Genomic DNA, 492,945 nt, shown 5'->3' with positions numbered 1-492,945 from the left:
CACTTCTACTAATTTTTCATCTGGCCCCTGGTCTATTATTCAGTGTCACAACAGTAATGTTGTTTGGGTCCAGCTGGGCTGAAGGAGATTGGAGGCATAATTTGACCTGAACTAAATACATTTTTGGCAGTGACACAATGTAGGTCATTTCCACACAGATGGTAAGAAAGGAGTCATAATCAACAAGTGGGTCATTCTGAAATCTCTAAGCCTGTTTGTGCTTCAGTAGCCTATCTCATTACAGAATCACTGAATGAGAATTACTGAAATCAGAACATTTCATACACTCCAGTGCATATCAAAGTATGAAAGGGTTTAAAGAGGCACACCACTGTACTATTGCAATGGATTTACTATTGCATTTCCATAAAGTTGGGTGAACAGAATGAAGCAACAGAGGTTGAGACATCCTGACTTAATCCCTAGTGTGGTTCAAGCTCCAAAACCACCAGATTCTGCGTTTGACCCTCCTTGTCTGATAAAAGTCTTTCAAACACCATGCCCCCACTTTGTAACACATTCCCTCTGTTAAAATGTCTCTGCGCCCAAGCAGGTTTCAAAGTAAGTTTCACAGTAAGCAAGTAGAAATGGCAAAGCTCCTCCATATAAGAAACAACAGTCTCAGTGTTACTCCTCCTGGTGATGAGTAAACTCACATTGCATGTGAAATTAATAGAGTGTCCCTTTAAGTCCAAGAAGATGACAGTATCACACAGCTGAATCTCAGGTCCTTATTAGAGCATCTCCAAACTGAACAGTGACTCTACAGTAGTATGTGTCTGTTCAATGACAACCTGTGAGTTACTGGCATAAGCTGAGATTAGAGAAAACATTTAGAGCGCACTCGGGTCGCTCGTCCGTATTCAGCCTGATGGAGTCTATCCCCAGGCTGGTGACTGTAAATATTTCAGCCATGTCTCACTGAAACATGAGCTGAGTCCTTTGTAACTTTGTCATCAGTAGAGAGTGAAGCGACATACCTTGCAGTCATCCATTACAGTTAGGTCTGAAGCATCTCATGTGACAGAGTCACAGCTGGTATGTTGGGATCAATTCTACGATGGACCAGCGACAGGGTTATGGGATCATGGGATTCCAGCAGACTTACTGTGAGATGACTTGATGGATAGACCGCTCACACAGACGAATAAGGCGTGCTGTCACAAATCATATGCCGCATGTAGGCATGTAACACAAAACCATGCCCTTCATCAGCAGAGATACAGATGTCTTTGAAGCAGGGATTGACTCAGTGATGTGTCAGGAGGACAAACTGTAATATGTGACATGGTTTGAATGAGTCAGACAGAATTCAATGATGCCCCTCAGTAAGGATTTTACTGTAAATCACCTGCAGATTATTCTGAAGTGTGAAGTAGCTTCTAAAATCATATTATGAACTTTTGATACTCATCATCTATATGATGAAGTAAGTAAGAATCCAAAAGTATAAGATTTCTTAATTTATGCATTCTGCGTTGAATTTATGCTGCATGTGACCTTTTATACTTATAGGACCTCCTTGTTGAGATGTTGAGAGCATTTGTTTGGTTGGTTACCTGAATACTGAAATAGTTGTAAAAGTTGCACCAGCTGGAATCGAGTGATTTTTCTTTTTCTTTCACAGCTGTGCCACCTTGTGGCCAATATGAAGAATAGCATTGATCTTTATTTTAGTCTTTAAATTATAAAAGGAAATACAGTATATGCATTATTAATAATTTAAAACTCAGAACAGTAATGAGTAAATGTCAAACACAGATTATGGCAAATGCATAAAGACAAAAATAAATGTAATTTCAATTGTTGCTGTACAGTGATAATGCAGTAAAATATAAACAAGACTATGATAAATTGAACTAAAGTGCTATGTATGTTATGAATTATTTCTATATTATAGTTTTGTTATATATTTACATATGTATATTGATATTTAACATATTCAGGGACCAAGAATAGTTTATAGTAATGCCTGCAAATAAACAGTTGCATACTCCCTCCTCCCAAAAAAAAGAAAAGAAATTGAAAAATGCACCTGACAAGCTCTATCTTTCTTAAAAAATGTGACAAACTAAACATTCATTGCATATGAATGAATCTTCCTTCAAAGCAAAGATTAATCCTGCAACTATATGTGCTGAACAGCTAAGGTTTAGTTTTCTTACAGTAAATGGATTTGTCAAATATTTACAAAAATCACATATCACATATATATAGCACACACACACACACACACATATATATATATATATATATATATATATATATATATATATATATATATATATATATATATATATATATATAAATGTCCGCAATGCATGTCACTGATTCATAGTGTATCTTCTTTTATGTGAGCATCTGATGCTGTGTGCTTGGGGAACAGAGGATCTGACAGAGGAGGCTGTGTAGCTCTGGAGACAGACCTGAGGGCATTAATCATGAATGTCAGCCTCTCACTTTATCTGTGTGATCATTGGGCCATACTTTAGCATGATGATCACTCTGGAAATGAGCTCCTGGAGGCTGCTTCCATTATTCATACCTACAAGAGCACAGCCTGCTCCCTATTCTTGGAAATGAGATTTAATGAAGGGTGGCCATATTTAGGCTCTGTGCTCTTAATATGTCACTGAGTGGTAAGTCTGTATTAGTGGTCCCATCCCCCTCTTTGCTTCATCCTTAGCAATCTGCATCCCCTGTACCTCCGTCATTAGACCCGAGGGAGATGACAGGTGCTGCTCATTAGGATACCAAGAATGACTAGTACGCCCCTTTAAGGCAAAGCCTGTCATTTAAATGGCTGACTTTTTTGTAAAAAATTTGTTTTTATGTGGCAATTAAGCATTGACAGCAATGTTATTATTCTTAATTACTAAGGGCAAGGTGTAGTCATGATCCCTTTCTATACATAGTTCATAATGATTATCCTAAATTCAGAACATTTGCAAAGTTGTCAAACTTTTTATCAGCAAATCTGATTATCTGATTGTGCGAAGTAGCTACAGAAGGTGTTGTGGTCCATGCATCCAAATGCAATGGCCTAAAATGCTTCTTGTTTGTTCTTTTAAGGTGTCGTTTGCATTTTCCAGGAAGATCAAAAACCCATGAGAATCAGTTCTCCTCCCCTGCTACATGAAGCCCACAGGTAATTAGCTGGTAATATGTAGCTGGTTATGGTGTGAGGGCTTAATGATGCTACGTTCACATAATTGGTCTCTGAGGCACTGACATCCATAGCTTGAAAAATTGCATCCAATTTAACCCATTAAAGACAAAGCTTGTGTGAGTTATTCAGCAGTGATGTTAAGTCAGTGACTGCTGACCACACCATGAGAACATCTCGAGCAAGTGCTCTGAACTTAAACATGTCTGTGTCAACATATTGCTGAATATCTACCATTCGTTCATTAATTCATTTGAATTAAATGTTTAATCATCTCATTTATGATCCTCATCATTTCTGCCGTGAACATGCTCTGTGAAGAATTTATCAGGCCTCCTCGACAACTACATGCTTATGTATGATCTACCTTTGACATTACTTTCACACTTTTCACGCCATTCATGTCAGTTTCCTGTGCATGTACCATTCATACACATTTTGTTTTTGCTGTTTGAAATATCAAAAACCTGGTGTCTGAAGATATATTCAAAATCAATGCTGCTGGTAAGACCCACGCAGAATGGTAATGGTGCTCTTTGAACATTATTTTTTCTCCTAAAAGGGCTGAGGATAACCTATTGGAGACGGCAAAATCAATAGAACTGTACTCAACTGCAGAGGCCACTGCCGTCTGTATTACTAATCAATGTACTTGGTGGCCACTTGGCTCCGGAGACCAGAATATTCCCACTGCAATATCAGGATAAAACAGCAACTAGCCTCCTTTATGAAGTTTTGGTTTGTCCTCATCAATATGCTGTAGAATTAAACTGTAAATAATACATGATAAGCCATGAAAATACATTAATTTTGTAACATGTCTGTTTCTACGGCGAACCAAAGCCGAGACAATGACTGACCAGACCTCACTAGTGTTTATTCAGACTACTCAGAGGTTTGATTGGCAAATGGAGACCCTCCCCACTGAAAAGCAGCTACAGATTGCGGTGGCTGTGTCATCATTTGTATAACCTGCTCTTGTAATAATTGAGCGGGGGATATTTTGGGTTCACAGTTCTCTCTTAATTAAAGGTGCTCAGTCCTCTGACAGATGAGACCATTATCTCTGTAGGGTGTGAAGCTGTACAGTCCATAATAACATAATGAGTTCATTCATTGCTTTGCAGGGATCAGATTAAATGTGTGACATCTTCATGCAGAGTTGCAGAGTGTTCAGAAACACATTGTTCTTCCTCACAACTCCTGCTGCTCTAACAACCAGTGAATCATCAAGGAAGCCGGCAATTTACCTTTTTTTGTTTTAAAGAACTCCTCAGCAAAAGAAAAAAATGGTTTGATTTTCCTAGGGAATCAAAAGGCCTCAATTTTGTGTCCAAAGTGACCATTTAGCTTTGGACCTTAATGCTTAATAGTAGAGCAGATAATCTCTGTCTGGCTCCGAGATACTAACAGGTTGCAATCTGCTGGTACCAAATCAGTTTTGGTTACAGCGTATTATTATCCTTCTGATGCCTGTGTGGTCGTGACTGCCTTTCAAAATTGCAGGATTAAAGACAACAGCCATAGTGTGCATCTAACTGTTGCATTACAGGAGGAGAGTTGGTAAACTGAGTCTTAACAGCTTGAGGAATATTTTTTTATAAGGTCTGCAGAGGAGATGCTGTAATTATCTGTCCTTAATTTATCTCCACTGACTAATTAGACCTTTTTATAGCATGAAGTGAGACATAACATTCTTTTCACTTGGATGTTTTTGGGTATTCATTATCTGATTGGGTAGTTAGCTGTTAGCTGCAGCTTTACATCTGCCTCTTTCTGTCTGAGAAGACTTGAAAAATGAATTACATAGATACAGTACATATAAATAACTGCAGCAGAGTGAAGCACTGCCACCTTGGCTCCTATTCAACACCACACTGCCTTGTCATTTCACACTCAGCTGGAGCTCAAATCAAGGCCAATTTACAATGAAAGGGTAGCTAGAGAGAATTAAGCTCCATTTATTATTCCTTCCGGCTTTTTGCAACTGGAACCATGGACCTGTCCTCCTCCCTCTCCCCTTTTTCTCTCCCACTCGCCTTTGAAAGCTTTCAACAAAAGGCTCCCATCTCTGCTCCTCCAGTAATGATTAGTCTTTGTAGATCTGCCCACACTTAGCCTCAATGAAAAAAACAACAAAAAAAACAAAACACTGACATCAATCAATCTTGTAAAGCATAACCTCTGTGAACCTTTAATATGGAAATATGATTTATTGTCCACGGTAATATCGCCCCATAATGTTACCAGGTGATTCCAGTGCCACTTATGTGGTTAAACACAATATTGAAAAAATGTGGATTTAATTTATTGTCACTTATGGGGTATTCTGGCAATTGACCGCAAATTACTTTACCTTTTTTAGGTTCACAAGCTTCCATTAATGTAGAACAACCCTTATTTGGATATCTTTCACAATTATTTAAAAAAATACACAAACATTTTTCTTTTTTTTTTTTGTACTGCACCCAAATGTAATATGGTATTAATCTGCAGATCCCTTCTCCTCCTTTGATTACATTTATAGTCCTTGCCCCTCTGTTTTCTGTGCAATTTCCCAGCACATCCTATGTACACCACTGGCAGCCTTATCACTGCACAATGTAATTTGGTCCAACTCGCTCAGAGAGCTCTATGAGAAAGGTGCCTTTTTGTTGATGCAGCTCTTCCTATCATTCATAACAACTTCCCTTTCCAGGGCGAGTGTGAAGCAGATCTGTGCCAGCTGTCTGGATATGGATGCTCTCAGGTCTTCAGTGCACGTGAGTCCAGACCATTAGCCTTGCCCTGGGAGATGGAATCTGGGGCGGCAACGCTGAAACAATGCAGTCTGGATAATCGACCCCTCTACCTCCTGCCAATCATCCCTTTTAATCTTGAAATAGAGACACGTGACTACACTGTGCAATTCAGAGAATGACAAATTAAAAAAAGTGGTAGACCTCAATTTTTAATCTCCTTAACCTCCTGACAGATTGTTTTCCAGGCCACAGAACTGCCTCAAACTTGTGTTTTTGCCCTCTGTGAATACACTATGTTCTTAAACTGACAGAAGAGAATATAATAGGTCTGGCATGGGCTGACTGAAACTGAATCCACAGTTGAGGTATTATAGTGTTTATTATTGTGTTTTTTTCAAAAAACGCTCAAATTCACACAGGCTGGCTTTGACAAGTAAACGTGACTCGAAAGCAGGATTATTTTTTCTCGCTTTCAAGAGGGTGTATTTTCCAAATGAGAATAAGGAAAAGAAGAAAACAATTTTCACGATTCACAATGTCACTCCATTTGCTGGGCAAAATATGATGAGCTCATTATGTTAACGTTTTCACCTACAGATGGCAGTATTCTGTTTTAGATTTGGACACACCACTCATTTCAAGTCTAGTTGGCAGAAATACTGTATGTCCATGGCCAGTCAAAGTATATTTTCTTAGGAGCAAAGTTTATAGTACAGCTCCAGGTAGTAGGAGTAGAAAATTGTGTCTTGCGTCACACAGAACTTTAGAAAGTGGAATTAACTGCTACTGTTAGGAATATACTGTAGGTATAACACAGTCAAAATCTTCTGTTTGTCCAATAGAGTGTTAATCTGCACAATTTTCAAATCTGCCTCATATTTTAAACATGCAAAGGTATTCCAGGGATATTCTTTTAACTGAAAATGGTTCTCATATATCTATCATTACCTCTATTATTATCATTCCATAAGTCACCATGTACTGTGTTAAAAAGACAGGTCACATAGTTGTAACTCTGCTGTCTGGTTTGCCTACAGGCATTGTGAAAGTAGACCTGGTGCATGTACGGGAAAAACTAAATCTAACCTCCCCACAGCAGCAACACTTTCTGAGAAAGGTGAAGTGATACCAAGCTGGCACTTTTCACAGCACTTCTGTAAAAGCAGAAATTTCACTGCAGAACTGTGCTGAAAATTACATCCTGCACGCAAACAATAAATCTTATTATTCCTTCGGCTAGTAAAGCCCCTTTAAATGATCCCGGTCGACTCACCCTGTAATTGGTCTAACTGCGATATAAATCAGATATCACCCTTTCTTTGGGATTCTTTGAAGCTTAATTGACCGGCTTTAGATCTTGGTTGAGACTTACAATGGGCTATTTCATAGATTCCTTTTGCTGACACAGTTGGTCTTTCTCCTTGTGTCTTACCCATTAAATTATGCCTTTTTATGTTACTGCAAAGTGGTACTGGATATTTCACTCAATACAAAGGTGAAAGAGCTAAGTGGAACGCTGGAACAAAGAGATACATCTAAAGATCCTTTTAGGGGAAATTTTAGAAACAATCTGCAATTGCAGATTCTCTACATTTAAGGTACCCTCTTCCAGCCTGTATTAAGAAGAATCACAATGAAAAACAATCTGTAGGCATTTTGCATCAAACAAATATAACCACATTTATTTTGAAAGTATAAAATTTCACACTATAAAGGCCACTTTTCAGGGTAAATCGACAACCTTTCTGTAAGATTTACACAGAAATACCTTGTCCCTCTCCGCTGGTCTAGCATACTGTCCAGTTCTGTGGCAAAACAAAATAATTGTTCTACTCCACCACAGAAAGTAGTTGGCAAAGGTCTGAATAATTTACTCAATACAGGAAAATGGCAGGAGAGTGATAATTCCTGATTTGTACATCCCACAGAGGAGCAGGTATTCTGAACGGTTCTCTCTCTTTATTAAACCAGCTTACAGGCACAGCTTGACATTACAGGCACTGTTTGCCTTCTACTGGGAGACTCAAAAAAAAAAAAGAAATCTGCAGTTGACATTCTTTACAATGGCACCAGTCAGGCCACAAGAACATCCCCATGGAGAGAGCATCCTCTGTTTGTACAAGCAGGACGACTCGTACTGCAGACCTCGCTGTCAGAGGCCGTTTGGCTCACTGCGGATCCGGTGAGGTGTCCACACTCTGAGCGTAGCGTTCACATTCCTACTCAATAACCGTGACATGGTGCCCACTGAGGTAGAACAGTTGTACCAAAAGACTTATTTATAAAGTATACAAATGAGTAACAGTCACATCAATAAACTTAAAAGTGGAGTCATGGGGGAGGGAGGGGGGGGGCAGGGTGGGGCGGGTTTGGGAAGAGGGGGAAAATAACATCACATTTCACCCACATTTTCAGCACAATATGTAGACCACTGACATGTCTGGATATCTGAAATACTCCCTTCCAGCACTAACTACTCCTGCAGTTCTTTCCCTTTCAGGCAATAAAGGCGGTGGTTTCACAGATACTCAAACTGTATTATTGCGTCTACAAGCCAGCGAGCAACAATTCACTTGTGAGATCGCTAGCTCTGATGATCTCGGCATGTGAAATCTATCCTTCCCACTCTCACACACGCTATTCAAGAGTGCAAATGAAAAAAATAAAGATAAGTCAACAAAAGGGAACTAAAGCAGACACTTGTCATGTCAGAGAGGGCACATTCCCATACAGAGAGTACAACATGTTTGTCAACGCTCCTTCCACATTAAAGAGGAATCTGTGGCGTCCCTTGTGAAGGCTCCCGTCTCCCCTGAAGGCTGGAATGGGCTAAGCAAGCTGACTGGCTCCTAGCTCAGCAAGACGAGGCTGGGCTGTGCGGTGCTTATGGCTGGACACCCCGCCTTCTGCATGGACTAGGACCAGCTGCTGTCCATCAAACCACGTGTCTCCTTGCGGGTGATGATGCTTTCTGTGGACTTAAGGAGCCTTTCTAGACAGGGCGCGTTGATTTTGCCTGGCGGGAGGCCTCTTGGCACCGAGTCTGTCTTAGTGTGGGTGTCCGTGCTGGAGGACACAGCATTATCCTGGGTTAGGTCTCTGTCTCTGGGGGACAGCAGGTGCCTGGGGCCAGCCTGGGCCTGCTCTGCTGTGGGGGAGCAGATGGGTGACGTGTGGAGCCACTTCAGGTTATTGGCAGAGTAGGCTCCAGCAGGAGTGAGGTCGGTGACTCTCAGGGCTTTGGCACCGACTGGAGGATCACTCACGGTGACGGGGCTCACGACCGCAGTGGTGGTCGGCGGAGACAGCTGTTGGGAAAGAAGGAAACATGGTTTAGTTTCATTCATATTGTAGTTAATATGTCAGGATCAATGCCCACTGATCAACATGAAAACTGTAAACTGAGTTAGCCAAAAATAGTTCAAATAGTAATAATTAAAAAAAAAAAAGCCACTAGAATTTGAAATTTTCCAGCTGTGGTGGAGACACAGAGCAACATTAGCATTCACTCTGGCCACCTGCAAAAAGGAAGTCCAATATTTACTCTCCTTCTAGCTTCTTTTTTGGTCTCTCCCAACTCCCAAGCGGCTACATGCTACGCTGTGTTCACTAGCTAGTCACTAACTGTCTGTCTGCTGTTTGGTGCTGGGCAGGTAGCACCGAAAACAACGCAAAAACAACGCAAACATAGTGCCAATAACTGCAATATTGGATAACTCCCTGTGCATTTGTCACTATGAGTAACATTGTAAATAGTAATTTAATCCAATGTTCATTTAAAAATACTCATTATAGCAGCTTTAAAGTTACAGTGTGACCAGTTACTAAGAACAAAATAGCTTCTTTGTGGTGAAACTAAAACGGTAGCCGGTTATCGGAGGATGTGTCAGGATTAGCCACAGAAATAAATCCTCACCAATTAAATGCACAGGAATGTTCCAGAGTATTCTGACCCTTCTTATCCCCATAGGGACACTCCTCCAAAACTACCTTTTCTCCTCTCTCATTGTTCCGAGCGAACCTGAGACTGCAGTAATACCTCAGTAAAAATAGATTTTAATCCTCCCTTCCCTGTCCCTGACCTGTGATTAAATATTAATAGATATTTTAGTCCCTCCTTCCTTGCATCGTCACCATATGTTCTTGGCAGCAGGCCTTGTCTAACTGAAGGGCTCTTACACAACAGTCCTGCTTTTTTTTTTTTTTTTTTTTTTACAAGTTTACCTTGGGTTTCTTGGTAGGAACGGCTTCCTCTGTCTGCGCGACAGCAAGTTGGTCTTGGAGTTTTACATTTGGGAACCAGCTCTTCAGCATTTCCTCCATTTTAAGAATGATATTAATATATTTCTCCCTGTAAAAAGGAGAGGAAGGAGAAGAGGAGAGAGGAAGAAACAGAGAGAGATAGAAATATTTATTTAAGCAATCATACACAAAGCTGAGTAATCTACTAAAAATCTTGCCAACCTCTTCTCAGAAATCTTATCTCTCCATCAAGCTCACACAGGAAATGTGCAATCTTGAACGACGCGTGAAACACTTACTCACAGTCACTCAGCACAGGCTGCACTCCATGTGTGGGGGGGAAATTGTCTTAAGTACATTTCTCACATGTTTTGAGCTCACACGTGGCCTGATGTATAATAGTTCTGCTCGCCTCTAAATATAAACACCCCAGCCACAACGGTCTTCAACAGCGTCATTGTGAAAACAAACTAAGACGTGGTGACGTGGTTCTCGTTGGAGGTGGGCACAGAGCAACGTCCCATTAACTCCCACCAGTCAAAACCAGATGGTGGGTAGGGATTAGCCCGTGTCATATGATCAGGACCATCCTGCTATGCTCCATTCAGAGCATGTTAAATTCATGTGAAAGATTATCCACAACAGTGACTGCTAAAAAAGTCACTTTGATCCTATCTACCATTGTGTCGCTGCTGGGGCTGCCAGCTGGCAACACAGAGCAGGCACAGGGAGCGTCGGAGAGAGAGAGGGAGGGAGGGAGGGAGGGATGTAGTCCACCTTCCAGCCCCGGCCTTGGCTGTCTGCAGGGAGGCTGCCACACCCACTCTTTGTCTCCCATATGAACACAGCAGCTGGTGGGTGAGGACTCCAATTGGTTTGTGCCACACTCAGCAACACTTTATTGTATATCAGTGCAGAGCCTCACAAAGTGAGAACACTTTGCTTCCCATACAGGTATCTGATTAGAAGTGCTGCTTTAAATTCAGGTCTAAGTGGTACTATTGTTCTAAAATACTTCTGTTGTCCAATTTAGCCCTAAAAATCATTGTTTTTATTGTGTGGTTACTCAGTCAATAAAAATGCTTGACAAATATTTAGTTAGGTGATAAACACTTGTTCCAGCTTCTTAAACGCGAGGAATTTCATTGTAAATTAAATCCCATCAGGTTTTTAACTGTTAGTTGGACAAAACAAAACATTTTGTCACACTGGACTGAATAATTGTGATGGGAACTTTATTGACATTAATCTATTAAAAAAAACATAATTATTAGTTGAAAATTGAAATCAAAAACTCTTTGTTATGGCAGTTTTTGCTTTTTCTTTTTTTACATTTTATATAGTGTCATGTTACTTTCTTTAAAATCAAAGAATATTCTTAGTGATATAGTGATACTGATTTCAACCACATTACCATTTTGCTTGAGCAGACAAAATCGGATGCTAAAGCACCTGAGGATGGAAACCACTTGCTATTTTATCATGTAACATAACTTTAAAAACGGTCATATTACTGGGACTAGGACTGTCTCCTTTAAAAGGGTGATATCATACTCCATTATACCGTCTGGTCAGTGGAGAGCTAATCAAGCAGACACAAGTGTGCTGCTCCCACAGTGGAGCCTGATACATTTTTAACAAGATTCCCAGCTATAGTGGGACCCAGCCATCTCTGCAGTAAATTTATCCTGAATGTGTGGGTGTAGCAGCTCCTCACAGGGCAGCCTGCTGTGAACCATGTGTCACAGACATGTTGGAGACCACTTTGACCCACAGATAGCGAGTGGCATTTCTACTGGTTGTAATTGTATGTATTATAGCAGTGGTTGTGATCTGATAGGAAGGAGCTCCGAAGCAACAAAGGCTTTGTATTTCAGTAAAAATAAAATATTTGCAAAAAAACAAGCTGGGTAAAACACACATATGTCTCAAAATGTATATGTTGTCAGTGAATTATGAGATGATCGCCCTCATTGTAGCATGTAGAACAGTATGTGGGCCATGCTTAGGACACTTACCCCATGCACGGGTTCTGCAGGACACCCATGATCCTCTGAATCCTGTCCATTGCCACACTCTCCTGAAAACTGCTGAGTCCTGGAAAAGAATAAAGTTGGTCCATGAGCCACATGAACTGTGTTGACAGCAGCGCTGAGTGTGTGCAGCAGATGGGTAGTGTGAAATGTGTGTGTGTAAGGGAACAGACTCCCTGTGTCTGTGGCCAGGAAGTGTTGGGTCACACAAGGTTTTGGTTTGACAAAGATCCCAAACTAAGCAGTTTCAGAGCCTGTCTGAACACGGCGTATCTCCCAGAGACCTGTGTAATACCTATCAGACTGGAGACTGTGGTACATTATGTTCTCACCCGCCTCTGCCAAGCAGTTAATTTACAAGGAAGTCTGAAATGTGACATTGCTTATTCTCAACTGGTGAAAAAAATAACATTTAAATGTGCTTTTTGAAAGGGATAACTTAAAACAAAAACAAAAAACAGCTCCATTATAAAAGATAGATACACACACAGGAAATTCTTGTGGTTACTTGATAGTCCTACAACAATACATGTTTCAGACATCTATCCTCAAATCTCGGGGACACAAATTCCTCAGAGAGCAACACTGTCTATGCAGTCTATTGTTTTTCTCTGAGACACAAGAAAGACAGGGGCACTGAGAGACAGACAGAGATGCTGGTGGTTCATGGTTGTGTTAAACTGCATGGAACTACTGAGATGTTTTTGAGACAAAAACAGAAAAACATATTTAATGACTTACGTTCTCTGTATCTCCCTGCACGAAGGCCATTCAAGATTAACGACAGTGGATGAATGTAGCATTGTAGCTCCATGCACTGCAAACGACAAATGGTTGATATCACTGTCAGAGTGTGTTCCAAAACCGTGAGAAAAGCTAATATTATATCATAACATAAAAGTGGCTCCCCCCCCCCAATGTTTATATTAACTGTGTTTGACATATGATGGAGGGACTTCTTCAGAAAAGCATGACTAATTCTGTTGAAAGAATTGCAGGGGAGGGTCATCTTTACTGGAAATGTCATGCATGAGGCACCAGCAGGGGAGTCAATCTAGGTGACAGGGCATGCTCTAGTTTTGCTGACACTGTCAACCACCTTCTGTGGGAAACGGACATGAGTCACAGAGGTGCTCACCTTTCTGCTGAAAATTCGGTCTTTCTCTGACAAGCTGGAAATGAGCTGCCGTTCCTTGCACTCCTCCTCTGTGGACATGTGAGGTCTCTTCAGTGCTTGCTGAGTGCTTTTGCCATTCGTTTTCTCTCCTTGTGCTTTACACAGTCCAATGGCGCTGTCATATGTCTCTGTGCAGCTGGGGGGAGCTCCTCGGCTGGAGGCCTCCCTGACCTCCCTCCAGTTGCTGCCACCCTCCTTCACCTCGCTGCTCCGGCGGCAGCTGCTGTCAGATGGGCCCAGGTGTGGCGGGGCACTGGGGGATGGAGGAGCCTCTGTCTGGCTGTGCTTTCTGGTACAGTCAGACTCCCATTCGCTCTCATTGTCCTCATTGTCACTAGCCAGCCAGTCAATGGAGTTGTCCGAATCTGTAGCAGACATCCTCGGCTGCAGACTCTAACTAGCACTGACCATCACTGACCTGACAGAGAGAAAGCCATTGTTACTATAACAACCCAGAAAGGAGACAGCACAGTAATGTAGATGAAGATGAAATTGTAACTATAAAGTAACAGTTTCAAGCCATATACCAACTCTAATATATGCAGCAGCGGCCAAAAAGAAATGTACCGGAAATACTGACATATTGAAATATTCTTTAGCCAAAACTACAGGTTTGTCAGATAAAAAAAAAAAAGAATAAAAAAACACTGCAGCTCCAATCAAGCAGAGATGAATACAGGCAGAGACACAGCAGCGCGCTCCGAGCAGATGGTGGCAGTGAGAGCAAAGTTGTTGCGGCCGCAGTGACCCATTTGCTTTTCAGATGCAACACCTGAGCCAGTAAACACCAACTACCCACCATCAAAAGCAAACACCAAACACCCCAGTGTCCGCAACAACTCTGTGCAGCCCTTGAACACGCAAGGGCGAAAATCTTTTATTGCCATTGTAAATCTCCGCATCATGACGTCAGACAAGAACAAATGTCTACATTTTATCTATCAGCTGCCAGCTGCCGCCACCACACTCATTCATAAACACTGTTAGGTTGTTTATTCAAAAAAGGTAGGGGGGGACAGGGGTCCTCCACCATGACAACCAGTGCCTCAGACTGCAGACCTCCCATCAACACAAGTGACAATTGTGGGAGGGGGGGAAAAAAAAAAAAAAAAGCATTTTACAAAATGAAAGGCTGGCACTGTTTGTTCACAATGTGAAGACAGAAATGCCCGTCACGGATGCTTAATTGCTTGTGGGATCTTTGCATCTCTCCAACATGTTTCCTCAGTGATTAGAAGATAAAGGAAGTGAGAACAGCATTTTCAGCACAGAGATTATTTTTGGGCTTTGAATGGTTAGCGCCTGGCATGTCTCTTGTTTCCTGTGAAATTTGAGGGTAGGAGAGTTAATTGCTCCCTAGTTCTTTGTCTCAAGACGACCACCTTCTGATCTTATTGTTACAGGGGAGGGTGGAGCAGAGATTTACTGGTTTACATGCTCTAACATAAGACAAACACAGAACACACACATTAAAAAAAAAAAAACAACATAAAGATGTGTCTGACCGGTCTTTATTATTATTATTATTATAAAGACCACAGTTGACCAGTTTTAATTAAAACAAAATGATGTGTAAGGAAAAGGTTTACACAGCTGTGATAAAATATCCAATATACATCAGAATATCCTGAGCTCGGATGGTGTACAGTATCAAGATTCAAGATTTTCAGCAAACATTTCAAGAAACTGATATGTACTTTCCACTGCAAGACTACTCTTCTATAAACACCACACAAGCATTAAGTAGGCTAACACATTCAGGTAAGTCAGTCAGAATCTTTTATCTTATTCCAAGCAAAGTGTTTGTGGAATATCATATTCTACTACACACTAAATATATCTTATTAGATCCTATAATAGCCTATAAAAAGATGATCTTCTCAGTCACATATCAGTCTCTATAAGAAGACACATCAATGCAGCATCAGGGAAAAAGCGACCACCTGTCCTTTCTCTTCTCAGTTAAAATGACATTTCATATATTCAATACATCTGAAAAGATGCTTCAAGTAAGTACAGTGAGTTGTTTTTAACACGGATTTGATTCTGTCATATAACAACATAAACACCATACCACACTTGTCCAATTATTCACTCGTCCTGGGCCTTTGAACACACCACTTTGGCCTACAGTCTTTCAGTATTCCTGATAGAGATTCAAATTCACACGTAGCCTAGGTTCCTATGTGACACACATTTCATTGAAAACACCGGCGTACCAGATAGCCCTTTAGATCTCCGTGTCTCCATCTACCTGTATAGGTGGGGCACCTGAATAGAGATGTCCCCCACTTGATATGGTCGAACTTAAAAAGGTGATAAAAATGAATTATATGCGGTGAAATTCCCTCATCCAGAGGTTCCCGATCTGCCCTTAGAGAAAAATGAAAAAAGTCCTGTCCTCCGATCTGTCCGCCTAAATGCAAGGTTCAAACCAGTTGGGTAACAGACACAATAGACTTCCTCATCATAGTAAATTTGGCAGCAAGCACTGTTAAGATTATATAAAGCTGAATTATATAAAACTGGCAGATGTAATCATCACCGCAACGCCTAAACTGTAATGTTACATCATTAATCCTTCAAAACAAATAACTGCCTATTTCCTACCATCGTACCGGTGTCAAATTCCTCCAGATGATTTCAAAATAAATAAAAATAAAATCCTCTCTACACACACGTATAGTCGGTGGTGTTTCTGAGGACGGTCTGACGGTTTAAGGGAGAGGTTTCCATCAGTGGAGGCGCCTACCTTTCCCAGGATGGAGCGGCTGGTCCTGTACGCTTCCTTTGTTCAGCGGCAAATCCAGCAGGTCTGTCGGAGCAGAGAGCAGCTGATGTGCTGGACGTGCGGCGTGTGAGTGCGGAGGCAGAACAGCCAGTGATCGGCCCGTGTTGCTTCTCCCAAGGCAACGTGTCTGGGAGGGCGGGACTTCGGGCCACCGGCTCTCCCATTTGCTCCCCAAACGCCCACGACTGACGAATCGGCTCCCTCCGTGGGTGCAGCCGCGGAGCTATAGGCGAGGCCGGTTTACATATGCAAATGACATGGAAATGACACAAACACGTGGACACGCGGATCGGTTTCATTTCAGCAGCTGGGCGAAAAGTCAACCCAGGGCTAGTTTTGGTCATTCTGCAGGCATTCCTCTTCATTATATCATCTGGATGATGATGCCTGACTTGTGGCATGTCAGTAAGCTGAGCAGCCTGGTGAAGGCGCAGTCAGCAGTTTCAGCAACAACTGCGATAGACAGGAGTTTGCTCAAGGACACTTGAGCAGACTATATTTAAACAAAGGCTGCCTGGTCTAGACAGTCTTTTTCTAAAGTGTATTATACATTTTTTTTTTTTTTTTTTTTTTTTACCAGCGGTTGAAAATTATTCAGATTATTTATTTAATTAGAAATAGCAATGCCACACTATAAAAATACAGCAAACAACAAAATGTACTTATGGTATCTAAAGTAAAAATATTTATTATGCAGATTTTTTTTTCCCCTGTTACTGTTGCTATATCACTGGATCCTTATTGACACATTGATATAAGCAGCAGTGTTACAGTTAGTCAAGACAGATATGAATTTATCTGATTTGCACACTTTTTTGGTAATTTAATTCATTTGTTTTGTGTGTAAAATGATTTATTGAAAAGTAACAAGTAACTATAGCTTCAGGGGAAAATATAGTCAAGTAAAAAGTACAATATTCCCCTATGTATGTGGCTCAAAATTGTACTTAGCTGCAGTTCTTGAGTAAATGTGCCACTGGAATTAACAATCTACATGTATAGGAGTGATACTATAAGGGGGTCTCTAAATTGAGAGTGACTGATTAAGTAGTAAATTGAGATTAATTAATCAAATTCATTTATAATTTAACCATGTTGTCATCCTTAAAAGCTCCAGGCTTTCACACCTAATGAGTAAATACCTTAACGAGCAGCACTGGCTGTAATTGGGGATGCACTTGAAATGCAGAGTGTGTTCAAGCTGCATTTTCTTTGTCTTTTATTTATTTATTTATTTTTTGGACACAGTGACGGTAAAGGCATGACTCACAGGACCTCTGTTTGACTGCCTGAGAGGGTGGGATTAGGAGCTCTCTGTCAGAGCCAGACGAGGATCCTGAGCCTGGAGCCAGTGAGTCACGAACCCTCTCGCAGCAAACGAGATCACGTGCGCTCCAGAGACACCCACTCAAACTCAAAAGGCATAACCAGCCTCCTCTCCTCGTCCGCCCCCCGATTGATAATGAGGACAAACAGAATTTAAAACAACACATTTTTCTTACTCTTCTAACTGCAGAGTGAACAGGTCACATGTGAAAAGGCTGCGAGTTGTTTACTGAGCCAGACTGTTGCCCAGACTGTTTTAACAACTGGCTGCAAATCTGTCTGACATAAAATGCAGAAGGACTTCTTGGAGTGTCTTCTGTGCTTTCTATAATGAGCTTGTGCCATGGTAATTAGATTGTAAGGACATTTTATGGTCAAGTGATCATAGAGGAGCGTATGTGGCTACTTTTGTTTTATGTGAGACTGTCAAAGTGAGCAGCAGGCAGGACAAGGGCACTGGCAGCCCAGTGTCCCAGCGATGGGTTTACACTTTGCTGCTGTGCTTCACTCACATCCTGCTGTGAAGAATGTGCACCGCGTACGCCAAAGCACCCATAAAGTCTGTCGAGGTGACACTCCTGCTGGCACAGTGGGCCACTAAGTGTTGACTTTCAGTTGTCCAGTAAGCCGCTGCAGTCTTATAAACATGAAATAAAACGTCTCCTATCCTTCTGTTCCCCCGGCCCAGGTCCTCCAGTGACCCCAGACTTTGTGACGACCAAGAGCTTCCTACAGCTTCCCAGCAAACTCATTTCCCTTTTTTGTCTTCAAGGCTTCCCTGTCACTGTGGAATACATCACATCCACTTCAAAGCACAGGAAGCAGACATCTACATTTTTTTTTTTTTTTTTTTTTGGGGATCAAAGAGATATTTCAGGCACATGCATGCAGCACTTAAAACTGTACACACACCGTCTAAAATGTAGAGAAAACGGTGTCTGTATTGGTATAAGCAACTGATTTTCACAGCTACTTAAATGTCTTGTTTTTCAGAGTTAAACCGCATATTCCTCTGAATATTTCAGTAAATCGTCTGTGTGATCTCCAGGAGCGTTTCTGTATTGACAATAATCCAGCTCCATTCTGTTGCGCTGCAATTTGCGATCTCCTCACAAAGGGAACTCTTTTATCTGTGCATTCTCCTGTCAGGATCTGAGATGAGTCACACAGCACAAACTGGCACTGTGATTTTCAATTTGTCAAAGAGGCTGGCTGATTCTGTATCCCACAGAGACTGGATGTCTCCGGCTCTCATTCATAAAAAATAAAAGCCAAATCAGAGACTCACTCCCACTTTATTATAGGGCATACACTAAACATCTGTCCTAACCCTCCCTTGCAGAAAAACACAGCACGTGTGCGTGGGTGCACATCAGCGCCAAAACCTCACCCTATGGCTTCAGAAAGTTTGGAAGCCCTGTGGCTTTCTGGGGCTTTCTGTGCATGTGTGTACAATTTATTGTATGAGACACTGCAAAATGTGTTTCTCATTTTCAGACGGGGTGACGTGTCTAATGCAATAGCTAGCCATTGAAAACATTCACTGGTGTGCGGAGCGCTTCATGATAGCCTGAATTGACCCTTGTTTTGCGTGCTGTTTAGGGAGAGAACCTGTTCTTACCTGCAAGTATGCTGCAAGTAGATACGGGTGTACATGTGTTTGGGTGCTGTTGGCAAGGGAACATGTTTGTGTGTGTCTTGTCTTACTAGCAGCTGTCCCCTGCTGTGCATGAGCTGTGCATATGACTCAGCTCGGTGTACCCTGGCCCTGGGCCATATGCTGTCCTGTACCCAAATCTTGATCCATGGTGACCTGCACATGTGTGTTTGTGTGTGTGTGTGTGTAGGCTGTGTACCAAGCAGTGTGTCTCTAAATTGGGACACCGATCAGCAGGCTTTCCACAGCATCGCTCACATTATGACCATTCACCACTAATAGCCGGAGTGTTACCCAGGCATGGGTTTCGGTTTGAGCTCGGAGGGAGGAGAAGACCGACTGGAATGTTGACAACTGTGTTAACGACAACTAAACCTGCTGCAGGGAACACAAACATAAACACATACAGGTGAGCTGCGACAGTGTGGATCAGACCTTAAAGACCAGCTGGGCACAGCTGATGTTGACGCAGAATAGTCAGTCATTCAGCGATTCACAACTTAGTGATAACAAGATTACATAACTTTTCCAATAAAGTTTTCAAGATCATGGACCAGCTGCTTCAACTCGCCTCTTGTCATTTAAAATAAATTGAGCGTGTCTACCTCTTCAAAGAATTCAAACCTTATTGCATTCATCAATCTATCTTGAAATAGAACTTAGTGGCTTGGATCTAGTGCTCAAAGTTTTCAGCACAGAAAACTCAGATGATCTTGTTTCATAATGATCTCCACATGTTCCACATTACAATTCCTTGAATTATTTGGGCAAAGCTTCCCTGAGTCTGGATCCTGTAACTCTTGTTAATCTTGGTTGGAAAACACATCCTCCACCTCACACTATTGTAGCTTACTCCTCCAGATATGTCATCCTGTTACAGTAAATGTTAGTTCCTCCGAGTTAACCCCGCCCACACACCACAAATGTGACTGCACATAGTGTGGGCACGCTGCAGCAGTGTGGGGAAAAAAAATGCCAGTTGTGTGTGGCAAGGCTCAGCCAATAGCATTTAGAGTTGGTGTTGGAGGTTATGTAGTCAGAGGAGAAGTGATACTGGGCGCATTTTTGCGACTTTAAAGGGTTGGACTTCCGGCACCCTGTCATGTACCCTCCCTCTCCCTTTGTGGCTTCTTCCTGATCCAGCTCCAGTCAGTCACATGCACTTCACTCAGAGAGAAAGCTCCCTGACCATTTTCCACACAGACAGTTCAGTTCACATGCAGGCAGTTGAGAATGTCTGGCAGCGAATCACTGTCAAATCTTTTATGGCTTTGTGTGTGTGTGTGTGTGTGTTTATACTCTCTAATGTCTGAACGGCTGCCAGAGCAGCTCAAGCGACAGTGGGATATCTATCTGCAGGGCTGAACGTTACATGTGACTGGGGTATATTTTAACTGGGTTATGTAAGTGCTCCAGCCTGCGCTCTCCACGCACAGATGAGGAGGTCTACGCATGATGCAGAGGACTGTGAGCTCACCACAAGCATTGCCTTCGCAGCACATTGAATAATTCCTTCACTAGACTGGAACCTGGGCCAACACGCACTTCACAGAAACTGGCTTTTCAGTATTTGCTTTCCACTTCAAAGATTCCTGTACTGAACTGTACTCTCCTGTGATTCATATTAAAGCTTATCAACAATGTGTTCATATTGATCTTAGATGATGTAACATTTTGACTTAGTAGCGGCAGTAATATAATCTTATTGTGAAGGTTACATAAGGGGATTTATGAGAGATAAAAAAAAAAGCAGGAGTCAAAAAATAGAGAACTGGATGGTGGCACTGACGGCTCTACTCAGACTCTTCAGTCATTGTTAAACAGAGATTCAACTGTGGATTGTGATCATGTGGCACGAAATAAGCAGATAATTGAGTACTCATAACATGTAGACATGATGCAGACACTTCTTAATGGGCTGACCAAGTCTTTACTTGAGTCCCCCTGTGGAGATCTGGTGAGATGGCTGACAACAGGCTAGCCGCCAAATCTATGTCCAATGTAGAGCTACCCACGCTCCCTCTGCTAGCACTTTTATGGGATCATTATGTGGGCGTTTTAGTGTGAGATCCTATCTAGAAGTGGTGTGATATGGGCCGATAATTTCTTAGTAGGCAACCATCCAACCTCACTCAGAGAGGAGCTGATGATCATAGTTAGTTTATAGCTAGCCTTGACCTGATACTTCATCACAGGCCCGACGTGTTCTTTCAGAGGTTTGAGGAGTTTCTTTTAATTGATAAAGATGAATATTGTAGACCTGAAATACAACGGCAACCTACACCTATTATATTCTTAGTTTCTTATCAAGAAAATCTTTATCATTCCTTTTATGTTACAGATTATTTGATTTGCGTCACAACCAGGGTCACAACCAGGGTTTGATAAATGGGTTACAACACCTTGAAAACAGGCAGTAATGACTTGTTCTTGCTTTAAACCAAGTCACCGGCAGTTTTAGATACAAATAAAGTTTGAAAAAAGTAAAGTTCACTGTTTTAAAGATTCAAGAATCATTCAATGATCATTTGTTTTTATTTTATTCTTTAGTTTTTTTCCAGCCCCTCTCTGTTTGTCTTATCATAAAAGAAAATTCTACACTTCTCCACAGTGTACAGCAGTAAGAATGAGCTTATAAGCATAAGCAAGCAGAAAATAGCCCAAAATGTGCTATAACCCAAGGCGGTGTCATTAAATGTCAAAGATATTCAGTTTCACTATGTTCACTATGGCTAAAAAATAACTTGACATGACTTAAACTGCTGATTCATTTTCTGTCAATCAACTAATTGATTAATCAAACTGTTGCAACTCTACTTGCTATTGCCTATTACAATTAAACTGCAAGATAAGACATTTGAAAAAGAGCAAATTGAAGAATGTTGTAAAGAAATCAGCCTGTTATACCTTGAACAACCCATGTGTAGTTTCACAGGTACATTTCATTGTTTTTTTTGTGTCAATAAGTTACTCTGCACAGTCATTCTTGTGCAGCATCTGATCAGGTGATTCATAATAAAAATTTCATCGAGACATTATAATCTTTTTCCAGCAGTGAAGCCAGTGATGTTCACAATTATGTTAAATGTCATTAGTTATGTTTGTTGTGTGGGCTGAGCTGGAGTCACCCATTCAGTTTTACTTTACAGTGTGGTTCAAGAATCAGACCTCAGAAATTTCCATCCAGAATAGATCTTTAATAGTGGAGGTTGTTTGTGGCTAACACGTGTCCTTGGCCATTGCCCATCTGTGAGGTCTCTTCTTTCCTCGCCAATAGGAACAGAAAAGCTTCAACGTGGGCTTTATGTTTTTTTTTTTTTATTATGCTGCTGCAGTCACTACACTTGCATAACATTGTGAGGCCCACATTAGGGCTACAGCTCTTTTGTTTGGATGTCATCCCAACCTTATAAAGTGAAAAAAGCACCTGGCATCCCTCCAGCCTTCTTCTGAGAAGCAGTGCTGAGCTTCAGCAAGAGCCACAGAGAGTAGTTTGCCTCTCCTTCATCACCTCAATTTGAAACAGAAACATCAAGATGGCAGTTAAGAGTGATGATTGTACCCTGTACTTAGCAACAGGACACCTACTGCACCTGCTCTTATGCATGAGCTGAAAAGAGGCAGCACATGTGTAATGGGCTAAAATGTCAACAACATGCTGTGCATTTACAGTAAAACCATTAGGCTTAAGAGCATGTGCACTGACATTATGTATGCAAAGATGAAGTCGCTCAAAATGATCTGTCTTCATAGGAAAATGGTTAGCAGGGTAGATAGAATCATTGCAATAAGGTGGTTCTGATTTGTGGTAGCAGTGTGCATGAGGTGAGTGATTCTCAAGAGAGAGCTGGGGAGCAAGAGAACGAAGAGGGAGGGGGTGGTGGTGGTGGGGGTGTAGATAAGTGAGGGGGAGGACAGGTGTCAAAGTGTGGTTGCTACAGAAAATATATGTGGAAGGAGCATGAAGGACCTAAAAGACTGAGAGTCTGACTTACTGCTGCTGCGTCGTCCACAGATCGGCCCCGGTGCAGCTCTGTGCTTATTCTGAAATACACGTGACTCTCTCTCTCTCTCTCTCTTTCCCACACACACACACACACACACACACACACACACACACCTCCCATCACTCTACATACAGTGCATTAATCCTGTTCCTGCCCCCCCACACATTTTTTATCTTCCTTTCTTAATTCCTTCAGTGATCTTTTAGTCAGTCACCTCAGCCTTTCTTGTGTCATCTCTTTCTCATGTCTCCCCCTCTTGCCCACAGGTACACACATGTGCAAACAGCAGCGTCCCTCCTCCATGTGGTGACTTCATTGAATGAAGCACCAATTTTAGTTTTTCATAGGCTTTTTTTTGTTTGTTTGTTGTTTTTTTTTTAAGTACCCAGCATCCACAGGAATGCATTTTCCACAGCTTTCTCCCCAACGGGCATTTTTAGACACACTTTGTACAACTTCACTTTAAAACTGCTGAAAAGTGCTAATCCTCTTTTAAACAAAGACACCATGAGGCTGGTGAAGTGAATGAATATGACAAACTATAGAGTCCTCGACAGTCAGTTATCAATAGTGGATACATGAAGTGGATGATTTTAGGTGGGCTACACCTTTTTCACACAGTAGTAATATTAATGATGCCTCTGCTCCATTGAGGTGTCCCTGTGAGCCAGCATGCAAAACACCAGTACTGTGTCACACATGCACACATGTTTACTTTCCACCAATTCATGAATGAGAGTAAGTTACTGACTGGCTATTGTATTGTATAGGTAGCGGTTAATGAGTGAAAGAGGGAATGATTTTCGGAAACAGCCCACAAGGCCCTGGTGCAGGTTCACCTGGATTAGCCTACTCTTCAGAAGACATGTCACACGGTAGGAAAAGCAGGGTGTAAAATATTCAAATCAGTGATGGCTGAATTCTGCTTAGCTGCTTCAGTTTCAAGGTCCTGGTGTTGTGCATGCTGGCTCACTGTCACACTGTCATGACTTACTGGGATACTTGAACTGAGCCACTGTGAATGTTATTAGCAATACCCATGCTTTTCATTTGACAAGTCAAAATGTCTGCTGTTTATTATTATTATTAATGTTATTGATTATTAATGTTATTGATTATATCAAAGATTATGTTCTTTTGTATATTCACTTGAATCATTTATGCTGTTTTCAAGACCACGGGTGGAGATCCAAACTGACTGCATCAAAATGATGACGTAAATTATGTTTAAATGTAAACCAAACCCTACGTCTGGGTGTATTGCTTCCGCTTTGACTGGATCACAACCCATCTATGGTAAATGTTTCCATACTTCTAATCTCTTAGGAGTAATCTCAAAACTTTATTTCACTAAATAGATCATTCAGAATAATATAAATGTACTAACATTACAGGAGACTGCAAGTGACAAACTTGTAAGATCTGGCTAAATCAAATTGTCATTTCATGACCTCACTGTGTCCAGGCCTGGTATAATGTCAGTAGCTATCAAGTAGTAAAGTCTGGGGTTTTTCCCCTGTAGTAGCTTACATGCCAAAAATGTTCCCTTCATTCTCCTTTTTGTGGACACTGGCCTGGCCTGTGGACTGGGTGTGTGGAGTGTGGAAAATTCCAGGTTTTCTGGAGAGGAGCAGTTGCGTGTGTTTACTCCTCCATCTCTCCGGAGACATTAACTAGGTCAAGCGCAAATGAATCTGCCAACAGCCTAAAGAGTAGTGGTGACAAGGGGGGAGGGAGGTGGTGGATTGAGGCGGGGGAGGGGGCAGATTCTGTGGACTTTGGGCAAAAATCTCATAGTCAGGATGAAACGCCGTTACCTAATTTTAGCTCGAGCCTCCCCCATGGCCCATTAACTTTTCAAGGAGGTCTGGATTCACGCAGCAGCATCAGTTGGAACTCAGCTCAGCGGGATCCTGGTTAAACAGTTTAATGGTCACACAGCTAATTATGTATAGCCACAAACTAAGCCAGTCAAGGACACTGAACATTACAGCCATTTATTCTGCATTAAATCTTCCTTTGCTGCAAGCTCCAGGACCTCTGAATGATATGTTTTTCTGTTCCCATAAAACCCTAAATTTTCCATATATATTTTTGTGCATGTGAATCTGCTCCTGCTTATGATTTCATACTGTGTTGGCTGGAGTACGCCCGAGTTAAGCCCATCCTCTCTGTGGTATTTTCATTTAGTCAATAAAACGTGACCATGTAGTGAGACCGTGGGTTATTTTTCCAGATACACCCCCTCAGCTTCCTCTGTGATAGTTATCTGTGACTGCAGTCGTGACTCTATGTCCCCTGTGTAAATAACAAGGCCATGAAATAGCAAAACACGTATTAGTACAGTACAGAAAACCAACCTGACATTTAGGAGTGATTTTAACTGGATATGTTGCATATTTAAATCATGCTCTTTCAGCACCAGACATAGGAAGCCATATAATTATGTAAGGAGGATGCACGATGTAATGGAAACTAGTGTATATTTCAGTTTCAAACCTCTCAGACACACGTGCATGGTGGTAAATGGGTGTGAACAGAGAGGAAATAACCTCAAAACATAACTAAGCACGTTGACAACTGATCCTTGGGAGGAAAGGTTTCAGCCAAATGTTTTAGGCTAATTTACAGGTCTACTTTTCCACAAGGTCAGTAGGTTCAGAGTGTCACAGATGGCTGAGCCCAGGAGCCGAGGAGCTGGTATTTCTTAGCAAAGAGAAACAGAGAGCGGGGGATGGGCTTCCAGCAGGGTCAGTGGGTTTGTGTACATTTGTGTGTGTGCGTGCTTGTAAATGTATGTGTAAAGCTACCTGCCTTTGTGTGTTTGTATTAGTGTAGAGTAACCAATTAGTGGATTAGAGTGTATTTCTGTTTACAAAGAGTAATTACTGACCCAGAAAAATGACGTAATCTCATTTTGTAGTCATCCCATTCACCGATTTACTGTGCGTCATAGTGGACTGATTTAAGCGTAATGAGCTTCAACAGGTCAAAGAAGAGTGCAAGAAGCAAAGGCAGAAATCACAAGCTCCTCCCAAAGTAAGAAAGGATGCTGTGTATCTTAACAGCTTCTCTCTTGCACCTGATAAGGAAACACTTGAGCGGTAAAGTGACCGTGCACTTGCTGGTGCTTAACACACAGTGACCTTTCATTGTCCTTGGCCTCAGTGGAGCTTTTCTGTTCTTCTCTTATGAAAACATGAGCTCTTGTCCAAGGCGCCTGTGGAACATCTGATATTTCCTGTTTCTGCTGTGACTTGACTGTGACTCTACATCGGGTTGTTTTTAATCGCTAACTCAGTCTCTGATTCACTGTGCGCTGCTTGTAGGTTTAACTCTACTATTAGAGTAATGTGCCATTCACACAGTGTCATCAGATTGGTAAGAACAGGAATAAAAAACACTTGGGAGTGTTCACACATTATTCTAAGGTGGTTAGCCCTAATGCTAACCTTACAGTCACACCAGACAAACTGCCTAAATAAGCTATTTATGTTCATTAACTAGTGAAGCCAAATTCAAAACACTTTATAGATCTTATGAAATGACTTGAATCAGTTGTATTAGTCTTAATATTGGATTTTATCTTGATGTCACTGCCAGTGGTTGTGCATTTGCAGCCAGTCTGACAACAACTTGTTGACATGTCTGCAGTTCCCTACACCAAGAGGGAGATATCGCTGGTGTCAGAAATTCCCAATATCTCTGCTTCACATGCTTACATCAATTCTTTTTCACAATGAGATGCTGGTAATTACTGTTTAAACAAAATGATGTGAACACAGCATGACGGTATACGTTTCTGTCTTATGAAGCATTGTATTAACTTCTACTGAAAAATAGTTTCCATGTAAGTATTGTCTTTAGAGAAACAGTTTGACATTTTGGGACATTATAATCATTCTCTTTCCTGCTGAGAGTTAGTTGAAAAAATTGATAAGACTATTCTCCTATCTGCATGATAAATATGTATAAGCGTAGTATAAAAAAATTGACTCTGGTGGAAACAGCTAGCCGGACTCAGTCCGACGAAAAGAAAATCTGTCTCCAAGTTATGTCAGATTTTTTGTCTAGTTGCTCGGAAACCAGCAGGAAAATGACGAAATTGTCATTTTTACACTCTGAATAATAGTCATCGAAAACATGTATTTCTCAAACCCATTTTATCAAAACTTGTCAGGCATCTGCAACAATGAACATATAAAAAAATTTAGCAGGCTTCCAGATATGTATCAAGTTGCTGTAGCACTTCATAGAATTTTCTCATCTAATAATAATCTAAAAAGAATAATGTGTTGTAAAGAGTAATGTGTATTTATTGCATACACAGTGCATTTATACTAAAAAGGATTGAGATACTTACAAAGTACTGGATAATTGAAATGACAGGACTACAAACTCCTTGAAATCAGTTAAAGAGCACATAAACAACCAAACCCTAACCCTTCATAAACAGTGGCACGTCATTAATTAATCTGTGGATTCAATTTATAAACATTGGTCAGCATGACTAGACATGTGTTTATTGAACTTAGTGCCTTAAGTTCACTTAGTGAGTAATAGTATGCTGAAAGAAACACTTGAATGTTGACACAAATGTCTGTGCAATTTCAGTCAACCCACAAGGAAAGTCTAAGTGCCTTAAATTTTGCCAGTTTTTAAGCATGGGGCTTCTTTTTCCATCGTGTCACTGTTGAACAATTATTGAAATACAATAGGGTAGTACAGAATTTGGGGCAAAAGTACGTCCCCATTTCGTCCATTGAGTTTCTGCAGGCAAGCATTGACAAGAAAAATCTCCCAGCTATTCTTACTGCGCCTGACCTGACCTTTGGCATCGCCTTTTGAGTTAGAATGTAACAAGACACAGTGTGAAATGTGAGGTGTAGCTTGACCTGTCACAGAATTCATTTTCTAAAAGATTCACGGAGAGCCGGCTAAAATGTCACACCTGAGCCATACAGCATATCATCCAGGAAATCATGTGAATGAGGTCAGAGGTCCCAGCGTTCACAATGAGATACAGACTGATGACAAATTAAAGGAAAAACCTTTTAATTACGTTTTGCTGATAATACTTCTGTATTTCTTTTACTTAAGTATAAGATTTTGAATGCAGGACTTTCTATTTTTTGAATTGGTGTAATCATCTCATTAATCCATGATTAGAATGATGATAGCAGTTGCACCTGGCTGAGTGGTGCTTAACCAAAATGCTTATTGGACCAGGAGAAATTTCTCATGATTGACACGTCCAGGTTTAGAGGTCTGGTCATTCACCTTACAAGAACAAAGATTTATGAAGAAAGTTTTGCAGCTTCTTCTATTTATAAAAACGTCTCTAATAGAATCAGATGATGTGTATACATTTGGATTATTGTTTTTTCAGTCTCTCTTTTATCAAAGCAAGTGGATGTAGCTGACATTTGCTGCTAAATAGTGAGCACATGTTCAACATTCAACCTATGACAGATCATATAAGAGATAGTGAGCTTAGGTGGCAGATCAGCCTGCTGCTGCTTTTCCTCTTATTCACCAAGGTTAAAAAACCCATTGCTTCTCTCCATGTTTCTAATCCTCTCCATCCATGTTCCCCTGCAATTTGAGTGCTGACAACAAAGGAGTGAACGCATTATGAACTCAAGTTGAAAGCCTGTCATTATAAGTAGCGCACTCATGTGCCCATGCTGTGACTCACGAGCATGCTTTGTTCAGCTTCCCACTCCTATTTGCACATGTCATCTGCTGCTCTGTCCTCCATCCATGCTAACGTCAGAGAAGGCTGGCTGTCCTCCTACATCCCATGCAGAGTGTGACCAGTTGGGGAGAAAGCCCAGTCCAAGTAAGCAACCTCTCTGTAGAGGCTGTGATCGACAGACACAGAGGGCCTCCATTCTGCCTGTCTAATTACCAGGCCACATGGGGGAGAAGCAAAGGACACGCGGTGCACGATATCAGCTCAGTGAGCTCCTTCACATCCTGCACCGTGTTTGCTTCTGTCCTTGCCTGAAACCAAGCCAAGGAGCATCATCAGTGTCTCCACCATCTTCCCCTTTGCTGCTCCAGTTCCTCCATCACATGTGCTCTGGCCGGAGCTCGGCAGCCTTTGTGGATGCTCTGGCAGACAGAAACAGAAATAGCTCCACAAATAGACCCTCCTCTGGCTCACAGGGGAGCAGTAGCCCCACTTCTGTGTGCTCTTGCCTCCTACTTCGTGTGTGCCTCAGGCCAAAACAAGTTAACTAAGAACCACAGGGAAATCAAATTTGGAATTATTAGATCGTACAGAAAGTATCAAGGGAGAAAGAGAAATGTGTGCATAAATACATATTGTTATGAAAATAGGTTGATTTCTGGAGCTTTCTGGTGTCTGTCAATAACTCAATCTGGAGCATCTTTATTTGAAATGACAGAAAAAGTAGGTGGTTTGATTTACCTCACATCACCTTTTGATATAACCTTTAGTTCTCTTTTCACCCTCCTAATGTGTTAGAAAAGGGTTAACACCTTCAGTGTTTCAGGGCAAACTTGACCTGCATTTGAATTCATTAAAATACTGAAAAAAAACCACTAATAACTTATTACTTATATACTAACTTATTATTCATCTATAATCATAATATATATACTTACTTTGATATTTTATGTACCATAGACCACTTTTAACTTACAGTGTGCAAATTGTTGTTAGTTTAAAAACACACACAAGCACAATTGACCTATTTTATTGCTTATAATGAATAGAACTGGCAACTCAGAGGCTGATTATGAACAAAATAAGTCCCAAGATAGTGTGTCTGTGTTTTCTTAAATGTTAAAAGGAGCAATTATTATTACATTTGTGGGGTCAAAATTGACCACATATACTTTCTGATGAAAGTACACCTGTATATATTAACATGGTCCATGTATAGCCATTCTCTGCATCACAAGCTGCCCAGATTTTGGTGCCATATTTTCCAAGCTATTGTCTAAATGGACAGCGGCCTCTGACTGGGACCAGCTACCTCGAGTCCTCTATTGTAGGCCAGTGGCAAGCGTTTCACCCATTTGTCCCAAACATCTGCTATAGGTCAAAAATAATAACAACGTAAAACAAAGTGACTGTCTTGAGTGTGTGTGTGTGTGTGTGTGTGTGTGTGTGTGTAGGATCATATTTGCTGCATGCCACACTACAGTTAAATTCAAGTCAAATGAATTCAAATTATTACACAACACTACTATACCATTATTATAGGATTTTATTACAATTATTTTTGTTTAGCTGTAATTTTTGTTCATTGATGATGGTTTGACAACATTTACGATGTGTTTCTCTGCATAAACAACCCATAATTACTACTGGGTCAAATATGACCCATAACACCACAGATTTTAGGTATTTTAAAAAATTGTCAAAAATGTTATTGTATTCAGAGGCCATTGTTGACGATGTAATGAAGTCTTCTGATATCTTTTTTGATCAGAAAAACTTAAAGGTATGTCTAGCACATTTAAACTCCTAACACAATAAGAGGGTTATTTGTAGTGTTATAAATCAAGACGCAAACTAGCTCTGAATATAGTCAGTGAGAAAATGAATGCAACCATTTATCTTCTGAGTGCCATTAATGTGGCGATCGGATTACTCCAGAGCTGCCTTTTGAGTCAGATATGTTACATGATGCTTTATGGATGATGGGAAGGAAGCAGCTAAGAGAATATCTGGAAACAGAGTCTGCACAATACCAGCATAATGTGGAAGGAAAAAAATCTGCATTGAATTTAGTTATAATTTAGATTATTTCCCTCATTTTGACCGTTTATATGTCAAATTTAACTGTTAGGACAGAGTTCAGTAAATCTCACACTGAGGGAGGATTAATACTGAGTTCTCTCAGCAAGATCTGCATATAAAATGGGAATAAAATCTTGACGTGGTTTTACCACGTGTGAAAGTGGGAGGTGAGAGACTGCCAATGACTGAGTCAAACCTCCGTCTGTGTGGAGGTTCCTAAGCCATTTCTTGCTTTTTTGTTTTGTTTCTTTTCGGCTGTCATGTTGTGACAGACACAAACATTGTCTGAACTCCATGTGTTCTTGAGCTGGCCTTCCACTCCCCTGGAAAGATGCTGCCCTGCATCATCCCTCGTCCCTCTTTATCTCCCTCTCTGCTGCATGACCCACCTCATTTCAACACCTTGCACAATATGAGTGTGGGTGCGCGGAGACAAAAGCAAATCCAAGGTAACGACACTTGAATGTTTAATTACCTGAATGTGTGTTGTTGCTGTAAAAAACATGTTTTTACTTTTTCTCTTATTCTTGCTTTAGGTTCTGCTATAAGTATGCTGTGTGTAGCCTATATTTGAATCATCATGAAAATCTAGGCTTATATATGTGTAGCTACAAAAGACTAAAGCTCTCTAAATAATTCACAGCTGTGGATTCAGCTACAAGGCAGACTCCTGAGACTCCACCTAAGGACTGAGGCCTCAAGAAGCCTTTGAGTTGGGAAATATGAAGAATAAAGTATCCCAGGACAAGAGCGGGGCATCAAAGCACTGCTACATTATTAAAATGGTCTCTCCATCTGCAGACTGGGCCCTGAGGACAGACTCACACCTACTCAAGCAGGTGCAAGATAGCACATCCACGCACTGAGGTACACAGATGCAACAAGCAATGAAATGTCATTAAAATGAGACTTACGGGGGAATTATTTCTAATCAAACTCTAACAGCAAACTCACAACAAACGTCTCAGGTTCAGAGATCTTTACCTTTATTTCTGTATGCGTCTGTAACTTAGACAAGATTTGTCCATATTCCATGTTCATGTGGGAACATCCAAACATCCCCCTTTGCCAGACAGAAATACAACTGCATCTACACTGTGATCATCTGTAAAAATTACTTACTGGTAACTCAATGCACTGCAACTTAGGAAAACACATGCAAATAGATACAAACAAATCTTTATCATGTGCATCAACACATGTGCTGCAAATACACACAACACAAGGTAACACAAAAAAGAAATGAACCCGACTGAGACGCACTTACGTGGATGTATTATAACACATGTATTACAATGCATCCATGTGCACTTGTTGTTCAGTGCTTGTAACTTTAAAAAGCATTTAACAACAAGTGTGTCCGAGCCGGCTTCATCACTTTTTTATGTCCCCTCGAGACTCTTCCGTTGTGTTGTGAGTATTTGCAGCGCACGTGTGGTTTTGTTTGTGTTGTGAGCATTTGCAGCACATGTGTTGTCAAATTAATGATGATATTTTCTGGCTTTGCCTGTGTTTTGATGGTTTGCATGTGTTTTTCTTAAGTTGCAGTGCGTTCTACGCTCTCAGGGCCACCGTAGTTTTACCTAAATAAAAGTAGCAATGTCCTACATCCAAGGCCTAAATTCAAATCTTACTTTAGTTAAGTAAATACTTGAAATTAAAATACTAGTAAATTACCTCTATGTACTACAGTATTTTGGTACTGGAATAAATGTGCTTAGTTACATTCCACCACTTAGAAACAGGAACATATTTATACTTTACTTCATCTTTCTTTCAGTCTAATTACTGTTACAAAACTGCAACAGTAAGGGGTCATGTGGGGCTGAACTGTACTTCAAAAAAAGTTAAATTATTTAATATGAGTAGGTTTTCAAAATCAAATTTCAATCTCACCCCAACATATCTTATTGGCATTTACACTTGAGTGATACTTGGCTAATACTTGACTGATCACTTCAGGATGCACGAAGTGAGCAAGTGTTAATGTGTGTGTTGCCTTGTGAATATTCACATGCGATAACAGAGGCAGGAAATGAATACAACCTACAGTATTTATGCGCTGTCTCATACAAGAGAAGATAACAGATGCTTCAGCCGTCTAGACTGCATTACTCATCGTGACTGTATAGTTTTAGGTTACAGCCTACATGCTTATGCTATAAAGCTTTAGGTCATAAAAAGTAGCACATTTATGTGACTCTGCATCACACAGAGGCTCAAATGTCCTCTGTAGTGAAAGGGATCAACAGAGCCCCTCTCTGAGTCTGTGGCCCTGGACGAGCACTCAGTCACGGGCTCACAAACACACAAAGTACTGAGACACCAAAAAAAACAGAAACCCTCCCTCTTTTCCTCTTCCTCCCTTCCCTCTGTCCAAGCCTCTACACCCCCCTCTCCCCTCTAAGGGTGAGCAATCAGTGGATGGATACTGGAAATGCCTCCCATGGCTGACCTTATAAGGCTCTCAGGAAACTGCTGATTTCAGGTTTCAGGGCTCATATAGCTTGCCTTTTACTTCCATTGCTTCAGCCCCCCCACCCTCTATTACTGCCAGCATCCTGTCTTTATCAGCTCATATTTCACACAGGGGAAAGGCCGGCACTGCTCGCTCCACAAAGGCCCTCTTGCAGCATGAATCCTTTAGATAACACGCTGGATTCTTTGCCTGCTGGCATACTGCGAGCATCTATAAATTATAATGGGAATCTGTTCTGCTAACGGCAGGATGCAGACTATATGTTAATTTGCACTGTGAGCCTATGTCATTTAAGACAATTCACAATAATATTAAAATTAACTCCCTCTTGACATTTTAGTTGAGTTTTAGTTTAGAGAATGCATTCATATTGTCAATCCAGCCAATTAACATGTTGTTTGCTATGATCTGAAGTTGTGCTATGTAAGTTCATATCTTTAGTATCACTGATATTAACCACTTAGCTTAGAAACAGGCTTTAGGACATCAGGTTAGGCTTTCAGACTTCAGGATAAAACTGCTTCAAATAACTATACTTTCTATTGGGTTAACTATTAGCTTTGTTTCTTTGACTGCACCCACCCCAGCAGCAGGAAAAGTAGTTGTTGTCAAAACTTGACTGACAGCATGGGTTGAGCATATTTTTTTACATACAAATATGTGTTGGCTCCACGGTGAATTTCCTGTTATTGAAAAGCAGATTTGTGAATTGTAACAACTGGCTCATTGGATAGAGTTTAGGCTGCATCAGAGAGACAAAGGTATTGGTTTTAAATTATGGGAAACATTTAATAAAGGGGGACTGGTGTTACCCATCAATGTCTATTTACAGATCATGGGGAGTGCTACTGCATTTGGGAAAAAATTTTAAATCTTTTGTGGCTCCAACCGGAGCAGCGCAAAATCTGATGAATTGCCTCAAGTGAGGTGAGGTTTGGCTGTGTCTGAAGACTACAAGTTTGAACATGAAAACTCAGGGAGTGTGGAGTCAGAGATAGGTGAGCTTATCAGACTTTACCAGACCTCTGTAGCCCACTCTGCCTGAAGCTAGCAACTTAAGGCTACATTATCTGCTATCTGCATAAGACACCTGGGTCTCCAACCAAACTATCAGAGGTTGTGTTGCATTGTGGGTAATGCAGGTGCCAGGTGATTGTCTGTCCATCATGAGTCTGTTGATGTTATATAGCAGAACAATGCTAAATTGGCTACATTGAAAAACAGTGAACGTCTAATGACACTCAGTCGCTGTAAAGCTGTTGAAAACCACAGTAACTGCACAGGGTCATTTCCACCGGTTTAAGATTCCTTTTTGGTCTCAAGTCACTCGGTGAAAGCTGAGGAACTAAAATAAACAGTATCATTTGGTGGCGAAGGAGTGAAAAGAGTTCCAAATGGCTTCATACAAGCACAAAAACCTGCAGCCTCTCTGGTATTGTGATTTTTTTCACTGTGGCTTTTAATATGCTACCGTCACCTGTCAGGAACATGGTTTAGCATTATACGTTTTGAAATACAAATTACTCTCACAAATAAATGATTAAAATATAGACTTCTGTCTTTGGTGATTCACATTAAAATGTAATACGCATCTATCTTTCTAATCACATGCAAAAAAATACCACATCATTCACATTCACAGTCTCTCGTCTCTCCATGTGATGCCACTTCTTGAGAGCAGAGCAGCTAATTAAAATGATTAGAGAGGTAGCTGTTTCCCTCAGCTCAAATTTTTTAATGAAATTTGTAATTCTAATGGAGCAAGAGTAACAAACTTAATCAGTCCCTTGGAATTGGCCTTTTTATGGTTTTCTGGTGACGGCCCCTCTAATCTTGCAGGTACGTGTTTGGTCGGGTAACTAAGTACATTTATTCATGTCCTGTACTAACACACAATTTTGTTACGTCTACTTCACATGAGTAAATTCATCTCAATATGCTTTATACTTTTATGTTACTATTTTTCACTGACGAACATTGTACCTTTTACTGCATTATATGTATTTGACAGCTACAGTTAATAGTTACTGTGCAAACTAAGATTTTACAAATAAAACATAAGCTGAGTTTATAAAAGATGACACATTTTTTAGAACACTTGAAATTACCTCCACCTCAATCAGCTGCAAGATCAAAATCCTACTTGTAAATCCAAAAAAATATTTACTTGTGTAACAAGGTGAGTGCATGACTTGTAATTGAAATGTTTTACATGCGGTTTTGGCACCTTTACTTTTGTTAAGCATTTAAACACTTCCTCCACCACTCATGATGTACCTCTTCCAGACTTGAACCAGTTTGGTGGAAAATGTATCTGAGGTATTATGAAAAGCACATGAGGAAACAAGCAGCTGAGAGACAAAAATGGCGAAAACTGACAAGGAGATGTCTGACTGAAACACTCCTCGGACCATTCAAACAAATCTGTTTTAATGTATTTTCTGAAGCAGTGTAATAAAGATAAAAGTTTCCTCTTGCCTGATGCTCTAAACCAGAGAACTGTTGGCACAATATTCAACTTACACACTTTTTGAACATAAACCTTCCAGCACACTGTTCTCATAAAGGAGGAATATAATTGCAAAGTGTAGTCTGTTTGAAGACATAGTTAGTAAACCTAGTCTGCTTCACCTCAGGCAGGGTTGCTTAAACAAGTTTTAGATTCTTAACTCTCCAAAGTGGAGACAGACGCATGTTGGGGTCCACATTTGATCTTGGAGGATTTATATTACACCAGCTCTAGCATGAATAATCCTTTGCACAACAAAATGAGGCACAAACACAAACACAAACACAAGATCAAGATCACGATTCCACTGACTGTACCAGTAGAGATCCAATAAAAGAACATTTGCATTACATGAAATGTTTGAGATCTCGATGGCAGATACTGTGAATTTCCTTATTATGTATTTATGAGGTTGCAGAATACTTTAAATATCAAATCATTCACACAGAAAATGCTTGTTCAGCTCGGAGTGTGTCTTTCTATTCAACATGGTAGCCACTCTTTTCGAACACAAGCTGGCCTTTTGTTCATGGGTCCACATCATTACTTCTCCCTGGATTCCGTCAGAGTGAAGGCTGTGCTTGGATACTTTATTCACAATGCAGATATAATGAAGGAGCTGCAAGGAGGTGGAGTTAGACAATGTTACACACTGTACTGTGGTAACAAAAAGGCTGCAGCTGCCTCGCACTGAATGGCTTGCACATCAAAAAGCAGTGCGTCTAAGGACACGCATCTGGGCAACAGGTCTGTCAAGTCTGTCTTCTTTTAAACTCACAGGACCATAAAAAAAAAAAATCTGCGCCTAGTCGAAACAAGCAGAGCAGTGACGCTTTGAAAACGTTGCATTGTTACATATCTCACTCCTGTTCTTGGGTTGGGGGCAGCCGGATGTGCCTCAGGACTCTCACCACCTGGAACTCATACGTCTTAATGGTCTATCCCAAGCACTTTGCTATTAAGGCAGGTCTCTTGATAGTAAATAATATAGCATTTGCTGTCTGGCCTCTAAAACAGTGAGCATCTGTCTCAGCGCAATAACAGTTATATTTATCTAGCTGGTTTGGGGCTTTCTTTGTTGAAAAAACCACATATTATCGTATATTAAAACAGCACATGCTGTATTATCCTCACCCACCCTGAGGGGCTTTCTTTTGCCATCATAGTTTTCAGTAAGCCAGGTATATGAAATATAATAGGGATACCATATGTCTACAGAGCTGTCAAAAGGAGAAAATTATGTCATATCTAATTTGAGTGTAACTCACAAGATAAGGTTTTACTGGAAAAGATAAAATTACTCTTCATTGTGCTCTTAATGCTTGTCAAATGACTGAAAAGCTTTTTTAAGTTGATCCTAAATCATTCTGTATAATGAAGCTGAGAGAAAATTTACAATCATCAGTGCTATAATTCTGAAATATATACATGAAATATGATCTATCTATCTATCTATCTATCTATCTATCTATCTATCTATCCATCTATACACACATATACTATATGTGTATAGTATTGATGTATTTTTTCAGAATTAGTTTTTTTTCAGGATTTGTTTTTTAAATATACCGCCAAACTAATGAATAATGAAAGGGTAGTTTGTATGAATTTTATGAACCCGAAAACTGTGACAGGTCTAATATCCGTGAGTTCATCATTAGGTCATCATTCAGGTTTACATTCAGATAAACTTTATTGTCCATCACATTGGAACTTGTAGTTAATAAATATGTAAAAAAAAAAAAAAAAAAAGTAAAAAAGAAAACACACACAGTACTGTGACCTTTCTTGAACAACAGAAGGCAACAAGGTAGCATAAAGTAATTCTATCTTAAAAACACACGTCATGGTAGGATGGGGGGAAGGTTATTTTTCAATAAATTGACCTTTTGTGAGAACATATGGTAATTCTTACGAGATGCAGTCACTGGACGGGGACCACCCTCGCAGCCTGCAATAAAATTGTCACATGGCATTTACGGACAGACGCACTCCCCTGATCAACCTACTTTCATGTGTCTCACAGTCTTATATAACATGATTCCAATCACAGCTCAGGCAAAGGGCCACTTTGCCCAAGGAGAAACACTTCCTCCCCACGCTGACATGTCTTACCATGACAGACACAGAGCACAGTGCAACCTTGCGACTTCTGTTCCTTCGTACCATGTAGGTGTGCATAATCCCCTTGGGGGAGGTGACGTTTTAATTAAACTATCATATGCTATGAAAGGAATGGTTCATCGTTTTGCTGAGTTAGTTGAGATGACTGATACCATTCTCAAATCTCCTTAAAGCTCTAAACAAGATATAACATGTTAATAGTGAGTGAATTAGAGGTGCTGTTAGGTGATTTATTTATGTGTTTTTTGCTATTGAATAGATCCACATTAGCTGTTTCAAGTCTTTGTGCTAAATCTAACTAATAAGTGCACAATTTCAGTGTTTTTGTGTTATTACTGATAAGGTCACCTGCATATATAAGACTTAATTGTGAGTGTGTGTACAATTCTCTCTGGTTGGAATAACATGGAATAGAGACAGTTTAAACGGCACATAAGGAAGATCTATATTCAGCATATGTTGTATAAAAAAATATCAAAAGGCTGCAAAAACACTTCTATTAAATACAAATACAAATCAGAGCAATAGCATAACACAGACAAGTCCTTAAATCACGTCTGTTTTGTCCTCATGGTCCATGTGAAAGCATGTGAAGCACTTCCCTCAGGAGAACTGCAGGACTTTCTGCAGCGTCCTCCTGAGCGGCACCCTCTCCTCGGGCTTGCTGTCAGGGATCATACCAGCGCTCCTCTCTGCACTCAGCTGGATGTCCGGCCTGTTCTCCCTGACAGCCTGCAGCCCCGCCTGAGTGATGTTCCTGCAAAAGTCCACCTTGACCTCCTCCAGAGCGTTTCCATGAGCCACCACACCTTCCTGCAGGCTGCAGTCCGTGATGCGGACACAGTTCTCCAGGTGGAGGCTGCGTAGCTTCCTGCAGCTCTGCAGCACGGAGATCACATCCTGGTCAGTGATGTGTCCACAGCCAGACAGGGTTAGCTCGAGCAGGTTAGGACACCTGTGTGCACAGACAATGGCAGTAACATCATTAACACATGACAGGTTCCCAAACACGTGAAGGAGTACAACTAGTAAAAGACCTGTTTTGAGTCATCCTGACGCATCACACCTTAGGACATGTATTACAAGGCAGGATCACTGTGTGTTTGGACAAGGACTAGTCTTAAGTAAGCAATGCTGTTTGGTGTGTGAAGATGAATACTTTTTAGGGCTCACAAAGGGGAACATATACTGTAGAACAAAGAGTCTTGTCTCGCGCTATATGTGAATGAGATATAAGCAACACCACTGAGAGACAGCAACATGATCTCTTCAACGACAGAGCAGTTCAATACCCAGAGCAAGCTATCTTTTCTTTACACTGTGTCCCACTGGGCTTATATGTTTCCGTCCTTTAACAAGCTTTTGTGAATAAATAGAGTATGTTGCTATTGCACAGAACAATGACAGGATGTTTGATGAATGACAGCCAGATAAAAAAATAATAAATTTCCTCATGCTAAATTTCACAGGAATTACTTCTAAATTTCACAGGAATTACTTCTAAAAATGAATGTGAATTGTTGCTATAAAAATGCATGTGTTACTGCATGTCTCCACCCAGTATCAGGAGTGCACTGCAACCTACTGGCAGGCTGGCAGTACAGAGCTGGCAGACAGGCACTCTGATGGCTGCAGACCGGGGATGTCATTCACGTTCACTGATGCAGATTACATAAAGACTTACATAATCTTACCACTTTACCACATGTGAGCCAAACATATTCCATTTGCCTGCAAGTGTTGAGGCTGCTGCCCCAGTAACCTCTGAACATGGGATAGCACAGTCAATCCACGTGCACCGTTTCATTGTTGCATGGAAGGGGGGGGGGGCAATGTGGGGTTTTATCAGCGGATGTGACTGCACAGTATTGACGTTAACCAAAAAAGCAAGGAGGAGGTAGAGCAGTGGAATGACAAGAGCTCAAAGCTGGTGGCATTTAGACGTTCAGCTGCTCTCTGTGTGCCTCAGCACTGAAGGCACAGGATGGAGTTAAACATGATAGGTATAAAAACTTCATCAACCATTGTTACATAATCCACCCTCTCCATCCCCTCACTTTGCATAGATTTTTACGTTGTTGTTTTTTTTTTTTTTTTTGCACAAAAGCATGTCATTATTTGCTTCAATTTAATGAATATTTTTTTGTCTTAATCTATCCTAATCAAATTCCCTTGACTTACTTTCTCTTTGTCCTGCCTGTAGACATCTTCCATCAATAATGTATGCCACAGAAATGTCTGCAGTGTTTCCTTGTTTCCATTAAAGTTTGAGACATGATGTATTTCCCATTAAAACACACAACATAGAGGGCAGCCTGGTCTGAGCAGCACAAACAGAACACCACACCACTAACCTGTAATCATCTCTCTAATGACCTCTTTGGTTTCCTGGCGGTGTGTCTGTCTGGTCAAATTATCCAGTGAACTCTAAAAGGAACTGAGATGTATATTTAACATTCCCTTCTTTTGTTCTGTTAAGTCGAAGGATTTCTTTCAATCTTGCTAAATAGTTTTTTACTATCTAAATTCAGTGGTGAATATTTAAAAAAGCAGCTGTCAGATGAAACTGCGGGCACTGTGTAAGCAGAAGTCATAACTTATAACCTAAACAGTCACTCAAGATGTGCTTGAGTTCGTTTTGTAACAGAAAACATGAATTTATTTGAATGGTGCTCGTCTTGGAAGGAAACCATTAACAGCCAGAGCTTCTTGTGCCACCCACTGTGCAACCTACACTACATGGCATGTTTAGCATGTTAATTCGTGTTGCATAATTCTAATGCTGAGATCTCTGGATAATCAATATCAAATAAATGAGCTCTTGAAAATTGATATATATATATTGAAGTCATCTTGTACTAGAGGAGCAGTAGAGTGGAAACTGCAGTATAAAGAGGACCGCTGACATGCAATGTTTTATAGTTTTTTTCCATGAAGATAAAAAAAGGACTGACATGAGCTTGGCGTCAGAGTTTGCGTGGAGTCTTATCCAGGAAGAGGCAGGCAGAGACAGATGCACATGTTCATTCCTCTGACAGCAACAAAGAGCCAATTGTAGGCTCCACCTGCCTGCGTAAATCTCCAGTCTGCAGCTGACTGGGAGGGTCCGCAGCCAAATCACTCTTTATCACCCCCACAGCTTCTCCGAGGCCCCTCCCACTTTGTCACGTGCACTTGCTCTCTTCTCCCTTACACTATTTGGGAGGGTTTATCAGTATGCAGTGAGTGTGCCTTGAGATACAGGACCCAGACAAAGTAGGTGGTTCTAGTTTTGACTGGTCTCACAGCTCTCATGTGTTGCGTCTCAAATTTCACAATACAGGAAATCCTCACAGGGTCATACACTGAGCGCATGAGCCAGCCCCTCTTCCCTCCTCTTCTCCCGGCCAGCTGCGGTGGCCCAGCTCCCTCACATCAACGGTTATTACTGGCTACCACGAAGAAATTATCCAGAGACCTCATTAAGCCTCTCCAGGCCGACTCCTGCATGCAGCCAGCCACGCACACGAGGCCAAAAGCCAACGAAGCTACGTTTCAGTGACCTATCAAATCCAACTGTCACATCATTCGATAAATATAATTTGATATCTGACCACAGTTATGTTAGTTAATAGAATCAGGCTTGTGTCCAACAGATGTGTCATTTTTCTGTTTCTGTAGCCAGCTCTGGATACACCATCTGTTTCTAATGATTTTCTTCCCTGCTGCCTACAGCTGAACATGGCAGTTTCAGTAAGTCATGTGTCTCTAAATTAAAATAATTTTGTTCCCCGTGATGGAAGTGAATGACCCTGAAAAAAAACAGAAATTGCGTGATGCCCGAGACACATCCAACCTAAAATAGTTGTTTTTTGTTTTTTTTTTCAAGACAAAATTTTGAACGTTAATATGTAACACAAAGCGGTGAAACCTCGCGCTCCTGAAGGTATTTTCACATTGCCGGATATTGACAGAATCTAACAACATGACAGGAACACTTGACGATACAGTGTAATCCAAAAAACATAAAGTTATATGTTCAGTTTTAATGGAGGATGTGTTAGAATGGTGTTAATTCAGCTCTATGGTCACATTTGAGACCAACCTAGAGGTCACAAGATAACTCAGAAGTCACGAGAGAACCAATAAGAGTATAAATAGTATAGTACGGTTTGCTAGATTTTTCTGTTCCATTTTTTGATGTTAATGATAATTTTAGGATAATTTACTTCTAAATGTGTTTCAAATACAGCAAAGTAAATCACTCTTTGGTTTGAGTTGTCACCACCTGTAGACACAGGTTATGTCAGGTCACAAATATACATCTCATCAAAGCCAGAAAATCACTAGTGCTGTTTTATCCAGCCTCTGTTTGTATATTTCTTCACTGACCATTGGAAAAATGATTTTGTTATCTTTTAAAATAAATGACAAAGCAGGGGAGAACCACACACAAGCACTCACATGTGGCAGACATAGGCCAGGAAAGTGCTGACCAGGCTCTCATGTTTGCTGCAGATGTCCTTCTGAAATGAGCTCTTCAGCCAGTCCTCGATGTTGCACACTTGCAGGACCCTGCTGGAATACCAGCAAATAGTCAAGTAACGCAGTGAGGATCCCAGCACAAAGTTGTCTCTCCTCAGCTCACACGGGGAGTTGAAGTGGAGTAGATTCCAGAGGCGGGGGTCCAGGAAGACCTCACGCAGCTGGTGACAGGTAAGGGACAAACTCCTCCGGCTGTCCTTGTCCAGGAAGGAGAAGAGGTGGAGGAGACACTCATGGTTAAGCTGGGTGAGGTGCATGGTGAGCCGTCCCGGGACAGAAAGAGGGGCCTCGTCCCTGGGGCGGTCATAGGCCTGCTGGCAAGCAGCAACAATGAGCCCACAGCCTGTATTGTGTGGCCTAGATACATGATGCCTTCTCAGGCACATGCTGCGGGCCTGCACATATAAGGCTGTGGAGTGGAGGCTATTTTGGGAAGACAACTGCCGGTGCAGTCAAAGATGGAAGTGTTTGAGCCATACACTCCCTTTCCATCTGTCATGGCTCGCGACAGGCGGCAAGCACTGGACTGAGCCAGATGTTTACACTGACCTGGCCTAATTCTCAGATACAGATACGCAGACTGACACATAAAAAGAGAAACACCTCCAAAATGCAATGTAACACAATAAACCTGCCACTGCAGTGAATGTTTCGCTAGTTAAAATGTGCAGCTGTTGTTTAGACTTTCAGCTCTAATCCACTCCAAAATGAGTTTTGTGTTGTTTCTTCTCATTGATGTTTACCCTTCAGTGAGCAGTGATGTATAAGCACAGTTTGACACTGGACAACTGTTTTCACATTCACAATCTTTAAACTGGGAAGGAGGAGAAGCAGATGTAATTTTAAGAACTTTTAAGGAGGCGATCAAACGTTTTTTGTGGAAAACCCCACGTCAGACACAAAGTATTATTTAAAGAGGAGTCTTCAAACCTGTCAGGAGGGGATGTTTAAGTTGTTGTTTGTGTTCAATTTCAATTCTACTACACATTTTTAAAGATATACTGTTGGTGGTGAAAAAAAAAAATTAAGGTCATTCCACGTCAGGGGGTGGAGCAAAAATCATCTTAATATACATTTCAATCCAATACATAGCACCATTACAAACACAAATTACTTGGCATAATTAGTTTTACAAAGGCACCATTTACAGTAGTAAACACCTGTTGCACTGGAGTGAGTGAAGGCTTTACAACACAACATCAATGACTCGTTTTATGACCTCAGAACTTTCCTTTGTTATATTCAAGATCATTACAAAGCCTAATAATTTCATATGCCTACACCTGACACGCCCTTCATGTGGGAGAAAGTCACGAGCACAAACTGTTACGTAGGACTTTGCCTCAAGGAACATACTGAACTATGACTCAGTGTGTGCCTGAAATTGCTCAATTGGAACACAGAGGACATACTGAGATAGCAAAAGGAAAAATACCATTGTATCTGCCATCACTCCATGCTACATTGCTAGTTACATCCTGTTCCACTTGTTATCACCAACCTCTAAAAAAAATAAAAAAAACCTAGGACACTGGGAAATGCCACAATTGGGAAGGTGATTTCAATCTGTACTGTGACTCACCGTGTAATAACGACCCTAACCAGACCTCTGATCTAACAACCTAGCACAAACACAATGCAATGTGAGCTCATTATTAGCAGCTGTGATCTAGCCTCTGAGAGGGAAAGAAAGAGGAGGGGAAAAAAGGCCACTTGTGTCATTAATGGGGACAGAGTAGCGAGCCCACAGCCACCTGTGAGCAGGCGAGGAAGAGCAGCTGTTCATCAACATACAGGAGCGCTTGTGTCTGCCTGAGTGAGAAGGCTGACTGGCTGGCACGTGTCCCGAGGGGAGCTCTTATGAATGTGTGTGTGGGAGGGTGGGTGGAGATGTTCGCTAGAGGGAAGGTAAAAACAAAAAAAAAAAAAAAAAAAAAATGTCATGATAAAAAAAATATGCTCTCTGTCTCCTCTGAGGTCATACTCGAACACATCAAAGGCTGTTTTCCATTACACACCATAATAAGGGTGTTGCGCATATAAACATAATGTACCTTCTGGTGTGCATGTGTCCAACAAACAAAATCACATTACATCATTGGTAAACATGTCAATATATGTAGATAATGTACATTTGAAAAATTGTAGTCTATATTTATTTAATATTTTTGATATCAAACCTTCTCTAAGAACATACAAATGTGTAAAAAAAGATAACATCCAGCAACAGTACATGCTGCTCAAATTATAGGCAAACAGTGAGATTATTTTTTCATTAGGTTTTGCTCGTTTTGAACGCTGCAACTATTGATTATTTTGATATTGATGAATTATTTATCACTTAAAAATTGTGAAAAATGGGACACAATTTCCTAGAGTAGAAGACAGGTCTTCAAATCACTTTTCTGTCCAAAAAATAAAGATATCAGTTTACTAAAATGCTAGACAAGAAAAACAAAACCTCACATTTGAAAATCAAGAACCCTAAAATGTTGTGAATTTCATAAAAAGACTTAATTAATCAGTTATCTGTTGTAGATTAATAATCTGTCGATAGACTAATTGGGACAAGTCTGCCTTAACTGTTGGTCTCTCCGTCCTGGAGTTCAAGTTTTTGTCTTCTTGACTTACAACTAAGAACAAAAATTAAACATGTAATAGCTCCTGAAGCATCAGTATCTTTCAACTATTGTTCATAACTCTGTATCCTTGAGCTAAATTCAAAGAAATTCTAGGCCATTATCATTCAGACTTATTAAAACATAACAACTTCAACTTCTGTCAATTGAAAGCCATTAGCACCTAGTGGACACTGTGTGTTTAGTTGTCACTGCTGCAGGTTGTGGTAATGGATCAGCTGGGTCACTGGGAAATGAGTGAGGTTCAGAAAAGATTTACATTTTTTTCCAAAGATTAAAAAAAACACCACCAAACATTAGAAAAAAAGTTTCTCTTTTAGTATTTTGTCATGTTCACTTTGCCTGATACATAGTTTAAAAGAGAATTTCATCAGGGCCTGTGTCTAAGCCCATTTCAGATCAACATAAAATGTTAAAAGATACTCCAGCACCAATACAGACAAACAAAACAATTTGAGAATGATCATTTTTTTTCACATTGGTTCTGGTCAAGAGGTTAAAACAACTTTCTACAGCCCTAATGAGCACTTGTCAGTCAATAAATGCATTGCATTCTAAATCCTAAAATCTCCCCTAATACCTGGAAAAGAGAACTATGAGGTTCTTAGAGGTGGAAAATATAAAATTAGAAACTTTAAAAACAATAAAGACTCCAAATATTGTTACAATGACACACTGTCTTAACACAACAAATCTCATCAGTCTAGGATTAACATTGGACCAACTGAGGTTTTCCAAGGCTAAAGCTTTACTTCATTACTTTAAACGATCACCTTTGGAATCTATTAGATACGGAGAAGTCTACCTCAACTGAGGAATACATAATCAAGAAAATAAAGGCAAAGAGTCGTACTAAACAAAAATCAAGCAGCAAATTATACACAATGCCGTCATGCAGGTCATAAAAACAAAATAGTTGCACATATATTAAACGTGAAAATTAGCTATCATAATCAAGCACTGTGAGAGATGTGGCTGAGGTGAAGCCAAAATGGAGTGAGGAGCTGGTCTGAGGCTGTAAAGTCGGAGACAATCATTGTACAACCGTTTGTATTGCTTGGCTAGCTTCCTCTGCTGCGGTCTTCTCTGAGGTATCCCTATCTGCTGCGGCCTCCACTGAAGCTGTGTCAGCTTCATCCAATGCAGCCATGTCTTTGCCCACATTTTCCAGGGTGGCATTATCTGGGGCTTTCACGTCCAAGGTAACCATGTGTGAGGCTGACGCATCCATCAAAACACTGTCTGTGGCTACTGTGTCGCCTGCAGCCTTGCCCTGAGCAACTGCTTCTGAAGAAACACCGTCCACGGCTGCCGTGTCCACAGCAGGTTTGTTTGTGGCTGTGCTGTTTGGGGCAGTCTTGTCTGAGGCCACCTGGCCAGTCCTCTCCACGTAGAAGAGGATGTACGCCTTGGCTTTCCTCACTGTGTCCTCATTGGTCAGAGTTACTGTGCTGTCATTGAAGTGGTACCAGCGGCCCTTGTGGCTGCCATATGCTGTATAATGCCCTGATCCAACCCTGTGAACACAGACATATAAATTATGTTCTGCTCTCTGGCCTCTGACAAGACGTCTTTTGCTGCTGCTGAAGTGAGGGGGAAGTGTTCAGCTTCTCAACGCAGCAGCAGTGCAACATCACCACTCAGAGGCCAAGGGTAAAAACAGCAGCTCTTTAATCAACAGTTGCTCTTGGCATGTCTAAACGCATTTTCAAGGACTCTCAGCCTAATGCCTTTCAGCGTTTAGTGGCTTCATGAATTTTTAAACTGCAGCTGTCCACAAGGCTTTTCAACAAAACTGGATCTGAATTGTTTTTACAGCAATGGGTTGACTGACAGCCTGCTGCGGTAGGCAGAACCGGTCAGTAGATGATAATGTATAGATTTACGTTTGAGTGTTGATTTTCTTTTTTTCATGAGGGGACGCAGCTGATTTGCTTCCATGGTGAAAAATGCACATCTAGCATATATCTGATATCAAGATGCTGCATCTTAAGGCTGTTGTAAGTTCTCATTAAAACAGTAAATTATAATTTCACAGATGACACATAAATCTGAAAGCACTGATTATCAATTATAACTTGGCCCTTTGTGTGCTTAAACTAAGATACTTCTTAAGTAAGCACATTTCACAATTATATCTGTTTTCACAAAATCATTTTCTTATTGTCCTACACTTTAGGCATTGAAATAAATCATAGGATCAAACCTGAGAAATGCCAAACATCTACTCACCCAGAACCATGATGCACTACGACAGCCACAAGGTCATACAGGCAACTCCCTGGTAATGAGTTCTCTGGCTGCAAATGTAAACAAGCAAGATGAGAATTTCCTCTTTGGACTCAGTTCTACCCACACCATTGTGCCCCAGTTACAACAGAGTGTAGACAGACAGCTTCACACCTGAAAGTGCACACAAGCCAGATTTCTCACTTTCATACTGGTACACACATTAAAGTCCGACAAGTATCACACGAAAATTGCGGGTAGTCTCAAATTCCAAATGAGCAATAACAGAGGCAGCATATTTGAGGACTCATAGGTGTTTTATATGAAGATGAGAGGCTCATTAGACTCAAAAATGTTACAACTTAAAGGAAAGTAGCAACAAAAAAGGAATAATTTGAAGGGAAATTCCAGTTTTTCCTTTGTATCCATTGATGTGTCACACAACTGAATTGCTTTACAATAGCTCCCCCTAGAGCCACTAGACGTTCAGACACTCAGAAGGCGAATCACTTCACTGGTCTTTGACACAGAATGATCTAATTACATTACCTTCCACGCATTTGCACAAAAGTATCAAACAGCAGGTACAGCCCTACTGCTTTCCTGAACACTAAACAGATGCTCGTGACTGTTAACTGCTAAATCATAAACACACTATAAATGGTACTGGAACAACAAAGGCCTGCCCATTACTGTTAATAAGTCATTTAATATCTATATTTCTTTGGTACTATAACTATATACACACACACACACACATATATATATATATATATATATATATAACTTATATAACTTCCAATTTATCAGTATGTACACAATGTAATTTTGAGACAGTCCCATTATTTTCCAGATGCAGTGCATCTCTGGACAGGCAGAGGCCAAAAGTGATCTCACTGGATGACATTTTTTTTCTTGTCTCATCAGCTGACTGTAAAAAGGGAAACTTCAGTTTCTAAGTCACCAGTTTAGCAAATGAGCTAGTATAATTTGTGCATATAAACAGACCTTCTGTAATATCTAAATTTCAAATTGTCTATTCTTCATGCTGTCTGTGGCTGCTGTATTTGTGCCCAACTCACAGTGCAGTTATTACGGTCATATTTCACATTTTACCAAAGTCAGCTGTCTGGCATTTTGCTTATGATTTTTCCATAGTGTGACTTGTGGCTTCTTTTTTTAAGTTACCAAATCATACCCCATCATTACAAAAGGTTTAAGTTTGGCACAAGTACACTAGGTTCTTGTGGTATTTTGATGGTCCCAACAAGTACAACTGAGGTAAAGCCTATAAACATTTCCAGAATGACCACATTGGCAAAGTTGATTTTCTCTTCAAATCTCCCCTAAAAGTGGATGCAGCTAAAAGCAAGAGTGGTTTATTAATGCAAGTATTTATGAGGGTGTTTATTTATGTTGCTTACTGTGGTACAGGCACAGTCTATAAAACTGCAGCTGATTATCACAGAGACCTGGTCTGAAACTATACAGTTGACCTCTGACCTGTTGCGCTACTTACTGTAGCATTATTTGGACTTTGACACTGACCTTGTCCAACTGAGCTGCAGCAGTTTTATTTTTATAAATTTATTATTCCTTATTTTTTCATCATTTTCAGATCGATTTTACATCAACTTGTAAACGTCCTTCAATTGCCACAGAACGTCTACTATTATTTGAAATCCCTTGGCTGGGATATAACTGTTTAAAAAAATATATTGTTAAATTCCATGATCAGCATCTCAGCTCACCTCAAGTAAGTAGCCCCTCATGTCCAAGCCTGTCAGTGGAAATTCCACATAGGTATCAACCTTGTTCCTCAAAAAGGCTGTCCAGTGGAACCTTTTTAGGTGCAGACACAAAACCTACAATTGCAAACAAAACCCCAGTTACACCAAAGCATGCTGCCTCCCTCAGAATTCTACTTTCACAGAATATCAGTCAAATTAGTGAAGTGTAAAAAATGAACTGATGATTTCTCTGTCTCCTGCCTTTGGCAGCTTCTGGACCCAGAACTTCTTAGTGGATTTCTGTCGTTTTTTACACTTGTGGCAATAGTACAGCTCAGTTTCATCAAGTTCTTCCAGGTCAGTGAAGCTACGTAGGCAGTCTAAAACAAAACCAGGTCAATATAAGACACTGTCATTAAACTCAGCAGTTCACAAATAGAAACTAATACTGCCAAAAGCAACATGTCTTAGGAGTCACTGCCGTCCACAGTGGGAAACTTACCACGTAAGGTGCATGTTGGCCCTGGCTCCTGGTCCTTACTTCTCTTTTGTCTGAACTGGCTGGGAATGTCCAAAGACAGATCTGGGAATGAATAGACAATGAAATTAATTTTCTGATATCACACATTATCAGGCTGTAACGTACTGAAGGAGAAAAATACTGTACCTTTCTTCAACTTGCTGTACGTGGTTATTCACTAACAAAAATTGTCTTACCAAGAAATGGATCAAACTTCCGAGATTCTGTCCCACATATCAGGCAGTTCACTTCATTCTGCAGTATTCCACCAAAAATTGATGTGACAACACTGGCAGTCCCATTTCTGTAAGAATCAAAAAGCAAACAAAGGAGTTCTAATCAATTAATGTGTATATATTCAAATCTTTTTGTGTTCAGTGTATAAGCCAAACCCTAACCCCTCATGTTCTTCATGTGGATCTAGAATGTTTACTGACATAAGCATTTTGTGAAAATGTACTCGAGCACAATGTAACTCATTGGTGGTTGTGATCATTACCACTTCTAAAAGGCCCCGTACAGCAAAGTTAAAACTAGACTGCTTTCAAAACAGAAAAAGCACAACAATTAAACACGATATGTAAAAACACCATTGTAAAATAGGCTACTGAAAAAAACAAAAAGCAACCAGACACTTTTGTAAGCCAAGTCATGGATGGTGGACAGCAGTCTACTTGGTCAATATAAATTCAGCTAGAAAAACAGCACAAACACAAAAACACATAAATAACATGGCAAAAACAAAATAATTGTAAGGTTAGATGGACCTACATGCAGCATTTGCCGTCTGCTGTGGAAAGTCTGACTCCATCCTGAGGTGAGACTTGGAGAGACGCCCCGTTGCGACTGTACTGGAGCTCCCTGTGGAGGTGGTCCAGCAGGTAACGCATGAACTCGTGGGCGTCCTGCTGCTGATAGCCCCTGAACACAAAAACATAGCTTTAAATGATACTACTGTAAAAACTCACGATACATTGCTACATATTTTGACTCTAATATGTTACACTTAAGCACAGAGACAGAAAACAGAAGTGAATAAGAAACTGTTTACCCCTCAGTATTAGGAGCTTAATTCCTGAAAATTCTCTGTACAATGTTGGCATACCTGAAACTTGGCATGATTTTCCATATGGCATAAAATAAGGAGTCTGGACTGAAGGCTGTCTGGCTCCCTTGCCACAGGGAACAAAGGGTTTTCCTAAACTCCTCCACCAAAGACCTGTTCAGCATAAAAAAAGCCTGTTACCATGTTGAAGGACCTGAGGCAATAAAGCATATCTAATACATTTCTAAGAAAACTTATCAATGCAAAAGACTTACCAATGTTAAAACATTAACCCACATCAAAAAACTTGTAATACAATATACAGTATTTTTTCTTGTCACTAACTGTACAACACTATTTGTGTACTATTTGAATCTTGCTCTGCGGGAGAATTAAGAAAAGAGCAGGTTGTCTTCTGTGGTCACTCACAAGTAACAATTTTATCAATTTCATACTTGCTGAAATTAATTTCAGATCAATGCAATCAGCCCATAAATCCTCCCTCCTTCAGAAGAGGACCTTACACACTGTTGTCCCCTTGGCTGCGGGTGTGGTACATCCTTCTTCCTGCTGTCTTACCACTGCGTAGAGCTACTGCAGGCAACTCCTTGAAATAACAGCTGAACTGCTCAATGTTGCTGTCAAAGAAACAAACATTCAGTGATGACATGATTGACATCTGAGATTTGCAAACTTTGCCAAAAATGTAGCAGGTAGGAACAACCATTATCCTCTAGGTAAAATGCTCAAGATCTAGGTTAGCTATATAGGTTTGCCTGAGTGCTGCTGAATGATCATATTTTGCGTTTTAATTGTAGATAAATCAAGTCAATGTTAATTTACTGCTGACCCTCCTCCAAAATATGTCAGTTTTTTTTTTTTTATTCAAAATGTTATCCAAACTTCCAAGCAGCCATTAGTTCCTACTCACTTACTAGTATGTTATCAGTTATACAGTTAAAGTTGTAGATTCTTATGACAAACAACAACCTTTACCTCATTCTTGTTATGACTACTGTCTGCCGGATTTCATTTTCTGACAGCACACTTTTCAGCTGACTACTCAAATCTAGTAGCTTCCCACTGACACATACACATAGCATCCTACAACAGTTTCGTATCACTGCGCTTAAAACTGCTTCACCACAACAGCTGTGTTTAACAAAGGATTTCAGAAATCCAGATTGAATGTAAATGTAAATCTAACAAAGAGAACTGTATTTCAGAGTGATGACTTCTTGAAGCACATGTCAAGATTCTGCAAATGGATTTCAACAAAATATTGAAATTCATGGAAAGTAATGGGTGCCTGGAAAGTAGGAAAGTAGATTTTTTTTTTGTCAGCTATGGGATGGCTTTGGCAAATGGTCAGCAGTAGTATCAGATGTACTTTATATCAAGCAAATGTACAGACACATCAGTATAATCCTTAAAAAAGAAGGCAAATGTGTGTTAGTTGGAAAATCTGGCCTTTGACTGTGTCTTGTTTCCAAGCAGCCCGTGTAATCCCCCCGACTGTGCCCCAGACTGTATTAATAAAGGATGACTGGTCGTGGGGCCCTGGGTCTACAGGGGCTGAGCCACTGAAGCATGCTGCAAACCCAGTTTACCACCCACAAACCTCGTCCTCAGTGCAGAGCCTTACCTGAGGGACTGCAGAATGGCATTCATGAAGCATGTGTTGCCCAAGTTCCGCAGGCCTGTAGCACCTAAAGCTACCCCATCCTGGCAGAGAAAAGTGAGATACATTAATATGTAGATTTATTATACATACATATATACATACACACACACATTTAGGGACTAACTAACATTTAAAGAGACTGCAATAGTTATTTTTATGTAGAGCTCTGTAAAAGCTGCTGTGATTCATTTAATTGGATCCCTGTCCCACAGTGTGAACATAGTCTAGTAAAAGGAAAATTTGCGCAGAGGTTGAGTGGTAGCACAGTATTTTGTGTTAGGACACAGTTGTGGAGTGGCTGCAACTTTGCGTCTTCTTACAAAAGAAAATAATCATAATAATTTCAGGCACTCACATTGTCTTTTAACAATTTATTGTCTGGAGCTTGGCTTTCTTGAAGTTTTCTTTTCCTCTGTCTGTCACCCATCAGTGCTGAGCTGGAAGAGGGAAAACATTTTATCTGGATACAAATCTTCTTGAATGTTGTAAAACATGTTCTTTGTGCATCTTCCTGATACGGCAGGGTTTTTTTGTAAACTTAATGATGATAAAGTAAAACGATAACACAAAAACATATTTAAAGACTTAACTCTTGAGATTTGTACTTACTTTTCTAAACTCTGAAGATGTTCCCTCACCTTCTGCACCTGTCCAGGTTTGGTGTCATTGACAACAAATTCATCACATCTGTAACTATAAAATCCACATTAGACAATATACTTAGTTGAAAACACAATAAACTTAATGAGATTTGAAACACAGTAATAATAAATATATCCATGTTGTGTTTCACTGTGGTAGCGTATGGCACTGAACCACAGGTATGTGTCAGGAATGATTTTCATCAAATACTTGAGTATAGTTGAGTATAGTTTATGAAATATTTACGAAATATGTTTCACTTGGAATTAACACATGACTATTTGTGACATGTATCCAGAAGAATGTTGGATCACTTGCAAAGTAACTGATCAAGCTTCAATACAATACTGAAGATTGTTTAAAAAAAAAAAAAAAAAAAAACAACATTTGGTTCCTATTACCATGGAATAACACTCCCTTGATTCCTAAACGGTTTAATGACTGTACTTTTGCGGGGCCCCACGGTGAGTCACAGATTGTAGACATAGATAGGTTGGTCATGAAGGACACTTACCAAAACACGCTGTAGTTGCTGCAGTCCATGCAGACAGAGTGATGGGATTTCTCTTTCTCCTGTTTCTCACCCTTCTTTTGACTAATGCCAAGGACATGACTCTCTTCAAAGTGCTTCTTTGCATGTCCATTGACGTATCTAGATAAAATAGATCATTTTAAAACACAACTATCAACGTATATTGGCCTAATTTATGCTCAAAATGCCCCCCAGAATGACTATGCTGCTTCTCAACTACCAGACCATAACTATTAATGCCTCTTATGTATTACCAATGCATTCAAGTCACAAAGCTAAGCATTTGTTTGACTAAAAGATCTTTCTTTCAATCTTTGTTAAAAAAAACAGAAGGCTGTTTAACAGCACTTCCTCATGTTTTGATAATATTTCCAGAATCTTCAAAGACTCATCTAACTATCTGGAGAAAAACATAATCTGTTGCCGTGTAATAAAACAGATATTTAACCCACTTTACAAGTTAAGACACTCAATCCCTTGTCCAAACAAGGATGGTAACTGGAAATGACATAACTCCTGGCTTGATTTGTGGGACATGTACCAAAATTCAAAAGAGCTATCATTTGTTGTATTCATATTTGTATATATTATGTTTGTTTTACACAATTCAAGATTTCTTTATACAACGAGTTTACAGTTTTCTAACACTGTACAAAACCAAGCAAGGAAATGTGTCATTTTTGTCTACTGTGCTAGAATATCTATCTTTAACAAACAGCTGTATGTGTTGTAAAACAACCTTCTAGTTCTTTCAAAGTCCATCAAGGAGAAAAAATGGACACTAAGCTCTGTGACTTGAATAAAATAATAATTTATCAGAAGTCAAATTTGAGGCTACCAGGCCTATCGTAATACAACTGCAGCTCTGGAAGATTACTTTAGCCAAATACTTGAGATTTGTTTTTTTAACATCAGGTTTTGAGGGCTGTATTTATACACAGGCATTTCAGTGACCACTGATTGACTTCTGTAGACTACAAACCTTAATTTACATATTGGAGACCCTAACGTGTTTGCATAATTGATTTGCCGGTTTAAATGATCACCAAAAGCAAAAGGAATATGTTTGCCACTCTTGAATGCAGCTTTAGTTGCCAACAAAACATCAGCAGACACCAACTTACCTTCCACAATGGACCATCAGACATGTAAGACAAATCCATGGACTTTTATTAGACCTGCAAACTGGAGATAAAAGACGAAGCTGTCATGGTTGTGAAGTCAACAATTTAACGACACAATACTACTGTGATTTGTTTTTCAAAGGGCCATTCTTTCATGTTTGACAAGGACGTAAACTATCTTGTGAATTGTAATTTGCCCTTGTAATTGCTGTTGTGCTGACTTGTAGCTACAGTATCTCAGTAGCTGACACTAATGTGGCCGCGTCAGTGGGCTGACCGGAGGCTAGGATCCAAAACATCACACGGACAGCTCTAATTTATGTTTACATTACCGTCGATTTTAGCATGAACGTAAAATGAAAGGGTGACAAACAGTCTTACCGTTGCAACACCAGGAGGACGGAGTGCCGTTGGGGAACCTGGATGAATCGACAGCGCAGCTCACATTTGAGTTCAGATGAGGGCACTCCATCAGCTTACAATAGAGAATAAGTCAGCTAACGTTATCCAACACTGCACCAGCGGTACCGGGAACAAGGCAGCTAACAATAGGTAGCCAATTAACCTAAACTAGCTAGCTAACGTTAGCTGACCAACTACTTCTGTTCGCGGACGCACGTTTTCCTGTCTTTGCTAACGCTAGTACGTTTGGTAGCTACTAGATTTCCTGCATGATTTCAGAGTACAGCAGTTTACAAAAAAATGGGTACTGCTATTTTCACCCTAACATGTTGTAAAATAAAACAGTAACGTTATCTTTGGTTTAAAAGGTACTAGGTGACTGCTGTCGTTTGTCACAAACAAATGGAAATAACTTGAGGAAGTGACGTAGCGTCTGCCGGCTCGGCTGTTTGCCAGAAAACAAAGATGAAAGAGATTCTGAGCTAGTACTGGACTACTTCCTGCTTCGCTTACAGTCATCGGGTCGCTTAGAAATACTGTATAAGTAATTCACATGTGGGTCGACAGTCATGTCTGCCAGATTTATGCCTACTGGCGTTTGGAAGCGCTGATATTTGACCAAATTCAGCCATATGAATAGGTTTGTTTGGTTGTCATTCTCACGCATGCGTACTTTTGTCAATGCCGCTTTCGACAATACCAAGAGTCAGTGAATCATCTTTAGCGTGACTTTAAACATTTTAAAACGTTGAAATGGTTTTACCCATGGATGTATTATGAGTCTTATAATACATACATGGTTTTACCATAAATATAAATCATAATTATATTCGTGTTAAATGCGCAAGCACGCTTACTTTATATGATATGCATATAAGTATGCAGTTTAGTCTATTTTATACTTCTACTTCATTGCATTTCAGTGGAGAATATTGCACTTTTTCTTTTCTGATTAAGATTTTACAAATGTTTAGGATTTGGATTGTTGTATTAGCGCTTATTACGTTTACTTAAGGAATCTTAATACTTCTTCCTCCACTGCTTTATTTCTTCTGCAAAAGGCCATGAATCACTGTCAATGTTCAACTCATGTTTTCAGACAGAAATGAATCAAATAAAGTCAGCAAAATTACATTTTCAATTAATAACAATGTATCAACTTGAATGGGGTTGGAAACTGACTGTGTGAGGCTGACCTGTTACTACAACACAAGGTGGTTGCTCAATTTATCATCAAGAAACTATTAGGGTTTGAACTTCAAGATTCAAAACAATATCAGATTACTGACATGTATGAACTATTAATGTACAGGTTATTATGTTTGGCTTGAATACTTTGTGTGTATGGATGATCATGTTGTTAAAAGGGTCTGAGAGCAAAATGATACATTTGAAAAGCAAAGTAATCCATTTTTATCATGATAAACCTTTATTTTCTCATATGATGTATGTTAAAATGGCTGATCTGACATGAACAGATGCCACACATTAAATTAATGATTTGATTTGTTAAATTAATATATGAATTATTAACCTGTTCAACCACATCTTCTTACACATGGGGATCTCAGCTTTAAGGATAAGAAAGTCAGCTGAAAGGTGAACATTTTACAGAGTGCCTGGACACAAAACAACTACAGGCATTTTTAATCTGCAAACACTGTCTGAGAACAATTTTAGCACTAAAAGATAAAGAAAATGTTTTGTGAATATTTACACCACCTACAATAATAAAAAACAGTTGGAACTCCACAAGCACAAAACGCACAAAATGAGACATTCTAATGATTATTATAAAAAAATATTGTGAATATACGACATACAAGCATGCACATGAACTTTTAAAGATGCTACAGCCATACATCTTACGATAAATGTGAGAAAATGTGAAAAAAAAAAAATTGACACTTTTATGTTAAGATCTTTACAGCCTAAAACTAAAGATTCACAAATGCTGAGCAGGAAAACATACACTTAAAATAAGTGCTGTGTTGTTTATTTTAACAGATTGTTGGGTTGATTATGCTGGTTGATAATGCTGGGATGTTTAGGGTAGATGCTTTTGGGTTGCTCATGTTGGTTGGGTTTTTTTGAACAAGGAGCTCTTGTTCATTCATTTTCTCACTTGGCAATAGTCGAATTGTCTGGATCCATCTTGCACATGGTGGGCAGGATATCTGGTAAAGGTAAAGGTCCCATATTGAATTACAGTAGGAAGTGTCATTGCTTTGTTTTACATTCGTAGTTTGTTATTTTTTGCTTTCAAACATTCTGGACCTAAAATTACCTTCACAGATAACACTCCAGTTCAGGAGCCAACTATTTGATATGCAGCTGATTTTTATGACAGCGCTCCCTGGTCTTAAACAAAGGGGCATGACTGTGTGTGTGTGTGTGTGTGTTTTGATACGTAACCTCAATAACTTAAATGTTAGTTTTTGCAACACTAAGTGACTGATATGTAATAGTACTTAACAATATTGAACCACCACGGTTCAGTAGCAGACAACAGTCAACTGTTTCCACACATTTTGTGCCTTGGGGATGACATGTTGATGTGCCAGGCCTTCACCATTATTTCAGCATTGAAACCGACTCTTTGCTTGAGGCTATAGCTGTTTTTTCAAGGCTTTCTTCTGTGAGTTTCTCTAGCAGGTAGTGTATTGTATATTATGTACATTTGTTTTCACGCAGAACACATTTTGGCTGAAAAATGGTAAAATGTCAATACATGCACGTTAACAGTGGCCTGAATAGTGTGTTTGCATTATTATGGGAAATGATTATAAAGTACATAACATTAATTAAATGAACGGCTATATATGCTAATATACAGATTTTATTTATTTATGTATTATTATGAGACAGGAAATAACCCAGTGTGTGGGTAATAAGTAATCCAGCAATAGAGTTACTTTCACTCACTACGTTGGGTCAAATGAACAATTTAGCATTCTGGGTTAAATGGTAAAACCCAGCATTTGGGTCAAACCAACCCAGAATGTTTTCCGTCTAATAGTTAACCTCAAAACACCAAAACAGCTCTAAATATATGTGTTGGGCTTTGAATTGACACATGCATTCATATGACTTAAGGCAGTTTTCAGCAAATGGTTGAACCAGGCGATGATGCAATTATATTTTGGAAACAATGAAATTCTTATGAGATCACACAGTTAAAAACATTTACAGTGCACAAAAGAATGAGTATCTGAACTTGAAATGATAGTAGATATCTAATTGTGAATATTATTATATTCTTATCTATTATTATCTTTTTCTTAAGTATCTCTTACCGACATTTGCAGTTTTTTCTCTTGCACTGTCCACTTTGCTGCTGTAATACTGCAAATTTCCCCACTGTGGGACCAACAAAGGATATCTTAATCTTAATCTTCTGCTCCTGAGCTCGAATGTTTGTCTTAAACACCACTAGCAGTTTTTCCAAAATGTCATCTGAATGATAGATGTTTTTCTTTTAGGACTGCAATTCACAATTAATTCTATTAATAATTAATATACCAATTATTTCCCAATTTATCATTTGGTCTATAAAATTTCTTAGATCCTAAATTCCTTTGTCCAACCAACAGTGCAAAAACTAAATATGTGCACTTTCCTATCACATAAGACCAAGAAAAAAAGGAAAGCTGAAACAAAGATAATGGTTGTTTCTTCTTGAAAAATTTGTTCAGGGATTAATCAGTTCAGTCAATGCATTCATTGAACTGTTTGAGCTCTATTTTCTTTTTGATTACACTTGACTTCAAACAGATTTATTTAGGATTTAATGAATAAAAGCACATAAAGCTCCCAGCGAAAAAACAAAAAACAACTTAAGAATCATCACTTTGCACATGTCGTTGAGGTGAAACTAGATACAAAATTGAACAAAACTGTTATTGCTATTACATCTATCAGTAAAAAAAAATCAAAATTGGACTTAAATGTATAATCAGTTGATATGTTTGGCATCAACACTATTAGAGTTATAATATAAAATCAAGTTGGTAAAAACTCCACGTTTCTATTAAGGAGGCATGATTATCTATGCCATCTCAATTCCCTGCTCCCGAAGAGGTGAGTCAGATTTGGGGTCTTTACTCTTCCCTGGTGCCCTCTTCTTGGAATCCTTTTTCCTAAAGAAATACAATAACAAGATATTTAAAGGAGAGTATTCATTACCTGTAAGTAATGTTTTTGCTTTTCAGTTGTAGTCTGTCATCATTCTTTATCTAATACATGACGGAGACTTACTTTGACCTAACGGTCAAGACGATCACAGTTATGAGGATAGAGGCAACAATGAGAGCAAGCAAAACTCCACAGATGATTGCTGTTAAAGAGGACAACAGTGTAATGATGGTGAATCAGTGACCTTAACTAACTTCAATAAAAATAAACTAACTATATAACAACATTTATATGCAGATAGTTGTAAATAGTTAGATTCTGATGTAGAATGTGTAAAAACCAGTTTGGACTAAAGCAAATTCAACTAAAACAGGGATCTGCTAAGCTTATGTTGCCACTTTTAGTAGTATAATAACAAATACTTCATAGTATATTGGAAATTAAGTTTGTGTACCTTGTCATGGCTTTTAGCTAAATACAGTATTATACTGGATTCACTGTGTGTCTACTCACCAACAGGGGTGTCTGGCTCGTCCTCCTCCGGTTCATCACCATCATCTTCAAGACAATTAACCAATTAACATTAACATGTTGAAAAACGTGATTAAATGTGTCGTGTTTTAAAAATATGCATTGACTTTTTGATGTGTATATATATATATATATATATATATATATATATATATATATATATATATATATATATATATATATATTCATTTATTTATTTATAAGCAACTGTGTACATAAGAGATTTGCACTCACCATGGATTCCAGCACATGTGGCATTGCAGCTGTTATAGTCGGGAAATCTGTTTCCATTTCCGATGCAGCCAGTCCAAATAAACCGTTTGCATTTGTCATAAACAGAATTGTAATAGTACCTCAAATACTGACCACGACATTCACCTGCGGCCTTTTTGAAGTGGCAAGCTTTAGATTCTGTAAAGAGAAAACATCATCCTCATTACAAGTTGTCATAGCAGTGGCTGCATTCTATTAATAATTTCAAGATAGAAAAAAACAAAACAGAAAAGTGATTTATTTATGTCTAAACTATCTGGCTATCAAAAAGCAGAGTACTAGATGGTTAAAATTTTATTAAGCAGGCTGTAAAGACTTTGGGTGTGTTCATTCACATTTGTCTGGCAAAAGTAGTCCTGCTCTTTCACCACTTGGGGGCGTATCACTTATACGCAATTTGACACTTGTCTTTAATACAGCTTCTGAGGAAATACAGTAATTACATGTGAAAAATGTGAAACTGTAAAAATCATCAGTATTGACAAAATGGTATTGCCACTGATAACTTGTAAGCTTTGTGGTCATAATTAACATGGTGCACTTCAAGCATAACACAGGGATCCCTGACTAAAATCTGGTTGAGACTCAAGAAGGCCTCTGTCCCTCTCTCTCTCTCTCTCTCTCTGTTTCTGTCTCTCTCTCTTTCTCCCTTAGTTTCGATGGAGGAGGCTTGCTGATGATGTAGTGTTTCCTTTCATGATCCTTTAGGTCATAAACCGGAACCTTATTAACAAGTTCATGGTCCAAAGTCCTCAGAAAGACTGACATATTTTCTTAGTCTGGAATCATCTAGTTTTCTGCGGTTTTTGAAGTTACATTGTACATTTAAAACTGAGGGTAAGTGGTTAAACAAAATCAACGATTAGACTTCTCTAATTATAAATGCATAAAATCATCTTACCATCCATGGGGTAGATATTCTCTGCATTGGCGGAACAGTTTCTTATGCACTCTCTTTCATTTTCAAAATAGTTGCCATTTCCTCCTGTACCTCTGTATATGAAGGGATTGCACTGATCTTTGGCAGGATCATAATACAGAGCAAAAATGAAGCTTGAGCCTTCACCTTCATCAGGGGGCAAGTGACAGAAATCTGTTGGATGATAAAATTGTACTGCAAGTTAGAAAAGTTTTATATGCACAACGATTTTGTTTTCAAGCAATTATACGATTAGGTGAGAAGTGCTCTTGGCTAATTACAGAGTTAGCTGTTGAGATGACCGTTGTACAGTTACTGCATTGTACAGTATAGGCTTCAGTAGAAATCGTCAAGAGATACCACTGATCACATAACTAATGTTTAACTAACCTCATCACCAGAGACCCACTCCCTGTTTTTATGACAGCAATAAAAAATGCCATTTGTCTTCCCACCCTTCATATATTCACAAATGGGAAGTGGTTTCAAATGGTTCTTATGGCAATGGGCAAAATACACTGGATTTTGGAGGGAAAGTAACTAACTAACAGACCACTCCTGCCTGGATCCTCCAAATTTGGACCTTACCAAGCATTTACAAAGTTGTGAGGCAAGAAGAAGTTGCAGGTTGACATAGTCTCAGCTCATCACGCTCAACAGTTGGCTCAGACAGAAATAATCTCAGTGTTTAAAAGTTTGGAATTATAAGGAAGGAACTGTCCAGTCATCTTAGTACAATCACTGGATGTGTGTAAATAACATTTCCAGGAAAGTAAATGGAGCTTTTCTTTTTTTGGTCACAGCTAAAGACAATCATTGTCGGCTTCAGTTGCAAGCTACAACATGAACAGACAGTAAAAAGGTAAAATGCAAACCTATCCTGCTGAGAGAAGCAATCTGCACTTGTATAACGAACCAAAACATTTTTTTCTATCAAGTCCAAATATGCAGGCCTCACTCATATTGTGTATAATTAAGCCCCGTTTATTTGGTCCATTGTAGGTCCCCACATTACAGGAAAACAGATGTACACGCCAATGTAACCACCATGTTAGCCTGAAAGGGCTGAAGGTGAAGCTTTATCTCCTCGATTGAGTTTCAGTGAAACTAAAACATTACATATAAGTGAAATACATGAATCAATAATAGACAAAATATGTAATCCACAATATTTTTGCAATCATGTTTTTAAAAAAACAGCAATTTAAAAAAAGCAGCAATACATTTGGCTAAAGATGAGCCTGTCCAGCTCCGTAAAGGAAACCTTGGGTCCATAAACAGATTTTTGGTAATGGTTTTAAATGAAGAGTAATTTAAGAAGAAAGTAGTTTGATATACCTGGAATTGTTGAATGGCTGATGTGGAAGGCAGCAAAAACCATTCCCCACAACAGCAGGTGCTTCATCTTGCTGCTTGTCTTTGTGCTGCCTTTCCTGGAATGAGTGACGGTTGTAAACTACAGTGGGAGTGGGTTGTCATTACTGACCTTTGAACGGTCATTTCCCTAATGGTGACACCCCCAATCGAAACATATGTTAACAGTAGGGTTAGACATCTTCCTGTTTTTATTACTCTTATCATGGGCACCTAATATGCATACAGCACCTAATATGAAATAGTGTGTCATAATATTGCTATTGTTGAGTTATATTTGAAACATCTCCATATTTGTGTATTAGTCTGGTAGACTGAGGGACAGTCTACCATGAGCCGCGAATGAAACCTAACCTTTTGCAGAGGTCATGACTATAGAGCACTTTTAGTGAGGTCAAATTCCCCTGTCATAGAGTTACCTGAGGGAGTTGCTCTATCCTCTGATTTTGTCATTTTGGATTAAATATTCACATCGGTTTCCTATTCTCACAGTGTAAGACTTTGATCTGTAATTTGTCATCATGAGCCAAGGTAAAAGAAAAAACTGCTTTCATATTTTTTTCTATTATGATAGTGTGATAGATAGATTACAAAATCAAAAAAAGTTTAAGGTGACTACAGAACACATGAGTGAGCTGTCATTTTTAACTTAATTGTCATGTATTTTCCCCATATCTATGTATCTTAACCTGTTACCAGACACAACCATTTTTGTGCACAAGCCCCCAAAAATAAAATGCCACAAGTCTGAACCAATTCTGCGTCAACAGCTGTTGCAGTGATATCAAGATGGTAAAATGCTTTGCAGCGATAGAATCAGGTGACACAGGGCTTTCAAACAACCTATAATTTGTCAAGGTTATGTGAAGATTGAGTGTGGTGTTGTTCAGAGTCTGTCTCCTGGGCAACATGTTTCCCTGTAGCCTTAACCTTAACCTAACCCCACCTTATACCTCACCCATCCAGTTGTCTTCAGAGATGCTTAATGTGACCCCGACCTTTCCCTTGACCTAAGCAGTTATCATCTCTGCTATGCTTCATCATAATGGCAAACATAATTTGTGGGAGGTAAACTCAATTGAAAGAGATCAGACTTTGACACAAGACCCATTCAAATCAAAGGGCGTCTAAAGTACCAATTTCAAAGTGTCACATGGGTCGGACGGTGCATTTTAAAATGTTAAATGTTAACGCACTTCACTGCATTTTAAGTCCATAGTGGCTGCATAGTGGGCAGAAAAACTGTCCACTTTGAAGAAAGGTGCTAAAAGGGAAAAAATGTAATATTGCAAGGTGCGCTGTCTGTGGAGTCTCTGGGTGCACAGCAACTTATTCAACTACATTTGCTGTTTGTTTTTTTTAATCAAAAATGGTGACCCCCCATTAGTAGTTTTCATAGTGACAGAACACACAGGTAGTAGTGAAAAACATGTGGAGCCGTCACAGCTCACCTGTCAATAGTTGGTCAACCTGTGAGTTTTTGGACGTCACAGAATCTGAAGCCTCGCACATTTTTTTTTTTTTTTTGCGTAACAAGGCGCTCAGCACTTCCTTTGATCCCTCGGTCAGATCCGAGCCTGAGCCCGTAATGAGGGACTCCGCTTGGATGCGGTCGCTTCTGTTGAGCTGTCACTCTCCGGTGACCAGACGACTCTGGAGGCTGGTTTTTGTTGTTGCTCTGACGTCAGTTTGAGCTACAATGAGGCTGACAACATGGGTATAAAAGCCCGTTTGGAGGCTGGCGCTGTGGTGCCTCCACGCTCCTGCTGCGGGTTTAACGTCAGGCTGCTACGCGAGGGTGGGCTGAGGGGACCGAGATGCACTTCCCGGGCTTCACATCTGTCGTTTTATTACAGATGACCTTCTGCGCCGTACTTCATGGTAAGATCTTTCATGAATGCACAAAGTAGCCGGTTTAAAACAAAAAAAAAAGTTTTCAAGCACGTTTAGATTTGTGTTCATTAGACAGAAGAAGAAGAAGAAAATAGTTTAGATTTTTGGGGCCATTTAGCACTTGGAAGGTCTTGAGCAGGAGGGATGCTTCACGGCAGGTGTCTCCACCCACCTGCACATTCTCTTTCTGAAGAATAAGGGTGAAGTTAAATGGGACAATTTTTCTCTAAGACTAAAACATTGAATGTTTGTTTCAGATAGTTATAATTTTATTTAGTTTTATGGATGAAATTGCAAAATATTACATTGCATCCTGTTGCATATGTGTACTTGCATGTCTGATTATTATTTTAAATATGCAGTGGAACATTTTTTTTTTTTTCTGTTTCAGGTGCCACTTGGACATACAGTGGTAAGTCTGATAATTTTGTCGGAAGAGACAAATAAAGATAGAAATATAGTGATAGAAATATATATTTTACATCAAGTTTTCACCTTTGGTGCATTTGCAGTCTTAGTCCAGGTGCATTTGTTTGCCTTGGTCACTCACAGTGGTATTACCCTTAAACCAGTGTTAACTAATTGAGTGTTGGAATTCAATTTGATGCAACTCTCTGCTAGGCAATAGCTGAGTCAGAGATATTGTTGTTTTGCACCCATAGCAGTGCTTTGAGCTGGCAATACCAACACATGCAGTGCTCTCTGATCAAAATAAAAAAAAAAACCTCTGCGGCCTCTCTTTGACCCCCGAACACAAGTAGTGCTGACCACCCTCCTGTCACCTCCTGTAATTGTAGAGTTCATTATAGACTCTGGAGTCACAACATTTCAGAAGTGGCTGACTGCCTTTGCCTCATGCCTTAAGGTCTATATGCAGGGACTTCTTGAGCCATGACTCTCTCTTACATAAACTGTGCTCAGAGCATGACCTCCTGTCATTGTGTCATAGCTACTCAAAAGTATGTTGCATTCGGCGGCTGAATGTTAAAACCAATAAGTAGGCAGGTGCAGCAAATCAACATAATATCACTATTCTTCCAAATTTTTTGGGCAAATAATTTTGATTGTTACAGCCATTGGGGACAAATTTACTGTCCTCTTTTTAAAATAACTTTATAGCGTGCAAATTCTTTTATGCAGACACATCAAAAAATTTATTTTCTCTGCACAGTAATTTATGGTCAAAAAATTAAAGTTAGACAAAACTTTGCTTCCTTAATTCAAACCTCTGAGACAGGTTGATCCACTCTGTTTTTATTAAAGCAGTGGTTGGCATTAATGGGAGCAAATGGTCCTTTGCAGAAACACAGTTGTTCATCTCCTACCTATCCTTCCAAAAATGCTTAGAATACAGGAATAAATACAACAATCATATAATCCCAAACATTTTTAATGACAACACATTAAGTTAATTATTAATTAAACTGGAAATGTTTATGATGATTATTGAGGAAAATAATTGATGTAATTATATTTATATTTATATTTATAAATTGCTGGCATTGCGTGTGTATATATACATATATATATATATATATATATATGTGTGTGTGTCTGTGTGTGTGTGTGTGTGTGTGTGTATAGATAGATAGATATATACATTTATAGACACACACACACACAACTTCTGTCCTCCTTCTAAGTGCAGTGTAGTGGATTTCATCCTCACTTACAGGCAAACACTCGAGAGGCCGTGTCATAGTAGTCAGTAGTCTGGAGGGCTAGTAGCACTTTCTCTTGACGGGAGCACAGCTGAGTCATACGATTTATCTCCACCTCAACACTCCACCCTCTGGCAAAGGACAAACAGTGAACCTTAATGTGGGAGTAGAAAAAAATGATGTTGATGACTGTTCAAGTTTTCTCAACCTGCTCTACCATTGATGTTGTCTTCAGCGGTTTATTTTGCAGAAAACCTTGTATAAATCTTCACATATAACATTCCCTTTACATAGAAAAGGCCACTTATTTAAGAAATTACCCAGCCATGTATGTTCTACCAAGGACTGCCAAGGGGCCACCAAAGGCCACTGAAGGCCATTATTAAAGGGCAGGCTGGGTCTAATTAAAACTTTCTTTCTTATTTTAGGGAGTGTTTGCCTCGATTGAACTATGACTTTTGCTTCAAACAAGTAGTCAGTGATTTCACAGCTTCACTTGATGCCTTTTGGCATGTCTTGTACAATCAACCCATTAGAAAGTGACAGCCGGGTTGGGGGCAGGCTTCATGCTGCATCATTCATATTTAACCACGGTCAGCTGGCATATGGTGAATGGTGGGTTTTTAGATTAATTCAGGACAGATAATGAATTAGTTGTAAGTATGCAGAAGGGATGAGAGCACTGGTACATTCAGGGCATTTTGTATTCCACCACAATTATGTTATTTCAGATTTGATAGGGTTCATTCATTGCAAACTATTAGCCTCACTTTATACTGAGCGCCATGTTTGAGAAGCTCAGTATGGAGTATTGCACTTCAGTCAACACGCTGAATGAAAACATCAGAAATTAAGAGCTTCCTGATTTTCTTGTCAATCAATTTAGCATCACCATTTTCTCCTCTATTGAATTATTTCAAAGCCCTTGTGCCTCATCTCCTTTGCACAGAGAGACACCCTCATGCAGCTGAGGTCACTGTGTAAACTGCATGACTTGATTTGTAAATGTGGCCATTTTCACTGTCCTGTGCTTTATAGAAACCTCTCATTTGGAGAGAGACAGTGTTCTCACTGGCTCTCCCCGCAAACAACAGCCTGGTTCTCACTCTTACTGCTTTGGAAAGGGCCAAGAGCAGAGCCTTTGGCCTCTCCCATGCCGCCTTGTACATAGATAATAATACTTCACTTTGATTATAGATAAAAAAGTTTTGTAAGCCAGGACAAGCCCTGGCCCTCTTTGCAGCCATCCTCTATTCAGTTTCACTCTGGGGCACGTGCATTTGCACATTTGCCTTTTAGAGTAGAACAGTTTAACATTTGAGAGGACAAGCAATGAATCCCAAGTACAGCTGAGGGGAAACACACTTTTTGGATGACTTAGACTATAAATAGTTTCCATTGTACAATATATTAAAATTGTGAAAATCAAGTAGCAGTCATGTCTCAGAGGTGTTTTATTGATTATGGTTTACATTCATGCTGTTGCAGGGCCAGATGGAGAAGACCACTGGTCCAAGAATTATCCATACTGTGGTGGAACTTTTCAGTCTCCAATAGACATCAAGTCAGAGCTGCTGAGGTTCGACCCTACTTTGCGTCCAATTGGGGTTCAGAACTACAACCTGTCACCAAATGAGCAGCTCACTCTTGGAAATAATGGACATTCTGGTGAGTGAAAATCAACACTGTTGTCCACAAAACATGTAATCATGTACAATACTTTAAATTTAATGTGTACTTTAACCTAATTTTATCTCAGGTAACAAAACTGTGTATCAAAATAAGCAAGTATTTAACAACATTATGTTTTGTTTAGCTCAAGATCTAGAACTTCTTCAAATCAAAGTGATGAACCAGTCAACATGTTCATTAGAGATGGCCCCACATAAACGTGGAGGAGTCTGTTCTTGCCGTAGAGATCTAATTTCTGGGTCATCCTAAAGAAAATGATAGGAGGATCTCCTTTCTACATCTGCCACAGCAATTTTCCATAATCACTCTCTTATTATCTTAACTGTCCTTTTACCCAAAGAAAGAGCTCCATGTTTAGTCTGGGAAAATATGAGCAGGGATTAGTCATCTGCCCTGCAACTACTGGGTCTGATGCATCTTCACAAAAGAACTAAGCTTCAGTTTAATGCTTTATATCTATTTATATCATAGTCGTAAATTTTATTGTTAAATATAGCAATAAGGACATGAATAACCATGCCCCTGTGCCACAGAAAAAACATGTTTGGATGGCTTAGGCAGATTAAATATGATTACTCATGCATTCATTCTGCTTTGTTGAGGAAAGAAACTGTTTCAGTCAGAGGAAATTTAGGTAAACTTAAACGTCTGTCGCACAACTGGTTAGATTAGTTATATGTTAATTTAAGTACAATATTGAAACTGCTATTTATGAGGGATTTCAGTGTCAGCCACTGAATAGCTAAACATATATGTAATGTCTGCCCTGTGCTGGTGAGGATTCAATTGCTATAATATCTGTGTAAGCAAACTGCTTATATATGCATGCCTGATGGGCCCCAACGCCACAAGCTAAGTGGAATCATCATGACACGTCTGAAATAAGCTGACAAAGGTTTTCCGTTTATAAACATTCATCCTACACTGACAAACATGTAAAAAGTGCCCTGCATCACTCCATACAATAACATAAACATAGTTGCATAGATTTTACAAAAGCACTTTGGCAGCACTAGGCGTGCCCCACTGACTTCCTCGGTTTGGATACAGGTAAAGTTGATGTTTCTTGATCCCCTCATGTTAACTGAAGTAACCCCCCTATCCTGCTCTTTCATGTGTGTTGGGGTTTCACTTGTTTTGATCCACAGTGCAAATCTCCCTGCCCTCTAAGATGCACATCTCCAGCCTGCCTCATCGTTACACTGCAGCTCAGCTTCATTTCCACTGGGGCTCCTCCAGCAGACCTGCAGGCTCTGAGCACAGGGTGAACAGTAAGCAGTATGCAGCAGAGGTAAACAAAGCATACAGTACTTCTTACTACCTTCTACTGATGTAAAAGACAGTGGTGGAAAGTAACTAAGTACATTTACTCTAGTGTTGAACCTAAGTACAATTTGAAGGTATTTGTACTTTCTTGAATGTTTCCTTTATTTTGCACCTTTATTCATCTACACCACTAAATTTCAGAGATAAATTTTGTATGTTTTCACTTGTAGTTAATATAGTTAATACAAGAAGATTTTACATGTAAAACAGTTTATACAATGGTATGCATTGTTATTGGATATACTACTCAACAACAGATAACTCCACAAACAAACAGCTCCACCCTGAATGGCGGCGTTTTGCATGAGTACATTTTGCTAGTAATAACATAGCTCAGTCCATTCATTTAAGTAGGTCTCTCAGTTGTTTGCAGCGTCAGGCAACAACGTCTCTGACTCCAGACAAATGATCTAATGCTTCATGACCTGAACGTGTGACATTTGACTGGCAGAGAAATCAGAGCCACTGACGCACTTCAAGACTTGCAGACACTGCTTAAGCTTAAGGAACTCTCCAGAGTTCTGCGTCTGCAAATTACTGTTCCAGTTTCTCGACACTGTGGCAGGCATCCAGCTTTATATCTACACGTTAGACAATGTCGGAGAACACTTATAGTACATCTTCCATTTTATTTGCAATTGACTGTAACAAACAATTGGATGCTTATATAAAACACATTCTAATTAAAGACAGAAGTTTTTAACAATGAAAAGGTTCTAAGTCTTTAAAATCTTGACTGCTGAGTTTATAAAGCCCTAAGGTCAAAGTTGTTTTTTTTTTCAATAACTCATCCCTCCAATCAACTTGTTTTGTCACTTAGTTGCAAACATTAAAACGAAGAGGCATCATCTCAGTCGGCCTCAGCCAGCGTGCCTTATTTTTGGAGGGTTTAAAGGGATTAAAGCGCCAGACTATTATATGCTTTGGTTTTCAACCACCTCTGGAAAGGCGTGGCTGTCTGTGCTGTTTAATGTGTCAAGCCCTGTAAGCACTTTTCACACTCTAGTTTGCTGTTTTTAGTTTGGTGCTTTACATAAAGCAGAATATTTGCCTGTGACATCTAAAAGCATCTAAGAATCTCTTTTATGATATAAACTAAAATAGGAGTCTTTTTTATATAATTTGGTATCGTTTGAATCACAGTGGGTAGAGGCCGTAATGGTTACAACCTGGGTGCTCTTATGTGACCATGTCCCAGCTGCAGCAGAGCCACATATAAGGTGCTGTGGTTTGACCTGAGTTTCTGAGTGGACACGTTGAGAGCATGCATCTTTTCAAGTCTCTCCAGACTACAGAACCACAGCTCCTTGATGACATGTTATAATTGAGGGATGGAATGATGGGAAATTAAACTTTTCCCAAAAATAGTGCAAATGTCTACGTTTATTCCCAAGATAGAACAAAGACTGTAAATACAATTTCATCATATTTGACTGGAATGACCGACATGCCTTGGTGTTGCACCAAATATACAATACTGTCACCAAATCAACTCAGGGTCTGGTGTTTATGTATGTTGCTGTAATTCACGACCCACTGAGATAATAAATATTCAGTGTTTCTCATTTACTTTTCACTAATATTACATCTCCTGAACATCGCAAGCTATTTCCAATGATCACTTACAAAAAAAACATGTTTTAATTAGTGACAACAGTTCACTGTAAATTTGTGTTTATAAAAAGATAATTTAACAGAAATCTAAAGAGGTCAGAAAGTATAAAGATGTAATCTGTTATCTCTCCTGCATGATCCCTGAATCTTCACTGCATTGAGTTCAAATAAAGAAAATGATAAAGAGATAAAAGATTAAAATGCATTCAAATTTCTTTCCCATCATCCATGCAGTGCTGTTGATAACAAATTAGACCAATTCAACATGTTATTTGTTTTTTGTTTATTCCACAGGGTCTTGACTTATTCCTCTTTTTCTTCACAGATGCATGTGGTACACTTCAATTCAGACAAGTACCCCAATATGTCCATGGCAGTAGATAAATCTGATGGCCTGGCGGTGCTGGGAGTCCTGATTGAGGTGAGACATTGCAGACTCTGACGCAGCGACACGTGAATATCTGTGGAGCAGAACCATGTAACTATGTTTTCTGTACAGGTTGGTGAGTTCAATCCTGCCTTTGAACACTTTCTAAAGTTCATCAATGGGATCAAATACAGAGGTAAGTTTAAAGTGAAGTTTAGCCACAATAAATATTCAGCATAATCATGAGCATGAGTATTTAACAATATGAAACGCAGACACCACCAGTATTCAAGCTTTGTTCGTGACACCTCATCCACCCAAAATTATTGAAAACTTACTGGAAGAGCTTATGTAGGCTTTTCACACACACATAAACAAAAAGCTTTATATCATCTCTTTCTACAGTCAGAATCTCCATACCCTTCATCACCTAATTCATGTGGCTATTGTTGGATTTTATTCTGACAGACATAATTATTAAACAGTCACAAAATACTTCTGTTATTTATTTCACCTGCAGATCAGAGAGTGCAGGTGCCCGGTTTCAACATCAGAGCGCTGCTGCCTGAACGTTTGGATGAGTATTATCGCTACGACGGGTCACTGACAACTCCCCCATGCTATCCCAGTGTACTGTGGACAGTGTTCAGGAATCATGTGACAATATCTCACAAACAGGTGCTTCATCAATTAAAGTACAGCAGATTGAGCAGATTTGATTTAAGGATAAATAAGCCACTGAGAAACTAATGCTAAATTGATATTTCAGACAGTTCAATATGGCCAGTCCCTCATATTTAAACTTTACTGGCGTGGAAAAGTCTCTTTTGTTTTGTTTTGTCTTCACAGTTTCTGGCCCTGGCAACAACCCTCTACTCCTCCCATGCCCAGGACTCAGTCCCTATGCCACTGAATGGCAACTTCAGGAAACCACAGCCTGCCGACAGCCGAGTTGTCCTGGTATCATTTAAAGAGGGTAAGTATGGCCTTCAAAATGGGATTGCTTTATTGTTGGAGCATGAGTGCAAAGGTCACATAAACGATATAGCCGCTGCACTGCTTTGAAAATGGCGAAAAGACAGGTTTGGATGGTGTGCAGGGATTTTTTCTTTTATAAAGCACAGGGGCTGTCATGTGGGCTTTGGCTTGAATGCTATCACCTGCTTGTGGTCGAGCTTGTCATTCTCAATCATCTTCACAGTTGATTGACTTTGATGAGCTTGTTAGAAAGTAGGCCATCTTTTAAGGCACAACAAATTAACTGTCTCTCTGTCATACTGAGAATGTCTGCAGCCCTTAAATTTGTCTTTAATGGCTTACTTTTATGTGGTTGACTGGTTTACCACACTGTATGGTATTTAAATCCATATACTGCAGTACTAATGTGCATGCTTTCTTCATTCCAAAGCTTCCCTCTCAGAGCTTTGCTTTTCTAATGGCACATTTGTTTGGACATAGCAGTGTGGAATCCTCTGCTGTTAGCTTTCATGAGGTGCATTTAGCAGGCGTTGGCTTGTGCTTTTAGTTTATCGCTACAGGCAGTGCTGTTGCATGCTGGGCGTGAAGGCCCAACCTCGTTCCAGGGAGTGTCCCACAAGCAGGGATGTTTAACAAGTTGTGATTGGCTCTGTGTCTGGTGCAGGCAGAGGACTGCATGGTACTCTCTCACTCACATCTCCACTCACGAGGAAGCAAATCATTCAGCAGCTGCTGGTTGGCGACCTAGCAGACCTGGCTGATGAAGGGCTCTATCAGCTCCTTCCAAGTGGCTCAGAGAAGCTCCATGCTGGCAAGAAGAAAGACCTCAAGAACCACCAGAGTGAGACTCTGTCCAAGTCCAAACAACAGATGCTGAAGCCATCCCTGCGGAAGAAGAGCCAGACCAACCACTCTGTGGGAAAGTTAGGGCTGGCTGAAGACGCACTCTGCTACGTCTCGCTGGAGCAGAGAGTTTTCCATCAGCTCAAACAGTCCCACACTGAGAACCAGCTGGTTCAAGCCCTCAGAGATGTAGTATTCCCTGAGCTCAACCTTAAGAGCTACCTGGACTGTAAATCTGATTTAGCCCTCCCCACTATCAGACATATTGTCCGTGGACGGCCAACAGACGAGGTGCTTGAGTTGGATCGCTCGCTGACAAAAGCCTTGATGAATCAGAAGAAGACGTCCACAGCAATCAAGCAAAGTGTGCCAATGACAAAATATGGGAGCCTCTCCCCTGCTACTGTTTCCAGGAAACCACAAAGCCAGGGTTATCCACATCCTTGGCTTCTGCCAATGGAGTGGGAAGACTAGAGAGATTCCTGACATAGTTGAGACTTGCATTATGTCACTTTCTGTAGCAGACATCAGTCATGGGTCCTTCAATGAAAGACTAGTTTTCAAGCCATGCCCTGCATTTCTTTGACCAATGTTTCTCACGAACTTATTTAATATTTAAATTATTCTTTCCAGTATGTGCACATAATTAAAAGTTCTATCAGGAAAAAAACTTTTGTTGAGTTGATTTAAGAGTTGATTTACTGTAGTTATTGTTTTTGCAAACTTACTAACCAGTCATCACCAGTGACTGTGCTCAGTACTGTAAAAAAGGTTAAGCAAATCTGAATATGTAGATTTTTATCATGGGAATTTGCAAAAATAAGAAATGGTTTCTTTTTCACAATAGTCTATAGGTCTGTTTGCAAAACTTTGCCTCGCCATGCAATGCTTAAGAATAAACTGCTCCAAAGAACATATTCTGCACTTGGAAATCTGTATGCATCAAACTACATGTAAGACACAAACTATCTGGCATGGGGACATTTATAATGTTATACTGTATGCCGATTTCAGTTCTATTGTATGGTAACTGTAGAGCTAACTAGTAATTTTTGTCTTGCACAGTATAGAGATGCAGCGAGACCAAAGGAATTTGCAAGAGCTTAAGCGCTTTACATAACATCCCTGTCTTAGGCAATTTGTACATCTGTTCAAAGTGCCATTTACAGTAAGTAAGGAAACAGCTACTGTACAATACATAGGGAACTATTTTCAATAAAAGCATTATACCTAAATCATACATGGTAGATTTCTTCCCTACTGCATTTGCACCTTTCACTCTGAACTTGTAGAAATTGTATTATAACTTGCGATGTATTTTCTCCGCTACCTTTGTCCTTTGCGGGGTCACAGAAAGTTTGAGACTCTCTGCATACACAGGGCAAAATATGGGGAGGACAGAGACATACTATGATAGTTCACGTCTATACATTTATCTTCTATATCTATACATTACAGCATGTAAAGCATGTAAGGTTCTGAACTGCACATTTTTTAACAAAGCCAGAAGTCAGGTCAGTCAGTTTTTAGACCCCTGATGGAGCTTAGGTAGACAAAATTTTGTATAAACACTAAGATTTTTTCAAATCCATGAAACAGCTCTATTATCACGTCACAATGTCTTATATCAGATGTATTGATATGAATACATCCATATGTCTTATTCATAAAGACTTAAAGGAGCTATTTGTATGTTTTGCTAGTGCTACATAGCCACCGTGAGCAAGCTCTTTACTTACCAGTTTTTTCAAGAGCTTTATTCATCGTTGTATACAATACAAGATCTAACAAACCCTCCGAGGCAACAACCACACTAACATGTTTTAGTTTCAAAATGTGTCACTTCTACATTTAAGTTGTGTTCACACAACTTTTTGGCCGAGTTTTTGAGCCCCTGAAACAGAGACTTTCAGAAACACTGCTGACTTCCTTTTAGTTTGGAAGCTCCAGGGTTAGGTGGTAGTCTAGATGGGCAAAAACAGAAATCTTTGGAAATAATAATGCAGACACCTTCCTTATCAGTCATGACTACCAGTGGTGAATGCAACATGGATAATAAATAACAAGCGTTGCTGACATTGTTTTTGCTAACAGTGGCTGTACAGTTAAATTCTGCATTTTAAAGGTACATCTGCCTTTGCTGTTCCTCGTTTGTGTTTTCTGCAACTAACCAAATGCAGAGTAGACAATCTGCTTCCTGTTTTGAACAGCGTGCACATACTCAGTGCACATCAGTGATCATGTGATATGTGTTTTTAGGTGTGTAAGTATTAAAAGAGATTATTTATGATAGCATGTTAGCCTGAGCAACGTCACTTCTTCAGGGCAGACTGCACACTACAGTGACTCATTATTGGAAAGTGACGAGATGATCCAGCCAGCAGAAGAAAAAGTGATAGAAACAAGCAAAATAAGAACAAAATAAAAACATTTCTTGAGTAAACAGCTAAAGCTGGCTATGTAGCAATAGAAAAACCTACATGTAGCACCTTTAATTCCACTATGTACATGGATTAAAACATTCTTCTCAACTTCTCAACTAGTTAGGAAACACACATTTATACCAGCTGTGATTTTGCGTGTGTGAAGACATGGCTGGGCTATATGGCTGAGAGAATTTTAATGGTATCGTGTTAAATGATGCTGAGAGAAATTTGTGTCATGAAAAGAGTTATTTCTCATAAAGGTTCTTGAAGTTAATTTAATTGATTTACTTATTTTCTTTATGATTTAATTGTTTTCTTTATCTGTTATAAAAAGCCCTTAAAATTTTAACTCCTTTTCCTCGAATGGTACAATATATAGGGTGTCTTTCATTTTCACCTTCTTTTCTCTGTTTTTCTTTGCTACTTAGCTGCTCCTTCTTGGATGAACACTGGTATGTTGCTTTTCTGTGCACTTTACACTTTCATTTTTGTCATATGTTGTCTTCAACTTCATCTCACACTCGGGCAGCATTGAGAGATGCTTCCTTTGTGGGCTACAATCACCTTGTTTTCTGTTGTGGAGTTTTAACAAATAAGCAATGAAATAGTTAAAATGACATTTTCTCTGTCTCATTTTAATTCAGTTAACAAGTTAACAAGGGAAAAGAATAATTGCTCCAACATCAAAATCATGGCTCATCATCATTTAGAGCTAATCAGTTCCAAACTAAACCATCTATGGTGCATAGAATAGGTATAAAATGTAAATAGCTAATTTTTATTTCAACATTAAAACTACACCTTAATGAGTTATTGTTTTAATTCTTTTGATGTATCATAATTTATTGGTATACACATTGTATGCAAGCCCACAGACCAGATGAACGCATGGAGAAAAACAGTCCAATCATCACGTAATGCTTTCTGCCTCTGTTGCCCCCACGCTCTGCAGGTCTACTGGTTACCATTCTGGTGGGCTCTGCACTGGGACTTATTCTCATTGTCTCTTTAATATGCTGTCTATTAAGGCAAAAAAGGTAAGCAAAGGGTAAAAACAAGAAAAAAAGACCACATTCATGCTTTTTGACATTATGTTCTGTACATAATATTAAAAAAAGGGGTATTTGTCAAGCTCGACTAATCACAGCTGGTCAACTTGATGATTTCCATCATTAAGACTTTAGATAAAAGCTCATGAATGGCTTAATGACGGCTCAAACCTGGTGTATCACACACTTTTTGAAGATGTCTCTTTGTCTGAATCTCCCAAAACTGAAGTTTAACATGCTGAACTATTTTAGTTGGCAAAGTCTGTGTTTTCCTTGACTGATTTTAGAGGGTGAGATATAAATACATAAAGTTGACAATTGCAGAGGATATTTCAAGAGAATGTGTAACCTTAATTGAACCATACATCTAGAGTTTAAAAAGGGAGTGATGGCATTTATAGGGGTTGTGTCCTCATTAGTTGAGATTTTTGGGAATGTAGACTCACTTGTGCCACTCTTAGTCATCCATGACAGTGTGACATGTAAATTTTGAGCCCATTTTCTATAATTGTGGTTTTCTATAAAAGATAAGTGGTACCCTGGAGAATATTTTCTTTGGTTTGTGTAGCTGTGTAATTAGAGATTTTTATGGTACGTAGTTAAGAATACATTTGTGAATTAACTTTAGAAATTAATTTGAGAAAAACAGCTTTTGAGCCCTGCATAGCAGCAAACACATTATTGAATGAAACAAATTGAAACTTCTGCAATCAGGAGGAAACCCATGCGAAGAGAATTTTAAAAAAATGTGTAATGCCCATATCATCAAATTAATTTGGTTAACTGCTTAAATGAAACTAAAACTAAAGGAAATTAAACAAACTCAAAAACCTTAGTGACTGGTGAGAAAAAACTCATAGTAATCCATTATTTCATAAATATTTTAAATAGTGTTTCCTAGCATTAAATTCTGACAAACAGATCCATGTTATAATCATTTGGTTCAATAAAGGTTTCTGATGACGAAATGGCCACATCTCATTAAGTTAAATATGCTCATATCACTTATTTCTGAGAGTAAATACTATGCATTTGTGGATGAATAAATGAACAAGCTGGTTCAACTTAAAATAATTTGTAACCTGGTAGCCTTAAAATGTTGAGTTAGGTGAATTATAAGGGTTTTGCAAATACTAAGTTGTTTGCACATATAAGTTGAATTAAGTTGTTTGCACATATATCTGAGTTCCTTAATCTTAGAATAAATAGTTGGGGTGAGAAAGGTGAAGCTAAAGCTAAACTTTAAGTTTAATCAACAAGTTTTTTTAATTATACCAACAAGACAAACCTAAATCTTAATTGAGACATCAGAGAATGACTCATAAAAAATAAAAGTTGTTTAAACTTAGCATCTTGTAGAATCAATTTATATTTTCTAGTTGTGCAAACATAATAAAAATAAAAGTTGGCTCAACTATGCATCTTGTTGAATTAACTTGTTCAGAGATAGGTCTTACAGCTGCAATGTTAAGTTCATTAAAAAAAATTTAACTGAGTAATTTCCATGAGGCATAGATGAATATTATGGCAAATGCCACACATTTAACATGTTTCATTAGCCATTAACATTTATCTTATACGACTGTATGCGAAATAGCCTTAGCCTACTGTGTTTTTACCACACAAGAACTGTCAATGTAGAAATTTAGAAAATCTGAAATATAAAAGCTTACTGCTTAACTTGTCGTGGTGTAGTTAAATTGCACAAGCTTTTAAGTAGCACATCATGTCTTTACTGAACAGATAACATACTACAATATTATATATAACATTTTTATAACATCTGCATGAAGTATGGGGGGGGGGGACTTAAAACTTTGTGATAGTTTAATTGATTAGGCTTTATGTTTCCACTATAGGAGGATTGCAGGAGGATCTGTGCTGTGTGTACAGTCAATTATTATACTATGTAGTTCAGTGAGCATCAGTAGTGGTGTCCAGGTGTCTAATGAGCCTTATTACACCATAAATAGTAGACAAGAAAATATCCCACAATTGACTATAAAAAACCAAGCACATGTACAAGTGTAATCAAGGGTTGTTAACTGAAAGCTAACTACTATCATGCATGGCACAGACAAATGGAAGGACCAGAGTACTGTTCGAAAGTGCCGTAGTGGATTATTCCATACACATTATCACAGTTGTCTAGTAAGTTTTCCAGGAAACTAAAGTGCCCATTTAACTTTGTCGTTAAAAGACCATATGATTTTTTTTTCAGAGAAAAACAAATGACTTTCCAGTGGTTTCCTTACAACATAAAACACATTGAGAAAATACAAACATACATAAGTACAGCCTTGTGTTATATCAGTGGAGTCTACAGCCATAGCAGAACTACATTACAACATGGAACTACGTTACTCCTACAACAGAATCCTTTAGGATAGTGGAAAGCAAGGTTAGTAATTGGGTAGTGTTAAGTGAAGTTCAAGGATTTGCTTGGATTCTTCCCTGTCGGTCAGTATGACAGTAAGTATAAAGAGAGTTGGATGATCCAAAGAAAAGGCAAGTGCAGCAGGTCAGTAGGTAAGTATATTAGGTTGAGCAAAGTGGTCAGCATTGGGTTGGCTTTGGCTAAAACAGGCCATTAAATTCTGCAGGTGACAAAATTGACTAAAAGTAAAAATAAATTTTGATTGATTCCCATACCTGTATTTTCTGACACTTGCCAGGATGTCATCATAAATAAGAATTTGTTCCTAATGTTCTGCTAGTAAAATAATATAAAATAAAAATAAAAATAAATCAATTTAAAGGAGATAATGCACCAACTATACGGAAACAGTAATAATAACTACCTACAAGAGCAAATTGTTAACTATTTGCAAATACAACTATATTACTAAATTTACCACCGATACTGTACAATTGATAATTGGACATGAATTGTGTGCTGCAAAATCATCCAATATGAATGTGCCAGGTTGAAAAATATATGCGCACAGCTAAATCATCAGTCATGATTTATTTACTTCCAAAAAATAATTTTTCTCTGCAAAAAATCACACACTCAGAAATGATCCACAAATATAAATCCGTTTAGCTTCTTGTATGTTAACAATTGTAGCTAAAAATCACACAAGTACTAAAACTGGCCTTAAAAAATGTGTTGGCTTTTTAAGTTACTAAAAACTGCAGTTATAAGGTTTACTTTGACAACCCTGCAACATTTATCTATTTTACTTGTTCAATATTTAATTTAAGCAGCATTTTTGATAAATACAAACACTATAAAAGTTTGTCTTTACCTTGGGAACTCCTGATCCAAAAAGGAAGTTTCTTGTGGCACATGTGGCACAAAAAGGTGCACAGCCCTTGTTGGCTATGTGAGGTTGCCTATGCATTTTTGCAGAGGCCACACATACATAGTCAGGTCAACTGTAAAATCTATGTTGATGTTGCTTGAACTAATCTGATTGACCTGATTAAGTGGAAACAGTTAAACTTGATACTTCAAATGCACCCAACATTTTAGTTGAACTGACTTAGGAAAATGAGCTGAGGTAGATAAAACCTCAAATGCTTTTGGGAACTGGCAGTTTTAGTGGAAAATGTGGACAAAATTAAGAGTTGTGGTGATAAAAAAAAAACAAAAACACAGCTCTAGCTTATAATCACTTCAACATCATGTATTATGGAACTAAATAACAAACATTATCTTGAAACAAACCTCACCAAGGGATACGTGATGGCCATTAAATAACTGACAGCTGACATTCATTAAAGACTGCAAGTGGCATGTATTTAAAGAGTCAGTTAAATTTTAAATGTCCTGTGGCTCTTCTATTTCTTAGATCTGCTGCTGAACAGGACAAAGGCAAAGGTGCTGGATACAACACTGGAGAGAGAGATGAGTACAGCTCAAGAGTATAGCTCATCTTTCGAGATCTCATTTCAAAGGAACTCAATAACCATTTGTCCTTTTGCACCCATCATACTGTTACTGTTTGTGATATTGTCCCACGGGTCAGTTTGGACATGTGGTGGAGGCACGCGAGGTTTCAGTAGATCACATGATGAAGTTTGCATGCAGCTCTGGGGTTTTGGGAAGCACTGTTTTTTTCTCAAGCCACAGTCTGGACTTCCTCTCCTGTGTTGTGGCAGGCAGAACGTGATAGGCCTCCATGCTGGATGTTTTATGCTGTATGACCACTTCCTTAGAGCAAGAGGAACAGCTGTCCTCTCTAATCCCCTTTTATTTATCTGACATGATGTGGTGAGTTTCTTAAGGAGAGCTCCAGGACACTTCCAGGCAAACACAGTCCGGCCGGAGCTGAACTGGTGAGAATCTCAGGTCAAGTCGGATCATGGCACCAGTTCCCTTGGGCTGTCTTGGCATGGTGGAAAGCCCAACCACAGTACAAACAATAGGGGGATAAGAGTCGACAGACATCCCTGATGGTAGGGTGGCCGGAGAGGGATGGGCTATACCACATTTCCACCAACCCTCTACTTAGAGCTGCTCTATGGATTTTATAATAAAAGGCCACTCAGCTCTGTACAAACACAGCTCTTTCCCTGTGAATAATGCTGAGAGAAAAAAAGGCCTTTGTATTTTCAGACTGCATGTGGGATGACCCCTAACCCCTATCCCCCAGTCCGATCACAAGACTAACTCCCCAGCACTCCTCAGTTACGCTGTAGCTTGTCAAGTTAACCACCGGATCCCTGGAAAGTTATTACATCATCATGTCATCCTAACAAGATTTCTCTTGGGCACTTTATCATCTATTCTGTCTTTATCATATCCAAACATTTCTCTTGGATCATTTTAGATGTCCCTGGGTGTATGTCCATTGTATTTGCATGTATGTCATAGAAGATGACATTTTTACTGTAAACCCAAACACTCGTCCTTCAATACAAGAGAGACCTTTTTGACTGCTTGTTGCTGCTTTTGGTCTAATTTAACTGTTGATATTCACTCATTCAAAAAAGGAAATTTTACTTGTGCCATTGTGTTTTGTGTTTTCCAGTTGTTGCTTTGTGTATAAGTGTAAATAACTGCTGTATCAATTAAAAAAAATAAAATAAATATTTATGTGTTTTTACATAAATTTTCACTGTATTGTCTAACTCTGAATGGCTTAACATGCAGTGGGTTTACTTTTAGCAGTGAATCATCAGACCTATTTTGATTTTAAATATGCATTCTCATACCCCCGTTCTCCCAAATAAATTAAATAAGCTCCCTTGTTTTATATGATTTCATCAATTCTTTCTATTAAGGGCAGTGTGGTGTTGCCTCTCTCTGCAAGGGGCAGATGATGATGTAAGCACCGGATGGTTTTAAAAAGATGTTGTAAAAAAACGTTGTCAGCAGGCGAGAGTCTGTGCTCAAAAGTGAAATTTTTTATTAACCAAATACTACAAACAAAAAACACAAATGAATCCCGGGCTATTCAAAGAAAAAGAACTTAAACCATATCAAACAAATATTAAAATTGCAGCCTCACTCCAAGCTGCCACCTGCTCTACGTCTTTTCCTCTCTCTCTCTCTCTCTCTGACCCCTCAATAGCCTGCACTTAATCTTCCCCTAAGTGGAGCATACCATCCTCCCAGGTAAGTGTGGGGGTGAGCTAAAATGCTCCTCATTCCAAGCACCCCACCCCACACTAAATTCTAACTGGATCTGCCAGCCCACACCTGTTTCCTCTCTCCCTGATTGAGCAGCCAATCAACCCCACTCAGAGAGTCCACTGAAAATGTCCAATGTAGGCTGACCCTTCCAAAATAAATCACCAAAACATCTTCAAACTTATCTATAGAAAAATCAAACCCTGAAGAAAAATTAATAGAAACATTTCCTCAAAACTCCAACAATGATAATAACAATGATAATGTCTTAATAAATAATGAATTAGGGCACAGTGAAAAGGGAATAGAACAACCTTTTCACAGGCAGTAACATATCCACTGGTGGCACTTGCACAGTTCACCTGCGCCCTCTGACCTCTTCCTGTTGCTCCCACTTGTCAAACGAGGCTGCCATCTAGCGGCTGGTTTCTTTAAGCGCAATAACAAAACGTTTCACTTCCGGGTCCTGAGAGTTGAGTTTACAGTCAGTCATAGGTTTGAGCGCTTTCCGTTTTGCAGCAGTGCAGGTGATTGTGTGTTAGTTTGGTGATGTATCATCAGCCTGTGCTGAAGAACAGGCGCACTCTTCTTGAGAGGGCAGAGAAATTTGTCTCTGATATTTACTTCACAGACTGTAATCTGAGAGGACGGTAAGGATTCTTCCACACGGCTGCACGGACTTGGCCTATGTTTCTGCAGAGGATTGTTTAGTATATGGAGGTATCCATATCGTGTAAATCAAGATTGCACATCATGCTGCTCACAGTGTTTCTTTGTGGCTCATCACCAGCTGGGCACCAAAGTGTGGAAGAAAAAAAAACACTAAATAAATCTACAGGAATTTGTGTGATTTCTGGTCTCTAAAATAAAAAAATCTTATACAAATGTTCCCATGATGTCTACGCTTCCTCATCTGCTCACATGCTCTGGAGTTTATGTGTAAATGTATGTAATTGAAAGCTGTAGGTTGATCAGATCTGGTCAGAGTATCATATGCAATGTGAATGGATTGATTGACTTGTTGCTCATCTTGTGGGCCTAACATTAGGGGTATAGTGAAGGTCTTTGAGTGATATCGAGATTGATATTCGTGATTTGGAGAATTATAAATAACTTTGCCTCTGCTTTATGAATGACTATTCTCCGCAGACTCTATGGAGACTCTTGGCCGCTGGAATCCCTCACCTCCTTTTTGTCCCCTAAACGGATCACATTCACAGAAGCTTCCAAGCAGAGCTTTGCCCCTTATAAAGTTGGTGATACCTTTGGACCGACGTAAGTGATATAGTCAGATTTTTATCACCATCATATCTTTTAGTCCCTCAAATCTTGGCACCAAACCAAGCTTGATGCTTGTTCAAGGTGGTGGACTTGCTGGTTTAAGGTGACCCTGAAAATCCCTGAGTCCTGGAGAGGGAAAGAGGTTCATCTTCTGTGGGAAAGTGATGGGGAAGCAATGGTATGGAGAGATGGACAGCCAGTTCAGGTAACGCAGCAGCAGTTCAATTTACATCAGAGTAGATTAAAGTGCCACAATTCTATGCTTAGCCCATGTCTAGATTGAATTACCATGTGTATGGACTTGCAGGGCCTGACTAAAGATGGTGAAAAGACGAGTTACATCCTGTCTGACTGTCTGAAAGATGAGGAGCCACACAGGTCAGTTAAGTAAAGCATGAGCTCAGTGCTGCTTCTGTAATCAACTTGGCTTACTGAATGTTTGGGCACCTCTCATCTTAAGTTCCTCTCATTCTTTAGTGTCACGCTTTATGTAGAGATGGCCTGTAATGGGCTGTTTGGAGCTGGTCAAGGGTCCATGATTGCAGCTCCAGACCCGAACAGGAAGTTTTCTGTGCAGAGAGCTGAGCTGGTGGTATTGAACTGCGCTGTAAGGGAGCTGCTGACTGATTTTGAGATGCTTATTGACATTGTGAAGGTACTGTCACAAAAAAAACAATGCATGACGATGCATTACTGAAGTGAAAAGGAATTTCAGTGATGGCCAACATAAAATTCTTTCACTTCTTTACTCTTCCTTCGACAGGAACTAGGAGAGGGAGAGCAGCGAGGCTACCAGGCACTCTTCACTGTGAATGAGATGGTCAACCTCTGTGACCCCTCTGATCCCAGCTCTTTCTCCAAAACACACAGTCTGGCTCGCAGCTTCTTCAGCCAGCGGAACGGAGAAAGCCAGCACACTGTCCATGCAATGGGTCACTGCCACATAGACTCAGGTTTCAGTTTTTATTTCTGTTATCACACAGAGCTGAGGGAGTAATAAATCACTATACTGCTTTGGAACTGAATAACTATATCTGTAGCCCCGAAGTATTACATTTTTGTCTTGTTACTTATTCCTGATTTACTGTAAGTATTTACTTATTTAGATCATAATATTTCCAATATTAGATTATTTTATTTTTGGCAGATTTCTCACAAGGCTGCCAACATTGACATTTTAGAACTCAGCTCTTTTGTTAAAAGGAAAGAAATAAAAACATGTTTAAAAAAAAGTATTGATTTGGTATCTTTACCAAATCTCAGGTATCAAACATTCTTCCATAATACCCATCCTTATTATTGTAGTGAAAAACAACTAGGAAATTTATTATTTAATATATATATAATATTTGAAGAATGTTTCAAATTGGTTCATTTTTATGACTTTATCTATAGCCTGGCTGTGGCCCTATGAAGAGACCATTCGCAAATGTGGCCGGAGTTGGGTGACAGTAATCCGTTTAATGGAGAAGAACCCGGAGTTTGTGTTTACTTGCTCTCAGGTAATTCCATACTAGTATAGTTTTATATGAGCCATAAAGGCTCTACAAATCTGAGCAGTCCTCTTCAGTTTAGATCCTTTTTCCTTTTTGTCCAGGCCCAGCAGTTCCAGTGGGTGAAGAGCTGGTACCCGGGACTCTTCTCCCAGATCCAGGATTATGTGAAGAAAGGCCAGTTCATTCCAGTGGGAGGAACGTGGGTGGAAATGGTAAACCTGCTTTCAGAAATAAATAAAATCACATATGACATGTATATTATGAAATCAGCAGTATTATTTGGCCTGCTGTCATTCAGACCTTTTTACATGTTTCCCTATCAGGATGGCAATCTGCCCTCAGGGGAGTCTATGGTCAGGCAGTTCCTGGAGGGCCAGCGCTTCTTTAACCAAGAGTTTGGGATGCATTGCAAAGAGGTGGGGATTCAAAAAACATACATAACCTGAGCTAACCTCCATATAAAGTCTGTGCTATACTTGTGGCCACCTTTTCCTACATAACAGAGTACATAAAATAAGGATCTTTTCTCTTTACTCTTTAGTTCTGGCTTCCAGATACATTTGGATATTCTGCCCAACTTCCTCAGATAATGCAGGGTTGTGGCATTTCCAACTTTTTGACACAGAAGCTGAGCTGGAATCTGGTCAATACCTTTCCTGTGAGTAGGTGGCGTACACTAGCTTAAAAAAGGTGTGAAAAGTTTTGATTTTCAGTTTTGATTTCTCCTTCCAAGCACAACACATTTTTCTGGGAAGGTCTGGATGGATCCAAGGTTTTGACACATTTCCCTCCTGGAAATTCCTATGAAATGAAGGGCAAGATTGAAGACGTGAGTTTGGTTTCTTGTACACATAATGTGGTTAATTAAATCTCTGAAGAGAATATTTACAATCCTCACAAAGCTTCCATCCATCTGGGTTTTTCTCTGCCCACAGCTCGTGAGAACAATAAAGAATAACAAGGACAAAGGCAGAGCTAACCACAGTGCGTTGCTGTTTGGGTTTGGTGACGGTGGTGGCGGACCCACACAGCTGATGATAGACAGGATTCACCGGATTCAGGACACTGACGGGCTGCCTAAGTAGGTCCTGGTCACTTATTTGTCACAATGACTGAGCCCAGACTTAACTGGAAACATTCTGAATAACGGAACCACAAAAATAAACCCTTACAATGAATTAGTCAGTAGTTTTATATTTACTTTGTCTGCGATGTTGGATGTCTGTGAATCAAAGGGGTGTGTCAGCATGTAGGCAAAAACCACGCCAAACTCTTTCAACTGAAGGATATGAGTGTTGTCTACTGATGTCATCATGGCGGGTTTCTATAACACTAGTTCATACAGTCATGTTTTAGTCAGAATGAATAACCAGAGAGGTCTTACCTCAGTTCTGTTTTTTTTTTTGGTCTTGTCTGTTTCTCAGAGTCCAGATGTCCAGTCCTGACAAGCTTTTCTCTCAGCTCCGGGCTGGCTCAGCTCTGCTGTGCACCTGGACAGGAGAGCTCTTTCTGGAGCTGCACAATGGCACCTACACCACACAGGCACAGGTAGAAAAGAGATCTGTTCACAGACTCATTGTAAAATGAAATTGTACTTTCCGACACAAAACTAATAGGATTGCTTATGAAAGCACACAAATAGGATAGAATCAGACAAAATAATCAGAATAGTGCATTATAAAACTATAAACCCCATAAATATATATTTGTGAGGTGTAAATATTCTCTGTTGGTAGCTCTAACACTCATGTTGACTGTTTGGGAAAAAGCTGTAGATTTATAACATGCTGAATTTACTTCGATTGCTGCCTTTTACCAATCTTACTAACAGTCTTGATTCTAAACATATTTCTAAAACTTTTTAAAAATATGAATGAATAGATATATACAAGTAAAAACAGACACAACAACACACTTGTATGTCACAGAATAAGACATAAGTCATGAAATTGAGGGAAAAAAGGGTCATATTTTGTGCAGTCACAAGGGGAAGTAGATATGGAGTGTGGAAAACGTATTACTCAATGAAAAGATAAAAATACTACCACCTAGTTATGTGTGGAAACAATACAAAAAAGTGCTTGTGCTGTATAAAGTGCAATTATTTTTATGCTTGCTTTGTTTTTTTCAGATTAAACGTGGAAACCGCCAGTGTGAGAGCCTCCTTCACGATGTGGAGGTGGCCAGCAGCTTGGCCATGTGTCGGGACAGGACATTTAAGTATCCTGTGGAAAAACTGCGGGAGCTCTGGAGGTCCAGACACACCCATTAAAGCTTGATGATGATGATAAATAAAAAAACAATGGCCTCCATTGTTGCTGTGCTAAAATAGTTTCGTTGATTGTTTCTTTCCCTCCAGGCTGCTGCTTCTGAACCAGTTCCATGATGTGATCCCTGGCAGCTGTATAGAGATGGTTGCGGAGGATGCACTCAGGTATTATGAAGGTACAGTTTTCATTACAGCGGCTGTCCATTAAAATCAGAGCTATATTGATATATGCATAGTTTTCCAACATTAAAACTACATCACAATATTTCCTAGACATCCGTAGTGATGGCACTGTGCTGCTGCATGATGCGTGCGGAGCTCTGGGATCAAAGGGAAACAGTGTAGGGGTGTTCAACTCTTTGCCTTGGGAGCGCCATGAAGTCATCCAGATTCAAGATGGTGCCGGTAAACCTGATCTTGGTATGTGAGTATGATACTTACAATAATTATGCTGTTTCCCTCCAAACTACGACTTTATATCTGATGTTGTATGGTATCTGTGTTGCTGCAGCTTTGGTGAGAGTTCCCAGTGTCGGTTTATCTCCTGTCAAAGACACACAGCCAGTGACTCCAGTCTCTGTCACTGCTCAGGTGTGTGCTATATAAAGAATAGAGCATTTATTTAATTTCGCCACTGTATGTTGTAATTTGATTTGGATGATTGAGGTGCTGTGTAACACTACAGGCCGACGGCACTGTTCTCATGGAGAACGGGATTTTACAGACTGTTGTGAACAAAGATGGCACTTTGGCTTCGCTGAATTTAATCAATGCAAACAGGTAATGTAAAACCGCATGTGAAACATATGTATCTATTACAACATAAACATTAATTAACACTTGTCTCATCTTTTTATTGGTTTCAGAGAAGCCATCTCTGACAGCTGCCATGGGAACCAGTTTGTCATGTTTGATGATGTCCCCCTGTACTGGGATGCTTGGGATGTAATGGACTACCATCTTCAGACAAGGTGTCAGTCATTTCTCTTATATTCATCTTATGCCACCCCGAACACAGCAGAGTATGTGCAGGTATTCTAGATATGAAAACTGTGACCCTATAGGAAGCCGGTGCTGGAGGTGCTGCAGCCCGTCCATTTGGTGTCCTCAGGTGGTCTACGAGGCAGTGTCAGCTTCAGCCTCAGGATCAGTGATAAAAGCACTGTCACACAGGAGATTGTCATGGACGCTATGTGTCCTTACATCAAATTCAACACAGAGGTACTTTACAACATTAATCATATATGGAGAAATCTAGAGACCAATTCTTCAGTACCCAAAAAAATACCCAGTGTTGCATCCTCCACTTCCAGGTGAAGTGGGCAGAGTCACACAAGTTTCTCAAGGTGGAATTCCCAGTGCGAGTCCACAACCCCAATGCAACATATGAGATCCAGTTTGGCCATCTGCAGAGACCCACACACAGGAACACGTCATGGGACTGGGCCAGATTTGAGGTATGGTACGGTGGACTCACTGTGGAGTCAAGTGAATGAGTAGAATTTCTTTATTTTTATTTTATCTTAATATAAACTGATCTCCACAGGTATTTTGACAGCAGCTTGTTTTGACCATGCACACATAAATTGTAGGAGAGCAGATGTCAGTGATGTTGTTAAAATGAAGGGAATGCTGTTGAAGTGCTTTGTTTTGTCTTTACTGTTTTCCATCATGGTTTTTGTCTCAGGTTTGGGGTCACAAGTGGGCGGACTTGTCAGAGCACAACTTCGGGGTTTCACTGCTAAATGACTGCAAATACGGTTATTCAGTCCACAAGAACACAATGACACTGTCCCTGTATGTTTTCCTACTGTTAATAAACAATTCTATAAATACAGAAATTCCTTGCATCTAACAGTATATGTCTTCGTTGTAGACTGAGAGCACCTAAGGCTCCAGACACCAATGCTGATATGGGGACTCACCATTTCACCTATGCAATCATGCCACACAAAGGTTTCTTTCATGTTGCATTTTTTGAAAAGCAAGCAAATATATTAGGATTTAAACTGTGACAGTGTGACTGGTGAAACACGTAGGTAACATGTGACAATATTGTGTTTTGTATAGGATCCTTCCAAGATGCCTCTGTAATCCAGTGTTCGTACAACCTCAATTTCCCTCTGAGGTTAATCCAGTGCACTCATGACACTGTGCCCTGGAGTGCCTTCTCTGTAAGCACAGAAGCAGTCATCCTGGAAACCATTAAGCAGGTATTTTATGAACATTCAACTTGACTTAATCCACTTAGCCCATTAAATGTTATTTACTCTAATCGCACCGTTGTGTGCAAGGCTGAGGACCAGAAGAGTGCACTTGTAGTCCGACTGTATGAGTCACATGGGAGCAGTGTGACGGCCACTCTCTGCACCACCCTTCCAGTAAGGGAGGCCTGGCAGTAAGTGTTTCTATTTCTGGTGTTAACTGCTGTCTGTTGATATTTTTTATATTGTGTAGTCTGCTGAGAACAGAATTGTTTTCTCCTCTTTCAGTTGTGACCTCTTGGAGAGACAGGACCACACGCACCCAGCACACATTACGTCAGAGGGAATTAGTCTGAACTTCAGCCCCTTTCAAATTGTGTCACTTCTTCTCATTCTGTGATGACCAATTCTCAGCGGGACTACATTTGGAATACTGCTTAAAATGTATGTGTGATGGAAAAAATTAAATGAAATGCAAATCAAGACATCAGACAATATGACAGTCAGTCCAATATAGACATTGATCCTGAAGGTAGAATTTAGTTAAAACTATGAAATGAATCATCTGGTGCTGTTCTGACAGAGTTGTTTGATACTGAATGCAGCACATCTATTTGTGGTGCACACTGTTGCCAAAAAGCCAAAAATACTTCAAATCAAACACTTATAGAACTTTTGTAGAGAAGTGTTTTTATTAAAAATAAAGTTAATAGTATAAAAGCATAAAAACACGGTGATGAATACAGTGATGCATCCCCTTTTCTCCCATTTGCGTTAGTTGTTCTGCCTGGTAATTCTGCTGCTCCGCCTCTGTGAGCCTACAGGAAGGAGGAATCCATTAGATTTCAGTTGTTTCAAAAATTCCCCTCAGTTGAAAAAGAAAACTTGTTTCATTCTCACCTGCAGCTGGCTCTGCACTGCTGCTCTTCCTCCTACGTGCAGTTGACCTCCTCTCATGCTGAGATGTGTTTACTTTTTTGTAACTGCCGTCTTTCCAACCTGCATCCTTTTCCTTCTTTGATGTTTTGGTCACAGTTTCCTGTTTGTTCACTTTTTTCTTCATTGTGCTTTCAGAGCGACTCCTGGCCAACTAATGAAATCAAACTTTTGTTCAGAGGTGACTCTGTAGACGTTGTTACAGGAAAAGCATAAAATAATAAAATAATGAGACTGTTGATCTGTTCGTACCTTTTTCTTATCTGTGTAATCATGGTCATCTTCTTTCTTTGCTCTCTTTTTTGCCCTTGGTGACTTTGAATCTGTGATGAGCAAAAGAGGTGACACCAGTTCATTGTGACTGTTCGCGGATACATTTCAGCTGAAGTCCTCAGTTTTATGTATTCAAAGTATTACACACCTTTAGGTGCCATGGGGCCTGGATCTCCCTGGAGTTAGAACAGTATGTATTAGTATCAGTGATGTATAAAATCTTGTGCCAGAGATAAAAATATAGGCTTTTTCCTTTAACTCACTTTGAACCACATTGTTCTGCCATTGTGGTCCCGGATAGATTTCATTCCATCCACATAGTAACACTGCAGCCACGCCTCAAAGCCAGAGTAGTCTGCCTTCTCGGGATCATAGCCCTTTCCACCTACAGTAAGTCACAAAATGTTTCAAAAAGTTGAGGACATTTCACAGGAAAATGAAACTGTATCACCTCAGAATAAGGGTGAAGCCTTTCACTTTAAATGAAAGCAAACAGAAGGCTTGAGTTGCCCAGACAGGAGACCTGTGATAACCCACCCAAGTTGACCACCTCCAGAGGTACTGTATGACACAGTCTGAGCAGGTCCCCCGTTTCACCTTTCACTTCCTTCTTTTTAGCTCTGTCAGAGGTCTTCTGGAAAGAATACAGAGAGGCAGTGTTAGAAAATGCAAAGTGGTTGTGGTTAAGGGACTTATGATGTGAAAAATGTGTTTGTTTTTGGGTTCTTTCACCTTTGTGTCAGCAATCTCATTTTTCACAAGCTTGCCACTTTCACATAAATCTTCTGACTCAAGGCCTTCCAGTACAGTCCTAGCAGACACGAAGGGCGGGATGCTCAACCTTAAAAAAAGAGATCCTTTACTTAAAGGCCCATTCTTTTGTAAAACAATAAGGTTCTTTTGTGTACAGTTACAGCATCAGCACCCTTCTCCCCACGGGAAATAACAAAACAGAAAAGTGAAAGGAACCATTCAGTTCATATCTGAGGGAAACAGACCTTGGAAAACATGTGAGCTGGTACTGTGAAATGAGCCTACTGTTAAAAAATGTCTGACAGTGCTAGGCTTTCTCCCCTGTGCCGCTGATTACATCTGGCGAGGCAATCCACTTGCAAACTAGTCATATCAGTACATCTGCAGAAATATTTTTAATTTCCCTTTAAATAAGCAAATACGTTTTCCTCCCAGTACTGATTCCGACACCTCAACTCGGGTTTCTGATCTGATAACGGTGCCCTTACTTCCCAAATTTGACATCTGTATAAAACATAATTAAAATGGACTGGCATGTCATATGTGATACCCAGCCCACTTAACAAGGTCAGAACCTGTGCACTCCTAATAGAGTACAACTGTATAGCATGTAATTCGTGCAATTCTGCAGGTTGTGTGTGTTTATCACCTGAACAGGATTTCCGCCCTCAGATAGTTCCCAATACCATTGAAGTACTTCTGATTGAGCAGAGCTTCGCAGATGGGCCTATTAAAGGCGCTGTCAGACAGGTGCGACATGACGTTCTCCCTGTAAAAGATTAACTGGTCAGTGGGATAGTCATATTTTCATCGAGCAAGGGGACACAAGTGACACTCTAAACGTGGCTAACCTGAAGCTTTTGTACTCAAACATGATGCAGGGCCCTCTTTCAGGGTTCCACGTCCCATTGGGCTCCCAGCTGCCAAACCTGCGTGCATCAACAAAGCTCAGCACTCTGCAGGGCGTCTCTTTGGAATAAAAACGTAAATGGGCGTGTTTGGGCAACTCTTCCTCCGTGGTGAGGCGGAAATAGCCAGACATCCCAAAGCGGATGACAATGTCCATGGGCTGGTCTGCTTGTCCTGCTTTCACTCTCTCGTTGGGATTTTCACCCTTGATGGGCGTCAGCGTGAGCTTCACTTCCTTCCCTCTGGAAGCAGCTGTAATACGATAGGTTTCACAGGTGAAGGGCACATCAGGGTTCTTGCTGACTTCAGATTTTCTGACCGGTCCAGTAAACACCACTCCCTTGCACATTTTGTTTACATAAAGGCTGGCCAGGTGGAGCTCTGGTCCCTCGGGCATTTTGTTGGAACAGATGAAGTTGTGCTGCAACTGTAGAGAATTAAGTGTCTGAGTAAAAATTACATCACAAAACACTGAGTGCATGTCTGTTTTTAGCAGACTTAAGAGATTTATTATACCATTAAAAACTTTCACGTGGTAGCTATTTAAGAAGCTAATTCCGTATGTGAACAGAGGGTGTTTTAATTAGCATTTAGCATTGGCCAACAAGAGGGTGGAGCATGTCTCTGAGGAATGTACAGGTACTTCTGCATGTTTAGGGTGTAGTCAGTTTAGTGCAGATGTCTAACTTCAACAAGACTGGGCAAAACACCCCCATATTCCCACCACCATGTTTCACTGCTGGTTTGATACACTCTGGTACCATTCTCTCCCATTTTTGTCTCCTTGCATACACCCTTCTGTTACTGCAATAAATCTTAAACTTGGATCCATCAGTAAGTGGGACTTTTAATCATCTTTCAATCATCCATTGTGAAATGCTGGCATATCTTAGTCCACTATAGTGAGAGTCCACTACACGACAGCCTTATTGTGATAATGCTGTTACTGATTTGAGTCTTGTGTTTTTCAGTTAGGGAACCAAGCTTGATGTATGGATCCTCTGATGGTGTGGTCACCTTTGGTCTGTTTGACTGTGCTTTGGAACTAGTTCCACGCACTGCCGCCTTGCAAAACATTAGTATGGAAGTGGTGTGATGCTGAGAAAGCCCCTCTTTCCTTTGAATAACAATCTGACTTCAGACACTTTGACTTTGGACTGACGCCAATTCTCCCACTACCACGATGCTGGTAAGACGTCTGAGGCACAGTATTACTTATAACAGATGAACGCTGGCTGCAAGTTGAATTATTTTATTTCAAGTGCCTCTGTAGGTAGATCAAATGCACTAGTGTCATCTGAACGCATCATTCAATGAAAGGGACACAACTCAAAGAAAAATGACAAATGTTAAATTGTTAATTCCCCCAATTTTGCTTAAATTTGATTGCTGACTTAGAAATAGAGCAGAATCTTAAATATGTCGTATTCATTTCACATGATATAACTTCGTGTGTTTTTAAAATGTGTCTGAATTCTCGGACATTTTGATTACTTCCAAGTTTAAGTGAAAATATCATGTTATCAATGTTGCAGGAGCCACAACAAGGGGAGAGAGTAGCGGTGGGCACCGCACACAGGTAAACGCTGGCGTGTTTCCTGAGGTGCAAGGCCACCGCGATTCAGATAACTTACCCGAACCAGGAGAGAGACTTCGCTGATGATAAACGTGCAAGTTTCTGAACCTACAGGAGCTGTGTTGTTCCTTTACTCTACACAGCGCTGCGACAATGGGCAGATATGCCACTAACCACAGGCTTACACAACTTGCTTGTTACCAAACAACTTGTGTAACATCAATGTTCGCGATTCATTCACCTGCAAGTGTCGCGAGATTTCCACGCCTCTCAGGCTCGGTATTTATAGCTGTGTAATTCTCAGGTATTCCTCATCTAAGTTAATGTTTTTGTCATACTCTCTAATAATCCATTAAAAAGGCTTTCTAGCAAACGCACGATGGAATCGCAGCATGAGAAAACAGTGCGGCCTGATGCATGATGGGAGATGTAGGCGTTGAGGAACCCGGGCGAGGATAGCAACATATCAGTGTTTTACATTTTATTAAATTATTTTATTTACATATGAGCATGTGAAGGAAACACACAAATTGGAGACATCATTCATATCAAATTTTGTTAAGTATTAATTTACAAAATGGTCCATTCAGTATTTTTGCTTCAGTGACAAATCACCCTGTCTGGAAACATCCCCACCAATTATTACTAATGTGGCAGAAACCATTAGAAAATAAAACTAAATATCAGTTCATCCAAATAAGGATGAGCATTTCACTTAACATATCAGATTTCAGACATTCACACAATCAAATTAGGCTGTACAAAATGTTTGAATGGCACTTTAGGCAGTTGAACAGCACTAGTCATGTCCAGCTCTTGATCAAACATTGAGGTCAGACTTCATTGTAGTGCATTCATCATTGCCTGGGCTTGTTTAAGCTCTGTAGAAACACACAAAAGAACAGATTTAACAAAACATAATTTCAGATAATAAAATTCATTTGAAAAGGAAAAACTAAGAGAAAACTGTGATTTGACAAATGCAGAACTGACCTGTAAGCAGGACTCTGAACTTATCAGCAGAAACAGAGACAACAGTTGTCTCTGTGGAGCCTGACTCTGCTCCTTGTGCCTGGAGTTTAAGCTGAATGACAGGTTCATTCACCTCTCGCAGTTCACTGGAGCTCAGGGTGTAGTCAACACGCCATGACACAGCCTCCAATCGTCCTACTGAAATTCATTACAGAGCAAAATCAGTCTGTCAGCCTCACATACACCAGCTTTCTCTTCCTCTTTGAAAAGGGCTAGATAAGACAGAAATACTTACATCTCAGACTTGTCTCCCTGAGTTTGTCTTGCAGCGCAGAGTGCTTGTCTTCGTATGATTTGCAGAGTCCTGTTGTGTGTTCTAAAAAGCCAGGTATCCATAATTGAAAGTCAAGTCAAGATTTATTTTGAAGCATAATCATATAAAAGTGTTTTAATGCCGTATCAACAGTACTAAGAATAAAGTAGAGATTAACAACTCAACAACAAAAAGTGATGAGAATACAATCTCAAGCTGGCAGAGAGTCAACTGTGAGTGCTTTATACTATTAATGCACCAAAGTCACAATGCACCACACCACCCAAACCACCACTCTGCATCGTCCTTCCCTTCAAGTACCAGCTGAATTCACATTGTACCACACATGTTACACAATAGGCAATTATAGAGGGCAATAAACTATAACAATAACACAATAAGCTTTGGTTTGTGACCTCCCTGTTTCTGGAAATGAGGCAAATGTTCATGTCCCACACATACTCATACTCAGACTCATATTCTGGGCATAGTTTCATAATAAAATGTGAGATATTGACAGGAGCCCTTGGTTGACTGACAGCTGTATGGTTTTGTGAAATAGGCTCTATATAATGCAGACATTACTCTGAAATATTACAAGTAGTTTTTGAAATTGGTCGATGTTTTTACACCTTAGTTCTGCTGTAATAAGTCTGTCTTGCAAAAAATTGAAGTATGGCATAAGGTGTGTGCGTGTGTGACCATAGATTACACAACAATAATCAGCATTTTATACCAAACATGGAGAACCCCAGCAGACTAACCTTTTGGCAGGCCAAGCTGCTGCAGCTCACTGGACAGAGATTCACTGTCAACATCATGCTTTGCTGCACTGGAGAAAATGAAGCTGAGCACTGCCACACTAGCTTTGATGTCTCCGCTCTCTGCAAAATGGAATGATGTCATGAATGCATGTTGTATGAATACAATACAATGCAAGTTTGATAATGTTATAGACTTGTGTGGTAAGTCAGATTTAAAGGCAGGAATACAAGGAATGTGAATAAGTAAATAATTTTACTGTACTTAAGAACAATTTTGAAGCACTCGTACTTCCTTTTTGTGTCCCTTTATACTTGTTTTTCACTACATTTCTATAGTTTGAGAACTATAGTTAAAAGTAACATTGCTGATTAAAACTTTACATATAAAATATGTGATCACCTTAGAAAACGTGCTGCCTTGTTATAGATTAAACATCCTATACAATATATAAAGTAGCTTCCTCTTGACCAACTATAACAGCTAAATGCTACATTATAGCATCAGCAAATAAACAATAATATATGATAATACTCATGGGTGAGCTTTTTTGGATCATGTGTATCACACTTTTACATTTGATACTGATGTACTGTATATTATTCTACAAATACACATGTAGTTTTATTTAATTATTTGATGCAAGAGTTTTATTTGTATTGGAGTACTTATATACTGTCAAGCTTGTCTTGTAAATTACATTTATTATTAAAGATCGCAGGGAAATTTAAATGTCACTACAGCAGAAGTATAAGAACAAATGCTTAGAGAAGTAACTAAAAAACTAGAGACTATGATGATATACACTATGTACATTTGCTATGCACAAATACAACATTAACTATAAAGTGTACGAAGGATGGGATGTAACCTGCCATATGTCTGCAGACATCTTAAAATAACTTTGCACTTGTAGACATCATAAAGATGTTAATACTCTTTCCACCAATAAAAGGGAGACTTACCAAACTTTGCATCTGCAGTAAGCTTTGCAACCTTGTCATACTAAAAAAAAAAATATAGAGAGACGAGCAGTTTTAATCAGTGTGGGTGAAATGTGTACATATATATGTTAAACTGTATGTTCAACTCTTACATCGATGCCTTCCCCAAGCAAATCCTTCAGCACTTGAGCACACAGGAGTTTCATCTTGACACTTGACTGTCAGAAATCGTAAGGCAGAGGACACACGCATTATTACTGGAAAACTACGATCTGACACTGAAAATATAATATTGCTGTATTGATTATGTATAGGACATACTCACAATTTTCGCTAATGTGCTAATTTCGGCGAGCACCCAATCTGGGCAATCCAAATCTCCACAGAAACGGAACCGCTACAACAGACAAGACATCATGTCAGTGTCGTATAATGTACTGCAGCTCAAGTATTTACATTAGCCAACCATCATTAAATGCTACTAGCTTAGCCTGCTAGCCATACCTAAAAGCCGGGCTAAACATTGATAGTGTTGAGCTAAATAGTGACGTAAAGCATTTATAAATCACGCGACTCAAATGTCCTCTGAAAAATCTGACTTCTAAATAAGCAAACGAGCGTTAAAATAATAAGATTATTATACATGTTTACCATGGCTGTCGGTCAGCTGAGTAGCCGCAAACATAAAAACTGAACAGGAAGAAGTTTCCGCTTCCTCTCACCTGATTGGATGATGGGGGAGCGGGGCGGGGCGTGGGTGCTTCTCTCCAGCTTCAGTCACAGACGATGGTCCTGATGTTGAGGCGTCAGTAACTCAGGTTTATACGATAATCTTGTGTTTGGGCCCAGTTAACAGCTCAAAAAAACATACATTGCATTGTCGAGTCACCTTGACTTTTTCTACTTATATGAGAATTGCTTATAAAAATCATTTTGAACTGATGCTTTGCTTCAGAATCCCATAACAAAAAAATGGTAAAAAAAAAAAAAAAAAAACTTCTGTATGAGGTCTCAGAGATCTCAGCTGTACATCATGGTTAAATACAATGAATTTTCATATGATCTGTATGTATGACTGCTGTTGACAGAGCAACACTATCTCTCCCAAATCTAGCACAAATCTATTTGTATTTATGTTGCTGTAATTTGAAAACAGGAAATTAGTGTTGCTATGTAGGACAATAGTCTTTTTTTTGTCTGTAAATTGCCTTTTGCAAAAAAAGGATACATATTTGATTGAAATCATGAGGGAAGAAGTTTCAGAAGACCCACATATCTTACACAGCAGCATTTGCTGAAGCTTAATGAGTTGAGGAGAAGAGATGAGCAATACAAGTAAAAAAAAAAAAAGCCAAAAGTTACATTTGAATGTCTATGTATTGCCCGTAATGCCTCCCAATTCTGAAGGTCATATTTTTTGCAGGGCAGATCTTAACCCATGCAAAACTCAAACAAAACTGCTTACTGCCTGTCCAGATATGGATATTCTTCATGAGATTACAAAACCTATCCATACATGTGTGAAAATCCCATTGGGTACTAAATTCTAAATGATAAATAACATTCACCTTGATCACGTTACATCTTTCATGCAGTACTTTCCCAAGGGAAAATAGTCCTGGTCCCCTTTGTTATGCCTGTTCACTGTCTTAATCAGATGCTCGCTGTATCAAATCTTCATGACCTTGGCTATTGTTATTGTTATTGCTATCTGTCCTCACAAAGACAGATAATGAACTGTTGCTTTGAGGCTTAGGCCTATTGTAAATGAACCGTGGGAACACTGTCTAGTTCTACCTACAGACCTAAAGAAGGAAAAGTCCTGTGCAAAAACTTAAGGCATTTCTGAAAAAATGCTGTAACGTGAGGCCATTAATCGTTTTTCTTTATCATACAGAAACAGATGTGTAAACAGAAAAAACCTAAATCAACTCCATATTTGATGCAACCATATTTTGCCTATTCAGCACCAATTCTCTCAGGTACACTCACGCACTGTGTTTTTTAAAGCACCCGGCAGGTAAGCTGTTCCAAGCATCTTGGAGAACTTGCCACAGTTCGTCTGTGGATTTAGGCTGTCTCGTGCAATCAGACATTGAGGTCAGGGTTGTGTTGGGGTCATACCATCTGTTGCAGAGCTCTTTGTGCATATAATATAAAAGTCAATATATTTATCTCAAATTATTTTCTTATTTCATGTAATAACAATGCTTAATTGTCATTTTGGTGTTTTCTTACCTTCATCAACATGCAAGCCTGCATACAGGAAAGACGGAAAAAAGGATTAATTAACTTGGTCAGTGGATAACATTAGTTAACATAACAGGCACATAAGTCTGGTCTCATCCTTTCATTTCCCCTGCACTCACTTGTTTTTTAGAGTATAGTGGAAACCAATGCAGTCCAATGTAACAATCCTCCTGATGTTTGCCACCCAAGGCAAGTTTGATTGAGAGAGAGAGAGGTGCCTTAAGGAGAATTTAAGGGTTTCCAGACGTTGTTAAATCCAGTAGATGGCAGTAATGCAGATAGCCAAAACGACAGGTGTGCTCTCTCTCATGCCTTGGGGTGTGAAATGGAGAGGAAGACCGACCTTTTTTACCAGATCCATTCTTGATCATACCTGCATGATGCATCACCAAGTCTCACTGTGTTGGCTGATCTAAAGTTTAAGAACTGGTTGTGGGACAAACGTGGGGGGGGGGGGCAAGTTAGGCTTACAACTCTGAACAGGTTGGATGTTAGAAGCAACATTTCAAGAGACCATAAGCATGTGTCAGTGAATAAAGCTGAAAACGAAGCAGCGTATATCATCACTTCAACATCATTTCTTCCCTTTCACATGCTGACACTGGTGTTTATAAATATTTAACCCGCTGGGGAAAACGAGGAACGGTCAGCAGGCTACAGTGGAAAAGGAAATATATCCGTCTGGAAACGTTTCATATCTATACGGATGAGTCAGCCAGCCTCACTCCACCCTTGACCATCACTCGAACTCGCCCATATCTAGTTTGGCTCTTCATTTAAACGAGATATTTTATTCCTCCCTGACCATATCTGGGAGGGAGGCTGGTGTAGGAGGAGTCTGGAGCGGCGCTCTCGCTCTGGTCAGATAAGCTGCGCTGCGAACAGCTTCAGTACAGGAGATATAAATATATAGATACAAATATCCACAAGGTGAGGCGCAAAATGAGGCCATTTGTTATCATTTTTATTTGGCTTGCTGGGAATCTTCGGCTCGTCCTTGGTGTCATTTTGAAGGACGCACCGACTCTTGGATTGACAAATACTCCGAGGCTTCTGAGCAAAGGTAAGGTTCATTTCTCATCTCTGCATTTCCACTGACAAAATGAATTGTGTTTTCATCTGTAGCTATCCATAGAAAATCAATGGCTCGAATCAGTGTAGCTGTCTAGAAATTGGCCTGCAGTTAATCCCGTCTTCGGATCCCTCGCAAAGCTCGCAAAGATACCTACGTGAGTTCAGACAGACGATCATCTTTACTCTCCCAAGTTAATGATCAGGCAGCACAAGGAGTGGGAATAAAAATTGTCCTTGGCCGCCAAACCCACCTGTAGACACACCATCACATGTCCCACTTTAGAATCAAACACAGGTTAAATTAATTCAGCTCATTTGTAGACATATACATGACATACGCACACATGTGCATTCATGTTATTAATATAATTTTACAGATTACAGTCACAGATTCAATGGTGATTTTTATTATTACAGGTTGAGAAGGAAAACTGTATCAGACACATATTACAAACCACAAGTACAACAAGAAAGTAGCTACTGTCTCAAAAACGACCATACAACTCTGTGACTACAGTACGGACAGAGGTTGGGGTTCAAACAGCATCAGACATTTTAGTGTCTTTTTCTTCCCTCACTGGATGTTTCTGTAATGAAACTCTGTAGATCTAAGCCAATCACACAGACTTTAAGTACTTGAATTAGCATATTGGAATTTCTTGGGAACCTGAGGAGAAAACAACACTATGCAACATGATCCTATCTTCTGCCTGCTGCTTATTCTGCAGAACTTGACAGGTGTTTATACTGGACTTACAGGGAGCTCTGCTGGGAGCTGAAGACTTACTGCAGACACTGAGCTTTAGTCTTTCAGCAAGATCTTTATGTCTATATTTTAACTTTGTTCATCCCACCCTGTCACTGGATCAAACTGACAGTAGATATTTTTGATGTGACTGCACAATGCTGGCATTGACATTGTTCAGTCTGATCTTCACTAACATCCTCCCAAGTCAAAAATATGACAATGTGACCCTTCATTTTTCCCCCCTCAGATACAGTCAGTGGTGGATTTGCTTACCAAGTCTCTCAGAATCACAGCGTCTTCTTCTATCCTGAGGACTCTGAGGAGATGTATATTGGCGGCACTGATTTTGTGTTAAAACTTAAAATGGATGACTATCGTGTCATAGAGGTGGGTGAACTATTGCTTTCCATCTTATTATTTCATTTATTTTATAACCTGCAGAACACACACACACACACACACACACACACACATATATATATATATATATATTTATATCGAGTGAGGTCAAGTCATCTCATATTTCATTGATGTCCTCTCAGCTTGATATCTGTGTGGAAGTGCAGCTGGTCATAATTAGATGCCACTGTAACAGATGGCTGTTTGTTCACTGACAGGAACTCCCTTTCAAAGCCAGATTTGGCTTCAAGCTGCTGATGTAGTGCAGGTGGTGAACACAACACAAACAGACCCTGCTGACATATAATATACTAGAGTTTCCATCGTATTAGAAAATTCAGATAATGCCATCAGCAGTGAGAATACTTTTGTTCATCCTCTCTTAAGAATGAATGAGGGATGGGCTATTGATTGTTGTCCATTAAACTAGAGCATATGACGGCTCAGACCATAAGACATGCATAGATTTTCATTTCACTGATGGATATTAGTCTGTAGCAGGACCAGCTGAAGCCATTGAAAGACATTATCTTGAGTGAACCAGGTTTCACCAAAACTGTGCACCTAAGAAAGAAAATCTCAGATGGGTGCCAGATTTTTTTAATATTATATAATCACCAAAAGCGCCACATTTTTGGGCAGAGCTGTAAGTGCAATACTCTTGTATGGTTAGCAACTGATAAGGACTTGTTCATTTTCTATTAATAATGTCTGACTCAAAACTAAAAGACCTTGTTAGTTTTTTTTTATTTGTTCACTGATTGATTTCTCCTGCAGAAATTTACTCTGAAAACAACGGGACAACAGCATTGCCAAGAGGTTGGTAACTAGAGAATGATGATTTATGTGGTCAGAAACTGTTCAATCGGTTTGCTAAGTAATGGATTTTTAACATGAAATATAGAATCAGTTCTGTGTAATGACTCGGCAATAACAGTGTCTGTGTCGTAGGGTCCCTGTGAAAATGTCATCACTGTCATTGAGAAGTTTCAGGACAGCCTGTTTGTCTGTGGGACAAATGGACGCAAACCACAGTGCTGGAAACTTGTGAGTGTGAAAACACAACAATTCTTAGTTTTCAGGTGATTATACCCAATTGAAAACATAATTCTAAATATTCCATTCCATTTCTGTCAATAGATCCCCCTAAATCCTGCACACTGGTCCTTTAATGCCATATCTGTCTGTTAAACTGTAGTTTTTTTTGTGTGTGGCTATACTGGCAACAGCAGGGCACAGCTGACTAAAACATGGAGCTGTTTGATGAAGTGACTGTGGTTCTGGTTAAACTTAATTATACAACCCTGTTTTATAATTTAGGTAGGGTGTTGGGTGGCTGGTGTTAAGTGTTTCAGTATTTTTCCATCACAGTTGTCTATAGAACTAACTTTCGTGACTGTCTGTTGCTCCACAGTTTCCATCAGTGAACAATCAATCTCATGAAATAGTGGAGAGTTATGAGGGGAAGGGCATCTCTCCATTCGTGTACACCCACAACTCCCTGTCACTCACAGTAGGTATGTCCAGTACAGTACAGTGCAGCATCTTGCATAACTTTAGGCCATGTGTTTGAAGGTTTAAAAATGTGGCTCAGAATTGCAGACTTATGTAACAATAACAAGTCATGTGTGATCGCAGAGTTGTTAAGCCAGTGCATTTTCACAGAAATATACTGAATATTGAACATTTCTGCTGCGTCTTCATGTGACGTCTCTGCTATTTTTAGAGGGGGACCTATATGCAGCGGCACCGTTGGATGCTGACAGAAGTTCATTACAGTTTAGAAGGAGAGCTGGTAGGAGAACTAATGTGTGGATGTATGACAGCTGGGTCACAGGTGGGTAAATGACTGAAATGTCTGATGATTATTACACTGCAGTGTTGCAATGCGACAATACAAAAATGCTCCCATGCAGGGAAAATATGCAATAATTAATATTTCTGATCCTGCATGAAGTAATGCACTTGATTCATATCATTTCATGTGAATGTGTGTCCTGAAACTGCTCAACCCTTATGTCATATTGTTCTGTCATCTCTTCCTGTGCAGAGTGATTCTCTGGTGTTGTTTTTTCCATGCCCAGCTAGTGCGTCACATATTATGGGCTGGCCCTGCACTGTGCTGTAAACAGTGGAGTTTGGTAAAGATATCCTCCTCTTTTCACAGAGCCCACATTCATATCTGCGTCCTGGGTGAAGCGAAAGGAAGACCCTGACAATGAGAAAATTTATATCTTCTTCCGTGAAAAGAACTCAGACCACAGCCCAGAGGCCGACCCCTGGATATCAAGGGTTGCCAGAGTCTGTAAGGTATGCTGGACACTTGGCTTATGTCAGTAAAGCTCTCACATTTCTAAACCCCTAAGCTCCCCAAAAACTCATTAGCTCAGCTTCAGTAATCAAGCTATTGGCCATCCAAATCTAGTTCAAGTACCGGTAACATGGAAGGTCAATACCAGTAGACCACACAATTTGAAAAATGTTGTTACTTTTGATGATACAGGATTCATGTTAAATGTCAAAATGCATTCAGAAAGACAAAAAGGCTGTGAGGGAGTAGCCGCAAGCATGACTTTCTGAGTCACACGAATCCACAAACTTTTATTTTGGTTTGGTTTGGCATAAGCCTACCAATAGTGATTCTTAAAATCTTTTATCATTATGCAACAGCAAATGTACTGTCATGTACAAGAGAGCAACTTGTTATTTGTGACTTCAGTGCATCTTATTGGTACCGTTCCTATTTCTGCTAGTATTATTACTTCAAACAGGAGTGGGAATTACCATAATCTATCTAATACTCCTTTTCCACCCACTAAACAAACATTATTTAAATGCCGATCTAATATAAAATTAAAGAAAATTGAGCCATTAAAATATTAAACAAATAAAAATAGGGAGCTGAGCAATGGGCCAGAATGACTCACATTCAGACATTTAAGAGTTTCCTGGCATAGGCACTTTTCACCTTTTTCATACACTTGTTAAGTACAGGAAAATCATTTTTAGTGCGTTCCATGTTGAGGGCATTTAGTGAAACAACATTCATGTATATATTTTTTTTGTTATGGTCATAAAATTAAATTTGCTTTTTTGCAAGATGACTCAAGATGACTATAAGAGACATCTATAAGTATCTAAAGTATATGTATCAAAGTTTTGTATCATGTCACAAGCATAAAATAGATGCTCTGTTGAGGCAAGGAATTGTGGGACAACATTAGCTCCTTTCCTTTCATATAGAAAGTCCAGTCTATCCTAAACTAAGGGAGATAAGATAGGAAGTAGTGAAGCTCATTTCCTCAGTATTTAGGGAATTTGACCAGCTCTTATCATGGCTTCCAATTAGATGTTTTTCATCATTTCACTCATACTGTGTAATAGATAGATATACATAGGCCAGTATAACGCATAAACAATGCTTTCATTAGATTCATTAGATTTATCAACATCATGATTTATGCAGTAGTAGTAATACAGTATTTGTTCAATATATATTAGCTCAGTGAAATGCAATAATAATGTTGTGCTTTGTCAGTGTGTTTCCTGCTTTGCCAGTCAAATGTGATGTAATGCCCCCATCTGTCAAAGCAGTGTTGTTTGATATTGACACCAGTCTTTGTTCCATTCAGGAACAATGGTTAAGGTCAGCCACTATATACAGGTTTATCAGTAGAGTTATAACACATGCATATGCTCATACAGAGGGCTCAGGCTGTCATCATGGATTATATGATAACATTGTAAGAAATGAATTATTGGCTTGCACTGTGCTAAAAAACAAAGGGTGATGGAAATATAGTGGGAAAGGTGATACGCTAAGGTTTTGTGAATACAGTGCCAGGCTCTGACAAGTGTACATATAATTAAAATATCTAACCAGATTAATGTATTAGTACAATGGTCTGTGCCAGGTGGTCTCCCTTCCTCTTCCTAGATTAACTACTGTCTTTTCACCCTTGTTATTTGACATCCGAGCAAAACAAGACTTGTTCCCCAGATATCATGGCCCATTTCATGTCAGTCCTATTAAATAATGCTTAGCTGATGAATTTCAGCTTGCAAGCAAAGTGAAAGAGCATCTCCCTGGTGTAATTTATCTGTATTGTTTTACAGGTAGATGAGGGAGGATCAAAAAGATTCTTCCAGAACATGTGGACATCTTTTCTCAAGGCTCGCCTTGTCTGTGGATTTCCAAAAGAGTCACTATACTTCAACCGTCTCCAAGACATTTATGTGCTTCATGCTGAAGACTGGCACGACACCAGAGTCTATGCCCTTTTCACTAGTAGCTGGTTCGACACTTTCCCTTCCTTTATTGTTAGCAACTAAGCAGCAATAGCTCTTGCTTCATATTGAAAGCTCAGCATTTTGAAATATTTTGGAGACAAAGCTAACCTTGGCTTGTAGGGGTTGACTTTTGCAATGTGTTGCAGAATAGGTTTTAATAACAAACGCCATGGAGAGTGGGGTTTCTACATGACCAAAACATAGACAAATATCAAAAAACTAAATCTGAATGTGCTCCTGAGGTTACATGTTGATGTACTACTTACGTAAGGGTTTACTCTTAAAGATTAGACCCACACATAAGATAAACATTATGTGCTATAATGTTATGTTATGTGCTGCAACGCAGACTTTCTGTTAAGAATTTTGAGTTTTCAAGCCCATAGTATCGTCAGGATTATCTTGTCAGATTTGACAAAGCTCCTCCAGAGCCTCAGAATATCTGACACAAGCTGAGTGGTACTTCACACACAAAGTAAACTGACCATTATGTGTAAATTCACTGGGACATGCCTCACTGAATTCCAGCCAGAGCAGTTTATCACAATATGTACTGTATTTGCTCTATGGCCAAGGGAGCTGTCGTTCTACCACTCAACCAAACCTCTGACAACTGGCAGGACCTTATGTTTAAGTGGAAACTGCATATTTGTTTACAAGTATGGAGGGTTTACCACTAATTCTGTCAGATACACAAAGTTTGATTGATGGGGTTGTATGAATCTGGTATGATCTGTTTTGTGAGGACTGCACCCACTTCTTCTGTTCCCTGTGCCAAAACCTTTTGTAAAAATCCAATCATTACTCTTGAGGTTTTCTGCTAGCCATGTTAACCTCAGTTGTCTATTTCATTTCTAGGAACTCCACAGCAGTTTGCATCTATTCTGTAGGAATGATTGAGGAAATATTTGAGAACTCAACTTTCAAAGGCTACAACAAAGACATTCCCAAACCAAGGCCAGGAACGGTAAGGACGTGTTTTGTTGGTTTCCAAACATGTTACATCAATGTTTGGAAACCTGGAAAATGTGTGTCTATTTTTGTTATACTCATCAACTATGGTTCAGTGTTTCCATCTCTATATTTAGAGATTTTTTATATGAAGTCTATTTGAGTTCAGTCCTGCTGTTAAGGAACTAAGGGGCCCATGAATGTAGATTTGCAGAATTTCCGCTCTATGGAGTAAACAATTTTATGTCCAGATGGTTACTTTTGGTGTTGTGTTATATACATAAATACCCTGTGGTCCTTCTATTCAGTTTACAGTTGGAGGAGTTTATCTCTAATTTGTTGTTATACAACTTTCTATATACTTGTATACCTTGTATATCCAAAGATTTTAGAAGTGGTTAATCTGGATGTATACTGCAAATATTCAGTTCATGTTCCGATTACATTCCGTGTGCAGGCCACTTCCAAATAAAAAAAACAACTTTGTGTCCATGTATCTTTCAGTGTTTAAAAGATAGCAGGACCCTGCCACCAGCCACAGTCAGTGTGGTTAAGGATTACCCAGAAATGAATGACTGGGTTCACTCCATACAGTACACGGCTCCATTTTATATAAGTGACAACAACTATACCAAGATAGCTGTGGACCAAGTTCAAGCAGTGGACCAGCACGTGTATAACGTCCTGCTTCTAGCCACTGGTAAACTGTTCCATATATAGACAATCACATTTCTTTGTTTTGCCATGTGTGTGCTGTGTGTTTCCTCACTGACCTCTCTTATAATCATGCATTGTTATAATTCTTATGAAAAACAATGGGCAAAAAATATAACATATAGTAGCAATCCCAAAATAACACCATTTCAAATTGCTGTCTGTGTGTTGTTCCAACAGATTCTGGGAAGATCCATAAAGTCTTAGAGGCTGGATCTGAACCTTTCATCATCTCTGAAACACAACTCTCCAACAGTTCAACCATACATTCAATGAAACTGGACTCCAAAAAGGTACAGCTAATTTAAAATGCCATTTGTAAATGTCATACATTGTGTGTTGAAGTGTTGTCAGTGCTTTTGTCAGTTTGCCACTGCTCTGAGATGATAAAAATGCTTTTTTTACACTAGTGAAATTTAAACTACTACTATTACTGATAGGCCTCTGCTGCATCTTGCTGCACTCTGCCTGGATATCTAAACTTTTATCCACTCCTTCCTGGCTGAACAAGTATTAGGATTATTTGTTTGCACTGATACTAAACATATCAAATGTGCAGTACTGTAGCTAGTCACCAGCCAAAGATCTCAGGATTATCCTCAATGCACATGCACAAATGTCCAAAAAAAGAGGCTCCGCTTGACAAGCCCCAACCTTTGTCAATGGGACATGGTCACACCAATGAAAATTTACAGAAACAATAGATACAATTTCAACTGCTGGAAGGCAAGCTATCTTTCAGAGACAATAGCCTGCTGCCACCACAGATGGGCAGTAAATTACATCATGAATGCAAACAGGCAATATCAGATCCTTTATGATACAGATTGCTGTTCGTTATCATTCTAAGTAATGCCTGTTTTTAGCTTTAACTGGGAAAGCACCGCTTGCCCTGACAGCATGCCACTAGTGTAATGTGAAAGGGGATGCCTGTAGTGATGTGCATCTTTCAGCTCATTGTTTTGGTTTGCCCACTGGCAACTTTACTGTTTAGGTTTTTATTTATTGCACTGCGCTTAAGGGAACAAAAAAGCTGTTAATGCAGCCCCAAAGGGAGATTATGTTTTTGTCTTTCATTGCTCAGAAAAAGTTAGTTGTGGGTTTTTCGGAGAAAATCTCCACTGTGGACCTCCAGAGGTGTCAGGAGTACAAAAACTCCTGTGAAGATTGTGTTCTGGCCCGGGACCCATATTGTGCCTGGACTAAGTTTGGATGCACCCCAACTGTCCCGTAAGTGTTGACATTGATCATACCAAGACCCTTTGATCCACAATAAGAGTCGAACATTTTATAGTATAAAACAGATCATCTCACATAAAAAAATGTACTAGATAGAACATGTTTTTTTTTTGTTTTTTTTTTGTTCACAGTGGGGGCATTCAAAATGTCATGAATGGGGAAATATCTGTGTGTCCTACATCAGTAGAAGGTAACTTATGATCACACTGCTATTATTCATGCTGAATACTGGCTAAAGGCCCGCAAAATTATGGTCATATCTATATTTTATTTTGTTTTTATTTTTTTTTAGGACAAAAGCAAGTAAACCGGACCAAACGGGAGATAGATTCCTCATCATCAGTGAATTTGAGTTTGACAGCTCATTCAGTCCCCCTGAGTGTCCCTTTCTACCTGTCATGCCCTATAGACTCTTACCATGCTGTCTACACCTGGGAGCACAAAGGCCAGAGCAGCCCTTGTCTGCAAATGCAGTCTAACTGCTTGCACCTCATCCCTGCCATGGCACAAGAGAACTATGGCGTCTACGAGTGTGTTTCCAAAGAGAAAGACTACACGAAAGTGGTGAAAAAATACCAGCTTACACAGCACATGATCCACACAATGCCAGAAAGCAATACCCCTAAAATAAATGATGCATCAGCTGTTGCGTTGCAGACAGTAACTATCATACTTGGACTGGCTGTAGCAGTAAGTACTAATTAGTATTTAAACCTTCCTCTATGTTCTCTGTGAAAGGTTGTCCTGTTGCTCAAAACCACACATTTGAAAATGGAGCATTAACATTCACTGGTCCTTTGTCCCTGCCGTGGCTGAACTATCCAGGATGCAGGCAGCACTAGAGGAAATCCACTGTAACACCAACAAAGCTCAGCAGCTCAAACTGGAACAGCAGAGGTGTTTGGCAGAAAAGTTTCAAATCTACAGGAAGAAACTGTAGCCAAATTTAGAGGCCAGAGCAGGAACAGCGTGGTGTGATGGAAGGAGCAAGCAGCGCAGCATGCAGTTTAAAACATCTTAGGGACCCTAATAGAGCCTCATGGTGTTTGTTTAGATTTTGATTTGAGCATCCTGCATGAAGAAATTAAATTTTTTATGAAGTTAGTACTTTCTTTTAAGACAAGGAAAAGAGGGAATCTGAGGGAATGCCTTTGAACAGGGTTCAGTCTTTATATGACCGTAACACTCAAACCAAGCACACCATTAAAATGTAAGCTTTCAGACGGTCATTTGATGTCAGGAAATTGTTATTCTCCTGAGTGTTTTTTTGTTTGTGCCTCACTCGGATGATGTCTTTCAGTGTTTAGGGAAGGGTGGAGGCACCCAGAGACCCTCACTGAATGTTCCAGATTTGTTCAAGCCCTCCCAATGTGGTAACTGTCAGTGGGAGGGAGCTGTTTGAAAAATATGCAATGAAAGATGTTGTGTTACAGAGCAAACAATGTCTAACTTATAGACTAAATGCACCTTTTTAAATTTACACATGGATTTTGGCCAAAAATGTAAATTTAAATGTAAAAGTAAGTTTTTGCACTTGACATAGAACTGATTTGACATAGTTGTTGTACTCACACAATGTGCACAGATCTGTTAGTGAAGTACGTTTTGAATTAGCTATACTTTTCTGAACAGTTATTCTGGACAGTCTGGAAAGCGAGACTATGTAACTTTAGTTAAAGAGAAGCCACTCTTGCCATAATTGACAATTGCGAGTAACAGTAAATGCTAAACCAATAGAGATAAGTCAGAGAACTGGCTTTGTAACGTCCATAACGGAGCAATATCTGGCTTAAGTTTGCTAATATTAGCTAACATTAAGCTACAAAAAGCACACTAGACCAAGTAAGACAGTAGCAACAAAATGTGCAATGAAGTGAGCAGTTCTATGTTTTAGTGTCAGTAAAAACTACAAAGCTAAATATATTTATTACATAAACACTATTTTGGTACGATTTTAACATTTATTTTATTGCTAAATCTTCTTTCATATTTGAGATCTTTGTACTTGTTAGTAACTTGTCAATGTTCAGAAATTGATTATTTTTTCTGTATAATGTTATATTATGCTACTGATATTTATCATTAAAAGAAAAAAAGATTGGAGCTGAAAATCTTTAATATTGTTCACATGGTATCAAAGTCATAACTCTCTTCATTGATCCATACATCATAGATCATATGATCTGAATTTATTCTTCCTTAGTAGGCCATACCTTCATCAGACATAGCCCTCACCCACATGCAGTCTAATCAAAGAACAGACAACACTGTAAGGATCTTTAGCTTAATCCGTCTGGTTCCTGGATCCAAAGTCTGAACCCTGCTAAGGATGACTAAGCGAGTACATCTTGTTTACATAAGAAGAAAAACCACACAACAACTACACCATGTCTCTTTTACAATCTCTCCAGAACCACTCAGGTTGGAATCCTACATTCTTGTCAGTTTTTTCTTTCAGATTAACTAATTGAGAAACTCCATGAGATTTTCATGTTGTTTATATTTTATTTATCCTAGATTCAAGGTTTACACATCTACACAACACCACTGAATCTGATTTCAATTTTCAGATACCAATCACCACTAATACTTGTCATAGAATGAACTGCTGTGACTTTTAGTGATGCTGAAGGCAGAGCATTAGTAACAGGCTTTAAGAGACGAAGCCCAATCGTCTAGATGGGTTAGATCTCATTTTTGTGACCAAATCCTGCTGTTACTATGTTGGGTTGTGGGAATGACTTGTTTAAATGACTCACCCTTACTTTAGTCCTTCCTTCCACCCTTACTTATTATCATTCAAAACAACAGTCACATGACATATAGTAAGTGAAATACTCTTTCTGCCCATAAGGTCTACCTAACACCATAATTTTTGCCAGTTGTTTTCATCTGAGATTTCATCCCAGACTTAACAGTTTAATAAGAGGTGGCTGTGCATGCTTGCACAGTCTTGCAGTCAGCCTCAGGTCACTTTCATGAAGATCATGGAGTCTGTGACTTAAGCCAGATCTGACATGACAACAGCTAAGTGGCTCCTGTGAATAAGTCTCTATCTACAGGCCAGCAACATGGTTATCTGACAACCTTTGGCATTACACTAAGCATCACAGACAGGATTTTCTGAAGGCCTGCTTTAAGATACCTTCAGGCTCTAACACTCATAAGTGTTGCCAGCTCTGATTCTGGATGGCGCCAGGCTGCAATCTGGTCTATGATATGAGTTCCCTTTAACCTTGATCTCCAGAGGATTTGGGGTACTGCTTACAGCTCAAAGTTTTTCCTGTTGTGCTTCAGCAACAGGAAAAACTGACTGGAATGAAGCCAAAATAAAAGCAACAATGAAACAAAAACAAACAATGGCTTCTAAAAAAGGAAAGAAAGTCGATAGCTGGAACCACACCCTGTGGATTAAAAATACCATAGGTGTACTTCAAACACATGAAATTGTGATACATTTCCAAAGCACAACTTGGAAATTAATTATATAAAATATATTTAATAATTGTATGCTTGTATAAGTTACTTTTCTTTTTTCCTTTTTTGTAAGTTACTTGTTTGTTGAATATACAAGTATACAAATTCAGTCTGTAATTACAATATTTTAACAGCAGGGGTCACTGTTGTCTAACAGGACCAACATGTTTACAGCCACAACTATATTGTCGCTGAATTCCTAAGCCCAGATCCTTCAGCCTGAACTGGCCTTCATCAGAAAAGTGCGTGCAGTTCGATCAGAGCCACTGTAAAGATCTTTAGCTTAAAGCCTAATGCTGATGATATATGAAGGCATACAGATTCTGTCTGTAACTGTAGTGTTTTGGCAGCAGAGGTCACTGTTGTCTAATAAGACTATGCAGCTTTCAGGTGAAAGCGACAGCATGCAGATGACATCCTCCCAGAATTTCTTCCACTGGAGAAACGACTTCTTCATCTAAATGGCCTCCGACAAAGAGAGACGAGGCCAGAGCACCGGCCGACCGACCACTGGGACTGCTGGCTCAAATCCCGGATGTCCGATGGACCGTCAAAACATCCAAAATATTTTCTTCTGTGTTAGTAACACGATGCTACATAATGTTACATGTCTGTTTTCCTTAGTGACGGCTACATAACGTTAGCTGACTCGCTGTTGCTAGCTAGCTGGCTCACCGTCAGCGATGCCATGGAGCATATCCCGTCAATGCTAACATGGGCCAACGGTTGCGATTAGATTGTCCGCAGGGTAACTTTATTCAGTTGTGCCACTTGTGTGTTCAGTGGCCCGTTTTCGCTCGCCTCTCTGACGCCTTTCTGACTGAGAAGGTGTGGGTAGGAGAGAGGAGGCGGGGGTGTAGGGGTGTCCTAATGGAGGCCTGAGGTGTGGCTGACAAAGCAGTCGTTTTGGTGTGAGATACTGGTTGTGTAGTGCGACATCTAGTGGCAGTGACCGTTTACGGACCCTTTAACTACAGTATCAAACCCTTGATAGTTAAAGTTCAATATGTAAATTGAAACCGTTTGCTTCATTAAAAGACCCTTTTCTAAAAACGTTTCCAATGTAAGCGATGGAGGGCAAAATCCACACATGTGCAAAAATACATTTCAACATTTTTCAGAAGTTGCAGCTTCAGCAGCCCCAGTTAATCAAATCAAGTGAGCACCCTCATAAGTTATCCTGATGGTGTTTGGGCATCTCTTAATATCACTGGTTGTGGAGTTTGCAGTCACTGCTGTTTATTGGTTAATAACACAGCGAAATATGCTTCTAAGGTTTCTTATGGCTACTTTAGGGTGGATCTAGCTATTAGGACAGTTTTTTTTTGTAATTCTATCATGTGATCACATTTTTGTCATCAATTAAAAAAAAAAAGAGAATCAAACACATGACACATTGCTGAATTCCTCAGCTACAGCAGTAACTTACACACTGATGCTTCAGTTTTAATGTTTAATGTTAATAATAATGTCATATATAATAGTATATCAGTCAGAGGGAACAGACAAATACTCTTTAATAATGTAATGTCGCTACTTGTAGCTACTTAAGTCATTTCTTCATGCAGGAATTTTACTTGTAATACATCGCTGTACTACTTTTATGTAGTTATAACTGGTAGGAAAAGCAAAGGGTGTGAATACTTTTTCCATCACTGTGTTTTGTCATGGCCAAGTGGGTTCATACTGTAGTACACCAGACGATGGCAGTATTTTAGTAGGAAACAAGTCTCTGCAAGCAGCCTACTAACACTAATCAACATGACTCGAACAATTAAGGAACAATAATGAATAATAATGTTGATTAAGAAAAAAAAAAGATAATAATAGGCTTAAAGTCAAAGGCGACCTCATGAATTTAAAACAAACCAGCGGATTAGTCACCAAAACGTTGAGACTATTCAATGATTAAGAATAACTTTGTTGTTGTTGTTGTTTTGTTTTACCTTAAAGTTATTACCATTAGCTTTCTACTTGCGATTATCATATTTTAACTGACGCTCAGGAATAAATTCAGAGGTCACATAATGCTAGAAATGCCATCAAATGATCTGGATCAGATGTGCCTCAAGATTTTGGGTCTTTTTTTTTACTTTAGACTCCGCTTAAATTCAGCCTCTTTCAGTTTGTTTGTTTTATATTTATCATGAAAGATTAGTTCGAATAATGCTGCAGGAAACTGTCTGTAACCTGCCTCTCGCAGCACAACTAAACTTAAGATCTGTCAGTGCGTTTGGAAACTCAGGCTTCTTAAAAGACAATAGGCTGTGGTTAAACCGAATGAGGTCAAAGATTAGGCTCGGGTCGGGGTACTAAATTAAACATGGAATCGTAAATTATGAATTTTCTTTGAGGGTGGAGGACCCGGAGCTTCTGTATCTTTAATATTGAGGAGAGAGATGGGAGAGGCTGCGCGTTCACGGTTCCTTTTCTCGCTCCGCGGCGACGGGAACGCGCAGTGGATCCCACTCTCGCTGGAGAGGGAAAAAAGCGCCGTCGGATTGCAACAGCGACTCGCCGGGAAAAATGTTGCCTCCATCGCCCTTCATCAGCGCTGCGCAGGTCCGCAAAAGTCATGTGAAAGGATCCACAACACACGAGGACTCGAGTTTTTTCGACCTTTAAACTTGTTTCAGAGGATTGTAAACTCCGGGGGTGATTTATAAGACGCGGGAACCGAAGTTAACATTGAGCAGGTAAGGCGATTCGGTACTTAATGAGGCTGTTACTGTACGAGAAAATAATAATAAAAATACAGATCATCAGCAGTGTCCGGATTAAGGATGAGGTGGAAGAAATCGCCCAGTAGGCCACTTGCAACTCTGATGAATCACAAGGGCATCAGTGCGTAAGTGCGGAAAGGTGCGACGCTCTGCAAATTGGTAATGGGAGCATTGCCATTTAACTCTTTTCCAAAGTAAAGTGTTTTCAATTAACTGGAAAAAAAAACAAAAAACAAAGGTGTCACTGCCATAGACAGACAGTTTGTCCGGACCGGACTGTGAAAACGCGCTTAGAGCAGTGAAGACCATCTGACCCTGAAATTGCTGCAAATACGACACACAGCATATGTGCATATAGATGTCGAAAACTCCTAAAATAAACAATGCTGTGTTTGTGATGGGATGTGGGCAAAATGCAATGGGGAAACTGCGTGTGACGCTTGCAGATTGTATGACAGCAGCAGCCAGTTGTATTATTCATCTTGTGTTGTTGTTTGCAGTGTCTTTGCTTTTATTAGTTTTCAATGCAGTTTTGAAACGTGGTAAAGTGCTGTTGTGCCTTTTATGAAGCATAATTTAGCCTATACTTTTGAATTGATATGAGATAAAAGCTTTCAGAGAACATATCCACTGCTGTAATGGACATAATGGATGTTATGTAGGCATCTGCTAAAATATATAAATATATATATATATTTGGCTAATGTCCGGTAATTGATACTTGCAGGTGCAGAAAATGGCGAGAAGGCTCCTGCAGCTCCTTGCCTTGTGGACTACTGTGATTGGCATTGTGCAGTGCTGTCCAGAGCTCTGCAGCTGCCAGGATAAATTTGCCCACCAGTTTGCAGACTGTGCTTACAAGGACCTGCTGGTGGTACCTGTGGGTCTCCCCTCCAATGTTACCACCGTGAGTCTTTCTGCCAACAAGATCAAATTACTGAAAAGTAAAAGCTTCGTCGGTATCACTCAGGTCACCTCTCTCTGGCTGGCCCACAATGATATCGTTACCATAGAGACGGACACCCTGGCCCCCCTGATCCAGCTCCGCAACCTGGACATCAGTTACAACAAAATTGTGAACTTTCCATGGGAGGATTTGCACAACCTCACTGCCCTGCAGCTTCTGAAAATGAACAACAATGAGATGGTGAACCTTCCAAAGGATGCCTTCTCCACACTCAAAGACCTGAGGTCGCTGCGCATTAACAATAACAAGTTCACCACCATTGTGCGGGGTACGTTCAGCGCTCTCTCCTCCATGTCCCACCTTCAGATTTTTAACAACCCCTTCACATGCTCCTGCAGCCTGGAGTGGCTGAGGGACTGGATCACAACAACTAAGATTTCTGTCCCTGAGCCAAATTCAATTGTATGTGAGGCCCCTGAACACCTGAAAGGCACACTGGTTACAAAGATCCCTAAACTGGACTGTAGGGCCCCTACTGTCACTGTAACCTCACAGCCCAACCTTGAGAACACAGAGCTGAATGAAGGTTTCATGGTCATCTTGAATTGTGAGACAAAAGGGAGCCCCAAACCACAAGTCAGCTGGGAGGTGATTGCAGGAAATCAAAATTATCTGTTCCCTCTGCCATCCACTGCAGAGATAAATGATGCACCAGTTAATGATCAAACAACCAATAATCGATTCCTTGTCTTTAGAAATGGCACTCTCATCATCCCGCGTATGAGTAAAAGGGAAGATGGAAATTACAGCTGCTCTGCCGTGAATGATTTGGGTAAAGCAGAGAGCAGCATTAGAGTGGCTATGGCAGGCACCCAAAAACATGCGAGCAACTCAGGGATCGATTCTACAGTGGGCAAAATCCATCCGTCTGCTAGAAAGCCCACAGAGCCCAAGACCTCTAAAAACAACGTGATCGACCGGGCCAAGCCTAAAGAAAAGACCAGTTCTGAAGTTTCGTCAGACAAAACTGACAGCTCAAAGTCAGTTGTCAGCGTTTCCAAGAACCCCACCCTTGCGACCAAGTGCGGAGTGAGAGAAAGCAGTGAATACATCTCCAACCATGCCTTCAACATGAGCTTGGAGGACCTGAAGCAGTACACCTTTGACTTTGGTGTTATTGCATTAGAGGTGTCAGAAACGGAGGCCAAAGTGCAGCTGAATCCGCTGCAGCTTCCCAGCAGCAAGTCTAACCTTCATCTCAGTCAAACTGAAAACCAGGAAACAGTGAATAAAGAGCCTGTGGGTTTGTACCAGTCCTCATCCAGTAAAGTCAGCCTGGACATGGTCTACCTCTGTGTAAATACAGGAAATGGTCACTCTGTGGTTGAATGGTCCATTATAGAGGAAGGGGTTAATGCCTACCACTTCCGTGGTTTGCAGCCTGGCACCAATTACACACTTTGTCTCACCTATGGGGGACAGGACTGCCAAGTCCAAGTGGTCTTCACAACTAGGAAGAAGATCCCCTCCCTGCTTATCATCGTTGTTGTCAGCATCTTCTTACTGGCTCTGGCCACAGTTCCCTTACTGGGGGCCACCTGCTGCCATTTGTTATACAAGTACCAAGGGAAGACCTACAAGCTGATCATGAAGGCTCACAATCCGGATCAGATGGAGAAACAAATGGCTGGAGACTTTGATCCCAGGGCGTCTTTTGTGGAGTCAGAGAAAACCTTCAATCCCAGCGAGCTGGGGGAGGGGGAGGGAGAGGCCGAGGGAGAGGATGGAGACGGAGAGAGGGAGGCAGAGGGGAGCGTGGTGACCGAGTCCATCCCCGGATCCTCTTCCAAAACCAACCAGGAGGAGTTCGAAGTGGGCTCGGAGTACAGTGACAGATTACCGCTGGGAGCAGAGGCTGTCAACATCTCGGAGGAGATCAACGGCAACTACAAGCAGCCAAGCCGCTGAGCTCCGCCGATGTCTGCGAGCATCATGTAAAATATTTTACTTTTAAGTAACCTACATTCAAGCAGGTAACTCACCCACCATTACCACACGTGAAAAAACGACGGAGCCCGATTAAAAAAAGGTGGATCTTTGACCTTTTTTTTTTTTTTTTTTTCAGAAATTTACTCCGCCGGTCACTGAGATTGTGAATTGATTCATGTGACATTTGTCGTCTACTGTAAGGTTAAAATAGGTAAGATACGTTCACAATGCAAGTCCAGACTTCTAGTTTATCAGACCTCAAAAAGTGAAACATGAAAACAACCAAGTGTTCCCTTTCTGCAGGACAGACGCGGACGGCGAGGCGAGAAGAGTTCATGCGTAAAGACAAAAAAAAAAAAAAAAATGATGTGAAAATTTTAATCGCCAGTTTGGAGAGCACAAAAAAATAACAAAGCAAAAAATAAAAATGCCATACAATATTAAGCCATTTTAAACAAACTGACATCAGGGAAAATCTGCTCTTTCTAAGGTGTGTGCGTCTGCGGATGAGCCCTCTCTAAAAGAAACCTCACACAGGCCAATTATCGTCTCAGGTGTCGGCGCTCCGACTCCACTGGGCTCGTCCACGGAGCCGGAGCCAACTGCTCTGCAGGATGATGTTGGATGAAATGATATAAAACGCAGATAGGCTTATTTGCTTTCGGCGTTTCGGCGCTTGACATCGCACACAGCAGCGTCCTGTCCGCTGTCCTTGCGAGTCCAAAAGGGAAATTTCACTTTCAGCTGTGTTGTGCTCAACGGGATATCCCAGGTTATATACCGACGACATGTTGTTTCACGTAATGTATAAGGCTTTAAAAAAAAAATGTGCGATTTTAACCTCTTAATCCACGGGTGCTTGCTATAGCCTACTACTCTCGCTTTTTACAATGGAGGTGTCCATGGCATGTCACACGTATTTCCTTGTGTGGTTTTTATTAGTGTAGTCTAGAGGACTTTAGATGTTATACTGTCAACCTGTGATGTAAAGCCATGTGAATTGAAATTATTCTTTTTTTACGACGGTGAGTTTAAATGAAGCCTCAGCAAAGAGGGCGCATGTGAGCGTCTGACGGCTTCACTGTCTTGTAATTTGATGCATAGTGAGTTTTTTGTGAACTATGTTGTAAAACAAGAAACCCAGTGACCTTTTGAGATTTTTTGATATCATTTTATGTAAGTGGAATTAATAAAACATATGAAACTATACAGAGCATGTTCTGGATTTGTCACTGAATTTGCGGACACAGATTGAGACGCTCCAGGAGAATAAAAAATAGAGCTAAGATGTATTATTTTTTTTTAATTCATTTAAAGTAAAAAAAAAAAAAAAAATGTTATCAAGCTAATACAATTTGATTCAACCAAGCATTTGATACAAGAGGTTTAAGTTTGACATCGATTCAGAAGGAGCTGAATTTGTCATGCTTTTTTTTTTTTTTTTTGATGTCTTTTTATTCTGTCTCATATTTTCTAATAAAGGAGGAAAGGATGTAGCTTAGACACTGTGATTTTTGAGGCTAATAGTGTATTTATGCAATAGGCAAACTGCTGTGTATGGAAGCGCTGAAAAAAAAAAAAAAAACCCTCTTTGTTTTCGTTTTCCTGTCGGTCCAGTTAGTTCATTTCGCTCAACACTACATGAGCAGCATCACACTGTGCATCTGGACCCTAAATTTACCTACTCAAGAATGACAAATTCCATAATGATATAAATGATGATGGGGGGGGGGGGGGGGGGGGGGAGTAAACGTTAATTTCAGTTTAATTTTCACAGTAATCAGGAGGAAATTGTTATGTTATTTTATATTTTCACTTAAAAGTCGTCATTTTAAATGTAAATGCAGAGACAAACGGTGTAATGCTGGTGAATATCAGACACCAGATAAGATCTTAGACAGTGAGCAAACTCTGGTAGCAGCAAGTGGTTTAGGACTTAAATGTCTACAAATACAGGGAATGCAAACAGTTTCATGTGTCTGTTGGTTCCTATTCCACAGGTTATTGTTAATTACACAAAATGTGTACAATTGAAAAAAGAAAATGTATTACCCAGTCTATGAAAACAATTAATTCTGTAAAGTCATAAATAGTGAAAAGTTCTACATATAAATACCCTCTTTAAAAAGGATGCTTCAGTGTTTTGCACATCCACGTGTTTAGTTTGGGCAGCTACCATTTTTGCATTATTTGCTCTAAATGATAATCACATTATATTGGAAAACATATGTGATTAACCCGTAGGTTGAAATAGAACACAAGTGCTTTCCCAAAATAAGCACATAAACGTGTTGAAAATGATGTGTAGTGAGTGCGTCTAGTTGGGAGAGCAGTGCCACACAAGCTTTCCCATCAGACTGGAGACTTGCTCTCACAATTAAACAACCCTGGGAACTTGAAGAGCACAAAATAGACACACAATCTCCAGACAAACAGAAAAAGGCTTTTTGAATATCTCTACACGAGACACTGAGCTATAAGTGCACTTGTTTCAACAAATGCAGGCGCATATAGGGATGGACAAATAATGTGACTGCAGAATTTGCCCAAAAACCAAGGGACACTTTGAATAAAATCCTTCATCGGGGTCACATTCATGTTCAATTGCTGGCGGCGGCTTCTGCCGCCTTGGATACTGCCTCCTTTTTGCTCCCCTCCTTGGCGCTGCGGTTGAGACTTCCATTCAGAAAGCTCTCTGCGGTCTGCCGCTGGAAGTGCTTCCTGGTGCCCACCAGGGAGGGGTTGTTGACCAGGGTGTAGAGGAGCTGCCAGTGCCCGCGGGCCCTCTTGGCACTGGACACTTTGTGCTGTTTCTTCTCCTGCTGGACTAACTGGATCCCTGTGGACAAACATCATGATAGCACCGAAGGTATGGCACATACACAGGTTCTATGTATTCTGAAGAACATGTAAGATTTTTTTTAACCTTAACCGGAATGGGAAAAGACTCAGTTGAAGGCAGAAAGAGTAATAATAGAAAGCAATCATATTCTAATCCTCTAAGCATATACGAGCATATTGAGCTTGCTATTAACACACTGAAAGCTTGAGCCCCTTGGGCTACATGAATATGAAATAGGCAATTAGCACAGCTCATGTATGTATTCAGCTGCTCCAGAACTAATCTTTGTAATACAATAGATTACTCCCGATAATGCATTGTTCTCTAGATACAAACAGGCAACATCTCCACTGTGCATTTGTAATTGGACTCAGCTGTGACTATATACCAGACAGAACTGGATTCCACAACAGCAGATGAAGTCTGATGCATTTCTCACTATGATGCATGTTCACTTGTCACCACATGTGTAGGCGACTATAACTCACCTCCTGTTTGAGTCAATACCATCGCTGCAGATCAGCAAGCAGCTTTGAAGTTGCTGTTTATATTTTGGGTAAATTACTGTGTATAAATGATACACTGGTGCTATTTGTATTGGTTAAATGATATCTATAGCGCCAATCTATAAGACTACAGCCTGTCTCTTGCTGACAGGGGCGGAGGGCTGTCTAGGCATGCCATACGGACAGCTGATTAGTTTATGACAGATTTGATTGAGACCAGCAGCAGGTCTGTAAATTATTCCACTGCAAGACTCAATTTGCTCTTGACATATTAAATCAGAACTGCCAAGCTTTCATTTCTTCTGCGCACACAAGAAAGTGTTATGATCTGATTTTGTGTTACAGTGACCTGCTGAATACTAAACCCCTCTGGAGAATGTGTATATGAATCTACTCTTTATCTTTAAAGGATAAGGCTGGCAATATTCAATATTATTCTTATTGTCATAAAAACCATCAACTGATCGTACTAACATGTAGCCAAAACTTGATAAAGCTCATTCCTCAGTGCCACAGACCTCCACTGTTGTCAAAAACTACTAAAAACATGTCAATGAGCCACAGTGTTTCACTTGGCAAATGTTCCTTCACTAAACATGGACACTGACAATAGTTCCTAGCAGTTGCACTATGTATTTTTGTCGGAGTAATGTTTGCTAAAATGGTAGTTGTTGGCAATATGAGCAACACAGAAAAACAATAGCCTCTTCCTTTAAATCTTATGAATACAGTGAAGCCCCAGTTCTAGATCATTGTGTACTCATGTGAGCTGAATTATCGGTGCTAAGTAGTTAATGATGATATGGACTGAGTTTTGTGTTACAGACCCTCTTCAGCATCCCGTGACTTCTGTGCAGCATTGCTGTCCTGGCCCACAGACTGCAGCAACATCCCGCAGAAGGCCTTCATCACGGGGTGAGACTGGCTCACCTCAATCTTCAGATAATGAGCATAGCAGCGGTAGGCTGTGGACAGACACAGGGGGGAGGAGCGGGGGGGGGTCACTCTGACTGGGCAAAAGCAATAAACACATAGAACTGCACCACATGTTGGCTTTGAGGCAATCACACATAATGGCCATACAATCACACTTCTTTTTCTCTTTTTTTAAACCACCTGCTTTTCCTGACAACAGATGTCTTAAATCTGCAGCCGGTTCAGAAATCGGTGTGCAATTAGGGTCCCTTGCACTGCACAGAATACAGATATGATATGAGCTGCAGTGAGGTGTTAGCAGGGTAAAGTGGAGAGGATACGCATTTCTGGCCTCTAAGTGGGATCAGTAAAAGTGCATTTACTCATAGAAAATTGCTTCTCTTTAAGCCTCCACAGTAAGAGTGGAAAAAAAAAAAACCACAGTGACATCTACAAAGGTAAAAGCGTGATGTTAATACCAGTGAATATGTTAACATAATGTGTCAGACAAAAAAGAAAAAGGAAAATGCAAAATATATTTGAGCAATGTAATGTAAGGTACTCAATTCACTAGCAATGCTCTGTTGTTAGTTTTTATTTTGGACACGCGTATAATAGACCAGAACTATGTTTTGCAGGTGAGACCTCCAAGGTAAGCTTATATTAAGATGTATTTTTTATGCAGATGACATTGAACTTGATCTGATGCTTTGGTGTAGTCAGTGTGCCTCACAGTGACAATATGGCTGTGTTGATCACTGTCTATACATATCTCACTCACCTGGATCAAACGCTTCCACATTGCGATTAAGAAGACTGATATCCATACGTCCCATGTGAACAATGTTGAACAGGGCTGTGATGATCATGCGCCAGAGCGCCAGTAGCACCCCGATCAGAACATTGACTGGAAATAGCAGGTACGTCAGCAGGAACAGATTACCCCTGTGAGATAGCATAGATCGAATCAAACATGCTGGGCGATGCTGCAATTATGAAGAAATCTAAACACTTAGAAACAAAATAGACAATATATAGCAACAAATATTGTAAATCACCTGTTGTCTAGGTCTCGAGTGCCCGCTGTTTTCTTGATGAAGCAAAACCTGGCAGTGACATGTTGAATCAACACAGCCAAGAGAATCATCAGCCAGAAGGGCCTGAAAGGACAAAAATATACCATCAATCATCTCCTGTGGTGAAAGAAAGACAGAAGGCACCAAAACATTTAGTAACTGACAGGGATCCATGTGAGCCAAAGCCATTTCTATATAACATACATGGATCATGTTATTACTGTGGAACGTAGCCTCAATTCTTTATTGACCATTATACTTTTGTGTTCGTGCAATAGATTTTTGAGGCATTTTTATAGTCAGAACCTTAAAATTAACTAAAACTGAAGGTTTTCACACCTCAACAGCCGTGTTACAAAGCTCAATTTTTCTATAGTCCTAAGACAAAGGAGAGTCATGAGTGACAGATGTGGTGATGCTCACCACATGCTCCACAGGAGCTGAAAGAGAATCAGATTCTGTCTGTGCAGGACAGGCATGATGATGAGGAAGACAGCGATCAGAAGGCAGAGGAAGAACACCATGGTCTGGATGATCATGCCTGCAGGGGAAAGATCAGAGATTCAGGCCCTCAAGGCTTTCACCCTGTCCAGTATCCAACAAATCAACACCGAACACGCATTTCTCTTATCACAGTGAGGGGTGAACAATCACTCTTTTTACAGGGAAAACTCACAAACCTTGGCACATCCGCAGCTGCCATTTTGATTTTACCCTTAGAGTATCTATGATATAATGTGCAGATGCATCCCTCTGTTTAGGGGGAACATTACTGTATTCAACAGGACACAGAATCTAAAACAGCAGCATTTCTCAAAAATCTTTCAAATCTTTGCTGTTTTCCTTCAGGATTCAGTAAGTACAGTAACTGTACCAATGCAGATGTGAGCTGCCGTAAAGCTGGTGTATCCCATCCAGCAGACCAGTGCTGGCCGGGAAGCCCTGATACTTCTCTGGCAGTTGTAAACGTTATAGATATCTCCTCTGTACAGCCCCTTCAAGTTTGACCTACAGAAGGAAAAACACAATCAAGACAATGCAGGACTATGCAATACACAAATTGCTTTATTGGTAAATGTACAAATTATATAGTAAATTGAAGAAGTAATTTAGCAATAAATGCAATTCAATACTCAACTTGGAAAACATTTCTTTTAATACAACATAATTTATGGTAATGGTATAGCATTTAATTTAGTATCTTAATAGCCATTTTCAATTCCAGCAGCAGTTAATGCAGAGTGAATGTTACTCTGTCTGTCTGGATGATTAGTACTCTATTATGTTAAAATAACTCCTGTGTGAGCCATTACATTATAATGAAAGAACCAGGATGCAAAGCATGTTCATGACTCGTGGAAACTTTGGGAAGAGAAATAAAAAAAAAAATATAAGAGAAAAAGAGAGCTACAGCACTGTCTTGTGCTTAAACCTACCGATGCAGAACCATGGACCGCATGAGCAAAGCCAGGTTGACCAAGCCGGATAGGGTCATCGCTGAGATAAAGCACACTGCGAGGAAAACAGCACATGACCTTCGGGTTGTTTACTGTAGAAAGATCTCATTCATTGACAATTTGCATGTTATAAAAAAAAATAAGCGGCTAACAATGCAGAACACAGCAACTGCAGCCTGCATTAGGTGGTTTATGAAAATATGTCAATATTACTGTGGCTTATGAAAAGAAGAGTCTAATGTGATTGAAGTGTATTCAGAGTCTCTTGTAACACTAAGTGGCTGCTTTTGCTTTAATGGTTTCACTCACCTTCAACACACCACATGTAATAAACCACGATTCTGACCACTTCATGTTTGTCTGGAGACAGCATAATCTTGAAGCCAGCCAAGAGGTTAGCAACATCCTCATCGACTCCTGCACGGGCGGTCTGGAGAGGAGGCACCACTGCTGAGATCAGGAGGAGACCCACCTACAAAAAACAACGTAAAAAAAAAAGGGATTTCATTTACACATGACTGGAGAAACTGGAGCATAAAATATGTCTGGACTGAAGTTATTGGACTAAGGTCAGATTGGGTCAAGTCAATATGTGATTATCACTTTGACCTTATGTACTATGTTATAGTTAACATAATATGATATGGGAGTTACCTGATACAGTGCTATGAATGACACTACACCAGAAATGGCCAACTTCAGTGGAAAACGGAAAGCTGTTTAAAAAAGAAAAAAAGTTTAACACCAGATAACACATAAAGGCATGATCAGACATGAAAGAAACTAAAATCACAAATTTACCTTCCTCTGGTGTATAAATATATGACTTCACGGTATCAATTATTCTTTGAGGGAGCTTGGGCGTCTCTGTGCTCGATGTGCTGAGGTGAAAGGTAAAGAGAGTTACAGAGTTACTGCATTTAACATCACACACATTCACACTGAATTTATGAGATTAGGAAGGATTTGTGAATGAATGAGCCATTTTTGCCACCATCTTTGCACACATCAAATTAGAGAGAAGTTCTTTCTATGTAGGCAGAGTCAAACAGGCGCTTCAAAAGAGAGAGGAAATGCATTCTTTCCTGGTGCTCATTCACCATGATAACAACCTCTGTGTGACACGTTAGTCATTTGCATTGAATGTACAAGGAAATGTTCACAATCGTTTAACCAGCAGATATGATTACTTTGCAGAAATACTCAAGATGCTGATCAGTGTAGAAAAATTGCCTCAGTGAGCGGATTCTCTTTAATCAGGATCTAGTGTCTAGGACACCACCACAGGAAGAGCAGCAACCTGTTTCCTCTGCCTGGTCTTCCTGCCACCAGATTACTGATATTCTCATTGTAATTTATAGTCTGTTCTTTGCACATCGACCTCATATAAAAATTTCCTTTTCATATGGCATAAAGAGACAAAGGAGGGGTGATGTTTTTTGCACCACCACAGTCCTGCATTTCATTAGTAGATATATTCCAGGCTTGGAAACTCCTACACCAGTGGTCAGCAACTGGCGCCCTGCAGGCCTGCCAGATTAATTTGATTATCTAATATTTTTTCTATCTTACTGTGCACACACTAGTGAATTTACAAACATCCTCTTCCTGTAAGTTAGGGCTGAAAGCTAAAAACTATAACATCCAGAGGGGGCCTTGTAGCTCAGGGGTTAAGGACGCTGATTGTGAAATGCAACATGCCTGGTGTGAGTCTCTCTACTGTCTATTATAAAAGCTTAAAATGCCAAAAAGAAGATTCCTTAAAATTGGGGAATTAAATGTAAATAAATATCCTCTCCATCACTCAGTAAAGAAAGAATCCTAAACCCAGAGGTGAATCGGGTGAAATGCTCCTTTAATCTCTTTCTAATGTGCGTGTGAAGGATACAGTAACACACAACACATGTGCGAGTGACATCCCACTCTGATACAGAAATCATCTGTCCTTCGTTATACACTTGAAAGCCTTTGGCAGAAATACAAGAACAAAACATTAACAAACATGGCCTTACAGAGCCTTTTTCCAAGAACACTGATCTCAGTTGTTTCCCAAGCACTGATAGTCACCCCACTTTGACATCCGCTATTCAATCTGTCCAGGTCAACTGGGAGCTGGCCAAGTAAAATGTCCCTCCAAAACTTTAACTGCTGTTACATATCAATAAGCCTAAACATTTCCCACCAGCTGTTCCCCTATGAAAGTCTATTTTCAACCAAAACTAATATATTTAATAGTGAAATCAGTACATGATGAAAACACACCAACTCAGAGCTGCACTAAATGTCAGCTGAAGAGGTGTCAAAAGAAAAACATAGCTAAGTAACAATACAGCAAATCTAGTGTGTTACTGATAACAGGCTACAATTCTCACCTGATTTTGGTGGGCTTCTTCTTGAGCATTTTCTTCACATAGTCTTTATAGTAGCTGCTGCTTAGATCCTAAAAGAACAGAAACCATATGAGGAACCAAAGGACAATAGCAGATAGTAAACAGGCTAGGATAGTGTGGCAGAGTTGAATCAACTGATTTGATTTTGGGGACCCCAGTGTTTCAGTCAGGCCTCCATATTCCTGAAATCCTCTGGGACTATGTGGCATTAGGTACTGTTTAAATTTAAACTTTATTTCGTAATTATTACCATGTGGAAAAAGCATTGCTCACAAGCTAATCCTCCTTACAATAAGGAGGGGTGGGTGGGGGGGGGGGGGCGGCAATGGCTTCACCCCAGCTTTGTCACACCCATGCTGAGATTAGCATCAAATAAACACAGCATTGTGTCTCTGCAGTGAAAAAAACAAGGCAACCTTTTCATAATCTGATCAAGAACATAACATAAACCAATTACGTCAAATCTTCTTAAAATGATTAGGCCACTGGCGTGCTGCACTGGACTTCACATTTTCCCTCAGCCTAGACTGTATGAGCATGATAAGCCCCTTGATTAGCAGGCAGCTTATAAAGGTTCTTCACGTGCACAGACTGAGAGGAAATGTGTGTCTTAGTGAAATATTTCTCTTTTTTTTAATAGTTCAGGCTTACATGAACATAAACTACTAAATAACACAGACACTTTTATCCAGTCTGTTATGTAAGCAGGGCAAACAATTAGTGCTATAAGGGCTTCAAAACACGCAGGAACTGCCCGAAGATCAAAACTTACCTCTGTAGCATTGTTCTTTTCAGTGCCCTTTAAGCCCTTGAATAGAAGAAGGGGATACTGGAAACTGAGGAATGCCAAGCAAGCTATCTGGGGCAGGCTGGAGAAAAGCGAGTAGTGTTTGTGTATCTGAAAAGAAATAAAATAATAATAATAAATGAAAGCAACTTGTTTTAGTGAGAGTTTGGATAAACATATTATGAATACATAATACAAACCACATTGTATTTACACAAAAACTGGACACAAATGGCTTTGTATTTTTTCCATGTTTAGAAAGAAAAACTTTTCTAAATATAATAATAAGTAAAAATTCATTCTGTCTTTCAGTTCAGCTGAAATACTTCCTGCAGCGTTTAGTTTGTGCCAGCTCATAGTGGGATAAACAGACAGACACTGCCACTTAAAAAAAGAAAACAAAAAGACAACCATGACAATGTGCCATGATGCCTGGATGTCTCTCTTTTACTGACAAACACTAAAGTGATTATCTGTGAAAAAGCTTCTTGATTAAGACCAACAGACAGTGGAACTAATTGTTGTGAGTCGCAGACATTCATCGCACTGAAAACCCAAACAACAGTGATGTGGCACAGAATCTGGGACTAAGAAGGGTATAAATCCCCAACCATGTGTCCATCTTTTCAAATCACATCTCTTACATATGCAACAGACCAGCCTTGTTTGGTAATCAATGGGTTTCCAGACCAAAACAATTCAGCTTTGTCTTTGAAATAATCCTTAAAACTCAGACAGATGACACACACAAAAATCCTTAGACACTGGATTCTTCACCATTCTATTAGTTATGAATGAATGAGAACTGGTGGTTGTTTTAAAAGTGGTCTTTGCTTACCAGAGGAGTTTTGGGACAGTCAATCTTTTGCCAGACCAGAACACCAAAGTGTGTCCATGACAGGAGGCTGCCAAGTACATAGCCAACTTTATTATGTAAGGTGCCACATGCCAGGAGAGGGTAGTACAGTGCGGGGTAGTAGAAGACACCCAGAATCACCCAGTTCTCTGCAAATACAAACAAGTGGGTGAAGGCTGTGTGCATCAGACAGATAATACGCAGATTTGTGATTTAGTGAACCATGTGACATAAGATAATAACTTTGACAACTAATTCTGCTTCATTCTGCATAGTTTTGGGAGAAAATGTGTGGAAGTGATGTGTGATCTGAGACCACACAGTGCTGAACAACTACTATACTCCCTCCTCTACTGAAGCTTGTCCTGTTTTGGGAATGGGTAAAGTAGCTAGGGACCGACTCCTTAGAGTCAGTCCTTATGTAATTTCAGTTAAGAAAAAAAGCTTCTTGTAAGGCTTATCAAAAATATCAGACACATGGAAACAAAATAATCCAATTATGTAACACAGATATTTAACAGAAATAATGTTTATAAAGATACATCTTTCTTTTGTCCACGTATTCAAACGAGGGAAATTTTAATTACTAAGATAAAAGCCAAAATACAATTAAAAGGAAAATTATGATAAAAAGCAGCTGTAGAAGATTTACAATCTGTGACAAAAGCAAAGACACAGAATAGACTGATTTAGATCAGGAAGAACCAAGATGACCTCCTCACGTTTGTTCTCAGTGTCTGTTGTGAAGGGGAGGGGGTTTGGCGATATGACCAGGCCCCATAGTTTGCACAAGAGCACTCCAAACACAGCCACTGCCAGGCCCTTGTGCTGTGTATGGTCCAGGAAGTTGACCGGACTGTGAAATCAAGGAGCAAGTATTTAGAGTCCACATGTTACCAGCCTGACATTTGGATGAAACAGTTATTTACCAGAAATGGTCATCACACTTCAAAAGGACCATATAAGTGTTTTTTAAAGTTCTGGACCACAAACTAATTAAAGTATATGAGACATTTTCAGTCTGATTTTCTACTTTCCAGGCTGCCCTTTGCTTACAGTCACATCAGCATGGTATGAAAATCTACTCTGAGCTTTGCAACTTGCTTGAGACGGGTAATCCATCACAGTTTTCAACCTCAATTAATCCAGGGAAATTTCACTGAGCATGATAGGTCTTTCTCATTGGCAGTGGGCAATTCAATTGGAGCAGGTTTCGGGGTTAATAACAGCATGAGCCAGTCAAAAGATCAAAATTAGTGCCGATAATTAGTAGGTTTTCTCTCTGTAATAAAGTAAGGTCTTGATCTTACACTGTAAAGTGCCTTGAGATAATACAAATAAACAGATAAAATTTAATATAATTATATATTATTGGTATTATAATGAGGTTGCAAGATGGTCCTGCTTTAAAAACTCTGATGTGTTGCAGTGCTTTTGGAAAACTGTGATATCCTTGACTTGACTTGAGAATTAGCTGCCAAAAACGGGCTTTTTTGAAGTGACAAACACAAGGTCACACTTCGTCAAAATCCATGTGACCTAATGCTCTCACAATCGAAATTGTAATCACAATGCCACCTGCAATATTCTACTCTCATGGCAAATGTGCACTGTGACAGATTGTCCTATCTCAAGTGAGGTGTTTGCATGTTGATCTGCAAACAACACTGAAATAATTGGAAGCCAATGACTGCCTGAGAGACTGGATATCAATCTACAGATCTTTGGAAAACAAGCTATAGCAACGCAATCTAAAAGCAAAGGTACCACTATCTTCCTGTAGGAGTAAGCAGCTAATTTCATTTCACATTTAACCTTGTTGTTTATTACTTAGAAAAAAGCCTCACCTGAGTAAACCTGGGAGTCCTTTCTGTCTGTTGTCCACCTTTGTGCGTCTGGCTAAGATCGCCAGGATCAGCATGACAACAAGCTAGTGGAGGAAATACATCAGTTAGCATGACCTGCACAGCAGTATGCAGCTGTGAACTGTCCAGGGCTCATGCATCACCCTGATTCTGACTAATAATAATGGGGGTTGATGCCACAAAGGGCCAAACCTCAGTGTCTCATTAGTGCAGCACATGGGTGTGGTCTGAATGAAGTGTCATCACTCAGGATCAACGACCAGTGAGAGTGCAATGACCTGTCATGACCTGCGACACATTGAGGAAACACAAGGCTGGGAAGAATGCCTTGCTCTAGTTTGGGCCAGTGAGGATCAACTTCTAAGGCCGTTTTTAAACAGACATCAGGGGTAGAAACAGTGAATTACCATCCTTATGTAATCATGGGAGGAGGAGAAATCTATATACAACTATTAGACTTAGGCCATGGGAGCAAATTGATAAATCTTCTGCATATAACTATTATACATTCAATTTGGATTTGGATTGTTTCATTTCTGTGACGTAACTAGAAATCGCTTTGAGAGCGAACAACAGTGAATAAGGCTGCACCACTGTCTGAATTTGATATATTAAGTTATCATTTTGGGATCATGACCTCCATCAAAAAAACATTGACTGGTCATTATGGGCCACAAGTAAGTGACATTTTAATGAGAAGCAAAAATGTTTGATTTTGTGATGTGGACCCTTCCTCCGATCCTTCCTAGGCCCCGGATCTACACCTGGATCTGCATCAGAAAAAATTTGCTCAAAACCATTTGTCCCTAGGACACATTCCACCAAATTTCCTTAAAACCTCTGAGATAATCTCCTAACTATCAGACAAACAAATGGAGCTTAAAACATACAGTAACTTCCTTGGTGAAGATAGTTAGACAGCACTGACCTGATATCAAAGTCAAAAAACATGATATCTCAATGCAGCACATCATAACAAATGCTTTGTGTGATATCACAAAACCCAATGTCTGAATGACAGGCAATCACAGGACAGTGTGTTGTATGTTGTGTCACATTAATCCAGTGGGAAAGTGGACTTACAGATATCGCGGTGATGCATATATGGTAGAGCTTGTCATCGGCAGTGGGGTCACATGGAGGGATTATTCTAAAAAAAGGAAGGGAAAGCAAAACAATCAATCTGAGTCTTAAAACTCAAGGCTCTGAGTCACTGAGCTGACTTAAAGTATACCTCACTAAACCCTTCACACGTCACTGTCAGGACCATTTGTGGCTGGAAACTTTGTAGCTGAAATCCTGCAGCACAGATTTGCATTTAAACGGATTGGTATCAGCGTGACACAGGAAAACAACAAATGCCTATGTTCACGTTCCTGTACACTAGAGAAGCAGGAATGCCGGGTCATGGGGTAGTAATAAATTAATTAATCTGAAATACAGAGAAGGCCTCATACACAAAAAAAAGTTAGGAGACTTTAAAGTTACTTTCATATATTGCCAGCAATGCACAGAGATGGCAGTTTCCAGAGTGGATGTTTTGACATTTTTCACGACAGTCTCTTAACTGTCCAAACAACGTGTGGATTTGTAACTTGGCACTCCAGACAAGGCCGTTTGTAAATTTAAGGCAATGTTAAAATTCACATTTCCTGTGACCAACAGGACATTTCAGTGTTTACAAAGAGAAAATGGATCTAAGTTAGCTCAGCTTGATGAACTACAGTACAACACAAAAGCCTTTCAGTCCACAACTCACCACAGTGTATTAATTCACGCGACATCCAGACGATTTATTAGCTAAACATGGCGGTTTCTGATATATTACACTTGTTCCATCGTATTTCTGTCTGATTGTTCATCTGAGTCCATTACTTAACATCAACAGTTTTACTATTAATCATTTTGTATCAACATGGTGGATTTTTTTTCTACACTGTTGCATTGTGGGATTGGTCAGGGGTTAAGAATAAGTGTCAGTATGAGTTTTGGATCTTATGTCCAAAGTTGCATGGTTTTATGTGCTACATCTTCTAGTACAGTAAAATGTTTAAACAATGAGTCATTTTGGGTTTTGTTCAAACTTTTTTTCTAATGAGTTCTGTGGGTAAAACCTACCAGTTTCTATAACAACTTGTCTTTTTCAAAACACGAAATGATCCAGCCTCTATTATAATATTACAAATAATATGAATGGGAACAAGATCACACAGTGACACTGGCTCTGGTGAAGTGTGCCAAGTGTCACCTGATATCTCAATGAAGAACTGTATCTCAATGCAAAATTGTTCAGACTTATAAAAGTTGGATTAACTACTAATGCACATTAAAACATGCAAACAATTCATCCCATTGTCTTCATGGTAATGTCTCTTAAGACAGACAATAAAATCATACAAAACTAAGTGGATGGCATTTTGGTCTAGAAGAACTAAATTTGGGTCCTTAGAAATGTCAGCATGTACTTACTCGTGTTCTATTTTGGATGGCACAGGATCCAGGTCCGGGTACTCGTAGTCCAGTAGAGCATCCTTATCCATTGTGCTTTCTCTTATTCAAATGGAACCAAAGTCTTACAAAGAAGCTGAAGTGCTTTTAACCACAATCTCCAGTGACACACAGCTGCGATCCCCCTGACTCAAGGGGCAAAAGTGTCTCCCAAGTCCCAAGTTGGTCTCCGCTGCAGAGGTGTCCTTGCTTCCGTGTGTTTGGTCTGCTCTCTTAACGCTCTCTTACCCTGCCTCACAAGTTGTACTCAGGTGCCCTGGTCCCACTGTGGAGCTGAGAGTAATGTGACAGGTCCTGGCTGCAGCGTGTTGCCTCCACCCTGCAAAGGCCCTATTTCAGCTGAGGGTTGCCACCACAAGGGGAGCCTGGGGAAGAGAGCGAGAGGGGGGCAGTGTGTGAAAGGAGAGAAAAATGTGGAGATCTGGGCAGCCAATCTGCAAGGCCACCTGCGGCTTACTGGGATTACATCTACTTTTTGGAGCTGTGTTATTGGACCTGCGGCTGGTAACTGAAGGAGTAAGGTGAGCAGAGCTTTAAAACTCCAGCTAGGAGTGTGTGGGTAGGTGGGAGGGATGAGCCTTTCCTATCAGAGCCGAGTTCCACATTGATAACAGGGAAATTCTCTCATTGTTTCCTTGTGTCATGGTTCAGGTACATTTGGGAAAGGTTATCAAAACTAAATCCAGGTAGATCACCAGTACAACACACATGGAACCAAATAAAGCAGGACGGAAGAAGTCACGTGTTTTCAGTACAACACACAGACCACAACTCACCTCACTTCATACCTCAGCCTGATAAAGATCAAGGACGGGTTCATTCAACCCAGCACTTTGTCTTTAGCAGATAAATTAAGATAAATGTTTTCAAGGGCATGTGCATTTACTGTCATGCTAGTGTCAAGTTATTCTACATGTTATTTAAGAGAAATTCTTAAAAAACACAGTTTATCAGAAATGTATTTAGAGAGTCTCCAAATGGTTATCCTGTAAACTACGTACAAATATACTGAGAACAGGGGAAAATCTATATTTTAATCAGAGAATGAAATGGATATATGAGTATGTGGAGTCGCACTGCCCAGAGGAAAGGAATTGGATCAAAGCTTGTCTAGATTTTTTGTCATGCCAGTGGTGTCTTTTGTCAGCTCATGATATGCGAATAATATCCAACAATACACGTGGACTTCTTTCTCTCCATTGTGTGGATTTACAATGGAGAGTAGACTTCAGAATAGCAGAACTTTCCCTCAGAGAATAAATTCTGACTAACTTAGCACTGAAGATTTATGAAATTATCACAACTGTGTTAATCAAAACAAAAAAAAAAGCACCAAGGCCCAACCCCCCCCCTCCCCAACCTATCATAGTTTATCTGGTCCTCAGTGATGGCCTAACTCCTGAGTCATGATAAATCTCTGTTGCATATTAAATCCTTGTGGAGTCTACCAGTGCACAAGAGTTAAACAAAGCAGTTGTCTCATCACACCAGATTTTGGGGCTCGTTTCCCTGACAACATAGTTTTCACTATTAGATTTTTTTTTCCTCTCTTCTCTGCATTGTATCCCTCTTACCCTCCTCATGACAGAAAAGCTTTTTTCCTGTGGAATTCAAGTCAGCTAATAACAGCAACAATCGTATAAAGACAGGCAAAATGATCACAGAGGGCCCCCGACGTAAGAAAAGCGCAAGCATGTGAATGCTGCAAAGACACACTGAGGTCAAAGGTCATAGCAACACCTAGCTCCAATTATTTTCTTTCTGCAACAAGTTGAATAAAGCTACAGCAAATTCACTCCCATTTTTAGGTTTACTACTACATACACATAAGGTTGCATATATCTTGTGCAACATGTCTGCATCAATCCCTGCATTCAGCTGCAGCCAGCTGAGACTAAGTCAGTTTTGCAACACTGCCTCCATGTCAGCATACACTCATTATGCCGGGATTACAGTCACACAACTTTAAAAAGCAACAAATTTCCCCCCCTAACACTCCTGAGAAAACATGGTTTCTCAAGCACATTAAGCCACCAAATCAAATATGCTCCTGAGGAAAAAGCAGCCCAGCAAATAAAGGGGTCACTGAACAAAGAATGCTTTGAACAGTTATAATTACATCACAGAGAGGCAGTTTGATTGAGCCAGACATCTTACTTGTATCAGGTTTAGGAAGCTCAAAAAGCCCTTTGGTAGAAAAAATATTAAGCACAGCCTTGTAAAAACAAACATAATTGAGTTACTTATTTACTAATCAATTTTTAGTAACAAGCAACATCATTAGCAGTGACAAGTCAAAGATCCACAAACTAATCGCGTTTGCAAATACCTCCATCCTTCAGAAATAATGTATAAATCTAAAACTAAATGCTGACACTACCTCTAAACGTTCTCGGCTCATGCTGAACTTGGCTCAAACCTCCATGACCATTAGTGCTGTACTTTACATAACTGACATTCACATCCACAGTATCATCACTCAGGGACTCCGAGGAGCCCAAATGTTTTCAGTAACCTTTGAACGGATTCAACAATTAATACTCTGTTAATTGTGTGTGTAGCGTCTCCGCTCACATTTTCATCTCGCACGGTTAAAAACCCAAAAGGGGGCAGCGGGGCAGGCAGACCACTGCTGTCCGACTTCCCACGGCTGAGCATGAGGTGCAGCTGAGGCAGCTGCGCAGGTCCGGATCCGGTTTCAAACGGTTTCAAACAGACACCGTGGACACATTTCGTGCCTTTGAAGTTGAGCTTGTGGCTACAAAGACACCTTCAGGTATCTCATTCACCTGTGCCTCGCATGTGGTGGACGGAGCAACGTTCACAAGTTGAATTGAGTTGAATGTGTTACTTTTTTTTTTTGTGTATTGACACTATTGGACCTACACCTGCGCCTTTCGGTGGCAACATATATCATTAAGCACTAAGTATCGCGACAGGAGAGTGTTTTGATTGTGAATGTGTTTTATGTCACCTGCTTTGGCTAATCCGTTTTATACACGTCAACGTCGCAGTCTACTTACCAACCTGCTGCAGGTGTGCTGCAGCGCCAGGTAGGCGTGGGGGGGCTGATGAATGTCAAAGGAGGAGTATTAGCACCTACAGCTAATTTTCTCGAGGAAAGAAATAGACTGAGTTGTGTTTGATACTTTAATAACCCTAAAAAGTCACACCAGACTCGCCACCAATTCACTGAAATTCAATTTGAAATTTGGATCTTACCTTGTGTTAATCTTGTGCTGTCTGTCTCCTGGTTTGGAGAATTTCAGATGACTTGAGTTTTAATCACCTCACACCAAACGCCCACCTCCAAGAGGTTCAATAATTACATCTAAAAAAAAAAAAAAAACAACACTCTCAAGAGCAACTTTTTTCTCCAGACCTCATGTAAGAGGCCGGTCCGGTGATGGGACTTTGAACTGTCTATCTTGTTGTGGTGAGAACATCATAAAAGTGCTGCTGCATGCACACTGAGGAAAAGTTGTTGTGAAACATATAGACGTGACTAACGTGGACAAGTTCAAGTCAAGGCTGCAGTTTTGCAATTTAAATGAATGAATGAAATTATGAGGAAATGATGCTTAAGCCTTTTTTGGACGAAATTAATATTTTAAGCGCTCTTCCAAAGGTATAGGCTTGTGTATGTGTTTTAGGAGTGACATAAAGTTGTGTATGTTCAGTGACCTTTGTGACAACCTGCTGAAGTTTTTGTTATGTTGACATCTCAGGTCAAGAGCAGAAGGATCCTGCCATAGTTGCACCAACACAACAACAGTTACTGTAAATTCTGACACATTTATGATTTTACATCAGTTTTGTCACAATAAATGGGAGTCCTCTCATGGTGAAAGGGAAGTTCAACTAAAAAGGAAACTCGCTGCTGCGCAACACTGTGATGGAGACATTATTCAGAGCAAATCTTGATGCAGTGATGTCATCACAACATTTCTTTACTCTGTGTACAGTGGAATTATTACATTTGATAACATCGAGATACAGGGGATAGAGAGAAGATTTCTATCAACACAGTTGTATTATGTCTTTTCTGTGACACTGCTGATGCACTGATGACAGTATGTGTTCAGTGTCCCTTCATGAAGTCAGACTCTTTGTGAAGAACATCATTAACTCCTCTTTTGTGGGGACGAGTGTATGGTGGCTCCCAAGGATCAGAAGTTCAGGGCTCAAGTTTCTGGTGACTATATGGGAATTTGTTTGAATTTAAGCTGTTATTCTTCTCTAGGACCACCTTCCTTCCACTCACACTGAAGTGGAAATCTCAAGTGTGAGCTTTTTGTGCATCCAGTAGAGTCCAGACTTGTTCCTCCGCTCACCAAGAAAAACTGGCCTTCCTATGACCTTTCCATAAAACAAGTGAGTACGTCCTCCTCTGGCTGCTGTCTCCCTATAGGTCTGTTTTGTTAAAGCTGAACACTGACTTAACTGACTTAACTGTTCAGAGAGCAAAGTAATCACGAGGAAAAGCTTTCCATCATAATTATTAACTTGCTGACTTAACTTGTTCCTCTGAAAAACAGAGTTTGCAGTCTGCTCTATAAACTATCCTTTTATTAACCATAGCTTTGTACGTAATGCAATACTTGTCACGGTTTTTCCAACCCAGACTACTTTTCATTTAAATAAAACAAAATCATTGGTTATTGGAGTCCATTGGAATTGATTGTTTTTTTTAATTCTTTATTTGGTTCTCCATAAACATTAATATTTCATTGTTGGCGCAGTCAATTCAAATTGAGTAATATTGAGAAATATCGCCTCAGTATTAAATCATGCCTCCTGGAGGCCTCCTGGGTGTGGGTGGCTAATTACTGGGGATATTTTTCTCCCATTCAGTCTGCTGCCTTGCCTCTGTCATAATCAATGAGCCTTGTAACACTCAATTAGAAAATAATTGGATTTGTGTGTGTTCAAGGTGGAAAAACATGTACATTTGAGCGGACATGAAAGAACTGCTTATCTCTGTTGACAGCTGTAATGAAGCTGAATTGGGTCGGCCAGTTGTAAATTTCAGTCATTATAAGCATATTCCAACAATTCTCTCCTCTTCTACACCCAGATGTTTTGAATTTGGCTTGGTTTAAAACAGCTGGAATTTACATTATAATGTTTAATTAATAATCTACACTTGGGCACATACCGCTAGCTAAATACAATGAGTCCATGTACTGTTCACATATCACAGAAAGAGTAAATTGGTTTACACAGTTAACTGTTAACTGTTAAATTCACCATTATGCTTCTATTGTTTTAAAGTCTAAATATTTAATAATATACTGATCCATTCCTGCATCTTTTGTGCATCTTTTTTTTATTTTTTTAGTCTTTCAAAAGAGGTATACAAACGTTTTTGGACATATTTGTAGAAACAGTAGCGGTGTCTCAATTCATGTCTAAGCTTCAAGCCTTTGGGTGGGCGTTTCCATGACAGCAGATGACTGACTGAAGGCCAGTGCTAGGAGAGACACTGTCAACTTCTGTGGAGTACTACTGACTGGAGCGCATCATAGCCCACAAGACTTTATTTTCCCCTTTTTTACACAAGCTTACAGACTGTTACAGACGGCCAAAACTCTCCCACCCTCAGCACTTTGTATGTTACCCTGTGAGTCATGATTCCAACTCGGAGTAACTGAAGTATTCAGTGTTCATGGCTCCTGGAGAACACCAATGCACGTGGTATAATCGAAACATAAATAAAACTTAAACACCCAGGACACTGATTTCTTAGCAAAAATGAATTTTAATTTCAGTTCAAATTTAACAGACATGATTAGAGAAATTTAATAGTGTTGTCTGAGAGGCTGATGCACGACAGTTTATGGTCCTATAATGGATTTTAATAATAGAGTTTTGTTATAGATGTGCTTCCATATTGCATTTTGACATCTAAGGTTGATTGGAACGAAACAACCACTAGAAAAAAAAAAATCAATTTCAGTCATACAGGTCGTTTCTGTTTTGATAGATCACTGTTATTGTTGTAGGCCATGCAAGGGAAGATTTATGTCCCAGTTTATGTGCACTGAGAATGGGATGTTATATCTAAGGAGCCTCTGACAACCACAAATCTTCCTGATAGTTATTAAAGTGGTCATGATCAGTCCGCCGCAGACACAGCGCTCAGTCTGTCACATTCCTGCTGCAACTGCCTGACAAGCGCCTTCAATTCATGGTGGAGCGGCAGGGTCGTGTCTGAGCTGCAGTGTAATAATCCTCTTCATATAACTGTTCGGAGAACACCTCGGCAAACACACCACACACACACACACTTTAATTTGATCTTCATGATCTGTTTATCTTAAATGACTTACGCTCGATGTAAGTATCATACAGTAGCTGTGCACTTACACTGACTTGCCAGTTTATTAGCTACATGTACAAGCTAATGTTCCCATCATATGTGTAAATGGGGGTGTACAAAATGTCACCTTTTAATAAGTAAATTATCAAAGAAACAATACTTCTCTCACACAGTGTTACCAAAACTGAACAATAAAAGCTTTATAAGGATGGGATTTATTGCAGAGCTGTTGTATTAGCCTGCATTAGATTGTGTCTGCAGCTCAGTGTATGTACTGTGTGTTGTGCTGATCCAGCGAGATAAAAAGGGTGAAATGCAGAAAACAGAGGAAGGATTCTCTGTTATTGATATCAGGTATTTATTGCTCTTTGAGATGGTGTGTGTGTGAGTTTGTGTGTTGATGTCTGTTTTAGTTGGGGTGTTGTACATGTCAGTGTGATAGATGACGTCCTTGCCGTGGCCTCTATTTTGTCATTCTCCGTGTGTGTGTGTGTGTGTTGTTTGGGTGGTCTGTGTAAGCATAAATTTAAAGGCTTGGGCGATGTGCTAATGTGGGTTGTGTGCAGTGGATCATTGGTTTGTTGTTGAATTTCGGATGCTGCAGTCTTATCTTATGACCTATAAAAGGACAGGGCAGAGAGTTCAATCATATTGACATATTTTCACGACCTTTAATTTTTTTCCTTGAATCAGGGGCATGATTTGCTTTGTTTGTTTTTATTTTGTACTTTGCTGTTGAAGAATGGGATTTCATTAGGTGTCAGGAAAAGGCCAATTACCTACAATGAACTAGCATTTTAAGCTGGCTTTTAAATCAGGGAAACACAACAAATATCTCATAGGAAAAAGAAAATTTATCCTACATAATGCTCCATGAACACGGATTTCCCCGTCAAAGCAACATGTCCTGTCTCAGCCTGATGGAGGATTTGCATTTCTCACATCTCAGAGTTTTTAATTATGGAATGAAAAATTCACCACAGCATGCCGAACATAATTGCTATCAAAATGAGAGATTTGCCAAAGTGTCCCAAAAGAGCTAATTGAGGGCAGAGTAATACTGATTAGGTTTGATTCTCTGAGCGCACGGGATTATGCGTTTCATGTTTGTGCATGTATGTAGTGTTTCTGTTTAGAGTCTTTTTGTCTTTATTCAATTCTTAACACATCAATAGACCGTCTGCCTGTGTCTGACTTCATGTGTGCAGTATAAATTGGAAATCTCCATGCATAAGGTTTGAAAATCTCATGTCTGGGTATTTAGCATGCCTTTCAGCACAGAATCATATGTGCTGCAGAGCCTGAGTTTGGTCAGTTTTTCATAAGAGACGATGCCTCATGATCTGAAAAGCGTTAGATTTTTCTGATGAATAATGTATTCATAGTCTGAAGCTGCAGACGTGTCTCACTGTGTGTTCAGAGATGCTTGACTTTCACACATCTCTGCTGGAATGAGGCTGAATCAAGAGCTTGTCTCGGTAATCAACAGCTGTGGGGAATATCCTTCTATGCACTGCAAAGACAGCAATGTTAGGATATTTCAAATATTTCTGAAGCCAAAGGGATGTTGGCTTCAGAGGCTTTATAATGGTGACTGTACAAACACCCACTTATTGGACACACAGCCAGAACTTTGGCTGATTGCTAGTTTTACATGTTTGTGTTTTTTTTTTTTTATCATAACCCTTATGGATAGCATACATTTAAGTTGATATGACAAGTAGATTGGAATAACATGGGGTGGACAATATTACTAAACCTGTAATGGAATAAAATACACAGTGTTAATGGAATTTTGTCCTGCACATACAGTATATACAGGGTCACATACATTTGGGAGAGTAAATATCCTAAATATGATAGTCAGGAGAGAAATGAATGGGAGATGTTAATAATATATCTGTTCAAAATCAGAGTTTTTTTGTTTTTATTGTATATGTGAAAGTAGGTCAGAGAGAGTTTTTATCATTATTTCAACCAACTGCAATTATTATGATGAAAACTGAAACTGTGTTGTAGTTGAAGAGAATCAATATTGAGGATCACGTTGCTTCCATGGGGCACAAAATCAATCGGATCAGACCTATTTTCCTTTCATAACAGAAATTATTGAAGCATAGGAGAAATAGTTTCTCATCATTGTAGATAATGGTTTCTACCTCGTCTCTTGTCAGTGAAAGGATTTTGACCTGCAGTCATAAAACTTTGTTGTCTGAGGACAGAGATCAAAGCTTGGTTACTTCTGAATAAGTCAAACCAATTATGACAGAGGAGAGATAAGGAATGTTATACTATTGATGTGAATGCCTTAATTATAGATAATAGTTATACATACAATGTTTATGACCTCCTTGCACAAGATTATACACTGATTTGTGCTGTTAAGAGTTAGGACTCTCTTGGAGTTTCTAAACACCAGTGTGATCACTCCTGTCAGAGTAGATGGATTGCAGTGTTTGCTTTGAAGACAGAGAAGTGGTCAGCGTGATGATTTGTAAAAGTCAGTGCAGCACAAATGGCCAGACGACCGGGAATCTGGGTGTTCTCAGAAGCTGACGGTAAATCCCATTGAGACCTTAGTGCCATCACACTGTGTAGGTCCCCTGCAAAGATCACTCATGCCAGACTCCATTAGCAAAAGGCTGCTCTCCACATGTCGCTGCCTGAACAAAGACGCATGTATTCATCTGACACTAAAGGAGGAATGCTAGCAGCCATAAATAAGGCTTTGCTCAACATGTTCTGAAGTGAGAAAAAACAAAAGCTTGTGTAATTCATAAATAACCAAAATGTGTAATGCTGAAAGTGGAGCATTTGCTGTGTTAATTGTTAGAACTGATGTGTGTCAGAGGCAGGATCAGCTGATAAAAGAGAGCAGTGATTTTTAAAGACAGGAGTTGATTGTCAAAGTAACATTCATGTCACCTCCTGCTTCTCTGAGGAAACCAGCTCTGTAATTTGTTGCTGTTGACAATATCCGATGTTATTTCTGTGATGTTACGATCACAGGTGCACCACTGAATTGTCTTTACAGAATATTGCGGACATTTAGCTGTAGTGGGTTTATACACTTTTTGGAATCATCTGCCCAGTATTATGTCACTGCATTTGTGATTATAGTTTCCCTGATGTATTATCAGTATTGGTTTTAATATCAACCTGCTGTCACAGTGACATCATGGTATTGATTCCCCATATGACTGCCGGGGAAAACTGAGTCACGTTTCCCGGAGAGGTTTGACGATAAGCCAGTGAGGAAACCCCTGTGGGCATTGTACGGGCAGGGCAGAATATGGTTATTTTATTGCGAGCTCCTGAAATGCTTCTTCAAAGATGATTTCTGACACAATTTTCATAACATCATAGTCCTTGCCTTCATCAGTAGGCTGCTCACTGTGTGATTGGATCATAAAAACGCCTCTTTGAGCTCAAGGAGTCGCACAGCTCTCTTTCACGTGACCCAGACCTTAATTAGTACGGCAACAGATTGTCATTTGCATGTGCGTGCCCCAGTGAGTAGATGGGAGGTGGTGCACATATGGGGGAAGGATAGTGGCACTTCAGGGCCAGTTTGCTTAACAAAGGTATAGTCAGTTCAGAGCTGTTGTTGTTATTGTAGCTTGTGGATACATTTACTATGCCCAATTTTGTGTGGTGTACCGGTGTAGGAAAATGATAAATTGAAGAATAAACTTAATTCATTATGTTATACTGTTACCAGAATGACTTTGCATTTGCATTAGAGGCATAGAAAGAGCTTGCCTTTGAATTTCACATGGCTCACCCTCACTGTGCACAACACAAAAGGTAACTCCACAGAGCGTCATTATTTTTCAAAGTGGCGCCCTGATCCTGACAAAAGATCCGCCTTATACCTGCCAGGAATTTCTGCCTTTGGAGAAAAAGAGCGGCACTGCGCTGTAAGACTCCTTTTATTTAGCAGGCAGCCACGTTTAGACGTTCGATGCCTTCGGCTGTTTGCTTTAAAGTACAAAAAAAAGCCTTGTCTGCCATAGAGATGCCACTTTGTTCTAACACTGATACAACATCCTTTCGGTGGTGTCAGGTTATAAATTATTGGAGTGAGTCATGAAATGTGTGTACCATGCATTTGTGTTTGCTGGATCATTGTGACTGAAAACAGAAGCTGCCTTACAGAGTATTTTCATGACATAGGGCTTTGAATTCAAACCGTAGACGGCATATATTCATACATAAAATACAAAAAGATACATAACAGCAACAGGAAGGTGGTTTATTGACCAGGCTTATTGTTTGTACCTGTGTTCAATAAACATTATTTGACCACACTAATTTTGATTTTTATCGCTTCTTTATCGCTAACTCATCTGTCATGTACAAAAAACGTTTTTCTTTACTCTGTGTTGAATTCGTTTTTGTAGTTCATTATCTGTATCATTTGTCAGGCTGGTTGTCAGTTGTACACAAGCTACTGGCCAGATTAATATCTCACATCATTACTCATACTGTTATTAAGCTGCTAACTACAGCTCATGCAAATATTCTCTGCAGTGATTTGCATCTACACTTCAGACACCCTCCAGAGCTCTGTTGCTCTATTGTCCGTACCAGAGTCTGCTGTTTATACCTGTGTGGCCAACATACTCTTTGGCGCATTATCTCACATTCTCTATTTCTCTGGTAAAACGAGAGCCACAGAAAATGGAAGAAATGGTTGTTTTCCTGTACTCCATATTGACCGTTCCCCTGTACTGTGTATCTTGTTGATTGACAGGTAGAATCCCTGAAAGCCTCTGCTGGCATGTTATTGCTCTGGGTCAGAAGCAGGCAAACAGGAGTTACTCCCCCATATCTACTCTTTGCTTTTCTCTCTGCCTTTTTTTTTTTTTTTTTTTTTTACTGTCCACTATCTTTCTGCCTCCTTATAAAATTTCTCGCCTCACTCTGAATTATTGACTAGTCTGGAATCCCATGAGACTCTGCTTATGGTGTGTTGTTGTCCATCAGCAGCACAGAGGTTTTTTTCTTTTATATTCTTTTCTTTTTTTGTGTGGAATCCCTAAACCAAAATGAAAACATGCTGGGATTTATCATGTCCAGAATCAGGGAATGGTCAGGATAGCATTGGACTTTACTTTATCCCCAACATGTCACATTTAACCAACAGGTCCAATCACAGGTGTAACTAACAACATTAACAATGGTATAAAGTGACACACCTACAGACATTAAGAGTGGAGCCATTGGAGTCATTAGTTTGTCTACTTAAATGTTTGTCTGTTTTTGTGGCCATGAGTGATGTCAAAATGTTTGCCATGAAAAAAGGCGTTAACTGTGTCATTTCTATCTCTTTCTTGTATTGATTGCCTTGTTTGTGTGTTAACATTAACACTTTGTCAAGGTCAATCTATTACAGGAAATAGATTTTTAACACTATCAGTGGGTTCTGAGAAGTATGGCCACGCAGTGTCACTGTTTTGGATGGTAAACAGAAGAAACAACACTTACTTGCACAGGAAACACTGAAGGGGCAAGGGCTGGTGATATTCAGTTTTTTTTTTTTGTTACTGTCAATAAATGAAAAGTTTTTAAAAAATAACAATGTGTCACTCTGTAATACTTATCAACTTCTCTAAACTGTCTCTGGCCCTCAGCTGCAAGTCAGTTTGTTCCTGTTGAAATGTAAATCTTTAAATATTGGTTGAATACATAATTTGATTTGATTCTTTCTTTTTTCAAAGCTGAGTAATTTCCTGAAATAGCTGGGCAGTGTAGTTTGTAGGAAAAGTTACTCAAACCGAAAGAAATAGAGCATTTACTGGGGATTTTCAGGCAGTGTATGTGTGATTCACATACACTTTTCATGGGATTTGTTAATAAGAAGAAAAAATGTTGACTATCACCGGACTTAAACTTTCCTGATGCTAGTTAATGTAAATATATTGAAAAAATAATGATTACACTGATTCATCTTCATCAGTGGGTCACCACTTGACTGTCAAGGCAGTGAAAACATTGTTATGAAAAATTCAAGCAATGTGTTTGGTTTGGTTTGGTTTTGTTTGGTTTGGTTTTGTTTTGGTTTGGTTTGGTTTGGTTTGTTTTGGTTTGGTTTGGTTTGGTTTGGTTTTTTTGTTTTGTTTTGGTTTGTTTTGCTTCACCTCACTTTGATCACTCATCAATCACATCAAACTAACTTCGAATAGTCTCCACTCACAGTCTGATATAATCACACAGTCTTGCTGAATCATTTTAACATTTTGATAACTCTGAAGGCTGATGGGATCTACATGGAAGCCGCCTTGTGATGAGTTGGTTTTCTTCATGACCGTTTCAACTCGGCAAGCTGAGCCCGTGCTTGGAAACCGCTGGTCGTGCAGGGGAATGTTGATTCATGTGGAGCTGGAGATGACCTCGCTGCTGACGATGAATGCTACTTCATTGTCCTGAACTAATTATTCCAGTGACAAGTGTGACAGTGTCCCCTATCTTTGAACAGAGCTTTGAACAGTATTGAGTGGCTCAAGGTTGCCGTCTGATGTGACTTTAAATTGAAATTTGAAACCCTGCCATGAAAAGGTGCTGCTGCATGTACAGCGGTGTGTGCTGTGAAATTACCTGTTGCTTAGGAACCAGTGTGACTTGATGCATGAGAGCAGGCTTTGCCAAGGTCTTTGAACACAAGAAATTCTCCACAGCCTTGTGTTAAGTCAAATCCTAATTATTGATATTTTCTATATAATGTATGTGCCAGACAGTATGGACTCAAATTACAAAACAAACTGACCATCTTACCCTCTTCTCATCCAGCTGAAGACTTCTTTATTGTAACTATTTTTCACGAGCTTTGCACATTTTGAAATGGCCCATTTCCACTGTAAAAAAAGAAAGGATACATCTCTTGTTTTGCTAACATGAGCATATGTGAGTGACAGTATCATAATCAGCATGTCTATATAGTGTTGCTCATTCACTCCCTGTTGTTTTTATTGTTTCCTCTATTTGCACATTCCACAACCGAACAAAGGGATGTGTGAAAATATCTTTTCCAGGTTACTGAGGATCTCAGCGGAGTGGAGGTGTCGGGCACAGACGCCCACATGTTCAGCCCTGGCACAGAGGTTGTCATTGTCACTACGCAACCATACATGGTGATTAAATCGTCCCCCAGTGAATAAAAAACACAAATCACAGCCATATGAGACAGTGTGAGTATCCTATCTGTTCTATGTGTTACACAATACACATATCTGAAGATTACACAATCTTAGTAATAAACAACAGGAACAGTGGTTCAACATCTGGAATGTGTGGAAGTTGTCCAAAAAAAGAAAAGAAAAACAAGTCCCATGATGTTTTCCAAAGCTAAAGCATCTAAAAACATGAGTGTACTCAAAACAAAATCCTCAGTGGTGTTGAAATGTTTACGTTTCACCTCCTTTTATGGCATTTTTTTTGGGAAATGCACTATTTGAAAAAAAAAACAAACAAACAAACAAACAAAAAAAAGGCCTTTTGTTTTTTTCTTATATTGTTTTTGGGAGAAAACAAAATGTAACTCTAGGTACATGGGAATTGTATATAATTTATAATGGTCAGGCTGCCATGGCAGTGTGGGAATATTATTTGTTATGTATATTGATAAAGCATAACTGCATTGAATGGCCTTTGAAATAATGTATTTCAGAGTTAAATAGATGTAACTCAAGGAAAATGCCAATATTTACCAGAGAGGGTCTTAGACATACTGGTACTTAATGCCCAGTGAGCACATTTCCTCCATAATCCTCCAAAATTTATACATAATATGTAACTTATACACTGTAATGTGAAAGGGCATCCTGCAAGTGAATATAACATTTACAAGGTGCAACACCACACGTGTATAATATGACCAACAACATTTTTCTAATATGATATAATCCAAAAATGGGACAGAGCTAGAACAGGATGCAGACACATCGCTGTACTGAGAGGGAGCTGTGTGGGGGCGAGTTTACCGTCAGCTAATCAATGTTTTATTGCACACAGCCAAGAAAAATCTGTCCTTGATTAGTGAATACCAGTAAAGGGGTGTAAAGCCATGAACGCCATCCCACCCTCTCTCCCTGAATTGCACTCCCACTGTGAGGAAAAGCTCTGGTCAAATGAAGACAGCAGACGCAGTCGCCATCAGTGGGGGCAGCATCAGAGGAACAGCAGCACTTCAAATGGAATGTGAGGTTTTCAAGGCATACAGTCATAAATTTTTCATCTGCAGCCGCCTTTGAGGCAGGAGAGGGGGGCAGGCCAGCCGGGCTCCAGTTGAAGGCTTCTAACAGCAAACTAGGGCTTTCAGAGACAAAAGGCAGACGGGGGAAGGGCACTTGAAATGAGAAACAACAAAAATCCTTTGTTTACAATAGATGAGCAAAGAGCAGTAAACAAAGTCACTGTTCACCTGCCATAGCCGAGAAGATCTGCCAGCGGGAGTGAGAAATATCTCGACAGCAATCAAAAAGATAATGGCAGAGCAACAATTGTGAATACTGTATGCCTCAAAATAATGGCTGTCACAACAACAAACCTGAAAAGATTCATAAATGACTATTTGTTTTACAGTCATCCTTTTTATATTGTCTATAGTGTGAACTATATAGGAGGAAAAGATTAAAGACCACGCTTTATAGGCATTATATTTCAAATTATTTAATGAGAAAATATTATAAATGTTTCTTTAAACATAAAACCCTATGAACATGTGGTTGTCACAGACTTTCACACAATAGTTCAGTGATATCCACTGAATAATTTTGTAGAAAAGGACAGCGTTCTGACACACAGTTTTTATTTTGAAATTCACAATTCATGCACATGTAAACAGGTTCTTAAAGCCTACAATAAGGTGAACACCAATATAGAAGCAAGGACTCAGCATGAACTACAGGCTAATGTGTATTTTTAGCACAGTCCTTTTTGGTAGCTTACAAATTAGTGTCCTGTAAATATTGAATGGGCACTTTCAAGACCCTGCTGTTCAAAGATGGAATGCCATCTCTTCCACAGTTCAGAAATAAAAATATAATCCACATATTGTTACAACTACACTTCACCAAGAACATCCTGGGCCTTTGTGTCATATGTCAACAGGCGCCCTCATATCTGTGAGGTCAATCTGAAATATGAACTTGTGCATCCCTGCCATAAAATGCTGTCCCTCATCCCGTAAGCAGACGGTGAAGCTCTGCAGAACAGCTGCAAATTTAATGACTGATTTTCCCGGCACTGCTGAGTCCTCTGGGTGTAGAGTCTGTCTGGATGCTAATGCAGCCTGACATCTCCATCCTTGTTTAAACAACCCATGTTATCCTGAATGGGCTACTGCAATGGTAAATTAAAGGCAACTTTACTATGAAGATCCATCTGAACACTACTGCTCTACTTTCAGTAAACTCAGATCCTGACAATATTGTGTAGGCAGTTTGTGGAATCACATGACAGCGCTGTGCTTTTTTGAACACAAAATACAAGATTGATTTTACATACAGTATTTATATATATATATATATATATTTAAATTTATGAATAGTTTTTAAGTATGCAGTTTTTAGATACTGCAGAGAATTTAGCATGCCAAATACCATTCAGTCTAGTTTGATGCTTCATACAAAATTCATCCTCATACATTTAGTCATCCTCTCAGCTGAAAGCAGTGACACAAGCTTGGTGGAAAATCTGAGAAACTCTGAATCAATTCATATACAAGGCTTCAGAAGATTTGTGTTAACAATCTGTAAATCATAGACTGCTGCAGTGTCCTGCTTGTACCTATACCTGGATTATTTTTGCCATTTTGGATTTGAAGAGAAGTGGGAAAAGTTTTGCCCTCACCGTGGCAGTCACTCATCAGACTCACCACATCTTTTATGGAGTTGAAATGGATTGAATTAGGATTGATGTCTTTTTCAGTGCTGACAAGAGCAGATGACTGGTATGTGTGGGGACAGAGTAGAGGACAGTTTGGCTTCATTCCAGTATATTTATTATATTTGATAGTGTTTAATCAGCGGTAAAATATTATATGAAGAAAGTGTGAGGTTCTTTGTTTCCCTCCTCTCATAATCTTTGGCCTTTATGAAAGAAACACTCGTGGATATCTTGGGTCGTAATCCCATTCAGGAGACTAACTCAAATGATTGTGTGTGTGGTAAGTGATGTTGGAAATGCACATGTTTGCATGCAGTAGTGAGTCCAGATCCAGCTGTGGCATCCAGGCTAGATGAAGCTATATGCATTTGTTCATGAGATTAAGGGCAGTGTGGTGTCACAAGGGCAGTCAGGCCTCGAGCTGTATGACTGGAAGCAGGTGGCACGTTTCTTACGTTCTCGCTAAGAGGGATTAGGCCTGTGAAGGGAGAGGGAGCATATTTGATTAGTCCATTCAAAGGTTTGGGAGGACGGAGGGCTGTTCAGGGGATTAGTTAGGCATTTTGAGCTGTGGTCCTGATTTCTGTGGAAGTGTGTTTTATAACATCTTGCAAAATACAACAGTGTAATTTCAGTTTAGATTAAATGTTTAAATGGCTTTTTGAGGATTTGGTTTTAGGGTTAGGGTTATAATTAGATTTAGGTTGGGGTTAAGGTAACAGTTAAGGTTAGAATCATTTTTTAATTCGTTGGTCTGTAAATCACGTGATAACAAGGAGAGTGTACTTTAGGTGAGAGATCCTCCTCCACAATACTTTGAAATTGCTTCCAAATCTAAAAGTTGTTTATCTAAAAGCTTAATCTGTTTGTAAAACAAAACACAACATTTCAGAAAACGCCATGACAACATAAATCTCAGTGGTATAATTTACATTTGGGGAGAGAGTTTCTTAGAAAAACTGACTGGCCTCTTTACATTTACAGGCAGAATGGAGTGGATGAGTCCTGTGGGCGGAGGAGTCAGAAGGTGACCCATTGCACCCACCAGCCCACACACAGGCCTCTCCCGGGACGAGAAGCTCTTCACTGAGCTCCAGGAACTGCAGGCCTACAGGGAGGTAAGCAGCCAAAGAGTACAACACCGCCAAACAGGATGCAGCTATTGGGTAATGTTGTGTGGGCTCGGCTTCAGATTATACATTACAGTACAAAGAGCTAAGAGCTCAGTGCAATAACAGAAAGTGATCAGCCTGAGTCAATTTATTGTGGTTCATCTCATTAGGAATATGATGAGAAGATTTCTGGCAAATTACTTTCTAATATGAATAATAAGTATGTGACATGCTAAAGGCCATAAATAGTTTCATGCAGTCATACTGCATCTGATGCTCAACAGGTTCCTCTTTTTATCCAGTGATTGTGTGGTGTGGGCAGCTGTGGCTCAGGTGGTAGAGCGGGTTATCTACTGATTGTAGGGTTGGTGGTTTGATCCCCAGTCGCTTTGGATAACAGTGTCTGTGTGGTATTTATGGTTAAAGACGCATTAAACTGTGCTAAATGCAGAGCTCTGTGTAGTGTTTATAGCACCCCTGCGTGTTGCTAATGCTACAGTTTATCAGCACAGGATAATTATTGTGAAAAAGAGAAGATAGAGCTGAATCTGTAATTGATGCTGTTTTTTTGTTGTGCTGACATATTTCTGTCAAGATTTTGTGTTGCATATTTGTCTTCAGACTCTTCACAGAGCATTCAGGAAACCTGGGATGCTTCATAAAATCCCATTACCCTGTTACAGCTAACCTTTCAAGTACTGACTGAACTCCAACATCAAGAGAAGACAAATGTGTTGATCTGCATGTGTCTCTGAAGCCTCTGTCACTGAGGATGAACATTAATTTTGGGAGTGAAAAATTGCTTGCGTGCTTCTGAGAAACTGTTGCACCCGACAGGCCATTCTCTGAATGTTAATGCAACATATTTCCCTCTGCGGTTTATACTAAATATTGGCAACAAAATATATATCTGTGTAAAATCGCTTTGCCTTGTTCTGCTAGCCGGGCCAGGGAACAACTTCAGTGCTGATGATAATTGTCGAGCTTGGGTCCGCTCATTCATGGAGCATGGTTTCTGCCTGTCAAGTGACAGAATAATTACACACAAGCCTAAATAGCGCTCTCAGTGAGTGTGAGGAGTGATAGCAGTGGATGTGGAGGGAATACTGATGGTCCAGCAAAGGCAATGTAATGTTTCTGAAGCCTCCTCCCTTTGTTCGAGTCCCTGCTTTATTTGCCTACGGCTGCCTCCTCCCCTTTGCGGCGAAGCGAGCTCATTGGAGGACAGCAAAGTCACGAGTCGACGATCAGACCCGCAGCATAAAGGATTCTAACTGTTGCTAAGGTGTTTTGAATGGTTAGCTGACCATTACACAGCTTCATTTGCTATCCATCTTCACCTGCTGGATGCTGGGAGATGGTATGGAATGTGTTGAAAGTGTGAAATCTCAGGATTACTCAGTTTCTCATCAGTGAGCCAGACAGTCTGCACTATCATTGGCTGTCTGGGGTGTGGATGGCTTCAGGCAACATTTGTTATTGAGATTTGATCCGCATCTTCTCAGATTTCTTTATATTGAACGTCTTTTAAATCCTCTGCCAAGAGAAATTTGGCAAAGACTCATGCTGTCTACAGATAGGCCTCTTATAAATGGAGTTAGAAAAAAAGCTCAGGTTCATGCTCAGTTCAGAGCTCATGTAGAGGAAAAGCTATTTCAGTGGTGCAGACTGAGCACATCATTGCAGGCAAGAGTCAGAGGAGCTTTCTTTAAGCCCAGTTATCTTTGAATGTATTCACTTAGATACACCATGTGTTCAATTATGTAGTTTTAGCCTCTGAATTTCTGTATTTCACGGAGCTAATGTTTCTCCAATTTCTCTTTAATTTCTGTATTTATATGGAATCAAAAAGACAAACTGGTGTATGATCTCTAATTTATTAAAGGTCTTATTACAGATTAGTTTGTTTTGTATCCTTGTTCTCCATTTTATTATTATTTTTTTATTTAACCTAATTAGCCAGGAAAACCTTATTTAAATATAAATCTCTTGTTCAAGAGAGACCTGCCAGTATCGGCAGCAAGAACAAAGAGTTACTTACAAACATCATACAAGACAAAATGAATCAGAATGTGATTAAAAAACGTTTCAATGAAATGTTGCAGTGTTGGTATTTAAAGTGGCTGACAGTCAGCTTCACTACCTTCCTGCCTTAACGTTCCTGTAGCCTTTACACTGCTACCATTTGGAGCTGATCCAGGTGAGCTCACCTACCGTATCCACACAAGGACGCACTCCAAAGTCTTTTTCAGGATGACAAACTGATGCAGAGAAATATGTTCGCTACATGTTGCCTCACTCTGCTGAAGGCGACAATGTTTCTGCGCCTCTCTGCACCTCCACCTGTCAGCTGATTGGTATGACAGACCATTATGCTCCATCCATGTTACGTCCTGTCCTTCAGTTAAACTAAAATGAGCTCAGTCAAACGCCATCAGCACTTATCTCCCTCTCTGCTCTACTACCCTCCTCTCGATACTCTAGTTTAAATTTAGGTTCACCTCAGACCACACACCATCATTATGTCTGACTGTAGAAAGGAGATGAGAGCCGCTGGCTCTGTCTGTGATTCTTGGGGAGCTCATCATCCCGGCTGCGTGGAGCAGCATGAGGCTTGGCTGCCTGGGACTGTTGGTATTGAGCAGGGAGGAGCGCCCCGGGCGCAATCCATCAAAAAGGAGCTGTTTGCACTGTGGGAATAGACATGAATAATCCATGCTTTCTTTACCCTTTCCTGTGTAACTATGCGTATCCCATTACATTCTCTGTTGCCTTTTCTTCAAATATCCAACCGCTGTATTTGTATTAAACATTTTTTTAAACTTATTATCAATTTTAAAATATCTGGGCCTTACTTATAAATTCATAGCTGGGAGATTTAATGTGTTGTGTACAATAGTATATTCCAGAAACAAACAAAGATGATGTGTTGCAGAGATTGTCTGATATATTAGAATTTACATTTCTCATTCATTTTAACCATACTTAGTTTCTTTACAGTTACTACTGGTACTGCCATTAATAGGAAAGTAAGTCAAGGTGAACAATCATCAAGGGGAAAAAATCATAATCATATGTATTATGGGTTGAATCACCTTTCACGGTTTGATGTTTCATTTTCCCACTTCTGTTCAAACACTACATAGACTGTTTCTTAGACATACAGACAATGCAGACTGTGCTTCATTATTATGTAGATGGACAGCATGGAAAAATGCAGCAGAAAACATCCTGTAGCCGCTTCACTTGCTACATAACTCCCCACAGGTTGGGACTGTTCTCCTCGATATTCTGCCTCAAGCAGTATAGTTGTGAATATCTCAGTGATGCTGATTACATTGCACCAAGTCAGTGTCTGTGGGCAATAAGCGCTCTACTCTTCTTCACCTGTTATGGGGACTGAACTGCAGAGTTAGTAAAAGCAGGGAGTTTAAGGAACGGTGGATTGTTTTAGGTTAAATCAGCTTGAAGCTGGTTGAAGATGGTGTGTAAAGAACAGATTTTATGGATGAATCGGGATTTGGGGGCTTTCTAGTTTGCAGTTTTTTATGATCATCATAAACATTGATTTGTGCAGCATTGTTAATGGAAGACCCTCTTGAGAGCTCCGAGCAATAATCACTGTTTGTGAAGTCCGGTGTGTTTCTTTTTTTTAATTCTCCAAAGACTGATGCAATAGCCCTCCTACCAACACTATTTCTTGCCAGGTGAATTATGCAGTGAATGCTGGTGCAGAGGATATTTCACTCTACAGTAATGGATTATAGTTTAACAGACTACTGCCCCACTGTGGCAGTAGTATTACTGTGGCCAAGTGCCACATTGTGATTGTTTCCTTCCTTTGATCACTCTGTTCCAGCTGAGGTCTCTTGTAATCAGGAAAGTCCTCAGTCTCAGGCTCTTCATCTCTTGAGGTGAGTACACTTTTCTCGATCCAAAGTGAGTTAGTTATTCACATCTCCCCATTTCCCTCTGTTTGGTTGATAAATGCTTTAAATCCTCTGGCGGTCATAAATATCCAGTGAGACATGAAAAGGGGTTTACCGGCACTGGATTCAAGCAATTAGACTGTCGAAAATCATTTTGCTTTAATTAGATCTTGGAATATCTGATAAGATACCCAATCTCAGTCCTCCGTTTTCACAGCTCGCTGCCAGCAAGATGAAAAAGATCATAACTTAATCAAGCAAAGTAAGAATTTGATATGAACCAGATCTTTCCATTGATCCTCTGCCCACCAGGTGGTATTGCGTAGCATGAGTTTAAATGGCTGCATGTGATACTGCATAACTTAAACTGACCAGCAGAGATGTGCCATGTTTGCAGATGAGACAGTGTGAGTGTGGGATTTATGTTGTGCATGCTCTCTCCCTCCCTCTCTTTCTTCCCCTGCTCAATAAATCAGTCTTGCTTTTAGGTGCTCCTGCAGGCTATGGAAAAGCCCAATGAAGAGCTCTCTACAGTAGGTCTTCTGCCCACTGTGGCCAATATTGTCCCTAACTAGCACTCCGACAGGTCAGTCAGAAAGAATATCACTCTCCTTTTATTCTGCCTCCGTGAGCAGTATAATCAATATGCTCTGGCTGTATTGTGCAGCTGGTGGGTGGGGCCTGGTGCCTCGCCCAGCGGAGAGGGCAAATGCACATCAGCATGGGCACATCCTGTAACGCACTAATGCACCTCAGAGCTCTGACATCAATTAAGAGAGAGTATGTACAGTTGTCCCATGCATTGCAGGCTAAAAACACTGTTTGCAGGTCTAATATGTGAGGCAAATATGGGTGCATTTATGTGGAGAAAGGAACCGTCATTACAGATCAGACCTCTGTTAATGTGACATTTTGTTCACCAGCTTTAATACCGGGTCAGTTTTTCATCATCTCTTTGAAGGAATAGTTTTAACATTTCAGGGAAGTACGCGTTTCCACTTTCTTTGCGACAGTTAGATGAGCAGATTGATACTGCTGTCATGTCTGTACCCTAAATAAGAAGCTACGACTAGCAGCTGATTAGCTTAGAAGAAAAACTGGAAACAGGGAGAAACGGTTGTGACAGAGGTGAATTTTGTTACCTTCAGACGCAGCTGGCTATACCTTAAATGTTGGACAATTTCTTTAATGGCTGTCTATACTGTCCTTCCAACAGAGTCATCTCAATAGAAAAAGATTTATTTTACGCCTAATTGGTTTGATTAGAGTTAACATTTTCTAGATGTTTATAATTTTTTCACACTACTAAATCTATTTTGTCTTACTTTTCTTCACAGTTGGAGCTTTTCCGTCTCTGTCGCTCCTGCACCTACCGCTCTGCTAATAATAGTAAAGCTGTTACCAAGGTGCAAATGGTGCAAATCAATGTTTTATTCATTTGTTCACTCAAATGGATTTCTCAGCCTAGTGTCAGAACCTTAATCTGTTGCGGGGATGCTGGTCGACACCCATATCATGTTTTCATTTATGCCTTTTGTGAGTGGGGGTAACCGTTACAGATTCTTATTATTTTGGAAATCAGGGAGCAATTCTCTACATTTCCACAGAAGCCATGTTACCGTCACTCAATTTAATGTAAATGGTGTATTTGGAATAGGGACAGCTGAACATTTTCTTTGTTATATTCTGTTGTATTAAAATATTTTTCATAGTAGAATTCTTAATAATGAGTTATTTTCAATAATAATGATGAAATTGATGGAATGAAAATGTTTTTTCTCATGTGTCATTTGGTTTTAAAAGATGCCATGATGCTTTCCACCCCACAAGCTGCAGGACTGGCTGTGACCACGATATATTTTCCACCCTTCTGCTTCCACCCTCCACACCTCACTGCACAGGGCTGACTTCAGGTATTCTCGTCGTGCTCTTTTTGGCCTTTTTTAATTGGGTTTCCCCCTGAAGTACTTCCAGCAAGGCGGCGGGATGATGTATCCAAAAGCCTCCAGATTAAATCATAAGCTCTGTGTTTCTGTTGAAGGCTGTAACTGAGAGGGGATGGGCAGGGCATGGCTGTCATCCCAGAGTCATGGCGGGGAGCTGGAGTCTGGAGAACCGGCATGTCTTCCTCTCCTCTCTCTCTGTTTGTCGCTCGCTATCACCGTCTGTCACACCGCAGAGTGCCGTGGCCACACATTCTCCTCTCGTGCATCTTTCCATCCTGGCCATCATGGCACAACCCTCCCTCACTTACTCAACACTACAAAGGAGAAACATGTCATCCTCCTCTCCTCACAGAGTGCTAAAAAGGCCCCACTCCCCCTGAGGGACCTCTGCTCCTTTTCTGCCAATCGATCTGCTGAACCCTCGCCTTTACTCATCTACCTATCTATCCGTCTTCCTGTCCTTACGCCTTCCCATTTGTCTCCAGTCTTTACTGTTCACTTCTGTACGCTCACTGAGGATATCTCAATAGCTTCTGGTAGTAATCAATAAGTTGTGTCCCTCTCTGTTTAGAATATAAATAATGAATATTAGTGGTTTTAATATGGATCTGAAAAGCTGCACCTCCTGCACCTGGTATGTACTAATCACACACAGTGAGTGGAATCCCTCCCACTGATGTAAATCTCTCACTTTGTTATGTATGCAGCCTGTTTGGATTTTGCTTTCCCTTGCAGTTCTCTTCCAACTCTTCCTTAGATTGCTTTTTTCCTCTGCATCCAACCCCCACGTGAAGCGTATTGATCGTTCCACTGCACTAATTATCCTGCTTGGCCTTGGATGTCTCTGTGAACTGCAGTCAGTCTTTGATCGACGTGTCTGGATGCTGTCTTTCACTGTTTAAAAAAAAAAAAAAAGAGAGAGAAACCGTTTTGATTACATGTATGTTTGGTTTTGACTTCTGATCTTTGTAAAACAAGTGGGATGCCCTCTTAAATGACCAGTCTGTCTATCTGCAGTTGCTTCCTGTGCCATAGGATGAGCTTTTTACATGGCTGATCAGCCCTATGTGTGGGTGTGTATGTATGAGTGCAGTATTTACATACTGTATGCATCCATGCATATGTGATTAATCTGAATGTATGTGCGTGTCTGTGTGTGTGAGTGTGCATGTGGGCAAAATTACAGGTCGGTACATCCTGCTCTGCCACCATCTGTGCTCAGGCAGGCAACAGGCCACTTCATACACTCTCAGCCTCTCTATACAGCCACATAGCTCTATTTTTGTTTGTTTGTTTTTTTTTTTTGGCCTGTTTAAAATATAATATATCTTCAGTTCTATATAATAATTAAGCCCTAATATTGACTCTAAAATGATTGTGAAAGGACAGCCAGGCTCAATGATTGCTGAGTGACGAAAGATAATCTAGGCAAATTAGAATAATAAATAAATAAATAGATAGAATAATTAGAATTTTAAGTTTACATTAAATTAGAATGTGGTGGTATAATATTTGAAATTAATTCTATGGTCAATGTCAGTTTACCTCTGCTTTCATCTAAGGTTGTGCTGAAACAAAACCAAAAACAATATATAAATAAAAAAACACAAGATGTGCACCACCGAGCTATTTTAGCCCTCATAACTGTAGCTGAGTGTTTATCTCTATCTCCTTTACTGTAATAGCAGTCGTATAGACTGATCAGTCTACCACGTCTCATTATGTGAGGTGATATTTTGTACATCACCATTTTTTATATGTAAAATTAGTCTTGAACTGAACTTAAATGATTTTGACAGCAGATGTTTAATATTATTAAAAATATGAATATTATATTAATATAATAAGTATTAATATTGTTATTAAATTGCAGCACATGTGGGAAAGGTGTCCACCAGCACACAGAGGAATCCCTGATCTTAGATTGAATTATACATGTCTTGGCACTACATTACAATTCCAGAGACATCCTCAGACTGAATTTATTTCCATGACTAGAATTTCAGTTCCATCTGTAATTGCCAGGCATAATGGTGGTAGATTGGGAATCAATAAGGAGCTCTGGAGCCAGTGTCACTGGTGACCTTTGTGTGCGCTCAGAGGAGCCTCAGCCAATGACAATTGAAGCTCAAAGGTCCCCATGGATATGCACTCATCGGGCGGTGTGTAAATGACACTCTTAGCAATCTCTGCGTGTCTCTAAACAGTGTTCATTCTGGCAGAACATATAGATGCACCAGACTGCAGTGTATGTTCGGCGTGAGCTGCACCTATACATGGTAGCATAGAGCAAGAAAACACTGCGAAACGGTTCGAGACAGGTTACAGGAAGACGCAGACATTGCAGAAATAAATAATTCAGTTGTTCAGTGAAGTATGCAGACCAGTGTTATAAGCCCTAATGAGCTGAAACATCTGCCTGCCTGGGGCATATTGTGACCCCTCTGCAGCCAAGTCCATTGGAGTCCCTTCGCCTGAACCCCCCCCTCTCTGTTTGGCACTCCCTCCTCTCCTCACCTGCGGGGCCCTCCCTCTTTGCACACCCCAGCGTCAGTACCATCTGCCAGCTCCCCTCAGGGTACCAGCCAGGTGCCGGGCACACTCTCACCCCAGCTATGCCACAACAGCACTGCCTGCTGGGATCAGCCTCGCTGTGCCAACTGTTGATCGTCATGTCCTCTCAATCCCGCCCAGAGACTCTTATTAACCCAGGGAAAAGCTGTGCTCAATATAGATTCACAGTAGACTAAAGATGCATTCAGAGAAGGTTTTAATTTTTGATGAATGCAGACAATTTCCTGAAGCCACACAGAGTCTTTGTTGTGTGTTGCTGTGCTCCTCCCTTGTGTTTGCAGCAGGTCTCCCAGGTTGTTTCCCATGAGACACAGCGTGTGTGGAACCACAGCTTTCAGTTTCTGGAACAAGACTGTACCACCATGTTTACTGGAGCTGCTGCTCTGATGTTGGACTACTTCATTACCACTGGTAACATGGGGACAAAGTCAAACAAGTACAGGAAGAAAATGTGAGACTAAACTGTTGCTAAATCAGGAATGTTTACACAGTTTTGAGTATGCCCTAAAACCTTCCTGCAGAGTTTGAGTCTTGCTATTCTCTGTAAGTTTGTGTTGTATTCACATGGCTCCTCTGCCAGAAGCCACACAGGAAGCTGATATCAGAAATGGGGCAGAAGGGGATGAAGGTAAAAAAGCTTCCCCTAAGGGTGAGTGAGGAGCTTAATTACTTACACTTAACTTGTAATACTTTCCACAGCTATACTGTATTTCATTATATGTTGTGTGGGGTTTTACATATATTTTCATTTGTTACAGATTTCCCTGATTTCCCAGATTTTCCTATTGTTATAATTCAATTTTTCAATTCAATTTTATTTGTATAGCGCCAAATCATAATATACATTATCTAAAGGCACTTTACAGGGTAAGGTCAAGACCTTACTTTGTTACAGAGAAAAACCCAACAGTTCCCACAACGAGGAAGCGCTTGGCGACAGGGGGGAGGAAAAACTCCCTTTTAACAGGAAGAAACCTCCAACAGAACCGGGCTCAGGGTGGGCGGCCGTCTGCCTCGACCGGTTGGGTTTAGGAGAAGATAGAAAGAGGGGGAGGGGGAGGAGAGGGGAGAGAAGAGAGAGAGAGAGAGAGAGAGACCAGGAACAGCTGTGTAGGTAATGGTGTTATCAATAATAATGATGACAGGTAACAGTGGTTAATAGTAAAGATGAGTAGTGGTGGATCTGGATCCTGCTGCTCCCGATGCAGAGATACCTGCAGAATGAGGACAGAGAGAGGGAGAGAGAGGAGAAGATATAGTATATAAGATATAGATATACTGTACACTCTGGATCATTGATTTTCTGCACAGACACTTCAACACTGTAGTTGTCGGCATAGCACGACATCCAGTCACAAAAACACTGGCATCCTTTGTACCACATTAATGATATTTTGTTATGTCAGAAATACCTACTGTTTAAGTGAACTTTAGATGCACTAAATGCTGATTCTCCTGATTTAATCACTTTGTTGCCTCTGTAAAGAGTGGTTTGGATTTTTGGTCATTTTCACTGCATCTCGCAATTTCCATCATTTTGATAAGTTGTAGTACTATCGCATACATCTGGCCTCTGTGATTTGTTGTAAAAAAGCATGATCTCTGAGTTATACTGGGTTTAATCGCCACCATTTTCCTGCATGGATATGCTGTTGATGTTTATGGTCCATACTGGCCAACTTAGGGGATCATTTTATCCCTGCTTCCAGTGGATGTTTTTATGTTCCATCAGGAGCGGCAGTGATTTTAACATTAGTCACTAACCTTGTATTCAGTCAAAAACAAGATTAGCCAAGAAACATATTTGCTTTCTCAAAGGGTCAGCCACAAGAAAGAAATTATTGATGCCTACTTTGTCATAAGTCAGCTCAACAGAGACAGCCATGGGGCCTCAGGCCTCACTTTCTAGCTCAGTTACTAAAAAAATATATGCACCACTTGCCTGGAGAGGGTACTAAACATATTTTATTGCTCTTTAATAATTGCTTTTCAAATTATAATCTTAATGCATTCTCTTTTATGGGATCTGAGAAAATATCATTTACTAGCTCTTGGGAGCAAAGTGGCAATCTTGAATGTGATGTCTCTTGTCACCTATGTCCCTGCTCTGTCTCTCTTCTGCTGTTTGGCTCCTTTATGAGGCCTGATTCATTGGCACACTTCAGCCATATGATCTTAATGGATCTCTGTGCAGACAGGATGCCTCTCCTGTGTGTTATGCTAGTAAATATTATGTTCCCAGGCAATGATTTTCAAAAAGATATTCCCCAGACCTCACTTCAGCGTTTTATTGCAGAATTTGTCACTGTTCAGCTGAGATCCTCTGTATGCGTTAGACTACAGGAAATCAAGACTTTGTGGTGTTACAATCAGAACTTGGCCTTGTGCTCAAGGTCACAATGTATAGCTGCATAGAGGGGGATCTCATACATAATGTATACAATATAGCATTCATCGCTAATTAGCACTAACAGGAAAGGATGCCCCCTGATTTCCCCTGATTTTAGTCTCATTTGCATAAATATAATGGGGCACAAGAGAGTGTAAAGCCCAATGTCTGTTCTCCCCAAGGGGAGGAGGAGAGGTGTTACTAGGATCTGGGTGCACAAGTGATAATTGTTAGAGAGCTGTTATTCTGACAGCCAGACCATAAACTAGACAGTGTGAAGTGAAAAAAAGAGACAGTGGCTGTCACACAAATGTACCATACACCTGATTCTGACTTTCAACACGCTAGATTTTTTAAATGTGTAGATCATTTAGTTTGTGTCCAGAGCACTTGTGCAATTTGCCCATTATTTGTATTGTTATTTGACAGCTGGACATTTTCCATTGAATTTAATGGGGAGACAGTGAGTAAATGCATGTTTCTGACAGATGTAATAATAGCACAAGATAAATGGCAATACTAATGAGCACAGATTGAGATCAAACACCAGTGATTCAACTTTCTGTATAAATGGTAAAAGGCTTTGATGGAAGACTCTCTTACAGGTGCGTTAAAACGAGAATCATCTATAAAAAGGGATGAATAATGGTGATTTGGGGCTGGGGAGGGCTGTGGTTGGGGGAGAGGTGATACATTATTCACAGGGGTGGGGGCCTTAAGTGCCAAATTAATTTGTTTTTTCTTTCCAGTTGGACGGCAGAATAAATGGGCGCTGTCAGTTGTGCAGTAAAGTGGCGTGCATTCATTTAGACAAGTGTTATTGCTGCACTGGAGCAATATGGTTTTAGCGAAGCAGGCCAGCCTGGTGGGTGGAAGCTGTGTAATTATCTCTGGTTCCTATGATGGCAATGATTGCTAAAGCAGCCAAGTGGTCCCAGAGCACAGCAGGTGTGACTGTCAGTGCTGGGTGGTGGGCCTGTCGGTGGATATGAGTGCACATGAGCAGTTGTGTCTGTGACTGAGCAGACATTTGCCTCGGTTTGTTTTTTTTTTGTTCCTCTATGATGACAATAGCACACTGGTAGTCAGTTGTGCAAATCACAAGAATTTAATTCAAAGGAAATAGCTTGAATTTGATTTATTGCATGGTGGTTAATACAGCCATGAAAACCAAAAGTCTCCTAAGGGATCAAAGCCCATATTTCACACTGTAGTCCTATCCCAACACTTTCAACCACATATCTGGCCTGTATCATTCAAAGCATTAACACGTGTTTTCAGGTTACCATGAGTCACTTCTCTGCGTAATGATCTTGAAAATATTTTTGAACAGATTGGTGTTGACAGATTATGGCATTGCACTGATTAAAGCAGACCAGGCAGATGTTGCCATTTTTTTCTCCTTTAAAATTCCTCCATTGCTTCGGAGCAACTCTGACAATGTGCAAACGCAGAAACACAGACATCTGCTGTGTTTCAAAGGACCAGCAGAACAGAAAATGAATACTAATGTCGCTGGAGCACGTTTATCTGACTGGCATTCAAAACATCTAAATGCTCTGCTTATTCTCTGCGATACAGAGGAAACTTTGAAACATGCAGGACTTTCAGTGGTGTGAGTCAGACAGTGGATATGACAGATGTTTGCCAAGAGATATGGGTTTTATTAACACTCTCACACAGCTTAAACTGACAGAGATATTCCAATTTATTTTCTCATTCTGAATTTCTGTATCAATATCTGTTTGTGCTACAGTGACTCAACTAGTATGGACATACAGAAGCATGTAGGAACTTTTACCAGTAAATTAATTTTACTTAAACTAAAATCATTACATGGAACATTAAATATAGAGTAGGCAAAGATATAAAATGCACAAAATAAGGGTTTTTGCCCTCTTCAGTAAGAAAGTCTCTGCAGTGCAAATACTCACCAGTGCAACAGAAATCCAAACAGGAGTTTTTTGATTTGTTTTGGGGTTTTTTTCTAACATGTTGCCTCAGTTCAGCCTGATAGAGAGTCAGAGGAAGATCTGTTCCTCTTCTTACTGTTATGTAGTGAAGACACTGTTTGAGATGATCAACACTTACTCGACTGACTAATGAGGTGGATTCATTCGGGGCAAAGGGGTGGGCTGAACGTCTTTGTTAGACAGGCCTGCAGCCCCCTTCTTTGCAGCCTGCTCCCGGGGGAGGCCTCACAGACTGCCTAATTGAATCAAGTACACATGGTGCCTCCCCCTTCACAGCTCGGCCCCTCCCTGTATGAGAGGAGCAAGGAGGAGAGCTCTGGCTTTGATGCTTTTGTTCTCCTCAGAACCATGGACAGCGCCAGGGGGCTTTGCTGCAACTCGTTGCCTGCTGCTGGATGGAGAGGCACATCATCATTGCAGCACTCTGACAGTCGCTATCTCCACAGCTGTTCTCATTACACTCTTGTACTGAGGCTGAAGTTTGGTGTGTTAGACTCCACCACACCATAAATTACTAGTCTAGCTTTAGACAGGGGGAAATGGCCCAACCAGAAAGATCGAAAGGGTCAATAGGCCATTTAATCTGTATTTGATAAAACACAGAGTAACATCCCCGCAGTATAATTCATGTGTCAGTGAACAGGTGGGCCAGACAAGGAGCACAAACAAAGACAGGACGGTGTGACTGCGCATAGCTTAGTGCTTTGAATTTCCTCTGTGACTATCTCTCCTTTTCCTCAAACACGCCCAGACTGAAGACTACACATCCCCGGTGTCCTTGCAGCTCAGCACCCTCATTTCCGAGAGACAGATTGAAGTCGTGCTTCAAGGAAAAGTCTGCTTACTAGATGACCTCCGGATGCCAGGTTAATGAAGGATCCATTTGTGAGCCAGGATTCAAATTGCAAGACACAGAGCAGAGTCTGGCTCAGTCTGCCTCTGAGATGAAGGCAGCCTCATCCCGTTGGCTGATCTGATTTCTATGAATGTCATGTAGTGTGTTTATTTACATAAGCACGTCTCTGTGCTCCAGTTGAACTTTTAAACTTTGATCAGATAATAACATTTCAGCGCAGTATTTTTAGGTTTCTTGGAATTCAAAAAAATAAAGCTGTATTATTTTTGTGTCATACTACAGACTCCCAATCCAAGTATTTTACCAACTCAATACAATAAGAATAATGCAACTGAATACATTCTTTTGTACTACAATATCCTGTGTAATATGTAGAGCAATGAAAAGTCATTATGGATGTAAAACAATTTTCTACATTCTAGAAAGGTCTAACTTGAATCTATTTTAGTATGTATTCCTTGACCTAATAGGTAATACGGCCAGCAGATATGGGCTGCTACTATCCTAAATTTTGACTGTCATGTAACAAAACTACAGTCTTTTAATTAGAGTTTATATTTGAGCAATGATTACATGATTGATCAATTAGTTGATCCACGGAAAATTAATCAGTCACTATTTTAATAATAGATAAATCATTTAGTCATTTGTCCAGCAAAAATGCTAAACATTCACTTTGGCTTTTGGCTTGTCTGATAAAACAATACATACTTTTAAATTTTATTTGTATAGACAAAATGATTCATCAGTTAATCAAGTGAACAATCTGCAGATTAATTCACAATGAAAATAGTCATTAGTTGCAGTTTTGATTCAAATATCTGTAAAATTAAATTGAATATGAATGAGACTCCTAAGTATTTTTACTAGACCTCTCCAGCCAGTAACTCAATCATTACGCACTGCCCGGAAAGCACTGTTGCAATGAACTTGGGCCAGATATGTCTAAGAGGCTAAAATGTAATTGTGGGGAACAGCTGGATTAGTCTATGCCATGTATATCCGCTCCTAATGGTATTAGATTGGAGTCTGGAGAATACCTTCCAGCACACAGCTCTCATTTTGATGAGCCAGAGGAAGACTGCAATCATTTCAGCCACACATGATGCAGGCTCTGTCTACCAGACTGTTCAGTCAAGTACCATGAGTCTTTAGTTTCGAGTGTATAAAGGTTACATAACCACTGAAAATCAATTTGGAATTGCAGTTTCTTAATCACATATGAATTTTGTATTTCTATAATATTGCTATTTAAAAGTGCTGATACCAGTAATGCCTGGGGTGGTGTGTTGACTGTGCTGTGGTATTTAATCCAGAATCCAGGTGGTATCCTCAGTCTCTATTGACTGCTCCATGCAATCTCCTGATCCCTGTATCTTGCTTGAGGCAGACCAAGAGGAGGAGTCCTTTACTCATATTGTCCCTCCCAGGCAAAACGACCATGCCTAGCCCAGATCTGTGTAAGTCTCACTGCTATTGTGTGCATTGTCTACATTTTATGTGATGGGCATAAAAGCTACAGCAGCTCTGCTTATTACATGTTACAATGTGATCAAGCTAAATTATTTTAAGATAAACGAATTAATGGCATTGTTGTTACATACATTCCTGATGTTTGATTTATAACAGTAGAGTTATGTTTGTTAAACTACATATTGATTGTAAATCTACATGGGCTTTCAAAAGTCTTTTGACTGAGACTGATCAATATTCACTCTGAGTACAAATTTCAAATTCATCAGGCCTCCTTATATAGTATTGATTTTGTGCAATGGCTGCCCTGAAAAGAATCTGATTACTTTTTTCTTCCATCAGTCAGAACAAACAGAGTCGTGATAGCAGCAATCAGGTAGAACTGCTGCGTATTAATCCACCTCCACTTTGCCTTTTTGTATTGTATGACTGAAAGGTATAGATATGAATGTAAAGGAAGGCAAGAAAGAGAGGAATAAGATAAGGACTACTGCTATAATTTTTGGTTAGGTCTTGTTATCTGTCATCTCTCTGCGTTTAATCATCTGTTGATGGCTTAAGTGAAATCAATCTCGTGAATTATATCAGTCAGCATTATATCAAACTTGTCGTGCATCTGATTGTCAAACTGTTCTCTGAGCATCATCCCCACTGCAGCATGTGTGAAGTCCTTTGTGTATGTTTTATTGGCAGGGCTGTGGTCCTCCCTACAGGCAGGACCCCAGGTTCAGATGCAGCATAATATATGCAGTCCTACTCCAGCAGAGCTGCAGCGTACAGTAATTTCTGAGACCCCGCCCGCTGCTGCTGGGCACTGTTGTGCTTTGAGAGTATTGCAGACAGGGTGGAAGTGGCCCTGAATAGTAATAGCTTTACAGACACTTTTCACACATTGCAGCTGTGCAGTTTAGACACAGTAGTATGAGCATCCCATTACAGAGGCGGTCTCCTAGCACTTCTCTCACACCAAGGTTAGTGTCGGGCCATCAGCTGATGGGAGATTAAATGGGGTCACAGTGACATCTAGTGGCTTTCTGTTGTCACTAAGAGGTTGTCTCTTGTGGACTGAGATAGTCTGGTTTTGGTTTTGACTATTTATACCATTACAAATAAATTGTCCAGTAAGTTTAATTTTTGGAGACAGCTAAAACTGCAGTGTCAGGGCACCCACTGGTAACAGACTGTGGGTTAAAGTTGGCTATTTTAGATGTTTTAACTGAAACTACTCAAAGCTTTTCATACATAAGATATATTCTCCTTATGATTACGACTCCAACCTTGACTGCCTCTCTTTGTTCATAAATACCTTCCTTCCTGTGATTTTCCTTCTCTGTGATGTGTCTGTGCAGGAATGCAGACAGTGATTTTTTATTTATTTAATTTGTGCTAGAAATTGAAGACATGCAGTAGATAATGTGATCAACAAGGACAAAAGGCACTGGGTACAGTTAAGTATACATAAGTCTTGGACTGAAATATAGGAAAGCTGATGTGATACAAGCTGGCCTTGACAGACAAAAGCAGAAAGAAAGGCAGCAAACCAGGCATGTGTGGGGAGGGGGAATCATGAGCGTGGGCGGTTATGTCTGACTCTACATACCAGAGCTAAGAGCTTTAGAGACCTTGAACACTGAGGGTCATCATAAGCCGAGGTTCTGATGGCTGTGGAAGAGCCCCAAGCACATGTTTGCTATTATTATTATAAACACCATTTTAAAAACATTTAATTGTGTTTTAATACACCCATCTGGCACCAAAATATACGAAAGATCAGTTTGTATAATTTTTCATTTTAACTTACCTCACAGGCATTTGCTGGGAACTGTGTTGCCCAAACCCTGTGTACAGCACTCCACGATTCTACATTTAACAGACAGCAGAGTCATTAAAACAGCTCTTACAGGCTTGTTTACCGCTAATTCCTCAGTTGTTTACCTCATTCTCCTGTTGTTCTCCGATAAGGGGAGAGTGGGGACGAAGGGAGCTCCTCGGCTCCAGTCTGGTGTGCAGGTTGGGCTGGGCTACTCTGTTTGAAGTGCCATGTGGAGGCTTCTATCTACACCTTGCAGCTGGAGCAGACCGTGTAGAACAGATTTAAAGCTATTCTGCTAAATGTGTAACCTCGCACTCACCTCTGAATACAGATGTACTGCTGTTGCTGCTGCTTCACAATGAAGCTGTTCCAGCAGTGTCAGCTATTGTCTAGCTTGTCTTGTGTCAGCTCCAGCTAATGTCCTATCTTCTGTCCATCTATGCAGGGCTGTCCATCATGAAACCCTTCTGAATGGAGGAGCCTGGTCATTAAAGATTGGAGCATTGCTCTGCACAAAAAGAGGGCTGAAGGGTTAACTTCTTTATTCCATGGTCTTATCTGATTTCAGAAATGTAAATGATGTACCCTGACTGCAAAATAGCCCGTCAGCCCCCTGCGCCTGGTCAGTACGAAGCTAATGTAAGTCTTTAACCCTCTGATGGACCCCTGGCTAATGCCATTAATTCCTCTCTACGCATGATAAATGGTCTTTTCCAAGGTTACATGGAACCTATGACTGATGAAGCCTTACCAAACAGCACTCTAAACAGCCATCTTCCCCACAGTAATGTACACTGGAATGGGGGTAATTTATACGATCATCATTTGGATCCATTGACCCTTTCTTCTATGGTTGCTCCACTGACCTGTTCTCTCACACTGGAATAATCATTCCAGACATCAAATGTTCTCAAGATATCCATCTTCTGACGGGATCTGGGGTGGAAGTTGGTTTTTCCCTCTAAGCCTTGTAATTACGTCAGTTGTCTCTCTGACCTCAGCCCTAAGCTTTCGGGAAGGGGTGTGTGGAAGGGTGTTGACATCATTGCATCACTTGTCTGCCCTCTGATGTAAATTCAATCCCAGTGACAGTCCTGCCAAAATAGGAATGATGTATGACACAAAAGGCACGCCTACCACTCTCTCATCAATCTTCATGGCCTTTTCACTGCCTCAGACAGGATGCTGTTTTAATTTTAAACAAAGATGTTTAATTCATCTGTGTTTGTTTATTTTGTTGTTTTGTTGTTACAACTATCCAACATGATTTTAAACTAGATGTAATATTTTGCCATTGAATAATTTCTGCAAAACCTATTGAAATATTTGTTGTTACGGCTCGTTTCAGATACTGATCCAGTCTGCTAAGTTTCACACATATCTCCCTACCTTTCACTCCTGGGGGGGAGGGGGGGGGGGGGGGGGTCCCATTTGGTTACAAGCAACATTAGCTTTTTGATGTTTCTCTGAACTATTTGATGGTGAGCTGGCTTCAGTAAATGTCAACTGGTGTGTTATTCATTAAGCTTCGGTTGTATAGCATCTTGGAAAGGTCATGTGGAGCCGGCGGGGAAAAGCAGTCACTGACACTCACTGTGCTGTGGCTGAGAGTGGCTTGGATACCAGCCGGCTGGTGGCTTTAAGGCTGGTTGAGGTTGCGTCATTGTCACCAGAGGCTTAGTCATTCTTCCTGTGCATGTTGGCTCATTGAATTCACAGAAAACCCATGGGATTTAGCGGACAGCAAGTAAAACTAATTTAAAGGCCTCCAAATGTTATATCACAGTTTTTGTTTTCTGCTTTGGTCTTCTTCAAAACTAGAATGTATTTAAACGTCTGTTGTGAATTGTCAGCTGGCTTGGTCCCGCTACATAAAATATAAATTACTCAATCTCTAAAACCAATTTTAACTTCTTGCAATGGTGGAATTTTACTCACATGCCGTGCTAGTGTACAAATTAGAAGTTTTAAGTTTGATATACTTTAGTTTTTCCATTTTATGCAACTTTATACTTGTACGTACATTTCACAGGGAAATAGTGTAACTTTTACTCATGACATTTGACTACATGACATTCATCCGACAGTTCCTACTAGCATTTCAGATTAAAATTTCACATAAAAATTATTTTATAAAATAAACACATTGTTAAAGATAAAACCAGTTGTTCCCAGGTGTGTGTGTCTATGAATCAGAAACAGTTACACTAAAGATTAGAGAAAGGTCTCAAAAATTAATCCAAATGAATGTATCAGAATTTTCCTCCTTAGATTTATCTTGTGACCCTTTGGGCAGGCCTGACTCATAGGTCAGCAACAAGTGAACAAAACTAGCTAATTGTATACAAAGTAGATAAACAAGCTTCACCTCAAGCAGCTAAGAGTTACTTACATATTAATGCAACAGTATTAACAATATATTATTTACAGGAGCTGATTTTCTGCAATACAAGTACTTTACTTTTGATACTTAATCTGATAAAAGGTCTGTAATTTTTCTGAGGTAGCATTTAAAATGCAGGACTTTTACTTCTAATGGAGTATTTTTACAGTGAGGTACTGGTACTTATACTTAAAGGATCTGAGTACTTCTTACACCATGGACTTCTTGACCAAATATTTTAAGTCAATGTATAAAGAGAGTAACTATCACCAGTTTCTGTCATGAAAATTATTTGTATTGTAGCTGTAGTTTCACCACACCATTGTGGTTACTGAGCACTGAGTGTGTTTGGATGCACTCATCGGCCACTCTATTCATTATGCTCAGGTCTGACCCTGCTTTTACATGTGTGCCCTGTATATTTATGGAGCACTGTGGTTTCACGGCAGCATAACCGTAATTGACAGACGTTGATTTACTGATAATCCTTGGCTTTGCTCTCACTGTGGACCTCATAGGGAGTGGTATTGGCTCTCAGCCTCACACGTCCTTGAGTCAAAGCTGCATGTTGCCCTTGACACACACCTCTCTCTATCTCTCTCTCTCTCACTCACTCACTCCTTCCCTGCCCTCTCTACTGCCATATTTTAAAAACCTTTATAGCCACCGTCCAGGAACGGTTTACTGCAGATGTGATTTTATTTTGCTGACGGGGCACAGATGTGATTACACACAGAGCAAAATGTCATTTTCTCAGGGGAGCCCTGTAATTAAATATTGTGGTGCCACAAGACACATTTGAGTCGCAGCTTGCTGAAACAACAATTAGCTGAAATTCGATTGTACATATCTGAATGTAATTGCATGTAGAGCCCACATGCAGATCAATTATTACCAATTTGGCTAAATTAGAATTTGAATGGGAATTTTCCCAGATATAATTCAGAGGTATAATTAATGAAGGCTTTTATTGTTGGCAGATTAGGTTAGTATGAAAAAAGTGTAGCTGTCACTCTCATGTAAAGGTTTATTCTCAGTTGAATTCCTTCTCTTTTAAAAAATACCTAAATAAGAAATGCTCTCTCTTTAAAGATAAGCAGGACTATGTAACTACTGCTTCTGCTGAAGCTATTATATCTTGATTAAGATCTCCACTGCAGCAGCACAGACATAAAACAGGAACCGAGCAGCCCACACTGCAGTGCTGAATTCCTGTGGTGACTGAGGCACCATCTATGTAAACCGCTACATCCTCTTTTCTTAGCGTTTTCCTCTTTCTGCTTCAATTGCCATCAGTTCGCCAACACCGCTTTTACCTCTGTGTCCATTAGCACACTACAAGTATTTCCGCTCGGCTTGTCATGCGTAGATGGCAGCATGGGAGGGTTAAGAAAGCAGGATGGACGGGGAGGATGCTGAGGTCAAATGTGGGAAAAGAGGAAAAAGAGTGAAGTCTGGGTCAGATGAAGGTTTGAAAAAAAAATGGTGGTGGACAGAAAAAGTGGAATATGTGGAGGGAGGGAGGTAGAGAAAGCTCCTGGGAGCCACCTTGCTCTGGCAGGCTAATTGAAGCCCTGTGTGGCAGCAGACTCAGAGCTGTCACTCCAATGAAGAGCCCATTTGCTGCATTTTGCAGGCTGTGTGCTGAATTCTGATTATGTTACTGAAAGCTCCAGCCACAGACCGAGACTGTCACTGAGACCCCCCCAACCCCACCTCTTGTATGGGGATACACAGCAATACATCTCATTTCCCTCCCCAGCTCTTCACAGATTATATGTAACAGGGTCCGAGACATTCTGAACACGAGCAGCGACCACAGAGCACAACATGTGAATATGAATGATTTTGTTCTGAGGATTCTGTAAATTAGTCAGGCAATTTCATACATGGTAATGTGATATTAGACTCTGCGGGAGGTGTTTTCAGTTGTACAGGTTTTCCCTTGTTGGATTACAAGAGATTATGTCTTCTAGCAGAGCACATAGCTGCAAGCGCCCAGTGAATTATTTATCACAAATTAAAGCAGTCAGTTATGAAAATATTTATCTAAAAACTCAACAGAGAAGGATTTTTTAAATGATAAGCTGCAGTAGAGATATCCATGCTTCATGCACATGTTTATGAGCAGAAAGTTTGTAATGCATGATTATAAAATTGTATTTAATTACCTGTTAATTTTGGATAAGGATCAATAGGCACTGTCCAATTTTAACACGCAACTGCACTGTTTTGCTAAGATAATCACAATCGCCTACTAAGAAAAGGAAAAGCCCAGAACATTTTGCTGCATTACTGTCACATGTAAGATGTTCACTGTTCACTACCGTTCAAAACTTATTCAACAGAACAACAGAACATGCATTTTACATTGTTTCCATAAAATGCAGATTTAGTAGAGATGGAAATTGGGAAGTGAGTATGTTTGGCAAAGCAATGTTTTACATAATTGATGACTTTTCCCCCTGCACCCCCCCTCCCCTCCCCCTTTTATCATTTAGTCTCAATCAGATCTTGTGCCATTAATGATTGTCTGTCCCAGCCTTCAGCACTAATGAGCAACCAAATCAGAAGAGTTATTGATCCACAGCTACTGAGGGTTTCTACATACATCTGCATATAAGTATGTGTCTACACACTTTAGGTAAATCGAACTTTGCACTATATATCTTTATACATTTCAAAAAGACACATACACAACTATCCAGTTATTTAAGCTCATGTGACATTCATAATGACTAAAATGTCAGCCCTTGACCTTCTGTCACAGTCCTGTAAAAATCTCATATCGCCAAAGCATCAGCTTTTTATGAGCTAATAAAAACGGACCTGTTTTCATCTATGTGACAGTGTATACTTCAGATAATCCAGTGGACTTTTAAATGGTTAAATTAATGTAGGAAGAAATAGGAACACCTGTTCCTTATTCCACTTGACAATGACAATTTATTTATTTTGTTTTGTTTTTCAAAATAAAAAAGTTTTCATTTAAAAGTGACATCAGATCCTTAATGAGTTGAGTGGAGTTGGGAATAAATGCTCAGCAGTGCCACAGGTGCTGCACAGCGCAGTCAGTCCCCATCAATCTGATTAATTCACCTGGGGGCTGGTATTTACAGAGCAGGAACCTCCCTTTGATTCCATTGATTGTTACATACTGTTTCCAGGCATAAAAATGAGGTTTGATTTTAGTGGTAATGCTAAAGAAAAAGTAATTCTTTAACTGAAGGTGCCACAGTGTAGTGATACAGATAAAAGTCTTACATTCAGAATTTTACTTTAGTAAAAGTATAGAGGTAATAACCATCAAAATACACCAACAAATGGTACATTTCAACATAATATTATAATTACTGGATAATAATAATAATAATAATACATTAAGCATTACTTTATTGTTGCAGCTGGTAAAGGTGGAATTTCATATACCACTTGGTAGCTTAATCTATGCTAATACATCATAGTTTATTTGTTGATTATATTTTGTATTAATAATCTGGATCTGTGTTAAGAAAAAAAAAGTTACATTAATACATTGTTTGTGGTAAAGTCCAAAGATCCAGTGATTGTGTAAGAAGAACTCACTCTTGTGAATGATTTAGAAATCATTGCTAGATATTGAGTAATATATACATATGATATTATAATATACATTACAATATATTACTTGTATATAGTCTGAATCTTTAAAATGTAACTTGTGACTAAACCTGTAAAACAAATGTAGAGGAGTAAAAAGTACAATATTTGGCTGCATAATGCAATGGAATACAGGTACAAGGTAGCAAAAAAAGTATTTACTAAAAAGTACAAGTACCTCAAAATTGTACTCAAGTACAAAACCTGAGTAGGCCTAAATGTCATTTGTTACTTTCTATCACTGCAAAAGAGGGATTCTGAAATGCCAGATGCAAATAGATGGTATAATAGAGTTTCTTTGAATTCTTTAATATGAATCATGAAACCAGTGTTTTGTTCATATCAGGAATCCTTCTCATTGGCCTGAAAGTGTTGCTAAGGCTTGTGTTGTGGTTACAGGCTGATTGTTCAGACTTTCCCATCCTCCATCAGTTATGTGTTCATTCTTCTGATGAGGACCTTGACATTTTCTGTTGGATGAAGGCCTCAAAAAAGACAAAGTCATTCAGCAGCCCTGCAGCTATAAAGGTAGGCACTGACAGTGTGGAGGTATTTGTGTTGGAGGGAGCGCCTGTAGGAAGATAATAGATAATGACTCTGTTTCATGTCATTTCTTTGCTACCTGGCAACCGCAGCCATTGACAGTGTACCGTGTATAAGCAAGGCTCATACTTGAAGGACTTTAGGGCCATTGACTAAGAGCTCTTTTGATATAAAGTGGGCACTGTATGCATAGTGATGTAACAGCCTTTATATTCAAGAGATGAAGAGGTAGAACAGGCCACATACAAGCACGGTGAGTAGTGAGAGGGCATAGCTGCAATGTTTTTTGAATAAAAGCTTTCATTTTCTGTAAAAACAGGTCTGGTAGATGTAATGTTACCACTGCATAGGTTATTTAGTCTTCCCACATCCTCCCCCTATTATTATGGGAGACTGTTTAACATTTTGCTTGTTCTGTCTGCACAACTAACAGCCGACAGCTAATGCCCCTTGCTTGCGGCTTCTGTTGTGTGTTAAACCCTTGTGTTTTGTTGAGATTGACTTTACTTCCTGCCGCATGTGTAATAATGGTAACAATGATTTTCCTTTAAATAGCTTCCTTTTCTTCTGAATCCCAATATGTAGGAAAGTACTGAAGTAATAATCGTTCCCTTTACCACAAATTGGCCGTGCAGATTTCATGTAGGTGATTACTTTTGTGGTCAATTATATCTTTGAACTCCAAAAATATAAACTATAGGACATTAATTTGGGATTTGGGAGGGATAGTGCTGCATAAAAACCACTATCAACACCAATCCCAGATATAGAGCCTAGAAAATACATTGTATTTACCCATGTTTTACTGCTGGGGTCTCTGAGACCCCAAACCGATGTAATGTATCTACTCTAAGCATCAACGTAATAAAACAAAGTAAAGTATGTGGTCTTTATGTGGTTTAAAAGCATTTCTAGGACCCTAAAGACAACATTAGGGTTAAAAGGGATGTTCATTATGGGATATTTCTGAGTGGAATAGCTCAGTGTGGAGATTAGTTTTTGTCACTGAAAACAATGTTTCCTGTTCCGCTTCAGGAGGACAGATTTCACCTCCCACCTCATGACGCTCTGGCACAGATCCTACCAGATTGCCAGTACCTCATCAATGGAGCAAAGACTGAGCTCCAAAATGCAACCCATCAGGAGCAGGAGAGACACACTCAGAGGGCAGAAGCTACACAGGCCAACAAACCCAACATAAACCACACATATCAAGTTTATCATCCACATAAACGGTAAGACAGACATGTGTGAGTCATGGATTTATTGTGACGATCACTGAATAAATAATATTTCAGTAAGACTGAAACAGAGATTTTATGGATGAATTTTTACTAATGAGTTATTTGTATTAAATGTGTCCATGCTTCAGACCCCCTCTGCATGACTTTAAGGATGATCCCAACATGGCAGAGATCACCAACCTCCAAACTAAGGTGATTGGACATAATCAATATGTTAACTCTATAATCAATCAGTGAGGCAATCCCCACTGTCATGTTTGGTTAGTGAACAGCAACAGTGGGGAAGGCCTGTGAAATGAAGCAGAAACTCACCGCTGGGCGACAAAATGGCAGCTAGTGGAATAGATTAACATTTCTCAGACTGATTGTGCTTAAGGAGGATCGAGCTGATGAAACTTGTGCTTGGGTCTGAGGGTGTAATGTATGCATATCTTGACATTTTCTCCTGTTGCTGTGAGCTTTTCATAATTTAATTTACCTATGTAAATTCGCCGTTTAGATCTGTGGATTGGCTGTTGTTTCATGTAGATTTTGACTAATTATGTGGTAAGAAGGCAGAGATCTGGGTATTAATTGGTTGATTTCACAGTGACACTGCATACATTAGTGTATAATACTACTGTTCACTCTTAATGGTAATGATAATGGATTGGAAAAACCAAATTAAGCAGCCCATCCTCATGCTTCAATCAGTCCAGCCGCCCTATTTCTTTGGTTTATTATTATCCCGGAGTGACAGCAGGTATGACAGCAAGAACATTTTAATGTCTTCAAATCACAGAAAGGGGAGGGAACCTCCAGTGTTCACCAACAGAAATAGAGGCTCCCCTTTTATTTTTGACACATGAAGGGACTTTCCAGACTCATCATGGGGAGCCGTCCTTCCCATCATGCCTGTGGGCCCCCCAACAGAGACACCGCCTCATCTACAGGCATGATTGTCACCTTTTCCCTGCCCTTTCAATTAGATGCTCAATTTCACCTTTGTGTCCCATGGGAGTCACAACCACACCATCCGAGATTGGAATCCTCTAATCGCTCCCCCCCTCCACACACACACACACACACACACATACATACACACACACACACATACATACACATGCAGCTGGACCCAGTTCTCAGTCCCCATTCATTTCCATCTATTCAACTTGATGGAGGAGCATGTGACAGAGCAGAGAACAATACTGATAGACAACCGGCACATGCCGTACATAGAAAAATCCCCTGATAACAGCTCTGCAACAATACGACTCCTGAAAAGCAACTCTGAATGCTTTACCGGAAGCTATAGTCAGTGAGGGTTTTTTTTAAATCTTTTCAAAGAAGGGCAGCAAGAATATGAAAAGACAGCATAAAAAAATCTAAGAAAAGTTTTAAAGATTTTTTTTAAATTCAATGTTCGTCTCAAGAATTTCACCTCTACAGTTCAGCAAATGGGCTTTCACAGTAGGATGCTCCATGAATGCACCACTACGATTTATCCAAAATCCTCAGTTAAAGCTCCTGTGACAAAAGACCTTCAAAGGATAGGGTGTTATTGTCCCTCTGGATCTGAGGACCTGGGATCTGAATACGTTCTAACCCAGCCTTAGACAATCGATTAACAGGAACATTTTGTGGCATAATTTTCTTTTTTTGGCTCAGCTGTGTCCCATTAGGCATTTCTCATGTTATGTGCTAATCTGAAACCTGGAGAAATCAATTATTTATTGAGAGACTGAGCCTCATGACAAATTGTACATGCAATGTGTATTTGTTGCTTGGATAATGTACAGAAATGTCCTGCTGACTCCATCCTGGAGGACTTCAATAAAAGATGGGGTTGAAGAGACACCTAGAGGTGGTGTTCATGTAAAACAACACAACATAAAAAAAAATCCCACCAGGCTACAGGGGATTTTGTTGACAGTTATGTGATATTGGCCCTATTTTGTTCTTGATATTTGTAGAAAAAAAAAAAAAAGATATGTGACTGACTCACAGACAGAAAACACCAGTCAATGTTTCTGGCTGTTTGATTACAAATGACCTTGATGTATTTCATTGGGGGAAATGGTTTTCAATCATTTTTTCACTTTACACCAACCTTGATTGTCGTCATGCAACTCAAACTTAAACACAGTTTTGCTGATGAGCACTGAATGGGGATGAATTTACTCTTGGTAACAAACTGTAACAGATATCCCCCTTTAGGCTCCTAGCAGAGACTGACAGGCAACACTTTCCCATCAGGAGGTGGAAAACTATCGTTCAGCCTTGAATAAGATGGCAGACGACATTATTGTGCTGAGGACACAGTTGGTGACAGTGGAGGCCGAAAACAGCCAGCTCCGCAGTGATCTGTCTCTGCACCAGCGCCTTGGTCGCAATCTGTTGGATGACACAGACATCGACGTCATGACCAAGGATGAAATTTCAGACCATATAGGTAAGCCACAGCAGAGCACTTGGTTAATTACTCAACGATTCATTCGTCAGCATCCTGTCTTAAAACTAGCCTGTATCAAAACCGTGCAAAAAACAGTGACTGACAGTGACTGACTCTCCTTTCATCTCTTTAAAAGTTCAAATGTAAATGTCAAATGTAGAAAAATATTCAAATTCATTAATATCAGAAAGTTTACTATCCGGTCAGCAGTTGTTGAACCTTCAGTCCGTGTTGCTATGGATTTAAGGGCATTTCATTGGCTGATGATGTAGTCATGTGGAAGGTTGTTCACTGTGTGTTTGCAAATCCTTGTGAGTGTCTCTTCCCAGGCAGACTGTGTCGTTTTGTGATAAGGCAGCTCATTTAGGCCACAGACCTCGATACGCTCTGTGGGTAGTACATCCCTTATCTTCTGAAGGACAGTTTGCGACCCTCAGTGAAAGGATGTTCATGAAGGTTTCTCTGCTGGCATCAGAGCAAAGGGGTTAGATTTAAGTCACATCCAAAAGAAAATCCATTAGATTTCAAAGGACTTATTGATGTGTGTTTTGATCATTATTGTTCAAATGTCCACGCCTCAGACTCAGACATGTTCATCATTCTAAATTTGAAATAGTTTCAGAGTTTTCATATCAAATGCTAACTCTCATCTTAGATAAGGTCAGCTATCAACTCACTTTTCCCAAATTAACATAGGAATCCAAAAACAGCACATTCATATGTCCTTAAACAGCTGCACAAATAACAGAAATGTAACTTTACCCTGATTTATGCTGCTGTGTACGATTTGTCCTGCTGTTGAAGCCTCTCTCAAGTTCAAGCTGGCCAGTGAGACCAGTAAGGCAGCCTCACAAAGGGACAGGATCCAACAGCTGCAAAATGAGCTGATCCAGGTTTGAAGATAAACCGAACACACGTTACACAAATGAAACTTCAAACGCATTTTGTGTATGTATTAGTAGTGTTTATGTAGTCTTCTTTTAATGTGTGTTGTGCAGAAGAATGACAGTGAGAAGGAGCTCCTTAAACTTCACAGAGTCAACCAGCAGCAGCAGGAGCATCTGCAACACCACCAGAGTCACTTGGCAAAGATGGCAACTCTGGAGGCCAGAGTCAAACAGCAGGAAAAGGTGAACAATGAGCAACACTGTCTGCTCTGCACTTATTGCTATACCAATTATATCCAGTTTATCAACAGGGAAAGATAATATCCTTTATACTTGTGCTATCAAACTGTAGGTCATTGAGAAGATGGAGAAAGCATTAGACAGCAAACTCAGAGAGAAGAATAGACAAAGTGGTGAAAAAAGTCTGGCATTGAAAAAGCCCAGAGGTGAGTGGACTAAGTGAGGTGAAAATATACTCTCACTGAGCACTTTATTAGGAAAACCATACTCATACTGGGTAGAGCCTCCCCTTGCCTCAGTTCTTCCTAGCATGGATTCCACAGGTTGTGGAAAGTGTAGGTGGTAACAATGAATGATGATTGAGTGGTATTAAGGGGCGCAAAGTGTGCCAGGAAAACATTACACATATTCCAAACATTACACCACTGCCAGCATTGTCTGCAAAGATTCATCCTGTTAAAGGCCAAGTTCTGACCCTACAATCTGCAAGCCTCTGCAGAAATCCAGATTCATCAAACCAGGCTACTTTTTCCAGTCTTGTCCAGTTGTTGAGTCTGTGTCCACTGCAGCCTCAGATTTCTGATCTTGGCTGACAGGAGTAGAACCAAATGTGATACTTTGCTGTTGCAGCCCATATGTCTCAAGGTTCAACGTTTTTTACATTCAGAGATGTTTTTCTGGTCACCAAAGTTGTAAAGAGTGGTTATCTGAACTACTGTGGCCTTTCTGTCAGCTCCAACCAAAACTCTCGAGACTGTTGTGACTGAAAAACTCAAACCCTAAGCAATTATTGGCTGATGGGATAATTGCATGAATAAGCAGGTGTACACATGTTCCTAATAAACTGCTTGGTGTGTGTATATTTATGAAAACATTTGTGGCCAGGACATGAGACCTCTCTCCGTGCTGTGTAGGTAAAACTGACCACAGTACTGAAGAGATGGAGTCAGCCCTGGCAGCAGAAAACGTTCGTCTCCGAGAAGAGCTGGACAGGATTCGCAGGCAGCCTGCCCCCGTCATTATACAGCAGTCAGCACAGGTACAAGCCAGAATCTAAACATGGTCATATGAAAGTGGTGTAACACTTTCATCAAATGAAAGGGAGAAACACTGACTACAGCCCAGCATCACGATTCCACACAGTATGTCCAGCAGACTATAGTACAATACCAAGACTTTGTCTTTAGTATTGAAATCTTAAAATGCCGTGTGTCGTGTCCCCCTCAGACAAAAGAGGTACTACCATCCAGAGAGAGACTGAGTTTACTGAATAAACTAGAGAAGGCTGAAGCAAGAGTCCAAACACTGGAGGCTCAGGTAAAAAATGACTCTTGTACTGAACATGTCTCATTCATGGTTCATGGTTGTTTGCATGTTTTGCCTTTGTTTGACTCTGTTACAGCTTGAGGAGAACTCTAAATTGTGGGGGAGGCAGAAACAGGAAATGCTGACAAAACTGAGTGAGCACAGGCACGGTTTTGTCCGAACATCCACCACAATCCGTCATAATGTTTCTTTGGTCAGTTCAGTACAGTTAGTATTTATTTTACATACTGTGCTGCATTTGATAAGGTGCTTAACATGGAATGATTTACTCCGCTGTTGTACTTCTTACAGAGGGCTGTATCAGTTTCCTTACATCAGCAGAGCAGACAGAGAGAGCAGAAACCTGAAAAATGACCTGCAAACGAACGACCAGACTAAATATGTTTAAGACATATTTTGTGTCATTTGCATTGCTTTATTCATTTGTTTAGTTATTTTTTATATTTTGACCATTTACACATGGAAAAAAGATACTGTACATTCCAGGTTTGTCAGTATATTGTACACACACAAAGACTACAGATTTCCATTAATATTCACCAAGTAATATACAATACACATAATTAATTTTTTCACCAGTTAGGAAATTACTGAGGTAACTTGTTCATGCACATTTTTAGCTTTTTCTTTCCTCTTTTTTCTTGCTTTCTGTCAGTGTACGGGTTGGAAGATTTTATTCAGTATTTATTCCGCGGTGCTTTGTGAAGCCCGTTACAATTATGTATGATAAAGGACTACAAAAATGGGCCTGATATGTCATGCACCAGCTTTTTCTCTCAGATATGGCGTTACCGACTACTTTGTAGGGGTTTCAAAGTCAAAATTATAGGCTTGTCTGGTAAGAGGATGAGCTCAAAGGTACTCTGCACTTCCACGTGGCGCTGTTTCTCCACTCTGAAGTTCTCAAGCATCTGCAAATGACAAACATATGCAAACAGTTGATATAATGTGTAAATGTGCAACAAAATATGGAGAAACTGCTCTTTATTCTTTGTATATCTCACATGGATGAGGAAGAGTTGCATCTCTGTCTCAGCTATTCTGCGTCCTAAACATTGACGTGGGCCAAAGCCGAAGCCCAGGCTTCGGAAGTAGTGCATCTCTGTCCTCAACCAGCGGGAAGGTTGATATTGCTCCGGGCGAAAAAACACCTTGGGGTCTCTTCCCATTGCATATAGTCCTAACTGAACCAAAGTCTAAACACAAACACAAAACACCTGAGCATTGCCTCTGAAACTGCACAGTTTCTTTAAAAAAGGAAATACAAAAATGATTAGATGATTTATAATTTTAACTGCCTCTTACCCCGGCTGGGATGTGGTAGTTTTGAATAATGATATCTTCTGCTATGTATCTTTGCAAGCTCACTGCAACCGGGTGTAACCTGTGGTATGAAAGTGAAAAGTCAATATCAAAGGAGACTCATTAACTCTGTGGCAGTAGATGGCAACAAAAGGTCATAATCAGAGCAATTAGTTGCTAGTGGATAATGTATTATACAGATCTAATCTACAGAAGGAGAAACTATGACTAATATATTTTAGTGTGTTTAGATTAGTTTTAACACAAGGTGCATTTTGTTCTGTAGAATGCATCAGAAGAAATTAAAGTCTTTTAATGCACGTATATTCTACTTCCTTTGTTGAAGAAAATCCCTCGAGTCCTTAGTTCATTGTATGTTGTAGTGGTGTGAGTTTATTAGTAGGCTATGCCAGAATACAGTGAGCCTACTGACACAGAACAGATCTGAGGCGAAAGGGGAGGGGGGCAAAGGGGTGAAACTGTTTCTTTCACCTCAGTGTTTCCTTCAGAGCTCCTTTAACCAAGGGAATCCGCTTCAGCATCTCCAGCATGTCTCCCCGGCTTTCAGCCCGAGCTGCAGCCACCTCTGCCCTCAGCTCCTCCTGGAGGTTGGGGTGTCTGGCTAGTTCATACAATGTCCACAGCAGCGTTATAGAAGTCTGAAATGCCCAAACAGAATAAACGGTCTTAAGAAGCTGAAAAGAAGCCACACTCTGAAAGAAATGATTTGTCTCTTACTGTATCTACTCCTCCAGCCATTAGCTCAGTGACGCTGGCCTTAATGTCTTCAATGGAGAGCTTGTCCAACATGAGCAGGCTGGCCAGGACTCCTGGGTATTTCTTTGCAGTGCCAGTCTCCTGACGCAACTGCCTGTAGATGTTCTGGATGCAGCGGTCCGCTGATGCAACAAAAGGATGAGACTAGAATAAGAAACTGTCCCATATAGAGTACAAAATGCAAAAATGGAAAATGTGGTTCCCAAATGACAGCACTAAAATCTCATCTTCATGCTCTGCTGATACATCTTGAAAACATCATGACATCAAAACTGTAATGTAAATATTCATCCTGGTTCTCTGACTCCTAACCTTGGTTGAAGATCCCATCCCAAGCCTCCACATGGTCCCGCCACACCTTTGCTCCAATCTGTCTCAACAGACCAGGAGGTATGTACAGCATGGGTGAGGTAGTCTTGAACATAAGGGTGATGCAATCAATGAAATGTTGAGCTTCAGGGTCAATGTAGTCCAGCATCAAACCCAGACGCTCACCATACAGCACTGAGCTGACCGCTGTGTAGAACAGAGTAAGCAATATGTGAGGGAAGAAAGGCCACTGGTCTATAAAGTGAGAGTAATAAATATCAAGAGAGATAAAAGTCAGTCTTACATTCTAGTGCATATTTAAAGAGTTCTTGTGAGAGGTCAGTAGTCCATTTGTTCTGGCCACTTCGCTCTATCTTTTTGTGAACCCTGGCCACAAAATCCTGGCCCACTTCATCCAGCAAAGGGACAAAGTTTTCCAACACCTTTGGGGAGATCACCTCCTTGTTGAGAATCACTCGGTTTGATCTCCAGTCTTCTCCATTCCTGTGAGAAGATCAGATGTCAACTTCAAACTAGCCAGGCAACTACCAGGCACTTTCGTGTAGCACTTAATAAAACCTGTGAAAATCAATGTCAAAATATTAGTAAAACTGAAATTATACAGGCAGAAGCGGATAATAATAGCACCCACTTTAGTAAAACTCCATATTTGCGATTCCTGTAGTCTCTGTATGCTGTCCACGCTTCAACTTTCAGCCTTTTAGGGTAATGGCCCTCTGCTTTGAACACGATGGCAGCATCCTCAGGATTGATGATATTTACACTTTCATAATAACCTATTTTTTCCCTGACATACACAAAGAGAAAATAAGGGGTGAAAATACCATAACAGCTGCTTGTTTTTAGAAAACATGACCTTGTTCATTGTAGGTCACAAATATTTTTCAAGAACAGAAAATGTTTATATTTGGACTAGAAAATATCTTCAGACTAGTGACACAATTCTAAGTCATTAATGTTTTGTCTTTGTACTTAAGATAGACAGTAGCATTATGCAGTTATTTTATCTTTCTTAAACATTTATGTAAACTGCTTTGACTTCCATACCTGTAGATGGGACCAAAAGTTTTGAAGTTCTGCAACATGATGTGATGAAGGTTTCTGAAGCCATCCAGTTTCCAGAAATTGTACAAGTTGGCCACCCCATTCTTCCACAGTCCAGGAATCTCCCTGAAAGGCCTGACAATACTGCTGCTTTCTGAGAACACCTGTTTGACCACTGGCATACTACTGCTGCAGCGCACACCTGATGTTGTCAGCTCTTCTATCCAGGATAGAGGCAGCATCACAGGGCTGCGCCACACACTCCACCTGGCCATCCCCGCAACTAAAAAGCTCACTCTGCTCTACTTTCAGTAGCTACTCTGGCTCTCCCAGGGACATGTGGTGCAAAAGAAAGAGGCTGGTCTAAATAGTCGGCCCCCCTTGCTGTGCTGATCAAGGTTCTCCAGTGGACATTTGCAGCTTAATAGAATACTCCAAAGCACAATATGTCTGCATATGCCATTTTTTAGCTGCATTACAAACTTAATTTTTTATTTTGTACCTTCAGTCATCTTTCAGTAAAAGTGTGTCCGAAACTATTTAGACTTAAAATTAGGCCCGAAGACCTTCAAAAACTTTGTTGTTTTTGTAAACAAGCTTTTATTTGTGAAGAAAGGCAAGGCCATCACAGAAATTCACTTTATAACAAATGCAATCAGTGCATGAAATATATCTTGCTTTACAGACAAAGTTAAGGATTTCATAAATACATGTACAATCATTCCTATGGGCACTATTTCTTTAGTAGCTTTATGAGTTCCTCCAGCTTCATGGCAGTCTTAATGTCTCCCTGGATTTTAAGTCTGCCACTGGTGTATGCAGCAAATGGTCGTAGCTTGCCTTGGAACATGGCCAGAAGGTCACTGTCACTCATACTCAATGTCACATCTGGTTCTCGGCACAAGGACCCTGCTCCAACTGCACCACTACCTGTAGAACACACACACACAGAATAATAGAGATATTTGATATTTATTATATTATATATATTATATATTTTTTACCACAAACATTTGAGCATTATTAGACAGATTTTGTTTACATTGTTCTCATTCAATTACAGGATTTATCTCAATGAAAATTCTCTTAAAGTTATTACATAATTACGACAATATTTGAACCATTACCTTGGCTTAAATCCACATAATAACTGTGATGTTGTCCATCTCCTGAGCTGATGTCAAACTGGAAACATGCCCCGACCTGGCAGACCAAATTTTCAGAGAGCAGGGGCTTTACCCTGCCAAGCAGCTCTTCAGCAGAACTTGGTGTAGCTGTGACAGCCTGAGGGATACTGCTGAGCTCATCTGCAAAAGTGATGCTGTCTTCTGAGGAGTAAAAGGCACAGGTTTATTATGCAACATCGTCATAATGGGTTCATGTAGTACAGAAGCAGTTATGAGTGTGGGGCCAAACCTTGTTGAGGCTGTGAGCTGCCACTGTGGCTCAGAAAGTGCATGGCCAAGTGCTGAATGGGCCCAGTGAGGCCTTCCAGTCCTGGGACAGAGGGAGGCATGATGAGGGGTCCGGAGGGGCCTTCTTCTGGGGCTTTCAAGACAGAGCCCAGGGTAAGCTCTACCCTGTCCACCTCCAACCCCCAGGGTTGAGTCATCTCATTAATGTCCATCTGTAAACAGCAAGAAAGGATGTAAGTTTGAGGTGAATCAGTAAAAAGCCAGCAGAGTAGCTCCAATGTAGTCTCACCTGAAGATATTCTCCCAGTTTAAGCCTCTCAGTTTGGACCTCGCGGACAGTCTTCTTGCCCAGGCTGTGGGTCAAAGCATTCTGTGCTGTCATCCTGGTTGAAGCGTTCAGGTCCTGGACTGATACCACTGACATGACGGGGTTCCAGATCCTGAACTGGATGTCTGCTCCCACTGACAACACACCGCCATCCCGAGTGGTCACCTGCAGTAGCAGAATAACTTTATATTTAACATGACTGCTGAATTTACATGGACGCGTTTGCCACAATTTAAAGAACATGGAAACATCTCTTCATTTTTACAGCAGGCATTGACTACACTATATTCACTGTGTAATACTGAACATACAGTTTCAGACAAATTCTCCCAGAAGTCTTGGTATCATCAAAAACCGACACGAGCTTGAGACCACAGCTCTGTTGAAATGCATTTTAGCATTATTATTATTTTATATAGGCTTCAAAAACTACATTGTCATCAGCCAAGCATTTGCATTTGATTATGAAGTTTATGGGGGATAAGACAGGAAGGTTAAGGCGATGTGAAAATGAGAGAGAAGACACAAGACTACAAGCAAAACATTCTGCATACAAAAAAAAAAGTTTGACCGAAAAAAGAAAGTGCTGACATTAAAGCATTTTCAAACAACTTGCTGGCAGCGTGAGGTTAAAACTTAAAGTATCACACTGTAATCAGCATTCTCCCAGCCTCCATTACACACGTCACCTTCTCACTGAACTACAGTGAACCAACACCGCCATCTGTAGGATAAAGTAAAACATAACACAACTAACGGAAGCGATTTAACTCCATATGGTTGATGAACAACTACAGCTCTTCAGCTCACCTGTGCCGTGCAAGAATGACATATTCACTATGTTACATGGTGTCACAAGACTCTGTGCTGGAATCTGGCTGCCTGTGATGAACATAAAAATATCTTGGAGGTAAAAACACCTGTTATTGTATGTTGTTTGCATGTTCTTAGGAATACTGTATGAATGAATCACATTGCCATTTTTCTGTGTGCGGTTTACCCAGTCCATGTGTCTGTAAACTGAAAGAACAACCTCTCGGCATCTTAATAAATATCTAGCTTTCATTTCACATGTTTGGTGAAATGAATGTAGCTTAATTTTTCCTGACCTATGCAACCTTAATGTTTCAGGGCTTAACAACTTCAACAAGATGTCCATCACAACAGCTGACTCATATACAGTGGTTTACCTGGCATGGAGGGATGTTGAAAGCGCGGGTGCGCAGATCTACTTTCTGCCACTGGTCAATGAGGGGCAGCACGAGGACAATACCAGGGCCCTTTGGAGGACAAACTCGCCCCAGACGAAACACGACTATCCTCTGGTAGTTAGGCACCGTCTGCAGACCAAAATCAGTCATAGTTGTTGTTGTAGTTATTGTTTTTATGCTCAGCCAGTGAGCGGACATGCTGTGGGATGAACCGATTAGAGATCATTTCAACATACTTTCAGTACAAACCATCCTGTTATAGGGAAGATTATAAAGGTGCAGATGTAGACAAGAAAGATGACAACCAGGTTGCAAATCCAGGACAGCCATCCTTGGGAGGTATCTGCAAGAAAAGAAACAAAAAATCAAACAAGAGTCACTGTTTTTTTAGGGTATTTTCAGTAAACCAGTGATGGGGAGGCTGTAAAAACGGTCGTATGTTGTTTGTGGCCTGATGTTTTGTCAAGCAGGAAGGATCTCATGACGCATCAAACAACTGAACTGCATTATGAGTAGTGTGAGACCCTGTGTTTTTGGAGCCTGACTCATCCTCGGGATTACATTTCAGGATATCTCATGAATACATTGTTTGGTAAAGCCTGTCTCCTGCAGATCCTCCATTTTTTTTTTAGGTGCATTTAGATGTGCTTATGTGGTGGTTGTGGCAAATGTACATATTTTTTAAATTATATGTTGAATGTAATTTATTATGATTTATGCTCAAAGTCTTAAAGGGGGACGTTTAAACAAAAATGATGGGCTGGGCAGTAGTAACACTTTAACAACATCTACTGTTTACTATGAATATTAAACACTCATATTTAAACTGTAAAGGGAAATATCCCTATTATTTTATTAGATTGTATTACGCAGGTTTGTCTAAAAACTCACCACGTCCAAAAAAAAAAACATACTATAGTCAATGTTGGTTAGTTACCTACCGGTGAAGTCGTTCTCAGAAACATTGGGGATGTAGTCAAACGAAAGTCCTTTGTGGTAGCGGGACTGTGAGAAGCTGTCAGTGCCCACAAACAGGCCGGGAGTCCTGGGAGCTGCGGAGTCCCTCTGAGGGAGCAGCTGATACGACTTGTTAAACATGGTTTCTTGTTTTCAGCAGCTTCATATTGTTTAAGAGGCTCAGCGGCAGCTGTCAGCCAAAGCCCGGTTGTTGACGTACTCACAGTCGTTATATGTTTAGCTCATTGTGCTAACTAGCTAGTGTAAAGTTGTTCCGTGTTTTGTTGCCACTCTTCTTCTCTTATTTAACGAGTCGTCAGTAAATGCGCTCAGTGCCGCCACCTCATGTTTCTGTTGCCCAACTGAAGTTTCCACTTCAGGACATAGTTTAAAGCCCAGAGCTGATTTTCCATGGTTTCCACCCATTGATATATCACATCCATGATCCCAACAAGTATAATCAGTTGCAATTTGTGGATTTAAATTAATGCTCTCCATCAGGTGATGCTCACTTCTGCTGTCAGTTTCAACCAGCGCTTCAAACACTTTAGATGCCACAGAAAAAAAAAAACCTCATGACTATAAATTGTGAACCGTTCTGATTTATCTCAGGGCTCAGTTACAAATGTGGTCACACTTGCCTTTGCCTTTTATTTCTAAAAATAAAAGTAAAAGTCCGTTATTGGGCTTCTCCAACAGGGGATAAAATGTACAATATGACCAACTCAACATGGATAATTTAAAAACATGCTTTGGCAGCTGAGGCCTCACTCAAAATCAAATTTATATTTTTCCCTCCCTGCCCAGCAACACAAATACCAATTCTTTATTTTAAAAAAAAACCAAACAAAAAAAAAACATGCATTTCATTTAATTATTTATTTTTAATTTTTTTTTAACAAATTGAAACTATTTTAAAAACACTGGCAGAGACGTCAACCTGAAGTTAGCATAACATCCGGTAACAAGATCGTTCGCCGCGGAACGTTCCCCAAACGTTCCTGGGGGAACCTTCGCGGAACGTTTCCGGGGGAACGTTACCGGGTGGGAACCTTCAGAGTATCCGAACCATGGATGTATTATGATCCCAACCATGGATGTATTGTAAGACCTTATAAGGTCTTATAATACATCCATGTTTCCACCTCCCTGGCAGACATTTTGCTGTCAAATGTTACTGTATTGTACCAGGTGATGAAAAGTTGACCAAAGATGTCACACAGTATCCAGGAACCGCCTTTGTAGAGAAAACAGCTGATCCTGAATTTAAGCAAGCTCTGTTACCACCTATCAAAAACTGAATAAACTTTTAAAACTACTTTTAAAAGATGACATAAACATTTTTGATGAACAGCCTACCATGTATTTTGAGTTATTAAATAATTGTGGTCATGATAAATACGTTTGCTCACTTATGGACAAACTATTTAGACACAGTCTCTAATAGGCCTATTTCAAACATATCTTTGGTTTATTGTTCAGTTTCTGAAATTTCTAGTTACTCATTTGCTTACATGCATTGACACTTACATAGACCTTCCCGTAGTGAGCTAAAATATCAACCATGCCAATGTATCAGTCAGACTGTAGATTATATAAATTCAAATGATCTGAACTATACTGTATGTTTTGTTTAGTGTATGTTCTTCGTAGCATTGTTTTGTAATATGTATTGTGCTATGTATTCTGTTTTGTTTTTGTTGACCCAATAAATGACAGGCAAAAATGACCAAAAATGAACATACTTGTCAAATAAAGCAAATACAAAATTTATTTAGGGCAAATACTTAAATACATATTTTCATTTTCATATAGTATAATTAAAAAAAAGCTTTTCCCTGCAGTGCCTCTGCAAAAAGATATGCTATGTCTGTGGTTAACAAAATTGTAAAATTCACTGAGTAAATGGTGTTAATCACTGAACAAAAACTGTATATTGAAACCCTTGAAAGGTTTTTGGAACATTTCGGCTTATAGTAGCACGCACAATATCAGGACCCTGAAACTGAAGCAGCTAAATGGAATTCAGCTATCATTAATGTTTTTAGTTATATCTGTGCTTTTCCTAGTGTGACATGTCAAAATGTCTTCTCTGGAAATGTCTATTATGTTGAATTTTAAAGAAGTCAAAACCAGAATATGTGAACTATACAATGAGGAAACTTGTTGTTTAAGGGTGGGTTTATTGCGATTTCGTAGTAGAGCTCGGCCTCTCTTGGTGGTTCTTCAGTTTTTGAACATGTCACACAGCAGCTTTTCCATGGGCGTGCTGCCGATGGTCCTGTGAAAGAACAGCTGCTCTATTTTCTCAGAGCTCACAAAGCGGAGGGATGGCAGCAGAAGTAACAGTCTCCCAAACCTGGATGGACGAGAACAAAGTGGAGTGAATTTAATGTTTCTATGCTGCCATTTACAGTAAAAACTTCTCATGCTTCAGGTATTTATGTGTGTTGAAAATCTGTGTATCCTGTCAAAGATACAGCAGGGTCACCTGGCACTCTGGCTGGGGTATACTGAATGGATGTGCTGACCCAGCAACACCTGCGACTGGTCCTGCAGATTCTCCACCTGCTCTGGGTCTTTGAGGCTGTGTGTCTCTGCCCCAGGAAGTCAAAAAGCAGACATTAGTTAAACTGTCCATTCAAAAATGAACACCAATCGCTGGAACAATAACTCCCTACCTGGCTTGAACAGTACAATGGCCTTCAGGCAAGCAAACTCAGTAGGGTCAACACCCAGGGCCTTGAAGCGATTGAAGACCTCTTCCAGCAGGCGCAGTTCAGTTGTGGGGAGGTTGGTCTTGGTTTGCTGTGTGGGTGAAAGATCTGGCAGAGACAGAAGAGGACACCTGTCCATGGGCAGGGACCACTGGATAGCACACAGGAGGAACATCTCGCTCCAAGCTTCCTCAAGGAGAATCACCTGAGGATATCACAGAAATACAGCATGTTTTAAGTCTCACCCATGATTCATTTATGTATAAATCAATTATATACAAAAACATATGCCAGTCAAGCTCACCTGGTCTCGAAATGGCAAGTGAGCAAAAACAGGCAAATTTTTTGCCCACTTGACAGACATGAAGAGGAGTCGTGCGGATGTCTCATATACACTCTCTGAACAGCTGGAGGTGTATGGGGACATACGAAAGTCAGAGGGAGTCCGATCTCTCTCTGAATCATTTGTTGTCACATCAATATTCTCCTCCACTGCACATTAGAGAAAGAGAGTAAGTTAAATTTGTGTTTCTGGGGGTACATTATTGTTTAAAGGTATTACAATCCAGATTAGTTTTTGTGAGGCAAACCCTACCGTGCATCACCTGGGTAGGCAAAAAGAAATCCTAGGCTAAAGTGTTTGTTTTTTTTTTAATTATTTGTTCAATGTCTGACTAACATACTTGTGTATACTTGTTGTGCCCAGAACCATCAAAATGTAACCTTCCTTCATATCATCTTACCATCCTCAGGTTCCAGCTTTGCACAGGTCTCAGCAGTCAGCAGGCTGACCATAAAGCGGTGGTTGTTATTGGGATTGCTGCAGGGCTGTGTGGTGGCCGAGGTGGTCACGGATGAGGTGACCAGCGGTCTGCAGATGGCCGATGAGTAGGTGGCAGAGGAGGTGAGCTCCCGTGTGGTGGCCAGGTGCTCCTTTTTAGTGTCCACACTTATAGAATCTAGACTGATGTGCGCCGTGCTTCTGGGCTGTCGCTCATTCTGCACAGCTGCCAAGGAGACAGGCAAATATTATGTAACATGCAAAGCTATGCAGGATTTGTACAGTCCTGTGATAGAAATTACATATGTGCAGCGAGTATATTCTACAGTCAGCTTATTCAGAATCTTTTTTCACCATCTTTGTTCATGCCAGCTTGGAGACATTTCTTTAGTCGACAAGCTTGGCACTGGTTCCGATGAGCCTTGTCAACAGGGCACCTGCCAGTTCCAGCCTGACACCTGCAATTTGACAAAAAAACAAAACACTTTTCTGAATAAAAACAAGTAGAGTATTAAAATGATGCTAATTGTTAAATTAATTTTATTTTTCTGTAATTTACATCTGCCCTCCTAAGATAAATGTTTGTATATTAAGTCCAGTCTGCATCCTGCTCACCTGTAGATGAGCCTTCGTCTCACACTGCGCTTGAAGAAGCCACTGCAGCCGTTGCAGGCATAGATGCCATAGTGTTTACCACTGCTTGAATCCGAACACACCTTACAAAGCAGGCCTTGGCCAAGTGCTTTACCTGGGATTGAACTTTTTTCTATTGAGAACAGATAGAAGAAATTAATACTTTTCACACTCTTTTAAGGAAGAATGGAAAACTTAACTGCAGCTACAGATAGGTTTTTCATGAAATTATTTATTTATTTATTTTTGTCTTCATGTTCTATTTCTTTCTATTGTATACACAATACACAAAAATATTACATATATCATTATTCTGACAACATAATTTGCCGTACAGCTACTGGCATATTACAACGATTGGTGGCTCACCTGACTGAGTTCCATCTGTGCAGTCATCAGAGATGTCAGGAGAAAACATGCTCATTTTGGTCATATGGTCCTCCATTTTGAGATTTCTTCTAATGTCTGAACTTTACCTAATAGTTTGTTCAGTTAATTATAAGTTTACTCCCAGTTTAGTTGCCTGGCTGGATCATAGCATTTCATCATGTGAAGTGGTGACACATGCAATGCCCCAAAAACAAAACAGAATCTCCACTAAAGCTTTGAGTTGAGATGTGAAATTTCTTCAGAGATCATTAGAGTAACTCCAGGAAAGCTTGATTTTGTTGATCCAGTGCTGAAATCCTTTCTCTGCTGTTTCTGGGGTCAGTGGTTACTTGCTTCTTTCTCTCTGTTAGAATGAGTGCGTGAGCCTGAGTCGTCTGGGGGCTTTCTGGAGGAACACAAGTAGATTAGCAACAGGCGCTGTGTAAGCAAATGCTGATTTGTCATCCTCTTAATCTTTACTGTCTATAAGGGTGAATCAATCAGTCACACCGCCTACACACAGGACCATATTCAACAAAGGTTAACAATGGAAAAGAAAAGGAAAATAGTATCTCTTCTTTCTTCTCCCCTCCACTGTTATCAAATAACTCTTCATGAAAAAGACTGCCGTATATTAATGGCCACCAGGGTCTCCTGATCATAGTTGTAATCAACACTGTTGTTATTATTCATACTTAATCATTATTTCTATGTGTTTCATGTCGTGTGGCCTATCTTATGTTTATCAAGTTTATCATTGCATCCCATCCAAACTGCAACTTAATACCAGAAGAGTTTCTAATTATTACAAATTGGGTGTCTGTTTTACACCAACATCATTGGTGAAGATATAAACTCAAGACTGCTGTTTTTACCCGTCAAATAGTTTCCTTCTAAGTACTAGTAGTAAATCAATTATGTTACAAAGAGAGCTGCATAAAACACCACTCTTAATATGAACAAAACTGAAGGAAGACATACATATAAGCAAATAAGCTGCACCTTTTTGTAAACCTGGTGATGTTGGGAAAAACCCACAGCATCAAGTTAAGGCCCATTTATGACTAGTAATGAACAAGCAGACAACTACAACTCAATAAAATATTTCAAGAGACTGTAATACTGATTATTTGTCCTTCTCCTGGTTCACATATGACCCTCAACTTCCTGTTAACAGAGTTGCTGTTACGCTACAGTCCAGCTAAGACATTCCCTCTGTGCCATATTGGCCCTGTCAATGACACTAATGGCCTCAGGAGTAGTCCAGCCACCCCAAATCAGCAAAGTAGCTTAACCTTCCATGAAATGTGGTCTTGCTCTTGGAGGGGGGTCACGAAAGGGGGTGATGAGAAGAAAAACAATTAGTGCAGAGATTGAAAGACCAGCAAAGGGTTGACCCTTAATTCCATTCTTTGCCATATGGTGGCTACTATCTGGGGCTTCAGTCTGCCTAATTAGTGGCCCAAGTGCAATTTACTGTCAATAAGGCTCCTAGAATTACTGATTTTCTCTCTTTCCCTTACCTTAAGGTATTAAACAGCAGGCAGTCACAAAGAAAAATCTAAAACATCAACTCACATGCTTGATATTTTCTGTACCCCTCTATCAAACAACAATTTTGGCTGAAGTCATTATTTCATATAGCTAATAATATCTAGTTTAGCTCTTTAATCAGATCAACAACAAAGACACTAGAGCTAGACATACAGACTGATTTCTGCCATGTCTGTAATCTCCGTGAAGTCACTCTTGATTTTAGGAGGACAACTAAGTTTTGAAAACAGAGCTCTCTCTGTTGACCTAAACTGGTGTGTAAAAGGATTACAGACTACAGGGGTTGAGCACACAGAGCCATTTGAGCTCAGAACATGGTGTCTGAATAAGTTCTATAATCCTGGAACAGGGACACTTAGATTTGGGGTATCAAAGAGCTAAATAGTGAGATGGTGTAGGCCCATACATTGCCAGCCTTGACAGAGGTTTGTTTGCTGGCTTAAAGCCAGTTTGTTATCTAACTCATTAATACAGTACCCTATGCTATTGCCTGTAATCAGAATCAGAATCAGAATGTTTTTATTGTCATTGAACACTGTTTAACGAAATGTAATTGCAACTCCACTCAGTGGTACAAGAGGGATAAAGCACAAGATAAAAACAAATTTCAAGATAAAAAGATAAACAGTAAAACAATCAACCCAACAACTCATACATATAATAAATAAGAGGTTTTGCACAGTCAGTGTATTGCACAGATTCCAGCAGGATATCATTGCACTCAGCTATATATGATATTGCATAGCCCCATGTTCATATCACAGTTTTAGTGAGAGTTCAGTTCTTTTATGGCACATGGATGAAAACTGTCCAGGAGTCTGAAGGTCCAGGTCTTGGGCAATAGCAATAGTACAGTCAATACTGGCTGAAACTAATAGTAAGGACTGAGACATCAGACTGAACTAATAGTCAGTTAGTATTAGCTTGCATGCAAATAGAAACTAACTTCCTAATAGCCTGTTTTACATAGCCTTTGATTGATTAATTTATAACTCCACTGTACTTCTTACCTATTGTCCTGTATCTTAATTCTTGAGTTTAATGTTCTTTAATTTATTCCACAGTAATTGATGTACTTTTTACTTTTTATTCTAATCATTACATTTGTAAATTTTGTTTGAAGTTGTTTTATGTAAGGCTCTTTAAATTGCCTCTGTGTTTTAAGGTGCTATACAAACTTTAGCAAATTTAACCTACCTGAGTTCATGCATACAGTCACTGAGCACTAACTTAGGAACATCTGTACACTTGTTTATTCATGAAATTATCCAATCAGCCAATCATGTGACAGCAGTGCAATGCATGAAATAACGCAGATCAAAAACACATTCACTGAGTAGCAGCTCTCTAAATGAGAAAACTTTATTTATGAGACAGGTTCAAGATTAAGGAACTTGAATCTTGAATTATTCTTTCTCAACAAGATATTCCCATTTACAGAGCTGCCACTCAGTGGTTTTTTTTTCTCACAGAAAAAAAAAGGTCAGAGAGGAATGGTCAGGCTGGTTGAAGCTGATAGAAAACCTACGGTAACTCGGATAACCACTCTCTTTAACTGTGGTAAAAAGCATGTCTGAATGTACAACACCTTGAACCTTGAGGCAGATGGTACAGCAGAAGATCACGTCAGGTTCCACTCCTGTCAGCCAAGAACAGAAATCCGAGGCTGCAGTGGGCACAGTCTCACCAAAACTGTTGAAGACCAGAAAAACGTAGCCTGGTCTGATGAATCTGGATGTCTGTTGAGGCACACAGATGGCAGGGTCAGACTTCGGTGTCTACAGCATGAATCCATGGATCCAAACTGCCTTGTGTCAACAGTTCAGACTGGTGGTGGTGTAATGGTGTGGAGAATGTTTTCTTGGCACACTCGTCGTGTGAATGCCACAGCTTATCTGAGAAATGTTGCCGACTATCTGCATTCCTTCATGGCAACAATTTACCATCTGCTAATGGCAACTTCTACCATGATAATGCATCGTGTCACAAAACAACAAAAGTCTCCTCAAACTGGTTTCATGAGTATGATAATGAGTTCACTTAAGGCAACTCCCAAGGCACCAGATCTGAATCCAGTAGTACACATTTGGGATGTGGTAGAACAGTACCCAGTATTAGTATTGTGTTCCTAATAAAATACTTGGTGAGTGTAGATGCAAAATGTACATGACCCCTGGGCAACAGGCCTGGTATCATTACACATCCAGACTGGGTATAAAACCACTGGAAACAGTCAAACAGAGTTTTAAGAAAGTTCAAATAAAAATGTCTCAAATGCACCTTTAGCACTTTTAGTATTTGTAATCCGAGGTCGATTCTCTGAATTAGTCTGTGGGAATCTGTAAAAATCTGAAACAAAAAAATATATGTTTGCACTTAGTCACACATCTAGTGATCAGAAATGGGGCATAATAGATAGAGTTTGGAAGTTTATGCTACTACACAGATTTACTGTGGTCCACAAAAACATTTGCATTTACACCACACCTTTGGTTGCAGTATAAATTCACTCTCAAAACACCCTCTAAACCTATTCTGTGGATAAGCCTAAAATACAATTTTACACTGACCTAAGCAGTACTGAGTACAGTAATCTGGAGTCCCATATCAGATTACATAACATAGGTGTTACTCACATGTCAGGAGGAGCTGATTATCTTGTTCTTTACACAAGCAGACAGGAAATTTACATGTACAGTAAGGTGTGTTCACAGAGGTCATCTTTGAGGAAAATGATTGGTCGGATGTTTCAGATCATTTCAAATGTCATAGTTTGCCCAATTTGTTTGTGCTCACTTATAACACCTTTACAGTAATATTATGTATGGCATCTAAATAAGTGTAATTCTAAAGATTTCCATAATAGTGAAACTTGTAATAGTCCTTGCTGTCTTTTCTTGGATATGTGAGTCTCCAGTTGTCGGCACGGGTAGGATGCTGCTGCCATCAGCAAAGTGCTGCTTTGAGGTTTTGCCTGGCAGGGATAACTGTCACATTTCGTCACTCCTCAGCCCTGTGATTGTTGTACAGATGCAGCCAATCTTTAGCAGCCTGCTGCCATGAGCCGACTGGATGATTATGTATTTAATGGAAACATTTGTGATGACAGAGCCCTGCAGGTGATTGAATGCACGTCACTAGTAAAACCCCAGTTCAGTTGCTTGGCAGGTCAGACAGATCAGCTGTTCAGTTGTGTGTTGTAACCTTTCTAGTTATTACACCTATAAAATATCTTTCACTGTAATCTTTTGCAGTTCATAAAATATTAGAGGCACATGCACTGGAGCAGGTACACATTTGAAAGACAGTTTTATTGTCCTTCAGATGATGCCCTTGAATGCTAGTTCACAAATCTTTGCATCAGTCTAAGCAGCTTTTGATATAATCTCTTTGAATGTCAGCTATTGTCAAAGAGTGAGATTAACTTTTAAAGTTGTTGCCGTTCACTTTACACACAGGGAGCAGATGCCTCAAGTTGCTGAGGCATAAAATATGTCATAGCTGATAAAAGTTAAACAAATTTTGGCATTACAAAAAGGACAAAATGATTTGATTAAATGAAATTCTCATCCGAATAAACTTTTTCGAACTGTTTTTGCACAGACTTAAAATGTAAAGTTAACAATTTAAAATGAATAAAGGCCGTAAAATGTTCCAGCAGGATAATCTTATTCCTGCCCTGTTATCATGGCATAAGCCTCTATTGCACTGCACTCAGCATGTCTATCTGATTCCACGTAGCTGCAGAGAGTGGTTAACCAAGCTTGCTTGGTTAAGCTTTGTTAGGTTCACTTCAGCGTTTCCTCTGCACCCCCCAAGTCTGATGAAGTAGAAGGATTGAGGTGTCAGCACTATGGCTACCAGGAGGGATTGCCCCGCCTTGCCATCTGCTGCCACTACTGTAATCTACGCATTGAGAAAATCAGTTGTCTCAGTCCATATCAAAGTCATGCCAGCTTGATTCAACAGGTAAATTAACATCAGCAAGACTTGCTGTAAAATCCATGTTACTGCTGACAAAGGAATCGTGAAGCTTACTCTGTTGCATCCTCTGAATAAAAGCTCATACTCTTTGGCATAGATGAAACAGAACATTTTAAATAAATTACCTGAAATTTAAATGTAAATTAATTCTCACATTGTTCGAGAGATTGTTTCAAGCATGAAATGACCTATTTTTCTTACAGTTGAATCGATGATGTGTGTCACCATAATCCATTCACCTTGTTATTTGTGTTTGGATTTAATGTTCTGCTAAATACTGAAAACAATGCCAAACATGCTCTAAAACTTTACAACAACAAAATTATTAAGTAATGTACTTTGTCATATTTAGAAGTCTACTCTCAGGCATAGCAAAATAATGATGTTAACATAACTCAGGAATATAAAAGTACTGCTAACATTCCCTTGAGCTCATGAATCAAACCAAAACAGCCATAAAATATTTTCAGTCTAGATGCATTTTTCTAATTTAAAGAGGTGACAGGAGGACAGAAACAAATTCCTCCCAGTTTGCTGTGGTCTACAGGAAGACTCATGTAGCCAGTCACAAATTAAAATAAAGTAAAACATTAAATTTCTAGCCTTTAGTGGTCACAGCATTCTTGTTTTACAGCCTTCTTGTTGCAGTCTTCAGTAACGTTGTTGATCCTAGCTTGGTCTCTAGAGGGAGACAGACGCTCTCTGACTGTATCACAAAAGCGAGGTCACAGGCAATGATTGGAGACAAGTAAAGCCACAGCTGATGAGTCAGGGATGCTGTTTCAGACTGGAACATTTAGAGGCTTACATAGTTCAGTACAGTTATAAGATCTTCTGGGTCACATCCATGTTAATTTAAACTCAGTTTGGTTTACTTTACGTTTGCTGAAAGCAGTGTCAAGTGAAAAACAGATCAATATTTCTCCTTATGTATCAAACATTAAAGCTTAGGTTAGGCATGTAGTTGTGATGGTTTAGGGGCTAGGGAATGTATTATCTCTGTAGTGGGTCTCCACAAATATAGTAAGACAAAGATGTGTGTGTGTGTGTGTGTGTGTGTGTGTGTGTGTGTGTGTGTGTGTGTACTTGTACTTGCTACATAGTAAGGACCAAAAAAAGTATTTTACTAACAGAGTGAGGACATTTTGGGAAAGTGAGGACATTTTGGCCGGTCCTCACTTTTTGAGACACCTTTAAATCACATTTTGAGGGTTAAGACTTGGTTTTAGAGTTATGGTTAGAATAAGGTTTAGGTTAAGGTTAGGGTTAAGGTTAGGGTTAGGCACTCAGTTGTGATGGTTAAGGTTAGGATAAGGGGCTAGGGAATGCATTATGTCAATGAGTGTCCTCACAAAGATAGAAGTACAAGTATGTGTGTGTGTGTGTGTGTGTGTGTGTGTGTGCGTGTGTGTGTGTGTGTGTGTGTGTGTGTGTGTGTGTGTGTGTGTGTGTGTGTGTGTGTGTGTGTGTCAGAAGTCTGTCATCTTTCTTTATGACCATCAAAGCCACGTTAGAACTTTAGAACATATCCCCAACAAACCACCTTGCAGACACACAGTGTCTTTCCTCACTGTTGAAGTTTTTTCTTAACTTTCTGATACCTGTGGCCTCTGAAGACACTAGAAAAAAATTCCATTGTTTGTGGAAAAGGGTGAATGGCCTACATGTTATTTTTGCATTATGGCTGTCATTTGATGACTGTCATGACATAGCTTTTGTTGATTGGTTTAAGCTCTGCAAATCAGGTTGATAAGGTCCTGCAGAGGGTAGACAAGGTGTTTGACATAGTGAACTGTCATTGTCAGATCATACAAAATGTTTATGCCAAGGGGAAAGAACAAACACACAAATACAGGACGGACAGGAGGAACACGAAAAGGAGGCACAGAGAAACAGATTGGGATGTCACTTGACTTTGATCTGCTAGAAGGAGGATTCAGAAAACTTTGCTGCAAAATCCTGGATATAACTTCTAAAAGGTAAGGATCGACGTGCTGAATAAGATATTTTATTTTGGAAAATTACTGTATTACGGGGCTGATGACTAATGTTAAGTGATGGTGTGTGGCCTAAGGGCATTGGTGTGGGTTTTGTGTTGCTGCTGTGGTTTTTGTTTTTCTTATCTACCACCTTTTTTGTGTCTCACATAACAAACACATACACACAGAGTATCTTATGATATCACTTTCTGTTTCTTACCACAACTGTAATAAAACCTTCAAGCTTTGGAAGAGGGCCCCTTTGTGAGGGATAATGTAAATTATACTGGACCCAAATGCAGAAAATAGACAAAGGCAAGCAGGATAAAGTTAACAGAGGTTATGTGAACAGTCAAAAGAGTGCAGGGGAAAATTCTGAGGAGAGTCCAAATCCAAACTGATCCAATTGAGACGAGGGGCAGGTGAGTTTCTGAGTCCAGCTATGAATCTAAGTGGTGTCCAAGGCGGGCGAGACAGGAGTGAAAGTCTTCAGGTGAGTGCGAGCAGGAGACTGGAGGATGGTGTATCAGAGGAAGAGCATGCAGGCAGACCAGGAAAGTGATTGAGTGCAGACCTGAGGCAGATGTAGAGTAGAATTACCACTAAGAAAATCACAGGCAGGAAAACAAAACTCAAGTACTCTTCAGAGGCCGAGATTAGTACCACCAATGTAACTGAGACAATAATGTGGTGAGGAATGGTGAGCAGATCTGTATACAGGATGGCTTGATTGGAGTTGGCCGGCAGGTGATTAGGATTGGCAGGTGTCTGACCTGGTTTGTATTTGTGAGCGGGGGTTCAATGGTGGTCAGCGAATTGTCGGTTCCAGGCTGCGGTCCGTTAGAGCGACCACTGGGCCTCCTTCCAGATTTTGCAACCGTGATCAAAATGGGCCTGGACTGAGGGGACTGTCAAATCCCCCTCCTCCTCAGTAAACAAGGAAGATAACTGAGAGAGCATCCAAAAGGAGACATACCAAGTGCCGTCCGTGGTAGTGAGTTTTGGGTGTACTCAATCCATGGGAGGTGATTGGCCACACACGGGAGAGCTGCTCCCAAGTCCTGGTGTGCCCACCCCGTCTGGCCATTGGTATCTGAGTGGTAGCCCGAGGACAGGCTGGTGGTTGTCTCCAGAGACTGGCCTTCCACACCTGGGAGCTTAACTGAGGACCTCTGTCCGAGACTATGACTAGAGGGAATGCCATGGCGCTTGAACACATGTTGTTTAAAGAGGTTTACAGTCTGTGTGGTTGTGGGGAGTTTAGATGAGAATGACTGTATTACCTTGTTAGGGAGGCAGTCCAGTAACAAAATTTACACCAATGTGACTCCATGGCCTCTTGGGAATGAATAGCAGTCGGAGGAGCCCAGCAGGTAATTTGTGGGAGGCTTTACTGTTGGTGTAGACAGGGCAGAGCTTGGCCACCAGATACACCAGCGGACAATGGTTAGTGTCCGAGAGGCTCCAGGCTGACTGGCAAAGGGGGACGTGTAAGCCTAATGAAGGACAGGAGAGCGAAGATGTGGGGTGACAAACAGACAGTTAGGTGGACCCTCTTCCAGGCCGGGGTCAGTCTGCAATGCCTTCCTGGCTTGGGACTCAACCTCCGCCACCAACCTGACCTAAAAGGTGTCTTTCTTCCTCACTTGAGGAAGAGCAAGGAAGGGTGTTGGTGCTTAAATATATTATGTGCGTCCTTGTACCATTTCATTCTGCCAGAAAAGCCCCATCAGGATGTTGAGGAGTACCTCATCTTCAGTATTTTGTCAAACAAAGTGTTATGTGCGAGGTCAATGCAGAAGTGCTTTAAACCTGCATCCTATCTAATGACAATCACAGGACGACTCCAATTGTATTGAAGTCTAAGGAAAAATGGCTCTACTTTTCACTTGATCTATTACCTCAGTAAATGTTTTTCTAATGAGTTTATTGTCTCAGTCAGTTGTTTCAAGTCTTCTTCAATTTGACATGATGTTCATTTTTTAAAATTATGTTCCCATTTAGGGGAAAATAGGCAATAAAGCAGGTTATACATTAGGGTGTGGCTACCCTGTGATTGACAGACTGTACCACACAGGGTGACCTGCCTGACAATTGGGATAGAGTACAGAGCACCACCAGATCCACCCCTCACTCCTCCTCACCTCCACCTTCTTGTCCAAATATGGTTTCTTTTGGTTTTGACAAACTAAGATGGCGATGGCCAAATTGCAGACTCAAGGCTTCAAAACAGCAGTTCACAAACCAATGGGTGACATCACGGTGGGTTTCCACTTGGCGTGGGCTTTTTGTCTATGGCAACTATATCTTGGCAACACCATTCAATGTCTGGCTGATCTGCACCCACAACTGGGCTTCTCTGTCTGTGTTGTGGTACATTCTATCTGACGTATCTTAAAGCTCAGCATAGAAAGAACATACGGCCCAAATAAGCCTGGCTTCTATTCTCTTGGTTATCAGGATGACAAGACCTGGCCAATCTGATTGGTTGTCTGAAAGGGAGCTGCAGTGATGACACCAATGGTTTTCTAAAAAGTTTAGAGGATTTCAACTAGAAGCACTCAGTGGCCGCATAAAAATTGGTAATGCTCTGAAAAAGACGCTGGGTGCAGTGTCTTCTCTCCAGGTGGCCACATGCACTCTCTCCCCACTGGGAACAATTGAAAAAAGACCCTAGTGCTTAAAAACAACTTTGGACATTTGCCCTTAGTTATGGAGTAATGAGTCCTATGCCTTGGAAGAGGGCCCCTCTTGTGCATATCTTCCCAAGAATGTCTTCAATCTAACCTACAAGTTTTTCTTGCTCACTTGAGGGTGGTGTATAGTTTCTCATAACTGCAGTAGATGGTAGTGAGGAAGAAGTTTCCCAATTTTCCTAACTAGTGCAGTACCAGCTCAAAATGCACCTGTCCATATTTTTGTTAGAGAGTGATGCATCATACACCTTCAAAGAGGGTATGTATTTCTTTGCAAGGTTTTCTCTAATCTGGCCCAAAAGGTTTTGTGGATGTTTTTTTTTCCTCACTTGAGGGTCGTGTGGAAACAATTCCTTTCTACATTAGTGCAGTACCTGTTCAAAATGTGCCTGTAGATACTTTAGTTATGGAGTAATGCGTCCTCTTTCCAAGAATTTCTCCAACCTGACTTAAAAGGTCTTCTGTAGTTTCTTTCTCTTTCACTTGAGAGTGGCATACAAACAGTTTCTCATTTGTCCTCAGTACCTGTTCAAAATGAAAGAGGGTCTCTCTTGTATATTTGTTCCCAAGAATTTTTCCAACCTGACTTAAAAGGTTTTTTCTTGCTCACTTGAGGGAGGGCAAGAAAGGGTAGTGATAAAACAGTTTCTTGTTGTTTCTCACGTGTGCAATACTTGTTCAAAATGTGCATGTTGGTGCTTTAGTACAGTATGTGTGTCCAGAAAAGCCCTGGCAGGATGCTGAGGATTGCCTCGTCACAGTGCATTGTCAAATAAGACTAAGTCAAAACCTAGTATGTGGCTGGACCGCCTATGGTCAAATCCTGATTTTATAACTGTGAGTAACTGTATTACTTACTGTGGTCTTCCAGTTAGGTAGTCGGTCATCCATATCACCAGTGACTCACCTCTGGTCTTGCAAGGTGGACAATCAGCTACGTCAGGGTCTTCATCACGTGATGTTATGGCCACATGTTTTCTGAACTCATCCAGAAAACTAGGGTACCCCTTCTTGGGCACTGGGACAAGACATAATGTCTTCCACACATCAGAAATCCAACCCAGTCTCAGGTTCAGAAGATGTGTTAGAAGATGTTCTAGCAGTTTGGTGGCAAAGGCTTTGAGCTGTCTTGGACACGCCTTGTCTGGGCCAGATGCTTTAGAGGAGGAGAGCTTTCAAAGTTCCCTCCTGACCTGGTCTGTAGTGATGATGGGGGGAGAGGAGTGGGATGGGGAGAACCACTGCTGTGAAGCGCACTGCACAGATAGTCGAAACACATTTCTGCTTCATTTTCTTGAATAGATGTTATCATTTCTGTTGTTATTACTGCTGTTACCCTTTTTTCTCTCTTCTGCTCTTGTGTGAATGGTTTCTTTGAGTTTTGAATTGTGTGCAAATGTGCAGTCTGGTTTTTTTTAAGGTCTCCGCAGTAAAAAATTAAGTTTTGTGTACAAGGTCCTATTAGTTATTCTTGCATCTGGAAATTACGCTGCATCTTCTTACTGACCTTTTTTTCCCAAAATGATTTGCTATAATCCTGACACTTAATATTTTAAAACCTATTCTTCTTCTTATTATTATTATTGTTATTATTATTTCCTATTATGTATGGTGACTTGGTGGGTCAAAACACTGCATTTCAGAAATATCTTAACTTTAAATTGACTTGGGTTATTTCCAATGACAAACATGAAGTCTCCCACCCTTTCTGTAATCTGAAATGTCATTGTGGGGATGGCTTATGAGAGCAGTGTCAGGTGAGTTGATTGATCAGAAGTGTCTGGGCTGCCCACACCTCCAAAACTCCTGCCCCCAACCCTGAGGACACATATCCCCACCACCTGACTTAAGCCAGGGAGCCATCCAACCTGTGGATGATAATGTCATCCAAGAAGGTCACAGCATATGCAGCATGTGGATGCAACACATGGTCCATGAGGCGTTGGAAGGTGGCTGGGGCACCAAACAACCTGAACGTAACAAATTGGTGCAACCCATATAGAGTGTTTTGTCCCTGGACTCTGGAGACAAGGGGATCTGCCAGTAGCCCTTGGTCAGATCCAGTGTTGTAAAAAAAAAAACAAGTAGTGCCCAACCGATCCAGGAGCTTGTCGACCAGGGGCATCGGGTAGTCATCAAACTGTGACACGTCATTCACCTTGCGATAGTCCTCACAGAAGTGAATAGACTCATCCTTCTTGACCACCAAAACAATGGTGCTACCACAAAGGGTCCTTGCCATTTAGTGAGCTGTTTGGAGCTGTAAGAAGAGAAGAATACAGCACTTTATCTCCCAGTGCAAATAGTTTCAATCTAGTTCCTCCGTTGTGGAGCTTTTGAGGCTTCTGGGCCCTGAGCAAATTCTCGCACAATAACCACCCCAGTGTGTGGAGTTCTGCTCTAAGGTCCAAGGAGTACTGAACTTAATTTTTATAAGGTCCAGGGCGCACTGAACTTAATTTTTACTTCCTCCAAGCTTTCTTTAACGAGGTCCAGGACCCCTTGTAATTTCCTGCCAAACAGCAGTTCAAAGGGAGAAAGTCCTATGGAGGCCTGGGGTATGTCCCCCGCTGCGAACAACAGAGGATCTAGTCACATATCCCAATTGTGATCATCTTTCTGCACAAACTTATAAATCATGGAGGTAAATCATGGTCTTTAAGGTTTTGTTCAGATGTTCGATGAGGCTGTCAGTCTGAGGGTGGTATACACTGGTTCAAATTGACTTAATGATAATCTGTACAGTTCCCTTAGTCTGACATAAACAAGGTGCCCTGGTCCCTTAGATGGAGATGACCTGAGACAGAGCCTACACATCACTCATTGCAGAGATTGCACAGGGGCACTGCTTCAGGATATTGTGGTGCATAGTCCACTAGAACTAACACAAAGTGATATCCATGTGCGCTCCAGTAAATTTGCATGATGAGGTCCACACCAATATGTTCAAATGAAACCTCAATGAGTGGCAGTGGGCATAAGGGAGCCCTTGGGATGGCTGGCTGGTTCATCAACTGGCATTCTGGACAAAATGCACACCAGCAGTGCACATCTCCCCCAATGCCAGGCCAATAGATTCAGACAGTTATCTGGTCTAGTGTCTGTGTCCAACCATTAGGTTATAATGAGCATCTTGAAAAATGGTTTGCCAAAGCTTTTTGGTACACAACAAATGGGTAATTTCTTGAGATTTCTTGTGAGTGTCAGAACTCACTCTGTACAACCTGTCCCTAACCAATGAGAAGTGCAGATATGTCTGTGCTGAATCAGTGCACACCAAATGACCAATTTTCGTCACTTGGTCAAAGGCAAAGCATAGAGTATTGTCACGAGACTGCTCAAGTGGAAAATCTTCCACGCAATGTATCACTGGAACCTTTATTTCTTATTGCCACTGTACCACAAAATATCTGTGAACATCCCCATGCACACACCTAATATCCACCCATGATGCCTCTGCTTAAACCCCGTACCCACTCTGAGGGCCACCCAGGAGCCCCTCCAGAAACTGCTCCAGAACAACCTGTTCCAGTATTTGCCCCATGCCTGCGGACTCCCCCAGCTGCAGCCACCTGGTTGCCCCATCCAATTGATGACACATACATAGGGTATAATTATTGAGTTATCTGAGACAATGAGACAATATTTGTGCGTTAAATGAATTAAATTAATTGGATGTGCATTTCTAAATGAAGTCTAGCTATTTCTCGACATGCCTGTTTTTGCTTTTTGGGTGGTAATTTCTTCCCTAAGGATATGCAGTCTGGACAACCTGGAAAATCTAAACTGCTAATATATGCAAGAACAGCTGTCAATGTGTTTTCCTGTTTTTGACCACTTTTGGATGGTAAACTAATTTTCCTCAGTTCAGTGAAGAAAAAATCAGGGTGACAATGTTGCCAGACCAACATCATTTTATTACATTTCAGTGCAACACCACAAGCTACAGCATACTGGCAATGTTAGTATTTAAAGTAAACCATACATTGTATATTTTGCTCTCATCTTGCCATCTTCAAGTGCAAATGAATATGGCATTACAGTGCAGCACTTTGGTTTCCTACAAGGAAGGTTTATGTTAACATTTCTAGTTCTGACTCCTAAATATTCAAAATGTAAACTAAAAAGACAATTGCTGAAATGAGTGTTACAAAAATTAAAAAGAAGAAAATGGAGATGTGAGATAAGTCCCTGAGTCCTTGAGTGTGTACGTACTGAAGACTGGAGAAACAAAATATTTCTTTTTCTTATTTTACACCATTTTAAATGCCCCAAAATATTTTTTTCAGAATCAGCTAAGAAGGCAACCATGAACTTTAAAAGCTCAAATACTAAGAAAAATGTTCTAATATTAGTCCATCCAGCATCCTTCAAACACCTTGGTACTCATGTTTACAGTGTCCAACGTAGAGAGGCTCTGCCTGGATGCCACGCCTTGAGGAGAAAAGGAAGCAGACACATCAGTGCTTTATAAAGTAGATATCATGAGAAAGAGCTCAATCTTGTTTAAGTATGCCAGCACTATGCTCTTAAGAGATCTTTGATAGTGAAAGTACCTCACAAGCTTGCAGCGAAAGTCCTGCAAACGAGGAGATGCCTTGTCCACACTGGAGGTCTGCTTCTCATCACTCCACAGTCTCTCTGCTGCAGCACTTGCCCTTGGCCTGTGATTTTGGGTGCAATTAGTGACTACTTTGAATCATTTCATGGGACTGTTGCAAAACTTACTGTAATAATTTGACTAGGATGGTGATTTCAGGGGTCTTTTTAATGTCGTACCACAGACGTGGAGAGAGATTGGTGGCATCAACATATTCTCCCCACATGCAGACCTCACCCCCTATCACCAGCTTCTTCTGTTCTTCGGTACCTGTTAGGGGATGCACAATGGTTTTTTATTAATGATAATCAGATAATGACCTTACTGTCAATCTGAATTTTCACTTCAAAATTGTCACAGCACTTCAAGTCAAACTCTGTGAGTCAATGTTTAAGTGGGCCTCTAAAATTTACAGTCCCCATTTGCAGCTCCCATAACCATATGACTACCTTGCAGGCACACGGCTGGCAACCAATAGTGATACATGCTGATGTTTGGTTGAATGTAGGTAGTGACATCAGGTGACCAAAATTCAATGTCAGGATAATGTCCAATGCCAACTGATGAAAGTTAGTGTTGATATTTTGTTGGTTGTAAGTTTTGTTGTAAGTAACAAAAATCGAACCTCTTCCAAATGTCAAATGCTATCTTGACGTAAAATACCAAAATTCTAGCCATGAGCAAAACCCAACGTCTTGTAAACAACTCCTTAATGTCTTCTAAATCTCATGTCAGTGAGCCAAAGTTAGCTTTTGACATCAACCCAATTTTCATTTCCAACCAAAGTTTAACATGTGTTAGAGACCAACATCTTTCTGACATTACATCGACACCTGGCACCTGCTGAGTACTATCACCGGTATATAATAGAGCCAATTTATAATAGTGTGATATTATTATAGTATGATACTAGTAATAGTGATATTACTTAGGCAGATGCACACCAGAAAAGTTATGTGGCTGCACAGTGTAGTACTTGCGCCAGTGCTGGACATAGGAAATGTTAAAGTGCCACAGAGGAGCCAGCTGGACCCTCCTGCCAGCTTTGGTGATCCTGCACTGCTCTGCCCTATAGCTGGGAGGCCTTTTCTGATGTGCGGCTCTGTCATTAGGAATCCGCGGAGGGTGACAAACAACATGCTGTCATATCAAAATCACAGTCATACCAAAATCCATAATAAGCTCTTACCAACAAGGGCAAGCTTTTACCCAGACATGGTTCACAGAATTTGCGCTCCTCCTTTGAAGCAAAGCATCTGAACTCCAGAGGGATTCCTGAAAGTCATTCTTATGCCGCAAAAGCATTGTCTTCCCCAAAACTAGGCTGTTAATAAACATTTATCCAAAATATCGCCACCTTGAAACATGCTGTGCACAGTATATCATGGTACTCCAGCCAAGAAGAGCAGCCTGCTAGAGGAACTGAATCACATAATTCTATACTTGCAAAGTTATCTCCCATGACATACTCTAAAAATGTTCTTTCTTTGGAAGTAAATTCTTTTACAGACTTTTAATTTCCATAATGCAAACAGTGTATTCATGTAAATTTTCTCACTGAGATCGCCAACAGTTGTCATGCAGTGAAACATTAGTAACTTATCATGACAACACGTGGTTTATTAGTTGTTCCTGGTTCTGAGAGATGTCTAACTCTCTTTTTCTTGGTCTTCACTTTTATAATCTGTTACAAGAAGCTTTGTAAAATAGCTGCCTATAGCAATATTTTTATTCTTTTGTGTTTAAGGGGAAAAGTATGCATGTAAGCCACAGGGTTATACAGTACATCAAGCATTGAGAGCATGTACCACAGCAATCATAACCTCTCTGTCGCTGTGTCCCAATTCCATACTACATACTAATTCTATGATGAGTATTGTTTGTAATGTATTAACACTATAGAAATCCTGATCTGAGGAAATTAAGTAGCAAAATTGGAAATTACACTGATTTTTATATTTAGTACATTCTGCATACAATTAGTATACCATATGGATTTGGGAAAGAGAATATGTCTGTAACATTAATGCATAAACAATAGTCTTCATTGCCACCTAGTGGTATGGCTAAAAATTTAAGATTCTGTCTTGCATGAAAAGCCAAAAGGTTTTGTCATGTATAACCTATATTTTACAGGGAACCAAGTTTTACCTGTGAATTATTATTAGAGACATAAACCACAGCAGTCAATACTCATTAAACAAGCCACAGCATGCAGGTTCTTATCTGACCCTGGAAGGCAAGGGGCCACACGGTGTAGTAGCGGGCCCAGTTGTGTGTGGGTCCTGGCTGGTCCAGATACCACGGAGAGGCCAGAATCACCCTGATTCCTGCTTTAGCCACCCTGCGTACCTCACACAGGTAACAGCCCCCTCTCCATACCTCCACCACTGACAGAGAGCTGCGCTGCAACACAGTGCTACAGACTATCAAACTTACATAAACTGGTTGTGTAATGTATTAGCTTGGTGTTATCTGACAATGTACTGTTCCAAATTGTTTTAGGCATGATTGGCTATTTCTGTTGAAATGTGAAAATTAGTTGCCTAGACAAAAAGAAGAGCATAGTTCCCACTTTAAATTTTACTGGTGTAGACTAAACACATGATGTGAAAAATGCCAAAATTTAAAATACTGTGTAAATTGCAACTTATGGATTGCGGAATAAATATTTTGTAATCATTTTTAAACAATTTCTAAAATGTCTGTGAGCTTACATGAATGCTGCTGATAGAAATATGTAGTTTTGTTTCATATCATAGAAGTGTTATTTGTTGGGGTGTACTTACTCTTTCATGGTAGTCAAAAACATCCTGCCACACAATAGATGTCTTGTTGAGAGCTGAAGTGATATTCACAATCCTGGAAACACAGACATGAATGACATTTGTAACATTAACATGTTGGTTGGTGTATTTCCCTGAGCCGTCTACAATGTATATTCCCCTTTACAACCTACTTCTCTATGTAGAATGCTTGCAGTTTGGTGAAGTCTACACCAAACCCCATCTTATGCATGAATCTGCGGATGTCAGGGTTGGATTTCCTATGGAGACAATTTCACTACACATAAATTACAGTACGCTGTGTGTTTAAGTACATTTTGCAAAGGCTTAAAGTTATCTCAACTAAATTAAATTTTTATTGTTTTTATCATTATTATATTCTAAAGACATACAGTCAACCACCTGAGACAAAACAAAACTATTTCTTCTTGTTTTTATATACCTTTTTTCTATGTTTGAACAAACAAACACTGCACGCAAAAGAAAGGGGACATTCCTCCTGTTGACATTCTCTGCATGCTTTTACTGCAAATTGAGCAATGTAAACAAGCCAGAGTGATCGGGAAATCCTGGATAAAATCAAGAAGAGTCAGGAGGTATTTAAATGATCTGTTACATTTTAGCCTACCAGCATGAAAAGTCAACCTCATCCCCTCCTAAGTGGATATAGGAATCAGGAAACACTGATGACACTTCTTTAAATAGTCTCGCCATGAACTGGTAGGTGGAGGGTAACGCTGGGTTAACAGGACCAAAAGTACCTGAAGGGGTTCCCCCTCTGTAGCAGGGAGTCAACAGGTCAGACTGCCCTAGGGAATAAATGGCAATCTATCAGATTTAGACATTTGATGTCGATGTTGTAGCCATAAGAGTCCCCCAAATAAGATATGAGTCAAGATGAAAATTCAGTATGTCTTGTTGCCACTAATACTTTTTAAAAAGTGAGTACATGTGGCTCATTTTGTCTTTGAATTATACCTTTTCCCCAAGAATTTGTGTGGCCGGGTGAATCAAACTCAGGAAGGACTCTTATTCCCAGCAGCCTGGCATATGAGATCACCCTTCTCACATCTGATTGTGTGTAGATGTGAGTCATCGGATGGAAAGCCCCCTGAAACAGAGCCAGAGGCCTTTGTTCAGGGTGGATGCAACTTTTCACCATTTTCCTGCCTCATGAATCCACATGCTGGTTAAAAATCTAGGAAATATATGCCATAGAATAACAGTTTCATCTCATAAAATGTGGATTAAAATATTTGGAAAGCAAATTATGAAGAATGTGCAGATGATGTTGCTTATTCGTCCTTACTACTTAATAGCTTTCTTCATCCACATGACATACCTTACTGGAGAGGCTTGGAAAGCTGCGGCTCTGGTAAGGGAATGAGGGGTCATCAACAATGTGCCAATGAAACACGTTGAATTTACTGTAGGCCATTGCATCCTAACAACAAAACATATGTTAACACCAATGATGACAAGTGTGATCAGGCGAACAGAAACCTTAAATTCACCATTATGTAATTTGATTATTACCAGAGTTTTTAAAATGGTCTGCACAGGTAAATAGTGACGTGAGGTGTCCAACAAAATCCCCCTGAACTGAAACCGAGGGAAGTCCTCAATCTCAGTCTTGTTCACAAAATACTAAAAAAAAAAGCAATCACCAGAAAAAAATATTTCATTTAAATGATCCATCCCAAACATAAATAAAGCTTTTCAACAGGATGAGATTTTGTATTCAAGAAATAACTACTTCAGAGGCTTCATGAGTTTGGGCATTTAGAAAATTCCAACTTACTGATCCAAAATCATCTTGATACACCAGCTGACTGAAGGTTTCCAGACCTGTGTTTCATCAGATGATAAATAATATGAAATCAGAAATCATTTGAATCTGCATAAATAACATTGGAATAAGTTATTAAATGCTTGGTAGCATGAGAAATTCAGTACAACTTGCTAAACCAACTTTGACGGAGCCAATGATGCAAGCCTGACCTGTGCTAAATGTAGCTGATCGTGTCTGTTTCATTTTTGTACTTCTGTTTATGCATGCTCCTCATTTTTTATACACGTTCTTCAACAATGTCATGGCTATAATCACCTCTTACAGCACCCCACACAGTTTCTGCATTCAGAATTGCTTTCCTTTCAGAGACACTCAGATTGTCTGGAACACAAATAGGAGCAAGTTAGATAAAGCACTGGACAATGCCTGTTGGGATGTTGTAGTTGCTGGAACTGTGACCCTTACCTGTGGTGCTCTGTCTCAGATAAATGTGAGATACTTACATTTCTCGGAAGAGTCCTCCTTTGGGTAACTCTCACAGTCATCATGGTCAACACTGATTTCCACAATAAATGGTTTATCCTTACTGAATTGCAGGACACCATTTGCTGTTGGTCATGAAAGTGAAATTATGGTTCCAGTATGATTAAAGTTTTGTAGAGGTGCATCCATAACCTGTGCACTGTCATTTTGACAATGCTACAGTCACAGTGCCATCATTTTACAAACTGATTTTGAAAACACAAAAACACAAACATGGGGCTTGGTTGCTCTGGCCCTTTGTCATTGTGGGTTTTAGACCAGGTAGGCCTACACTGGCTAACTGATGAACTGCTGCCTCTACAAAGCCCATTGATCTACTTTAAAGGCCAACATGACAAACAGATCATTCAAAACAAAACCACAATGGGCACTTTTTGCTCTACCTTCATAAAGGAGCTGTCAACGTATATATCACCAGATCATCTACTCTTAATGCCCACAACAGAATTTAGAAAGCCAAAGTTTACATAAATGTTATATCACAAGTAACACACTTGAAATATTTTTGTTGATATTTTTGTTAGTGCGACTGCATTTTTTTTTAGTTTTAATGCCATCTCACTTTATCACCTACCAGATGTATAGTCTGGAAAAATAAGAGAAAAATATCTCTTGAACGCAGCATCCAGAACAGAACAGCCCTGCTGTGCGACTGACTGTTCTCCGTAACCAAAGTGGAAGGCCCGTGGGTTCAGTGGATATCGTTCCGTAGATGAAGTGAAATCCTGTGGTAACGGCCATACTCCCTCCACTGTGTTAAGGCCAAGTTGGACAATAATTAATAATGGCAAAATAAATTCAGGACGATTGTAGCGTCCAGAACTAACCGCATACATGACCTTCATATCAGTCTATTGACAGGTGTCGTGCCAAAAAGTGATTGTCTGCCAAAAGGTGATTGCTGTCCGCGGGAGCGCGCACAGCTTCTTAAAGCTGTATCGCCCGGTTCACATAGGTCTGCAGGCGCTTTTACCTCAGTTATTAGGTCTAAGTAGCCTACACATGACCCTATGTCTGTGGTGATAGCAGGGTATGTCTTTGTGAACATTTAATATTTATTGAAAACGAATAATAAAAATCGTGAAAGAAGTGCACGACATTTAATTGGGCCAGTAGTTGTGTCGCTCTGGTATTGTTCCTGATGTTTTCGTTTGTTTGGTACAGTATGTCTAATATCCTTTACTTGGAAACTTGCCTGTAATTTACACGATTCACAAACTGGTTAGGCTATATATAAAATAATGAAACGATTTGAAATTATTGTTATGACATATGATTATTTAACCTTATATTATTTATTATTATACCTCACTCAGTCCATTTCACCTGTCGAAATACCTTTTAAAGGGGTAATACAACACATAAAACCTACTTAATCACTTGCCAAAAAGTGATTGCAGTCTTGTCACCATCATGTGTATTCCAGCATGATATGCTTAATCGTGTTGGGATTTGAAAGACAGGCATTTTGAAGCTCCAATATGTCACTATATATATGATGTAAGAATCTGTAGCATATAGACATGAATAACATTGTCCAGGTGTTTCCCATTTACATGCTATGAGTTACTTTAAATAATTTAAGTAATATAAAGATTACTGCTATTGTTTGTTTTTCTGTAGTGTGTAGTTCATAATATTTCAATCACCTATTGTATAAGTGTTCTTCCCATAATAAATCAGTTTTTGCACCTTTTATTCACAGTTTGATAAATGCATCTTGGGTGGTTTTCCGGTGGAGTTTGAAAACTGTCTCAAGTGTTAACATCATAAGACAGCATATTGCAGTCTCTGTACTTGAGAATACAGGTATTGCTTGAATACAATGCATCCAGAAAGTAAAATTGATTTTTTTCACCTAAAAATTCTACACACAATACCCCCAAGTGAAAAAAAAGTTTGCTTGAAACTTTTGCAAATTTATTAAAAATAAAAAACAAAAATATAACATGTACATAAGTATTCACAGCCTCAATACTTTGTTGAAGCCCCTTTGGCAGCAATTACAGCCTCAAGTCTTTCTGAGTATGATGCTACAAGCTTGGCACACCTATTTTTGGGCAGTTTCTCCCATTCTTCTTTGCAGAACCTCTCAAGCGCCATCAGGTTGGATGGGGAGCGTCGGTGCACAGCCGTTTTCAGATCTCTCCAGAGATGTTCAATCAGGTTCAAGTCTGGGCTCTGGCTGGGCTACTCAAGGACATTCACAGAGTTGTCCCGAATCCACTCCTTTGTTATCTTGGCTGTGTGCTTAGGTCATTGTCCTGTTGGAAGACAAACCTTCGCCCCAGTCCGAGGGCAAGAGCGCGCTGGAGCAGGTTATCATCAAGGATGTCTCTGTACATTGCTGCATTCATCTGTCCCTCAACCCTGACTAGTCTCCCAGTTCCTGCTGCCGAAAAACATCCCCACAGCATGATGCTGCCACCACCATGCCTCACTGTAGGGATGGTATTGGCTAGGTGATGAGGAGTGCCTGGTTTCCTCCAGACATGACGTTTGGCATTCAGGCCAAAGAGTTCAATCTTTGTTCCATCAGACCAGAGAATTTTGTTTCTCATGGTCTGAGAGTCCTTCAGGTGCCTTTTGGCAAACTCCAGGCGGGCTGTCATGTGTCTTTTATTGAGGAGTGGCTTCCGCCTGGCCACTCTACCATACAGGCCTGATTGGTGGAGTGCTGCAGAAATGGTTGTCCTTCTGGAAGTTTCTCCTCTCTTCACAGAGCAACGCTGGAGCACTGTCAGAGTGACCATAGGGTTCTTGGTCACCTCCCTGACTAAAGCCCTTCTTCCCCGATCACTCAGATTGGCCGGGTGGCCAGCTCTGGTAAGAGTCCTGGTGGTTCCAAACTTCTTCCATTTAAAGATGATGGAAGCCACTGTGCTCACTGGGACCTTCAATGCTGCAGAAATGTTTCTGTACCCTTCCCCAAATCTGTGCCTTGATACAATCCTGTCTCGGAGGTCTACAGACAATTCCTTGGACTTCATGGCTTGGTTTGCGCTCTGACATGCACTGTCAACTATGGGACCTTATATAGACAGGTGTGTGCCTTTACAAATCATGTCCAATCAACTGAAATTACCACAGGTGGACTCCAATCAAGTTGTAGAAACATCTGAAGGATGATCAGTGGAAACAAGATGTACCTGAGCTCAATTTTGAGTGTCATGGCAAAGGCTTTGCAAAAATTCCAAGCAAACTTTTTTCATTATGAGGTATTGTGTATAGAATTTTTGAAGTAAAAAATGAATTTAATCCATTTTGGAATAAGGTTGTAACATAACAAAATGTGGAAAAAATGAAGCGCTGTGGATACTTTCTGGATGCACTGTATATACACATGTAAACATGTTTTTGCAGTAGGCCTACATCTTTTCAAAACCTACCAAATCTTTCTATTATTATTGTTGTATTATGTGCTAAGAAAAATATTGTTTATAATTATTAAAAAGAAATCATTATCCATGTGTATTTGTAGATGACTTGACTGACCTGTGCCTTTTCTGCAGGGAGCAGGATGGTGACACTTACTGGGTAATTGCTTATGTTTTACATGTCTTTCTCAGTAACTGAACATTATTTTTAAATTGTTCAGCTCATGTACACACTAAACAAGAATTACCATATTTTAGTTGTAACCCATGAAGGCCAACTTTGTAAAATTAGTCATTTGTAACCATTACTAATACTATTGTAACTAGTTCCATATTTTTATTTTTTTTGGTTTCCTTATGTCTAATTCAGATTGGCTGTGACATCTGCCCACGATGGTACAACAGGAGCTGCGCCAAGAGGCCCCGCACAAGCAAAAACAAAAACTTAATTTGCAAAGCATGCTAGTAAAATGCATGAATAAATGTACATAGTTGTTATGATAGTGTTGTCTGACACAACTTAAAATATCCTATATTGCATGTACGAAAAGGAGACATGTAGGAGACATGGCACAAGACTGAAACATGTACCTGTATACTTTGCATATGTTGTCTGAAACAGAGTAGAGGACAATGAAATTCTTATCTTGTTGAGGTAAATAAATTGGTTTGATGCTTGAAAGTATCTCTCAAAAATATCTTGCTGATGATTTTGAGGCAAAAAATATTTCAGTCAAAGGGCAAAAGGTATAATAACTTTCATAAGTAGATTCCATGTTTTAACCCTTTACAGGTATTTCAGCAGGTGAAATGGACTGGGTGAGGTATAATCTGTCAAATATGACCCTCATTGATGAAATCAAACCATTTTGAGGCAGAAAACACCTTTCAATGACAAGGTAGAGGCTGCAATCACTTTTTGGCAAGTGATAAAGTAGATTCTATGTGTTGTATTAACCCTTTAAAAGTTAATTCAGCTGGTGAAATGGACTGGGTGAGGTATAATAATAAATAATATGCTTAAATAATAATATGGCATAAGGATAATTTAAAATCATTGCTTTATTTTATATATAGCCTAACTCATTCGCGAATCGTGTAAATTACAGAATTATACATTCCAAGTATAAAAAGGATATTGGACATAATACACAAAAACATCAGGAACAATACTATGACGATACCTATACTATAAATAAGTGTCATGCTGTTTAAACAGCACACACTCCTTTGGCCCCGAATTTTATTTATCGTTTTCACTATGGGCGAGGAGCCGGTAGGGGGGCAAATAAGCTCACCATAAAAATAAGACTTGCTTGGGTGAAAGCGGCTGATGGAAAATTATCACGTTTTATAAACTAAAATACTTTTGTAGCATTACACCATTAAAAAAAAAAATCAAGCGTTGCCTTGCCTACATTTTATGCGGGGAAAGTGTGTTTTGTTGACTCGCTGAACACTTCAGTCAAATGTGTTTAAATCGAACGTTTAATAATATTATTATCAATTATTTTTGTGTAGTTTAAAAATGTTCGAAATATATATACGTGAAAACAAAAGTTTGTCATATAGATACTTTTTTTTCTTGTACGCCCATCTGACGTAAGACCGTCGTAAGTTGGTGACGCTGTGTCTCTTTGTTGGCTTAGCAGCGGCGACGTTTTGTTGTTATTTTCGCTGCAGCTGAAAAACAGGCTCGGATAATTTTGGTTTTCGTATTGCTCCACAATCAACGTTTTTACACTCTGTAGACCTTCAGGTGTGCTTGTCACAAGTTGATAACCACCCTAGGAATGGACTCAGACGAGGGTTATAACTATGAATACGACGACGAAGAGGAGGAATGTAGCGAGGACAGCGCCGAAGAGGAGCCCGAGGACGACACCCTGGAGCTCGGAGAGGTGGAGTTGGTCGATCCCGTGGTGGCCGGTGGGGAGCGAGACGAGTGCGGCGAGACTGGTGGAGGGGGCCACGGTCCCGGTGAGGAAGAGGAGGAGGACTACCGCTTCGAGGTTTTGACTGCCGAGCAGATCCTCCAGCATATGGTGGAGTGTATCAGGGAGGTCAACGAGGTCATCCAGGTAGGTATTTTGGTATGTCAGCGTCAGGAAAGACCGGGGTCCAGGCTTTGGTGAAGCGTAAACAGGCCATGGACGTTAGCTTAGCCGTTAGCCTGGTAGGAGTAGTTTACTTGCTGGAAGTTGGCAGTTTCACCACAGTGATAAGATTTACACGATACAAAAAATCTTTTGTTATCAGCTTAGCCTTATTTTGTAAATGTAGCGTTTGAAACGAAGACATGGACAACTTTAAATGTGTGCATTAAAGTAACAATCTGTAAGAATTCTGTTCCAGGAAGTAGCCTAATCCCTATTGAGAAGTTGGCACTAACGTTTGCTAAGCTAATGTTAGCTTGTAAGTTAGCTAGCTTGCTAACTAGCCAAATGTAACCGTTAAACTAGCACCTTACTGGAAAAACACCGTAGTGGAAACATAACGTATTTGGTTCTAGAATTAGATAACTGCCAGCTCCTGCTAGACGACAGTCGGAGTGCGCTAACCAAGCTATTTCAACTTAACGTTACGAAATTTGTAAAATAACATGACCGTTAACGCTGTTTTAATGTTGGACGAAAGGCTTGGTCATCGAGTTGGTTAGCAAGTTACATGCTAGGTTACTGGCGTTATCAGTAAAAAGCTGATTGTTCATGATTTCCAAAAAGTTTGGATGTGTCAAAGGAAGACGTTATAATGTGTCAACGGTTAAAGATTAAATATGAGGGGAAACTCAGTGGAGCCCTTCGGCTTAGCGATACTTGGGCCTCCATTTCCTTTCACTTAGCTTCACACGGGTACAGAATAAAATGGAAAGTGCTCTTGATAGACCTATCACTATCTATGTTTTCAAGCAGTGTTGTTGCATTTTATACAAAGATAGGTTTTTGGTTGATCATTTAACTATAAATAAACCCCTAAAACTAACATATAATTACTATGGATAAAGTACAGCCGCATGGCAGTTGTTTCTGCAGTAGAAACAACTGACTTGGTGATTCATCTATAAATAGTAGTTAGAACTAGCTACTTAATTTTCAGGTTTTTGCTGCACTGAGAAATGACTTCTTCAAGTAAATTCAAATATATGTTTTTTTGGAGTAAAGTTACTAAGGTATGTGAGTGTAGAATAGTTAACTTTACTGGAATGTACTCTTCTTGTAAATTGCTGTAGTGATTGTGTCCTCACATGGCAAGAGTGACTGGTTTTGCCAAACTTCAGAAAAAAAGGAAGGTCAAAACTTGTATGAACATTGTCCACAAATGCACAGAATTTCTTGTATCGTGATGCACTCATTATCACCAATATTTTATTAGTATTAAAATAGTATTATGTTAGGATCTACCCCGTGATTTACCACCCATACATCAGGATGGAGTTAAATAAACATTGTGTATATGAACATGTCCATGGAGACAACCCCAGTTTTTTCCTTCAGGAGTGGAACTAAGGTAGTACTGCTGTAACATCATTCTCATTCCGAGATAGGATGTAAAATGCTTTTTATCATGCATATTTAGAATACAGTATACAAAATATGCACAACGCATCTTTGAAGTTGACATGCATCGTCATACCCAGGTATTCTGGGGAGACCCCTGAATACCTGTAACCAAAGTGACACTTGGTACTCATCAATGTAGTGATTTCAGTTACCAGAGAAAGTGATTTTTTTTCATCATACAGCATAAGGTGAAAATTAGTTTGCCAGACACATGATAAACTGATACCAACAAGAAGTCTATGTGCTTTTATTAGCAGGATTCGTTTGTTAGCAGAGTGGGAGTAGATTGATTTATGTGGAACAGCCTTTGAAAAGTTGTGCGATAAGTATTCTTTCATATTCCACTATGCTGCTTCTAGAAGCAACCTGCATTGAATCACAATGCAAAACAATTTTTTGTCTTGTTATTCAAATAAATTTTACTGCTGGAGTGTAGTCTTGAGTCTTTTGGCCACAAGAAGCAGATGGACGGACCTCATTGTTTTTGTAAGAACACACACTCACAAGTTTGTACATGTATATGTATGTATGACAACATAGACTTAAAATGATATTAAATTTCAAGAAACTGAAGTTGCCTTCTCCCTTCCAGATTGATTTCCCTTTTTCTCTGTATATAAAGAAAATGGAATCATATAGCTCAGTTCGGGTTATCTGCAATTTTTTTTATCTCCTGCTGAAAAATATTCAATTCATATAGACACCACCTATGAGAACTCGTCATTTGTTTGAGACTTTGCATCCCACCTCTCAACTTTGCATCACTTTAGGCCCTTTTCCACTGTATAGTAATGGCTCAACTTGACTTTACTCACCTTTTTTGGTTTTCTATGGGGCAAAATTTGTGCATAGTGCCTGGCACATGGTGCTTTTTTTGTTTTTGGTATCATCTCTGCCAAATTGCCAAGTGAGCGGAGGCAATACCAAAAGGTGACATGAAAACACTGCACACTACTGATTGGTTAGAGAGAATAATCCCTACTACAGTGGGACATTCTGAGGAAAACAACAGCCAAGTGACTGTTCACCACTCACTGTAGACTATTACATTTCTGGCAGTTATTGTACTATACTTTTGATATGGCAACCCCCCAAACCATGCCATGGTCAACTGAAGAGGTGCAGGCGTTTCTCTCTTTGGTATCCCTTGGATATCCTCCGTTGTTCACTTCTGTCTTGCGTTGAAGTCAAGGTCACGATCGCTTCATGTGTCATCGCTGTAGTAAGTACGCTGCATTGAAAGGTTACTGTCTGCAGTGAAAACAGAAGTACTTGGTTCCAAAAGCGAGTAGAGTTGAGTTTGTACCATGCAATGGAAGAACGCTATTTGCATAGCTTAACTGCATGGTAGAATCAGTTGTGCCAAATCATAAACTGGTTCATGTTTTCTCTGTTTGAAGGGAACAAATGGCAGGTAACTGACAGAAAACCTTAGAGTGACTCGAGTGATTATTGAAAGCACCAGCTCCACTCTGTTCACATATTCAAACACTGGTCAAATAAAGAGTTTAGCATAGAATACAATATTTTTGTTGCTCTTGGAGCACAAAACCGGTAGGAGCAACCTGTGTTTGTAATATCTCTGTGCATTACTATATGGATTTATAGAATTTTTACCAAGGTACACCAAAGCTGTTTTTGCAGCTATTGGTGGCCAAGCACCTTACTAAGACACTTTATGTTGGGCTTTTACTTACTTTACTTCCTTTAAACCATCTGTATATCAAACAGGAGAGAGTAGCTTTGTACATTTAACTTGTTGTGCAGTGCGGTACAAAAAAAATACAAGTCCAGCAACCTCGCTTTAAAGTGTGCTGCTGGCTAGCTGAAATTTTCCATTTGTGACTTCAGCTGACTTCATTAATTCTTCTTTAATTCAACAACATTGTGCGTTCACTGCTTACCTTAGTGACATGGCTCTGATTTGTTATGTAGCTGGTTTTATGAATGTAGCCAATAATGACTGGGTTATTATAAGTAGACTTATTTTTTACATTATTGTTATTTGCTAATTTCAGGTGAAGAAGCCAGAAGAATGTGCATAATGCAGTAATGGGTTAAATTACTTAAATTCATTAAATTACCTGCACTGGAAAAACCTTAAATACAGCCTAATGACACTGTATTTGTGACATAATCTACATTTGCCATATCATCACTGATATTTCAGTGCTGTAAAATATGTTGTGCTTCTGCACCATCATATAAACGTTGTAGGATCCATGAGTACTTAGGTCAAGCCAGGAAAAGGATTGATGGCAAAACTATGCGATGAAACTTTATCATTAGATGTTTTTTGTGGACAGGGTTCAATTTGGTTTTGTTGCCCTTTCAACTGAATTCAGGATTGTCTGACCTTATTCAATCAAGCCAACAGCAGAAGTACCACATTTTGTTTCACTGCAGTATGTACAAGCTGGCCCATTATACTTGTTGAATTTTTCACACAGCCTTGTTCAGTTTCCCCTGAGACACCATCACCTGTCCAGTCAAAGGAAATGGCGTACTCAGATGTTTGTTTTTTTTTTTAACCATGTATCTAGTGCTCTGGTTTATTGCATAATAATAATCAGCTGCCATTTTCCTGTGAAAAGTTTAGAGACACAGCAAAAATGTAAAATTTTACATAATGTGAACAAAAAAATTAATCTCCACTCTGCAGTGAATGTTTGTTCATGCCCCCTGATATACATAGGAGGACAATGAATGGTAATGTAAGTGAGAACTATTATATCTACAACAGTTTTTGTGATTTAAATGACTTAATTCCATTTCAGTTAGTGCCATTCTGGTCTAATACTGGGCCTAATCCATATCTCAAAAAAGATCCTTATAGCTGTCTGTTGTTACACAAGAGACTTCAACTTGGAATAGGAGTAGAATTATGGAAATACAAATTAATGAGCTTTTCATGTCAGTAATTTCCCAAATTGTAGGCTGTTATAGTGAAGATTGTAAATCGTTTCTCTGACCAGCCATTTCTTATTCCTCTAGAATCCTGCAACAATAACGCGCATCCTTCTCAGTCACTTCAACTGGGATAAAGAAAAGCTTATGGAAAGGTAACTATCTCTGAAATGCATTGTTTATTTGCCACCAAGGGGAGCAAATGTCTTAATGCTTTTTAACACTGATTTATTTATGTATTTTTCTCTCAATCTATACAGGTATTTTGATGGTAATCTGGACAAGCTTTTCTCAGAGTGTCATGTCATTAACCCCAGTAAGAAGCCTCGGATCCGTCCTCCAATCAACACTAGATCATCGGCACAGGACATGCCATGTCAGATCTGCTATCTGAACTTCCCCAACTCTGTGAGTCCCATAATGACATTAGCATTAGCTGGTGGTGTGTTCAAGTATAAGTTGTGGTTTTATGAAAAGGATTTTGTCAAAATTGTAAGACACTAAAGCTGTGTGCTTGATAGCACAATGGTGATTTAAGGCACATTTTAACTTGTGTAGGCGGCAACGTAACTTGATAGATAAAAGGGCCACTAAAAGTCTTCCTTATACAGTCAACAACATGCTTTCACTTTGTTCAACAGAGCAGTACAAAAACTCCCAAGGAGCAAATCCTGAATCCAACAAGAAAACCTTATTATTACACAAATGCACGCTTCAAACAAAATTGCCCAGCAATTGCATGGTTAATACTGATACTGTACAGGGATAGAAGTACTTATTTCCTAGTTTGCCCTGTCTCCCTGCTCCAGTGGGAAGACCTGTGGTCAAACTACCCCCTTACCCATCTCCCACCACCTCTGAGTGTGATAGAGCAAACTATATCAGCAGCAGAAGCCTTCACAAAATAGAAAGAGCGGCTCATCCAACCCACATGGTGACATTATCATTGACGTGATGTGCAAATGAGCGATAGAAATTTGATCGCACAAATGTAACTTGCAAATGTTTTGAGAGATGATGTTTTGAAATGTGTTGTTTTTTGGTTTGTGCTGCCCCCAAACAAGATGCCACCAGTATCTAAATCTGCCATTGAGACGGCATATGTTATATCAGTGTCACACACTTTGTAAAAGTATGGCCATATGGCCAACACATTTTATTATTTTTGGTTACCCGTAGTGTTGGAGGCGGGACTACACTAGACGGCACACAGTGCTTCTCTCAGCCACAGACACCAGAGTATTAACCGCCAGTTATCTGTTTTAAGGTGATCAGTGACTAGCATTAATTCTGATCCACTGATCACATATTTTTAAATGAAAATCGGCCGATCATGATTGGTGTCCGATCAATCGGGGCATCCCTAGTAGTAAGAGAAAATTTAGCTGGATAGCTTGACATCTCAAAATGATGAAGGACTAGGATTAATGTTTTCTCATTCCTTTTTTTAACCAGATATAAATCAGTGAATGCAATTCAGGGTCATTAATTTAACTTAGTATTGACTACTGTTGATTAGATTCTTCATGGGTACAGTGATCGTACCAAAACCCAGTATTAAATGGGCCCCGAGAAATTAAGACATTAGATTTCAGTGTGTAACTGCTACATAAACATTTTCTGTCACATTTTATCTCAACAACTCCATTTCCCATTTCTGATTAGGATGTTTGTCTATGATGCGTTTTCGCTATTCCCTGTGCAGAAGAGAGATCTCTCTTTCTGAGCCTGTGTGTTTGAGGGGCAGGGGCAGCTCTCTCACACACTGGAGCACCATGCTGCACGAACACAAAGATACCCTGCTCTTAGTGACAATGGGTGGAAACATCAAATCTCAAAACATTCAGCAAAAGTCCATTTCATACGGGTGGAGAAAGCAGTTTTCAACCACTTCATGTTGCCAGGTGTGTCTTGATTGCTAGAAGCCTGGAGCCCACACACAGAGTTAACTAAATTACACGAACATGGGTTAATGATGGAAAATAACCATTAGCCAGCTGATTGTTATAGGTGTGTTCCTAAATTCAATCTGAAATAGAAAGAGCATCATCTGAACTGTTGTTCATAAATACAGTTTCAATTTCAGATCACTCAGAGCAGGGGTAGATTTACTACTGCACAGTAAAAATATTGACAAAGGAAAAGTAATCTATTAAATCATTGTGTATTAGTCAAGTCAATTTTATTTATATAGCACCAATTCAGAATAGAAGTTATCTTAAGGCACTTCTCAAATAGAGGAGTACTAGATCTTATCTTCATAGTATTATTTACAGACACCCAACAATTCCCACCAAGAGCAAGCACTTGGTGACAGTGGCAAGGAAACACTTCCTTAAAAAAAACTTAAGAGGCAGAAACCTCGAGCAGAACTGGACTCAGAGTGGGTGCCCATCTGCCTTGACCAGTTGGGTTGAGAGAGACAGAGAGAGAGAGTAAGAGAAACAGCAGGGGCAAAGACCACCATTCAGTAGTAGTAGTAGTAGTAGTAGTAGTAGTAGTAGTAGTAGTAGTAGTAGTAGTAGTAGTAGTAGTAGTAGTAATTGTGATAGTGGCAGCAGTAACAGCAACAACAATAGTGTTTAATGTAACTATAATGCTGGTACTGATATAAGTATAGTAATAATGATAGCTAATAACAGTATAAAATATTAATGTTTATTATTATTATTATTATTATTATTATTATTATTATTATTATTATTATTATTATTATATCATACATTTAGCAGCAGATGTTGAGCAAGATCATGGGGGCAATAGGTGGTTTGCAGTTGCATATCCAGACTCTACAGCTCTAGAGGTGGGAGGACCTGGAGAGAGTAACAGGGGGAGAGAGAGCATTACATTACATTTGTTTTGCATTTCCATCAGTGGCGTGCTTGCCCAGTTAAAGCTAAAATTAGGCATCGCAAACACAAACTAGCACAAATGCTACTGAAGAGGAAGCAATATCTCTCCTTATATCTGATCTCAGAACAGCTTTCCATCCCATTAAGGTTCTATTACCTGTTTGCATTCATCATGTAATTTACTGCCCACTTGTGGTGGCAGAAGGGTACTGTCCCTGCAAGCGAGCTTGACTTCCAGCCGTTGTAGCTAACGCTTCTGACATTTTAGAGCTGGAGCTCGTCAAGCGGGGAGAAGCTCAATTCCAAGATTTGCGCGTGTGCATTGAGGATAATCCTTGGATCTTTCACTAGTGATTAGCTGGCTAAGGTGTGCTTGTCAAGCTGTCCTTGACTCAGCTTCTACATTCTGAGATCTGTAATGATATTGCGCGCATCATGCACATGAGCAGATGTGTGTGGAAACGAAACCTGCGCATTAAGCGTTAAGAGGCAGCAGTAGCAAATAAACAAGCAAATTACACGAATTTATCATCTCTGTGCAAAATCTGCTGTAAGTTTGAGAAGTTTGAGACAGAGTATTGTTACAGGAGTAGTGCAGCTCCTTTCAGAAATAGCTCAGTGCGTAGGTTGTGTGCGTAGCAGGCAAGAGAGAGAGCAGTGATGCTGGTGACTGGAGCAGAGAGTTAGCTAGTTAGTTAGAAAGGGAAGTTGGCCGCTTAGTTCTGCTTGCCTATCTGTAAAAGTCACCACATGCCACTGATTTCCATCATTACAAAATCAGTCTATAATAGTGATTTGTTCCAAACAAAGCTGTTACAGTTTGTTACTCAAGAATGTGAATTGAGTACATATGAGAAAATAAAGTTTTTTTTTTTTTTCTCTTACAAAAAAGTTAAAAGTACTGGTAAGAGTACCAATGAAGTACTGGGTCAACAAGTAGTATTGGGAAAAGTAATGGTGCAGTTAAATTCTCAACAATACCCAGCCTTAACAGTGATATGAGTTTAGCTATCAGTCTAAAAGTGAATTTAGGATTTTAACTTGTGATATTATGTCAGACTTGGTACCCTGTAATCAGACATCTCCCTACCAGCTGGTGGCTTTGTCAGTCGGGGTTAGGAGAGAAAAATGTCAAGGCATGCCAGGAAATAAAGATGCTTAAACAGTAAATGTTCCAATTTTAAAATAAAGATTACTCATACAAAGAACCAAAGGAAAAACTTCTTGAGGTGTTACATAGCTGTTGGGAAGCTGAATACCCTTACCAATCTCCCTATGATGTATCAGAAGCAAATAAACACAGCAAATACTGCCGCAGCTTTTTAGTAGCAATGCTATACCATTTCAATAGGAAAAAGAAAATTATTGTGTCATGTAAACTGGGATAAAGTATAAAGTAATTAAAATTTGTATACTGTCTTGACCAAGTCCTTCTCTACCAAGTGGCACTCACTTGGAAACAAAAGTTACCTCAAAATTCAAATCGAGGAGAAGATGTATGTGGATGTGACCCAAAGAGAAGGGTGCCCATTTTGCGTGGTTATGCACAGTACTCTACTGTATGGTAGAGGAAGTATAACTGCAAGCAGTGTTTCCATTAACACCTGCAGGCCAGTGCTATGATGGCAGAACATATTTTAACATTGTAGTAAACCAGGTTGATCTATTCATATCCATCATGTTTCAGAGGACATGGTTACCTCGGACAACACAGTGCTCACTGTGGTAGGTCATCTGGGAACAATATAAGAAACCATGTATCCACAGAAGAAACATATCTGAACATATTCATTTAAATTAAAGTCAAACTGCAGAGCGTACATTTCTATTTCTATAATACAGTGTATTTTCTCAACAAAGGTTTAATTCATGGTGAGTTTAGTGTTTTAGATGTTAAGTTGTCAGAAATAATAATAACAATAATAATAATAATAATAAATACACAATATTTGTTTGTTGGGATTTCTAGCAGTCAGAATTATCCTTTGGGTGTTGTAATCAGTTTGTTATAATAAAATTGTTTTGTTCAATCTGAATGTTTTTCCTATAATTGGTGTCACTCTATAGCCCTTGACTAGTTTGGCTCACCAAAAGTACATATGCTTATAATCATGTGATGCCTTGTCTTATTTGAAATCAAATTAGGTGCTTCTCTCCTATAGTATTTTACAGGCCTGGAGTGTGGACACAAGTTCTGCATGCAGTGCTGGGGAGATTACCTGACCACCAAAATCATAGAAGAAGGAATGGGACAGGTACCTACAAAGATTTACTGATCAGTGGTAGTCTTTTAATAACTGTCTCACTAATGATTTTTTGCCCTCTGTATTGTCTTTGCAGACCATTTCTTGTCCTGCTCATAGTTGTGACATTCTGGTTGATGACAACACAGTCATGTGAGTATTTGTTTGTGCTTATGTTTGTTTTGATGTCTTGTTGCATATTAGCCAGCAATGATCAACATAAGTAGATGTGACTGACCCATTCCAATAAGGGCAGACACAGTTCACTAACCAACTACTTAAGAGGGAACATCTGCATCTGTGTTAATTTTGCAATTTTGTCAAAACGTTGTCAAACCATAGCCCTTCTAGTAGACAATTTGGTTTTACATTTCAATCAAATAGTTTCAAACACAGACATAATTATTCATCACAAATGAATCAGAAGAAAATTACTGTTATTGTCTTAAAATTAGACATGTGTTTTATATAAGTTTTTAGTGCATTTAACAGGAATAGAATCTGTAAATGAAAAGATTTTTTACTTGACATGTCTTTGTCAGTAGCCCACTACTTAAGTGCAAAGAAATATACCTCCACATTGGAAGCATGGACAATAATCTCTTGTACCAGCTTTTAAGCTGTCAGTAATTGTCTTAACCTACATTCTGATCTCACCAGCTAGCAAGAGACCTAACAGAGTTTTCACTCATCAGTTTAGAGTGCAACATGCACAGAAACATGTTCCACGTCATTATTTAAATTCATGAAATGCATGTTGTGCCTTAGTTGGTTAGTAGCCTGCACAAAATCTTAGTTTTGCAATAATATGAATTGTGTTGATGAGTAAATAAATGAGTATTCTCACTGACTGTAATGTTAAATCAAGAAAAAGTGAAATTGTTTGACTATTTTTTGTTTTAATTGCATTGGATGGTATGGACTAATTATAAAAGGAAGGAAACTTTTACCATGAAGGCTAATAATAAATGATTTGACTTTTCCTATAGGCGCCTCATAACAGATTCAAAAGTGAAGTTGAAGTACCAGCATTTAATTACTAATAGTTTTGTAGAGGTAAGCTTTGGGTTTTTCTCCTTAATAGCATATTGAAATGGACTGTAAAATCTTGATTATGTTGAGCTGTTAGGTTATCTATATACACTGCTTAGAAAAACACGGACCTTCTTTGTACTTGCATTCATGAAACTATGAGTTGATATTCTATCTCACATTACTGCTTTTAAGTGCAATCGACTGTTAAAGTGGTGCCCTGCACCAGACTGCCATCATGTTGTGAAAGTCCAGTACCCAGATGCCAAGCCAGTGAGGTGCAAGTGTGGCCGCCAGTTCTGGTAAGAGAGCTTATATAAAAGATTGTTTGTTAGACTGTTGTGAACTTAAAGTGATAAGTACATGATTGTTGACTCTGTAAGTTTAATAGTAATTGTTAAACATTATTCGAATTTGACTTGTTATGCCTGTTGTTGCAGCTTCAACTGTGGAGAGAACTGGCATGATCCTGTCAAGTGTAAGGTAAGCAAATGAGGAATATTTTATCACCTTATTAAGCTCTTTATCTTGAGTGAAGTTCTCTTAAGATGAAAATTCACCATTAACATGATGATTTCTTATTCTTATTTTAATGCTTTTGTAGTGGCTGAGAAAATGGATTAAAAAATGTGATGATGACAGTGAAACTTCAAACTGGATTGCAGCAAATACTAAGGTATGGAATCAATGTGGTCGTTAATTTTGCCCACTTGCCTGATTTATGTCGGTAGGGAATTAATGTGACAATTAGTTTTGAGTGAAATTCTTCATGAGTGTTGGCTCAGTCGAAACAGCTCATTTGTTCAACCCTTCTATTGTGTCAAGGTCATATTTGACCTGTTTTCAAATTTAGATGTGTGGCACATACCTTTAATTTTTTTTTTTTTTAATCAAAACAAGGATTCATTACATCCTCTCCAATTACCTACTAAATACAATGACATTTTGATCATATTTCTTTTTATTATTTTATTATTGCTATTATTATTATTTTTATTATTATTTTTTTTAAATCTTTTTTAATGCCTATCAAAAATAGTTACATCTGTGTAATTACTGTATGGGCCAAATTTGACCCGGTAGTAATTATGGGTTGTCTATGCAAATACATGAAATACATAGTAAATGTTGCCAAACCAACAAACAACAAAACAAAAATAGTATTAATAAAATCCTATAATAATACTATAATAATAATAATAATAATAGTGTATAATAATTAAAATTATTACAAATATGATTGATAATTATAAAAAATTAAGACAGCATATTGACTTGAATTCAGTTGTAGAGCACACAGCAAGTATGATTCCACACATACCCCACCTCTTTTACTCACACCCCACACACACAAAAACACATACATACACACGCATCTCCTGTCCCCCAGCTGTATGTCATTATATATGGTGGGGCTGTCTCAAGCTTTATTTCTGACATCTAACACCACACCTGGACACACACACACACACACACAGAAACATGCTTTGCCTTTATGTTGTTATGTTATGCAGTCTCACATGACGAGACAAGACAAGACATACAAGACAAGGTCATTATTGACATGACCAACATGGAAGTGAGACCAGTGTTGGTAAGAGTTGGTGGGAGATTGACACATGGCATGTTGATACTTTCTGGGAATACAAACCCAACAGTAAGGCCACTTCTAGTATATGGGATGCGAGAGTTATCGTGAGACAAGAGTTGTTTGTTGGGAGAAGGACAAACTTGCACCCATAAGAGATGTTTGGGACAAATGGGTGGGTCGCTTGCCCCTGGCCTAGACCCGTGGTCATGGTAGATGAACAAAGATGATCAAAGATTGCTGTCCATTCAGGCAATACATTTCCATTAAGGATGGAAAATATAGCATCAAAATCTGGGCAGCTTGTAATGAAAGGAATAGCTATACATTTTTTCAGTGCTTGTTAATGATATTCAAAGATGGGTCAACTTTAACCCAAAAAAACCTTTTCTAACACATTAATGTCCCTGGTCCCCAAATTTCAGCCTTCATTACTATTTGGATTCAACTCTAGACTTATAAGAAGACCTGCCCATACCAACCATTCTAGCCAGTTTTAGTACTATTTGAACTGTTTCTGAAATCTAAACATTTACTGATTATAAGTATGTTTTTTCTGTCTCTCTTGAATTCTTATTTGTATTTATCGCTGTTGACCTTTTTATAAAACACTTGACTTTGAGATCTTGAGCAGAGACTTAATAAAATCATGAATCCATTTGCCTGACAGGAGTGTCCAAAATGCCACGTGACCATTGAGAAAGATGGTGGCTGCAATCACATGGTTTGTCGGAACCAGAACTGCAAAGCTGAGTTCTGCTGGGTCTGCCTTGGTCCATGGGAACCCCATGGCTCAGCCTGGTAAGAACTAATGGCTTATAAATAACTTTTTCCATGTAGGAATATACTACAAGTAGGTCTTTATTGATAGTAATATATTACCAATAAAGATCTACTTCAATTAAAACTTACGTGGAAAATGGATGATGTTACGAGAAGAATATCCTTTGAGAAAACATGAAAACATAAAATATTGTCAAACAGTAGTGGTGTATGTTATTGTATTCTTGTACACATTGTTAATGGTTGTAATGTTTCAGGTACAACTGCAATCGCTACAATGAAGATGATGCTAAGGCAGCCAGGGATGCCCAAGAGGTAATGAATGATAATCCTATTGATACATTTTTGCATGCTCTTTTAATTTGCCAGATATGCCACATAATGGCACAATATCAGTGTGCAATATTTAGCTGTATTTGCAACAAGTGTAAGCACTATTTATAAACACACAGGTGTCAGCACCACCCAACTATTGTTTCCATCCTTCTGCACTGGGTGAAATCCTCAATAGCCAGCAACAAAAATATCCACTGAAATATATAAGAATATAATCCACTCCATATAATCAAAAAGTTTCACATGTTCAAAGTTTATCCAAAAACATTGGTAATGATACAGGGAAAGCTGCTGCATATGTCTGATAATAACTATCCATTACATCTTTGATAAACATGGTGAATTGTTGCATACTGAAGGATAGTGTCGAAACGCCTGTATAATACAATTTAGATATTTCATTATGTGTTGCTGATTATCCAGTACCCAATCATTTTGAGTTATAGTCAAGTGGAGCATGCTTGAGTTAAAGCCAGACCCATGCTGTGTGTGCAGCGCTCCAGGGCAGCCTTGCAGAGGTACCTGTTCTACTGCAACCGCTACATGAACCACATGCAGAGCCTGCGCTTTGAGCACAAGCTCTATGCTCAGGTCAAGCAGAAGATGGAGGAGATGCAGCAGCACAACATGTCCTGGATTGAGGTGCAGTTTTTGAAGAAGGCTGTGGATGTGCTGTGCCAGTGCCGCTCCACACTCATGTTCACTTACGTCTTTGCCTTCTACCTCAAGAAGAACAACCAGTCCATTATTTTTGAGGTAAGATAAAAGGGAAGTTGTCGGCTCCAATGTCGTAAAAGTGTTTATCTTGTAGGTAATCAGCACCATTAAATGAAAAATTCATCATTATAATAGAATTGTGTTAAGTAAGAGTTTTTGTAGTGACATACCTTACAAAAAAAAAAGAAAATTTGAAAAAAAACAAAAACTTGCATGAATATGCAACTTTCTTAGAAGGGTTGTCATATCAGACTGCTTACGTGGTTATAATGGCACAAAATAATTAAAAGTCATATTACAATAATCATTATCAAAAGTTTTACCTTACTCTTAAAGCCCAACTAATTCAGTCACACACTCTATTGATTCATATGACTCGCTCCCAGCACTTCTCTTTGTTTGTATAATTATGACTTTTCTTCAAAGATTATCCGAGGAAGTTCCACTTTTCGATTTATTGCTGCACTCACTCACAGCGGAACTAGTCCACTGACAAAGACCAAATTAGTCACCTGATTGTTGGGAGGAAAATGGCTCACACTTCCTAAAGACTGAGCTGGGCCTTAGACAGGATGCACTTAAATTTTGAATAAATCATCATGGAGAATTGACATTTCTGTTTTTTAATCTCTGTTGTGACATAGAATAATACTTGTTATCAAATTTTTTGTTCACCAGAACAACCAGGCAGACCTGGAAAATGCCACTGAGGTGCTGTCTGGCTACCTAGAGCGGGACATCTCCCAGGATTCTTTGCAGGATATCAAGCAGAAAGTACAAGATAAGTACAGGTCAGTGAAGGAAGAATTGTAATAACTGTCTGCCACTGTTAAGTTTATGTGTTCTTGGCCTCTAAATAAATAAGTATCATGTGTCCATAGATACTGTGAGAGCAGGCGAAGAGTGCTGCTACAGCACGTGCATGAAGGCTATGAGAAGGACCTGTGGGAGTACATCGAGGATTGAGGACACGTCCCAATGCAACGGACTCTTGAGTATCTTGACAAACTAGAGCGCTGATGCAATTTAACAGGGCAGCACGGGCCTTCTGCCGCCTCTCCTTTGGCAAACCAACCACTTTTGCATCATTTTCCTGGATTTGTTTAACAAAATCTTAAAAGTAAATTATATTTAAATAAAAGGTAGAGTAATAAAAAGAAAGTGTACTACAGTATTGTTAGCAACAGAGTGGAGTCTTGAGAAAGCAGAAAATCCATCTTAAACAAATACATCCTTTTGGCTTGTATTGTAACACCTCCCCTTATTTTCCTGTTTTTTGCTTGTGAATCTTTTCTGTTTTGATTTTGACTTTTGTTTTCCCATTAGTGTGAAAATGTTTTCAACACAGCTTTAATTGTCCTGGCCATGTCTGCAATATGTGGTGAGATCCTTGTCTGGGTGGTTGAATGTTGGTAGGCTGATTGCAAAGGGGCAAAGACATTTCAGGGGGGGGTGGGGGGAGGGGAAGAAAAAAAAAACATCAAAAGAACAAAATAGCAAGTCTGTATTTTTCAATTTGTAAATAGTCCATATGCATGGAAGTTAAAGAGCAAGAGTGGCACGTGTTTGCATAATTTTGAAATTTTGAAATATTTATTCTTTACCAATATTGAAAAAGGTGAACTTTTGCCAAGTAGGTTGAGTCTGTTTACTCCCTCCATCATATGTGGGGGTTTGGAGGTCTTTGGCAATAATGCATTGGCCCTATCACCCTAAGTCTCTTCAGAGCAGTGCACAAGTTAAACCTTATCAGTAAATTTGAATGGGGACTGATAGAAAGGATTTCTCTTAGTTACCAAGTGATCAGATAAAGACTCAGTGAACGTGCACAACTGAGTTAGAAAACCAAGAGCAGAAAAAGTTTTACAGTTCAAAGGAAAGGTTGAATGCACAGGCCCCGTGTCCCTCTATTCTAACCTTTTGCTGTACCCTCTTAGTTGTTTTTAGAGGTGTTTAACATTTAAGAACATTAGTAATAATTTGCAAGAGCCAAACTGAGTGACATTCACTCTTTTTTTTTTTTTTCTTCTTTTTTTCCCGACGTGGCTTGAGGTCGCCCTCTTAAAGCTCAGCTTGCACCTTGGGGATTGAATGAGGGTAATAGAATGTAATGACAGCACAGCTTTGTAGTGCTGCTAATTGGGCTGGATCACTGTCAAACAGGGTCAGGCATTTGCATCACTCTAGCAGGGAATACTTGGATGGCATGGGGCTGATAGTGGCCGCACCTCTTTGAAGAGATCTCTTGCCTTGCAGTGAGACTGAACATTGCTTTAAACTGAGCTACACAGATGGACTTGCGTGATCCTTAGGCAGATGAGGAATATAGGGCAAACTTCTAAAGGTTGTAGGACTGTTTTATAACGCTGTTATGCTTTTGCATTAAAGACTGTATTTTTCGCACATGGGTTGAGGATTCGACATTGAAATGTCAATGCCCCTCCAGGTTTTGCATTGTTCTGTGTGGTGGTTGCTCTGGTTGTCAAGCCCTCTCCTTGTAAATGCTCGTTCGTGTCTCTGCAATATGGCGGTCTTCACAAGATTGACTGGAGGGGACATGAATATACAGGCACTGATGCAAGTCAGAAGATGACACCAAAGTGTCAGCCATCATTAAAACACATCCTTTGCCCCAGTTTCAGATCTTTGGGGAATTCTCTCCCAAATGCTTCTTATGTGTTCAAACTTATTATTTTATCCTAGCAAATTATAAACTGTATTGTTTATTTGAATAAATGTCATGAGAAATCTCATTTTTGGGAGTACTGTGTGAGTCATTAGAATAGGTTTGGTCTCAATCATATTACCCAAACATCCATGATGCATTTCTGCGCAATGTATTTTGCAATGTAGTGTACTACAGACCTTGGCAGAGCTGTGTCTTCCAGAATAGCGTGGAATTCATTTGGTACCTTTCATTAATAATTTTGATTTTAGGCAAAAATGTTAGCTTTTTGCACCACTTTTACTTGCGGATTGTACGATAGAGATCAAGTGCTTGTTTGTATTATGTCACTTTTTGAATTCATTTTGTCTCAAGTCACAAACCAATGATGACACAAGTTGAATGGATAATAACAAAAGATGGGCTATTTTCACTAAGCTGTCTTGCAGGTATCACACCAGCTATAGCTGTGATCATTAGGCTAATATGCTCTCCAGGGCTCACTCTGTTTTCATTGTGTCTGCTAGTAGTTCAACATTTCATAACATTTGAAGTAACAGAAGCAGCTACTTACATTAAATTGAGGCATCCAAAAACTTTTAATACTTTTCTACATATCTTTTCTTTATGCTATCAAAAGTGTTTGATTTCCTATTAGTGTAAAAATGTGGGAGAAATTAGTTGTCTGTTTTGGAGAAAATATTAAAGTGCAAAATGTTGCAAACATCGTTCTGGCATGGGTGGTTGTTTGATAATGGACACTTTCTTGTGGCAGCAGCCATTTCAATAAAAAAAAAAAAAAAAAAAACTTCGCCCACCATTAATATTTGATGTATTTTTACACTGTGTCCTTAAGAAGGCTACCACTGTGTATTCTGTCACTTGTGCAAGCTGGACCATTGCCCGCACATACTTTTCAAATAAAAAGCATTTTCAATAGTTTAAAAGGGAATTTGCAACTAAAAATTGTGCCACTGGATGGGGACAAAGACACTGGGTTAGAATGACTCTGCACCATGTTAACCACAAATGATGTGATTGCATGGTCAGTGGGACAGATTTAGCTGTATGTGAAATTCAGCTTTGATATTCAAGAAATCCTGTGGAACTCTGGTATGAGATAAGAGAAAAACAAACATACATGAAGTAGTGAAAAATAATGTATTTTGAGGAGAAACACCATTTCAACAATATGACAAAACATGGAATCATTACAAACATTTAAGACAACAGTAAATAATATTTAAACAATTCAGTCTGCAGAACTCTTAGAAAATGATATAAAATTCAAATACGATCTGAGGTGAAAGTTTTAAAGTTTGACAGTGATTGATAAAGACACTGTCATAGGAACATCTCAGCCTGTGTGTTATCAAAGACCTCTTGAGCAACTTAGAACAGAACTACATAAATGCCTGACTAGCTTCAGCTACTCATAGAAAAACACCAACCACAATCATCAGCGTTTGGGGGAAAAAAAATGAAATCACTCTGCTATAATTATATACAAGACTGGCACTCTTACTGTAAACCTATATACACTGTTTGACAGTGAATCGCTTAAAATTTCTTCTTGTCATTTGCTGGGTTTTTTTTTTTTTTTTTTTGTCTTACTAGCAAATATACTACTAAATTTTTTAACCAGAAAAGTGGATAATGATGACCTAAACAAATGCATAACTTAATATTTGCTTACAGTTAAAATGATTTAAAAAAACAAAAGACTGAGGTATGTTTAAGTGTTAGGCATGTTTTTATTTAAATTAAGCACAGTAAGGCCACACATAACCACAATCTAAATGGTGAATAAACCAGAAAAGCTGTTGATAGATGATAAGAGCTTAAAAATATCTACAGGATGCTGCATACAATCCATACCTAAAGAAGAGTGTGCCAGACAAACATTTAGGGCTTTTCAGCCTGTTATTTTCAAAAAAAAAAAACAGTAAAAGGAAGCAATTCAAAACAGTCATTACACCCTGGCATGACCAATAACAAGACTGGCATAGCATCATTGGAATGAGGAAATTAGTCTTCAATTTTGAGCCAGCCTTTTTTATAGTCTGTCAGCAGCTCTAGGTAGTACTTCCATTCTGGCTCACTGTCATACCGGACCTCAAATATAGTCTTAAGAGGGTTGGTGTGGGCCTCGTGGATACGCAGCACCTCTCCTCTATACCACACTTCTGATTTGTCCTCTTCTTCATACAAATGGTGGATCTTCTTTCCCACCAGGTCTGGGTAGTACAACCTCATGGCCCTCCGAGCTGTCTGGACAGCCGAACGCAGGACCCATCGCCTTCTGTGTTCAGAGCTGTGGCAGGCAGACAAGTAGGGACAGTATTTGATCTTTAAGAGTGATCTGCTTTTTCTTTTAGAAGAGCTACTGAGGGGTCTTAAGGTGTGAGAGAAGCTGCCTGTTCTCTGCCACCTGTGGGTTATTTTGGGCGTCCTCCTGTGATGGTCCGTCTCACTGCTCACCTCTCCCTTCAAATCCTCAGTCTGTGAGAGGGAAGCATCAGCAAACACTGCTTGGTAGCGGGCCTTTTTTCTGTTAAGACCTTTGCTAAACATCCTCCTCAGTTTAAGAATCATGCCTGAACAATTCTTGGATCTAACCAGAGAGTTTTCTGGTCCTGAGGACTGACTACCAGACTGCAGACAGGAGGGTTTCTGCGTTTCTGTATCACTGGGTGATGGAGAAAGCTCGTCAAAGGTCAAAGGACACATCCATGAATTGTCAGAAGTTGGGCTTTGTGGAATGAATGAAGAATCCTGCTCTACTCCCATACCATCACTTCCTCTGTTCTCAGTCTCCTCAGAGTGATTGGCAGTCAAGTTTGTCTTGAAAAATTCATTCAACACAAGTCCATTTACGGTCTTTCCTGTGTCATCTGGCTCTTCCTCATCTGACAAACTGTTGTCCAGAAACATGCGCTTCGAGCTGCTCTTTACCCTGCTTTTTGTTCCATTCCTGTTCAAATGTGATTTTGTTTCCTGGTCCACTCGATGTCTCTGGGGGTGTGGCTCTTGGGGTGAGACCGGTGAGGCAGGGATGTCTGAAAATACAGAAGTCTCCTCACTACTGTCATCTTTTTCTCTGCTAGCAGGATCATCCATATCTAATCCTGCAACACAGAGGATACAATAATGAAGAGAGGTCAAAATAAATACAAAAATATGCCAGATTTATTTTTTTTAAAAGTATTCTGACAAAATAGGAATGTAAGAGATAAAGAGTTTATAGAATTTAGTTAGTGATCAGGGAAAGCATTTGGACAGCAAGCCAGAGAGGGATGTTCAGGATTTGGGGTTCAAAAAAGAAAAAAAAAACAACACTTGTTTCCCAAGAGATGAATCATAAAAAGCCAGCTAGCATCTGCAAAGTCCAACACTCCCACACAGGCTGACAAATCAACCCTCCCATAGTGCTCATTCAGCACACAAGAACGATGGGAACCTATTCTATTAATATCAGCAGATATGATGATCAGACAACATGATCATGCACAATAAAACACCCTTTCCACAAAGACAGAAGGGAAGCTGTGGGTGTAAACACAAAGGCTGGGAAAAAGTCAGCTGCTACAAGGGATGCTATCAGTCAGGGACTAACAGCATTGAGGCAAGAGTAGGACAAGGGAAATGTTCAGATACCAAAGTCAAATGCTCCCAAACCATGTGAACTGTTAATAAAGTCAGCAGTGAACGGAAATTTCATTTAAACCCAGTTGAGTTAGCAAATTCTTGTGCCAAATAAAATAATAACTGTCAAAAGACACAAAGTAAAAAGAAAAAAAATTAAGGACAAGTCAGGTGATGTTCTATATTCGTCTCATTGTCAACAAATCCAGTGACAGCACAAAAACAAACAATGAATTAGACTTTCTAACAAGCATTGCCTATGCAGCCAAAGCCTGATATAACTTATTTAAGTGGGTAAACATTAGCATGAATTGAAATTGGCTTGGGGCTCAGAGTCACAGAAAAGCTGGGAAAATCAAAATATTGAATGACAGAATAACACATTTTGCTCTTTTTAACACAAAACAGAACATCACCAGCCTTGTCCGTTAAACACACGGGGACAATAAATCTTTTTCACAACTGCTCTCATTTAATCCCACTTCTCTCTATGACAGCACAGACGGTGACAAGATGATGATCACCATTTTCTCAAAACATGAACTTCTCTCCAGTCCAAAGGGCTCAAAATGTGCCCGTGCACAGTCTAATCCCCCTGTGCGCTGCCTGTCACTTCCTTCCTCTGGCAGTGTGATCCACCAGCCTGCCTTACATTCTTCAAGAGGTCTACTAATGCTAACAAAAAACAAAAACAAAAAAAGAAATCATGAAAGTCAGTTTCAGTTTTCCAGCTCAGCACCCTTCCCTCCACCCACCCATAATCATGCAACTTCTTTTGATTTGTTATTGAAAGCTAGCAGAAATTATTCCTGCTTTCTAATCAGGAAAAAAAAGTGAAGAATAGTGAGATTGAGGGACAACACAAAAAAATATACCTGGACTCTCTTTTGGGCATCAGGTGAAGTTGATTCTGTAAAAAATAAATGGATTTTATATTGAAAATGTATTGTTTATTTTGATTTGTTCTTTACAAAAGGGCCGATAATGCAGAAAATAGATTACTAAAAGACTGTTTGAGGGAAAAACTAGAAAACAGTTAAAAGTCAAAATATAATGCTTTTATAATATAATCCAAAAGAATCAGTAAATCACACCATCTAGCCAAGGGGGATTTCCAGAAATCTGCAAGGAAAGGCAGGAAATGCTGTTCCTTTGGCAGTCATGTTGTACATTATCAAACTAGAGGTATAATCTTTCGAAGCATTTGTCAAGAAACAAGGATTTACATCTGAAGTATCATATGAATTTTAGTGTGTACTACGATCTATCATAAGTAACAGTGAGAAGTGAGAACAGTGAGACCCACTTTTCACTCATGACTGACTACGTGACTGACTGTGCTGATAAAATGAATTGTAGTCTTAGCACTGAAAAACAGAAGTAGTCTCGTCCTATTTTAAAAGCCTTCAGTTTGTATATACATGCCCCTAAAAGAAGTGTCCATTACCCATCCATTTCCTGTCTCCTTCATAAACATTTGTTTACTTCAGCGTTAGTCATAAGAGGTGGTGTCCAACATGCACCATGAGGGGTAATTAACACAAGTGTTGCTTATCGTAACACCTCTAATTTGTCTGGCTTGACAGTACCAAGAGAGACAAAATGCCATAATACCACTAATTTGGAAAAAAAAGACTAAAATAAGTCTGAAGTGAACATGCACTCACCCAGATGTTTGCAGACACAGGCGTAGTACAAAAGGTTGACCACGTCAGCATAGATATCAGGCAGGTGTTTGAGGGACATCAGTCTCCTGAGCCGGGAGGAGCAGGCTCGTTTATGTAGCTGGATGAGGATCTTCTCTTCGGAGAGCGTAGTGGGCCGCAGCTCCACTTTGTGCTCCTGCAGGACCTGGTCGATGAAGTGGCCCTGCACCATTGGAAACAGCAGCTCCTTCATCACCAGCATGGGGAGGAACACCGCCCCTGTTCGCATGACGTGTGGAAAAGGACAGCGTTTCTGGGTGGTGTACTCTCTCAGCCTCTCAAGGACCTTATGGAGCGCTGACTTGATCTCCTCATTGAGCCACACTTCTCGGGCTTTTACCCCCAACAAACACGACACTTTCTGGACTTTGGTTGATGGAGATGCAGATTCAGTCAGTTCCAACTGAGACAACCAGGTTCTGAGCTCCTGCTCTGAAGAGGACGACACAGATTTGGATACCAGCTTGCAGAGGGAATGGTGCAACTCAAGGAAGTGCTTGCGGACTGGAATTGGGAGCTCTAGGTTTGATATGAAATCAGTTATTGGCTGTGCAGGTGGGTTCTCTGAGGGTTGAACGGGAGCGGGATGCTTCATATCAGGCAGAATGATTTTGTAGGTGGAAAGTTTCAAACACTGGGGAGGAATGTTTTTGAAATTTAGCTTTCTCTCAGATGGTTGAGGTGGAGTAATCGGTTTGGATTGGAGGCTGGCCACCGGTTCGTGCAGTGTGCATGCATCACCCTGAGAAGACGAATTCATCTGTGCAGTCGACTCAACAGGTTTGGACTCATCTGAAGTGCCATTTTCATCTGCCAGTGAGGGTTTACTTTCAGGTTCGTCAGGTTCACATTTATTTATCACCCACATGGGCCCACTGTCAGATGAACTAGTCTCTACAGGTTCTTTTTTGATTGTGACTTTGCTGCAGTCCGTCTGACTAACAGGAGACTCTACAGTGTTGTCTGTGTCTGATGCATCTACTTTTTCCACTTTAATATTTTTGGGTTCAAAGATTTCTACAACGGGCTTCTCTGAAGGAGTGTCTGGGCAGATTTCTTTGGGAACTGGACAGACAACAGACTGCTGCTCATCTCGATCTGGCCTTTTCTCTTTGATGTCCAGCTTGGTTTTTACTTCACAGTCCTCAGAGGACTGGATGGTTCTTTGAGGTACTCTGCCTGGAAATAACACTCCTGAGGCCTGCAGGTATGCTTGGTATGGCGCCAGACTGAAGACATTGTCAATGACTGGCATAGGAGGTGAGTCGGTTTTATTTCCTACTTGGACATTCTCCATTTCCACCTTTTGTCGTTTCTTAATAGGTTCCACTTCACATAAATCCTGACCCTCTTCTTTTATTTTGGTTGGTGGAGATGAGTGAGAAAAACTTCTCTTCAGGCGCCCTTTAAGAACAGTGGTGCCTGAACTGGACGTAGGACCATTGTATTTATTTCCTGTTGCAACTGAAGGGGGATAAATAATTTTTCTGACATTTGCGCTGTTGGTTACAGCTGTGTGGATGTGATCTGAACTGTGAGTGGGTGACCGGGGCAGAAATGCTGCTGGGGAAACAGGAAGGTCTTTTGACTGTTTCGGGCATGTAACCTGGGCTTCACAGGAGGAATAGTTCATGAGTCTGTTCATGTTTAAGCCAGCTGGTGGAAGGATGTGTCGGTCGAGGTGCAGGCTGGAGAGTGGGGAAAAAAATCTGTTCATTTGTATGCTGGGTGGTGAGACGCCAGGTTGGCTTATACATCTGGTAGGACTGGTTTGGTCCAAATGTAGGAATGGTGAGGGAGGTTGTGGCTGGTCAAAATGCAGGCTTGTGTTGGGTTTGTCCTTATGTAGATTGGTTGCAGAGGCCAAGGGGTGATTGTGTTGGCTGGATGGGGAAACATTTACGCTATTAGTGTGAAAACTAGGCGACGCGTGTTGCCTTTTTAGGGACGCTCTTATTTGGCTTGTGTTTAAATGAAATTTAGGGAATGCATAACATGGATAGTCAAAACCTTGCATAAAGGAATGATTTGGAAGCATTTCAGTGTTAGGCAAAGTCAAAGGAATTTCACCATGAAGCGACTGTGGCACTATGTAATGCTCCCGGGGGTTTGAGATTGTGTGTTTAAGAATAACAGGGACATCTTCTCTCTGCTTACTGCCAATATTTTTACACCGCGTGCTGTTTTGTACCTCCTCATTTGCCTGGGGGTAGTAAAACACTGGGTGCTGTGTTAGCTGGCCATATTTGGACATGGGAGAGCGTTCCTGATAAACCTCTGAGGTCATATGCTCATATGTAGGATGGGAGGGGTATAGGCCAGAGTAGCCTCTGGGGGAAGCCTGCAACCGCTGACTCTGCTCACTTAAAGAACCAAACAGTGTGCGAGTTGGGGTGCAGGGGTAACTGCTATAGTTTGGGTCAATCATAGGAGGCAAAGTCCTTGCTGTACTTGGGCTGTATGTCTCCAGAGTCATCCTCTTCACTGGTTCTGCATGGGACTCAAACCGTAAACCTCTCTGTTGCAGCAGTTTGTCTTGTGCCTTCCTCTGAGTGTAGTGAGCATCAGTTTGCATCCAGTCGTGCTCATATACAGTGTTTGGTATTCTCGGAGAGCCATGCTCCACACTGTATCGTTGTCCTATCACACAGCCCAGTTCATTACAGCAGGGGTTATGTCTGTAAACTGGCCTTGGAATTGCTAGGTAAACAGAGTTTTCAGATGGAGGAGATGAAGTCTCCCCTCCAGTTTTTTGTTTTCTAACAGCTACTGAGGTAGCAGCTGTAGGACTGCTGATACCAGGACTTTTAGTGTATATGGTAAAGCCCTGTTTTACTGGGGTGTGACACCGAGAGGAAGAATGACAATGTCCTTCCTCTGAAGAATTGCTGTCTTGCCTATAAAGTATGCGGTTCTGTCCCTCCATGCCAGAGAGGTGACTCATAGGACTTCTGCCATCCAGCAGAGAAGTCTTTGAGTTGCTCCAAGGTGGTGTGAATCCTGCTCCATCCTTTCCTCTGGGTTCATAAGTAAAGTAAGACCCGCTGTACTGCAGTGTATGCTTATCCAGGAAACCAGACATTTTTTCTGGCTTTGATAGTCCTGTGGCTGCTATAGTCCCGTCATATAATGGCATCTTGCTTTGAAACACTGGGTCAATGAGGGGCTGCATTGACTGGCTGCTCATCATGTAGTAACTTTGTTATGATGGTGCACTAATATGGCTCCAGATCTAAGAATATAAAAACAACAATTAGTCACTGGCATTCATTTTTTAATTCATTCAATATTTATGAAAGATTTCAAGAGATCCATCCCTTTAATTAGACTGAATACACTCTGGCACCAGACTGAGGTGGCAGGATACTTAGAGAAAAATACAAACTTTTCACACTTAAAAAGGAGTAGGTAGCAGCTAGCTTAAGGCCGTTTCTTATCCTTGACAGGTCTTGTGGCTTATCACATGTATGTTACATATACACTTATCAGCAAGAGCACTCTGGTGGAAGAAAAGTGCAACACAACAAGGAAGTAACACTTGTGCAATGCTAAGAATGAGGTCAGTTTCCTAAAGACAGCTAATGTGATGGTTGCCACATGTTGCAATAAACAAACTAGCTCTGGTGGTGCAGCCTCCAGCATTACTGGTTATGGTGGTAACCTAATATCCATGTGAGACTGAAAGCAGTCTTCACTTCAAGGCCACAGCTACAAATACGAGAACTACAATGTGACTGAATTATTGTGATATATCTGAGTCCTATTTGATGCATTTCAAAGGTGTTGCTATGACCTATTTCCGATGTCTGAAGGTGTTATCACGGTCACATCAAAAAGGCTCAACTTATCACCTTATCTGACAGATAGTTCGCAGTAGTTTATAGACCCAACACTACAGCAGACTATGTTTCTATTCTGTATTTTTTCACCACAAGCCCTCAGTCATACCATAGTTCCTTTTTCACACACTTCTCCAATGAAAGGGTGCAACTTAACTGTTATTTTCCTTTTCAAGACATCTGCTGATTACTTTGTCAATCACAATTTTCCAGAACAAACTATGATGCCTTCAGATGTCTCATTTTGTCCCAAAAATAGTTGTGGTCAGTAAATGCTTGAAAAAGTGACTGAATATATGAATCAATTATTAAAAAAAAAAAAAAAAAAGCTATCAATTAATTTTCTGTCAATCAACCAATCAATTAATCAACATATAATTTCTGTGCTACTTCATGACCTGTTAGTCCAATCAGTTAGTCCACAACAATTACTAGAAAACAACATGAATCTAACCTTTCTAAGCAAAGATATAGAAGTGTTTCTGTTCTTTGTATTGTCTTCTTTTTTCTTAAGTTCTCTGTCTTGTTCTGCAACTGGAGCTCTTCTTAAAGCGATGCAGCGTGTGTGAAGACATTAGAACTTATGGAAAAAGAGATTTGTGTCAGCAATCTCTGGTCCCATCATGGTCTATTAAAGCACTTGTGAAAAACAGAGCACATGTCAGACTCAATGTCTTCAAGAAGAGTGGGCTGATACCAATATTTATGCCCAGTCTCATGGCAAATATAAAATGTGGAAGGTTGGGATTTGACCATTTTAAATGTTTAATTTTGACAGATTTTTTTTAGAGACTTAGCCATCACAGCCCATCCACTAACACTCCAACCACTGCTCTGCTTCTCATAATATCCTCACATAACCTGTCAAGTATATCAAAACTTATGTGAACATGCATTACAAGTAAATTTACTTTATCTGAGGATCACAGTAGCATTAGAAATGTAGTATGTTATTAGAAGCTAGTATTTTATATTGGGGTGCAACTAACAATTATTTTCATTATCAATTAGTATGCCCATTGATCAGATTATTTCAGATAGATAATATCTGTGCACACTTTATGGCAACTTCAACATCAGTGAAAATCCAAGCTGTCCCTGCATTTACCCATTATCACAATATTACTGCGTGCTCATCTCCTAATTTTGGCTTCTCCAACAGGCTCCAGAAGGCAGCACAACACAATCATCTTGTAAGAGGAGAGAGAGAAAGATGACCTGAATATCTGTGCCCAAAAAAAAATTACAGCAACAGCATTAATAGTACAGGCTTTTTTTTTTTTTTTTTTTTTATTGGTAACTTTTATTATCGGCCATGTTCTCCCATTGGTGGATAGTCCCCTCCACTTTACCCCCCCCCCCACCCCCACCAAAAAAAACCTAACAGATCATAGTGCAAAATAGCCCTGCTGTCCGTTGACAGGCAGCCAAGTTCAGAGCATAACATCTGTCAATATATGTTGAAACAGCTGTATCAGCTCCTATGAACCCAGACATCTAGAAAACTGTATGATTATATTAATGCTACAATAATAATAATAATAATAATAATGTTACATATAGGCTATGGTGAACGGTTAGTGAACTCAACACTGTGGCCCCACATGGGCCTCATTAAGACTAAAGTCAGGCCCGTGCCAATACCAGCAGATTTGATCTCCTCATCCTGTTGACACCTCTCAGAAAAGTACAGAGCGATGGCTTATCTGCGTACAGCGAGGAGAGTGTGGTTTGTGTGCATGGAGGAAACTGCGCAGAGGTGTTTTCAACGGTCTGAAAGCCGCACACTGTATGTGTGTGTGTGTGTGTGTGTGTGTGTGTGTGTCCGCACTCCCAGATCTGTAGGGCAAGGGTGATGGGGAGTGGGTGACTTCCGAAAGCAAACCGCCTCATCTGACAGGCTGAGCCTCAAGAGTGTGTACATCACTTCATTCCAGCTCGTCTCAGAGTTATTCATCATTTGTTGGATAAATGATGAGTCTGCCAGAGCGAGGAAGGTTGGAAGATATCAGCGTGTTCACATGACATGAAAAAAAAAAATCATCAGCTTCCGTAAGTTGGTCTCAAAGTAAAAAAAAAAAAAAAAAAAAAAAAAGTCTCACGTCCAGGCATAAAAAAAAAACAACAAAAAAACGGAACTTAAACTTTGCAAAGAAGTTTTTTCTTTTTCTTACAGTATAGTTACAGTCACGGTAACATGAAAACACGAACTCGCTGCCCTGCCTCCACAAACAGCTGCTCAAATTAATAACTTTAATATGATACAGAGCTCGGCTGACAGACGTAGTGCTAGTGATTTCCACACAGGCGTCACAAAGCACGACAAAGCCAACTAAAAACCACCCTGTGGGTTCAAAAGAAAGAAAGAAAAAAAAAACAACAACAACAACAAATCAGCACCGCTTCAAATGCTTGCGACGGACGCACGGATCGATCTGGCGACATGAAATAGTTTCACACGCTTTCCTGGAGGACACGCTCATGCCTGTGATACCATTTGCCCCCCCCCCCACCTCTCTCTCTCTCTCTCTCTCTCTCTCTTCCTCCTTCCTGTCTCATAATCCGTCGTTAATTCAGACGCATGATGACTGAGCAGTTCATAAGTTTTCTTACCTCGCTGCTGCGGTGACAATTGATGATTTCCACAAAGACTCCATGAAACACAGCTGCCAAGGAAAGAGGGAAGAGCCCGTTTCTCCTCTCGTTAGTGGACTTGTCAAGCCCGGACGCGCCAAGAGGGAAAAAAGAAATCCCACGGTGGCCTGCCGGGAGGTCTGAGCGGCTCGCCCGAGGTCCACGCTGCTTTTGGAGAAGTTAACAAACCGGAGAAAAGACAAAAGGGGAGGAGGAGGATGGTCTTTGATCAATAGGCGGAGTCACACCCTCTGTCTGTTCGCGGCTTGTTTTCTACACATGTGATGTTTTCTTGCGGCCGACTTGCTCACTTTTATTGGCTGTGTCCTAACGTCCGGCTGCCAGCTTGCATGCTTCTGCTGACGCAACAAATAACCTAGTGGTGTGTGGTTGTTGTTGTTTTTTTTTTTTTGTTTGTTTGTTTTTTTCATTCATTGACAGATAACTATTGCTTGAATTACTGATTTTTCTATAGAGTTAGGTTTTACTCCTCTCTCTGCTGTTCCCAAACCAGAGTTTCGGTCCCTGTCCTCAATGGAAGGGTGTGTGTCTGTGTCTTGGTGTGTGTGTGTGTGTGTGTGTGTGTGTGTGGGGTGGGGGGGTATCACCTAATTAGTAGTTAATCCGAAGTCTTTTGCATGCACCAATTTCCATCCTTTCCTCTCTATGCATAATTTTTTGGTGAAGAATAAGGCACAGAGAAAGTTGAGGACCAGGGGAACACATCTGTAATGATATCTGCGGCAAGAAAATGAATTTCATGGTAGTCTGATGACAGCATGATGAGACGTTTCCCTTGAAAAACACCATTGTTAGTCTTGCTTCATGACAGAGGCAGTGCTGTAGAATGTTAAAAAATAGTAAAGTAAAACATTTACTGAACTACAAAACAAGAGGGTTAAGGATGAGTCTGACATATATAAAGTGTTTGTGAAGGCAAAATACTGCGATGAAGGAAAGCTCTAGTACAGATTCACCGTTTGTTGACCTCATCCTAATGTAGTTAATGGTTGACCTCAGTTGACTAAAGTTGAAATCAGGTCAGTCATTATCTCAGCCACACTGTTTTACCTCTTCTCATCGCTCATGACCTACATTTCAGTTTGTCCATGAGCAGTGGCAGACACAATTACTTTACACTGTAATAGTACTAGTGAAGTAGCGGCGTTTCACTTCACAGCATGCCTAGTACTTTAATCAGATCATCACCAACCTAAATTCTTCCACTTGATTTACCCTCTGAATGAGTTCATTTCTTGTTGCACTTGCATCATACCGGTCCCTCTTCACCCGTGAGTTGGAGTCTAATTTGTGCGTCCCGTGGGGCTGCCACAGTTTAGTCTCGACAAGTTGGTGGCTTCCATCCGTCTCTGAGGCTTTGCAGGTAAAGAGATGCTCATCGAGGGGTTTGGCTGAGGAGAGAAGGCAGGGACGTTTCCCCACAGAGCGCTCTCACATCTCCCCTATTTCCAGTTACCATGGCATTACAGCTTCAGGCTAACCAACACAAGGCATCAAGGGGCTAAAAGTGTGCCATATGGGTACAGCAACACAGATGTTCAAACATAGAAGGCAAATGATGCATTAAACACATACAGTATTGGAGTCGGCTGTTAGAAAGATATTTCTAAACTGGAAAGGGAAACAGACACAGACAGGCAGTGCAGCATTAACAGATAGAAAACTGCAAAAAAAAAAAAAAAATAGGGTATATGAGATATTCTCATATACCCTGAAACACCTCATGGACCTGTTGCTAGTCGTTAAGTCAGTGAATGATTAGACAGAATGAGGAGAAAATTTGATTATCTGTTTCATTTAAAGTGACCTGCTTCCTCTTATTTCCTGATACTCATAAATATCAGCAGCATATGCAGAGCTGCCAGCATCATTCTGTTGAAGATTATCTCTCTCTGTGAAACTTCCTTCTGTTAAATATCTAATAAAAATAAATACATGATAATTCATATTTAACGCTTAGCTGATGGTTCTAACCGTTTATATGGTAAACAAATCAGCTCAAAGAAGGGTTTGTCTGTCCTGGGGCTATCAACGTGGCTTATATTTTCTGTTCAGAGGGTGGAGAGGAGTTGCAATGAGTAGTTGTGGTAAAACTGAGAAGTAAAAGTGTGGGTGAAAAAAGTCGGATGTAAATTTCAAGAGGCTTTTATTTCAAGAGGCTTTTATAAGTCAGTTTACTGTAAATTCTCAGATATACACACAATCACATAGTGCTGACATAATATTTCTAATGGCAGAGACACAATTTTATAATTGCTTATTGTGTAACATACAGTACAATATGTATAGAAACTAGGCCTACACATAATATAATGAACATAAAAGGTACAATATATCGACTCGTGAGAGAAGTGCACCTCATTGATTTCTACTTGCTCCTGAGTGAATCCACAAGGTGTTTACCACTTTTAAACATCTGAGAGTCAATGAAGTGAGTTGTGGTGACACAGGGAGCAGAGCAGCTGATCTCTCAGGATGTAGTTTCTGATGAAACACAGGCGAACATTCCCAGAGGCCAGAAAATACACTTTGCACCTAGAGACTGCTCAAGTTGCATCAGACACATGAGATGCATGTGCACCCGACCGTGCACATGTTATCACAGACAACAAGATATCATATAGGTGTAATGCATATTTGCCATCCCATGTTTGTGGAGTATACTGTAGAACGTACTCACTATGAAAAGTATGCACTGAGTAATGTGGATGGCTGACTTTGCTTTTTTTAAACGCTCGCTGCTCAGGTAGCATGTGTATATATTTCATTTTCAGAGTCACTCCACTGCAGCTTTCCACCTCAAGTTCAGTGCAATTAACAAATCTACTCATACTACACATGGTTCCACTCAGGCTATAATATTTAACTTAAGCTGCAGCAGGTTAACTTTCAACAATCTATCATAGCACAGTAAAGTGGTAACTCCAAAAATTCCTTATTGCAAATACACTACTGGGTAAAAAAAAAAAAAAAAATCTTAAATTCACTTTGATAAACAAAGTACTTTTCTCGATAAAAAGCTGGAGCTGCATGCTAATAAAACTTTGCAATTAGATGTTTCTTTTACTTCCTGTTATTGATTTGAGTCATTCTAGATTGTGTCTACATTGTGTTGCTCTTGCGTGCTGGTTGTGTGGTTGTCTTGTTCTTGGTCTCTTGATCGCAATAAAATGATCAGATTGTTATGTGATGAGCTGGTATGCTGCAGGGTCAGTTTCTTGCAGACTTCAAGCTTTATCGTCTGTTATGTTTAGCTTTGTAAGCCTTTGTTTTCAATAGTATTCCTTTTATAAACTGTGGGATTCACAACAAAAAACAGAGGTTTGATAGAGCATATGAGAGAGAGAGTATGATAATATTATTTGTCACACTGTTCAGAAACATCTTGATGTAAACATCTTTTGATAAACAGGAAATCAAGTCACAGTGGAGATGATTAGTATGTTTGGTCTTGAAAAGCAAAGCTTTGATTAGTTCACCCTGCCTCTGACTACAGCCTATCTGCAGTTTTAGTGATTTCACCATAGCTGTGAGAACATGGTGTTTATTCCCTTTGGGCACACCTGCATGCTGCACACTCCCACAGTGCTGTCAAGGCTGCAATGACACTCCCCTCACCGGCGTGGCTGATGTAATGTGCCTCTGGCCTCATTAACAGAAGCACAAAGCAGCCAATAGCAGCAGGACAAGTTATGGCTCAGGGAAGGATGCTTCTCATTTGGAGAGCCATTCACACGGCTCCATGTGCTACAACCTCGACTACTGAACAGAAACCATGCCCCCGGTTATTTGCAAACCAAATTTCCCCCGCTTCCCTTGGATTTGGTGGGAACACAGATAAACCAAGATAAAACATAACTATCTGGACAGCATAAAGAAAAAAAAAACATGAGCAGTACAAATGTCTAAATGTTGGATATAAAGGAAGGACTCACTCTCACAGCAGAGAGAGATATCAGCGTTTTGGAATTAAGTTTACAGTTTGACGAATAAAATTAATGATTCACCAGCGATGGGTTTATCAGGAGCACTTTTTTGAAGAGTGCCATAAATTTGTAAAAGCTGAAAGACAATAAGAAAATAATTTTAATGATCACCTTCATACTAACAGCACTAATTAAGACTGTGCTTGTGAATGTCAAGCTGTTATGTTCTTGTCAACAGTTTTTGGTCTGTGGATGACAATGCGTGAGTATTTATATTGTTGTTTATTAAACAGCGATGATGTGAAGATGATGAAGGAAACTCCGCTGACACCGTCTTGCTTGCATAAAGAGGTTTATTACAAAGAAGTCCAGCATCAAATCAAGCACCATGGATTGCCTGAGAGAGGAGTCGAAGCCAACATGAATCTCCTCTGAATAACAGCTCCAACTACCCGCTTATATAGGTTGGTTGTTTTCGTGAACCTAAGGTAAAACATATGGTTCCTATAAATAAAAAAGGGCTTCATTACATAAGATGAGGGAGTTATCCATCTCCCAATGACACCTAGACCTTTTGACCTAGAGCCTCTTAGCTAAGGCCCTTAAATCTTTTTGACCACGGGACCCCTAGCTAAACATACCAAACCCATAAAGTCACATAACATATAGAACTTCAGATACTACAATATCTTGAACTCTAGTCTAAAATGTGTGTTATGTTTCCTAAACAATAATGTTACAGAGGAGACAAACCTCCAATATTGCCACCCAACAAGGTTCAGTTTATTACAAGTAAGACAGTTGTTACAGTCTGCGTCTTCTCACCGATACGGTATAAACAAGCCATTGTCTAGTTCGGTTCCTTGACACAATCCAGACTGGTACGTTTCACTGTTAGGAGATGGTGGGTTTTAACAAAGATAAACATGTCTAACGCTAATGTGAACTGTGGATTTCATCACTTTTTACCTTTGGTACTTTCAGTCATGATAAAAAAGCATTTGGTAAAAAGCACTTTGGAACATCTACCAACCCTTGGTGTTTCCTTCAAAAGTGTATGTTTGCTGATCAGAAAAGCCAGTCTGTCAAACTGCCTTGTGGGAAGATTTTCCGCTCATTTGTCTCAAATAATTAACCCCATAGGCACCATGATACCTACTACTGACTAAAATAAGAAAATGTTCACAGTGAAATTGATGGCACAATAAGCACATGCATTTAATGTTTTTCTTTTCTTTCTTTTTTTTTTTTTTTTTTTTTTTTTTTTTTAAATTGTATAATGACCACCTTGCTGAGTTACATCGAGTGTGTTGCTTTGAGCAAAGCAAACATCTATGTTCTCTATATACTGTATGGTATGTGAAAGTATGCCAGTTATTGCTGATGAAAACTGATCTCACAATGACATACAAAACCACATTTGTGACCTTCATTTTGTGAAGCATAATGGGGAAAAAAAAAAAAAAATCAAGTCAGGTCCATTTTTATTTACATAGCGCCGGAACACAACAGAAGTTATCTCAAGGCACTTTTCAAATAGACCAGGTCTAGACTTTACTCTCTGTAATAATATTTACAGAGACCCAACAATTCCCACCATGAGCAAGCACTTGGTGACACTGGCGATGAAAAACTTCCTTTTAAGAGGCAGAAACCTCAAGCAGAACCCGATTCAGGGTAGGCAACCATCTGCCTTGACCGGTCTATCATTTGAGAAAATAAAACAAAACTTAATTTTTAAGTTTAATTTACACATTTTACACATTTTACCTTTGATACAGACGGTATTTATCCCATTCTGATAACAGCCCTGGAATTACAAGCAGGTAGACTATCTGAACCTCAATGAAGTTGTTACTTTGTATTTATACGTTAATTTGACTAACCACAAAAATATGACCAGTATAACAACATCTGTATTAAGTGGAGCATATCATGAACCAGGATTATCCAACTGTTTCTCCATTCAACCTCACCCTTTTTCAAAAGGGTGGCAGTAAGGCACCATTCTTTGCTAACTTCCTTTAAACAGGAAAGACAAAGACATATATAATAAGCATTTTCAGTGTTGGAGGTCACAGAGCATACACATGCATTTCAGCGTGGATGACAGACATTTAGACCACAAGCCATGCCAGGAATTACATGAGATCCTAAAACAAAGGGTAAAGGTGCTTGTTGGGCTGCCCTAACAGGTGCAACAAAACTTACAAAAGAGTCAGAGATGCCAGTTCATGACAGTGTGTACACACCCACACAATCCCAAGAGGAGGAGTTGTCCGGTAAAAGGTTAAACACAAACTCATTTCGAAGACAAGTCATCATCTTTATTTATTCTTTTTATTAGTCTTTGGCGTCAGTTCAATGTATAATACAAAGTGACGTTCATGTTTTCTCAGATGACTCATCTTGTGCCTGAAGATACTGTTTGACAACACTTACAATGGTCGATACCTCTGCCATGGCGCCTTTACCTGCAACAAAGTGAAGAATTACTGGTTCCACAAACACCTTCTACAGTGAAGAATGAATGATCAGTCAGTGGCCTGGAAGCAATTATTCAAATGACCATGCAAGCCCTCCATACACCCTTTAATAAACATATGCTCTTGTACATACACAGGTTTGCATATGTGGATTTGTGGCGAGTCATTGAAGTGTTTTGTTCATTACTCACCAATGACTCAATGACACAAAGCACGGTCAGGAAGCTGGCCTGTGCTAAGACTTCAAAGTAAAAGATTTACAGAATAGAGAATTTATGAAGCTATTGCGTTGAGATTAGAAGTTGGTCTAAATCTTCATTTGGTCATTTTTAAGACTTTGTTAATTGAGTACTTTATATTTTGTTTTTAAATCTTTATCTGAATGCATTTCTGTACGTAGGCGTTTAACAGGACATAAAAAAACGTACACCCTGTGGATATTCTCAAAGAGGCACTTGCACAGAAGTGTAGTCTTCCCAAAGCAGTAATCTTGACAGCAATTTGTCTTCTGCTGTACCGTCTGTGTATACCAGTCATTACTTCACTGAGCTGTTAAAACCCTTAGTACTTTCAGTCCTTTGTCAAACAATTATAACATCTTAATGGACAGATCAGGAAAACTATTCCACAACCTACACCTTGGGCCATTTACAGTGCATTTAGAAAGAATTCAGACCCTTTTGCTTTTTTTCACATTTTATATGTTGCAGCCTTATGCTAAAACAATTTAAATTCATTTTCTCCTCATCTACACTCAATACCCTATAATGACAAAGCAAAAACAGATTTTTTATGTATCACATCAGTATTCAGACCCTTTGCTTTGACACTTGAAATTTAGATCAGGTGCCTCCCGTTCCTCTTGATCTTCTTTGAGATATTACTGCACCTCAACTGGAACCACCTGTGGTAAATTCAATTGATTGGACATGATTTAGAAAGACATGCCTGTCTTTATAAGGTCTCACAGCTGGCAATGCATATCAGATCAAAAACCAAGGCATGAGATGAAGGGAACTGCCTACAGAGCAGAGACTGTGTCGAGGCACATAACTGGGGAAGGCTACAAAAACAATTTCTGCTGCATTGAAGGTATGGTGGAAATTTCCGTTATAAAGACTTGCAAATAGAAGAGTATCTTTCTGTGTTTTATTTGCCTTCAAGTGGGCAACACAATCATCAACAGAGTATCAGACTGTGTGAGTGCTGAGGTACTCTCATACTTGCTATTTATACAATACATGGTGGTGTGGCTACCCAAACATGAGCAACTGTAACTCATCATGTTTTATCATACAGTCTGCATCTGTAGCTACACTTTGATATATAGAGTACTGTCCTTGCTAATTGCCTCTTAAGGAGTAAACCTCACTGATTTACTAAATCATTGATCAAAGGTTAAGGCTGTACAGAGGTTATGGTTGTATTTCACTGTGCAAAGGGTATTGAGAGGTTAAGGCTATATTTTTCTGTACTTTTCCACTAAAAAGAGCACAGCATAATTCTTAAGTGGAAGAAGTTTGGAACAACCAGGACTCTTCCTCTTCCTAGAACTGGCTGCACAACCATACTGAGCAATCAGGGAGAATGGCCAATTGCACTTTATTTGGATATTCTGCTTACACTGCATTTACAGAGTGTTTGTAACATTTCACTAATATTTGTTGAACATTCTGATGTTCAACAATGTAATATACCAACATTTAGCCAATAATTAGTAAACCATTTAATGGTTAGAGTTGGCGAAAGTTAAATGGTTGAATCTCAACTTATAACCTGTTGAAATGTTACAAATACTCTGTAAACTCCTTGTAGTGTTACCAAAGTGCCTTGAGAGGTGACTAAGAACCACTCTAGCTGAGCTCCAGAGATCCTGTGTGGAGAAGAGATCAACTTCCAGAAGGACAACCATCACTGCATTACCCCACCAATGTGGGCTTTATGGCAGAGTAGCCATAAAATCTCCTCAGTGAAAGACACGTGAAAAGCTACTTGGAGTTTTCAAGAAAAAAAAAAAAAAGCACCTCTCTCAGACTGTGAGAAACAAGTCTGAAGCAAGCCAGGCACCGTTCACCACCTGTCATCACCAGCCCAATACCATCCCAATAGTGGAGCATGGTGGTGGCAGCATCAGGCATGGGGGTGTTTTTCAGCAGCAGTGACTGTGGGACCAGTCAGGGTTAAAGGAAAGTTGACTAGGGCAAAGTACAGAGATATCTTTGCTGAAAACCTGATCCATGGCGTTAGGTTCAACTTTTAACAGGACAATGAACCTATGCACACAGTCAAGACAACACACAAGTGGCTTAGGGACAACCCTGTGAATGTCCTTGAGCAGCCCAGCCAGAGACCTGACCTGAACCCAATCAAAGAGACACCTGAAAATGGCCAATGGTCCCCACCCAACCTGACAGAGATTGAGGATCTGCAGAGAAGAATGGCAGAAAATCCAAGTGTGCAAAGTTTGTCACACCCAAGAGGTCTCAAGGCTGTAATCACTGCCAAACGTGTTTCAACTAAGTACTGAGAAAAGGTCTGAATAATTATGTCAATGCGATTTCCTAAAATTCTGTTTATGCTTTGTCAAAATGGGGGTTTGAATGTAGATTGATGAGGGGGAAAAAATTATTTATACAATTTTAACATAAGGCTGCAACAATGCACTGTAAATTGGTTGAGAAAAGAAGAGTCATGAGACAATAAGGCTAGACAGAGACAGCACTGCTATCACAACATCTAAAGATTCAACTAATGTTTAGGCATGTTAAGCTGAACGTATGCCAGACCTTCAGGTGTGCCAAATGGCAATAAAAAAACAGACTACCTTCCACACACAAAGTCTACAATATACTGCCAGACATTACTAGATTAAAACTGCTTGTAGAAATATACTTGGCCATGCTGCAGATGACATAGCAATGATGTGTATCTGGCCTTCTATGTCAGGGATTATCTGAAGAAAGAATCTTTGGTAGGTTTACAAAGCACACTGAGCAGGTTGATATGCCCTCCCACGCTGCCAACATTTGCAGTTTCCTATGATTCATGCAGTCTCCTGCTCAGTGGTGATGTTTGTTATGAAACTGGGGACCCAGGAAGTGCTCTCTGTTATTACAGAATGGAGGGTAAGCCTTTGTTTTGCTAATTTCTCTGCAGTTGAGTTTAAGTCTGTACTAGGACACTCCACGGTTCCCCTGCACTTTGTGAAATGGTGATGGTCAAGCCCTCCTACTTCCTCTTATCAGTCTGAGGCTGTGTCTGGGGCCTTTCATTTAGTTCTGTTAGTAAAGACATAGCTCAGTTTGGTCAGCTGTTGTGCACTGTTGTGCTCTCTAAATGGCATCCTTCTGCCTAACAACTTCTTTTTCTCCATGGGGATCTGGAGCTGTTTCCAAATCAGATGGGATATATAATACTGCCAATCTGAGTCTGACCCATGGTCTTCTCTCAGTGGAATATATCTGGAATACTTCAACAGGCATCCTAGTAGGCTCAAACCACCTCAAATGGCACCTTTCAAAGGAAAGGAACAGTGGTTCTAATCCAAGCTCCTGCCCACATTTTCTTTCATGAAAAGTAGCTCATGATATGTGCAGGTAGTGGCATAAGGTAATTGGTTAATTAATGAAATTTACATGCATGGCAAATTAGATTATGGTGTAATTGGAGGACCAGGGTCTCAGAAAGGGTCATGAGGAGCCCCCATAATTTTCATGTCTACACAATGGCTATGAAACAGGTGAAACAAAACAGACTACTTGAAGTGGACGCTCAAGATTAACTTCATCACGCGTAAAAAATAATGCAATTGGATACATGCCAAATAAGGTTAGTTTGATCAATTCAGAAGGGAGAACCTGGAAATAATGCGGAAAATTTCCCAATAACCACTAAAAAGGTGTTACTGTGGGGAATAAGGTCCACGGCATATAAAGCGATGCATGTTGGACTCTACTTCAGTGTCTGTGATCATGAACCAACCTTGGATTGCTGTATTTTGCCTAAAGCAAAATAAATGTTAGAATTATACTAGACTCTGCATTGTCTCCATATGTTTCTTGACTCTTGAGTGTTTATTCTATTCACTGAGTAAATTAATATTGTTATAAAGCTGAGTGTCACAGAAGACCGGAAGATCAACTGGCTTTGTCTGAAGAGTTCTCCGGTGACAGGAGACCGAAAAAACTTTCCAAATAAGGATTGCCATTCAAAAGCTTTCTTGTAGTACTTCTCTTTATATTGGAGCCACTAAAGTGTGCTTTGTACTGCATCTGTAACCACACCCAACAGAGATGTCATAACGTACTAACTCACCTTAGAGTACACTTCTACATCACTGAAGCAAAGTGAGAAGTTAAACCAAATGGAGGAGGAGGATTTTTTTGATAAGTGGCTCTTCAAATCAACATCAACAGTCTGTTTACACATATGGAGACTTGCATCTGAAACCTGTTTTTATATATATATATATTTATGCAAAGATGGATATTTATCTGGGTGTGTTTTGTCAGTGTTTCTTGTTGCTTTTGCCATCTTTCTGCTCTGTCATGTATTTAGCTCACCTTCTGCTTATTTTACAATTACAGCACTTAAAATAACTTATTTGTCATATGAGGTAAGTGTTAGTTTTTACATCACCCGCAGACTTAAAAACTGTATATTAAATAATAAAATCTATATTTAAATGACTATAATGCAGTTCTAATCTATATAATGGAAATGTGAATAATTAATGTTATTCTAATTGTTATGGTCAAACCAAGAGGGTCTTGCATTGTGAGATTTTATAAGGTGAAAGGCTTAGATTTTTCATGGTATTAAAACCCACCTTCGTCTCCACACACTAGCTTCTTAGAAATGCAGGGGATTTCAACATATCCAAACTCCTTCAAACTGGATACCTGCTGGGCTGTAATAGGATGCTGCCACATAGCTGTATTCATTGCAGGGCAAAAGAGGAGAGGCCGAGTGGTATCCCAGGCTCTTACCACACATGTCTGCCAAATAATTTCAGAGAAATCATGGAATAAATTGTTATTTGTTGTAACAATTTGTAGGTAATCAGATAAAAGTGTCATGTTCTCACCAGCAGATTGTCACAAATGCCATTAGCAATCTTTCCAAGAGTGTTGGCATCGAGGGGGGCAATGACAAGTAGGTCTGCCCAGCGCCTTAGCTCAATGTGTAGCACAGGGTCAGATCTCTGTGTCCACATCTAGAACAGAGACATGCTGTAAGGCACACAACTAACTTACTTACTTCCTGACTACTTTTCTGGAATGCATGGTGCTGTAGACTAGGGTTTCTCAGTGTTTTCTGACCCTTAACCATGTTTTTATGTTTCAAAATTCTCATCTGCTCAGGAACTGGAAAGCTGTCATGTGAATTCTTGACAACTCATGCTACTCTAAAATCACTCAATCAGTCACTCAATGTGACTGAGCATGGCATTAGTTTATATTTGAATTTCAAGAGCATGAAGAAAGGTTCAAAGTGATTATAAAACTGGTATCGAATACCTATTTAATTCAATATTTCATAAAAAATACAAATTCTTCAAACATTAATTTTAGCTTATTAGTGGCACCAAGTTTGAGAGGACTGTCAGTTGTATACCATGACATTTGACAAACTCATTGTTACCTCCCACTCATCTTTGTCACTGTAGATTTTTACTGAAACCTCTGCAGGATTGTAGAAGTGCTTGGCATGCTCCGTAGTGATCACTCTTACATCCACCTAAACCATAAAACAAGACAGAGAAATTCATTGGGATTTTTTACAAGCACTTTAGTTTTGCTATAGTGCTGATGAGTTGGAAAACTAAAAGGAGACACCTATAAATAGCAAGTGACTGATCTTTATCTTGGGGACCATTTAATGCGTCTTTCACTTAAACATACCTTAGCAGCTCTCACAGAGTCATGTGATTAGATGTACACAATAACAGTGGGCATATAGTTTTGAATGCAATAACATGTTTTTACACCATATGACCTGTATCCCGCAGTATTTATTTATATATTTTTTGCAGCCTCTGTCATAATTTTATTATTTGCTATTATCATACCCACATACATTCATTACTTTATGTTATTACCAGAATTGAGTTTCTTGACACCTCAGCTGTAGTTTTAAGAGCTCTCACTCTCGCTCATTCTGAATTTTCCCTGCAACAATTAAGTCTAATTAAAGAGCTAAATATTTCTCAAACTAGCTGTTTCTATGACAGATATCCCACTTTTGTCCTGTCACAAAAGCAAGCAACTGTCATTTTATCAATTTAAAAGTAAACAGTGGCTACAGATGTTGCTCACTGGTGAATGGTCCACTGTAGTTTTATAATCAGTCATTACATTGATTAATTGGTTCATATTAAATCCCTCTGCTCCCTGGAGCATCAACTTAATCCAAATATCCAAATCCAGCTGTGGAGTAGCAAAGGGTTTCATTTTCACTCAAATGAAACACATATTGTTAGTTGGAAGTGTCGGTTAGAACAAATATTTCTGTCTACAGGCTTGAGTTGTAGCCATTACAAATACAATTCAGAAGAATATAAAATAATGTATTGATATTACTACTCAAATACAACAAAGCTGCATCATTATTGTGTGTCATCCTTATCTCCCTTTCTGACACTAAACCTTTTCACTGCTGTTTCGTTTCCCACTGACAGTCTATTTAGGGGTTTCATTCATATGCAGTTTTTGCTAATTCTGTTCTGTTTCAACAGGAGCCACCCTTAGTTTCATTCCAATGTACTTTGGGAGGTTTTAAAAGAAAAATCACTAAATCTGACAGTATAATAAAAGTACTGGAGCTGGTAAAAGAACCACAATGACAAGATTATACTGCAGTGATGTTGTTGCTGTGGTTTCATTGTTGCCTAACAGCAGCAACATCCCCATCTTGTGGCTAAAGTTTGCCCATGCATGCTCTGTCAGGCAGAGAGACATTAACGTTGGCGGCTGCACAGGAATAAAAAGTACTCTGCAAACGTTTTAGGCAATAAAAGCAAAAATGACTCTGCTGTCAAAATAATTCCAAGAATAGCTTTAATTTATCAATTAACTTAATACAAAGAGCAGCCAACAGAAAAAAAACGAAATCAAATCAGCATTTGGTGTGACCACCCTTTGCCTTTAAAACAGCCACTCCACCAAGCCACCAGTTCTCTCAGGTACACGTACGTGCAGTTTTTCCAGGTACTTGGCAGGTAGGTTGCTCTAAGCATCTTTGTGGACTTGACACCACTTCGGTGGATGTAGTCTGTCTCAGTGTTTTCTGTCTCTTTTTCACTTAATCAAACTGACTCAACGATGTCTGGATCAGTACTCTAAGGGGGTCATACCATCTCTTGCAGCACTCCTTGTTCTTATTTTCTCTGGAGAGTCAGTTCTTTATGACTGACTGTATGTTTGGGGTCGTTGACATGCTGGTGCAACGATAAGACGGCTCACTGATGGATAAGAAGCTTAACATCTAAAGTGCCCTAAACTTCTGCACAGTACTGTACTTGGTGCATAAGTAACAGAGACAAACAAAAGAAATGGCAAATGAAAGCAGGCTTTGAATTAAGACTTAAGAATTAAGAAATACGAAGGAGCTCACCCCAGAGAGCTGAAGAAGCTGGGAGACCAAATGAGGCAGTTTCAAGGCTGCAACACTTCCTGTTACGCCAACAAGGACACGAAACGTCCCGCAAGATTTTACCAAATCAGTTTGTAGACATGAAGCATGGTCTTCTGCCTGCATATTAACATATCAACAAGAAGAGGTAATCGGGCTGGCTGTGCCGTGCATCCGCAGACCACCTCCACTTCGCTACTTCCGTATAGTCACACCGACGCCAGCCAATCAGAGGAGAGCACAGCCAACGGCTGTGACGGCTCTGTCCCCTGCGCTATGACGTCACCGCGCCGACGGTTGAGAGAACATTCTGGGTATCCGGTGAAGACTTCCAGGTCAGTCAGCTAGCATGAAGCGGGGGCGAGCCTCCATTCATTACCCACCAGGAACTAAGCTCTTTAACAAAGCTCTATAAAAAAAAAAAAAAAGAAAGAAGAAGAAAACGCAACTATGACACTCACGCCTCTCGTTTACTGGGCTCAGCGCCATCGAGAAATTTACCTGCGAGTGGAGCTGACAGACGCTCAGGTGAGCAGCTAAGCGGACGGGACCCCCTAATTGTCAGCACTCACTTTTCATTAGAAAATTGCTTTCAGGTAGCACTTTTGAGACCGACTACAGCAGCATTTTATCACTCCAAGGGTAAATATTAAACTATGCAAATGAAGGCTGCATGTTCTTGTAAATGCCGCACTGCTGGGAAGCTGTACCATTTGCATTTAATGATAAATTGAGAGGTCCTTCTAGTTGACAGTTTACAAAGCCCTCTGCTGAGGCCTGCCATTATCTAACACCTTTGATCTCACCAAACCTGTTCAGAGATGCCCTGGATTAGTAATGTGTGATATAATTTTAATATGTGTGTGTGTGTGTGTGCAGTATCAGTCACACAGGTGGGGTCAGAGAGGGTCAGAGACAGGTGTTGCTTCAGCAAAAGGCATAGTAGTCATAAAGCTTGTTCTTTAGAGTACTGTGCATTGCTGTGCTGTTTATTTTACGGCACACAGTGGCATGATCAAGATCTCATTTAGGGTGAGGAATGTGTGAAACGGCTCATTTGACTGAGAGTTTCTTAAATCCAGAAAATTATTTTGGCTGGTAATTGAATGTCACTATGATTGTTGGATTATAAATTATTATTGTAACCTTATCTTAAGTGGTTTTTATGTCTATCTTAACAGGCTTTTTATCAGTCAGTTTCAGCATTGTCTTTGTTCTGCATTATTGTGCACAGGAAGTCATGATGCTTGAATTCTCACTTTGTAGAAGGAAGTGAACTCATCATCTGCCTCTGTTTATTTTTACAGAATATTGATGTTCGTGTACAGGAAAACATTCTTCTGTTTAGAGGTGATACACATTTCATTTTCATTTGACTATGTAAATATTCTAAAAATGTATAATTTGTCACACTATATGTTATTTTGTGTGTAGCCCAGGGCCATGGTGCAAAAGGACAAAATGAATATGAGTTCAGCTTGGAGTTTCTTTCACCAGTAAAGCCAGAGGTATTTTAAAATTGGTCATAAAGATCTACTGTTCTTTCTTACTCATGATTTCTAGTTTTGCTGACTGATTGGTAAATAAACCTGTGTGCCCAGGTAAGCCACAGGTCCACACAGCGGCAGGTAAATATTACAGTGCGGAAAGAGCAGCATGGCTGGTGGGAAAGACTCACTGTACAGGAGCGTAAACCTGTTTTCCTGGCACCTGACTTTGACCGCTGGCTGGACGAATCAGACGCTGAGATGGAGATCCGGGAAAAGGTGAGATTAAAGTGGCGTCTTTAACTCACTGGGGCATTTCTCACACAGCCATCTGCATTTGACAGCTTTGACCATTTGACAAAGTGTCAAAATTATCCTAATATCAGAACAAAAATTTTACCATTAGGAGGCAAAGACTGGAAATGTGGATGAATGTGTTTTATTTTTCTTTTTACTTTAAAAAGGAGGAGAAAAAGAACAGGCTGAAGGCTTCAAGGCATAAAGATGAAGGTGAATACAAATTTTGACAACAGGAAATGTCTATTTTAGTTGGTGGTTTCTCTGTATGTTGGTTTGTATGAATGTAATACAGATTAAGATTGATATAACTGGGAAGTACAAAAATTGAAACTCACTAATATCTTAATGCATGCCTGTTTATCTAAAGTCTACCAATAAATTTTTTTTTTGGCAGTAGACTTTGATCATAATTTTGTTCAAGCAAGTTCTTTTTCTTTGAATTGTTCCAGGGTTTGTCAGCCTGAAAACAGGATTTTTGTTCATATATAACCTGGTGCAGTTTCTTGGTTTTTCATGGATCTTTGTCAACATGACTGTGCGCCTCTTTATCTTTGGTCAAGGTATGAAACGTTAACTCTGCTGTAGCTTAAAGTCTCTCATTGTTTTTCCTTCATTGATCAGTTACTTCAGAAAAACCTGTGAAGACCAATCATTTATTACACTACTCTAATTTCAGATTCTCTCTACGACACATTTCACACTATATCGGATGTGATGTTCTTCTGCCAGATCCTGGCAACAGTAGAGGTCCTCAACGCTGCTTTTGGTGTAGTCAGAACAGGTGTTGTTCCAACTCTTATACAGGTATGGGATGTTCCTTTGCCAGAGTTTCAGCTTCATGGGGTCACAGATGTAGGCCAATACATTTTAAGTACTTATTTATCTTTAAGTGCTTTTGTGGCATTTGTTCTTTTGCTAGGTGGTTGGAAGGAACTTTATCCTCTTCATAATTTTTGGTAGTTTGGAGGAAATGCACCACCAGCCAGTTGTGTTCTTTGTTTTCTATCTGTGGAGCGCCATCGAGATTTTTAGGTAAGTATGCATCTCCCAGAGTCAGAGTCTCAAGTTTAAACAATAAATATATTAAATTGTTGTCCTACTAGTTTCATTCCACTCACTCAGAAACAATGAAGTCTGAAAATAAAACCATTATTTGCAACAAATGGTAGTTACTGTTGACACTAGTAGCATATTGTCAGTAAAACAGTAGTATGCAAATCTACCCTGTGCAGCACGCGTCTAGAGTAACCATAGACTCAACCTTACAGGAAGAAGTTTTGTTTACCAAGCAGCAGATACGTACAGAATACCAGCAGGTCATTTAGGCTACATTGTTGTGTTAAGTTGTTCCTGGCCTAAAATTAATATTATGTTCTGATTTCAGGTATCCGTTTTACATGCTGGGCTGTTTTAATACAGAGTGGAAAACCCTCACATGGCTGCGGTACACTATCTGGATACCACTATACCCATTAGGTGTTTTAGCTGAAGGTGAGCTTGTTTACTTCTCTCTGAATTAATTTCAATTCTTCGCATACAAATACTAAAATTTATCTCATCTTCTACTCTCATGTAGCTGTTGCTGTTGTACAATCCATTCCCATCTTTTACGAGACCAAACTCTTCAGCATTCCTCTGCCGAAAGCCATCGGCACCGCTATCAGCTTCTCTTACATCCTGCACATTTATCTTGTTCTCATGTTTCTTGGTAAGTCTCCATGTTGTCTCCTGATAAAACATGACTCATTTCAATATCTGAACAAATATTATGTTCTGATATCAACCTTTTGGTCCTCCTCCCCGCTCAGGACTTTTTATCAACTTTCGTCATCTTTACAAGCAGAGGAAGAGGCGTTTCCGTACCAAGAAGAGAAAAGCAAACTGAGATTCAGAATCAACAATCCTCAAACACCTTTGCTGCCTGCTTATTTCTGGAGAAACGTTTTAAATGATCCTTACAAACCATTGTTCAGTCAAATCAGTGATGTTATGAAGAAGATTTTTTTTTTTCCACTGCCTACTTGCTCACTATTTGGTCAACATGAACATCCTAAAGATGATGCAATATTTCATCACCGCACTGACAGTCTCACTTACTGGTGATTGATTTCTCTTTCTTGTGTGAATTTTGTAGAATAGTGAAGTAAGCCATAGCAAGCCACAGACCTTGAGAGATCCTGTGTGACACTGTGCTTCTTTTTCCTTTTAATTTAGTTTTTTTGGTTTTGGTTTTTTTGCAGTGGGATTTTTGGTCGACTACATAACAACAAGCACTGATCAGGAAACACTGCTGTAGTCATTTGATACACAGTAAGTGATACATAAATGAAGAAAGCAACAACATTCTCAACAAATACTGTATTTGTTATTATTCCAGATTTATGAACTTTCCCACAAACCTCAGGAAAATTGTACTAGTGACTTCTTAAATACAAAGAGTGTTTTGTGTCCCTTCTGCTCAACAACAACCTGCTATGAAGAATTTGTGTCCCTTCCTCACTCTGCTGTTTTATTATTTTGTCACATAAATTTTGATAGGAAACATTAACCGTCATTTCCCAAGTTCCTGTAAATTTGGCAGGTATTTGACATTGAATAAAAATGAAATCTAAATCTGATCAATCTGTGAAAAGATGTCCTACAAAGTAACATATAAAAAAAATATGTACACGCAAACATTTTACAAATACCTCATTATGTGTGTTTTGCCATGTTTAGGCTAAGGAGTTTTAAGTTATCCATCACAACTCATTTCCACAAACTTGAAGTGGCTCCTTTGATAAATTCTTCAAACAGCAGCCAGCATACACCAGGAGTGTCTCCACATTGGTCCACACAGGCTGAGGCTGCTATATTTTAGTCTATTTTTACTAATTCTCATGTGGCTCAGCTTGAGAATTCAGTGTGCATGGGGGCAATGTTGTGATCAAATGCAGCATACTGGGAATCGCCAGTGCTGGCCAGTTTGAGTTGCTGTGCAGCGTGAGAAAGCTGGAACGCAGCATCAGGATGGGCCGAGTCTGGCAACAAAGTGCACTCCCTCTCCAGCAGATCGGCCACTCCTTTCAGGAGCTCCCAGAAACCGAAAGCCAAGGCAGCCTTGCGCAGACGGTTGAGCTCCTGAAAGACACAAGTACAAAACAGTTGTTTAAATTATGAAAGAAAAATATCATAGTTAAGCTGTATGTTTGAGTTTGAGGAGTTGTCAGTCAAACCTACCTTATAGAAAGTTTGAGTTTTATCTGGTAATTTTCTTGCATTCCTCAGAATCTTCTGCACATCAGTCTGTACAATGACAAACAAAAATGACCCTCAAAATGTTTGTAGTCAACAATGATAAAGTTCTACACTAAGGAATAATCGTTCAAGACTTCCTTCAAACTCAACACATTCAAGGCTCTAATGATATGTCTCACTAACTACACATTCATAACATTTTCAGATCATACAGGATGAATGGTAGAGATGAGAGAGATTCCCATATTAATTTGTGAGTGTCGACATCACCAGAACAGTTTTATGTTTACAGAGTTAACTGTGTGAGGGTTGAAACATTCCATTTACAATGTAACACCATATCCATTCAACGTGGGTGTAATGAAGTTTTTACAACAGATTCTGGATAATATTAAGCGTCCATTACAAGTTAGAAAAACTATGATATAATAGTAATAATAAATAATAATATAATATCTCAGTATGTTTATGTTATAACCAGTATGAAGTGACACTTAATTTGTCTTGATGATTTCTATATCAAATTTGTGAATATTGTTAATTGCAATAAGTCCTACCTGCAATGCTTAAGTGAACACAATCTCCAAACTTCTTCTGAATTACCATGGCCTCTACACCACTGAAAACTGAGCGCATCCTGAATATTATGGTGGCGTTTTCATTTTCTAAGAAGGTATTTTGTCAGATACTTTTGCGGAATTAAAAGCTACAAAACTGATCTTATTTTTGCCATTTCTCCAACGACTTCAACAAACAACAGTGCTCTGATACAGTGATTATACTGTACCTGTAGTCCACTGGCCTTTATCCACACAGTAACATTCTGAGCATAGCTTCGTTTGACCTGTGGCTGTACGGGAAAAGGACTCTTACTGTCATCCTCTCCATAGGGATTCTCTGCAGCCTCTGAAATACCACAAAGGTCATGAAACACCTAAGTGAAGTCAGTAGATCTATGGTATCGTGATCAAAGCAGTTCAACTTTGTAACACATTTGTGTAAATAATTAACTGCTTGATTATGTACACATACAAGTTAAAAGAGGCCTTTGCTCTTCAGGAAAAGATAGTCGTTTACCCGCAGTTTCACAATATCCAAAAAATTTGATACTCTTAAAAAAAAATGCCTAAATGAATTAGCAGAGAGTTTATAAACAGTATGCTTAATAGACTCTGGGAGTTTGCTGTAAATATACAGAAAACTAGCCATTTGCTTGTGTGTCAAGTCTGTGACAGGTTACCTGAGATTGGTCCCAAATGTGAGATCTTGCCCAGCCAAGGCAGAGGCTCTGAACCAGGTTCAAACAGAGACATCATCAGATTTGATTTCTTTTTACTGTCTGCTTGGGAGTACAGCATGCCGTACCACTCTGGCCTGGGAAAAAAGGAAACTAGATTTAAGTGATTTGTTCATAAAATGTATTAACTCATTTCGCTACACAGGTGTCTTGATATTTAAATGCACTAAATTCTTTCAAATAAGTTAAATAAAATCAACTTTGTTGATTCTCACCCCAGCTGGACCAGTGCCACCATTCCCTCAACTTTCAGACTGCCATGTAAAAGCACACAAAAATTTGGACTTTTGCCTGCCATCTGACTGGCAGAGGGTTCCTCCTCAAGCTCATCTGTGGCTCCTGTGCCAACTTCATCCACTTCTGAAATCAAGTACAAATAAAATAGGTTGATAATACCATAAAATCTGACATGTATACTGAGTTCATTGATTTTAGTTCTCAAAAAAAGGTGTTTTTACGTTAAATATGGAAAAACATCAGAAGAACATAATCTGTGCAAAAACTGGATTTTAAATATTATTTGTATCACTAACAATCTAGTTTACTATTTATTGGGTTTTAAAAAATGTATTTACTCTTATTTCTCTTGTGCATTATCATCAGTCTAATATTTTCTCCTAATTTTTTCTTCAATATTTATTACTGAAAACACAATCTGAACTGTCCTCAAGGCAAAAGGACAAAGTTGAATATAAACCATAGTGATCACTGTTTTCTTGAAGGGGACAACTTTTGTATGTGGGGCAAACAATAACATTGAAATTAAATTGAATACGATCTGCTCCTTGAAAGAAAAGCTGAGTGTTTTCTGTGAAAATGCAGCTGTTTTGTCAATGAATATTTAGTTGTTGTTTTTTTTAAAAACACTATAAAAAATGTCAGCACTAACCTTTGTTTACAGCAATAGGCAGTACCAAGTGTCTGGATATAACTGGAGGACTGGAAATATCAGCGATTTCAATGAAGCCCACAATTTCCAAATCTGAAAAAATGCAAAACAGAATGAAAATTTGTCGGAAGAAAGGTGTTTAAACTCTAAATCAATAAATTTGAAGTTGGCTGGGTACCTGCGCTGACTGTTCGTGGCATGGGCTCCACCTCTTCATCCACCACGATAGGCTCAGGTCGAGGGAACACCTGAACATCTGAGGACAGGTTCCCACAGTGCAGGACCGCATAGAAAGGAGAGTATGCATAATCAATCAGCCTCCTGGAGACATAAAAAATTTTAAAAAATGTTAAATGGTACAAAATGTGCCTTGGTAAATATATAAAGAAATGATGAAAAAGTACAGTTTATTTCCCCAATTAGAGTCATACCCAAACATGGCCTGTACACTCTTCATGCAAAGTGGTCCCTCCACAGTGAAGATCTGTCCATCCCCTCCACTGAGACGAAGTAGTTCCTCCAAGTTGTCCATGGCATCGGTCATCTGTAACTATGATTACAGAGGACACTGGGTTGCATTTGTTGCAGCTTTGTTGCCAAAATCATACACGGATGATATGGTGCACATTAGAGAAAACCGAGGAGAGGCTGCATATAACACTCACTTTAGGTCACATATTGGCTTCAGTCATTTACTCGCTGCTTTAATGATTAAGTCACCTCAGGTACTTCACCATGCAAACCTTGTATTCACACATATTCTTATTTACAATCAACAAACCACTATCTCAAAGAACTGTGGTAGAATGTGCAGACATTCCCATCTTATAACACTTCCATCCCAATTCAGGGGATGAGACATGAACAATTTCCAAGTGTGCATTGTCATCTGAACAGTAAAACTGAAGACCCATATCCACTATAGTCACGAGTCACAGTAAAATTACAGTCAGTGACATTTTATGAACACAAACATGGATATTCATCACCATGGATCTCTGAATTCTGAGTCTCTCGGCTCAAAAAGGCAGATAGAAAGAACTGTCAACTGTCATATCTAAGATATAAAGGCCATCGCCTCAGATCCTGTATATGAGCAGCTGCTTCTGGTTGCATGGTTTCTGATGTAATTCCCTTTTTGGTATTACAGTAACTGAGTTTGGATAAATGTGAAAGTAAATAGAAACAAACTGTTACACAGGCATCCAAAAAAGGGTGAATCAATACCTCCTCTGCATTGGCTATACACATGATGAACAGTTTGGTAGGGAAAGGGAAAGGAAGTGGGAACTTCTTGTCATCCCCACGCTGCTTCAGTGTTTGGAGGGAGTGCCGTAGAGAACCCTTTCCAATACCCAGAGATCCATCAGTAATCAGCATCACCTATTGGACATAAGAGGAAGGTATATAAACATAACCGGATATATTAATGTAACGTATATGTGCAGATAGCTGAAACCACTTGTCGACGGCACACAAGCTTTACTAAATCAAGAATAAATTCAGAGATGTGATGATATTGTACAAATACCTGACATGGACAGGCACTGCCCCATTCCTGTTGAACCACGTTACTGACTCCATTAAGAGCTGACTCAACACAGGTCTTGTCATAGTCTTCCAGGCTGCTCAGAGCCTCCTGCACAGAAAAAGATATTAATTAAATAATCCCTCAAAACTCATCCCCCGAGTCTTCAATTCTTGAGGTCAAACTCATTCTTGAAGTGATGATTCAGACGAGGTTAAACATGCTTCGATTTTTCCTCTAGGCTTCTCATATGAGGCACACTTTACCTGTAATGCATTGTAATCCCTGGTGAAAGGCACTAGGAGCTCCCAGAGGGAAGAAAAGGCCATGAGAGCTGTGAACTCCAGGCGGTAGTTTGAGGCCATGTGTTCAAACAACATGTTGAGTCCATGGACAGCCAGATTCTTTCTCTGAAACTCCTCGTTGCCATCCAGTGACACTGGCCGTGTCATGGACAGAGACACGTCCATTAAGACCACGGTAGGCATGGCTCGCTGCTTATATAGACTCTCAATAATGTGGTGGACTTAAAACACCCTCCAGCGTGCTCCCGCTGAAGGAAAAAAAAGGCAAAAGAAGGTGACTTTTGTGAGAACACCAGTACAAAGTTGGTATTTAACAGCTGCTCCTCCTGTCTACGGAGGTGATGTTAAAAGGAGCATTCATTAGTTATTTCGCTGCAGTTGCAGCAGTAATGTCAGCGCCAGTGCCGGGGGTTACACTGGAGTTAGTTTACACCAAACAACAAAGATATAAGGTCGTTAAAGATACAAAAGAACTTCTCCCAGCAGAGGACTGTTAGCTAATGTTGGCTAAATCACGGTAGCATCCTGCAACACAACGCCGGAAGACCCAACTGAAGAAAGGTCCAGGTTACCATTTAACGAATGTGATAAGATGAAAATCCATAAAGTGAATACCTACAACTATAACATGTAAGTAAATAAATAAATAAATATATTTATGTACGTGCCATTCAATGATTCACTCGCCATCCACTGTTTGTGTTGTCGTGTGCACCACCACTTCCGTCCGGGTGAAACCAGTGTATGTTTCCGTGCGTAGTTCTTACATAAGGGAAACTGTATGTTTTCGCGGTCAAAGACCTACATAAAAATGAACTGGGAAAATCATCAGTAATTTCAACAATACGGCCATTGGCTCATGCACATTATAAATATAAGGCTGAACTTTAGTTGCCATTTCAAATTGTGATATGTAAGGGGGAAAAAACTGATCGACATGAGTTTTTTTTGTTTGTTTTTTTGCCATAACTGCAAGACTTGAAAAAGTAATGCGTGGAAAAATTTCTCCCCAAGAAAATCTCAACCTTATTGCATCTATCGTCCCGGTTAGAGCCCTGGATTTTTAATAATTTGATAGGTAGTTTTGTGAAGAAACTGCCCGATCTGCTTATTTAAAGGTAAGACAGCTCACACTGCGTGTTTCTGGCTGTTAAATAAAAAATACTGTAAATGTATGACAGGCTGACGACGATGAAACACTGTTATAATCTTCCTAAGGCTTAAAGTATGATGCATATGTTGAAGACTTGTCCAACGTCCCCCAACTTTGCTTTTGAAATTGTTTGGCAAGCCTGCATCTGTGATTAAAATGCTATTTTGTTTTGTTTGTTGCCATTGTAATGCATTGTCTTAATAGAACTGAATTGCTCCACCTACTGTCTAAATATAATTTTATCTCGATTTTATCTTTCATTTCAGCTTTGCTTTTCATTTATACTAAGCTGGATGTTGTAGTGATCGAAGAATGTGACACAAGTCACACTGCTGAACTTTTGGATTCCTTCACTAGATGATCTGCTAGTGAGAAAGCTGGACTTCATCACTGTCCACTAATGCAGTTTTGTTTTTTGTAGACAATACATGTGCTTCTGTGGGGCAAAATGAAGCTGAGCTGTTTTCTGTTTCTCTCTGGGGTTTTCCTCTGTACCCTCTACCAGCTGGCCGTCAGTGCCAGACTGTATGAGCCTTTGCCAATGCCTGAGTTTGGAGGGGATTTTGGAGAGGATTTAACAGAGGGGGTTCAGGAGGCTACAGTAGAGACTCAAGGGCTTGAGGAGCCTGCCATTGGAGCACATGAAGTAAAGCCCATAGATCAAACCACGCTTGAGATAAATATAGTAAATCATCTGGATACAACTTCATATTTGAAATCATCCACCCCCACTGAATCTTCACCATATGCCAGTGAAAGGCATGAATACCCTAAAGATATCTTCTCTGTTGAAGACCGCAGACGTGGCTGGGTGATCCTCCACATTTTTGGGATGATATACATGTTCGTGTCACTTGCGATTGTGTGTGATGAGTTCTTTGTTCCTGCGCTGGGAGTAATCACAGACAAATTAGGCATCTCTGATGATGTGGCAGGAGCCACCTTCATGGCTGCTGGAAGATCCACCCCTAAGTTTTTTGCTTACTTAATAGGGGTCTTCATCGCCCACAGCAATGTGGGCATTGGTACAATAGTTGGTTCAGCAGTTTTCAACATTTTGTTTGTGATCGGAATGTGCGCTGTGTTTTCTCGGGAAGTACTTCATCTAACCTGGTGGCCACTTTTCAGAGATGTATCCTTCTACATATTTGACCTCATCTTGCTCATCATCTTCTTCTTGGATAATGTTATAATGTGGTGGGAGAGCATGATGTTGGTGGCTGGTTATACTTTCTATGTGATTTTTATGAAGTTTAATGTGCAAATAGAGCAGGCCTTCAAGACCCAACTCCACAAACACAAGAATATTGTTAAAGTCATTGCTGTGGAGGAACCTGAGACGGTAAGCAATACTGTGACAATCTTGTATTTGTTTTTCTTTTTTCAATTGTGGAAGAAATCTTAAAGATCAGGTACTATGGAACCGCTTCCAGCCATTCAACCAAAGTGACCAAATGCTTCTAAGCATATTGGCTTACTTAGATGTTACAACACTGATATATCATTGTTGTTGATCATTGACCCCCCCCCCCCCAAAAAAAAAAAAATGACATGAGTAAAGGCATTGAGGAACAAAAGTTGTTCAGCCTTAGCAAATGAATCCTGATACTTCTACTTCTTTACATCAAATGTTGGTTCCTAGGTGGAGACACCTGCAGGAGAGGATGTGTTAGGAGGCTCAGGAGAATCTGGCAGCAATAAAGCAGAAAACAATAAAGATATTGTGGAGTCCCCTAAAAATGTCAATGATTGTGAGAACAAAGAGGAGGAGAAACAAGAGAAAAAGGATAAGCCCCTCTCTTTAGAGTGGCCTGACACACGAAGTAAACAAGCCACCTACCTCTTCCTGCTGCCTATAGTCTTCCCTCTGTGGCTCACAGTTCCTGATGTTCGCAAACAGGTAAGTCACAGATTCATTTCTGAGATCAGCTGTGCAACAAAGGCCAAAACTCTGCATTTTTGCTTTTGTCCAACAGAAATCCAGAAAATCCTTTGTGGTCACCTTCCTTTGCTCTATTCTGTGGATTGCCGTCTTCTCCTACCTCATTTTATGGTGGGCCAATCGGGTCAGTAAAATTTAGAGGTGACATTTGAGATGCTTTGCATTATTTTCTGGTTGTGGATACAATCACTCAACAACCTTCACAAAAACTTTAAACTTAAATTAACTTAAAATCAGGCTATAGTATATCCTTAAAAATACTTTCAAAAGGATTGGTGTAAACAGGAAACTGAGTGTAAAAAATTAAGGTATTTGGTTTTAGCTTCTATTCAGTCTGAATGCTTGTTTACTCTTGTAGATAGGTGAGACTATCGGCATCTCACATCACATTATGATCACCCTGGCTGCAGAGACGTCCATCCCTGACCTTTTTACCAGTGTGATTGTTGCACGTAAAGGTCAGGGGGACATGGCCATGTCTAGCTGTGTGGGCAGTAACATCTTTGACATCACTGCAGGGTGAGTTTCTATAGCCTGATGTGTCCTGGCTAAAAAACAAATGCTTGTTAATAAAGAGTGGACAGGTTTCTTCATCTACCTTTCTCTGTTTCTGGGTGTTTCTTGCTCTTTTCCCTTTCAAAAGTCTGCCAGTCCCATGGCTTCTGTACTCATCCATTCACGGTCTGGCTCCAGTGGCTGTCAGCAGCAATGGGCTCTTCTGTGCCGTCATGCTCCTCCTCCTCATGCTCCTCTTCATCATCATCATTGCATCCTGCAAGTGGAAGATGAATAGGGTGCTGGGTATCATCATGCTCCTGCTCTACTTTCTCTTCCTGGTGCATCATGTGATGGTGCATTAGCACAACATTAGGGACTGTAAGAAGCGACAGTTGAATGGACAACTACGGCATGATGTGTATGACATAGATTCTATCTTGGCATTTCCTGCCGTTGCAGTAACTGTTTGCTATGTGAGAACGACTGGTTTGCCGTTGTAAACGCTTCGGCTGCAACAGTAGGAAGTGTCAAGATAGAATCTACGTGATACACTTAACACATCATACAGTCCCTTCAGCTGTCACTGCTTAAAGACCCTATTAACTTCCCTGTTACTGTGGGCAAAAGGGCTTAAAGTTTTTGTTTATATGGTCATGAAATTGCCTGCTGCAACATTGTCTACTACCAAAATCTGTGATTTAACATGAAAGACATGAAATGTAGTAGCAGAGACGTATTTGGTCATTTTCACCCTTCTGCTTCCTATGTCAATTCTGTTTCTATTTTAAATAATATGACTCACCATAAGATTGTATGTAATATTTATCCATATTTTTTACATCAAAAGTATAGTCTTTTTTTAAAATAACCTAGATACTCACTTGCTGGATCATATTAATTTTTACTGGTTCAAATGCAAGGTGACCAACAGACATGTCAAAAGTTTTATTTTTTCCCATTTCTTTTATCTCTCTCTACAGTAGTCATATCTTGTGCCTAATACCTTTACAGCAATTGTTGTTCACTTTCTCACTCATTAAATTGTTTTTTTATTTCTTGTTTTACTTATATTTGTTGTCTTTAAAAACATTGTATTCCTTATTAATCTTAAGCAATAAATTCATGCTATAAACAACATTCGAATTTCATGTATGTCATAGTGAATTGGATTTTTAATTTCTCTGTCTTGAAATTAAATGCCAAAATTGGAGGCAAGGGGGCTGGTGTGGTTGGCTTCTGATGTTCACAGTAAACACTCTGTTGTATCGTATTTACCTTTAAGAGAAGTACAGAACAAAATCTTGCATAATATACAGTACATCTGACCAACTCTTACATTTTCGAGATTTGTAGATGTCCCCAACTACATATTTGTAAAAATGATGAAGACATTATATTTGCTCAAACAAATTATAAAGTTAAAGTACAAGTTAAGATGGATATTTTATATTAGGAAAATATCAGCATCCAGAAAATACAACTAACTGTTAACTTAGTAATTATATTTGGTAAATTTCATGTTTTCCAAATCTCTCCCCTCTTTTGAATTATTTGTTACTGAGTTTGGAAAGTCTATTATAGGTTATAAATAATAATAAGTGTGTAAATTTCAGTTTCAGGAATTATTCAAAGAGATCTGATAAAGATAACTTCCTTTTGCACTGTATTCAATAAATTTTTCACTCATTATTTATTTTCAGTATTATCCTATTTGTATTTCATCTTGTTTTTTTCCTTCACTGACATATAGACATATACATTTATTTAATGTATAATATAAGCACTCTGTATTTTACCATTTTTATATATTTTAATAATAATGCAGTGGATGTCTGATTTAGGATCTTCTGCGTGATGTATATCAATCACCAGCACCACCTGCTGGACAAAAACGGAAAGGTACAGAAGTAAACATAACCCTATACAACAAAATGAATGAACTTGATATAAAATAATTAAAATATTATTGTTGTTTTCGACAGTTATATTTTTGTCATTTCAACACTTTTCTTGTAGTTTCATCAATTATTAATGTTCTGTACCAAGGACCAGCCTTAATATTTAGTTCAGTTAGAGTAGCTTTAAAAAAATAATTAATTTGTACAATCTAGATGAGACATTAATATTCATTTTTAGGCTGAAGTTAAGGTGGGTTGAGATAATAACTGGTGTTGCACTGTGGAAGCTGGTCCATTAATGAAACCGTTAAAAAATGTTTATATTTCACGTAAACATGAAAAATATGTCAGTGGCAGAATTTGAGTTTAAGTTTTACACTGAGGTTGTTTTAGACCCATGAGATAACACGTACCATTAATAATCACTTCTGCAAGCTACCGTCAGGCTAGCAGTACTGCTCACTTAGCTTTCTGTAAAGCCGATGATAAAACGTCGTACATGAAAGAGTAACTTTCCCAAAGTCAGACTAAAAATATGAGCACCTTGTCTCTCACGCCAGCAGTTGTAATGTGCGCTACCGCGTCCGTCCGGGTGAAAACGTACTGAATAAATAGTTCCTATGTGATACATATTTTACATGGGGAATTTCATGTATACCATAAATAAATAAATAATCGTTAAGGAAAAATTCGACAATAATGATATTGTCTTATGCACATTGTACGTACTGGACTGGATTTGAAGGTTAGCTACTCCAGTTCAGATTGTGATGTCTGTCTCAGGTTTCAGCGTCAGGCTCCATACAATGATTTTTATGTTGAAGTTATGCAACATAATAGCAGTAGACTAAAGCACCACTTTTATTTTGCTTTCAATTAAATATTAGTATGGCAGGCTCATGATAAAGTGAGAGTGAGACAATGCACATAATCCTCTTAGAAGACTTCAGGTATTATGCTGATCCATTGTGAAGACTTGTCCCGTGTCCTACATAACCCTTTGGCCACTGGCAACAGTTTGGACTTTTACTTCTGCCACAATATCCAGCTGTGGAAATCTGCTTTTGGAGATTTTTGCACCTCTGACTTAGAATATTTATTCTGTGGTAAGTCTGCATTTATGATCAAAATGCATTGTTTTCTCTGATTCTTTACAGTTGATGAGGAAATTAGCCAAGCCCTTATCATATGACATTTTCTATTTATATTAATTATCATCTAGTTTTTGTTTCTCTGTGCATTTATTGTTTATGTTTGCTTGGTGTTTGTTTCTCCTCTCTGTCACTCAAATTGTTCATTCTCCTTCTCAGAAAATCCATGTGTCAAGAGACTAGTCATAACAGTTTCTGCATGGGTTTATCAATAATGTTATGACAGATAATTACATATGAAGTGTATTGTAACTGTCCAGATGCTTTCAAACATAGACTGGTGTCTAAATGTCATTTTATCTGATGCTTCTTTTCATTTACAATAGGTTGGGTTTTCCAAGAAGCTGAGGATGTGACATGAATCACCCTGCTGAAGCTTTAGATTCTATCACCCCATGCTTTGCTGGGGAGAGAGCAGGACTTGCCCTCTACCAAAGCCCATTTATGCAGTGTAATTCAACATAGCCAGTAGCAACACTGCTTGGGAGGAAAATGTACTGTACTAGAAGGAAGAGACTGCAGCTGAGCCGGGTTCTGTTTCTCCTCTCTGGGGTTTTCCTCTGTACCCTCTACCAGCTGACCATCAGTGCCAGACTTTATGAGCCTTTGCCAATGCCTCAGATCGGAGAGGATTTTGTAGAGGGTTCAACAGAGGGGGTTGAGGAGGCTTCAGTGGAGAATCAAGGGCTTGAGGAGCCTTTCACTGCAGCACATGAATTAGAGCCCACAGATCAAACAACGCCTGAGATGCATGCGGTGAATAATCTGGATACAACTTCAGATTTTAAAGCATCCACCCCCACTGAATCTCCACCATTGCCAACCACAAACCGGACTGTTGTGCATTGCATCTACGTGGCCCCTGAGCCTCCACAGGAGACACCCTTACCAGCTCCAGCTCCTCCTGTAACTACCATTACTCCAGCTCCTCCTGTAACTACCATTACTCCAGCTTCTCCTGGTGAGGCACCACATGTTAAGGGTGAATACCCTGAAGATATCTTCTCTGTTGAAGACCGCAGACGTGGCTGGGTGATCCTCCACATTTTTGGGATGATATACATGTTCGTGTCACTTGCGATTGTGTGTGATGAGTTCTTTGTTCCTGCGCTGGGAGTAATCACAGACAAATTAGCCATCTCTGATGATGTGGCAGGAGCCACCTTCATGGCTGCTGGAGGTTCTGCCCCTGAGCTTTTTACCTCCTTAATAGGGGTCTTCATCGCCCACAGCAATGTGGGCATTGGTACAATAGTTGGTTCAGCAGTTTTCAACATTTTGTTTGTGATCGGAATGTGCGCTGTGTTTTCTCGGGAAGTACTTCATCTAACCTGGTGGCCACTTTTCAGAGATGTATCCTTCTACATATTTGACCTCATCTTGCTCATCATCTTCTTCTTGGATAATGTTATAATGTGGTGGGAGAGCATGATGTTGGTGGCTGGTTATACTTTCTATGTGATTTTTATGAAGTTTAATGTGCAAATAGAGCAGGCCTTCAAGACCCAACTCCACAAACACAAGAATATTGTTAAAGTCATTGCTGTGGAGGAACCTGAGACGGTAAGCAATACTGTGACAATCTTGTATTTGTTTTTCTTTTTTCAATTGTGGAAGAAATCTTAAAGATCAGGTACTATGGAACCGCTTCTAGCCATTCAACCAAAGTGACCAAATGCTTCTGGGCATATTGGCTTACTTACATGTTACAACAATGATATATCATTGAGCAGTGGTTCTCAAACTTTTGTACATCAAGGACCCCTAAACTGACACAAATTAGTCCAGACAAATGTATATCTATTGGTGAATTTAAAGTATGCAGATTTTGAGATACCTTGCAAATCATTTAATTTTTTGGTGGTATTTAAGCTTGTTAACGTGAAAACAATGCTACCCCATAACATGGCACTCAATAAAATAGATCCATATGCTCAAAAGTGAAACTAGATTTTCACTTTCACTCATGCATAATGTCATGTTCATCACAAACAGTGTGGCTCATTACTGAAAGAAAAACGCCACATGACTCATCACTCAGCATCTCTGTTCCCACCTGTGGGGTTGTATGCAAATCATATCAAAAGAGAGAAATGACACTAGCAAAGGCCTTTGTGAACCAAAGCTGATCAGCTGCAGCGAACTAATCCTTTGAGGAGATACAGCTCTGTAGAAACTGTAGCATCAACATACACTGTGCATAGCCCTGGTAAATGTGATTGAGGCTTAATTTACACAAAGTAAAGCTACCGTATTTGTGCACACTCAGGGCTTTTGTTGAGCTGGATATACCACTGGAGCTGGGGTTTCAAAGGAGCAAATGCAATTATTTCATCTGTTGAAAATACAGTTTCACATCATACATAAGGACACTATCGTGAAGGGTTTTATTATTATTATTATTATTATTATTATTAGTTTTAATGGAGTGAGCAGTAATTAAAAAAAAAAATACAATCCTATACAGGACACACAGCTCCATATTTTTTAACTGTCACAACACTAACATACACTTTAAACTGATATTTAAGCTCTACCAAAATTAAATAACTTTGGTCAACCAATGAATGATTATCACTGAAAAAACATTGTTGCACGCAGACAAATGGGGACGATGAAGATAATGCCCCTCCTGCTCCAGAGGACAAGAATCGGTTAAAGGTAAAAATCAGTAAACCAACCAGTCAACTACAAAAGAAAGACACAAAAACAAGAGTTAATTTTTGACCATTTCTCTAATTGCTATTTTACTCTTATTTTACTCTTATTTACCTCTCTACTGTTCCATTTATAGAACATCATGCTAACAAGCCTCACTCCATGTGTTGGCACATGTAAATGTAAATAAAGTACAAGCCTGGCCTCCACTCTGACATGACTGTCTAACAGTGATCACTGTCACTGTGTGTTGTTGTGAGTAGCTGTTGTGACCTCAGCCATCTTTTTCCCCAGTTGAAGCCATCACTTCAGCGAGGGGGAAGTTCAGCTTCTTTACACAACAGCACCATGAGAAACACCATCTTCCAACTTATGATCCACACGTTAGACCCTCTTGGAGAGGGTGAGTACCATGTCACTGTGATTACAAGCCAGACGACTGATAACCGTGTGTCTTTAAAACTGCTCTCACAATGAGTGTCTGGGGACTGAGTCCCTCCAATAGTAAAATGGATTAGCAAAGTGTCCCAAATGAACGCAGCGCTAAGTCCAGATTGAAACTAAGCAGATAAATACCTATCTCAGTCTCTGAGGGATCCATTTGCAGGCCCACAGTGAAAGATTCTCGGAACTCACTAAGCTCTGGTTTTAGTCAACATAGGCATGTTTCTACACAAATTATTTATATATTATAAAAATAATTTCCATGAATATATGCCACAAGCATTCCTGGAAGTGATTTTTTTTTTTTTGTATGAATACAATCATAAGAAGATGTACTGATAGGTGGTTAAACAACATGCTCATGTACTGGCTCTGTAGAGCTTTCCCACAGTTTTCCTCTCATCAGTTTTCCTGATAGAAAAGGAGAGTTTCCTTTACTTTGTATGATGTTATAGTGACGATATTAGGATCTTCTTACAGCAATGTTTACATTTTTCTGTTTCTCTGCCCATGGTACAGTATATTTTAATTTTTGTACCTGTGGCCCTGGCTCCTGTTTTCCTTGTCTCTCAGGCCTTGAGAGAACAAACACTCCACTGCTCGAGCAAAATAATCACCTTTTAATTAGTTCACACAATCTGGATCACAGCTAGCAGCCCTATCTCAACCCACTCCCTTTATCTTAGATCACCAGATGCATCAAAGCAAGCATTATAAATATCTGTGAATCACTTAACCTACCTAAATAATGACGTGCTGCCAAACTAAAGGACGCAAACACAATTTTTTCAATCAAATATGTTTCTCATATTTTGGGAAATTGAGTACAGTAAAAAGAAAAACAAGCTTTAAAAGTTTGAAATGCTTTGAATGTAATATGGAAAAGGATGTTGCAGTTGCTACCTGACCTACTGTGTAGTACATGCTCAATGTGGGTGTATTTAATCAAGGACACTGGATCAAAAAGAAACAGTAAATGCATTTTTTCTGTCTTTATTTGACCATTAGAAAAGAATTGTTGTTTGTAATGGTCAAAGTAGCAGTGGAATTCATGTACAATATAATGAGTTTCCCGTCTTGTGTTGTACTGTGCACTGCCTCTTGTGCAATTCCTTTGATGAGCTCATTTTTCCCTCCGTGACATTGCTCTGTGCTGCACTAAGGATTATGCTGCTGGTGTTGTTTTTGATGTTGTACTGCCTGTATTTTGCTCTGTGCTTAATTCATGATTGCCGTGACTGATTCTTTGTCCTCCATATATCACTGAGAAATTATTCTAATTGTTATCACATGATGGAGTAATTCACCACAGCATTCTGAGTTTGTTTTTGCTTGTTTGATTGTTCGTAGGGAAATTTAAGGATAAGGCTGAGACTCTGAATAATGTGGCTAGCCGGAAGGCAGAGAGAAAAACTCAAGACAAAAGTGAAGGTAACATGGAAGGATGTGATGGTCAGTCAATGATCAGATGCCTTTCATTAAGCTCTCAGAGTCTGCTCATGAAGAGACCCTGAAAGCTGCTTGCTTACAAAACTCTGTGTCTCAATAAACCATGGGCAATAACCAAGCACAGACCAACAACAAACATGTAAAAGATGTGTAAATAATATGCCATACACAGGATGAGTTTTTAGCTGCAATCTTAAGTAGTATTCTGTGCAAAGTGGCTTGTGTGGATGTGTGTGTGTGTGTTTTTACATGTTTTATTTAAAAGTTCTTGTGGCTGGTGCTGTTGGACGTGTAGGGGGCGGGATGGGTGAGTTACAGTCCAGACATTTTGGAGGCATCCTGACAGCCTGGTGGATAAAGCTGTTAAGCAGTCTGGAGAAGCAGGCTTGGAGGCTCTGCTATCTTCTCCCAGAAGATATCCCATCTGGGAAAATTTGTCTTTAGCGTCCTTTTATGCTGCCTGGCAGCAGGTGACACTTTGTAAAATACGAAGTGTATAAAGGATAGTGTAAATAAAACACTATAAAATAAAAGGACTTCATCAAATTGTATACACATACAATATACTCTATATAAACAACATATTCAGAGAACTAAAGACTAGACAAAGTGGCTACAGGAGCATGTAATAAAATCCCAAAACATACGCCTGTGAAGGATGACCTCATATATCATGTAAGAGCTAACATCACATTCGCTACATTTGTCTATATGAACAGTCCTACAATCTTATAAAATGGTATGGGAGTTATTTTAGATTGCTGAATGAGCACGAGGCAAGAGGGAAATGCACAGAATTTTTGGGATTCCTTTTGCAGATGGTGGGGGAAAAACAGAGCAGACCAAAGAGCAGGAGGCTGCCCCAGCGACAGACACAGAGAAGAAGGAGCAGCAGGAGGATAAGAAGGTACTCTCCAACCATGTCCTGGCGGTTAAGCCCAGAAGTCAGTCTTTGATACCTGTTTATGTAAGAATCAATGTACAGAGCTGCAACTTTGGCAAATGGCCTCTTCAGGCTTCTTTTGCCTCTGCTGACGTCCATCATGATGTCTTTCCCCAACACTTCAGGACGATGTGCCAGCAGGAGAGGATGGGTCAGGGGGCCACGATGACTCTGACAGTGATGAAGATTCCAGTGATGAAGACAGCGATGAAGACAGCGATGAAGACGAGGATGATGAGGATGAAGATGAGGAGGAGGAAGAAGAGGAGAAAGAGGATGAGCCTCTGTCTTTAGAGTGGCCTGACACGCAACGTAAACAAGTCACCTACCTCATCCTGCTGCCCATAGTCTTCCCTCTGTGGCTCACAGTTCCTGATGTTCGGAACCAGGTGAGATACAGACGCTTTCTGAGGTCAGCTGTGGTATATGAAATGCCTGAACACTGTGTTTTGCTTTCACATCACTTCCACAACAGAAATCCAGAAAATTCTTTGTGATGACCTTTCTGGGCTCTATTCTGTGGATTGCTGTCTTCTCCTACCTCATGGTGTGGTGGGCCCATCAGGTCAGTTACTTTTGTAAAATCTTGAGATTATATTTGAAATGCAGCTTTTACAGATTTGTGTGACCATGTAGTGTAATGACTATAAATATAGTGCAATTTTGATATTTAAACTTTTCAATTAAAACCATTGAAAACTTTTAAATTTTAGATTTTCTTAATTTATAATCATTATTTATTAAGACCACTCCAAAAAAAAAGAAAGAAAACGAAGAAAAACACAGCTGCTCTTCCTCCGAGGATTATTCAAAATCCAATTGATGCAGGCAATTAAATTACTAAAACTGTGTTTATGACAGACCAAATCTCCCATAATGAGAAGCTGACCATAGATTTCTAGGGCCTTTAAAAATCCCTTGAATCCACAAATGTTGGTGCAACACACTCTTAATTCTTGTAGGTGGGCGAAACCATCGGCATCTCTGAGGAAATCATGGGCCTTACAATCTTGGCTGCAGGGACGTCCATCCCCGACCTCATAACCAGTGTGATTGTGGCACGTAAAGGCCTGGGAGACATGGCTGTGTCCAGCTCTGTGGGCAGTAACATCTTTGACATCACTGTGGGGTGAGCTCCAATAGCCTGATGTGCCACAGCTGAAGAAGAAATGCTGGTAGTTAACTGCTCTTTGTGTTGTTTTTCTGTGTTTCTTTCGGTCAGTCTGCCAGTCCCATGGCTCCTGTACTCATCCACCCACGGTCTGGCTCCAGTGGCCGTCAGCAGCAATGGGCTCTTCTGTGCCATTGTGCTCCTCTTCCTCATGCTTCTCTTCGTCATCATCTCCATTGGATCCTGTAAGTGGAAGATGAATAAGGCACTGGGTTCCACCATGTTCCTGCTCTACTTTATCTTCCTGGTGCTTAGTGTGATGCTGGAGGATCGCATCATTGTCTGCCCTGTTTCCATCTGAACTGAAGCTCTCTCTGTGGGAGTTGTTCCCTTCACTTGTGACATGAGCCACAAATGTTGACCTATACATGTACGGCTCTCATGAGCATGGGTCTGGTCATCCTTAGAAACCATTCAGAAAGCTCCTGTAGTTGTTCTGCACTGCTGCCAGTCACACTTGTCTCACTTGTCAGCAGCAGTGCACATACTACAACATTTTCTAGAACTTGTTCCATATTCATTTTTAGTAACAATGGCAGCTTTTAACTTTTCTATCACACCAAGAGATGCAGAACTACTGACTATTGTAGTGCAGATTGCGCAGCAGTAAAAGAACAGGGATAACATTTTTTCACTGTTTACAAAAAAGAATCTGCATAATGGAATTAGAAATGTAGAATATGTGCACATTTTTGAAAATGTAGGTTTCTAAATGTGAATTTTGTATAAAATGTCAGTATACACATGTTCCAACAACTGTTTTATAACATTCCTTTTAGAGAACCTGAGCTTGCTTGAACTCATTGTTCTTTCATGAACATCAGTTTTTTATAAAAAGGTCAGGTATAGTACTCATTTTGGACAAAAAAAAAAAGAACTTTACATCCATAGAATAAACGTGTTTATTCATAATGAAAGCAAACTATAGATCCAGCCAGGGAAAAAAATTTGATTTCCTTTTTTATGTAAAAATCATACAAATTAGTATCTGTGTTACAAATGATAAATAATACTTCATAAACATTGTTTTAATCCACAAATAGTGTAAACAACATGTAGACATCAAATGATGTTTTGGTCATCAATGTTTTTTTTTTGTTTGTTTTTTGTCACTGGTTACAACTTACAAGGTGGTTAAAATGCAAATGTACATGCTGTGAGAGTGGTTAATCCAAGCACACAGCTGATCTAATCCAGCATCTTATCATTATAAGTAACTGTGAGGTTCAGTAATAAGATGTGCAGCTCCATCACACTACAAATAGAAATCTAGACAGGTTTTTGTCAGTTAATAGTGAAAAACAATATTAACACAGTGAACAATCACACTCATTTTTGGTCATGATTTTGAATTAGGGCAGGTCAGAGCTGTTGTTCAAATCTAAAACCTGTGACACTTTATGCATCTTTTAATATTCTCAGTGCAAACAATCCTGCTCTGCCATCTGTTCAAAAATGATTTTCAACAGTCAGTTTTATTAGAAGTGGTTAAAATGAGCTTAAACAGTGCACTGTTGTCCAAATGTCTAAAACTGACATCTACACTATACAGTGAGGACCAAAAAGAAATATACAAAATACTAGAATCAAGTACACTGTACAATTTTATAGATCAGTCTCTGTGTCAGTACATTAATTTGTTATCAAAAACCGACAGGATTTTATTTTCTGTTTTTATTTTTCACCTATTAGTTTGATTGTACTCTTTTTAAGGAAATGTATCCTTGGTGGTCCCTTATAACACACACATTTTTCAGTCCTAACTTTAAAAAAAGGTATTGCTTAAAAACTGTAAATAAAACATAGAAGTGTTCCTCCCTATTTGGGTTCTTTTGGTACACTGTACAAAAAAGGATACATGAATAAACATTGTGCATATACATTAAATGAGTACTCCCTTTTTGATTCAGAAGAAATATTATGTTTTATAATTTTTGATGTTATTGTCTAGCTTAGTGTATTCAGACATAAGAGCAAACCTTGCCAGGTTTACAGGGCGCAGGTGAGGAGCAATTTCTTTGCATTGCTTTTGTGAACTGCATGTAATGGAAATATTAGACAGTACAGTAAATCGTGCAGATGTCAAATAGAAAAGCAACTTAAGTGTGGGTTGCTGCGCCACAGCATTGTGTTAATGAAAATGAAAAGCCAGAGCTCATCCTGTCTAAGTGCTTTGTACAAACATGGATGTCTGAGAGCAAGTACTTATTATACACACACTCAACAACAGTCTTAAGAAGGTCACCAGGACCAATGAGGAATTTAGACAATGTGATCATACACTTACTTGTACATACTGCTTCACAGCTTCAACAGAAACAAACTCATAAAATAGACTGTATATTAACTGTACAAACATTTTACCATAGTTATACTAAAAATACAGTGGAACTTTCTAAATATTTACAAAGACAAGGCTTGTCACTCCATGCCTCTCTATGCTGCCCTGCTCTAACAGTATACATGAAACTCATGTCAGTGGCTTCACATTAAGTGTCTTTACCCAATTGTGCTTTAAAGAACTCTGAGCTTCAGTCAGGTGAGCAGGTCCTGAGTCTGAAGAGCAGTCCACAAAAACAAAACAAAACAAAAACACAGCAGCAGTGACAACGGTTGAGGGAAAAACATAATGGGACTGAAGGAGAGAAGTAGTTTACAAACTGGGCTCCCTAAAAGTCCTCCTGCACTCCATGACCCCTGCTCCAGGGGGCCGATCACAGTTGTGTGTCAGTTTAACCAGGCTGGGTGTGAGGCGATCATATGCCAACTTGTACTCCCGGTCAAAAGCATCTGCAATGAGATCATTGTTAGTTAAAAATGTTATTTACTTACATAGCCACTGTCTTAGTTTAGCGTGTTAGCATGCTAACATTTTCTAATTAGCACTAAACACATAGTACAGGTGTGGCTGATGGGAATGTCCTTAGGATTCATTCTATGGGGACTATTGATGTCTGTACTAAATTTCATGGCAATCCATCCAATAGGTGTTGAGATGTTTCAATCTGGACCAAAGTGGTGAACCATCCAACCAACAGACTGACATTACCATCCCATGCCACTAGCATTAATAAAAATAGGCCTTTGAACTCACTTATATTGATGTTGTTCTTCCCCAAAGCAACCAGAGCAAGGAACAGTAAATCTCTGTAGAGGCTCCTTTTTGGAAGAAAAAAAGAAAACACAATTAGATTTTCCATTCACATCATGTTCTAAACATTACTTTACACTGACATCTGTATTTCTTCACCTCTGCCTCCTAAAACCCAGCTCCGGCCCTAGCAGCTGGATGATCTGGCTCATGGGCTGATAAACATCACTCTTCTTAATGCTCCTCACAAAACTCTGCAGTAGCTCCACAGTGAAGAGCTGGCCTTCTTCACACAGCCCTGAGCGAACCAGGGAATTGGCACCTGCAAAGGAAGAGAGATAAAAGTCACCCTGATCAAAGTTTCATTCATCTCCATCACTCAGAATCCACTCTGAAAGTAAGGTACTGATATAGGGGGCATGACTAATAGGAGTTTTTAACTGAATTATGCATGATTTTCTAGTTACTTTATATGCATTATTTAATTTGTATGTAAATATCTGACCTTGATTAAACTTGCCAGCATTACCATTATTCTCTGAAAGTAATTTCACCCTCTGAAGCATGATATACCTCAGTCTGTTAAAGTAAACACTGAAATAACTTACAGTGTGTATTCCACAGGACATAGCAGGGTTGAACTTTGTCTTTGTGCAGCTTCAGGTTGTCCCACATAATCCTCACTAGCACCTGTTTACTGTCCTCAGATGAAACGCTCTGAGGAGTCTAAAGGGGGGAGATGAAAGTTAATCCTTTATTCTGTATCTCACAGCAACTAGGAGAAGAATTTTAGTGCTGTTATATCTTTAAAAGTAATTTTCTCATTTGTTGGTAGAAATGACACATTCCCAGTGGAAACTTGTGCTGCTTTCATACATTGATGTGTTTTAAGTGTCTTTTTTTAAACCGCCACTAGGAGTCGCTAAAGTCACAAATATTTACATCCAATGCATAATAGCTTTAAAACAAAATTTCTTAAATGGTGACTTTATATTAAATGGGTCAGTCTATACAGCACTATATGTGATTGAGCTTAATGTTGACATATTTACCTGGTCTCCATGGCTACAGTGCTGGGAGGCCAGGATTAGAGCTGGCAGGTTGCTTGGTAGCTCCAGCCTCCGAAAATACCACACGAGGTTCCAGAAGACTATGGGGTGTTGGTCAACAACACTGGGAGAGGAGATGGCCTGGTCGCCCTCGTTCACCAGCAGGCTCTCCAGCTCCTTCCACAGAACCAGAGGGCTCAGGTAGGGCACTGTCACTGGAGCAGTGGCGGAGGCTGGGGCTGAGGCTGGTGCAGCTGTGCCAGCACTCCCACTGCTCTCCTGCTTCAGCGGGGGAGCTGCAGGTGACTGAGCTGCACAGTCTGACGCAGACATTTTGGCCTCGGGATTGAGAGACGCAGACGTGTCCTCCTCAGTAACAGGATTACTTTGCTTAGAAGACCTGAGGGGAGACACACAGTGGATCTGTTTAAGGAGGCCACTGGGATAAAAGATGTTGCGTCTGAGTGTGTGTGTGTGTGTGTCTGTCAGTGCTTTTTGAAAAAGTGCCAGACAGCTAGCAAGAGAGTATAAAAATAGATCTAGCGTAAGAGATCAAAGAAATTAAACCTCAAATTATTATTGAATTCGGCCTGAAATGATGTAGATTGATGATGTAGGAACCTGGTTAATTATCTAAAGAGTGTGTGTACATGCTGTGCCGGTCAGTGCAAAGGGAGGATTTACCTGCTCTGTGGTCTCAGATCTTTGATTTCCACATTGAGGAAAGGCAGGAAGGCTGTGCCACAGAAGGGACAAGTGCTGTTGAGGTTTGAGTCATTTGCTGTCCAGCCAGCCATGATCTCCTCATCATACACCAGGCAGTCACACGTCTTACAAAGCGAACAACTGGACATAAGCACCTACAACAAAAATCATCAGGATGTTGAGGAAATCAAATGCAGAGCGACACTCAATCATAACAGTGTGAGTCAATGTGAAGACAAGTCTCTGATCAGGGATTTTGTTACATGAGGAACTTACCTCTATGGTGTAATTGGGAGTGGGTTGGAAGCGGCTGATGTCAGGGGAGGAATCTGGAGTGTGAGGAGTTTTCGAGGGAAGTGCCAAACCACCTGGATATGATGGAGGATTATGCAATTAGACACACAAGGCAAAGCCAAGATTGAACACAATTATCAAAGATACACATATCTGAATTAAATAAATCAAACATGCAAGAATTAAACAAAGTAGCGTTCAGTGGACGTTTCACATTTAGTGAATCCATGTGCTACATTTGTGTCTCTGGGAGTGTGCATGTGAGTGTGCATGCACGTGTATATGTTTAGAATGGGGCCTGTGGCTGAGTGCAGAAAAGCCTACACACTGAATCAGCCCTCATGCCTGCTGGCCTAGTTTCCCACAGAACAACACCCGACATTACTGAGCCCTACTCTCTCTCTAAATTTAGACAGTCAAGAAGTGTTTTGCTGGGAATCAATACAATGCTGCATTTAAAGCAGCAATTTAATGAGCATCGCTGTAAGCAATACACTGAAGATGTTTTCATAAAGACTGCAAACTACTTCTACTTCTACTACAAACAAGTGGATTGTGTTGTTTGTCAAGTGGAAACATTTCAGATATGTCAATAAAAAACCAAAAGTATCAGCTTTATTCTATCAATATTGATTATGCAGACAGATTAAAGGGTGTATAACAAACCAGAGAAGGAGTTGTGTCTGAACACTCTGTTGGGTGTGCTGGGGCTGCCCAGGTTAGTATGGCCCACAACAGGGCTCCTCCTGAGTCGGGACATGCTGCCATGCTGGGGGGAGGTAAAGCTATCTGGGTCCAGACAGGAGTCATTATCAAGCAGCGAGGAGCAGTCTGCCTCTCCTGAGGTCAGAGAGGATACACTAATCTGGTCACAGTTTGCATCCTGCAGGAGGGAAAAAAAGAAAACAATATGGCCACATTACAAGAGTTCATTGTGGACACAATTTGATATCATCTGCTGCAGCTGTGTTGGAATCATTTGTGAAAAATGATGCACCGCTGACCTGAGATAATGAAGTCTGGGATGACAGACGAGAGTAAAGGCGGCTGGCCTTCACAGCCACACCCTTCCCTGCTGATATGACGCTGCTCTTGAAGATGTCCAGAGTTGGTGTGAGGAGAGAGTCCATGGAGAACGATGAGGTGGAGGGAGTAGGTGATGAGGGTGACACTAATGAGGAAGGCCTCTCCCTGTCTTTGTTACAGACACCCAGAGGAAGAGAAGGTGACGGCCTCAGCCTCTCCTTGGGTTTGACAGGCAGTGGGAGGTGTGTGTTGGAGCGCAGCAGAGTGGACGGTCTTGGTGAGGTGTGAGGAGATGAAGGGGATCGAAACAAGGGGCTTGAGGGGTTCTGCAGGTCCATACTGGGTGTGCGGCTGCTCAGAGGGCTGTTGCCATTGTTCATGTACATCTCGATCTCCTCTGCGAGGTTGCGGCGGGTGGTTGGTGTGCTGCAGTTGTCCTGGTCACACTCTTGTACAGTCTCAGTCGCCATCAGTGACAGAGGGTCAAACCCCTTCTCTATACCTGTCCTCCTCACAGTTCCAGCACTGAAGCTGACACTCCTCTCTATGGAGGTGTCTTGCCTCTCCACTGCACCACTGCAGCTCCTCTCCACCAGAGGTTTCTGTTTATCAGTTTCTGTCTGCTCTTCCTCTACTCCATGCAGTCTCTCAGCAGCTACATGCTGCTGCTTCACTGAGCCTAGATGAGGCACGGTGAGCCTCAGGGTTCCCTGTCCACCAGATAAGTCTAGAGATTTTGGCCTCTCTGTCTTTGGCAGAACTCCACACAGAATGGCGTCACTAGATGGACTGGAAACCAGCCTGTTGACGTTATCTGTGATTTAAAAAAAAAAATGCAGCAAAGGCATTCAGCTCTGATACAGTCAAACTGAAGATCTGTGGCAATATTCTACACAATCCTAATGACTAAATGACAATCTTCTTATATAAATAAAACTCACCTGCACTGGCATCTGTTGATTTGTAGCTTTTTGTAGAGGGAGATGTGCTGCTGATTGGAGCCTCAGTTTCAGGTGCTGAAGATTTAAATGATACCAAATTGTTAAGTAGATAATATACTCATCATATGTTTTTGTGCATCTGGGCAGTCCACCAAAATCTTTAAAATCTCTAACAGTCTTGTATTCCCGCTAAATTCCGCATTTAACATCACAAGTGCTGTTTTGTTATTTTGTTATTGCAAAGGATTCATTCGACTACATTTATGAATGTAAACTGCAGCTTCAGTGTTGTTTAAGCCAACATACAGATATTGCAGTGGGGGGGAGATGGGAAAACTGGCAGCTGTGTGTTTTCTTAAGGGATAGCTGTTAATCTTAAAATATGGCTGCCGTATATTCTATGCTGAACAAGTTTGAAGCAATTAAGACTGATGAAACACACTTATTCAGTGAGCAGTACTGATCATGAAGACTGGAACAGAAAGACACAACAGGTTGTTATCTGCAACAACATTCGAGACAAATCTTGTCATGCTCACAATCACCTGCTTACGTAACGCATTCATCCATCTACACAATCTGTTTCTCCAAAACATCTAAATATATCAGCAAATGGATGGGTAGAGAGTACATTACACCCACACTGCAATATGACACCCGAGCTTTTAAAGAGAGAGTGTTCATTTTGCTGACAGTGAGAAGTGATTCACTTCTGCAGAAAAGGCCGCTAATTGTCAAAGAATAGAGATAGCATCTAATGCATAACTCACTGGACTGGCTCTGCCCTTTGTCTTCCACCAGTGGTGTGCCATCACTCTCTCTGCCGCACAGCCTCTCCTCCTCTTTGGACAGTGAATCGTAGCCTTGGTCTGACTGTCCACCTGAAATAAGACAAGAAGCTTTATTCCCCTGAGTTATTTTTCAGATTTTCTCTCACTTTCTTTCAGAAAGCGCTGAGCAAATCAAAAACCAGCTATTTAGCCTCCATGGATCCTTGGTAAGAGACAACTGATCTGAGAGTTTTGAGCATGGTGACGTTCCCCACAGCTTACAGCACACTCAGCAACACTCCCAGAATAGAAAAGCAGGAGCAGCAGGAGAAGAAAGGAGTCTTTGAAAACTTGCATCATATTCACAAGGTCAAACTGCAGGAAAAAGCACAAACCTGCTCTAAAATCCATGATCATGTTAGTATCAGAGCAGAGCATCTGCCTGCTGGTAGACCATACTCTACTGTAGGTATAGGATAGTAGAAACAACAGGGGTTATCTATTGTTTCTACTATCCTATACCTACAGTACATTAGTCATTGTATAGGGCAAGGGGCAAAAGACGAAACAGTGTCACTAAGTTAATCCATCCATTTGTCAAAGTCCATGTAAAATAAAGGAATTGGAATACAGTTAGCATATTTTTAGCATTTGTTATTTTTTATAGTTTTAAAATATTTACTTGATGAACTTATGTATTTATAACATGTCACTTCAGGGGCTTAATAGTTATATGGTGACATGGTACTGGAGACTTCAGTTTCTCTTCGTGTCAGGTGATTGACAGAAAGTAGAATGTGCAGAGTACATGTCGGAACAATTTATTTGAGTACATAGACATTCAAGCAGAGGGAAGCAAAATTAATGTTTATGAATCCTGGGGTTTGGGCACTTTTAAAGTGGCAAATCAAATTAAATCAAATCGATCAATTTAACAGAGAGATGCTGAGACACAAGGAGAAGAGGTGACACAATTAGAGTGAGAGTGAAATAGTTGGAAGGAGGAGAAAGCAAAGCTGCGGCTTCCCACCTGTACTAAATCCATCATCACTTGAGTCCATTTTAGTGAAGTCGGTGTCAATGGAGGTTCGCTCAGCAGAGTCATTAGCACTGTCCAAACTCCCATGACTGACTGTGTCAAGATCACTGCCGTCTGCAGGGAGATAACAGATAAGAGAGAGGATCAGAGGTTAAAACAAAAGTCAGAGTACCAACAGGATTATAAGACTGGAGCCCAGCTGGAATAAGAGCACTTTACGTAATCATTATCATCCACGGCAAAGAAACAGGGATGTTCTGAATACCACATACAGTAGCTGTCATCATGATTGAACACTGGTGAGCACCATCAGAGCACCAAAAGAAAATCAAGCGTTCACTCTTCTGACTTATTTTTGTCTCAAAGGAGAGCAAAATGAGGGCTGAATGAATCACATTAAACTGTACATTTTCATTTCACAAATCACTGAAGGATCGAGCTTCTTAACATGATCACATTTCCATTTTTGGAATTTTGTATAAACTCCTCTTTGTGAAGTGAATGAAATCAGACTGAACACAACAACAACACCAACAACAGCAATATTATACTATATGGTGTAAAGCATGATGTTTTCATTAGAGCCCCTCATACAATATGTCATAACGGTAATGACAGTCTCTTTGGGCTGTTGTGGGAATTGACATCAAGAGCAACCTGTGTGTGCTGTGACTGCTGGGGAGGAAAACCTCTCTGTTTAATTAGTGTCATTAAAGAAAAGTGGGTTGGGAACAATATGTGCTGGAGGAGGCTGGAGTCAGGATAAACCTTGTTATGAGACCAGGAAAGATGCCTTGAAGAAACGACTGCTCCCATAGGATCACATTCATTTAAGTGTCTATTCATTAAGAACAGAATCCTGTTCTATCAGTCATTTACTGAATGTATGTGCATGTGAAAAGCAATTACCACTGAACTTAATTCAATCCCAAACAACATAATAAGTCTTGGATATAAAGTAATGACTGCTGGTGAATGTTTTAGTGTTTGGGTGTAGGCGGCGTGGGAGTGCATGATACTATATTAGTGGATGTGGATGATCAGTCATTTTAAATTGATGTTCACATCTAACTTTCTGTGTATTTCTATAGGCATGACTGTAGAAACGAAATTTCACCCTTATAACATGACAAAAACTTGTTTTCACTTGAGGCAACAGTTTGGCAGTCAGCATCTGTGCATGAGAGCTATCAAGGACCAGATATATGGAAATAAGGAAATATGGAATAAAATGAAAAATATCAGTTATATCAGTATACCTATCTGTTGAAATTACCCTGAAAATCAGGATATGAGATATCAGTACAAATCTAATATAACATGTTCCTGAGCCAGGACTTTGCTGGTCTTACCTGAAAGTTGAGGATCTCTGTGAGGAGTCTGTTGTTTTCTCCCTGCTTGCTTGAACTGGAGCACACCTAGGACCACGTTCCTCAGCTTTCCCCACAGGAAGTAGCCTCCTCTGGTAGTGGAGGGCCAGGTGCTCTCCAGCACCGCCTGGAGCAGGAACATGGTCATATACATTACGATTTAAACTAAACCGTTCAATTTAAAGTCAAATTAGCTTGTTTACTGCTTACTGCTTGGTACGGTTTATATATAGAAGACACACCTTGTTGTAGTACCCATAAGTGATGGCATTGGGTTGAACTCCAGCCTTTTTCATCTCAAACAGCACCCTGACAGCCAGGACAGGCTGGCTGTACTGACCACACAACTGCAGCAACACACGGTAACACACCTTGGACAGAAAACATCAGGATTTTAATTCTGAAGAATGTGCAAAAACGTTATTTATGTCATTAATATATATGTATATATCTGTGTAATTGTCTTAAACATCAGTTTCCTACCTCATCTGGAGCCTGTAGCTTCTTGTCTTGCATCTTCCTTAACACATCGTAAGCTGTACGCAGAGCTCGCACCTTCGAGTGGCAGGTCCCAACAAATCCTGGCAGGCAGATGAACCACAGGCCATAGCAGTGGCGCAGCAGACACTTGGACCACATCTGAGGCATGGATGAATAGGTTTTGGCCATCCTCTGAGCTGTTTTGATCTCCTGAGATAAAAAAAAGATCAGATACAGAGATGGTTTATCTTCCTTTAGAAACCAGATTTGCATTTTGCATTCACATTTACAGTATACCCTTATCCATCATTATGGATTGGGAACAATGAGGGCAGGGGGAAAATGAGCTTAACATAAAATTAAGGCTCAAATGAGGATAAAATCTGACAATACATTTTATACATATTTATGTTTGTCCATAATTATATGATTTTACAATAGAAAAAGCAAGTTGAAGATATTTAAAAAAAAACAGTTTTCAAGAAACTCTCACTACTCATATGGCTGACCTGTTTAGAGCGTCTAAAGACGGCTGTAGGGCTGGCTGGGCTGCTGTGGCGTGAGGCCATGCCTGCTGATGGAGGATTTTGTCCCTCCAGTGGTTCCAGGAGCTCAGCATTAAGCACAGGGAACCCAGAGTAGCTGCAGAAAGACATATACACACTCTCATATACCATCAGATACACTGAAATAGACAATAGACAAATAGACAATCAATCCCACATAAACAATGGTAAGCCAAGTTACATGCACAACAGCTTGGCACTGACACCCTGGAACGAAAGAATACAAAAGTGATGTGTTCCGGCTCAAAATAATCAAAAGCCCTGCAGCTGTGACAAATTCTTTAACAACAGAAGCAATTTACGCTGAGTTTCTCCTTTGGGAGCTGCAGTGTGTGCACCCAGTGTCAGTGAGAAGTGTTCTTGAAGTGTGTAAGACAGTGTTAGAGAAGAAAGGGTTTGTTTTGTTGTTAATACATTGATCTGCAGTGTGGTACCTATAGCACAGAGGATGCTCTTCTCCCTGTGGTAGGGGAGGCAGCTCAGGAGGGTTGATATAGACTGTGTGCTCACTGAGGTGGGATTCATCCAGCTCGATCAGTCTGGTGTCCTCCGGCCGCTCACTGTCCACCTTGCAAGAGAAACACGCTTTCATCAGTGATTTTCATCTTTTCTCTCAGCTTTGCTATAAAAACAAATCCATAGGCTAATGCTGTTTGGTGGTTCACAGGCATCTGATACTGTATAAGCCCTGAGATCAGAGCAGATATGAGGGTTAGTGAGGACAAACAGATGTCTGTAATGAGTCCATCTACACCAGAAACATGGCCTGTGTATCCCAGTCCATTTATCTAAAGTGTACTGCCAAGGCAGAGGCTTGATCCTATGACTCTTCCAAGACTAAATTAATCCAGGCTGCAGTGACCTGGACAAAATGCCATGTTGCTCCAGGGACATGAAACCATTACACATTACTGCTTTGGCAGCAATGCTTGATACTAAACTGTCACATTCCCCTCAACTCAAAACTGACCGACGGATCTGCTCTATGGAGAGAAGAGTACAAAGCCTCCACTGCCTGCCTGCCTGAGAACAACAGCAGCAACACAAAGGAGGATGACAAGGTAAAGCTTACACGTTCTTTTTTAGGAGAAATTCACCACTGAATAGTTGTCTGGGAGATCATAAAAAGCCTGCTATGCAGTGATGTGCAGTCACTTGGCTTATCTGAATCGATTAGCAGCTTATCTCGGACATGAGCTTCACAAAAACGTTAATATTATGGCAGCAGCTGAATAGCTCCCCAGTGGTACTGCGTTTACAGCATTTTTTCCACTCAGTGGAGTGGATGATTCAGTCAACTGACTGTCACTGACCCATTTGCCCTTACTTCGATTCTACTCAGTGCTTCTCCGCTCGTTGCCCTTCCTCTTACACCCAAGAGGTCTTTCCCAATCACGCACTTGTTGTCAAGCTCAGCAGCAATGACGCTGAATGAATCAATACTTCCACTTCTCAATAATAACCGCAATGACCATTCATACAGGAGCTCGAAATGTTCATGCAGGATGTGAATGTGACTTCCTGATTGCACAAGTTTGCAAGCACAAAGGGTTTTACTGGAGGGGAGGGTGGTGTTTTTGCGTGTTACAAAACATGTGTAGGCAGGATGTGTTAATAAAAGCTGTCAAATCCCCCAAATGATTAGGTTTTTAACTGACAGTGAGGCCCACATCACGTAGGATTTCAACAACCAAACTCATAACATTTTGACAAATAAGGATTATCGCCTCCATCTTTATCTTCCTCTGTCATTCATGTATATTATATTGCACAGAGGCTACTGAGTCTGAACAGTGCAGTCTCCGAAAACGGTGAGCACAAATAATTAATCTCTCTGTCTCAGCATCACCTCAGACTCAGTTCTGCACAACCTTTCTGTGCGGTTCGTTCTAATGGCACCTGGTTCAATAATGCAGACTGCTGACCCACACAGATAGCTAATGTACATCCTCCCATTTAAGACCTTACTACACTTTTAGCTTCGCTCCCTCTTTACCTCACTTTGACTCATCCAGAATGAGTAGACACACACATACACACGGCTCTCTGAGGCTGAGTCATGAAAACACTTTGACAAGGATCACACCTGAAGCCACTGTCACTGTAAAAGCAAAAATGTGTAAAAATGTGAACCCAGGTTTTAACTACAGCTCAAGCTCTGGCAGCTTACCTTGCCTCCAGTGGAGAATAGCTGCCAGGCAGACAGGTCAGGATGACAACAAAGGAACGGAGAGAGAGAGAAGACAAAAGGCAGAAAATCAGAGAAAAGGAAAAAGACCAAGAAAGAAGACACAAAAACAAGGACTGAAAAGAAATAATAGATGAGAAAAGCTTAGTGCTGATGTTAATAAGTGGCTCAAGGGGGATGTTGGGGTGTTTGTTTATTTCTATTAGTTCCTGTTATTTGCTTATTAACTCCTTCAAATTAAACAAAGACCTCAATAAGCCATCTTAATTGAAAGGACAGCATGTGATTAATCTTTCCTCTAAATGTCTCTCCTTTTTTTTCTGAGCTCTGCAAATGGGTTCAGGCCAGACTAAATATTGTTACTGGAACATTTGTTGTTACGCAGCACAGTGATGCATTTTTTCTAATGAATTGTCTCTGACACATAAAATTCATAATAAAGATTAGCTGCAAGCCTCACCTTATCAACGCACTCATCAAAGAAAGCCAGGCTGGCATCTTTGTCGCTGACAAATGAGCACTCCTCGATGAAACGGCTGAACATTTGAGTCTTGGTCATGAGGGAGTAAAACCTCTGATGGGAGCGGTCTCTGCTCTTCAGGAAGCCTATGAACCATAACATGTTATAAAATGGTACACATGACAAGTGGGCAGTAACAGCAGTGTCATCATTACAAAACTGGACGTGCACTTCTCAAACTGTTGCAGAACGTTTATGGTGTCAAGATGTAGCATTTACAGAAAATGAATACCGTGGTGTGAAACAAATTCTTCTCTGCTGCATAAGAGCACACAGATGTGCGAGGACATTGAGTTATTAATCATCGCTGTTTCTCTGACTTGTCATCCAAGCCTAATTTCCACAGAGGCCTGAGCTAAATAACCGGAGTCATTACAGCAGTGATTTAGGCCAAACTTTCATGCAGCAGTGCTCAGAACTTAACACCCTGACCTACTACAGCATTAAACCACATGAAGGCAACGCAACAATAGCTCGTCAGTGTGTTCTGTGATTACATACAGTAAACATATTACATATTGAGGCTGAAGTGTACCTTGGATGTCAAAGAGCGAGCTAGCATCTGTGGTCTTCTCAGACGGGGCTTGGGTGATGGGCAGCAGGTAGGAGCGGTAGCCTCGTAGGATGGCTGCCATGAACCGCAGGAAGGCCTCCTGGATCTCCAGCTCCAGAGTGTGGAGGCTCTTCCCCCCATTGAGCTCACTGTCAGTCACTGTGTGCTCCATCTGCACATCTTCACGGTTTAGCTGACCACCTGAGAGCACACAGCAGTCGTAAATGTGCACTGTGTATATAGGACATAAACAACATGGCAACGCAAGCTATTCTAACTTCTAAGGTAAAGTCAGGTATAACAATAAATGCTATCAGTGCATATAATTTATTATATACACTATTATTCCACAATGCAACATATGGCAACCAGGAAAAAGGTAACCTGTTAACAAGACTAAGATACAACCATGCTAGCTAAATGCGAATGTCAGCATGCTAACATGTTCACGCTAGCAATGCTAACATGCTGTTTAGCAGGTATATCATTTAGCATGTTCACTTAATGTGTTAGCAAACTAACATTTGCTTGTTAGCACAAAACATAAAGAACAACAGAGGCTGCTGGGACTGTCATCAGATCTGTGAATTATTGGATCTGATGAGATGGTGTTCATATTTGTTGTGGCATTTTCTCTCAAAAATAAATGTCAACCTTGTGGTGTTAGAGGAAAAGTCAGGGGATCACCAAAGTCTTAAGGATTGATCCTTCTGGGACCATGAATGTCTGCACAAGATTTCATGGTAATCCATCCTGTATAGCTGTTGAGATATTTTACTCTGGTACAAAGTGCTGGACTGAGCAACAGACTGGCATTGCCATACACTGCACCACGGTCATGAAGCTAAAACATCCTAAAGAGTGAATTTTTTGTTTGTACAGTGTGTTTTAGTATAACTGGATAAATCTAGACCAGATGACATTGTTTCATTTCAGTCCAGCTAATATTTTATGTAGCAGAAAGCATCAAATATTAATATTGATTTTTCATTGCTTTTCAGGGATTCATTTAGCATTGATATTTAATTGTTATGATGAAAGAAATCCATGTAAGAAGAGGAAGATAGTTCCGTTTTCCCTGCTGACAGACTACATTAGCACATAGTACAATACAGCCACATACTGAAATTTGAGTAAAGGGGCAGAAGTGATTCTGGGAAACACAGGCCGAATGAAGTATGAGTAGAAGAGGCAGGTTGAGTAGGAGTGGGTATACAATAAGACTGAATTACACTTCATCCACAATATCTCCTGGGATGCACTAAAGATTCGGTTGGTTTTATATGACAATGTAATCATCTAATGAGCTTTTCCTGTAAATTGACTGTACAGGCTGACTCAACAGACTCAACTAGCCAGCCTAAATTATTCATGAAACTACATATAAAATGACACAGCAGACTGGACTCACCCTCAGTGAGCTGCTGATAGAGCTTATTCAGGGTATTCAGAAGATATTTACAGGCTCTCCTGGGCAAGATTTTCCACGTTAAAGCCTTCTTGTCGTCTTTTCTGAAAGCACACCATATGGTTTTCATTACAAGGGAGGACAGTCAAGAAACATTGCAAAAAGATATAAGGAGAGAGATAGATTTACTGACATCAGCGCTTACAATTACAATTGCAAAACAGCTTTTGAATTGATGAGGTAGACCAGTGGGACCCAAATGTGCTTTTGTGTATAGTAAGAATATTTCACATTCCAGCTCTTATCGTTACATAAGAGAGGCTCTCACTGACAGATACAGATGACTTTAAGAAGAACTTTTATCACCAAACCAATAAAAACTTAAATCATGGGAGGATGATCTTTGGTTGAGTGTCTTAAAGTTGAAGTTGGCCATCTATCACAGAGCGATCGCGGGTAGAGGTTACTTACTGGGAGATAGTGTTGGTGTCCAGATCCACACAGCTAATGTCAGCTGGGGGCACGTAAAGGTCAAAGTATCTGGAGTCCACACCCACAATGAAAGGACACGGTGCACTGAGCACACCGGCCAGGGCCAGCGGGCACAGAGGGATGTAGGGGCACGGCCAGTGGAAGGGAAAGATCATCTGAAAAAGGAAGAGACATATCCATCAGCACAATACATCAATATAATTGATACACTGCAGGGACAAAAGAAGAGATTAAACAGGGAGATAGTCGGCAACCACTGAACCACTAATACCATAAGAGAGGGTCTTCTTTGATGTGATTATGGATGATTCATTGATGCCGCAGCCCTGCATCTTACCTCATCCACCATTGTACCTCTAATCACATTAAATACTATGCTCTTTAGCATTATTATTAGGAAAAGTGTAATGGAAAAAAAGAACAAAAGACTTACAGACACAAGGGCCTCTGTAACACTGGTGAGTACAGCTGGACGTAAGGAATGAACCAGGATCTTGTGCTCTGTGACAGCCAACACCAGAAGAGTGGCTGCGTTTTTTGGGCCCAGATTCAGCAGTAATGTGGAGAGGCTCCCACCACTGGTGCACAAAAAACAAAACAAATCAGATCAAGAAAGCAACAAACACAGTATGTCTTCATTTTGTCTTCAATTTTATGTTTGACTGACGTTCCCATACCTGAGAGGCAGTGGAGAGGAGACAGGCTGGCTCAGTATCAGACTGTCATGTGGAGACAGCTGTGGAAGATGCACAGAAGAGCGTTAGAGCATCAGTGGGCGGAGGATTTAGCTTGTGATTACAGTGTGTTTACAGATATTCATGTCAAACCAAATAAAGCAAGCACTGATCAAATGTCACATCTTAAGCTCACCTGCACTAGGATGCGTGGTCTCTGAGTGGAGGGGAATGGCACACTCTGCATGAAGTGAGAGATGTGCCTGAAAGTAAGAAGAAAATTAGTTAATAAATCCACCCAGTCCTGTCCAGAGGACCAAGAATTAACCAGTTTCTGACTTCAACAACTAACTAACTTTTCAATAGGCAGAGCATGTGGTCCAGAGATGGAGTATCGGTACAGGAAAGTGAGAAAGCTCCTGAAGGACTGGAAGAAGGGCCAGTGGGAGAGAAGACAGATGCTCTTGTTGCTGTAAACACTTCTAGTCCCATCGGGTCCGAGATCAGAGCTTGGCAGGCCGAGCTGTGAGCGCTGACGCTCAGACAGGTTCTCCTCCGAGTAAGGCTCATAGAACTGGATGGCTGCTCCGTACACCTGAACACAAAGGGATCACAATGTAGCTGTTGATGATCCAATACATGCACAAGTATGCACACACATACAAAAAAAGACTTCCTGATGCAAACATTACAAGGTCTTAACCCACCACAGTCAGAGGTCCTTTGACAGGACTTATTCAGGTAAGATGTGGCTGCTTCACTAGGGAATTTTCATCATAATATATCAGCTAGATCATTCTTGGTCCTTTGAAGTCGTTCCTCCCAAATAAATAAACAAATCACTCCAGGCATGAAGTGCCAGGAGACTAGCCTGCAGATTAGAGGTTGCAGGAAAGAAGGAGTGAGCACTGAGGCATTCAGAAGTTAAAACTTGTGCACCAGCCCAAGTGGCGCATGAGTTATCCATTATTCAAAAGATGAGCTGCAAAAAAATCTTTTATGCTGCATTGCTTTCAAAGCCTAACAGCCTTTTAGTATTCCAAACACAGCCTTTAGACCATTTTTGATTCCAGTCAGAGTTTGGAAGTTGATTAAGATTGTCTGGTATTCTTAGAAATACTCCTGCAGTTCATCAACAAACTAATCCATAAGGGATACTAATGCACAGAGAGAGACAGAGGAGGAAATAAAGATGGAGAGCCTGGCTGAAATGAAGCAATTAAAGGAGAATCTGTGTATTAAAGGGCAGAAAACTGATGCCAACTTTGGAAGAACTGCTTAATTAACGATAATGTATATGAAATTATGATGTAAATGGGACTCTGAAGTTAAGTAGTGTTTTCTTTTTTTTGTTGTTGTTTTTTGTGCCATATCAGTGTGCAAATTTGTAGGTTTCTGTGTCTTTTACATGATGCAGAAGGACATGAAAAGATAAGTCAAACACACAAAAGTCCAAATGAAAAAAAAGGGTTATGAGAAGGTAATGTAGTTATTGGTAACACTCAGTAGGTGGTGGTTTTACCTTTTCTCCAGAGGCCCCTGTCAGCACAAACGTGGAAAAAACAGGCAGGGAGTGTTTGGTGTGCGCTGGCCAGCACTCGATCGTAGCCCCCATGGGCAGGCAGAACATAGGCACTGACTCAGGCAGTGGGAAGGACTCGTAGTCCTCTTCAGGATACCTACACAGAAGACCTAGACACAAAAACACACAACACAGTCAAACACATCTTCAAAACTTCACTACAGTCAAGAGGATCTGATAAAATACTGAATATGAGTTTACCTGCTTTGTATGCAATTGTGTTTGCTTTAGCCAGAGATTTCTTATAACAAATGTAGACCGAGGATCCCCACTGGAATATGAGAAAAGACACAGACCATCACAGATCAATGAAAACACGGGTTATTTTTGCAAGCATACAATGTATGACATTTAACTTTGTTCTCAGAGGTGTATCCCACCATGCTGCTGTTGAGGTTCTTGTCCACCTTGCAGAAGGTGTGAGGGGGTGTCTCCCCCTTGCCAGGGATGATGATGCAGACATCAGTGACAGCCAATGAAGTGTGGGGCTGGCTCTTCGGCGCACGGCGGTAGGTGATGTAGATGCGTTGGGAGGACGAGCTGCTGATATTGGCAGGGCGACCTGAGGGTGTGGTCTGGACGATGTGACATCCAGGCTTCAGCTTCTCTTTCCACTCATACAGAACCCTGAGACAGGAGGCAGTGTCAGACTGACTTTTTATTTAATCCCTTTGAAACAGGACATTCTTGTGAAAAAAATACTACTTTCATAATATATTCATCGAAGAGATGTCAGACTAAAGGATGTGTTTAAGAGCAGATTACATTGACCCAAGGCAGAGAAGTGATTAGTGGTGCTGGGTGAGTAAAGGGTCACACTGAGGATTACTGCTTACCCAAGATCTGTCAGTGGAGGCTTATCTCTGCCTCGCTTGAAACACAGGAAGATCTGTGGGCCCCTGAGGCTGGCTCCATTGAGCTCTGCAGAGAGGCCTGAGGGGGTGCTCTCCACACAGGTGTAACCCGGGGGTACCTCTTCACCCAAGGAGCGGATCACCACAGCTACGTCGGTGATGGGGGCTTTGGGTTTCACAGACTTGGGACCGGCGTCGTCAAAGTGGAGCTCCTCCTCCAGAGGCTTGGACAAGTCAGTGAGGCCAGCAACCACAAAGTAGTCGGCTACACGAGGCCCTTTATCCTCCATCATTTCCCATTCCCACACTGTGGGCTAGAAAGTAGAGAGAAGGGGGGGGGTTCCATTATACATTTTAAACATATTGCAGTTCCATATGATGTAGTGTAGGCAGGAGGAAAATGGGCCTTTGCAATCAGGAAAGGACCTGGCTGAGCAGACTAGGCTGTCTATAACAGCAATACCATTAAATTCACTCTCTGAGCATACTCTATTAATTGTCCTGCTGCTATAACAGTTGAATTAATCATGGGAATAGAGATATCATGCAGCATGTAAAATATAGATGTTACCTACATTGCACATACATTCTATAGTGAAGAAATAACCAAATATAATGAGAGCATCTGGAAGCATTTAGCATGCATTCCTGTCTGCAAAAACACCATATTTCACTAAGAAATATGGGAGGGCTTAAGACCAATGACCTTGCTATATGCTCTGACTGATTATGTAAAGTAAAACACATGCCTCTGTAGGAAAAAAAAGTAGAAAAAAAGATGTGTGGAAAGGAAAAGTACCAGAACTATAACTGAGCATTGGGAAATGAAGAGAAGGTGCACTATGGTGCAGCAGAAAGCTTTTTTGGAGCTTTTAGCGAGGTGGTATTCAGACGGCATAAACAATGTTGTGAAGAAGAAAGGCATACAGGGAGCGCCTGTGAGTCAGCTTGTTATAGCTTTATCACAAAGCATAGAGCCCTGGAAGGCCTTTTAGTGCTGGGCCAGCTTATTGTGCTTCAGCTGAAGAGCCTGTTTTATCTCTCTCAGCAGTTCCTCCACACTCACTAGCAAACTGATAAACAGCTGCCTATTATTTCCCCCACTGGGATATGAGGGAGTTAGCATAAAGTTATGCACTCCTCTGTGCTAGATGTGTCACTACTAGGAGCCATGGCACTACAAGAAGCAGTGGCAATATCTCACCCACTTAGGACTTTAGCTTCCACTGGCTTTAAAGCAAATGGATATGTGTGTTGTTTTCCTCTGTGGCTGTGTGATGGGACAGAAAGCTAAGCACTGCTTACAGGCTTAGGGCGTGAAACTGACCACTAACATGACAACATGGAAAAAAACCAAAGATAATCTGTAGTAGCAAACATGCTGCAGCATTCCCATCGTCATGCTGAGGGATGAGAGTGAGGGTTAATCAGTCTGAGATCTAACAACACCTCGATTTACTTTGGCTAATTACAAAGCCTCCTAGAAACCAACCAAAAGAATTTACCAACAAAATCCAGCTAATATATGTCCTGTTTGCTCTGTGCATCAGTGAGAGTGATATTTTAAAATTATGACTCATCATCAGTCTTGGCCTTACAGTGTTTTCGTCTCCATCTAAAAGTCTTCAGCCATGGTCCCTGGTTAGCTGATGGCTGTTTTGATGCAGGTTATTTGTACTCTGAAGCCTTGTGGGTATACCCAGTGACTCAGCATGCCCAATGGCAAAAAGTGGTCCGTTTTTTTCTGATCTCCCTCAAAACTGGTTTTCATCATATGACAAAATATGTAAATGCACATTACATTAGCGGTTATGAATTATAGTATTTGTGTCCTTTGCATCATTTGTTCCCTGCTCTCAGAAAAATCATTCAAAAAGTGTTAAGAGCTGTGAAGTTGATGTCTGAAAAACAAAAAGGTCCAGAATTTGACACACTTTGACTTTTCCAAGATGTCCCATTATTTCATAACTGATGCATATTCAAAGTTGCTTAGTTGCTTAATTGGTCTCTTTTTCTGCACTAGTTGTACTTTTGTACTTTCCCATCATTCTGACAAATGGCACCAAAGTTTTTTTTTTTGTCAGCAGCCTTTAAATTTTAAACACAGATTTTTCTGTAAAAGAAGACACATCGTCATCGATTATAAGATGCCTTCCAAACAAAAGATGTCTCATGCTGCTCAAGTTTCAAGTGTCATCTGAAGCAATATAGCCTACTGTTAGCCTACTGTTCAGATAATCTGCTAGAGGGTTCACAAATTTTTCCTTGGCACTATGATCACTTTCCTCATGGTCTTGATCCTCAAGGAGACACAGTGATTATGATAAAGAATGAAAATGAAGAGGAGTATTTCTATTTTATGTAGGAAACTAACAATCAAAGAAAGTCAAAGGCCTAAATTATTCTTTTCAGTAGTTCCCCCTTCCCCTGAATGCGACACAGCATGTCCACCAATCCGTAAAAACATCTCTGCTCTCAGTAGGTATTGCAGGAGCGTTGCTAAATTTACAGCTGATGGCATGGCAGATGTGTCATACAATACTTGGAAGGTTCAGGATTAAATATAGATGTAATCTCCAGTTCCAACTACCACGACATCCACTGCGTCTGTTCCTCCCCCTCAACAGGAAGCACAGACCTAAAATCATATCTAATTCTCGCCATAGCAACAATATTAAAATTGAACTGAAGACTCTGTGTTTCTCACTGTGACGCTGAAATGACTAATGGGCTGTTTCGTGACCACAGATATATTCTACTCATAAAATGAGCTGGTGAAGCCAGAGAATTAAATGATTCAGGTGTAAATATTAACAGATATACCCTGAACATACAATAAACAGCTATAGTTTCTGTCTGTTGTCTGATTATGTTTTTCATGTTAGTGGCCTTCTTGTTGTATTGACCTGGAAGCTATTACACACTCATGTCTACTCTCAGTGAACAGGCCTGTCAATGTTTTTTTCCTTTTTTCCTAGCAGTGGTTTTTGTGTTTTCCATTAGTACTGCTGGGCAGGCTGCACCAGAGTAGTCAGGTTATTAGCCTTCTGCTGTCGTGTGTCTTGTACTTTGTTTTGTTTCTACATAATTCTGCATCACCGATTGCTCTGTGCATCAGTCTAGACCGACTTGTCTTCTAAACCTCTTTGAGACCTGCTTCAGTGACTATAAATAAACCTGATTCCCTATTATTTTCCATATGATTTTCAACAATCTGTCTGTATCACACTTTTTGCAGGCAGCCCTGTGTTAGCTCAACACTGGAAGCGAGTGACTCATGGTCTCCCCAGAAACTGCAATCTTTCATTCACCGCAGTTTTCTTCATACAAGCAGACAAATAAGGACACAGCGGATTTCCTCTTCTCACCAGCTAACAAGACAACTTCCCCATTCCCATCCACTATTGTTGTTATGAGTCACCTCCAACCGTCAGATTTTCAGTAATTTGCAAACCACTTGTGCCATAATTTTCCCTTTGTTACGATTGATTCCTCTTACAAGGAGCCACAAACTTAGATTTTCCTCCACAGTGCCTTAGAACATAACTCATCATATTCTGTATCTGCTGGTCCCACAACTTCATTTCACACATTCCAGGATGCCTTTTGTAGTTAGTTTGAATGTAAAATGACATCTTGACATCTTATGCATGATTTTAAATAGCTCAACCTGATATCATAGTATTTCATAAAATAATGAAAAAGAAAATGTTTGGAGCTTAAAAACAGTGGCAAATATTTCAATGTTCTTGCTGGATTGTGATTAAATACAACTTGGAAGTTATAACAGTAGCTTCTGTCAAACAACGTAACGGATTATCTCGCATGTTTTCTTGACATTTCATGCAAGGAACATTTGTTTTTCATATTTTCCCCCAAAACAGCAACCTCTCTCTATACTGCAAGTGATAATGTGACATGAAATAAAGGCCTTTTCACTTTTGCTGTAAGCATCACAGTATTGTTGTAATTATGGCCCAATCGACAGAGGCTGTAGCTGCTGGACAGTCAGACCCAAGCTGTGCAGGGATTATAGAGGGCCGTGTTAACAGCAGGGGGGCAGGGAGGATGGGCGGTCTGATCTGGGGAGGGAATCACCACAACATTTCACTCAGCATCTGTTCCCTCTTAGCTATGAAGACAACCCTCACCCTCATCAGCCATTTACATTCCTTACGTTTGACAGGGGGGACCCTGCCTGCTTGATGAGGAAACCACACACGCCCAAGATAAACAGAGCAGAAAGATGAGGAAGAAAGTACTATAAGGTGGTGCTGAAAATAAATAAAAAATAGGCCTATATATGTATATATATATATATATATATATATGATGGAACCCTCCACGATAAGCTTGCAACTACATTAGCAATACCATAAAGCAAGCAAATGGTCATTTGAAGAACGTGTCTGATCACAGCGACCATATTAATACAGAGGGGTTTTCTCATATGCCCCCATCAGAAGAAGCCATCTTATGGAGCATCTACACGGGATGCAACGAAATAAGCCTCCATATGACTTCATTGTAGCCAATGAGCGCACTGTAAATATAGTGAATCACACACAGGCAGCGATGCTCACTATCAAGTATCAAGATATTCTTACAATGCATGTAGCTGTACGACAATAATATGACCTGTTTACCGCGTCAATTACCCCAACCCAGCATCCAACATTACAATAATAATAAAGGACTCCGTTTGCAGACGGTCATCACCTCGCATTAAATCCCAGTTTCAAAATATTAAAAATTAAGGTTGGGAAACACCTTCAATATAGAGACTGGGTGTGTGAGATTGGTTTGTTTTTCATCCTCAGTAAAAGAAGAATCTACTCACATCTGATGAATCACGACGACTGGAAGATGAATCTGTCGAATAAGAGGCGAAATAAAACCCAGATTTCTGTTGATAGTAAATCTTATCCCTCGGTGTTTGCTTCGTTTGTTATTATTTTTTCCTCTGTTTTATCATGTAAAAAAAATATATATATATATATTTCACAGCGGCATGGACGCATCTGAACAGCCTGGGTAGTCCTGAGCAGCGCTTTATCCAGACCTGCGCTGTTCATGTGACTGATTACAAACCTCACCGACGTCACTGATGACACGACCGGGAGCAGCTGTGACAGAAGAGCAACGTCTGAAGCTGTGAGGAAACATCTGGTTCATCGCTACTACACCACTTCACACGGGATAATGGGAGAAAATATGAATATTATCATAGCATACCATTATCATCATTATTATTATTATTATAATGGCTGTAGGATCAGTTCTGATCATACTGAAACTCCCACCCACCCACCGAAACTTTCAGGACAACCACGCTGCAAAAGACACAAGACACAAAACAACCACAAAACCACACAACTACGTGGTTGTCTGTGTGTCTTTGCGCGTCTTTGAACATGTTTTGTGTCGTTTTGTTGTCATTGTACCTGTCTTACTGGGATATTTTTGCACACATGTACGACAAAACTGAGTGGTCAACATCACTAAAATGTTAAGTGATAACAAATCTTTTAATTTGCTGCAACTTTATTATTTATTTATTTATTTATTTATTTATTTTTATTCAGACCCCCTATTATTATTATTATTATTATTATTATTATTGTTGTTGTTTATTATATATGCATTTATAAATATACATATATAAATATATATATTATTTTTTATTTATTTATTTATTTTTTTTTCATATTTTGTAGGTCCACCTTTATTTTTGATAACAGATTCGATCATCCAGAGCATGGATGATACCACAAATCTGTTCACACATGATTCTTTTCACCTTTTTCTTCCACTTTTCCTTGTTGAAAAACTCTTTCGTGACTTTTTTCGTGTTTGGGATCATTGTCATGTTGGAAAATTCCTCTCCATCCAAGCTTCTTGGGACTGGAAGTCATATTTTCATTAATTATTTGGGTGTACAAACTTGAATTCATCGTGTCATCTATAAATGTCATCTCCACACCTTTGGCACTCATGCAGCCTCATCCATGTTTCATGGTCAGCACTGTGCAGCCACTGTGGTTGTCCTTGCCAGGCCCATACCGAACATACTGGAATCCTATCATTCTGTTAGTTTTCCTAACATAGGGTAATTTTTAATCATGTAACAGTTTAGTGATGTTGCACAGGGGTGTACTCAGTTTTGTTGTAGATACTGTAGATGTAAAAATATAAATCTTTGCTTCAACCAACTATTTTTATTATTGATTAATCCACCAATTATTTCTCGATTATTAATTGTTGTATCCGTAAAATGTAAAATAAAAGTACTTTTAAAAATGTTCAGTGGAAAAAAAAATCTTAAAATTCTTTAAGGTAAGGAATATGCTTGTACCTCTCAGGAAAAAAATCTACACTATTAAATTAAGCAATCAAATATTTTAATAGAAAATTTTACTCTGAAGGGACACAGCAGTTATAGTATCATGTGTTGTAGGTGACAATGTTAAGCTAATGACTGTGTAGATATCATCACAGTGTTGTATTGCCCTGACAGTTGTTAATATTTTTCGTTTTACACTGTTGTTGTACAGATAATCTACTTGATAATCTGTAAACATCATGTATATATAATAAATGATATCTGACTAACTGATGTCTTCTGGCTGTAAACCAAATTCCCCCTTGGGGAAAATAAAGACAGACTGATGACTGAAATCAGCATCATACATACATTAGGGTGAAGTCTGGTACTGTCCCAAGAAAAACAGAATTGTGAAATCATCGCTGGAATTATATAGGGGGAGGGCTTATCTATAATATATTACAGAGTTCATGGTCAAAGTATTTTTCTTATGTGTCAGCTATTTTTATTAGTTAAACTGGACCCAAGTGGACATTAGTACAGAGCACAAAGAAATATAACTAACTAATGTTTTTGATCTAATCAGACTTGGACTGCTGAAGGCATGAAACCTTTCTGTTTCTGTGATATAAACATTCAGAATGACTCATGGTTGGTGAGACTTAACTGGTGCAGAAAACTATCAGTGCCTGAGGCCAGAGACAACATGGCCTATTGTCTTGCCCTCTACTGCCCTTATGTGGAGATTACCAAGACACACAGTTTTCCTGAAATCTACAAATGACCATATTTGAGTACCGGAAGACTGCAGGCAGCTTAGAGGTTTGAGCATCTGAGACTTTTTGCTGTGTCATCTGTGATGTGGTAATTATATCTTTCTAATAATCATATTCATGCCGGACTGACGTTGCAGTTTTGTGGTATAACCAGTCATGACAACCACCAAATGAAAAATGTTACACATTGTATTACCTTTTTGAAAAGTGAGGGATTACTTTAGGTGAAAAAAATAGGATATAAGACAGGTACAGTTGAATAAATCTATGAATGATGGTGACTGTTTGAGTTGTGAAGCTCTGGTTGGATAAAAAATGGAAAATATAAATGCAAGAGATTACAAGGAGAGACTGAAAGACAACCTGAATGCTCCAAATTGATTGCATAGCCAGCAGCAGCATTTGTCTCTGTGAAATTGAATCATACACAGAGTGAAAGCCCCTGACTCCGGTCCTGGATGCCTGTGCAGAAACAAAAATCATCATCTGCCTTCCCCTAAGGTTTTCTAATCACACAGAGATGTTGTGAGGAATTTCAGATGTGCAGGTGTTTACAGAAAGTGAGACATGGTGCTCAAATTTAGTCTGGACAGGTCCGGTCACTGAAGCCAAAAGGATTTACATTAGTTCAAACTATTTTCTAACTCCCTGTAGATTGTATAATTACGAACGAGGGTCCATTTAAGAAACAAACTCACCACAGATTCACTATGGACAATTCAGTTGCCTTTAATAATGTAATTTGTGAGGCTTGCACTAAAAAGTCCTAAACATCCCAATTGCTCCGGCATCCAGTTTTATGTAGATCAGCAGACGCCTCCAAATCTACCATGATTGAGCCGTCTAGGGAAAAAAATACATAAGCAAACTCAAAAAAAGATTAAGGCCAAACCAGTTAAAGTTTCTCCTTCACAGAGTAAATTTTGATCTTTATATCTTTTTGATATTCCAAGATGACTTTTATGGTTGTAAACTGCAACATTAATTTAAATGTGAAAGTCTTTAACCTCTTTTTCTAAACACCCTCTGTTGACACTTTGGGGCCTTGACTAAAAACTAGAAACTAAGGTTTGCAAAGTTCAGTTCTGACTAAACTACAAATAGCAGTTCAACAGGGTTTTCCCAGTCTTTCACAGTGATGCTGTCTGAATATGTAAATAATAAACAAACTCAAAAAAGTCTCAAAGAACACTTAAGGTATATTTGATCTCTTTTTGCATTAGCTGACAGAGGTCGTTTTCTCTTCAATTATGTCAAGATCACTGAGTAAATATTTTGTGACCTATCATAACAAATAATTTAGTTTACCTGAAAAGCTGCCAAAGGTGGATGAGGAATTTGAATGCTGAATATAAAGATATATGAAATGTGAAGGGCTGTTTGGTAAGTTGGGTGGACTGGCCTTCAACTGGACCTGGTTTCAAGTCCTTGTCAAGCATCTGCTCTGTTGAAGTGGTTTGATAAAAACCAAAATTGCTGCCAGGTTTGAGGGTGTTTTTCATTAGCTGACGACGACCTTAAATCTTGCTGTGGAGGGGAGCAACTGGAAGACAAATGGGCAAATATGGACTTACACTTAGAGTATAATTTGCAGAAGAACGTAGCTACAGAATATGATCAAAGGTGATCATAATTATATTTAATGCTATGGTCAGTCATGACTTCTTATGGGGAGCTGCAGAATATTTTTATGCACCTCTTGCTGTCTGAAGCCACAGGAAATGAAGTCATTGCCTCGGCAGAAACGTGAAGCCTTGGCAATTATATCACATGACATTTTTGATCTCACTGTGAAGCTCAGCATGAGCTCAGGAGCTATAGATCAAAGCCAAAGCAGACAGCTTCTGCAGGCATTAGACCCATTCACATAACAAGGATAATGTAACGATGAAGCCTGTGATAAAAGGCTGTCAATAACTACAATAGTGCTGCTTCAAACGAGGGAAACGGAGCATCCACAGCAACAGCCTGTGCTGTACAGCAGTGAAATATTTCAAAGAGGTAGACTACCAATTGCTAAAAGAAGTTTACTTAAATTTAGATAAAACGTAGCAATGTGGACAGTAAATCAAGGTGACTGTTTTATCAACACATAGGACAGTCATTTGTGCAAGTGGTGAATCAGTTTGTCGTGTTATAGCTAAATGTAAGATCGACACAACAGCATTTATAGACCGAGAAGACATGCTGGAGAAGAACTTGGGCCTCCCTCTCAGTATTGTGACAGCTTTATTTTGGTCTGTCTTATGTAAGTGTGTGAGTCAGTCTGTCATTACTTATAATAAGGGCATTATGAATGATGTTACAGACAGAGTATTAATCAATGTCCCTGCTTACTTTGTGATGGACTGAGCATATTGCTGATGGTAAATTACATGGTAAAAATGAATCAAAAAATGTTGTGCTCAATCTTGAAATAAACACTCAATAAAGCTGAAGGAGCATTTGTCACTGCAAACCAAAACCTCGGGGAAGGTGTCAAGCTGGTTAAAAATTAGGCAACCTGAAATATTTGTTTAAAAAAAATTATGTCAAAACTATGGTAATAAAAGTGCCACAAGACAGCTTCACTTGCTGGTCATGAACACTGCACCAATATGACCAGCTTAAGATTGCTCAGATGTCTTTCTTTAAGAGTGTGGGGTCCTACAGTGTATTCTTTACTGTTGGCAAACAATAACATCATTCAGAATTTATTTATTGAGATACTTTTGAATTAAATTTTGATGTTAAAAGTCTTAAGTGTGTGAACATAGACGTAAATGTACTTGTTTTTGATGGTAAAACAGCATTTCCCTTTTCCAGTATTAGCATTGCCTCTTTAATATGAGGTTACCGCAATTAAAAATAATTTGTTACTTGCTGAAAAGTTTGAAATTTACAGGGAGACAACAGGAGTGATGATATGGCGCCAACAATCGTACAACATGCTGCCGTAAGTGATTTAGCTGATTTCCACGTCTGATATAAACACCATCAAGCAGCACTTGCATGAGCGCCAATCGTGAAAAGTCAGGTCCCACCGAGATTTGAACTCGGATCGCTGGATTCAGAGTCCAGAGTGCTAACCATTACACCATGGAACCACATGTGGGGTCAGCACCCCATCACTTCAACACCTATATCAAACTATCATGGGTCTGCACTGATAGTTGTGTTTTCTGTGAGTTTAGTTATTGAGAAATATCTGGCGCATCCATAGAAAGAGAAAACTTAAGCGGTACTAACCGATACTGATTTGCCACTGGTTTCAGTTTTTCACCCATGTTCACACGGTCACACTGTCTGCCCCCTGTTGGCGAGGACGAGAACGGTAGTGTTTATACTAAATTCACAATAGTACTAGGTACTAGCATTCAAAGTGGATGAAGAAGAAGTGTAATGATAAATAACCCTTCTGTAGGTCTATGTCTATGAAATATTACTAATTTAATTATACATCTAAATATTCAACAAGAATGTTTTTCGCATACAATACCCAGTACCAACTCAAGTATATCCACCTTTTTTAAAAACAACAACAACAAAAAAACAACAACAACAAAACAAAACAAAAACACAAAAACAAACAAACAAACAAAAAAACACCACAAAATATCGATGTTCTTTCTGTCTCATAGCGAAAATAGTCATCTCTCAAAAGTCATCTCTGGAGACCACAGTTTTGAACTAATGTGGAAATAACTGTTCAAAGTATTCTCACAGAGTTCTCCTTTAAGCATGGCCTCTCTTATTAGATTTATTTATAGAGAAAGCTTTTGTCCTCATAATTACTGTTCCAGACTTTGGAACAGTTAAAGGGCTTGTGCAGAGTTATTTATGCTAAGGTACATTTGGATGTGAAGTCAAAAGCAGTTATAGACATAGGAAGTAAAAATGATCAGCCCGACTGGAATGAAAACTGATTATCCATTAAGAATGGCTCAGTAAAGATCCAGCTCTGGTCAGATGGATCGTCACAGTTCCTGTAGCAGTTCCTGACTGCATTCATTATGACAGTAAAACGTGAAAGTTCATCTTAACCTAAGTGAGTCAGGTGCCAGTAATTTTATTAAACATTTCATGTTCTCGTCAGCCCACATAAATCTACCACCCTGGCTCTCAACAGCCGATGTCAGACTCAAGTATAAGTGACAGGTTATCCAGCAGCAATGTGGTCAGCATCCAGGTGCAGCCACTCGGGAATAAACCAAAGGTGCAGCTCTGTCAGATCATTTAGAAGTATAGCCTCTTTTCAGTGGCAGCTTCTGTGAAAAATGGCTTCGGCTGAAAGCTATAGCTGACAGGCTGACTGCAGCAGAAAGGATTATGCCTGAGGCCTGCATTAGTAAGTCCCTGCAGTTCTTTTTTTTCCCTCTGCAATATTTTTCAGCACTTAAATAATCAGCCTAGAGACAGTCCTGCATAGCATTCTTACATTGTCCAGGTTCTATTATTCCATGTTTCGCACCTAAGTTTTTCCATGAAAGTATAAAATGTTGAATCCAAGTAGAGTGCTTGCTTTGCAGCATCACAAAACTGAAAAGAAACTAGTACTCTGTTATTGCGCTGCAATTTGACATTATCTTTTAGTCTGACAATGTCTGTTTGACATTCATGTTAGACATTCATGCAGTCAGCAGTTTCTTACTGCACAACCCAAAATACAATTCCTCTGCAAACTGTTTCCCTTAGTCTGTGAACTTATATTCACATAATACATCTATGGCATAGAAGGTTATCTAACTTGAAGACTCACATTTTCACCTGTGATAGTTTATGTCTGTGTGCTGGATGTGGGCTTGAGTCTCTTTGGGTGGGTTTGGTGTTTCTATTTTGCTCTTGTAAGTTTTCCTCTTTGTTAAGGTTGAATTTTCTTATATTTATTACATTCTTTTGTACATGTTATTGCTCTATGCCAGGTGTCTCCAACCTTTTTTACTTTGAGTGCTACTATGACAAAATAAAAAGGCTGACAGCTGCTCATGTCTCTTATTATTGGTTACATTTATTCACATATATTATCAAAACACTCAAACTTATATCCAAACCAAATCAGATGAATGAGACAAGTCATCAAATATCAAAATGCAAACCTCACATTTTGTACCAAAGACATTTGAAACTCACATCAGTGTCAATTTTGGTGTCAAACATCTGAGTCATGATTCAGTCAAACCTGAACTTACAAACTTTAACAATTAACATCCATAAATCTGCTTAGAAATCAGAGAAAAAAGAAGCTCCTTAGTAAGTAGCCCAGTGATACTTGTCATTGGTACATCCAATGGTACATAACAAACAGGAACTTAAAATAGCTAATTTTCCAAAATGTAAACGATCATGGGATTGAAAAAAACAGGATACAGTTGAAGTATTTAACACATTTAATCCATAACATATTTCCTGTTTCTTGGAAAATTTTTGATTGCATCTGTTCATATAAGTGAGGACTTTTAGCATTTAACGTAATCCAGAGAAGTACTGCACTGCACATCACCTACAGTATATCTTATGTAAACAAACTTGACAGCATAACTCATTCTGACAAATAATATTTTGGTGTTGAAGAGGGGTGGGTGTGCGTTTGTATTTGATTCAGTTGCATTTGGAGTAAATTTACTAAGTTAAGTTGCGTTGTTTAAAATGTGCACGGTGCATCCCTGGTTTGTACAGAGAACAAGAAAAACAAATTTCTTCCTCTGACACAGCTGCAAAATTAGAAATGATGGCACAGATGTGGACAGATGAGGATTCAAGAATCTGGTATTTCATAAAAGTCTAAATTTACATTATTTAATCACAAATTTCACACTGAACTCTAACCCAGATTAGCTCAGAATGGTTGAACAATAAATCAAGACGCAGAAAATCAAAAACATTTCCTTCTCTTGTCGCAGTTGCTCAGTTGAAAGGCAGCGCCAGCTCCCCAGCAGCAGTAATCATACCTGCATTTAAACAGGGGTAGTGGTTTCAGTACATTCTCAGTGAAATGTCATGCTGGGAAGAGCCTGATTTTCACACAGTTGGAACACTTTTCACCTTTCAGTAGCTGCCCAGCTCTGAATCTGATGTCTAGAAGTAAAATTAAATCTCTGTGTTGGTGCTGTGTTTTCCTCTCTTCCCCCTCTGAGCAGTGAGAAATCACATCATTATTTCAATGCTGTGAGGATGTTCAACAAGCTACACTAAAATCAAAATCTCTTTTCAGTTCTCACCTTGCTACAGCATGACCTTGTCTTTTCTTGCTTCTCTCTCTTTTGAGTTCTCTCTGAAGTACTCAGTTGTATTCGGGCCATTAGCTCCTTGACTTACTGGCTGCATTTCCTTTCGGTGGGGCATCACTCAGGGCTTGTGGCCTGTCAACTGGGCGGCATGTCCATCATCTGCGGAGCTCAGGAAACATGCTCCTTATAACTGAGAAGCAACCAGAACTCCTCCACCGTAATGAGCTTTCTCAGCTTCTCCCTGCTTCCATAATATGATCATCCCTGTTTTCAGTACAGACAACTTGCTTAACAATCAGCCACAATTCCACTACATCTCTTCATGCATCAGACACAGTTCAGGCTTATCATTACACTGAAAGCACACATTTTTTTTTACTGCAGATCATTTTATGCAGTTTGGATTTTGTGGTTGAGGTCATTAGATGCCTGAAGCAGCAGTTCAGCTACTACCTTGAAAAGCCTGCAGTTCTGTAACATACTGTAATGTAATGCTTAACTTTAACTTCTTTCTAATGTTGCACAGCTGTGTGTGATGCAAGACCATGCAAATGATGAGAGATGCTGCACAAATGCAATTGTGTATAGTGCACAATCTAATTCACTAACAATACTAACAATTTTAAATTGTTTAATAATCAAAAATGTTTCCTAATGCGAACCTGGCAGACAGGTGCTTAGGGAAATTAAAGAATAACTTAACACCCCCTAAAAATCCTGTCTTTGCAGACCACTAGATGTTTAACTTCTCACCTTGATGCAGTGATGAACAGGTGTACTCCAGGACGCGGTGACATCACCATTGGGCGATCGTTACAGTGCTGTGTGTGTGTTAGGCTGCGTTCACGCCAAGCTGTCACCCTCTTTTGAATGCAGGTGTTGTGTTTACCAGTCACATACACACAAGCGCACATTCCTTGTGTGACGTGAATGTTGTATTTCTATTGTTCAATTCATGATCATTGTGTTTAAAGATGTTGTAAAATCCTGTGAGTATTACAAACTGTTGTGTAGTGTTTTGGCATCTGGGAAACCTATAAACACATTAAGCAGATACTCCAACTGGACTTCCTGGATCCTTGTATCACCAGTATCCGCATACACGCTCACAAATGCAGCGTGCTGTGTGGGTGTCATTTTAATGCAGGGCTGTTTTCAGCCTGAATCCCTCCTTAGTACAACTAAGTAACTTCTGACCATACCCAAAAACACTCATCAGTGATGCTGGCTGTGTTCAGTATTGCTTTTTCAGCCTGGTGTATAGTTCATTAAAGTGTTCAATTCCCACACTGTCAGGTTTATCAGAAATGCAACATTGGTTGTGCTGACTGAGTGTAGGAATTCCACCTTTTCTTTTAAAATGTTGGAAAATGTTAAGGTGATTCTGACTAAAGTGTGCCATAAACCTCCTAACATCTGAAGAAAAGCTTGACATACCTTTAAAATAATGAAGCGCTGTTCCTTTCCCAAACCAGACAGAACTGAAATTGTGTGGTAACCTCTCCGAAAAGTCTATTCAACATGAGAGCTCTTTGACACAATGTCCTCATTCTTGAATCTGGAAGATGTTTATGAAGCATAATGTGTGACCATGATTTTCCTCACCTCCAGACTCTAAACTCAAAACATTTTGACACTTTGTAATTCAGGCACTCCGCTACAGACTTGAATAACATTTCGTATTTGTTAGAGCAGAATCCTTCATTCAGTCGCAGCAAACAACCTTGTCAACATTCATTGCCATGACATTTCAATGTCCAGAACTGCAAATGAGGAGAGACATGTCCTGTCTAATACTTGACATAAGCAGTAAATTCATTACATTCATCTTCTATCTCTCTGGTGTATTGACCTGACTGAAACCGATTTCTGATGATAGAATAGGCTTTTAATTTGAAATTTATGTACCAAAACAACAAGCAGCATTGATATGACAGCAACTGGAAAAACGTTTCTCAGAGGAAAAACAGCCACATAAAATATGATCCACTGTCACCACACTGGTCAAAGATGGTCAAAGATAATGTCCAGTACTAATGAAACGCTGTCTGGGTATCGATTGTCAACATGTTATTGCTTCTACAGAGGGTGAAATGGAATTCACATAGTGAATTAATAAATTATGTTCAATAAATAAGTTAATTAGCCTGATACAAACATAAAGCATTTTTTAAAATGGACTTTTTACATACGGTTCCCTTTGTAAATACTGCGCAGGGTATTTGTGGGTCTAGAGTTGGTCAGATGAAACCTTATTTTAAATTTACAATCTGACAGAGAGAGAAAAAACATTCTAAATAACTTCAAAAACGGTTCACAAAATGACACTGATCATCTCACAAGAAGATAAATTGTGTGTTATCTACATCAGTGGGTATCCATTTTCTGATCATGCTCATCTTTTTTTTTTTTAATTCTAGTGTCACATTGATAAAAATTCACCATCACTAATATAAATTAATAAATAAAGCAATTACCTTAATAAATACAAAACATAAATGGTAAAAGCAATCCCTTCTTAACACCCAGTATTTCAAAAATGTAAACTAAGACATTTGCAAGAAAAATGCTTTCACATAGAAAACAACACAAGATCTGATCACTTCATCAGTGTGGGGAAAAATCCAAAGTTTAGACCTACTGTGTGTGTGTTTGTGTGTGTGTGTGTGTGTGTGTGTGTGTGTGTGTGTGTGTGTGTGTGTGTGTGTGTGTGTGTGTGTGCGTAACTCAGTTATACAATAAGGGCATGGACACTGGTGAACTGAATACATCTCCAGAGACATTGAGCCTCATTTAGACTGTAACTTAAAAGAAAATCTCAAGTTACAGACAGAGATCACATTAATATCAACTATGTGATCATTACTGAGTACGAATGAATAAAGGAACATTACAATATTTTTTTTTATTAAACCATGCTTCATCAGACTCGGCCCGCTCTCAGCTAGGTTTCCACGTTTAACATTTAGAACAGCGAGATCTCTACTATATGACTGAACATTTCTTTACTTCACAGTAGATTATCATAATCACTTCATGTCAGCTGTATGATAAGCTGAAGCTGCCGCACACAGTGATGAATCATAAACTCTGGTGTCCCTATGTAATAAATCTTTGCTTGCTTTGACATGGTCAAGGCGGTTGCACCTTCTTTCCTGTGTAGGAAATCACTTCTGTTTAGGGGATATTATAAACACTTGGCTGCCTTTGAATAGTAAACCTATACCATGGGCTAAAAATGAATATGAGTATAACTCTGTCCCTGTAAATAATCCCTCCAAACAATCCATGTATGCTGCCCTTAGCGCTGTTTGGAACCATTATGTTCCACTTCAGGAGGTCCATAAAGAGGCTGGGCAGCAGTTTGAGTGATCAGTTCTATAAGAAAATAAAATGGACGAATGGTCGCTGGTGTGTGGGACGCTCTTTCCTCCCCTCCCTCCTTCAGGGCCACAGAAAGATTGTGAGCGAGGGAGCCAAAGAGAGCAGGGTCCAGAGGAGCTGTGGCTGTCCCTTCATCTCAACATCTCAGTATCTAAATCAAACACATACGGAGACAGAGGGAGGGACGTTGGTGGAAAGTTGGCTGAATGTTGCCCGGATGCTGGCACGCTGTCAGAGCCAAGTGAAAGGTGTATCCTCTAGAGCAGGGAGCTGGGGCTTTCTGGGGCTGGCGGGGGTGTGTGTGTGGGGCTGTGACGCATAGGCAGTATGTCATAGTGGCTGGGGATGTGGCTGCTGCGGGGAAGGTCATAGGGGCTCTGGGAGAAGCCGGTGGCCATTCCATTGGGTCCCTGCAGGACGCTCACTGTTGGCTCTGTGGTAGTTTGGGAAAGAAGGAAGGAAAGAATAGGAGAGGTACATAAGACTCACTGAGCTAGAAAAGTGGCAGGTACAGAGAGAGGAGCAGGGAGAAAGAAGAGGTGCATGCAACAGAGAGGCAGCTCACACTTCCTCTTATCAAGGCTTACAAAGACTGTGCAGGCTCACAGTAGGGAACAAGACCAGAGAGGCCATAAGTAGCAGGACCCTGCTGAGCTCCACGCATCAGAGCAACAACGCACTCACCAACATCATAGACATTCCTGCTTACACTGCCCAGGAGGGTGGCAGTGCCTCCAAAGGGCACTTCACGGTGGGAGGGGGACTTCATCTCCACATAACTGCTCTCTGTATGCTTGCAAGCCAACCCTGGTGGGTCTCTAATGGTGGCATATGGATTCTCACTATTCAGGGAGCAGGAGCTGTTGCTGCACATGGAGCTCTTGATGTAATCTGCAGTGGCTGTGAGACAAGGACATATTCAGTATCAGTAAAGATGAAGAGGTTGTCACTTACCTATAGCAGGGTTATTACTGCTAGACTCTGATATTACAACTAAAATTTATATAGACATCAGTGTTGTCTGGAGAATGGCGATGAAAATCTTTGCCATACTTAAGAAGTTCTACTTCTTTTGTCTCTGACATGTGACTAATGGTGGTATATAGTAATCAAAGTACAAAGGGGAGACAGTGGAGGGCTCATCTCATCCATAACAGTCTCATCAGCCTGATAAGAGGCCTCATTAGAGACCGCAGCAAAGCTCCTTCAGACCACTCTTCACACCCCTGGGTCCCTCACATTCACCACAACTGCACAGTGTGGGAGACAAAATGACGTATCGGGCACTGAGCCATAGAGAGCAATTACTGTTGGAACAAAACCTTAGCCCACCATGATCTTGTCCAAAGTACAGAGAGTTTTCACATAAATCATGGAGAATATAAGGATATGGGATTTCAGGTCACATGAATAGCAGTCTCAGAGGGGAACAGAAACCAAATGGGGAAACTGATACATGGGCTGTTGAGCATAAAAGGATTTTGTAATATTGGTGCTGGTGAAGCTGAACAGGATTCCACATGCAGTGTTTCTCTCTCCACACACACACACACACACACACACACACACACACACACACACACACACAAACACACACACACACACAAACACACATGCAGAATACACGCACTGTTGTTTCAGTTAATTATTTACCTTTTTTCGACCCTCTCTGTGTCTGTGTCTCTCCCTGTTGAACATCTGTAACAGATGTCAAAACATGAAAGTCAAGCATCACATATGAATTCCCCCAATGCATGAAGGCTGACAGGAAATATCTCATTACGGTACAATGTAGTATGTCTTATTTTGTTGGAGGAATATGAGGAATGTGAACGTGAGACGTTATTGAATGTTTCACCCGCTTCCTATCACATTCCCCTGAGGCTTACAGGCTTATATAATCAACTGTGGTTATGGTGGGATATTTGCCAAAACAACAAAACATCATGAATAGAGGATGGGTCTATTTAAGGCTACATCAGTCTAATGGACTGATGTAGTCAGTACATCAGGATGAACATGCACAACTTTTTCTGAGAGGGACTTGTCATTATGATTGATGTGCAGTGTGCTTCAAAACAAACTGGAATTTGCAGATCAAGATATCTGACTTTTAAGTCAAGCATGACAAAGCACAAATTGTAGACATTTAGATTTTTGCATGCCGCTTAAGCAGCAATGACCCTGTAATGAATACAAAAGAATAGCTTTCATACCAGCAGCACAGTTTTTGCAATCTATTTTGGTTTGCACCACCACAAACCAAGAGACTAACATGATATGTAGTTAATATATGACAGTGGTAAAGCATAACTTTAATTCCACCTATTTAGCATTTACAAACACTATGTTAACATTGATTACAATACATTGTCGTTGTATGCAGGAAATTTTTGATTGTTTATAAATGCAACAATTTGACAACAATTATAACTTCTCATGAGAATATTTATATACTATATGTTTAAGGAGTTAAGGAGTATTTTAACTCAAATCATAGTTTGTTATAAACCATTTATTAGATATTTATATACTGCTTCAAAATGTTAAATAGGAAACAGCCAGAGAGCACAGATAATAAACCTGAGATTTGAGTTATTTTATAATCACACTTAATTTTCTATAATCCATAGAGCAGGAGTGCACCGCTTGACCCAGTGTAAGCCATCACAGTGAAATGTGTAACTGGGGGAAGTGAAAGTGGACTAATGAGCTCACAGTGACCTCTATTGACCTCTGCAGCACTGATTTCTCTGTCTGCGTTATCTTATCCAAATCAGAGCAAAGGTTATGTCTTAACAAGAAACCCCTGGTTCATCTTCATTCACAGCAGACTAGCTCCGTCCAGGCAGGTGCCAATGAAAGGTTTGCACTAATGACACATGCGTTTTTGCCCTTGAAGTGACTGTCCTACAAAGTCTAAATTCAGGCTGTATGTGGGGTGTCTTGGTAAGAAAGAGGAAAACCAACCTAGATCATTGAGGTTGCAGTAGGCTCTCCACTCTGAGCCATTTCTGCTTTTCAGGGTGTTTGACTGTGAAAGAAAGAGCAGAGTTTTGTGTTGCTTTTGTACTACAGTTTGTTATTGGGAAACAATATTTTATGGAAACACACAGAGAGTGGTCCTACTTTGAGTGTCAGGGTGCCATCCAGGTTGCTGGAAATGGTTGAGACAACATTACACTGGGCCACAGTGTGATAACTGGGATTGGAGAAGCACTGGCCACCGGTGCTGCTGCTCTGGTTCTGATTGACCTCTGCAGCACTGGTCCTCATTGCTACAGTACTGCCACATTCTGAGGATTCAAACAACAGGTTCAGAAGATTTAAAACTAAATGTGTGTATTTGTGCATATAATGTTTTTGGCTACTATCTTCATAGCACTGAAATATGTTTACTCTCAATAAATCAAATATAATCAATATATATATTTAATCGGTGGACAAATGTTTGCACACTATTTAGTCATAGTATGAAAGTCTCTAAAATATCTTACCAGAGAGGGAATAGTCAGTGTTGGTGATATGCATTGCCTGTGTGTATGACACACTAGGCTGGATCTCGTGGCCTTTGTCCCTCTGCCTCTGTCTGTACCACACAAACAGACTGAGCATGGCCATGATGATGAGTAGGAGAAAGATGATGCCCATGACAGCCCCTGCCGACTGGCGCTCTGAGCCTCGTGCCGGGCTAATCTTGGTGTACGGGTTCAACTCCTCCATCATCAGAGCTGCTATAGAGAAAACACAGAAAGTGGGTTGTTTCAACACTGTGTACACACCTGTGTTTGAGTGATATTACAGTGGAGAGCCTTGATCATCTCGATCACCTCTCACCTTGATCACAACGGATGCCTTTATACCCAGGGCTACAGTAGCATGTTCCAGTCACATAGTCACAGGTAGCGTTGTTCAGGCACTCACACAGCTGCTGGCAGCCATATCCAAATGTGCCAGCAGGACACTCTGCATGGGAGAGAGGTGCATTACTACATCCATCAAAATTAAAGCACTTAGAGAGTGGGAGCCAAAGTGTTTATAGAACACATACACACAACCACACTCATCCACAGGGTAATTTTTGCTCAGAGTTAAAATGAGCTCGGCCTACTCAACTCTGCTCACAGCTCGTCCCAATGAAGCCTGTTCGGCAAGCACACTGGCCAGTGATGTGGTCACAGTTGGCACCGTTTTGGCAGCGGCAGACCTCAGAGCAATCCCTGCCATAGAACCCTGAAGGACAGCCTGGGACAGAGATGGATAAAATGTTGGGGTGGGAGGGGTGGAGAAAACAAAGAGAGAAGACAATGTATAGAGTCAAGGTCATATTGCAAGGGAACAGGGAAATCAATAACATTCAATGTCTCTGCAGCATACGCAATAAGGGACAATGAGAATGAATGGAAATGAAACATTTCCTGCTTCAGCAGAAAATGCATTAATGTTGTGGACATAACATAGAGGTGGAGATAAAGAACAACACAACTGGAAAGAGGAAAAATCTCCGTGAGATAGAAGGGAAAAAGTTAAAACAAATGTTATTTCCATGCACAACAGCACAAAAAAGGCCGAATACACCCTTGGGGTGATACATAATGGAATTCAAATTAGTGGACTGATGTTGATGGTCTGCATTATCCCTGCGTGAATGACTGGAATATATAATAAGCGAAATAATGAGGTGACCATTAGTTTTATTTTGACATTGCTATCTCTAAAAAAAAAAAGAACTTGTAAATAAAAACCTAATATCATCCAGTTGCCCAGTTGCCTCTGACAAAAATGTTTTGTTCTCATTTATCTGCTGCAGTTCTGTTGGACTGCCAGTAGATGACAGTGTGTGTCTACTGACTGGGTGTGAGAGACTCACGCTGTGTGCAGTAGAGTCCGGTCCAGCCAGGGCTGCATCTGCACTCCCCATCGTAGGCACTGCACTGGGCTCCGTTGTGACAGTTACACGAGTTGAGACAATCAGGGCCCCAGTGCCCAGAGGGACAGGCTGCAGACGCCAGAGATACAGTCAAGCTCATGGTCACACACTCTCCCATACAAACTCAGACACAGACATACAGTATTCCACAGTATACAAATCCTTGCAGAAAAATCAAGGGTGATCTCTCCCCTCCACAAGCCCATCATTTGTGTTATATGAGCAGACACTGTCTGTCTGAAGAAGCCCAGTAAAGCACTGGTAATGTAACATCTATCGGATCACAAGTTATTTTTACTTAAAGTAGTTAATGCAATGAAAAACCACACATCAATTTCACATGGCATGACAGCTCAAAGCTTTGCTAATGATCTTTGGCCTACAGTGCTGTAAATCAAAGAGCATAATGTATTACAACAATTATTTAAGCAAGCTATGTGGTTTACATCAGCTGGGGTTCAGGGTAGTTCTTGGAATGTGGGGCCACAAAAATGATAAATGTGTATGAAGGCAAGCGAAAGAGAGAAATTAGGAGTGGAGACAGACAATGAGAGGGGAAAATGAGCAAATTCAACACAGGACAAAGGAGAGAAGCCATACCCTGAGAGCAATCCTCTCCTATCCAGCCGGGGAAGCATTGGCAGGAGCCATCGATAGGGTTGCAGGTGCCGTTGTTGGTGCAGAGGCAGATCTCAGCGCAGGCCCTCCCGTACCTGCCACTTGGACAAACTATGATACACAAAAGAAAAAAAAAACAAAACAAAACAAAACATCACTTAACAAAACAACCTTGATCTGCATGTTATTATTTACATGCAAAGACTAGCAAAATCCATTAAAATTATGACATCATTCTGTGACGGGTTGTGTAAACATATTTCTCTAATGGATGATATTGTTCTGTTTGAGTGGACATGAAGTGATCTGTTTAGACAAAAGGAGGAGTCAATCACTGCCTCCAGTGGCACGACTGCCCCATTTCCATTCACTAGAGCGGAATGAGTGATGTGCCACAGAATTAAAATAGACCATGTACACAGACCACTCTATACATTTTTTATGAAATTAATATTTCAATGCTCTCTGGCACTCTTCAATAAAAGATGTCATTTGCAATGAAACCTCCATTGTGTTTTCCTGTTGAACCATGGGACAAAATGAACCAAGGTGTATCTAACCATCAGGACGAGGGAGCTCCAGTGCCAGTGGACACATCAAAGATCTCATATAAAGAGAATAGCCTGGAGTTAGACATATCAGATAAGGTGGCTGGCTGTGAAAGACATGGGTCTAACTCATTTTCATGTGGGGGGATTTTAATGATTACATTTCAACCGGCTTTCCCCTCTTCTTGAGAGCTCTTTCAAGCTCCTTCAAGCAGGTTGTCATTAGGCCATGAGGTTGGCTCCCCCACACTGCTGCTTCTGGGGATTCAAGCCTCAACACACCAGGAGAGCTTCATTAGGCTGGGACTTTGTGCTGGACAGAGGACAAGTGAGGACGCCAATGGGGCTCAACAAGAGGAGAATGTGCATGTTGTTGGCCACCTTCGTCCCTCGTGGCTTAACGCCTGCTCACTAGTAATTATAGTGCAGACAAATTAGGACTGGTCTCGTTATTTCTTTTTCCTTTTCCTTGAGCTAACCTATTAAACTTTTATTTGTAAGACATTGCTCAAAGCCATGAAAGAGAATTCAAAAAATCCCTTCTGCCTTTCTGTAATTTATAAAAAAAATGGTAAATTATTAGACATAAAATCTACAGTACATTGTAGGTATCTTTCCTCAACACAGTGATGGAGAGCAGATTTTTATTGAACTTCATGGCCAGCGAGGAACTGCTGACAAGACAAATACACTACCTTTGGTCACATGAATTATCACATGCAAGTTGATATTAGATCAACTTAAACCATTTTGCATGTATAAGCAGTATATAAAGATTTTATAAACATTCAAGGTTGATAACACATTATCATGTAGTTTTATGGAGCTATATGGACATTTTAAGGGCATATTAATGTACAGTGCTTGTCAACAATGATAACTTTTCCTGTGAAGGCATAGCTCATATTTTTAACTATAATTCATAAAGAAACATTTGTTTTGCTCTATTGACAATCATTTGTTAAACTTTCTGAAAAAAATCAATGAATGAATAAACACTGTTACTGTCTATTAAATGTTTACACATTTGTATATACTACTACTACTGGGTATTGAATAGATAAGAGAGGACATAAAAAAAACCTAAGATGCTACTTTGTATTTAAAATTAAAATAATATTTGACCTGTCTTTTTTTATTCATTTATTTATTTTCTTTGTGAAAGACAAAGATTTTTACATGTAGTTGACATTTTACCTCTGATTCTAGGCCTTTAATACACCTGAAGCGTACCAGCTAGAAAGAAATGCTTACTTTGAACTAATAAATGTCAACATAACTTCTATTTAAAATGTATTTTGGCTCAGAAGGACACAGATAAGTTAAAATGCCTCATGACAACACATGTAACATCCTAATCAAAGATGTCTGGGGCTAAAATAAGGAACTGCATGTTTTCTGTCAACATCTTGCTATGCAGCATCGCAAGGACAATTTACAAAAAATAGTTTGCCTGGTTGCCTTGAAATTAAAATTATCCAGAGCAGCAGATGTGCACATGTGTTGTGTCTTTGTCTCTTTGTATTTGTGAAAAGCAATTTACATGCATCTCCCTTTGCGGAGTTAGGAAAAGAGACAGAAACATTTACTTGATGTATCCTTTGTCTGAAAAGTGGGTCTTTGCAATATTCAGGCTCCTGTTGAAGGTAGATTTTTTTTTTTCTTTTCAGTCTGGGGTGCACTGATAGTAGCCATTATTCAAAGTCTCAAGGCTAAGATGCCAGTGGGAGAGGCAGCAGGTCATCCGTTGATCTTATTAGAGCCAGTGAACACAGGAGGATAGGCTGTAAGGTGTCCTCACAAAATGTTGTGACAGAAAAGGTTGACTGACATGTTACTGAGCCCTAGAATTATGAGATCTTTAAGGTTTCAGCACATAACAACTTTTAAAGTGTATAATCTTGAATGTATGGTACATTATTTTCCTCTGCTTTTGTAGTCAATATTATTTTCTAACCATTCAAATTTTGTATTTTATGCCAAAACAAAATGCCAAGACATTTTCAGATATGAACTGTACTTACCATGTTCCAGCAGCAAAGACTAAAACTTCACAGTGAATGGATTTGACAGTAAGTGAAACAGCAGGGAAAGGTCAAAGGGACACAAAGGGCTACTTGCCTTGGTTGCACAGCGAGCCAGAGAAACCGGACAGGCACTCACAGTGGCCCGTGATATGATGGCAGGGCCCGGTGCTGTGGACACACTGCGGACACGACTGGCTGCAGCGGTGCCCGTAGAAGCCCGGAGAGCAGACTGCAGCCGGCAGAGTGTGGCAGGAGAGGAGAGGGAATCAGTCGACAGTGTTGGGTGGAACAAGACGTATATAATAATGGAACAGGGCATGACAAGAGTGATCAAGGGAGTACAGAAAAATCAAGGCCGGAAGAATTAAAGCAGAAAAGATGAGGAAAGGCAGCAAAGGGAGGGAAAAAAGCAGAAAATTCTGTCTTTATTGTAGTCAGTCCCATTTCATCTGTTGCCAGAGATGGCGTAGTAAATGAGTTAAGAGAATTATGAAAGTCTGTTTTATGTAATATCTTGAGAGTAGCTCTACCCACACAAGTGTGTGCTAATAATGTGGATTTTTTTGAACAAATGTGAACCATTAAGAGATATTCAAAAGGTGATATAAAGATAATTATATGAATGTTTTACACAAAGAGTCTTAACTGTGCAACGGTGATAAGAGGCTGCAGTTTATATTAAAAACATATTTTCATTTCAGTACACTGAGAGCATTAAATACCCATGTTAAATGTTCCTTTTTTCACGCAATGATTTTGGAAAATTCATACTCTAATATCACTACTCTCAGGAGACGATCAGGTATTTCAAAAATAGAAACCTATTAGGAACTGACAAAAACACCCTGGGTTGTTGTTTGACAACCATACAATGGTAAGTTTACCCATGGGTTTTGATTTTATTTAAAGCAGCAGGTGTGATGCACCTTTATCAGCCTCCGAAGAAGCAGAAAAGCATGTAATCCTTCAATTAAAGTTTCAACAGGAAACACAGCGAATCTGCAGCAGGGAGGTTTTTACCTGATGAGGAAATTATCTGTGTAAACATTGAATTTGGAGGAGTAATCATTTCCTGTCTCTCTCTCTCTCTCTCACACACACACACACACACACACACACACACTCACACACACTTGTACTTCTATCTCTCTCTCTCTCACACACACACACAGCTTTTTTTAAGTCACTCTCCTTCGTTCCACTCAAATTGATGTTTACAGGTTTGTGACTGTGAATTTCACTCCCAATCAGTGAGCTCATCACTCGAGAGCAGCTTCAGACGGACCCCATTCACAAACCAGAGCTGGCACTCCCAGTGTGCACGCCCTCTGATGAGCCATGGGTGAGGACTGTGAGTCTCCCACTGAGAGTTAGTTGTGGAGGACAGGCTATGGGGCGGTGAAGTGTGTGTATTTGTGTGTGTGTGTGTGTGTGTGTGTGTGTGTGTGTGTGTGTGTGTGTGTGTGTGTGTGTGTGTGTGTTTCCATGTCTGGTGGGTTGCTGCATGGGGTAAAGACACTGTGATTAAGTGATAGCAGTGATGAAGGGTTTACACTTGAGCAGTTATGACCGACAGCGCAGTGCTTCTCTTCAGCTGGCTCACCCTTCAACAATTCTTCAAAGATCAAAGCAAGGTCAGTTCTGTGATGGAGTTTGTTACTGCACTGCTCTCAGTCTTATGCGACCATTTCTTAAAAAGCTGAATAGAGAGGAGGTTGCCCAGAGAAAAATAAGGAGGCTCACTTCGTTTGCAGGAGGTCCCTCTGTATCCAGGTGCACACACACATGTGCCGTCCTCTGGAGAGCAGGATCCACCGTTCTGACAGGAGCAGCTGACTGAACAGTTGGGTCCCCAGAAGCCTTGTGGGCACACATTGTCACAGTGGATTCCTGCAGACACATACAATGACGAATATTCAGTGAATGCACACTAAGAGGGCAAAGACTGGTATGCTGCAATATTTTAAATAGCCTGCCTTCTGTAAAAACACATCATCAAAAGGGCAGCATTCACAATGCCTGATCACAGCGGATCTGTGGAGGGTTTTTCACCCAGCATGGACCCTCGATTGATTTTAGCTCTGAATGAAGAAGCTGCAGTTTGGAGTGTGTGTGTGTGTGTGTTTTTTTAGTTCAGCCCATACTTTCAGACTCTGTTTCTCCTTTCCAAATGTGTTTTATTTTTGATCTGACTGGGGCTCCGTGCCAGTGCACTGTGTTGATTAACAGGGTTGGGTCTCCAGAGAGGCCGAGCTTGTCTCCCATTCTCTTTCAGCAGAGCCGGGGTAGTGTACAGAGCCGAAGGGAAGTATTCAGGCTACAAGAGCACAGTCTGGAAGTGTCACTGTGTATTTGGCGCAGCTCCAACCAACAAACGCAAAACACTGCATCCATACAGAGCTCTCACTGTGCACATGAATGTATTAGCACATCCTTTGGAGCAGCACGTTTTCTGTCAGCCGTAAAAAAACTAAGGGGAAAAGTCACATGTACTGTACTGTACATACACGGTTCATAAAATAAAATATTTCGCTGCAAACACACAGACAATTGCACGCAGACACACAGACACACACAACCACAGACACATGTGCACAAACTCTGCAACCTTTCAAGCACCAGCCCTGAGTTCGAAGCCTCATTTGAAATTTCCTTTGAATGAGAATATCTGAGAATAGTGTGGCCATTAAAGCAGCATTAGTGCAGTACCTTTGAATTAAACCTGGACTAAACTCTGGGGACCAATGTTATACAGTAAGCCAGGGCGCCTTAGGGCTGGAGTGAAGGAGTAACGGAAAGGAAATGTTAGTGCTGATGAGGAAGGGGCATGGTAGCAGTGATTTAGTCAGAAGCCCAGCCGTGGAGATCAAAAGGAGGGCAAGGCTTGTGCAAGTGTGTTTGAGGTTGTGCTAGGCCAGGCAGAAAAAACAGTGACTGCCTTTACTGTCAGAAAATGAATACGGACAGAGCATCGCACTTTTCAGTCTAATGGTGACAAACAGAGGGGCTTTGGATGCCTAGTGAGGGAGAAGAAGAAAGAGTGAGAGAAGCCAGAACTGAAGTCTCTTCAAAGGAGGCTTTTTGCTGAGAAGTGCCAGAGGTCTCACTATCCAATTTGTACAGAGTGAGCAGAGCAAAGCAAACCTCTCTCTCCCTCTTTAACTTTCTCTCACTCTCTCTCAGCGCATGTAAACACACGTTCACCTTAGTTGCTCTTTGACATGGACTAGAATCTCCTCAGAAATAAAAGGTGAAGTCCTATCTAACATGGACTTGTATGAAGCCTCTGCATCAAGTGTCTGGTCACAGAGCACTGTTTTAAATCTTAGTTGGCTGATGTCATGTTTGCGACAGTCCAGCAATAACTGTGTGGGTCAGAGGCAGCTTAGCCACTTACACACACTCCTAGTGACAAGCTTCTTGACAGTTCATGCAAACCTCACAATAAAACAAACAGGAAGTTGACAGCAAAGTAGGATGCCATGCCAACTGTGGGGCTGATATGACAGCGTCTACGGCAAAAAATAGCTATAGTGTTTCTGTAAATAGTCATTTTATTCCATCCCTGACTTAGCCCACTGATGAATCCCACATTGTCCTCTCTCTAGGTGCTCCTTCCTACAGAGAGCCCATTGTCAAGCCTCGACGATTCAAGTATGTATGTATGTGTGTTTGTGTGGCCCACTGGGCTGCAGGCTGCCCCCAGCCCAGCACCCCGGTGACTCAATTAAGGCTGACAGATGGTCCCGACCTGTGCAGGATTCAGAGCATGAGAGGCCCGTTTTGCTGGCACCGTTCTTGCAGATAATAAAAACCCACATTTTCTTCCTAGAATAAATGCCCTAAGCTCAGGAGGCTGAATGGAGTGGGCTGCTGAGAGCTCACAGGCTTGACCTTTCCTGCTGAATCTATTCCCTCCCTGACTGCACCTCTCCACCCAGGCTCAGAGACCAGGTCCTGTGCTAGCCTCCTGTATTTGACATTCAGATGCAACACTTCAATTTTGAGAATAACGATCCTCACCCTTGCTGTGACATTCACACTTTCCTACCTCCTACTGCTCTTTTCCCTGTAAGCAAATGTTTGAAATGACAAGAAACAAAGAGCAGACATATGCTCATGTAAAACTGAGAATTTGCATCTAGAGGGGATCAGAGTTCAAACAGAGAGCTTAAGAAAAAGTGAATCCTCTGATGTATAAATATGCCAGTCGGATCCCTGAGATTTCACAACAACCTGCAACTTCAAATAATTAACAGAACCAGACATAAAAATATCATAGGCTGCGTTTAAAACTCATGAGAGTATTCCGGGCCAATAATTTGATATCCAAATATTTATCTGGTGAATCACTTCAGACGTTGTGTATAACTAATAATGGATGCAATATAAGCACGATTGCATACCAGCATCCTGTGTGTCAGCCAAGAGAATTAATTTAGAGCTCAATTCTCAACATCTCTCATTCACATACCCCGCTGGCTCAGTGGCAAAACAAACTGAACATTTAATTAACAAAACACTGCTTAGACATTCTGTAAACATACTGTAAAACACAAACCATAAATACCCCAGCATATTTTTCTGTTTTGTTAAATGAGTATGCCTGACTAGCGTCTGATGTTTTAGATTTTCCCATGATGAGAATAAATAAATAGTTTAGATCTCAGAGGTTTTTCCTGCTCCTAGTGTCACCTTGTTCTGACTATTGTTTGGAAAAAGCAGTACTGACCTGTCCAGCCGGGGTAGCAGCGGCAGTAGCCACTCACTGGGTCACAGCCATTGGCATGGGTACAGTCACAGCGCTCACGACACTCCAACCCATAGGTGCCATCCTGACGATGTAAAAACACTCATACAAGGGCACAACGAGACACTACAAGTTGTATGGTGCTCCAAAAGGAACAAGAGCCAAAGGATTCATTGCAGTTAGAGGGCGAACTTACAGGGCAGGACTCGTCGCAGTGCTCTCCCCTCCACCCTGGAGAACATGTGCAGGTGCCATCCATAGGGTCACATGCGGCTCCATTGCCGCATAAGCACGTTTGATTACAGCCCAGACCCCATGTGCCACTGGAGCAGAGGATGGAGCAGTCCACTCCCTGCCATCCTGAGGTAAGAGAAAGCAGAGACATATCAACCTTTAGACATTTATATAAACAAAGATTTATGGGTACAGTTACATTGTATTACAGATTATAATTTCAAACATCCAAACAACCAAAATAATGATATAGTACAGTGATTCCCAACCTGGGATTTAAACACTCAACATAAATCTGAGGGGTTGACCGAAGGGACGTGATTTAAGGGATCCGAAAGAAAGAAATAATTTGTATTTAACAAAGTCTTCTTCATCTTTATTTGTAGCCATACAAGGCTCATGCAATGGCATGACCTCTGCCCTTTCCTCATCTGCACCAGCTGGTATCACCTGGGCCTGCTGTTACCAGCCTACAAAAGCTCTGGCTGCAGCTGGCAGTCTCTCTCCCTCACCTTCCCTGTGGACAGCCGTTTAGTCAGGAAGCTTTAGTCCTTTGTTAGTTCTGTCCTTGCACATACACCTGCACACACTCCCTACACTCATGCACATCCTACTCTGCTGATTCTAAATTCACACTCTGTGGATTATTGTTAGTATTATTATTATTTTTATTGTTATATTATTTTATTAAATATTACTATTATAATAACTATTTATGTTATGCTGCTGAAAACAGTGTGTCATGGCCTTACGAGGCAGGCTGTGACATCTGTTAGTCAGTTGGTCAGACTGAAATCTCATTAACTACTGGATGGATTATGATTAAACTTTGTACAGGTCTGGGGACCTACTGACTTTGGTGATACCCTGACTTTTCCCTCGGCGCCACCATGAGGTTGACATTTGTGGCTGTGAGTGAAATGTCTCAAAAACAATTTGTTTGGTTGGTACAAACATTCACGTTTCCCTGAGGACAAAGTATTATAACTTTGGTGAGACCTTAATCTTTCCTCTAGTGCAAGCATCACGTCAAAATGTTTATTCTCCAACACTTTTTGACCAATTACCTGCAAAACTAATGACACTCCCATCAGCCTCAGTTGTAGTTTGCGCTAAGTGTTTATTAGGAAGTGTACGCTGACATGGTAAACAAAGATGTGTTAGTATTTAGCTCCCTGCACCACTATGCATAAGTACAGACCAAGTACAGACACCTAGTCTTGTGTTGTATTTGTATTTTTGGGGGAATTTTTTAATGTGTTTATTAAGTAGTCGAAAGTAGAAAGATGAAAGTAAATGAGGGAGAGAGAGCTTGGGACTAACATGCAACAAATGTCCCCAGCTGGACGTAACCCAGGGATATTGCAGTTCATGGATGGTTCCATTGTCACTTTTAACTGAAATACAGAAAAATGTTCACCTCTTCATGGCCTCTCAAAATCCCTCAGATAAAACAATCTGAGAAGTAAAACTCATTCTTTGATGGAACTGCTCATAACTCACGTCAACATAAGATGAGCGGTCGCAAGTAGATGTTGTCTCAATTTAAAGGATTACAAACCAAAATGTCTGCGACCTACATTTATGAACATAATGTATGACAATGACCACTACCAAATGTCCCCTCAAGAAAATAACTTATTATTGAGATTTTTTTATCTTATAGCCCTCTATCATTCATTTAAAAAAAAAGAACATAGCAAGAAGAGAACAGGTCGTCTGGCATCAGGGCAAACTGGCAGTTATGTGTGACACAGCATGTACAAGTAAACAGCCAATTAGTCTCATATTCGCAAGTACAGAATGCAAGAGAAGTCAGATCATAAGTATGTATGTGGGAAATGTGAGAATCTGTCTCTTCAGCTCATCTACAGTCAGTGGAGCTGTCTAACTCAGTAGTCTGAACCTCCACCACATTCAGTTATACTATACCTTCCCTGCAGACGCAGGAGCCATCGACAGGAGAGCAGGATGCATGATTATGGCAGGAGCAGGTGGACATGCAGCTTGGTCCATACAGACCAGGAGGACACATTGTAGCACAGTCCTCACCCTGTGGTAAAAATGATGCAAAGTCATGAGGCAAGATATCAGCATAGCAATAAATGCTGACTCCTGGCAGCCATAAAATAGGAATAATATAGTCTAAGCAGATGCAGACAGAAAGCACAGCTGTTTTTTTAGACCAATCATTTGTGTATACAGACTGAGGAGAAAAGGAACTGTAAAAGTGAATGGATTTATGATATTGACTGAAGTTCAAGAGGAAGGACCACTCTTGATCACCCCAGGCTTTCGCCTTATAGCTTCCAATTATACAGTCTATATATACACATTCTGACAGCATCTAGTGCCAGCCATGCTTCCCTTTTTGCAGCTCTGTTTCACCCCATTGCTCTACTACTCTTTCATTCTCTCTTGCTCTCTCTCTCCTTTTAGGTTACTCTCACTGGGGGTCTCCCAGAGAAAAAAAAAACCCTTGAGCTCCAATCAAGCTACTATCAAATTTGCCCTTAATACAATCATTTCTGTTCTAAATAAACCTAAGCTGTGGTTCTAGGATGGTGAAAGATGTAGGGATTTTGTAGACATAATGAGAGGGACCACCGAGAGGGATTAATTCCCAGTGTGGAGCAATGGAGTGCTCAAAAGTCTCGTCTACCAAATCAAAGACCAGAGTCCAAGCCTCCATTTTGTCCCTTCGTCCCAAAGGACACAGCTGATGTTCTTTGAGGATCATGTCCTAGTCCTCTAATAAGCGACTCCTACTGGTTGGTTGAGGTGCCCACACAAAAGGTGTACACTGTAAAACCTGCGAGAACCAAACAAATAAATTCCACAGTCAGGTGGATGGACAGGGGAAAACTGCATCCCGAGACATCAGACTGCAGCCAACTCTCAGTCTACTATTAACAAGCACATCGGTGGGGTATCAGCAGCCATGCTGGTGTAGCCTTTAAGTCTCCTACTATTATATTAGAGTGAGCAATCTGGTAAAGAACATGAAGTATTCCTTTCCTGTCCTCTGCAGCCTTCTGTCATTAGAATTTCTCTGCTTTAAAAGCTGAGCACAGCCCACCTCCACGAGACTCGTCCCTCCCTAAAGCCTGAGATCACAGCCAGCGTATGGATCCCCACACCTTCCTTCCCAAACCCTGCCTTGAGTGACAGGTGACACGATGATTTAGAGTTCCAATTAGTGGCCCAGAGGAGTCCTGAGTGGCTCTTGCTTCGCTCACCAGAGCACTGGCGGATTGCTGGCTGCTCACTGCTCTCATTATCATTTTGAACTCAGTTTAAACAGGAGGCAGGAGGAGATGTGCCAGTGGACGCCAGGGGCAGGACACACATCTTAAAACATCTCTCCTCCCTGTACACCACATAAAAGCGGCTGTCTGTGAATGAAATTTTTATCAATCGGTTGCAATAACCTTTGTTCTACTGAAAATGACAGCTTCAAGACTGCTAACAATAGCAGTTCAGTTACAGTTGTTAAGTGCAGAGAGAAGTTCGACCCGCCAGGGGGTGTTGGCAGGGTGAGGGGGTGGGTGTTCAGCCTGTCTTCAGAGCAAAGGCAATTTACTGGTGACTGGACTCATGGATAAAACGTCATGCAGCCACAAATGACCACATGGATTTTGTTGCATCCATGGCTGCGTCAGATTCCACTTGGTTTAACCCTCAAGGTGCAGAGACCAGTGGTTGGTCTGCTCTCAAGAGGGGAAAGGCAGCTCTCTCATTAGTCGACTGATTCATATTCCTTCTGAGCTGTGAAGAATAGAAGTCTGTATGTGGAGAATCATTATTAATACACGGGCTGTCAGTCCATCGCATGAGAGCAGGAGGACCTTACATAACTACACAGTCAATGGAGGCAGCAACCAGACCTAAGCTGCTAAGAAGCAGCCAGGTCATCCCAAGGCACCAAATTCATACCTATTAGTATCTTAATGTAATTGGAGAATATTTTTTTCCAGAAAGCCTCTCGTTGACATGACATTGATCAGCCTGGTACCCACTGAGACTAGATGCAAATGGCACCACTAATTACCAATCAGTCTCACTCCTTAACAGTTCATCTAACTGCTGGATGAGTGACTGCAGTTTAAAATTCATGCAGCAAGACTGAAAATGAACCACTGAACCTTTTGATGAGGCTAGAGAGCCCTGAGAGATGGGAAAATGATTTGTTTTCACCACCTACAAATGCAGACTGGAAGCCATTTCTAATGCATTCATATTTCAAATACCGCAGTGTCAACAGAATCTGTATAAACTGTAGACATAGGGGAGAAATGTTACTATGAGTACATGCTGCAGATTGCAAGGGACAATGCCTGAATAGGTAACATGTAATCACTTTGTCCCAGTCAGAAAGAGCATGTCCAATTACTAGAGCTAAATCAAGCGTGCAGGAGCACAGTCTGCTCCAACACTTTGCTTAGTTTGCCCCCAGATGGGACTCTAGAACAAAGATGCAGCGGGGAGGCTTAGTCCTATCAGCTGCCCCCTGGAGAAATGACTTCACCACCAATCATATCCTCAACTCCATCATTAGCCACATTTTAAAATCCCACTGTGTGATAACAATCATATGCTATGCATATGACAAAAAGTTACACACTCAAGACGATCACAGATCTACCTTTTCAACAAACCATCTGTGGTGTTTGAACAGCAGCAGCTTTGTTAAAAGAAAAAAAAAAAAAAAAAAAAAAAAACGACCGGGAATTGCTCACCCCCTCTCTTTCCCCCTCACACCAATCCTCCATATGAGGTGTGTCTGTTCCCATCTGACTGCCTCCTTTTCTATCCAGCTCCTGCCCTCTAGGTCTGTTTAATGGATCTGGCAGCCCTTCCCAGCAGCCGCCAAAGAGAACAGGTGGAGCAAATTAAGACACAGTCTGCGGCCCCGCTCGGTAGCTCAATTCACCACAGTGGCCCGCTGTAAGACACAGGCAATTTCCACTGAAATGTAATGTTGGCAGAAATGTACCCTCTCGGTCTCTGTTGCTCTGTAACTTCAGATTGCAAGACAAGAAATACAATGAGAAAACTGATTGAAGTTACCCAACTAATTTGACAGTTGTAAAAGGGGACAATATGGCTGCAGAAAAAGGACTAAAACAGAAACATACTGTATATAGGTCAAAGATTCGATTTTCTCCCAATTGGTGTAGGAATATACAGATCCAAACTTGCTCGTAGCTTGTCTTTCTGACAGCATATCAAGCGCATTTGTAAAATACACACAACTTATTATTAATGTCTGCACATTTAGCAAGGAATTTCTTGTGGTGCAATAGAGCCCATCCATAATGAGGCAATAATAAAATATCTCACCTTGCTTCTATCTGCAAAGCCTCTAAAGTAATACTGGGCCCGCGTCCAGGACATTATGTCCACACTGACGCAAACATTTTACCAGGGCCACAAATAACATGAAATATAAATCAGCACTGCAACCTTTTCAAGTGAAGTTCATACTGTAGAAGGATGAAGTCCTTGTGGTATGAGATACCGTTACTGGAATGTCCTTATACTATTATTAGTAGATCTACTGATTCTCCTTAGTTTAACAGAGATTATAGAAAGCAAGGTTACAGAGGCAATTAACCTGTGATAGTTTCAAGAAGAATGTATGTAACCAATAACATAATTACAACATTAATTACAGCAGTGATTAAACTAAAATAGAGTAAACATGTTTAAAGATTTTAAACACAAAGGTGTGGACATTTTAAGGACTGATGGAGTGTATTCATGTGTGTTAAATCCCTTTTTATCATTTTTCTTCTTCTGTTGTTTCCTATGTGGCTCAATACATTGTAAGTTTTCCTCTTTTTCTTCCTTTCTTTACTATGCTTCAGTAAATGTTGGCTGAGTGTTGAATTGTGTATCATAACTGTGCTGCTATTTTTTATGTGTTGAGATTCAGATGTCATGAGAACACATAAAGGTCAAATAAAAATAAAATAAATAACAAAAAACATCTAAAATAACAATAAAGAATCAATATGAAAGCAGCCACTGTATAGCAGTAAAGCAACATGATACTCACCATGAACCCAGGGGCACATATACAGCCACCTGTGACAGGATGGCAGTCAGCTCCATTGGTGCAGCTGCAAGGCAGCATGCATCCCTCTCCATAGTATCCAGGCGGGCAGGTCTCATTACAGTAAAGCCCTGTCCATCCCGCAGAGCAGGTGCATTCACCAGAAAGTGGGTGGCAGCTACAACATAATGAGAAAGAAAGATGCGACAACAGCAGGAAGAAAAACAGTGAGACGAAGTTTCAGTTCTGAGGGTATCAACACTTCATTCCTATGCAGGGTCAAAGTGTGAAGTCTGCGCCAACAGCAATTCATTCATCGATGTGTCTACGTGCTTGTTTCAGATAGATGAGGTGTCCCTTCTCTCCTTCTTTCTGTAATGACTTCTACGGTCGGTGCCCGACTCAAGCCGGAATCAGAGCATTAACATTGCATTAACTATGAATGCGGCTGAGAAATTATGAATGAAGCAAAGGTTGCGATTAAAAGCTAACTGGATGACACGGCTAAGAGGTGTCCAGACTTCAGAATGAGTCCTGGCTTAGAGCTAAGATGAGGCAAAATTGAGTTGGAGTTTATGTCTTTATTCATATGGAGCTATAGGCAGCTTCGCTTCAGGGCTTGGTAAGAGCGAAGCTGTGTGTGGCCTTGCACTGAAGTTTCACTTACCTCACCGTGTTGGTGGTATTACAGGGACAGTACTTGTCACAGATGAGGCCGTACAGGCCTGGGGGACAGAATCTCTCTTGGCAATTAGGTCCTTTAAACCCTGTTTCACACAGACAGGCTCCGTTGATGTGGTGACACTTGGCCCCATTCTGACACTCACACCTCTGGTTACACTGCGGACCAAAGGTGCCCACAGGACAGTCATCCTGACACCTGGGGAAAATTACATCAACTTAAATTGGTTCTCTGATAATGTCGAGTGCATCAAATAAATTAAAGTCAAGACTTGTAACATGAAATTTTATTTTAAAAAAAAGATTAAAGCAACTCTGTAGACAAGATGCACTTAAAAAAATAAAGCTATAACAATTAGTTGATTAATCAATTGATCAATATAAAATGAATCAACAGCAACTGTGATTATTGATTAATTGTTTATATTATTATCATCAAAAAATTATTTCACTGGTTCCAGCTTCTGAAACATGAACATTTGCTTATTTTCTCTGTTTTATATCCTCGTAAATTAAAATTCTTTGGGTGTTAAGCTGTTGGTTGGACAAAACAAGTGTAACCCTGTTTCCCAAAAAGTTGGGACACTGTAAAATGTAAATAAAAACAGAATCTAATGATGTGCAAATCATGTAAACCCATATTCAATTGAAATTAGAACAAAGACAACATATCAAATGTTGAAACTGAGAAATGTTATTGTTTTATGAAATATACATGCTAAATTTGAATTTGATGCCAGCAACACCTTTCAGTTGGGACAGGGGCATGTTTACCACTGTGTTGCATCACCTCTTCTTTTAACAACACTCTGTAAATGTTTGGGAGCTGAGGAGATCAGTTGCTGGAGTTCTGAAAGTGCTGCTCAACAGTTTGGGGTCACCTTGTTGTATTTTTCATTTCATGATGCGTCAAATGTTTTCAATGGCTGACAGGTCTGGATTGCAGGCAGGCCAGTTTAGTGTCCGGACTCTTCTACTATGGATTCATGCTGTTGTAATATGCGCAGAATGTGGTTTGGCATCATCTTGCTGAAATATGCAAGGCCTTCTCTGAAAAAGACGTTGTCTGAATGGCAGCATATGTTGCTCCAAAACCTGTATATACCAGTCAGCATTAATGGAGCCTTCCCAGATGTGCAAGCAACCCAAGCCATGGGCACTAATGCACCCCCATACCATCACGGATGCTGGCTTTTGTACTGTGCACTTATAACAAGCTGGATGGTCCCTCTCCTCTGTAGCCTGGAGGATGAAGGGTCCATGTTTTCCAAAAAGAATTTGAAATTTTAATTTGTCAGACCACAGGACAGTTTTCCATTTCAACTCAGACCATCTTAAGTGAGCTCAGGCCCAAAGAAGTCAGCGACATCCCTGATATGATTTCTTCTTTGCATGGTAGAGTTTCAACCTGCATTTGTGGATGAAGCAATGAACTGTGTTCACAGACAATGGTTTTTGGAAGTGTTCCCAAGCCCATGCAGTGATTTCCACAATAGAATCATGTCTGTTTTTAATGCAGTGCCACCTGAGGACCCGAAGATCACAACCATTTAATATCGGTTTTCGGCCTTGTCCCTTGCGCACAGAGATTTCTCTGGATTCTCTAAATCTTTTAATGATATTATGAACCATAGATGCTGAAATTCCCAAATTCTTTGCAATTTTACATTGAGAAACATTATTCTTAAACTGTTGCACTATTTTCCCACACAGTCTTTCACAGTGGTGAACCTCTCCCCTTCATCATTGCACTGAGACTCTGCCTCTCTGGGAGGCTCTTTTTACAGCCATCATAATCATAATCATAATTAGTTGTTAGATATTCAAACAGGTGTTTTTTGGGGGGGGGGTTTTTGTCATTACAGAACTTTTCTAGTCTTTTGTTGCGTCCTCCCAACTTTTCTGAAACATATTGTTGTCATCAAATTCAAATTGAGAATATATTTTTCATAAAACAACAAAATTTGAGCATTTCACCATTTGATGTGTTGTCTTTGTTCTATTTTCAATTAAATATGAGTTTACATGATTTGCAAATCATCGCATTCTGTTTTTATTTACATTTTATACAGTGTCCCAACCTTTTTGGAAACAGGGCTGTAATTTAAAAACATGACCTTATGGGAAACTGTGATTTGTATTTTCCACTGTTTTTAGACATTTTATAGGACAAGTGTTTAACCATTGAGGTAAATGGCAGAACTGGCTACTTTTATCCTTAGAAAAATATTACACATTTTATATTGTTCAAATATATGATGATGTTTTGAAAAGAGACAAATAATAATTACATTTTTGTAACATATGGCAATCTCACTGCCACCACTATTAATATTGCTGCTACTGCTATTGGCATAGTGTACAACTGAAGTTTAAGGTTGAGAATTTGGATAGACTTTTGAACTAAAAATCTTGGTTACTGTTTCAGAAACGGCTATTGTTGCCCATTTTGACAGAGAAGGTGTATGGATGAGCAGTACTAACTTTAACTGAACATGTAACACATTTTCATGGCGTTGTACAACAAAGGTTTGTGTTAGTATTTGAAAAAAATGACTATTTGATTTTGGAATAAAACTCTTCAGCAGCTACTGTAATATGGTCATCTTACATTATTAATAGTCTTTTTATATTTCATCATTTAAATAATGAATATTTAATTTGAAAACATTTTCATAAATCCAAGGCTGACATGGTCAAATTTGAACAAAGTACATGACAGGGAAGCCCTGAAAGTGGGGAGGCCTTAAAAGCAGCCCCCTGCTGTCAGCAGTCACGACTTCAGTTCCTCTGCAGGAGGTGGACAAGATTTGTCATCGACCACAGAAATTAGAATTGCTGAGGAGTTTCTCCACATGAAGCACTGAAGTAGATCAGAAAATGGATTTTTTCTTCACTTAAATATACTGACTTAACTATACAGTACTGGTGGAGCATCAATCTCAAGAGTCTAACAAAGCTATTACAAATAGCTCAATTACATTACAAAATGGTCGAGTTATGTTTCATGTTTAAATTACCCCAGCTTTAGTTTTATCAGCGGACAATAGTATTATTATACTAGACAGGACAGGGTGGGGGCTAACACAATCTCAGATTATTCCTGGCAGGTTAATTCACCTGCCACTGACAAAACGAATGAGGGCAATTTTGCAAAATAATAAAGTAAAGGAAAGGTCTTGTCGAGGAAGTGTTTCCATCCAAGAGACAATTGCTTTAGCTGAACTAATAAACCCAAGCTGCTCTGGGCTGCTCTGGGCTGCTCTGGCAGGCATGGGGAACTAAAAAGATCTGTGGATTTCAATGAGACCTTAATATAAGCCCATTACTTATAATTAATGAGCAGAATCCAAACCTCATGTAGCCCATGGTGAGATCAATGGACAGGCTGGGATTGGAGGAGGATGAAGGCTAAAGACATGAAGCCTTGCCGGCCAGCATGAAGTACGAGATTAATTAAACATAAACACCCCTATTAAAAGCTTCCAATCCACCTTCAAATGGACTAATGGGCATTTATAAATGCTTATTTCTCTTGGGCTTTAGATTATTCTAGCATTTCCTTTCTTTTTTATAAAAGAACAGCCAGGTTTGTGCCTTATTTGGAAGTCAACAAAGAGAATAGGTCAATGAGTGACTGTTTAATGTGTAACTGTTGAAACAATGAAACAATCCCTTGGCATTAAATACTAATATCAATAAATCATGCCATTGTCTGACCTATTTTTGAAGTAGGAGTACAAAAGTTTGAACAGAGTACTTCACAAAAGCATTTTGTGCCTAATAATTGAGCAACCTGTCTGCCAGGGGTGTCAGCTGCGTACCTGCGTCCACTGAAGCCAGCTGCACACTGACATTGTCCCGTGATGTGGTCGCACAGTCCACCATTACGACAGGAACAGTCTTTACTGCAGTTGATGCCGTACTTGCCAAGAGGGCAGGGCTGGGCACAAACTGAACCCTGAAAAACAGCCAACAAAGAACCATCGCTAATGACTACACCTCAACACGACTGAAGTACCTGAGACTAAACTCTTAATGATTTTTGGACAACTCAGACCTACTGTAATTATTACATTAAAGAAATAACCTAAACTGACAACACAGTTCTACTTTTAAGACTGTTTTCACACATTATCTTCCAAAAGCTCTTATTAAGGAAGAGTTTGTTTTCACATGGGAAATCCAAGGTGCTCATTACAGACCTCTCTCCCTTGGTTGGATTAAAATAGACACCAGCACTAGGTTATCGTAATTGTACTGGTTAACCAATTATCACTGTTTATATCGCAGCGTTGTCCCTCTGAAATCTATTCTAGGTCATTCTGGATTGTTTGGTGTGGAAATCAATGAGCAGGATTTCTTTAAAGCACAATTGTACTCTTGAAAAGATGTGATGAAGTGTCTCAATTTTGTCAGGTATTTAATTCACTAAATTAGCCGAAAACAGACATTCCCATATGGCTAATTTATAAGCAAACCACTAGTCCTTGAGGATGTGCCTAAAATAACACTTTACAATGTTAACTGTGGGTGGTAATGCCTTACTTTTACTTTATGAACTAGGGTTTAAGAAAGTATGGATAACCTTCTCACTAGGGACTTCTTCTTGCAGGAGCAGAGGTCCCACTTTCTCATATATAACTGAACACAGCATCTTGATCCTAAGGTCCATGTTCTCAACGTGTCAGTCTCTGTGTGTCAGTAAAGACTTTTTCCATAAATCTAACAATATTCAGCCCTTTTCTTCTCTCTGGCTTTTCTCCCTCATTTCTCTCCCACCTTTGTTTATGTGACTTACCGTCCACCCGGTGGGGCAGGAACAGTCTCCAGTGATATGGTGGCATGTTCCTCCATTCTGACAGGGGCAACGCTGTTCACACTGAGGCCCGTGACTACCGGAGGGGCAGCGCTCTCCACAGCTGTCACCACATAAGTCAAGAGTCAGATATCTGAGGCACACAACCTGTGTTTGCCTGCAGTTCTTTGCATCAACAAAGAATGCTCAGACAAACAACAAATGGCACATCAACATTTTTTATTAAACACAAAGAAAGTGTCAAAGGAGTAAATGTGTTGCTGGTACTCACAAAGCCCCTGTGTACCCTGGAGCACAGATGCACTCTCCTGTCTCGTGGTTGCAGGTGGCACCATTGAGACACTGGCAGGGTAGTTGGCAGGCCTTGCCATAGTAACCGTACTCACAGGGCTCCTCACAACGCCATCCCTGGTACCCATCAGTGCAGACACAGGCACCTGTGATGGGGTTACACTTTGCCCCATTTTGGCACTGACACCGATTACTGCAATGAGGTCCCCAGTAGTCGCTCTCGCAACCTGCAGGCACAGAGAGAAGTGGCATCAGACAGGGCAGAGGAACAAAACAAAAGGGAATGTGCACCAGCTTTAACCTTCGAAAACATCAGAAATAATATGTCAAATAAAGCAAGAAAGTAATAAAATCCCTCATAAATGAAGTTCTGAATAATACATGTGATAATTCATCATTTACAGTGCTGCATAAGCTTGATGTTCTTGAAATTCATCTTAAGCTTATGCCTATATTAATTATTTTCTATCAATTCAATAAAATCACAGTTTTCAATGTAATTATGTTCTTTGTCTTAACGGATACGGCTCCTGATAATCTGATTCTTGATTTTATAAGTGTTATCTGTGCAGCCGAAGCCTGATACAGCTTAGTTCTCCAAAGAGCTCCATCGTCATCCAAAAACTATTAAAAACACATAAATGAGCCACACTCGATAACCTCATTACCAAGAACACATGGGCACTGTAGTTTATTTTGAGCCAATCTCACGTACACCTTCCTGCTGTTATAGCTAAATACTCAGTGGAGCATCATTAAATACACTAAATTCTCTTGTTTCAGTATTTGCTAAAAGCTGAAATTATTTAGCCGTTTTAAAACATGAAAGCATATATTTATGCCCCAGTTTACATGTTCAGTAGGAATTAATGGGCTTACGGCTGAGTGACAGAGACGATAAGGTACCAAAGTCAAAGAGTATTGACTGACAAACACATTGCAGGTCTTGGTCTTTCATGGGTCTTTCATGGGTCAGAACAACAACTACAACAACAATAATAATAATAATAACAGATATTACCAGCCTTATCTTTTTTAATTAATTTGTTGTCTTCACTCCTGCTTAGGGTCACAGGGTACAGGAGACTATCCAAGCATGCTTTGAGGAAAAAGTGGAGTAACACCCTCCACAGGCTGTTATCCATCACAGAGCTAAGCAACAACATACAGTCACTCACACATTCACAGACAGACACAGGAAGAGCATGCAAACTCCACACAGTACAGATCTGAGCCAGAAATCAAAATCAGACTGTGTGTGACCACTGAGCCTCTGTTTCACACTTCCGAAAAAACTCCTCTAGTATGTGTAAAGCTTATGTAAGACAAATAAAGCCAGCAACACTGCAGTGCAAAATTCATATATCCTGTCAATATGAGCCTTCCAAAACATTAATCAAGCTGTAACCAACCTGTTTGTATCCCAGACAAGTGACCAAAGAAAGCTCCTGGCTGACAAATACACTGCACAGACAGCTTGCAAGCATTTCTGTTGCTCTACAGACAGGTTGCTTAATCAAGTTAACTCTATAAAAATAATCTGACTTTTAGCTGAGTCCCTAATATATCAAAGAGGTCTAAAGAAACAACAAAACCAATCTCAAATAACTGCTCATCTTGTCTCCTTTTTGTGCTGTGTTAGCTCAATAATATCAACAAAATTGTCACATGGTAATTATTGCATATTTTAAAGCTTAAATGATTCTTTCAGTTTTTCATTTTCCTTTTTCAGAAATGGCGATGTTCGGCTAGACAGCTGTATGGATTGCACCTCCTAACATTATCCTTATCTTCCAGGAAGACCGCTGATGCTAAGAGCTGCAAAGTTTTTGTCTACTATTACTGCATGTTATTGCGGGTATCAGTCAATTTTGACCACTAGGGGAAAGAGAAGCATCAAAACGTGCTAACAGCTATACGATCACCACGTTGTCTTCCACTTAGACATTCAACTAAGTGTTAGCAGCAACGGTAGCCTACTATTGAAACATTAGTATTCATTTGTTTTTCTGAACACATGAAGTTCAATATGCACTCCCCTTTTAGTTCTGTTCATCTCTCAGCAAACTTTGTATATTTAGGAACTTAGTTGCTTTCCCATATTCATCAGCTAATGCTAGCTAATGTTGGCTGTCATTTGGCGCTTGATAATTGGCTTTATATGGGTTATGCCGAGCTTGAAGGCTGACAGCTCTTATTTTGTCACTTAAGCTGCAGTCTATTTTCTTCATTTATTTTTGTGTGTGTAAAATGTCAGAAAAAAGTGAAAATGCCCATCACAATGTCCTAGAACCCAAATCCTCAAATTGCTTTGTTTTATCAGATCAAAAGTCCAAAACCCAAACATATTCAGTTTTCTATCAAAAAAAGGCTAAGAACCCTATTAGGGTTTTACACCTGAAAGGCTGGAAACAGTGAATTTTTGGCATTTTTGCTCAAAAACTTGACTTTGATATCAATTGACTAATTAATTAATCTACTAATCATTTTCACTCAGACTAAACTATATGGTAAAGTTGTGTGAATCCTCTGTAGCAGCCTTCACATTACATATAGCCTTACACCATGAGATTCAGAGTTAATATCAATAATATTCATGCAGGTTTAATCTCAATTCCTGGTACTTTCCTTGTTTTAGGATGACTAAAACTCTCCATTACCAGCAAGTAAAATAAAATGATCAAAAGAGTTCTGCTACTAAGAAATTGACGAAGAAATAAAATGTCTCACACTGAGTCTATGTTATGTTGACATACCACAAACATCATAGAGAAAGGTCTTAATAACACCCTGAAATTAATCTGTAAAATGGGACGCAAATGTGCAAGCTGTTCACACCTCTCAGTGACTAGAGGGAAGAGCAAAAGAGGATGCAAAGAGTAAGGATTCAAGGAACGAGAGATTTATCATGTATAACAGTTTGTTACTTGTATGTCTTTTAACACCTTTTTGCAGGTGCAACTTCTGCAGTCAGCTGTCAAAATGGCCAGTGGTAAAAAAAAAAAGGTACTGGAGCCAGTGAAACTTTTTAAACTTCTGTTCATTAATGTTCACTTTTCAAGTTTTTCCAAATCAAATTTTAACTGACTAATTGTAATGAACTTGGAGTAATAGTGCAGGAAGTTTCAATTTGATGGAATAACACCTGGATGAGACAATGTTCATCCTCTGTGACGACTGTGCAAATAACCCAGAGGCGTCATCCATCAGGAACGATGAGCAGCAAAATTTGTCTTCCCAGCTGTATTGTAATATTGGCACACAAGAAAATTGGTTAAGTTATATAACCTAGCTGCTTTACGTGGGTTAATGCAAATAGTTCTGTGACATTACTAAGTGGTACCTAAGGGAATGACGTAAAACAAGCAATTTCCACATTCCTCAAGGGATGGGCTTGTTCAGAAAAACTCAATATGACTGATAAACTGCAAGCAAATAGCTCATCTTTAAGGTTAAAAGAACAACATCTTTTATATGAGGAACGAACACTAAGCTTGGGTTCGAGGCTTTCTTCACTCTCACCAGGGTCTTGTTCTTTTGAGGATCTACTTAAAACAGTGATTGGTATGGCCCTATGTCTCTCCATCATCATCGTCATCATCATCTGCAGCAGCAGCAGCAGCAGCAGCAGCGGCAGCAGCAGCTGTATTGCCTTACATAAAAGCTCAGCTTGAGATCAGACCAGCACAACAACCAGGAAGGCGAATATTCCCCTATTGATTCTCACATCATCGCAGACTCAGTTGTAAATGTAAAGACACTACGCCCTCTCCTTGTATGCTCGCTTTGCCAGAGCTCTCATCAGCCAGAGTGGGAGCTTAATGAACCCTGTTTCATGGTCGGCACTGGAGCCTGTTTTTCCATGTACACAGCTGGAGGATGATCAGCCTTTCCTTGATACAGACAGGTCTGCCCTGAAGGGGGTCCCGAAACACTGGGCTAGTGCAGTATTACTTCTATGGTCAGACAGACTAGAGGCCACATTACAGGGCTCACATTGATTTGATCTAATCTGCTCCTGGGCTCTAGTCTGGCATGAATGAATTCCCTGAAGGTTGAGCTGCTGCCACGCAAACGACCCGGGCACATTAAATCTGAGGTGTGTGCGGGCAGCCCCGGTAATGGATGAGCAGTTTAGCTGCAACTTGGTTTAGCAGTCTATAAGTACACTTCAGAGCTCCCTCAGCACAGCGCAAAAAAACAGGCAGTGCGCTAGAGGCATCATCACCTCTGGTTTCAGCTTCAGACCTTGACCACATTAATACATAGTGCTTTTTATATTCTTACATGTATAACTCAAAATATGATGTCAGTAAAAAAAAACACACAGAGCAGCAGAGAAAAAGAGAAATAAACCAAAATCTATCCAACGCTTAATTTGCAGAGTTTTCTGGTGCTTAGGAGCTCAGCAAATGTTACCATTTGAAGTTTTAAACCTTCTTTAGCTTGCAGTTAGAGGCCTCAGCACATTGAGAGCAAAGCCCATTATCTCGCTGTCTCTCTCCTACACAGAGGTTCTCAAACTTTACCCAGTGGTCTCTCACTTCCAAGCTCTGACAGCATTTAACTGTGATTAAGGAGTCAGAGTTCATGATGAGCTCTGGGCAAAAACAGAGAGAATCAGCACAGGAAAGTAGCATGTAGCATGAAGGCTTCAGTTTCTAGAGAGTACAGCTAAATAGTGTGAGGTGATGAGGACCCTGTGGGTTGTGGTGTGTAGGCAGCGAATCTTACACAAGTCTGAAACTAGAGAATCTGCTGTCCTGCCCATTAACTGGTCTGACCTGGGTCAGTGAGCCTAACAGAGGACACATACACTGGACTCCCAGAGCTCATAACACATAACAGTTAGGATGTGGATAACCTCACACACAGGGAAAGGTCCAGTCCCAAGGTGCTAATCCCCTTGGCTGGAACAAAACAGATCACACTGAGGGGTACCAACAGATAGTAAACTTCTGAAGGTGATGTCCAAAGAATGGGCTGAGTGAGCCATCATGGTGGGGCTGAGCTCTGAAGTGTGTTCAAGAGTCTGCATGATCAGGGGCTGGCTGCAGCGGGATTAAAACCAAACAGCTTTCAGCAGCTGACTGCATTCAGAAGTTCTCCTGAACTTGGCCTCTTCAGCAAAATGTTTGTCACTGTTCTGTATGAGGGGGAGCCTGTGCCACAGAAAGCTGCCATAAGCCTCTCAAAACCAAATTGAAAATGAGGGCCTGAGTCAAGCTCTTTAAACACAGGATATCTCCCTCTCCATTCAAATGGGATTCTGGTTTTATTCTTTATTTATTCAGTTGGACGCAGGGCAAAAGCAAACTTCAATTACAATCACGGCTGGACTCGTATAAATGCTGGTCAGTCGATATGGCTGGTGTAGACAGTTGCTTACTGCTTTGCCAATTCTAACTGGGAAAAACCATATCATTGCTATTGGAATATTTGGCTCGCAGCCTGACTTCTCTCCCCACCGCCTGAGCCACTCACTGTCACATAACTATTATTAACACACACTGTTGACACTTAAGGAATAACTTAACTCAGACAAGACATTAGAAGACAAATGCTCTGGCTCCTGAGAGCCTTTTACTTCTTGCTTACTCTCCAGCAGAGCTTGTGGCGAAGCAAAGCAGCGTGACTCATTGTCTTTGACGAGTCTTCTGCATTGGCTCATGAGAAGAGTGCACCTCTGAATTTCATATTGTCTGATTCACGGTTTGTAGCAGTCACTTTGTTCTTTTTTTTATTCCCTTGACAGATCAGAATTTTCAAATTGCACTTCATGACCAGAATTAATGCCGACAAGTCACTCCTTCAAAATGGCACGAGGAGATGGGCTTTCTTTAGAGATTTCACATGTTAAAATGGTCATTTTTAAAGGAACAATGAAACATTTCTGCCTACAATTTAGCTGACACAAGAGTATGTAATATTCTGCTCTTCAGTCAGTATGAGCTATTTGTTATAGGCATTATTCAATAAAAGAACAACTCAACATTCAGCTATTCATCACAGCTCCCTGACTCAATGACGCAGACTAATAGAGTGAAAAGCAGGCAGGACCGGTACCGGGGTCCAGAGGGAAAGTGATGATTGTTCTGCAAAGTGGTAAATTTGCATTGAGTGACAAATGTCTCTCAGCGTGTTAAACTCGAGGCTGTAAAAGCTGCCATTACCTTACAAGACAGTCCCCACTGTCCCCTCCATGTTCTGCTGACATCTATTACACTGTTATTTATTAGTCCTCAGAAAACCCATACAAGACGAGTAAACAGTTAGATACATTCCTGTGAGCTTGACAAATGAATTTCTAAATATACAGAAAAAACTGCCAATAGTCATGCGGGCAGTTCTGCTGAATTGGAATAACAATGTGCTGCAGCTTTTGCTGTTGGGCGTGTCGTTTGTCCTGCCCTAATTCATCTTAGCCGAGCCACTGTGTGTTCACATTCCCCTGGGGGGAAGAGCAGCACAGGACCAAGCCCACAACACAACAGAGACTCTCTCAACATAGACGGTTCACTGTAATGCACCATATCCTCCCCCTGATACCACCATGCAGTTGGATAAGAAGCAACAAGATTTGACTGTTGCCTATTTAGAACCACAAAAGTAATGAGTGAATAACTTAATTTCTTTAAATCTATGCATTACTGATTAAAAAGTCTGGCCTGGTTGTTTATCCCGTGGAGGATCTGATCATTTGTCCATGTTCTCTTCAGGATGTGAACCTGGATCAATACAAGCCCTGCAGGTGCCAGCCGTCTCCCCTGCAGCGCAGCTCTAACAGGGTTAACAGGGCTGGTGGTTGACCGAGACAGACAAGGCCAGGTCAATTCGTGCTTTATTCTAAACAAGCACTTAAGAGTGATGCTACTTAAAAGAGCGTCCTCTCTTTCTAATAAAGCTGGCTGAGTTGAGCTGAAATACAAGCAGGCTGTAAAAGATGGTTTCGCTCCAGTGCAGTAAACCAGTCACTTGTTCAACAGAACCTGACACGGCTCATGCTTCTGGATGAGCAAATTGTTACACAGCCCACTGCTCCTTCCAATTAATAATTTATCCCTCACCCTGTCCGGCAAAAAACAAAAAACCCTTTGCTCTCTTGCCACAGGACAACAACAAAAAAGCAATCACAGCAGAGGTGGACATTTATCTACAGTACACACCGATACATAGTGACTGGAGTATAAATAAAGCTATCACAGACATGACACATGACACTCACGGGCACTGACGTGGCTGCTCAAAAAAACAATGTCAACCCGATAAAACCAACTGTTACCCCACTTAATTTGCACACATTGATTTCCTATTTTCAATTATTAATTCTAATTAGGATGAAGTGGAAGGTGCCACAGGGCAACAGCAGTCGATGTGAAGGGGTGCGGTCACTGAGTGGCAGACTGATGGACGTTCCTATAATGTCAGTAGGGGCATCCCCATCAACACCATGAGAAAGTCAAAGAATCCTCAGGGCCATATTTCATGTTTTCTGTGGCGCTGATGCTGTGTGTGTGTGTGTGTGTGTGTGTGTGTGTGTGTGTGTGTGTGTGTGTGTGTGTGAGAGAGAGAGAGAGAGAGAGTTTCAGCTTTTCTATTCAGACAAACATTTGTGGAAAATAACTAAGTACATTTAGTTAAGTGTTTTTTTTTAACTATACATATACAAACCGCAGTATATACAAACCCAATTGCTGTATAATATATTATATGCATAAGCATATAAAGCAGGTAAGATTAGCCCACCTCAACCCACTACAACAATAAATTATGATCTAATAATACCATATTACAGAGAGGGCTTGAATACTGTTATATCTGAAAACAATTTTTTGTCAATACTTATGTGCTTTTAGTTCAGTATAATTTTGGATGCAATTATAATGGCATATTTTTATAGTGTGGCATTATTATTTTTCCTGGTCTGAAAAAATGATCAAATAAATGGAGTAGCCAAACCAAATTTGTAGTGAAGCCCATTTAGAGAAGGCACATCCTCTGATCCTGAGAAGCCTGACGTATTATTTGTTCATATGTAGACTAGATGCAGTAAACATTTTAAAAGACAGGTGTTCCATTTGATAATAACTATCTTTGAAACGTCAGAGGATGAAATGAATGAAAATAGAGATTCCAAAGATTGCTAGATGAAATACACAGTGAACCAAAACATCAATTCAAGATGAGATGAACAAAACTTGGTGACATGGCAGTGCTTCATCTCACAGTCTCTGGTGTACTCAGCTACACAAGTGAAATCACAGTGTGCTCCTTCCCCTGCACTGCATTTCATTTGGAGTGGAAGGCTGCAGTGTGAGGGTCTATTGTTGTGTTTCAGGTATCCTCGTTAGAGAACTGTGCTTGACTTGATTTGCATGAGTGGTCTTAATAAATAACACTCTAAACTAGTGAAAGCTGTTCAATTTCTGCACATGGTTCAAATTAGTGCGCCTCTATGTGGCACACAGACACACAGTCAATTCAACCCAGTCGATTAAGAGATGATGATTTACTGTAAATATTACTGTATGAGGAGGGTTTCATGTGACACTGAACATACAAGTTTGTTTATCCTCAAACAGAGGAGGCACACACACATAGGTGAATCTAGGACTTGTTATCAGTGGGTGCAAGCTTGAAAGAGATTTTTTAAACCAGTCTGTTTTAACATCTAGGTGACATCAATTATCTATGTATGTGCCAGAAAATAGCAGGTTTTAAGAGGAGGTTTGTTATCACCAAAACACAACCACAAAAATCAGCACCAGCGCAGCATGCCACACTGTACAGACAACATGACATCCTGCAGCCTGCAGCTGTCAGCCCAAGTCACTTAGAGTCGCACACTGCACATTACATTGAATATCGCACAACAGAAAAGCATTCATTCATTCACAAGTGACCAACACTGAGCTGTCATGCAGGTAAATTGACAGTAGACACTGTTTGTACAGCCCAGCACATACAATAGTTTTTAAAAGATAAGGTATCTATTTAAGATTTCTAAATTTCAGTCATTTCCCTCTGACCAGTAGGTAGGTACAAAGCAGTGACTCCAGTGTTATTTTTGCGAACACTAACATAAAAACTAGACATCAGACATACATAGAAAATGTGATCTAGAAAGCTGCTACCAAAAGGAAAATAAAATTATAAAGTAAACAGATTCTGTTTTCGTCTTCTGATGTGAATATGGCTGCAACTAATGATTATTTTCATCATCAATCCCTTAATGTCCCATGTGACATAAAAAAAAATCTCTTTACTATCAAAGAAAATGATCAAAATCAAGACACTGCAGTAAAAGAATGTTTGTCATTTTGCATAAAAAACTATTTAAACAATTTAATTCAATTATTAAAACAGTTAAATTAATTTTCTGTTGATTTACTGATTAATTAATGCTCAGCTGTCCACAGGAGGAACTGAGACAGTCCAACCTGTGGTATGTTGTATATTTTCTTTACCTGAACATGTTCCTCAGTATTAATTACACAATGCCCAGCAACCACCTGCCTTTTGGTCAGTGGCAAAAAAGAGCCAAGTACTCAACTCTTGCTGAGCCTGAAAGCCCGCTGTCAAAGTTGTCAGTTTAACAGCGGCTGTGGTTAGTTTGAATTCATGATGGCTACATTTTACTTAAATGGTTTTTCTACTTCAGAAATTTTTCAACCACTGAATCACTGCTGACTGCATGTACACTCAGTATGCTCCAAAAACTATTTTTGCATTATCTCTTTTGTTGCTGACATGGTGAGCTCAGGTGGGAAGCCACTTATGTTGAATGGTTGCTTTATGTTTATGCACATAAATTCATGACAAATGGAACATGTGTATTTACTGTAGCAACAGTATATTTTTTGGAGGGTTAAAGGGTTTTGAAGGATGTGTAAAATGTTCTCTTCTTAGTAGTAGTTAAAACAAGTAATATTGGAAAATGCTGTTTGACTGTTTTAGTCATTTAGACTTTGTGTTATTGTTTGGTCTCTTGCAGTTAATTATCAGTGTGTCTAGGACCTGAAAGTAAATCAAGTACTTAACACAAACACTCTGTGCAAGAAAAAACACACCTGAACAATGGGAACAAACTAAAACTAAAGTTGAAATCTAATCTCCAACAGTAACTGAAATAAAAATTAAACTATTATTATAATGGGCAGAGAGAACAGTTACAAAGTCTGTTTCATTATTACTGCTACATGCCTCCAATTCATATTTTTTCCTGTCCAGTCACTTTAAAAAAATAACTTAAATGTATGGTTGTAAATAATGTTTTCCATCTATTTGATTATTGGAATTACCTAAAGCTGTATCTCCGCAGAAAAGTAATAAAATTGGAGTCAAAGAGCACTAAAAACCCATCACTCAACGCAGAGAGGTGTATGACTGCAAATGCAGTGCAAGTTATTATTTCTTTTTCTATTTGTATGCCTTTGACCATTTCTCTCCTTGGAGTGTTGTGGAAGCAAACAGCGCTTCTCAATTGTTGACTCAAACCCACGACGTTATGCATCTAACATGTCACAGTGTATGGATGTGTCCCTCACTGTAAACACAAACATGATTTAGCTTAAAGACGGACCATCAGCGCACCGATCCACCTTCCAAATTAATCCCAACAATACAGAATCACATACGCGAACACAAACACAAGGATAATTGCTTTTTAATGATCTCACATTATGCAAATGCTCATCATGAAGCCATAAATCTTGGAGGGAGTTTCTACCTGCCTGACCACCAGTAATGCCAACAGACTGGCACACTGTATTATGTTGTGTGAGGGAAGTTAAGAGGCAAAGACTTGGCCTGCATCTAGTTGTCTGTGCAATTATAAAGTGCCTTTCCGTGCATTTAAATATCAAAACCGTCAAGAAAGAAGCCAAAAGAGACACTAGAAAGGTATCATTTTAACTTTCAGAAAACTCTTAACCAAAATTCTGCTGACTTCACTGATATTTATCTAAAAAAACGTGCAAAGTGTGGCACAGCAGTGTGTTTAATAACCTACCAAATTAGCACTGGATCTTGTGAAATATTCAAATATCTGAAAAATAGAAGTTTGAAATCCACAGCAGCGCTTTATGCTCAATTAGGAATGAAAAGCAGCGGTGCACGATGGATAGATAGCTGGTACAATATGAACCAGGAAAACATCTCCAGCCTTTGATTAACACAGGAAAACTTTAGATTAAGGGCTTTTCTTCTATACCATCATCTCTCCAGGATAACGCAGACACTTTGGAGACCCCTCCTCCCAAAAAAAAGGAAATCCTGGAGTTCATTTCAAATGAACTGCTGGCTCTGAAAGCAGCGTTGTTCTCCCAGTCTCTGAAACTCGCAAGGCCCATGAATTATTCTCCTCGATTCTCAAAGTCAAAGCGAAGTGAAAAGTATACAACAGCAACTTAGGGAGCACTGTGTGTGTATGCGAAAGAGAGGGAGAAAAAGTGTGTGAGTGATAGAGAGAAGGTGAAGGAAAAGGATACCATGGTTACACTAAACAAGCAGCTTAGAAATGAATCAAGCCATCTGGGAAGAGCAGAGGTTCCAGCCCCTGTCAGCATGGGGTATAAATCTTGAATCTAGTCTACATGACATTTACTATGAGTGAAAAAAATTATATATATATATTTTTTTTTGGGCTTTTGTGCCTTTATTTGATTGGACAGTGGAGACTGACAGGTAGGGGGCAGAGAGAGAGGGAGCAACATGCAGGAAAGAGTCAGGCCGGTCAGGAGTCGAACCAGCAACTTGCCTGCCAAGAGCATTTGCACTCATGTGGTACGTACCCTAACCATTCAGCTATTGGGTCACCCCACAGTGGTGAAAATATTTAAAATAGGCACAACAATAGATTTAATCAGTGGCCACTTTTGCTTAAACTGAAATTGTCTAGTTTAAGGACAAACACACGCCACAGAAGAAAAGAAAAACTTCCATTCAAAACCTTATTTCAGAGTCAAGGCAAGAACCAGTGATATTGATCCATGGACCTTAACCCTCTTTTTGTTCTATGGCGGAGGGCAATTTTATCATTCATACTACAGTATACCTACGCCTGGTATGGAAGTGAGTCCCAGAATCATAATACAAGCTGATGTTTAAAGTGCAAGGCTGAGATAATCACATGGTGTCAAGTTTCTTTGTAACTCTAATTTCTCAGGGGGGATTCATCACTTTGAGGATGCGGGTGCCTGAACCAGTAAGTCAGCATTTTCTGTCTTTTATCCATCTAAACTGAATTGAAGGGTCTTAATGAAGTGCATGCAACAGAGCAAGATGTGCTCTTATAGGTCTGCTTTTTCAGCTCAGACCTAACATTTTATTGGCCAATGACACGTGCTTGGCTGCTCCGCTTCAGTGGCATTGACCTTGTTTTTTTTTTTTTTTGTTCTGTTTGCATTGGCTTTGCAGCTAATTTTGGATCAGTTTCTGCACAACAAAGATTGGATCTTTATGAATGCATCCTTGTGTCTGGTAATGATTACATTTCCTCTAAAATTTCCTTTGATTCTTATCATCCAGATGCCCTTTTGTCAATGTTTAGATCCCAGGCTACATCTCTTTGTTCCACTTAGTACGCCCTAGCTATGCGATAGTGTCTTTTCGCATTTTGTCCTTTTCCTTTTTCCTCTGTGGCAAAAGCCACCAATTTAATTGAATTTCTGGGCTTTTAATGTCTGCATTACTCTAATCACAGAAGAGGGGAGTTGTTTATCTCGACCTTGGTAGAATTAGCAGAGGGTATTTGTGGAGATGGTAATGTTTTGAAAAAAAACATAAACTACTCTGCAAAGATTGTAACCTAAGCTTTTATTGATCAACTAGTCAAGGTGCTTATAGACATTCAAGACACTGACTTGCACTCAGGCATCAGAAAGAAAGCATGCTTTGGTGACAAAATGCAGTAAACTCACACCAAAGATAGACAATATTCTACTGTGAGTATATTTCACAGACCAAAGTCCTGTATTTAATAAAAAACAATGCCAATGTGGGCAAATAAATTTTGCATGAGTTGGCCTAGCTTCCTAGTCTTTTGTCATTCTGCTTTGTGGCTGTATAATATTAAGATGCTAGAGCTAGATGATTCATCAGTCACAGACAGTAGAAAGATAGGACTGCCATTAAAGTAAGGTGCAGGGCATTCTGCTATCTCACACAAACAACATGCAATATAACCTTCTGAGAGGGTGGCACAACTGCAGGCGAGGCAGATCACAGTGGAATGCAAAATACAACCCCAAATACCCTAGGGCCCGGAGGCAAATTTGATTAAAAGTTTGTTTTTCTTCACTCTCAACAAACGGAGGAGCTCGTCGATGCGGCACTGACAGTTAATTGGACTTGGCAGGGCCACGAGTTCATTCGTCAGCATTGTGTGGGGCTTGCCTAGGAGGAGCAGGACAATCGATGTCCCTCAGGACGGCCTGTAATCACTGCAACACTCCAATGAAGTCCAGGGTTAAACATCAGGAGATTGCAGGTGCACCAGAGGATCTGAGAAAGACTGCTAATATGCTCCCACTCCCAAAGCAAACCAAGGACACTGCAACACGGCACCCAAAGGACTGTGATGATCCCTAAGAACAGAGTTACACCTCAGGCCATAATTCTGACTAAAATTATCACAAATCCATGGTCCCGAGAGGTGATACGGGTGTCTATGACAAATATTTAGCAAAGATAATACAATATTAGATTTTTCATGTGCATAGTCTAGATCAGTAGCTCCCAATCTGGGATTTTTGATCCCCCAAGGGGTCACAAGTCACCTGAATGGATTAACAGGATATTAAAGGAGAAAAAAGATAATTCTTCTTAACAATATTCTGTCATATTATTTCACACTTTCCTCTAATCTTTGCTTTTTTGTAAATTTTTGAGTATTCCCTTGAATAAAACTAGGAGGAAAAAAAACTTCACAACACATACAACTAAGTGAGGTAATGAATGATGGTGAGAAATAAAAAAAACTATATTTCTGCTGGACAAATTATGATTTTTCAGACTTTTCTCAGATTGTTTTCTCTTCATCGTATTATAGTGAGTAGATCTACCTCTGCAGGCCTCTAAGAACTTTCACAATTAGACACAGCTTTGCTTTAAAAGGTCGCAAGCCAGAAAAGGATTTGCCACTGGTCAAAACAGAAAAAAATATGACTCAGCAGACTTAATGGAGAAGATCTGGCACTCATGGAAAGCAACACAAAACAAAACACCATGACACTCTATATCAGGTATGTGATAATAAGTCTACCACACACCGAACCGTAAAAAGGTCATCAAAGGCAATGGTCAGTAAAAATCAATTGAATCTATGGAAACAAACTTCATAAAAATGGCAATGGACCACAAAATCAAGTGTGACTTATAGACTGTGAAATGAACCTAAAACAGCTTTGTTGCATGTTAGTATTCAGGAGATATCTTATCTCTCGAAACTGTTATTATAGCATTTCAGCTATTTTAGACATACTGACCTTCTCTTAAGGACAGGAGATAAGGATTTTTAATGTCCTTATTAAATCAAGCCATCTATGCAGACTCTCGGAGCTGGGTAGTGTGTTTCAGGAGCTCTTAACTCTCTTTCACTGACTAATGACAAACATCACAGTGATAATGACCAGCGGAACTGGATGTTGTATCATACTAACCATCACCATGATATGCCATGATATCCACTGGCTTATATGCATGGAAGGAAAGCACAAATTCACACACACACACACACACACACACACACACAGGCACACACAGGCACACACACATTTAGGCATTCTCCCAAAGGTAATGGAGCAGTGAGCTCTTGGGGAACAATAAATCCTGCTTAATGGGATGGTACAAAAAATCTTCAGAGCCAGGCAAAGTCAATCTGCATACTGGGCCAATGAGGCTTATATGTACAGAAAGTGTTACAGATATATGTGTGTCTGTGTGTGTGTGTGTGTGTGTGTGTGTGTGTGTGTGTGCGTGTGCGTCAAACCAGCTGATGCATGATGCTAATGCAAAACCTCTTCAAAAAGATTGTGTTGGTCGCTTTCAGTAAGAATATTTTAATCGTATTTAGTTCTTGATCAGCATTCATCAGTGTGTGTGTGTGTGTGTGTGTCTGTGTTGTCAGCAGTAAAGAGGGCTCCCAGCTACAGTGTGTGCACCACAATTCATTTGGTGGACTCACCATCACTCTGTTGAAGTCTGGGCACAGTGATTTACAACACACATAAGTCACATGAGAGACATACAGGGAAAGATCTGAGAGGCATCACTATCCAAGCCACATCCTGAGGCATCTCTGTCAGAGCCTCAGCAGTGACATCCTCATCCACATGGTTCAGTCTGTTCTGTTCAACAGCCAACACCAGCACCTGCTTCTAAACTGCACATAACCAACGCCTCCTCTGGATTACAATGCACCAGCTATTCATAAATCCATAATACGTTTGTGTGTAAAGTCCCTCTTAAGTTCTTCATAGTAACTAGCTTCCAAATAGTGGTTTACTAAGTTTGGTTGCATTATTAAAGATAAGGTCTTAGCTAGTAACGACTTTGATAATTAGTAAATCAGTTGCTAGGTAACATCTGTATTACCATTCAATTAAAAGCAATCAACACTGCAGCATCAAAACAAAAACAAAACTGTTACACAAGGCCAAACTTAAATTAAACCTCAGTTCATATTTTCTCACTAAATGTAACCTTGAGGTGTAACAAGGATATTTGTGAAACATTTGCCAAGCTAATTCAACTGATATTTTTAATTGTGCTTTGTTAACATCCATGTTCACCAGCTTGCAGTCTTATTCTTCTCTGACTTTTTTGCTACTATTTCTACATTTGTTGGAGCCTTACCAGCACCAACTGTTGATGAACAGAACAGCATGAAACCAGCAGCGGGATGTGAATTGCGCTGCTTGTGTGTTCGCATGATGCAACCAAAATGGAGAACCACCCTTAAAAATGTCACTTTATAGCACTACTAGTGGTGAAAGCCTCCACATGGTACATTAAACTTTATGTAACTGTTAATGAAGGTATGTTTTAATCAAATATGCACACCAGAGGGAAATATGTGTGTTTCAGAGTTCCTGTAGTTGTACTTACGCAGTTTAGAATAAGTGGAAAATATCTTATTACACTAACCAAACCAACATTATTTGATCAGTTAGTTTAACATTCTTGGCATAATGTTTGAGATATTCTGTGTTCATTGAGAAATGCAATTTGAAATCTACCCAGTTTATAAAATCGAACAACATATATATGGCAATATACAGCAATATAAATGGATCATACTGTAACAGTAAGCTAACTTTAGTTGATACAGTTGGTTCAGTCAGTTACATAAGAATTACATCTTATTGTGTGTAAATATTGAATAGGAACAATTCTTAATGGAAGAATGAGACTTTGTGGTGAAACCAGTTTTTATTTAGCCATGAAGACCACGTTCAGACCAATTGTAACCCTGCATGAAAAAAGCAGCCTCCTCATTAATATGAACAAGGCCAATCTGATGATGCAGTGGGGGTGCCAGGACAGAGCCAAAAAAAATGTAAGGTCATAACCCAAACCCCCTGACCACTGCACCTTGCCAAATGATCAGCAAAAGTTAATTCAAGCTCAGCTTCAAATAAACCAAGCTCAAATTATTGATTACTTGTAACATGAACATTGTATTTCTGCTGTTTACCTGGCAATGGGCGCAACAAAATATAAAATAATCCTGTGCCAGAATATCATAAACCACTGTGCAGTGTTTTGACACCTGATAATCCATCATCTGACAAGCATCACTCAAACTGGACTTCCTGGACTGTAATTCATGTTTCATCAATACCTGAAGCACTGTTTCCACTCCAACACAGCTGCTTACATCAAACAGGGCTGTTTTTGGTATGAACACTACTAAACATATGATAACTGGGTTAGGTTCGAATTCAAGGAGAGTTTGTTCCACTGGCTCCAATTCATCAGTGTGATATGGAGTCAGAAATGAACTCTGTGCTTTGGAGAAATAAATAACACTGTCACATACTTGGCAGTATATAAACTGGCTGCAAGGCTCCCCGGGAGCCCAGTGTACTATAGAAAAACAAAGCTGTCAACGCAGGAGGGCTTCATGGACACACGCACACATATAGAGCAGTTAAGTGTGCTCCATGAGCTCTATAGATCGGTCAATCTTCTGTCCCCTCGAGAAATATCGTTGCCTGGGCACTTTGATCTATCAAAAAGAACGAGGCAGTCGGAATCAACTGTTACAGCAAGGAGCTCCTTTCAGAATGACACAGTTAGAATATTTATCGTTCTCCCAAAATGTCTCTTTACATGTTCGTATAATGAGGAATGAGGAAAAGTTGATGTGTGCATCAAATCCCACTTTTCCATTTTTTCTTTTGTTGATGTGGGCCCATAATCTCAAATAAAAGTGACTTGTAGCTTTTACACTGATGTAGACAGAAAACACACACATACACACACACACACACACACACACACACACACACACACACACACACACACACACACACACACACACACACACAAATATTAAATTCTTTTTAATCTGTAACATTAATTGGGAGAGAAGTTTTGAGAGAAAAGCATTAAGTATAGAGACATTTGGAGTGATGTGTTTAGAGAGTAAATCTGTGCGAGCATCTCTGTCCCTTCCAGTGTAATTCACAGTCTCTTGGTCTTTGACAGCGATCGCATGTCAATGTCCTGCTGCTGTGGGATTGGAGAGGAACCATATGGCTCAGATGCACTTCTGAGAATAATGTGCACATACTGATGGGCGCCAGAGGGAGACCTCGCAAGGGTGTTTTTCAAGACAAAATGAAAGCACGGTTTTGGTCCAGTTACTCCTTCACATTGCATCTGCACCACTTCAACGCAGCAGGTTCAAAACACTAACAAAACCTCACTGATTTAAACCTTAATGGTAAATAATCTCACTGTTTATTTTACAATTAACATAAAATAAGTAGCATGTATTTGTCCCTGTCTAGTGCAATATCCCATAAACAAGCATTCATAGGCCACATTCATCAATTAACTACATGTATAGCACCCACAGCAGCGGCTGTGTTCCTGTTTGAATACATTAGGGAGGAATATGTTACCTCATGGACCACGGCTGACCAACCACATTAAATCTGGCTATTAAGTGTGATAGAACACAAAGGATGCTTTGCAGTTAACAAAGCTAAACTACTTCTTAGACTTTTCAGATACGCATCTTGGTAGCATCGATTTATAGAATCTCTGCACAAGTGGGCGAACATTTCAAGGCAAAGACAAGTAACTGTAAAATCAAACCTCCATATTTATGCACATTTCTTATCCCTGAGCACTGGGGACGTATCATTATCCAACTGAAGCACATGAAATCAATGATAGTGCATCAGTGCACATAATATTTAACAAGTGATGGCAGTCATAGCTAAATATACCTTGTACATACAACATCTTTCTTCATCACAGTCTTTATTTGAAAGCTGTTATTACTGTAGCATATAGTGACCCTATGTGACAGACTCATCAATAGGGATTAAATTACAAGTGCTGAAAAGTACACAGAGATACGGGCAAAGAGACGACGTCATTTCCCTGCAACTTTAGAAAAGGAAAGTCTTCTTTTAAACCCAAGAAACTCATAAGATTCTGAAAAAACATATGTAGTTTTCATTCAATAAACTCATAATATTCTACAATGATTTGATTTCCCATTTCAACTCATACTGTGCTGTTCTTTTTACAGCAACATATACTATATCTGTTGCAACTACAACCAATAATATCACTACTTTGGCAGAACACAGTACTATACTTCAGCAGACTAAAATGACTAAAGACATACTGTTCAGCCCGATAAGCAGAGCTCCATCTATCTGAATTGCGACCCAACAATTGCTACTGTCCCTGTTTTATTGTGCCTAATATTTTTTCATCATTTAATTTTTTATTTTTTTTTACATGGTGCAAATTCTACTGAGAACAATGTTGTTTTTCAAGACGAACCCTACTGACAAAACAAAGTATACACAGAGGCACAGAGGAGACAAGCACGGTGCATTTCAATATAAAAAGAGCAGAAGGCAAAGTGACAGAAAACACAAGCACAACAGAGAAAAACAGACAAAAAAAAAAAGAAAAACATTAACTGGTACATGTCACCACACTTTTTTAGTGCCCTGAGCTGTTAAATGAAAAAATAAATAATAATTTCATTATATATGGTTAGAGAAACATGTTTAAGACCACGTACCACAAACACAATACACAGGCATTAGACCAATCACACAAACCAACAGCAGCAATTAATCATTCATCACTCTTTTGGGAGAACACAACCTCAACTCTGACTGCTCCACATCCACATGTGATAGATGTAGAACGAGACAACATTTGCAAACAACAGTCAACAGCAAACATCCTGTTTTGCCGTTTTATCTGTGGATCACATCTACCGGTGTGTCCTTGAGAGAACACCCCAGGACTTCAGGCAGGTCACAAGGCAGGTCTGGTCTCACTAGGACAGTTGCCTCAGGCAGGGGAAGAGGATGAAATGTTTTGTGGCTACAGCAGGTGGACACCAGCGGGTGAAAAACAGGCAATATCTTTCTCTAGCCTTCACCACCCCTCCCAACACAACTTACTGAATCTCTCCCACCTTATCGCCTTCTCCTCTCTGGCCACAAACAGTCCGACTCTTTCTTTTCACCACCTGACCCATATACAAAACTGCTTCCTGGTGGGTGCTGCTCCAGAAATGAGGTCCAAGCCTTTGATCCAGCTCCAGATCACTGGCGGAAAGACTGTCACTTCAGCTTTAGGCCGCTCAGCATCCCACGGCAGCTCTTCATCTCCAAGCCTGGGCGACACACTTTTTATCACATTCACACATCCTCTGTCATGTGACCAGCCCATTCTGCCCTCTCACCAGCTATCGTACCACGGAATTGGCTTTTGGACAATCACAGATACCTCGACTCAAACACAATGGTGGTAAAATAAACTGCAAATAAAAAATGGTGTTGACTGTGTTAGAATTGTGTAGATGTTAATGTGTGCTCTTCAGCCTATGTGAGTCATGATATGATGGCTACATCCTCTTACACGAAATCTCACATCACCTTTCTGTTCTGGCTGAAAGTAAAATTTACAGTGAAAGACAAAAAAAAAAAACATGCTGAACCATTTACACGAAGGAAAAAGAGGGCAGATTTAATTTAAAACTTGGCACGCATTCCTCATTTCTACAGATGAAAGCTCATAAATGAAAAAGCCTGGAATCATGCCTAGTATGGAAATCTAAAGTTATGAATAATGCCTCTGTCTCAATCATCAAGTCTGTTTTAATAAGGTGGATTAGCCCAGCACCTGCAGGGTGAAAGACACACACGGCTGCACTCCTAACCAACCAAGAGTGGGACAGGAGTCCCTGCGGGCCCTGAACCTCACATCCTCCCTGATGGACCCTCACCAGTCTGTAGGAGCAAGCAGGAGCAAACAGCTCAGGCTTGTCATTTATGCCCATGAATCCACCTCCAATGGACCAGCGCAGCAGAGAGAGCAGCTGATTTACACACAGTTGCTAATCAGTTGAATGGCTCTCTTGCTAATGAAAACCCATAGATCTATACAATAACACTAGTGATTTGATTTTAGCTCTCGTTACTCATTCCTAAATATGCAATGGGTAATAACAGCTAAATTCCACAGGGAGCAGACATTTGAGGAATTTGGGGTCAGGAAGATGGGGCCTGGGTCACTGCTATCTCTGTCCTGACCTCCTGTATGCACATTCACTATTCCTCTGTAGACTTAAACATCACAAAGGTATAAATAGATTCTTTCCTCTTTGTCTGGCCCCAGTGACGCACTAGCATTTAGCTGATTGCAGGATGGATATGCCGAACTCCACCCTCCCACCCAGCTCTGGAAGCTGAAGTAACCCTCGTGAACAGAAAGGCCACTGCAACGGTTTGTTTCTGCTTGGCATTGATTCATCTTTCCACTGAACAAGTCATAGGCACCAGTCTAATCATGATTAAGACCATAACAGAAAAGTCGGTAGACACAGGGGGGATGCAACCATCCATCCATCCGCTATATTCATCAGGCAAATCACTTCCACTTTCAGCAAATGAGAATGAATTCATTGTGACTTACCTGTTCCATTGGCTGTGTTTGCTAAGAAGAGAGGATACAAAGCTGAGCAGCTTTGAGATAGACGAACATTGAGGCAAAAACAGATTCACAGCAAAGTCTTATGGACTACCTGGCTGTGAACGCCTTTTAGGAATAAATGAGTCTAAGTGACTGATTGTAGGTTTAGAAGTAAAGTGCACTCACCACTGGAGCAGTCCAGACCACCCCATCCAGGCTCACACTGGCATGTATCAGGAGACACACAGCGACCATGGACACACTCCTCTGTGCAAAGAGCTGTGACACACACACAGATGTTCCCTCATCAGTGCACTTTATAAAGGAGTTAACACACACAAACAGAGTGTAAAACATCATTAAACCACCAATAAACAGCATAACGAAACCACCAAGATAACAGCTGAAAGAAAACGGCCCATAAAATTGAACACTCAATATCTCTCTAATACCATCAAGGGACTAAATCTTCGCCATGGCACTCATATTCAACATCCATCTTAACTGCTTGACACTGGGCTAAATGATTTCGTAGGAGATTGAGTCCTTGGTCAACATCTTGGTTTATCACATAGCTTTACTTTCCACAATGAGCTGTTATCAGCAGGCTGAGCCATGAAGGAACACGCCGTAAATCCCCTCTAATTTGATCAGCCAGTGCTTTGTCATATAGTGATGCTTTAATGTAGCAGGTCTAGGCACTGCAGTGTTTACTAAGTGTGCAGTTTTCTTGATCATTCATATTGAGCTACACGGCACCCAATTGATTGGGTCGACATTAGTATTCCTGGGAGTGTGTTCACAAGAGTTGGAAGTTTGGTGCAGCTGGATAATAAAGTGACCTACAAGGAATTTTTTTTTTTTTGCCACAGCACCGTTTTTGTGTGTGTGTGTGTGTGTGAGGCCAAGAAGGAAAAGTATCACTAAAACAGACACTTAGCATAAATAAATCTGTGGCAAGGTCATCTGGCGAGCAGGGTTAAAACAGACAGGCTCTTATCTGAGGAAGGAGACAGTCAGACCAATACAACGGCAGAGGAACCCTGCCTGATGCGAATCAGCGGTCCACATGGCCTGTGGAGGGATGATACATAATCCAAGGGCAGAAGAACAGACGGTCCATCCTCTCAACTGATCAGACCTCATCTAACACTTCATCCAAGTTCTGTGTCTTTTGTTCTTTATTTTTGTTTTATAATCAAAAGTGAAAAAAACTGTAAAAAACTAAACAAAACAAAACAGCCCTGGGGTGATTGTAGCTCTGTGTGCAACACCATGGGACTCATCCTGCAGGCAGAGAGGTCAGCAGGAGCTGGCTGCAGGCCTGAACACTGCTACTATAGATTATCACTCAATCAGCCTTCGATTAGGATCCACCGCCAGCAGGAGAGATGCAGCAGGAGCGGAGAAAGAGGAGTGAATCCCAAACACCCACAAGCCTGTGCTAATCTCAGAAATGCTCCCAAGGCAAAAATGGTAAACCAGAGATTGAAAGATAATTCAGGGCAGATTTCTGAGCATCAGTACTGTGGCAGAAAACTGTCTAATTGCAGTAAGCCAGCGAAAAGAAAAGGGGGAAGAGCTCCAACATTTGTGCTGACGAAGGTGTGAGATCGACTACCTGTAATCAATGAGTCCACAGTATGCAGAGTATTCAAAGGGAAGCAGAGACGAATTCAATGTCACCATGATGAGTTGATTTCGTTTAGTTTCAATCAGCAAATTCTGATCAGCGAGAACGGGGACTTGCAAATGTGTCACATCCTTCAGGAAAAAAAAGAAATATGGAAATGAAGTTTTGAATATGGGAGAAAGGATAAAGCGCACCCTTCTCCTGAGATCTGAACCGGTGTACTGAAGGGATGGCATAATAAAGTAGGAGGTAGGTCTTTCATTTTAATTGAAATTCATGAATCACTCTGCTTAACTCATGTCTGAGGAATCTGTTGGAAAATTGAGTCTTTCATCTAGATAAAAGGCTAATCTAACTCATTATGCAGAGGTGTTATCAGAACCGGGAACAATGGAGCTAATTGGTAATTGTCATGCAGTGTTAATAAATTTAATATTCTTGCCCAGTCAAACTACAATCTTTTAAAATGTCTGACAAAATAGATCTTTACTGTCTCTACTCTAAATGTGTTTTGGAAGAGCTTAGCTGCAGTCAAGGGAAGAAGACCTACCTTTACAGTTCTGTTTACGATTTCTGTATCGCTTCAGTGTTTTGTGGTAAAAAAAAAGTGAAGTGAAAAGTCGGGAACAATGTGATGTAGCTGATGCCTACAGAACATATCAAACAATATCCTCCAAAGCTTCTTTCACATGCCTCTATGTAGCACTGAGATGATTTATTTTAAAACTACGTCTTTGAAGCATTAAAAAAAAAAAAATGCAACAAAGCCAAAATGAAAAAGAAATCAAAGGCGAAGGCTTCCTTTCTGGAGAAAAATCTCATCGTCTCCCTGTTCATCAAAACTCAAATGCGAAATGTGCTAGCATATTGCTGCCTGTAACTTTATCAAGACCCAACTAATTCTGCTGCTAACGTCATTTTTAGAATTGTCTCACAGCACTGGCCGGGCAAGAGTCATGCAGGAGTCATCTGGCCTAAATGCTCTGTAAAAAGAGGGACTCACAGCCCTGCAGAGCCTGTCAGCCTCTGAAGATATTACAAGCTGTTGTCATTAGCGAGCTCCTCTCACTTCCTCTTGCACAACTGTAATAATCATGCTTATTAGGAGGGAAATGAGTTCCTCACATCTTCTACATAGGCTAGTTACAGATTAAGGTAATAACTTACGACAGATCAAAGGTCACAGAATTAATAAAGACTTCCAGTCTGAGACTTCAAGCACTAATTAATGAGAAATGGATCAAAGTTCAACTTATAGTGGAGAGTTTTGAGAAAATCTAGCAATCACATCCAAATGCGAAAGGAAATAATATAATATATAATAAAATAACAAAGAAAAAACATCCGTAAAGATATTGGCGATTTTGTCTAAAGTATTCTCCTTTTGCTTATTGTTGTGATAATTTGGGTTCATTCAAGGTCTTCATATCCCCATGATGCATTTAGCCACTTCTCGTTGGGGCTAATGTAAGTGCTTATGTGGTGCCACATAATAAAAATTAAATAAATAAATAAATAAAAACACAGGCAGGATTAAAAGGCAAACACTCTTCAAACATTTCAGACTTTTAATTAAATAGACTACATGGAAAATGCTACAGTAAACTAACTATACACAAGGGGAGGGATATTTTACATTCGGTAAACAACAAAGTGTCCAGAAATAGACGACTTGAGTAAATTTTGGGTTAATTTACTCTAACAAAAGGGGGCACCCTTTTGTCACTGCATGCAAAACAGCCCGGGGAGTACAAATCTCTTAATCCTGGTAGTGTGAGTGGTAGGATTAAAAGGGGTAGAACAGTTTGCGAAGGCAGCAGAAAGCAAAAGCTGCCCTATTGACCCCTATCAACTCAGTCTCACCACTTCACCTGAAAGAGGGTTAAAGGTGGAGATTGACTGTTTTTCACTCTCAGCCTTACATAATATCAAAATAAAACCTATTGTTCATACACTGGGAGGCCATATGTGAGCGGCACCTCCAGTGTTTGGACATTCACGTGGTTTACACCCTGAAAAGGCTATTAATGATAATAAATATCTCCATTCAGTCAACTGGTTAATGGATACATTATTGATCAATCTCCTTAAGACTCCAACTGAATCACACCAGCTTTTATTCTTGGCTGGCCGGCTTCTACTGCCCTGAGGCTAGTAAAGCCTGGACAAGGACAAGATCGGCTGTGGTCAAAGAGCAAACCTACATGGCTGCAGTCACTGTATCAGCAACTCCCTCATGCTGCAAAAGATCTAGGAAAATATTAAAGTGTGATTCTAAGCTTATTTAAAGGGAATAAAACATTAGGTAAGGAGAGAATATCAAAAACATAGCTCTCACAAGCTATATGTTCTGACTTTATTTGGCCAACATGCAAAAATATTCAGTTTGATGTGTGTCACTAAAAATAGAAACTGATGACCATTAATGAAGCTATAAAAATGACAGTGAAGGATTGTTATCAGCATATTGCTCCAGTCCAATTTTCACAGCTTCTACTCTTTTTATGTTATTGAACTGCAGTGTGGTTTTATGGTGGGTGCCGTACCCACTCAGTCTGTAACCAGCACTCTTTTGGCTCGTTAATTTTTCTCATTGTTATACAACTTCAATTAAATTACTCTTGCAGGAAGAGTAAAGCAGGGAGCAGGCTATGGTGTAAAATGCTTTTCCTCCACGTTAAATCACACCCAATCAACTTAAACTGAGTAAATTCACATGGATGCTAACAGAGGAGGTGGTGGTGGGCTGTAATTGGATGGTCATGATAAAGAAGATCAGACTGGAGTGGGGGCAACAGAGGTGGGGGGCGGTGGCAGCCTGCCAAGGAGTTGTAGTTTTATCTGCAAGCCACCCACAGTAAGGATCAATCCTAATATTTACTCCTTTTCTCCAAATGTCTAGCAGGCATAACCTGAAATGTCATCAGTGAGGACAAAGGAGTTAAAAAAAAGGACACTTACGAACACACAAGTCTCCGCTCTCAAAGTAACCAGGGCAACACTGCGAGCGGCGCCTATACATGGTCCTCACTCCCCGCCGGTAAGCCGTCTTATAGCTGATCCTGGAAAAACAGCCACACCGAGAAAGCTACGTGATATAAAGACTGACCCTTTCTGAAGGGCAGAAAAACATATAGATAGTAAAAGTAACTTGAGCCATAATATTTTGTTGTTCTGGGCAAATTTATAAAGTAAAACAGAGGAAGAAGAATGAAAAGCCAGTGGAATTTTGTGTAAAACACCTGCTATATAAAAGTCAGTATTTGGGACACGACTTTCTTATTTAGTTGGATGCCCACTATAAACCTTAATGGAGTAATTAAAACATTTACTGTAAGATGACTACAGTCAGATCCGGCCTCTGACTACTTCACTGTCAGCCACATTAACAAGAACATTTATTGTGGCCTTCGAAGACTTGGCTCTGATTTTGGGAAACGGTAAAGGTCAAGCCAATGATGAAATAAATGTGGGGACAAACATGGAGACTCTTATAAACTTACCTGTGCCTTGTGCATTTAAACCAGTTGAGGATGTCTGTGCACCTGGTGTAATATATCTGGTCAAATGGGTGAGCGTAGGACTCCTGCACAGTCACAGCGTAGCTGAAAGAGAGAAAAGCAAAGACACAATGGTATGAAGAAGTACTGTACTGTCATTAAGAACCATTTGGATCATTTTTAGTTCATTTGATTATTTCCATTTTATCTTGCTTGATACTTCAGCTCTACTACACTGAAATAGTGTTCTCTAGTCTACCCAACAAGGCCTCCAATTTAGTGTATTTCAATACATTTATCCTACAGCTATAGTCACTTGTAAACCCTCAGATTAAATTTTTAACTAAAACACGTGATAACATAATAAAATACAGTGCATTGTTGAACAATAAACCAGTGCTTCTTGTGAGTTCTTACAAAACAGCAGTGTTTATTTGGGGCTCCTGTCATGTTTCAGATTTATTTTTTGACCCTTTCGAGGATCCCTCAGTTGGGAACTGCTGGATTAAACTACTTGTATCTAGACTAGTTAGAACTTGCTCCACTTTGACCAACTAAAACAGTAAAATGACACTTGAGTAACAGGAACCAATTTTCTGCTGAACTTGCATTTTAATTTATAAGAAATACAGTACATTTTGCTGGTAATTCTTCTGTACTTTTTCAGACATTTTGAATGCAGCCTTTTTACCTGTAATGAGATATTTTTTTACAATACTGCAATGGTACTACTTAAGTGAGGATCTGAATACACCAGTGAAATCATGGTATACTTAGTGAGGAATATAGATTTTTTCATGTTATTGGAGAGGGAAAAAAAACAATAAAAAAAGGACATGAAAGAAGCTTTTTGGTGGTTTACATTAATGATATATGCAGCCGGCAGTAGTCTGAGGATACTGGGGGACCTCAAAGCCATGAAGACAGCCCACTTAGGGAATTCATTTTGATGCCAGTGAGGTGGAGCCACGATCCTTAAGTACCCTCACCTTGGTCAAGCAATAATCCAGATAATATATCTTCACAGATTTCTTTCCTCCCCTTTGCATTGAGGATGGAAATTATTCCTGCTTATTTCTCAAAAGTGACACTGGACAGCACAACTAATAATTATTCAGGCCCTATGGCTGTCATGATTGATTGGAATGAGAGTACACTGATCAATTTGCCTGCGTATTTCTTTTGAAGCTGCAACTCCTCCAGTCTCTCAGAGCCTGGCGACTTGAGCTGTGCGAGATCAATACTGCTGTATGGACTTTGAGAATAGATCTGGAACTTTGGCGAAGAGCGGCTGTAGCAGGTGCATTGAAAAAGTTCCTGGATCGACAGCATCAGTCCTGGGAGCCGGTGTTCTCAGATTACTGCAGCTTCTCTTTCAAATCTAAAATTCAATGCACTGTGGTCAACACAAGAGGATACATGCTCACCTCTCCCAGTGGCTGCAGACATTGGGGTCATCCGGGTTCAGGCTCCACACCCCAGTGGCAAAGCCCAGGACAAGCAGCAGGGCCAGCAGGGCAACAGATGACCCCATGCTACACTCTGCAAGGGGGAAATAGAGATATGTGGTTGTACAGATAGATGGATCCATTCTAATACTGGGCTTTCAAACAAGAACATATTTGTTATTACCTATGGTAATTTAATAATAATAAAGAAATAGCTCAACATTTTGGGAGATGCAGTTATTCTGTGGTCAGCAGCTGGTTAGCTTAGCTTGGCTTCACATAGACTGGAGGCAGGCGAGGCAGCTGGTGTGGCTGTGTACAAAGGTAAAAAAAATCCACCTACCAGCACCTCCACAGCTCAGACATTTAATTAGTGAACTTAACTGTGTGTTCAGACCAAAACATACATACTGCATTCAGAAGTGGGCACACATTAGCAGCATAAACTGAGACTGAGACGCAACCTTATGTGGTGAAAATGTTTCTAGTTGAGCAAAGAATTTGCGCTTATGCTGTGGATTTATGAATCAGCTTTATAAATGTACATATATGAGAGGAAGAAGGAGAAAGACTGGAGTAAAATGACGAGTAGAACTAAAGTTCACGATGAGTTCAGGGATCAGTCACAGGATGAGCAGTACACAAATACATAAAGACACACTCCCACACACACAGTTAGTGCGTACATATAGCTAGCTTACAGCTAACCTCTGACAAGTTGGTACATTGGATGTTTGGGGCAAATAAACACAAACTGCACGAATCGCCTGGCAGTGAAATTCACAGGAATGATGCAAGGGGGAGATTTGCTTCGCTTTCTGTCTGCACACACAGTTAGAGAGGCTGGTAGGCAGATTTTGTTGCATTTCCCAAAATGTCAAGCTGGTCTCTGAAAGTGCTTTCTTTGCAGGATTGGATTGTCAAAACACGCCACTGCTCTTTTAAACATTTGTTCCTGTGTTTGCCTCCTTCAGGAGGACCTTCAAAACCCACGTGTGCTCTACTTGGTGAGTGGCAGCAGAGATCAAGGCTCCGTGTGACAGTGACAGAGATGCTGATTTGTTTAGACCAGAGGGTTATTTCATTAGACATATAGACAAGAGCAAGAGTGCATATGATCAGTGGACAGTGATGGATTCTCCACATGTGCAGGTCCCATCTTAGCATATCATTGCCGAAGATAAAAGATGTGTGGATGACAGCTGCAGCTGTATGACTGACACACAACATTATCTCATGCCGCAGGTTAATGCCTGGATTCCAGGAGCACTAACATAGCTGCATATTGTTTGTGGTAATCTGCCTCAGGGCACTGAACATGATGTAGCCTTTTGAGAGTCAAAAAACTCACACAGTGTTGTTTTGTCAACAACAAACACATGAGAATGAATTCAGAGACACCAACCCCTGAGTTGTCTTTGCATCAGTGTGTAGTGATCATGTACATAAGTGATAGTGTGTATGCATGTATACATTAGCTGGTGTGTGCTCTGCATGTGCTTCGGGGTGTTACAGGGGATGGGTTCAATATTTCTGAGTGACTGTATCCAATAACACAGGCATTCACATGTTCAGCTAATCTTCTGCATTGATAGCTGCATGTAGTTCACTCACATGTGAAAGAAAATCAATCAGGCTTCCACTTCCTCTAAGTAGCAGTTCGTCTGAGCAGGCAGAGGTTAAAGTCATGTTCATTTCCTTAACAGGATGATTAATCAAGATACACACGTGTTACAGGCTACAGCTGCTTTCATATTCAGGTCCCTCTCTGAAACAATCCTGTTAAATACTACAGGGATCCTGCTTGATTGACTAGAAAGCTTTTATTGCTCCTGTGATTAGACCACTGCCCCCAGACATTTCTCCGAATGGCTCTGGACAAGTGGAATACCTCAGAAGTTGTCATGTCACATTTGTCAAACCTCAGAAGTTCTCAGCCACAAGCCTGCGGCGAGAGAGACCGAGAGGTGATAAAATTAGGATTACCCCGAATATGTGGCAAGATTAAGTGAATCAGTAGTTGTTAGAGTGATGGCTGCAAGCAAAGTAAGTGCTACAGAGCTCTTGAAGAAAGAGACACTGACAGATCTAATAGCCAGAGGCACGTGGCCTTAAACTCACCTAATCTTACAGCCTGTGGTCCCTGGGTGTTTTTTGTGGATGCTGAGGGGACTCTGGAAGCACAAAGTGACAGAAGCTCCGCTGTGCTCAGACACACACACTCGCTGGGAGAGGTGATGACAGGTCGCAGATCTATGGGAGAGAAGAAAAATAATGAGCTTATGATGACACACAGAAGACACAGGCTTCCTTCCTTGCTCTGGCACACTTGTGCGCACACAAACTCATACATTTCTTAAGGGATCAAGAATCTCAACAGGGGTATAGTTCACAAGAGCTGCTCTTGAAAGGCCAATTTACTCTGCGCAGCCTCCACGTCCGACCACACAGTTTTCGTTCCATTTTCCAATGTCCCTCCTACCTGGTATCCACAGACACACTAAAGTTGCCCACAGGAATAAAAGCCTACATTAACTCAAGAGGGGCTGATACAATGAACTCTGTTCACACTTCAAACACCACAAGTGGCTTGTCCACAATGTGACAGGATCACATTATCTGTACTCATTAACAAAGTCTACACGCGGGTTATTGCAGTGATAATGCAGACGTGAACAGAACATTGATATGTTTATCATTTCTCTCACTACACTGCTCTTAATGATTCCTCTAGAAGGTCAGAGGGCAGGTTTGAGATTCTTCTGCTCTTCATTTGCTGTGAATCCTGAATTAACATGTAAACACAAGAACAACAACACCAAAAGAAATAATAATACGGCTGTTTTTGTTCTTGGCTAGATAAATTATACAACATTTTTCTTTTGCATTTAGTTTAAGCCCCAGCTGGGTGGACACTGAGACAGAAGACTGGGGATTTATTGTAGGTGGATCCATTATGTCTATGCACTAATAAGATCATTTGGAGATCTCTGTTTGATAAAAAAAAAAAAAGAACTGCATTTAAATTAACCACTCTACAAAGAAGTGATCAAACAGCTGGCTATAACAAATACATGACAATGCACTTCTACTTTCACTACAACAAGCATAAATTTATCAAGAGAATAATTAATATTTGGATTACTGGTTTACACTTAGCAGATGTTTTTTTTGTTTGGTTTTTTTGGATTCATACATTCATTCAGTTTGTTTATGCATTTTGCTAGTGCTCAACTGAAGTAATACAAGTTTCAAATTAAAATCTCCATTTGAAAACAAATAAAGGATTCAACACCCTAATTTAGCACCCTTTGGTTTAGCCTATTTGCCTATGATGTGATGGGGTATTTGTTTCTAGTCAGTAGAAAGTGTTTTGCATTCAGCATTTATATCTTGATCCATTGTAATCTGCAAGCCCCATGCAGGCAGCACACATGCTTATTGTTTAATGTCATCAAAAGTGCACCGGACAAAACAAATTCTTATCTAAAATCAAATCTTCTGTCCAGGTTGTCACTACAATGCTGTCACACAGGGATCTAATGCTAGATTATATCGTGTTAGATCTGGTCACAATCTACCTCCACTGTTGATATCTGTGTGCAGCACAGCATGTGCCAGCAACAGCTGGGTGACTTTAAAATCTGAATGTCAAGGACAAGACATCTCTTTTAAGCCTGAACAGATTTGCCATTTCCTTTAGTGTGGATTTTAACATTTGAAATTTTTTTTTAAAAGACAAAGGTAATCCACTTAATAATGGTACATTGAGCCTAAGTGAACTTTTGTTCACTGTTGATTCTGCATACAACATGCGTGAGCAAAGAGCACTGCATAAGACAGACAAGTCTGATCAATATGACTCTTGGGGCTTCTCCTCTATGCCTCCTGCCCGTATCTGCTGACATCCGAGTTTTGTTTCTGTTTTCACTTCAAACATGTTCACTTTGTGCCAAACAAAATGTTCTCCAGAGTCTGCATTCACCCTAAATGAATTTCGCTCCCATTCCTTTGATTAGTGACACTTCGAAACCCTCTCAGTAGATGTGCTGCTGCATCTGATCCTGCCAACAAACTGCTGAAATAGCAACGTCTTTTAGGCCACTAATGGAGACACAAGTGCAAAGAACAAGAGGCTGAGTGTGTAGTTAAGGTGTAGGAAGTCATGTGTGAGGATAAGGACATGTGACTCTAAACATGGATACACCGTGTTAACATCGGACACCTGCCTACAGAAACATAGACATTGAAGAGACAGAGGCACCCATGTCGCCTGTGCTGAATGTCAGCAGAGACATCCGCAGGATTAAAGCCATTTGTCCTCAGTGTGCAACTTATTAAAGTGAAATGCAATTAACCACCCCGTCCCCTGGCTGACCAGCTCCAGCATTCTCCCATGAATGATGCTCAGCAGGCATGACTGACTGGCACAAGTCAGAAGCCCCCCCCCCCCCACCCCGACTGATAGTTTCCAGCTGCTTTTCGGGTTCATCTGGTTGCTCTATGGCCTCATTCATCATAATGCTCAGTCTTTGGTCTTGCTTGTGTTAATTTACATCTACATAATGGAAACCAGTCAACGGAAACATCGCTTGGTATTGCAATCTTGTCTGAAGCAGCAGAGAGAATGCCTGATCAGTTGTGGGCTTCTGTGTGGAACATGCCTTTGCACACTCAGCCTATTATCCCTCCTCTAAATTCAAGCTGAGGGTTCATATACAATTTTTATGAGAATTCTTCTGGCCACTCAATCTGTTTTGTAATCACCATTGAAGGATTCCCAGAGCAACCTAATTTGGAGTGATCTAAAGGTTACAGGTGTAACCACGCAGCACGGAGTGCCAATGAGATAAGCCCCACTACTGGCCATCCCTGTCTGCTGCTGGCGACATGAGTCATTAAGAGACAGGCCTCATTAGAGAGACCGTGATGTGGTGCATCATAGACACTGCCTCCCCTGGTGTCAGCCACATACCTGAATGTCTCATGACATGTCAGGGACGTGCTGGTTATCTGCCAAGCGGAGCAACAAAACAGCACAAAACTGAATCCTGAATTGCTCCTTTCCCACCACAAAAAAGTATTTTAAAAGCTCAGTGGTTTGTATTTTGAAGACCCATGCTTCAACTATGAAAAATAATTGAGTACATCTGAACAAGTACTGTGCGGGTATACTTTACTCAAATATCTTTATACTTACACATAACAACATTTAAGAGAAAAATGTATTGTACATGTATTGTGTTGTACCTCTTACTCCATTGATCTGACCATAATCACTACTTGTTACCTTGCAGAATATGATCTTAAAAACAAATCACATTATGTACTTGTTAAACATATTAGCTCCACCTCAACCATATAAAATAATATAATATATAATAATACATCACTCAGAATAGGAACTTTCTGCATCAGTACTTTTAATACTTTGAGTACATTATGCTAATGATACCAATACAATTGATGGACTTTTACTTGTTAAAGAAAATTTTTACATTGTGTTTTTTTTTCACTCTTACATAAGTAAAGGATCTGAATATGTCTTTCCCCAGAGAACAATAAGTTAGTCCGTGCAACAAGGAATCTAGTTAGTGTTTTGTCTTAGTTTCCTCTGATTTCTTGTTTTATTCCTCCCTTTATAAACATCATTTAAAAGAGACCTCACACTTGAATTAGCATCGAGTGTACTGAAGTCATAAAGCCTGTTAGAGTGTTTGTTGCTGCATTTATGGGAATTTTAGTAATGCTGACAGCATGAAGTGCAGCCAAGGCAGCAATGTCTTACACCTGATCTCAGTAAAAATGCACTCCTGAGAACTTTTTATTACACCTCAGTGATCAGGAATGCCAGCTCGACATGATCCTGCTATGGATTACTTTCACAATCTCTCAATCTCAGACCGGACACTCTATGACCGAAATACTGCTTAGTTATGGTTATGGACATTAGTCGTTCAGCTCATTTGAGAGTTGAAGTACAGGACACAGGACGTACTGAGTTCAGATTGTTTTATACAAGACAGGAAGAAAATTCCATGCTGCTTTAGCTCCGGGCTCTTGCATATGATTTTCAGAGCTGAGGATGAAGATTGACAGGAAGGACCGAAGACAGAGGTGCAATATTCATATTATTAACATGCACAGCATTCATATGCATGCGGTCTGCCAGTTTCCCAAGAGAAAGTGCTGCTACATTCAACCACCACAGCACCTTCTAGCAGACTGTCCCTCTGATGATATATTGTATTAAAGAATAGAAAATAGACAAAAACTGTTGAGTATTGTGTGCGTGTCTGCACTACAAATTATAATCTGATTGCTTGTATATTCACAGACAATCACTCTTATTCAGACCAACCTGATTTATGTCTTCAACTGCATCTTGACTGACTTTAGGTCAGAGTAAATCATGTGGAGACGCTGATTGTAAGATTAACACATCTATCATAACAAGTAAAATTAAATCAATCGACAGAAAATTAACTGGCAACTATTTCATTGAAACTGAAAATAATTAGTTACAGCCCAGCTATGTTTTTAAATTAGGATACATTATAAATACCATAACTTTTTTTTACTAAGCTATTTTGGTATGAAATTATTTAGCTACATTATCCTGTGTGAAGCCTTCAAACCCTCTCAGCTTGGTTGCACTGTATTTTGGTATTTCATCACAAACATCTTCCCACCATTAATGGACTTATAACCATCAAACCCTCAGCAGACAGTACTGCTAAAGTCATGGGAATCATCAGTGATTAGGAAAAACCTCAAAGATGCAAAACTGGCAGCGCTTCAGATGCTGTACTCATCAAGAAGTTTCCTCATGAAACTGCTGGAACACAGCAGCGACTATGAGTATGATTTCCACTTGGAGATTGAGGCACCTGGGAAAATGCTGTGCGCCGTTTAACAGGAGCTTAATTCTGGCCACATGGTTTATTCATGTGGCCACCGCTGATATCATGACTCTCATAAATCACGCAGTGCGGCATGCTGGATGTCCACGCGCTCGGGCAGGGCTCACTAATCTCAACACCATCTTTCATCTGAATAACCTTGCCTTACCGCAGGGCAGGCCAACACCAGACACAGCCCATTGGAGGGAGGCTCTCCTCGTACTTTTATTTCTTTCACTCTGGGCACAAAGACTTTCTGCAGCCTGTCAGAGCAGACAAACACAGTCCTGTGTGCTCCCAGGCAGGAGTCTGCCCACTCTCAACCACAGGCAATAATGAGATATTGCTTCATGGACATCAGAGGAACTAATCTAGTCTAACGTTAGCTTTATGAATGTAGAATCAGACACACAAGGGAGGAGAGCAGCGGAGCCGGTCGAGCCATCTGTTCAGAAGTGGTTCAAAGAAAGAGCAGAAAATCTGAAACTAATATGAGTAAACATGATCATCAAATATAGATAATAAAACAGAGCAAATACGAACTTTCCCCAAATTTTTCTAATGTTTTTCTACTGTCAAACATCTATTTTTTTAATTAATTGGATTTGGGTTCTACACATAACAGGCACAGAATCTACAGACCTGAGCATGTCACCAATTACCAGCTTTAGGCCTACATTTTCCGTAAGAAAACTAATTAGCAAAACAACACCACTTAATGAACCAAAATAACAATGTGCCGGATGTCACATAGCTCAGCCTGCTGCTTAGAATAGTCACTACCTTTCACTGCATGCTTCTAATAACAAACCCCAGGCATCACGTTGACAGCCAAATGTGTTGCAATGCCCTCTGCGCTACGTCTGTCCTCTCTCCACGGCCTAGCTCTGGCCTCCTGCTGCCACCAGTCGGAAGCACCAGTCAAGCTCCTCCTCACACCAGTACGGTTCTCCTTCCCCACACAGACAATTAGCCACCCTGTGACTGATGGCGAGTAATGAGAGCCGCTGGAGAGCAGTCGGACGTCTTACGACAAATTAATGTGTGAATATTAGCCTGTTGAACCCTCTGCTCTCTCCCACCAGAATCAATTTTAGTGGAGAACAAAGCTGAACCACTGTATTACCCTTGCAGCTCTCTGGTCAAGGAAGCACAATCGCACAATTGTGCATACTAAGCAGGCTGGATGGTTTTCACTGTATTTTATAAAGTTACAGCCAGGGCTGAACTCAGCGGAGGTATGTTGTGGACAGAAAAACAAATGAAAAAAGGTGGACGGAAGAAGGCACTGAACAGGCAAGTAGGGACGCAACAGCTCACCATGAAATGCTGAAACAACAGCAAGGCTGCCAGGGCAATTTTACACCCCAATAGTTTCACACCTCAGCCACCAACCCCTTCCAACTCTGAACCTTGTGTCTTCTTTGTGTCTTCATTTATTTTGTGTCAGTGTCCAAGATGTGAGAAGCGAAGCAGTGAGGAACTCGTCCCAAATGTCGCAGAGTAAGCGGTGTGTGAAGCAGACGAGGGGGGGGGGGGTGGGGGGGGTGGGGGGGGTGGGTGGGGGGGGGGGGGGGGGGGGGGGGGGTGGACAAAGAAGAGAAAAGCCACTGAGATCTCACAGGACGGTGAACTGCGGGAGCTCAAGTATACATTCAGCGTACACTTAGGAAAACACATACTGTGAATACACCCCGATCACTGTATGCACTGCAGTGGTGGACAAAGTATTCAGATCCTGTCCCGTGCCAAAATTAAGGTAAAAATACTTGTATTCAAAATATTAGTCAAACAAAAGTATTCAAGTATTATCAGCAAAATGTACTCAAAGTACCAAAGTAAATGTACTGCTTCTGCAGTGAAATGGCCCATGTTATATTATTCTATATGACATTATGAGATTGTTGATACTAATATATACTGTTCAGTAGTTTAGCAGTGTTTCCCAACCTAAGGGTCAAGAACCCACTGAAGGGTTACAAGATTTAATGGGAGAGGAAAGAAGCAAAAACTAAAGTCCATCCCTGAAATTGCTTCTTTTTTTTTTTTTGGTAGATTCAAACAACTGTTGAAATTAAACCGTGTGAGAAATTTAGAGGGAAAATGTCTTTTTGGTGGAAATCCAAGACTCCATCTGAAACATGACAAGGATTCATAAAATTCATAATGATATGTTTTTTTAGGGTCACCATTCAAACAGGGTGGAACAACCAGTTTAAATGTTAACAATGTGTTGCATTTTATGAGCTTGTCATACAGTATGTTTCTTTATGTAAAATCCTAGTTTGAAAAGTAACTATCAGCTGTAGTTGCCAGATAAATGTCGTGGAGAAAACCGGAATATTTGCCTTTGAAATAGTAGTAATAGTAGTAGACTGGAAGTATCAAAATACTTGAGTACTTACTCAAGTATTTCAGAACTTCAGTAAATTTAGTTTCCACCACTTATGTACAGTAGTTTTTGGTGTTTCAGTCAATCAGGTGTAAGCAAGACTTCACTGCTGATTCACAGAAATGGAAGAGGCTGTGGGATCTCTCACAAGAAGAATGTGTGTATATTTAAGTGGAATTTCTTCTATGAAAATGACCAATTGGAACAGAATATTAATTCTTTATATTCCACTAAAGGCTACATCTCCCACATCCCTCTCTAGATGAATGGTTTACTCCCTCTGCTAGTGTAGCACATTAACCTTCAGGATCACTAGTCAATGACTGAAAGAGGAATGACTTACCATCATGATTATTAAATCTGAAAATATGCTCCAGCAGCATGTTAAGCCTGACCATTGTGCAACCAGGTGATCTCAATTTGGTGAAATGAGAGCTCCATCAAAGGGATTTGCATTAAAGATGTATGCCCAATTTTTGCCACCATGGCCTTTTAAATGTCCTTGAATCCACTTGAGCAAAATACACCTACTTAGACTGCATGCATTAAAAAAAAATGAAAAAAAAGAGAGGAGTGTGTGTGGTTGTGTTCGGCATGCCTGATGAACACAAGAGGAAGATGCCTGTTTTCATCACTGATGTTGCTGACTTTAATGAAGCCAAAATGAAAATGATGGTGAAAACCCAAAATGCACATAAAGCCAGTGAAAGTCATTAGGAATTTGCTTGTACAATCATTAGGACACAGAATAGAACAACCAGGCTGAGGAAACAATGCACTGAAATGTATTCTTTATAAATCACCTGCTTCATTAGTGGCTTACATTGTTAAAACTTATCCTGTATCTCTATTTCCCTGTACTCTGTAATACTAGCATGTAATTGTGTCATATATCACAATAGTGTAAGTAAGCCAACATGCAAATTAAATAAAATATGTGCTCAAACTTGCAGAAAAATTATTAGCCTACAGTGCAAACAATATAAATATATACATCATGTTATATATATACGTATACGCCTGTTTGAAATTCTGTCCTGCCTTCTATCCACAGCCTGTTAGAAAATCAATCATACACAGCCTCGTGCTATATATAAAAAAAACTCTCCATACAAACCGAATCAAAATGAGCATTGCTGTAAACTTTGCCACATCTCCACTACACCTTTACAACCGTTACTTGCTACTCTTTCAGCCTCTCCTCCATTATTCTCTCCACTCTCCCATGGTCGTGCCAGGTACGGCTGCCTGATGCTGGTGCTGGGGGTGCCAAGTATTTGTGCCCTGACCTTCTGCTCTCTGGACAGGTCTGAGTGCGAAAGCATCGCCTGTGAGAGGCCAAAGGAGATGGGACACTCGGCTGGCTGGTGCATTATTCATGAGTCACCCCTGTTGAGTAGGCAGTTATTCAGCATCCAAATCCCAGATGTGGTTCAATCTGTGCTCCATTCACTGTCCTGACTGCTGGCCATTGATCACAAGCAAGGTACCCGGGTGCTGAATAAGCGCAGGGGCTTTATGTTATAGGGCTCAAAGTGCCTCACTGATAACACAAAGATCCATCACCAGACACTGGAAACGGTCCAGAGTTTGCTCGCTAGAACTGATCAGAGCTGAGGGGAGATGCATGTGCAACATTTATTAAACAGGAGTAGCATGTGATGGGGATGTGGCAGTAATATGTTATGTGTCAGGTAGCATACAATGTAGCAGTGGAGCTGAGTGTATGCAAGTAGGCATTTCTGTGTCTAAATCAAATTTCACTTCCACAGTAATCAGCTCCACTATGATTATATTTATACACCCAGATAAACACACCAAGACACACACATACATACATACATACACAGAAACAGACAGAGAGGAAAAAAATACTATGATGAGGTCTCTCTCTGAGAGGTGCCAGAGGCAAGGTACACTCTAATAGGCATCACACCATTAGTGGACAGTTGAGCACGGTGAATCATTTGTCCACTTTAATCATCAATCACATACAGGCAGCCAAATGTGGCATGACCACAACTTTTCCCTGTCTGCATTTGTCAGGATGATGATCATCCATCATCAATCATGTCGCAGAATTACAGTATAAAATGAAATGTGAATAATAATTATCATGTCAGCTAGCCTACGGAGTTGTACAGGACTCACTGTGGCACTTATTGAAACACCTACGTAACAATCTAGTGGCCTCAAGAGTGCTCAAGTTCAGGTCAGTGTTTCATGATAATTACAGGTTCTTTAAGGATTGGTGTTAAACTTCGTCAGACTCATTCATTTTTCCCTTTAAAGCTCACACAGTAAGGCTTCCTCTTGTTAGCACATTTCTAATTAAATACTGTTTGAAACTGAGAAAACAGTCTGCAAAGATTCAACAAATTTAAGATGCAAAGCTCACAGTGGAATTCTGGGAAATGTTTGAGTTTTTTTTTAACCTCTGTTTAAAGAGACAAGGGGATTTGTTGGGATCTTTTATTTATCAAATATTAAAAATGGTCTCATTCTTTGATATATAAATCATCTTCTATATGACATATCATGGGACTTTTATAAAATTAATCACATCCATTTTAACTGATTATCCCCAACAATTTGAAATACTTGTAGTGCCTCTCAGTGCCTTTTCGATGTCCTCAAATTAACATTAAATATTAAGCTTTAGCATTTTTCTGAGTGGACCACATTTCAATTCAATACATTTGCTCAAATGCCTCAGTTCTCAGAAGAAAAGATAAGCCAAAATGTAAGATGCTCACTGAATATCTTTGGTTTTTCTACAGTCTAAATAAGTAATTAAATCCTTTCTAAACTCCACAGTAATTGGTAATAAAAGCCAGTTCAACTCGTCTGCAAATGTAAAGCAGTGAATAAACTATGCATAAAAAGCATATGCTGAGATGGAGAGTGGATTTTTGCTGTCTAAGGCATAATGATGAATAATAGCCTTATCAACAAAGCACAACACATCCCAACACGCTGAGATCTTATCACTGCTCATGTATTTCCTCCATCTCCGGTGGAAAATGTGTCGTGTGGTTCCCTGCACTGTAACTAACAGCCTAGTCATGTCAAAAGACTCAGGCTTTATGGCAACAGTGCTTTCACAAGACAAGGAAGGAAAAAAGTGACAGGTGTAAGCAGATGCATCAGCAGTATTTGCAAAAAGTCACCAGATTCCCACAAGGGACATGGTTGTCATTAAAACAAACAAGAAAAGAACTGATGAGTGCATTAATCAGAGCGCGGCCAAGCATCGGTGGTGAGCTGTAGTCCGTGGCGTTTCTCCCCAGGAGTGGCTGCACCTGAGGGAGGGGGGATTAACACTGCTCCACACTGGAGCTCCTGTATCTGAAATCTGCCTGAGCTCATCGTTTTCTGCTCCTCGCTTAAGAGGCTGTGGCTGGATATCAGGCTCAAGCAATCTATTCCCCTGCAGACTGTTGGCTGACCAACATCAATGTTGTGCATTGTCGAATTATTAATTAAATGCATGCATGCATAATCAGATGCAGACATGGTCAGACCTTTGGGACAGCTAACATAGAACTGAAGCTGAATCTAAATTGCAGATGTCTTCTTATATTTCAATGCCAGCTAGCTATGCTCTTGTAGGAGCAAAATCTTTTCTCCTTAAAAATTTAGTACCACTTTGCACTTGTTTAACTTTGTTGTGATGCAAAAAATGCACGGCCATGACTTTTCTCAACAATCCAGACTCACAAGAAAAGAAAATGCATGACTAACAGAATTTAAGCAGACGTGTGTCCGCAGTTTAAAGTCAAATAATACACAATAGACTGCAGCATAAATATGTTTACATAGACGACTAAGAGATGAGATGTGGGTGCATGCTGGGTTCTATTGTTTTTATTCCCCCCACACAGACGTGCAAAATGTAAATGTCACAGCTTTCAAAAGTAAAGCAAAGTCCAGGTCCTGCCTCTGTATATTTCATTAACTTTTGTTAATGTAGTTTCTATGGCTCCAGGGTATTTGCTCAATGCTCAATGCACTTTTGCTGAAATAATAAGATCTATCAGTCAGCGCAAAGCAAAAACAGCTTAATTTGCAGAATAAAGGTCATTGGAGCTGTTACTTTTGAGGGTCTCCGACAGAAACAGTGTTCAAAAGCAACAAACCCAAGAAGAAACTCTGCCTTTGAATATTACACTCCACTGAGGTGTTCACACGTATGGCTCTCAAAATCAGTGTCAAGTTTATAACACTGAGCTGACTATCATGATTTATCCTATTGAACTGGACCCAAACCACTCTATGCATATAGCTGCTGCTGGACACTACTCACACTGCCAACGGTATATCTGACCTGTGTGGAAAACTACTTTTCAGTGTATATACTGATGTGTGTTTCCAAATATTTTAATTCACATGTGATTAAGAGACTATTGAGTGTGTGGGTCCAAACCAGCAACTTATCAGGAGTTAATTGCATTTATTGAATAATTTAAGAATGAATTAGTGTGTTCTCTGAATCAAACAGAGATGTAAATTGTACTTACACTCTTATCTCAAATACTCTTTCATTACGTCTAATTTACATTGCGAATGGCTATGTACAATCAAATTCCTACCATGGAAAGCAATTTCTCCCCGGTTGCCAATAGAATGTGTCCTTGTGAAGTGAGGAAGCTGTCAGCCTTCCACAGCCACACACTTTCATTAATCAGCACTAATTAAACGTATTGATTGGACCAAACATCGGGATTTCCAGTTGAAAGGGTTTACTAGACTGTAAAGTGCATGCAAAAAAAAAAAAAAAAAAAATAGAAGCCACTTATGTGCCCTTGAAGGATCCGTCACTTTGGGCCAGCTCAGAGAGTGAGACAAAGATGTGTCTGCTTGCTTCTCATTAGACAACATCAGATTTCACAGCGTCTCAGAGGTAAATGTCGTCCTTGGCTTTACTGAGAGCCGAAGCCACTGGAGCTGAACTGAGTGTCAATTCGTTTTCTGGCAGCATGACCTCTCAAAAAGTTGTATGAAATCACAGCTTGAACCAACCCAAGCCCTGGAGGACCACCAGATTGTATACAACAACTACAACCTACAGATCACATGTTTTAATGAAAAGTCACTTTACTGGAGGGGAAAAATAACTTTAAAGCTCACTGAGCATGTTATAGAACTTCCAAGTGAATAATGCAGTATATCCCGACAAACTGAAACTACTGTATGTAGGTCCACTAAACAAAACAATGCCTGTACAAAGTAATATAAAAAATATATTTCAGTTGTTTTTATCCAGAATTTTTCACATTCATTAATTATCCATACTGCTTATCCTTGTAGGGTTGCGGGGGGCTGGAGCCAATCCCAGCTTTTCCACATTACACAAATAAAAGTTGTGTAAATGTACATAATAATAGAATGAAATTACTTAACAAAAACCATGAATGTCCTAACTTGGTGATTTTGATTTTAACAGATAAATAATGCATTGTCAAAAATGCTGAAAAACAAGGCACTATGAAATATGTTAGTCCACATTTTGTGTTGTTCTGAAGGGTCATAATGGGCCGAAATCGCAGCTGGCTTTGTTTGGTGCTTCATTTAAACAGTTTTGATTGTGAAACTGATCGTCTAACTACAAAGCAAACAACTGTAAGTTGCATGTGAATTATTTATTTGTGAATGCAAATAAATGTGTTTGTGTAGTTATCTGGAGGGAAAAGATGAATACTAGATTATGATTATGTGTAGCCATTACGTACTTAAAAAAAAAAAAAAGACTTAAAGAAATGAAGTCACCAAATGAAACACAAAGCGAACCTTAATTTTTGAGAACATGGTGCCTTGATGTACTTTGCATATTCAAAGTGTAAGTCTCAGACTCTAAACCTAAAAAGTGCATTTATAATAACTGACTTTATGACAAATTGCTATAATGCAGGGAACCCATGTAGAGCAGGGGCTACAGTGTAGCTCCAGCAGGGCAAAACAACAGTAGCTACTGTAAGGCTCCAGTTGTTCCAAATGGCAGGTTGTGTGACAGTGTGTGTATGTGTGTGTGTGAGTGCATCTAATGTATCTGCCAGTGATTTGATAAAAATTATTGATTTCACAAAAGGGCTTCATGGTCTGTTTATTTTTCCACAAAGGAAATCAACAGCAGTAATGATTTCATTATTAAACCATGGTGCAGATCTGCTCATTGACTAATAGACTAATGCAAGTTTAATCAGCTGCTTTAGCTTGCACTCTGTTGTCATCTAGTGGCTCCAAAGTGACATAACATACTGCATGTGATCTTTCTTCTAGCCTGAATCTAAATGTCCATCACTGCTGCTGGATTCACTCATCATCTTTGACTTTGCAGGACAAAACATTATCTTAAATCCTGGTTCAAGAAATTTATCTTAGACTGAGAAAGACATTGTGACATTGGAGTGAGACAGGCTACACTTAAACCGATGTTAATGTCAAATGTAATGTTTAATAGGAGCCCAGAAATTAAAGATGGTGATCAGCTACAGTCATCAAACTTATCATAAACAGGAAAACCATTTCCAGGAATAGGAAATAATCCAAACTTATACGGAAACAGCTCAAACCAACTGCTTATGCATCCTAAAACACGCTTCTAAATCATTAGCATTCGCGGCATTACAACTGGCTTTTAAATCAATGCATCTTCAAAACTAATAGTTTCCCTGGCAGAACATACAGGCAACGCCACATGTAAAAAACAAACCAAAAATACCCCAAACAATACACAACATAGCTGCAGCAGAGTATAAAACTCTCCGGGATGATACAGCCCTTTTCTTTGGCACAGCACGCAACATTTCCATGGGATAGACTCGCCAATAGCCTAATTAAATAGAAAGCACAATTTGTCACATCAACCAGCCAACAGCAGCGCTTTCCAAATGCCAGAGGACTGCGCCCCAAGTTACTGCGGGCCGCTCCAACAACACCAACACAAAGACAACAAGACCAATTTGCCTCTTTTAGCAAACATCTGCAAAGCTCTTTATCACCACAGACACTGTCGATAGTAATGATATGCCTGCTGCAGCATCATTAGCATCCTCTGCCGATTAAATCAAGCCCGGTTGTTTTTATTTATTTCTTCCGATTTGTAGGGAAAACCATTTGAACTCACCCGTCGGGAGACTTGAGATTTAAAGTTATCGCCCTCAACGAAACATAATTCAGCGGGTCCACGATGCAACACGGTCTTCCATCTTTAACCAGTGTTGAAAGTCAAAATGCAGGCAGCCTAGAGCAGGTAGTTTGTTGGGAGTTCAAATCGGCATGTTCTTTTCTTTTCTTTTCTTTTTTAAATACACAGCAGGAGTCAGGTGTTGTGAGAGGCACCGCCGATGCTTCCTCCCTCTTCTCTCTCCTCTCCTCCACTGGGTGAAGCGCGGCCCACTTTAAACTCTGGTGACGTCATGGGCGCTGATGCTGATGCTGCACCACCCCTTCCCCAAGCAGTCCACCCTCCCACCCCTAACCATACACCCTTTAATACACACATTCACACACACACACACACACACACACACACACACACACACACACACTGTCATCTCCGTAAACATAACTCTACAACATTGATACAACAACTTCAAGAGTCACCTCTAACAAGTATAGAACTTGTAGGATGGGATTTGAAAAACATCACAGACACGAATTCACCTTTTCCCATAGCATAAAAGATTATCTATGTTTTCCATACCTGACTGCAACATTCAAAACCACATGAGGTGAAGGTGGGTAAATTGCCCGGAACAGTGTAATTATTATAATTAGATCCTATATTTTTCTGCAAGAGTGCACACTTCAGTTCTCCTTTGAACCAGGAAAAATGATCCAGTTAGATCAGGTAGAGTCAGGTTTTCCTTCAGTACTCAGTTTTGTACTGACATATCTTCATCTTCCTCTGACAGCTTGTTGCTCCAGTTTAGATAGGAAGTTGACTTATGATTCATTGCAGAGAGTCTCTTCAGTTGTGAACCTGAGCAAGGTTTCTAATCTGTGGATGCTCAGGCGTCGCTATATGTCATGGAGTGAGAGAACACCTTGCAATCCTGATGTTTAAGGACAGACAAGATTCCCCTTGATTAGCACAGTTACAGTGACATTTAACCAAGGCATGTTTCTCAGTGGGAGGTCAGGGGGAGTTTAGTGTAGTGGATGGACCTCTTAAGGTAAATGTTCCCTCTTTATTGAATGATTGTGTAACCTGAAAATTAATCTTCAATGATAAATCTGATGATACTTAATATTTTTTACCAGCTGCGACAGTGTGTGGCTGTTATTGTTTTCACCTTGTGAGTCTGTGTGTGTGTGTGTGAGTGTGTGTGTGTGTGTGTGTGTGTGTGAGTGTGTGTGTGTGTATGGCACACACACACACACACACACACACACACAGCAAATTGTGGTCTGGTCGCACCTATTGTAGCAGGAACTACCACAGAGGTGGCTTTGAGATTGTTGGCAGTGTGTGTCTGTCTGTGGGCAAATGTTGTCACGGCGATAGCATCACAACCGTGCAAGACAGTCACAGAACGTTAGAGGTGTGTCGTTAAGATCAAAATGAAGGCTGAGCTCAAAGATGGGTGTGGTCCAGTGAGGAATTATCATTAATTATTTCTCACTGAGTATTTTTGCTCTTTTGTCTGATGCTCCGATACAAACTATTATGAAAGTGTGATACAGGTTTTAAAAAAAGTGAAAGTAATTTCAGACTGTTTCTGCTGCCAAAGCAAAAAGAAGAGAGGTAGTTCGTGTCAGATGAGGTCAGTCTGACTGAAATGCTTATTTTTTTAATCAAGGGAAATATTTAACAGTGTTTGGATCAATTTTCTAATAAAAAATCATTACAGTCTCCCCATGTTATTCTGAGCTGCAGTGATGAAAAGAGTGAAAGCATCAACAATGTCAGATTAAGGAATCTTTGTTCAGTTCAAATGAAGCTATAATAGTTAGTATGTAGTTATTTAGTGTGATAAACTCTCCTCTGAAACCGTCATGGCTAGACTGGTCAAATATTGACTAAAGCATCCCAGAGAAGCTAAAGATTCTTTTAACCATCAGATTAGTGACACCTTTATTTATAAACAGGGTTGTAAAAACCCTAACCCTATTGCCAGACCATTTTCTGTACAGAGCAGAAAGGAGATAAAATGACAAAATGGTTAGGGAAAGATGGAAAAGAGAGGCAGAAGACAAAATGGAGAGAAGGAGGAAGGGTATAAAGATTGAAGGAAAGGCAGCAACAAAAAAAAGACAAGTTAACAGGAAAAGTACAGAAAACTGGGGGAGATAGCAGGAGAAAAGTAGGAAGGGAGGAGTAAACTGACAGATAAGGAGCAATAGGGACAGGGTGGACACTGAATATGACTATGAAGAAATGCATGAATAGTGAAAAGAGGAATAGGAGGAAGGGTGAAAAACAAGGAAAAAAGTAAGGAAAGTAAGATAGACAGAAATGTACAGAATGTATGATGGCCACAAAAGGACATTGCAACAAAAGTGGGATGTGCAAATGACAATGGATAGGTACTTGAAACAATAATAATAACAGTTGTTATATTAGGAATGCAACCAAAAGTTTCAGCAGTACTTTCTAGAAATAGTGATAGAGGATGAGAAACTGAAAATTATTGCTTCTGCCTTCTGGACTCAAAAAGCAGGAGCAGTAAAAACAGAGTTGACTTTGTCAGCAGGCATAGCACAGGAAACCAGAAGGCTAAACAGGTAAAGGGTTAAGGCAGGCATGAAAGAGCGAAGACAAAAACTAGCATAGGTCAAAATCACAATTGTAGGCAGATAGGACGTCATGGAGTGCTGGTCTGCATTATTTGTTGCACAGGTAAGTTTTTTTTTTTAATATAAGTGGAATATAATAATATGATATTGATTGTTGGTATCCAATCAACCACATTTTGATTGATTTCCCCATGGTCAGGCAGCCACTGGTTACACTTTCAGAACTTTATTAAAATCAGCTTGAAGTTAGTTAAACATGCTGCAGATAGGTAATCATAATATAAATGCAAATGTAGCCACTGTATGATAATGTAGATGCAAACGTAAATGCAAATGTTTTTTTAGCTGTTGGTGCATCCAAAGAGTGCTGAGAACATGGCTGCAACAGGAATGCCACCATACATAGTTTTGAAAACAGTATTCTGTAACTTCAGTTTTACATGACAAAAATATACATATATAAAAAAAGGTAAATATTGACTGTGATGAATTATCTATCTGCAACAAGTTTTAGATTCCTGCAAGTTTAAAGTAAATAAAACTGAAACCAATATCTCCTTGGTACTTATTACATGTTTTTTTGAAGCCAGTCAATAATAGTGGGTCATTTCAGTGGCCTGCTTTTTATACATCTGTGCCAGCAACATCAATGGCCAGAGGCATTATGTTTTTGGGTTGTCCATCCTGCCAGAATTTTTTTCAAATTTGGCACAAACCTCAACTTAACCTCAAGAATGAACTAATTAGATTTTGGTGGACGAAGGTTAGAGTCGCTCTGACCTAATGTCTGTCCCTTTTTTATGAATATATTTGGAATGCCTGAAGGGAATTTCATTATATCTGGCATAAACATCCACCTGGACTCAAGGATGAATGGATTAGAATGAATGGTGGTCAGAGATATGGGTCACTGACCTCACAATACACGTTTTCTTTTTTGGGCCAGTAGCCTAAACTTGAATTCATATGCTAATTATGACATAGTTTAGTGTAGGTGGATGAAATTATGATGTAATGACATTTTACATCCAAATGGTCAAAGGTCAATTTCACTGTGACATCATAATGTTCTGTAAAAACACTTACCATTTATTCAATGCTGTAACTCAGGGACACAAGAGATTGTTACCATATTGCACACATGCACCTTGACTGGTTGGCGGAGGCATACACCTACCTTGTCTTTTTTGTTTTTGCTGTTTCTCCTTCCTCTTTTAAGGAATGGAATTTCTTTAAATTTGACACAAACATTTGGATTCAGGGATAAACAGATCAGATTTTGGTTGTAAAAGGTCAAAGGTCACTGTGACCTCACAAAACATGTTTTTGGCCTAAGATCAAAAATTCATGTGCTAATTACGATAACTTACACTTTACTTAATATATAAGATTTTGAAAAGTAGTAATACAATCAAATTGATTAAACAAAAATTTTAGTAAATTTAATATGTATATTTAACTTAATTTAATCTAAAGGAACTAATTTAACTTAATTTTATTTACAATTACAAATACAATTTAAGTCATTTCATCAAATTAATTAAATTGAGCAAATTTAAGTAATATATTTTAAATGTAATTACTATTATTATTATTTAATAAATCTAAATTAAATTTTAATGTATTTCATTCAATTTGTTGATTTAATTAAATTTGTATATTTGATCTTAATTTTTACTTATTTTATTTCAATAATTTAACTCAATTTAATTCAAATTTCAACTAAATTAGTAAATTTGATTTAAAATTCAATCATTTTGAAATAATTAAATTAAAACTACTTAGGGCAAATTTTAAACATTTAGATAGCAAAGAAATATAGAAAAGTGGAGAAGTCCGTTTTAATCTTCAAGAAAACAATTCTATGAATTTCATTTTGTAGAACACTAAATGGGCTGACAAATAAAAATTAAGTCTATGTGGTACAGGGGAGCAACTTGACTGTGAGGGAATTTCAAACACTTCAAATGAGTGCAAATAATTTGGTTATACATGTTAAACAGTTGTATTTAGTGCTCACTTGTCCCGTCATACTGTAGCTGTGGTTAAATTTCTGTCTTAGTCATTTGTATATTTGGGACTCCAACTACTGGTCTTTCTTCTCAGCCGGAGCAACTGACTGCTGTTATCAGTTCCTTCAGAAGCTGCCTTTGTGGCCTACTGTAATCCCTGACCACAAATCCCCAACTCCCCAAACAAAGTGGTGGTGGATGAGGCAACAAATCCACAGCATCAAATAAGACATGGCGCATTCTGGTTTTCCAGCGCTGCAGCTCGTCCTCAATCAGTGCATCTGAGCTTGTTCCTTTTATGTCTCGTCTGCTGTCTACTCATGGGACAGTGATGTCTGGAAAGTGCAGTAAATAGAGCTTCATTTCAGAGTGTCAGGGCTGCAGGTTGCGAGTCTTTGTGATGACTGCTTCTTTTCTCACATCTTCCTTTTAAATAGGAACCAAATTTGTCAGCTCAGCAGTGATTTCTGATTTGTTTGCCTGTGCATTTAGCTTTTCTTCTCTTGAGAATTAAGGAAAGAGTTCCCCTGAAATTACAAAAAAAACAAAACAGCAAAACAAATAATTTGACAATTTTTAATTTCATATTTTTCTCTCACAGTGTCCACGGCAACATTATTGGTTTTATTTGCCCAGGTTTTGACATATTTACGGGTTAGGTTTACAGACCAGGCTAAAGGGCCCTCCCAAAGCGACAGGTTCACTGTGTGGCAGTTGGTTTGTGGTTATTTGATTAATAGCAACACAGGAGCGGAGCATAACATTCTGGCAAAGGGCAACAGGAGTGAACTGGTATAAGCAGTGGCAGGCTGAAGAGGGAATGAGGCGCAGGTGAGGAGAGCTCAGGTAAATGCAGGGCTGATGAGAACTGGGAACAGGTGTGTGGGGCAGCCAGGCGATGAGGAGAGAGGAGGAGAGAAAGTCTGAGGACATCTGGTGGACAGCTAGTGGAAGACAGGTCTGAGAAGATGAAGTGAAGCAGATGGTTTGCGAGAAGTGAGCCGCAGCTGGAGACAGGGGCTGAGGGATCGAGAGGCCGACTGTGACATTGTCATAGGGTGACCATTTCCATAACACCAACAAGGAGGACATTATGCGGCATATCAATAAATTACTATGGTGTACATAGGACTCTGGTATACTCTCATTTATAGTACAATAGTGAGTGGTTTAAAGATGATGTTTGTGTAGCTGAATAGACTACACAAACATACAGCGGACATACAGGCCTAAAGCTGGACGCCTGGTCACCCTACATTGTCATGTAGAGAAAGTGTGTGAAAGTCTACTTTATAGTACATCGTTATTTTAGCTTATAATGTTCTTACATGTTGTATATTCCAAATTGAACTTGCGTTTAATCTATTACATATAAAAAATATAAAATTCAGAGAGGGGCAGGAAAAGAGGTGTTTATAAGGGATTCTGCTGCCTTTGCAATACAATGTAGGTAAATGGGATTGTGTTTGCTGTGTTCACTGTGTTGAAAATAAGTGATATCTTTTATTCTGAATAATCCACAGACCTCACTGTCAAATGTTTTCATTGTAGCTACACTCTAACAAAGAAATGGTCCTTACAGAAAAAAACTGTTAACAGCAAGGTCTATATCTTTTAAATTGAATTTTTCTAAAGATATCCTACTGACATGTTAAGAAATACTCTGCTTTAAATGGGAAATATTTTGGTTTTTTTCCACAAGTAAAACAAGTCCAGTTACTTCATTAAAAAATACATTAAATTATGTCTTGGCCCTTTGAAAAATCCAGTGATGAATATTAAAATATTTTCCATGTCAAATTCTGAACTGCTGGACACAAACTAGAAACTTTCCTCAGAAGATGTGAAAATAGCTTTAGAGTGTCAAACTCTACATATGCATTACTCTGCACAGTGAACATCAAACACATTTTTGAGTGAAGGGAGACTTTAACCCCAAACTAAATTCCATTAACCTCCATTGTTTTGGGTTGGAGGGGAGATCTCAGAGTTGGAAGTCTAAAAACCATAACCAACAGAAGTAAGTGTATAGGAATATTATCATTTGATCAAATATAACAATTGCTCTTACATTACTGCAACACCTTTGCATCCTCACAGGTCAAATGTAGTGAAAAACAACATTCTTTCATCTTTTATTTCTTTATTTCTTTCTTTTTTCTGCTTTTGAGTCCTTAGTGCAAAGCTAGAGCTACAGTACTTGGAGTCCCTTGTCACGGTTTATATGTTGAGAGCGGTTCTTTCAAATTGTTTTAAGTTATTTAGATAATTTTTTTTAGAGATTTTGTTCACAAAACAAATGAAAAGATTGAAATATTTTGTGAAGTTGAATTTTGTTTTTTCTTACTCGTGTTAATACATTTACTGATCGCTCATGATCAATAACCATCTTGCAACAAGTTGTGGTGATCAAGACCCGCAGGGCGAAAAACCACTTGCAAAGATGTTTTACGGTCTGCGTGGGGGACCAGGATTGTAATCAGGTCTGATATGCTTGAGTGCCCACAAACCAATTTGTCAAAAGCAACTTAGAATTCACACGGTTCCTGTCCATGGGCTCGAGGTAGGACACGACCAATCTTTCCTCTCTGTCAGTCCTGGTTTATGAAGAAAAAGATGATTTTGGCAGCAAGGTGCTTTTGGTAAACCAGGCACGGCTCAGTGGCCTCGTGTCTGTCAAGACAATGTGTACAGACTTCAGAGCGGATTGTAAAAATGGCATCCAGTTCCAACTTCTGGTTGATATCTAATCTGCATGGTACACTGAGGCTGACAGCTAACACGTCCTTTGTTAGGGAAGCTGATGGGCTCCTCTCTAACAGATGAAGGCCTTAATGCTAGTGTTTCAAACTGTCTGATTTATACAGTATGTACCCCAAAAGATTCTCCATTAAACGTTCTATACAAAAGAATTGATCTGAAATTTTGATAAATAATCTTAACTAATAAATAAATCTTTTTTTTTTCATTTCATTTTAATTGCTAGAAGCTGTTAAAGTTAACAAAATGGCACCTCGACACAAGTGTATAAATGATGAGCAGAGCATTTGTGGGAAATGAAAAGAAAAGACAGGACTGTTGAGCATAAATCTGAGCACCTGTAAAAAATAATAATAATAATCAGAATTCTTACACAATGGAAAAAGAATAATCAACAGCTTATCTTAATCCTCAGCCACAGAGAGTGTCAACAATGATAATAAAAGATAGCAAATGTATAAAGGGAAGTGAGAGGGTGGGATATTGCTGTGGATACGGAAGTATTATTGCTGTGGATGAAATCAGACACAAAATCCCTGGTTATTCTGAAATAAATAAAACAGGGGAAGAGCATGTACAGAAAATTTCACTGGATGTCTGAGAGGCTGTTGATAACCCAAAATGGTAAAATGATTTGAAAGGGTTATCTTCAAATGAGAGTATACTGTCTGGTTACCAGACATTGCATTAGTAAAACTTAATTGGTTTCTGTTTAATGTCCACTTTATGATAATGAATCACTAGCTTATTTACGTAAAATGAATCACTCACTTTCATGACCTGTGCTTTCAATTTTTTGAGTAGATTCTTTTTGGCTCTTGATTTAAATGTCATGTGCTATCATCTCGCAAGAAGGTGAATTTCCTGAAACACTATCACTGACATTATACATTTCAGGTGTCTGTGAGATGCCAGCAGTTCCATCAAAGAGCTTACTCAAAGAGTTAAATGTGTCCAATATTTCCCCAAAAAACAAACATCGGTGAAAAGTCCAAAAAAGAATGAATAAAACATGTGGCAGAACTTTATTTGTTCTTCCTTCCAACCCTCATTATTCATCCCACAACCCCCCAGACTTATTTTGTGATCCTTTGGAGAGGCCTGACCCTAGGTTAGAACGTCTAAACTAATCTACCAAGTGAGCAAACTGTATATAAAGTAGATAAAGCACCTCCATTTTGAGCAGCTACAACAGTAAAATGCTGCATCAGTATTAACGCTCACATAATGTCATAAACAAAAATATATATCGGTTACAGGGGCCATTTTCTGCAGAATGAGTACATTTTGCTGAAAATATTTATATACTTTTTCTTTAGCACCATTTTGAATGCATGACTTTTATGTGTTATAGAGTATTTTCACACTGTTGTATTGGGCGCTTTTTCTAAAGCAAAAGGATATGATTAAAATACTCTATTCTCTGTGAAGTCAAACAAGTATTAGCTCCATGGTCGGACTGGGAAAGAAATCCTGCTGGGAATGTATCTGCTGAGACCTGCTGCATGAATGACACTGACGGAGCTGGTAAAGACGCCAATGGAGCTGGCAAAAAGTTTAAAAACTTTGGGGATTTTCTGACAGTCCACCAGCTGGCCAGGTTTTTAACCAGTAGTCCCCATGGCCAGTCTGCCTGTGCTCTGGTCTTATCTCTTCCCTTGTTGGAGGCCTATTCAGACAAAAATGTAGTTTCTTCAGTGAATCTCTGACAGATCCTGTTCCCACCGTCGATCTGAGTGAAAATCTCGTTTTGGGTTCAGTGTTGTAACACCACCCATCGCCAGCAGAGGGGGTGGGCGCTGCCATGCTGTCCGGAAGATGAGTGTAAATATTTTTTGTGACGTTTCATCTCCCGGATCATTCACATCCACCCATTAACAAGAAGCACATCAGTCCTTCTCTCCCCGCAGCTCATGACAACACTGCTCGCTGTCCTTTTCTGTCAGCCCTGGCCCGGCTGCGTCTGTGTTTGATACCAGAGCTGCTTTCCTCCTCGGGTTTCCATCCTCATAGCGCTGTAGTTTGTGTGTTTTCTGTGTGTAACATGCAGAAAAGACGGAAGCCAGAGCCGATCCAACTCAACCCGATTCCGGATGGAAACACTATCAACGGCACGGGAGCAACAGAGTGAGTGGCAGTGTTCATTTAGCGCGGATATTCAGACAGGTGAATGTGGCTGTGCGGTATGTGTGAACTTCCGTCTTAGGTTTCTAGCATCAGACTGTGCACCAGGTGTGTGTGTGTGTGTCACTTTGTGATCTTACTAAGCTGCAACCACTGATCATTTTCATTGTTATGAATTAACATATTGTCTTGTTTTAAAATACTTGAACAGTTGATTATCTAAGTTTCCACAATCCCAAGGTGAAATCTTCAAATAGCAGTAGGCTTACCAGAGAGGCAATGATTGTTTTCATGAATGATTTGTCAGTCGATGTTTTTTTTCAGTGAGTCAATTCATCAAAGACCATAAACTGTCTGAACATAGTGAAAAATACCCCAGAGCCCAAGCTGACATCCTCAAACAGCATTTTCTGTCAGACCATCTGTCCAAATCACAAAAATATTCACGTGATATAAAACACAGAAAATCTGTCAGCTAATCAATACATCAATAAATTGTTTCAATACTAACTAGCAGCCAAAAATCCAAAGGTGTTTTATATTTGTAATGACATGAAACTAAGAAGACCATAAAATCCTCATATTTTATAAGCTGATACCAGTAAATCTTTGGAATTTTTGCTTGATGAATGACTGCCAACAGTTGATTGATTATCAATTTACTGTCACTCAACTATTCGTTTCAATCACTTAGTTATACTAATCTGGTAGGAGAAATCCACACCATTTCAATTTATTTTTGCATCTTCCTTATGTCAAAGCCCGAAGACCCTCTCGTAAATGCATTTCGTATTCCCAGTTTTTCCCAATATAAATGATCTAAACACCATTGTCTGTAATGTGCAGCTGTCGAACGCTCAGGTTATCTCTTCATTGTGTCATTGACGAGCAGGCCGCTCCATCACTCTCACAGCTCACCGTGTGATTAGTCACAGATCGACCTTTGCAGGGAGGCAGCGTGTAGAATAATTCTGTATGTTTACGAAGTTTAGCTCCCACCACCGTTTGACAAACACAGTAATGGTGACATTAAACTGTTGTGACACTATGCTCTAGTTCTCGGTTCACAGAGAAAAGCCCAGTCAGTCCAGCAACAAGCTGGATCAGATGAGATGAGAATTACATAACATGTCACCCCTGTGATGGCTGCTTTTCTAATGTGTTGTAGAGGCGGAATACTCCATTGTTTCACTGTTAGATCACGCATCTGAAGGCCTTTTGTGTCTTTGCAGGGAATTTTGTAAAAAGCAATGGACTAAAATCAAATCCAATATTAAATTTGAAGATAATTTTACATTAAACATTTAGGTGTCCCTCTCCACAGCTCAGCATTTTGGGCTGCAGCCATGAAATGTTTAACATTTTTTCTTGAAAAGTTACATGCCAGTAATTGTTTCAATCTACAAATTTAGTGGCGGGTGATAGCTGACATAAGCTGACGCTGAGTAGAAAACATCTCAACGTAAAATAAATTCATTTTAAATCAGAAATGAAGAGCAGCCTTCCATTGTAATGAATATGCTTCAGAATCAGAATCATAGAGATATTATCTGATGTTAAAAATACTTCATATATTTATGTTAGAGGATGAAGATGCGAATAGGGTTGAACAGGGGAATTGTGTGTTGGCTTTGTTTGGTAGAAGTTGATGATGACATAATGTTTGGCGAGCGCAGAGCACATTCCTGCTGCTGCTGCTGCTGCTGCTGCTGCTGCTGGGCAGGCTGTAACGGGCCGAGAAGCAGCATGTCAGGATGAAGCAACAATCAGGAACTCTGATTCAGAGACTTGGCAGTCTCTGCTGTGGAGGAATCCCTCTTGCGACTAAAGTGTGTGTGTGTGTGTGTGTGTGTGTGTGTGTGTGTGTGTGTGTGTGTGTGTGTGTTTCCAATAATACAGCTGCGTTGTGCACCGTGACATTCAGACTGACATTTTGCTAACAGAAGATCCTGATGTAACTCATTCCTCTTTGCCATCAAAACCTGTTGTTATGTGTGTCCGCACTCTCAGCAGTCTGAGACTCTGAGGAAAAGTAAACCCTGTTTCAGTCCAGTGATGGTAGATCTGCAGGTACGCAGTTGCCCCCCACAGGCCATAGACATGTTGTTTCTTAACATAGCATAAAACTAAACTCTTCCACATGCTCATGAAAAAGAAAAGGGGGTAAAATTTGTTAGAGTTACACAGCATTTACACAGGAGTTTCAGCATTCCAAGTTATATTAAAATTGAACATGTTGTATCTTAGATGCCAAGGTACCAAAGACATTTTATATTTTCCAGGTTCACAGTCAGCATCAGAAACATTTTTGTGTAATCCAGTACCGTTCAGCCCCACAGACTACATCCTTCAAATTTATACAGTTGAATCAACACAAAAACTGAACATTATAACCTTTGTGACTGCTGGATAGGCAAGAACTTAAAAGTCTAGACCAGTGGGCTTTGGAGTCCATTTAAATTCCCACCTTTTTTAGCAACTACAGTGTAATGTGTGCGAAAGGGCCCTCTTCATCATATCACCGCCAGTATACAGACTTCCCAACCATCCCAACTTAATTAAAGTGAAACAAATGAAATACATTTTAATGTCTGTCACTAGTCCCCTACACTAGTCATTTGCAGACTAGTGAAGGCAGGAATGAATTTAATGAACCCAGCTACTTTGCTTCACATGTGATGTAGCAGATTTTGGAAGGAGGAAAAACATAAACTGTACTTGTCTCTGTGGGTTGAAACTGACCACACTCAGAGGTGATGTATCAAGGCACTAGTGGATGTTATGTATTGATGTATTATGTCACAGTAGAAAAAGCACAGATGTAAATAATAAAATTAATAGTAATAGTAATTAATTAGCAGTCATTAGAGTGGCTGAGTATAACTGAGGTTTAATTAGCCAGTAACTGAAAACACCTATGTCGGTGTGCCATTAAATTTTGCTGCACTGGTCATTTTGCTCTGCTCTGCAGTCCCACCAGAGCAGGTGGGGTTTGTGTGTCTTACTCGTGGGCACCTTGGCAATCCGAAAGAAACATTAACTACTTTTCTGATTAAAATTTGTGCAGGCTCGGGCATTGATCTGACAACTTTAAGGTGACAATGCCATTTCTGTTTAGGCCACTGCTTCCCTTCCTGGCTGAATAAAAATGTGTCCAATTTCAATGGACAGACTTTTATACAGTTTGTTTCACAGCTGGACTGGACAGAGATATCCACTATTTTTGACTCGCTAGTGTCATGTCCGGTATCAATGATACTATATTTTGTGAATGACTGTATATGGTTGGTGCTATTATACAGAATTTCTTTGCAAAATATCGTAGTGATATGTAGAAGGACGTTAGATAGCAATAATTTGAAATGGTATTTCACATAAAGCAATATCAATATTACAGCTGATACTAAAGAAAATCTACCAGTTGTTTTGAACCGAGAGCGGAGAAACAGCCCATGTTTGGACCAGCATGCAGGAGGTAGGATGCTCATACCAGCAGCATGGGTGTTTCTTATTGGATGTAGATGAGCTTAATGCAATCGATGACTGAAACCTCTCCATTCCACTCTGGTTAGAAGGAATTTCCAGTCCAGCTGCCAAATGCTTCCTCAGTGTGAAATGGCTGGCAGCCATGGGAGAACTGTACTGAGTGGCCCGCATAATGCCAGCCAAGCATGTAATATTATCAGAGGAGATCTAAGAACAAACGAAAACAACCTGTTCTGAATAGACCTGTTCAAGCAATTTGTTACTGGCTGAATATCTTGGATAAGATCCCACTATCACATAACATCCAGACATAAAGTATCTGCCTCTAATCCTTAGGGAATAAAGTCATCTAATCTTCAGAGTTTATTATTTAGTATTAGGTAGTATTGTTATTATTTCCTCTGTATATCCTAGGCTTTTGGAGGTTTATAGACTAAACATGATGTTCACTCTCACAGGTGAATACAACTGCAACTACAACTCCAGGAATAAAGGTAGTGTACATGTTAATATGTGCAAATGAAATTAATGATTAAGCCATGCAGCAACCACAGTTTATGGTGCTGGTTTTTCATTGGTTACCATACCACTTACCATATCCTGTTCTAACACAAATGAATTGACGTGTTTATACTCAGCAATGTATATTGGGTTGCTAAAGCATCAACCTTTCTTCACTTCACTTCTTCGCTTTTCTTCAAACACTGGTGTATGTTGTATCTCAGATTTCACTATGGAAGAGTAGGGGAGGTACCAGAAAAAATCAATAGAAGTGAAAATGCTCTAAAGCAAGAATGATATCCCTAATCCCTAATAACTGATGCTCATCAACAGATGAAACACTGATTCTGCAGTGCTAATGATACTGAATCCCTCATTTTACAGTCCAGTGTAATCCAGAATTGTAGGTCTGGTGGGAAAACAGCAGTAAAAACCCTATATAGGCCTAAGAACTGCAGCCGCTCAAGTTGATCTAGTTTAATTCATTTCAATTTAATCACTTACAATACTATGATAATCTACAATTGGGCAACAATGATTTAAAAAAAATATTGTCTAAGAAATGATCACAAACCAAAATGTGATTTGGCTCCTGATTCTAATAGATGTAACTTGCATAACAATGATTCCATCTCCTCTCTGGAGCTTTAAAGCAAGCTGCAGAAATATTTCTCTTTCTCTTGCATTCAAGTTCTACTGGTTGTCCTTGGACATTGTGTGGATGGAGGCACAAAAGGCCAGCGTCATGCCCACTTTTTCTGGGCTGCAGTGTGTAGCAACTGGGCTGCAGTGTGTAGCAACTGTAGTCACTCCCACATATTGTGTGGAGTGTCTTTCAGGCTGTTCCTCTCCTCAGTATCTCCAGCCTCCTCCACCTCCAGCTCTTGTCGACAAAACGCCCACGCCACCCACAGCCAACCCAAACTCAGAACCTCGTCTCCATGGATATGCAGGCCTGTTGTCAAAAATAAAACCACTTAACCCTCTCTTTGCTGTGAGGTGGAGCAGCAGAGAGAGGAGTGTACCATCCAGCTCTAGCTGCTCTTCACTGAGTCGTGATTAAGTACAAAGATTAAAAAAAAAAAACATAATTACCACCAAGCTTGATGAAAACCATTTTATTATCACCAGATAATTGCATTATAATATAATGCAAATATGGAGAACTAGCACTCCAACCTGAGAAGATGATTACGTCTTAGCAGCTGAGGATGGATGACCTTGCAGTAGCTTATTGTTCTGTCAGAACAAGAACACATGCAGACATGAAATGTCCATCAGCTCAAATCATCCATGCTCATGTTAGATTCATTGATCATTTGCAGCATGAATTTTTTTAATATGATGCAAATTGTTTGCCTCTTTTTGCTTAGTCTTATAAGCAGAAATCTACACTCTTTTTTGGCAACAAAAACCACCTGTTTGACCATCCAATCAGTTGAAGTGACATAACGATTTGATGGTCTTTACATTGTCTTTACAAGCCAATGATAAAAGCTTAGACTGACTTTGTGTTGCAGTGCGTACAGTGTTTTGATACACAGGAGTGGGAGGAGAGGGAGAGTTCAAAGAGCAGCAGGTGAGCGCTCTACAATTGACTAGTCAAGGAAATGCATTGCCATGACAACAGTGCCAGGGGAGCAGCGTCAGTGCGCAGAGGAAGTCCGAGCTTCCCCACATTGTGATCAGCGAAGGAACGCTGAAACACGCCCTGCGACGCTCTCTGTCTTCCTGCTGGCTCTTTGGTTAGTTGCCATTGTTCCCAGTGGCACGTGCAGCAGTAGCTGTCACACACCAGGCTCTGTCTTTTCTCTGAAGATTCAATAATAAAACAGGTGCAGTATATCTGGATGCACCATGGAATACCTCATGTCATGTTTACTGAAGCCAGTGCTTCCAGTAAAGAACAAACGCTCTGTCTGAATGTACTCCAGAACCTTTTATTTTGGCAAGAATACATTAATAATACACAAATTATACATCTTTCTCCTCTTTCTTTTCTCTTCGCAAGAACAAACTTGGAGGCACTGCAGAAGAAACTAGAGGAGCTTGAGTTGGATGAGCAGCAGCGGAAACGCCTCGAGGCCTTTCTGACACAGAAGCAGAAGGTGGGAGAGCTGAAGGACGATGACTTTGAGAAGATCTGTGAGCTGGGTGCAGGCAACGGAGGCGTCGTCTTCAAGGTCTCCCACAGACCCTCAGGTCTGATTATGGCAAGGAAGGTAAGTCTTGGCCCTGATGGGTTTCGTGAAGACACGGTGAAAAAACAAACAAACAAAAAAAAACAATTTTTGCTTTCAGAAAGCCATTCAACCTAAACTGTATCTAGTGGAGATTTGTATCACATAACTCTGAATAGATTTTTTTTTTTTTCTGAGTTTTCCTCCCCAGTGTGTTAGACAGACATAGATTTTTACAGACATCATCACTGAGAGAGTGTAGAGAGAGATTTGTCTTTTTCTTTGCAAGCATTTTGTGCACAACATGGAATACAGGTTACTGGGACAGGTCTGTCAAGAAATATAAGAGCTGCAGTATGAAATATAAACTTAAGTTTCAGCTTCAAAAATTAACCAAACACATGCGTCTATGTTAATACATTCTAACTTCTAACATGCAATTTTTGTCTGTTTGTGTGTTCCCTCATATATCCAAAAGGATTGTGTGTGTGTGTGTGTGTGTGTGTGTGTCATATGAGAGGATAAATAAAACCTTGTGTCTCCTGTGTTCCAGCTGATCCACCTGGAGATCAAACCAGCCATCAGGAACCAGATCATTAGGGAGCTGCAGGTGCTACATGAGTGTAATTCGCCCTACATTGTTGGCTTCTATGGAGCTTTCTACAGTGATGGAGAAATCAGCATCTGCATGGAGCACATGGTACAGCTGCTTGAGTGCTGCTTTACAGATTGTACTGAGGGTGCCCAGAATTAGTTTCTTTCCTTGTCAAACGTCACAGGCATTCAGAGAAACTAAAAATGGATTCAATGTGTTAAAGGTAACAAATTATATTTTGAATCACTGGATGCTCATCCCTGTTTTCCTTCCCTGCTGGCTGCAGGATGGTGGCTCCCTGGACCAGTCGCTGAAGAAAGCAGGCAAGATCCCAGAGCAGATCCTTGGCAAAGTCAGCATCGCTGTGGGTAGTTCCGACACACTATCTGGCTGTCACATTACAGCTATTATTGTGTTGTTTTTGGATATATGACTGGATTGTTAACTGATACAGGTGTACTTTTTTTGTAATCTCTATCTTTACAATGCTGATATGCAATATTTGTCTTTCCAGGTCATTAAAGGGCTCTCCTACCTGAGGGAGAAACACAAGATCATGCACAGAGGTCAGCCACTAATTAACGAAAATATGTCACAAATAAAAGACGTTTTGGTGCCTTGTACAAAGCCTTTAAACACACAAATATCTATCCTTTAGTATGCTGTACTTAAAGGAGAGGTCCACAATTTTTCAATTTCTGTCTTAAAACAATAGTATATATATTGAAACAGGTTTTGCTTGGTGTAATCATTCCTCCTTTTTTATGCTGGCCATTAAAAGATCCCTCTCTAATGTGTTTTTATTGTCAGTGATGGGGGACAAAATATATTTTAGAGGTTTATCTGAGGCTAAAATGAGGCTTTGGCAGGATAAGTTAGTCAAGTCAAGTGGATATGGAAGTGGAAGTTACAGCCTTTTTAGTACAAAAATCCCTGATGCGTTTCTCTGTTGAGCTGCACTGGAAGGATAATAACAAAAAGAAGGAATTTGGTACTAAAAGGCTGTAACTTTGGAAGCTATCCTTTTCATTTGACCAAGTAAGATCAACGAAGCCTCATACTAGCTTCAGATACATTTTTTGCACAGAACAGGACGGATTGCACTGGTCTGCTCCAATGCTCACGTGGACACTTTTCACTATTGGTGGAAGACAAATGTGAAAAATTGTGAACACTGTTTGCTCTAAATAACTTGAGGCAGAGTACTGAGCTTCACTTTATAGTAATTCCTTGTTCAAACACAAAGACCAGATTTTTGTTGCACTGTGTTGTAGAGAACAGACCGTCTGCTGCCTGCTGTTCCACTGCTGAACACATGCCCACTGTGTTCTCCTAAATACTGCATGCCCCTCTTTCAGATGTCAAGCCTTCCAACATCCTTGTGAATTCCCGCGGTGAGATCAAGCTGTGTGACTTTGGTGTGAGCGGACAGCTCATTGACTCCATGGCCAACTCCTTTGTGGGCACGCGCTCCTACATGTCTGTGAGTTCAAATGGACACACTCCTTTTTCCCTGCTGCTCTCACTCACACGTTAGCCTTTAGGGCCTTCGCCACAACCGAAATGTCCAAGGTTCAGACTCAAATCAATTTTGAGGATTAACACATCAGCTGGGACTTGCTTTATACATTTTCGTCATGTCAAGTAGACCACATATCTTTTCAGTGTTCCCTATAGTAAAAGAGGGCCAATATCTAGACACAGGTTATGCAGTTTATATAATTTATACCACTGATATGATGATGTCATGTACAGCCCCATTCATCTAGGACTGAGAATAGAGTTAGATTGGTCACTCAGACTTGGACTTTAACAGAGAACACAGGAAGTGACTTGAGGATTGATGATACAGGTGTGAGGAACAGCACTGTCAATGATCAATCACATGTAACATATTTCAACATTTATCATGTTCCATCTGCGTGTCAGGGTACACAGCGAATTCCAACTTTGCACTTTTTTTAGCCATTTTATTTCTGATACTGTGACCCTTTACAGATTTTATTACAAAATATTAATTGTAGGTGTAATGATAAAATTGCCTGTTTGTTTTACAGCCAGAACGTTTACAGGGCACCCATTACTCTGTTCAGTCGGACATCTGGAGTATGGGTCTGTCCCTGGTTGAAATGGCCATTGGGCGCTTCCCTATCCCACCGCCTGACACTAAAGAACTGGAACAGATTTTTGGCTTCCCTGTGGAAGGGGAAGCAGCCTCCAGCGAGTCCTCCCCAAAGCCACGGCCTCCTGGGCGACCAGGCAGCTGTAAGTCTGAGATGACGCTGGTTCATCCTGACTTTTAATTTCAGCAGCCTCAACTGAAATGATTTTTTTTTAAAATTTGCCACAGTAAATCAAGTACTGCATTGTTATGAAGGGACAACTATTTGTGACCTTGAGTGATCATATGACGCACTGAATAATTTTGTTCCCCTCAATAGCATATGGACCTGACAGCAGACCACCAATGGCTATATTTGAGCTGCTTGATTATATAGTTAATGAGGTGAGTGCACTCACTTTATTTCCACATTCTCACATTAATGTCTGCATACTGGTGTATACTGTGCTTATACCTTTGGCTGCAATTTGACCACGCCATATATGACCTATTTACAACTGACTGTTGATACAATTTCAGCCTCCACCAAAGCTACCTGGGATATTTAGCTCTGAATTTCAAGACTTTGTGAATAAATGGTATGTTGAAGAAATATTTGATTAGTAGCATGACACCAGTGGAATGTTGACATCTTAGCAGACTGTGTGCCACCTAGTGGTGTAAAAATGAATGACACATTAAAAGTTATGGCTCTCCATTGCAGTTTGATTAAAAATCCTGCAGAGAGGGCAGACCTGAAACAGTTGATGGTGAGTGTGCATACGTTCATATTCTCATTCATTGGCAATTGGTTTTCCACACTTAAGCCAGTTCACACTGTTCTCCATCTCTCCAGGTGCATCCCTTTATCAAACAGTCTGAAGCAGAGCAGGTCGACTTTGCTGGCTGGTTGTGCAGCACCATCGGACTCAATCAGCCTGTGACGCCCACCCACGGTAACACAATTTGAGATCCATCCCGTCAACAAACTCCATATTGCAAGGTCCCCTGTTGACTGGATTTGTATTATGAGTAAAATGTATGTTTATATTGAGTACGCAAAACGCTGTGCAATCGTTATATATTTAATGTACAAACCTACATGCCAAGTGAAATTAACTCTATCAAAAAAATTCTTTGGGCTATATTGCAGGCCTGCCTGAAAAGCCATCTTTTTCTAATGATCTAATTATTTAATCATGACAAATGCTGCTCAGTCTGTGTGCTTGACATTCCTCTTTTTACCCTCATGTCCTTTCAGCACCAACAGATTAAATCTTTGTTAGCTTGTGTGTAATGGTCTTGTGGATTAAAATTTTGAATGACATGTCTGACTCGTGAACTTGAAACAATTGTTTTTATTATCACTGAACTCCAGTCTTTATGTATAAATTTATGCCTTGGGTTTGGCTGGTGCTCCCTTCTTTCCGGGCTTCTTCTTGGGTTTCAGCATCTTAGCCTTGATCTATGGGAAGACCAAAACAAAATTAAAAAAAAAAAAAATCACAACTCACAAGTGTACAATATTTCCTTCTAGCTTGAATTGTTGTAGTTCTTACCGCTGGGTCATGCTTGAGGATGGCATGACGTCTTGCTGTCTTGGCATAGGGGTTCAGTTTGAGCATTAGTCTCAAGTTCTTCAGAGGATTCTTCTTCAGTACTCTGCGGTTGATCTTCTTGCTGTAATGACAAAATAACCCAGTCTTAACAATGTGAACTGCTTAACTGCAATGTTTATAATAAACACTGCATTGCTCAGGACTTCCATATAATCAGGGTTCAGAAACACGGACCTGAAGTGGAACATCATCATAGCTGACCAGCCAAAACAAATTTAATAAACTTTAACGGAACGGCGCTTACTTGGGTGCACGAAGTGCTTTCTGGATCTCCTCACTCTTGAGAATCCTGCTCAGGTCTGTGTTGGTCATCTTGTGCATTGGCAGGCTGAATTAGGAGATATTAAGTCTCGGGTTAATGTTTGTTAACAATATAGAAACAGGAAACACCAGTCTCGTGACGCTCAAACTCAGAACTTCGTTAAATATCACATAGTTTCAAAAACACGGACCATGAAGTGGAAGCTCATCACCGTAATATGATCAACACCAGTTTAATTTGTGCTACAGTGTGCACGCTCTTTAAATACTCACTTGTAGTCGACCTTCAGGGAGGCAGGTTTACGCCAGGTGCCATACAGCTCATCCAGCTTACGGAAAGCGCTCTCAGTCCAGATGCAGAAGCGACCGACATGACCACCAGGGGCGAGCCTCAGGAGGTTCAGTTTGTTCACATTCTGCAGAGTGATGCCTGCAAAATATAGCACAAGCAATAACTTAACACTCAGGTTAAGAGTTCATCCTGTTGCTTCTTGTAAAGAGTAATTTCACCTTTATTTAAAAACTATGATAGCCAAAGATGCCAAACAATTTACTGAACGTCAAGATGGACCTGTGACATAATTTAACAGAATTTTGACACCTAAATAAGCACAGAGCTACACAATGTATGAAGGATAGCAGTGTCGCTACCATGTCCTATTCTCATCTTTATTTAAGTCTAATGCCTGCTGCATATGAACTACACATCATTTGGTATTAAGATGTAAAGAATGTTAAAGTAATGATCTGAAATCCATTTACACAACAGTAATTCTGTATTTTAAGCACAACAACCCACCTGGAATATTTCTGAAGGCTTTGGTGACGCCAGCATCTTGGTTGTAGATGATGCATGGCCCTCTGCGTTGGATTCTGCGGCGGTTCCTCATCTTACCTTTACCAGCACGCATACGCTGAGAGGCGTAGACCTGAGAACAGAATTACAGTGTTAGTCTCCTAACACAAAAAGACAACTAGTACATAATAGCTATACTAAAGCTGAGCTGTTTTCAGGTAACCCCAACACACACACACACACACGTGTGTAGGCACTTAAGTGAAGTATGTACAAGTGAAGCATGCTCAAGTAGAGCTGAAGAATATATGGGGGGAGGGCCTGGGGGATTGGCAGATATTGCAATTACAATATGAGTCTCAATTTCACTAAAAAAAAAAAAAAAAATTTTTTAAGATGAGATTTCTGTTCTGGCTTGCACCAAACAAGCATGTTCCCTTATGTCTGGAGAACATGATTTGTAGGCCGTGGCATCTCTGGTGCTAAACAAAATCTGACACTGCCCAACCATACGAGCAAACTGTAGCTGGATCCTACAATTTCTTAGTCTATGGTCTGAATTAAATTACCTTCTTGATGTCATTCCAGGCCTTGAGCTTCTTCAGCAGGAGCACTGCCTCCTTGGTCTTCTTGTAGCCCTCAACTTTGTCATCAACCACCAGTGGGACCTCAGGGATTTCCTCAATACGGTGTCCTAACAGATACAATCATAATCAACTAAAGACACCCCCACACATGAACTTGTTGTGATTTTCAGAGACTAAAGTGTTATCAGAGCTTGCTCAGAATTTAACACACATCAATACCCTGTGACAGCTTAGAGACAGCAGGCAACTGCCACTGTTCACCAGGTCAGACGCAAATTACACCATCATGGCAAGTAAAGCATAATTTGAAATTTACTGTACGAATATTTGATGGCTCCTCTAATGGTTTATTAGATCTTACCTTTGGACATCACAAGTGCAGGAATGGCAGAGGCAGCGAGTGCAGAACAGATGGCATAGCGCTTCTGGGTTGTGTTGATCCTGCGGTGCCAGCGACGCCAAGTTTTAGTGGGGGCAAACATGCGACCTCCGCGACACATCTAGAGCAGAGTCAAGGAGGTTTGCCAACTCCTGAGATACCTTATATACTGAAGTACCGAATATCTGCTCAGACTTGATGTTCGTCAGCCTTCTGTGCCAGCATATGACAGCAGGCATACTGTCACTGGTCACAGAGTCGGACGCAAATTACACCATCACAGCAAATCCAACGTTTAGTTTATAGCACTAGAAGAATTATATAGTTAAAGAAAAAGGGGGGGTGGGGTTGTCAAGCTTCAATTCTGGTCAAAAGGATACATTTCCAAACGCACCCTGGCCAGAGCGGTGAGTACCACCACCTCTCACACGAGGAATACGGGCCACAGCTCTTCCTGTACCCCAGGACTCAGCACTGGTCTGGTGGCCTGAAATACACATGATTACACATCAGAATCACAAACTCAATTATCCTATCAAAATAAACCACTAAGATAAAATGTCACATTCAAAAACCATCAAAAGTAGATGGGAGCCTTATCAATATGCCAGCTCAAGACTGACATATACACTCACCTGCCAGTTCACTAACTGCGTAAGGCTGACGGCTGTTCTTGCGCATGTTGGTGTGCACAAAATTCACCACATCAGGGCGGATTGGAGCCTTGAACACAGCAGGCATAACAACATTTTTGCCTGAGGATTCTCCTTTCTCGGAGTAAACCGAGATCAGGGGTCGGGCACAGGCCTATAAAGGGAAAAGAAGAAAAACACTCAGAAAGCCGCATAATGTTGGATTTGTGAGACGCATGTCCTGTGACATCCAACCCTATATCCTACAAGACGCGATGGCTCACTAAGAACACGCTTTACCTAAGATAACCTGTCTTTGAGCAGCCCATCCCGTCTACTAGCATGTGCGGCCAGGTAAACTACTAAATCAGCCTGATGAAACTCGATGCAGTCCCCATGTCAAATCACAACCAGCTCGCATTTAACAGACGCGATCTAAGTTATTACGTAGCCCCATTAAAACCTAGTGTTTAGACAAGGTCTCCAGAGCCTCTACCGCTGTTGGCCTTAGATTAGCTCGATGCTGCTAACATGACTTAGCAAGCCAATCATAACGTCTACTCGATCACTCATTGTAAACGACGATAACCATATCCACGGCATGGAGACACTCTAATGTCAGAATTAAGTTTTGCAGAAAGGGGCAACAGCCGCAATGATAATACGAGACATAATGTAACTAATTGTTGCTGATCTGCCAACGAAGCGACATCCACACGTGTAACTGCTGAACTGACGCCGCTCTCCCAAAATGGCTCCTCGTGTTAGCTTCGCTAGCCGGGAGCTTTCCAACTAACTGCTCCGGTAAACCTGAACTTTATCTTTCCGTAGACAGAAAATAGAGCCTTATTTGTTAAGTTACCACTATGACATTATCCCTATGTGTTGTAAAGCATATTATCAGCGATATGAGTATAGTTTCTCACCATTTTCGTAAAAGATTTTTCGGCTCGCCGGGAACCACGCTCCTGACGCTATGGCGGCCACAGTAAAAAGGAAGTTGGTGAATCACCTTGAATGCTTTATGCATCCGCCTCGGAGCATACCACTTCCGTCAAGAGCATCATTTCGACAATTCTTTTGTTTACCTTAGAAAAAGACACTTGATAAAACTTGAATCAATTTGAAAACAATTACGTTAGCAGTTTTAATCAAATCCCCGAGACTAAACAAAACATTTTTAAAGTTGGTTTCTCTTGGTGGGACTATTTCTTTACTCCATGTTGGCGAAGGATAAGCGTAAAGACCGAACTACTTTCTTAGAAACATTTTTTTTCTGATGATTTTTTTTATTTGCTTACATTTTGTCATTCGTGTATATAAGATCATATATACATGTTTCTGACTTTATTTTTTAATTTTATTTCATATAAACATACGACGACAGACTGATGACCTGTGACCTCATGACGTCAACATTTGAGTGCGCGCGCGACCGTCAAAACGTCAACAGTGGCTGTACGAAGTTTGGTTTATTTAGATTAAACTCTGTTGACTTATTTTCTCTGTTTTGGCAACATAGTTTGCTCTGTAACAAACACCTGTTGTATAAATTTGCGATGGGCTCAAAGGTGATAACTCTAGCCAAAGAGTTTTTTGATATTCTGCGGTGAGTTTTGGATGTATAATGTCACTATCTTAGCTTCTTTAGCTAACTTTAACGCGAAGTTAATGCTAAAAAGTTAATTGAGAAATAATGATTTGTACTAAACCAGTAAATACTTATCTTGCTTAGTCAATTCGTTAGATAATTTCTGCTGTGTTGCGCCACAGATCTCTTCAGGATGAGGAACACAACGATACATATACATATGAGGTAATTTCATTTTATCTTATGTAAAACTGTCGCAGTTTGGTGTATCTGTCTACAGTGATAGTGTCGATTAGAGCTGCAGTGACTACTGGACTGTTCATGTAGTCGATCTAAAGAAAGTTATTGGCTTGCTATTTTGAAAAGTTGTTTTTTATCGCAAATCTGCAAACGTGATGATTCGACATTCTCAAATGTGAGAATTGGCTGCTTTTCCTTGTCTTACATTATAGTTAATCGAATATGTTTGGTTTTGGACAAGACATTGAATGACGTTACTTTGTGCTCATGGATATTGTCCCGGAAATGTTTAACTCAGCCTAAGTTAAACATCGATTGATATTATCAATTATCTGCAGATTAATCCATTAAGAAAATAATTCTTAGTTGAGGCCCTAATGCTGATATGGTATTTGCTGAATTTCAGGAAGACATCCAAATATTAAAGATGAATGGAGACAAAATTGCTGTGGTGAATATGTTCTGTGGCAACCAGCCGGTCTTCATCTGTCAGAAAGCTGTGAGTAATGTAAATGCTGTGACTCTTTAAACATATGCTGGGTGTTTGCAAGCCCTTAACAACTATTACACTGTAATATGTTAACTAAATAAATGAACATGAACATCATCTTGTATTTTTGGAGTTTATGGTTTCTTGGCACATGGTTTTTCTAATACATCACCAGTTGCTTAGGATCTTTTGACATGCTAATGTTAGTATGGGATGGGGCCCATTCTGCTCAATAGCTTAAATAGGATCATTACACTTGACTAGCCCTGCATTTCAGTTCAGTTCTCATTGTTCTGTATTACAATCCATGCACCATTGTAAAAGAAATAGATATAACTCTAAGTACCTGCAGGTGTCTTTTTTTCCATACAACCTTTTTCAATCCTGTCACTAAGGCTCCCCATTGGGCTACGTTTTTATTTCTGGATTTCACAAGGTTCCAAAGATAAACGAACCTGATGGTCAACAAATATCCGAGTATTCAAACTGCGCTGGTGATGATGCTGTTGACGATGATGCCAATGTACTCCAAACAGAGCTGGGACCACAGCCGCTTACAATCATGAAAGCAAGGTAATCAATGCTAAGAAGCTCAGTTTTTTTATCCAAATGAAGCAAGTGCTAGTAGGCTGATAAAACCAGGGTAACTAACATAATGTAGCTGACATCAAAATGTAGCATTTTCTTTCTCTTTCCATAGGCAGTTGCTGTCTTGGTACACATTATCTCAAAATGCTAATGTGTCAGCTGTGGACAACAACGCTGCCTTACACCCTCTGTGGGTGCGATGTGACATGTCTGATCCCGCTAGAACAACCTGGTTTGGGGCTGAAACAGTCTGCGTGGGCAATAAAGTATCTGGTGTGAAATTATACTCCGTTACCTGCAAAGGTATAGCTCAAATGCTCTGCACCTCTTTGAATAACCCACTCTTGAAACATTGGATATCACATATATTTATTTTAATTAATTCTTGTATGATTTTTAAGTTTCTGACATTTTGCTCTGTTCCACCTTGAATGTTGCTAGGTTCAACAGTGGACAAAAGATCTCTCTTAACCTTAGATGAGCTCAAACAAGAGCACAAGAAAAGGCATCACCCATCCTCGGTAAACGAGTGTGCATCCTATCTTTTAAGTCAGTGTGAATGAATATTCCTTCACTGACCATCTGTCTGTGCTTCCAGATGGTGATTAAAGGCAGTGCCAGGTTCAACTTATTTGGCTCCACTGTCGTTGAAAACACCATGATTGAGTCACTGAGTTGTGTGACAGTGGATTTCAAATGGAGTCATGTAGAGAGTATCCTTGAGACCCCACCCCTGTCTTCTACAGCTACACTGGTAAGCTGCAATTATAGTTAAAATATACTCCTCTTTGACCATAAAACACTTTTTATATGTCTAAAGTGAATTTTTAATCATATTTCAAAAAAAGTTTAAAAAGATAATATGTAGTGGTACATGTTGAGACATCACAGTGTAGTTATTCAGCAAGAGAATTTAAGCTTTATCATTCTGCCCAAACCATGATTTTTGCTGTGTTTCTATTTGTTCACATGCAGAATATCAAAGTTGCCAGCGGAGATATGAGAAGCCCAATGTTCGAGATGTACAGGGAGCTAGAGTTTCTTCAGGTTTGTGTCCCACAGGAATCTTAAATGAAGTATCGACACACAAATAAACAAGTCAATATATCAGATTTCTGTTGTTTCAGACTCTTGCTGATGGTTTGAGAACTGGTGAGACTGAATGGATGGAACCTTTGGATAACACGCCAGCTGTAAATCTTACCAAGGCCTACCTAGAAGGTTTCTGTGTTGTTTAATAAGTGCATTTTTTCTATGACTTACCACTAATAGTTAATTTGGATGATTATTCTTTTCTTTTCTCATCTTTCTTCCAGAGCTTCAGAACACTGTGAAGACACTACAGGATCAGGCTGCAAAAACAGCCGAGGTATGATAGTGTTAAATGCAAGGGATGATGCAAGAGATACATGTGGTATCTTCCCACTTTCATCTCCCCATCTTTTCTTAAAGAGCACAAGACTGAAGTCTGATACAGACACTCCTATTTTCAACTCTCTCTTGGAACGTGGTGATTTGGATTTTGTGGAACAGTTGTGGGTTCGCATGAGAAAGAGTGAGTCCTTTTCTTGATCAAACTTTCATTTGAAGTAACATAATCAGGCAGTGACAGTCATTTTCTTGCATTTTTCTACATCACAGGTGTGACTTCATATCAAGACATTGGAGACTGTCTGAAATTGGTCATCGACGCTCTGAGATATGGAGACATCAAACCCTGGGTAAGGAAAGACACAGCTTCTGGAAACAGTTGATCACTGAGAACAGACTGAGGGTTGTTGTGTGTGAAGATTTTTTTTTTTTCTTTTTGTGACACTTTCCCCAGATTCACAGAGACAGCAGTAGCTCCCTCAGCAAGCTCATCCTGCAGTCCTATCACCAGCAGATCGATCACGTGTCTCTCACAGGTGTCACCCCTGTCCACATGCTGCTAGAGATGGGTCTGGACAAGATGAGAAAGGATTACATTAACTACCTCATCGGTAACCTCTAATTTATCATTCTGAATCTCTGAACTCTTTTTTATTTCGTTTTTAGAGGAATAATTACTGCACTGCATTTTAATCAATAAGCACAATTTTTGCTTTGACATTTAACCATTTGTTTATTTTTTTCTCAGGTGAAGAATTAACAACTCTAAACCACTTGGTAAGCTTAAGACTATTTTGCTGACCACTATTTTGAAAAGACTCTTAATAGAATATTGAGTTTGAGTATTTTATTCCTCAGTGTTACTACCTGAGCACAGAGGTTGATCTACAGGAGCAAGTGATCCGACTCAGAAAACTGCACCATCTACTGGAAATAATTGTGACTTGCAGCACCTTCCTGGCTTTGCCCTACGACCGGCTGTTCCTTCTCACACAGTGAATAAAGTTGCCTTTTTTCCTGTGATATATGAACGTGCAAATTTTATGTTTCTATTGATCATGTCAAAATAGACAACTGAATCTCTTTTCCTTTCATTTGTCATAGATCATGTTTGCAGCACTACAAAACATACCCATATGATGAAGAACATGAATTCAAACTCCAAATCAAACCAGCCCTGATCAGCAATTTCTACCAGAAGTAAGGCATACAACCATTTGTATACAAATTGCTGCATTTTGTCCAAAGAAAATTGTAAATGAAATTGTGATATTTGTCTCCTCAATCATGTTTTAACACAAACTAGTGATTTATTTCATCTACTGAAGTGTCAAAAAAGTGAAACAGAAAGAAGGATTTCTGTGATTGGATTTCACCTCCCCACTCAAATTTGATTTTGAATTACAACCACTGTTATTCATTATTTACAAGCAAGTCCATGGTATTCAGATGTGTTCATGAGATTGGTTGTGCTCAGTCAGGAGCACATCTCCTTTCACACTGTTTTCTAATGTGGCCACATGTCTCTGCCTGCATCCAAATACAGCATTAGTGATTCAAACCCACTATGTCCTCAGTGTTTGTTTGTTTTTTTGATGCATTCAGAATGTATCTTGAATTTAGAGGTGCCTTCTTGTGATCAGATCACCTAATGTGCATTTTAAGCCAGCTAAAAAAATGTAACATGGGCCTTTGTCTCATTCATACTGTTCCAGAGAGCAGCCACTTTTGTGGGGAGTCGAGGTGTCCAGTGGCCACGGTCCCCGTGAGGTCAGGACATCCTTACAGCTCAGTGACAGACCACTGGTTGATCATGTCATCTTTGAAGCAGGTGATATTATGCACTGCACCAAATATGCATACCATATATTTCCAAGTAGTAACAGCCCCATTAAAGCACAACTTGATTTTGTTTTTGTTCTGTCTTTAGATTACTCAAACGAAACAGTGAATGGAGACAGTGAGGACCCTGCCTTCTTCTCCACCATGGTGTGCTGCAGTCTTGTCAACTTTGCATGAATTTACACAGAGCACAACTGAACTGAACAAAAAAGGAGGTGTTTATTTTCATATTTGATATTGCATTAGCAGTTAACATGTTTTGAAATACCAGATAGACTTGTACTGTATCACATAACCTACAGAGAGCACCACAGGGTTTTCTGTTAATATACTGTAGTTTTGTTAAATGTTTTTCATGACCAACTTTCAGCTCTTTGTATATATGTTCTGTGACCCTATCAGGGGTTCTCTAAGCATATCTTTATTATCATATTATGTTATATTGCTGACTTTTTGTATTCAATAGAGCAGATGACAGACATGCTTATTACTTATTATAACTCGCAGTTTTAACCAAATGAAAACACAAAATCCAGTAGATCATAAGGTCTGTTTGCAATGGTAATATTCCACAGCAATATTTTAATAAGAAAATCCAACTTGTTGCAGGGCTATCCACACTGTTTGAGTGTATGGTACTAAATTCATGATTAGAGGCTCAACCAATGGTTTTACAGCAAACACTGTATGCACGTCAAATTAATGAAGTCAGTAATTCTTTTGAAATTCAAATTCAAATGATGTATTTATGTTCACACACGATCCATTAAAGAAATGATAACACTTACAATATGAGTGTTTATGTACTTGTGTGTCAATGTGTGTTGGTGTTATTGTAAACATGCACACTTTCTAGTTCCGTCTCCGAAGCAGGAACATAAGGAAGATGGCACTGAGCAAAATAGAGAGTGTGCACACAGTGGGAACAACGATCTCAGTTACCATCTCCATGTGGCTGGTCAAAGGGTCTGCAAAGCACACACACACACACACACACACACACATTAACAACTCGCTATAGCATTGTTGCATAGTTCAGACAGTGCTTATGAAGCGAGTAATGATGCTCAAGCACAGCACTCAAAGGGTTAATATTTTTTTTCCCTAAATCAAATCATCTTTTATCTGCTTTATAGTGAACATGAGTGATTCCTTACCATGTATAAGTCTTAGAATATTGGCAGCAGTACTCCGCTGTTCCTCTAATAGAAAGAGAGAAATGACTCAGAGTTGATTAACAGCACTTTAACCCTTTGAGAACTGCATGCAGCTACTGGGGGATGTTTCAGAAAGCAGCATTAGTGCCACAGCTAGATAACTTAAGTAATCTAATCTGAAATGTTACTTATTATTAGCGGTCATGAGTCCAAAACCTCATGTTGAAGTTTTGTTCCATAAATTCAATTCAGATTTATCACAGTTTCACTGGTATCTGATAAAATGTTATCTTAAATATCTTAAATTTACAGTTCTGCTTCATGAAACACCCTGTGAGCAGAAGTCCACTGATAAGCATCATGTTTACTGAGTTTTTGTGAAAGCTGCTGCGAAATCAAAAGGGCCATTCTTGGTTGCAAATTAGATTCAAGCACACTAGTAAAACTTCAGCTAAATGAAGACGTAGTTGCACACTGTTGAGAAGGAGCATGAGCTCATTTCAAATGCATGTATTAGTGTTGAACTGCAGACGCCGAAACTCTGTTAGTCATGTTTAAAAACCACACCATCACAAAGCAACACAAATAAGAAATTACAATAAAGGAAGACATATACCATAAAGTTCTAAACTTCATCATGCACTGGCCAAACCTTTGGCATTTCTGCATGTTCCTTGGATTTTCTTCTAGCTGGAGGGGCAAACAAAGAAGATATCTTAGGTATACTGGAGGAGATTTTGTTCATTTTGGGGTTTTTTTCCCCAAGTGTTCTTATTTAACTAAGAATTTGTGTTTTCTGAGGTGCTTCAAGAACAGCGACACATATTCATGTCAAATCATTGTTATCGATTTACTGCAGTAAATTCTGCTGGCAGGTTTTTGATATTTAGGGCAGAATCTTTATTTGTTTACCCCAGCTAGTTGGTCACCTCTGATCTCTGATAAACAAAGTCAGGGATGTTAGAGATGAACTAACCTGCGGCAAGTAGCTGGTTGCTAGAAGAACAGGTCTCAATCGCCTTCCTCCTCCAGTTCTCAACCTGTGAGGGGTTACAGTGCAATTTCATCATCATTGACTTAAGATTGTGACATAGAAGATTATTAACCAATGAATCTAAATATCTTAAGAAATTAGGTTTTCTGAATCTGGAATGTTGTGTGTAAAAATCCTCCAGAAGGAGAAGGATTACATGTATGTCTTTGCAGTGACCGCCCCATTTCTCTCACCTCTCTCTGATTGGGAAATCCATTGGAGGCGATGATGCGTTTGTAAAACTGAACAGAAGCTTTGGGATAGCGAGGCTTGTTTTTATTCCTGAAGTCCACATAGTACAAGCCAAACCTCTCAGAGTAGCCTTCATCCCACTCAAACTTGTCCAGCAGGGACCATGCGGTGTAGCCCTTCACATTGACTCCATCTTTGATGGCTGCATGACACCACAGGGAACACAGAGGTTGGATTAGACTTTAAATGAATTATCTCCTAATTACCAGGCCAAAGTATACACTTTCTTTTGATGTTGTTGTACAACATGAATAAGCTGTTTCACCTTTTAGCATCTCGTTGATGTAGTCTTTATAATATAGTATCCTCCAGTCGTCACACAGCTCTGTACACAACATCTTCTCAGAGACTCCATTCTCAGTCACATAAATCATTGGGTTTCCATACTGAGTCTGAATAGGGAATAAATCAGAATGATGCACAGTAAATTACATTTATGTACTTTAACTACGGTTGCTGTGTGCCACGATCATCTTAGGTACAGAACAAACGTCAACAAGCCTTCTGTGCATCCTTTACTATACACTATACACCAGGAGTCACCTTGACAAAATTGAGCAGACGTCTGAAACCCCAGGGCACAGAGTAGAGCCACTCTGATCCGGGGTCAGGCCATCGTGGGTCAACTAGCTCGGCCAGGTCACGGTCAGCAAAGTAGCTGCTGCTACTGCGGCCTGATGGGTTGTTCTTCTGGGTGATGTAGCGGGTGGTGAAATGCCCAATGCCGAGGAAGTCACAGGTCCCCTTGATGTAGCTCTTCTCTTGGGGGGAAAATGTGGGCAGTCGAGATGTCCCGAGGCCCTGCTGGACACTCTTCCTCCCTGCATACACAGTCACAAGAAGCTATAGTTAATTCCACAATGACTCAGAATACTTTACGATTTACTGCTCGCAATCTAGCTTACCAATGAAGTCCTTCATTACTTGAGGGTAGTCTCCATGAAAGACGGGTGTGGCAAACCAGCCCAGGTAGAACTGAACATATCTCTCTGCTGCTTCAATGTCTTTCTGGTTGCTGATGTCCACTGGCTCTCCCCAGTCACCAGACAGAGAGATACCAACCAGACCTGCAAACGTGAACAGCAGCTCTCAACCCTCAACCAGACAGTACCGTTGAGAAGCAAATACTCACTTAAGTCAGTGTGGTACTTTTAAAGCTGCTATCTTCTTTACCTTTTTGTTTTGCCCTCCATTGTGTGTCGTAAGTGTGCCAAACTTTAGCATGTGCCTGTGAAAAAGATATTTATATTTCACTTTAAAGTAGGCATGGGTTGCTAAGTGCTTTCTATACTTTAATTGAATACATCTGCATTCTCATACCTTGATTATGTGGTGGGCGGCTCTGTATGCTCCTGTTCCTCTCAGCCTCAGTCCGGGAGCATGCTCACCTGTCTCATAGCCTTCAACTGCTACAGACTGTGGTTGAGAAGAGTATTTGTGCAATAACAATGCATTCATTACCAGGTACATATATGTCTACCCAAGTTCTATGATTTAAAAAAAAGGGAAATTCATATGTTACAAGGTGGGTGTTTATTTTGAACCTACCCATGGATTGTTGAACGTGATCCAATACTTGACTCGATTACCAAATCTTTCAAAGCACAGGTTGGCAAATTCATTGAAATGGTTGACCATGCTTATGTTCTGCCATCCGCCATATTTTTCTTGTAAAACCTAGACAAGCAGAGAGTTAAATAACTCAGTTGGGAAGTGTGGTGCTGTAATGCAAAAATACTGCAGTTAAATTTGGGAATCATCAGTATTTTTGGACCGACCTGAGGAAGATCCCAGTGATACAGAGTGACGATGGGCGTGATCTTATTCTCCAGCAGGTGGTCAATCAGCTCATTGTAATACTGTATTCCTTTTTCATTTATATGGTCAGCTAAAAATGGTGATAGAATGTAGATAAATGTTCAGATTTAGCAGTTAGCAAATAGAAAAGTTTCAAAAGGGCTTCAGTCAAAAGAAGTTACTCACACTTTATGCCAGTGGGGATGAGTCTAGGCCAGGAGATGGAGAAGCGATAGTGGTTGAGCTTCAGCTCCTTCATCAAAGAAACATCATCCTGTGCAACACACACACAATGGAGTGAAATATTTAGATTTCCTTTTGTCCCTTGCTGTTTTCTCCATATCTCTCAGACACACCACACCTGATCAAACCACCTTGGCTCTGTAGTAGCCCTCACAGGAGATATCCCCAGTGTCATTTTGGTGTATTTTGCCCTTCTTATGGCTGAACACGTCCCAGATGCTCAGTCCTTTTCCATCTTTGTCCCAGGCTCCTTCTGTTTGATAGGCTGAACTGCCGGCACCCCATGAAAATCCTAATAAAAACAACATTGGCAACCATTCAACTCTGACCAGCTTCTAATAATGATAATTCAAATGTGCAGCATCTACCCCACTGCAGAAAACAACAAGTTGCATGTACCAGCTGGAAAAGTGCCATAATAGAAGGAGCCGTGGTCGTTCTTTGTCCAGTCGAAGTCCTCAGCCGCAGACAGACACAGCACCAACATAAACACATGGCACACATTGAATGCACAGCAGGGCTTCATGGTACTCCTGAACCTTCAGCACAGTCACTGTCTGGTTCTGCTCCAGTCCCTCAGTGACGTCTGTACACAGACAAGAGCCATTTAGCATCATCACTTAGACACAACAATACGACTGATCTGGAGCAAACAGGTTGTTATAAGCAGAACACGAGTCCTCACATGCTTACAACCCTCTTTTCTGAAAATGATCTAAATTAGTACCAGAAAAAAATCTTAATACAATCGCAGTCTGGAAGCATCCAGTGTGATGCACTATGGGGGTCCCACATCCCTAATGCAGAGCCAAATACCCCTATTCAAACTCAATGGAGTGTAAGCTCATCTTGCTGAGGCAGACAGATCCCATACAAACTATGGTTTCACCTCTGTAAGCAAAGTTGATGTTAGAGAGGTTGATATATTTATGGTGCACAATCACATGACAATGGATGAACCTTTCCACACAAATGGGCTAAATGTGAACTGGAATGCATTATAATCAATTTATTTGACTAGGAAACGTAATGCTATTTGTTGCATTGACATGGTTGATGTCCACATTTAAATGCTCACAATAAGAGTAAACAGAATTCGCAAATAATTTGCAAATAATGTCCATTCCAGATTTCCAGGAGCATCACATTGCATCTCAGTCTAATTGCCTCATTAGCCTGGAATGGTTGTGATGCATACAATTTATCGCATCATGCAAAACTGAAGACACTGCACTATGTTTACTTTTTAAATCAGAAATATGGTAAAAGCTTAGACATATGACCGACAAAAATCTAATGTGCCTGAAATTGTGAATACTAATTGTGGTATAAATCCCTGTTCACGTTTACTATTGCACGCCCCTCCCCCATATATATGATTTCTTTACATTTGCATTTTTTTCAGTATTATTTCTCTTGCAAATATTTTTCACTAGTGGAAAAATCCAAAACCATCACTCCATCAAATTTGGTTCCCAATTGCAAATGTACAGAATAAGATGACCAACTTGCAGCATACCTCATGAAGAATTCATTTGCAGCAGGTGTGTGTTGAGCACAAGTCCTTGGGTGAATGCGAGCTCTCCTGGCACAGCAGACCATGTAGAAAGCTGTATATATCTATTGATGGAATCTCTATTGTATGTTGCCTGTTGGAGCACCACCCTTCTCCAGAGCTGTCCCTGCTGTCAGTGTGAAAGCTGGCCTCATTGTAAAGCTCGCTGTATTGTTTTAGATGTTTAGAAAATGCTGAATGGTTTGCGGGTGGAAAGTGTTTGCACTGCATTACCCATTCGCCTGGGTCAGGTCAGGACAATTTAACATTGGTATTACCTTAATTGAGAAACAAGATTTATCCTCTTATGGCCTGTAAACACTCATTACACCTGAAGAAACATGGCTGTATGTTGGGAAGCATGTGTAAGTCATAAGTATGGTGTGCAAGCAATCTCTGTTTCATCCAAAAGGTGTGGTTAGGACCATCTTGTTATTGGTTCTTGTCCTCTTGAAGAAAGGAAGTAAAAACACAAAGAGAAATAAAACATTGCCATTGTTCCCTGATCGTCTCCTGAGTAGTTTAGTTATCGTAGGTAGTACAGACACTGCTGAGTCTTTTTAACAATCACATCTGTATTTTCACTAAATCTGAATTTGTCATCAAAGACAGTTACGTTAAGTATTTGTAGGCCTGGATTATTTCAACATGACATGACATGAACAACTGTTGGCAGATTGTCTGTTTTGGTGAGATTATTATTTCTTTCATTCTGGATACATTAAAATCCAAAAAAGACCTGTCACACCAGTCCACAAATTATTACAGCATGGGTTCATGCGATTGTTGTGACTGACTGAGAAGAGAAATAATTACATTGTGATAATTAATCTGTTAGCATTGGATTAAAGACTGAGGAGGAGTCAACAAAAAGTAACCTTGCATACGTGTATGTTCATATGTAAAAGTCAAAATAAATACATTTGCATTGGTAACATCTCTCCCAGGTTTACACACAAACTGCCGCGGATCAAGAGCTGATCGAGTTACATTCACAATTTCTGATTTAACTTTTCCTACAGAGTTGTCATTACTAAAGATGTGAATGGTATAGTTCATGAATCACAGGGTTTTAGGCCAAATGGTCTCTGAACTGGAATGTTGTTAGAATTCTTCCAGAGATCAGGAACAACCCTGGAGTCTAGGAAGCGCTGTAATAACCTAAAATGCATCACTCAGTTCATTTGCACAGTATGTTAATGTCCTTCCACATATTTCATCTGGTCCTGTAGCTTTATTAACTTTTTGATCCCTTTAAAATGTTTGTCAAAACTTAACCTATTTTATTTCTTCAAGTTTTGTACAAAAGAAAATACTTTTTTTCTTTTTAAGATACTCTTTTGTTACCTTTGTTATTCAGGAAAATTGTAACCTTTTTGGGGGGGGTATCTCTTTATCCACACATAAATGTACATTGTAAAAGTCAGGTGAAGTCAGGTGGACCCTATGCAAAACATTTTATTTTGTGCTTACAATTATCAGTTCTTACACAGTGCATACACACTATTTTCTTATATGGCCCAGCCATACATTTTCATACTGTCAGACACATCTCAACATCTGATTCTCAAGTGAACTGCTGCTCAGTTTCTTATCTTCAAAATGCACAATATATCTAGTGAGCTAGAAGCACCTAATAACACTGTCTTACTGCATTTCAGTGAGACATTTCTCACAAAGTTTGACACACAAATTCTAACATAGTTTGAAATCCTGATGACATGCCTTAAATTAGGCAAAGGGGAGGATACTGTTAGCACCACACATCATTACACTATAACTGCTACTCACTCCATCTAAATAAATTAAACTTCATAACTGATAGTACAAAACAGGTGAAGAAATAAACAGCTGTCCGTTTACATGTGGTTCTTCTTCAGTGGTGCAAACATCGAAGCCCCATGAAACACTGAGAATCTCAGTAATCATCTTCCTCCTCATCCTCTTCAGGCACAAATCCAAGCTCATTGTCATCTTCTTCATCATCATCATCGTCGTCGTCTTCATCTTCCTCATCATCATCATCTTCCTCCTCCTCCTCCTCCTCCTCCTCCATATCATAGTCTACAGCGGCATTCAGTAGCAGTTTGGTTTGATTGATCTCACTCTCATCATCAAGGTTAATATGAACCTGAAACAATGAAATTAAATAATAAACATATACCTCTTGAACACTTTTAAATTAAATCTTAGTAAACAAAGAATAAGTATGTAAGACAGAACTTTAAAAGCACTTATGAGGATGGGAGACCACCTTCATAAAATATTAGTTATGGTTACAATAAAAATAACCTAACTCTGCAACATTTCTGCTTGATAATCATCATCATTACTTGGCTGCATAAATCTTAGTTGCACAGTATGTAAACTGTAGTTTTAAAGTAATGAGATTACTGAAACACACATAAACATGTAAATTGATTTCCTGTCTTAACCTTATTAGTCTGGATGACCTGGTTTTTCAGTGGATGTAAGTATAATCAGTGAGGTTATCCAGACTTGCAAACATCCCCAGCAAGACAGTAACAAATGCAGTGTAGTGGCAGTGCAAACATCTTTATAGTAATTTATTATTTGAAAATGTAGAAGTTTAACAAACAAACTTCTGTGTGAAATAATGAACAAAACACAAGCAAAGCTATTGTTGAGAATATCTTGACGTGCCAGAGTGTGAGCTACGAGCATTTATAAAGGTTGTTCCCTGATGTTCTCTCTAGTATTGTCATTTACCTCAGTTTCTGGGGATAGGCGTTGAGAGGCTCCCTCTTCTGTTTGAGCATTGATGATAGATTTCAAGGCCCCTTCTTCAAACTGAAACCCAAAGTGAACACAGAATATATAAACCACAGTAATCACAAACATGCACAAAAACACCAACACAGTCCTATTCTGAACTCTCATTCACCTTCAACCTGTTCAGCTGGTCTTGTAGCATCACTTTGATTTTGAGGAGAGTCTCCTCTTCCTTCTTCAGCTCCTGCAGACGGCTGTGCATCTTTCCTGGTGCAGCTGCAGTCAGACCATTCCTCAGCACTGAAACGGTATCAGCAGTGGGAGATACAGTATTATGTCAAATTTTAGTTAGACTTTGTTTCCCCAATAAACTACACTGCAACGTTTTTATATTTATGTGAACATATATAACAAGGCAGCAAATCTGTTTGTCAGTGGCTACAAGCCACTATAATTATTTGAAAGTACATTAGTGAATTTTGTCAGAACAGGTCAGCGTTAAATCTTCATAGCACTACTGCGTCGATGATAAAAAAAAATGGTAAACAGACTGTGTTGTTACTGCTAGCTAGATGCTATGGAAAAAACAATTTTAAACAATTTAGTTCCACAAATGCAACAGTAAAACCCAGTTACCTGTCTTAGGAAATCCTGCCTACTGCTCCATATCGACGTCGAAAGCGGTAATACACAAGATAATGCGCTTCCGACAGCTTTTATTTTGGGCTTAGCTGTTGTGCTACAGTTTCAGCTAAAAGCTAAAGTTTGGTTCCTGTGCTTATGCGGTCATATCCGGTGAGTTAGTGTGTCTGCTATGGTGTCGGAAATGTTAAACTTTGCTCCCGGGAATAAACGACGTGTGAAATAGGACTGTCAGAGGTTTACTAGCCACAGTAACTCACTTGATGAACAACCATAAATGGCAACGTCTTACTGTGAAAGTTATTTGCTCTTTAAAGTTCCCAAAGTTTTAAGAAAACTGCCACAAAAGCAATTAGAGGGAAATGGCTTTAGAAATCGCAGAATAAATATTTATCTTACTTTTGTTTCATAGACCATTGTTTTAGGTAATTGCAGTAGATTTATTCAACAATAAATCGCACCTCTATGCTTTTTTCATCAGAAATAGGATTTAACGAGAAGTACGTAAAGGCAGCATTAACATTAGACGACCTTTGAGTCTGGCGACATCATGTGGTTAAACGGCGGTAATTGCTCTCTTGCTTTTCGGGGTTTAAATTAGACTGTTTCATCATTTCACCAAAATTGGGTTTTTGACGGTAAGAAAACCTGAGAGTCTTTATAATGTACATCAGTTTACTTAAATGATTAAATTAAAACACGTTAACAAACCTCGTCAGTTTTTTGATAGGACTATGGTACCCTGTAGTCAGCAGTTTGACCAGGTAGGCAGGAGTTCGCTCACAGGTAATAAACGCCAAGGAATGCTCCTCTACTCGGTTATCAATGGCCGTCCTCCTTTCCAAAGAAAGTTTTGAAGTGGCAGGTGCCAACTTTACGGCACTAGAAAGCCTAATTTGTAACAAATGTAGTTCATGGTGTTAGTCTCTCTCATAAAACACAAGGGTCACACTGTTGGAAGGCAAATAGGCCTTAAAAGTTAGGTATGTTTGCTACTTCACCAGACTGTGTGCAGGGTGTGACCAAGCTAATGTGCAAGGTGTGAATTTGTCTTTTATGCTGGCGTAACTCCAGGACTAAAGATGAGTAACGCTTATAAAACTAAAATTTGCAAGCATGTTTAGAGTAAATTTGTTGGAAAACCATATTTGTGACAGGTGCAGAAACACCTAGGATGTCCATGTATGCTTAGTTTGCAAGTGACAGAGCGGCCCTCTGTGCTTATCCAGGTATCTGACCTGCCCCATTATCAGATATTGTGCAGTCCTGCACGTTACCTACAGAGCATGCCGCCCCCTTTAAGTTCCCCAAACCCCTAGCACACTGAAAGGGAGCAAGTAACGTAGATAACGAATTCAGTGAAAACTTTCATAAATCACAGATGGAACTCATTGATGTGAGCAAGATCTGAAACGGCTCTTAATCAGTCTTCAAAAAAATGTTAGAAGAGCCCATTAGGTTCTTTATAGGATTCCTTGACTAAGTCCGTCCAGATGTGTGCGTTGATAATCACAGCACCCAGGCACGACTGGAGACTAACAATGGAGACCAGCCAAAAGGAGAGACATACCTGTCTCTGTTCAAACACATGAAAACAGGACTGCTGTAGGATGGAGTTTCCTCAGGTTTCCTAAACTAGATGCCTTCTATTGGTGTGCTAGACTTTAATTACAACATCATATGTCATTACTGTGTGGTGAAATTTCAGGCCCCTTGACACTGTGAAGCGGCGCATTATCCTACAGACGACAGAAATGTAAAAAAATATATATATATAGCAAAGATATACCTGTTTAACTGATATAGCTTTATCCTAAATATCTTCTAACCAAAACATACTTTAGGCATATAGTATCGCTGTGGGCTATTAAAGATTTTATCAGGGTGGAATGTAGCTGATTTACACATATGGCACTTGTGTGAATATGCTTAATGACATATCAGTGATTGTGCATGGTTTTGTTTGTGCACGTGCCATCCTACATGATATTATTGAGACAGCAATACTATTTTTAGCTTGTCTGAAGGCTCAAGACTAAAGGTCTAAAGAACTAAAGGCTTTTGCTGTGCCTCACCTTTGAAACTCCCTGCCTGAGGTTTGCAGAATCAGTAACATCTTTCAAATCACTTCTTAAAACATATCTGTTTATGTTTATCATTGTTTGATTTGTTAATCTTTTATCATACTAATTCATTATATATATATATATATACATATATATATATATATATATATATATATACATATATATATATATATATATTTTTTTTTTAAATTTAATTTTATTTTTTTTAAGTGTTGCAGTTTTGTTTTAATTTTTGCTTTCCTCTGTAAATCACCTCGTAACATTGTTAAGAGTGGTGCTATATAAAGTTTATTATTGTTATTGTTCCCTATGACCTGCACTGCTATCTTGACCTGTGTCTGTGTCTGTTTCAGGTGAGAAACAGCAGCTGTCCAGTGCAACGCAATGCAGCCACTGAAGACCCACTACCAGATTACATGCAGCAGCACAGGTTTGGCAGGGAGCTGAGAAGAGGGTGTCGTTGTGCCTCTGATACAGGTTTGACACCAAGCATTCCTGTCAATACAGCTGTTTACTTTGCTTTCCTGAATAAACCAGACATGCACAGATGTTGAAGTAGTACAGCTCAAATTAAAATGTAATTTTAGCATTCAGTTCCTCAGTGACTTGCAAGACCTGAACAAACTTTAATATTTTCCAATGCAGTACTGCCGTATTTTTTCCAAATGTTTCATGTTCTTTACTGAAGGAAATGTGTGAGGGAAATAGTTAAGACTGGCACGGTTAACTAATGGATGAATTGACTGTTCATTATAGCACTGTCCATTTGCTGTGTTGTGGTATGTAACCATGTACAAAAACATGTAATGTTCTGAGGGCCAAATACATAGGGAACCTTGGGAGACTGAAAGTGGAGCTGTATGTCAGTGTAGTAGAGACCTCAAGGATTTGGGGGTCAGACGAAAAGGTGCTCTGAGACCCGCGCCCCACCATCACAGCTGCCAGCCTCCAAGCACAGACATGAGAGGCCCAACTCTGGCACGAGGATTTTACTCGAGGCTGGCTTCAGCAGCTTGGAGGTGGCTAATACTGAACAGTTATCACTCTGCTTCTTGAGAGCCACAGTTGCTTTCCCCTTGTCATCACACAGACTCTGTTGCTGCTACATTGCAATTTCTCCCCAGTCAAAACTCTCCTTGGCAGGGTTTGAGCCGTGTGCTGAGGCCTGGTGGCAGCTGAGGCCGGGGCTCAGTCGCCCTGCGTGCTGCTGCGAGTGGTGGTCTGCTATGCTTGTGCAGCATTTGAAAGTGCTCCCACTGTCTGTGGAATGCAGCGCTAGGCGTGTTGGATGAGGGGCCTCCCAAAAGGGAAAGGAGGAAAGGAGGCGGGGAACACAGAGAGAAACAGAGAGGGGGGGGGGGTGACCTTTGAACAGTGCCGTCAGGAAGTTATGACTCAATTTTCAATTGGGTTAGTAAAACAGAGAGCAAGAGCATGGAGAGATGAAAGATGGAGAAGGAAAGAGGCAGGGAAGATGATGATACATATTGTAAGGTGAGGCCTAGAGAGATAAGACTGTAAGAGAGCAGTGAAGGGTTTGTGAAGTCAATGGGGTCGGTGAGACACTGGGGAATCGTGGGTTCTCCTGCAATGACAGTTGAGGAAAACCAGATCATGGCCAGCATTACTTATCATTTGTCTCCAGTTTAGAAACAAGGCACCCAGTTTGACAGAGTTTTACTCTGAAAGCTGCTTTTGTGTCACAAAGCTGCACATTTTTTTAAAGCTAACATTTTATATGACTGTCATGCACTATAGGTCAGGCCATCTATAGAAGGTGAAGGGAAAGGTGGGGGTGGCAGCTCCAGGATGTTCCCTCTCAAGCGTTACAGTGATGTGGACAGGAGCCTTGGGCGCCTATGAAAGGAAAGGGCTCATGTGGAGATGCCGGAGCCTTTGTTTCCAAGGAACTACCTCAACCTTTACATTTCCTGTCCTGAACTCCCACACACACACGTCCGTGCAAATTGGCACGCACACGCAGTAGGACAAATGTATTAGAGCGCATTCATTGTAATCAGCACAGTCTTCTGCACGTACACAGAGCCAGAAAGATATGAATGCATACTTTGGTGGTGAATAAGTGGATAGTAAGTGTACTGATTCATGTGTGCACAAATGCACATTTTGTGGTTAAAAATATTCCTGTGGACAATCCCACCCTTGCAGGCAGTATACACTGCCAAAAGCTGTAAACATATGTTCATATTTTGTTATGTAATCATTGTAGTCAGTAGAAATCATCTACATGCAAGTGAAGATATAGAGTAATGGTCCGGTGTGCCTTAGTTCTTGGCACATTGAAACCTCTCACATTAATCAGTCAGAAGTCAGATGCTTAATACCAGTGGGCACACTGTGACTGGCTCACAGAGGATGATTGATAATAGTGTTAATCACCAGATTACCCACAGCAGTATGGCATGATCCACAGTGTGGTTTTTGTCTCTCAACACCTGCATGTGTACGTGTGTCTATGTAAGTGTATAGCTAGGTGCCCGCTGCAGCTATGATGCCATCCTCATTCGTCAAGTGAGTGTAGTGTAGTGTGCCCAACTGGAAAACCTGATCACCATTGCCGTCAGCATTTTATTATCTGAAGCACTTATGTTCCAGGAGACACTCTTGATTTAATGCACTCTTCATGACAGGCTGAGGAAAGCATATTTATCCCATGTTTGTATTTGATCTCTGTCCACTTATGTGGCTTTTGTTTGGCTTTTATAGTTAAAATTGTCTGTCCAGTGAGAAAGCAAATTCAGTCAAATCGGAAAGGATGTGCAGCATGTTGTGATCCCAGGGAAGTGAAAAAGCAGAGTGACAGTGTGGTGGAGGTCTGGTTCTCAGAAGTATGTCGGACTCATGGAAAACTGAAAATGGGCTAAAAGCGCTGGCAGATCCTGGATGTAAGGCAATCCAATGCAACCACAGTAAAAGGCTGTTGATTTAGGTTGGGCTAAATGGAGTGAGCTTCTTTATGTTGCAGCCCAGGGAATGCCTCAGATCGCAGCATGAGGTTTGGGCCCTGATATGATGTGGTTTGGTCAGGAATGGCAGGAGGGAGTCTGGGGCCAAGGCTGAGGAGAATGCTTCTGTCACAGCTGAAATTTGTAAACTAATTGACCACCCATACACAGCATTCCTGTTCCACTGGGCTTTCTCTTGAGACCGACAAACCCAGAACTCAAGAACACCTCCACCAGACCAGGCCAACTGACTACAGTGTGGTTAATTACATTTTCCTGTTTCTTCTCTCTTATATCTTGCTCGTTCTCTTGCTTTCCTTGGTCTGTGTAGTTCATCTCCCTTGGTACCCTAAGTTAAACATCCTTGTAATGTCAGACCAGCCAGAGGGAAGTCTACTGTATTTACCTTTTCTGCTGTTGTTTCTTCTTTTCACAATGATTGATTATTAGTAAGTCTACAAGCCTGTTTTCCTTTTTTGTCTCAAATATCTCGAAATACCTGGGTATTAAATGTGGTGAAAGATGTTTGGTGTAAGGTAAAAATAAACAAAACCCTTTTGACCCTATTCACCACAACCCAAAAGAGTGGAAAATGACAGGGTTTTAAAATCAAGTTTAGTACTGCACAGGGCCAAAGGAAGTCAAGGACAAAGGTCAAATGGCAACACAAGTTCAGATTACTCCCATAGGACTGGCTGTGTGATCATGACACAGCAGCTAGGTAACAGAATCAGTATTTGTTCATGTGTCATATTCTAAAGATAATGTGTAAGACCAATGTTTTGCTTATGTATTTGCAGGTTAGAACGTGTTCCTTTGGGCACAGCTTTTTGGCTGGCATTTCAGTTGTAGTTGGTGAGAGACTGAGCTGTCCCTGTCATTTCATCTAAAGCAAATATTGACAACAGAGGTTTGGGCATTCTCTGCATTCTTTATGGAAAGACCATAGAACAGGTTCTGCACTCCTGCCTTTTTTCCTTATTTCCTTACTCTTCTTTACCAAGTGCTGTACTCCTATTTTACCATCTCTGCAAAAGACATAGAGTGCTCTTTCACATTCCCCATAGCTATAGTGACATTTAAAGATATAGTTTGGTGTTTTGCGTAAATATGCTTATCCTCTTTCAGTTTGAGAGTTGGATAAGACTTAATACCACTCTCATATCTCTTTGTTAAATGTGAAGCTAGAGATAGAAGACTTAGCTTAGCATTAAGACTTTGACCGAAGGTAACGAAATTCACCTACAAATACCTTTAAAGCTTGCTCATAAGCATGTTACAACTTGTCTGTTTAATCCATACAAAAAGTGATGTGTAAAAGCTAGAGCCCAACTGATATGTCCATCAATATTAACACATGACAGATATAACAATATTTGCATATGTGTCAGCTGATAAATGACAAATTGAAGTACAGAAATGACAAAAATATGTTTTAAAACAGCATCACCCCTATAGTTTGTCCACCACAGTAGTGACAAGTTTATTTTTCAATGGTAAAATGTCATACCAAGTACATTTCTTGGTCACAATTGTAAAAAAAAAAAAAAAAAAAAAAAGATTTGAGAGATCTTATCAAAACCTTTATTTATGTTATGTGCTATATAGATCATTATTGGCTTTCCTCAAATATCGATGGCAGTATTTGCCTCAATAATCCTGAAGCAGTCAGGCTATAGTAAAAACCACAAATTGTAGAGTTACGAGGGGTTGAACTATTTCTCGGCTGGGAGCAATGACTTCAGGCATCAATCTTTTCATCCAAGTCTTGACAGAAAGTGAATTAACTTTTTTTCCCCAAAATGTTAAAATGTACCTTTAAAAATTACTTCAAATGATTTGCTCCAGTAGAGATAACTGTGTTATGTTTTTGAGTATCAATTTGTTCCATGTGTATGTACTGAGGTGATGTCAGCAGTCAGCTGTGAGGATAGCAGTCTAATGGAGGTATAAGGCAGAGCAGGCTTGTTGGTTGGAGGAATGTGTGAACACAGTGACAAAACCATTTATTTGCAGGCACTTCCACAGTGAGATCTAGCACCCGCAGCCCAAGTGCAACCCCAGGGAAGACACAGCTGCGTGCGAATGTTGTAGCTCCAGCCCCGCTCACTTTGAACGGCCGACATGAGAGTGGCCCTGATCTCTTGGAACACCACCCATCTTGTCTGATATTCTGAGTGCACAAACTGAGACATTCCAGATGTGCAAACTGCCTGTGACAAATGATTGCTCTTTGGGTTTTTAGCTTTCACATGCTGCGGGCTTCTTGGCACAGAGAAGAAGGTCTAGGGCTGAGAGTTTTCCCCTCTCTCCAGCATCAGTAACTGGAGCAGCACCACAGAATGTAGACAAGACCTGTCGTAGATTGTTATGTTAGAGAGAACCTCCAGGGTGGGGCTATGATTTAATATTGACCTTTTTCAGCACCAGACAGCCTGCACTGACAGGACTGTGGGGGGACTGTCATTTAGTGGACTGTTTACCGGATTAAATCAGTTTAAATAATTCAGATCCTAGGCACAGCACAAAGCAAAGTTGGTTTCGTTTTAGTTTCAAGCCATAACCCTTTCAGAAGAGAGGAGTGAAAATAACATCTATTACTGCCAGATTAGTCACTGCATATTAGGAGGTGATGTTGGTTTTGATTGGATTCCAACTCTACTCCAATTTTGTCTGTGGTTGCATGAAATATGTCCTTTTTTAATTCACAACTGGAGTCTTGAGGTATGCTCCATGTTTTAAAAGGCGTTATAGAAGCCCATTGATTTCTCCATTTCATTAAACAGGACTTGCACTATGCCATAGCTGATGTCATTCCACTGTTTCCTGTCATTTTCCAGCTCAGGCACTGTTCCACATGCCCTTCTCCAAAGTGTGTCCAGTGAAATCCTGACATGATTGATTCTTTTACACTTCATTTGTAGCATTCATCAAAATTTCACCGAATCATGAAACTTGGGCTGACTACTGTCCAAAGTAATCTAACCACAGTAAAAGAAATGCTAGGCCCTCTTGGGACATGGATTTCCCCAGTGAACTGATTTGGTAATACAAAAAGAACAAATATGCTGCCCCCATGCAATCCTGCAGAGTTTTCCCTATAAAGTTTGCCTCAGGCAGTTCTATCACTCAACATTTTATAAAATTCTCATTTTGCCAACAAGTCTCATATTGGCACCAGGACTGTGTGAAAGAAAAAAAAGTAGGCTTGTGAACACTATTTTCTAGACTGCTACATTTGTCTCACAGTCTTGGATTAGGTTGCTTGATTGCAGTTGAAGTCAAAAGCAGTATTTGCATGAAGTTGCCCCCTCCCCACCCCTATTGCTACACTCTGGTACAAATGGGGATTACTGTCAGAAAAAGATGGCAGCAGATTTAACAAGAATGCTTCCAAGATCTTAACTACTCCTTGCATATGTTCATGTCTGTATTGGTGTGCTCATGTGTTTGAAGTACAGTTAGTAGGATGATTGTAATCGCCAGTGTCATATATGACCAGCTGTGGCGTGTCCGAGACATTGCCTGATTATAATCCAGACACACACCTACAAAAGAAAGGGAAGGGATTCTAAATCTCTTAAGCCCTTAATGTCATTTTCTGTTGCAGCATCTTATAAGGGTAAAGAGGTTTTAACATCAAACACACTTTTGGGGAGACAGCTTTCATTCATTGGTTCTGACATACTATTTGGTGTACATTGTTGGTTGCAATGGGAAAAGTTGATGCATTATGGCTGGCTTAATGCACTATATGTTGTATAATAAGAGGACATGGAGAAGTAGCAGTTTATTCATATTTTTCATATTTATTAATTTTTTTATTCATTTATTCATATTTTTTCCCATAGCTGGAGTGTGTGGAAGTAGTCCTCCATGACTGTGGGTTAAATTGTGGGACCAGGGAGGAAGTGTTGTGGAGGGGCTATGAGGGCATTGCTAGGCAACAGGGTGGGCAACTTGGCGTAATGAGCGCGGGGCTCAGGAGCTGTCTGCTCAGTGTTCCAGGTCCTGACAAGAACAGACAGGCTGGCCTGGGACGGCCTGCATGGAGCTGCCACCACGGCCACCTGCTCACAGCAATCATCACCAGTGCTCCAGCCAGCCACCGATACAGCATACAGACCCAATTAAGAGCTCTGCATGTCCCCCTCCAGCCAGCCATCACTAACACTCCTGCAAGTCTGACAAGGCTGCCTTTTTTCCCCTTAGCAAATCTCTAATTAACAACGTTGGTAGTTGTGAGGCCAGGCTGTGCAGGGCTGCTGAAAAGGGCTGGGACATAGCTCGGGTAATCAGCTTAAATACAGGTTTATTTCCTGCCCCCTGTGCCTTGCTACTTCCAGCAGAGATTGCATTCTTTTATCTGTTTATCTCCAATTTCCTCTGACTTGTAACGTGTCTCTTGGACACACTGTCACCTCCACTTGAAGCCAGACTGGCTGCTCCTGCGATCAGATGGTTTCAGAGCAGTGATCAGAGTTGGTTTTGGCAGGACAACTCTCAACAACATCTCTGTCTGTTCCATTACTTCCTTACCACCTCCTCTTCACTCCCACCTCACTGAAGGCCTCTGATCTTAGCAGCAGAAACACGACTAAACATCTGAAGAATCAAAGAGTATCATATTGAAATATACCCTTCATTAGATTATATTTAAACATATAGTTTTGTAGCCAAAGTATCCTATTAAAGGCATATTAAAGATTGAAATCAATCATCAAAATTTTGGTCCTGTAACCGGGCAACACCAGATTTTAATTTGTTAAAATGGAAAAAAGGGAGAAAATTATATTGTGAAATGACCTCATTACCAGAGCAGGATTAAGAGAGTTTTGTGTTCCAGCCGAGAGCAGAGGAGGCAGAGGAATTTCCTTTCAGTGGGGAGGTGTTATTGTTGGAGAACTTTGCAGAGGCACTGGATGAAATATCCTCTTCCCCAGTTTGGGATTGACTCTCGATATAGGAGCACAACTCTTGATTGCAGGGAATTGTGCCAGATCATCTGCCTTGAGCTGACAAAAATAATATGGACTGATTTACATTAAAATCACAATAATGGCCAAGTGAAGAAGACATCTGTTTATTATTACTGAATGCATTTGCAAGTGCATTTTATTTGCATTTGTATGTGCATTTTATTTTTCATCCATAAATCATATGACAAATGTCTCTGATGTATTTTCTGGCTTGTAAGGAGAGAAATGTTGGCTGTCATAAGGATTTTTTAGGTCTGAGATTTCTGTTCTTGGATTTAGATGCTGCAATTAATTAGATTGGTTGATAATGATACAGTATTGCACTCTATATGACTCCTAGGGTACTTTATAAGGCTATTTGGCCAACGTTGAAAGAATAGGCTGACTGTATTTTCTGGTTGTTTTTTCCTGTCATGTTCCCAGAATCGAGATTGATGGCGTTCACTGTGGAGGACAAAGTATGAACAGTGTTTTTGTTTTGTTTGTCATGACAAGCTTAAAAACATTGTATGTGTTCATGTTCAGCTTGCAGGTAACCTTTTCAACAAATATGTTATTCTATGATAGGCCTGTTTTGTTTGCAGAAATATATTATTGTATATTTTAACACTGTTGCTTTGAAAAATAAGTTTTTTTCCTCTTTCCTGTGGGTTGACCTACCCCAAAGCAAATTCAACCTATGGGTGTAAATGTGAGTGTGAATTTATGTGATAAACTAATGACTTGTTTAGAGTTGGTCACTTGTTCACCCAGGGTGTGCTGGGATAAGCTGTTAACGAAATCAATAGATGGATAATTCAGGGGCTAAGCAGCAGAGGGTGCTGTTTATCAGAAAGGGTGAACCACTTGCAGCATGTTCGTCAAGAATGGGTGCCATAGATACAAATAGAAAACGTGTTGATGTTTCAGTGATGAAAAGGATCATTCAATGATTCAATTCAATCATGATTTTATTTCTTTTATTTTTTTATATAGATTTTATATAGATGTTTGTAATTCAGTGATCAAGATACATCTATCTTCATGCTGGTGTGTCAGACATTCAGTTTACACTGTGATAAGTGACGTATTAATTTGAGCTGTGTAAACCATGACAGCTTAGGTGTCAGATGACAAGCTTCAGGGGACAAAATCAAAGGAAACCACTTGAGCAGCACCTGGAAACACCTCTCTGATGAGACACCATACAAACACATGATTTCCTGTTCCACTGAAACACACAATCAGAGAGCTCAGTGTGTGCTCCGGAGTTCATCTTTCCTTCATATATTCTTTTTCATTTTGTATTTACTAATGGCAGTTTCCATTTCTAACTGCTGATTTGTGAATAAAACACTATGTTTATTTTCTTTATTTAGCTTTTTTTATACTATGATATGGTGAGTCGAGGATTAGATCTGCTGAATTAGATAACAAAAGGGTGTGCTTATTTTTGCTGTTTCAGTTATTTAAATCATTTGTTACTTTCAGTAATAGTTGTGGAATTGGGTTGGCTGAAAGCTCATTGAGCTTTCCTTTCATTAGCTACCATGCATGGAAACTTGTGTGCTGCCCACCACCCAATTTGTTCACGTACAGGCAGTGGTTTCAGTGCAGGAGGTTCAACAAATACCTAAATGGGGAGAATTGGGTGTGGGGCTGAAAAGAGGGGAGCAGTCTAGCACCAAGCTGCACTCTTTACCTGCATTAGGTCATGGGCTGAAAAAGGGTAGGGCATCAGTCACCACCTCCAACCCCCTTTGCTGTGGTAGCCCCTCCATGACTGATTGTCCTGAGCATGCAGATTTTTTTCTGTCATGAACAATGTATTTGTAGTACCCAGTACCCCAGTCAGGCTGTGAGGAGAGGAGGAGAGAGAGGGGAGGATTGATGAAGGGGGCTGTCGTTGCTCTGGCTGCCCCAGGACTGGCACTCTGGTGAGCCTGGTCTCCGGGGCCCTTGTCTCACTTAGCCCCTCAATATCCCTCTTTCTCTCTGTGGGGCCAGGGCTGCTCTGGATGAAATTTCAGCAGGGGTATGCGGGAATGGTTCATGGAGTTTAGCACCTTCTTTAACATTGGCAAAATAAATGACTTCTCCTAATGCTCTAATTGGTGGCAGTTTGATGATCAGGTATCACTGGCCTTCAGGGCTGAAGCACTTCATTGTTTTGCTACAGCTGGGTGAAAGAGCCAGTCTGTACCTGTTGCCTCTGAGATTTTTTTTTCAAGTAAGGAGGGAAAAATGCTTGGTAGCATGTGGTCTGTCGGTTCTTCTGAACTCTCTTTTTTCCATGAAGTCAAAGTAAAGCATTTGACATTTTAAGTTAAGCCTGGCTACTGATCTCTCCTCCTCAAAATCCCTGCCCCCTGGCTGGGATCTGCGTGTGAATTGTGAATCAAATGAGTGGCTTAAAAATGGTTCAGCCTCTCTCTCACCCCCACCTTCTCTCACTCACTCTTTGTCTCTCTCTTCGTGTGGTTTGGTAGGTGACTGTCTAGGCTCCTTTATAGTCTGTCCATGTGTTAAAGATTTTAAGAACAAAAATAACCAGGGGTGAATAGATGCACCTATAATCTACAGAAAGCCTCCTAACTTTTCTCGAACTCTTAAAGTCACAGTTAGGCCCCTGCTGTTCTGCTGCACCAGCAGTAAGGCCCACACTGACAGACTAGATGTGTGTACACAGCCTCATTGATCACATTGTCTCACCTACTACATCATTTTACTACATCAAATACACCCATCACTCTGCAGCTGAACTGACTGAATGAGCTCTCAGCCAGTTTTTGACGTCACTGAATGGCACAGTTTCTTTCACAAAATGATCCTTTGATTCAGCCAACATATTTTTTTCCCTCCTGAGGAATACATAATTCCCATGCCAAACATTTTAACCTGTGCCAGAATGGGCTTGTTACACTGCCTTGTATATGAAACAGGGTAAGTAAACTGAATTAATGATCAGTGAATTAGGAAGCTCACAGACAGGCTGGGTCTGTGCCCAACACAGGCTGATGTAAAGTAAACAACTGTTTACTTATTATCTGTGGAGCAGAACCACACATACTATGTACCGTAGAAATGTGTACTGTAAAAGAAAGTTGTCTTCTTCATGGACAGTTAAGGGTGGCATGTTGCAGATTGTTTTTTTAATACAAATTGCAGAGTGAGCAGTCAACATTGTCTTCCCACAAACATCTAAATTGTTTGGGGGTTGGGGGGGGGGCAGGAAAGTTTTGAAAGTTGAAAGTTGAAAGTTGACTGTTACTTCAGAAATAAACATAAACCGCATTGTTTTGTTGCTTAACCCAAAGAATGCTTAGTCTGCTGTTTGAAAGTAGATTCTGGGCAGTATGAGGTAAAACCTTTATATGTGAAATGAAGGAGAGTGGTACAGTGGTGTCATTTTGTTATTGTACTTTATGCCTCATGGCTGCAGCATGTCACTTTCCATCACTTTCCCAGGTTAGCCCTGTGTAAGGCTTTAGGCTGGCTCGGTGTTTACAATACCTCCCATTCAGCCTGCTGCTCCTCAATGAAATTTCTATTTATAGAGGCCACTGGCGTGCAGAGAGTCATCTGCTTGTTCTGAATGAGGTCTGGTGGTTTTGACAAGGTTAGCTGGATTAAAACATTTGAGGGGGTGGCTGAAGGACAGGTCACAGGGGCTCGTTGGGGTGAGAAGGCCATGACGAGAAGACTGGCTGCCTTTATTGTATGTGATGGTCAGTGTCAGCACACTATTTAGTTAAATACCGGACATGTGATGAAGCTGAGTTAGCCAAACATTTACTCAAAACCCAAACTCCAGTTTTATCCCTTTAATGTGGCGTTCGTGTCTGCCCTTCACCTACACTGACGCCAAGTATGCATAGATTTCTGTTCTTATGACGGGAAGTCAATATAAAGAGCTGTTACAACTGGTCAGTAGTGTCATGCACATTGATGTAATAATTTTGACAACACTGCCCCATAGAAGGCTCTCATGGCCCCACCCATTCACCCAGCCAATAGCTCACAGAGAAAGAGGCATTCTCCAATCAGAGGCCATGTTTGTAAAAGGGAGGCGGAATCATTACCTGGAAAATATTTTTGACTGAATACAAAAATGTATTTGACACATGTACTAATGAACTTAATGTTTGTTGTTTTCTTAAAGGTGTGTTATTGTGCCACTGGACCTTTGGACTAATATTGTTGTGTTGAGGCAATGTTTTCTTTGGAATTGAATCGTGGCAAAATAATATTGGGAAAATGTGGCAATTTCCTTAATCCTTTTAGAGTTTTTTCCCTTTCTGTGTCTTAGTTTTGATTCCTCAGTGTGTGATGATGTTTCCCACACAGTGGTGCTGCAGCCAACTTGCCCTGCTCCATTGTGCTGCTGGCCTCTCTTTGAACCTGTGCAGCTATAAACATGGCTAAGTGCTCTCCAGCAGAAGCAGGCTTGCAGAGGACAATACTGTGACAGGAATTTGCAGTACACTATCCCCAGCCACGCAGTGAAAGCAAAAGGGAGAGGGAGACAGGAGGCTGGATGAGGCACTTGGATACAGCTCAGTTACTACACCCTCTGGCTCTTGCACCAAATCTAAGCAAAGATGTCTGTCAGAAACACCCACAAACTACACACACATACCATCATCATCATCTGCCTCCCATGTTCCTCCAACCTCAGGCTATTCTCTCCTCCCAGCAGAGTTCAGCCAAACCTAAACAGAGAACTGATCTTTCTCTCTCTTTTAATATCGAAATGAAGCCTCTTGCTGATCTCTGTAAGCTGCTGATTTGGCTTCAAAGATTTGGCCAGCTATCTCCTCAGTATCTCCCAGAAAAACATTGTCACTGTGTGGTCAGGATAAGCTGTGTTGGGATGAAGTGCAAATGAATGCCAGTGTGGTCGTGTTTGGACAATTTAGCAAGGCTGCAGAGTAAAAACCCTCAAAGTCATCTAAACAGAGGGACTCCTAAACCTCCTGGTCTCTCACAGTCTTGACTCAGTGGCTAGATGATAGACAGTCTCTGAGATGACTTAAGAGGGATACTACTCCAGGGCAGTGGACAGCTTTGAGCACTTTATGCCATACAAATCAGCATTTTTTCCACTCTTTAAAAGCCTTAAGTTTAACTTGTCTTTTGATATGCTGAGTGCCCTGTGTGTCTCTCACATGTGTATTTTTGCAGTGCCCCTGCTCTGAGCTCCTCCTCTCCAGCCACAACTCCCCCTGAGCAGAAACCCTGCCACCCACACAGCTCAGATACCATCTTGTGCATACATACATAATATATATACACAATGTTTCAACATATACATATGCACATGTAATCTCTGGAAGATACTTTGTATCATGTATCGGCACCTACCTAAAACACTTTTAGATTGTTGAAACAAATGCACATTCTGGCTCCAATAGGAGCTATGCTGGTTTTTTGTAAGGGTTGAGACCTTCCAAGTCAGTGCAGGGTTTACTCAGATCAGAGACAGTTTCATTCAAGACTTCAATTAAGGCCTCCACAACCCTTGACTCATTTTCCACTCTCTAATTTTTCTAATAGCTGGGACAGGAGGCTGGGAACAGCACAGCCAGCTCTGCACTGCTCATTAGCTCTAGCACCGCCGCCCGCGCTGCATTTAACTTAATAATGAGGCCAAATTAACAGCAGCCCTGGCCTTGCTCCAGGTGCATTGTGGGTGAGACTGAGGGTTTTGAGGACGGCGGGGGGAGTACCTGGCCAGCTGAGAGGGTTTAGACAAAGCAAGGCAGTAATGACTGGAAATACAACATCTTAGGCCTGCCTCCTCTGTCTCTAAATGACTGTCTACTGCCACCCATTCACTCAGCCCAGCATCCACCATGTCCATTGTGCCTGTGATCTAAACGCTGCTGACTTCTCTCAAGCTTTTCTCAGCATTAATTGCCTCTGTTGAACCAAAGCACAAAAATATTAAATCCATTTGCCCTCAGAACTGGACCAGATTACACAGGAGAGCGGGTGGAGGGAACTGATATGTGCCAGAGCAGGGTACTTTGCAGGGTGGGGTAAGGTTGAGTGTGGATTGGGTGGAGACGACATGTCCTCATCTCCTGGTGTGCGGACACTATACAGCCATGGTCGTCCTCCAGCTCAACCCTGTGCCAGAGTGGGTGCTGCCAAAGGCTAAGTGTTAATGAATCCAGGCAGCCAGGGAAAGAGTACAAACAAACAAGGCCCTGAATGACAGACACTTTCTTTAGTCTATATACGCCCACACTCATGATTTATTTTTTGTTCTGCATCATGTGCTCCTTGAGCCAACTTTTTACTGCTGCATTCATAGGAAATGTCAACCAAGTCTGGCAAACACATGCCCATCAGTTACATGTATCATATATACATGTTCTTACTCAACCAACAGGTAGAGAGTGTGTTCATTTTATGCTGCAATGGAAAGAGAATCATCGGGATTGTGTTGATTAATATGTATATGTATACTGTAAGTCTTGATAGCTTTATTTCTAAATGGACTGTAGCATGACTAATATCTTTGAATCCCAGATCCTATGATAAAATATCCCCAGTTTGTGCTTCTTATTTATTACCATTATCTCCGTGTCATAGCCAAGCATTTTTCCCAAAAGAGAAATATCAAGGTGATGTTTGAAATAATTGTTGTTGACAGCGCTTACCACTTTTCTGCAGCTATTTCCAGACTCTTCTAATAATAATAGATTTATATATATTTAATTATAAAATATGTCATTTCTGGTGACCCTCTTTGTTTGGACTAGAAAACACAGTCGCAATGTGGAAAATACTTAGAGTTATTGATAATCATCTGTTATGCAGCAGATGTTTTTTAAAAAATCAGGATAGAAGAGTGAGGATTCTGGAAATACCTTTAGAACAGTGTTACCTGTTGTTAAACACTTGACAGATCAAGTGTTTACCAACAATTTATTTTTCTGAAAAACTGCAACTTAACCTTCTGACTCATATGTAATGGTAATAAGTGAGAGGCACAAACTGGAGCTATGGTAATACTAAAGTGACATTTTATTGTGATCTTGCCAATATATTGCAGTTTGGGAGGCCAGGTTTGAAAATCGTAATTAGACACAGACCCACTAAGATAGTTTTGAATGTGAGAGAAAATGCTTCTCTGAAAGCAGCATTACCTCCAGCTCTGTGCCAGGTGATGACAGCATCAGCTCCCCAGAAGCTGCTGCATGTTGTGGAGAATATGGAGTGAAGTGTTTGTTCACCTGCTGCAGGCCTGGCAGCCAATAACCTCAAACATCAGTTGCCAGTGAGGTGGTCATGTGACTTCTCTCCTGCCATCACCCTAATGTGAACCCTGACCTCGTGACAAGGTTAATTCTAATTCCCTCTGTGGAGCAGTCAGGAAACAAGTTCCCATTTTCTCACTCACACTCACTCAGTGTAGTGACAGGATGCGCTCTGTTTAGAAAACCATGCAAAAGCACAGTTTAAGACTGCTGTTATATTAGTGACTTGGCACACTTGAGACTGTTAATGCAGTGTACAAGTCAGAGGTGATGAGGGTGATGCATACATCAGGATATGATCTAGTGTATTTGTTTGTGTTACTGTAATTTATTCTGACTCACTTTAGTCAACAGTGAGGGAATGATCATGCATGAATTGAAGCTTGCTTGTATGTGGATGTACACAGATAGAAAAACACACACTGACTGCCTGCATAATTTCTTGGTACTATAAACAAAGATTTTTTTTTTTTTATGAAGAATGACAATGCTGGTGGACTCCTTGTGTAACTATGTGGGTTTGCCTGTTCTCTTAGCTGCAGACGTACATTTTCCATGACCTGGTTTTTAACTGGCAAGTAGCCTGGTACATTGTAGGTAATTGTAAAATTTTTCCCTCTGGGTAGATGTTGTTTTTTTAACCAAAGCCTTTGATATTTCAACTTTTCATTCAAGCTTTTAATGTTTCCCAACAAGATCACTCAGGAATACATTGCCACTGAGTTAAGTGTATTTGCATCCCTGGACCATATAACATATGGGTGTTTCTCATTACAATGAATACAAAACGCTTGCATAATGTATTTTGATGACTTGCAGGAAAACATAACCTAAGTCATATCCAGCACTAATAAGAATACAATTAGTGTGTTTTTCTGCTTTAGCCTTAGTGTCTAGTTGACTTTGAGTGAGTGAAACTGAGTATCATCTCTGCCAACAACTGGCTGCCCATGTTGTGAACATTATAATTTTACTAATACTTCGTTTCAATATAAATTGAATATGATTTCAGTATAGTTCTGCAATGTTTATGTACTCAGTGTATTTAAATGACTAGGAGAGTCAGTGCCCTTGGCCTATAATTTCTTCACATCCATCATCATCCCAGCACTCTGTGTGTGTGTGTGTGTGTGTGTATGTTTCTATGTGTTTAGAACAGAGCCCCTGGTGTTTGGACAAAGCAAACACACTATCATTACTGGCATGATTATGGGGCATTGAAAGTTTAAGCAAATACTCAAGAGGCTTTGTCTGTTTTTAGGACTTTTTGATATACGGATGACCACTGAAATAGCTAAAGCCCTGACAAGGCCAAGTGGAGCCTTGCTTTGTTCCCAATCCTGACCTAGCCTTCAAATGAATGTTTAAGTAACCAAGAGGGCCTGCAATCCGACTTCTCCCTAGACCACTAAAGAGCCAACTCATGTAAAGAAAAAAGGAGTGCCCTTTGACCGGAATAATTTGCACAGTGCATATCCCTCTGCATTGCACAGTGACTTTATGTTATTTGTGCTAATATTTCTGTCACTGTTCATGTAACAGTTTCTTTTGACAGATGCTGAGGGATGTAGGAGGAATGTTTCACGCCAATTTGAAAGAAGTGTCAACCCCATATTGTATGCAAGTAAACAATAATAACCTCACACAATTTCTGTGGCTGGTTGATGCTTTATCTGAAATGCATTGTGTTTGGACTACTTTTCTCATGTCAGCAGTGCAGATCCAGTATGTTTTGATGTGCTGGCATCACCTTGTGGACTCTATCCAAGGAGCTGTATTTCACCATGAATTTAGAGAAGCGATTTTTTTTTTCACTTAACATTGCAATTGGTCTATAACACAGTCAAACAATCTGGCACTCATAACAGCGTGAAGTTGGTAACTCTTTACCACCGGTACAAATAGCAAGTCAGGAGGTTTTTACTCAGCATTAAAGGACTCCCATGTCTCACTCCAAGTTAAAATAATGTTGTTCTGGATATAATCATCCAATTAGGGTGAGGGAGGCAGGACTTGGCTAGGACAAGGATCACATTTCAAAGACTTGTGTCTGCCAACCTCCACACTGATGGTAAGATAGCCAATACTTTAAGATTGTGTGCAAGTTAGAAGGAGAAAAGCATTCCTGTGTGCCTGTGTATGATCACGTGCAACTGTGTTGCTTGCTTCACCAGTGGTGTAGAAGATAATTGTCCACTGTTATCTCAAGTTCATCTTGATTATTCATGCCTTATTGCTTTTGTTGTGTTAGGTTGTGAATTAACATGATTACTTTTTTTGTGATTTGCATTATTGTTGGAGATGGCTCGTGAAGGCTTACGATTATTAATGGGACATTAATTATGTCCATATGACCATGACCCAGGAGCTGGTGTCACCTTGGTACAAACCCAGCATTTTAATACTAAATGGCAAGAAGTGACTTTTTTTCATAGAGGAGTCATACTTGGATCTACCACTACTCATCATTACTATTAACCACTGTTATCTGTCATTATTATTGATGACACCATTACCTATACAGCTGTTCCTGGTCTCTCTCTCTCTCTTTTCTCTTCTCCCCTCCCCCCACCCCCTCTTTCTCCTCCTAAACCCAATCGGTCAAGGCAGACAGCCGCCCACCCTGAACCCGGTTCTGTTGGAGGTTTCTTCCTGTTAAAAGGGAGTTTTTCCTCCCCACTGTCGCCAAGCGCTTGCTTTTTGTGGGAACTGTTGGGTTTTTGTCTATAACAAAGTAAGGTCTCGACCTTACCCTGTAAAGTGCCTCAAGATAATATATATTATGATTTGGGGCTATACAAATAAAATTGAATTGAATTGAATACTAACATACATAACTGTGTTTTTGCAGTTTAAGGGCAAAGAGCACATTTGGTCATTTACCATCTTTTAGTACAAATGGGTAGACATTAAAGGTCAGCTCTCTACTTTGTATGCTTTGAGAGAGTGTACTTGACCTTCCTCTTGTGTGTAAGAAAGTGTATGAGAGAAGAGGAGCGACGTCCTGCCACTGACACGTTTACAGGCTGCCAGGCGTGCAGAGTGCTGGGGGTGTGGCCTGATGGCAGCAGTGCTGTCTGAGTAATTACAGGCTCTCTGGTAGATATTACTAAGGTCCCAGTGATCCAGTCTCCACACAAGGCCACTCTCCCACTGTAGTTAAGGCAGCAGGGGGAAAAATCTTGACCGAAGAGAAGTCAGGGAATAAAAAAAGCAAACCTTTTCCTCCTTTCTAGTCTAATTCAACAGTACAGCTCTGTTTTCTGTGCATAGAGCTGTTTGGTTTCTGCCAGAAATATGTACCCCAGTATAGGCACTATTTTATTATCCAGCAGGGCTCCTGGTATTTTGAAAATGAGGTAAGCTCAATTACCAACAAAGGGCTCCTCTCAGGGGTCTGTCATCACACAGGGGTGAATGGGAGGGAGAGAGAGGAAAGAGAGACCCCTCTGCCTGTGCTTTGATACTACAGGATTATGGGCACAGTGGCATGAATTGTAGCCATATTTCGGCTCACAGTGTGTAGAGACCAGATGTTAAAATGACATGCAGGACAGTAGTGGAGTGGTACTCTACTTCTACTCAACAGAGGTGGAAAGAATTGCAGTGGTGCAAATTAACAGAAACCTTTGGACTATTTTAGTATCCTAAGATGTTGTTGTTTAATTGTGTTGTGATTTTATGAATTAATAAAAAATGTTATTTTTGTTTTTAAATGAATTATTTAGACTCTGTTAGACATCACTAATGTCAATAATAAATATTCTATGTAATAAAATAATAATAACTTCTATAAACTGTAGGACTGAAAAAATGCATTGCTAAATAATTTAGTATCTTAATAATACAACACTGTTTAAAGTTTCTTATTTTCATGACCAAGCCATTGTCATATCAAAAATGACATTAAGAAATAAAAAAAATAGCTTGAATACAAAAATAAAATCGTTATAATGACATAAACATGAACTTCAATAAAATTGTACTGTAAATATATATGGAATATAGAATTATACAAAAATAGAAATATGCTTTTATCTCAGAAGAAGACAAAGAGGAATTGGCCTCTCTCATCTTCACACAATAAAGATGACAATAAAATCAAATCAAAAGTAGAATAAAATAAAATATAAAAACATGTTTTCACCCCAGGAAAGGATATTGCTAGCCTTAATCTGGAAATGCAGAGAAATTTAACAACTGGCTGATTTTTGACTAAATGTTATTCAGAAGAGACAGTATTTTGAAAAAGAGAAATGGGCCAAAATAGCTCGTTATGGGTCCACCATATGTGAATGGCTCTTCCAGAGGGCAGAGGGCCTCCTGCTGTGGTGACGCAGTAGGCACCAGAGCTGTTTGGGTTCCAGTCTGTCCTAGGAGCTGCCTTACATCTCCTTGCTTCCTTATCTTAATGAACATTAACCGTTTCTGCTCTGTGTCAGCTCCGCAGCTTCAAGGAAGGGACAGGAAGAGAGAAAAAAGAGCAAGGGAGTCAGAGTAAGAGAGCAAAAGAGATAGTGAGGGAGAGAGAGAAAGAGGGCCTCTGATAGAAAATTCCTGACAGCTGATAAGAGGGAGAAGGAGATCCAGTTTACTGCACAGATAGGGTAGGAATGTGCGGCCAGATGATGATGACTGGGTCCATGACTACACTGCCCCTATCTGTGCCTGCCAAGACACATCACCACTGACTGCCTGCATGCGAGCCAGCCTCCTTGTTTCCCAGAAAAATACTGGATTCTGTGTGTTACCCCATGACTGTGCCTTTACCAGTCTCTCTGAATTTTGCACTGTAATATCATGGACCCATAATTAAGTTACTGCCATAGTGTAGTGCAGTCTGTCTAAAATCACTATTTTCACTTTTTTGTGCCTGACAGCAGAGTCTATATGTACAGCTACATAATATTGTGGTATATAAAATATTCATACATGCCAGTTGTCTAATTTTAGCATGATCAGTATGCACCGCAAACTGCAGGGCTAAATGAACCTTTCCTTGGAAACACACAATTTCATGTGAATTATTGGTCTGCTACAATAGCAACGAAATGGACATGAGAGGAAATGGAATCCAGCTCAGACAGTGTGGAGCAGAGCCAGGCAGCCAGAGAGGGCATTTTAGCTGTGCAACTGAGCTCCCAGCTTTTTAATTTACGATAAATCACAGTGAATAGATGTACCCTAAAAAGGCTTGCGTAGACGCCGTCTCTCAGTCAGAGACAGAGAGAAAGAGCGGGGTGAAGCAGATTGGGTTAGTGGGAGCCAGGGCTGTATGTGGATCAGACTCCTGCTGAGCTGTCTCCAGAGGAAATCAAACAAGCCTGTGCGGTTCATTATTTCGTCAGTCGACTCAGCAACAGAGAGCACTGGCGACACGGCCATTTACTGCGAGTCTCTACTGACCCTGCTTAGCATGGCTACAATCAGAGCAGCCAGTCAGCTGGAAAAGCTAAGGATTCACTGCCTTGGAGTGTTGCTCTGGATTTATTTCACAACAAATCCATGTTATGTTTCACTGTCTTTTCATAAACTAATGAAGTAGTTGAAATGAGGGCTAATTCTCTCAAACTTTTGACCCATAAGTTAATTTGGGAACAGAGTGAGTATCTCTTCCCAGCCGCTACCCACACACATCCCTGATGTGAGCACTAGTATTGTCACCAGGTCTTTAGACGCAGACATTTGGAAGGAGACTGAGGCGTGGGGGAGGGCTTAGAGGATCACGATCTCCTCTGTTTGTTCTCCTCTTTGAATACAAAGTCCTGTGAGTTGACCCCATCACCAGACTACCAGTAGACTTACAGTCGACAGGAAGCAGCAGCACACATACACAGCAGACCAGTACTCAACCTGTGAACTGCAATCACCTCACCTTTCAACTGACGAGAAAAGTAAGGAAGAGGAAGACATGTAGAGAGGCACGTTCTCCTGTGCACATTATGTTTTTATAGAAATCAACATGAGAGAGTGATAAAGTCCAGTAGGCTGGAAATATAAACAGTATCTGTTTTTTCTCACAAAAAACAAAAGGATTGTCTGTGAGACATACTGAGATAAAGGTGTATGTGCTAATGATGTGCAGATGATGTAACAGCATTATAGACTGAAAGGAAAGAATAGCATGAGTTCGTGATAATTTTCCATTCTTGCACATCGCTATTTATGAACAGAGAGCGCCCGACGGCTATCGGCCAGCTCAGACGCCAGTCTCCACGCTATCATCAGGGTCTGATGAAGCAGATAGCACTGGGAGCGTTCACTGCTTCACAGTGTGCAGTCGTGCGTGGCGATATGGGAGGAGTTGAGGGTGGTGGTGGCGGGGGGTATTCAGGGATGGCTAGACAGTTTGCAATCTGCTGTGAGAAAAAGACAAGAAGCATTCAATCAGCTGGTGTACAGAAGACAGAATGGCACCAGCAGAGCGCCAGCCAGCCACAGAGCTGGCCAGAGGCATAGGTCACAAATGTTATCACCCATCCTCTGGTGACATGCTAACTCTATCTCCATCATCAAGGTCAGGTCATTGTTTGCTTTGTCTGGGGCTGACTCATGGCCAGCACCCCTACTTGTTGGTAGTGGACAAACAGGCTTGGGTGGGGTATAACACCTGTAGCATTTATCAGCTTTGGACCTCAGGAAATAGTATTTATTTATAAGGAAATTGTTTATGAGGTGCACTAATATCATTTTTCTTCTAAACCAGTCAATCTACTATATATATATATATATATATATATATATATATATATATATATATATATATATATATATATATATATATATTATATATATATATATATATATATATATATATATATTTATATATTTATATATATAAGCCTCTACCAGTGCTGATAACCAGTTGGGTATTTATTAGATTAGTCAAGTCATATATTATTATCTCATTAAAAAAAAAGAAAAAAAGAAAAGGTAGCATCTGTGCACCTTTGACATATAATTATAGTTGGATGTTGTATAACAGGGTGGGGGCAAGGCAATGAGGGAGGTGCAGTGGCATGCCCTTGGTTAGCTGGCTTTCTCAGTTGCACCCCAATGACCAAAAGTGCACACTTCACTTGGCTTTTCCATATTTTCAGTTAAACATTACCGCCATTCTCTTTGTCCATTAGTCTCCAACCAAAGGCAGTGACTTTGAGTGACTACCTGTATGTGCCTGTCACACAAAACACACTCAAATGAGTCATGTGAAATATGGAAAGGTGTGATGCATTCCATCAGTCACTTTGATTTATGAATTTGAGTCTCTAGGTCATGACGTTTTAGCGGCACCAATCTAGCATGGGAGAGAGTTCCCAAGTTTGCTGAATAGCTTCCCACTGAGACAGATGGCTAAACTGTGACTGATGAGATGTCTGAGTTTGTTGAGGCACAGTTTTAAAATGTGTGAATCAGCTAATTGCACTGATAATTATAATGGAGGGCTTGCTGTACAGAATCAGAGAATGCCATAAACCAGCACTGCTGTGTTTGTGCCTGGCAGAGCTGAGCCAGTCTGAGCTGGCACAGTCGTAAAAAGAGCTAAAGGAATGCCAGCATAGGATCACAGTGGAGGAAAGGAAAACTCACAAAAGTGTGGTCACCACAGTGCTGTGTCAGGAGATATGGCATAGACAACAAAAGAGTCATTTCACTCATTTTTGTGTTTGCTTTGTTTTTGGGCAGTACCTGTGAGTTAAATGTTTGTACAGACATTACATGTGACTAATTTTATTGTACAGCTGCTTTGCATGCTTGTTTTGAATGCTTGACATAGGGATCTCAATGTGAAACTCAAGGATTTTGCTTTACACATGAGCTTCTGTAATAAACAATAAATAAATAAGTAACAAGCGTCATCCACAATTTTACAGGTGTGGTAACTAAAAGCATATCATTACCCCCCAGTGAGGTACACAAGTTTTTGAAAAATTCCACTGTCTCTCCACGGTGTTCATAACTTGACATCTAAGTGTAACTGCAGGAATCCTGGAGCCACATGGAAGTGGAGTGTAAGATGATCTGGAGTCATAATGGCTGTCATACTGTGCATGAGGAGCTTAAAGCTGGGACCAACCATTCAACAGCATGCTTCCAGTTTTGTAACATATCGGGGAATTCTCAGTAGGAGATTCATTCCAATGTAGTTCTTTCAAAATGTGGTCATCATGGAAAATAACAAAGACAAAGTTGCAACAATAGCACATGGAGCAAAGGCCGACAGGATGCCGCTAAACTCTTTCCTTAACAAACAAGTCATTCCCTTATTTTTTTTAAGAAAAACATATAACTGAGTCATCTTAGACCAATGGCAGATAATATTGTAAATGGATTTTTGTCCTTCATTGTTATTTACAGCAATTTTAGCCACAGAGAAGAGAAGAAGTTCAATGCAGAATATCAAGGGTAAAAACAATGGTTCACTATTCCACTAGTGCCATAACTTTTTAAAAGTTTCTGTAATAAAACATTTTCATTCAGCTTGATTATTGATTCCACAGTATCCTCCAGGCATACACATGTATTTCAACTACATGTTATTAAATAAATCAACCATGCCCAGTGATCACAGTGACATCTTGTCCTTCATTCCTTTGGTGTGCTATAACAGGGTGTATGATTGTGTTGGTATTGGCATGAGTCCTTGTCTGTATTTGTGAGTGTTTCTGCCTTTCAGAAAGCACACTTGATCATGATTGTGTAACTCTGCAGCACAGAGGCAAGAATATTAAAAGCAGATGTGGCCTCTTAACTTGAGAATTGGGGGGGGGGGGTCTTGAAGGGGGTGGTTTGGGTTCTGGGCAAAACATTCCCCATTATTGATTGCTGATCCTCTGGTATGTTTGGGCTATCAGCAGGGTTTCTAAGGGCGAAGATGATAAATCGTAATGGTAGGGGGAAGTTTTAGATGGTTAAAAGAGAACAGAAAACATAATTCCTAAGAAGATATGGGAATTTAAGAGTTCCTGCTTTTTTATAGCAATTGATAGTAAACTTGCTCCATTTGAATTGTAGGCCAAGACTATTAACAGGCTTTCCAAAACTGACACCCCACCATTCTATGAATCACTCATGACTTCTGATAATCGTACCACCACCTTTGCCACCCTTAGCCACACACACATACACACACACACACACACACACACACACGCATGCATGCGCACACACACACACACACACACACACACACACACACACACACACAAAGCCTTCACCTCCTCCACCTTTCACTCCACACAATTCATTATTGCAGGATACTCTGTCACTCTTGTGCCTCAGACACACAAGCAGGTACACATACCCGCATTGTCTCAGTGCGACAGTGGAAACAACACTGTTTGAGACATGTTTTATCTGTGGCAGGTTGCAGTGTGAGGGATGGAAAGAAGAAAAACTTCCTTGTGAAAGTAGGAATGTAAAGTATTCCACACAATGCCACACTGCTGCAATTACTCCAGAGCCTGGTACCAAGCCAAACAATGAGAGGACAGCTCATGGTGTTGAGAGAGAGAGCAGCTCAACTCCCATCTTAGACCCCGTCCTAGCCCTCTCTATACAGTAACATTGTTTCACAGACATCTACATGAAAGCCTGCTGTGTCCAAAATGAATGTTATTCCATCTGGTATTTAGATCAGTTGGTTTCAAAACATCATAATCCAGTAAAACCTTGCCTTACATTGCAATGTGTCTTTGCAGAATGGTTGTGTTGAGAGACAGAGAAACATTGTGCATGAATGTGCTTTGTGCACATGTATGTGAGGTAATGCATGTGCACATGAATATGTTAGTATGTATTAACTGTCCCCTGGATTTCCATTGCTCTCTGTTCTTTCTGCTCACCATGCTGACTGATATTTTTCACTCTCACTTGGCAATTAAGTGGCGCAGTCCTCCTCTGTAAAAAGAGACAGAAAAGAAAAGAGGTGAGATTAGCCAGGCTGGCGGGAGGGGGAGAGGAGGGGTGAGGGATGTGGGAAGGGAGCTTGCTGCTGCCAGAGTGTCTGCCTCCCCAGGCCTTGTCCACTGCCGCCAAGAGCCGCCTGCCCTCCCGCCGCTGTTATCAGCTGGCTCAGCAGCGGCAAAGAAACAGCTAAACAAGGCAGTGTTTATCTGTGCAGACTGTATTCACTGCACATCCCAGCCGCTGGGTTGCGGCACCACTCAAATCTGCCCGGCTCTGCAAAGAAAGGGTCAGCCGACCTGCTCTCAAAAACAGTCTGCATAGAGGTGCCAGGGGCACAGATCAATAGGCAACAGTGTCCCAGCTCTACAACAACCCAACAATCCCACCTCTCCATGTCAGCCTCTCACAAAACCCTCTCTCATCCACTTTCAGAACAGATGTATCCCTGAATTTGAAATATTGAGGAACTATCATCTGGAGGTGCATTACTGAAGAATGAGCCTGGTTTGCCCTCCATCAAAATTAATGTAGCTGATTCATTAAATCAAAAGCAAAATGCTGAATTGTCATGTAAATCAGACCATTTTATCCAGAACTTCTGATGCAGCTGTGTTGTACTGGCTACCATTTCATTTTGTGATTGGTTGTAGAATTAATAACCAATATTTTAAGGAAATTAATAATTCAGTTTAATTTTTTTGTATTGTTGCCAAACAAAGAAACATGGCACTGCAGAAAGTTAGGTGTGGTCTGCTGACATGCTGAATTCTTATTCCTTATTTTCAATAATTATTAGTCGCACAAAACTCAGAATCTAGGGCCTGCCCAGAGGGCGGCTCAGATATGCAGGATCTGTAAGCACTCTCTCGCTCTTCTCACACGCACAAGCATGCACACACAAAACCATCCTTCTCTTATCTGTGGGCTGAGGAGCCCTGACTCCAGCTTGTGCAGACAGTGCTATCTAACTGGGCCATGTCTCTGTATACACAAGGAAATCACCTACTCCTCATGAAGAAATGAAATCTGCTTCAGACATCCTGGCCCTGAGCTAAGAAAAAAAGGAAAAAAACACATTTTGAAAGGCTAATTCAGCTTGAGACAAGTCACACACAAAGCCTTGTTGAAAAAAACAAAAAAAAAAACATAAAAACACTTTTGTCTTGTATTAGGAAAAATCCCTCTTATTTCTTCGAGCATGTTAAGGACAATGTCTTTGTTGTGGTTTATGCCGCCTTGGCCCCTGTCCCAGGCCATTTATCTTTGAAGCATAACAGAAGTAGTTGCATTTCATTCAGACCTTTCTCTGGATGAGCTGGTTTAGTCTTTCTCTATTCTTGGTCATGGCAGTGATGTGCTCAGAGTAAAATGGGTTAGAGTCACAGTGTTGAGGTTGTGGCTCTGTTTGAGATTGACACAGACAGAGTGACAGATAGGTAGAGCAGAGCAGACAGCAAAGTGCTGGAGGCAAGAAGTCAGAAGTCAGAGGTCATGGGGAAGTGAGGACAGCTTGACCTCTCAACAGGACAAACTGTTCAGTGGTGTTGACTTAACATTGCCCAGACGCTGGCGTGGTTCTCGCCTTCCATTTTAGCTGACCTGTCCCAAGTGCTCACCACAGGAGTGATCAGCAAGATTCCTCATAATAACCCAATGCGAGACCCAACACAGTGGGAGTTCTTTGACACTGATACTCCCAGGATCCTCAGTGGCAGAATATGCTGACTTATCAACACCACTTGATGAAACACACGTTTGGGATTCCTGGAGAGTGTTTGGCGTTTCCATGCCAGTCAGCCTCATCACTACAGGAGGTGTCACAGCTCTCACAGCTCCAGCATAGCTACGAATTAAACACTCTGCTGCATTTCAACCCTGTGGACTTAGTGGAGGAAGAAGATGTCCTGTCCAGTACTGTTTTGCAGTTATGTATTTATTCATGAATACCATAAAAACCTAACTTGAATATTTATCAGAAAAGTTAGAGATGAGGCTTGTTTAGGGTTTGTAAAGTAAATGTGTATAAAAAGCACAACATCATATATTTTCGTTAGGCACTCCACCAGTAAACAACAGGATGAGAACCAGCCACTTGTTTCGTTTTTGGGAACCATGAGGGGGAAGTTAGTTAGTTTGTGTTTACAAAACAGACAAAACAGTCTGAGAGTCTTGCCCCATGAATAATTGATGATTATTCAAAAGATGACTCACATTAGTGGTTTATATGGTAATGAATCATTTTCTCGTTGTGGAGCTATGCAGAGAATTAGGCCTGGGTCTCTTCCCTGCCTCTGGCTAGAAAGAAGTTACAGAGGCCCTATACAGATATGCACACACAGGCTTCAAGAAGCCTCCAGTGCAGGGGACAGGAAGTATTGGGCCAAAATTTCAAGGATGGTGACAGGATGGCTGAGCTGTCCAACCAATTGGGCAAGTTGGCCTAGAATACAATATATAGCCTTAATCGTATTATCAGGAAAATAGCCCTTTGGTTAATGTGTCCAGACACAAGTTTGGTGTTTGAAAATGACTAGCAAATATGATAAACGGTACGAGTCAAAAGTTTTGACACACCTTCCCGTTCACTTGAATGGGACAGTTATCCAGTCCAGTAGTTGTACAAGATAATAGACATAAACAGAAATTACAATAGACATTGTGTAGTGTCTCACATCTGAAGCACATTTTGTCAATCTTGTCATATATTTCCAAATCTTGCCCATCTGTATCTCTGGCCTTTTTGACTTCAGAGAAGTGTCATATCCCCAGTGCTCATCATCATTTCTGTCTGAATATGGCCTGAGTGACACGGCGGGTGTCTCTATCTTGTTTTAGAGAGGAGGGCTAATTTTTTACCACTGGTTTGGAAAACACTGGGCTGCAATCTTTTGGAGAAAAGATGGTTCTAATTACAGATCTCTCCCTTCTCTTTCTCTCAGTGTTTCAGCTGTTGTGTGGATTGTTTTGAGTTTAGACACAAAACTCAGCCATTTCAAAGAGTTTTGTAATTCTGTACACAAGATCCTGGAGAAATAGACTCACAGAAAGAAGTAAAGAGGATAGTTGGTTCCGTGCAGCAGCTCAGCTTCAAGCTGCTCATGAAACAACATCTGCAGCGGCGCACCAAGCCAATGATAATGTTGTGTTTAAGCGATAATGGCTGTTTTCACAAGTGTCAATTTGAGATTATGATGTACTGCTCTAAACTATGATGGACGAGTGTATGTTATGAAAAATCAGTTGCTGTTATTTCATGCAGGGGTCAGCGTTTTGTGGACCACCAAACATGATGAAGTACCTCCAGAAGCATACACTCGCGTCTGGCAGCTGTCATTGTATGGTAAAAAGTTACATTCATACCAAACTAAACCCACAGACAAAGATGGTGGATTAGAGGCTTCCAGGTCCCACAAGGGCCAGTTTAAAAGCTGTCCTTCATGGAGGATGATTGGAAAAATATGTGGAAAGAGAGAAATCAGAGCGGCTGTGGAATAAGAGTAGGGGAGAGAGAGGTAAAAAGACTGAGGTGGAGGGATTGCAGGAGAGAGGAAGGAAAGAGGGAATGCAGGATTAGAGGCTAAGAGCAGTGTGGAGAAAGGGATCAGAGGCAGTGGGAGTAAAAAGAGAGAATGAGACATAGCGGAGGAGAAGGCGTCTGCATCCGCCAGCAGTCCATGGTTGTCAGTGGCAGGGCCTCTCTCCCAGCACCAGGGGCTCCAGGGCTGTGGCCACATAATGAAGGCTTGTTTGAGTTCACATTCAAACATCACAGAGAGCGCCTGGAAAAACAGTGCCCCACGGGCTACTTTTATTAACCCAGCTAGGATTCCCAGCCTTCAACCCTGTGCCAAAAGGCTTCCTCATTTCTCATCCACACACACACACACATACACACTGTCTGTCTGGTTAAAACTTTGTCATGCTCAGCCTGGAACCTATAGCAGTTTAGCTGTGTCTCTGATGATGTTGGAGACTCTCCTCTGTCTCCCGGCTGTGAGAAAATTAGCAAAGCTGTTTTCACAAGCAAAGTTAATTGAGAATGAGACTGTTGCACAAGATAGGGTTCAGTGCTATTAGACTTTTGGCTGTTTCTGTCTCATGCAGAAGCTCCTCTGACTACTCTGCTGTTTGTCTTTTCTCTTTTTCTACCTCTCTGTCATAACACACACAGCCCAGCTGAATGATGGCCCAGTTGAGATTCACTGGGGAGGTTATTTGACTCAGGATTTTCCGATAATACGATTTGAAGCATGCTTGCAACAGATAGTGGTTTTGTGGTGAAGGAAAGGAGTGTGCAATCCTGCTTCTGTATTTAAAATACAGCAGCCATTTGTGACAGCAGTGTTAAGCTGTATTTCTGTTGGTGCTACCAAGATAATTCTGGTTCTCTATTACTGCTGCAGGAACAGACCATGTAGGAACTGACTTATACAATTTTTTGGGAGGTGCAGTGATCAGTTTCCCTCTCACAAATCCTTGGGATTGTATTAGAAAAACACGGCTTTGTTTCAACTTGACCTGTATTAATTTTTGAAAATACCTCTCTCAGCTGGCTGCTGGCTTTGTTGTTAATTAGTTAACTTGGAGTTGCACTGTAATGACATTTAACCAAGGGAACTGGTTGAAATGCAGCATGGGATAGAAGTCCCATGCTTTTTTCCCAGGGTTGCCTGTTTGAGGGGGCCCGTCTATCCTTTGGACTTGCACAAATCCCCTTAAAACCCCTGGAGTCACTGAGGGTGTATCAGGCCCCTGGATCTGCTGTGTGCAAGGCTGGGTGACGGGCTGTGGTCTGGAGCCAGCCAGGGGGAGAGGACAGCTACTGTGAGGGCGCCCGGAGAGCTGGGAGTCACTCAGCCACAGAAACCCTGTGTTTGTGTATGGAGCGCAGCGCTCTTATCTCCCGCCTGTACTGACGCCACACTCTTCCTGTTTCAAATCTTTACTGCTGATTTTCTCTTCACTCTTGCCTCAGCCCCAACCAGTCCTGTTGTTTTTTGGTGTTCTTGTTCTTTTTAATGGAGATTAGATAGAGCTGTTGTGGTGACAAAAGAGACAGAAGCATTGCTGGTTTGAATGCACATATAAGCAACAAAATATTAGCCTGTTTTAAGATTTTTAAAGAAGTTCTTTATTTCAGTTAATCTCAAAATGTTTTAGTTTGGATGTTGAAATGACACAAAAAACTTCACTCTGTTTATGTTTTTTAATATAGAGATGGCCATGGAAAAAGAGATGCATTTAAATCATGAGATGATATTAAGTATTTGAAATGCTTATTACAGTTTAGTAAGACCTAAAAAGTTAAGAGGAACACAGAAATTAATTTAAAATTAGAATATAATCTAATAACCTTGATCTCATTTTCATAGTTTAAGTCATCATTGCTGTTGTTTTACATACCAGATTAATTGCTAAGCCATAGATTGATGGGGTCTCCACACAGCTTTTTAACAATGCATGGTACATCACATGGTTTTATAGTCCAGTTTAACTCAGTTATCTTAGAAGTGAAAATGAAAGTGAATGAACTTGAAATATCCACCACAGTTTTCCATTACATTGTAAAACTGCACTACAGTTATATATAGTAGATCAAAGTTCAAAATGGAGGTAACTCTGCAACATGAAGAGCAATAAATAGTTACAATGGATAGATGTTTTTTTTTATTTATTTTGACATTCACCTTTTAAACAAAGTTGTCAAATTGTAAGTGATCCATTCCCCTCATTGCACACCTAGTGCTAACTCATACTCTATAGACAATAATGAGCCAACAGAAATGTGTATGGTAAGTTGTTTGTGCCAAACAGAATTAAAATATAGAATGTGCTCCCTTAGCCTCCTTATGCTGTTTCTCTCCATCTATGTTTGCTTCTCAGTCCCTGGTAGCCATGAAAACCCTATAGTGCTGTGCAAGTTTCATGGCAATCAGTAGCCTACAATTGACTTTAGGCCTGGTAAAATGGTGAATGGTCTCTGCACTTATTGATTTTACATAAACTGAAAGGCACGTATGAAAAACTCAGCAGCTGGTGTCTGCTGTTTCAGCAAGGTTAATTTTTTTTCCATCAGTTGTCATGTAACACTAAAATTAAATGCACTGAAAACATTGCTAGAAAGTAGACAGTATGTGGCCAACTTCTAAATAATTATGGCCGTATATCTTTCTAAGTTACTGAATGCCTATCAGTATCTAGAGTATTTAGTTCGTGTATGAATGAACTACATAGTCACTGATAGGGACTAAATGAAAATGATAGGTTAATATCCATGGTGGTATAATGAGATGCCAGGTAAAAAAAAAGGAAAAAAAGAATGTTCTCGGGGGAACAGCCTTAATTGGTGTCTCAAAAAGTATTGAGCTAGTAGCTGCTTCAAGTCCATAGCTCATACAGTCTACACTGCATTTTTGCAATTTTTGCATTTGGATTCCTCTGTTTGCTTTTAGTGTTTAGCGATGTAACGCTAAAAGGTAATTTTATATTGCATAATTTGCGTACAAAACAGGTCTAGTAACCGTGGTGAGGCATTTATCTTTCTTCTCCTGCTTTACAAAATCAAAAACAGCCATCTAAAACACATAAACACTGAAAGAGCTCCATAACAGTCCTGTACTTGGTATTTGCAAGCGTCACTACCAGTCTTCCTCTCCCCTGTCTGGCCTGCCCGGCTGCCTGGATGGCCGATTTTGATGGCGCCAAGCGCTCTGAAACTCTGCCGTAATCAGGAACAGCGAGGGGCAGTCTCTATCACAGAGAGTTTCTTTCCTTTTCCTTTGTTTTCCACAGATTTCCTTCCTCGTTTTCTTAGATATTCTCTCCCCACTGATGTAAGTCCAAACACAGGCCTATTTAGAAAGTAAACAGATGAATGAGGGGAGGTTCTGGGCCTGGCGTCCATGGAGTCAGGCGCAGAGCGGAGACGTCTCGCTCCACCCGCCCTGTGCTGACACAGCCTGTAAATATACAGCATGACAAATGGCATGGCTCTGCAGCAGTCCCCCAGCCAATCTCTGCCAAGCAGGCCTGATGCCGGAGAGGCTAGCCGACAGGCCGTGTCTGATTCACTGTCACAAGAGACACATTGTTTACAGGACAGAGAGACACTGTAGCACAAACACTAATACCCCTCGAGTGGGTGACACATTGGGAAAACCCTTGGTTTGTGGCTCCAGAGTTGGCCTCAAGGAGAACATTGCAATGAGAAGTTTATTACAGCTCCTTCTTGAAAAGTACATTATACTGTGTATATCCTGCTGATCTATTAATTTCCCACACTCCAACTTTTTCCTCAGCTGTCTTAAGATCTCTCCAGAGACCATGTTTAGATCAGACACCGTTTGGTTGTTCGAGTTTGGCTTCCACCAAACGTGTGTGTCAGACTGTGATTGCAATCATATATTTTCACCATGGCAAATTTATTTTCATGCTTCTCTGAAAAGGACATCCTCTTGGGGAAAATCCATCTCATGAGAACTCATAATAACAAACTCCATGTATGTTAGTCTCACTTTTGGCAGTAACATTGTCTATCATGCTTACTGTGGTTGTGTGATAACTCTAAATATCTAAGTAAAAGGCCATACATGGGGAAAGTATTGAGATGGTGATGGAGATGAACTGTTTTGGAGGTAAGGTTTAGAGAAAGGAATGTCTTTGAGGAGGAGGGGGGTGAGGGGAAGGAGAGAGTGTGGAGGCCCCTTGGGGAACAGCTCAGTTTGACCTCTAAGGATAGACCTGAAAACTGAAATGGCCACACTCTTTCCGGCTATGCTCTCTACCAGGATTTCCTTCCCTTCTCCAGGCCGACATCTACTGAAGCACCAGGGACATGGGCCACACTCGGCCACCTATTGTGAGGAGGCTTACTAGCTGAGGTCACACAGGGAGTCTGTGAGCGCCAGACTGGCAGGCGATCCACAGTTTCCTCCAAGATAGGAGATCAAGTAAATCAGAGTTAGAAGTCTTTACCCTTTAAGAGTCCTAATGACCACTGCTCCTTTCCCCGCCGCACACAGCTATGTCTGAGATGTGGAGCATTATGAAGATGGTATTTTGTGCTATCATCCGTTTTTCATCGACTGGCTCTCCTTTCAGCAAACATGATATCATCCTGGTATCATGGCTAACTTAATGCAGCCAGTATTAGTGTTGTGTTATGTAGCATTAGCATATAGACTGGAGCTCCATTAGTCATGCTCTGGACTTATGCCCCACATGGATACTGTGTTACCTCTTAAGAGGATCCATTTTTCACAGGCTGCCGAGGGCTATAAAGACAAGAGACAAACCAATTGATTTTAATTCGTTGGCTGTGTCAGGGGAGCCTGTTGTAATAGACACATGGAGATTCATCTCCCAAAGCACTAGTAATGACAAGATTGTAATGACAACTTGCTGATCAGGACAGAGCTTCTGCTGTTGGGACAAGAGAGCACTGCTAGTTTCTAACCACACTGTATAGTTGTCTCCAGATCTCTGGATAAAACATACATGAAGACAGAAACAACTTGAAGATCTTCAGAAGCCTTCTTGACAGTGAAGAGATGACACATTTCATATTGGGTATTTGCAGATTACAGTAATTTCTGTATAGATTTGTGTCAGTGACCAACTCAATCTACAGGATCATTCTCAGATTATCTACATTTTAGACCCCAAAATCAGGCATATTTGATATGATCACAACACCTCTGATAGGTATGAGGCTCTGTTAGGAGGCAAGGGATTTAAATTTAAATATTTTCCACCTTACAGGCTAGCACATAAAAACAAGCAATTGTCAGTTCCCTGAACCCATTAAATCCAGATTACAGTGTTGTGTCATTAACATGCAGCCTTTAGTCATTACATAATGTGCACTGCAACAAAAGATGTGATGAAATCAATTTAATCATACTCAAAAGAGTTTAAGCCATGTTTAACACTTGATCTGTGAAGATATCACATTAAACAATTGTCAGTGATAAGTATGTGTTCTTAACAGACACAAGACAGAAAAGACCTTTCCTTCCAATCTTGAAAAATTGTCTTAGGCTCTCAAATCCAGGCTAATATCCTTTGTTGTGTGCATTGCACGAAGTATCAGTTCACAGTACAATCTTGGTGGATCTGCTGAGTTAGTCATTTGCCATGGCACATTAAATTTCGCTTATCTGTAATGTGTAACTGAGCCACAGGTACATTAGGAATTTTCAAACCTGCTGTTGGCCTTCTCAACAATGTGTTCCTTCTCAAGCTTAAAGGACTCACAGGGATCATTTGCTCACTTCCTCTCACTCTGCCTCACTCTGAGGCTTACACAGGTCCAGGATACACTGGAGCTGCCTTGTTTTCAGTCTATGATTCAATGCCTCCTGTTCTCCTCTCTTATTGATTTACTTCATGGGGCCGGTAGTGGAAGTGTAGCATCGGGGACTGTAATTAGCCTTCCTGTGTCGGACTCAACAAGTGGCTCTTACAAGTGACTCTTCAGGGAGGACCCAAGCCAAGGTAGTGCTTTGGCAGAGTAGAAAGTGTGCCCTCTGTGCACAATTAAATCATCATTGGGGAAAGACAGGGTCACAGAGCTGACCCTGCTGCACCAGCACGGCTTAAATCACACTGTCCCTGGGTGAAGAGAGACAGTACATGATACATAATGAAAACAACATGTTTCTTTAGGCATGGCTGCTGTCTCAGTTTTGCATAGTCTGTTTGAAGAAGCTCACCAAAATATTTGAGCTACATGTGGGAAATCAAGTGTATATATAGAACTATCTGAGGATGGTTGTCCCACAAGGCAGCAGAGGTTCTCTGCATCTTATGTCTGGGAGCTATATGGTTTGCTTGTCCTCTGACCACAGCCAGAGAGACAGAGCAGGCCTTACACTGTTAGCGATAGTGAATTGGCCATAATCATTATCAGCTCTGTGGTAGTGAGTGGCTCCCACTCTGTACAGGCGGCTCCATGTCTGACCTGTCTGTGGTGTGGCAAGGCTCTGCTCAGTGGGAGAACTAAATACTGAGGGTTGGGGTCACTCAGTGTCTGCTGCCTCTCTTGAATATCTGCATGCCATTAACAGCAATGGCCCTGATGAAATGTTCTTCCTGAGCTGGCCTTGTCTGAGCTCCTTTGCTTCGGCTGGAGGTGCCTGTGGCCCCTGGTCTTGAGGCACTTGTCTATTTTGGGAGGTCATTTGGAGCCGGACACTCTGTCTCCCCGATGCAGCCTGACTCCTGATACTGCTATCAACTGCCGGCTTTTAACAGGGAGCCATGGCAATTTACTAGAGTGACGCCAAGCAAAGCAGTTATCAGGACCCTAACACCAGATTAGCTGGTTGGTCTTCTAATGAGCATCCTTGAACAGGGAAATGGGGGGGGGGGGGCTCACAGAGCATAATAATAACACTATTATCGATGGTCCTGACAGAACAGGAAATACTCCACAAAATGAGCCATCTAAGAGAAATGTAAATCATTATCAAGTTAAAGATGCACAGTGGCCTTAGAAACTGAAGGATACCATTTACTTTTGTAGATGTCTGTGTGGAAGAACTGTTACATTTTAGGGGGCCTTTTTCTCTTTTATTCAAAGATGGACAGCAGAGAGGGGATGTCTGAAGCATCAAATAACAGGTCCTTTCAAAGAAAAAACAATTTTCTAAAGAAGATAACTGGTCTGACTGTATTTGAAATGTATGAATGTATTCTGCGGTTATGAGGTCTGTTATTATAGAAGTCTGTTATTTCACTCGCTTTATTGACAAATTATTTAATATTGAACATCTAGTCCTCTTACTATTCACATATTGAGATGAAACAATCTCAGTTGACTGATTCATCAGTCAATTCACAGATTGTCTGATAATCAATTAATTGTTCAAAGTCATACTTTGGTTGCAGCTTCTCAAATGTGAGGATTTGCAGCAGCTTTCTCTGTTTTGTATCATTGTACATTGAAGCTCTTTGGTTTTGGGACTTGGTCAAACAAAACAACAATTCAAAGACGTCAACTTGGGCTTTGAGAACTTATTTGCGTTTGTTACTACTTTGTGTTATTTTGTTTGTTGTATTTTCCTGCTTTTGATAGGAGCTACTACTTGATCTGATAGAGATCTGATAGTGGAGCAAAGCAAAGGGCGACAACAATGTTCTGAAGAACTTGAAAACTGTACACAGATGAAAGGCACCCATGAGTTTGTCTGACCCTGGGTGAGTAGTAAAAATAGTAAAACTCAACCACAACTGAACCTAACTGAAACTCCAGCAGATGTTTTACATGTGCACATCAAACTATGATGAGAAAACAGCAACAGATCTCTCCCACCTCTTCTGTTTGCCATTCAAATCTGGAGTGAATGACTCCAGTCTCTGCCATTAAGTGTGGCGACTCAGTTTTAAACTGGACTCTGTGGCCTGCCCAGCCCTGGTCTCTGTAAATGAAGTTAGAAATCATAAAACGGGTCTGTGTAGGGGTGATGTCATACTTGGCATAGTGTTTCACTGTGGATTTTAGGAGGGTTAGATTTACTAGCATTCGGGAAAGTGCCTGTGCTCTCTGTAGTGTTTCCCCTGCCCCCTCCCGACTTCATGCAATATACTGCCACTGTTGGTGCAGAGCAGTAAAAACAGATATATAAGAGAACCTCACAGAATTTAAACCAAAACCACTGAACAGTGTTTTCAAGCAGGATTGAAGTTTGTTGTTCTCCAAATACCATGCTCCATTTTGTCAAGCATAAACATGAAAATAATGAGTTGAGACTAATGTGAATGGAGAGAATATAAATTTTGCAGAGCATTTGCATGTGAATATTATGTCAATGTAGGTGTACGAAATCTTCCTGAGGAGTGAAAATGTTCTTACTGCCTGCTGGTTTTGGCTCGAGTGCTCCTCTTCTGGAACAGTGTTTTCATTTTTACAAGGTGTGCATGGAGGGCCACAGGCAGTCCAACATTAAATTTATGAATGCATTATGTACATTTAGACAGTTCAAATGACCTGAGTGCAAATATGCAGCCAATTATAATTCTGTGGTAGTTATAATTTCGTAATTGTAGTCAGCTCCTTTTTACAGCAGCATATTAAAAATACAGCAATGGTATACATTTCAATGAGTGTGCTGTTAAGTGTGGGCTTGATAGAGGCAGTTTGCAACAGGAAAGTCCCCTGTGAATAGTTTGGACCCTTGGGGCAAGATGGCGCCCATACAAGAGAACCTCTAGCACCACTTGGATCTGGCAGCCAGTGATTATGTTTCATATTGGCATAAAGCGTCCAACCACATGGAGATGTTCCAAAACAATAATAAGAAGGGTGGGGGTTGTATTGGGCTGAGACAGGGTGTGGCTCCCACCACAGATTTTGTTACCTTTGCTCTTAGACACGCCTCTAATTTGCAGTCAAGAGAAATGTAAGTGATTAAGGCAAAATCACACTGGCAGAGACAATTCAATTAATCTCTTGTCTAGATCATTCAATGAAAAAATGCTGACAGAAAGAGTCTTATTGTCACAATGTTGGTGAGTTTCATTGCCAAAGCTCTGCTGACTGAAGCCAGAGATGCACATAATGTATATGACATCACAAGAAAGAAGAAAACAACAAGAAAATTTTTAGGATTTTTCTTTGGATGGGATGCAGTCTACATAGTCATTCCAGTTCCTAACACCCTACTGTAAACAGCAGATGTTATTATTATTGTTATTTCTTATAGTGTGTGTGTGTGTGTGTGTGTGTGTGTCTGTGTGTGTGTATTTGTGTGTCTGTGTGTGGACTGTGGACTATGACCAAGATTGTGTGCTGATCATGTAATGCTCATGTGGCTGGTTGTGACTCCATCCCCAGACTTTAATCTAAGTTTGTATTTGTAGTCTTTGAGGTGTGGATTAGTGGGAGTGTTGAGTCAGGCCCAGACGAGGGCCCAGGAGGTCAGCCCGGAGAGAGGCCCATGTAAGCAGGCTCCAGTGCTGCTGAATGGGCCGATAATGGCCTGGATCAGAAGGAATGTGTTCATGGAGCCTTGCTACTGACAGCCGGCCCCTGGGGACATGAATTACTCTAACTGATACAAAAAGAAGATGACAAAAACACTGCCCCAGGCACTGTCTCCTTGGACTCCTTGTCTCCAACACAGCTAAATGAATCAAATTGCCTCCAATTAGAGATTTAACTATACTTCTTTCCCCTCGGCTGTTCCATTTTCTCTCCCTGCAGTTTCATGATACAAAAACACTGCACTCACTGCATCACTATAGTTAAAAAACACAGACAATGGATAAGCTTTGTAATGTTTACACAAGTGTTATTGATTTGTATGTTTTATTTCTGATTTTGCAAAGAAATGGTTATATAACTAATTATCTTGTGTGTTGGAGAAAAGCAGCCTTGAACTGCAATAAACAGGCAATACAGTGAGCTGACTGTCTTATTATCTTCAACTAGTTCAGTTTTGGGCTTAAAGATGTTATGTTTCTACATACAGAGTGCATTGGAAGCTGACTTTCCATAAACCGCACCTCTCTTAAGTGCCCTTAACTCCTAAAACTGCCACTCATCCATAGTTTGAGTACTTTGGAAATTTTAACCACACTGCAATCTCTGCAATGCCTTGATCCTCAAGAGCCCTGTCAGTCAGGGTTCACTCTTATTTCATCCGTCTGTACTTCACCACATATGTTGTAAAATATTTTGTATCCATGAATCATTAATTCTGTTTATTTCACTGGTTTCTTTTGATTTAGCTTAGCCCTTTAGTATACTTTGAAATCACTTATGTTTCTACTGCATAGTTTGCCAGTTTCCATGATGAGTTAATATTACTTGGCACAATTTATGAGCCATATTCAAATGCTGCCATGAAATAAGAAGATAAGGAGCTGCCATAAGAACATTAGATAGCCTACATTTGGTTAATTATAACCACAACATTTATCTTGCCAATTTACCAATATCAAGTCAGGAAAAAGACCAGATATCACACTTTATATGCTTAAAAAATTAAGAAATGTGAAACAGTAATGTAAGAAAAATAATTAAATGTTAATTTATACAATTTAATTTAGTTACTTAAATAATAGTTGCAGTGAACATTAAATGATAGTCTTTCCTTGTTATATAAAATGACTTATTTTTTTATGTCTGTTACATGTCCCATTAAGCTGCATCAATTTTGTTATTTTATCATTATTACCATAGTGACATTGTTGTACAGAGTGTCTCTGTATGTGAGCAAATTGTTCTTAGATACATTTGCTATCGTTTCAGTTTTTTACATGGATTCAATCATACAAGGAAGTCTAACATTCCTGTTTTCACCAAAGAGGACATTAACACAATTAGGGAACCAGAGAACTGAGATCACCTACAAATAAACTGCAAATTAATCAGATCCATTTTTCATCACCACAAATCTGCCACTGAACATGTTCTCTTCCAAACCAGTTCCCCTAACCTAATTAAGCAGATGAGTTATGTGTAATGCGGATTCCCTCACAGGTCAATGCTTTTAATGACTTTGTTCATGTTGGCTCCAGTATCTCTGTTTTAACTGCAGCATCACCTTAGTTCCCAACAGAACATGATATAATTAAGATGGTATGCTAAATTTCAATCATGGGATTTAATCTGGATTAGAAACCTGGTTCGAATACAGTCAGTTACAGACATGAAGTTGTGGTGGTAAATCTGTAATAAAAAGGCTCACAAACTAGAGAGTGTCTTTCTTAGTTTTATTACCACACTTGCTAGTGGGGCTTTTACAATCTCACAAAGTTTCAAACAGCAAGAGCCATCATCTCTTTCTCAGTTACTTTATACACAGTTATGACATGATGCGCTCGAACAAATTACAATAAGAAATCAGACTTTGCAGCTGTGTCTTGATACATTTGATACATTAGGTAGACCTAATGCCTTGCATACCTCTTTAATGAATTGCTTGATGACATACAGGGATGAAAAGGTTAAGGCCATAAGTGCTAGTTTTATCAGACTGGTCTTTTCTGATTTTTTTTCCACTACAAAGTCTCTGTACTAATGGCGTTTAAGCACCAATAATCAACTGCTACACAGAGCTGGTTTGTCAAAGTTCTTTATGTCATGTCTGTGTGGCTTTTGAAGTCAGACCTAATAAGAAAAAATATTCAATTGTTTACAATGCTTTTTCTACCGTATTTGTTTGTGCAACATTTAGTATCTCTGGCATGTTCCATTTGAGTTGCCCGTCTACTTTGTCTGAAGTGTCAGTCGGGAGCTGGGCTGGCGTGACCACTGCATTATTACCCAGGGGTCTCCAGGGGTGCATGGGCCTGGACCTTCACAGGGAGAGGGGCAGGCAAGGGGACAGGCCTGTGTGAACAGCTGTGCCCTGTTTTAGATCCTCATACTCAGTTACCTCTTACTCTTTGAAGAAGTCTTTCCTTACACACTTTCACACATGCAGCACACATTAGTGGAGTATGGCTCAGATATGGCTGTAGGATGAAAAGTTCAAATGCCAAAACTTTGAAATTTAAAAAAGAGCCAGATGGTTTTGGTGGCTTTTTAAATTTCACTTTTAACACATTTAACAATGATGGATCTTCAAAAAAAATAGTCTCTTTGCAGCTACAGGAACCAATTGTAAATCCATATAGCTAGCAATCGTCCAATTTAAAACCATAAAGTTCTTTGTACAACCACAAATCGTTCCATGTATAAACCATGGTAGTTTTCATTGCACTGTAACACTGGAGCACATGGCCATCATGTGGTACAAAAGACTGTACATTCATTTTGAGCTGCCACAGCAACATTTCAGAGAGATAGCCTCAATCCTATTTTAAGCAATGGTTGGCTCTACAGTTCTGTGTTAACTACATGATGCTGGAATTCAAATACATGACAGAAATCACATTAAAAAAAGCTCTGATAACCACAAAAATGTTTCCATGTAGGAACTTCTTACACTTGTTTTACTTGTTTATTTTGATAACTCTGCAGTATCAAGAATTAATGTCTGTTTTGCCACTGTTGTAGTTCCTACTATTGTGATAAATGAATGATTCAGCAAAGGGTTTATTTTATATTCACATATCATTTGAGCTGATGTACCCACATCAACATTAGAGGAAGAATGACAAGCATTCCTCAACAGCAGAGTATAGAGAGCATGTTGTACAACTCTTGAACATGCAGATATATTAAGAATTTACTAATGTATAGTCATTGCTGATAACAGCTTCAAATGTCTTTCTTGACATCAAATTAGGATGCCAAAATGCTATGAGATTGTCATTTTATAGTGATTTTAATAAATCACTCCTGTGTAACTGGGGTGCTAGTTTATAGCATATGATGATTTGATGGGTTGGTTCTGTTGTACAGCTTTCCTTTCTTTGCTTTTTACTTTCAGTTAATTCACTGTAACAGTGACCGAGTCAAGACCCTCTCACAGGGTCACTGGATCATCTGTATGTAACTTATGCTGTACCAGATTCAAAGCATCTAATATGTCTGCATGCCCCTGATGCTTTCAGACATTTGTCTCACGTGAATCAGTTCCAGCAGCAGGGATAGCAGAGCAGACAGCCTCAGTGACTTATGAGCCAGCTGGGTTTTCCTTTGAGTTAATTGAAAATTGCATGACACTGATTTAAATGAAGCAGTACTCTGTAATAACAGTTTTCTTTTCCTTGTCTGACATGTGATTGAGTTACAAAGGGGAATGCATTTGCAACAGGTGCCTCTAACACAGTGCAGGCATGAGGGCCTCCATGTCCACCCTCAGTAACCTCCCTCTGCCCCAGAGCCCTAAGCCTGCCAGGGAAACCTGATTCCAGTTCAGACACTGGCACACTCTGCTGCTGGAGCCCTCGGAGTCTCCACTGGTGCAACCCTGAGAGCCTCAGAGATGTTCTAGTGAAGGCAGTGAGTGAGCATGTGTCTATTATAAATGTGTATTAGTGTTTTTAGAAAGTCATTTAAAATCTGCCTTTTATATTGTAAAGCCTGTAGGTCTAAAATAAAAAATACACCACATGCAATGACAATGCCTGTAACAAGTTTAATGTGTACAGTTAATAACCTCAAAGAATTTAAAGAATTACCAGTGTGAAATAGATGTCATAGGAGTAATATTAGTGAGGAGTCTTTTTTAGGCCGAACAATATATTTGGCACATCACCAGTGATTAAATACTTGTATTTCATTCATGACTATTTACAAATTCAATATTGGGTGTGACTTTTTTCATCAGGGGGCAAGGCTTCGAGGTTTTTCAGCCAATCAGCAGTGCTTACTCCTGAACTTTTGTTTCTTGGATCATGTTAATACATCTTGGGGTGTGGCTTTGCCTTGCTGATTTCTGAGCCAGGATACATTAACTCTTACAATGCCAAAACTGATACTTAAATGATCTTTGTGCCTATAATGACAACATATATTAACAAACATTATATGCTGTATATAATATAACATTTTGTTTTTGTCCTCAGCAAAAATCTTCTTTTTGAAAAACTACAATTGGCATTGTGTGCGTGTGTGCCTATAATAGTCTGTAGCTTGTGAGAATCAGAAGAGAAACTAGAGTTCCATGTTATTTACTGTTCGCCCTGACAAAACAAGACACATGAGATAAGGTGGAGGCAGACTCGCAGAGATGTCAGTGGGCAAGAATTCACCTGTTGTTTCTCCAGCCAACATGGAGACCACTGCCTCTCAAAGTGTGAAAGGTCAGAAGTGTAATTTATTTTTTGTGCCTCCTAAAGCTGCTGTAAGGGCTGTGAAAAGGTTTATAAAGCCTAGACTGTTTCCTTATTAAATATGTGAGTGTCTGTTTTTTCAGCAGTGCATAAATAGTAATGCTGTGTTGTCCCTATGATGTCACAACAGGTTGACGTGGTTCTTTTCTCTTTTACATACACACTCAGGTTTTTCTTTTTCCATTTCTTTCTACTTTTTTCACTCTGTAGCACTGAAAACTTTGACTTTACACTGTCTGTAATGGAGTTGCAGCCTGTCCTTGTCGTTTACCTGCAGAATGTATTAAACAATAGATTAGGGCTCTAAACATTGCAGCCAGTTCTTTTCAATTAAAGCTACTCACCTGGGGCATATGCTTAAGTTTTCTCCCACCTCCTAGTAAGGGTACACATAATGTAAGCATGATAGTGTCTCTCTGTGGCTAAAATGCTCAACTTCTAGCTCATAGGAAAGGCATGAAAGTTAAATTGTTACTGACAATAATATCTTTTTTTAGAAGTTTCACCCCTGTTTTCTGCAAGTTTGTAACACCCAGTTCCCTGTCCTCTGTAGTCTTTTTCACTGCTAACTCTTTAGTTACTTGAGGATGCAAGTAGTCTTCTGCTGCCTACTTATTGTGTACATGTTATCACAGCAGCTTCTCTTCGTCTGCCAAAAATAAGCTTGACTGGGAGGGTGTGACACATAGGAGGACACATAGTTTACAAGAGTGCAGGACTGAGAAATCAATCAGTCGGATGTTAGCATATGCAGACGGGTCTCTGCATATTTGTTAGCTGATAAATAACAAGAAACTACAGTACAGAAATCCCAACTTTATGTTTGAGGTCATTTAGAAATAGTGTCTCCATTGCATAGTTATATCAGCCTAAAACATCCATCCAGTTAGGCTTTACTTCACACCCTTACCGGGCACCCCTGACTAGGCAGACAATCCAACCCACCAGTAGGAGTCTCTAGTGCAGTGACGCTCATCTGAATCAGCTTTCCAGAGGTGAACACAACTAAGCTCTAGTCTTTAAAAATACAAGGGTAGTATGATTATGTTGTGTTTAGGAAAATGAAGTGATTGAGTCTCCACAGACCAATGAGCAAATCATCAATAAGGAGCACTGTGTGGTTAGCATGGCTGCAGACCTTGATGTTTCCTTGATTTTGAACAACATGCATTGAGTCCATGCATTGGCCACAATTACATAAACACAGAGGTTTTTGGGAACGCACAGTTGTTTGCACAGCCTGATACAAGAGGCATGTAGCTGGCTTCATTTTTTTCATTTATGTGCAAGACTGGAACAACAGCAACCAAGCCCCAGTTTCAGTGCTGGGCAAAATTTGACCCCTGCGTCACACATGTTAACATTTACAAAAAAATATCTTGACACAATTGTTGGTGCTTTTTGACATACTCATTCAAATTGTGCCATACATACAAGCTAAAATTACTTCATTATTCTTAATTCCCCATCTGGAAGTAACTGTGACTGTAGTGACCTTTTCATACCCAGGTATTGTAATAGGGTTATCATCACAATATGCCAGTCACTGGAAAATACTGTCCTGTCATGAGGTCAGTGGGTTAAAGCTGTGTCCAGTGTAAATTCTTCCACTACAGGTGAGTCAGTGCATCTTATGTAATTGCCACCTTTATGATTTGTTTAAAAGAGGGATGACTGATGTCTGACAGTGTGCTACTATTGCTGCCTCTTTATTTTTGCTCTTGCTTTATTTTTACTCTCCATGATTCACATTTTTAAAAAAAATTATTTGGCCAGTGTCCATGTCCTCCAACATTTTCCAACTGATGCCTATGCTCCATTGTCCACATAAAAAAAAAATAAAAATGAACTCTGACTTCTTAGAGGGGAAATTAAAAAAAACAACAAAAAAAAAAAAAAAACACGCCCACACTTGAAAGTTTCTCTGTTGCTGTTTTATCTGCTCAGATCTTTTGCATCCTATATGCTGCATGGATGTAAATAAGTTCGGGGAACTTTAACTTACAAGTGAGAGGTGGGTGTTTCGCCTTTAAGAGTTAAGAAACTTGAAACCTTGTTTGCGCAACAATCAGTGCAGCTCACAGCCGCCAAAGTGTCTAGACTAGCACATGATGGTAGTCAGCCAATGGCTCCACCGCTCTCCTCGGGGGCCCCGTGTGTGTGTGTGTATGTGTGTGTGCGCGTATGTGTGAGGAAGGGGGGGGGGGGGGGGGGGGGGGGGGGGAGAAAAAGAGAGAAACTGAGAAAGAAAGAGATCTGTGCTGCAGTTTGGTTTAGATCTGAGTAGAGAAGCAGGAGCGCGATTCAGCCCCGGATTGGTCCTCTTCATGTAGTTTCAGCTGGCATGGATATTTTGCTGGGATTGTTAAAAGAAGTGCACATACATCTCAAGAAAACGACAAGGATCCTGACTTCTAGTGCATTTCCTTGGGATTAAATCTCCTCGAAGTACCTCATGCTCTACGTGCCGGTGTAGAAAGTAGATCTGAGGTGGTTAAAAGTCCAGAACTGTTGGAGGCTGCCAGTTGCCGTCTTGGGTTGAAGGCTGCTGGTTTTGGATTATGTTACTCAGATTATTATGTTATGTTACTATGCATTCTGCTTTTTTTGTTCGTTCGTAGCAAACATATAAACTGTCCATTCCCCTGCGCTCCTGGATGATAAGTTACAGTTTCACCCGCTTGGTTATTCAAAGTGTAGTCGGTTCAATGAATGTATTTTGATCGGAATGCTGCAGTGCATGTATTGCGCGGTTTTGTTGTTGTAGATGCAACAAAATAGCCTTCAGTCTAATGTTGCGGTTTTGCGACCAGTGCTCGTCAGTTGGCTGTGCATGCATTGCACGGCATTTCACAGACATTAATGTTTTACAACGACCATAGAAGTATCTGTAATATTCGGATATCCGTACAAGAATAAAACCTCCATATAGATTTTCAAGTTGTCGTATGTTCAGGACGAAACGCTCAGGTCTTGTGCGGCGACTCTGGAGAAGCCGTTTGATCCCAGATAAAGAAGGGGAAGATGGAAATGGCAACACTGGTGAGGGCTGTAGGGACGATCTGTTCGGCAACAACCCAGAGAAAATTCCCAAAACGGAGCTCAGACCGATGACCCCTAGCGGGTCTCTTGTAGGGGACATAGGGGGTGTGTGCACCCGGAGCCCCGTGGAGAGCAGCGGCTTGGGGGTCACGTCGGACCAAGATGGGGGTGCGGTGTGCGTCCAGGAGCAGGGGAGCCCCCGCTCCATACAGGACAGCGAATGCAGGACAGTGACTTGCTGCTTATTTAAAGACCGGGACCACTCCGAGCTTAGGGGTCCAGAGACGGCTCAGGGTACCAGGGATCCAGGGTCGTGTCACTTCGTGCTGAGGAACCTTGGGCCACGGGATAGCGGCTCTCCTGAGGCGCAGGAGGCGATGCCACGGACGGTGTTAGAGCAAGAGCTGAAATCAGCCACATACTCTCTTTTAAAAAGGCTAAAGGAAAAAGCGCTGGATACCTTACTAGAGGCAGTGGAGTCCAGAGGAGGGATGCCGAGCGACTGTGTTATGATTTCCCGGACAGAGCTGAGGTTGGGCGGCCATATGGCATGCCCACAGCTGCTTGTGTGTAAACTGTACCGCTGGTCCGACCTCCAGCACTCGGCCCAGCTCAAACCGCTCTGTGAGTGTAAGAGTTTTGGGGCCCAGGACAATCCGACAGTATGCTGCAACCCCTATCACTACAGCCGGCTCTGTGGGCCAGGTAAGAGCATCTGCCAGGACACTGAAACTGTCTGCATGTGGCGCCGTACGGGTCAACCTAGATGCTGTTTTTGGGATAAAGCCACCAGGTAGTCCATTAGCAGACAACCGTAAGGCTTCGGGGTCTATACTGTTTTTGCCTTGGCACCAGAGGCTTTCTCTAACTTTCTTTGCAGTTTTCATTTAGGATACCGTCATTAGCCTACTTATAAACATGCCAATGTTCTATAAACGTACAAGTAAATTGTGTAGACACAAGTCCATTTGGTCCACCTGCAACTCAGGTTTTGCCAAATTCTTATAAAGAGAACTGAAAAGGTCATGTTAATAGTTACATTGCAGAAATTATCATTTCAAGATTGTAAAACTGTAAAGGGCCTTGAAATATGCTCAGACAATCTTTCCCTATCACTTTATCTGTCTGGTATTGTTTGGCTTACTTTCATACACAGAGATAGAGAATGAGTGGTCCTTTGATTAAATAGTTAATGATTCTTAAGGCCATCCTTATGGCAATGTGAACAATAACAATATCACTATGAGCAAGGGATATGAGCTGAGGTTGACTTCATGAAGCATAAATGTAAGGCACTCTAGTTTTTTGCCAGCTTAGAGTTATTCTATACTTTGAGTACTTGTGTTTAGTAGCCTATGTTGGGAAAAATGCCAAAACACATGCAAGATGCTAATATACCGGTTTTATATGTTTGTCACATCTGAACATTTTAGTTGCCAAGGAAGTTGTATTCAAACCATTTGGTGCTACAGCAGAGAAACGCTCACAGTGACCTTCAACACCTGGATATCTCCAGTGAAGGAAGTGTGTTTGTTTGTGCTGTTGTCTTTAAACTCCTCTAGGGTTGAGGCTTGAATTAATTTACCCAATAACATACAGTGCTTGACATCTTATGTGCATATGAATATGTCAGTGCCTTTAGTGTGATTGTCAATACTGCTGTTCTTACCTCTCTCTCTTTCAGGGTAGTCACCAGTGTATAGCATGTATATGATTGTATAGACACTGGTTTGGTCTCAGTTCCATATGTCAGTTTAGTTGGAGTTGTGGTGGAGGAATAAGCTTTATTTCCACAATCAATGAGCTATCTATGGCAGAACCTCCCTGACCTACATTAAACAGATTAAATTTTGGCAGGGGACAGGCCTGTGATTTGGCACACCTTAAACGCTGGGCCACTCGACCCCACTGACCTGATGACAACGCGTGGTATCATGTGTAAAGATGCAAGCGTCAGTATTTCTGTTTTCTCACTGGCACAGGAGGTGGATTTTCCGTAACATCCATGTTTACTAGAGCCAACTGGCTGTGACAAGCACTTCAAAGTCATATGTGCATCAATATCAGAATTCATAGCACGCAAATGTTGGAAACTGACGTGGATTTGGCCCTCGTGTCCTACCACACTGTCCAACCTGATCAGTTGTAATTTTATAGAGCTCCAAGGTTGCATAGTGTTTGCTGGTCAGAATAGACTGTGTCAGAGAGAAAGAGTATTTAATTTGTCCCCCCTGCTGAAATGCTGTATGTGTTTCTCTCCAGTTAAACTAGCAAGATGAATTGTAAGAGGAGGGAGAGGGGCACATACCCCTTATTGGGACTAAGGCTCGTAGTACACATAGCTCTCATGCGCTCATGCGTGGCCCGATAGAGCTGGTATTTCTTTCATGCTATTCAAGAAGGGGGGCTTTGAATCAAGACCTTAAGCACTGTTTTTTTGACATTGTTTGCAAATTGGGAAGAAAAAAAAACAGAATTATGTAAGAATAATGTTCATTTCATGAAATAGATTTTGACTGAAAAACATTTTAATCCTATAAAACAATCTCAAAACATGCCTGAAAACGAGAAGTGCGAAGAATTTTTCAACTGTAATTCAATCTAGTCTTGTTTGATTTTAGAATAATTTGAAAATAACCTTCAGGCATCAGTTTTATATAAGACTTCTTAAAGAATAAAACTGTTAAAAATGTGCGACAGAGAGCTTGGATTGAAGTGGACAAAAACTTTTCGCTTTTATTTTGCCAGGCATTATACTTTTCGAATGAGATCAGTTTCAAGTTGCGCTTTAAAAGCCCTTTTGTCCTAAGGAGGTCCCCTCATGCTATTTAGGTGAAGGAGTGGTGATAATATACAGTTTGCATACTACTGGCGCCAGACTGACTAGCTGTGTATCTGAGTGACTGAGTTCAGATCCTGGCAATTACTGCCGCCACTCTTAAAGGACCCGCTGCTATTATGTTTTTCTCCTTCCCCTTTTCCCCTGTAGGCGAGGTCACAGTGTGCTCACAAAGTTTTCTTTCCTTTGTGCTTTTCTTCTTGTGCAAGTTATTCTCTTCATTTCTTCTATTTTTATTAGATAAAATTAAGGCCTTTGAACACAATGAAGTTAAAAAGCAGAGATTTACTCAGATTTATTAAACTACTGGCTAAAATTTATGGTTAGACTGTGGTTGGAGTAATGACTGCTTCTGTTAAATAATATGTCCTTAAATAACAGCAACAAATGTGCAGTTTTCTGTTGGTTTTATTAGCGTCTTTAACTAGCTTTTGAACAAAATGATTTGATTTTGTAGCGCAGACACAAAGCCTTAGAGTTAGGGTTTAGCCTGCTGTCCACTCTGAAATGGATCTGTTGTGCGTTGTGTGTTGAAGCTTCTATTTTGGCTTGAATTTAGTTGTGTGGGCATCTTTCCTATTGATTTTATGAAAGACTTTTGACAATAACTTCACTCAGAATCTAACATTTTAAACAATGTAAGGTTAAGCATGTATTACTGCAATATGAAACATAGATACGCAGGGGTCTTTATATGTTCAAAGTACGGTGTCGGCAGTATAAGTGCAGGATTTATTCTGTAAGGTAATTACTGTTACCTCAACGTTAACCAGCGGCTGAGCATATACACCAGGGTCAAAGTGTATCCAAACAGTATTTTATAAATGTCACATAGATCTAAGAACCCAAAACAGTTGATTCAACTTTAATGACACATAACTGACTTATGTTAGGGAACTTAAAACATTTATATCAGGGCCCAAGTTTTGCCCTTCTTTCTTCCCTTTGTTAGGTTGTTGACATGATTGTTTTGTGTTACAGAGTCACCCCCACCTCCTTATTCGAGGCTTTCCCCTAATGAAGAACACAAGCCACTGGGTAAGTGACAAACACACAGATACATTCTGTGGCACCTGAAGCATGCATTCAATTTCATCCTCAGTTATTGATCTTCATCTGAATCTTGCTATTAATATTTGATTCCCGGTGCTATGACTTGTAATCAATAAGTTGCAGAACTGTAATTACTTGATTCTTATCTTTTTTTCATGATCGTTATTAAATTGCAAATTGCATCTTCAGTCTTTTGTTTAGGCTCTGTTGTAACAGAAAGAAAGAAGCATAAAGCAATGCGGAGAATTTTAATGGCTGTAATTGGGCACAGTTACTGGCAAACTGCATGGTAGCTTTTGGATGAGACCTAGGCCAGCATGTGGCATAATGTCAGCATGCCAGCCAGAGCCAGTGTGGGTAGTATGGTGTGGGTAGTATGTACTGTGGGCTGCTGGGACTCTGGAGCCTGGCTGCTAGCTGGGGCTGCAAGCCTGAGTACAGCTGAGGTTTCTGGCGGCATTTGAGGGGATGTCATCAGGTGAAGCCTGTTGGTGAAGTTGCCAGGTTATCCACTATGGGATGAAGCCAAACGTGGTGTTAATTGTTTTGAGTGAAACATGAAATAAGAATCATTTCCATTTTGAAATAAAGAAGTATCCAGAGACAGCTGTAGTAGAGATGTTACTATAATGTAAATAAGAGGCTAATTTCTGTTTTATTCCCCACAGATCTGTCAGACTCCACATTGTCTTACACTGAAACTGAGGCAGCCAGCTCACCAAACATCACACCAGGGGAATTCTCAGGTGGGTGTGTTTCTCCAACTGTCGTCAGACTCCAAATAAGGAGGTTATTTCCGAAATGTTTTACACAGATTTTAGAAATTAATGATTACCAGAAGTTTGTCATCTGAGGAGCCAGTCTGTAAATACTGAAGTAATTTGTCAAACAAGTAGTTCAGTTCCTCTGAGACCTTAAAAGTTCATTTGTCTTTTTGTTGTGCTGTACATTTTGTAAGAGAAGGGGACATTTATGTTTTGTTGGCATGGAAGGCATACTGTATAGTGCAGGATGCTCAAATGCTGTGTGCAGCAGAAGCGAGGTTTGACATACAGTACGTAGAAGGCTCTAATCATTTAATGACATGTTTCAAATACTAAATTTCAACTTCAATTGACTTGACTCTGGATATATCTATGAGGCGTTGTTTGAAGCTGTGGTGCTGGTATAGTGGTACATCAACTGAGCTTGAATGAAGAGTAACTGTAGTGGTAAAGATAATTTATACATGGAGTAGGGGCTTTGCTTTTTTCTTGAACAATTATTAAAAGTCATATATTGAGTAATAAATCATATCTATGAGTTACTGTATTATCACTATCATAAATCACAAAACTTTCATGACTGTCAATATCCTGTTGTTCTGGTGATGAAATGGTTAAAATAAGTATAGGGAGGGTGTACTTAAATAACAGTTAGTAGCTGTACTCTGCATAGCTGTTGAGTGTATCTGGATGAATACGCAAACTTATGAAGGTAATTTCATTTTGATGTTGTACTTTATTCCTTCTCATTAAGGGCCATTACGAACAGTCTGAGCTTTAAAGATAAAGGTTTCATTGTGAGCGTTGCAGAGGTTCAGCGGGGCGTGTGCATTGGCCACAGAGCCGGCCTCCCCTCCTCTGTTTTTCTTTCAGAAATATTTGAGTGGGATCAAACTGTAATAAGATCCAAGCTTGCTCAGAAACACACAAGCACACATAGTTGTGCACATGCATGTGCACAGACACTCGCACGTACAATTGTATCTAGCCTGGCTGTAAGTGGGCTGCAGGGAGGGGTGGGTTCAGGGAAATGGAGTTGCTCCTGTGAATGGGGCCACACCAGAGGAAGTGAGTAGAAACAGTCCTATCCTCTGATTTGAAATGAAACACCCCCCCCCCCCCCCCCTCATGCTAGGGCCACAGTCAGTATGCAGAGTTATGTGGATGGGCAGTCAGAGCCCTCATTTTTGGGGCTTGCTGTTAGAAGTTCTGCCATGGCTCAGAGGCCTAGACACTGAGCAGTCGACATGGCTACCTGGCAGTGAAGTATTCAGTGAGCAAGGGCCCCCTCCTCCCACTGTCACCACCTCAGCATGGCCCGGCGACACTCCCTGAGTCAACAAATGAGGGGCTTGTCAGAGCCCGCACCACAATTCCTCAGAGACTGTGGTGAGGAGGGAAGATCTAGACATGCTAGGCTTTGGTTTCTTCCAACTGTGTTGCTGCTTGTACAGGCCAGGCCAGTTCACCCTGCATTGGCTGTGACACACTCAGCAAGTTGGAATTGAGAGAGCGAATGACCAGTGCTCGACAGGGTTGTAGTTTTTCATGCTGTGAGCTAATTTGTGGAGTCAGTTGGTCTCTGATCATGTTGCATTTGGACTGTGTGATGGTTTTTTGGTACATAAGAGAGTCCACGTTGAGTGAAACAAACCATTAGCATCTCGTCATACAGATTCTCCACCAAGTATTTGACCTAGTTTGAGCTTGTTCTATCATCAAACCAAGAGCCTGGACGCCTCCTCATAAAGCCTGCTTAGTTCTGCTTTAACATACAGATCTGTAATGCATATTGTCAAGTCATCCTGTGCTGACCATGTTGCTGACCTGGAGATGACTTTCCCTCTGAATCCCCCTACAGCACGGGGAGAGAGAGTGTCTGTGTGTAACTGGAGTTGTATGGGATCCAGACTCCACCCCTCACGCAGGAACAAGTAAACCTCTTAAAAGCAAGTCTGGGGGGCACTGGTAGGGTGGGTGGGGTGGAGTCAAATAATCAACTACAGTCTGCAGCCCAGGGCTACAGAAATACACACTGAGCATTCTTCAGCACTACACAATGACAGAGAAACTCATCAGAACTGGTTGGTTGGGTAGATTAGCTTGCACTACCACTTCGGTCAATATTGAGATATATATATATATATATATATATATATATATATATTTTTTTTTTTTTTAAGGGAATTTGAAAAGTATTTCTCATTTTGCTTCAGATTATTTAGTGCCATGTTAATATAGGACATGTCTTCAAATCAATACACTTCATGTTGTTAAGTTAATGTTAGAGTTAAGAGCAGATGCTTTTCTCTGCTCTCTCTGGCCGACTCTTGCAGTTGTTTAACATGCTAAAATGTTCTTACTCATGCATTCTTAAAAAGCTTCCACATGTGCACATTATTGTATTAATGTCTTAGTGTAACACTCATACCTTCATTTACCGTGTGGTCATAGACATTTGGACAACTCCCAATGATTTATTTATACATGGCTGTGTCACAGGGGCACCAGGGGCACTCTGTGATGTCTGTTCATGTCATGAGTGAGCCCAGCTTTTGAGTCTATGCATACATAGTATACCTTAGTGCTGTGTGTGTGAGGGAATGTGCCTTTGCTGGTGCTGTCCTCCCAGTCTGTCCGCACACCTGTTTCCTCATAGCCTGGGCCTCGTCGTGTGGACATCAGAGTGAAGCTCTTTGAAGCAGGTCTCATTGCTTCCTGAATGACTGTCTGAGGGGGTGTTTTCCCCCCAACACATTGACTTCATTATTTCAGTCACATTGTCTCTGACATTGGGCGCTCTTCTTCATTATAATGCTGTTTTGGCCAGCTCTTGTTCAGAATGTGAGGAGGCATGCCGAGATGTCTTTGCATTGCTACTTAAGGATTTCAGTCATTAAAAATATGGTCTAAATGTCACTTTGTGTAGTGATTAACACATTAACAGTATTTATGTACAATGAATGATGCAGACTTTTCATCTTTGCCTGGTTTAGAGCGTTGTAAGATCATGGCTCCAGTCTGCCGACATCATTCAGTCATCAGAGGTTGTGTCCTCAATCAACCCGGTGGAATTTGTCAGCACAACACTGTGTGTACACGCTCAAGTTGGTGTGAGCTGAGATCATCAGTGTGAATGAAGGGGCTCCCTCAGATTTGCTGGGTCAAGTGACCAGAGGACATGCAGAGTGACCTGAGTCACTGTCCTCTTTTTATTTTCCCTTTTTCTGTCCCTTCCGGAAAGTGTAGGAAAGTTGGACTGGAGGAGTGGAAAGATTGAAAGCTGCCAGACATGGATTACACAGAGTGCTGTAGCGCTTACTGGAGGGAAGAAGGCATCAGCAGGTAGTCAGGGTTCCCACACAGTAATCATACAGTGCTCTCCTCCATCTGCCGGCTTGTCTCTGGAGGGAGGGCCAGCGCTTGTCTCTCTGGATGTCTCGTCTGCAGACAGACACTGTGTCAGGTCCATTCTCTGGTATTGACTGATTCTTCCAGGCAGAACAAAGCAGATAGTGGATAGATAGGAAGGAACTCATGTGAGTCACACAACAGATTGCTCAGGAAAATTACAGTCTACAACACGCTGCTGCTGGGACCACAAAGACATATTTGTAAAGCTTTTGTTTTTTAAGTCATTTTTAAGTCTATATTTCTTCCTTAGGGTCTTCATATAAGTCCAGACGCATACTGACATACAGTCACATGTAAGAGCTAAGCAAATGAAACTGTGCCGTCGGTACTAATCACAAGCCGCCTGTGCATGTCAGGAAGAGGTTAGCACTGAGCATCAAACCGTTCCTTCCGTCTTTGTCAGAGACAGTGAAAATGCATGAAATAATTAGACAGTCTAATCAAGGCATGTGATGCTTCTCTTGATCAAAGCAGATTAGACTGGACCCGTACTTGTTGATCTGACTTTGAAGGCATGTGATTCCACTTCTGCTAGGAACAAATGAAATAGCATATCTACTGTAGTCAAGATTTGGGATTGATTGCACCTCTAATTTGCTCTGAAATGTCTTGTTATGTGTTTCTGTATTAGATCATCTATTCAGTTTGTAGCAGGGGCCTCAGTATTTTGTGGATGGCTCTTTGAAGTTTCGGTCTGTTTTTTTTTTTTTCCTCCTTAGCAAGTGTGATGCTGAGTGACATAATGTAGGTGGCATCATCGGTGGCCAAATGATGAATTTACAACTGCTCAGGAGCCATCATATTCAGCTGAATACTAATAATTGTCATCCTGCACCTCTATCCTTTGTGCATGATGATGATGATGATGTAGTGCGCTGAGTATACAAAGTATCTCTTTCCCTCTGTGCACACATCGGACTTTCCTGATGTTGGCAGCTGTATTTTGACTCTGCAGTTTGCAGACACGTATGGTCTGATGGAGTGACAACTGCATCAGCATGTTAGCAATGTCCCCCTCCCCACCTAGAGGCTTTATCCCCCTCCTCCGTCCCACAGACCCCTGAGTGATGCAGCCTGGGCTCATCTCTCCCTGCAGCCTGGCACATGGCCTCAGGTTTCCACCGCAGCCCTGAGCCTTCCCAGCGCCTGGCCGCCCACACTCCCTCAGGAGCCCCAATGCTCCAGGATACGGGATGTGGAAATAATGTGACTCGAGTGCTTCCACCCTGCCTCCCGAAATCAGGTTTTGCGGATTGTTTATTTGAGGGGAAGGAGGCCTCAGACAAACATCCTGTTTTAAAAAGCTGCCTGGGTTTTGTAGCAGCGCAGGGCGGTGAATTGCCCCTTTGACAGTGGGGGGAGACTGAGGAATGTTGAAGAGAAGGCCAGCATCTCAGGGGACGTGAGGGGGCTCTCCTCACCCGTTTGTCATGTCCAGTTTGCAGGGTCCATTTTAAGCAGGTTGTAGCTATACATCCTGAAGGGTCTTTTGCTCTGCTCTCTCTGTGGTGGTGTAGGGCCTGTACCCACAGTCCTCATCTCAAGTATCCGTTCCTGTCCTGGGAGGCTGGCTTCCATTTCCCCTTACGTAACACACATACACATAGAAAAAGAGCCATTGATAAGAGCGATAAGGCCATTTTTCATTTTCCCTTTCTCAGCATTGTTAGACTGTGTAGTGTCAGAAATCCATTTTCAGCTTTTTCTGGGAGGGGTTGTGGCATTGAACATCCTCAGTAGAATCCTCCACCCTCTACGTGACGTATTGGCTCATTGATAAAAGTGTTTGTGTGTGTGCATGAGAAGGTGTGTATATGTTTGTATGTATATGATTGTCTTTTACTTTACTGAAGTAAAGGCCATGAGTTTAGGGTCTTTTACTTTTTGTTTTGAAGCTCTTTTGAGTTTTGTAAAGGCCTCAAGATGTGAGTCAAGTTGAGATTTACAGCATTTACAACAAGGTTTACTGTAGGATTATAGCTGAGAAATCTCCATAGTGTGGGCCGTCTGTGTCAAGCAGCGGAAATGTGGACCTGATGTAAGCACTTTTTATCATTTTAAATTGTCACGTAGACAGGGAGGGAGTGGGGAGAGAAGGGGGGTGTAGTTGTCATTGTGTTTAGATGTTTATTTTTTTTACACTGAATTTGCTCTTAGAGTTGATTTCCAGTCAGAACTTGTGACACAGGTCCTAGAAGTGGTGAGGTAATGTGACCTCTACATGCAGAGTGAAAGCCGTGCTAATCTAAAGCAGTCCTTGGAGAGGCCTGAAACCCCTTACATGTCAACAGAAACTAACCTGCTGAGCTTAGTATTTATCTGTGTCCGCTTGGCAAGTCACTGTGGTGCCAGTGCCGCTGGGTGTTTGACTTAACTTCTGAAGGGCTCACGGATAAAGATTAATCTACAGCCTTATACAGGACTATAAGTCTAAGCTCACAGTGCTCTGCTTGTCATTTGAATTTACACAGTGTGCTGTTCTCACTGAGGATAAAGTGGACTGTGTTTCATTTTAGGGCTTGCCACACAGATAGAAAATACAGTCAGTAGAAATAACAGGAGGTGTGCTCAGGCTATAATTTTTGCCCCATATTCTACCTTAGCAAACAAAGTGAGTGAGCTAATCTTGTCGTGTGCTCAGGGAGGGCTGCTGTTGCCATCTTCTCTCCCTTCACACCGCAGCGCAGCACCAGCCTCCACCAATAGCTCCATTCATTCAGCTCAGGGCACAGGGTTACAGCAACAAATAAAGAGCGTGCAATGCCATTAAAAATGTATGGAATGTCCAACTGTTAGTTTAGTGTTTTAGTATGCCTCCTCTCAAGGCTGGGAGGGGGAACAATACTCCATTTGAGCTCGCCACTGTAAATGTGCTAGCCTTGCATCGCCTGGCAAAAAGTAGTGAAGGAGGTGCCAGTTGTGGATGCTGTTTGTATTTTCTGAACATTTTACCCACAATTATAAATCCAGACACTGGCCTTGGCTAGCCATGATTTAGGCCTGTGGTTTGATTGCTGGCAAAAATAGATTTAAGATTTTTTTCTCCTTTCTCCCCAGAGGAGCATTGACAGTTGTGCCTGAACCTATGGCTGTCAGTATTTTTAAAACTCAGAATAGCCGGTGCATTCTTTGAGCCTCCAGAATGCTGTGTGTGGATTAACTTGTAGGGGCCCATGTCATTGGACATCTCTACACAAGCCTTTTACAGCCACAGGGAAAGGATAGGAGCTCATTGTGGATGGGTGAACAGTAACCTCCCAGTGAATGAAAGCCTGGTTCATTTTCTCTTGACTGTACACGTGTAAACTGAGAGACAGCAACTTGATTTTTTTCTGTCCTTATCTTGAACTCGATCTGTTGCAGCTATATCTTCATTCCACTTTCTTGTCCGAACATGGGGCCAAGTACGATAGACACAATTTGGAGCCTTTGATCCTTTTCCCAAAAGATGATGCCTTTTAAATCTGAGCAGAGAGCTTTTATTTTGAATGACGGTCCAGCAAAACGCCCCTGATAATATATTGTTTACAGTGGCTTGGCTCACTGTTCAGTTTTTTCCTGAGCATGTACAAGTATGTATGTCCTCAGGTTCTACACAAAGTACAATTTGACAAAACAAATTATGCTCTTGGACCAGGTTTTTGCAAGTAGTAATTACAAGTTGTAAACATGCTTATGTGAAAATTCTCATTGATTATGTTCACCAGGGGGAATTATATTTACTTTTGCAATGTGTGTTTTATTTATCTTTTATTTGTGTGTATTTCTGAAGTCTTGGCTGTGTGGCTCTGTACGTGCAGTCAGGCTGTCGCATTTCAGGGTACGGTTTAGATTAGAGGTCTGGCTGTAGCTTCCCCCTCTTCCCCTCTCTGTGACTGCCAGCACATAATTTACTTAATGAAATCCTGCCATTCCCTTTAGCTTCAAGATTTTTTGCAGATGTTGACAGGGAAGGACTTTGTGAATTATTGGAAATGTTCACTCCTGCATTTTTAATGAATGTCTTGCTTGTTGTGAACGGGCTGACTTGTCAGAGATGAGGGAAACAGTTGTCTTTGTTTGGGGAGCTGGTGTCTGGATGCCCGTGGTGGAGCAGTGTGGGTTACAGCCCAGCAAGTGTTGTGATTGAAACAGAAACTCTGGTGCCACATTATCCTGACAGAACACATTCTCCTCACGGACTCTGATCCACTGGGCCGATCAATAGGAAACCATTGTTTGAACGGCAACTCTGTCCATCATAGCTGCATCACCTCCCAGCCCCATGGAAACCAAATACCTGCCTTTCGCCTTAAATTAGTCAGACTAATATAACTTGTAATAATAGAGTTCCTTGTTATTGTTCATTTGAAACCAAGCCTTCAACATAGCTTGAATATATATGCCAGCTAAAGTCACTTTCCTCCCTTGCTGTATGGTCTCGCTTTTCCCAGAGGACAAGTGTGTCAACTCTGAAAGAAAGTATAAATTAAGTAGAAGAGTAATTTAAAGTTTGTATGTAAAAGTTTTAGACCACACAGATGACAATTCCTCTCACGTCCTGTGATTTTGTGAGACATTTTCACCAAACAAGACTCCTAAAGGACAAGAAAGTAAGCAACGTTCTTCTGCACCCCCACCCCCCATAGTCCTAACCAGAGTAGGAAGTTAGGAGGCACAGCAAGAGGAGGAGGGGGGGGGTTCAGGAATGTGCAGGGTCTCCTCTACTCAAATGCTCCAGCCTACTTGGCTTGAACCTCCCTCGCACACTCACAAACAAACACACTCACGCGCGCACACACACACACACAAACAGATAGGTTGTATGAGGAGGTGAAAGGGCACAGCCACCCAGCAGGATGTTCACTGAGTGTTTTGCTTTCGGTGCTCTTGCAGACTCCGCTGGCTTTTAACGCTGCCTGTAGATATGACATCCACAAACATCCCCCACAGTTTTCACGGAGCTTTTACATGCCCTAAGGACTCTCGTAAGGCCTTACTTGCATCACCACCATCACTTGTGCTCTGTGTCTCTGACACATTGCAGAGCTTTGGAGGAAACTTGGAGGAAATGAGCCGCACATTCTCTTCCCCTGACCAAAAAAAAAAAAAAAAAATAGAGCCCTCTCCCTCAAACCAGTGGCCTCTTACTCATGCACCCAGACGGCTCCTCTATATTAGCCTGCTTAGCTTCCTGTGCTTTTTACACCCTCTGTTGTTTATTGATTTAATTTATGGATTCTGTTATCTGCTATCAAGGGTACAGCACTTTTCCTCCCTCATGGGGTCATCCCGAAACAGAAAACGGAGGGAAAGTGGAGAGGAAGTGGATGACAATGTAAAGCATTCCCATTGTGACCAGCCAGGATTGGTGACTGGATTCAGTTTCTCTGGCTCCCACAGTGTTTTCTCCAAGCACATCTCTCTCCCTCTCTTTCTATCTTTCTCTCTCTATCTCTTGCTCTCTTTCTCTCTGCAGAGAAAGGCCAGACCTCAGGGAAAAAAATCCATAGACATATAAGAGCAGCTCCAGTTAGCGTGTCTGTCTGATAAAGCCGACTTTGATGGTAGCGATAGCCCAGACGCCAGCCTAAATGTGGCCTGCTCAGGGGTTACAGTCAGCCTGTAGGAACCTTTGTCTACAGAATTAAAGCCATACCATACTCTGAGCGGGGGGGAGGGTCGGGGGGGGGCTTTTGCCTCACTTCCACTTTGTTGTTTTAGTTGTAAAAGAAAGTTAAATCTAACAAATTATAGGACAGGGGCAGAGGAATGCACAAACCACACTGTACACACACACACAGTCCTCATAGCCCCCCTCCTCACCACCAGCCCCCCAGCCTATCAGTTCATTGGTAGAGTCTAATAGCTGGAGGGGAATCTAATCCTTGGCACAGGATGAGAGACTGCTGCTCCCCCTCCTCTCCTTGCTGCTCTCCTCCCCTCGAATGTGCTGCTTAAAGGGACTGGCAACAGTGTTTTCTTTTTTTTTTTCCTCCTCAGCAAAGTTTTGGAGGAATGAGTTCATCCCTGTTCTCCGCTCTGGATTAGGAGAGATGAAGTATAATGGAGGTGGCCCCGGAGCTTGGTGGGGAGATGTTAGCACGGAGGGGAAGCTGTTGTTTGTCTGCCTGTCCCTGACACTCGGCCTCCCATTCATCTCACTCCAAGGCTGCGGAGCTGTGTTTACCCCGGGGCAGCTCTTTTCTGCTTCTCCCTCTGCCCTTTTTCCCCCCTCGTTTTCATGCTGTCTTTAAAAGCATTACTGGATGATCATCAAGGATTGCCATTGAAACTTTCAAGCCCCCATTTTTGTGTACTTAGTAGTAATTATCCAGACTCGCCCTTGAGTGCTAGGAGCTCATAGCAGGGCGATCTGCTTTTTTCCATATGTAAACCTGTGGAAAAGGTTTCGGCAAGTTGTGTTGAACAGAGGCATATTTAATGGCATGTTGGTCGAAATAGAGGAACTATTCTGTAGCTGTAATCATGATCAATTTTTGCTGCGTGTTTTGTCTGTGACCATAACAGTAGCCTATGTTATCTTCCATGTCCAAATTTGAGGCATGTAAGCTTTATTTTTTTTTCATTGTAAGCATTGTACTTTTTATCTTGCTTACCTCGAAGAGCTTATGATGCACTATTTTTCATTAAACCCATCAATATGTACAATAAGATGCACCTCCATAAACTAAAATAGTAAAAAGCAACTGATACATCAATTTATTAGTAATAATAATCCAATAATACCATAGTGTAACATTTGTAGGGGCCATTCCTCTGAATCCTGAGTACTGATTTGCTGGTGTAGTCGCAGGGTTTTTTTTTTACTTGTAATGAAGTATTTCTGTGTTACAGTATGCCTACTTTTACTTCAGTTAAGGATCTGAACCATTGATTATCTTTATGTGCTCACATGCAGAATAATTATTTACGTTAAACCTGGACCACTTGTAGTTGACATTTCAGTCTTTTTTGCAGACGCTGCAGCTTGTATCACTGTTTGCTTTTACGAGTTCCAGTGAACCAGTATAAGTCTGTGTTTGTTGTCAGATCTGGTGTCCTGCATTTGATACTCTGAATTCCTCCAATCAGACCAGCCACAGAGAAACAGAAAAATCAACATTTTCACATGGTTTCCATGGAGCTTGTGCCTTGTTATGGAAATCAAACTCTGCACACCAAATGCTTTCTGCTGTTGAAGTAGCGTTCGTTAAATATCTCTGTTTACTGTGTGATTGTACAAAGACATGTAGTACGTGCAGATACAGGCGTCCAAGGCTACTTTTGATTCACTAAAATGTGTGTGCGCTTGTCAGATTCTGGATGTCGTAATCTGTTTACTTATTTCATGACGTTTAAAGGAAGCCAAACAGAGACCATCCTAATCATTTTGCTAGAACACTAGTTGCTGCTTTTTTCTTGTTGGCCATGGAAACTTGTAGACTAAATAGCTTCCACAGATCTATGTATCTCCTCTTTTTTGATACTAGTACTGTGAGACTGGTTCATCCTTCATGTGCTCAGATCATTGCCTCTGGCTGCAGGAAGAGGAAGTGGAGCAGCCATATTGTGCCTGCATCCACTGACTCTGAGACTGACACTAAGAGAAGAGGCTTTTGAGAATAAAATAACAATAATAACATGCGCTACTATTCTAATGGATAAACGGAGCTGTTAAAAGGTGGCAGGGTTAAATGGATGCAGAGCACCAGTAATTGCTCCCAGCCCATCATGGCTCCGCCCTGAACAGACCCTCTGAAAGCCCAACATGGAGTCAAAGGGAGTTGGGTGTCTCTGCGGTCAGAAGGAGGGAGACATACTCTCTCCCTTCATTGCCTCATGTCTGACTTTTAGGATTGGTCTGAGCCCTGGCACAATCTGTCTGTGCATCAGTTCTGGTCATATACTAATATGACCATATACTAATATGACCAGAGCTGATGTTTACTGGTCATATACTAATAATCACTTTATACTCTCTTGCATCAATTTGGTAAAAATACAGAACATCCAAACATGCCTGAAAAAAACAAGGCTTCCCTAAAAAGCTTAAAGACTGAGCACTTGAAGAAGGACGAGGGGAGGCCAGCTTGAGGTCTGGAGCGGGGGCCATAGTCGCTGTCGTGATATTGTCCAAACAGTCTGACGTCTGGTGATAGCTCTCCTCTGTTAAATAGATCCTAATGAGTTCTTCTGTCAGAGCACTCACCTCAGCGCCCCCACCTAGCCAAAACACACAAGTTCACGGAGAAAACACAAACATGCTGTCTGATTTTCTTCCCCATACAAACCGTGTGCGTACAGACACACGTAGACGCTTGACATAACAGAGCGACAGGAAAAGGCCTGGCTGATGGCTCATTGTCTTCCCTTGGGCTCAGGCTTAACATTAGATACATTTCTAACCTTTGTCCTGCTGATTCCTCTTCCTGGTCCTCGCAGTCTTACTGGCTACCTTCATGTGAAAACTAGATACTATTGACAAAATTGTTTTTACTTTGTTCTTTCCATCTATAAAGAAGGAGACAGTAACCATTTGGTCTTTTGTGTTTGTGTGCACAGTTTCAAAGTAAGTATACCTTGATGTGTGGGCTCCATTTGATTTGAGACAATGGAGGGCCATAAACAAGTTGGGGCTGAGTTCTTTGTGTGGCTGAGCCACACTGCAGTAAAAGCTGAGCTCAGAGTGGAGGAGCTGGAGTGTGGAATTCACTAATGGCACATGCATGTTGGGGCCCCTGAAGAGAGGGGGTCATTTCAGCCATCAGTGTGTGCGCAAACACACAGAGAGTCTGTCTGCAGCTTCCCCCCACCCCCACACATCCCCACTCACCCACTCACTCACTCACTCATCCTCCCCCTCCACAACACAGAGAGCCTTGAACCAGCAGGCAATTGTCTGTACAGGTCTGGTCAACGTTTTTGCTAATCTTTGTATAAACTTTACCAGTGTGGGTCACTCAGCAGAAAGGTTTAGTTGGGTGGGAGGTGAGTGAGGCATTTTGTTGCTGTGTGTGTTGCTGTGATGCTCCACCTTAAAGGCGTTTGTTAATGGGACGGGCGGTCATTAAGCCCTGAGAGCAGAGAGACTGAAAGGAATGGGGCCACAGGCCCAGGCTTTAAATCCTCTGTGCCAATAGACTCTCTGAAGCAAAATAATGGCATCACTCTGTGTGTGAGTTAATGGGAGCTGATAGCATGAAGGCTGGGGGGTCAGCGGGTCACAGGCTTGTGCTAAGTTGTCAGGGAGCTGAATGCCGTCCCTGGGCCCACAGCAGGGGGAAGAGCTGGGTGGAGGGGGAGGGAGACCCCCTGCCTGGCCTTCTCCCATCACCCCCACTCTTGTGGAATGTGAGGAAGATGAGGGAAGAGGAGAAAGAGGCACCCTCATTCTCCAGGAGGAAAGGGTGAAGAGACGGATGTGAGATCATGGAACTCTGTGTTTTTTCCTCCGCAGCCACCAGCCTCTCTCCACTCCTCATACCACAGATTTTATGAGCAATAGAAATGTATGACAGCTATGAGCAGTGTGGACTGAAGCAGCCTCTGAAAGCAGTCTGTTCAGTATGGTGAAGATAGAAGTCTACCTAGGGAGCAGTAACTCACTGTGGAGTGCTGGGGGCTGTCACTGAAAAGAGTTCACAGACTGTAGCCATGAAAACTGAATTAACAAGCTGATTTACTGGACAGAGATGTTTAGGAATGAGATGCCAACTTTGTCCCACTGTAAAAAGAAGAAGGCACTTTTGTCTTACGCAGGGTTTATTAAAATATGCACAGGCAATATGCTCTTTTTTTTTTTTTTTACAAAAGGTAAAAAAAAGTACATTTTCAGTATACTACTGCAAATACTATTTGCCAATTTCCAGTGGAAACACTGAGTGAAATACTGAATTCATTTAGTAAACATGATCTGTTTTGAAAGTGCATGTGTGAGCAGCAGAGCCCCGCGCTGTGCTGGGTGGTCAGTGTTTAATCATTACAGTGCCCTCTTGAGGCAGATCAGGGAAGTGCAGGCCCTCAGCTGGTCTGACCTCACTACACCCTCCACCACCAGGATATGTATAGTAACACGTGTGTGTGTGTGTGTGTGTGTATGTGTGTGTGTGTGTGTGTGTGTGTGTGTTGGACGGATGTGCATACAGTCGTATTTATACAGGGCTTAGATTTCAATACAGTGCCCCCCTCAGTATTTATAGTGTGGACATCTGCTCTGAACAATAAAAAGAGATAGTTAATCCCTTAAAACTCAAGCCTTCCTTTTTACTAGCTCTGTTTGCTTTTGTTTATGTTTTGTTTATTGACTGTCTCTCTCTCTCTGTCTCATCTAGATGCCAGTATGTCGCCTGATGCCCCTAAGCAGAGCCACTGGTGTAACGTGGCGTACTGGGAGCACCGCACACGTGTAGGACGCCTCTACACAGTGTACGAGCACTCCGTCAGTATCTTCTATGATCTACCTCAGGGCACGGGCTTCTGCCTGGGCCAGCTCAACCTGGAACACCGCAGCAGCACCGTTCAGCGCACACGAGGCAAAATAGGCTACGGCATCCTCCTCAGCAAAGAGCCAGATGGCGTTTGGGCGTATAATCGTAGTGAGCACCCAATATTTGTCAACTCCCCTACTCTGGACATGCCTAACAGCAGAACTCTGGTGGTGCGAAAGGTGATGCCAGGTTACTCCATCAAGGTGTTTGACTATGAGCGTTCATGCCTCCTAAGGCACACCACAGAGGCTGACCTCCTGGACGGACCCTATGACCCCAACAGTGTGCGCATCAGCTTTGCTAAGGGCTGGGGCCCCTGCTACTCAAGACAGTTCATCACCTCCTGCCCCTGTTGGCTGGAGATCCTCCTCAACAACCATAGATAACACAGACGGACCCCACAAACTATCCCAAATATCATCTACCTAGATTTAATATAAAGTTTTATATATTATATGAAATATATATTATACTTGTAAATACGGAGTCATTTTTACAATGTAATTATTTATGTATGGTGCAATGTGTATATGGACAAGAGGAAAAAAAAAACGGAAAATGCACTTTGGCTTATATATATTATATATATAAATATATATATAAAGATAAAGAATCTTTCAATACCAACTTGAGAAATTATACAGCAAAATTAGGATGAGCCTGGATTTGGTGTATAGTTTTCATATACTATTAATATCCAGACAAAAAGCTAACACCATTCACACATTGATAATAAAGTATTCGCATAATAATTCTCTTTGTTTGTTCTGTATCATTAGCTCTTGGTTTATTACATATTCAACATTTCACTCAAATTTATTTTCATGGTGCCTTCACACGTGTATTGATATACTTACCAGCATACTGAACTTTGCCTGTTGTGATTCATCTAATACGAACCATCACAAATCTCAGTACACCACTATGTGTTATACTGAAATATGGTACATTCTTTTCTGTGGCATTTGACGTTTAGGCCAAGGGTTGAGATCCTCTTTCCCACAGAGCATTGGAGCAGATGATATAAAGATCAGAGGTGAACTTCACCTCAACATGAACAGAAATTTGCCAGGCGGAAAATGATCAGAGCTGCCACTTCATGGTTTATTCAAAGAGGTTATTGTAAAGAGGAGAGTGATATCTGCACTAGCTGTTGGTATAGAGGAGTAAATTAAAATGCCTAAGCAGATAACTGATGTTTATATTTCAGTAGCATCTACAGTATCAGTCTCATAACTAGATTTTAGGACAAGCTGATCCACATGTCCTTGAGGTCCTAAGGAGCCCCAGTAATGAGGACTGAGAGGAAATGGTGTAGTAGAGGACAGTGTAGGAGGAAATGATGAAACTACTCAAA

The 492,945-nt window shown here is 40.3% G+C and overlaps 31 protein-coding genes, 2 long non-coding RNA genes, 5 other non-coding genes and 1 pseudogene across 58 annotated transcripts; 13 read left to right on the top strand and 26 right to left on the bottom strand.

Annotated features, from left to right (window-relative positions):
* Positions 1–7,561: 7,561 nt before the first annotated feature.
* Positions 7,562–16,286, bottom strand: LOC139633120 (uncharacterized). Its single transcript, XM_071498557.1, has 6 exons — positions 16,112–16,286; positions 13,321–13,777; positions 12,924–12,999; positions 12,168–12,246; positions 10,132–10,258; positions 7,562–9,215 (listed from the first exon to the last, which is right to left on the bottom strand). Exons 2-6 carry the CDS (start codon positions 13,735–13,737, stop codon positions 8,823–8,825), a joined length of 1,092 nt encoding a protein of 363 aa, XP_071354658.1. The 5' UTR covers positions 13,738–13,777; positions 16,112–16,286; the 3' UTR covers positions 7,562–8,822.
* A 21,293-nt stretch (positions 16,287–37,579) lies between these two features.
* fbxl22 (F-box and leucine-rich repeat protein 22) lies at positions 37,580–42,998 on the bottom strand. Its single transcript, XM_071498532.1, has 2 exons — positions 42,473–42,998; positions 37,580–38,984 (listed from the first exon to the last, which is right to left on the bottom strand). Exons 1-2 carry the CDS (start codon positions 42,937–42,939, stop codon positions 38,633–38,635), a joined length of 819 nt encoding a protein of 272 aa, XP_071354633.1. The 5' UTR covers positions 42,940–42,998; the 3' UTR covers positions 37,580–38,632.
* A 2,490-nt stretch (positions 42,999–45,488) lies between these two features.
* On the bottom strand, positions 45,489–55,510 carry usp3 (ubiquitin specific peptidase 3). The gene is made up of 15 exons (XM_071498519.1): positions 55,080–55,510; positions 54,699–54,759; positions 53,557–53,694; positions 53,010–53,093; positions 52,756–52,837; positions 52,362–52,441; positions 51,241–51,354; positions 50,777–50,890; positions 50,443–50,592; positions 49,869–49,975; positions 49,654–49,734; positions 49,413–49,531; positions 49,173–49,286; positions 47,425–47,492; positions 45,489–46,709 (listed from the first exon to the last, which is right to left on the bottom strand). Exons 1-15 carry the CDS (start codon positions 55,168–55,170, stop codon positions 46,226–46,228), a joined length of 1,887 nt encoding a protein of 628 aa, XP_071354620.1. The 5' UTR covers positions 55,171–55,510; the 3' UTR covers positions 45,489–46,225.
* A 3,350-nt stretch (positions 55,511–58,860) lies between these two features.
* Positions 58,861–62,454, bottom strand: LOC139633113 (boophilin-G2). The gene is made up of 6 exons (XM_071498544.1): positions 62,296–62,454; positions 60,940–61,131; positions 60,000–60,176; positions 59,748–59,792; positions 59,358–59,436; positions 58,861–59,239 (listed from the first exon to the last, which is right to left on the bottom strand). Exons 1-6 carry the CDS (start codon positions 62,360–62,362, stop codon positions 59,149–59,151), a joined length of 651 nt encoding a protein of 216 aa, XP_071354645.1. The 5' UTR covers positions 62,363–62,454; the 3' UTR covers positions 58,861–59,148.
* Positions 62,455–63,454: 1,000 nt separating this feature from the next.
* ca12 (carbonic anhydrase XII) lies at positions 63,455–73,940 on the top strand. The gene is made up of 9 exons (XM_071498506.1): positions 63,455–64,212; positions 64,616–64,636; positions 67,374–67,553; positions 68,726–68,868; positions 70,843–70,938; positions 71,017–71,080; positions 71,405–71,562; positions 71,734–71,860; positions 72,527–73,940. Exons 1-9 carry the CDS (start codon positions 64,149–64,151, stop codon positions 73,177–73,179), a joined length of 1,506 nt encoding a protein of 501 aa, XP_071354607.1. The 5' UTR covers positions 63,455–64,148; the 3' UTR covers positions 73,180–73,940.
* Positions 73,941–82,214: 8,274 nt separating this feature from the next.
* man2c1 (mannosidase, alpha, class 2C, member 1) lies at positions 82,215–90,186 on the top strand. Its single transcript, XM_071498446.1, has 26 exons — positions 82,215–82,411; positions 82,911–83,036; positions 83,124–83,247; positions 83,350–83,420; positions 83,520–83,697; positions 83,806–83,995; positions 84,438–84,544; positions 84,640–84,750; positions 84,862–84,954; positions 85,080–85,196; positions 85,272–85,367; positions 85,474–85,619; positions 85,963–86,086; positions 86,670–86,791; positions 86,898–86,983; positions 87,081–87,227; positions 87,319–87,398; positions 87,493–87,587; positions 87,674–87,778; positions 87,872–88,028; positions 88,121–88,264; positions 88,495–88,604; positions 88,684–88,763; positions 88,878–89,020; positions 89,102–89,205; positions 89,300–90,186. Exons 1-26 carry the CDS (start codon positions 82,311–82,313, stop codon positions 89,409–89,411), a joined length of 3,069 nt encoding a protein of 1,022 aa, XP_071354547.1. The 5' UTR covers positions 82,215–82,310; the 3' UTR covers positions 89,412–90,186.
* On the bottom strand, positions 89,685–93,779 carry neil1 (nei-like DNA glycosylase 1). 3 transcript variants are annotated; one of them, XM_071498483.1, is made up of 10 exons: positions 93,517–93,779; positions 91,825–92,309; positions 91,623–91,742; positions 90,953–91,061; positions 90,758–90,854; positions 90,484–90,605; positions 90,369–90,396; positions 90,200–90,270; positions 89,912–90,101; positions 89,685–89,829 (listed from the first exon to the last, which is right to left on the bottom strand). In XM_071498483.1, the coding sequence occupies exons 2-10, from the start codon at positions 92,277–92,279 to the stop codon at positions 89,786–89,788; spliced, it is 1,236 nt and encodes a 411-aa protein (XP_071354584.1). In that variant the 5' UTR covers positions 92,280–92,309; positions 93,517–93,779; the 3' UTR covers positions 89,685–89,785. The 3 variants fall into 3 exon arrangements, with proteins under 3 accessions (XP_071354584.1, XP_071354567.1, XP_071354575.1); XM_071498466.1 differs by lacking the exon at positions 89,685–89,829 and having other exon boundaries at positions 89,850–90,101; XM_071498474.1 differs by lacking the exon at positions 89,685–89,829 and having other exon boundaries at positions 89,850–90,101; positions 90,758–90,851.
* Positions 93,780–93,924: 145 nt separating this feature from the next.
* On the bottom strand, positions 93,925–97,209 carry commd4 (COMM domain containing 4). The gene is made up of 8 exons (XM_071498495.1): positions 97,101–97,209; positions 96,775–96,846; positions 96,602–96,667; positions 96,471–96,510; positions 95,508–95,627; positions 94,726–94,806; positions 94,452–94,628; positions 93,925–94,339 (listed from the first exon to the last, which is right to left on the bottom strand). The coding sequence occupies exons 1-8, from the start codon at positions 97,101–97,103 to the stop codon at positions 94,299–94,301; spliced, it is 600 nt and encodes a 199-aa protein (XP_071354596.1). The 5' UTR covers positions 97,104–97,209; the 3' UTR covers positions 93,925–94,298.
* A 2,254-nt stretch (positions 97,210–99,463) lies between these two features.
* On the top strand, positions 99,464–110,217 carry sema7a (semaphorin 7A (JohnMiltonHagen blood group)). The gene is made up of 14 exons (XM_071498457.1): positions 99,464–99,762; positions 100,769–100,908; positions 101,698–101,739; positions 101,872–101,967; positions 102,335–102,437; positions 102,647–102,757; positions 103,088–103,230; positions 105,037–105,215; positions 106,069–106,177; positions 106,666–106,861; positions 107,056–107,168; positions 107,960–108,105; positions 108,246–108,304; positions 108,407–110,217. The coding sequence occupies exons 1-14, from the start codon at positions 99,642–99,644 to the stop codon at positions 108,817–108,819; spliced, it is 1,971 nt and encodes a 656-aa protein (XP_071354558.1). The 5' UTR covers positions 99,464–99,641; the 3' UTR covers positions 108,820–110,217.
* A 3,745-nt stretch (positions 110,218–113,962) lies between these two features.
* On the top strand, positions 113,963–117,638 carry islr2 (immunoglobulin superfamily containing leucine-rich repeat 2). The gene is made up of 2 exons (XM_071498366.1): positions 113,963–114,287; positions 115,042–117,638. The coding sequence occupies exon 2, from the start codon at positions 115,051–115,053 to the stop codon at positions 117,187–117,189; it is 2,139 nt and encodes a 712-aa protein (XP_071354467.1). The 5' UTR covers positions 113,963–114,287; positions 115,042–115,050; the 3' UTR covers positions 117,190–117,638.
* Positions 117,639–118,957: 1,319 nt separating this feature from the next.
* stra6 (signaling receptor and transporter of retinol STRA6) lies at positions 118,958–136,141 on the bottom strand. 4 transcript variants are annotated; one of them, XM_071498380.1, is made up of 18 exons: positions 135,635–136,141; positions 132,374–132,777; positions 130,988–131,054; positions 129,887–129,969; positions 128,762–128,895; positions 128,022–128,188; positions 127,169–127,294; positions 126,379–126,446; positions 124,808–124,887; positions 124,661–124,722; positions 124,316–124,478; positions 123,986–124,061; positions 123,424–123,557; positions 122,973–123,090; positions 122,532–122,633; positions 122,255–122,418; positions 121,386–121,523; positions 118,958–120,049 (listed from the first exon to the last, which is right to left on the bottom strand). In XM_071498380.1, exons 2-18 carry the CDS (start codon positions 132,442–132,444, stop codon positions 119,811–119,813), a joined length of 1,992 nt encoding a protein of 663 aa, XP_071354481.1. In that variant the 5' UTR covers positions 132,445–132,777; positions 135,635–136,141; the 3' UTR covers positions 118,958–119,810. The 4 variants fall into 4 exon arrangements, with proteins under 4 accessions (XP_071354481.1, XP_071354508.1, XP_071354499.1 ...); XM_071498407.1 differs by lacking the exon at positions 135,635–136,141 and adding an exon at positions 135,436–135,567; XM_071498398.1 differs by lacking the exon at positions 135,635–136,141 and adding an exon at positions 135,387–135,448.
* Positions 135,049–166,695, top strand: LOC139633043 (uncharacterized). 3 transcript variants are annotated; one of them, XR_011693670.1, is made up of 6 exons: positions 135,049–135,188; positions 136,656–136,786; positions 145,744–145,924; positions 149,607–149,740; positions 163,297–163,411; positions 164,718–166,695. It is a non-coding gene; the product is annotated as an uncharacterized lncRNA (long non-coding RNA). The 3 variants fall into 3 exon arrangements; XR_011693671.1 differs by lacking the exons at positions 163,297–163,411; positions 164,718–166,695 and adding exons at positions 153,594–153,648; positions 154,140–154,573; XR_011693669.1 differs by lacking the exon at positions 164,718–166,695 and having other exon boundaries at positions 163,297–164,023.
* Positions 156,264–166,884, bottom strand: LOC139633051 (uncharacterized). Its single transcript, XR_011693672.1, has 3 exons — positions 166,810–166,884; positions 166,676–166,734; positions 156,264–156,503 (listed from the first exon to the last, which is right to left on the bottom strand). It is a non-coding gene; the product is annotated as an uncharacterized lncRNA (long non-coding RNA).
* Positions 166,885–172,996: 6,112 nt separating this feature from the next.
* Positions 172,997–179,803, top strand: ccdc33 (coiled-coil domain containing 33). 2 transcript variants are annotated; one of them, XM_071498331.1, is made up of 11 exons: positions 173,000–173,237; positions 174,288–174,487; positions 174,625–174,688; positions 176,732–176,927; positions 177,732–177,820; positions 177,926–178,057; positions 178,167–178,260; positions 178,969–179,093; positions 179,282–179,371; positions 179,457–179,573; positions 179,672–179,803. In XM_071498331.1, exons 1-11 carry the CDS (start codon positions 173,022–173,024, stop codon positions 179,732–179,734), a joined length of 1,386 nt encoding a protein of 461 aa, XP_071354432.1. In that variant the 5' UTR covers positions 173,000–173,021; the 3' UTR covers positions 179,735–179,803. The 2 variants fall into 2 exon arrangements, with proteins under 2 accessions (XP_071354423.1, XP_071354432.1); XM_071498322.1 differs by having other exon boundaries at positions 172,997–173,237; positions 179,457–179,789.
* cyp11a1.2 (cytochrome P450 family 11 subfamily A member 1, tandem duplicate 2) lies at positions 179,797–183,189 on the bottom strand. The gene is made up of 9 exons (XM_071498310.1): positions 182,837–183,189; positions 182,421–182,576; positions 182,073–182,272; positions 181,772–181,975; positions 181,421–181,581; positions 181,175–181,341; positions 180,686–180,764; positions 180,385–180,576; positions 179,797–180,291 (listed from the first exon to the last, which is right to left on the bottom strand). Exons 1-9 carry the CDS (start codon positions 183,106–183,108, stop codon positions 180,169–180,171), a joined length of 1,554 nt encoding a protein of 517 aa, XP_071354411.1. The 5' UTR covers positions 183,109–183,189; the 3' UTR covers positions 179,797–180,168.
* A 220-nt stretch (positions 183,190–183,409) lies between these two features.
* Positions 183,410–187,071, bottom strand: stoml1 (stomatin (EPB72)-like 1). 2 transcript variants are annotated; one of them, XM_071498355.1, is made up of 7 exons: positions 186,729–187,071; positions 186,024–186,130; positions 185,767–185,916; positions 184,538–184,741; positions 184,250–184,460; positions 183,961–184,158; positions 183,410–183,763 (listed from the first exon to the last, which is right to left on the bottom strand). In XM_071498355.1, the coding sequence occupies exons 1-7, from the start codon at positions 186,883–186,885 to the stop codon at positions 183,567–183,569; spliced, it is 1,224 nt and encodes a 407-aa protein (XP_071354456.1). In that variant the 5' UTR covers positions 186,886–187,071; the 3' UTR covers positions 183,410–183,566. The 2 variants fall into 2 exon arrangements, with proteins under 2 accessions (XP_071354456.1, XP_071354446.1); XM_071498345.1 differs by having other exon boundaries at positions 183,961–184,161; positions 186,729–187,070.
* A 1,426-nt stretch (positions 187,072–188,497) lies between these two features.
* On the bottom strand, positions 188,498–194,895 carry nr2e3 (nuclear receptor subfamily 2, group E, member 3). Of its 3 annotated transcripts, none has more exons than XM_071498283.1 (9): positions 194,387–194,895; positions 191,245–191,650; positions 190,858–191,008; positions 190,597–190,700; positions 190,205–190,468; positions 189,766–189,953; positions 189,426–189,666; positions 189,236–189,341; positions 188,498–189,103 (listed from the first exon to the last, which is right to left on the bottom strand). In XM_071498283.1, the coding sequence occupies exons 2-9, from the start codon at positions 191,318–191,320 to the stop codon at positions 188,971–188,973; spliced, it is 1,263 nt and encodes a 420-aa protein (XP_071354384.1). In that variant the 5' UTR covers positions 191,321–191,650; positions 194,387–194,895; the 3' UTR covers positions 188,498–188,970. The 3 variants fall into 3 exon arrangements, with proteins under 3 accessions (XP_071354384.1, XP_071354391.1, XP_071354399.1); XM_071498290.1 differs by having other exon boundaries at positions 191,245–191,646; XM_071498298.1 differs by having other exon boundaries at positions 194,486–194,895.
* Positions 194,896–205,353: 10,458 nt separating this feature from the next.
* On the bottom strand, positions 205,354–212,213 carry hexa (hexosaminidase A (alpha polypeptide)). The gene is made up of 14 exons (XM_071498212.1): positions 211,753–212,213; positions 211,139–211,243; positions 210,951–211,016; positions 210,645–210,691; positions 210,380–210,490; positions 210,186–210,287; positions 209,822–209,954; positions 209,472–209,652; positions 209,017–209,103; positions 208,847–208,919; positions 208,289–208,463; positions 206,237–206,327; positions 206,014–206,121; positions 205,354–205,891 (listed from the first exon to the last, which is right to left on the bottom strand). Exons 1-14 carry the CDS (start codon positions 212,021–212,023, stop codon positions 205,828–205,830), a joined length of 1,614 nt encoding a protein of 537 aa, XP_071354313.1. The 5' UTR covers positions 212,024–212,213; the 3' UTR covers positions 205,354–205,827.
* Positions 212,214–212,389: 176 nt separating this feature from the next.
* Positions 212,390–216,029, bottom strand: LOC139632962 (uncharacterized; annotated as a pseudogene).
* A 160-nt stretch (positions 216,030–216,189) lies between these two features.
* arih1 (ariadne ubiquitin-conjugating enzyme E2 binding protein homolog 1 (Drosophila)) lies at positions 216,190–233,966 on the top strand. The gene is made up of 14 exons (XM_071498216.1): positions 216,190–216,636; positions 221,110–221,177; positions 221,283–221,430; positions 226,037–226,129; positions 226,215–226,270; positions 227,107–227,173; positions 227,345–227,451; positions 227,590–227,632; positions 227,754–227,825; positions 229,408–229,538; positions 229,778–229,835; positions 230,352–230,612; positions 231,252–231,364; positions 231,455–233,966. The coding sequence occupies exons 1-14, from the start codon at positions 216,349–216,351 to the stop codon at positions 231,537–231,539; spliced, it is 1,590 nt and encodes a 529-aa protein (XP_071354317.1). The 5' UTR covers positions 216,190–216,348; the 3' UTR covers positions 231,540–233,966.
* Positions 233,967–234,385: 419 nt separating this feature from the next.
* cunh15orf39 (chromosome unknown C15orf39 homolog) lies at positions 234,386–245,424 on the bottom strand. Its single transcript, XM_071498159.1, has 3 exons — positions 245,042–245,424; positions 238,551–241,821; positions 234,386–236,366 (listed from the first exon to the last, which is right to left on the bottom strand). Exons 2-3 carry the CDS (start codon positions 241,777–241,779, stop codon positions 235,267–235,269), a joined length of 4,329 nt encoding a protein of 1,442 aa, XP_071354260.1. The 5' UTR covers positions 241,780–241,821; positions 245,042–245,424; the 3' UTR covers positions 234,386–235,266.
* Positions 245,425–251,330: 5,906 nt separating this feature from the next.
* ppcdc (phosphopantothenoylcysteine decarboxylase) lies at positions 251,331–259,351 on the bottom strand. The gene is made up of 5 exons (XM_071498260.1): positions 259,110–259,351; positions 257,139–257,234; positions 256,582–256,710; positions 256,324–256,492; positions 251,331–251,483 (listed from the first exon to the last, which is right to left on the bottom strand). Exons 1-5 carry the CDS (start codon positions 259,251–259,253, stop codon positions 251,395–251,397), a joined length of 627 nt encoding a protein of 208 aa, XP_071354361.1. The 5' UTR covers positions 259,254–259,351; the 3' UTR covers positions 251,331–251,394.
* Positions 259,352–259,426: 75 nt separating this feature from the next.
* Positions 259,427–264,869, top strand: hacd3 (3-hydroxyacyl-CoA dehydratase 3). Its single transcript, XM_071498248.1, has 12 exons — positions 259,427–259,655; positions 260,435–260,477; positions 260,562–260,635; positions 260,729–260,893; positions 261,079–261,124; positions 261,364–261,474; positions 261,591–261,718; positions 261,834–261,946; positions 262,299–262,405; positions 262,491–262,622; positions 262,723–264,408; positions 264,444–264,869. Exons 1-11 carry the CDS (start codon positions 259,578–259,580, stop codon positions 262,797–262,799), a joined length of 1,074 nt encoding a protein of 357 aa, XP_071354349.1. The 5' UTR covers positions 259,427–259,577; the 3' UTR covers positions 262,800–264,408; positions 264,444–264,869.
* ints14 (integrator complex subunit 14) lies at positions 263,258–272,002 on the bottom strand. 2 transcript variants are annotated; one of them, XM_071498236.1, is made up of 13 exons: positions 271,864–272,002; positions 270,947–271,011; positions 268,132–268,418; positions 267,869–267,976; positions 267,565–267,720; positions 266,769–266,887; positions 266,516–266,658; positions 266,338–266,430; positions 265,664–265,808; positions 265,392–265,525; positions 264,939–265,057; positions 264,134–264,199; positions 263,258–264,034 (listed from the first exon to the last, which is right to left on the bottom strand). In XM_071498236.1, exons 3-13 carry the CDS (start codon positions 268,351–268,353, stop codon positions 263,801–263,803), a joined length of 1,539 nt encoding a protein of 512 aa, XP_071354337.1. In that variant the 5' UTR covers positions 268,354–268,418; positions 270,947–271,011; positions 271,864–272,002; the 3' UTR covers positions 263,258–263,800. The 2 variants fall into 2 exon arrangements, with proteins under 2 accessions (XP_071354337.1, XP_071354331.1); XM_071498230.1 differs by lacking the exons at positions 270,947–271,011; positions 271,864–272,002 and adding an exon at positions 268,839–268,978.
* On the top strand, positions 268,608–272,125 carry LOC139632916 (sodium/potassium/calcium exchanger 1-like). The gene is made up of 5 exons (XM_071498200.1): positions 268,608–270,665; positions 270,966–271,223; positions 271,300–271,389; positions 271,624–271,784; positions 271,909–272,125. The coding sequence occupies exons 1-5, from the start codon at positions 269,772–269,774 to the stop codon at positions 272,123–272,125; spliced, it is 1,620 nt and encodes a 539-aa protein (XP_071354301.1). The 5' UTR covers positions 268,608–269,771.
* A 2,490-nt stretch (positions 272,126–274,615) lies between these two features.
* On the top strand, positions 274,616–283,364 carry LOC139632896 (sodium/potassium/calcium exchanger 1-like). 4 transcript variants are annotated; one of them, XM_071498177.1, is made up of 10 exons: positions 274,616–274,767; positions 275,139–276,375; positions 277,414–277,473; positions 277,765–277,873; positions 279,265–279,345; positions 280,182–280,270; positions 280,432–280,695; positions 280,782–280,871; positions 281,269–281,435; positions 281,529–283,364. In XM_071498177.1, exons 2-10 carry the CDS (start codon positions 275,305–275,307, stop codon positions 281,776–281,778), a joined length of 2,181 nt encoding a protein of 726 aa, XP_071354278.1. In that variant the 5' UTR covers positions 274,616–274,767; positions 275,139–275,304; the 3' UTR covers positions 281,779–283,364. The 4 variants fall into 4 exon arrangements, with proteins under 4 accessions (XP_071354278.1, XP_071354271.1, XP_071354293.1 ...); XM_071498170.1 differs by having other exon boundaries at positions 280,182–280,330; XM_071498192.1 differs by lacking the exon at positions 279,265–279,345.
* On the bottom strand, positions 282,563–306,341 carry dennd4a (DENN/MADD domain containing 4A). Of its 2 annotated transcripts, XM_071498138.1 has the most exons (31): positions 305,920–306,341; positions 301,062–301,393; positions 300,606–300,852; positions 300,427–300,496; positions 300,166–300,335; positions 299,000–299,238; positions 298,840–298,906; positions 298,647–298,705; positions 298,403–298,547; positions 297,949–298,124; positions 297,481–297,581; positions 296,052–296,270; positions 295,457–295,602; positions 294,979–294,999; positions 293,243–293,376; positions 292,752–292,884; positions 292,246–292,452; positions 292,005–292,133; positions 291,745–291,889; positions 290,384–290,506; positions 289,354–289,464; positions 288,584–288,658; positions 287,621–288,456; positions 287,283–287,499; positions 286,599–286,690; positions 286,302–286,477; positions 285,621–286,017; positions 285,177–285,294; positions 284,728–284,890; positions 284,572–284,636; positions 282,563–284,267 (listed from the first exon to the last, which is right to left on the bottom strand). In XM_071498138.1, the coding sequence occupies exons 2-31, from the start codon at positions 301,370–301,372 to the stop codon at positions 284,131–284,133; spliced, it is 5,229 nt and encodes a 1,742-aa protein (XP_071354239.1). In that variant the 5' UTR covers positions 301,373–301,393; positions 305,920–306,341; the 3' UTR covers positions 282,563–284,130. The 2 variants fall into 2 exon arrangements, with proteins under 2 accessions (XP_071354239.1, XP_071354248.1); XM_071498147.1 differs by lacking the exon at positions 294,979–294,999.
* Positions 306,342–311,194: 4,853 nt separating this feature from the next.
* On the bottom strand, positions 311,195–311,266 carry trnaq-cug (transfer RNA glutamine (anticodon CUG)). Its single transcript has one exon. It is a non-coding gene; the product is annotated as a tRNA-Gln (tRNA).
* A 5,487-nt stretch (positions 311,267–316,753) lies between these two features.
* megf11 (multiple EGF-like-domains 11) lies at positions 316,754–387,190 on the bottom strand. 2 transcript variants are annotated; one of them, XM_071498116.1, is made up of 27 exons: positions 386,908–387,190; positions 372,609–372,740; positions 370,467–370,581; positions 369,043–369,144; positions 368,501–368,601; positions 364,093–364,185; positions 363,910–363,930; positions 342,707–342,953; positions 342,418–342,538; positions 341,441–341,577; positions 337,603–337,815; positions 336,939–337,113; positions 332,810–332,930; positions 330,840–331,003; positions 330,626–330,728; positions 327,637–327,783; positions 325,988–326,122; positions 323,301–323,429; positions 322,641–322,769; positions 321,887–322,015; positions 321,608–321,736; positions 321,268–321,504; positions 320,900–321,066; positions 320,741–320,804; positions 319,424–319,468; positions 318,455–318,670; positions 316,754–318,203 (listed from the first exon to the last, which is right to left on the bottom strand). In XM_071498116.1, exons 3-27 carry the CDS (start codon positions 370,571–370,573, stop codon positions 318,028–318,030), a joined length of 3,408 nt encoding a protein of 1,135 aa, XP_071354217.1. In that variant the 5' UTR covers positions 370,574–370,581; positions 372,609–372,740; positions 386,908–387,190; the 3' UTR covers positions 316,754–318,027. The 2 variants fall into 2 exon arrangements, with proteins under 2 accessions (XP_071354217.1, XP_071354226.1); XM_071498125.1 differs by lacking the exon at positions 363,910–363,930.
* An 8,935-nt stretch (positions 387,191–396,125) lies between these two features.
* map2k1 (mitogen-activated protein kinase kinase 1) lies at positions 396,126–406,608 on the top strand. Its single transcript, XM_071498091.1, has 11 exons — positions 396,126–396,421; positions 402,417–402,627; positions 403,139–403,285; positions 403,467–403,544; positions 403,695–403,746; positions 404,539–404,663; positions 405,238–405,445; positions 405,622–405,686; positions 405,822–405,880; positions 406,006–406,051; positions 406,138–406,608. The coding sequence occupies exons 1-11, from the start codon at positions 396,339–396,341 to the stop codon at positions 406,249–406,251; spliced, it is 1,188 nt and encodes a 395-aa protein (XP_071354192.1). The 5' UTR covers positions 396,126–396,338; the 3' UTR covers positions 406,252–406,608.
* Positions 406,609–406,624: 16 nt separating this feature from the next.
* Positions 406,625–410,621, bottom strand: rpl4 (ribosomal protein L4). Its single transcript, XM_071498079.1, has 10 exons — positions 410,482–410,621; positions 409,559–409,730; positions 409,304–409,410; positions 408,906–409,044; positions 408,527–408,651; positions 407,961–408,090; positions 407,435–407,591; positions 407,145–407,228; positions 406,841–406,961; positions 406,625–406,746 (listed from the first exon to the last, which is right to left on the bottom strand). Exons 1-10 carry the CDS (start codon positions 410,482–410,484, stop codon positions 406,675–406,677), a joined length of 1,110 nt encoding a protein of 369 aa, XP_071354180.1. The 5' UTR covers positions 410,485–410,621; the 3' UTR covers positions 406,625–406,674.
* Positions 407,033–407,099, bottom strand: LOC139608573 (small nucleolar RNA SNORD18). Its single transcript, XR_011685052.1, has one exon. It is a non-coding gene; the product is annotated as a small nucleolar RNA SNORD18 (small nucleolar RNA).
* Positions 407,307–407,378, bottom strand: LOC139608569 (small nucleolar RNA SNORD18). The gene has a single exon (XR_011685051.1). It is a non-coding gene; the product is annotated as a small nucleolar RNA SNORD18 (small nucleolar RNA).
* Positions 408,737–408,836, bottom strand: LOC139608580 (small nucleolar RNA SNORD16). Its single transcript, XR_011685056.1, has one exon. It is a non-coding gene; the product is annotated as a small nucleolar RNA SNORD16 (small nucleolar RNA).
* LOC139608577 (small nucleolar RNA SNORD16) lies at positions 409,110–409,208 on the bottom strand. The gene has a single exon (XR_011685053.1). It is a non-coding gene; the product is annotated as a small nucleolar RNA SNORD16 (small nucleolar RNA).
* Positions 410,622–410,964: 343 nt separating the features above from the next.
* Positions 410,965–416,483, top strand: zwilch (zwilch kinetochore protein). The gene is made up of 18 exons (XM_071498018.1): positions 410,965–411,164; positions 411,329–411,371; positions 411,793–411,885; positions 412,313–412,449; positions 412,577–412,767; positions 412,906–412,985; positions 413,063–413,218; positions 413,440–413,511; positions 413,592–413,685; positions 413,781–413,833; positions 413,917–414,019; positions 414,106–414,185; positions 414,290–414,446; positions 414,584–414,612; positions 414,694–414,830; positions 414,940–415,035; positions 415,551–415,666; positions 415,766–416,483. Exons 1-18 carry the CDS (start codon positions 411,115–411,117, stop codon positions 415,852–415,854), a joined length of 1,776 nt encoding a protein of 591 aa, XP_071354119.1. The 5' UTR covers positions 410,965–411,114; the 3' UTR covers positions 415,855–416,483.
* Positions 415,878–421,796, bottom strand: lctlb (lactase-like b). Of its 4 annotated transcripts, XR_011693634.1 has the most exons (16): positions 421,679–421,796; positions 420,559–420,745; positions 420,291–420,451; positions 420,103–420,190; positions 419,898–420,007; positions 419,668–419,796; positions 419,440–419,535; positions 419,293–419,347; positions 419,025–419,186; positions 418,663–418,940; positions 418,385–418,511; positions 418,062–418,261; positions 417,811–417,874; positions 417,451–417,524; positions 416,835–416,879; positions 415,878–416,645 (listed from the first exon to the last, which is right to left on the bottom strand). XR_011693634.1 is itself a non-coding variant. In XM_071498032.1 (15 exons), exons 2-15 carry the CDS (start codon positions 420,683–420,685, stop codon positions 416,530–416,532), a joined length of 1,758 nt encoding a protein of 585 aa, XP_071354133.1. In that variant the 5' UTR covers positions 420,686–420,745; positions 421,679–421,796; the 3' UTR covers positions 415,878–416,529. The 4 variants fall into 4 exon arrangements, 3 of the variants coding, with proteins under 3 accessions (XP_071354133.1, XP_071354139.1, XP_071354153.1); XM_071498032.1 differs by lacking the exon at positions 417,451–417,524; XM_071498052.1 differs by lacking the exon at positions 416,835–416,879 and having other exon boundaries at positions 416,505–416,645.
* A 1,358-nt stretch (positions 421,797–423,154) lies between these two features.
* On the bottom strand, positions 423,155–425,227 carry snapc5 (small nuclear RNA activating complex, polypeptide 5). Its single transcript, XM_071498103.1, has 4 exons — positions 425,084–425,227; positions 424,620–424,747; positions 424,445–424,525; positions 423,155–423,845 (listed from the first exon to the last, which is right to left on the bottom strand). The coding sequence occupies exons 2-4, from the start codon at positions 424,707–424,709 to the stop codon at positions 423,633–423,635; spliced, it is 384 nt and encodes a 127-aa protein (XP_071354204.1). The 5' UTR covers positions 424,710–424,747; positions 425,084–425,227; the 3' UTR covers positions 423,155–423,632.
* A 47,047-nt stretch (positions 425,228–472,274) lies between these two features.
* smad6b (SMAD family member 6b) lies at positions 472,275–492,140 on the top strand. The gene is made up of 4 exons (XM_071498067.1): positions 472,275–473,754; positions 476,870–476,926; positions 477,610–477,687; positions 491,433–492,140. The coding sequence occupies exons 1-4, from the start codon at positions 472,956–472,958 to the stop codon at positions 491,972–491,974; spliced, it is 1,476 nt and encodes a 491-aa protein (XP_071354168.1). The 5' UTR covers positions 472,275–472,955; the 3' UTR covers positions 491,975–492,140.
* The last annotated feature ends 805 nt before the right edge of the window (positions 492,141–492,945 follow it).

The sequence above is a fragment of the Trachinotus anak genome, unplaced genomic scaffold (assembly GCF_046630095.1).
Source record: "Trachinotus anak isolate AG129_WGS33_773 ecotype Australia unplaced genomic scaffold, CSIRO_AGI_Tana_v1 ptg000002l, whole genome shotgun sequence".
Classification (NCBI taxonomy): Eukaryota; Metazoa; Chordata; class Actinopteri; order Carangiformes; family Carangidae; genus Trachinotus; species Trachinotus anak.
This window is presented reverse-complemented; position numbering and strand designations above follow the sequence as displayed.

Excerpts from the sequence above, each read along its gene's own strand:
- LOC139633120 (XM_071498557.1), bottom strand. The coding sequence starts at position 13,737 with ATGTCTGCTACAGATTCGGACAACTCCATTGACTGGCTGGCTAGTGAC. Across the intron at positions 12,247-12,923 it reads TGCAGGGAGATACAGAGAAC|GACTCAGCAGTTTTCAGGAG; the intron begins GTAAGTCATTAA and ends ATTCTTTTCCAG. Across the intron at positions 9,216-10,131 it reads TTCCTACCAAGAAACCCAAG|CTGTCTCCGCCGACCACCAC; the intron begins GTAAACTTGTAA and ends CTTTCCCAACAG.
- fbxl22 (XM_071498532.1), bottom strand. The coding sequence starts at position 42,939 with ATGTGCCTGAGAAGGCATCATGTATCTAGGCCACACAATACAGGCTGT. Across the intron at positions 38,985-42,472 it reads CTGGCCTATGTCTGCCACAT|GTGTCCTAACCTGCTCGAGC; the intron begins GTGAGTGCTTGT and ends CTGTGCACACAG.
- usp3 (XM_071498519.1), bottom strand. The coding sequence starts at position 55,170 with ATGGAGTGCCCTCATCTGAACTCAAATGTGAGCTGCGCTGTCGATTCA. Across the intron at positions 49,735-49,868 it reads GAAGTTTGATCCATTTCTTG|ATCTGTCTTTGGACATTCCC; the intron begins GTAAGACAATTT and ends ATTCATTCCCAG. Across the intron at positions 49,287-49,412 it reads GGGTCCAGAAGCTGCCAAAG|GTTTTGTGTCTGCACCTAAA; the intron begins GCAGGAGACAGA and ends TTGCAATTGTAG.
- LOC139633113 (XM_071498544.1), bottom strand. The coding sequence starts at position 62,362 with ATGAAGCACCTGCTGTTGTGGGGAATGGTTTTTGCTGCCTTCCACATC. Across the intron at positions 61,132-62,295 it reads CAGCCATTCAACAATTCCAG|ATTTCTGTCACTTGCCCCCT; the intron begins GTATATCAAACT and ends ATCATCCAACAG. Across the intron at positions 60,177-60,939 it reads GAATATCTACCCCATGGATG|AATCTAAAGCTTGCCACTTC; the intron begins GTAAGATGATTT and ends TTCTCTTTACAG.
- ca12 (XM_071498506.1), top strand. The coding sequence starts at position 64,149 with ATGCACTTCCCGGGCTTCACATCTGTCGTTTTATTACAGATGACCTTC. Across the intron at positions 70,939-71,016 it reads TGCTGGGAGTCCTGATTGAG|GTTGGTGAGTTCAATCCTGC; the intron begins GTGAGACATTGC and ends TTTTCTGTACAG. Across the intron at positions 71,563-71,733 it reads TGACAATATCTCACAAACAG|TTTCTGGCCCTGGCAACAAC; the intron begins GTGCTTCATCAA and ends TTGTCTTCACAG.
- man2c1 (XM_071498446.1), top strand. The coding sequence starts at position 82,311 with ATGTATCATCAGCCTGTGCTGAAGAACAGGCGCACTCTTCTTGAGAGG. Across the intron at positions 88,029-88,120 it reads ACATCAAATTCAACACAGAG|GTGAAGTGGGCAGAGTCACA; the intron begins GTACTTTACAAC and ends CTCCACTTCCAG. Across the intron at positions 89,021-89,101 it reads TCCTGGAAACCATTAAGCAG|GCTGAGGACCAGAAGAGTGC; the intron begins GTATTTTATGAA and ends GTTGTGTGCAAG.
- neil1 (XM_071498466.1), bottom strand. The coding sequence starts at position 92,279 with ATGCCCGAGGGACCAGAGCTCCACCTGGCCAGCCTTTATGTAAACAAA. Across the intron at positions 90,855-90,952 it reads ATGAGATTGCTGACACAAAG|AAGACCTCTGACAGAGCTAA; the intron begins GTGAAAGAACCC and ends TATTCTTTCCAG. Across the intron at positions 90,271-90,368 it reads AGGCCCCATGGCACCTAAAG|ATTCAAAGTCACCAAGGGCA; the intron begins GTGTGTAATACT and ends TGCTCATCACAG.
- commd4 (XM_071498495.1), bottom strand. Across the intron at positions 96,511-96,601 it reads TGCTTGGGGAAGGCATCGAT|TATGACAAGGTTGCAAAGCT; the intron begins GTAAGAGTTGAA and ends TTTTTTTTTTAG. Across the intron at positions 94,807-95,507 it reads GCAGCTTGGCCTGCCAAAAG|AACACACAACAGGACTCTGC; the intron begins GTTAGTCTGCTG and ends CTGGCTTTTTAG.
- sema7a (XM_071498457.1), top strand. The coding sequence starts at position 99,642 with ATGAGGCCATTTGTTATCATTTTTATTTGGCTTGCTGGGAATCTTCGG. Across the intron at positions 106,178-106,665 it reads CCAAACCAAGGCCAGGAACG|TGTTTAAAAGATAGCAGGAC; the intron begins GTAAGGACGTGT and ends TGTATCTTTCAG. Across the intron at positions 108,305-108,406 it reads GTGTCCTACATCAGTAGAAG|GACAAAAGCAAGTAAACCGG; the intron begins GTAACTTATGAT and ends ATTTTTTTTTAG.
- islr2 (XM_071498366.1), top strand. The coding sequence starts at position 115,051 with ATGGCGAGAAGGCTCCTGCAGCTCCTTGCCTTGTGGACTACTGTGATT.
- stra6 (XM_071498380.1), bottom strand. The coding sequence starts at position 132,444 with ATGGATAAGGATGCTCTACTGGACTACGAGTACCCGGACCTGGATCCT. Across the intron at positions 126,447-127,168 it reads AAAAGAACAATGCTACAGAG|GATCTAAGCAGCAGCTACTA; the intron begins GTAAGTTTTGAT and ends CTGTTCTTTTAG. Across the intron at positions 123,091-123,423 it reads GGCAGCTCACATCTGCATTG|GCATGATCATCCAGACCATG; the intron begins GTACAGTTACTG and ends TTTCCCCTGCAG.
- ccdc33 (XM_071498322.1), top strand. The coding sequence starts at position 173,022 with ATGAATCATGAAACCAGTGTTTTGTTCATATCAGGAATCCTTCTCATT. Across the intron at positions 174,488-174,624 it reads GTTTATCATCCACATAAACG|ACCCCCTCTGCATGACTTTA; the intron begins GTAAGACAGACA and ends TCCATGCTTCAG. Across the intron at positions 178,261-178,968 it reads GGCATTGAAAAAGCCCAGAG|GTAAAACTGACCACAGTACT; the intron begins GTGAGTGGACTA and ends CGTGCTGTGTAG.
- cyp11a1.2 (XM_071498310.1), bottom strand. The coding sequence starts at position 183,108 with ATGGCCAGGTGGAGTGTGTGGCGCAGCCCTGTGATGCTGCCTCTATCC. Across the intron at positions 182,577-182,836 it reads ACTTTTGGTCCCATCTACAG|GGAAAAAATAGGTTATTATG; the intron begins GTATGGAAGTCA and ends TGTGTATGTCAG. Across the intron at positions 180,292-180,384 it reads TGCAACTCTTCCTCATCCAT|ATGCTTGAGAACTTCAGAGT; the intron begins GTGAGATATACA and ends TGTCATTTGCAG.
- stoml1 (XM_071498345.1), bottom strand. The coding sequence starts at position 186,885 with ATGTTTAACAAGTCGTATCAGCTGCTCCCTCAGAGGGACTCCGCAGCT. Across the intron at positions 184,461-184,537 it reads AACTGGGAGAATATCTTCAG|ATGGACATTAATGAGATGAC; the intron begins GTGAGACTACAT and ends TGCTGTTTACAG. Across the intron at positions 183,764-183,960 it reads TTATGTGGATTTAAGCCAAG|GTAGTGGTGCAGTTGGAGCA; the intron begins GTAATGGTTCAA and ends TGTGTTCTACAG.
- nr2e3 (XM_071498283.1), bottom strand. The coding sequence starts at position 191,320 with ATGGAGGACCATATGACCAAAATGAGCATGTTTTCTCCTGACATCTCT. Across the intron at positions 190,701-190,857 it reads AGACGAAGGCTCATCTACAG|GTGTCAGGCTGGAACTGGCA; the intron begins GTGAGCAGGATG and ends GTCAAATTGCAG. Across the intron at positions 189,104-189,235 it reads TACCCCAGCCAGAGTGCCAG|GTTTGGGAGACTGTTACTTC; the intron begins GTGACCCTGCTG and ends TCGTCCATCCAG.
- hexa (XM_071498212.1), bottom strand. The coding sequence starts at position 212,023 with ATGAAGGTCATGTATGCGGTTAGTTCTGGACGCTACAATCGTCCTGAA. Across the intron at positions 208,920-209,016 it reads CAAGCATTCTACATAGAGAA|GATTGTGAATATCACTTCAG; the intron begins GTAGGTTGTAAA and ends CTGTGTTTCCAG. Across the intron at positions 208,464-208,846 it reads TTTTTGACTACCATGAAAGA|CGCAGCTCTCTGTCAGTGGT; the intron begins GTAAGTACACCC and ends ACTGTGTTGCAG.
- arih1 (XM_071498216.1), top strand. The coding sequence starts at position 216,349 with ATGGACTCAGACGAGGGTTATAACTATGAATACGACGACGAAGAGGAG. Across the intron at positions 226,130-226,214 it reads TAGAAGAAGGAATGGGACAG|ACCATTTCTTGTCCTGCTCA; the intron begins GTACCTACAAAG and ends TTGTCTTTGCAG. Across the intron at positions 231,365-231,454 it reads AAAGTACAAGATAAGTACAG|ATACTGTGAGAGCAGGCGAA; the intron begins GTCAGTGAAGGA and ends ATGTGTCCATAG.
- cunh15orf39 (XM_071498159.1), bottom strand. The coding sequence starts at position 241,779 with ATGATGAGCAGCCAGTCAATGCAGCCCCTCATTGACCCAGTGTTTCAA. Across the intron at positions 236,367-238,550 it reads CTGTGTCTGCAAACATCTGG|GATTAGATATGGATGATCCT; the intron begins GTGAGTGCATGT and ends TCTGTGTTGCAG.
- ppcdc (XM_071498260.1), bottom strand. The coding sequence starts at position 259,253 with ATGCAGGCAGAAGACCATGCTTCATGTCTACAAACTGATTTGGTAAAA. Across the intron at positions 257,235-259,109 it reads AGCTTCTTCAGCTCTCTGGG|GTGGATGTAAGAGTGATCAC; the intron begins GTGAGCTCCTTC and ends TTTATGGTTTAG. Across the intron at positions 256,493-256,581 it reads GCATTTGTGACAATCTGCTG|ACATGTGTGGTAAGAGCCTG; the intron begins GTGAGAACATGA and ends ATTATTTGGCAG.
- hacd3 (XM_071498248.1), top strand. The coding sequence starts at position 259,578 with ATGACACTCACGCCTCTCGTTTACTGGGCTCAGCGCCATCGAGAAATT. Across the intron at positions 260,478-260,561 it reads AAACATTCTTCTGTTTAGAG|CCCAGGGCCATGGTGCAAAA; the intron begins GTGATACACATT and ends TTTTGTGTGTAG. Across the intron at positions 262,623-262,722 it reads TCTTGTTCTCATGTTTCTTG|GACTTTTTATCAACTTTCGT; the intron begins GTAAGTCTCCAT and ends CTCCCCGCTCAG.
- ints14 (XM_071498236.1), bottom strand. The coding sequence starts at position 268,353 with ATGCCTACCGTGGTCTTAATGGACGTGTCTCTGTCCATGACACGGCCA. Across the intron at positions 266,659-266,768 it reads AGTGTACAGGCCATGTTTGG|GAGGCTGATTGATTATGCAT; the intron begins GTATGACTCTAA and ends TTATGTCTCCAG. Across the intron at positions 265,058-265,391 it reads ACATTTGGGACCAATCTCAG|AGGCTGCAGAGAATCCCTAT; the intron begins GTAACCTGTCAC and ends GTGGTATTTCAG.
- LOC139632916 (XM_071498200.1), top strand. The coding sequence starts at position 269,772 with ATGAAGCTGAGCTGTTTTCTGTTTCTCTCTGGGGTTTTCCTCTGTACC. Across the intron at positions 270,666-270,965 it reads CTGTGGAGGAACCTGAGACG|GTGGAGACACCTGCAGGAGA; the intron begins GTAAGCAATACT and ends GTTGGTTCCTAG. Across the intron at positions 271,390-271,623 it reads TTTTATGGTGGGCCAATCGG|ATAGGTGAGACTATCGGCAT; the intron begins GTCAGTAAAATT and ends TTACTCTTGTAG.
- LOC139632896 (XM_071498170.1), top strand. The coding sequence starts at position 275,305 with ATGTACTGTACTAGAAGGAAGAGACTGCAGCTGAGCCGGGTTCTGTTT. Across the intron at positions 280,331-280,431 it reads AGTCTTTGATACCTGTTTAT|GACGATGTGCCAGCAGGAGA; the intron begins GTAAGAATCAAT and ends CCAACACTTCAG. Across the intron at positions 280,696-280,781 it reads TTCCTGATGTTCGGAACCAG|AAATCCAGAAAATTCTTTGT; the intron begins GTGAGATACAGA and ends CTTCCACAACAG.
- dennd4a (XM_071498138.1), bottom strand. The coding sequence starts at position 301,372 with ATGATGGAGGATAAAGGGCCTCGTGTAGCCGACTACTTTGTGGTTGCT. Across the intron at positions 295,000-295,456 it reads TTGATGAGTGCGTTGATAAG|CTATTCTCCACTGGAGGCAA; the intron begins GTGAGGCTTGCA and ends TCTGCCTGGCAG. Across the intron at positions 284,637-284,727 it reads CTGGGTTTTAGGAGGCAGAG|GAGCCTCTACAGAGATTTAC; the intron begins GTGAAGAAATAC and ends TCTTCCAAAAAG.
- megf11 (XM_071498116.1), bottom strand. The coding sequence starts at position 370,573 with ATGGGGTCATCTGTTGCCCTGCTGGCCCTGCTGCTTGTCCTGGGCTTT. Across the intron at positions 368,602-369,042 it reads TTTAAATGCACAAGGCACAG|GATCAGCTATAAGACGGCTT; the intron begins GTAAGTTTATAA and ends CTGTTTTTCCAG. Across the intron at positions 322,016-322,640 it reads CGGACTCTACTGCACACAGC|GCTGTCCTTCAGGGTTCTAT; the intron begins GTGAGTCTCTCA and ends TCTCTGTCCCAG.
- map2k1 (XM_071498091.1), top strand. The coding sequence starts at position 396,339 with ATGCAGAAAAGACGGAAGCCAGAGCCGATCCAACTCAACCCGATTCCG. Across the intron at positions 403,747-404,538 it reads ACACAAGATCATGCACAGAG|ATGTCAAGCCTTCCAACATC; the intron begins GTCAGCCACTAA and ends CCCCTCTTTCAG. Across the intron at positions 405,881-406,005 it reads CAAGACTTTGTGAATAAATG|TTTGATTAAAAATCCTGCAG; the intron begins GTATGTTGAAGA and ends TCTCCATTGCAG.
- rpl4 (XM_071498079.1), bottom strand. Across the intron at positions 409,045-409,303 it reads GCCAGGGTGCGTTTGGAAAT|ATGTGTCGCGGAGGTCGCAT; the intron begins GTATCCTTTTGA and ends ACTCTGCTCTAG. Across the intron at positions 408,652-408,905 it reads TGCACTTGTGATGTCCAAAG|GACACCGTATTGAGGAAATC; the intron begins GTAAGATCTAAT and ends TGTATCTGTTAG.
- zwilch (XM_071498018.1), top strand. The coding sequence starts at position 411,115 with ATGGGCTCAAAGGTGATAACTCTAGCCAAAGAGTTTTTTGATATTCTG. Across the intron at positions 412,768-412,905 it reads ATACTCCGTTACCTGCAAAG|GTTCAACAGTGGACAAAAGA; the intron begins GTATAGCTCAAA and ends GAATGTTGCTAG. Across the intron at positions 413,512-413,591 it reads GGGAGCTAGAGTTTCTTCAG|ACTCTTGCTGATGGTTTGAG; the intron begins GTTTGTGTCCCA and ends CTGTTGTTTCAG.
- lctlb (XM_071498032.1), bottom strand. The coding sequence starts at position 420,685 with ATGAAGCCCTGCTGTGCATTCAATGTGTGCCATGTGTTTATGTTGGTG. Across the intron at positions 420,452-420,558 it reads TTATGGCACTTTTCCAGCTG|GATTTTCATGGGGTGCCGGC; the intron begins GTACATGCAACT and ends TGTTTTTATTAG. Across the intron at positions 416,646-416,834 it reads TATTCTAAGACTTATACATG|ACCCTTTGACCAGCCACATG; the intron begins GTAAGGAATCAC and ends TGTGCTTTGCAG.
- snapc5 (XM_071498103.1), bottom strand. The coding sequence starts at position 424,709 with ATGCACAGCCGTCTGCAGGAGCTGAAGAAGGAAGAGGAGACTCTCCTC. Across the intron at positions 424,526-424,619 it reads ACCAGCTGAACAGGTTGAAG|TTTGAAGAAGGGGCCTTGAA; the intron begins GTGAATGAGAGT and ends TTTGGGTTTCAG. Across the intron at positions 423,846-424,444 it reads GCCTATCCCCAGAAACTGAG|GTTCATATTAACCTTGATGA; the intron begins GTAAATGACAAT and ends TCATTGTTTCAG.
- smad6b (XM_071498067.1), top strand. The coding sequence starts at position 472,956 with ATGTTCAGGACGAAACGCTCAGGTCTTGTGCGGCGACTCTGGAGAAGC. Across the intron at positions 476,927-477,609 it reads TGAAGAACACAAGCCACTGG|ATCTGTCAGACTCCACATTG; the intron begins GTAAGTGACAAA and ends TATTCCCCACAG. Across the intron at positions 477,688-491,432 it reads CACACCAGGGGAATTCTCAG|ATGCCAGTATGTCGCCTGAT; the intron begins GTGGGTGTGTTT and ends TGTCTCATCTAG.